Source organism: Sciurus carolinensis, chromosome 4 (genome assembly GCF_902686445.1).
Source record: "Sciurus carolinensis chromosome 4, mSciCar1.2, whole genome shotgun sequence".
NCBI lineage: Eukaryota > Metazoa > Chordata > Mammalia > Rodentia > Sciuridae > Sciurus > Sciurus carolinensis.
Window position 1 is genome coordinate 16,982,675 of NC_062216.1, and position 547,918 is coordinate 17,530,592.

Consider the following 547,918-nt stretch of genomic DNA (forward strand, 5'->3'; position numbering starts at 1 on the left):
TAAGACTCTCGTGAGTAAACAATGACATAAATGAGTGCATGAGAAGAGGTAAGTGCCAGTTGGCTCTTAGAGAGGTGGGATAGCAACCTTCAGTCCATGAGTGGAAATACTGGCTAGTGCACTGGTCCCAGCCTTTGTTCCATTCCAGATCCATTCCTTTCCCTCACCTCTGTGTATTCGGCTTCAGCCATTGGCCTTTCTTGGTGGCCAGCACCGTCCTAAGAGTGGCTTATGCTGTTGCTGTGACCAAAAACCACTGACCAAGAGAGCCCACCACATCTGTACCACATCTGCTTGGACAGAGCCATAGTAGCTGCAACTTCCAGCCGAAGCTTGCGAGAGGGAAATGGGGAGGAAGCCCGGGCCACCTTGCCGGCTTCTCAGATGGGCCAATGGACCGTGCTCTGGATGCAGTAATCTTGTATCAGTCTCAGCGGACGTCCTGCAAGACCAGCCTGTGCAGTTCCATGCTGCACTCCCCTGGCCTTGCTTTTCCTCCTTCCTGCCTCACTTTTTCTTCTTCCCCCTCATGTTTATTTTCCTGGGACTGTGCCACCACTCTTCATCAATGTCACAGCATGTCACAAGCATGGTTTTCTGGGGAGCCCGGGCAAAATCATCAGGCAACTAATCTACCTGCCTCCATAGGTGCAGAAGTTAGGGATTTTACATTCAATCTGTGAGGTGGAGCTGAGAAAATTTCATTTTCTAGGTTTTTCTCCTCCTAAATCTCAACTATTGGCAGAAGTCGAGCAAAACATTTGAGATTTCAATTATCTTTCTAGCCTACTTCTTCTAATCATATGGAGATTATTAAAAGGCATTGTTTGTGCTGAGTTATTAAATCCGTTGCTTTGTGAGGGAAGTCCTCTGCATTTTTTCAATGAGTTTTTTTTTTTTTTTAAAAAGCATTTAATTCCAATACAGCTGCGTGTGGTACAGATTCTTTAACTGGATTTCCTGAATGCTTAAGAGAAAATATTCAGGCTGGATAATAATCAAGATAAACGACTTTCTTCCAGTTCAGGCATAAATTCAAAAGCAGCAAACAATCTTTACAAGAATATTGGCTCCAGCATTCTCTGGAGGAGGGAGAGGAATGCAGAGAACGGAATTAGGCATTTAAGTAAGCTGATGTCAACCCCAAATCTCCAGCATGTTCCAAAGAGATTAAGTAGTAGGACAGCCGAAGAACGACATATGGGCGCAATATGGGCCAAATCACATGACTCATTTCTACTTTAGTTGAGCTCTTCACATATAAACAATTAGTACAAGGTCAGTGTGAAGTGTAGATATAAAGAAACCTATTTTCTGTGTCGGTGAAACAGGTTGAGAAAAGTAAGAACCTCTGATAGCTAGTATCAGCAGTAAGTGGCATCTACCACTGAGAACAGTACCAGTCAGGTCTTGACCTCAGAATGCAATCAGACCTAGTAATTATTGTTGTTTTTGCACATTTCTTTTTTACAAACCAAACCCTGTATTGTATTGTATTTAATTATTTATTTATTTTTGACCAACCAGACTCTCCACTTGTGGTAGAAGTATCCTAAATGTTTACTACCACCCCAGTCGAGGTCCACATTTGAAGGTAGGATTTAGCCCTGATTCTGGATCTAGAAATAGACATCGGACCCTTATCTCGACAGTGTATCCCGTCCTGTGGTTAGCGTTTTATTTTCAGAACTGGGCCCATTATTCAAATAAAACCAATGATCGTCAAGTTTGAATGACGGACAAAGAGAAGCATTGCCCGAACAACCCAGCACGGAGGAAACCAAACCAATAGATGGCCAGGGTCACAGACCCGGCTCCTTCATTAGCCCCTGAATCTGGTTGTAGATTGAGCAATTCAATAAGCTTCATGTATAATTGACATAAAGTCTATTGATGAAGTCAATGTCGACTTTATCAATTAATTAGATAAACTTCATTCTGTTATTACTAGAGACGCTTTGAGCTAGGTTTTTGCACTTGCATTCCAAGAGTCCGAACATAAATTTGTCTTGCAAGTGGGAGTTGCAAATGGTAAAATCTAAACTGTGGACTATAATGAGTTGATATTATATTGGGGTATAAAGTTGACAATTCTTAGCATAGGGATAGAAAGGCAGTTGTTTAAACTGTTGCCTGTGTATCTCTGGACTCAAGTACATTCCTACCAAATCTGGAATCCTAGAGAATATGATAGAAAAGTATCAGGGTATTGGCTACCCTTGGGAAGTGTCTGTAATAAAGACAAACCACAGTTGAAGCTAGGATATTTAAAAGGAGAGTGTGAGAGAGAGAGAGAGAGAGAGAGAGAGAGAGAGAGAGGAAGAGAGAGAGAGAGAAAGGAAGAAGGAGGAGAAGGAGGGGGAGGGGACGGAGAGGAGGTTAAGGGAGGAATTTTCTACCCAGGCTCAGCATTTCAAAATGGGTATTCCTTGTTGCTAGGTTGGAAAAACCAAAGTCTTCATTCACATTTGACAGCATCAAGGAGGTGAAGACTGTGTTAAAACTGACAGATGAAAATGGGATCTAGAAGGAGTTGGAAACTCCAAAGCACTTCATTTAATTAATGTAACATCTATTTACAATGGTGAAGAGACACATACTGGAGTATTTTCTCTAGCTAAGGGGAAACTAAGCTTTGTCCCATAATTTCAAATGGAAGACAAGACGAAAGTAATCCAAGGAGGATGGCAAAGGACTGAAGATTATCATGGGAATGAATATCCCAAGAATGCGAAGTAGATCCAAGAATTAATTTTTTTCCAAGATATTAAAAAGGGTTGAGCAAGGTAGGTATAGCATAATAAGAATTTGAGCAGGATAGGGACAGTCTTTATAGGAGGCAAACCTAGTATAGGGATTTGGAGTTTATAGTGAAGTTGTCAAATACACCGTATTTAAGTGATTAACTATTGGTAAAAATCTGAATCACAGGTCACCTGCTAGGATGCAATTAGAGTCAGATTCACTTCAATGACATTGCTACCTTAAGTTTGCTACTAATTTGATAGTGTTCCAATTTCAAATATTGAAATAGGGTGAGGTCTTGAAAACATTTCTAATATTGGTAACTATGTTCCAAATGCAAACAGAGCTAAAGGCTACTGAATGGGATTTTCTTACCATCCAATGGGGAAGGCTGGTCTTTTCAACAGATTTTGCTAGGATAATTGGATAGTTACAGAGGAATTTTATTGCCACAGTCTGCTCTGCTGCCTGGCACCTGAGGTAAGCCCTGACTTCATGCACTGTCCGTAATGGTGGTGGACCGCTGAACTGCACAGCCCCTAGATGGGATTGACTTCCAGTGTAACTCTATAAAAGAGATCCCTCCAAAGGCATTTGTATTGAAAACTTAAAACTAAACTTGGAGATGGCATGACCTTGTATAGCAAATCCTAAAACTGCTGGCAAAAACTGCTGGAATTAAGCGATGAGTTCAGCAAGATTGCGGGATGCAAGATCAAGAAACAAATAGGACTTGTATTCCTATAAACTTGCAATGAACATTCTGAAAATGAAATTAAGAAAATAATCCCATTTATAACAATACCAAAAGAATAAAACACTCAGGAATAAATCTAACAAAAGAAGGGCAAAACTTGAACTCTGAAAATTATGAAACACTGAAAGAAATGAAATAAAATCTGAATAATTGGAAACATAGTCCACGTTCATGCTTTGGAAGATTCGACATTATTGGAACAATATTCCCCAAACTGGTCTACAGACTCAGTGCCATTCCTATAAGAATCCTAACTGACCTGTTTATAGAACTTGGTGAACTCGTTCTAAAATTTATATGAAATCCCAAGGAACCCAGAATAGCCAAAGCAATCTTGAAGAAGGACAGCATAGGAGGACCACACTTCCTGATTTCAAAACTTGCTACCATGTGACCTCAGTCAAGGCAGTGTGGCTTTGCCAAATGAATAGAGGCTCAGATCAATGGAGCGCAATGCAGTCCATGAACAAACCCACATGCTTAATCTACTCGCCTTCAACAAGGGTGCTGAGACCATCCAGCGGGGAGGAATGGTCTTTTCAACAAGTTTTGCTAGAATAACTGGATAGTTACATAGGAAAGATTCAAACTGGACCTTTATCATGCATTATATACAAAAACTAGCTCAAAATGGATCGCAGATGTACATGTCAGTGCTAAAACTAGAAAAAACAAGAGTAAATCTTCCTGACCTTGGATTTGGCAAAGCATTCTTAGATAAGACACAAAAGTTGAGCCACAATAAAGAAACAGACAAATCTAAGAAACAGAAGGTAGAATGGCTGCTTAAAACTGGGGAGTAGCTACAAAAAGTGGCAGGCATAGGGACAGGGGTTCCGTCCAAGGTGAGGAGCATGTTCTAACGCTGACCGTGGTGATGGTTACGGATATCTGCGGATATGCTAAGAGCCATTGAGCTGTACGCTCCAAGTGTGTGGATTGTACAGTAGGTGAGCTGTGCCTCAGTGAAGCTGCTCAGAAACAACAGAGAGCTTCTCGGAAGGAGTGGAGCTTTGGATCACAGACGGCCGGCCCCGGGGATTTCCTTCATGGCAGACCTGGAGCCCTTGCTGGCGTGTCAAGCAGTGCATAGGTACATCACGCTGGGGGACACTGCTGAGCGTTCCATTCTACCCTCTTCTAAATGACACATTTCAATGCACTTTTCCTATTTTGCTCTTACTCGTACACAGATTAGGTAGTGTGTGTGTGTGTGTGTGTGAGCACGTGTGCTCACATGCGTGTGTGCGGGCTGAGGACAGATGGTTAAATGTATCCTTCAGTCACACAGCTGCAGGCTACCAGGCCATGAGGACCCAGCTGGACATAGCAAAGAATGCCTGTCATCCAGAGCTGCCAGACGCAGAGCTGGGTGCGGGATCCAGGTGAGACTGGCTCTCCAAGGAGAGGATGCAAATACATTTCCTGCTATGTTGTTTTAGGTGGGATATTTTCAGGACATATTTAATATTACTTGTTACTTTTTTTTTTTTTTTACTTGTGAAGTTCCTCCATCTCCTAAGTGATTCCTATTAACAATTTTCCTTGTTTTAATTTCTTATGGTTGCTCTGCCTACCTGCTCTCTGGGTAGTGTCCCAATTTACATTCACCTACTTTAAAAGGTGAGGAACAAAATGACCCTCTTAGGGACATTTACCCAGTGAATTCAGCACCACCACCATCTGCATCTCTTGCCCAGTGCTATCTGCCCTAGTGTAAGATCTCTAGTGGAAGAACAGGCAATTCAGAGTACCGGGTGGTTTTCTTGTTTGGTGCTATTTAGGATGCCAAAGTATCTGGATGGAAGGGGGAAATTCAGTCACTGGTTTTTTAAAGCTATATTCTATGTATAGACATGTACCTAATATTCTAAACAACTTAATATATATGAATAGTCAGTATTACCTAAGTAAAATGTATTTAGTTTGTTGTCTTAGGCACTTGATATGCTCATCATGGACCATATCACAGGCCCTCAATAAAAATTTGCTGATTTTTTTTCTGTGCAATATTTGAACAAAAATTAAAGGAAAGTAAAAGGAAAAAAAAGTTACAATTTGCCTTTAGAGATGTGGTTTGACATTAGTTGTATTTTGTGAAAACCGAAAGGAAAGTCACCAGAAGTCAAGATCAGGACGGTTGCTATCATAACCATTATTAACGTTATGGTAAGGACAAGGGTACACCACGGGCAGTTGCTCTCTGGTGCTCCCCGGAAGGTGAGGTTTAAGTAAGCCCTTCCTATTTCCATCGTGGGTCGGGGGTTGGCAATTTATATAACCAGTCTTAGCCTCTCGTTTCTTCATCTGCAAAAAGGGGATCATGAGATCTATCCTGCCTACCTCCCAGGGGTGTTTCAAAACCAAATGCGCTCCTTTTTATAAAAATTTGTAAAATAAAGAATACTATATAAATATCTGTATTTAGTGATTCTTAGGAACGTCTTAATGATGTTGTTTCCAACTCAGGGATGATAAAACAGTATTATGAAAAGTTCTCTTGCTTCCCAAAAAGCAAGCCTTCAAGGCTAACATTTAACAGTGGCAACAAAGAAACAAGTTGCACATCGCAATGACTCAAGTTGATTGCGTTTCTGAAACTGGGCTGACGTCTAGGTAGTAGGGTGTTTCGCTTAGGAACTCTCTGGCTCCGTTTCTACTGTGGCAACATGTAAAAGCTTTTCCGAAGAGTCAGAATTTTACCCTTGAAAAATCAGTCCTGGGAAATGCACCAGGAAATGGCACTGGAACCCAGAGCCCAGAGGCCATTTCTCCGAATGGGGACTTGCCCACAATAATGCAGGGACAATGCATTCTATGTGTCCCAAGCCAACCACTCAGGGTCTTTAAATGGGTGATCTCTGTGCCATGAGTTGAGTTTCCTGGAGCCTGCAGTTTACAGGACGGCTGTCTGTTGTGCTCTGTTCTACTTCTGTGTCTTTTATGAGCCCATCAGGACATAAGCCTGCTTGACACCTTAGCTTCTCATTGACATTTTCTTGAAGATTCTCCAATGACGCCTGTTTACATGATATTTGAAAATAAGAGACTTTGGAAGGAAGGGATTGACAATGTTGGGGGCCTCTGAACTTTGTTCCTTTGTTTTCTTGGCAATTCAACTTCTAATTCCCAGTGGTTTGGGTCATGGGGAGAGGTGGTACTGACTGGACTGACCCCTAGACCAGAAATCAGAGGCCTCAACTTGGGACTGGACAGATACACACTGCTCCTTCTGCCTTGTTCACTTTTCTTTGTGAACTGGCAAGCAAACACAAACAATTCAAACCCTAAGTTCCTAGAATGACCTCACACATAGCTGGGAAGTTTTTCCTTGAGAGCAAGATTACACTCTATTCCTAAATCTCATCTTTCATTTCTCAGTCTCAGATTCTTTTGGGGTGCTTGTCCATCTCCTAAGACAAATACCTCAATCATCCCGAGCAAGAGAGAAAACTTCTCGTCTTCAGATCTACTTGTTTGGAAAGGAAGAAGTTAATTTTTACCTACTTTGTTGTTTTTCTCCATTATAAAATAGGATCATTCTTAAGTCAAGAATAACCATTAATTAAAGTGGATTCTTTCAAGTGTGTTTTATTTTTAGAAAGCAGAACTGATGTTGAATGTAGATTTGTTTAGTGAGGCAGTAAAGTGATTTTTGCTGTTGATTTTGATTTATAGTTTTTTGAATTCTTCAAGTAATACTCACATTTGGTTGCTGTGGGATCATTTTGTGCTTTGAACAGTTTTATTGTGAAAATGTTTGCCGTTCAATAGTTAATCAAATAGGATTCATTTTTTCCAAATACTATAATTTTGGGTTGTATTCTTAATGGTTGGAATTTTTCATTGAAGATTTTGCTAACAACCTATGAGGTGTTGACTTAAGATAGGAGACTGGACCAATAAACTTGTACAGTCTCTAAAACTTGGTACTTCTCAATGGGGCTCGGCCCTGTTTGGGTAAGACATGATGCAGAGATTTAAAAAAAGCACCTGCTCTTTTACAATATATGTGACTTCCCAGATGTCAGTAAGAGGAGATACCAATTTTATGGCCTTGATCTGTTTTTGTAGTTAGGAGTTGAAAAGAATTCTGCAGGGGCCTACCACCTCATGACTTGTGATTTTTCTTCCTTGCATAGGACCATGTAGAAGTCATTCAGGTAAGTTGTCTACATAGCACCAAACCCTGGAGATCTGCAAACCTTCTGCTATCTTTGCATCCCCCTTCCCAGTCTTTGGTCTAGACATGAACTACTATGTATGAACCCAATGTAAGACTCCTACTGCATGATGTGAACTCACTGCACAGCAGAGACGTGCCCTCCAACTCTGAATTCTGCAGGACTACAAGCCATACGCACATTACCACTATTTATATCATCATTAAAAAATTACCACTGAGGTTTAAATACATATCTGTAGGAAGTTTGCAAATAACAAGAAGCAGGCAAGTAAATGAATCCATTCAAATGTCTGCACATCACAACCTGACTGGATATACAGGAAATGCATCTTTACCTAACCACCCTACTTGCCTGGGCAGTGGACAACCAGTGCAGGTGTGAGCTCCCCCTTGGCTCACCCTGTGAGAAGATTCATCTGCTGAGCATAAAAAGGCAGAGCTTAAGCAGACTGGAGGACTCCTGAGCCCTGAAGTGGCTCTAACACCAACCGGGGAGCCACATCTCCACTGTCCAGGAGTGGACAAGCAGCCCTTTGGCAAGGCGGATTTTTACCCCTTACTCCCCTTTAGCACTCGGAGTTCACAAAACATTCCATGTTCCTCCTGTTTGTTCTCACAACATCCTCAAGAATAGAAGGGCAAGTAACAGCACCTTCATTTTACGTGTAGAATGAGGGTCACTGATGTTCAGGACTTGCTGAAAGTCAGGATGGGTGGATGAACCCATCTTTTCCCTCACCGGGGTTCCCCAAATCTGTACCTTTACAGCAGGTTCCTCCAAAGAACCAGCAAGGGATGAGAACTTTACTGGTCTTTTGTGTTGCTATGACAGACCTGAGACTGGGGTGATTCATAGAGGAAAGAGGTTTATTTTGGCTCACGGTCCCGAAATCCAAGAGCATGATGGTGGCATCTACTTGACTTCTGGTGAGTACTTCATCCTGCCCCACACCTGGTGGAAAGGTAGAAGGGTGAGCAGGCGCATGTGGAAGAGAAGCACTTCCTGCAGAGACAGAGTAGGGTGCTAGCTCATTAAATCACACCGGTCTCACAGTCACTAAGCCAGCCCCCAGGGCCCCTCTCACTCCCATGAGACTTGACTCACTCCTATGAGACTTAATCCGGCCTCAAGAGAACTAAGCCAGACTCTCAAGAAAAATAATTCTGTTCTCGAGGGTGGATCCCTCATGAACCCAATGCCCATTAAAGACCCATCACCTCTCAACACTGTCCCGTGGGGACCAAGCCTCCATAGGAGTTTGGGTGGGGACAAACCACAGCAGAAGCCAACCTCCATGATGCTAAGTGTTGTGCCGGGTTCTTCATGTGCAGTGCCTCATTTCACCTCCACACCCTGAAAAGAACTATCATGCACATCCTACCTCTCAAGAAACTAGGACTCAGAAAAGTTTAATAACTTGTCCAAGTTCACACAAGTAGGAAGTATTGACTGAGTGCAGTTTATTCATTACAGATCCTATAGGAGTAGGTGCCTATAATCCCAGGGACTTGGAAGGCTGAAGCAAGAGGATCACAAGTTTGATACTGGCCTGGGCAAGGTGCTAAGAACCTGTCTCAAGTTTTAAAAATGAAAATAGCTGGGTATGTGGCTCAGTGGTCAAGTACCCTGGGTTCAAACCCCAGTACTCACTTCCCCTGAAAAAGCCTGTAATATTTGCATCATGCTGTCCTGATGCATTGTAACCTTCTGAGGCCAGAGTGGATACCAACGCCCTGTGATTTTTATGGATCTGGAAACCGAGGCACTGGTGTGTGACGCTGGTGACGACTGTGTTGTGCTAAGCTCAGGTCTGCTGACTCTTATCCTATTGCTCATTTCACGGCACCTCTGCAGAGGTGCCTGGCACTCTGACTGGGGAAAACAGGGGCTTCTCATTCCAGGGTCCAACCTGGAACCCACAACTGCGTGCTCACCCCTGTGGGGGATGGCGGCAGTGTTCCAGTCTTTTCTCTGGTCCACCTTTATGGCTAGCGCCTCATCCCTCTCTCCAACACCTTCCTCCTGGTCTCTCCTTTCCCCACGCTCAGCTTCAGCCTACAGGTTTACGAAGCTCTGTGTATGGCGAGCACAGAACTTGGCAAGGAGCTCAAGACCAGCACCACCTCCCTCCAGCATGCCCATCATCAACAAGGGCTTCCTTTGATTCTTGCATTTTCCCTTCCATTAAGCCCAGAGTTGTGAGTGGAGAGTAGCCAGACTTGCTTCATCCCTTGGACCACACACGGCCCCAGAGTTCACATGATCAAGTGCAAGAATACCCTGGCTGCACTTATATAATAATCTCCCTTACGTAACATGTTTATCATCATAAATCTAATTCTGCAGACATTTTACACATAGGAGTCCCAGTTAGGGGCTACATGAGCCAGAAGCTGGGCCAGAACCCCATGACGGGAGTCCTTGAAAGCTCATTCCTTTATCTTCTCTTCTGACATTAGAACAGGTCCTTCCCTGCCTCCTACAAATAAAGGCAATGGTCATGGAGAACTTTCCTATTTTTCTCTCTCCTCTCTTAGGTGACAAAGTCCTGGGGCAAGGAACATAGTTCTCCATTTACCTCCATATTGGGCCTGCCTAGGCCAGCACACGGTAGGAGCTCAGAAGATGCTGAACGACCCTCAGTAGTCGTATTCTCATTGCTGGTATTTCACCTAAGAGCACAGTCTCCAAAAGGTCAGAAGCCACTTGGGTCCTAGCTTAGGAGTGGGGCCCTCTGGCAGTAGAGACTGTTTTCCATCTACCTCTGATTGCCTGTAATTGACACAGCCCGGGACTTGGAGATTGTATGTCACTTCTTTCCAAGTCCAGGAATGAAGTGGAAAGGTGGTTGTCAGCAGATCTCAGGATGCACACAGGGTCACGTGACTTTTTGGGTTTTTCTCAGTGACTTGTGTGGGCCACTGTCCTGGGCACCTGAGACCACTCCGTCTACCTCAGAGTTTTGCTGAGTCTCAAGACAATGTGTGCAAACTCTAGAGTGTAAACCACTCTGTGGAAAAGCATACCATTAATAACAAAGAATAAACTGTGAGGCTGACTTCCAGTTAGCCCCCTCTGTTGCCAGTGTCAATCAGCTGGCACACGCTGACCACAGCGATTCTGAGGTTTGTTTTCTAGATTTACTTGGTATATTTACATGTCTTATAGCATTTTGTTCCAGGAACATTTACTTTATTTTTCATTTTAGGACCTCCTGGGTTTAAATAGTTGTCTTAATTGGTTGCCACTCTTGTGTTTTAGAGGGGAGTATGTATTAGGCAATTTGTCCCTTTAACCTTTTCTACCACTATTGAGCAACTAAAAGAAATTGTTCTGATATTTCGGTCTTCGCAGTGACACAAGTTCTATGGAGCAAGATTTTTCTATTTTAAAACAAGGCTTTATCTTACTCAATTCACATGGGTTGCTGTTTGCCCGATTGGCTAGGCACTGGAAGGCTGTGACAGATGTTTTCACAATGGGTGACACTTCAAACTCCGTGCAAATATTGAAAACTAGGAAATTTCCAGACACAATGTCAGAGGAAAAAGTAATATAAAATGTTTCATAGACTAACTCTTGAGATAACAGCAGGTTTGTCACAAAGTCTACTCTAGCACTCCTGTGGGTCTCATGTTGCCGATGAGAAATGGAAGCGGACACACGGAGGCTTCAGGTCTTGCACAGCTGGGAGGAGAACCCTGACTTTCCCAAAGTCCCACAACCTGCCTGGCAATGATCTGGGCACCTTTGGCTAGAGAACTGCCAACCCTGCACATGGTAGGAGCTCAGTAGGCTCTGAACAACCCTCAGTAGTAGTACTCTTGTTGCTGGTACTTCACATAAGAGCTCAGTCTCCAAAAGGTCAAAATTCCGTGCTCCATCCTTGAGCACAGATTGAAATCATGTTCTCTCTTACGGCTTTTGGTGCTTGGGGATTTCAGCATGCTGCCTTCACAGTGGCTCTGGAAAATAGCAGGCACCAGAGTGGTGTGTCCAGACCTAACCTGGCCATCCAATGTGTACGTAAAGAAGGTAGGAGTTATAGTTTTTGCTTTTTTCAAATTTGCACAACTTAGGAGGTTTCCCTCTTACAGCTTGCCCTTTCCACCCATCACTATTAAGAACAGAATGTTCACCACTTTAGGTTGTTTTGACTTGAAACAACTTTTAGTGGTAATAAAACTAGCATTCTGAAAAATATCTTTAGACATGTGAATTATTTTTAAAAATCCCTCATTCATTCATCAATGGCCTCAAAATCTTGCCCTTAAAGCACCCCAGTAAGACTCTCACATCCACAAAAGGAAGTGGGTGCAGGAGGAGGACAGCAGGAGTGGAAGGAAAGCCAGGTGTCCCCTCTTATGGCTCATAATAGTGTTTTTGGAAGTCTGTTAAGTCAATTTTCCCCTGGACTTGGAGAAAATCACTGAGCATTTTTTATTTGAGAACTTCGATGAATTCCACTAAGGAGAGCTGGGGAATGCTTGGTTACCTTAAGTCGCCCTTGCTGTAGTGGCACCTGGTCCACCACTGAGCGGCAGTGACTCTCTGAAGTGTTCCCTTAGGCTCACACCCCAGTCTCAGTTTTCCCAGTGTTGTTTATTAAGGAGAAGAATCATCGCCCCAGATCACGTATTGTCCAGGAACACCCTGGACTTACCATAAAGATGCAGAAGTATATTTTTGCTTTCAAGTTAACCAAAGTGTAGCCAGCATGAAAATCATGAATAAAGTAGTGAATTCATAAATGAAAAACAGTGACAGATTCAGCATGGTGTAATAAAAATTATTCTGACACCAAATGCCTCTTATTGTACTGGTCACATGGACCATGCACCTCAGCCAAGCACCTCTGCTGCAAATATGGCACCTGACCTGAGTTGCAGGTGCAGGTAAGGAGCAAATAACCTCAGAAGCCCAACTAGCGGATACCTCGACACACACAAGGGCACTACCTATCTATGTGAACGAGGCAAGATTTTTAAAGTCAGGTTTCTTGAGATATAATTTACTTTGTAAAATTTATCTTTTATAGTATGAGTCTTGACAAATGTGCTCAGTCACGTGGATTCCACCATGACACAGAGCAGGGGCATCACCCCCAAAACCTCTCTTGCACTCACCATCAGCCATCCCTGACCGCCACCAATCTGCTCTTGATCACTTCAGTTTGCAGACAGGGTCCTGAATCTTTGTAGGCCTTGGTTTTCTCATTCATCAGCTGAGAATACAAATAATATCTATGCCTCAGGGTTGTCGAAAGGATTAAATCAGGTAATATATGTGGACTGCTTGGTAAAATATGAACACTAAATAAATGCCAGCGATTATTGTTATCATCATCATCATCACTAACATTATTGAGTACTGAGTTGTAGCCCAGAAAGCACAACAGCATAGTAAGTAAATGTTTGAGTTTGTAAAACACCGCCTTCTATGTGATATGGAAACATCTGCTCTAGTGCCTGACAGCTGGTCATTGAGTCTTGATTAGAATGCCTCCAAGGCCAGGCACAGGGGCACAGCTGTAATCTCAGTCACTCAGGAGGCTGAGGCAGGAGGATCCAAAGTTCAAGGCCAGTCTCAGCAACTTAGCAAGGCCCTAAGCAACTTAGTGAGACCCTGTCTCAAAATAAAAAATAAAAAATAAAGTGCTTAGGATGTGGCTCAGTGGTGAAGGGCTTCTGGGTTCAATCTCCTACACACACACAAAAAAAAAAAGAAGAAGAAAGAAAAAAGAAAAGAACGAAAAACAAGTGTCCCCAGAAATGAGAGATTCAGGATCTTTCCAGGCAGTTTATTGTGTTGCTGGGCAGTCATGATTATTTAAATTCTCTTTCGCTTTTCTGTAACTTTTACTCCTAGATCACAATGGCCTTAGAACATACAATTGCTCTTTCCTGCACTACATCTTGAAATAATTGAAATGAGCACCCTCACCTGTCCTGAGTTCCACCCCCTCATTTTTCCCCTGCTACAGAAGGAGGCCAGGACAGATGGAGCTAGTACCATTGGTAGGTGCTTCAAGTGGTAGATTTTGACTCCATATAAAAAAGAATGACCTTTTCCAAGATGAAAAAGGTGGAAATTTCTCAAGTGGTTTAGATTCTGGTTCAGAATCGCTCATCAAAGATATTGTAGAAAGAATTTGCATATTATATAAAGAGTTGGACCAAGTAATTGCTAATTCCTTCTAGACTGAGAGGTACGATTCTACATACCTCTGCCATATCTCTACTCAAGGGTCATTTTTTTGTGACAACCTGACCGGGCCATGTGGTTTCATGTTTCTCTGAGGTGTTTTTCATGAAATGAACACTTAAATCAGTAGGCTGAGTTAAGCAGATTGTCCTGCCTATTGTGCGTGGGTTTTATCCAGTCAGTTTAAGGCCTGCGTAGAGGGAAAAGGAAAACAACCCAGAGGAAGAGAGAATTCTCCTGCCCGTTGGTCTTCAACCTGGAACATCAACCTTTTTTCTGTCTTCAGACTCAAACTTGAACTAAAACATGGGAGCTTTGTGGGTCTCTAGCCTGCCGTTCTTCAAACTACAGCTACACCATCTGCTCTCCTGGTTCCCAGACTTTTGGTCTCCAACTGGAACTACCCCATCAGCTCTCCTGGGATTCAGCTTGCTGACTCGTCCTGCAGATTTGAGGATTTGCCAGTCTTCATAATTTCAAGAGCCAAATTCCTTACGATAAATCTCTTTTGCTCCATAAGTATATCCTGTTGTTATGTCTCTCTGGAGAACCCGAACACAATCTAAAACATTTAATCTATAATTTCAGGGAGAATCACAGGAATCACCTAGACTGCACAGAGATGATTCCTTGACTTGTGTTTAAAATTCCATTTATCTTCCTTTACTGGTTTAATCAAATTCATCTAAGTTTTTGCTAGAAAATGTATATGAGAACATCTTTTAAAATTAAAAAAATTATACAATATGTAATATGCCATAAAACTTGAGTCAGAATTCTTGAAAGCACCTCAAAATTTTATGTGAACTATTTTGAGGGGATATTTATCTAAATTACATTTATGCTATAATTTAGCTTTTTACCACTAAACCATAATTTACGCTGAAATGCCTTTTTGGATTTATTTTATTTTATATTATTTTTGTTTTATTTATATTATTTTGTTAAATTTGGGGCATGACTTAGCATTATTGTTAAGAATATCAATGGGATACTGAATTGTAATACAATAAGACTCTCAGAGCCAGAAAATGGATCTTTGCCCCTGTATAAAACGGTCCCAAACTACTGGTGTGTCTCCGTGTGTATATGCACATGTGCGTAGGATTTCTACTTTTTAACTGCATCCTTCATTGCAAATAGCAGTCATTGTTGTTTTTCTTTTGCCTTGGAAATCAGATGTCAAAACTTATTCAAATAAAGTGTCAAGCAAGAGGACGAGGGACTAAAGTATGCAATTTATCAGCTCTCACACATGATGCAGTTCAGAGTACTTTAAAAATTAATTTTTGTTTCTCTCTTGTATGGTGAAGAGAAGGTTGAGTCTGGGAGTTATCCCAGATAATGTGAAACTTAGAATTTATTTCTTCATTATTAACCAAATGCAATCTCTCACCTTCTTGCCCAGGATTAGTAATGGCAGTGGCTTCTGCCCCAGCATAAGCCGGTCTCTTTAGGGGAACCCACAGGTGAGCAGACAGCAGTGTTCTTTTGGTATCAAGAGAGAAGCCAGGACACAGTATAAAGCTTATGCCAGATTATCTTGGCTACCTGTACTGGGCTTTGATAATCGTCTCATTCAGTGAGTATTATTTCAGGAAAATTCTGTTAAGAATGACAAATTCAAAATCAGAAGGAAGCAGGGGACAGAATCTATCCCAGGAATATTCCCATTTGGAAAGACGGAATGGAGACCTGGTAAGTCAGAGAAGGGACGGAAGGATATTTGTAGGAAATCAAATCTCCACGAGACCTGTTTTCCTTGAGTTCATTTGTCACAGGCTTCCCCTTTCCCAGGAAGGGTCTGTGGCCCTTTGTTGCTGGGGAAAGACATCCCTGGCACTCTTCCAGGTGTAGCATCAGGAGGAAGCTCTGAGGCTTCTGATGTCAATGATAAAAACTGTCACATAAAAATGGACTTCCTTGAATCTGCTGGACCTCCTCCATCACGTGTGTCAGGCAGGACTTGTTCCCTCAGATTGCCAGGAACTGAGCGCCACACCCTCCCCACTCCCCCGACTGCTTCTAAGCTTCCGGCTCAGGTGAATCATTTGGGAACCTCATTGAATTACAGATTCTGACTCCGAGGTCTGGGGTAGGGCCTGGGATTTCTAACAAGCCTCTTAGTGACACCCAAGCCATTTGCCCAAGGGCCACTCCCTGAGGAGCGGTATGTTTGGTTATTTTAACTCTGGTTGGATTAACTAGGAGTCTTGAGGGGGGAGAGAATAGATAGTTATCAAAATAAGTGCTGAACTTCAAAATGTTAGGGCTAAGGGACAGAGAGAACATCCAAAGGGGGTCCTGGAGAACTGCCTCCTGAAAGACCCATCTGCAGTGAGTGAGGAGAGCCCCGAGAACCAGAGTCCAGGCCTCCGATTTACTGCTCTTGACTTGCAGGCCACCGTGCTGCTTCCCGTGAGAGGTGTTTCTGGACATCACTGGAAGAGAGGAGGGCCTGGGACTGAAGAGGGAGGTGGACTAAAGATACAGGGAGAGGGCAAAGCAAGGAGGGAGAAAGGGGTCATGTTGCAGTGCTATGAACATGGTTCGTGCCCTCCAAACTTGGTTGAAATTTAATCCCCATTTTGAGCTATTCAGAAGTGGGAGCAGGTGGGACCTTTAAGAGGTCTCCAGGACCCCACCTTCTTGAGGAATTACTGGGTTGCATGGATAATAATGGGTCTGATACAGAAACCAGTGTGGCAAGGTCTCTCATGTGCTCCCTGACGGTCATCACCAGGTATGGTCCCTTGACCTTGGACCTGAACCGTGATAACTTACCCACTTTGTGGTATTGTGTTTTTAGCAATAATGGACTAAGGAAGTAAAGAAGTAAATAATGGACTAAGGAAGTAAAGAAGTCTGTGTGCCTGGATGGAGGGACAGAAGGAAGTCCTCAGGGAATCAGAATGAAGGACATTGGAAAGATCTCGCCCCCAGACTTCTTCTAACTATTGTCAAAAGATTATAATCATAACAATGGGCTCCCTTGAATCTGAATCTCCCAAGATGGCTGACTCTCCACCTACCTGCTCTAATTCCCCATGAGCAATCACTGTTTTCCATCATGAGTGGCCCTCTCTCTTTTTTTTTTTTTAACTTTGTTCTTTTTATTTCTTTTATGAACAGTTGTTCTGCTAGCTAGCCTTTTTAATCACTTGAGTCTGGTGATGAAATTTATGAATTATTAGTTTGACTTTTGAAATTTCTTAATAGTTTGAAATAGGATGCTGATATTTATTGCCTTGGGTACTAAGCTTTAATGTTGTGAGGGGCTCCCCTGGTGTGGGTTCTATTCAACCCGGCTCTCTGGCTGCTCTAACAGAGCACCACACGCCGTGCCTTTAACAGCCAACATTCAGTTTTCCCAGCTCTGGGGGCTGGGAAGCCCAGTATCAAGGGGTCAGCAGATCTGCTGTCTGGCAAGGGCCTCCTTCTTGGCTCATTGATGGCCAGCTTCTCTGTGTCCTCCTGTGTCCGAAAGAGGGTGAGAGAGCTCCCTGGGCTCCTACGATGGCACTGATCCCATTCACGAGGACTCCATCTCCATGACCTAGTTGCCTCCTGTCTCGGTCAGCTTTTTCGCCTCTGTGACTACAAGACCCAACCAGAACAATAGTAGAGGAGGAAAAGTTTATCTGAAGGACTCACGGTTGTGGAGGTCTCAGTCTGTAGAAGGCTGGCTCCATTCCTCAGGGTCCAGGTGACGGAGAACATCATGGCAGGAGAGTGTGGCACAGAGAAGCAGCTCACAAGGTGATCAGAAAGCAGGGAGAGAGAGCTCCACTTGCCAAATGCAAATATATACCCCAAACCACGCCCCCAATGCCCCACCTCCTCCAGCTGCACCCCACCTGCCTTCAATGACCACTCAGTTAATTCCATCAAGTGATTGATTCTCTGATGGGGTTCAGGCTCTCAGAACCCAGTCATTCCTCCTCTAAACCTTCTTGCATTGTCTCACACGTGAGTTTTTGGGGGAGACCTCACATCCAAACCATCACACCTCCCAGAGGTCCCGATTCCAAGTATCACCACTTTGGGGGGCAGGTAGGATTTCAATCTATGAAGTTTGGAGGACACCATCGTTCAATTCATTGCAGCTACTGAGGAATTTAATGATTGTCTTGGCAAATACATTTAGGATATGCTCATGTGGGACATAGAGAAGCATCCTGGCACACCGACAGGGTGGGGACCAAGGAGGGCAGCTGCAGAGCCAAGGTGAGGGATGGGGCAAGTGTCATAGTTCCAGGATGCTCTCATTAAAGATGAACCACGCCGGCTGCTGCGCAACAGATTCACCCGGGTGTAAGGAACCCCCAGAGGAGAGTAAACATTCCAGAAGGGTCCCAGCTGAAGAGCAATTAGAGACACATGGGTCTCTGGGCCACTCCCAACTCCGAACCTCAGGGGGTCTTAGGACATTCATCATGACACTTATGGCCCAGTGCTCTCAGCACCCGCCCACGTCGCCGTCTCTGCAGAGATCAAGGGGGATAGAAAACGACAGGTTCAGTTCTGTCAGTTAGTGTGCTTCTCGAAGCACTGTGTTTCTGTCTTCTGCCTGGGTATGCACAGGCCTACCTCCAGCACACAAATAATGACAAAATTAAAGGCATCCCAAGGTTTAAAGTAAGTCACCCTTCATTCTGCTTTATTCATAAACAGGAATCTCCGCCCTTTCTATCATTTCCTCCCACACACTTCCTCCCCCATTCCCTCCTCTCTCCCTTCCCCTTCCCTTCTTTTTCTCCCTCTCATCCTTCTTTCTTTAATTCTTCCTTCCTCTTTCCTTATTTCCTTTCCTCCTTCCCTCCCTCCCTCTTCCTCTTTTCTTCGCTCACTTCCTTCCTTCCTTCCTTCCTTCCTTCCTTCCTTCCTTCCTTCCTTCCTTCCTTCCTTCCTTCCTTCTTTCCTTTCTATTTGGTGTCTAGAGAAAAATCCTACTCCTGTCATAAATGACCTCAATTCTTGATGGGATAATAAGTTTCATTTAGAAAAGAAAAGTTCACTTAAGCAGAAACAATCTCCAAAACAAGTATTAATATTCAAACTCAATCTCTGGTCTGCTTTTCAGTGAAGTTCTTTTTCAAAGCAAGTGTCCAGTTAGCTGTCTCGTGTCACTATTTGAAATCAATGAAATTTCAGTGTTTGCTTTTACTTTTGTGTAGTTAATACTTTCTAGATCTCCTTCAAAAGGAATAGCACATCAAATTTTCTGGAAGGAGATGTATTTGGGGAAATATTTGTTCCTAAGTCTGATGATGGTAAGTTATATTTATTCCAAAGATAATAGATTGCTGTTGAATGAATAAACAAGGAAGAAACCCTGAAAACTCTCCCAGGGCTATCTTGAGTTCTCTGAGGTTTGTTGAATTTTCTGGAAGGAGGAGTTTGCCAAAGAAATCAGGACTGTGGGATCAGTACTGTGCCCTGAAATTGAGTGTTGTCCATTGCTTGAGAAATGGTATAATTTTTATCCTTATTTCTCTTGCAAATCTCTAGACCTGAAACTGACAACTGAGTTAGTAAGGGTCTCTAAAATCTTTAATTTAGTTGGCATGGCAGAAAGTTCAAGTAGAATTTTGAAGTGGTCATTTGTTACGCGTGTGGAATATCTTACTTTTGGTTCTCTTGAAAGCAGATGCAAGTAGTTTGTTTGGGAGACATGATGAGCAGACCTCTACAAATGATCCCCAAGACTCTCCCACTCTGATTTCTGGGAATGTGAGTATGAACCAAGATTGGGATTATGCTAACCCAGTAAGTCCCAAGTGTTCACTTTGGCAAATATTTCAATGAAATTGAAACAGGCACATTAAAATCAGCTGGAAATAATAACTTAACGCATTTTTTTTTAATACCAGGAATTGAACCCAGGGACAGTCAACTGCTGAGCCACATCCCCAGCCCTATTTTGTATTTCATTTAGACACAGGGTCTCACTAGTTGCTTAGCACCTTGCTTTTGCTGAGGCTGGCTTGGAACTCACGATCCTCCTGCCTCAGCCTCCTGAGCTGCTGGGATTACAGTCGTGCCCCACTGTGCCCGTACTATTATATTAATAATTATTATGTTAATTATATTATATCATAATAATTATTAATATAATAAAATAACATTATATTCCTGTATGATATAATTATATTATGTGTTACATACTGTAAGTTTCCATACATGTCCCACTTCTAGGATGTTGGGACAAAATGAGTTACTATTACCTGGCAAAGGGAAGGCAAAAATCAGGTAGCTTTAAGCTCAAGGAAAGACAGCTTACTGAAGTTACTTCTGGCTGCAGAAAGGCATGTCAGAGAGATTCCAGGCGCAAGGGGTGACATGCTTCACAGGTTTTGGAAGTGGAGGGAGACAGGAGCCAGCAGCCTCCAGGAGCAGAGAATGAGCCTGGGTGACAGTTTCCTGGGACTTCCATCCTGCAGCTGCCAGACATGGATTCAGACAGACATCAACGGAACAAGCCCGACTTCAGCCCTGAGATCCGAAGTGGATCCCACCAGACCTCCGACCTGTGGAGCAGGTCTACGTTGATTACAGGTAATAAATGTGAGGTGATTTCTTTGCGGCAGTTTGTTGTGCAGCCATAAAACTCTAATACGGGAGGGGACCCAGGAAGTGGGAGCCAGGCAGTGAGGAGCCAGTGTTTAAGAACTTGGGGGGCTGTGACTGGGACCCTCAGGGCTGGTTCTTCCGGGCTTTCCTGAGCATGCCATGCAGAGTGACCCACCAGAACCAACAGACTCCAGCTCTGCCTGCTGACCGGTCTGGCTCAGCCCCCTCACGAGCTCTCAGCTAGGGGAGCTGAATTGCCCAGCGGCTCTGAGGCCTTGCCTGTCCAGCGTGGGGGAGGGGAAGGCCCTGCAGCAAAGGACAAAGGACAGTAGCTCTCAAAGGGGAGAGGCTGGCCCTGCAAAATGAGCCTGAGCAAGCCCAGGAAGAACTTCTGTTTTCAACTAGAGGTTGAAAGCAGAAGTAGGCCAAGGTAATATGAGGTGAGCGTTTAAAATAAGATAATAAGAAATACTTTAAAATCCTCCAGGGTGCCATCTGAGGCTCAGGGAGGAAGGAGGTCTGTGCCCAGTAGGACCACTGTTCCGAACTCTGCTGGGGAGGCCTGGTCCAACCAGGAGCTCAACATCCAGAGCACCTTTTGGCCTCCAAAGGTGTACCTCCCTGGATCATCAGGTCACTTCTGGCCTCTAAGTCCACTTACACCTGAACATCGCACTAGCAGTTACCTTGCAGGCTCACGGTGTACTCACACGGTGGCACAGTGTTGCTTGCAAGTGTTTACATACAAAGGTAACCAAGAAAGGTCGATCTTGAGGTGATTACCTATATTTCCAAGTTTGTCATCTTTCTGAATCATCTAGAAGCTTTTCAGCTTAACCCGACTTGCTTATTCTTCTCTCTGCCTTCTGATGTGAGAGAGGAATTGGAAGGGAATGACCAACCACATCAATTTGCTATCCAAGGTTCTTGTTGACAAAGTCTTGCTCCTTGTTTGGGACTAGTTATGCTAATTTACATTTTTTTAAAAGAAATAAGCCTATCACTTCTATGACAATACATAATGAGGTGGGGTGCGCAGGAGAGAAGAATGGAGGAAATTTGGATGGTGTAGAGGAAAATGGGCAGGAGAGTGTGGGGAAAGGAAAGATAGTAGACTGAGACAGTATTACTCTATGAACATGTATGATTACATGAATGGTGTGCATTGTGTACAACCATAGAAATGAAAAGTTGTACCCCATTTGTGTATAATGAATCAAAATGCAGTCTGTAAAAAATTTTAAAAATTAAATAAAAAAAATTAAAAGGAGGAGAAAAAGAGAAATAAGCCTATCACTTCTAATACTGAGCATAAGAGGTATCTTATCCAAATTTCTATAGCTATTGATAAAGATTTAATGGAGTCATTGATAAAGATTTATCTTCCCACCCTAAAGTGAGATTGATAAGAAGCTTTTCTGAGCATCTTATCTTACTTGATATAATTTCAGTTCCAACAATTTTGACTTGGTTTGGTGGGCTTCAGTTACTCTGAAAATAATCTAGCTGCCAAGCGGGCAAGTGGTCAGAACGTATTTGAGCTTCATGTTAAGTACCTGGATCTATAACAAAGAAAAGCAGGAAAGTGTTTGTCCACCTTACAAAAGATGGAACAGAGACAGTTTATTATCATGTTCCATTAAAATGACTTAAAACATTCACAAAGAACATTTTTGCAACACTTCTCAAGCACTATATTTTATTAATTCAAGGGCATACTTTTTATGTTTTAACAACTCTGAAATCAGGATTCATCTTATATTGCTGTCAGCCAGGGAACATTGGTACTGCATTGGTTTTTGCCTGCATGTGTACAAACATCAAAAATACTAGCATCAAAACTTGCAGAGTGGGGCTGGGGATATAGCTCAGTTGGTAGAGTGCTTGCCTCGTAAGCACAAGGCCCTGGGTTCAATCCCCAGCACCGCAAAAAAAAAAAAAAAAAAAAAAAAATTGCAGAGTGGCTTACTACATCTTACACAGTCTGATTTCTATCCTCTGATCTCATTAGTATTATCATTCTTCTTATCATTCAAATCTCAGTTGAAAACGTCTCCTTAAATACCTATACAAAGTAGTCATTGTCTATCTGTGCTCACTTTCTTATTGGTTTATTTATATATTGGTTGACTAACTCATTGTCTCCACTTCTCAGAACATAATAAGCTCCTACCAAGTTATTCTGCCTGCCAGCTTCTCTGTCATACTCCTGGCACCCAGAACAATACCTGGCACATAGTAGATGCTCAATAAACATGTAGAAAGACTGAATACATGTCAATTTTATTTTAGCCCACACAATACATAATACTGCTATTACTAAAGCAAATTTCTCAAAAAATATTTCCTTTCCTTGAGCAAAAGAAACAAAAAGCAAGATATATTAACAAAACAGCCATGGCTGGTGCAGTAATTGAATGCTATATTAGATCTTAATGGTAGGAATCCCACGCCAACTAAAAATTTTTTAGTTGTATACAGACACAATACCTTGACTTTACTTTTACGTGGTGCTGGGGATCGAACCCAGTGCCTCCCACGTGCGAGGCAAGCACTCTACCACTGATCTACAACCCCAGCCCCACCATTTCTAGTTTTTAAGACTCTTAATGCCAATTTGTAAAACTCCTCTCTGCTTTATGTCCCAAGGAATTATCAAAAGTGAGCAAAGCACCTGCACATAGTAGCAATACAGATGTTTGTTTGAATGAATAAAAAGTTCTCTTTGCTAATGGAGTAATTTAATGATCCCACCAAATGATGGTGGGAGAAAAGGAATGATTCTAAACACTGCCACAGACCAGACCCACTTTGGGAAGCAGATTCGAGTCAAGGACAGCGTCATTGTCTAGGGAAGTCTGAAGTTCTGTTCTGTATCACCATATCATGGAGCCCAGTTTTCCCGGTTTCCTTATTGGTACAAAGAATGCCCTTAGGTTGATATATAACAACCCTTTAATCAGTGATCAAATATTTTATCAAGTCCATTTCTTCACAGAAGCTCTTTCCTGTGTGACAATTTCAGGGAATGATAAGAACGTGGTAACATTACAGATCTTAGAAGGAGACAGGAAATCAAGACCCCCGCCCCGTAGTCCAGGCACTAGGACATCAGGCGTGAATATTACTGTGCCCCAAGAAACTGAGCTTAAAAGAGCCTGTTTAAGGGCACTGATTTGTGAGGACAGGGAGGTCCCCTGTCTGCCCTTCTCTGTTCTAATTTAATCCCTGCAGTTCATTTTCAGCCAGGTCTCATCACTTCCCCCTCCCATTTGAAAATGGAGACAAAAATACCTCTTCCGTGGACCAATACCAAATTACTCAATATCAGAAAATTAAAATCAGCTTCAGTTGTCATTGTTTCTCAACTCACCTAAGGCCTGTTGGAAGCACTCGGGGCTTGATTTTCATTTGTTGAGCCCTTTGCTGTTTTTATACTGCTCTGTGAATACTCTCTTCACGTGGGAGATGTTGTCCCCAGAGCCCCAGAGAATGCGCCAGGTGCTGAAAGAGAGACTGCGTACCCTAGCTGGGAGGGGGATCACCAAAGGAAAGGCAAATCCTGTCCCTTCCGCTGATGTAGAAGGAGAGACCAAGACACAGTCACCAACATGGGGATGGGGGTGGGGGGGTGCTGCTTTGCAGGAGGAATACACAATTTTGAAAAAAATAGTCTGCCAAAAGAGGACAGAGTGGGTGGAGCGAAGGAAGAATGTGAGCAGGTGCAGAGCTATCAGGGGTGGGTGACCAGGTCTCCAGGTGAGAGAGGCAGAGCCAAGACTGGAAGAGCAAGTTCACAAAGGGGGCGGGGGCAGGGTGAGAGTGAGCCAGTTCTGGGGGGACAGGACAGGCTTTGCAAGGCCATCACAGGTGGGTGGCGTCAGGAAGCAATCTGGAAATCACTCAGGGCTGTTGACTCCGATATCAGGTCTCCAGAGGAGCTGGCGGAGGTGGAAGTAGGTGAAACTGCTGCCATCCCTTATCTTGCTCCTTTTAATCAGCACCTATTTAGATTCCAGGTTGTATCCTCAACAGCCAATAGAATTTGTGCTTTCAAAAATTTGATACCTTTTCGTGAACTCTCAGGAGTAGGTAAATAAATAAGCTGGCTCTGTGAAAAACTTGCTGGTTTTCTTGAAGGTAAAGATTTTTGAAAAACAGAAGAGTTTAGTGAACTCATCTCTGCTTCACAAAAGAAACATACCAGGAAAAAAAAAAATGTACTCTAATTACATAGTTTGCTAATTTCTGTTAAGCTTAGTCACTATGTGGCTGCCTAATATCTGCAGAAACAAGCGATTTTGTCAGTAAATATCAGTTTGAGCTTCTCATTTCTTGGGAAGAAAATGCACAATTCAGTGTAATGAAGAGTGTCAAAAGCCGAGGAAGCAGGATTTGGGATGCTGTCGTTCTGGGGTAGGGAACAGCGCCACCTGCTGGTAATCATGCAACAATCCTCTTCTTTCAAAGGGGACATGTATCGACTTCTTTAAATTTTATTATTACAATTAAAACATGGAGTATGTTTAAAATCAAGGATAATTAAAGAACACATAAAAATCCATAATCTATGATCTCACTTCCTCCTCCTGTGTCCTCATCCCCACAGGTAAGAAGCTCTTTCAACCTTTTTAGCTATTGTCTTTATCTTTAGACATCATTTTTGTAAAAATCTTAAACGGTTACTTTTGATCTGCCATTTTTTAGACACTGTTGATTTCATGTTATTGTAAATGGCTGTTTCGTTTTCCTTCTCTCCTAACCCATCAGATTAAATATTCACTGTGTGAGTGTGTGATTGTTTAAATGGAGCTATGGTTTGCATTATTACACTATAACATTAAAGCGCTACATTGTTCTTTCCTTCTGAGTCTCCTAATATAGCATCACTTTGTCACCTTTTTTTTTCTTTTTTTTTTGTACCAGGGACTGAACGCAGGGACACTCAACCCCCAGTTCTATTTTGTGTTACAGACACGGTCTCACTGAGCTGCTTAGTGCCTCGCTATTGCTGAGGCTGGCTTTGAATTCACGATCCTCCTGCCTCAGCCTCCCCAGCTGCTGGGATTACAGGGCTGCGCCACCACACCCAGCTCTCAATATACTCCTGCTTCTCCTGGATTGCTTCTCTGGCCAGGCAGGGGGGACTGTTCGCTCCTGTATTTCCTGTTACTTTTTTCCAATTGGACCCACTGTGTGTCTGCTGGTCCTTCATCGCCACGGGCTCCCACGCATTAGGTATTTCACCAGTTTCCTCCTTCCCGGGGTCCTCCTTGCTGAAGCTCTCCTTCGCCTGCTCAAGTCGGGACTGCTGCTCTTGGAGTCCCTCTTGAACACTCTTTGGTAGTTTTCTCCTCCGTCACAAGTTTTCCTCCTCTTTGGAGTATGGCTTCTAATCACATCTTAAGAAAGGGGCATGAGATGTGAGAGTTTTTTCAGTCCTTCTAAGTAGACTCAGGATTCGCTCCACTCTCACACTTGAACAATATTTTGCTGATTATATGATTATTGCTTGTAAAAAAATCTCCCCAGGATTTGGAAGGGTTGACATCATTCTTTCCCACCCACGACACTAGAGTCACTGGTTTTCTGTTCCCTGAAGCTTTGGAAATGATTCTTTTTTCTTCTCTGGGTGTTCTTAAGCACCTCTGTCCCCATGTTCTGAAACCAGTTTGATTTTCTTCGCTTTGGGTCTTTTGTCATTGATTGTGCTAAGCGCTGTGTGGCTCCTTTTGATCTGAAGACTCACACTTTTCAGTTGGACACATTTTCTTTATACTATTCTTTTATTAATTTTCTCCCTACAATTTCCTTGCACCTGCTTTTTGGAACTCCCATGGCTAGCATGCTAGATCTCCTTTATTGATCACCTAATGTTCTCTTCTTTTTCCAGTTTTCTGTTCCTTTATCCTATTGTTCATTTTTCTGGAAAGGTTCTATGTCTTTATATTTTTAAATTTACACTTTTTTTAAAAAACCTTGGCTACCATGTGTATTTTCAATTTCTGAAACCTCTATTCTCCTCCAGTTCCTCTCTTAATAGCCTGCTCTTCATATTTAATGGAGGCAATATCCTCTGACATTTCTTTGAGGAGATCAGTGTTTCTTGGGTGCTTTCTTCTGAATCCTGTATTAGCCGGTCTTACTAAATTTTTAATTTCTCTGTAGGGTCACTAAGCAGTGGAAGCCTGTTTTACTGGAGAACTCCAAAATGTTACTGTCTCTCCATCTTGTTGTCTCTTGGCCACTCAGTTTCTCTGGAGACAAACTCATCTGTTTCTGACAAGTGGCAGGCAGCTGTCCTTCCTGGATCAGGACAGGAAAAGAGACTTGGAAAAATCTCACTAATGCAAGGTGAAGACTCACATTTAGTCCTGTTGTTTTGAACTCTCTGCTCCACCTCTCAGCACAGCTGATTTTCCCCCTGCGGAGTCTGACTCCTTCCATCTTTCCAACGACTTCCTGCGTACTACAATCCAGAGCCTCATTCTGCCTTCTTGGTATCGGGTCTCTGCTGAGATTTTCATAGGTCAATAAGGCACATAAGGTCACTACTCCATGTATTCCCATTTAGAGACACAGTGCTTAAGTCCTGGCTCAGCTTAGACAGTGACCACATTTCCATCTACATCTCTCTTTAGTGTATCTCTTAAAACCTCTTGTCTGTCGCTGTGTATTCTCTCCCCCTGCCTTGGCTTTTGTGGGGTTATCTCCATCTCTGTCTCTACTTCTCTATTTTTATCTTTCTATTTTTTATACCTGAATTGATTATCATCTGTGGGTAAGTCAGTAACAGAGGAGTAATTCATGAACCCACCCACCGAGTTTAACTGGACTATTTCCTAAAACAGTCCAATCATGTCACTTCCCTGATTAGAACATTTCAGTGGTTTCGCATACAGTTGGCCAAGAGCCCTCCTCCTGCCTCCCTCTCTGGTCTCACGTTAGAGTACTCTTTTTAAAATCTGCTACTAGCATCTTAGAACTGAAGGTGGTCTTAAAGATTAGCCAGTCTGCGGCTGGGGCTGTAGCTCACTGGCAGAGCGCTTGCCTAGCACGTGGGAGGCACTGGGTTCCATCCTCAGCACCGCATAAAAATTAATAAATAAAATAAAAGTAAAACAAGTAAAACAAGCAAAGATTAGTCAGTTCAAGAGTTTTCAGACTCTGTCCCCGGGGATCCAGAGATTTCATGGAGATGCCAGGGAGATGCTGACAGGTGTGTGGGGGAGTGGGTATAGAAGAGATCAGGGCTCTGGCCTCTTTCCCCCATTTAGTCTAAAGAACTCCATGTCTGTCCATGTTACAAGCTGAGTTTCTTTGGTGGTAGGGGCAACAAAGAAAAAGAAAAGAAAGCCTCAATCCAAACCGCTCACTTTGAACATGCGATCTGGAGCCCGGGCCTGTGGTCAGGTGACCCTGACACTCAGATCAGCAGGAGCAGAGCCAGGAGCAGCCCAGCTTGTCTTTGGCTTCACCGTGCTGCTTGCAACAGCATCAAAAGGGCACGGGCCGGGCGCAGTGCTGCACGCCCGTAAGCCCAGAGGCAGAGGCAGGAGGATCATGAGTTCAAAGCCAGCCTCAGCAAAAGCCTTACACTAAGCAACTCGGTGAGACCCCGTCTCTAAATAAAATACAAAATAAGACTGGGGTTGTGGCTTAGTGATCGAGTGCCCCTGAGCTCAATCCCTGGTACCCACCCCCCACCCCCAAAAAAAGGGTGTGGGGGTCTGTAGAGACATGTTTAAGTAGCCCTAAGATGGTGGCTGGCGCTGGGCCAAGAGGTGGCGCATAATTAGTGTTACCTTTTGCCTAATTGGTTAATGTCTCCACTGCGCTAGTGGTCAACAGATGTTCCTCATTCTTTCTTGATTGATTACCAACCGTGCTACTTAATCCTAAACTGATTGGCTGCCTTAGTGTATATAAGACATTCTCTTCACCTGGGAGGAGATCGCAGAACGTGGGATGAGGAACACACCTCTAGGTTGCAGGATGCAGGCTGCATGCTGCATGCCACACCCCGCACCTCCAAGAAGCGACCCACCTTTAAGAAGCAGTAGACCTTTGATAAGCATAGCCTTTTGAAAGCGTAGCACCTCTAAAATTAAGCAAGACTCTCTTCTCTAAGCAAATTCTCTCTTCCTCTAAGCAAAGTCTCTCTTCCTCTAAGCAAAGCCTCCCTTCTTCTAAGCAAGACTCTCTTCCTCTATAAACTAGCAAACAAGCAAGCAAGCAAAAAAGCAGCCCACTAAAGAAAGATAGTAGTTCATTCCCAGTCCACCTCCGATTCCTTCCCGCGGTATTGTTGCTGCGGGCGGCAACAGGGGTCCCATCCTGGACTAAGGCAGAGGAGGCCCATTTCTGCCTTAGACACGTCCCCATGTGAGCACATTTATACTTTACCTGTCATGCCAGCGACTGTGCTAGTAGGCTGGACACAGCCATGGACTGGACAGACAGAAGCCCTGCCCCCAGGGCCACACTCTAGAGTTCGTGGGGGGAGGGTGCTGTTAAGGGGTGCGATTTCAAAAAGTAAGAGGAACTCTGTAAAAAAAAAAAAAAAAAAAAAGCCAGGCAAAAATAGAGGAAGGAACTGCAGGAGAGGGTGGCGCTGTTTAGCGAGGTGAGTCACCGGATTGGTGACCTACCCTGATGGCTGCAGAGCTCTGGGAAGCACAGAGGCACAGAGGAGAGTCCCCTTCTCTGGACGCTCTTACATATTCCAATCAACAAACAGGGAAGACTGGACAACTCAACAGAAAATGAGCAAAAGCCAGGAACAAGAACTTCACAAGATAGAATATTCAAATGGCTGATACACATACAAAAGCCCAGGCATTCCTAGAACAGAGAGGTGGCCACTGAAGCAGGACTATGGTGGCAAGAGGAGAGAGCCAGGGCCAGTTCACAGGAGGCTGCAGCGGATGAGTGTGGATTTTATCCTGAGAGTAACGGGGATTTTCTTCCAAGAGTTAAAACCTGCCAATAAAGATCAACTGGACAGTCCTTTCTATGTGTGGTCACCCCAAACACTGCCCCACGTCCGTGGGTTCCTGCTTTCCTACCCATAAGATTCTCGATGCCACAAATACGGATTTTTTATAAAAATGATTCAGTCTGTTGACAGGCCTGCTTCTTCATGCCTGGTGGGCCAGAGTTAGACATTTTTCACTGAGGAGCACATTGCTGGAAACTGTCAGATCCTAATACACCTTGACTTACTGCATAAATGGATACCTACCTGATGCACGGGACAAAAACATGTCACCATTGATAATAATACAAAGCAGATCCCATCCTAAATCCTCAGCATCACACTAGAATGCTCTGTCTAGGAGGGACCCCATCCTAATTGATTGTTATCTTACAGTCAATTATATTATAGCAAAACATAACATATAATGTTCACTAAGGATAATTAGTCAGGTACTGAGGATATAGTGCTTTCCTAGCATGCGCAAGGCCTGGGGTTCGATTTCCCTGCACCATCAAAAAAAAAAATTAGTCATATTATTAGTGTATTTTCTTTTTTTTTTAACTATTAAAATATTTATTTTTTAAATTTATTTTTATTGTAAACAAATGGGATACATGTTGTTTCTGTTTGTACATGGAGTAACAGCATACCATTTGCATATTCATACATTTACATAGAGTAATGATGCTTGATTCATTCCGTTATTTTTTCCTTCCCCCCCCAACCCTCCCACCTCTCTTTTCCCTCTATACAGTCCCTCCTTCCTCCATTCTTGCCCCCTTCCCACCCCCCATTGCGTGTCATCATCCGCTTATCAGTGAGATCATTCGCCTTTCGGATTTTTGAGATTGGCTTATCTCACTTAACATGATATTCTCCAATTTCATCCATTTGCCTGCAAATGCCATAATTTTATTATTCTTTATAGTTGAGTAATATTCCATTGTATATATATGCCACAGTTTCTTTATCCATTCATCAATTGAAGGACATCTAGGTTGGTTCCACAGTCTGGTTATTGTGAATTGAGCAGCTATGAACATTGATGTGGCTGCATCTCTGTAGTATGCCGATTTTAAGTCCTTTGGGTATAGGCTGAGGAGTGGGATAGCTGGGTCAAATGGTAGGTCCATTCCAAGTTTTCTAAGGAATCTCCACACTGCTTTCCAGAGTGGCTGCACTTTATTAGTGTATTTTCTTTCGGAAACTGACAAAAGCATGGTCCCTGATCAAACTTTAATCAGGATCCCTTGAACCCTGTCTCCACTAGGCCTACTGGTGGCTTGCTGAGTCCAGTTTCAGTAAAGATTTCTACTAAGTCAGTTTACCAAGAATCTCTCCCCCTTGATATCCAGTCAAAATCCTCCTCATCACTTCTGATACAGATCAATTTCTCCTTCCCCCTCCTACCCTTGATGCAAAGTTCCTCTTAGTAATTTTCTGTTCATTCCTCTCTCCGCCCATTGGCTGGAACCTCCAGTGGCTGAGTTCAATCTCTTGGCCCTGTTGCAATAGTCTTGAAGAAAATCTGTCTTGCCTTCTTTTTTTTTTTTTAACAAGTATCAGGTAAGTAATTTCTCTTTGCAAAGCCCAGAAACCTTCACAAAATCATCAACAGGCAGCATAGTCTTAAAGTAGAATAGAACAAAAGCCTAAAGGATAATAAAAAGCAATTGTTCTTTTTGTTAAAAAGAAACTGCACCTTATAAGAAATTGAATGCTTCAGTATGGAAACCTGTGTTCATCTTGTGAAGAAAACAGACAACCATCTTGAAAATAAGCAAAGAAGGATAATTAAACTGTCAGATATCAACTCACGATGATGCTTCAGTTAAGTCAGGGTGGAACAGAACAGAAGGATTCAGAAGCAGATGACGCAGACATGGCTAGCTGAGTTAACACAAAGAGGACTCTGCTAAGATTGGCTTTTTAATAAAAGATGCTGAGTAAAAGAGGCCCAAGGGGGAAATCAAAGAATCATGACTCCCTTTCCTCTTTGATATGCAAAAATCGATTCTTAAGTGGATTATAGATTTTAAGGAGAAAAGTAAAGCCATAATTTTTCCCAGGAAAAAACAAAGGAGTATCTTCATGACTTTGGTATAGGAAAAAGATGCCTGAAACAGAACAGAAACGAAACAATTCCTTACCAAAAAAAGAGTTCAATTCTAACATTGAACTTAATTTAAGTTTATGAAAAACATCATTTAGGCAGAATTAATATTGTCAAAATGGACATACTACCTAAAGTGCTATACAGATTCAATGCAATTCCAATTAAAATCCCAATGATGTACCTTACAGAAATAGAGCAAACAATTATGAAATTCATCTGGAAGAATAAGAAACCCAGAATAGCTAAAGCAATCCTTAGCAGAAAGAGCGAAGTAGGGGGTATCGCAATACCAGATCTTCAACTCTACTACAAAGCAATAGTAACAAAAACAGCATGGTATTGGTACCAAAATAGACAGGTAGATCAATGGTACAGAATAGAGGACATGGACACAAATCCAAATAAATACAATTTTCTCATACTAGACAAAGGGGCCAAAAATATGCAATGGAGAAAAGATAGCCTCTTCAACAAATGGTGCTGGGAAAACTGGAAATCCATATGCAACAGAATGAAATTAAACCCCTATCTCTCACCCTGCACAAAACTCAACTCAAATGGATCAAGGACCTCGGAATCAGACCAGAGACCCTTCATCTTATAGAAGAAAAAGTAGGTCCAAATCTTCATCATGTCGGCTTAGGATCAGACTTCCTTAACAAGACTCCCATAGCACAAGAAATAAAAGCAAGAATCAACAACTGGGATAGATTCAAACTAAAAAGCTTTCTCTCAGCAAAGGAAACTATCAGTAATGTGAAGCGAGAGCCTACAGAGTGGGAGAAAATCTTTGCCACTCATACTTCAGATAGAGCACTAATCTCCAGAATATATAAAGGACTCAAAAAACTCTACACCAAGAATACAAATAATCCAATCAACAAATGGACTAAGGAAATGAACAGACACTTCACAGAAGATCTATAAGCAATCAACAGATATATGAAAAAATGTTCAACATCTCTAGTAATAAGAGAAATGCAAATCAAAACTACCCTAAGATTCCATCTCACCCCGATTAGAATGGCGATTATTAAGAACACAAACAACAATAGGTGTTGGCGAGGATGTGGGGAGAAAGGTACACTCATACATTGCTGGTGGGGTTGCAAATTAGTGCAGCCACTCTGGAAAGCAGTATGGAGATTCCTCAGAAAACTTGGAATGGAACCACCATTTGACCCAGCTATCCCACTCCTTGGCCTATACCCAAAGGACTTCAGATCAGCATACTACAGAGATACAGTCACATCAGTGTTCATAGCTGCTTAATTCACATCACAATTGCCAGGTTGTGGAACCAACCTAGATGTCCTTCAATTGATGAATGGATAAAGAAACTGTGGTATATATATACAATGGATTATTACTCAGTCATAAAGATATTACTCAGTCATAAAGAATGATAAAATTATGGCATTTGCTGGCAAATGGATGAAATTGGAGAATATCATGCTAAGTGAGGTAAGCCAATCTCAAAAAACCAAAGGACGAATGATCTCGCTGATAAGCAGATGATGACACGTAATGGGGGGTGGGAGGGGTTAGTGTTAGGGTTAGGGTTAGGGTTAGGGAGGGGGGCAAGAATGGAGGACAGAAGGACTGTATAGAGGGAAAAGAGGGGTGGGAGGGGTGGGGGAAGGGAAAAAAATAACAGAATGAATCGAACAACATTACCCTATGTAAATTTATGATTACACAAATAGTATGCCTTTACGCCATGTACAAACAGAGAAACAACATGTATCCCATTTGTTTACAATAAAAAAGAAAAACATCATTAATAGAATAAATTTAAAAAATAGATAAATGCAATAAAATATCAAGTCTAGATTGGAAAAGATATTCATAATACACACATCTAAGTGCTTTTTCCTGGACTACTGAATTTCAGTAAGCAAACAGGAAGGACCAGACAACTCAACAGGAAATGAGCAAAGGTATACAAAAAGAACTTCATAAAACAGAATATCCAGGTGACCAGGGAACATATTGAAGTCTCCAGTTCTTGGAGACACAGAAATTAAAACCAAAACCTGAGAGTGCAATTCACCCACCAGAAAGTTCCACTGAAACTCTCACGCCCTGGTGAGAGTATAAAATGGCACCATGTTGGAAAATTGGTTCGTCCATAGATACCCTGTTCCCATGCATACATGTGTGCCAGAATACATGCATACGACTATTCCAATAGCCCCGAACTGAAAATATCAACAGGAGGCAGAGCAACTGTGACACACACATCCAGTTGAAGGTCTGACCTCCTGCCTCTTTCAATAAGTTTTGCTCCTTCATTCACAGATTATCTCTGTAAATTTTAGCAAAGACTGAAATGTATGCCCTCAAAGGTTAAAACACTTACCACCTAGACATTTATAAGATGAACCAAACATTTATAACAAAATGTTGAGTGAGAGACGCCCACATCACATTCAGAAACACTGGCAGCTACTCTGGGGCGTTAGCAGTGAAACTCTGGGTACCTTCAGAGTAAGACAGACTCCATGGGGCATGCAGAGGATTTCTGAGGAGCCAATAATGTTCCACTTCTGATGTGAACACTGATTACACAGTTGGGTTAAATTTGAAAATTCATTGTGCTATAAACTCATGATGTGTACAGTTTTTAATATTATATCTTGAGTTTACTTTAAAAACTCACTTTTTAAACTAGGGCAATAAAAAAAAAACAGGAGAAAAATTGCATAAAAGGCCTATAATTAAATATCAAGAGTTTAGGTCTCCCAAAAGTATTTTCTTTCCTCTCTATGATTTATTTATTTTTTTCCTGTATTAGAGGTATTAGGTCTATAAATCTATTATAAGAAAGAAAAACATAACATTTCAGGAAGCTCTATAATTCTTTGAGGTTATTAAAATAACATAAATAAACTAACAGCCCAAGGCACTTGTAATATAAAGAATATTGCAACGTCAAAAACCTCACCACATCTATAATAATGTAATCATTCTTTCCTGCAAAAGAAACATTGAGTCCGTGAGCTACAAGCAAGATTTATACACTCACACAAATGGATTTGGAATGTGTTGGGAGGTTAAATTTTTATAAAATTAAGGATTGAATGTTTCCCAGTTTGTAGCATTAAGAAAGTGACTTAAGTTGGGCATGGTGGCACACACCTGTAATCCCAGTGACTCAGGAGGCTGAGGCAGGAGGATGGCAAGTTCAAAGCCAGCCTCAGCATCTTAGCGAGGTACTTAGCAACTTAGCAAGGCCCTAAGTGACTCAGCGAGAGCCTGTCTCAAAATAAAATATAAAAAAGGGCTGGGGATGTGGCTCTGTGGTTAAGCACGCATGGGTTCAATCCCTGGTTACCACCCCCCTCCCAAAAAAAAAGGTGGCTTGCCACCCCAGGTATTTTTTGGCAAATGGCCTTCTTCCTAAACCAGCAGAAGGAAGAAAGCATTCATCTTTTAAATTTTTTGTTACTTTCCTCCCTTTCATGCATGCAACCCTTCCTAACTCTCCTCTTTTCTCTGAAGTGTTTCTTTATTAACTTTTCTTCTGAGCCTCTCCTTAATTGTTCCACAGTCTTCATTTTTACAGTGTGGCTTCATGTATGTAAACAATATTTTTTTTTAAATAAAATATGTCTCATGGCACATTATTGTATTTCGTGAATTAGGACTCAATCATTCATGTAAGGAAAAGAAGGTTAAAGCTTTGGAAAAGTCACTTCTCAACAATTAAAAATTAATCTTGTAAAGTGTTTACTAAATGAGACATGTTAACAATTGTCACATAAATAAACCTGACAACTTATACCTACAGTTGTGACAACACACAGCAATAGCCTTTTTTGTGACAACTAGAATAAATGGAATATGATCTATAATTTTCAAAACTCTTATTTGTAATGGCTATAATTTATCAGTATAATAAAGGCTTTTATTATTTTTTTAAGATATAATGTAATAGCTCTATCATTTTCCAGGTAAGGAAACTGAGATTTAAAGTTAAATAACTTGGTAGTTGTATAGTGGGGTAGTTAGTTGTATAGTTGTATAGGGGAAGGTTACAAGACTGAGTTCTAAGGCAAGGTTGTCTGGATATGAGTGTCATCTGTATCACTTACAATCTCTTTGATCAGGACAAATTATTTATTGCTTCAGGTTTGTCCTTTGTCTATAAGAGGATTGTCTTAGTTCATTTTATGTTACCATGATAAAATACGAGAAATTGGGGTACTTTATAAAGAAGAGAGGTTTGTTTGACTTACAGTTCTGGAGGCTCAAGAGCATAACCCCAGCATCTGCTGAACTCTGGTGAGGACCTCATGACAGAAGGCATCACATGCAGAAAAGATGGCATAAAGAGACAAGAGGCAAGAGAGACAAAGCCCAGGTAGGGAAACCCAATTTATAAGAAACCATTCTTACGGGAATTAATCCAGTTCCATGAGACCTTCCAAGGGTGGTGCCCCCATGACCTTCCTCTAGGCCCGCTCTGCACTGGGACTAAGCTTCCAGCACATGAACCCTTGGTGGACAAACTCAAACCACACCCAAATCATAGCAAAGATCAACGAGTGCTGGGTAAATGGTAGCTTCTGTCATTGCTTCCAGGACCAGGTTCCCACACATTGTCTCTGACTCTAAATGTCACGTTTTCTTTTATTTTCTGACAAATGACAAGGAATTAAAAATTTGAATTCCTCGACTTCTAAGTGGTAGGCAATATCCTTGTTATGGAACCTATTAGAAGTCCTGTGAGCTGTTGGCCTGGGAAAGGCTGTTGGTAATAGATAAGGAATGCTACTGAAAACCTTCCCTTTTGCAAAACTAGGAACAAGGTGGCGGTGGCAGTGGACACCACTGCTGCCCCGTGGCCTCATCACGCTTTCTAGTTCAGTCTTGAATCTAAGGGAAGTCAAGTCTAATAAGTCCTGCAAGTGGAAAAGGAGAAGCATCTTATCCAAGGCTCAGGTCATGGTCCCACAGGGGTTGAGAAGTCCTTGGAAGTAAGGTTCGTCTTGAAATTCCATCTTGCACCCACTGGTATAGGGTCACTGTCGTTCCAACCTTGAACACCATTCCCCTCTTTGCTGTGTCCTGCCTTTCTTTCACCCTATAGCTGCTGGGTTGTGACCAGCTGCTCTTTTTTTCTAATTAACATCCATAGAAGAACCAGCCTGTTGGTTCTATCTGTTGTTGCTCAGAAATTTCCTATAAATTTCTCTGCTGTCTCTTTCTCTTTCTCTGAGTTTTCTAAAAATTCTTTGAGAACTTTGTTTCTTTTCCAACACTTGTTGCTCAGTAAATCTGTCCTGTCCCATTAACTAAGGAGGTGGTTTTGTTCTTTTTAAGTGAAAATACCCTAGAGCTGGCACTAGCTTTGTAAACCATGAAGGTGGGTGGGCTATTTACTTGTCCTTGTGAAGACAGAAGTACAGAGAAGAGGAAGGTCTCTGTCTGCTTGAGTCTCTCCCAAGTCTCTGGCACAGAACTTGGTAGCTCCCATGTAAAGCTGGGTAGGGGCAGAAATACCTTAGAGGGTGAGGAAGGGTCCCTACTCCACACAGGTGCACAGGATAAGTAATGTGGACTGCTTAATCATAGGGTAAGTTCTCTAGAGGAAATACAACCCATGGATCAACAGGGTGCGTCTTACAAGTCATCATAGTTGGAACTTTCAGATAAACGAGTTTCAGGTACTTTCAATGATTTCCCACCTAAGAGCAATTTCATTATAATTCCCGGTTTGTTTTGACTTTTGATGGTACAGAAGTTCATCTGGGGCTCCATCTAATATTGCTGGTGGGTAAGCAAGTGGGAAGATTATGTTGAACACAGCGGAGAGAAACACAGAGGTGTCATGCTCATCCTTTTGTCCCTTCTCCAGTTGTCTCTGAGCCCCTTTTGGTTTGATCTCAGGTATTAAATATTTTCTGCCATGCTTCAGGCTAGATAATTTTGGCTATCAATTAAAAATTAAATAACCAGCTATAGGAAGGGATGGGAGGGTGCTTGATGTGTCTAGATCAGAAAGACACTGAGTTATGGTTTGGATGGTCCCCTAAGGGCCCGTGTGTGACACAATGCAGCCATGTTCACAGGTGGTATGATTAGATTAAAGGAGTGTAGCCTAATTGGTGGATTGATCCACTGAACTGGATTAACCAGGCCATGACTGTAGGCCGGCATGGTATGGCTGGAGGAGATGGTGGGTCACTGGGGGTGTGGCTTTGGGATTTTATTTTGTCCCTGGTGAGTGGAGCTCTCTCTCTGCTTCCTGGTCACCATGTCCTGGGCTGCTTTCCTCCACCAAGTCCTTCCATTGTGATGTTCTGCCTCACCTTGGGTGCAAAGCTGTGGAGGCAGCCAGTCATGGACTGAACCTCTGAAACCATGAGCCAAAATAAATGTTTCCTCCTCTAATTTTTCTAGTGAGGAATATTAGGCACAGTGATGCAAAAGCTGATGAAAACTCACTGAAATTGGGCTGACAGGTTATAGAAACAGCCCCGGGAACACGTTATTAGAAGGACCTTCATTTCAGTGTGTATTTGCAAAGTAGATGCTACAAATTAGGAACCCCCCTGTCCCTTGTTATCTAGAGGGAGTTGAAAACTAACAATTACTGAAGTCCATCTTATGCAAGAGTGTCTTGGGCTGAAATGGACTGCAGTTTAGAGTGTGCCACCTCTAAACACTTTTTATCTTTGGGTATGCAGACACAAATGGTTTGGGGGATGCAGAGGCATCTCAGTGGAACTCCTCCTGGAAGAGATTGAACTTGACCTTGGAGAGTGGACAGGATTTCAACAGGTGAAGAACTAGAGTAGTGTTTCAAGGAGAGAGCGCAGCTGGTGTGGATTTAGGGAAGCTTAACTAGAGGAACTGTGCTCAGAGAGGAGCTGGGGGAAGAGGACCCGAGGAATGATGGGAAGGAATCACAAGAGGAAGGTTATAAATGTAGTGGGTGCAGTGGAAGAAGTTTAGATTCTATGAGGACTCTGAAAATGAATCTATTTTGTCATACAGCAGTCCAACCATAGGCGTGTATACCATGTATACCATGTATATGTATACCATGCATGTATACAATGTCCCAGGATGGTTGCTCTTGAAAATATGAGGCACACTAAATCTGATGTTTGTCAACAAGCAGCTTAATCGACATGAATCATCAAACCCAGAAGTCTGGACCTCAGAATTTCCCCAGGGCCTACCACGAGGGGGATCCTAATGTGTCAACAGAGTTTGATGGTGCTGTGTGTTTATTTCCACAGATTATTTATTATTTCATCATAGAGCATAGAAGGTAGCAGTTACCTCAGCAAGCACTGGAATACATCATTTATGTTTCATATAATAAATGCTTGCCTAGGTAATGAGCCTGAAAATTTTAACATAGTGTATGAATCATCAGGTTGACTTTACAGTGTTCTTTAAAGTCAGGGAGTCAATTTGCTATGAGAGAAAGACCTCCAAGGCCCAGTTCGGCTACTTCATAGCTGTGGCAACCTGTGGTGAATTATTTCACTGTTCTGCACCTCCATTCCTTGAGCTATAAAAAGAGGAAGATTGCATCCGATGCATGACTTCATTCCTAAGTGGTTAAGCAAGATACTGGTGGTTAGTAAGCATGAAGTAGGGTCTCCATAAATATTTGTGTCTTTACTTTTCCTTTATTATAAATTAAGGTCATCAGCTCTTTAAATGCATAACTTGGCATCATTTACAAAACCCAACCAGTGCTGCTCATTTGGGAATCTCCTCAGAAAGCTGTTTTGAATCCAGAAGTACCAATGTTGTTCTGTACAGTTTGGGAACAACTCTTTGGAATTTCCTTTACAGGCTCCAGTATCACAGAGTTTATGGAGAGGGGGGATCGGAAATACTTCAAAGCAAGTCTGAGGCCTCAGGTGACATTTATGATGAAATGGCCAAGCTCAAGTCAGCAAAGGATTGGAGCATGATCAGGACACAAAATCTGTTCAGGTGTCTTGAGCGGTTGGTTGCTCCTTGCTTTATAGGATTTCTTCTGTGACTCATCACTTCCCTGTATTTGCTGGTGGAACAGGTATTAGCTGATACAGAATGCTCAGGATCCAAGTAATGCCGTGTTGCTTTGCCTCAAGCTAAATGAGAAAAGATCAAACCTCTCCCATAAGATTGGCAAGAAGTCGGGCTGTCCCACTCTTAGGCCTTCCAGCAATTCTGGGAGTGTATGAAACCCCTGAGGAGGTCTGCTAGACTCCTCTTCCAAGCAAGGAAGAGCCTCCGACCTCCCTGTGCCCCCCACACACAGTCCTTGCACCTGTGAGCTGCCGTCGCCCCACACAGGCCCCCACGTTGATCCAGGCTTGGCTTCCCCTTCTCTATCCAGGACCCAGGAGTAAGGAGGGACCAAATTGGAAGATACTGTGGCTGATCAGCCTTTCCCTTGCTTCTCATGTTCTCATTCTCAGCCAATGTTGTTAGCCAATAAAAGGAAGTCATGCTAGAAAGAAAGAATACAGTCGGGCCCTGTGGTTGGTTGGTGGTTGTTCTGAGAACGCCATTACCTTCCCTTTGCTTTGGGTCAAAGGGACGCACTGTGTCTTGCTTTGCACTGCCAGCATCCTCCCTCCGTCAGAGGCGTGACAGGCCTCAGAGTCTGGGATCCTGTGGCTTGTGGGTCCTCCGGAATTCTGTGCCGCTCGGGCACTGCAATGCTGTGTGCAAAGGGGTAACGAGGAACAGGGGCACTCCTGTCGTGGTGTCTTCTCCCGTAGCGAAGCCTCCACTGTCCCCCTGGAGGGCTTTACTTACAATGTACAGGTTCAAAGGTGAATTTATTAAAAATTTCAAGATGGTGACAGAGGAACATTTAACCAAGCGCCAGACCCTTCTGAACGTCAGGTCCACATACACACTGTACACCCAGGAAGCCAATCCTATTCAGGTGAATGGGGTAGCATAAATCTCTAAACACGTGAACATCCCATCGTTCGGTGAGCATGCCACCAGGTACAGACGCTATCCCCCCACCCCCACCACACACACACACCGGTGTGGCCCTCTGGAAAGATTCAATTTGACCTGATTCGAATTAGGGTTGGACTCTGCAATCCTGGGCTATGAAATTTAATTTGCCTGTGACTTTTGCTATTCTGAACAGTTCTGAGACAGACCTCATGACCCTATGTACATGTATGATTATGCAAAGGGTATGAATCTACATCATGTACAACCATAGAAATGAAAAGATGTACCCCATTTGTGTACAATGAATCAAAATGCAGTCTGTAAGAATAAAAATAAATAAATAATTTTTTTAAAAAAGAAAGAAATACAAGGCTGTTATTTGGCCTTGGGAAGGAGTTAGGTAAGTCACCCTCACCTCACCACCCACCCAGACTTTGGTTTCTACTGTTCTCTGCCAATGACAAGGTTCCTGTGTTCAGAGGTGTCCAGGTATAAACTGAATGATCTCTAGGGAAAATGTTATAGCTCAATAGACAGCTCAAAAGAGCAATGTAATGTGAGTCACAAATATAAGCCATCAGGTAACTTAAAAATTTCTAACAGGCACATTAAAAACAGGGAAAGAAATAGGTAGAACTAATCTTAATAACATATTCTCTTTAACTTAACAGATCTAAAATGTTATCATCTTAGGATATAATTAATATAAAATAATCAAGATAGCTTCCGTCCTTTTCTTCATGCTATGACTTGGAAATCTGGTATATATTTTACACTTAGAGCACACCTCGGATTGGACTAGCTTCATTGTACCTGCTCGGTGTTCACCTGTGTGTGGCCAGTAGTTACTGTGGTACAGAGCACAGTTGTAGATTTAAACATTGATGAAGGACTTGGACCAGTCACAGGAAATATAAAATCCCCTCCAGACAAGGGATTATTGTTTTTACAGTTCTGTGTTCATTGGTTTGACACATTATATAGTAGTTGCAAAGGGATGATACTTACTGATAGCAACCACCTCTCCTGCTGCCCCTGCCAAAAATAAATAAATGAGCCTTTGACAAAATTCAGCTCCTGTTTATGATAAAAAATACCAAAGATACGAGGGATAGAAGGAACCTAAAGGCAATACACGAAAAAACAAAGTGAACCTCATAGTAAATGGGGAGAAACTGAAGGCATTTCCTTTAAAAACTGGAACGAGACAAAGATGTCCACTCTCACACTCCTGGCTAATATAGTGCTAGAAATTCTAGCCAGACCCATTAGGCAAAAGAAAGAACTAAAAAGGATAAAAATAGGAAAGGAAGAAGTCAAACTTTCACTGTTTGCAGATGATATGATCCTATACTCAGAAGAACCAAAAAACTCCACCAAAAGACTGCTAGAGCTAATAAACAAATTCAAGAAAGTAGCAGGTGACAAAAAATCAATAGATAAAAGTCAATAGTTTTTCTTTATATCAACAATTAATCTGCTGTGAAAGAAATCAGGACAATATTTCCATTCAAAATAGCCTCAAAAAATACTTAGGAATAAATCTAACCAAGAAGATAAAAGATCTCTATGGTGAAAACTATACAATACTGAAGAAAGAAATTAGAGAAGAACTCAAAAGATGGAAAGACCTACCATGTTCATGGATAAGCAGAATTAATATTGTTAAAAGGGCCATACTACCAAAAGTCAGGTACAGATTCAATGCAATTCCTATCAAAATACCAATGAAATACTTCACGGAACTAGAAAAAAAGTTTTAAAATTCATTTGGAAGAATTAAAGACCGAGAATAGCCAAAGTAATTCTAACCAAAAAAAGCAACACTAGAGGCATCAATACCTGACTTCAAATTATGCTTCAGAGCTTTAGTAACAAAAACTGGTACACAGATCCTTAATAAAGGTGCCAAAAACATACATTGGAGAGAATACAACCTTTTAAACAAATGGTGCTGGGGAATCTGGTTAGTCATATATAGAAGAATGAGACTAGATTTTTATCTCTCACCCTGCACAAAAATCAGCTCAAAATGGATCAGAGACTTAGGAATTAAACCAGAAACTATACAACTCCTATAAGAAAATACAGGATCAACACTCTAGCATATAGGTGCAGGCAATGACTTCCTCCCTAAAATTTCTCCCTAAAACTCAGGAAAATAGTGCCAAGATTTAATGAGATGACATCAAATTAAAAAGTTTCTGCACAATAAAGGAAACAATTAGGCATGTGAAGGGAAAACCTACAGAACAGGAGAAAATCTTTGCTAGCTACTCTTCTGACAGGATTAGTATCTAAAATATATAAGGAATTCAAAAAACACCCAAAACCCAAATAACCCAATTAATAACTGTACAAATGTGTTTAACAGACACTTCTCAAAGGAAGATATACAAATGACAAATACATGCAAAGATGTTCAACATCATTAGCAATTAGGGAAATGCAAATCAGAACTACACTGAGATTTCAGTTCACTCCAGTCAGATTGGTAGCCATCAAGAATACAAGCAATAATAAATGCTGAAAAGGATGTGGAGAAAAGGAACACTTTTACACTGTAAATTAGTACAGCCACTGTGGAAATCAGTATGCAGTTTCCTCAAAAGACTAGGCATGGAAATACTTTATGATCCAGTTTTACCACTCCTTGGTATTTATTGTAAAGAATTAAAGTCATCATACTACAGAGAGATACATGCATACCCACGTTTATAGCAGCACAATAGTCAAACTATCAAACCAGCCTAGGTGTCCCATCAACACATCTATTAATAAAGAAAATGTGGTATACATACACAATGGAGTTTTATTTAGTCATAAAGAAAAACAAAATTATGTCATTTGCCAAAACATGATAGAACTTGAAACTGTTAAGTGAAAACAGTCAAACTCAGGTCAAGGGTTCTTTCTTTTCTCAGATGTGGAAGCCAGAGAGGAAAAAGGAAAAGAAAGTGTGTGTGGCGTGTGTGTGTGGGGGGGTAAATCTCATGAAAATCAAAGGGAGATCAGTAAAGGAAAGGGACCAAGGGGAAGAAGACAAGGGGTAGGGAGTGTTGAGGAGGGATATTGGCCAAATTATTTTGTTATATTGTGTGCCTATGTGAATATGGAACAAAAAAATCCCATCATTAAGTACAATTATATTGCACCAATAAAAAATGTGGAAATAAAAATAAATAAATAAGTAAATACATTAAGTAAAGGTGACAGGCCTGCATCCCATTATGACTGTTGAGGAGACAATCTAACACAGGAGTTGAGAAACCCAATTTCTTATTTCTGCTCTGCATGAGCTCTTGATATGATACCTGACTTAACTTCTTGGCATTAATTTCTCCATATGTCAAATTCAAATTCCTACCAGGTATATGTATATATGTGTACATATACATATATACATATATTATACACATATATATAAATATACATGTGTGTATATCTATGTAATTATAATGAAAGTATATGTACTTATAAACTTAAATATCAAGGCAAGTAAAAATTTTTAATTTTTAAGTTAATCTTATATATATTTTTATATAAAATATATTTATTTTATATATTTTTTGTTTTATATATATTTTTAAATATTTTATATTTTTAGTATATATTTATATATATTTTAAATTTATGCTGTTATGTAAGATATAAGCTTAAATTACTGTCAGTCATTCGGCCTCCTTTCAAATAAAAAAGCATGACCCTTCATTAACAGTCTTTCAGTGATTGTGTCTTCCACTGATGAACATGTGCCTAACGAATTGCCTGCCAGGATTTTTTTTTTTAATGTGTCCATTTAGACATTAGAATTTTAAACTTCAACAGCCAACCAAATAGGGATGAATCCAAGATGTTTAAACATAAGCCCCAGCTCATGAGAAAAACCACTTAAATCCATCATATCCCTTCCCCTTTCTATCTCCTTGAGACAGTTACTTCAGTCTCTGAACTTTTTATAAGAAACAAGTGGTAATCCATTTGTGAAGAGCTTCTCCTCCTAGCAAGCATAATGGTTTGACTTTTAATTATGAATCAGACATACTTTATACCTTTGTCTTTGCCCGTGGCAGGTGCCCTTGAGGGAAAGCGATTAATACCGTGCTCTAAAATTACATCCTCCCACTCCTCCGCGTGTGCATGTTGGAGCAGATGAAGGACAGGCCACAGAGAATCCTGTATTCCAGTGTTGCCCTTTAAAGGAAAACATCCAATGCATCATTTCCTTAAGTGCGAATCTTGCCCTTGCTTTGTCTCACCTCTGCTTTACCTGAAAGAGGGAAGGCCTACGGTGTACAAGATGCAAAAACTTGGGCTAGCTTTATAAGTAACAGGGAAACTTATATTCTTCTCTAAGCTTACATAAACAAACCAACAACAAAACCCCCCAAAATATGGTTCCTAGAGTATTATTGATTGAATTATGTCCACTCAAAATATATGTTGAGATCCTAAATTCAGCTCCTCAGAATCTGACTTATTTGAAAGTAGGGTCCTCACACACGCAACTGTTTATATGAGGCCACACCAGAGTAGGGCAGGCCCTAACTCCAGTATGACTGATGTCCTGGGAAATGATGTGAAGAGACACACTAGACACTAGACACGGTGACAGGAGAGTTTGGAGTGGTGCATCTGCAAGCCAAGGATGTCAGTGGTGTGGCCACCACAGCAAGCCAGTGAGGGGCAAAGAGGGTTCCGACTAGAGTTTCAGGGGAGCATAGCCCTGATGGCATCTCGATTTCAGATTTGTAACCTCCAGAACTGTGAGATAATAAATTTCTCTTTCTTTTAAGCCACCAGGTTTGTTGCACTTTGTTACAATAGCTGGAGAAAACTAATACCTGTAGGCCTGAGCAACCTCTGCAGAAATGGTTAAAAAAAAAAAGATGAGATTACAAGACAGCAAGAAAGAGTTCATGAGGGTTAAAACAAGAAAGATTTAAAACATGGGAGGACCATTCTGCCTGCTTCACTTTAAGAGACATACCTGGAGTGGGCTTATCAAAGTACCATGCACCTGCCTGAAGACGAGTCCAGAAAACTCCCTGTTAGGCCAGCATGGCGTTTGAAGTGTCACCATTAGAACCACATGGTCTTGGGAGAGATAAACACTAAGCAGTTTTCACGAAGATGTGTGGGATCCAGCTACTGATTTCCTTTGACAGGAGGAACTGGGGTGAGCTCTAGGCTATGACTGAAGATGAAATGGTAAGGACCAAGCTCCTGGGAGGGAAGGGATAGTGGGGCCCAAAAGGGACTTCAGAGCCCATGGAGATGGGGTGACCTTTAGGCTGTGGTTCAGCAAATGTCAGGATGGAGTCTCTTGTTCATGTGTACCCCTCTAGCACCTGGGTCAATACACGCTACTTACTAGTACTCAAGAGGACTTGCTTGTTTTTAAATTTCATCAAGTTTCCAGGATGCTTCTCAATCTCATAAAGATCTTCACATTTTAAGGTCCAGTTAAAAAGTTTCCTCATCCCCCTATCCCTCTGTGCTCATCTCCAAATGTCTTCCCCATACCACTGACATCAGCCTGGAGTCCATGTAGCTAATTGTATGTGGGTCTCCCATTTGCCAGCTTCCTGGAGGTAGGAAACATGGCTTCTCTTCCCTGAATTTTTGCCTCCCCCCAAATGTAGTCTTCATTTTTCTATCTTTAGTTATCTCTTCCCCAGAGTCCAACACCATATGGCAGCTCTGGAGGAATAGCACAGAATGGGTGGGCTAGATTCCAACCCCTGAGCAGAGGCCAAGCTCCACCAGCTACATTATGACGACCAGAGACTGGATGCCTTAAAGCCTCAGTCTCTTCATCCATATGTAATTCTGTTGTCCTCATGGGGTTGTTACAAATGAGAAAATACACATGAAACCTTTGCATGACGCCTGGCAGATAAGTAGTGATCAGTAAATGTTAGACATTATTTAATTAATATACAGACCAATAAGAATTCAAGTCGGTTGAAAAGCTAACAGCTGCTTCTACACAATTTGGTGTGTTGGAATCAAGTTGGTCACCTAGTTTTCTGTGAACTGATCTCAGCCTGAGTGCCCTCTCTTGGGTGGCTAATTTGCAGAAAAAAAGCAATTCCAGCAGAATCCTGAGACACTCGGTCGTGTGACAGGAAGAAGCCAGGTTAGGGCTTGAAGTGGAAGAGGGATGGTGGGTGGCACTGGGAGAGGCCATCCAGGACAAACCTTGCTTCCTTGATTTTCGTTTAAAAATTATAAGGTATTGCTTGTTATTATCCTGAGTGTCAAGCTTCACAGAAAATCATATAGGCAGCCATTATTGCTGTGCTGAACCTACAATGAGTATTTTTCCACTTAATCTTAATCCAAGATGGGTGGTTCCTGTCAATCAGTTCCTTTTACTGACTCCTGCTGTGACTTTAGGTGAACAACTGAAAGGTCGAGAACTTAGCTTAGATTTAATAAGAGTAAAAAAATAAATTTGGGGAGAAGTAAAAATTCAGGAGAGAAAGGAACCACAGAGGCTATGGAAGAGAATGAGGTGTATCACACAAGCAGGATCATGCAGGGTTTGTCTTTGTTTCTGGCTTATTCCATTTAGCATGACCTCCCGGTTCTTCCCTCTTGTTTCGCATGGCAGGATTTCCTTCTTTTTTTATTTTTTTTTGGTGGGGCTGGGGATTGAACCCAGAACCTTGTGCTTAGGAGGCAAGCACACTACCAACTGAGCTATCTCCCCAGTCCCTTCCCTTCTTTTTTGAAGGCTGAATAATTGTCCGTTATTAAAGCAGAAACAAACACTGCATGATTCTACTTGGATGAGGCACATTCTCTTATATGGCTTCTCTTCCCTGAATTTTTGCCTCCCCCCAAATGTAGTTCTTTACCCTTTTGTTACACTTTATTCATTCATTCATCAATCTCAAAGAAGCAGAGTAGCGCGGCGGTGCACGGGCTGTGAGTTGGGGACCTCAGTGGGTGGAAAACTTCAGTTATGGAAGACAAGTAAAAAAATTGGAGATTTTTGATCTCACAGCAAGTGGTTCTTACCAGTTAAAAAAGAGAAGAACGAGGAAGAAGTCCCCTTTTGAGTAACAGGATCAAAAAAGAGCCCCCAAAACAGCAAGGTCCAGCCTGGATGAGTTCTTTACTCTGGGTATCTTGTTTATCCTCCCCTCCCATTATATACACTATCGAGGCTGTAGAGCTCACTGTTGCTTTTTCCTCTCTGGGAAACCTTGAAGTGCAAAATTCTTCAGTGGGCAACAAAAGGCAAAAACAAATGAGATGTACAGACATAAATGCCACAGGGTCAAGAAGTGACTGACATCAGAGCCATATTACTATTATCTCTCTGCTGGGTTTCATTGTTTCTATGTAGTTCGACTTATTTTTAGAAAAAGAGGTCCCTTCTTAGCACTTTTAAGATTCCCCCCAGTATTAGGTTGGCACTTTATTTCACATTACAAAAATAGAAATCATAAGCCCTGATTAGCTGCTTAGGAACTGCAGTGAGCTCGCTCCTGCTAACGGACTCTAAACTATCCCGAGGGCTTTTCACGCACGCTCAGCTGAAGAGCACTACAGAGCACAGCAGCAGAATCACAGGGGGACAGATCCCAGGCCCTGAGAAGGACATGTGGCTGTTGACTGTGCCCTGGAAAGGTCAGTTAGTTCCTGGTCTGGGAACAGTGGCACTGCTTTCCTTCACAAGCAGGGTGCCTGATGATGAAAGGGCCAGGTAAGTCTGAGTTCTGTAAGAAACTGGTATTCCTGCAGCCATCAGTATTCCAGGGTGGGAAAGAAAGAACTCACCCAGGGGTAATTAGAACTGCCACTTGACAAAAGGCTGACTGTCCCCATTCTGCCCAAGGTGTCTTGTAATCAGATTCAGAAGCATTACCTTGGCCTCCCATTAGTAAGGGGACTTTTACATCCAGACAGTTCCTGTGAAAGTTGGGTGAGATATATATATTTGTCCATTGGAATATGGGCAATGATACTGTAATTACAAAGTTACTTTATTTTCTTTCCAGGTTATCAATTTGTATTCTTTGGTTTTAGAAAGTGCTTGTTAGGATCTATAAACATATCAGAAAGAGAGGCAACCCCCCTCCATAAAAAGAAAACCCAAAATAAAACAAAAACAAACCCTTTCTATGGACAGTTTACAGAACATCTTTAAAAAGGGGAAACACCTGATACAGGAGCTTGATGGTAGTGCCACCCTGAGCACCAAGCTTTTAACACATGGACCTTCAGGACGGGCTCATCTAAACCATAGGAATTTAGTAAGAACCCCTTCATTGCAGACAGCTAGGGAGACTGTGAGACCCAAGGGATGGACAGATTGCCTTGGGATCTAAAAATGTTTTGATGTGTATATCTGCATTTAGCAGGGCAAACTGTTCTGCTTTGTTAAAAAACACAAATCAAAACTACTCTCAAGATTTCATCTCACTCCAATCAGAATGGCAATGATCAAGAATGCAAGCAACTTGGGCTGGGGTTGTAGCTCAGTGGTAGAGTGCTTGCCTCGCATGCATGAGGCACTGGGTTCAATCCTCAATACCACATAAAATAAATTACAAAAAAAACCCAAAGATATTGTGTCCATCTACAGTTTAAAGATCAAAAATACATAAAAAAAAGAATACAAGCAACAATAAATGTTGGCAAGCATGTGGGGAAAAGGTACACTCATACATTGCTGGTGGGAATGCGAAATGGTGCCACCATTTTGGAAAGCAGTATGGAGATTCCTCGGAAAAATTGGAATGGAACCACCATTCGACCCAGTTATCCCACTCCTCAGTTTACACCCAAAGAACTTAAAATTAGCATACTACAGTGATGCAGCCACACCAATGTTCATAGCTGCTCAACTCACGATAGCTAAACTATGGAATCAAGCTAGGTGCCCTTCAACAAATGAATGGATAAAGAAAATGTGATGCAAACACACACAATGGAATATTACTCAGCTTTAAAGAATGAAATTATGGCATTTGCTGGTTAATGGATGGAGTCCAAGAATATCATGCTAAGTGAAATAAGCCAAACCCCCAAAACCAAAGGCCAAATGTTTTCTCTGATATGCAGATGCTAGTTCACAATAAAGGGGGTGTGTAGGGAATAGTTACTTTAGATTAGGTAGAGGGGAGTGAAGGGAGGGGAAGGGGTATGGGGGTAGGAAGGACAGTAGAGTGAAACACACATTATTACCTCATGTACATGTATGACTGCATGACTGATGTGATCCTACAATATGTATAATCAGAAAAATGAGAAATTACACTTCATTTATGTATGGGCTATCAAAATGTATAAATGCATTATACTGACATGTATAACTAATTAGAACAAATTTTTAAAAATTTTAAAAAACACAAAACACCCTGGTCTGTGACACATAACTACCTTGAAAATAAATTGTGTGTGTACATATATATGTATGTACACACACACACACACACAAATGACCCCCTTCAAGGTGGAGTTTGAAGCCCACAGAAGTTGTCACATAGTAGCAAGGAGCGGGCAGGGCAGAGCCAGGATTTGACACCAAGCCGGGTGGTCTGGCTCCAAAGCCCCTGGGCAGAGCATGCTGGGTTCCCTGTCCTGGTACAGCAGGCCTTTGAGGCCTGAGCAGAGAGGAGGCTCCTCCTCCATGTTCACCTGCCTCCATCCTCCACTTCCTGTCCTGGCTCTTCAGAGACCCCAAGTGCTGTTCCTTCAGAGAACTGTCAATGGGGAAAGGATTGGCTCAATTTTGATTCTGCATGCTTTTTGGTGTTAGAATTTCCTGAATGAAAGGGTCAAAGATTATGTTAATATATAATACTTACCAAGGCCTAACTAGAGCAAATAAAATCTTGCATCCAGGAAGGCATGTGTCTTTTTACGAATCTACATAATAGAATGTATCATCCATTTAATTGTGTTGGAGTTTCTCCCCCTAGCACATGCTTGTAAAAGTGGCACCCTGGTTTAGATACTCACAAGAACGAAATCTTTTAAAACCTGATATTTTAGGATGATTTTTATTTACAAAACAGATTGTTTCTCTTGTTTTACAAAAATTACAAAAAATGACTCTTGAAAATAGAAATCGCTTCTTGGGCTCCCGGGAACTACGGTTAAGCTAGCGAGGAGTCAGACTCCGGCGCCTCCTTCCCTTCCAGGGTTGTGACGGCAGGCGCTGCCTCTGGGGCAGAGGCCTCCGCTCAGGTCAGAGTCTGAAGGAGCAGGATCTTCTCGTTAATGCAGAACCTGTGCAGCACCACCATCAAATTCTCGCCACAGCGGGAGACCTGGCGCTCCATGGCCAGGCGGAAGTCCTCCTTCACACCCTTGGTGATGCCGCGAGTGACGGTGTGGTGCCTGCGGCAGCGGACAGGGAAACAGACGGAGACCAGGAGTTAGCAGCAGCACCACCGACCGGTGTCACTCGGTAGGAATAAAGCCTGCCTCGTGTCTAAGTATGCATAAGTAAAACGTTCTGATCACATTTTAAAAGGAAAAGAAAGAAAGGCTGCAACCAACCAACCACTCCTGCCTGTTCCTTCTTGGAAAGACTTAAAGCTAGAGACTCCTTTCCCGCCTAAACCAAGTTATTTTAAACAGTTAAAAGGTCATTGGATTGCCACCTGCTTTGCTTTCGAATTCCTGAAGTATGCATCCCCACCGCTGACCTGCACACAATTCCGTTACTTGGGGTGGGACGGTTGCTACCCACACTGGCCACAAAGCGCTGTGTCCAGGCGGCACAGCAGACTGGAGAGGCAGCAGCAAGGAGGCGGGAACCCAGAGTGCACCAATCACTGAGGACGGTTTCCACCGGGGCCCCTGCGGCTGATGCTCCCCGAAGGTTTGGAAAGGCTCCGGCCTTGGCACAGCCGTTGGGGTCCCTGCTGCCCCTCACCCCAGAGTTCCAGAAAAGGGCAGCTCCTCCAAGTGCTGCACCCATCTGGACTCTCATCTGTCTGAGAAAAAGCAGGGGAACTTCAGGGTCCTGAGACAAGAATGTGGCACAAGTTGGGAGAGAGGCAGAATCACTGATAGTCAGAGGCCTGCAAAGTCCTAGAAAGACCAGATCTGTCCAGGCTTGGAGGGGCCCTGTGCATCTGTGGAAGGGTCGTGGGAACACAAGCAAAGCAGTCTCTAACTGTGCCCCAGAAGTTGTGCATTGGAAAAGGAAATCACAAATGAAATCCTGGAACACTAAAGACAACAAAATGAAGAGAGGAAAAGAAAAATCCAGCAAAAATTGTGGGCTCAGTTAAGAGGAAAGGATTATGGTTACTAGTTTGGTAATATGGTAGACTGACACAGACAAAAGTCACCATTGTTGCCTGCCCCTACTGCCTATCTTCCTTTAGACAAAGGAACAAGGTTGTAAAATGAGATTCTCCTGTAGTGTGCAAACAAAACTGCTGATCACTCTAAAATGTTTGTTTTTAAAAACTTGTATACACTATACAAAATAAGTGCATCAGGAGTCATAAAATTGCAATGCAATAGAAGAAAAAAAAACAGGCTTTGTTAGACTAATAAAGATCTCACAGAACATTCTACCAAGCCCATGGATGTTTTAAAGAACTATGCAGTGAAACAGCAAAAAATGCACAGCTCTTTGTGGACCATCCTCGTGGAGTCTGGCTGGTTAACTAGGAGCTGGGACATGGTGTCAGTGTGGTGGAGGCTCTGAGTCCCACTGGGAGCAGATGGAGACTATTAGATGCCACCTCGATCCTGCTCTTCTGGGTCCCAGGCTGCAACCCCACATTGGAGGTGACCCACAGCTCAAGCAGAAGTAACTGGTATTTATTTGCAGGCAGTAAGCTGAGGAGCAAAATCTCCCCTTAATACAATAAAAATGTAATTAAATGTTCTATCCTGCTGAGTGTGGTCCAGTGGTACTGTTTCCATATCTAAAGAGCAGCACCACATAAACGTACTTCTAGTGGAGCCTCTATCCCTCTAGCAAGTTTAAATGAACATGAGAATTACAGTCATGTGCTGCAGAGATGTCTGTTTGGTCAACTGGTCCTATATAACCTAGGCATGCGTTAAGTCATGCCACCTACTTTTCTGTAAGTCCCCTCTATGATGGTCACATGATGCAGAAATTACCTAATGAGGGATTTCTTAGAACTCATCCCCATCATTAGATGAAAGATGACTCTAGTTAGCTTTTATGGGTGAGAAAAGGATAAACTGGCTAATAAATGTGGCATCATTTTAGCCCATCAAATATTTCAATTCGGAAAGACAAGGTCTGAAAAATAGCATCAGTGTCAAGAGAAAACTGTGCTAATGCTTATTAACACCACAGACAATATGGTCATTAATATGAAAATCCACGAATAAAAATTTACTTAAACCTCAGCATCCTTAAATAGTTACGACCAAAAGCTTTGTTTTATCAAAAGTGAATCATAGTTTAGCACTTAATCTAATATAGCTTTATATAACTCATTTTTTCCAGATCCATAATGATTTTTAAATTTGACACAAACACACTGGCAACTTATGGAAAAAAATAAGAAATGTTACAATATTACAACCAGATGGTTTGCCAAGGAATGCAGAACAAATTAAAAAAATCAAATAAAGCATGAAAAAGAGCACTGAGGAACAAAGAGCTGGAAACCATGGGCAGTAGAACACGTTGACACACAGCACACTATGAGCAGGCGGGGTCCGCTTGGTACCTGTCAGCAGTCTGTATGCTGGGCTGAAGCACAGGTAAGAATTCCTGCTGCAGTAACCCCATGGGAGGGCTAGAAGGCCTTTAAAAAACAGCAAACAGCAGCATTCAAACACCCACACCAACGCACCCTGCGCTGCAAAAACAACACTCCGGAGAAGATACACAAGACTGGAAGCGGACTGTACAGAAACTTTAACCTTGACAAGCCCCTGGCCACGGCGTGTTTTCAGGGAGACTGGGAGAAGCTAGCGAGCCCTCACTGCACCCGCTGCTGGTGCGAGTCCAGAGGCGTCTTGGTTCCTGGTCCCAGAGCTCAGCCCACGTGAGATTTGGTATTAAAAGCCATCAGTGAGGAAGAGGACGACGAAATGCGACTGGACGGCAGAGGGGAGGGGCTCGCGTTTGAGAAGACAGGTGTTCCAATCCAGCCTCCTTTACTCTACACGCTTCTCATTCCACCAAAAGTCCCAGAAATACACCTGGTGACTTGGTGTGGCCAACAGGGACAGGACTGAAACCCCAAACTGAGAGGCCCTTCCAACAGGACTAGAGGGGCTGGCAACGTTGTGGATAAAGGGTGAGTTTGAAGTTGAACCAAGTACTGAGAAAAGCAACTGACGGGGGGAATGAGTCTGGGACCCAGGGCTTTGCGGGATTCTGCAACAACAAAGATTTAGCATATTAGCTGGTGATCACCTCATTCGACACATCGTTTTCCATTTTAATCCAGTCGAATATGACTAAGGTACTGCAAATATCAGCATAGAAACATTTCTCTATTTTAAAACACTTGACAGCAAAATGTCTACATAACAGATGAAGAGCTTATCTCTCCTTTAGGTCAGGCACCAGGTGCCCTCGGGAGTGTACTGTACCTGCTTGCATCGGAGATGCCACAACTAGGACGACTCACAACCTTACCCAAGGGGAGGAGCTGTACACTGCTCACAACATCTCTGCCACTCATCTGGAGGGACCACCCACAAGGTCTGCAATGGCTTCAGAGAATTTGTTTGGAACCCAAAGGGAAAAGGAATATAGATAGTTTTATTCAAGAGTCTAATAACACCTCAGTTAGTAAAAGCTCTCTTTTTATGTAGTTTGCTTCTCCTCTGTAGCTTGGATGTAAGTTATCTGAAATACAGGCTTCAAATTCGCTTTGAGACTCACACAGAGAAGACCTAGCAAATTCCTATGAGGTCAGATCACTAGGTAACAATCCCTATTCCTGTTTCCAAACCAATGAAACTTCAGGCTTCCCAAGAGGCTTGTCCTCTACAGGAAGTTTGAAGAAATTCAGCATTAGATAGACCAGGGTGGGAGAGCATGGAACTGCCCCTCAGAAGCCTGGAAATGCAGGCTGGGTACCCTTTACATAAACAACCCCTCCTAGTGACACTGTTGGGGTATCGGATGCTTCTTTCCTTTAATTCCTTGTCCTAGGGATTGTCTGCCCATGATACTATTCAGCTCGAGAAGCACTGAGAAAAGAAGAAAGGCTCAGTACAAGGAAGACTGAGGTTCCATTGTGTCTGACAGCCCGTTCTCTCACCAATCCCCCAACAGTGAAGCAGGATCTGGATAACGGGATAATTCTCTGTATGTTTAACCCATCTAGGTGGAGTCTGGTTCTACCTGAGGATCTTTCTGTTATGACTGTTTGTATGAGGATTGTTGATTAACTAAAAAGCTTTATTAAAGATATGTTTGTATATTCTGTTTTAAAACCTAGAAATCCTAACACAAAAGGGATTCCTTAGGCTCTCATATCAAAAGTGATCTATTCCCACACAGTGGTCAGCAGTACTTTGAACCGTGCCATTATTTATTTTTCCCATAGTTTTGATTTACCATCTTGGGACACTGAGGGGAGAGGGGAAGAGGAGCATGCCGGTCCACCTTGCCTAAGTCACCTTCATGGATAAGGGCACCAGGTTTTTTTTTTTTTTTTAAGAGCATTTGTCCTTTTCTTTTAAAGGTTTAGAATACTGAGTATCCTTTGCAAGATGAAACAGTTCATCTCCATTCTTTAGAATGGATTCCACAAGAATGCTATTCTTTGCTAGGTAGGACATGAACAGAAATGTTTGCTGTGTGCCAAATTACTGAGGTTGTAGAAATCCAGAGTCTACATTTCTTATTTCCCTTCCTCAACATTTCTAAGACTCTCCAAAGACACAGCAAGATGTGGATTTTTGCTTTCAACAACTGAAAACTCTAAGTCCACCACTGAGGTACTTTCTTCCCACTTGGGGTTAGTCCCTTGAAGTGCCTCTAACACTGACTTGCAGACACACTGAGTACGCAGGAAGCAAAGGAGGAAGTATGAAAATAAAACTGCACGAGGCACTCACAGCAGGGAGGGGCTATTACCCAAACTACAATGAGGATTGAGGAGAGAAGCAAAATTATGAGCTATTTAAAAATCATAAATGGTCACTAACTTCACATTTTCATCTGGGTCAACCTAAAATTTCAGGAACATGCTGTGGTATGGGGGACGGGGCTGAGGGCCAGCACTCCCACCCTCACAAGGGGGCAGGTGGCTTCTTCCTAGAGGTACTACACTGGGCTATTCCACTTGGTGCTATATGAGCGAAGAGGGCTTCAAGTATAGTTTATAAATAAAATCTGTAGTTTTTCCTAATAAATTTTCCTAACCCAGTATGACTTTAAACATGGCTGCTCTTTGTAAAAAGCCCTTTGTGACTATCATGAATTTATAGAGTCAGTGTACATCTTGGAAAGGAAAGGAACCTTCTGCCCAGTGAAAAAGTTCGACAGAAATACTCCAATTTAAATATTTTTTCAAAATATCTTTTAGTTAAGGAAACACAAATCTTTCAAAAGATACCCAGAATCAAACTGACCCTCAGAAACAGAAACCAGGTTTGGACTCCTTTCTATCACACTTCGGAAAGGAACTGAAGTTGACATATAGTCCACATAAGTATACAAAAGGTGAGCCCGTGGCTTGGACAAGCAGAAGACAGAGTGCTTACTTGATCAGCATTCCTTGGTTGGGGAGTAATTCCAGATGAATCTTGCCACCTTCCTGAGTTCTCAAGTAGGCAAACTCTTCCAGCATGTCAATGTCTGCAGCCACATTCAGGTAAACCACAGCTGCTCAGTGTTCTCTGGTGGGACTGGCTCCCAGCAACTGACAGACGTGTCCTCCACATCCCACTAATGATTGCAGACTATCTGAAACCCAGGTCTATCAGATTTCAAAACTTATGATTCTTGGACCAACCCAACTGCCTCATAAAGAGAGGGCTGGCTTCAGATGTGCCAGGCTGATGGATATTAGGACAACGTGTTTTTTCCACAGTGATGATTTAGCAGAGTCTACATGCTCATAAGAGCAAAAACAATTTTTTTCTTAATTAGAAATCAAAGAGGTGGTTAGTATGGGGAGTACTATTTTGTGTTATAGAATATACATCATAAAAATACCTAGTGTGCAAGGATCCTTAGAGGCTTCAGGGGAGGAAGCCTCTGTGAATCCTGCAAACTTCATACAAAATGTTGATGACATTCATATACACATTTTTCTGGTGAAAAGTTATGACTTTCGTTAGATTCTCAAAAGGCATATGTCCAGTGGTTTTTAACTCACTGCTCTGAGCACTTGGACAAAGAACACATACCTCTTGCAACTCAGAATAATGTATTAAGAGAAGCAATGAAATAAAAATACCCAAACTGGTGTAAAACCTTCAATTCAAAGGTTTTTTCCTAACTGGGAAATAAAGCACTGCCCATCATTGATAACAGCACCTTTGGTGGGGGCTCATGGGTAGCTCTGACAGTGTGGCATGATGTGCTAATAGGCAATCTCAGGGGACAGTCGATGTCCCAGGAGAGGACAGGGGGTGCTCTTTTGATGGATGAAGGCCAGGGAACTATTATTTTCTATTGCTAAACGGGTCAGTCTAGGCTTGTCCACAACCTGCACGTTATCACTTCGGGCATCTTGGATACCTTCTTAGAGGTCAGCTAGAAGTGGAAAACAGAACAAGGTTGTTGATATTCCTGATGCCCTGAATTAATCTTTGAACTTCTATAAAACCAACTGCACAGTTCCACTTTTAATAACCATTCTTTCCCTTTTTCCCCGCAAATAGTAAGAACCAATATTTTTACCCAGAGTGGTTCATTCATTTTGGTATCATGCATTCACTCTAAGAAATTAGAACCTGTTATGCTTAAACAAGAAAAAGGATACTTGTAACATAATTGAAAAAATTCTCATATTGGAAATTTCCTTGTTGGCAAATCTTATTAACAGCCTTCAAGAAAAGATTCTCTCCTCGTGGCCACTCCTGCTGAAGCAATACGATCACATGTCCCAAGGCCATGTCGTCTCTGTTGTCTGTGAAAGCTCTGAGCTGGGAGACAAAGATTTAAACCAGTCAGAAAAGGAAATCACAGGGTAATCTGAAGTGCACCAAATATTACCTCCTAAAATAATGCTGCATATACAAATGTCAGTAACATCATTAAGGAAAAAGGGAACAGAGTAGAAAACAGCACAACTGCCTTCTAAAAAGGATAGATCTTAATCAGAGAAGCCAGAGGCTCCCTCTGCAATGCGCTGCACAGGTTGATGGCAAGGTATTTAGTGGGAGTTGGACATGCGTGACCTGGAAGCTTTTGATTTTTGGAATCATGGCTACAGAAAGCTAAGTCAACCTGCATAACAGAGGAAAGATTCTGAAGACCCAAGGGGTGAGTGGAAAAGATGGGCAAGAGGCCATCCATCTAAGAGAGAAAGGTTTGAGGAGAACATGGGACTGGACAGAAAGGAAGGCAATGAGTAAGAAGGAATATGAACTAGAGAAATAGCCAAAGGAATTTTTTGTTTTAAATGGCCAGCTACACATAAAAATCATACTTCATATCTTTCTGTTGTTCCCGGCGGTTCAGAGTTAAGTTAGGGAACTGATGCTCTACAGTGGAGAACCAATAATGTTACTGCCTGGCTCACAAATCTCTAATCTAAGGCTCCATTCTACCTATACCAGGGCCCTGGTGTCCTTTCAACAATCCTTGAACCTTTCCAACTATTGAGTCTTTACTGGTGTTCATTCTCATATCTAAACTGCTTTTATCAGGGCTGGGGTTGTGGCTCAGTGGCACAGCGCTTGCCTAGCATGTGTGAGGCACTGGGTTCAATCCTCGGCACCACATAAAATAAATAAAATAAAGGTACTGTGTCCATCTACAACTAAAACAAATAAAATGCCTTTATCCCCCATATCTTTATGATAATGAACTTTCCATCCCTCTACAAGCTCCATGACATTTATGTTCCTTTCTTCTAGAGCTAATATAGCCTGACCTGTATATTAAATTACAAAATATTTACTGAACACTACTATAGGCAAGGTTATTTGCATATCTGTTCCACTATTATTTGTAAACTTCTTGAAGACAGGAAAAATCCCCTCTCATCTTACCAACTGCAGTTTTTATTTAATATTTGTTAATTCCTAGCCCATGTGCTTTTCCCTCTATACGAACTTGCCCTTTAGATTGTACTAATAATCATTAAAAAGGTTCTCAATTCAAGTCATTCCAATTCATCAATACAATATTTCAAATTAAATGTTTTGCATGTCAATCAACTTTAAGCTTACCTTAAAACAGGCTAACATCAAATGCAGGCAGTATGGCATAATAGCCTTACTGGTACAGGGCAGAAGCTTCAGATCAGAACCTAACAAGAGTCCACAATGTTAATGAATGCTATTATCCAAGAAAACAGCTTGGAAAAAGCAAATGTTCAAGATGCCTTCCTTCCAACAGTAAAAAAGATAAAAAAAGTCACATTATTCCTAATACACTTAAACCATAACTATACTCTTAGATGGTGGGATTGGTTTCTAATGGTTTCTAGATTTCATTTTGCAATCTTCTTTTTCTTTCCTAAGCTCACTTAAAGACTTGATTTTAAAATTATAAAACACCTCAACTACTCAGAAACTTAAGAAGAGAACATTGCAAACAATGTGCTCATCACAGTTTTAGAAAACATTAACATTTTGCTTAATTTTAAAAGATTTTAATACCAACCATCTCAAAATTAGCTGAAGCTTCTCGTGTATCTTTCTGATAACATTCTTTTCTGTCCTCCCCGGAGGTGGGCACAGTTCTCAGCCTGGTGGCTGTCATTCCCACACACACTTCAAACTCTTACTCATCAGTTTGCACTCATAACAGCATGAGGAATGTTGTACATATTTTCTGTCCACTATATTAAATGGTGCCATCCTCTGAATCCTTTTGCAAGTTGCTTAACTGGATCTCATGTTTCAGGTTTATCATAACAATTCGTGTAGCTACAGTTCACTCATTTTTAGTGGTTTTCAGTATTCTGTTATTTACTTATACCACAATGGATTTATTTGTTCTCTTTATGGTAGATATTGAGGCTTCCAATTTTTTACTATTAAAAACAATGCTGAAATAAATATTCTTATATGTATTTTCTTGTGCACTTATGGGAAAAAAAAAAAAAAAACAAGCAATGGCTTTCAAACCAAGATCTCAATCTCTTCCTTTATGGTCTGTGTTCTTTTTATACTAAATCCTTCTCTACTCAAAGGCAAGTAGGAGGAAGAAATAAATTCTTCATTTTTTGCTCTCCCCCAAATACATTTTTTACCTAGGGATCCTCTACAAACTTAACACTTGTTTATAGATCTAAAAAAAATGATTCATGAAATAATATTTATAAATAATATTTAGACACAGACATTGAAAAATATTCTATTCTATTTTATTAGGAAAGAAAATTCCTGACAGGCACAGTGGTGCACACCTATAATCCCAGCGGTTCAGGAGGCTGGGGCAGGAGGATCTGAGTTCAAAGTCAACCTCAGTAATTTAGCAAGGCCCTAAGCAACTTTCAAGGCCTGTCTCAAAATAAAATATAAAAAGGGTTGGGGAGGTGGCTTGGTGGATAAACACCTGCCAATCCTTAGGACCAAAATGATTAAACAAACAAAAAAATTCCAGTTTGAAACTCATGATCCAGTGGGTGAGGACCCACAGTTTGAAAAACACTGATCTAATGTACAAAACTAGGAGACAAGGTATGTAACTAGGTAATGATATGTTCAATTTGATAATGCTCAACTAGTTTCCAAAATGGCTGTACAATTCTACACACCTCCTAGAAATGCATGGTTGGTATGCTCTCTAGGATCCTAAGAATAAGTATTGCCACTTTCTCACTTTTGAATTCTGAAGTGTATAAAATTGCAGCACATTGTTTTAATCTGAATCTCCCATGTACCAATAGGAGGAGAATCTTTTTAAAGAGCTTTAGGCCATTTGGATTTCTGCCTCTGTTAATCTGTTCTTCATATCCTTTGCTTATTTTATGATGTGAGGTTGGTTCGTTATTCTCATTGATCTGAACTCTTTCAACCTTTTGGATATTAAGTTTTTGTTGATTTTATGTGCTAGACAATTTCCTGGCATTCTATGGCTTATCTTTCACTTTGCTCAGAATATCTTTTATTGGTATTTAAATTTTAATCTGACAAATTTACTAATTTTTTCCTCCATTCTGTGTGCTCTTTGTAGTCCAACCTACTGAGAAGGCAAAAAAATTTTCTTCTAAAAGTTTTAAAAATTTAATGCTCATATTTAAACCTTAAAATTTAAAAGATTTTTGTGTAGAGCGCATTCAGGAGGAATCCCAATTTTTATGACTGGATAATTAACTGTCTCAGTATTACTTACTGGATAACTGCATTCTTTCTTCACTGAACTGTAATGTCACTTGTTTTTTCTTTGGGGGGGGTTCATTTTTGCAGCGTGGGGCTAGATCTAAGGGCCTTGCACAGGCCTGCAAGTGCTCTGCCATTGAGCCGAACCCCTCAGTTTTCTCTTCTGTTCCATTGGCCAACCCTTAGGGCTTTAAAATAAGTCTCGATGTCAGCTGGATCATCTGATTCACCTGAGCTGCTTCTGTTTCACAGGGATACTTGATTTTTTAAGAAGTCTAGGATGGACTGATTATTTTAAAAACCTTTATTATAGAAAACTTCAAACAAATATAAAATAACTTGTACAGTACCATTTGCTGAAAGGCTTCCTTTCCTTGCTGAATTACTTTGGTGACTTTATCAGAAATCATCTGACCATATCTGTGTGGCTCTATGTCTGGATTCTCTACTCTTATACCAATACCGTTCTGACAGCTGCATTTTTATACTTCTTATCAGGCAGCCTAAGTCATCCAATTTTATCTTTTTTAAACTGTTTTCATAATTCCAGATTATATTTCTATATAGATTTTATACTCAGTTTGTTCCTTAAAAGTCTGCTGGGATTTTGCTGGGATTACACTGAATCTATGGACATATCTGGGGAGAAATGGTACCTTAACAAAAGTGAATCTTCTGACTTTATAAATGTGATCTATCCATTGTCAAAATTCATCTTTAATTTCTCTCAGAAATGTTTCATAATATACAAAGTGGAGGTTACACATTTTTCATTATATTTGTTCCTATATGTCTTATTTTTTAGGTTATTAGAACCAAAAATTTCATTTTTCAGTTGCTTATTACTAGCATGTATTAATTGAATTTACTCTTTTGCATACTGAAGTGCCTTGGAAATTTTACCTATTAGTTTTTGTTTTGTTTTGTTTTTTCTGTGCTGAGGAGCAAATCAAGGGTCTCATGCATACTAGGGTCTCATGTATCTCTCTGCCCCTGAGATACATCTTTGGCCCTCCCTGTTTGTCTTAGTAGCTTTCTGGAGATTCCATATGCTTTCCTATGTAGCCAAGTATGTGATGTCGCTCATTTTTAAATCTTTAAAAAGTTTTTATTCTTGTTTCTTGCCTTACTATACTGGCTAGACTCTCCAGCATGTTGAACAGCAGTGGTAAGAGCAAACATCTTTGTATTGGGGGAAATCATTCAATATTTTATAGTTACATATGATACTGAGAACATTTCCTTCTTTTTCTAGTTTGTTAAGATTACTTTTTATCACAAATAAGTACTATTTTCTGTGTCTGTTAAGAATCGGAAGAATGATTTTTCTCCATTAATCGCTTTTGTGATGAATCACATTGATTTTTGTATGTTACTCTGCCTTGGCATATTGGTCCTATTATCCTTCTTACACATTGCTATATACCATTTGCTAATATTTCATTAAGTATGTGCATGTGTATGCATGGTAGAGACAGGCCTTTAATGTTCTTCTCTTATAAACCTCTTATTTGGTTACGCTGGCCTTAAAAAGTGAGCTAGTAATCTTCATCTGTTTTCTGAAAGAATTTGTACTGGATTGGTGCCATTCTTAATAAAATTCATCAGTAAAGTCATTTGGACCTAGCGTTTTCTTCGTGGGCAGGTTTTTGATAACAAATTTAATTATTTTAGCTATGAGAAAATTCAGTTTTTCTACATTATTTTCTGTCAGTTTTGGTAAGTTGTGCTTTTCAAAGCACTTAGTTTCATCTAAGTTGTTAAATTGATTGGCATAAATTATTTGCTTGCTGTCCTTTTGATCTCAGTAGGGTCTTTAATGACATTTACCTTTTCATTCCTGAGAATAATTTGTGTTCCTCTTCTTTCTGATTAATTTTGTTACAAGTTTATCAATTTTGTAAAATTTTTAAAAATTAGGGATTTATTCATTTTCCCTATTTTGTTTCCATTTTATTAATTTCTACTCTAGAATTATCACTTCCTGTCTTCTGTGTTCTTTAGGCTTAATTTGCTTTTCTTTTTCTAATTTTAAGGTAGGAACTTAGATTTAAATTTGGTTTTTCAAATAACGTGAAAGTTGAGGTAAAGCTCAAAACAGCCTTGTCCCTGCTGAAACAGACCTCCTTATCAATCATCTGCAATTTTTCCTAGAATTTGCCACAATAGGAAAGAGTGATATTCTCGAGATAACAGACGAAGGACGCGGGGCACTCTGGAAGACAAGCTGACAGCCGCTTTGTGAGGAAAGCCTGGCCTGGATTAACTTTCTACAAAACATTCTGGGGAGCCCTGCAATCACACTATCTCAGTAGGAACTGTAAATCACTCTCCGCCTTCGAGTTCTACAGTTATTTTTATCAAAGAATAGTAAGAGCGGGGCTGGGGTTGTGGCTCAGTGGTAGAGCGCTTGCCTAGCATGTGTGAGGCACTGGGTTCAATTCTCAGCACCACATATAAATAAATAAAATAAAGGTCCATTGGCAACTAAAAGAAATTTAAAAAAAAAAGAAGAATAGTAAGATTTGTCACTGTACCTTTTCTAAATTTGGGCTTCACCTTTGAGGGCTCTTCCTGTGATTTGCCTCCATCTTGAATGGGGAGTACCATGTAGCACATCAGGTCAAGGACTTTCTCACACGTCATCTGAGGAACATTAAACCACTAACCTGAGCTTTCTGGACTGAAACAAATAAACCTAATGGCAAATATCTGTAGCAATTAACCAGGCACCATGGGGACATGGGAGACTCTGTCCTAACACCACGGTCTCCATGTGAGCATCACCACTTGCTCCATAGCAAGTACAGAGAAAGTAAGAGCAAGATTAAATCTACGCACTGGAGGGGACAAGAATCCATTCTTTGCTATTAAAAATCAAAAGAACAAAACTTAAAAATTCATGGAGAATTAACAAAATCACCCAGGAGTTCAACGCACAGCAGCATCTAAAAGAAGGGTGTCCCTGCCTCACAGCCCGCACTCACTCACTGGCTAGAAAACTAACCCAATGGCGTGCAGTAGAGGAGGACCGAGTGATGTGACCGAAGCACAGAGAACACTGCGGAAACACACAGGCCAGACTAGCAGGAAAAGCTCTGGGCACAGAGGTAATCATGACCTGAGCCTTACCGAGGGGAGGATCCTCTTCTCTAAGAGGAAAAGAGTTTGGGCGAGCAGGAGAGGGAGATGGGAAGGGCTGCATCTTGGTTTGGGTGACTTACTTGAGGGGCTAGGAGGGGATGGACAGAAGCAGGCCCGCAGGTGAGAGAAGCCACGAGTGCCCCCATGCAGGCTGGATCCCCGGGGAGTGGTACTGCTGCTCACCTCCTTTCTGTCCATTCAGATTCTAATAACGGTGATCAGAGTGCCTGCAGTGAGCACCTTCTGTGGTGGAGGCAACCTTTTATTACCTCCAAGTTCCACGTGAGGGGAGGAGCTTTAAACCCATGCTTCCCATACTCAGAAAACAACGTCTGCATGGTGCTCAGAGCTGGCAGCCACTGACACTGGGCAGTTCTAGCTGCCCCAGGCCACTGGCAACTGTCTGGAGGGCCAAGGAATCCCTGTCACGGTGCATCCGGACCCATTCACGGCCATATGGTCTTGAAGCTCTAGCTTAGAGACTGGCAGCTTGGTGGTTAAGAGGCAGCCAGTCCAGGGGAGGCAACTGGCCCAGCATCACAGAGCTAGTTCAAGGAGTGTCCTTCCCCCGATGCCTACTGTGCAAATGTCTGGGCATAACAATATTTTATTTTAACTTAGATAAACTTTATACTTTTCTCTCCAACTCTGATTATGCCACCTCTGGATGCAAGGATACCATATATCCCACCCCAAAGCCTGGTCCAACCTGAGCTAGTAGGAAGCTAATACTTCAGTTAAGCGGAATGATGAAAGCAGTATCTTAGACAGCAATGACCATAATTTTATAAGTTTGGAAAAAAGACTACAAGCAAAATCCTCAGTTGGAAAGCAAGGATTTGGGTGGGGACAATAAAAATACATTAATATCCTACTGGAAGAATCTGAAAGATGGGCTAGATTAAGTCAATTGTGACTTCAAAATTTCCCACCTAAGGGTCACTACTATGGTCGGAATGTCTGTAATGCACAACTCGCGCCTCTGTCCCATGAATTCATATATTAAAACCAAGCACCCGAAGTAACCTTCCAACAAAATGGAACAATGAACAAGAAATTTGAAAAGCACTGAACCTAACTTCAGGGAAGGTAGAGTAAGGAGAAAATAAAGTAAAATGAAACCATTGTGGCTTTTGCCAACAGATTAAGCACTAAATTCAGACAGAAAGATCAGATGCAGAAAAACATGAACTGAATGAAAAGCTGTTCTCAGAAAGAGAGAGCCCAGGGTAGTCTGGAGCACCTTGGGCCCTGTGCAAGGTGCCCAGCACTTACTCTGTACTCCCCCAGGGCAAAGTGACAGGTCGCCAGCTGGATAAGCGCCCTCTGATGCTCCAAAGTCCCCTGTCCTGTGATCTGTGGCTGAGAAAGTGATCCCTGGAGAGCGGCTAAATGATGGAGGCTGGCTATTGCCTTTTTGTACTGACCCTTAGAAAGAGAGAAGAGCAAGGAGGGAATACACAATGCCATTAATACAAAAAAAAAATATCAAAAACCCCTCAAGAGTTAATTAAGCTACCAGGAAGCAACTATAACTAAGTGGTCTCTGCATCACCAGCTAAGCAGGACAAAAGGAGACTAAGCTACAGAATCAAATCGACTTACTTAAAGCTAGATAAAATTCATTATGGAGGTACTTTATAAGTATAGTCATCCCTGGGAATCCTCAGGAGATTGGTTCCAGGATCCGGATACCAAAATCTGTTAAGTGCTCAAGGCCCTTGCATAAGACCGTGTAGTATTTGCATGTAACCTACCTATCTCCATTATACTTTAAATCATCTCTCGATTACTTACAATACATAATACAATGTAGGTGTTACACATATAGCTGTTACACCGTATTGTTTAGGGACTAATGACAAAAAAGTGCATGAGTTCAGTACAGACATGATCGTTTTCCCAAACACTCTTTTATCCACAGTAGGTTGAATTTGTGGATACAGAATGCACAGATATGGAGGCTGACTGTAGAAAGATTTTTCTTCCTGGTCTTAAATCTTAAAACTAAATAGAGTAACACAAGTTCTCGAAAGAAGTATTTTACTACTAACACTATTTCTCCTTCATGAAGGATGACCTCAGCAATCTCTGCGTCTCAACACCTCATTAGCAAATTGTGTTCACTATTCTAGGCCTAAGAAGCTTGTAAACAGCAGGCTGGATTCCACCAGAGCAAAGGAAAGAACGACTGAGAAGCACTCAGCTTCTGCTGAAAACTAAAAATTGCACTTCCACACGGAGGTGTGCCTGGACGTGCTAAGAGCAACATGGGAAGGGATGGCCTGGTCATTCTGGAGGCACTTGGAGATGAAAGTGGATCGTAATCCCTTAGATACTAAACACTGAGCCTTGTGAATGAGCAAGGAAGCATCCGCAGCGGGAACACAACACATCTTGCCGGTTAAAGTCAGTTTGAGACAATCATCCTGTACAGACATGGGAACCCACATACCACTCTACCTGGTAGATAATCATATCCGTGAGGAAGATTCTTAGCCACAGCCACGTATCCGTCTTCCACGCCAAACAAATTCTTGTAAACTCTAAGTAGGAATTCAAAAGCAAATTCACCAAAAATATGTAACATATTAGAGGAAAGGAAACAAATAAACCTAGCAGGTAGGAACAACAGATAAATTACCAAGAGCTGCACAGTAACTTCAGATTGATTTCTAAAACCATGTTCCAGAGTTTCAGTTGGAAAGTAAAGTTAGGACATAACTCTTATCAGAAATACACAGCAGCATTTTTATTAGACACGAACATCTGCAAACACACTTCATGTGCCAAGAACTGCGCTTTTCTTGTATTACCTCATTTATCTTTCAAACTATTTTGCTCTCCACAGAAAAGGTTCTGTTTTATTTTCACCCAGTTAAAACAATACATATACAATGATGCTAAGAAGTTTTATTTGTTTTTAAAAAGGTCAGTTTATAACTAAGGGAAAAATCTCCGTCAAAACATTGCATGTGTTCCTAATTTTACATGCAACAAAGAGAGACTGCATGATGCTTCACCGACTTAAGAAATACACAACACAGCTGCCCTGAGGGCTGTCTCAGGTTGTGACAGGAGGCTGGGGTGAGCGTCCACTGCTAACAGGAGAGCATCAGGCCTTGATTCCAAAGTACAGGAATGATGCTTTGGTCAGCAAAGAGCTAGTGATCTCAAGATGAGTTGAAAAACTTAAATGTTACGCAGATAAAACCCTCTCTAATTTAATGTCCTTACTCAAAAAAAAGCTTTATAGCTTTTGAATGAGTTTTCCAGGTAACCGAGTTGATGTAGATAAATACCTTTTGTATTCTTAGGCACATACAGCTTGAAGAAGATACAAAGCAACAGGAAAGAACAACTCAAAAGAAATCCAGCAGGAAACAAAATAAAAACGGAAATCCAGCAATATAAATATTAAAGACTGAAACTCCCGCAAGCCCACCCCAACTCTGATTATAACACACCCTTTGAGTGGGAGCTGAGAAGTCAATGTCGTTTGAATATTAATTTAAAGGGTATTCTGCTCAAAAAAGAATTCTATAACATTTTTGAACTTCTGTAATCAGTTTAATTAGCCATGATACACTTGACATTTCAAGTAGCATAATGATTTTATATAAAAAAAATTAAACACCACCAATACCACAAGCACTTTCTCACCTTTGTCAAGGAACTCTAGAGAATAGAGCAGCTCCCAGCTCTCCCTGGCCAATTTAAAGCTTTCTAACACCTCGATGGAGTTTGGAAGTTCCGCTTTGTTAACTACAATGTGACGATTTCTTCCTTTAGTTGAACACTCTTCATCATCTGAACTCTGCTAAGAATGCGAGCAGGATTAATTCAAAGTTTTAAGTACAGACATACACTGAAACATTATATTTATTGTTGTTAATGCTGTCTTCATAGATTTTATACCAAAAAATATTACATAAGATAATAAAATCTTTTAAATTTTACAGTTCAGCTTTAAGAACAAATTTTCATCTTTATATTCTTACATTCAGTTTGACTTATAAAATCAAGTTTTTTCAATGATAAAGTCTTATTTTCTGATAATTTCAAAACAATTTCAATTTTATAAAAGCCAAAAATTAGATTCTTACATTGAGAGATACGGCTTAAATAGTGCTTGCTTTATGATTTACTTTCCCCCCAAAATATGTGGCATTATTTGCTTCCTAAATAACAGTCATGTAGTATGAAAAAAGTCAAAGCCCGAGACCCTGAGACATTCCGTCCGAGAAGTGCGCCACACGTGACTGCTCTCCAGGGCCACTCTTGCTCAGCTCCGCTCCCCCAGTGGAAGGTGTTCGGTCAGAAATTCGTACGTGCTTATTCAGTAACACTCTTATGCTTAACAAGTCAGAGTTCTACTTCTTTGCTCTTCATCTCAACTCTTATAAAGTTGAAGAAAAAAGTGGGTTGCCGAGAAGGCAACGGTCACCACCGTCACTGGGCACAGCCTGTCCTGCTGCCAGAGAACGGGGAAGGTGAGATGGCTCCACTGAACCTCTGCTGGGAAGTTCTTGACCCTTTTCTTCCATATAGGTGATGTTACAGCTCCAATAACCAAATGCAATCATTCCTACAGATTTTTACCACACTATGATTTTAAATACGTATAAATGTTTTAGCTAAAAGCCCTGCTCCCCAAGCCACTCTCCCCTGAGACTGCGCCTCCCCACCCTCTCACAGCTTAGTATCCTCCTGCTGTTCTTCGTGCCTGGGGCTCTACCTGCCTCCACTGTCCTCCCTCAGTATTGACATCTGTCCTTCCACAGCTCAGCCTGTCTCTGAGGTGTACTGTTTCCTCAGGGTCCTGTTCATTCCCAAGCGGTGACAATCTAATATCACAGCTAATACCACCACCATGAATGCTGTGTATTTTTTAACTGTTGCAACCTCTCAAAAGCATTTCTGACTCCAAGTGAGACCAGGAATTTATGAAGGACTCTGGATGTGGGGGGAATTTCAAATAGTTTCTAAAATCTTGAGAAATTAATTCTGAGATGGTAAGTGCCCTCTGAAGCGCCAAGGGAACGCGCGGAAGCAACAGTTCTCCTAACTGCAGGGGACACACGCAAACGTGCCCCAGGTGGGGAACACGGCCCAGATCACCACATACCCACTGACCCATGGAGCTTGGACACAGACAGGAGATCAAAAAGCAAGTACAGAAGAAAGAGTAGATAGTAGTTAATAAAAAGAAACACTGGGCAGTTCCTTCAGATGAGTGCTCAGGGAGTCTCCAGGGAGGCTGAGGCCTTAGTGACAAGCACACAGCCTGGCAGACATCTGAGGAAAAAGCACCCCAGCCACAGCACAGCCTGGACAGGGGCTGAGGCTGGGGCCTGGCCAGAGGGAGAACACAGAGCACGTGCTGCAGGGGCACCTGCAGAAGGAAGGGCCCCTCGGAGGGCTCGGCAAGCTCGGGCTTTAGTCTCAGTGTCTCAGGACCCGCTAGGGGTTGTAAAGCAGGGGTGTGAAACCTGATTCATGTTTCAAAAGGTCCCTGGCTGCAGGTACAGAAGAGGCTGTGGGGAGGGAGCAAGGGTGAAAGACGGGAGACAGATGAGCACGCCGATTGTCTGGACAAGGAATTTTGTTGGTTGGAACCAGAGAGGCAGTGATGCGGAAGGACAGAAATTGATGGTTTGGGGCTGTTAATACTCAATTATATGGGGACAGATTATACTTTCACTTAAAAGCGATGATACAAAACCTTTACTACATAGAGAAGGGGGGTGAGTGGTCTTCATGAAGCACATGGATAAGCCAGCAGGGAGCACTGATGGGATCTGCCCACCTGGGAGTGTCAGGCAAGAAGGAAAGAGCAGACGCAGGGCATCGGGAAAGCCTGGTAAGCAAAGTGCTCGACATGGGGCTCATGGTCAGGCCTCGAAGTCATCTGCCAGCCCCTGAAATAATCTGCAGAACTGTTTATGTGCATATTTCTGGGAGGAAATAACTAAGTTTAGCAGAAGAGTTATAACCTATGAGCATTCAGAACAGCTTAACATCTCCCTGGCCCCAATCCACCCTCTTCCTACAGAGTCTTAGAGACCCTGATTAATGGGACCTTAAGGCACATTTCTCATCATGTCCAAGATCCAGAAAAATGCTACTCAAGGACTAAGAAGAGCGAGTAAGGAAAGTGAAAATATAGGAAGGGAAAGAAAAAAAAGTAGGCGACACTCTTGGCTCCCTTCGGGCATTTCCACCATAGCAGGGGTTAGCAAACTGTCATCTGTAAGCCAAACCCTGTTTTGTAAGTAAAGCTTTAGTGGAACACGACTGTGGTGGTTGTTCATGAATTGTCTTCAGATGTTTTTGCAGTATAACAGCAGAGCTGAAAATACTGATAACCTGGCCACTGACTGTGTTAGTCCTGCACTAGGCCTCTCCGCTGTCCTTACACACGGGCCTTCACCACAGACTTTACTGTAAGAAAGGGAATCACTGTCCTGCACATGCTTGCTGCCTTGCTGGTTCTAAGGAAGAAAATTCACATTCTTTGGCCTCTTGTATCTTTGTGCAAAATGTCCTCTCTCAACAAAATCTACCTCCCAATTCCAAGTGCAAAATCCTACACCATTCCAGGCAGATTTCAAATGCTGCTCCCTCCCGAAAGCCTTCCTGTGTCTCAATGAGTGTTTAGGTTGCCCTGCTGCCTTGGCCCTTTCCATTCTGAGGCCAGTACCCACTGCAGCACCCTGCTCCATGTGCAATGTCATCTTGGCTTTGTTTTGCAAATTAAAACCATGCCATTCAGTCAAAATCTGGACAAAAAACATTACCAGGGTTTCTCGACTTTGTCACTACTAACCTTCTGGGCTGTCCTGTGAGCTGGAGGACGTCTGGCACCATCCCTGGCCTCTACCTACTAGATACTAATTACCAAACCCTCCCCACCCAGAGCACAGCTGTGACAATTAAAAATGCTCTAGATATTGCCCAATGTTCCCTGGAAATAAGATGGCATCCAGTGAGATTCACTCACTTCTACAGTGATTATACTGTATAACTAAAAAAAAAAAAAAAAAAAAAAAGCTTTATCAATTGAGCTCTGAAACCATATTTTACAAAATTTGTGTCTAGCAAACCATTAAGTGCATACTGTTAATTATATCTGAAAGGATTTACCATGGTTTTCTCTCTTCCCTCAGCTAGTTTCCTCTTTTTATGTATGTGCTTATTTCGATCAATTTCTACATCACCATACACGTTTGACACATCTTCAAGAAGAACCAGCGGAACCTGGCTAGAAGCATTGGGACCTAAGGATGGGAGAAACACCAAAAGTTAAAAATGAAGCAGGAAAAACGATATTATCAGCAGAAAGTATGCTCAATCATCAAACAAAATAAAGCTCCTTAAAAACTTGTTCTCTGTGATCCTGAATAGCTGAACAAACAAGCACACATATGTAGGGAAAAACCAAATGGCTAATAACATGCTCTCTCAGCAATGGAAACAAGTGGTTGCTCCTCTTTGTATTGGTTCTTAGGTATCTTAACATTTTTTAACAATGACCATGAGTCATAATATTACCATAAAAAGACAACAAAACTACGTATATGGTTATAAACACCAAACAAAATCCAAATAAATGAAAAACTATAAGGCATACCCTCAAATAATAGGATTATGGGTGATTTCACCCTCTTATTTCTATTTTTCAAACTTTTTAGAACTAATTCACATTATTCGACATACATCTTACTTAAATCTTTGCCTATGGTAATGTCTTTGTGAATTTTTGTAAGCTTTGTTTTGTAAATTTAACCCACGACATGCAGTCAAAATATGGACAAATAACTTTTACCAGGGTTTCTCAACCTTGTCACTACTAACCTTCTGGGCTGTCCTGGAGCTGGAGGATGTCTGGTACCTCCCTGGCCTCCACCTACTGGATGCTAAGCAGCAACCCCTCCCCACCAGCCACGGCAATAAACAATGTCTCCAGACAGCGCCAAACCACCTCTGGACAGTACACTGCCTCCCCTAAGAGCCACTCTACTTGGATACTTTGCTACATCTGCTCTCTTTTTTCAAATGAGTGGCATGTGATCTGTTTCTTAGTTTCACAGTACCACTCTAATGCTTTACATAGGAATTTTAGATGACATTATTACATTAAAAACTTAAGCCAAACTAAATCAAAATAAATCACCAGCCACAAAGAGCACAAGTATCATCTACGGTTTCTGGATCCGACAACAAAGGTAAAAGAAGTAAACAAGTTTGTTCTCCTTGCCACTGACCCATATTTTGGAACACTCTAAAAGTGGTAAACCAACCTTGGAAGAGAGATGGCTGTATGCTGTTGACATACTGGAATGCATTCTTAAAGAACACTAACATAGTAGAATAAACCACTTGGTTTTTATATTTTGCATGTGCTTCATTATCAAAGTTGTTCATGTATCTGCAGAGATCCTTCATTCTATGCAATATATCACCATAGCTTCTGAAAGTTAAGAGGATAAAATGTATCAGTTATCTGAACTTACCAACAAAAGGTCTAAAGAAAAGTTCTGACAGAATATTACATGTACCAAATGTAACTCTAGGTGTTTGAGTTATTCTTTTATTACATATATACATATTTAAGGAATATGCTATGGGTATATTTCAATACATGTGTAAAATATGTCCAGATCAAAGCAGGATCATTTAGTTTCCATCTCCTTATCACCATTTGGGTTTGGGGCCTTTGCATTCCTCTCTTCTAGTTATTTGTAGAATATGTAAGAAGTTATTGTGGGGTTGGAGATAATACTGTAGGGTACTCACCCAGCATCTACAAGGCCCTGAGTTTGATCCCTGACACTACAAAAAACAAACAAACAAAAAACAAAAACACAAACAAAACCGCAACAACTCATTGTGAACTACAGTGCTTCCACTGTTGAGTAGAATACTTATTATTTCTACATAACTGTGTTTGGGGAGTTGTGATCTCACCTCTCACTATCCCTTCCTTCTAGCCTTCCCAGCCTCTAGTAATCACATTCTACTTGGCTTTTCTAAACACCCACATGAAAGAGAACATGTGGAGTTTGTCTTTCTCCATCTGACTTATTTCACTTAACAATGTCCTCAATTCCATCCAATTCGATAGGATATCTTTCTTCTTTATACATTCATCTGCTGATGGGCACCTAGGTTGATTCTGCGTCTTAGCTACTGTGAAGAGTGAAGCAACAAACCTGGACATTGCAGTTGTCTCTGACATGCAGACTTTACTTTCTTTGGATAAAATATCCAGAAATGGGAGAGCTGGATCACGTGGCATTTCCACTTTTAGTTCTTCTGGGAAATCTCCATACTGTTCTCCCTAGTGGCTATACTAATTTACATTCCCACCAGCAGGGTATAAGTTTCCTTTTTCTTCACATCCTAACCTGCATTTGTTATTTTTAAATATTTTTTATAAGCGTCATTCTAACTGGGGTGATATCCCATTACGGTTTTGATTTGCATTTCCCTGCTGGCTAAGGAAGGTAAGCACTTTTTCACAAATTTGTTGTCCATTTGAATTTCTTCTTTTGAGAAGTGACTATTCATATTAACATTATTCTTTGTAGTCTGCAAATGTTCGCCTTTGAATTAGGGCAGTGATCAGACCAAAATTTCATGACAGACACATGCCAGGAAACTTCTCTTTTTTCCGAAGTACCATGTAAAGCTTCAAACTCAATATCTTTTTGAGTCCATATTTCAAGTAGGAATCTTTTTTTTTTTTTTTGAGAGGAATTTTATTATACTCTTTCTATTGCAATGCAGATAAGAAGCAATATAAAACTACACTAGGGATTTTTAACAATTTTTTATCTTCAAGACAAAATTATTCTGAATAAAACAATTATTATAGAAATCTATAATAATTAGTTGCTAGGACTATCATTATAAAGCATAACCTCTCCATAACTGATTGCAAATATTGTTTCATCACTATTTCTTCTACAACTTCTAGTACTGTTATACTTTACTACTGAACAATTTTCCATGTCCATTTGTAAAAATGCAAATATTCAAATGTTTAAATATCCCTAGACTTGAAAAACTACAAAAAATGTCTAAGGCAGAACACATTAGGCATAGATGGAAAAATACTGAATAAGTGAAATATTTCTAGGTAATTTTCCAAAGTAAGACAAAAAAAATCACAAATAACAAACTATATTCACATGGCTAAGTAAGTAACATTTGGATAAAAATCCAGTGTCGGCAGGTGGAGTCTGCCTTGGTCCCTATTTCCAATGATTTATCTTTTTTTTTTTTTTTTTTTTAATTGTAAACAAATGGGATACGTGTTGTTTCTCTGCTTGTACATGGCGTAAAGGCATACCATTTGTGTAATCATAAATTTACATAGGGTAATGTTGTTTGATTCATTCTGTTATTTTTTCCCTCCCCCCAACCCCTCCCACCCCTCTTTTCCCTCTATACAGTCCTTCCTTCCTCCATTCTTGCCCCCCTCCCTAACCCTAACTCTAACCCTAACACTAACCCCTCCCACCCCCCATTATGTGTCATCATCCACTTATTAGCGAGATCATTCGTCCTTTGGTTTTTTGAGATTGGCTCATCTCACTTAGCATGATATTCTCCAATTTCATCCATTTGCCTGCAAATGCCATAATTTTATCATTCTTTATGACTGAGTAATATCTTTATGACTGAGTAATAATCCATTGTATATATATAACACAGTTTCTTTATCCATTCATCAATTGAAGGACATCTAGGTTGGTTCCACAATCTGGCTCTTGTGAACTGAGCAGCTATGAACACTGATGTGACTGTATCTCTGTAGTATGCTGATCTGAAGTCCTTTGGGTATAGGCTAAGGAGTGGGATAGCTGGGTCAAATGGTGGTTCCATTCCAAGTTTTCTAAGGAGTCTCCACACTGCTTTCCAGAGTGGCTGCACTAATTTGCAACCCCACCAGCAATGTATGAGTGTACCTTTCTCCCCACATCCTCGCCAACACCTGTTGTTGCTTGTATTCTTGATAATCGCCATTCTAATTGGGGTGAGATGGAATCTTAGGGTGGTTTTGATTTGCATTTCTCTTATTACTAGAGATGTTGAACATTTTTCCATAAGTTTGTTGATTGCTTGTAGATCTTCTTCTGTGAAGTGTCTATTCATTTCCTTAGCCCATTTGCATTCTTGGTGTAGAGTTTTTTGAGTTCTTTATAGATTCTGGAGATTAGTGCTCTATCTGAAGTATGACTGGCAAAGATTTTCTCCCATTCTGTAGGCTCTTTCTTTGCATTGCTGATAGTTTCCTTTGCTGAGAGAAAGCTTTTTAGTTTGAATCTATTCCAGTTATTGATTCTTGCTTTTATTTCTTGTGCTATGGGAGTCCTGTTGAGGAAGTCTGGTCCTAAGCCGACATGTTGAAGCTCTGGACCTACTTTTTCTTCTATAAGATGCAAGGTCTCTGGTCTGATTCCGAGGTCCTTAATCCATTTTGAGTTTAGTTTCGTGCATGGTGAGAGATATGGGTTTAGTTTCATTCTGTTGCATATGGATTTCCAATTCTCCCAGCACCATTTGTTGAAGAGGCTATCTTTTCTCCATTGCATATTTTTGGCCCCTTTGTCTAGTATGAGAAAATTGTATTTATTTGGGTTTGTGTCCGTGTCCTCTATTCTGTACCATTGATCCACCTTTCTATTTTGGTACCAATACCATGCCGTTTTTGTTACTATTGTTTTGTAGTAGAGTTGAAGAACTGGTATTGCGATACCCCTGCTTCACTCTTTCTGCCTAGGATTGCTTTAGCTATTCTGGGTTTTGGAATCTTTTAATAAAGTGAAAAACCACACTCTTTGCATAAATATTGAATATTACAAAACCTTCCACCTAAGAAGTGTACCTATGCATTATATTAGCTTTAAAAAATTATTTTTGTGGGGCTGAGGTTGTAGCTCAGGGGTACAGTGCCTGCCTACCACATGTGAGGCACTAGGTTTGATCCTCAGCCCCACATACCTACATAAACAAACACACAAACAAATAAATAAATGTATTAAAAAAGACAAATTTTTTTTTAAAGAAGGATCCCAAGATTATGGGAATCAAAAAATTTGATAGGCAATTCCAGAAATAAACTATTACCGTCTTCCTTTATCCATCTGCCATTCACATCTCATTCCAACAATATTCAAAATCTTAAACAGCCTCTCCCAAGGGTCCACAATCTGAGACGACTTTTCAGTCAGCCCTTCTATTACGTACTTCTGAGAGCTACGTTTGCTAGGCGACATTAAATCAGACGTATCTTGGGCACCTGAGATGTGAGAAAAAAAGCAGCCTACAATTAACATCACCACTTAATATTCATGTGCTACTTAGTAAAGAAAGGCCTAACTCCTCATTTGAAAGAACAGAGGGCAGAACCCCAACATCACAGTCATGTACTGCATCTCAACGCTTCAGTCAGTGATGGACTGCGCACACAACAGTCGTCCCACAAGATTGAATGGAGCTGAAATTCCAATAACCTAGTGAACATGTGCTGAAGAAGGGACAAAAAAAAAGAGGAAATTGCAAGAAAACCTCCAAGAAAATTCACAGTGAACGGTTTAGCAGCTTTTGTAGACCTCAGCAAGTTCCCTGAAAGGACTGAAAACCCAAAGGTTTTCATTAATGGAGAGAAAAGATCATGGTGCAATTTCTACTTACAAGCAAATCTAACAGAAAAGAAGAAGAACAACAAGAAGCATGGGCATATTTCTGAAGAGTGGCAACTCCTTGAGAACCTCAGGAGGGACTCCAGAATAACATGGCACTGCCCCTGTAGGAGCTGGCAGTTCCAGGCATGCCATTGCCCTAGAAGACCTTCCTGGAAGGACAAGAGTATGATATGGATGATTCTGACCCTGCACAGCCATGGCTAGAGTGTGTTTGTGGCATAGTTAAAAACATTTTTTTAATTAACAGAAAAAAGGTTATAAAGATATAAAAAATATAATTTTGTTCAGTTGTGCCACATGTTTGTGTTTTAAGGTAAATATTTTTAAAAAGTAAAAAAAAAAATTTTAATGAAAAGTATACATAGTAAAAGAGTTACAACAGGGAGTTGGGAGAGGTGGCACGTGCCCGTCATTTCAGCGATTCAGGAGGCTGAGGCAGGAGGATGGTGAAAGGAAATAAGAGGTCTGGGGGTGTGTCTCTATAGTAGAGACCTTCTGAATTTAATCCCTAGTACCACACACAAAAAAATTACAATTAACTAAGCTTAATTTATTACTTCAGTAATACATTTTTTACAAATTTATAAATTTTACATATTGTTTTACAAATTTAGTGTAGACTAAGTGTACAGTTATAAAGTCTACAGCAGCGTACTGTCATGTCCTAGGCCTCCACATTCACTCCATACTCAATGACTTGCCAGAGCAACTTCTAGTCCTATGGGCTCCATTATGGTGAGTACTCCAAACAAATACTTCACCTTTTAGCTTTGATTTTTACTCTACCTTCTCTATGTGTTTAGATGTATTTAGACAAACAGTTACCACTGTGCTGCACTGGCCTACAGTATTCAGTACAGTAACACACCGCACAGGTTTAGCACCCAGAAGCACAGGCCCAACTGTAGGGCCTAGGTGTGTAGCAGGCTGTGCCACCTAGGTTTGTGTACGTACACTCTATGATGTCTGCATCATGAAATCACCTAACGACACATTTCTCAGAAGGCATTCCCCTCACTAAGCAATGCATGACTGTGTATGTGAACCTCAACTGGTCAACGGTCTAAGCAGGAAGTGAATTTTGAGCTGTGGTACCTATAACAGTTGAGTGCATTAATGCTAACCAGGTCAGCAACTAGTCAATCAAGGGATAGAGTTGGTTCCTGAATCATCTCATCTCTTAATGTAATAGTTTTTTCTTGATAACTTCCTTCAGAAAAACTGTCAACTATATACATTCAGAGGACAGCAATCACAATAAGGGATTTTTGAAGTTGCAATGTTACTAAAGCCTGTCTGAATAAAATTGCAGGGTAGTGCCACTTACCTTGATGCTGATTTTCTATTTGAGTAGATCTAGTGACATAGTTGATATAAAATTCAGCTGCTTTGTTCAAGTATTTATATAATAAATTGGCAGGCAACCGAACATCATTATTGTTAATTATTAGAGGAAGGACATCACAAACTGTGGAAGGGGGAAAATAAGAAAAAACAAATCAGGTTGTCTGTAATAGGGTTCTGGCAAGAACAAAATTCCTATTAGTGTTCACCTAATGTAGTATATAAACCATATTGAGGGGAAAATCCCTTATGGCACACTTATTTAAAAACTGACATGCAAAGGGATACCCGTGAAAGGAGGCAGTGAAGAAGTACACAAGCAGACCCTAAGTGGTGGGAAAAGGTTCAGCACTCACACTGGGTGGTGGTAGGCTCAGATGTCTATGATCATGCTTCACACTCACACATAAGGCTGCACATATTCTTTCAGAGGTTCAAACATTACAAATAAAAGTCTAGAAGTTGTTTAAAATGCTTTCTGGATCCAAAAAGAAAAAAAAATTGAGCAAAGACTTGCATTTCATAATACAAAGAGTTCCTCTGCATTTCACAAATGACCTTATCCCAGCATACTCTACTCACAAGGAAGTAATACAAAACACAATTTTTCTTACCAAATAATTTTCTAAAGCAGTTAACTGGAGATTCTTGTTCCTCAATAGTTTCAGCTTCTAAAAGTACCTCCCCAAGGCCAAACTGTTTCAAAATAAAATTAATCATTTAAATGTATGCAGTTTAAGATGTCAGAATTACATGAAAAAATGTTTTTTATTACACAGTTTATATAGTCAAACTTCTCTGAGAGACAAATAATCTCAGTTTAAAGACTAGAAAACAAAAAAAATGCATTTGCAACACAATCCAGGAGGCTAAATTAATCTGATTACCTCACCACTCTGGTCTGTTATTCCCCGCTAAACTAGCTAAATTAAAATGCTAATGAAATGTCTGTAGAAACTTCAGGGAAGCATTGGAACTGGGGTTAGAATAATAGTCAGATTTTCTTTTTTTGCACTGGGAATTGAACACAGGGTTGCTCTACCACTGAGTTATATCTTCACTCCTTTTTATTTCTTTATTTTGAGACAGTCTCACTAGGTTACTAAGGGTCTTGCTACATTGTCAATGCTGATATCAAACTTTTGATCCTCTTGCCTTGGTCTCCTGAGCCACTGGGATTAAAGAACTGTGGCCCCATGCCTGGCCAGATGAACAGATGTTCTACGAAATGTGGAAACTAACTTTATTCTCTGTATCAGGATATATGAGATGGACAAAATTTAACATTCTCAAGAGTTTGGTGGAACTGCCAGCCATTCAGAATGGGCAAGATTAGACAGAAATGTCTGAGTTTTAAGGCCATCTTTCTATCACCAAGGCCTTAGCACAGTTCTTTATCAAAATCCACCAAGATATTTGAATTATCTTTCTTGCAACCACACAGGGACGCTCTATGGTAGAGGTGGTACAATGCAAAATATTACATTACACAGAAGGTTAAAAGTCAGAGTCATGACCAGGGAATAGAATGGTTTGAATAGTGTCCCCAAACTCATATCCACCCGTAACATCAGAATGTGACCTTATACAGTCATGCATCACCTACTGATGGGGATATAGCCTGAGAGATGTAATGTTAGGCAAGTTCATCACTGCATGAATGTCACAGATTGTACTAATTTAACCTAAGATGGCTATACTGTCAGTAGGCGGTATAATCTTATGGGACCACTGTTACATCTGCAGTCCACTGCTGATCAAAATATCATTACAAGGTGCATGATTATATATATGTTTTACCTTTAAAGAAAACAGAGTCTTTGTAATTATAATTAATTAAGATGTAGTCATACTGATCAGATAGGCAAGAACTCCAATGACTGATGTTATTATGAGGAAGACACAGAACAGCAGGGAAAAGACCAAGTGACAATGGAGGCAGGAATCAGAGTGATGCAGCTGCTAGCTATGGAATGAGAGAGATCTCTGACACCCACCGAACTAAGGATTCTTCCCTGGACTCTTTAAGGCAAACATGGCCCTATGAACAACTTGCTTTTGGACTTTCAGCTTCCAGAATTATGGGAGAATTTCTCTTGTTTTAAGCCACCCCAATTCTACTTTGTAATGACAGCCCTAGAAACAAATACAAGGAAGTATGCAGAAAGTTAACCAGAGGCAGAAGGCAGAAAACTGGCATGGGAAAGAAAAACCAAAAGGGTTTAAATGACCAGAATGAGCAGTTTGAACCCTGACTACTCATGGCTTGTGGGAAGTTACTGAAACACTTAAAGTTTTGGTTTCTTTAGGATAGATCCTAGCACTTAATCAATGCCTGCCAATAGCACCGAAAAATCATCGCAGGTGTAGGGTGTCAGGAATAGAGGGAAAAAGGGTCCAGAGGGCAGAAACACATGAAGAACATCTCTGTTAAGACCATGAATTATGGCTCTCATTTAAATTCAAACATTGTCAAATACAATGGAAAAAATGTAAATAAACATTACTGCCAGAGTTTGGTGCCTATTTCCTTACACTGATAAGACAACTTGTCCTGGAAAAGTGTAATTATGTTTGCTAACAGCGATGTCCATTTTAGCCTTACCGACAAAGAAACTCTTGATTTCCTGCTTTAGTATAATACACAGTGTAGCGCCTAACCACACCAATTTATCTGTTGATAAACAATTCTATTTTCTCTTACGAAAAAGAATCAGTCTTACCCCATGTTGCACTACTGTTTCAGGGAAACGCCTCAAAAGAAGGAGCAACATTTCTGATCGTTCCAACGTGTTGAAGCACTGTTCCGTGACCTTTAATAACATTTCACACTGGACCCGACCAGGAAGGGTTTCAAATAAACCTGGGTACAACAAACTTCATCTTTAAAACGTCTTTGAGAGAGAAAATACTGAAGCAAAAAATGTTAAGTAAGGCAATATCATATACTGAACAATAACTAATCACTGTGGTCAGGTTTCACTTACAACCTGGCAGGCTTTGGAACTCCACAGTACTTAGAACAAGAGGTTTCCTGAATGACAAAACATTTGGAGGCTTTACTGAATCCAGAACACAAGAATGGCATGTGTGGACAGTCACAACAGTGTTTATTGCAGGTAGAGACAAAGAATATACACTTGTTTCAGTTGAAATGACCTAAACTATCTACTTTATATTTTATCCTGAATTTGAAATCTTTGATTGACTATAGAAATCAATTCAGAAATTTAAAGAAAAAAGTTTCAAGTTATGGAGGCCCAGCCGGGTCGGGCTGCTGGCGGCCGGGCGCCGACGGCCGAACAGACGGGCGCAAGCAAGGACAGGTGGACAAACACACGGACAGCTGCGGGCACGCTCGGCCCGGGCCGCGCTCCGAGGCCCGCCCGGGAGGGCCAGGGCCGCGCTCAGGTCCTGGGAGGAATGGAGAGGGGTCCTACTGACTCTCTTTTCTGAGAGTGGTCAAAGAGTTCTTAAACAGAATCTGATTTGGCTGCTGTCTTGAAATATAAGCCCTAAAAATGCCAACTTGTTTGGACTTAGAAGGTGACCTGGATAAATGATAAGAATTAAGAAAGACATTTTGGTTTTCTTATTGTCCACTTGGCATATGCTTCAGGAATAATATACACCATGGTTTTGAACGACCTTCCTAACTTAGAAGACATCTATACTTCCTTATGTTCATCAACAGTGGAAGACTCAGAGATGGAGTTTGACTCTGGACTAGAAGACGATGACACAAAAAGTGACAGTATTTTGGAGGATTCCACAATTTTTATGGCCTTCAAAGGAAATATAGATGATAAAGATTTCAAATGGAAATTAGATGCAATATTGAAGAATGTGCCCAATTTGTTACATATGGGTAATTTGCTTTAATTATTGTTTCCGTCTTGCCCTTCTATGTTGTTCTGAATTTTACAAAGTAAGTTTTGTTAAACTGGATTGAAAGGCTAATTGTAAGTACCAAATTAGAAATTTAGGAGTTTTTAAAAATAAAAAAAAAAAGTTTCAAGTTATGAAAAGTCTCTCCCTTGCTTTGCAGAGGTCTATAGATACTTTCTGGTTACAGTAAAATATATTAAAAATATGTTCAATTTCCTGGTCTCACTGATAGCTCCACATCCTTTAGGAAGGCTTAAAGGGACATAAAAACATTCAAGGGAGTGAGTGACATTATTACAGACTTTAGTAGCCAAGAATAAAACATACGTGGGTACCAATATCACAGATGTAACTTTCTAGTGAAATCTCTATGTATGATTTGGTCTCCCAGAAATGGTAACTTATACACTATTAAAGTATTATTCCATTCTTACTTCTTAAAAATTGGGTTTGTTTATCCTGTGAATCATTCCTTAATGCTGATGTAATAATGCTGATTTCTCTCCATATCACTGGTTGATCTGGGAAACTCATAAACCTGTTTTTAAAATAAGAGCATTAAATTAAAAAGTCAGATTTTATATAGCATCCAAAAAAGTAAGAGTATTAGCATTTATAGAAAAACATTTTTCTTTTTTGAAGTGAATGCTTAGATATGGCAAAACAAACCTAAATAAAGACATGAAAATAAAACTTAGTTTAGAAAAATGAGTACTCACAAAAGTCTTTAGAAGTTTTTATAAAAGGCAAGCAACCCTAAAATATATAGGACTACAAAATCAACAAGAATAAAACAAACTTTACAAAAGGAAAAAATGTACAAGGTTAAATCACAGACTACAAATAGCCAAAGTAAAAAGCTGAAATAATAATCAACTGTACCAGTAATATACATAGCATGAATTTAAAAAAAAATAGCAAGACAGAGTTCTTTCCTATCATACTAGCAAGAGTGAAAAAGAGACTGATGAGCCAGGAGTGGTGGCACATGAGTACAATCCCAGCTACTCACACACGAGGCTAACACAGGAGGATCACTTGAGCCCAAGAATTTGAGATCAGCCTGGGCAACATAGTGAAATCCCACTTTAAAAAAAAAAAAAAAAAAGAAGAAGAAGAAGAAGAAGAGGGGGAAGGGGATGGAGAAGGAAGGAGAAGGGGAAGGGGAAGGGGAAGAAGAAGGAGAAAGAAAAAAAAGAGAAATTGATAATATCCAATATTGGCAAGGGGCAAGGATATGGGAAACCTGGCACTATTATACATTATTCGTGGAAATAAAAATTGGGTTGGTCCTTTTTGGAAAGCAATTTGATTATGAATTAAAACTTAATATATATATACCCTTTAACTACAGAAATATGCCTTAGAATCCCCTTCCTCAGAAAAACACCAAACTATGGGTACAAAATTACTTACTGATATTGTGAACATAATTTCAAATAACTGGAAACGACCTAAATGTCCACCAAGAAAGGAGTGCTTATAAAATGCTATACAAGCATGAAAAACAATAGAGTGGATCCTGGCATACTGACATGGGAAGGGCTCCATCACAGTGGGTGAAGAAAGCAAGCTGCAGAATTAGAAGAGTTTGACCTCACTTTTGTAACCTCACCCCCAACCCCCCATGAAAACATTTTTATATATTATGTCTAGGTGTATAGATACACACACAAAACTCTGGTTGAGTTTAGGAGCGACTTCACTTTTTATTCTATCACTTAAGTGTTGTTTGAACTTCTGTATTATTCCCAAAATAAAATAAAATACTGGATAGAAGTTAGAACACGAATAAAAAAGACTTCTCTGCAGAAGGCGTGTGAGCAAGGGGAAAAGACTAGTCTCCCTACTAAGCGAGCTCTGGGTACCGGCGATGTGGACCAACTCTAAGATCTCGCCCAACTCCCACTTGACGACAGAACAAAGCTCCCGAGAGCCGCTGCAGAAGTGGACGCGCACTCACATGTCGTACAGCAGCCTCCCGGCGGTGGCAGTCCTCTCCGCGTTCCGCTCGATCGTGTACATCTCATACTGCAACACACAGCGGGCCCCCGTCACCACCATGCCCGGGGCAGGGTCTGGACCACCGCCCGCGTCGCTGGCGGGCCTTCCCTGAGTGCCCTGCGGGGCAGGGAGGGCCCGAGAGCAAAGCATCACTGGGTGAAGTCGGGACCGCCCTGCTGGCAGCCCTGCCCCGGGGCGGAGCGGCGCCACCTGGGCTCGCTCGCACCGGTGAGCTCCCAGGACTGACTGGGATACCGTCTCAAAAGTAGGAGGCGCCGGGCAATGGCTGCCACGGTGATGAATGAATGGGCGAGTGGCCTTCCAGGAGCGAGACGGTGCTGGGCAGGCGGGAGAGTAACACCGCACGGCCCCACGGACCCCACTAGACCCGACCTCTCCTGGGCTCCGCTGCGGCCCAGCGCGCCGCGGAGGGGTGTGGACTGAGCAGCGCGGGAGAGCGGGAGGCGGGGAGAAGTGCGACGGCAGGGGCTGCGGGCGCCGCACGGGCCCGGACCTCACCTGGATGTTAAAGTCAGTGGGGTAGAGGCTGCGGGCCGTGATCAGCCACGCCTTGGCTGCCCACAGGTCCTGCGGCACCAGCTCCCGGGCTCGCTGCACCAGGAACTCGCTGTCACCCTGGGCCGACATGACCCAGGAGCCAGCTAGCCGTCAGCCTAACACCGCCGGACCTTCCGGCCCCGAGACTGCTACCACCGCTGCCGCCGCGGGGAGCCACTGCGCATGTCTGGAGACGCACGGAGGCGCACGGAGTGGAGCGGGAGCGTATTCCGGGCTTTGTGAGCAGCCGCCTGCGGTTGGCTCGGCTAGGTTTCCTTTCCCGAGAAACGCTTTTGGGAACCGACTCTGCAGGGTCACCTCAAAACTCTGGATAAGTGGATTTCATTCTTGCGGACTCCAGGGTAACCCCTGGTCAAGTCAAGGAGCATGCGCAGGACCGGTCTCACAACTTGGTGCGGTTTTGCTCTCGGCTCGGTCCGCGTTCTTTGCTCAGTCTTTGGGGTCGTGGAGGCTATCAGGCAGGCGGTCGGCGGTGACTAGGTGTCCCTGGAGGCCTGGAATCTGGATATTAGACCTGGAAAAGTGTTTGAGAGGAAACGCAGAGGGTATTGGGGAGGCGGGAAGGAGTGGGACTGCGCGTGGGGAGCTTCTTTACCCAGGCGGGTGCTGAAACCTCCCGGGACCCCAGATCCTCGAATTATTTTCCCGGTTTATCTGTGCAAAAGCCTGGGGCTCGACTGGGGGGATGGGCTTTCAGCGTTTGGAATGGTGCTTTTTCTCTTTCCTAAATCCATCCACTTTTGAGACTTTTTTTTTTTTTTTTAACCTTTATTCCCTGATTTCCCCATGCACTTACTGAACAGGTGACTTTTTTTTTTTTCTTTTTTCTTTTGGTGGTGCTGGGAATCTAACCCATGACCTTGTGCTTACAAGGCAAGCACTTTGCCAACTGAGCTATCTCCCCAGCCCTGAACAGCTGACATTTGGAAAGTTGTTTTTGCTGGACGCTTGTGAGAGCTACAGAGATGACCAGATCGCTGACGCAGCAAGGGTTTTACAGTATGACAGACGCGGGACCAAGGGAAAAGTAGCTATGCAATTTGAATTATCTCCTGTACCCAGAATTACAACAAAGATTCACAGGCAGTTTTTACTAATTTACAAGACAAAGCAAAACAAAAAAAAAGGAAACTTCACATGGGCCTGCAGTGTAAACATTTTGTTTCTGCTTTACTCTTGAGTCGCCCTGGATTTGAGGAGCTGCAGGTCTGGTCCATAAATGTCTTGTGATCAGCTGAAACCACTTCCCTACGACAGCAACTTTCTTATCACCACCAAGACCCTGCCTGACAAATCCTGAGATAGTGATCAACTAAATGTTCCTTCACTTTGATCAGGAGTACTGGGGCTATGGGTATTTCTGGCCCCTTTTGTCTATGTATTCTGAAAGTTTATGTCAGTGTCCCCTAAGACAAGGCTGGAAACATGTCCTCTTTGTCTTCAAAGTATAACTGTAGTGATGAAAGTTCCTTTTCTATTTTCTGCCATCGCTTTTTCTGTTTGGTTTTTAGAGTGGTCTGACATGATTAGATGGGAGCCCAGGAGCCAGGTTATTGGCCTACAACTCCTGGAACAAAATTAGTGTCACTTTCACCAAAACTTTACATTTGAGAGAAGGAAAAAAAATTAATCTCTGTGCTCTGGTGAGAAAGCAGTATTCATGGGTGAATAGGAAGAATGTGCCACAGAGTGAGTTCTGAATATTAGACTTTTGATTTGAGTTTTATGTGCAAAATTGAATCAACTTCTGTTGCCACTGTCATATGAAAAGACCAAGAGATAAAGATTTCCAAGCTGATTTGTTTAAAATAAAATGGGAAATTGCTGTGTACTTACATACATGAAAAAATATATTTTAAATAATTTATTACTATTTACTGTAATATGTAGAATATCTAATTACAATAATTTACAAATCTAAAGTTTGTGGTGAATTAGTGTATAGTTTTCGACGGAAGTATCAAAAAGTGCAGACATAGAGGAGCAGATATCATGTAAAGCACCAGTGCTGTCAAATCCATTAATATCTAAGCTCTTTTATTTTGCTATTATTAAGAGTTGTGGGGGCTGGGGAGATAGCTCAGTCGGTAGAGTGCTTGCCTTGTAAGCACAAGGCCCTAGGTTCAATCCCCAGCACCAAAAAAAAAAAAAAAAAAAAAAAAAGAGTTATGGATTTTTTGGGGGGAGTTACTGGGATTGAACTCAGGCGTGCTCTACTACTGAGCTATATCCCCAGCAAACTCCAAGCCCCCTCACCAGGCTAGAGTCTCGTTCAATGGCTGAGACTGGCCTCTAATTTGTGATCCTCCTGCCTCACCCTACCAAATTGCTGGGATTAGCCACCCAGCTAATGAAGTTATGAAAATTTCTAAGACTTCCCCCATCACTCAGATTTTTTTAAAAACTTGATTCTGTTTCATTAGTATCCTCAATGATTGCAAAGGTCAGCTAAATTTTGCTAACCTTTTGCATTAACTTCATCCTGCCATGATTAATTCATTGTGGTATCAGCACTCCAGGAAGCTTTATGGTTTCCAGGGTGCTATTTGCTTTTCCTCTTGATGCCAGGAACCCTAAAAGTGTGATCTGTAGGTCACTCAATGTGAGTTTGATTCCACCTAACAGTGGAATACTTTTGACTTTCTAGAAAGGAAGAAAATATTTTTTGCCTTAGAAAGTGTAGATCATATAAACAGATTGTAGCTTAAATATGTTTTCATTATTTCTCTGGTTTTAATAGGTAAAATGTGTTATGGTTTGGATTTGAGGTGTCCCCCAAAATCTCTTGTGTTATTGTAGGAGGTGAAATAATTAGATTGTGAGATTGTAACCTAACAAGTGAATAAATCCATTTGAGAGGCTAATAATTGGAATGAATTACAGGTAACTATAGGAAGGTGAGGTGTATCTGGAGTAAGTAGGTCACTGGAGGTATACCCTTAAGATTTATATTTTGTCCTGGCTCCTGGCTGTTGCTGTCCCTCCCCTCCCTCTCTCTCTTTCTTTTCCTCATATCAACCATTAGATGAGCACCCTTCTTCTGCAGGTTCCTTCACTTTGGGCCGAGAGTGACGAATCCAGCCAACTATGGACTGAACCTCTGAAACTGTGAGCCAAAATAAACTCCTCTAAGTTGTTCTTGTCAGATAGTTTGGTCATGGTGACAAAAAGCCAACCAACAAAAAGTGTTGTCAGAATTTCCAAATGGCAGAAATGACTGATGTGGGTCATTGAACTTTCAGGTTTTCATCTTAAAATTAAAAAAAAAAAAAAAACAAGAACACCTGCACACTTGTTCCTGAATCTTCTATGGAATAACCGTTGTAAAAGAACAATTTTAATTTAGGGGATAAATCAGGAAACTCTGGATGTATTTAGATTTTTTTTTTTGGCCAGTAAACAAGATAAGATTTATGGCTATTTTCTAGCCAGCTTCCTAATTTCTAGTGGCCTCCAGCTAAACATTTCTCCTCAAGTTAATGCTGACACCTCAGAGATCAGAAGGGTGATCCCACACGCAGGGAGTCCACTTCTGGCTTTATCGTTGTGTTCTTAAAGCCTTTCGAGAGAATCTGGGCACCTAGCTCAGTTCTTCTCTATGACAGCAGGGCACATGCAAAGTGCCCAGCATCCATCACCTAGCCTCGAGTTCCTGGAACTCAGTTCAGTGTTTTGTATTGAACTCTATGTTGTAGTTTGGATCTGCAGTGTCCCCCAAAAGCTCGTGTGAAAGGTTTGTCCCAGCGCAGCAATGTTCAGAGGTAGGGCTTTGGAGATGTGATTGACTCATGAGCGCTCTGACCTCAGCATTAATCCATTATGGATTTATAATTTGAATAGACTACGAGGAAGTGCTAGAAACTGTAGAAGGTGGAGCCTGCTTGAAAAGAGTGGGTCCTTGGAAGTATCCCATCAGGGACTGTATCATGTCCCCAGCCCCTTCCACTACTCCACCCTGGCTTCCCAGCTTCCACTCTTCAAATTACCAGCTTAAATCCTTCCTGGATGCTGAGACTGACTTGGAACTGCTGCTTTAATAAATACATGTGGGGAGGTGAGTTCTACTGGAGAATAACAAACGTGTGCGCATTGATGCTGTAACAGATTCAAGGTTTGGGTATGGATTTAGGCTTTCAACAACTATTCCAAGCCTTTGTCATTTCTGAACCTTGAGCAGATGACCGTGTCTTTTACTGGGAAGATTGAAGCCATTGAGCTTTAGTTTTGGAGACTGTATTGTTTAGAAACTAAGCGTTCCCAAGAAGCTCATGTGTGAGACAATGCAGGAATTTTCAGAGGTGAAAAGTTTAGATTGTGAGTTGTGATCTAATCAGTGGGTTCATCCACTGATAGGGATTAACTGGGTGATAACTGTAGCAGGCAGGATGTAGCTGGAGGAGGTGGGTCAGTGGGGGAGTCACTTGGGGGTTTGCATTTTGTTGCTGGTGAGCAGAGCCCACATTCATATTCTCTCTCTCTCTCTCTCTCTCTCCCTCCCCCCACCTCTCTTTCCCTCTCCCCCTCCTTCCCTCCCTCTCTCCTTCCTGATTGCCATGTCCTGAGCTGCTTCTCTCTACCAGGGCCACACAGAGGCTGCTGTCTATGAACTGAGATCACAAATAAACTTTTTCTCTTCTAAAATGGTTCCTGTCTTTGGTCACAGCAACAAAAAAACTGACTAAAATAGATATCCTACCCTATTTCTCTTAGAAGACAATACACTTGGTCAGGTGTGTGTTCTTTGATGTCCCTGTTGTCTGACGTCTTGTTTGCAGCCAGCTGTTTGCTTCCTCATTGGCTACCATCCTCACCCAGAGCTTCTTTCAGTTCTTCCCTCGGTATGCTTTTGTTGTCTTCACTGTCGCCTCTCCTGTGCCCCAACACTCCCCACTGCTAGCCTCATATGGCAGGAAATCTTCTCTCACCCCATCTCTCCTTGTTCCAACCTTATCTGTTTATTTATCTTTGTACTGGGGATTGAACCCAGGGACGCTTAACCACTGAGCCACATCCCCAGTCCTTTTTTATATTTAGAGACAGGGTCTACTAAATTGCTTTGAACTTGCTGTCCTCCTGCCTCAGCCTCCTGAGCCGCTGGGATTGCAGGCATGTACCCCAGGACCCGGCCGTACCATCCTTTACTGTTTTGTAACTGGTGGTTTACCAGACAATAAGCTCCATTTTTTCTATCTTTATGCCATTACTTCCCCAGCAGGGAACAGTGCCAGGCATTATTAATAGTAGGCTGACAATAAAATTCAGGTGAAGTTTGAATTCTTTGATCTTTTGTTAACACATTTGCATAAAGCCTCTAATTTTATTACAGATTCAGTTCTGTCTAGTTTCAAAGGAATAAAAAGGTTCCTTTCATTCAAAGGCAAAATTCTCACCTAAGCTCAGAATCTCATACTCAAAAGATTCTGCCTTATCAATTGATCCCACTTCTATAGCTTCAATCCATTTTCCTGGTTTCTTCCAATAGTAGATGTGTTTTTATTGGGTTGCTGTAGTTTCTCATTAATTATAGTAGATTCTGTGTGCTATGGTTTGAATGTGTACCCCCAAAACCATGCATTGGACACTTAATCTCCAATGCAACCATTTGGGACCACAGGGCCTAAGAGGAGGCATTTAGGTCAAAAGCACTTACACTCATGAATGGATTCACGCTGTCTTGAAAGTTCGACCACCTACTGATAGGGGATAGACAGACGGAAGTGGTAGGAACCTGAGGTTATAGGAATAATTCTATAAAATGGGTCCACTCTGCTTACCCACACATACTTTCTTTTCCAAGAAGCAGTTTACCTTCAGCCCTGCCTGGCCTAAGTGGACAGGACATGTTACATTCCTCAGCAAAGTACCTGTTATCTGCAGGAAAAATGTAGCCCCAAAATAATACCTATAAGAGGAACCCATGTTACCTAAAGGGGGAGAATTTTATGACCCTTTTCATAGATCAGATCCCCAAACTCAAGGAGATAAGGATAATTCCTCCTAACAATAAAACCTGTAAGACTATATGGTTAAGAATTTATCAGCATGGGCCAACGAGACCTAGAGTTGTCATGGTGGTAGGGCTTGAAAATCTGATGTCATTCTGCTGTCAGTCTAGTCAAGAGGTGGAGCTGGCGAGACTCTCTGGAAACTTCTCTGGGATCCCCAATAAAACAGGGGTGCAGGAGAGGCATGCTGTCCCTCTCCTCTCTGAGAGGCCCACTCTCTCCTTTGAGAGGATTCCCTTTTGCTTTTACTATCCCTTCAATAAACTCATGCCAGCTACTCTGAGTGACATGTCTGAAATCATGAGTGACATGTCTGAAATCTTTCTGACTTGATCACAAGGGTTTGAAGGGTGGGGGTCTTCATACTACCTTAGTTTCTTGGAAGGCCCCAGCTCTGTAACACCACGTCCCCCCAACATACTCCATACCCCCCGTGTGATGCCTTCTGCCATGTTATAATGCAACAGGAAGCCCATCACCAAATTCCAGAGCCTTGATCTTGGACCTCAGCTTCCAGAACTGTGAAGAAATACATTTCTTTTCTTAAAAAAGTCACCCAGTTTCAAGTTTTTGGTTATAGCAGCTCTTAGCTTCCTTGAGAAGTTAGCCATGGGGGTGAAAAGGTTAAAAAGTGTTTAGTGCCCTGGCCTCAAGGGAGAGGGGTTGCAAATATGTAGCATAACTATGTTCCTCCTCTGATAGATCAGGTCATGGCTGGATTTGTCTGAGACCACGTCCGTGCCCAGCTCTTTCCTCTTCTTTACCCTATACCTCTGTCCTCCACCATAGGTTCTTCTTGAAGAACACTTCCTCAGTAAATCATGGGCTCCCAAATCCCTGTCTCAGTCACTTCTAGATAACCCAGCCTAAGATAATAGTTATTACTGGACATGGGAGTTACAGGAGGTGCCTCAGCAAATCCTCTGGATTCCAGACATAGCTCAGGTCATAATTTGAGTAGTTTGGATATGGTGGCATGCCATGGATTTCTAGTGTTCCATTTTCCCCTTGATGTATCCAAGTATGGGGATCTCGGAATTTCATTATGAGAGTTTTTCCATCACCATATGCCTTAGCCCATTTAGTGCTGCTGTGACAATACTACAGACTGGGCAATTTATAAAAAACAGAAATGTCCTGTCGCAGGTTTTGGCTGGGGAGTCAAAAAAAAAATGGTGCTGGCATCTGATGAGAGTCTTCTTGCTATGTCCTCATGTGGCAGAAAGTTGAAGGGCAAGAAAGGACAAATCCCAAAGTCTCACATAACAGAAGAGAGACCCCATGCCCGCAAGAGACATTCATCCATTCACGAGGAGCCCTCTTGCCTTAAACTCTCCTGAAAGTCACCATCTCCCAGGACTGTTGCATGGGAGATTAAGTTTCTAACAGAAATTTTGGAAGGGATGCATTCAAACCATAGCACCACTGTTCTTACCATTTGTTATGTTAGCCGGAATTCCAAGAGAAAAACAAAGGTATAGATGGTCCCAAATATATAATGGGTGACCTAGGATTTTTTAAAACTTTACCAAGGTTGTTGGGGCAGGCCCAAAATGGCTGTAGTTAGGTTCCTTGCCAAGACTTCCAGCAGTCTATGCTATATTGTTAGTGTGTAGACAGGACTGGAAACCAGCTGTGTTATAGAAGCACTGTGATTCAGAAGACAGAAGAGAGAGACAGAGAGGGCAGGGCCGGACTCAGCCCTTCATCAGGAACTAATTCCCACAATGGCAGCATGAATCCATTCATGAGGATAGGACCCTGGTGACCTAACACCTCTCAAAGTCCCCATCTCCCAACATAGTTGCTTGAGGATTAATTTTCCAACACCTTGGAACATCCGACCATACCCACTTTCTTCTTCCCCTTTCCTTCCTCCCCTTCCTCCTTCTCCTCTTCCTCCTCCTTTTCAGTGGATGATGTAAAGTTTTCAAAAATATGTTTACAATAAATCCAAGCCTACTTTCTCAATATCACTGTATCATTTCATCAGTAGTGTGGGTCCCTTAAAATAACAATAATTATAATTCTTCTCTCCCATCCCTTGTACATTAGTTTTACTTATATAAGCATAAATATACATAATCAGGTACCTATGTGCTTTGTTATTTTGAACAAACTGTCATCTGATAGATCAGTTAAGAATGATAGAAGTGTTCATTTTACTTTCATTTATTCAATCTTCAGTGTTCTTCTTTACTTTACATAGGTACATGATTCTAATTTATGTGTTTTTCTCTGCCCCTAAAAAACATCTTCTTTTAGCATTTAATATAAGTCAGGTGTACTGGCGATAAATTCCCTCAATTTTTGTTTAAGAGTGTTGTTATCTCTCCTTTACTTTGAAGGATACTTTCACAGGGTCCTAAAATCTACATTGGTGACTTTTTTCTCTCAGCGTTTTAAATGTTTCACTCTACTCCCTTTTTGTTTATATGGTTTTTGAGGAAAATTCAGATGTAATTCTTATCTTTGCTCTATAGGTAAGGTGTATTTTTTCTGACTTTTCAGTATTTTTAAAGTTTACTATTCATTTTCTGTAATTTGAAAATAATTTGACTACGTGTAGGTTTTTTTGTTTGTTTTTGTTTTGTTTTTTTTCTGTTACTTTTCTTGCTTCATGCTTTCTGAGCCTCCTGGATCTGTGGCTTGATATCTCACAATCATTTGGGAACATTCTTAGTTGTTATTGTTTCAAATATTTCTTCAGTTCCTTTCTTCTCTTTCTGATATTCCCATTATGCGTGTTACACCTTATGTCATTGCCCCACAAACCTTGGATATTCCTTTGTTTTTCAGTCTTTATGCTCCTTGCTTTTCAGTTCTGGGTGTTTCTATTGATATATCCTCAGAGATTTTTTTTTCCTCAGCCATAACTAGTCTACTAGTAAGTCCATCGATGGCATTCTTCACTTCTGTTAGTGCTTTTTATCTCTAACATTTTTTTTTCATTTCTTTTTCAGGATTTCCATTTGTATTTATATCTCCCGTCTGTTCTTGCATACTAGCTATTTTAATAGAAAGAAGCCCTACATATTAATCATAGTTGCTTTAAATTCCCTGTCTGTTAACTTCAACATCCTTGATATCCACATCTGGTTCTGATGGCTTGCTTTGTCTCTTCAAACAGCATTAATTATTTTTTCTTCTTAGTGTGACTTATAATTTTTTCTTGATAGTGGACATGGTATATGAGGTCCATGGAACTTCTTTAAAAAGGTCTTTAGTAACATATGGTAGGGTGTCAGGGGAGGGGAAACAGCCTATGGTCCTACAATTAGGTCTTGGTCTTTTAGTGAATCTGTACCTCTGGACTGCGAAGCTCACAGTGGTTCCCAGTTTTTCTCTCTTTTAGGTGAGACAGGATGACTAGAGTATGCAGGGAATGGGAATTTCCCCTTCTCCCATGTGGAGGGCAAGGTCTGACTGGAGCTGGGTATTTCTCTCCCCCAAGTCAGCTAGGTTTTGATAAAATCTCAGAAACTTAAGTTCAGTTTAAATAGCTTCTCTTGAGGGTAGACTTTGTTAAAAACAACAAAGTGCTTCTGTTTATCTCAAAAGAACTATTTCCCCCCACCAAACCAGGAGATTCACAGCAATAAATAACAAGAGGCCCAGTTTACCTGTCTTACCAGTGTAAGCACTGAGATAAATAACTTTCCTGAGATGACCAATCCTCTTTTGTTGCCTGTTTCTGCTTTCTTCATCTCCTCTGCTCAGCTCATCAGAGTACTCGTTCTCTTTTATAAAATGAGGTACTGCCCAATATTAGAATCTCATATAATAGTTAGATTTTTGAATTAACTCCATTGTAATTTTTTTAAACATCCCTTTCAATCCCTTGGTAACTGCTTCAGCTGGAGGGGTGAAACATTGGTGGTGTCAAGTGACCACATGACTCTCTCTGCTCCTCTGCCATCAGAGCATCAGTGATCAGAACCCCCAGCGTTTGGAGAACAAAGTCCTTATTGTCCACCCCAGTTCCTGCAAGCCACTCTTAGAGGCACTATCCCTGCGTGCCGCAGGGCGGGAAGTGGGGGGATGCACGATTGTTTGTGCACTAGTCTGACATGGATCAAAAGCAACCATGATCTATTGGCCATTTTCCCTGCAAGTTCCAACCTTTTGAATAGACTACAGAATTTGAAATCCTTGCATAAGACAGATTCTGCCTGTACACTTGTCCTGAGAGACAGATTCCTGGTACTTCCTGCTCTTCCCACCTTCTCTGACTCCAAGTTCCTTTAGCCTTACATTCTGGTATGGCTCATTTTAAATGTTCAGTGTCAACATTCTAATTTAACATTTATGAAAACTGATGGCAAGTTGAAATTTAGAATCATTGCAAGTCATAGGTAGAAATTAATTTTTAATAATTAATTTTTAATTAATTTATGGATTTCTTTAGGTTATTTTTCAGATTATGTAAGGACAAAAGAAAGTATGATTATGTGTATAAGTAAGAGATACAGCAAACCAATAGAGAATATATTGTGTTCTTGTGGAATTATAGCTTTAAGATCATCCTAAAACCATGGGTTTGCCACTATGATGAAAATAAGAAGGTGGCATAAATTTAGATTAAAAAATTTACATGATTGTATGGTGGCATCTATCATTGGGACAGAGTGCTCTGGTAGAGTCCTCATAATAAGGAAAAAATATCCTAAGATTATTTTCCTCTTTTGCTAGGCCTTCTTTTATGACTTTACTCTAGTTTTAAATTAAATTTTTAACTCTGTGCATCGTTTATAAATTATCATGCATTTTTTTGTGACTACAACAATACCTGATGCTTCATAATGTATAAAGAAAGGAGCTTTATGAAGCTTAGTATTCTAGTGGCCAGAGAGTCCAAATAACATGGTGCTGGTGTCTGGTAGGAGCCCTCTGTGTGACAAGATGGCAGATGGCATCACATAGCAGAAGTATGTGCTCAAGCATACAGAGGAGATCATGTGGTGGGAGAGGAAGCAAGAAAGCAAGCAGAGAAAGTTGAGTTCACTTTAAGAAACCCATTCTGGGGGGAACTAATCTAGCCCCACAATACCAGGCCTATTCCTGCGACAGCATTAATCAACTCATGAGAGTTGAGTCCCATTACTTAATTACCTTCCACTAGGAGGCCTAGTGGAAGGGTCCCATATCTTTCAATGTCATTGTTGGAGAACAAGCTTCCAATGCATGAAACTTCTGGAGGCAAACCATTTTCAAATCACGGAAGTGTTCCCAATCAGATGGCAATTTCTTTGAGTCAACTATCATATTTTAATTCTTTTTTTTTTTTATGTCATGTGCCATTGGGTACAGTTGTTATTCATGTGATAGTTAGTAATTATTCAGGGCATGAGAAACCTAACACCTTTTAACTTGTGACTTGTTAGATGGAAATGCTTTTATTTTAAAAGATGCTACATTACTAAGAGTTCTGGTGGGAATGAAAGTAAAAATTCCTCTAGATACAGGAGTGATATTGTCCTAGATTGGGGTCCAAATTCTCTCATAAATTTTATTTCTACTGAATCCTATTTGGTATGTTAATAATTCATTGACATGTATACAGGTTGATAACTTGATGTTTTAAATTTTGTTCTAAGTCATTAAACAAAACAAATGAAACCATTTCAGATTGGAAAAGGACACTATTATTCAATTTTAACTGTAGAACACCTTGTAATAGTTTGAGAATCACTACCATAAATCATCCAAATATCCCATAAATTTAACAGTTCAGCATTCAAACTTTATTCCCTAGAGAGTATCTTTTGCAAAAACCCATTGCTTTTATTCATTAGAATTGTGCAACATTTAACTTTCTTGAAGTAATACATAATCATTATAGGAAATTAGAAAAGGACAAAATAGCCCAAGAAAACAAATATAAATCACTTGTAATTCCATCATTCAGAAATAACCACTTTTACCATTATGGAATATCCATGCAGTCCTTTAAAAAATCTTTTTCTCTGCTTACATCCTATACTTTTAAAGAGAAAGACAAGCAATCCAATAGAGAAAAATGGGCAAGAAATTTGAATAGTTACTTCATAAAAAACTACTTCTAAATAAGTAGTGGATCCATTAGAAATAAGGAAAATATAAATTAAGATGTCAAAAAATACTTCTACATAGCCATACAACCATTGGAATTAAAATAGACTAATGAGTACCACTAACAATGTAAAGCAGTGGAACTCACAGTTTGTTTGCCCCTGAGGAGAGTGGCAAATGGTTACAAGCAATTTGAAAAACTGACATTATCTCCTAAAGCTGAAGATCTATGTATTTCACCCAGCAATTCTGCTTCCACATACTAACTCAACAGAATGGTATGCTCCTGTGCAATACAAGACATATAGAAGAATGTTCGTAATAGCATTAGTCATTTATTATTTACGAAGATTAAATGTTGCCAAATGGCTATCCAAACAAGTTACGGCAAACTGGGATCCTATCAGCTCGTAGAAGATGGCCAAATGTGTTCATCCTCTGCAACGGCAGGTATTGTCATCTGATTCATCTTTTCCAATTTAATCAACCACAGTCTTTTTTTTTTCTTGCCTAAATATGCTTTTCTTTAACTCTTATCATGGTAGAACATTTTAAAATATGTTTTTTGGCCATTGTGGATTTTCTGGGAAGTATCTTTGCTCATTAAAAAAATTGTAGATCTAAAAAAAATTGTAAATCTAGATTTAAAACAAATTTGCACTTATGTTTCCTTATTAATTTAAAAATATTATTAGAAAACAGAATCATTAATCTTCTGCTGTTACACGCATACTTTTTCCAGAATGCCCTGTAATCTTCTGAAGAATTAAGAAATAATATTCTTATTGTGAAACAGAACATGGATATAGAAAACCACATAAAGCAAAGTATAACTTAGTGGCTCATTCTAAGGTAACCATCCTTACACCTACTTCACTGGTAAAGAAATAGAGGTTTCCTCTCCCCAGAAGCCCCTTCCTATGCCCCCTCACTTCCCCTGCAAGTACTCACTATCCTGATTTTTAAAATAACTTTCTGTGGGCCAGGTGTGGTGGTGCAAGCCAGTGACTCGGGAGGCTGGGACAGGAGGATTGCGAGTGCAAGTTGGAGGCCAGCCTGGGCAACTCAGCAAGACCCTGTCTCCAAACAGAAAACAAGAAGGTCTGGAGTGAAGCTCAGTGGTAGAGCGCCTTGGGTTCAAACCCCGGTACCACGATCAATAAATAAATGGAAATAAAAACTTTCTTGTGTAACCATATAGTTTTATTGCCCAAGTGTGCATCCCTAGACATTGTAGTTTTGTATCATCCATTAAGAATTAATATGGACCCTTTATTTATTATTTTAAAATTAAGATATGACACACATGCCATAAAATGCACCCTTGTAAAGTATACGATTCAGTGGTTTTTAGTACATTCTCACAGTTCTGCAACCACGATCACTACTCAACTTCAAAACATTTTCATCACCCACAAGAGAAACCCATTAGTGCTCATTTCCTGTACCCCATCCCTGGGAACCACTCATCTACTTTCTGTCCCCATGGATTTGCCAATTTGGGGCATTTCATATAAATTGGAATCATACAATCTGTGAATTTTGGGGTCTGACAATATATTTTTTTCAAAGTTCACAGTGTTGTACAGCATGTATTAGTGTTTCATTCCTTTTTATGGTCAAATAATATTCCATTTTACATGTAAGACACATTTTGTTCACCCATCCATCAATTGCTCAGGACTTGTGTTATTTCAGCTAGTATAAATAATGCTGCCACTAACATTTTAATACAAGTTTCTGTGTGAATGTATGTTTCAGTTCCTTTGGGTCTATCCTTGGGAGGTGAATTGCTGGATCATGTAGCAGCTCTCTGGTAACTTCTTGAGGCACTGCCAAAATGTTTTCCACAGCAGCTGCACATTTTGCATTCCCACCAGCAACGTAAGAGTTCCAATTTCCTTGCCAACCTCTGTTGCAGTGATTTGTCTTTCAAGACTCTTTTTTTATTCTACAGTGCCCCCTGCCCAATACCCCTCCCCATTTTATTCTAACAATTTGTCTATTGAAGAAACCAGAATGGGTTGATCTGTAGATTTCCCCCACAATTTGGATTTCGCAGAGTGTATTCATGGTGAAGTTTAAAATGTCATCTCATTTCTGCAAATTGGCAGTTGTATCCTGGGACCAGATCGCACTGGGTTTGATGTATTTAGCATGGAATATGTTCTTTCATCAAGAGGCATGTGATGTCTGATGGTGTCTTTTATTGGGATCTTTGCAGCTGTTGATTCTTCATGCCTAGATCCATGAATTCACTGGGGCTGAGAATGATGATATTCAAATCCTAGCATTTCTCTTTCATTTGTTGGCTGGAATATTTTATAAATATAATTTTGGTTACCCTATGGTACAGTATATATAGGGGACAGGGGATGGTTCACATTAGAAAGAAAAAATAAATGCTGTATTTCCTTTATTAACTAGTTTTTAAAGGTAATTAACTGGTTTCCTATTCAAATCTGAAAGTGATTAATTTGATTTTAAAATATGTTATTGATTATGAATTCTTGAATGGAAGTGTATTTGATGGATTTCAACCCCTTGCCGTTATTACCCTTACTGGGGGTCTTTTGTCCCATCTGTGGCCAGTGAAATGCTCTTGAAGTTGACTGCAGGAGGTGTTTGGTCTCAACACTACTAGTTTTTCACAGCTTCGTTTTCACATGACATAAAAAGGTGGACCCAGGCCATCTTCTAACTCTTCTGTTTTCCCTTTTCCTCAATAAACCTTTTGTCTTTGTTCATTTGTTTCTGTTTCGCTTTGCACTTCAATGGGAAATTCCTTCCTGTTTCAGCTTCTGCTCTCAGGATCGTCTGCTGTGCCTAACAGTGCCTGTCTATTAGCTATTTTATGAAGTCACTCTTCTCGGGTCCATCAGACCTGTGCTGCTTCCCTCTGCTTCCTCCTGTGAAGATGCTAAGACCAGACAAGTATGTTGGCAGCTGGTGGTTTCTCCCGATCTGCATGTATTTTGGGTTTCGTGGGGATACCTGTAACCTAGGGTTGCTGTTAACGTTGGCCGTGGTTTTCACTTTACTGTCCAGTTTCTCTGTCTGTATATTCTGTGGTTATTTAGGAAGTACTAAAATCTGTGTCCTCTCTGCCACCACCATCTTCCCAGAATCTTTTATGGTGTTTTTTTTTTTTTTTTAACCCACTGAATCTTGAATTTTAATGTAGTCAGATTTATTAATCTTTAATGTTATGTTTTTATGCGTATGCTTATATGCTTGGAAGGGCTTCCTCCATTCTAAGCTCAGGGTAGTCTAGCAACTATTTTGAAATACTTTATTGGGTTTTGTTTTTATACATTAAAAAATTAAATCCATCTGTAATTTATTCTGGAGTTTGGTGGGATTTAGGAGTCTGCTTTCAGTTTTCTAAATAGTCATTTCCTGTCACGAGCACGTCGTAACACTTGCGGCCTGTACTGGATCAGGAACCGGGTAGGAATAAGATAACACTCACGTAGCCGGTTGTTGGTCCTCAGATGAGGTTTTATTGATGCTCGGTTCACAGCAAACGGCAATCAGTCAACGGAGTAACAGCATGCAGCGACCAGGGGCCTCGAGCTGGGGAGCACTATCTTGTCACTTGTCAACGGGACATAGTGACAGACTCTGTCGGTGGAGTAGTGCCCGCTTGCTCCTGATCAGTCTGCAGTTTATATAGTCACATCAAAACAAGTTCACACATTACCTAATTTGTTTTTCAAGTCCTGAATTCTGCAAATTCATCTAGTAAATATTTTTACCAGTTTTACCATTAAAACTAATGTAAATTTGGTGTAAACAAACTGCCAAATGTTTTTCTCAGTGACTGCATAGTCACTGTGTGCGTCACTGCTCGTGACTTTACTTATCTTAACGCTACACACACATTTTGTTTTGATCTATCACAGCAAACAACATGTTTTTTATAAGTTTCACAAAATGGGGTCAGAAAGCAAAATGGGAGTTGTTTGGTTCACTTCAGCAATGTTCCATACATTTCCCGAACCATTTATCCCATGATCTCCAAACTAACGTAAGAGATCTTGTTTATGGTGGACTAATTACTCTTTGTAGTAGGTCAATTGCTAACCTCTCCTATCATTTCTGTCAGTATATTTCTACAACCATACCACGCTGTCTTAGCAACCAAACTCCATCATCTTCCATATCTGGTAGGGGCAAGAATCTTCCTTTTATTTCTCCTTTTTGACATGTTCTCTCCCTTTCCTTTTGCTTATTCTTTCAGATGAGTATGAGAACAATTTCATCTGCCCCGAGGGTAGTTTGACTGGAAAGGAAATAATTTAGTGAGAAATGATATTTTTGAAACATAGGAACTTTTCCATTTAGGGAAAGGTATTTCTTCATTGATTCTAGTCGTCTCTTGTAGTCCCAGTGAAGACTCAATTTTTTCCTATAAATCCTCCAAATCTCTTCTCGAGTGAAAAATTATAATCCCTTAGCTCCTTCTAAGTGGAGGACTGGTTCCGAGAAGATGGGCTGTGGACTCCCTGATGGGTTAGAAGTTGGGAAGCTGCCCAAGGGAAGCCTGCAGAGGTGGTGGACAAACCTGCCGGGCTCACCACCCACCCTGTGTCCTGTGGCTGGCTCATTCTGGGAACATAATGCCTGAGGGCCTGATCTCCTGGGCCCGGACACCCCTGCTGCCTTTCCTCAAGGTCACGTTTCCCACAGGGGGTTCCCAGTCGATGGCAGGGTGAGCTGAGATCCCATTTTCCCTGATACAGCCCTTGAATCCTAATACCATGTTTATGTCCTCTTCTTAGAGGACCTGAACTAACACATAGAGTTTGCAATTCCATATCTTAAAAATCATTAGAATTCTAAGAATTCAATAAAAACGTAAGCTACGGTTCAAACTATGTTCCAGGTAAGCAGTTTTTCCAAAGCCAAAGAGCTAATAAGCAGTCGAGCTGGTGATCAAATGCAATCTGATTCAAAGCCCCTTCTCAGGTCACCTTTGTGGTCTGCACTTTGAAGGGCAGTAAATATCAGTACCATTGGGCTGTCATGGAGGCACCTGTCAACAAAGAGAGGAATTTAAGGTGGTAAAGAAGTTGGGGCTGGAATCCAGAATGTGAGTGCCAGGGGGCGTTTAAGGAGTTGTTAATCATTTTACTCAAACAATGGCCAAAGTTTATTGGTGGCAAGGGTATTTGGTCTTTCTAAAGGCAGTTTGGAAATGTAGGTATGCAAAAAATTTAAATGAATGCATTTTGACTCATCAATTCCTGACTGAACCCAAATTTCCAGGACTTCTAGAAATTTTTGTTAAAGAAATTAGAGAGTAGGGGCAATGAGAGGAAAGAAAGAATTAAGAATATGTGTATTTGTTCATTTCTACTGGTTGTCTAATATTTCATTGAATGACTGTATTGAATTCACTTAATCATTTTCATTTGGTGAAACATTTACCATTTCTACTTTTTCATACACAGTCATGCATCGCTTATCAATAATCACAATGTTCTGAGAAATTGGTCATTAGGTGATTTCATTGTTGTGTGACTGGCAGGGAGTATTCTTACACAAATCTGGATGGTAGTCTACTCCACACCTAGGTCTTCTGGTATGGTCTGTTGTTGCTCGACTCCTAACCTGTGCTGAACTTACAATACTGAATGCTGTAGGCATTTGTAATACAGTGGTATTTTTGTAGCTAAACATAGGAAAGGCAAAGTAAAAATATGTTAAAAAGTTATAAAATGGTTATACCATATATGGCACTTACCATCAATGGAAAAACAAATTGTTTTCATTCCTAGCTCTGGGATGTGACATAATATATGCTGTATAATATACATGTATATTATGTGCTATATAATACACATGGCCTAATACATGCTATATTCACTATAGCTAAAACATGGAACCAACCTAGATATTCATTCATCTGTCCTTCAACAGATGAATGAATAAAGAAAATGTGGTTTTATGTATATATGATAGAATTACTCAGCTTTAAAGAAAAATGAAATTATGGTACTTGCTAGTAAATGGATAGAGTTAGAGAATATAATGCTAAGCAAAATAAGCCAAACCTCCAAAACCAAGGCCAAATGTTTTCTCTGATATGCGGATGCTAATTCACAATAAAGTGGGGGCATAGGGAAGAATAGTGTTACTTTATATTAGGTAGAGCTGAGTGAAGAGAGGGGAAGGGGTATGGGGTAGGAATGAGAGTAGAGTGAAACAGACATTATTACCTCATGTACACGTATGACTGCATGACCCATGTGATCCTGCAATATGTATAATCAGAAAAATGAGAGAGATTACACTCCATTTATGTATGATCTATCAAAATGTATAAATGCATTTTATTGTCATGTATAACTAATTAGAACAAATTAAAAGATTTTAAAAATATTTGCATGACATAATATATGCTATATGTAATATATATTTTTATGAATTTCTAATTATTTGTAGTTTCTAACTACTTGCTCAAATTTCAATCCACAATCACAAGTTTTCTTCTTGTCTTCCCCTTTTCTGTATTAGTATCTTCCTTCTCTAACAGTGAGAAGTTTGGTTCCCTTTACTCTCAATATTTTGGCCCATTTGTGTGTAGATCTGCTCTTTCTAGGTGCTCTGGTCACCCAGGAGGGGCCACTGGGCATCAGACTGTCCCTCATGCTGACTCAGCCACTCGGATTCTGACAGTTTACAGGGGCCTGTGGATATTGGGGTCCTTCCCTCCATCCCTCCTGTCTCTGTGCAGACTCTGATCCTGCTTCCTGGGCTCCACAGACTGCTCTGCCCCCACCTCATCTCCAACACACCTGGATGCCTATCTTGCTAGGCCCTATGATCTACTGACTCTTGGACCAAATTATTCATAATGGAGAGAAGGAAAAAAGCAGAAGACAAAGGCAGCAAGGAGGATATAATATACATTTTTAAGTGAAAAAAACTATAAAAAATGCATTCTGGGGGAAATTTTGTACATGCAAAGGAACTCTGGACATGCCATGCCTGGGTTGTGCACAGTGGCTATCACTGGGATACTGGCTTGTGGGTTCATTTTCTCTTTTCTCTTTTTGTTCGTCTCCATTTTCTTTTCTCCTTTGTCTCCTCCTTGTGTTCCTTCTCCTTTATGGAGAGGAGATGCTAATGAGCACAATTTGTTTTGATAATAAGAAAACTAAATAGAAACTGTATTTTTAAATATAAAAGCAAGGTCTATAATTAAAGCCATTTTTCCCCCTTCCTGTGTGGAGAGTAATTCAATAGTACAGTTCTTAGGATGACCTGAGTTTTTCTTTTAACTTAAAAAAAATTGTTTTTGAAGCTGGTCTTCCCTGAAAATAATGTTGGTTATTTTATCTGTTAATTGCTTGAATCTGAGGGTCTACTATCAATCTTTTTCAATTGCTCACTAATATTGCACATTATAACTAATTTTCCCAACTGGCTTATTGATTCACTAAAAATCATTTACCTGTGATGGACAATGTGGTGAGTGGAGGCAGGAAGAGACAGAAACAATCTCAGAATCTAATAAAAATATTGTTCACATTTCCAATTTTGGCAAGTCCTGCTGACCTGAAACTAGCATAATAGCTAATCCAACCACGTGCGAGCTATGTCTCAAAAAAAATGTCTAATTTCTTAGAATTGGAATCAGTAGAATATATGTGGTTGACTAACCAATTGGTTTCAGAAAGCTAAGCACATGCAAATGCTCTGTGAAATGCTGTTATTCTAACCCTACTCTGTAACAGTTCTTTTGCACAGTTATTCTATATCTTTAATTTCTGGATTGGGTTGCTTAGGATCAACTTCACATTTAACTCCTGGCAGTCAAAACCAGACTCCTTTTAGAAGGATTTATCCCATGAACTTGTACTCTTTCCTTTTTGGAACTTTCCCCAGTGAAGTCTTATTCCTTTGTAGTAGTGATTTTGGCACCCCAAAGCTTTTTCCCACTCTTAACAGGTTTCTGAGCAAACCACACTCACCTGGCCCCCTTGGACTCCAGCTGCAGAGATTTGGGGCCTGTTACAAAATCTTTAGTATGACCGTATAAAAGGAACCAAGCATGCAATAGCCTTTGGCATTAGGTTTTTATTTTTCTGGTTCTTTTGTGTGGATTCTTTTCCTTCTTTATGTCCACTGACATTATTTTAATGGTCCATTTTCAGGGAGATTAATTATACCCTTGGCACATCTGCTTTCCCATTTGAAAATTTTCTTTCCGTGACAGGATTGGAAAATAATAGAAAACAGTTCATACAGCTGCCTCAGTTACCAACACAACAAAACCACCACGTAGCTGGCTACTTGCTTTCTCTCTCTCTCTCTCTCTCTCTCTCTCTCTCTCTCTCCCTCTCTCTCTTTCTCTCTCTCTTTTTCTGAACTACCTTCCAAATGCAGTATTCTTTGTCCTCCAAGTTTTGTATCTGACTGAGGTTATGAGTTGATAATTATTGTGTGATGTTTTTAGCAAAAGTATTAATGTGCCCTGATTGTAGATTCACAACAAAGCAGCTTTTGTTTTTTTCTTCAAGTTTTCTTTTAAATTTTTTAAAAAACTACCTATGTATTCATACATGTTCTATATTGGAATGTAAAAACTTTACAAAAATATATAGTGTAAAAAGTGTAAAGTCTTACTTTCTAAGACATTGATCTCCACATCAACGTATTATAATGAATACAGTTCCAGTAAATGGGCTTAGAGTGAATTTAAGACCAGCACTGTATTCAGATCAGTAAGAAAACACATGTTAAAGATGCATGTTAAAAGTAAAAGAGCATAAAAACCCCTTTAGAATTATACCAACATGTTTCTTGTATGAAATTCAGAAAAAAGATAAGCCAAAAAGAATATATAAATTACCCATAATTCTAACACCCAAATCTCACCACCATTAATATTTAGCATTAATGCTCTCAAAAGGCTTAGCTTTTATTTTAAAGACATATATGTTCATTAAACCAAAATAACAAAAGAACAGAAGAAATACTTAGTGCCATTCATAATGATAATAGCAAAATAAGGACGACGGCTACCCTTTACTAAACATTCCCAGTGCCATGGTAAGAGCATGAAAGAAAACCCAGTGGTTTTTGGTTAACATTTGGCATAGTAATTTCTAATCCTTTCTTTCCTTCTGCACATAGGCATTTCAAGACATATATAGTTATAATTGTATAATAAAGACAGTTTGGTTTTTTTTTTTTTTTTTTTTGGTTTTGGTTTTTATACCAGGGATTGAACCCAGGGGTGCTTAACCACTGAGCAACATCCCCATCCCTTTATATATATAAATATTTTTGGAGACAGGGTCTCCCTAAGTTGCTTAGGGCCTCACTAAGTTGCTGAGGCTGGCTTTGAACTCTCAATCCTACTGCCTCAGCCTCCTGAACTGTGGGGATTACAGGCAGGTGCCACTGTACCCGGCTATAAGAAAGACAGTTTTGACCTCTGATTTCTCATGAATATTTTTCTGTAATCTAATGTACTCTTTGATGTCATTTTTATAATGTATTATCAAAGAGTTCTTTAAAATTATTCTTTAATGGGTTGTCTATTGTTTAATGAGTTTATATAATCCATTTAATCCTTTCCACATTGAACATTTATTATTTCTGCTTTTGCATACACAGATGAAGATCAACTAATGAGGACACTGTCTGTCTTAGGCGACTTTCTCACTGTGTGACCATCACAGTACTGAAACAAACCTAGGTAGTGCAGCCCACCACACAGCTAGGCTAGATGGCATAACCTGCTGCTCCCGGGCTACAAACTTGTAGAGCACATTACTGGACTGAATACCCAGGTGATTGTCACACAGTGGTATTGTGGATCCAAACATGTCCCAACAAAGAAAAGCTACAGTATAAAAGATGAAAAGATGGCCCTGTAGAGGGCCCTTACCATGAATGAACCTGCAGGACTGGAAGTTGCCCTGGTGAGTCAGAGTTGGGGAGTGAGGGGGCGTGAACGTGGATGGAGGATGTGACTGTGCACTCGAGTAGACTTTATAACCTGCCCGCTGAGGCCTCCCCAACTGGGTACATGCTGTCTTTGATGATGACTGAATTCAATCATGCTCATGTTTGTAACATTATTTCCTTTTTTAATCAACCACTTATCTATTGTGATGCTGCATTTCATCTTCAAAAATGTGTTTTTTAAATTGCAAGAAGAATACATGCTTTTGTAAAAAATAAAACAATATAATATGCACATAAAAACCAGAAACTTCCCTCTTTCGCAGTGTCTCTTAATCATTCCCACAGTGGTGGTCTGGTATGTGTATCTGTACATCTCCAGACCTTTCTCTAACATTAGGAATTATGACCATTTTCCCCCTTTGTAAATTTCATTGGTAGGGGAGATGGGTTTGATGTGAGTTTACAAGACATTTATTTCTATTCCTGATTTGTTGAGTGGTTTTAAAAGCTATTCACATTTGTCATTTTACATGACAAAAATATATATTTGTATTATATATATTTCCTTTTTGTTGTTAGTCTGTTGAGTTATTTTACTCATCCTATCGAATTTGTTGATCTTTTTTTCCCTTTGTGCTTTAAACCTTTTTTTTTTTTTTAAGATAGCAAAGGCTTTTTTTTTTTTTAATCTAAAGACTTCATGAATAAAAAGTTGTTTCCTGCCATTTTAAAATTTTGATATGTATTGCAAGGTGATGATCTAAGGGTAATTTGTGTTTTCAAGAAAGCAATTTAGTATATATTGTGAGATGATGAACTAAATACAAATTTATTTCCAATTATATGGTAAACCAGGTCTCCTTAAGCCATGGGCTGTGTAAGTTTCATCTCCCTCGATGCAGCACCTCTGTTACCATGTCTCAAATTCTGAAGTATAAGAGAGTCTATCTGGTCTACCTTGTCTAATTAATTTGTGTCATTTAATGTTTTTTTTTCATTGTTACATAAAAATAGGCACTATAGTTTGAAAGAGTAGATTTCGCTGCACACCAACTTTTCTGCATTTCCTGTTGGTTTGTATGGCTATCTCTATGCCATTACCTCACTGTTCTAATATTCAAGTGTCATAGTAAGTTTTGAAATCACAAAGTGTGAGAATTCCAACTTTGTTCTTTTCAAGATTATGTTGGCTGTTTTGCTATCCCTCAAGATTCCATACGAATTTCAAGTTGACTTTCTAATGCAAAAAATAAAGTCCTTGGGATTTTGATAGGGGCCACACTCATCTTTACATCACGTTAGATAGTATTGTCATCTTAGCAGTATTGTTTTCCACTCCATGATCATGGGCTATCTTTCTAGTCTTTTATGTTTCCTTCCTTTCAGCAATGTTTTGTAAGTTTTAGTGCAGAAGTCTTTTGTCTCCTTAATCAAATGTCTTCCTACATATTTGTTCTTTTTGGTGCTATTATAATTGGAATTGTTTCCTTAATTTCCTTTTTTTGTTTGTTCATTGCTCAGGTGTAGAAATTGAACTGATACTTGTGTGTTGGTTTTGTATTTTGTCACTTTGTTGATTTTTTCTTTTTAGTTCCAACCACCATGTGTATATGTGTGTGTTGCATATTTAGGATTCTTACTATGTAAGATCATATTATCTGCAAACAGATAATTTTGCTTCTTCCTTTCCAATTTAATATCTTTTTTGTTGTTTTTTTTGCCTAATTGCTCTGGCTAGGACTTCCTAGACTAGGAAGTGGCAAACTTGGTATTTTCCTAATTGAAGAAAAAGCTTTTGGTCTTTCACCATTAAGTATGATATTAGCTGTGGATTTTTTTTTTTTTTTGTATATTGCCGTTATCATGTTGGGAAATTTACTTTGATTCCTGATTGGTTGAGTTGTTTTTATTATGAACATATGTTAGATTTTACTAAATGCCTTTTCTTCATCTACTGAGATGGTTACGTGGGTTCCCATGCTTTATTTGATTAATGTTGTATATTTCAATGATTGATTTTCATATGTTGAAGTGTCATTCTAGTCTGGGGATGAATCTCATGCTCACGGTGTATAATTCTATTAGTAGCTGCTGAATTTAGTTTATAATTATTTTGTTGAGAATTTTCACATCAGTATTCATATGGGATTTTGATCAATAGGTTTTTTTGTAATCTTTTCCTGCCTTTGTATCAGGGTAATCTTAGCCTCATAGTTAAGACATGCTCCCTCTTCCTCAATTTTTTTTGGAAGAGTCTGAGAAAGATTGGGTTAACTCTTCTTAAATACTTGGCAGAATTCACCAGTGAGGCCTTGTTGTCCTGGACTTTTCTTTGTGCAATGTCTTTGATTACCAATTCAATTTCATTACTAGTTATAGATCTTTTCATGTTTTCTGTTTCCCCTTGACTCAGTTTTGGTAGACTCTGTTTTTAGAGAAATCTGTCTATTTCATCTAGGTTATGCAATTTGTTGGTATACAGTTATTTGTGGTAGTCTCCTAAGATCCTTTTTATTTCTGTAGAATCGGTATTAATGTCTGTTTATTTGGGGAGGATAGTACTTTACAGCTTATGACACATAACTGTCAATCAATAGGAGTAAGGTCAAACCATGAAACAAGCTTTTCTCTTTTGATAATAGCAGTGATAGTTTTTAGAAATTGGAAAGCATTCCAAAGAAATGAGAACACCAGTATCCTCCAGGAAAAAAACTTCTAGTGTTAGTAGAGTTTAGAAGAGTCAATGATATTGTTTCAATCTAGAGATAACAGTGACACAAATTGGTACAACTCTTTGATAAAGCAATTTGGCACTGCATCCATAACCTCAAGACAATAATTTTATTATTGATAAATCCACTCTAAGAAATAATCTTCAATAAATAAACAGCTTTATATGAAAAAAATATATTTCTGTACAGTATTTAGTGATCTCCATGACATAATGGGGAAAGTTCAAGTAAAAACACAGGTTTGTCCACAGTTATAGAAGACTCAAGTTGAAGTTTGTTATTAGGACAAAGCAGAGAAGTTCAGGTGGCTTCTCTTAACTCTTTTTTGATGAGAGATATTGGGGGGGAAATCAACTTTTGTGTCACTAGTGTGATAATGTGGTCCACATTGTTTTGGTGGCAAACTAAGATTTTTTAAAAATATTTTTTAGTTGCTGAAGGACCCTTACTTTTATTTATTTATATGAGGTGCTGAGAATCAAACCCGGTGCAGACCACATGCTAGGCAAATGCTCTGCCACCGAGCTGCAACCCCAGCCCTAAGATTTTACCTTAAGGAATTAAACAAGGATTTATTTGTCAAGGTGGGAAAGTGGAGTGAGATCTGAAAAAATAATTTGAGTGTGCAGTTTCTAGGTGTTTTTGCATCAGAGTGCTCTAGAACAGTGGTTCTCAACTGGGGGGGAATTCTGTCCTGAGGAATATTTGGCAATGCCTGGAGAAGTTTTTGATCCTCTTGACTGTGGGTGGGGTGGGGTGTGCTACTGACATCTAGCGGTGAAGTTTAGGGATGCAGGAAACATCCTTCCCTGGACTCTGGACTGGCACCCACTCACAGCAAAGATCAGCACACTGTAATTGTCAACAGTGCTGAGATTGAGAAGCCAGTTATAAAAAAAGTACATTATGCTATCACAGCTATTAATTTACAAGGATAAGGATAAGAACTCTAAATTAAATAGGTAAATCTTGGCAATACTATTGCTGTGATCATGGAAAAAAAATCACAAATGCACTGTATTTAAACTTCAAAAGAAGGGAAGACAAACTGGTATATGGATGTTTATGTACCAGACACAGAGCAGAGACACAGTCTATTCTCTACAAAGATATTGTAAAATTCTACATCTGCCCCTAATTATTCTAAAAATATACCAAGAAGCTAGGAAAACTACAAAATAGTACAAATTAGCACCAATTTTTGTATTTACATGAAAATGTGTTATTACAATAGGTATTTCCCTCCTCAAGCTTTTCTAAATCATAATTGGTGAATGAAAACGTATTTACAGTGCATATGATGTTTTCATATGTGTATACATTGTGAAATGATAAATCAAGCTAATTAATATACCCATAATCTCACATACCCATCTTTTTAGGGGTAAGAAGATTTGAGATCTAATCTCTTAGCAATTTCTAATTTTGCAACACATTGTTGTTGACTATATTTACTATACTGATCTCCAGAATTTATCCATCCTGTCAAAGTGAAACTTTGTACCCTTTAACCAACATCTCCCAAATTCTCTCCAATAGAAATATTTTAAACACCTAATGACATTAGGTAATGTGTGATATATACAAAATACACATAAGTAATCATGTGCAAGTATACTACTATATATGAATATTATGCAAATGATGACATAAGTATATGTAAGTAATGATGCATTAGGGGAATACCTATAAGTCACCACTCAACTTATGAATGAGAGCATTTTCAATACTGTGGGCTCATTCTATGGCCCACCCCTACTTCTCCCTAAGAGTAACAACTTTTTAAATTTGAGTTTTTGTCATATTCTCGCCTTTAAAAACTAGCGACATCATATGTACATATCCCTAAATTATATGCTAATTATATCTAATTATATGCTACAAGTTTTGCTTTCCTTTGCCTATAAAAAAATGGTATTATGATGGAGGCAGTCATTCATTTTTCACTCAACCCATCTTATCACATGTAATGCATTCATGTTATTGCTAAATAATATTCTTTTGAGTAATTATTCCAAAATTTGTTTATGTATTCTTTGTATGATGTATACATTTGGGCTTACTGTTGACTAATTTGTGTTCACCCCAGAATTCATATGCTGAAGACCTAGTCCCCTGTACCTCAGTATGCAACTATGTTTGGAGACAGGGCCTTTAAAAGAGGTTATTAAGGTAGAATGAGGCCAGGAGGGTGGGGAGGAAATTTAGATACACAGAGACAGCAGGTCAAGGAAGAGCATGCTAAGTCACAACAAGAAGGCAGTCATCTAGAAGCCGAGGAGAGCAGTTTGCAGGGCCAAACCTGCCCACCATGGCGGATGGCCTCACATTACGGCAGTGAGTGTGCTAAGCACCACATCTTGAAAGAGGAAATAGAGACCCCTGAGTAGGGCCAGGCTCAGGTTTTTTCTCTTCTCTTCTCCCCTCCCCGCCCCTCCCCTCCCCTCCCCTCCTCTCCTCTCCTCTCCTCTCCTCTCTTTTCTTCTCTTCTTTTCTTTTTCCTCCCTCCCCCTCCCCATTCCTTGCCCCCACCCCTCCTCCTCCTTTTCTTCTTCCTCCTCCTCCTCTTCTCCTCCTCCTCCTTCTCCTCCTCCTCCTCCTCCTCCTTCTTCTTCTTTTTTAAAACAATTTCTAGTGAGAACTATCAAGTGGTCATGCCATGGTACCAGAACCAAATCCCTTGCAAGGAAATGGACCTTTCACTAGGACCCACCTCTTAAAGTTTCTATACCATCTCCCTTCACCAGCTCATGTTCCACCTTGAGGGAAACTTCGGGGGACAAATCACATTCAAACCATAGCAGTAAGCCTGTTGACAGTCCGACAATCATTCTGTATGACTGATCTTCTTTTCTCACTAGCTACTTTTTTTCCCCCTTCTCCCTGTGCTAGGGATTAAACCCAGAGGTACCCTACCACTGAGCTACTTCCCCAGCCATTTTATTTTATGTTACTTTATTTATTTTATTTAAGACAGGGGCTTGCTAAGTAGCTGGGGTTGACCTCCAAATTGCAATTCTCCTACCTCAGTCTCCAGAGTGACTAGGCGTCCCCCACCAGGTCTGGCTCACTAACTGTTTTTAGTAGGATGACCCCATCTGGGTTTGACTATGACCTCCATTTCAAATCTGTCGTAATTTTAAATTTTAATTAATTAATAATTTTATTCATGTTTATTGGTGCTTATTATTATAGAGTAGTAGGTACCATTGTGGCACATTTGAACATACATATAGCATAAAGGGATCCGTTTTACTGTCCAGTTCCTCCCTTGCCTTCCCCTCCTTCCTCCTGCGTATCCTCTTCCTCTGCCCTGAGGTCTCCCTGCCAGTTTCATGACATCCCTTTTTTCCTTTTTCCTCTCTAGCTTCCACAGATGAGAGAAAACAAATGCCACTCTTCTTTCGGGGTCTGGTTTAGTTTGCTTAACATGGTGCTCTTCAGTTCCATTCATTTCCCAGCAAATGGCACAATTTCATTTTTCTTTATGGTTGAATAAAACTCCATTGATGTGTTCATCTGCTGACTGGCACCTAGGCTGATTCTATAACTTGGTCATTGTGAGTTGTGCTGCAGTAAACAGGGGTGTACGTGTATCTCTGAAGTGCGCTGACTTTTAATTCTTTTGTATAAATACGCAGCAGTGGAATAGCTAGATCATGTGGTAGTTCCATTTTCAGTTTTTTGAGCAACCTCCACAATAATTTCCATAATGACTATACTAATTTACATTCCCACCAACAGTGGGAATTCCTTTTTCTCAATAGCCTTTCCAGCACTTACTGTTATTTGTGTTCTTGATGATTTCCAATCTGACCAGAGTGAGTATATATCTCGATGTAGTTTTGATTCGCATTTCCCTATTTGCTAAAGATGTTGAATGATTTTTCACATAATTATTGACCATTTGTGCTTCTTCTTTTGAGGAATATCTGTTTAGTTCATTTGACCATTTAGCAAACAGATTATTTTTAAGTCTTTGGTTTTTCTGATTAAAAAAAAATTCTTTTGTAGTTAAAACTGGGGACAATACCTTTATTTTATTTATTTATTTTTATGTGGTGCTAAGGATCAAACCCAGTACCTCACATGTGCTAGGCAAGCACCCTACTACTGAGCTACAGCCCCAGCAAGCACCCTACCACTGAGCTACAGCCCCAGCAAGCGCCCTACCACTGAGCTACAGCCCCAGTCCTATTTGGTTTTTTGGTGTTGAGTATGTAGAGTTTTAAAAATATATTCTGGATATTAGTCTTTTGTTGGAAGAATGACTGGTATTGATTTTCTCCCATTCTATAAGCTTCCTATGGTTTTGATTCCTTTGCTCTGAAGAAGTGTTTCATTTGACACTGTCCTGTTTATTGATTCTTCGCTTTATTTCCTGAGCTCTAAGGGCCCTATTCAAGAAGTTGTTGCCTGTGCCTGTGTGTTTCCCCTCTGTTCTCTTCTAGAGGCTGCAAAGTTTCTGGTCTTCAGTCTATTTTGATTTGACTTTTGTACAGGATGAGAGATGGGGATCAAGTTTCATTATTTTACATATAGATATCCAGTTTTCCCAGCACCATTTATCGAAGAGTCCATCTTTTCTCCAACATGTGTCTTTGGCATCTCTGTTGAAAATCAGACGGTAGCTGTGTAAGTCTGTCTCTATGTCTTCTATTCCATTGATCTTTGTATTTGTTTTTATGCCAATACTGTGCTGTTTTTGTTACTATGGCTTTGTTGTATAATTTGAAACCAAGGAAGGTGATATCTCTAGTATTGCTCTTTTTGCTCAGGATTGCTTTAGTCTTCTGGGAGTCTGTTGCAATTTTTAAGAATGCTCTCTTTGACTTTAAGACAGTGTCCCAGTTTGGATAGTAAATAGCACTTAAGTCATCCTTTTCCCTTGTGTTTTTCAGTTTCACTGAAATGTATCTAGAATTAGACTTATCTTAAATCATGCCACTTGGTATATGGCACATTCTTTAATTCCCTGTCTTGCTTTGTGATGACCTGTGTGTAGTCTGTCTTCAAGTGTGTAGGTTTCTTTTTGGTTACATCTAATATGCCACTTTACCCATTCATTGATGGATGTATGTATTGTGTATATTTTAAAAATCCAAAATTTTTTTCTGTAAATTTGTTGGCTCATTTCTGATACACTTTGTTGATTGCCTGTTTGATTGATTTGCTTATGTCTCTCTTATATAGACATGTATTTTGTACTCTGCGTTTGATAGTTTCAATGCTGAAGTTCTTCGGGTTCTAAATGTATTGTTTCTGGACTTTTATTCATGGTGGCTTATTTCCTTATGGATTTGATGAGCTTGTGAATTGGGTTGATTTTAATCAGGTGGAATCTTGAGGGTCTAACTTAACAAGTCTTCTCAGAAACAATTTATTTTACCTTCTGGTGTGTGCCACAGGATTCTCCAAATGGGGGGGCCACTTTAATTCCTTTAAAACACTCAGCTCAGTGTGTGAATCTCAGGTTTACATTTCAGACCTTGTAGTAAGCTCAGAGAATGTGGATTGTTTTCCATTTCACCTCTCAGTGTTATTCATTTCTGTTTCATGTACTTTGAAAGTCTGTTATTTGGTGCATGCAGGTTTAGGATTGTTATGTCCCATAAGTGAACTGCCGCCTTTTATCATGATGCAGTGCCCTCTGTATCTCCAGTAATATTCTTTGTTCTGAAGGCCACTTTCTCTGCTATTACTATAGCCACTCCAACTTTCTTTTGATTTGTGTTTGAGCAATATGTTTTCCCAAACTTTTGCTTTAACCTATCCATGTCTTTAATGTCAGTTTCTTATAGATAGCATGTTTCTTGCCTTTAAAAAAATCATTCTGATCTAACACTGTCTTTTAATTGAAGGTAATACAGTTAAATTCATTGTGTGGAATTTAGACAGAAGGTGCTGAAAAAAAATCCCAAACTGAAAAATTTTGTTAGCATTATTGAGATAGTAATTTATTAATAATTAGACATATTAAAATACTACATTAATAAATCATATCAGAGTTCTAAATATCTCCTTGCACATCACAGGTACTCAAAAAGTATTCATTACATAAGTAGCTGAAACTGTTTAGGGTTCCTAGACTCAGGACACTACATTTACTCAATGTTTACTATTTGATAAACTCTGAATCAGATGAAGCTTAGATGAAACACAGAAAAATACTCCGTTAAGTGCACTATTTCACCCTTTCTTTCCTATTTTTATTCTGAAGTGACAGATAGAAATGGGAGTGATTCAGTTTTTCAGCAGCCCAGAAATCTGCCTAGAGGATAATTTGTGACTGGCTTTTTAATTACCTACAGTAATATTTGTCCATGATTTTGCATGTCATTAAACGCTGGATGTATTTTGAATAAATATTGAAACTTGACTAAGAGGATTTGCATCAACCTCTCCCTGTTCCTGTTGGATGCTACAGTGGGACAGCAACGTCCTCAGCTTGCTTGGTGCAGCTGACACGGCCCACAAGGATTCAGAGGGCAGAAGGCTGTTAGGATCCTGGCTCAGTCAACAACTGTCTCTGATACATAGCAGATGCATCCTGACTTCTTGTTCCATGAAAACACTTAGAAAACCAAGGATGATGTGAAATACATATTTTAAAGAGAGAAAGGATTCTAGATGATTTATTAGTGACTTTCTAAGAAATAGACATTATGGAAAATTTTGAACGTACTCAAAAGTGTGGGGAATGGTGTAATAAATCCCTGTGTTCTCACTGCCAAAACATTTGGCCAATTTTATTTTACTTACCTCCCAGACTAATGTTTTTTTTTTTTCCTTTCATTTCCTGAAACCGTTTAAAGAAAATTATGGATTGATCAGATCATTAAACCCATAAAAACTTCAGTATGTAAGCAAATCTTTTAAAAATTACATCTACTAATCCTTTTTTAGTACTGCAAAGTCCCCACTAACTTAGAAAAGTGCGAAGGTTAATGATTTGTTCAAGGCCATGTGATCAGGTAGCAGAACCAGAGTGAAAGCTTGTCTATTCTCAGTACTTAATCTTATATTCTTTCCCTATAAAATGTTGCCTCTGAAAATGACCTATTTACTAGCTGTCTTAATCCATTTGAGCTGCTATAACAAAATACCATAGACTGGATATCTTATGAGCAATGGAAATTTATTTCTCATGGTTGTATAAACTGGGAAGTGCAAGTGAAAGATCAAGGTGCCAGTGGATTTGGAGTCTGGCAAGGGCCTGCTTTCTAGTTCATGGATGGCATCTTCCTGCTGGGTCCATGGTAGAAAAGGCACCCCCTCATATCTCTTTTGTAAGGCACTAATACCTTCCATGAGGGATCTGCCCTGATGACCAAATCACCACCTCTTAATACACTGGGGGCTATGTTTCGACATACAATTTTGGGGTGAACATAAATGTTCAGACAATAACACTAGCTGAAAAGGAAAAAAAAAGCACAATTAATTCTCTGCAAGTGTCTTAGAATCAGGAGATACTAAAAATGAGAATTCCTGAGCCCCAATGCTAGAGGACCTAATTCCTTAGGGCTGGGATAGAGCCAGTAATGCATCGGAACCAAATTTATGTCAGTGCTTGAGAACCAACTATTAGATTTCAAGGAATTTTATGAACTAATTACTAAAAACCATTAAAGATTAAATCATATAAACATATAATTGCATAAATCATATTAAAAACAAAGGTCATAAATCTTCAAAGCTCAGCACTGCCTGCTAACTTTGCTGCACTTTACTGTTATTTGTGCTGTTGAGGTCAAGTTCATTTTGTCTGTATGATGGGAACACTGTCTATGGCGAATCATCGTGCCTCTGTCCCCAACTCCACATTCAGTGGTAGCTTGGGTATGTTTCCAATGTACACCACGGAAATTTATGAAGACAAACCATGCTTGATTTGTGGCTTTGTTGCTTGTCTGAATAATGATGGAGGAAATTTTAATAATGTGGATTAAACTCAAAGTGTGTTATGCCTGTGGCTGTTACATTATAAATAGCTTTGCAGAGTTGAGGAAATGTTCTTCTAATATTCAAAACCTATTATCGAATTCAGAAAACAAGTTTCTCATATCATCAGTACATACTATGAGATTAATAAGTGACGTTTCACTTTGTTTATTCATTTGGAAACTACATTTGCTTATCAGTTGTAAGCCTAGATTGGCTATGCTTGCCACAGCCATAGAGAGTAAGAGTTCAGTTAAAATGATATAAATATTCTGCCAGAATCCATTAGATTTGTGAACTTTATAATAGCAAATATTGAATAATATAATATTATTTGTAATTGTGTGCTATGCATCCTTTTATCATCAAATTATATAATGCACTTGTGAATGTATAGAATGTCCACATTTGTTGGGGGTTGCCAGGGTTGGTTGGTAAACATTTTCTAGCAAAACCCTTGAATGTTCATTTAAATGACTATCTCAGGTGTTCCTGGGCATCTTGAATTGGAAGAATCACAGTTTCAAACATTGAGCAAAAAGATCAGGATTGCTTAATTTAGTCTCCAAAAATTTCTTCCTGATCTTTATTTACTGAAAGCAAATACAGAATGTGTTCTTTCAAATGTAGAGGTCATTTTTTTTAATTTAAAGCTTGAAATGTTTTATAGAAGTATAAATAATATATGATAAGTGGCAGATATTTATAATATGCAACTTGCTAAGTTTTGACATAGTGTACCCTTGTGAAACCAAGATTGTGAACATAGTCATCACCCCTAAAAGTTTTCTCATGTCCTCTTGTAACTCTTCCCTTCTGCCCTCCCTGCCTACCCCATACCCTGCGGATCTGCTTCTGTCACTACGTATTCATTTGCATTTTCTAGAATTTTATATAAATGATATTATACGAGGTATACTCTTTCTGGCATGGCTTCTTTCACTCAACATAACAGATTTGAGATTCATTTACGTTACTGAGTGTCTGAATGACTTATTTTTTTTGTCCAGTAGTATTCCAATGTTCCATGATTTCTTTATTCACTCAACTGCCAACATTTGAGTGTTTTCAGTTTTCGTTTATTACAAATAATGCTACTATGAACATTTTTGTACAAATTTTTATATGAATATTTATTTCCTTTTTCTTAGATAAATAGAAGTGGAATGACTGGATAATGTGGTTGAATGTCATATGTTCAGTTTTATAAGAAACTGCCAAATCATTTTCCAAAGTAGCAGAGATCAAATATTTTCTTTCTCTGTTTTCCTCCCTCTCCCTTCTAATTTTCCTCCCATCCTCCCTTCCTGATGGTAGAAAGTATAAGTGGTTCTGACGTTGCTTCAAGATTTTCATGTGAGTACTCCAAGCAAGTTGGTCATGCAATACACCTCAATTTACATTCTTTAAATAATTGCCTAACATTTATTTAGTGGGACTCAGAAGAAACTATTTTATAGCAATAACCTTCATTGCATGAAGTTAGAGTCACTTACTCATTGGCTAATGATGATTTTTTTAAAATTTATTTTCCATTTTTCTGCAGTTCTCGTTTGTGTTTCCTTTTTCTTTCATGATCTTCTGAACCAGACAACATCTTAGGAAATATATTAAAGGGTTTTTCATTGTAAATAATAAATAGTGGATTCACTTCAGTTAGCATTGTGCCACAGATTATGTTTAATTTCAGAATTTCAACTGTAGGCAACTAATTGCTAATTAGCATATACGTATACATTACCAAAATACTCAACAGAGGTGTGTGTGTGTGTGTGTGTGTGTGTGTGTGTGTGTGCATGCACACGCGCACTTGTATTTGCCAAATCCATAATGCCCGTTTGAAGAATGCCCGTTTAAAACATAGTGAGACCGATTACATTCTATTCTGGCTAACTGAGGCGGTATTTCCAATTTATTTTAGTGGTAGGTTGGTCTCCTCTTACAGATTATTGCTCTCAGAGGCTACCTGGCCCCTTGGTTTATCTGGGTCTGAGCGGTGCCTTTGAAAAAAGAGCGTCTAGAAGCTAAGACTGGGTATGCTACAATTACACAACACACTGTGCAAAAAACCGCGATCTGCAACAGCTTAGCTACAGTCAACCTCCAACTAATGAAAACTAGAAATTCAGAACCTGAATCAGGCCACAAGGACCTGAGCACAAGGAAACCCTGACTAGAAAACATTTTCCTGTGTATGTGTGACAGTTTCTGAACATCTAAATTACTTTGGGGAACAGTGTTACTGTTCAGATTTTCTCAGAATGGGTTGGTTGGTGGTGGAACTGGAAGTGAGGATGAGGCTGAACAATGCCAACACTCTCTGGAACTTTTTGGATGGACTTTCCGGGAAGGGGGAGGCTGCAGCTGCCTCTTCCCTCCCCGGGAGAAAGAGGCCAAAAGTGAATGGAAACACGCCCAATTCTTTGGCATGTCTGCAGTGTGGTATATTAAATTGTTTATTTTGTTATTTTATCTGTTGTCACCTTACTCTGAAAGCACATAGCTGTCCATATAGTAGGGAGAGAGTTCAATCCTTTCCCCCTTTTCCTGGGTCCTGTGTTCCAAATCCTGGCAGGAGTTATGTAAGTCTTCAAAAAGCTCTTTCTCAGGGAAGGAGCAATCTGTCTTTCTCTGGCCAATCAAGATAAAAGCTATATCTGAAGGGAAGCCCTGTTTATAGATCTTGAGACTGGTAGTCATCCAAGATACTAGTTTAAAAAAAAAAAAAAAGAAACAGAAGAAATATTACGAAGGAGAAGTCTGTGCTCTGCAGAAAGGAAGAGAAACAAAAGCTTCTCTATCCAGTTATGTAAACACTGTTGGTATGACTCTAGTTGTTGGCTACAGAAATTGAGAATGTACTGACAACATTGCTTATCACCTCGGAGTACAAAATGTGGTATGCTCTGACTGCAGCAGAGAGCAAATGCCTAAAGAAGCAGACTCATTAAGTAAAGTCTTGCTTAACTTTGTGTCATCACACCATTGTCCCTCAGTATCTGTGGGGGATTGGTTCCCGGATGCCTCCCAGATACCCAAATCCCAAGGTGTTAAAGGCCCTTAGAAAGTGGTGGGGCGTTGCACATCCTCCTGTGGGCTTTAAGTCATCTCTAGATGACCTATGATACCCAATGCAATCTTAGTCCTATGTAAATTGTGGGGATGTTGTATTGTTTAGCAAATAATGACAAGACAAAAGTCAGCACTAGTTCAGCACAGACACATTTTTTTAAAAAAATATTTTCCATCTGAGGTTCGTTGAACCTATGGACGTGGAGCTCAACGATAGGGACGGCTGCCATTTGTCTCACTTGCCAGGAGCTCAAGTTCTATTCAGAACATAAAAGAGCATGTGGTATTGCAGGGCACTAGACTGGGAATCAGGCAGGCTGAATTTCCTTTCTGGATTTACCTTGCTCTCAGAGGAAAGTATTGGGAAGTTCAGTGGTTCCCAGATTTTCCACCATAAAGAACCTATTTTATTATTTTTGCCCCATAGATACATTTTGAAAGATTTTTATTAGTTGTCTAAATTGCTCTTCTCTGCCTTTAAGGTATGGGAAGCCCAGAGGGAGAAGAAGCTGACCTGGGAGTGAACCTTGGTCCCACAGATTACTAGCTACACGAGAAAGTCATGTGACCTCTTTAAGTCTCATTCTCTTTACAGGCTGTGGCAAGATTGCTAGTGTAAAGATGGCTTAGAGCGATGACTGGAACATGGTCAAGCCCTAATCTTTAATAACACAGTGATGCTCCTGCTCCTGCTGTCTCTTTTCTTCTTACTGGATAGTAGTGTTGACCTTTCTGGGGGTTGACTAGCAGTCTCACCTACCATGCCTGGAGGGATACGTCAAACTCTGGTTTGAGTGATGTTGTAGAGTTCAGAGGGTGTGGGAGTGGGCGACAGGAGTTTGGAGGCAGAGATGGCATTATGCTTCAGGTGCAGAGAACTATGCTAATTTTGCCTGGCTGTCAAGGTTGCAGCAGGGTTCAGACAGCCACCAGGATTGAAGGTATGGGAAAGTGGCACTGGACGCAAACCAAGAAGATATCAGAGCCCAAGTTGGAAAGTCCAGGCCTCAAACCAGGTTGCTCCTAGAGGAGAAATCATACCTGCAGAAAGCCATGCCAATCATCACAAGTGCCTGTGAGAAGAAGGTGTTAGAGAGAGGAGCAGCTGGTGGAGACCCAGGGCTGGTCCAGACTGGCTCAGCACACCTGGCTCACAGCTGGGGCTGTGGTTCCCAGCAGATGGCCAGGGCGTTTACACAAACTCAGGGCTTGCATCTGCAGGTAAAGGGTGTTGACAGTCGATAACTACAGAGGTGGAAAAGGAAGGGACCCAAGAGTAGTCGTTGTTTTTTTTTTTTTTCTCATTTGTATTAACATTATTTTTCTATTTCATTTCTGTTCCATTCAGATTTTAACCTAAGATTTATCATTATCGAAGACTTGTAATAAATTTTCCATAACGTTGATAAGGTTGTCATGCTAAAAACAATCTGGAGAAGTAAATATACAGTTACTCATGTGCTGTTCACTCCTTCTGGTTGCTTAATTCTGGCTGTTGTGGTTTCTCGGCTGAGACTGATGGCATGCTAGACAAGGTCACCATTCACGTCTCAGAAAGTCCCTCTGTGGCATCAACACCGAACCAAGTTGGGCCCATTGTGAAATGTCAACATAACTACACAGATTTTCATGATTCTAGTAAAAACCAGAGAAACCATGAATATTTAGACGGCTTATGCAACCTTTGCTATTGGCTAAACAAGACTTTTCTGTTGTATTTTTAAAGTGCTGATAATGGCTCCTGCCCAGCAGAAGGAACTTTGCGGCCACCCCAATGACTACTACAACATTTTATGCTTCTAACCATCTATCGCCCCCACTTCTGAAGCTCTCGCTCTGACATCTCGTCTTCTGTCTTTCTCACCTTCCTTCCTAGCTTCCTTTATTGAATCCTTTTTCCTGTCCTGAGAATTCTCCTGTTCCTCTGGATGATTCTTCCAAACTCCTTTTTTCCCACACTGTGTATACTCTCTTCAGTTGATCTTTTCATTCTTGTTATTTACACACAGACATTTTTGTACAAGGAGGACTCTCTCTACTTCTCTAGCCCTGACCTTCCCCAAGTTCTAGATCTCTCTTTCTAATTGGTAACCAAACTTCTCCTCTGGGGTGCCCTACAGATAAAGGGTCAGCAATTTTTCACATTGATTTTCCTATTGGCTTAAACCAATCAGTTATAATTTATCTTTCTCCCCCCTCCTACAATTGGTGGCATCTTTGATTTCCCTTGTATGGCCTCATGGGGGACCTCATGGAGATGGGTTTTGAGCATAATTAGGGTTCTCACAGCAAAAGGGAAAGGCTGATTATTCAACTAAACCCCTGCCCATATCCACACATTTCCACCCCACTAAAATTCAGATAGTAGTCTTCATCTGGCAGTCAGAGTCCCCAGTAATCTAGACTCAGGTCCTTCTAGAGTCTGACCCCTCTCTGTGAATGTCCCCTGCATTCTGGTCCTTTTGGATCACTCTTTTCTTATGATCGTTTCCATCTCTACTTCACTGGTCATGCATCAACTCTTGGGGCCCTACCCCCTCTTTTTCTGCCCATCAAAATCTTACTCACCTTTCAGGAGTCATCAAAAGCCACTTCTAACGTGAAGCCATCTCTGGGCAACTCAGAGACCTGCCCTTCTTTTTCTCCCTAGTACTCCTAAAATACTAGGCTCTTTCTTTTCTACTAGATTTTGGGTTCCTTGATAAGGACTACGCTTAGTCATTTCTGTTGTTCCCACAGTGCCTGGCACACAGTAACTGCCTAACTTACAGTTGAAGATGAGTAATGATTTGACTAAAACAGTCTCTGGTTGTGTTTACAGCAAAGCCAAGTGTGTCTCACGATGCCAAGGAAGGAATGCTGCAGTTTCTCCTTAGCTGCCCGTGCATGGCTGTGCGCACGAAGCCCTCTGTACACAGGACTGAGAAACCTATGAACAGGGAAGGAGACATCCTTGCTTCTGCCATGGCAAAGTTTGCTTTCTACATCAGTATCTTTGCCTTGCCGTGTCTTTTCTGTGTGTTGTTTTGTTTTATTTGTTTTTGGTGGGTGGCCTACCTGTTGCTTTTCCTAGGGTTTTTCTTTATTTTGGGACCTAATGATTCTGCCTATACTTGCCCTCCCACTCCCCAGGCTGTTGTCACTGATTAGTGTTCATGTTTTTTATAGTAGTTCTTCTATTCTAATATCCTTGAATCCAACTTTATGTATCCTGTTTCTACTGTCGGTAATAAAGACTCTTACAATAATGTGTGTCATTGAAACATATTCTTTTATTAATGGAGTCCTTCCCATCGTGAATATTTATAGCAGTGAAAGGGTACAAAAGTGAGATCTGAAAGTGGGACAGGACTTTGCAGATATTGAGTTAAATAATAAATGATCCTTTCTTTTAAGTTGTTAGTAATGCTTGGAAAGATGATAGCAATTCAAAATATCCTATTTGCCAGAGTTAAAAAAGTTAAAGCAGAAACAAAATTTCGAGGACCCCTTTCACTAATCTATTGAGACTTGAATTACAAAATGGGAAAAGCAGTATTCCTGTGCATAAATAAAGGTCTGGGCGAGCTAGTTATGTGCATCAGTGTATTAATGAAAATAATGTAGTAAGAAAAGACACTTTTTGAGCAGATCTGTGCCTAGACATCTGGATTTTATGTCAGGGGATGCAGACCAGGTGTGGTCTTATTTTTCTGTAGGTCCCTCTGTAACCCTTTGCTTTTCTTCTGTAGATAGAAGGACCAAGGATGCTGGGTACATAGGAGAATGGAAATGCCAACCTGTGTTGCATCAGACGTTCCAGATGGCTGTCATAGGGGATCTCAGCTGCTCGGTTGGAGCTGGTTAGCAGGGATGGCTCTTGTTGCCCGTGGTGTGGAGAGAGTTCGAATTGCAATGCAAGAAGCACATTTTCTCACTTCAGTTCTTGTCCAGAATTGATCTGGAAAGAAAAGGCATGAATAATGAGGGTATAAATTTGAAAATAGTTGTGAAATGGCTAATTCACTTTGATGTGTCTATTTCAAGATGTTGATCTAGACATTGTTATACAGTCAACCAATATTCATTGAGCCCTACTGTATTACAGTTACAGTGCTGTTGAACATCTTTTTTCCCTAGAAAAAGAAAGCTGCTCTGAGTCAAACATTATTTACTTCATTTACTTTAAGTGAAAATTTATTTGAAAGTATATTTCGTAGTTTTGAATTTCCTTAAGCAGGCTACATGGGATATAATTAGGGCCTATCTTGTGATTTGGCACCCACAGCACACTGTGTGGCCAGTCTCTGTGCTTGAGGACAATAGACCTCTTCCATCTAAAGACCTGCCTCTGACTACCTCGTACATTTGCACTGATCTAAGAAATCAGACAATCCTGACTAGTAGAAGAGTTGCAGGACTTAAATGTGTGTCTTAGAAAGACATGTATTTTTCCTGAATGTTTCACAACTGCTAGTTCAGTTCCTGAATGACTCTGGATCAAGGTTCTCAAGGATCCTGGTGAGGGTGAGAGGTCTGAATTTGAACTGTGTGATGGATTTCTGAACTTAGAGTTTAACACCTATGTAGTATCTATTTGAAGCAAGTCATTAAAGCAATTAAATATAATATGCATATTTTGCCTTTTATAAATGTGAAAGTTTGCCATTTAATGCATTGTTTTAGAATCCATTTTTTAATAGGAAATACCTTTTCCCCCAGGGCATAAAAATCACTCTGGTATCATGGCTTCAGTTATTTCCAGAACTTTCTGTATACTTCTTTACAGTTACCATATCACTAGTGCCATATTAAGCCACCTCCATTATATCCTTGGCAAATCAAATAACACATTTTGATTCCTAAATCATATTTATGAATAATGTTTACCCACACAATGCTGTTACTATAGGCTAAATCCCACATGGAAAACTTTTTCTTTCTTTGTAGTAGGCCTTGGTAGTAGATCATTCTGGCCCTTGGTCTTTGGGGTCTATAGGGCCCCAGCCTTCTACTGGCTTCACTGCTCGGTTTTGCTGGGCATTTTAAAGAAATGGGATCTGCAAAGACATGCTGCTTGTTCTTTTCCCCTCAGACACTGCTGCTTCTGGTGGTGGAGACAAAACACAACTCTGACACAATTTGGTAATAGTGGCTCCCAATGGGATAATCCAAAGGCTGTTACAGATCTACTTTCTTTCCAGTTAGTACATCCAGAAAAAAAAAATGTATTTTTTTTCCAATTATGATGTTACTTAGTTTCATACTTTTATCACTTTTTCAACTCCCTTATTTTATGATTGAAATATCCAGAAGGGCACTGAACCCTTAGAATCAGCTTTAGGACTGGATGTTTATTGACATGTGTTGATTCTATACATGTTGACACGCTCACTGCTATGCAGATACACCAGTATCTAAAGGGAGAGGTTGGGAGTAGTAGCTCTAGGTACCTTTCTGTGTTGAATCCCTAAAGGAAATGTCATCATATCCTGAAGACATCTTCCTCTTTGTTTAAGATAACAGGAAGAAGAGAGTTGCAGCCACAGGGTGCCTCCCTCCCCTTCCCCCAAACGGTCCATGCAGCCTAGAACCTGAGGTCGACAACTGGTCTCTAATTGGTCATGGCAGCCCATATTCAGATTTTCTGGCCAGTTTTCCAAACCAGATTCCATACTTCCCACTCTTATATAATTGTGGAGACATGACTGAATTGAGAAATGGGAGATAGTTCAGGAGAGAAAAAAAATCAATACTTTAATGACTTGTCACAACTTGTACGTGTGGGAATGTTTTGGTGGTAGCTGGAAGGTTCTGAAGAGGTTACTTGGCTACTCAGAGTACTTGGTTGTGCAGGTACTAACGTTTACATAACTTATAACTAACCCCAACCTCCGAGTGGTGCTGTCCTTCTGCGAATGGGGATTGTCATATGATTTGTTTTAAAAGGTTGCTAGGAGATAATATGTGGATGAACTTGGCCAATGACTTGTACCTACAGACAGATGTATGCAGCTGTGTTAACTATTTGTTATCTCGGTCATCATTCAGTGTTGGGGGCAGTAACAGAACAGATGTTATATTTTTTATTCATTTGATGAACACCTGATTCTTCCCTATTTCCTGAATCTCAACTGAGTTGCTGTGTGGATGACAGGAGGTCACAAGGCTGAATTAACTCACTTGCGGTGTGGGACAGAGACACCTGGGGAATCCTGGTTTGCTGCAAGGATGTTTCCTAAATAGGTGCTTAATGGGAATCCAGCTGCTCTCTACCTTGTGCCCACATAAAAATCTGTTGCCCTGAAATCTCTGGGATGAGGACTTAGAGCATTCTGATGGCCAGGCAGTAGAAGGAGCTCTGCACCAGGAATCATAGGATTCTGTTTTCAGCTCTGGTTCGGCCATCCTTCAGCAATGGGGCCACTGCGAGTTGCTCGGCTGCATCTGGAGGTGGAGACAACCTCTTCCAGGCTACCGCCGACTCCTCCTGAGTCCCCTTCAATTATACTAAGAACTGGGATCATAATACTCCCCAACTCCCTCTCCCACCGGGCAGTGGTGGAGCAGTTAGGAATGACAGGTGACCCGTGGAGGTGCACGTGTTGAGGGCAGCGGTGGGACCTTTATTCTTTAATACCCTACTTGCCGGCTTTTCATCCTTTCCCCTTCCTCTCCCACATCTCTCCGAAGGGCTTCCAGTGGCCGCCAGTGGTCCCTGCAGACCTCACTAACCCACAAAGGTTTCTCAGAGTTAAAGGGGTTTCTGACCTTCTCTGTCAAAGCAAGTTCTCTAACGAAGGCGTTAAAATCCACCAGTGTAGCAAGGACAGAGACGGCAGAACTTCTCCGAAGTGCAATCTGCCAAGCTTCTGTATGCAAGTCGACCCACAGGGGTTAGGGCATTTCAGTAAAGGCAAAGAAAACAGAGGCGGTTAGTGGAGGGACTGGGAAAGATGAAGGACCCCATGGTTGTAGACTAGACACTCAGACACCTCTCTTTCGGCCTGGGGCACGCCACAATGTCCTAGCCTCTTTCCTCAACTTCCCCCGATCTCAGTGACCAGTTTCTCGCAAGACTGTCCCCCTTCGAGGACCCTGCTCTCCAAACGTGAACCTTGCAGAATGACAAGCCTAAGCTAGGGCGCCCCGCTCAGACGGGGCGCAGGGACGCACTGCAGAGGAGTTGTGGGGGACGCGGGTGGGCGCAGCCAGGCGCGATCCCAGCCGGGTGGTTGCCAGCGCGCGGGCTCGCGGGCCCGGCCCGCTCCCACCCGGCGGCGGGCGCGGGGGCTTGGCCGCGGTTCAGCCCGCCCGCCGGAGCCGCCGCCGCCGCCGCCACTCCCCGCCCCCCGGGTCCCTGGAGGCTCCGCGGCTGCCGAGCGGGAGGTGGAGCCGAGCCCGCGGCCGCCGCGCAGGAGGGAAAGTTCGGCGGCGGCGGGCGCAGCGGGAACCGGGCCGGGCAGCCCGGAGGGCGCCTCGGGGTGAGTCGGGTCCCCTTCCCTGGCTGGCCGGGTGTATCGCGCCGCGCGGGGGCGTCGGTGCCTCCGGTCCATCCGCGCAGCCCAGCGGGGCTTTCTCGCGCGCCCCAGCCCGCGACCTCGGGGTGGCTCGTCAGCCTGGAGGACCGTGCCGCGCCCGGCCTCGCTCCGCCGCTGCCGGCCGGCTAGGGGCCGAGGGCTGGCACGGGCAGGGGGCTCGGCGCGGCGCAGGGCTGGGGCGGCCCGGCCCGCCCAGGGCGCGGTGCCTCCAGGTGGACGCGCGACTCGCGGGGAGGCTTCTAGCGGGGCTCCGGTGCCGCGGCGAGCCGGGGTCACTTGGGCTTCGCCGCCGTTTATCGCAGCGCTTGACTGTTTCATTACTTTCTCGAAACCCCACTAAAAAGTAGCCTTTACACGTGCCCGCGCGACTACTTTGCTGTTATTGTCCTATTATTTTTTGCTGTGATGGAGAGGGTGGCGGGTGGGCAGCGTGCTCTCCTGCCTTGGACCAGGGCCCTGGTGAGTGTGTCTGAGGGTCACCACGATCAGATCCCACGGTGCCCGGCAGAAGCGTTTTGCGCGGTGGGTGGGGAGAAGCTATTCGAGGGCATGGTCTTGGGGTGTCCGGGGTTCTGAGGGCGGGAGAAGGGAAGCGGCACCAAGCGAAGGCAAAGTTGTTTGTTTCCGCAACACTTCCTGCACCTGCGCTCCTGTCAGTGAGTCTGAACTTATCTTTTCATCGTGAGCAGAGAAAGAATGGTGGGAGAGGAAAACATGTCACATGCGGAACCAGTGAGCCCTGGGAAACACTAACAGATGATGCGATGGTTTTCTTTCGCAAACTCCACTTTTATTTTGCTTTCAAAGCCTTGGCACCCTTTTTATTAAATGTCCTTAGATACTCTAGATAATAAAGGTAATTAACTGTTGTTTCAGATTTTTTTTTTTTACTAGAAATTTAAACTTGGTTCCACAGGATTCCTTGGATTTTGTTAACATTATGCATACGAGAAAGTCACAATTATTGTAGTGCTGCAAAAGTGAACACTAATAAGCCTTCTGGCGGTGGTCATCTTGCTAATTGGAAGGAGAAAAGTCTTTTAGACTTGGAAGTAGAAGCCTAACGCAGAGATTAATTCATGCCCTGGGTATAAAAAGTGACTGGAACATATGAAATAGTGTGTAATATCATAGGGGACGGTGTGTTGGGCTCCCAGTAAGTGTTTAATAATTTCTCTGCCTTGAACTTACACACTGTAATGTACTCCCCCAAATACAATATTTTATTCTGCCATTTTTGTATTTCAAATCTCATGTCTGTTTGCAAACTGTATTAATAGGGTTCAAAACAAAATGGACTTTTGGATTCACTTACTTATGTTACAATGAAATGAAATTATGCCTCACTATTTCAGAGTCATGGGCTCCAAGTTGCTTCTCTCATTTTTTAACTGCATTATTTTGGGAAAGGCATTTACCCTTTTCTAGCACTGGTGCCCTAATTTGTAAAATGCTGATAATACTCCTTTGTTTGTAGTGATATTTGGCAGAATTAAGTAACACTTAGAAACTTATTGTGGGGCCCAGGGCTTTGTAAATGTTATCTCTTGTTTTTCTTTATTTTTAGGAATCATTAATTCTGGCCTGTTTCAGTGTTTTTAAGATTATACTTTAAAAAAATGCAATCTTATTTTCCTTCCATCCATCTATTTTTCCATCCATTTGTGTTGAAGAAACTCAGTGCTGCCCTCTGTGCATGTTTAAAAATGAGGAGCTGACATTTGGAGGTGGTGGTAGACAATACTTCAGGGTTTTCCTGTTGGTTAAAATCTGTCATCAGGTCATATGATGATGAATTGAGCTTTCCAACCTTCCTGTTGTCCTAGTTCTGTTCTGAATGTGATGCTATTATCTTGAAAAGAAATAACAGTAATCTCCATGAGGCAGCTCATCTCTCTGGTTTACCCATATCTCCATGTCCAACTTGGTGCCTGGCAGGGTGTAAAGGGCTTATGAATGTTAGTTGACTTGAAATTCAGAATGTAATGAAGTTATTCTTCAAGTCACATCCATCTTTTTATATTCCCGATGAAAGGACCTTGGGATGGTAAATTATAGCCCTCTTGTATATTAGGGCTAATAGAGGTATTAAGGAGGCAAAGCTCAGGTAGACTTTATTACCTATTGATTTTGTCCTCATGATGAAGCAGTCTTGTAAAATGTGCAAAACCAGGTTGCAGAGGTAGCTTCACCACTAGGGGCCTCCTCCGTATAGTGGATCACCCTGGGCTGTCATTTATTACCATTAATCTGTCCTTTGAGGTAGCAGAGAAATTTGACTTCCTGGGTTCTTGGAATATTGTATGAGAAAAGAGCAACCTTGTGTGAATAGCATTACCAAAGACCTGAAAATAAATGAAGTGTTCTCCAATAATGGATTTGGTATGGTTTTCTGAATAACTTTAGAGAAAACCTTTAGAGTGAAAGAATGAAAGATTTAAGAACTGGACTTTTTACTTTGTGTATTCTACCATACAAATATATAAGGTTCTTAAACTGAAAAATAATCAAATATATGACTTCAATCTAGTATTTTAAAGTTCTTTGTGTGCATGTCTTTGGTGGTACATATTTTTTAATGCATCTTAAATCTTAAATGGGTACTTGTAGCACTAACAATATGAGTTGTTTCTCAAGGAATTTTATTACCTGTCAGATGAAACTCCTGGTGTCCCTTTATTTTTAATTTTTTTTATTAAAGGGGACCACTTTTATTCCACCCTTAAATATATGTTTTATTAAATTCAGAGATGCATCATTGAAAGGCACCTGTCTTCCATGTGAGCTTATAAAAAGCCTTCTTACTTCTAAATTCTAACTTGAATGAAGTTAGTCAGGCTTGAGAATATTTATTGAACAACTTGAAGGTGTTTTTATTTGCCAGATGAAATTTGCAAATTGTATGTATGTATGCAAACATTGCACTCACAAGATTGCCATATTGTTTGCAAATGAATATGAGAACATCATATTTTCAGGTTTCCATTGAAATTTAGTTTCAGTGACAAACAAAACACCTTTTATCTGTAAAGGAGAATTAAGCACAGCAGGAGAGAGGTCAGCCTGTTGTGGGTCTTACATCTTACCGTGGGGCTTCTTATCTTATTTAGCAGAATGTATCTGAATTCAGAAAATTATCAGACATCCAATTCTGATTGTGGAATTTTAAAACAAGGCCATCTAGTTTTTGCTCTTTTTCCTGTCAAGGTCTAGGTCAGTTCTCGTTAGGGAACAGGGTAAGAGGAATAGCTTTTGCATGAAGGCTATAGATAACTTTTATTATCTTTTCCCTCTGAATAAGCTAAATTTTTGGATTGCTTTTAAGATTCTGTGCATATCAGAGTTAAGCAGATCCTGTTTGCACAAATGAATTCTTTTCTAGAACTGGGGGAGGTTTGTTCTTACCCTCAAAGCCCCAGCTAGGGAAGGGTATAACATCTCCCAGTCTCACCTTCCTCTTCCCATACTGAAGCTGGGCCTCAGCCAAAATAACAGGTATTAACCTTTATGTAGAACACCATGGTTTGGTTTGGGCAAGAACCCTGAGCAGACCGAGATTATGGAAGCCTGAGGTGGGAGGAAATGAAAGGGTCTTTATACCTGGGAGCCAGTTTTAGGAACCTGCATTTGGGAGTGCCACATGAATGGAAATGACAACTGTTGGCTAGAATTTTCAGTGAAATGTTTTGAACTTATCACTTTGTCAAACATTCTTTGCTGCACAGGTAATTTTTGTTATTTTTAAGTGATGCAAGACCCAACATTTTGTTATCCTGGGGTCACATCTGCTGCTTTATTTTACAAAGGACATTTGAGTTGGAAAGCAGGAAATGGAGGTAGATGTGAATTGTCTATTTATATTGAACTCTAGGGCCAGCCTTACTTTTGTGTTCCCAAGGCACCTGGGCATCATTGTGTAACTTAATATTAGGGATTGTTCACTGATGCTTTTGTGAATACCATTTATTCTGTTGCTGAAATGCCAGTGTTTGATTTAGGTCGTGAGTGTCCTCAAATGTGTCTTTCTACTTCTGTCTCTCCTAGGTTAAATCCTTCCTCAAGTTAACATATTGGTTAATATATGTAAACAAGGTTACTGCCCATGAAGTGCCTTTGTGAAGTTAGCACTAGGTGTTGATTCCTCTGTGATGGAGCATCCTGCACCAGGGCATGAAGCTGGGTTACCAGATAGCAGACTGTTCACTTCCTCGATGGGCTCTTGTGTGGCACATTCTGTACAGCTGTGCGTGGGGCCATTATCTTGTGGGGCCATTGTCTGTAAAAATGGTTAGGACAGTGCCTGGCACATAGTAGATTGTGTGTGTGTGTGTGTGTGTGTGTGTGTGTGTGTGTGTTACTGCTGAGTGTTTATTATTATCATGATTACCTGAGTTGCTTTCAGGTAGATCATTCTAGTAATCACAATCATCTGGAACAGATGATTTAGTGAACTTAGTACTTATAATAATGTTTGCAGAGGCAAGTAACTCATTTGAAGTTTTCTCATTGCACACCTACTATGGTTCTTCTCTTACTTGATAAAAATGGTTACATTTATGGAACACTTAACTAGGTAGCTGGTCCTGTGCTCATTGTGGGGCATGGGCTGTCTGTTTACTCAGCACACCCACCTTACAGTATGCACTATTATTATCTCCATTCAACAGATGGGAAAACCAAGACTTAGGAGGTACATAACTTGCCCAAGTTCAGCTAGTTAGTAGAGCTGGTCCTCAGTCCTTGTCTACCTGGTTTCTGCTCATAGCCTCTGTGCTGTATTTTTTATTTTTTTTTTCCCCTAGCATAAACTCATTGAACTGGCAGCTGGGAAAATATCTTATAGTTCTGAGAGTTAAAAAAAAAACATGAAAACACACTGATTTTCCTTAGAGTTTTGTATTTGTGTTCATTTCTGGGCATGACAGAACACGATAACAAATGCATTTTTCATCGGTGGGTCTCCTTTAGCACATTTTGTTTTGTGGGTTTGTATATGTAGTATTTTCTAGTACTTGAAAATATGATGTAGAGCAACATCTCTGTACAACATTTAACTTACTATCAAGACTCCTTGCAGGCATGTTACAAGCTTAATAAATGAATAAAGTCAAGTGTGTGGGTTGTGGAATATCAAGGTGTGAAGGGTGGAATCAACCTTTCATGCACTCATAGACCAAACACTGGGTATGCACCTGCTACATGAAGCACTAGGTTGACACCACAGGGAATATAAAGATGGGAAGATGGTGCAGGAAAGAGGAAGCATTTAAGACTCTGGAGCTGGGCACTCCTGGGGTCTGTGTCCCAGCTGCACCACTTACTACTTGAGGGGCCATGTCCCCTTAGTGAACATCTCTGATACTTAGTTTCCTCCTGTGCATAATGGGGATAGTGACATTTTATAGTCTCACTGCGAGAATTAAATGAGATGCATAGGTAAAGTACCAAGCCACGTGTGGAAGTGGCAGGTATTAAGCAATAGCGACGTTCTTCCTCTTTTTCCTTCTTACTCTCTCATTTCTCTCCCCTTTGCCCTGACAGTTATGGAGTAGGAGAGGTATAAAGATCTAAAATCTAAGATAGAATGTGATCAGTCTCCTGAAAACGTTATTTTCTGATTGTCTCTCATGGGGCTGGGACAAATCTGGCAGCTGCCTTGGGTGATCTGTGAGTTGGCATTAGCCTGAAGTTCCTATCATGCTTGATTATCACCCAAGCTGGCCAGAGCGGCTGAAACCCAGCAGACAATGGCAGCATGGAGCCCAGGATAGGTCCTGTGGTGTAGAAGGAGGGGTGAAGAGGAGGCTCTCTGGGGATCAGCCAAGCACTTGGGTCTCACAGAAATTGGGACAAGTCAGAAAGGGAGTCTGAGGAGGGCTGAGCAGAAGGGTTCAGGGTCTTGGGGGATAGCAAGTAGGCTCTGAGCAGCCCGAGGTTGGGTTGGGGACTCTGAGTTGCAGTCTAGGCTGGATGGCCTCTGCTGAGGCGCTCCGAGGACAACTGCAGCCCTTCTGCATCCCCAAGTTGGTGCATTGCCTAGTACACACTTCTGACTCCCTGGGCTCTGACTGCAGGCATTTTCTGAAGGTGGCACATCCTCTGTCAGCAAGTAGCTAAGTCAAAATTGTTAGTTGCCAGCCAATTCCCACTGGATATTTCGTGGGGTAGCTGGTATTGCAGGAGAAATGAGCCCCTGCTCCTTTTCCCAGTTGGGGACCTGACTAAGTACACGCAGGTCTGTCTCACGGTGCAGCTGGGAGCCAAGACTGCGGGCCTCTGGGTAGGGTCCCGCTGCCACAGCTGCATAGTGGGCCATGTTGTTAGAACAGGGCGGGTTTTTACCCAGATATTCCCAGTGGTTTTATGATAATGAGCCTCCTTGTTTGGTGTTCAGGGTAGATGCTGTGTGTGGCAGCGAGGGAACGTGGGTTTTACAAAATCATTACAGTTCAGGAAGGTGTCCCTCAGCCAGGGAGCGGGAAGTCTTGAGTCATCGCTTACTATGCAAGGGCACAGAGGCATGAACCAGTCCCTCTGTGCAGGAGCAAACAGGACCTGCCCAGGTGCTGGAGAAGCTTGACTCAAGCCTTTTAAAACACCATGCTACAAATCTAAAAACAGTATGGGACTGGAGAACAGTTTGTTTAGAGAAAGTTACTGTCATTTCCAAAGGCCCATTTTATAGAATTAATAGAGTGTGTTAAAGTGAAACAAATGAGCGAGCCTTAAAAAAACAATAGAAGAGCTTTGTGGGAAGAGGACTAGTTCTTGAAATTCAAGTGAGTGCCCCTGTGTCTTGGGAAGGTTCGGCAGAGCACTATGAGTGAGGAAATAAAGGATGGAGTGTGTGTTCTGCAGGAGGCACTGACCCTCTAGCTGAATGGCTTGGGACCTAGAGTCTGTTCACAGAAGGTCCGAGCTCTACTCTGATCTTGGGCAAGTCACTTAATTCTTGAGATCCTCGTTTCTCATCTATACAATGGATAGTCGTGTTTATCTCCTTAGGTGGTTTGCTGATTTATTGAGATAATGCATGTAAGTGGAGTAGCACATGGCAAATACTTAATCCGTGGAAGAGAAAATAAGTATTTTTTCTTTGGAGGAGTATTTGGAAGACTAGAAGGAGAATAGCACATTTGCCCCAGGCCTTGAATCTCCTGGTTCCATATATTTTAAAAGGCCTTAAATTCTAGACTATTATAATCAAATGTCTTGGGTTCCCACTGTGTGCATGTCACTAAGGTGCTTGGGTGTGGAAATGCATTCCAGAAAACCACCTGGGACCCTTAGGTAGCTGAAAGTTTTAGACTGAGGTCCCTGGGACAGTGACCAGGACATGCTGTTAAACAATGAATTCCTAATGTCCCTTGGCTACTTGAACTAGCTGTTCAAACAATAGTAGATTTTATTTTCTTCTTTCTTATCCAATCTGTGTACAAGTGGATAGGAAATAAATACTTCTTGCACTTCCATGGACATAAGCAAGTCAGAATACCCTGAGTGTATTTGGGTGTCTTATGTACATAGATTTATTCAATACAATTATGGTTATGCAATAGGGAACAAGGGAGAAGCTTGTGTTTGGGGAGGATATTTCTTGGGATGTACTTAAGACTTCCAAGCTCTGGCTTCTTCCTAGAGCTTCCTTTTGCCTTCTCACTAAACTCATGGCCTACAGATTCTTGGACCTGAATAGTGGGAGAAAACTTGAGTTTGCATAAAAGTTGTTACAGATGGAGCCTAGGTTGGTAGAGGAAGGATTCTAGAGCAGACTCACTCTGTGGCCATGAGCAGCTTCTCAATCTGTAAAGCAGGGATTTAATCAGTGAGATGCAAGTGCTGTTCAAATGCACAGCAATGAAATTTGTGGCCTGTAAACAGATTATCAATCCAAATGGTGGCTGAAGCCACAATATGAGCAGAAAACTAGTTACTCCATTGGATCAAGAAAGTTGGTTCAACACTTGAATTTGGGGTTGTCTCAAAAGTAGTTTTTCTTTGTACTGAGTTTACTATTCACTGAAATAATTAAAAATCCAGAGGGGTTTTCCCATGTCCTTGGGTATGAAGGGGAATTTATCCAGTGTCATTTGAATTAGTTTTTCGCTTTCCTCCAAGAATGTGTCTGGACCTGCCGTGGACCATTTTCAGCGGCTGTAATAGAGGCCACAGAGGATAACTCTTAGATGCCCTGTGTACAACTGGTACTTTGATGTTCAAGGTCCTGATGGAAGTGGGTAAAGAGGAGAGCAGAAACCACAGGCTTTTGGGGTTTTCTCCCCACTAAGTGCCCTCACAAGGCACCTGTTAGGAATTATTTGCTCACTGAGTACCAGGGATACAATTCTTTTTCATCCTCCCAAGATGGGGAATTTTACTGATGGTTACCAGGTAACCTGTGAGTATTTGCACTTTTCACCAGGGGTGCGGGAGATGGGAGGGGGTGTGGGTTTTTTGTAAAGCCCTGTGGTTGCCTGAAAGCACAAAGGGTGTTTCTTTGGCCTGTGGATTTGGTGAAGGTACATGGGAGACACCAACTTCTTTAAACTCCTTTCTCTAGTCTCCATCAGAATTTTTGGATTATCCGTGGGTTCAGTGATGTTCTGGGTGAAGTGGTCAGGGAAAACTGCCGCTCATCTCTAAGGAACGAGGGTCAGGAAATGAGTGGAGAAGCTTTAAATGAAATTGGCCTGTTCATTCAACTAATTTACATGAGTTAGTTGAAAGTAGAAGTGGCCACATTGTGTATTTGAAAGAGGCACTTCATGCCTGGAGGTCTCGTACACATCACTAAATAGTCTTGTCAATAACTTTTTGGTGTTAGAAGTGATAAGAGGATCATTGGTTAGCAAGAATATATATCACCGGAAATAGCTATATTTCTGAGATCATCAGTCTAATGTCAGCATCTTGCAGAAATAAGAACTCATTTGAGAAGATGTAGACTAGTCCCATATTTTGCAAAATAGAAGGAGGTCCAGACAGGCCAAGAGTCATTTACCTAAGGTGACTCAGCTACTTAGTAGGATGAAGCAGACAGTGGTCTTGTTTTGTCATGTGGCTCTTGCTGGGCTGTGTAACATCATTTGGTACCATCGCTGGTTCCAGGGTAACTTTAGGTGACCCTACCACAGTGACACCTACACAACTGCCTGCTCTCAGTTGTTCAGAATGTCATTACAGACTCACTGTGTGCTTGGCATTGTGCTGGGTGCTGGAGAAAGTAGATGAACAGACAGGGCATTCTAATTGGCCGCAGGAGTGCACAGAGTAGTAAAATACTACAAAGAAAGGAATATATTACCACACCAGTGGCGTGTGGAGCATCTTCCCTGGGATGGAGAGCTCTCAGTGCCTACACTAAGGACATGGGGATTAATTTTTGTTTCCTGTTGATTTTACAACATCATAAATGGAAATTAATCAATTTGATTCCAAATGATCTCAGCTTCATTTTATACATCCTGCTAGTGGATTAAAATGTGAAATTCTTTGATGCCTGCATTGAAATCCATGATTATTTTTTTCTGGAAACACTTGGTAAGAATAAGTCTGAGGAATTTGTTCCTGGATTAAAATGGGGAGAAGTGTAGATATGTGTATCATTGCAGCTAAGTGAGGGGTTGAAGAATTGGTTTTTCAATTAAAACAAGCTTAATTTTAATGCAGATGTGGCAAAAGTTTAGGAAGAAATCTACTATGTGCTAAATACAATTCAAAGCACTTTCTTTGTGGAATTTATTTAACACATACAAAAAGACTTGGGGAACTGAGTTTCAATAGGTGAAGTACTGCATCAAATGGCAGTGATAGGCAGGACCGGCATTTTAATACATGTCTGGCTGCCTGGAAAGCTTTTGTTCCCAAGGCTGCTCTGGTGGCTTTACCTACCAAGCAAAATACCGTATGCAGGGGTAGACATTTTAGTTGCTTTTATGTCATCACTGGGACAAACTCTGAAGTTCTGGGGCACAGGGGCCATAGTTTTCATGATTCATTGATGTTTTCCAAATACTGTAGCAAGCACTGCAAAGGATGTAGACACAAGAAGTTCCCAATAAATATGTGTGAAATGAACAAATGCAGCAATAGGGGCCGTGTTCACGAATGGGCAAGTGGGATTCCAGGATCCCTGTATTTGAGTATGTGCTGACCTTGGAGGAACCCTACAGAAAACCCATCCTTAGACATCTTTCACTATAATTTGCAGCTCACAAGCAGGCCTGTTTTTAAATACATGCCTGCATACTGTGTGTTTTCTTAAAAGCTACCTACAAACAAATTACATATTCATAATCTGTGGCAGGTTGGATTTAATAGTCAGGAAGGCTTCCAACACATTAAGTTCTTGAAGGTAATAAGAAGGAGGACTAATTACCTAACTGAAATGATTATAAGGGAACTGTTGGACATCTTGCTCCCTGGGATTTTGACATCAGCCAATGTGGCTTAGAAAAGGCAGCTTTGAGACAAACAAGGACAATCTATTTGAACCAAGTTGTTTTATTAAATCTACAGTGTGGGTGTATCTACAGTCCACAGAGCAGGAGGACAGGACTAAATAATGCATTGAGTTCTGTGGATGAAGTGGTAATTTTAAAGTATATGACTGGTGTTCGCAGTTGGAGCCTGTGAGATTTTACATTTAATGATTATACCTTTCCTGTGGCCATCTGTCTCTCTCTTTAATAAGCAATGCTCCTTATCAGGCCTGATTTGTGTACATTGATTGCACCATTATACTTGTTAAATATTAAAGCATTTTTTCCCCTGTGTGAAGTCTAATTAGGCAAAGTGTTCAGTGCGAGCCTGGCATTATCATTCAGAATAATAGCCTGGTCATTACCTATGTCATACCTCAGCTTCCTGGATCACCTGCCTTTTATATTTCTGGTGTGTATCAAATACAGTGGACACATTTTGATGAAGGATTCAGCACTTTTGGGCTATTAAGAGGGATCTTGCTATAAAATTTGTGAAACTTTTAAAAAGAATCGTGGAGAAATTTATTACTATAGTTTTCATTTTCCATGAAGCAGACTTCCAAATAGATATGTACATTAGTTATAGTTATTTGATGACATTAATTTTATTACATTAAGGTCTTGTGATATAGCTTTAAAGGATAAATGTATAAATTACAGTGCTTTTGGAAAGTTGAGAGAGCCAGTCAGTAAGTATTTACATTTCATGCATGCTATTGATGAAAAGAATATTTTTAGATATCAAACCCGTATCACCTGAAAGTACATGCGGTGGTCCATTACTTAGTTTTTCAACTTTTGCTCTTTCTTTACAATCTAATTAAAAAAAAATCATTTGCATCTTTGAGTTAGTAGCAGGTACAGAACCAAAAATAAGATTATGAATCACTCTAGTTATCCAACCTCACTTTTGAGATAATTACTGTTATGAGTATTGCTCTTGTTCTGAGGAGTTCACAGTACTTTCTCATTTATTATTTAAATTTCTGAAGAAAATCTGCAGTCTGCCAGCACACGCGCGTACGTACAAGGGCACATGTGTGCATTTAACCTGTGGCTAATTGGCATGAAGCGGGTAAGGAATAGGCCCAGTTTGTTCTTTATGATTCTCTGGGAGAAAAGCTTTTAAGCCACAAGTTTCCTGTAATGTATGGTTTTCAGGCTAATGGGTTTCTCCCTCTCAGTGGTTGGGTGGGGATTTCCAAAGTACCTTTATCCCTTCGCAATTGCAGAATTGGCAGAATGGCAGGTAGTGACAGCCTTGCTTTCCATTTCTGAATTATGGAAATCAGTGTGTGTGTGTCTCCCTAAAGTGAGAATTTAGTTCAAGTTGTTTTTGAATGTGATCAAATCAAAATGAGATTGGGCTCTAAATTAAAATATGGAGATGAAGATCAAAGAATGGAAGGGAATTTATAGGTCATGGAGTCCACGTTTTCTGTTTGGTAAAAGGAGACACTAAACTAGGAGAGGCAGGGTGGCTCACTGAAGTTCTCATGGGAAAGGGACCTGGAGAAAGGGACCTGGAGACCTGCCCCATCTCCTGCACTTCTCTGCAGGACAGTGGACTCGGTCGGCAGAGGATGACGGGCCCTTCCCAATGGAACGCGTTCTAACCTGGATTGGCCAGAAAGGCTTTGAAGGCAGGATTGCTGCCTCTGGCCCGCTGAATCTCTCTGATTACAGAAAAATTTACATTTTCTATTTTAATTGGCCTGTTGCTGGAAATGGAGAGCCCAGTGAGGAGAGGTCCCAGTGCAGCCTTTCCGACTCTCGTAGTTGAGTAGCACATCAGACAGCTGCCAGGGGACCTACCGAGGGAGACTGGGCACACTGGGCTCAGCTGGAGAGTTGGCTCTTCCATTTCAATGGTCTGAAGACTTGCTTTTTCCAACCTGCAAAGGTTTTATGAGTTGGTCTTCTAACCAAGATGCCCTGACATTGAAAAGGTTCTGGAAGGCATGTGGTTAATTTACCTTGGCAAATAACTGTCAGTTTACACAGCACGGTGGTTAATCGCGTGGGGTTAGACCAACTGCCATTTACCAGCTGTGGAATTTAGGCAAGTTACTTGACCTCTCGGAGCCCTAGTTGTTTTGTCTACGAAATGGGAACAAGAGCACATATTAATATTGTGCTTACTGTGTGCCTCATGACATCGTAGGGCACGGTACTACCTTAGCTCCACTTTACAATGAGGAAACTGAGGCCCCCAAATGTTTAATGTCTTATTCAAGGTCACAGATACTCAGGGCTGAGTCAGGATTTGAATCTTGGCATGACTTTCCTGTGTGGTCTCCTGATAGGACTGAGGTTACTCTGAGGATCAGGCAGGATAATCACATGAGAAATATTAGTTCTCGTCATGATTAATTATAATAAATTTAGGGTTGCCTTAGTAATGAAAGGTCCATCTGCATGGTCAGTAAGTTCAGAGTTTAGTTCTCAGAGTGCAGTCTTATTTCTAGGTTCTTCTACTATGGAATTTAGATGTCAGCTTGTGTCTGTTCCTTTATTTACTTTTTAAATTAATAAATGATGAATACCCATGTGTATGTAGTATGTGTACACATTTTAACTTATAATAATAAAGTGAATAACTATCCATAAGCATCCAGAACCCTCCCTTTGAAGCCTTTGGCATGGGCTTCTGGCTCATATTTTCCTCCTTCCTTCCTCTCCCCCAGCCCAGGGGTAACAGTTCTTTTCAATATGATTAACCATTTCCTTACTTTTCTTTAGAGTTTTACCACAGATGTGCATCCTGAAATAATGTATTACTTTTGTACCAGACTGTTGAATTGGATAGTGTGACTAGCACCTCGAGATACACTAGAGAGCAGTTGCTAAAATAAGTCATGAGAAAGACCAAAATGGAGATTTTCAGAGGAAACATCGGAACACCAGTCTCACAGTTCTCAAAAATCCTCTTCCTTCTGAGGGTATGAAAAGCATTAGTATGGGATTTATAAGGGAATTTGAAAGGGGATTTGTTTGAAGGAGGTTCTGCTCTCCTCTCTTCCTGAGAAGGGTGGGGTGGGTATTCACCCCAAACCTGGAGAGAGCAGCTCTCTGAGACAGCAGCCTCTGTGTCCCCCAGGGCCGGGAAAGAGGTGGACTATCGTCACCCTGGTGAGATGTTTTTGGTGGCCAAGTGAAAGAGAGCAGCTGGGATAGGGCTTCCCCTGCCAAGTCTGTTGGCGGGATCTGTGCGTCCTTCCCGTGGGCCAGATGTGGCTGTGTGGGACCAAGAGCCAACCTGGAACCATTTCTGCTCTGCCCGGAGCCACAGCCCACAGAGCAGTGGAGTGAATTTCAGGGGCTGGGGGAGAGGGGTAGGGGGGCAGGGCAAACAGAGGACTTGATTATATCAGCTGTATCATAGCAATGTTGGTCAGAGGGATCCAGGAGAGGGCCACTGGAAAACCCACAGAAGTATTCATGAGAAAGAGGAATCTTGGCTCAAGTATCTGCTGGTCCAGAGACTGTGGAGACATCTGCACTAATAAGGATGAGGTTTGCCTGCATATAAATGAGAAAACAGTGTTAACACAAAATAGAAGCTTATTTCTCTTATACAGAAAAAGTCAGTAAGTAGGCAATTCAGAAATGGGGGGTTCCACACAGTTAACTGCTCCCGCATCCCATGAATGTGGTCCTCGGAGGGAACTGGGAGCCATCAGAAGCTCCAGATATCAATCACAGCATGTTCCTGGCCCAGGAGGAAGGGAAAGGCAGAGGAAGCTCCCCCACTTTTAAGGGTACCTTTGGATGCCACACTTAATATCTCTGCAAATGTCTCATTAACCAGAGTTCAGTCATGTGATGACACTTACAAGCAAGAGGGGACAGGAAATATAAACTCTGGTGGATAGCAGTGGACCCAGCTAAAACCTGGGATTCTGTTGACCAGAGGAGAGACCATGGACACTGGGAGACAGTCAGCAGGCTCTGCCATTCCATTTTCATGGCACTAGTGGTCTCGTGGTCATTCTTGTCTCCATGTCTTCCAAACCTGGAGGGAAAAGAAACACCCCGTCTATCCCCAATAATATAGATAGTTCAGATTGGTGAACACTTTGCTATACCTACCCACCATGCCATTTTAACACCTAAAACATTATGTCATCATTCTCTAAAAGTCACCTAACAATCCCCAGGCCATGTTTATTTTTTCTTAATTATCTCAGAAAGTATCTTTTGGTTCGAGTCGTGATTCATAGGCAGTTCAGACATCATTCGATTCTTTAGTCTTTAAAGTGTCTTTTCATTTTAGCGTGGTCGTGTCCTTATTTTTTATCATCTGTATTTTCTATAAACTTTACTTTTATCAGGAGGTTTAGTTAGATTCCGTTTCATTTTTCTTTTCTTTTCAATGAAAATAATTCATAGTTCATATGAATAATTCTTTTTTGTCCAGTCTGTGCGCAGTGTCTTGTTCTACTTTTAGTGATGCTGAGACTAGCAGTGGGCCAGCCTTTAGCTTTAAACTTTTTATCTTTTTATTTTGCATATCCTTTTTTTTTTCTTAAAAATCCTTTTATTTTGATAAAATCCATAGAACATAAAAATCTATGATCTTACTCATTTTTCGGGGTACAGAGTTTGTCATTTGGTGACTGGGTTATTTCTCTTGGCATAATGTCTTCAAGCATCAACTTCGTTGTAGTATGGGTTCAAATTTCTAAAAGTTGAATGATATTCTACCGTAGGCCTTTATCCCCTATTTTTCTTTCTGTATACAATTAAACACACATAACAAAATTTACTGTCCTAACCATTTTAGAGTATATGGTTCAGTGATATTAAATACATTCATAATGCTGTGCAACCATCACCAGTATCCACATTCATGACTCATTCCATTTTGTAAAACTGAAACTCTGTATCCATTACGCAGTAATTCTCCATTTCCTCCATTCTTCATTCCTACCAACTGCCATTCTACCTTCTGTCTCTATGATTTTGACTTATCTAAGTACCTCATGCAAGTGGAAGCAAAATATTTTGTATATCCTTTTATTTTAATATGAAAATAGTATTTAGCCAGATTTTAAAAATATCTATTTGACAATCTCAGTTTTTAAATTGGAGCCTTAGTCCATTTATGTTTATTGTGATAACTGATATATGTCTGCTGTCATCTGTCCAACTTTTTTATATTCCTCTTTTTCTCCATTTTTTTTTTGAATCAAGTAATTTTTTAATCTTTCCATTTTTTTTTCTTCTACCAGTTTGGGAAGTTATATATTTTACAATTTTGTCCACTCCCTACCCCCAGCTTTTCTCTTAGAATTTTTTTCCATATATTTAACTTAACAAAGTCTAAATTTGATCATAATCAGTATCTTTATACTCCTTCTTCCTAGAAACAATGTGGGACATTAGAAAACTTTGATCCAATTTTTGCCCTATCTTATGTTTTATAAATTGACAAATTAGATGTTATTGTTGTTATTGTATTATACAATGGGTTATTTGGATTTAACCACATTTTTGTGTTTGTTTGACTTTTGTTTTTCTTGCATCTCAGACTTTCCTTTTAGAATGTGTATATTTCCCAAGATACATGACCTAGAGTTCTTACGGTGAGGGTCAGTTGGAAGTATGCTCTCCTAGTTTTGTTTATCTGACTGTAACTTTATTTATTCTTATTTTTGAAAGAGTTTTGAATGTTATAGAATTCTGGTTGGAAGTTATAAACTTTTAGTACCTAAATCTAATTGTTATTCCCTATAGAAATGTGCCTTTTTTCTTTGTTTGCTTTAAATATCTCACTCTTCCCTACCTGAGCTACTTCCTTTTTTGTGCTTTTTGATGTAGTGAGTGAAGGTATTTTTTTTGTAACTGATGCTGTTTAGGATTTTGTGAGCTTCCTAAACCGAAAGTAGTTGTTTCTTATAAATCCTGGAAAACAGTCAGCCATTATTTCTCCTGATCTTGCTAGAGGCTCCTTTGGAATTTCAGTGTGATGCAATGCAGATTTTTTCTCTATACCTTAATCTATTTTATATTTTCTATATTTTTCCTCCTCTGGAATTTCCTTAGCCCTATCTTCTATTTTACAAACTCTCTTTTTCACCATGTCCAACACAATGCTTAGTCCATTAGTTTTCTTTTAATTTCCATTTACAGACTTGCTATATATAACAACTGTTTGATTAATGAATTTTTAAAAAATACCCCGCTTTCCAGATGACTCTTTTTTCATTTTGGGGCTTAATGACTTCTTCAGCCCCAAACCTGTGTAATAAAACCCTATTAAAATGATATTTTGACATTTACAATTTCAGGAAAAGACTGTTATCAGTTAACGCAACAGAATAGTTTCCAGTAGAAACTTTTTCTGCGAAGGACCAGATAGTGAATATTTTAGGCTTTGTGAGCTACACAGGGTATACTGTATCTACTCAAGTCTGTGTCATAGTGAAGCAGCAACCGTTGATAATATGTAAATGCATGAACATAGCTGCATTCTAATATACCTTTATTTATAAAAACAGGTGTGCTCTAGTTTCTGAATCCTGGTATGGAAATTTGAATTCTGCTCCATGTTTGGGTGAATCAAAAAATTGCTTTGTAAACATTGTGAGCAACAGAGAAGAGATGACTTTCATACAGCTCTTTAGCCTATTAGAATTGTACCGTTTTCAAAAGATTTGAAGCTTTATTATTTTGCTTTAAAAACATTTTACTAGGTGGCAATATTATTTTTACATGCAGATTGAGTGTAAAATCACAATCACCCCAAAACACTGAAAGTAGATAAAGAAAATAGAAGAAGAAAAAAGAGATCACCTCAATAAACCTTAATTGCATTGCATTTTAGGTACTTTGTAGTGTTTCTATGCTATGTATTTTTTCACTTTCAAATTGTTTTTAGTCATCAAAAATTGGGTCAATTTTTAGTTTTCATTGTTCACAAGTATATTATTCTACCTATGAATATTGTTTGGGTGTCTTCCATTGGCGTGGAATGTATTACAACTTTTTCTGCTTTAAAATCATTGGAACTATTTTTTTCATTTAATGATTTTTCTTATAAGATTGTTAAGTGAGGGTCAGATCTGATTTCTTTCTTTTTTAATATTTTTTTTGGTACTATCTCAATTTGTATGTAAAAATAATATTGCAATAGTTTTTAAAATTCTTTGTCTTTTTTCATATTCTTATGTTCATAAAGGATTAAACATGCTTGTATCCTTTATATGATAAATTCAATACCTGCAATTTTTGTGAATGAGATTTTATAGCTTTTTTTGTGTTTCCTGCTCATGGTAACCTTTCCCCCTAAGAGTTTCATGGTGTTTAATTTGAGTGCCACCTTGTTGGAATGTTTCTGGGAGAATTTTTAGAGGCCTAATTTAAAATATGTTTGTTCGGGCTGGGGATATAGCTTCAGAGAGGACCTAGTTGTTTCTCCAGAGGGATCTGGGAGTGCTACCATTCTGCTATGATTTGGATGTAACTGGAATGTGTTTCCCAAAGGCTCAAGTGTTGCAAGCCTGGTCCTGTGTGGCAGTGTTGGGAGGTGGTGGGACCTTCAGGAGGTGGGGCCTAATGGGAAGCAGTGAGGTCATTGGGGTGTGCCTTGAAGATCTTAATACTGGTCTCACAAAGTGAGCTAGTTTTCATGAGAGTGGATTGTTATATTGCAAGGCCACTCCGCATGCTTGGCCCCCTTTTTGTCTAGCCATTTCCCTTTCCATTTTTCTGCCATGTTGTGACAAGGGGATCCTCATCAGAGGCTAAAGAGATTAGCCTATCTAATCTTGGATTTCAGCCTTCAAAGCAATGAAATCAACATTTTTTTCTTGATAAGAACCCAGACTCAGGAATTTTAGCATAGCAACAGAGATCAAGACACAGTCCAAGCTTTTTCAAAGTGAAATCTTTGGCATAGAAATATTGGGCTCATGCAGGGTCAATTTCAGTCTATAACTGTAGTCTTGTAGTTAGGCTTTCTCTGGGGAACCCTTTTTCTCTTTATGTCCAGAGCCAAGGCTGAGATAGGCAGCTATACCCACTTCCTTTTGGGAGGTCACATTTTTAACTAGTTTACTTCCTAAGGCTGTTGCATTTTGGGAAACCTAGTTAAATGCATGGGATCCCCTGTGGCAACCTCTGGCCCCAGTATATGCCATAGGCTTTGTCTCCTGTCCCTTCTGTGTTGCTCACTAAAATTGCTTTCCTGGTTGCTGGATTGACACAGGTCCTCAAGGGCAAACCTAATCTTTCTTACCTTTTTGGATTCTTGGCTTTCCTTTAATTTCAGGACTCCAAAGATCTCCTTTACTTTTCTGTCATCTCAACCGTGCATTCAGTCATGCATTTATAATGTGCACACAGAGAATATAAATATGCACAAATATGTATATGTATTGTTTGTGGGTTTTGTTTTTTTTTTTTTTTTTTTTGAGTTCAGTAACTGTTTTGTCTTTTCTTTGACTCTAAAGTCTACCATGTTACTGGCAAAGGGAGTCTGTGTTTTCTTCTTCCTCAAATATTTCTGTGACCTCTCAGACACTCAGCCAAGAATAACTAATAGAAGAAGAAAGGAGTGCTTCTTAATTTGTCTTTCTCTCTCTTGTGTTAAAAGAAAAACTTTAGACAAGTTAAATTTAGCAGAGTTTATTTGAGCAAAGAATTATTCATGAATCGGGCAGCACCCTGAACCAGTAGAGGTTCAGAGAGCTCCACCCAACAATGTGAACAGGCAGTGTTTACAGACATACAGGAGGTGACATTCAGGAACAGTGTTATTGATTAGAGCTCAGTATTTGCCTTATTTCAGAATGGTCTGATCTGTTGGCAGTCTGTATTTGGCTGAAGCTTATCTGCTATGAGTTTCTGAGACTCAGGTATTTGTTACAAGAATTACTCTTAGGTTGCAGTTTGTTTTTATACTGCTAAGTTACAAGTTGCTGCACAGAGAGTCAGGTGGGAGGCAGTGTTAGGCCATGTTTCACTTAGTTTGACACTTGGTATGAGTGTATAGATTTTAGGCAGTAGGGAAGAGTCTGCTATTTTGAAATTTTTCATTTGATTTAGAAGCCTTGATACTGGATTGAAAGCGAGATTGGGAGTAGTCATCTGGGTTGCTGTCGTTCTGAAGGCCGGCACTAGTCTGGTCCCAGGCCATCCCTTGAGTGAGGTGTACAAGGGACCATTGTGGGGGCTGGGCAGGCAGCCCTGGCTTTCTGGTGCACCATGGAGCTGGCTAGTTACACTTCTCAGAGTACATGGAGTCCGTTCCACTCTTGAGTGTGCACTCCTCGGTTTGGCATGCATTCTGTTGTGGTTGATATAGGGCTAGAGACAAGCTGCTCCTTCCCTTTCCATATCCAGGGATGGCAGCAGAGGTTTCTCTCTGGTTATTTCCAGGTGCATTAAAATTAAAAAAAAAAAAAACAAAAAAAACGCCCCTTAGCGATGACAGATAAAGCACAGTCCTTGCACACATGAGCTGAAGCAAAATGTAGAATTCTCACCTCATCTAGTTTTGCTTGCAAAAGGTCAGTGTGCATGTGGATGTATTTCAGGCATAAGAAAAGCATGCATAATTGAGCTCAGGGCAGCCCTCTGTCAACAGAAGGACATAGACCACTCAGCACACAGATTGTGTTGTGCATCACCTTTGTTACCCTGTGATTAAAATTCTGTCTTAGGAGTTGTGGAGAAGTTCAGTGATAATCCATATTGGCATAAAACTTCATGTGTCACACAGCCGCTGGGTCCTATCAGAAAGTTTGAGACAATGGGGTTTGATTCAGTAGTTATCCTGGACAGGGAATTGATTTATTCTTACTAATGGAAAGTATAGGTTTTTTTGAAGTGGGAAATAATGGAATCTCTTTTACACTTAAATTGAATTTCACATCGGCGATTGGTAGAGTGTGGGCCTTGGATGGGATCTTGTAGTGGTGACATACCACAAGGAACACACTGCAGTGGACAAGAGCGCTTTATAAAATTGTGTGCTTAGAATATGTGGATGGGATATGACTTTTTCTTTAACTCGCATTTACTGCTGCCTCCCATATGAAGCACCGCGGTGTAGAACAAAAGAAGCGGAAGACGCTGTACGGGTCTGGTTGATGGCAGACTGTTCTCACATCTGCCCAAGTGACCTGCTCTTCATCCCGTGAGTTACAGCTGCTCACACATCCCCTCTCTACCTCACCCCAACAGCTAGCTGCGTGTAAAGAAACCGTTAAGTAGTGTGATCATTCCAAAGTATATGTTACATTTTTAGTGATTTCTATTTTATCTCCTTTGTTGTCTAGAATGAAATTTGAGTTGTATGTGTTTTATTTTAAAAAGGGACAAATTAAACAACAATAGCAAATCCATATCATCAATGTTATAAGATAGCTAAATTAGGAAATTAGTCACGTTCTTAAAAAAACCCGAACAGCCAAACTTCCTGCATAGGATAGCAGGGTGATGAATTTTGAAAGGACGTAACTATAAAGATCTCTATGTGTAACTTTTTGGCCACCTGACCCATTGTCCAAAGTAAAGTTAGTGTATACTTCTCTCGTCTAGGTATTCATTGTAAACTTGTGAGCCTTGCTGTTGTTTTACATGTTTATTTTTTGAAGATACATTGTCCAAGCCACTAGTATGTGACAGTAGTTAGAATCTCATGTGTGTTAGACAATTTTTTGTCACTGTGACAAATGCCTGAGAAAAGCAACCTTTTCTTGATGAATTTTTCTTGAATGATTTACTTTGCCTCCTGGTTTCAAGAGGTTTCATGTTGGCCATGTTTGGTCAATTATTTGCTTTGGGCCTGTGGTGGGGCAGAGCATCATGGTGGAGAGGGCATGATGGAGGGGAGCTGCTAAGCTCATGGCACCTGGCAGGGAGAGAGGTGGGGGAGGAAGGAGAGCTGGGAATAACTGGGGATAAGATGCAACCCCCCAAGAGCACACCCCAGGACCCACTTTCCACTCCCTTCAACCTCACTCCTACTTTTTTTTTTTTTTTTTTAAACCGCCTCCCAGTAGTCCACTTGGCTATGATTTGCTTGGTGAATTTATCTGCCCAGAGTCCTCATGTTTCAGTCACTTCTTAAAAGCCCCACCTCTGAACTTGGCTACGTTGGGAACAGCACATGAGATGTGGGGAGGCATTCTAGATCCAAACCATAACAATGTGGTAGCTTTTCATTCTAATTTCATTAAGGGGGGAGTCTTCAAATCAAGGGAAAGGTCCATTACTGGGGAGTCAGAATTTGCTTTTGTGTTCTCCTGTGCAAGAGATGGTCTTTGAACACTGCCACGAATTCTGGTACATGCTGTATAGCAGCTGATAAATGAAGTTTACCACAGTAGACAGTTATTGATTTTAAATTGATGTATTTTGTTGTAGAAATGCTGTTAGAAACGCTTTACCTTTTGTGTATCAGGAAATTAAAAATGGTGTTTTTGAGTGAAGATTTCTCTTGTTAGTTAATTTCCATCAGAGACAGCAGAAGGAATTCAGCTAACCATAGTGCTAGTTTATTTGAAACTGTGTCATTTTTAGCACATTTCTGGAAAAAGGAGAGATCTGATTCAAGGTGGGTTGATTCAGATCTCCACAATAACTTGCTTTTTACCTACTTCTCTTAACTAGGAAGATCTAGAATTGATATAAGAAACATTTGAAATGGCACATTTTGAGAAATGCTCTTGTTTCCTGCATGCTGTCCATACAGTATGGAGATCAAAACTCCAGGGCCATACATAATTGAAATGCCAGAATAGCCTGGCAACTTGGCTATTACTTGATTCAATATTTTAATTTATTTTCTAAATTATTAACCATAGCACCAGTTTAAGAGTTCTTGTATAAAATTATAAATGATGTGGATGAATAAAGATCTGCTATTTGTTGATTCGCAATTAAAGCCTAAGCGAATTTTTTTCTTTGTTTAAATTGGGATAGAATGTACAGAACACAAATTTTCCATCTTGACAATGTTGAAGTCCAGTGGTGTGGAGTACATTCAACATCGTTGCATGATCCTCCCCATTACCCACCTGCAGAACACCTTCAGGATGACTGGTTATCTTGAGCTGCTGTGTTCTGGCTAGCCTGACGAAGTTCCTTAGGAAAGGTGGCATCACAGGGCTCTCAGGTGGTTAGGTTGCAAGATGGTGTGTCAGGCTGGAAGAGCAGTGGGGAGGGTGTAATGGGGAGAGGTCCATCAGTGGGGACGGAGTTGCATATAGATAAGATCCAAGTCCTGGTGCGCTCTTGCACAGAAGGGTGACATGTCACTAAGAGTACATGTCACTAATGCACTGTGCATTTCAAGAAGCTACAGGAAAGGATTTTGAATATTTTACTCACATAGAAATGATAAATGTTGAGAAGATAAATGTCTAATCTGATCTCAATGTTATATAAGTGTATACTAATATGAAAGCATCCAGCTATCCCATTAGTATGTACAGTTTTTATGCTTTTATGTTCCACTTGTAAAATAAATGTAACTTAAAAGTTTAAAAAGAATCAAAATAAGAAATCCACTCATCTTTAGAGGGCTTAGGGTGCCCTTTCTTTCAGGGAATCCTTCCTCTATGCCCTAGTCCCAGAAGGATCCAGGTCAGGGTTAGCTCCCTGCTCGCTGATGCTTCAGTGAGTGCCTGTGCCTCTCCCAACCCTCAGGACACTGTTGTCCTGGAGGCATAGAGAACTCAGGGCAGTGAGATCTGGGTTCAGCCTGCCTGAGCATCTCAGGTGTGCGGTTAGTGGGAGGTCCTGGCCAGGGTCAGTGCAGTTTGGTTTGCAAGATGCTTTGATTGATGGAACATGAGAATTATTTGGTGTAACTGACAACAAATGCAGCGACTTATTAAAGTATACTTGGCTTTAGGATCAAGGACAATTTCACTCCCACTGAGGATCCCAGGCTGCTCCAGTATCTGGATGGGCCTGGCTGCCAGGTGGCTGCATGTCCGCAGCTCTGCACACAAGAACACCAGCTGAGAGCAATGACCTAGTTGCTCCTTCCTGTGGGTTCACCTTAGACATTTTACTTTTTTGCTCATCCTTGAGTTCAATTTTTTTAATCCATTCCGAATAGCAGCCTGCTTAAACATTGTAATTCCGACCTCAGCATGTACATAATACAAATTTAACAAAGCAGAACATTTTTAGTCACCTAGCCTAAGCAGTTTCTTTATTAGCAATTTGATTGGAAGTTCTCCAGTGTGCCAATTCCATTAGTGAGAGCCCCTCCTCAGTCAGCCTGGGGCTAGCCTGGGAGCCACAGGTCTATTTTCCAGTAGTTGTTCTACCTTGGCCTTCACAGTCCTCTGGTTCGTTTAGAGCATTAGGATTTAGTAATGGGATTGTGAGGGTGTAAGGCAGGGAGGCTGAGGACTTGTGTGATGTGGGTTTTGCACTTCTCAAGGGACGAGCTTCTGCTTTTTATAATGGATGCAGATGAGTTGTGACTGTCCCTGGGAGATCTCTCAACATCCTGAGGCTCTCTCAGTTAAGCGTTTGAAGGTTTAGTTCAACCAGAGAAATGAAAAGTTGTACCCCATTTGTGTACAATGAATAAAAAAAAAAAAAAAGAGTTTGAAGGTTTACCTGGGAGGTCTCCAGTTTGATAGACTCCCTGGGCACTACTTTAGGTCTCCCCTTCTGTACCCAGGGGACAGTCAGAGACATCAACATTCTGGTTTTGTTCATGTCCTGAAAACTGAAATTGTGGGGGAGTGACAGGTGGACTTTGGTACGTTTTTAGGCTTTCCTAGTTGAAAGGAATCTGCACCTAGTCTAGCTGACCTTCTAGGACTTGAAGCCTCCCTCCTGCATCCAAGTTTGTCCATTCTGTACTTGAATACTCCTGGGGACAGCAAACTCACTACTTCACTAGGCAGGCCTTTCTGAATCTGGATGTCTCAACTCGAAAATGTTCCGTATGATTTCTGGTATTTCTACCTATTGGTCTTAAATCCTGTCCCTTAGAGGAAGGAGGACTAGGAATGGGTACCAGTTTATATGTGAACATTGTCAACAAATGAGCTTGCAGTCATGTAACAAGCAAGCAGCAAGCAAACAAATAAATACATACTAGAGCAAATCAAGTTTCTCTGAATTCCTGATGTTATTTAAGTCCCTTGGCTTAACATGCCCAGAGGCTTTTGAGCACATGCTGTAATTTTCAAAAGATAGTACTATCAGTCTTTGCAACAGTGAGAAATTTCAACATGTACTTAGTTGTATCTAGTAGATCATATTTAACCAGAAGTGGAAGTCTATTAATTTAAAAAAGAGAGGAACAGTTAAAATGTTCCCTTGGTAAACTTGTTTGGTAACATATTTGTAACCCATGACTCCTTAGCAGTCAGGCTACTTACTTAAAGGACAATTTTATATCATTCTCTTTCGTTTCACCTTTAATGGCCCAAGCTAAAGGTGGGTGAGTTGTCATTCGGGGGTAAGCAAAGGGTTAGGATTTTTTCCCCCCACAGCCCAGTAATGCACACCTAAAAACATTCCAGAATTTTTGGTAGAAATTGTAAGAACGTTTTAAAACTTGAGAAATGAATTAACAAGCCACCTTTTTATGCAGTAGCAACGTGCCCCTTCATTGAATGAATAGCACTTTATTCCACAGCCACATAAATCGTGGGTTGAAATGCAGAGTGAGCGAGTGGCGTCTAAGTCAACCAGGGTGTGTGAGTTCGTGTGCTCAGATTAGAACGAGCCTGTGCAAATAAGATTAAAAACTGGAGCTAAACTCACAGAACTCTGAGACGGAAGACTTTGGAATGAAATTCCGTCTTCAGCTCTTACCAGTGAGTTTAGGCTTTGCTTTTTCTCAAACAGGTCACTCTTATGATTGCATTAATAATTTCTGCAGCACGAACAGAGGACTCTTGATATTTGAGCCTTCATTCCTGTTCATTTATTATTTTTCAGGCGATCTGAAGTTGTGCTCATTTTTTCTAAATCTAATAGCTGAACCGCAACTGTAAAAAATGAGACTACTACTTTGGAAATAATGTAGAAATTATAATAAGGCTTCTTGTGTGTTAGCCGTCAGTGTTTTACATAAATGAATCTCCTTAGTCCTCACAGCAACCCTATGAGATAGCTACTACCGCGAACTCCATTTACAGATGAGGAAACTGAGGCACGGAATGGCTAAAGAACTGGCCCAGGCCAGGCTGCTGGTAAGTGCTGGAGCCCAATTAAGCCCTGGTGTCTGGCTTCAGAGTGTGGGCTTTTAATCCCTATGTGCCACAGTCACTCAGAGCCTGGCTTGTGGAGACCCTGTCACCCTTGGAAGGATCTCTTGCTTCCTTTCTCTTAGGACAAAGCAAGGGTGTTACAACAGAGATGCTCAGCACAATCGCAGTGGCTCGAGGAAGGGTGAGTTGGCTTCTTTCTCATGTGGTCCCAGGGTCCACTCCAGGGGGTAGGGCACTTGTGTCTTCTGAAGTCTTAGAAGGGCCCAGGTACTTCCAAGCCACTGCTCCATGTCTCAGGGAGCTATCGTCATCCATATCGTGGGAGCTGGGTGGTGGCCTTGAGCAGATTCCGCTCTCGGGGAAGGGGAAGAGAGTGGAGTGGCCTGCTCTGTCTCAGGCCTCCTCGGCCAGACGCAGGAGCAATTCCTTTGCTCACCTTCCACTGGAGAGAATTACCTTGGCCCAACTATCTGCCAGGAAGGATGGGAAATGCAGTCTGGCTATGGTGTTAGGAAAAGGAAGACAGATTTCATTCAGCAACCAGCAATCAACCATGTATGTGGAAAAGGAGAATATAGGATCTGGATAAAAATAATCTGTTGTCACAATAAGAAACCTTGTTGATTGTAAAAAATTAATTTTCACTGAAAGTCTGTATTTATAATACTTTTTAAATGCAAGTACATGAAGCTTCTGTGTTTTTTGACTTATGGATGGTTCAGGCAAAATTACCAATATTTTGTTGGGAAATTCAAGTTTCCATTCCCTAGGTAATATGGCCACAGAGTTTTTGCAAAAATCTAAGTCTTCAAAAAATAAACAATTTTTAAGGCAGAAAAATAACTCTGTAAGGTAGTATAATGATGGATGCCTGTCAGTATACATTTGTCAAACCCATTTGTATTAGTCAACTTTCTATCACTATAACAAAATGCCTGAGGCAATTAACTCCTAAGAAAAAAAGGTTTATCTAACTCATGGTTTGGGAGGTTCCAGTCCATGTTCAAGTGACCTCTGACTCTAGCAAGGCAGCATACCATGGCAGGTATGTGGGGTGGAGCAAAACCTTTCACCTTATCAGTCAGGAAGTGGGGAGGGAGAGAGACGGACACACAGACACACCAGGGTCTCCTATCGCCTTCAAAGGCATGCCTCCAATAATCTAAGGATGTCCCACAAATACCCCACTTACAAAAGAACACAGCACTTTTCAATAGCACTGACGTGGGGACCCAGTCTTTAACATATGGACTTTTGGGGGACACTTATGCAATCCATAGTGCCCATATAATGTACAACAATGAGATTGAACCTTAATATAAATTCTGCACTTTGGCTGATTAGAATGTGTCAATGTAGGCTCCTCGACTGTGAAAAATGTGCCACTCTTGGGGATGTTGGTAATGGGGGAGACTGTGCCCATGGGAAGGGTAATAGAAAAATGGGACATCTCTGTATCCTCCTCTCAATTTTGCTATGAACCCAAAACTGCTAAAAAAAAAAAAAAAGTCATAAAAATATTCAGGTTGTATGGGGCATTTCTTGGGCTCCATCTTACTGATCGAGCTGCCTTCCAGAGCCACTGTGGGGTCCCCCATGTCTCTGGCAGGCAGCAGTCAATGATGCTGATAGCGGTGCACCTAAGAGCTCCCCATTGCTTTTGGTAGCACGGTGGATGGCCCTGGTGAAATGCCCACCACAGCTCAGGGCCTTGGCATTCTGCACCAAAGATGAGTAGGCAGTTCCCCATACTGTCAGAGGAGGACCCTGACCTCATTTATGATCTGATATAGCTCATTAGGCAAGGATAAAATCAAGGTCAAGGTAAACAGCAGCTGTCAGAGGTGGGTAGATGGAACTGTGGGCAAAAGTTGGTGTTCATGAGTCAGATTGCTGCCATGAAGCCAGGGACACTCGATCAGAGGCAGCAGGGACCAGAGAGACGCTGAGGGCCACCTCTTGCTTAGGCGGTGTGGGTCTGGAGGCTGCGCCTCACCAGCTGAAGAATGGGATGTGGGTGCTGTCTCCCTCCCACCTGAACCCCTGCGCCAGCCTCTCACCCTGTGCATAATGTGTCTGCTCATGAAGCCCCTGGGGCTGTGGGACCTAGACTAACTGGGCAGAAGGGACTTTGTGGCTTGCTCGGATCTCACTGCACCGTCATTGGTTTGGTGAACGCCTCTATTTCAGTTGAGAGTATTCTGATAGGAGACGAATGGGCTCCCAGAGGTGGCCACATCCCAATCCTTGGAATCTGTCCCTTTTCATGGCAAGAGGGTCTCTTTCAAGAGAAGATGAGGTTCACAACCTTAAGCTGGAGACATTATCCTGGGTTATCTGGGTGGGGCTCCTGTAATCACAAGGCTTCTTTAGAGTCAGGAAGAGGAGCGACAAGGAAAGCAAAGAATCAGAGTGATGCAGGTGAGGAAAACTGGGTCAAACATGGCTGCCTTCGAAGATGGAGGTGGAGCCACAGCCCAGGGATGCGGGCTGCCTCTTGACACTGGAAAAGAAAGGCAAAGAAATGCGGTCTCCTCCGAGCCTCCAGAAGGAATCCAGCTCCGCTCATGCCTGAGTTTAACCCAATGGGATCCATTTCAGACTTCTGATCTCCAGAAATATAAGGCACTAAATTTTTGTTCTTTTAAGTCACTGAGTTGATGGCGATCTGTTACAGCAACTGTAGGAAACTCACACAAACACGCTGCTGGAGAGTGGCAGCCTTGCTTCCCTAGGTAACCCTTGTTCAGATAGTTGGAAATTGAAAAATCAGCATGGAGGATTTATGCAGGAACCCTACTTTGGGGCAAATTTAGACACAGATTTTACTTAGGAGACAGGAAATCTTAGTGTTTTAGAAATGGAAGATTTGAGCCCCCCCACTCCTCAAAAGAAGTGGTAATCTATTTCTACTTCTATTGATAGAAAAAAGTCTCCTACTCTTTAAATATAAGACTTTTTGGTTAAGAATGGATGATGGGGCAGATCTCTATTTCAAACCAGCTATTTATATTTCATCTGGATTTGGGACTAGGCCTGTTTATGGATCATAAATTTTCCAAAGTGCTCTTAGAATTTCTCATGCACAGTGTCATTCAATGGTGCAAGTGTATCATTAAACTTAATTATAAGCTTCTCGTAGGACATACTTTTTCCAAAAAGAAAGTCACAGTGTCAGAGGAACTAGCAAAGACCTCTCTACTCTCGTCCGGGGAGCAAACTTGGTAACCTGTCTTCTTCCCCTTGCCCCAGCAGCATCCGTTCATTAGTGGTCATTCTAGAAGTTCAGACCAGAGAAACGCTTGCCTACTTTTGCTAGCTTGAGAAATAACAGTCACCTTTTTTGAGGTTTGAGATAAACATTTATTTATTCTTTTTTTCCAGAATAGTAGCTGGCATTTGAATAGGCTAAAAATGACATGACATTTTCAGGAACATAAGTAAGTAATAATTACATCTCTATAATGATCAGGACCTGAAGAATTTTGTTGTTGGTTGTTGTTATCGGTTCACTTGTTTTCCACAGGCATGTTATAAAATGTTAAACACACACACATATCATACTGTTTTTGGTTCTTTAGGTTTATATCCAAAGGTCACCCAGTCATAAGAACTTGAAAATAAGAGAAATAAGATCAATCTCAAATTTTAGCTCAGAACACCACTTACTGTAGAGATGTGGAGTCCCAGGCCTTGGGCTTGAGAGTAACTGACTGAACAGCTCTGCACATAGAGGAGGCGTACTCCAAGGCAGAGATGATTGAAAAGGAAAACCTTCAGACAGACGTTGGAATTGCACATCTAATCTTTGTCCCCAGAGTAGAAGTTGGCGGCGGTAGTGACAGCCAATAATAGGATCTAAATATGCTCTCTGCTCTGTAGGGACTGTGAAATGGTTGCACCCACCCGCGTTCTGGTTTCCCCAGCAACGTTCTGGTATTTACTTGGCTTCCCCTGATGCAGAGCTTGCAAGTGGGGAGAACACGCCCCTGTGATGTTATTTCTCAGGGCAAAAGAAGAATCGGTGCACCTGTCGTCCCAGCCCTGGAGCTTAGTTCATCTGAGTCTCTCTGAGCCCCGACCCTGCATTGCTGAGTTTGCAGGGCCAGTGTTCCCCAGTGACTCTGGACTGCGGTAAACTCATCAGGACCGTGGGACTTCCTGCAGGGCTGCCAGCCAGTGTGGGCACAGACTTCCATCTGCATGTTGTTCTAGAGGCTGCCCACGGACACCAGGGTAGAAGACCATGTGTGGGTGGCACTGGGGCATTTTTTGGTCAGACCTGCATTTGTACCTTGACTCTGATACCTAATACCTACTTGACCTTGAGTCCATTACTTAACCTTGCTGGCCCTCAGTTTTCTCATCTGTAAATTGAGTAGAATACTTACATTTTAGGACACCTGACACATATAGTAAGCAACTAAGAGATTTTAGCTGTTATCATTATTAATTAGGTAACAGCATCATAAGACGCTGCAAGCAGCTAATTGAGTAATTGATTCATTTATCTATATAAAAATATTGATTAAGGCCCTCTCTCTGCCAGACACTCTGAATTCCTGGGGAGAGAGCCATCAGCAGGGCAGGCAGTGAGCCTCGAGGCCCCGTTCTTCTTGCTGCCTTGTTGGCTTTATGTTCTTTTCTCATCAAATTAGGGGGGGGAAATCCCATAGATAAATAAATACTCATTTTAAACCAATTTGAAGTATAAGCAAAATACTGACATTGAACTGAACTTAAGCCAGAATCAATTAATCAGCTTTAAACTACAGAAAAAATTTCAATACAAAATTTCTGCATTTTCTTGCCATAGATACCAGGTATTGGTAGCAGCAGGTGAAGACATTTTACTCTTGCGACATTTTAGATTTGAATCTTTACATGGGCTGTGCCAGGGAATTTGTTTTTCTAGCCATTAATATTTCTTTAGAAATTAATATGCTAAGGAATACATTTAATGATCTATAGAAATATTGACTTTATGTTGAAGAAACATAATTAATACAATTCGCTTGTATTAATTTGCCTACGTAGTCCACCTCATTAGACATAAATGTGTTTTCAATGTAACGCATGTTACTTTTTGACTGTGTGATATGATGAAAAGACATAACTGTCTTTTCAGATTTAACCTTTTAGATGACAAACATGGAATCCTGTTGACTAGCCCATGCATTTTAGGTAAAATGTTTTTATAGTCACAGATTTCAAAGTGGGAACGGTGATTTCCATATTGATAGTGAGAACAGTGATTTCCATACTTTGTAGATTAGAATCCTCTATGGGTGTGGCGAGGGTGGGCAGAGGACTTGAGGTTGTAGCTGGGAACTCAGGTTTCTCTGGCTTATCTGGGGACCGGTTCCCCTGTCTCCAGGATGTTGTCTACAGGGAGGACCAAGCGACCTATGGACAGAGGATTTGAACAGGGGAGTGGCCCTGAGGTATCAGTGGTGATCATCGGCTTTGGAGGGGAGGGTATTACACCCGACACGTCTCCTCTGGGCCTGGCCTGGTGAACACGTCCCAGGTCCCCAGGGAAGTGGCACATCTCAGGAGGAAACTGAGAGCACAGGGTGGCCTGCTCTGTAGTCTGCGTGGTGTGCAGGGGAGCATGGAGGTTGGCTTCTCCTTTGGGGTTCCTTGTGAGTCAGGGACTTGGAATGTAAGAGGGAAAGGGGTCTGTGGGCACCTGGAGCAGGTTTTGGAGATTGCTGGTGATAGGATTAGGACTGGAGAGGAAGAGATGAGAGACAGTCCTCCACACAGTTCTTGGGCATCCACCTTGAGTGGAAAGCCCAACAGGGAGCATTCAGGGTGGCCGAGTTCCCACAGGGAGGCAGGTGACCAGCTGCACCCTTTGGTGACTGTGTCTGGCAACTCCATATTCACCACCTGGGTTGACTGTGGTCTGGGAAAATTGCTTTAAAGTGCTTTGTGTGTTTTCTTGGCCTTCCTGGTTCTGCATGCAGCTCCTGCAGGAGAGGTAAGTGGGTCTCAAGGCTTCTGCATGTGGCTGCTGTTACCCCCTTGCTGAGCGCAGTCTAGGTAGGGGTCAGGTGCAAATGCCTCACCAAGAGATTGGGGCTTAGAAACTGTGAACAAAGCCCTTTTCAGGGGTGCTGCTCTGCCAGGGCCTCTTGGGTCACCTGGAGAAGCACGGAGGAGTTACCCCTCTTTGGGTGCTGAGGACCCTCCCCAAGGTGGATGGAGGCAAGAGGGAATCCGAGTGACATTCGCCCTGCCTGCACCTGGCCCAGCCACACTCCTTGGCCTCGTCCAGGGAAGGACAGCTGCTGCAGAAGAGAAGCCCCTCAGATGAGCGTTTTGTACCGTTCCACCAATAGAGATTTATTTTCTTGGACTGAACAGAGTCTCTGCAGGTGGGATATATGTGGTTTTTTAGTGCGATGTGGCCCAATTAAAATGCTTTTAGCTAGAATCCATTTTTCCTTCTTCTGGACTCTCTTGACATGGCTCGTGTGCTTGTCACATTCCATCTGGTATTAGGATTATCCCCTGAGTTTCCTATCTCCCCCTGATAGATAATAACCGCCTGAGGGCTGGTATCATGTCTCATTTATCTCTCCTATGATTAAGCACACCACCTCCCTGATCACTAGGGATTGAGGTTGGCTGAATGTAATAAAAAATCCTAAAACACGAGATGGAAACTAAGGGGCTCATGTTTTGCATGTCTTGAGAGGAGCTGGGGTCATGGCCTGGACTCCTGTAGCATCCCAGGATCCTTTAACCGTCTTCTCTGCTTCCTTTATCATTCTGAGTTTTTCAAAATGACTCTTGGACTTCTGTTATTATGTCTGCCTTCCAGCGGGTAAGAAAGAGAAATGGGTAGGTTAAGATGGGCCAGCCTCCTGCTCCCTTTATTGCAGGTTGACTGTCCCTTATCTGAAACACCTTGGGACCAGAAGTGTTCCGGATTTGGGATTATTTTGGATTTTAGAATATTTGCATATTTTGACATTTTCAACAGAGAATAAGCAAAAAAAAAAGCAGGCAGTGAGTATTGTACCCAGGTTGGACCCATGTGAAGCATCTCTGAGGGCCTTTTGGTGCATAGACTGAGCCTTTGCTGCTTTATTACCCTTGTGGGTGTGCTTGCATGGGGAATCTGAGTGCATGTAGAAAAGATATACCACAGCTGAACAGGGCTGGGAGTTCCTTTTTTCTCTTGGGGATGCTAAAAAATCTGTATATTGTGTGTCTGTTTTGAATGTGACCCATCACATGAAGTCAAGTGTGGAATTTTCCATTCATGGTAGTGGTCAAAATGGTTTAGGATTTTGGAGCATTTTGCAGTTCAGAGTTTTGAATTAGGGATGCTCTACTCTTATTAGGAGAATAAAGGAGGTTTCTGTTCATATCTCATTGGCCAAAAGTATGCTGCCTGACCATCCTTAGCTGTAGGGGAGTTGCAGAAGTGAGTTGTTCATTGTTGTTTTGTGTTTTAAGGAGGATACTTTGCCTTCTGAAGCAAAGATGGAGTTCTACAAGTAAAGAAGAAAGGTTTATACCCAAAGTACTTAAAATCAGCAGACTACAGTGATGCAGCCACATCAATGTTCATAGCTACTCAATTCACAATAGCTAGATTGTGGAACCAACCGAGATGTCCTTCAATTAATGAATGGATAAAGAAACTGTGGCATATATACACAATGGAATATTACTCAGTCATAAAGAAGAATAAAATTATGGCTTTTGCTGGTAAATGAATGGAGTTGGAGAATATCATGCTAAGTGAAATAAGCCAAGCCCCCAAAACCAAAGGCTGAATGTTTTCTCTGATAAGTGGATGATGATACATAATGCGGGGGGGGGGGTGTGTGGTGGGGCAAGAGAAGAATGGAGGAACTTTGGATTGTGTTGAGGAAAATGGGGCAGAAGGGGGTGGGGGAAGGAAAGATAGTAGACTGAGACAGATAGTATTGCCCTATGTATATGTATGATTGCATGAATGGTGTGAATCTACATTGTGCACAACCATTGAAATGAAAAGTTGTACAGTGAATCAAAATGCAGTGTGTAAAAATAAAAATTAAAAAAAAAAACTTTAAAAAATGTAAAAAAAAAAATAAAGAAAGGAAAATGTGGTGTAGGCAGCTAGCATTGCGTGGCATACTCCCACACAGAAATGACTTCAGTAAGTACTTCAGGGTGAGCAACAGGGCTTTCTTAGTGGATGCAGCCAGGGCTAAGGACCTCGTGAGTCCTCGTTGGTCAGGACAGGGGCAGCCTCAAGAACCCATTTCTGCTTCCAAGCACCTCTTTACATAATGACAAATATTAGCATGCAAAGGCCCTTCTTACCAATTTTGCATGCAGGCAGTGCAGGGTCTCTGTGGCAGGCATGTTCAGGAATGAGTGTAATTTCCTGTCACTCTCAGCTCTCCCTCACTTCCCAAAAAGCATGCATTATAGCAAGAGAAATACATTATAAGTCAGGAAGACAAGTGAGTCAAAGAGAAAATGAGGTAGGAAGCTATGACGTGAGCCAGGGTGGAAGTTGAAGTTAATGTATAAAATGCATACTTAAGAAGTCCTTTCTACTTCAAGAAGCTAGATATGAATTTAGCTTCCTGCTTTCCAGTCACCAGCAGGTAAAGGAGTGGATCCAAGACCCAGCTCACAGTGTCCACAGGGCAAAGACGGTGGCTCCAGTCATTCTCTGTTCTTCCCAACACTGAGAGATCTGGTGGGAAGAGTGAAGGTCTCTTAAGAGCCAGGATACCGGCTTAACTTGAGGAGCTGGTTATAGGAAGCTGGGTGAGCAGGAAGTTCATCTTGAACACAGTGGTCTGGGAGGGGTTCATGGGTGGTTGACATTTACAGAAGAGGCAGGGATGGTGTGGGTGGAAATAAGTTCTGTTTGGCCAGAGCGGGGGTAGGAGAAGTCGTGGGAGGCAGTAGGGGTGCATTTATAGAGTACTAAATGATCTGGATCTTATCAGGTAAATAACAGCAAGCCCTGAAATGTTTGGGGCCAGGAAACCACACGATCAAAGCAGTGTTTTTGGAAATTATTAAGTGCTCATTGATGGGAAGACATTTTCTCTAATAGTTATCAATCATACAAAAAGGAAAAAGTACATTGACAACAAGAAAAAAGAGGAGAGAGTGTGTTCAACTAGATCATTGAAAAAATCCAAATGCTCTTGCTGCGACGTATGTTCTGTTGGAACAATATAGGACCTGTACAAATAGGTTTTAGCCTCAGTTGTTGGCCTCTATGTTGTAAACAGGAAAATGGCTAAGAAATCAAAAGCCTGTTGTTTTGGACCTGAACACCAAGGGGACGGTCTGTGGAGGCTCCACCTACCATGCCGAAGCCCTGTGGTGGGCAGCTGGTGCTGCCAGATGGGTGGATGGGCATGGGCAGGGCTGCCCTGTCCCAGGGACACTTGGTGAGTACCTGAGATGAGACCAGACTAGACGAGGGTTCAAGTGAGGGAAACTAGAAGTTATCTCTGGTTTAAGGAAAACCACCCACAGGAATAAGGTGTGCGTGCACGGTCACAGCCAACCTGCGGTTGTTGCTGAGCTGGGTCAGGGACTTGGGGAACTGGGTCCTGGGTACCAGGGACTTAAGTCAGATCTGTAAATCATTCAGTGTCATCCTAAGAAGGGTCAGCATGAGGGAACTTTTGGAACAGTGGAACTGTTCTTTGCAGTATTGAAGCAGTGGATCTATAACATGGACATTTGTCAAAACCCATAAACCTGCATACACTAGCCTGGTGGGACTCCAGAGGATCTGATGGTCACTCAGCTGCTGCTTCCCTCAGCAACCTTTTTGTATGACTCTAGTGCCTGTAACCCCCACAGAAGATATTTTCTCTGATCAAGAGAAGAAAGTAACAATCCACTGCTGTATAGGTCCCTTCTGCAGGGACAGATTTGTGCCTCACCTGTCACACAAAGTTAATAGCAATACATACACCTTAGAAGGTGTAAGTTTGAAATCAGGTAGAGAATGCCAAAGCACTGATCATTGTGCCTGGGACTCAGCAAAAGTTAATCCCACTCCTTCCCTCTGCCAAAAGCAATTATTCTTCCCAAATGATAATATATTTAAAAACCTTTGCATAGTGCTCATCGCATGCCTGATCTCATTTAATCTTCACAGTAATCCTGTGAATTAAGTATTAGTTGTTCCCCTCTCTGCTCTCAGGGAGGCTTGGAAGTATAAGCGATTTGCCCAAGGCCACAGAGAGAACTGAGGCTCCAACAGGACCCCTGATTATTAATCATATATAATCATGACTGTGTCCTGACAACTGGCGGAGAGGGACAGGGTGAGCCTTAACCTTCTGTGCTATTTTTGCATTTGGAGGTTGGAGCAGAGTATAAGAAGGTGTAAAAGGGACATGCTAATTTGGAAAAGAGGAAAATGTTTGCACTACATTTTGATAGAATAAATGGTTTTGCTTGAGATATGAGATGAGCGTGTATAGAACAAATATATAGTAATAAGCCAAGATTGACACCATCGCAAGACCTTGTATTCTATGAGGCAAGGTGAAACATATTTAGGAATATCTACCTGCCAGACAGAACGAGCTCTGTGCAGAGGGGGAGCGAGCAGAGGCAGAGCTTCCAGCATGCCAGGAGGGGAGCTGACATACGGGTGGGGTGAGGAGAGTTAGGGACACGTGCCAGCTTTGAGATGGATTTTCATACTTGGAGATAAGCAGGAAGGTCGTTCTTGGTGGCAGGAATAGGCTGAAAATGCCAAGAGGCATTTTGGTTTCTGGGTGGAGACATGGAGGACAGGAAGAGCTGTCAGGACTTTGCTGGAGGGAAGGGCAGGTGGGAAGGATCCTGGGAAGTGCCACCACCACCTTCTTCCAGGGATGCAGTGCTGCCAAAAGCAAGGCTTAATCAGGGCACTAGAAACACTCTCTAGCCCTCCTCCTCACCACCAGGCTGACCAGCATGTAGTAGCAAGTAATTTGCAAGAGGTGGACTTTCTCTGAGGCTGGTGCAAAGATTTAGGGCTGAAGTCATGGCAGTCATTGGAAACAGACAGACTGTGACAAGGGACTATTTGCATGTGACTCAGGACCCTGCACAGCAGTATTAATAGAGGACTGTGAAGTCTAAAGGACACTGAGGGTAACCATGGCAACAACAAACTATGATCCTCCATAAGTTTTTACCTCAAACTCTCCTGCACTTTCAATAAAAAAATTACTAGGTGTATGAAAAGAAGAAAGAGCCCGGTGCTGTGGTACATGCCTGTAATCCCAGTGACTTGGGAGGCTGAAGCAGGAGGATCACAAGTTCAAAGCTGGGGATGTACCTCAACGCTAGAACACCCTTGGGTTCAATCAATCCCCAGTACTAAAACAAAACGAAACAAAACAAAACAAAGCAACAAAACAAAACCCAGGAGACAAAGCAGTCATTTGAACCAGACTCATCTGACATGTAGGAACTATCTGATAGGGAGTTTAAAATAACTATGATTAAATAGAGTCAAAGCTTTAATGGAAAACATGGGCAATATGCAAGATCAGATGGGTCAATAGAAATTCCCAGACTGAAACCCAAAGAAGTGTATTGGGGGTGGGGCAGACAACAAGAATGAAACAGAACACATTCTGGGATATCTGTCTTGCATATACTATATTAGAATGTGTGTGTGTGTGTGTGTGTGTGTGTGTGTGTGTGTGTGTGTTTGTGTGTGTGTGTGAGGGGGGGGCGGGGAATGGGGATAAAAAAATCTTTGAAGAAAGTAGCTGGACAAATTCCCCAACTTAATGACAGACACTAAATAACAAATCCAAGAAGCTCAGAGAATTATCATGCAGGATAAATACAACAAAACAAAGCACATCTCAAAATAAGGCATCTCATATTCAAGAAGTTGTAAATAAAAAAAAAGAGAGAGAATCTTAAAGGGAGTTGAGGCGGGGGGAAAAGCCACACATTACAAAGGAACCAAAGTAAGAATTATAGCTGACCTCCCTTCAGAAACCATGCAAGTTAGAACACAGCAGAGTGGCATTTTTAATGTTCTAAAAGAAGAGAGCCATCACCTAGAGTTCTGTCTCCAGTGGAAAAAAATCTATTTAAAAAAATGAAAGAGGAAATAAGGATTTTCTCATACAAAACGAGAAATCCATTGCCAGGAGATTTACTCTATGAGAAATATTTAAAGGAAGTTCCTTAGGCAGAATTATGATACCAGACAGAACCTTGACTCTACACCAATACAGGAAGAGCACTGGAAATGGGGAAAATGAAGGCAAAACAAAACTCCATTTTTCCTATTTTTAATAACAACAAAAGAGAACATTGTCCGAAGCAGAAATAGTTGCAATGCACTGTATATTTCTTACCTAACTTAAAGCTAAAATATGTATTTTCTACCTAGCACCGAGGAACTGGGAATATGCTATCGTAAAGTTATTAGTACACATGGAACACTACAATAATGTTCAGAGGTGAAGTCTGATTAATTGAAGATGGATATGCAAATCCTCGGGCAAAACTGAGAACAGCTGCTGGAACAGAGGTCTGTACAGAGTACAGTGGAGACATAGGCAGGAACACCTTTGTTATCCTGAGCAAGAAAGGACTCAGAGGAAGAGCACTCAGGGGTGTGGCTGCAGAACTAGGCAGGTGGTGCCTTTCCAGGCACCTCAGCCAGAAGAACGTGGATGTGTACTAAGCAGTCAGAGGACTTGTGGAGAGTGCGTATGATAGTAACCAGAGAGACCGTGATCAGGCAGTCTACTTAGAACCCTTCTAGAAGATTCCAGCAGAGTGGTCAGGAGAGGCCAGTTGAACAGAGCCTCAGCTGAGCAGTGGTAAAGCTAGTGGTAAAGCTTAGAACCCTTCTAGAAGATTCCAGCAGAGTGGTCAGGAGAGGCCAGTTGAACAGAGGGCTGAGGCTGAGCAGTGGTAAAGCTGGGGAATGCGGCAGAGGTTGCTGTCAAAAGGAAAAGGTGAGAGGCCCACAGGAGGGCAGGCGGAGGGAGTTTCCCTGGGTGACCCAAAAGACAACAGGAGCTAAAAATTACTGCAGCAAGACACTGAAAGGAGTGGGGATTGGCTGGGGGAAGTCTGTAGGATGCAGAGCTAGCCTCTGAAAGGAGACACAGCTCAAAGGGAGGTGAGGCAAGAGAACCCTTGGGTGCAGAGAGGAGGGTGTTGCATGCAGCTCATCCTGCAAGTCTTGCATCCTGTCAGCAGAGCAGGATTCTGTTCTTCAGTGGTCAGTGAAAGGCGTTTTCTGAGTGTATCCTTCGGCTCTCTTTCACCATGTTTGATTTTTCTCTTTCTTCCCTTAGTTTCTTAGGGCTACCACAACAGGAGGCAGGTTGAGCATCCCTAATCTGAAAATCCCAAATCAGGAATGCTCCCAAGTAGAAAACTTTTTGAGTTTCACTCTCAACTATTGGAGTATTAGGGTTCTTCAGATTAGCATGCTCGACTGGTGACGCCTAGGTAACTCTTCAGAAATCTGAAACACTTGTGTCCCAAGCATTTAAAATAAGGGATAGTCGACCTGTGTCACAAACTTTGTGGCTTACAACACAAAGGTATGATCTTGAAGTTTGGGAGCTAGAATCGAAGTCAAGGTGTCCCCGGGGCCATGTACCTGCTGAGACCTGTTGGGGGACCCTTCCTTGATTCCCCTCTTCCGGTGGTTTGCTAATGAACCATCTTGGCTGCCCCTTGTCCTGCCACCACAGTGTCGTTGTTACTTGGCATCCTCCCTGTCTGTTTTCACATGGTCATCTTCTTACAAGAACATCAGTCATGTTGCTTTAGGGACTCACTGTACTCCTGTAGGACATCTTAACTGATCACATAATCACATCTGCAATGACCTGATCCTATCTCCAAATAGGGTCACATTCTGAATTACTGGGGGTCAAGACTTCAATCTATCTTTTTTTTTTCTTTTTTATGAGCGGGACATAATTCAACTCCTAACACCTACCAAGTCTTTGTCCCTCTTAACAAATTTCTTCTAGAGAAATCCAGGGTGTACTCTAAGGTCCCTGCAATGCTGTCTCCTTCTGATGGCTTCATGACCTTCCCTTCCCTGGATGTTCTCATTCATGCTCCTCAAATAAGTTATGTTTTGAAGTGTCTCACCTGCGGATGGCAGAAATTGTCCAGCTGCTCTCTGGACCCTTCACTGAACCCAGAGGCATTTCCTTGTGAAATGATTTAGAACCTCTCAATGGAGCGCAAATGATTATCTGGGAATTCAGAGGAAACAGGATAAAGTTGCTATCTGAGTGAACGGAGACTAATCAGGCCAACTTTCCTGAGAAAGATGAGATAGGGAAAGATGGAGGAAAAGAGAACATTCCAGGCTGTTTTTTGGAAATACATTGTTTTGTTTTGAGGACTGTATTATAACCCTGCTTCCTTGCAGCAGTGTTTTTGAATATTCCACACAAGGTTCACCAGGAGTGATTACGTTAGTTGGTGAAAGTTATTGGGTTCCTTGTAACCTTCTGCAGTTTTGGATCCCCTCTGTGTTACTGTTGTGGGGCACAACTTAAGAACAGACCGATCACCACTGTGAAGTCCAAATTTGAGAGTCTTTATTAAGTCAGACGACTGACTGTCTCACATGATGCCCCCAAAAATGGCTATTGGGAGAACAGCCCCAACCACAGGGTTGTAGGGGTTCTTATACCAGAAATCACATCAATCATAAGTGTTGCTATGATTCAAAATTACAAACTAACATCATGAAATCATCAGCAGAGGGGCAAGGAGGTCAAAATGAGCCTTACCTAGGTACAAACTAAAGAATGATTACTAACATCCCACAATCATCGTTGACATCACTGTTCACATGGTGCATTATTTACAAGAAATAGGAATCAAAAGAGAATAATTTTTCATCATGTAAGAATTGTCATTTTTGTATTGCTAAACATTTCATGTGAAGTAACTGATGATGGGCACAGAGGCGGGGTGTTCCCATGGGAGAAGCTCATTTCCTACATAACATGGAATCTCAAGCAAAATTGAGTCTGTTTAGTCATTACCCATATAGCCTGGCCTGTAACATTTCCATGGAACCAAATCTGTCAGCCTATCACATCTATGCCTGGCGGTACCTCAGTGAGATGGTTACCTATCTTCAGTAAGGTAGTGAAGTTGTCCATCTGTGCAATTTGATTTGGTTTGGTTTTGGTGCTGTTTGGACCAGGAAGGCCATTTTAAGAAATGCAGTGATTGGTGCTTCTGCTTGATGGTGGTCACTGAAGTGCAGAGACCTGGTGGAGATGAGGGAGAACTTTGTAGGGCTGTCCTGAGGATGTGTGCTGAGTTTGGCGGAAGTCCAGCAAATGCTACAAGGCCACTTGGGCTCTTGGAGAATCAGCAGAGTGAATTTCAAGAATGAAGTAGTAGTGACTAGAGGTCACTATAGGTTGTATCCTAGAGGAAATGAAATCAGTATGTTGAAGAGCTCTCTACACTCTTTACTGCTGCATCATTTGCGAGAGCCAAGGTGTGGGATCAACCTCAGTGTCCACCAGCAGATATATGGGTAAAGAAAATGCTGTGCACATATACCATGGAAGAACCCTGTCATTTGCAGCAACCTGGATGAGCCTGGGGGACATTGTGTTAAGTGAAATGAGCCAGGCACAGAAAGACAAGTACTCCTAATTGCTAATGTGTGGAATCTAAAGAAGTCGATCTCATAGAAGCTGAGAGCAGAATGTGGTTACCAGAGGCTGGGGAGAGTTTCGGAGAGGAGGGGCCGGGGAGAGGTTGGCCAGGGGCACTGTGTTACGACCAGGTTCTGGTGTGCTATAGCACAGCAGGTTGGCAGTGGTTAATGACAAAGAGCTATATATTTCAAATAGTTGGAAGAGAGGACTGTATGAGGTGATGGATATATACTAATTACCTCACTTGATCATTATGAAATGTATGTATATATTAAAATATCACACTGTACCCCATAAGTATGTGCAATTATTATATGCTAATGGAACATAATAATTATGTGCTGCCATTATGTCCTTTCCTTGGTCCCCTAGTTTAGGCAGCTGAACTCTCCAGGCACATCCATCCTCTTCCTGTTACTGGGAAGGTGGGTAGAGAATATAGGGAGGAGCATGAGTTTTGGTTTTGCACAGCCTGATTTCTCTCCACTTTATTACTTTTGTGACGTTGGGCACGTAGCTTCCTCCTCTGGGGGGATGGTGCTTTTCTTGGGGGTACTGAAGACTCAATGTGGTGAGATATTTGGAAAGTGACCATCCTGGTGGTGCCTGGTATGTTGAAGATACCACACACTATTCGTTGATCCCTGTCTATTTTTGAAGAGTGTGAAATATTATGAGATAAATCAGGGAAGTGATGGGCATACCACATGTCCGTCTGCCATTGAGGTAACTCATGTGGGGGACAGTTGATGGCAAGATGCCAAGTCATCACTCCATTCATCAGCTGTAGAATTCTGCAGGGTGCTGGGCTTTTTTTCCCCCCTCCGTGTTCATTCTTTATATAGCCTATGACACATTTGGTAATTAAGCTGCTGAAAAATATGAACGTTTAAATGTGATAATATTGCTGATTTAGGGGTTCATACTATAAAAGCTTTCAAATACATGTAAGTTATATTTGTGACGCTCCTTTAAATAGAAGCCACAGTGTTGAAATATGTCACTTCCTGCCACTGAGCACACAGGATTAGACCTGCTGTATTCCATCACAAACAGGAACCTTCCTCAAATTTATCTTCCAACTCCTTAGAATCTCTTCCTCTGCCTCTTTTTCTAGTTTTTCCCCTCCCCACTAACCTGCAGGAGGGAAATATTTTCTACTGCTATAAAACTGACTGATAAACATTTCCAGATTAAAAAAAGAAAAACAGTGTTAAAACTTGCAGTTGCCATTTTTGCCACCCCCCCCACCCGCCACCCACCAGCACAACTCAACTATCACTTTGGATGATGACTTACTTTATATTGGGCCCAACTTAGCACAAGGACTATGCATTATCCTTTAAAGGCATGTGAGAACCTACAGTTAGAGTGTCCTCTGAAACATACTTATTTTGACAGCCTAAGTGAAGAAAGAAATGAAAATGGAAAGGTTGACCCAAAATTTCTCAAAACAGCCGCAAGGATCTAGTGGAGCCATGAACCATAGGGCTAATCTTTCTCAAAGAAGGGGCAGATTGTCTTACTTATCTTCCTCTCTGGAAGTTCTTTCAGGAAACAAATTCAGAGAGAAACTTCAGGTGGTGACGCAGGGTGTTCAAGGAGGGCACGGTGGAACAGACAGGCTGGGAGGTATTGAACTGCCTCCTCAGCTCCCGTGCATTCATATAACAGCCTAAGTGCTAATGATAAATTGAGGCGCTTTGCCCCTGAAACTGGCAAACAGTAATGGGAAGGAGTAATTATAGGGTTTCTACCCAATTTAACACATTATGCAAGCAGTGTTTAATGAAGGATTTTTACCCTTCGAACATGTTATCTTTTCTTTTCTTCTTTTTCCATACAGAAAAGCCCAGAGAATCACATCACAGACACGTGCCACTCCTAGAATTAAAATATATTAGCATTGTGTCATGTTTGCTTCGGATTGTTTTTAAGTGAAAAGATTGAAGTATTTCTGACAAATGGACTCTTCTTTCTCCTCCCTTCCTAGAAGAAGCCACTGTGGAGAATTTGGTGTGCTCCCTGTCACCAAGCATACCATCGTTAAGGTGATCTACTTCTTTTACAGGACCCATCCTTTTTACAGATGATTTTACTGCTTTATGATATGTGCTGTAAAATAAACTAGATGACTGCAGCAACCTTCCCGAGCTGACTCTCTGCTGGTAATTACTTCTTGACACATGGATGATAAACCCCATTCACTCCCCATATATAGTCGTGCTGTGTTAATTTTTAATTATGCATTTTATGGAATGACAGAGACAATTATAATTAATTTATGACTTTTTGGAGTCTTTTTTTGTACACTTGAAATCAGAAGTCACAGATAATTTCCAGGATATGGATTAAGCCGGCTAATTAGGATATTTCCTAGAACTATTCCTTAAGGAGTTAACATCAAGCCTATAGGGAGTAAATATTTCACACACATTGTCTTGCCTCCTTGCAAGCTGTGAAGTGAGAACAAGCGGTAATTAGTTATTTACATCTGCTGGGGACCTCGCCCAGCCTTGACTGTGTTTGGTCTGGTTGCTGATTGGAGCCAACGTTCTCGGGCACCTTTAGAAATGGGAGGCCCCTACCTCAGAGTATCCAGGGCTCTGGGGCCGGCCCACCTCACAGACGTACCTGTAAGATGCAGTTCTCAGCCTGACTGTGCAGCCAGAGCACCTGAGGGTCCTGGAGAAGTCCTCTCACCGAGGCTCTCCCCGGGGACAGTTGCATTGGAATCCTTGGGGAACACTCCAGTAGGCAGGTCCCAGGTTTCCAGTCGGAAAGATCCACTGTACAGCATTCAGCCCTCCCTGGCCTTCTAGGTTCTTGAGCTTAGAAGGCGCTTCCCAGCCTCTCCTGGACACTGGAGTCTCTAGTTCAGACCACACTTCTTCACAGAGGCCTGTCTTGCCCATCTCAACGGTCTTTGTTACTCACACGACCCTGGCACTACCCCTGTTAGTTCCCTTCCTAGCACTAGAGTCATCTGAAAGTACTTGTCAATTGTTTGCCTTTTTATTGTCTCCTGCTCCTCCTGTCACCAGAGTAAGGCCCCTTGAGGGCAGCACTTTGCTTTCCAGTCACCGTATCCCTCGTGCCTAGGACAGTGCTTGGCATACTGCGTGCTTAGGACAGTGCTTGGCATACTGTGCACAGTCATATATCATGTATCAGTGTTTCAGTCAACAGCTGCATATATGACGATGACCTCTTAGGCTGTGTCGCCTGGTGATGTGGTAGCCATCCAGTTTGTGTAAGTACACTCCGAAGTTCACACATTGACAAAACCGCCTGACGATGCCCTTCTCAGAACAGATCCCCATCATGAAGGGACCCGTAACTGCACATACAATATCTGTTAAGCGAGAATGAGTCGTAATATCAAGATGCGTTGATGGGCCACCACGTGTAGTTTAAGCCCTTCCTCTGAGACCTAAAGATGAGTTAGAACTAAAGATCCTGAAAAGATGGGCCTGTTTGCAAGCCTTTAATCAAGGACACAGGGCAGCATACCCTTGAATCCAGCCCTGATGCTGTTTCACGATCTTGCCCTCAGTATCTCCAAATAACATTAACACACACGTGAGCAGCCACAGGCGGCTTTCAGGTAAAGTCCCATACTTTGATCTGATCTTTCCTAGGGGACAGGTCTGACCTTGCACAGTTGAGGAAAGAGAGCAGCTAATAACATGCCTGTGTCCACTTACGTAGCACGTGGTGGGATTGGAATTGGTACCTTTCTTGGCCCACCCTGAGAGGGGTAGGGGATCCCTCACGTGCTGATCTGCTCAGTATTGACAGCACGCTTTCTTCCTGAGCCTCTGTGATTTCCTTGGTGTATCAACTCCCAGGGAGAGGAGAGGACGGTGAGTAGAAATGGAGGTGGGACGAGGAGGTACAGAGAGGGAAGTCTTGCTGCCCTCTTCCCATCTGGGCGCTGCCCTCTCTTTTGGGCCTCCCTGCTGAGCCTCTGGCTCATCCTCACTCGGTACTTGGATTGCAAAGGCTCACACACTGCTGCTGCTGGGACCTGCCTAACGTGCTGTGAGCCAGTGGGTAGCAGGTTTCCCAGCTGAGGCGTTGGAGCTTTGGGCTTTATTTTTCTTGGATGGCTTGTGAGGGGAACCTTCCTCCTTGTGCTTCCGTGTACCCTAATCATGAAAGACCCCATGTGAGTTTCAGGAAGAGATCCTAAAATCTGGAGACGTCATCAATCAGTGGATCCGTTTGAAAGGATCTGAGTGACAGAGACGACAATATCTCACCTCCACGGTCATCCCAGGTGAAGCAGGAGGGTAGCTCATGAGGGGTGGTAAGCTCATGGACACTGGATTTGCTAGGATGCTTCTGTCTTAGTCAATTTTCTGTTGCGATAATGGAACGCCACAGGCTGGGTCATTCATAAAGGAAAGAGGTTTATTTTGGCTCACGGTTCCAGGGGCTGGGAAGACTAAAAGCAGGGCTTCCAGCATCTGCTTGGCTCATGTTGAGGTTCTGGTGCTGAACCGTAACAAGAAGGGGCAGAAGGGATCATACGACCAGAGAGGAAGCAAGAGAGAGCCCAGGAAGCTGAACTTCCATTCATAACCATCTGCTCTTGCAGTCACTGACCCCCTCCCACGTGAGCCAACTCACTCCCAGGGGAACTGCACTAACCTTTCAGGAGGGTGGAGCCACATGAACCAGACTCCTCTTTTTAAAGGGCCTACCACCTCTCAACACGGTTACATTAGGAGCAGATTTCAACATGAGTTTTCTGGGGACAAACCACATCCAAATCATGGCAGCTTCGTATCTGGGAATGCGTATCCTTTACATTCAGGAAGCCCTTTGCATATTTCAACCATTCAAACAAAAATGAAACAGAGTAACCTGACCAGTTACATTGCCCTCAGAGCCAAGCTAAACTGCTTTCCTCCAGCACCACCTCACTTCCCTGCTGCTCAGCACCTACCTTTCTTCATTTCTTGCTTAGCTCCTCTTTCTCAGTGTGGCACTATGGTGAATTTTTGTTATTTATTTCTAATATAATCTTAAGCTTTTTTTTATTGCAGATTTTAAAAAAATGTTAATTAAACATATATTCGTCTAGTTCTCCATCACTGGATTTTGTTTGTGTGTGTCCCCAGAGGAGGGTGATTTTACACCTTGCTTTGTCTGTGACAGTCTCAGTTTGTATTCGTGATCTCAGTATAATTGTTAATAGGGACTCCTTTTATGATCAGCAATGTAGTGGTTTGTATGATAAGTAGAAGACCCCTATTCCAGAATGATCTTCTCCCCAACTCCCCGTTCGAACAGTGACTCTTTAAAAATGGCTCCATCTCTGACACTCTGTTAGTTGCATGTGGTAAGTTACCTTTCTCACCACCTCTGACCTACTGCACATGCACCATTATCTTAAATTGGGCAACGTTAAAGGAAATAATGGGGTAAATCAGTTGGCTACTATGGTTTTATTGGGTCCCCGAGTTCACAGAGCTATTCACTGGGATGTAAAAGTTGTAATTTGTTAAGCTTAATTACCCAGTGCGTAGGGACGTAGAATGGCTGGATCTGTCAACCAATCAAGAATTTCCTGGCTCCAGCACCAGTATTTCCATTGACACTGTGGGTGTTTTCAAATACTGTTTAACCTCTTCCTACTTTTCTCTTGCACTACCTTCTGGATTTACCTGACTTGGATTATTTCGGTCAATAGATTAGAAAGTCAGTGACCTCACATAGGATGGGGTGTGCTGGTAAGAGCTTCCTCTGCCTCCTTCCTTCCTGTTTCTCACATATCCTTAGGGTTGTAAGTTTTCCCTCCGAGAAATATTTTTAGCCTGAGGACTGCGCCTGTGTTGCAAGGAAGGGAAGTGAGGGCATGCCACACAGTGCTTGCTGCTTGAACTTCACAACCCTCGGTAGAACCCTGACCTCCAGCTGCCCCGGCTGCCCGCTGCTGATATGTGTTCCTGCTGTTCACTCTTCCCCCATTAAAATGATTCCTCTTCACTCCTTGTGGTTGGAGGCTGGAGTGAGGTGCTTCGGGGTGTTTTGTGGACTCAGGGCTGGGAAAAGACACTCCTTTAAACCTGATTCAGTGCCTTCCAGTTTCTGATTTTAGTGTCTGCATTTTTCAGCTGCTTGACCGTCCGCACTGCGGTGGCCTGAGTGCTCCCTGAGGTTCCAGTTGGCCTCTGCTGCCGTTTTCCTTTTAGGAAGTAATGCTTCCGTTGAGGATGCAGGGGAAATTCTGTTGGTGACAATACAGAAATGCACTGAGCCGGGCTTTGGTTCCTGTCCCACAGTGGCAATGAGACCGCCTGCCCCTTTTTAGAATCCCATCACAGACCATATTTTCTCCATCCATTCATCCATCCATCCAGGAACGCTTAGGTTGTTTTTATATCTTAGTTATTGTGAATAATGCTATTGTGAACCTAGGAGTGCAGATGTCTTTTCGAGAAAGTGATTTTATTTCCTTTGGATAAATACCCAGAAATGAGATTACGGGATCATATGGTAGCTCTATTTTTAATTTTTTGAGGAATCTTGATACTGTTCTCCATTATGGCTGTACCCATTTATATTCCCACCAGCCATGTATAAGGATCCCTGGTTCTTTGGGTCCTTAACCACACTTGCTATCCTATGACAGATGTGAGGCGTACTCTTGTTCTGGTTTTGATTTAGTAGCCATCTGTTTTTAAATTAAAAAGCTAGTGTTAGTGTATTCCACTAAAAATGTCTCCTCTATTGAACAATATAGCAGGGCATCCGGAGGGTGTGTTATTCAGACACTTTCTTCTCTGCTCGTAGGCTGCACGTACCTCTAGTGCTTTGTTCTTCAAGGGTTGAGGGAAAAACCCTGAAAGGAGAAAGAGGAGGTGGGAGGGGGAAGAAGAGAGTGAGAATGATCACTTAAATTGCCTAATTAGCCACTAAATGGGTTAATTCAGAGCATTCCCCTTCTTTAATTCATTGAAAACTTAAAAAAATAAAATCTGCCTTGTGCGGTGTTGTGTGTTGGGCTTCCTGAGTTCTAAAAGAGAGGTGCTGCCCTCACGGGGCTGAAGGTTGTGAGGAGAGATGGGACAGCCAGATGGCCCTGTGCGTGAGACGAGGGAAGAAAGCAAGTGAGGGTCAGCTTCCGAAGAGCACGTTAGGTGTGACTTCCCTGGAGGGGAGCTGAGATTAACCAGACTGGGGAGCACTGGGTTTGGATATTGTGCATGACTTGGTTGAGAATTTGTTTTGAGTCCCTGAATCTGATAACTTTGTCTCCATCATGTGAGTTGTAAGCCATGGAAGTATTCTTTGTATTGATTGAACTTGGTGTCCCGTGCAAGGTGACCACAGTCCATAGGAATCAGTCCTCCCGTTACCCAAGGGTCTTAGGAGTGATAAAAAACCAATGAGAGATAAACGCCATCTTAAGATGTGTCACCCTGGAGCTGGTGACCTTCTGGATTGGTCTGACTTGGATTGTCGGGGGTCAACGGATGGGAAAGGCAGTCGCCTTGGGTCGGGTGACCCCACGGCACTGATAAGCACTCCCTCAAGGCTTCTGTTCTGTTTCTCACGCATCCTTAGGTGATAAGTCTGCCTTTTGTTGAGTATTTTTAGCTTGAAGTCCATGGGAATTATTTTGGTTCGATGGGAAAAGGAAAAGCACATTAGGAGGGGGTGGGGAGTAGGAGGCGAGGGGTCATTCCTTGGCCCTGGTCCACGGGGGGACCGCTCAGGACTGGCCGCACTCGTTCTCCGTGGGGAGACCCTGAAGCCCAGCACATTCGCTCCAAGACTTTGTCCAGAAGGAGCAATGAATGAGGCCCGGGAGGCATTGGTCTTGAGCTCTTTCCTTTTTTTCCCCTTATGAATTCCATTTTAAGATTTTATTACATTTTTATGAAAAGAATAATCATTTTCATAGAACAGCTTGAATAGAAAATTAACGAGAAGAATATGTCCACTTTCAGATGAGATATTCTATTGTATATTAGTAACATGTCCTTAATAATCCAAAAAAATTAGTTTTCTTCATTTTGTCTTTTAAAAAATATATGTTTAGTTTTTTAATTAGCCATAAAAGAGTATATTTTTATGGGGTACCATGTGATGGTTCAATACATGTGTTACGTTGTGTAACGTTCGAGTAAGGGTAAACATATCCACCTCCTCAAACATTTCTCATTTCTTTGTGATGAAACATTTGAAAAATTTCTTCTAGTTAAAAAAAGTATAAATAATAATTATTATAGTGTATTGTTATTAATAATTATCATTAATATTTTAATTATAATATTAATAATTATTGATTGTATTATTATTATTATTATTTATAGTCACCCTTCTGTGCAACATAGCACCTGAACTGATTTCTCCTCTCTAACTATGAGTTAGGACCCACTGATGTAGGTTTTGAGGACCAAGTCTGGGGTGGGTAGGTGGGTGGAGCTGGGGGAAGGATGGGAGAAGATGGGCATCCAGGCAGCAGAGAGGGGTGTAGCAGGGTCTGAGATGGAAAGCCTGACAGTACCTGACTCCCAACTACATGGTCTTAAACTCCTAAGGATTTATTTTCTTAAGAAGGCTGGAGGTAGAGAGTTGGTGGCACTGCTTCGGGGTCTTAAAGATATCAGAGTAGCTGATATTCTCTTGGTCCCCTTCCTTCATGGACTCAAGATGATTGCGGCAGCTCCAGCCATTCCATCTGTCTCCATGGGGGAAGAAGGTAGGGTGGAATGCCACGTTGGTACCCACAGCTGAGTAAGCACTCTTTAAAATTCTTCTCTAAAACCCACCCTTAGGACTTCTACTGACATCTCATAGGCCACCCCTATATTCGGTGGAGGTTGGGAAAGAATTTCTTTCAAGAAAGTTTGCCCAGTTCAAAAATAGAAATGTCTGTGACTAAGCAAAAACGTAAGGTGGATATCAAATGGCAACTGGTGGTCACGCTCCAGTGGGACCTGACTCTAGGAAAACCATCTCCAGCCTGTCAAGGAATTTGGTACATTTCTAAGTTAGCAGTTGATCGTCTTCTCCCAAATTGCCAATGTCTGGTGGCCTAATCAGTTAATTTTTAGCATTTGTTGAGGTTTTGTTTAGAAGTTTAAGAAGATACAGAGGAACAGGTGGAGATATAGGATGTTTGCAATTCGAAGAAGGGGAGTCTTGGTTTACGCCGAACAATATACTCTGGGTGCTCTCGGGTTATGCCAAAGAGGGCTTTGTCCTCTGGTCTGCGCCTGGTTTCTCATCCTGCCATCCACTGATAGGTCGACAATAATATAAAACACTCCAGCTGCCAGGATGAGACACAGAGAAGGAAAGTGATTAGCCTGATTCTGTGGATGAGAAAGATCGTCAGGCTGGGTTTGTAAGGAAGGACACCATGGCCACGGGTTTGGGGACTGGCTGACCTCAGGTGCAGGTTGAAGTTGGAAGCAAACCCAGGAGCACTCAGGAGATCACACACCTGCAAGTGGGGGCTTTAAGCCCAGATCTGCAATCAATGATTTATGTAATTTAAAAAAAAAAGGGCTTAATCTTTCTGTGCCTTATCCCCTGTTTTAAAATGATAGATAATGCCTGTGCTTCAGTTTTCATTGGGATGAAACACGTGCAACATAACATTTACCAGGTTAATAGATGCTCAGCGTGCAGTTGAGTGGCATTAACCACATTCATGTTTTTGTGCAGCCGTCACCACCAGCTCTCTCCAGAATTATCTTCAGATGGAATCTGGTCCCTTTAGACACTAGCTACTCCTCCACCCACCCCTGGAAACCACTTTCTATTTTCCACCCCTATGAATGTGCCTATTCCTGGTACCTCTTGTAAGGGGAATCGAACAGCATTTGTCTTCTTGTGACTGGCTTATATCACTTAGCAGCATGCCCTCGGGCTTCACCCATGTTGTCGCATGTCTGGGAGTTTCTTTTCTTTTAAAGGCTGATTAATATTTCATTGCGTGCATTCGTTCATTCTTTGATGGACACTTGGGTTGCTTCCACCTCTTGGCTCTGGTGCCGAGTTAGCTGTGAACCTGAGCCTACGAATATTTTTGAGACCGTTTCCAATACTTGTGCATCTAGGCCCAGAAGTGGAATTGCTGGATTCATCACGGAGTGTCATGTGTTCTGTTCCATTTATGTGATAAATGTCATTCTCTTCTAGTAAACAGTGAGTCCCTTGAGGGAAAGCCTGATTTCAATTCATGCTTGTATCCCTGGTGCAGGAATCCATCCGCCCCCTGCCCATTTTACAACCCACATGATTCCGGAAAGCACCTGGTGCATAGCACATATACACCGAATATTTTTGAAAGAATAACTGAAGGAATATAATTAACGGTAGTTGAATGGAAGATTAGTGAAAGAATTTCATAAGGTCTCAAGCACAGGTCCACAAACTACAAGCACATCTGGCCTGCTGCTGTTTTTGTGTGGCCCACAAGAAGAATGGTTTTTACAGAGGAACATTTGCAGTCTGATAATAGGGAGCACTAACTTTGAACCCCAATTAAAACAAATGTATCCCTCCCAGAAGAATTCCATTATTCCTCATCAGTAGGCCTGTATTGTAAAAAATTCAACTCAATTGTTGTTACCGTATTTTTTTTCAAAGAAGGTGCGTACATTTTAATGTTTCCTTTTAATTTTTAAAAAATTTTTGTTTTTTAATTAGTTATACATGACAGCAGAATGCACTCTGATACATCATACATAATGGAGTATAAGTTCTCATTCTTCTGGTTGTACATGGTGTAGAATGTTACCATATTTTGAATTTCATCTGTAACAAATTTGAGGACTCTGTTTGCTCTTGTGTTAAGTACCTCCATAATATTTCAATTTTGCCACTCGTCCCACAAAGCTTAGAATATTTGATGTTTGGCCTTTCATTAGAAAAGCTTGCTGACTACTACTGCAAAGTGTTGATTCAATAACAACTTTGTTGTTATTACTGTCATATACTGTGACATGATGGGACATTCAAAACTGTAAACATGTCTTAGGCACACTTGTCTGATTAAACGGGATGAATTTTGTGAAGCACTGGGTCCAGGAGCTACTTAATAAATGATGTTATTTTCTTTCTTTTTTTCTTTTTTTCTAGTTTAGTGGAATGAATAGTTAGTTGGTTGGAAGATAGGTGACTTTAAAAACATGACACACAGCATCTTGCTTTCCTAGATTATATGGGGGTTAGCCAGTGTTTCTTTAGTATAAGTTGTAGAAACTACAACAGGTTGGGGATAGAATCATTTTTATTGTTAGGTTCCTCAAATTCCCAATGGCAGTGACCTGGGATATGGGGCATCTAATTATTCATGATGCTGTGGAGAAAGGAAAGCTGAGCAGTTACCCTCATCAATCCTTCATACACATTAAGAAGAAAAATAAATAAATAAAAGACTATTTGTAGGCCTGTGTCTACACATATATTTTTGCTATTGGTCTTGGGTCTTTAAAGTCTTTAAAAATTTATATTCAGAGTGTTTTCCTGTTCATTTTTCATTTTATTAAGAAGAAGCTATAAATAACACTTAACAATGCCATCGTTTTTCATTAGCTCTAATGGCCTTGTGACAGAAGGAAATCTCATGCAGTGCAATGCTTGAGTTTTTCTTCCTCAAAGGCTGTCAGGTTAGATCACTTAGAAATATTACAAAATCTTCTGTACTGAAGGAAGAAGCTTTTGACTCCATTTTTTTTTTTAAACATGTGCATTACATCATGCGAAACCCTAGTCATTTTGGGAGGGGATTCTAAATCACCCATGTTCCTTTGTTTTGACATTGTTGTTCCTTTCAAATTTACAATCTTTCCTCCAAAATAATTTTAGAAATCTAAAAACTGGTGTTTTTTTTTTTTTTTTAATTCTGTCATTTTAATTCTGCCTTGAATTAAATCTACCTTTCTTAGGTTATTATTCTGGAATCACTTGTATAGTCAATTAAATAGGAGCATTTTAGACCTGAGGGGACCTTTGACCTTATGTAGTACAACCTCCTTGTTTTACAAGGAAGAAACTGAGACCGGGAGAGAGACCGTGAAATACACTCTGGTCATATGGTGAGTTAGTGGCACAGCAGAGACAGGAACCAGCATGAGGCTCAAAAATGCTACCATTTGCTAGTTGTTTTCTGCTGGTAGGTTTTTCAGGGATGAAACCATCCAGGTGCTTGATTGGGAAGAAATAATAGAAGTTCAAATTAAATTAAAACACTGTGATTCAAATGATTTCCAATTCTGTAGAAACTTGAAATTAAGCCCATGATTTTAGGAAACAATGTATTTTGGAAATGCTCTAAATTTCACATTGGCGTTTATATAGACAGATTTTATTGGGACTTTACATCACTGTGAACAGTGCCATTGTATTACTAGAATCTCTTGGTATCCACATATAAGCGAGCAGAGGAGCAGCAAGCTTTAGGTGGGGGACTGTGCTGGTCTGTGGGCACCTGGGTGTAGGCTCAGGGCTTATTGAATGAATGGGATCTTTGCTGTGTTACAGACATGATACCTTTGCAGGCTGTCTTGGCTCATGGGCAGGCTGGTGCAAAATCTTGCAGTACTTTGTACATTTGTGCAGTGGATTGCTTTAGAAAACAGTCTATAAATCCATACTTGTATTTTATCTGCCCTTCCCTTCCCTTCTCTTTCCTTTCCTTGATATGCCTGCATATCAGACAGCTGCCTGCATGTTCCTAAGGGTAAACTGGGAATAGCTGAGCAATGAAGAAGGGCTCAGAAGCCCATGTGAAGGTGGTTGATCACTTCCAGCAACTTACTTAACATTTAAGGAAACCCATGCCCTTCCCTATTCTAGAAGATCTCATGGGCACTAACTCCATGTTTCCAAAAGCCACAGTACAGTATGAAACAAGTATAAATATAGTGCTTGGATGCTTAGGAAAGTCACTGCGTTTGCCAGTTCTGGCTCCACTCCCGAGTCAGCAACACCACAGTCTTCATTATATGCAGTTGTCTCTGTTTTGTCTTTTTAACTTTTTGAAACATTAATTAAGAGAGTTGAGCTTTCTAAGGTTGGTTGTTAAGGATGGTTCAACGATTTCTTTTGGAATGCAAGACTTGAAATGGGACCAATCTCTTTACAAAACAAGAAGCATCAAGGGAAGACTGTCATTATACTGTACTTACTGCACTTATGTGGGTAGTTGCCAGGAGCATAATCATTTTCTGGAACACTGTGTTCTGACTCTAGTTTGTACATCTGTTGTGCCTTTGTAGCCAAAAAGAAGTAGAAATTTATGAAAATATCAGGTGAGTTTGGGACCAGTTATATAGTTATTTTCAAGTCAAAAATTTCCCTTTGCCTGGGATTGACTCAGATATTTGCTTAATGGTACACTCTGAGTTCAGAGAGGGTAAGATGGCAGATACCAGTGGAGACTGGCTGGACCCAGGAGGGCGTAGGATGTGTGTAAAGTCTGGTCAGGGCATGAGCTGGGTCAGGGCACAGCTCATGCATGGGTAGTGTCAGAACTGGTTGATCACAAACAGGTAAGAACTAAAAACTGTAAGTGAACAGGGGCTCCCTGGAGAAGATAGGTCCAGGAAAAGTCTCTGATAGGGAGCCGAGTTCATTGGTAGGCATTGAGTAACACCTGGTCAAGACTGGGGGCTGTATTAGTCATGGCTCATGCAATCAAAAAGAAGAACTTTATTGCAGGGACTTGGTTATGAAAGATCTTTGAAGTAATCTGAAAAGTCAAGTAGGGATGACTTCACTCAGAGATTAACGACAGCAGGAAGCCACTACACCACAAAGTCTGATAGAACAAAGAGAGGAGGTGGTAGCGCCACCAGAGGCCTAGAGCGGGATCTACTTGGAGGATCCCGGAAGTATCTGAAACCATGGAGGTAAGTCTCTCTGGCAGAGCTGGAACCACGGAAGAGATAAAGCCACTTTTCTTAGTTTGTTTTGTGCTGCTATAACAGAATATCACAGCTTGGTAATTTATAATAAACAGAAATTTATTTGGCTCATGATTCTGGCAGCTGGGAAGTCCAAGGTCAAGGGGCTAGCATTCTGTGGTGGAAGGTGAGAAGATGTGAGAGAGAAGGAAGGGGGCTGAACTCATTCTTTATAAGATACCCATTCACTCAATAATCACTCCACTCCCATGATCATGGCATTAATCCATTCCTCCACCCTTAGGACCTAACCACCTCTTAAAGATCCCATTACTCAACACTTGAATTGGGGAGAAAGTTTCCAAAACCTGAACTTTGGAGGACACATTCGAACCATAGTACACTGCCGAGGAGGTCATAAACAGCAGAGGGAGGAAGGGAAGGAGATTCTCAGGCTCTTTCTTTCTTTGTATCCCCCAGTCTTCCACCTAAACCTAGCTGGAGCTAGTTGGCAGGTGATTCTAACAAAGGTAGTTTGCAGTAAAGGGCAGGGAATGAATCAGAGAGCAAACAGGCAAATGACTGACACACTGGCACAGGAAGGGTGAGGGCTAGAGGCACTCCTGGCCGGAGTGCTGATTGGAGGCCTTGGTCTAATGGTTCCTCCAGTGGCAGAGGAACTTGAGATTCATTGGGTTTTCCAAGACTTGGGCTTGTACGCTTCTCTACCCAGAGCCCTTCTTAGATTAAGTGACTGCTCATTCTCTGGGCTGTTGGAAGCTTAGTCAGATGTGGGGACAGAGGGACCTTTTCAGGATCTAGGAACTCTTCTTACCTACCTCCATGTAAAGTCTCAGTGACTGGATTCCTAAAACATTACCCTTTAAGTGGTTAAAGCTTCCTGGACGAATGATGGAAAATTCCATTATGATGAATATAAAATAAAGTTCTGCATTAAAACTATCTCATTTTATGCCTTTATGTCCTGGATGGCTGTAGAAGTAACACTCTTCAGAGTTAGTCATAAATTCTCAACCATGATTTAGGACATCTTCTGGTCCCTGTCCCTCTTCCAGTCACTCTAGATAGAAAAACTGCCACTTTTATCCCCATCATTATCACCATCTTCACTGCCATGATGATAGTCATAGAACCCTCTCTAAGTAGAACATTGTTATCTGCATTGCAGAGAAAGAATGAGGTAGGCTGTTTCTAACAATGATGACTATGCTTTAAGATAGTAGCTCAGTGGTTCTGAAATGTTAGTATGAATCAGACTCACCTAGAAGGTCTGTTAAAATGCAGGTCCCAACCTTTAGTACTCCCAATTCATTTAGATTTAATGGGTCTAGGATAGGACCTAGGTATTTGCATTTCCCACTGGTTCCTAGATGACACTGCTAGTCTAGGACACACTTGGAGAATCACTGCATTGATATGCTAGCTGTTCACACTGTCCAAAGCAGGTATTATTATCTCCATCCTACAGCAGAGGAGTTGAGGCTAAGAGAGGCCAAGTCACTAAATCACAACCACACGGCCAGAAAGCAATAGTGGAAGGTGGATTTTTGGGTCAGTTGGTGAAGTCCCCCTAGGTCATCTGTTCCTGATGGTCAGGCTGGGGACATCGTCAGAACTGCAATGCTACAGGATTGGATGGCCAGTTATGTTTTAGATACTAGGTGTCTCCCAAAAGCTCATGTGTGAGATAATGCAAGAAAGTTCAGAGGTGAACTGGTTGGGCCATGAGAGGTTTAACCTAATCAGATAGTTAGTCCCCTGATAATGATTAGTTGAGTGGTAACTGTGGGCAGGTAGAGTGTGGCTGGAGGAGGTGGGTTCCTGGGGGCATGCCTTTGAGGTATATATTTTGTCCTTGTTGAGCAGAGCTGTCTCTGCTTCTTGGTGACCATGTCCTTCTTGGTGACCTTCTTCCCTCTACCACACCCTTCTGTCATGGTGTTCTGCCTCACTCAAGCCCTAAGGGATGGAGCCAGTGGTCTATGGACTGAGCCTCTGAAACCATGAGCCCCAAAATAAATTTTTCTCCTCTGATTGTTCTTGTAAGGTCTTTTGGTTGCAGCAGCAATGAGATAGCTGACTGAAATAGCCACCATCCCCAGTGGACCAGGCCACTGACTACCTGTGGAATTTGTACTTTGGTCTTACATAGGCCCTAGTGAATGTCTATCTTAAGTTGTCTTCTTAGGTGAAAGCAAATGGGTGGGTTCATTTTTAAAGAAATTAGGTCCTGTATGTGGTCCTTTACTTTTTGGTAAATGCTCGCATTAACTGAGGCTAGCTGAGATGTTTGAAGCCATGAGACTGTGAAGTGGCAGTCTGAGAGAGACCATTTGCATGGTTGGCGGGGCTCTGGCTGGGGCCTTTCCAGGGGCCAACTGGTCATCTGGAGCCCACTGCCTGCAGTCTGGGGCACTTGCCGCACACACAGGCCTCTATTCTGTTGCTTAGCATTTTGTTTCAGAATAAATGGGATTTAAAATGAGCCAGTCTCCCACATTGATGGTTTCTGTGACCAGTGACCTTCACAAAGTAGTGACTTCTTTTCCTGATCTTTAATTTCCCAAATTACCTTTCAAACAAGGAAGACCTAGGGCATGGAGGATAAAAAGGGTGTATGGTGTGTATAATACACCATCTCCTTCCCTACTGGATTTAAATCATACATTAATTATTAATTTAGGGTATCTTTATTGTTCCATCTGCAAACTGCAAATGTGAATTTCAGCCATGTATTTTTAAACAGCTGTATTATGATCGAGCAAATTTGAATATCTCATGTAGTTTATTGCTAGTGGGCTTTGTTTATAGAGGAAAAATCTGTTTTTATGTATGGTTCCTAGCTTTTCATTTTGGTAAACTGTAGCCTAATTTTGGGTTAGGAGAAATGGGAGCTACTTTCCTATTTAATAGTTCCATATATCACACTTACAGAAGCTTCTAACTTATCTCCTTTGCAGAAACAGAGAATTAAGATCCAAAATAGGAGGGGGGAAAAAAAGGCCCAGTGTAGAGAAATCTATGTCCTGAGACCTGGATTAGATTAAAGTTGATGAAGTTATAATAATGTATATAATTAATCTTGATAATAAAGATTTAAAAACAGCTTTACTTGCTTGGCTATACATTCAGTTAATTTTGCCTCTTGAAAGTAAAAGAGATAAATTTACACTTTCTGTAACTTTAGAAATTGATTCCAAAAGTATTAATTGCCTAATCAATATTAGGAAGAAAATAACTGCTTACCACCTCTTCTTCAAAACACAGTTTTTTAAGATTCTGGTTAATTTATGCCTGTGATTTTTCAATTGACTCTAACACTTAGTATTGTGTTTTATATATCAGTTTTGTTGAAAAACAAAATTTTAACAAATTGAAACATCTAATTGGCTTTGATTATTTGTGATTCATGAGTTGGGAAGCATCTTATCCCAAGACTGAGAAAAGGCTCTCTACTGGGCATGGCAGAAGAGCTGGTTTTTATAAGGTCCCTTGAGCAGGAATAAGGAAATGGCATGATACAAGTGGGTTGGTTAACATCAGGTCACTTCAGCTTTATTTCCTTATAAAGGTTAGAGTAGAGGGAATTTCCTTATCTTGTTGGATAAAACTGGCCTTTTGGGGGGATTTAACTGTCATCTTTCCTGATTTCAGGGAAGGTGAGAAAAACACCTTAGTTTTGGTTTGGTGACATGGAACTTGGTCATGATTGACTCCATTTTGGTTTGGTCTGCTGGAACTTTTAAGTCTTACTTAGTAGTTTAATACATTGAAAATTCTCACTTCTTCATTTCATTCTTCAATTTTCATTCTTCTTTCAGAATTTTAAAGTGGAAATCAAGAGTCTTGCATAAACTTCCATAGCCCTGAATATCAGTTACTTATTGCTACATAGCAAACCTCCCCAACAGTAGTCACTTATTGAGTTCCAAAATAAGTAATTGGGGCACAGAGTGGCACAAAAGGCTTGGGTTCCTGCTGTGTCAGGTGGGGCAGCTCAACAGGGTGCTGGAGAATCCATTTCAAAGATGGGTGATCACATGACTGTGGAATTGGCACTAGCTGCAGACTGGAAAATTCAGCAGGGGCTGATTGCCAGGGGTCTTGGTTCCTCTCCAAATAGATCTCTTCATGTAAGATGTTCCATGGGCTGCCTGGGCTTTCCCATACCATAGTAGTTGGGTTCTAAGAGTGACAGTCCCAAGAGAAGCAGGTGCAGAGCTATAATACAGTCTTGTGTGACTTAGCCTTGGAAGTTGCATGACATCATCTCTGTTATGCTATATTGGTGGGCTCAGATTGAAGGGGAGGGGATGGTAGGCGACAGAATAAAAGACCTGTCTAAGAATTTGATGGTATGTTTTAAAACTGTCACACGCCGTGAGGAGCCTCTGACATTTAACTTATCAAACTGTGACTTCTAAAGGAAAGAGTCTTGATCACTTGTGGATAGGGGGAAGCTGCATTGATATCCATAATTACATAGCCTAACTGGAATCAGTCTTGGCCTAATTAGGCAAATACTGAACAGTGTTCATCAGGTTTGCACATGGTGGACCTGGGTTACCTTGGCAAGGGCAGTGTAATGGAGTGTAGGTTTGGAGGTCAGCCTTCTGGTCTACCTGGAATAATTGGAAGATGATGATGTGGAGACAGGAGAGATAGTGCTTTCAAAATGCTTAGCTGAGGCAAGGAGAAGGGGCAACCACCAGAGGTGAACAGTGGGCCAAGGGAGCTTTCAAATGCTTTTCTTTTAATTCTTTTGTTTTTTTAGGATGAGAGAATTTATAGGGTGAAGGGAAGGAGACAGTACAAAGTGTGAGGTACTGTTCCTATTCACCCATGTGATTTAATTTCTCTTCCACATTTTCTTAAGTGCAAGGATTCTGGCACAGTGGCATACACAAGACACTTGATAAGCATTTGCTTTACTAGGGAGCTAGCTCTACTGTGTTTTTTGGGATTACTTGCAACCTACTCTGCCCTCTGTTCTTTCCCTTCAGGGCATGGCCCTTTGTTTACCATTTTGTTTCACAGTAGACCAAGGACATGTCTTATAGAATGAATCTCTGTGTTGATGGATGCTTTGCCCATCCCTAGTGACCTCCATAGAGGTATGACTTCTTCTCATCACCCTGACTTCAGAGACTGTACCAAAAATCTTTAGTTACCTTTTGAAGCAAAACAACCCATAGAATGACCTCAGGCTTTGAAGGCTTCAAGAAAGTCCCACTGGTGGTCTCAAGGACTAAATAGTGATCTCCTCAGAGTTGTTTTCTCTTACTGTAACAACTATGTAAGTGAGGACGTGAGGGTTGTGAATCAATCAGTTTTGCAAAGCACTTTCCCAAACTTTAAAATTTGTAAACTGGAAAGCACAATAGAAAATGTACAGACCTGATTATTTGTAGTCTTTTGGGTCAGTGTGGGTGTTTACATTTCCTCAGAAACCTAGTTTCTCCTTTGAGGGTCATGTAGTATCTGCTTCAGTCACTTTTCCATTTTTTGACTTATACAAAGAATTGGCCTGGAAGTGTCAACAATTGAAAAATTGCAACAATTTTTTGCTTCATGATCTACAGTTGTAACAGACACAGTAATAATAGTACTCTCTTTATGTAGTCTTTTTCTTTCTTTCTAAGGAGTAAAAATCACTAACTAGAGTAAATAATAAGAGAATGGAGTTTCATTGCTGAAGCTGCATATCTTTAGAAGCCAAATTTTCTTTGACACATGAGAAATGGTTGAAGATATTTCAGGAATTTTTCATATTAGTGTGGTAATGGTCCGAGGCATACAACATGGAGAGAATTATTTAATCCAGTTTATAATTTGTGTTAATTATCTGCTATATGAAAATAATTTCTGCTTAGTTAATTTCATCTTTCAATAACTTGTACAAGGTCTGTACAGCCCTGTGCACTTAGATTATTGCTGTGATATGCACTTATGTAATAGTTTTCAGTAGGGCATCTCTTTCAGAGCAACTACCTTCTTTTCTAAAGCAAAACACGAAATGAAAACAAAGGATGAGGCAAATTTTGTGTGTAATTCCTAGGTTTTTCTACTTAGTCGAGGAAGGGTATATATTAAATGATTATACATAGAGACTGATGCTTAAATGTTTGACTGAGGAATTTGCCAAGGGGCATTTAGGATTCCAAACAGGAAAAAAGCACACGGGTGACTTAGAGCCCTTGGTAATGTCTGCTGTATTCTGATAGAGCAAAAGTCACAGACACTATCACACTGCATGCATACAGAGTTCTTGAAGACAATGATATCTACAAGCCACCATAATAATGTTTAAATACTATAGAAGGATTTCTGAAAAACATACCTTCATTGTTTGCATTTCCTGGTATACCAGCTTCAAGGTTCTATGTGATTTTGTCCTAGACAGAAATCTTTGTGCCAAGTTTGAGAGGTGAGCATTATGTTAACAAGTGGAACAGGGAGTTAGAGAAGGGAGAGTGTGACCCACATGAATCCTATGTCTGTCATGGCAGCCATGATTCCTGGAATGTTCCTGCTATTTTTACATGGTGGTTCCTGGGTTGATGTTATCCATTTCTGGGGTTGTTACTCTCCTGAAAGTCCATGCCATCTTGTCTCTCTTATACTATCTAGGGCTTGAGGGAGAGGGAGTGAAAAGCTCCTATTATATAGCTTTTCATTACTTTGACCCAAATACCTGGCAAGAGCAACTTAGAGGAGGAAAAGTTCATTTTGGGCTCATGGTTTCAGATGTTCAGTCAATGATTGGCCAATTCCATTGCTTCAGGCCTAAGGTGAAGTAGCACATCATGGGGTGGAAGGGTGTGGTGGAGGAAAGCTGCTCAGTTCACAGCAGCCAGGAAGCAGAGAGAGGGAGGGGGATGGGAGGGAGGGGGAGAGGGAGGGAGAAGGGGAGGAGGAGGGGGAGGGAGAAGGAGCCACAGGGAAGCTGCACCTTTCCTTTTCAGGGCGTGCCCTAGTGACCCATCTCCTCTAGCCATACTCCACCTGCCTACAGTTACCATCCAGTCCATTCAGACTAGAATGGACTGACTAGGTCACAGCTCTCATAATCTGATCATCTCACCTGTGAATATCCCTGTGTTAACACAGAAGCTTTTGGGTTGGGAGACACTTCACATCCAAATCATAACAGCCCCTGTCTAAGCTTGATGTGGTCAGTGTCCATGCCTGACCATGTGGACCACAGTGGACATTTATTTTTATTTTCTGTTACTATTTCCATATCGGGGACTCCCCTCTCTTTGCAGTCTTAGTAAGAGGCAGGCATTTGCTCTAGCTAGGCATGGATGCACCTCCTGGGACAGCAGTCAGATACATCTCCCTGGAATGGAGAATCTCGAACAAGCAATGCAGAGAAAAAATGTGTTTGTAGCAGCAGCAGCAGCAGCAGCAGCGTCCCTGTTATTCCTGAAACTATGCTGAGCTTCTGTGACCGTCCCAAGCACTACCTCCTGTAGACAAAGTGATAGCGATGTTTTGCTATTCTAAATCATTCTAAAACTGGCAAGTATTAGTTTTATCCCTTGTTATCATAAGAGTCCTGACTGACAAAGAGACCACCCCGTACAGCCTCAAAATTGCCACTCATCGCTAATTCTCTTTTGGTTCTGTTTCCAGGACACCCTTGTCAGTGTCCTGGGTAGAGTGCAAAGCGAGAGAAAAACAATTAGTTGTGCAGTCATTGCTCTCAAGGTTGTCATCACTGAAGGTTTTATACTTGTGGGACTCTTCACAGTTCACCCGAGAGCGTGTTAGGTACATGATGACTTTGACATTTGAGCATCAGTAGATCCCATTACCACAGTTTTACAGGTGATCAAATACTCAGTGAAATTAAGTGACTTGCCCTAGGTCATATGGCTAGTAAAGTAGCCAAAGTAGAACTTAAACTGGACCTCTTGACTCCAAAACCACCTCTTCCCACTAGTTCTGATTGGTTTGTGGAAGTTAACTTGCAATAAAGCATCTTTGACCGAAACACCACACCCACCACCAGATTCAGAAGAACTGAGAGGAAGAGGGGGCGTGTTTGAGCATGGGTCATTACCAGCTGGTAGCACGTACCCCCTCCGACCTCTTCTGAGCTCTCCAGGGACGTGTGGCCCATGCTCAGGGAGATCAAGGGCTGGAAGACTGAACAGCCTTGCCTTCAGCCTACATGTGAGACAACACTGAATTCTGCAATGAAGGCCAAGAAGCACGGTCTATAGATAGTCCCCAAGTTTTAACTGTTCAACTTGGGATTTCTTGACTTTATAATGGTGCAAAAGTGATAGACAGTCAATAGAAACTATACTTTGAATTTTGAATCTGGATCTTTTCCTGAGCTAGTGCGATGTGGTTCAGTCCTCATGACGTTGGGCAAGGGCAGTGAGCTGCTTTGTCGGTCCCAGATCATCATGGGGAAACAACCAGCACTCCACAGGGTGCAGTGCTGCAGAGCTAGACCAGTAGGTTAGATGGATTTGATGCCATTTCATTGACGATATTTTCAACTCACAATGGACTTATTGGGATGTAACCCTTTGATAGGCCAAGGAACATCCCTGTGCCTAGAGGCAGGACAGTGGGTTTTTTCATCTTATCTGAATCCATCCTCAGCCCTTTCAGCCCTAGGTGACAGCAAGAGAGCTCAGCTCCCCAAATCATATTAAAATTGCCAGTTGCAAGTAGTTTACTTTGAAATTACACTTTTAAAACAGTCACGTAACACTAATTTAAGAGCAAATTAATCCTTATAAGAATCATCTTCAAATAACTTTTTTTCCATTTTTTCTTCTCAAGCAGTATATGCATATTGCTGATAGATAGAAAATACAAATAAAAAGTAAAGGGAAAAAACCCTCATTATCTTGCCACCTGGAAATAACCACTTCAAAGTATATTTTTCTAGACCTCTCCTCTGAGTTGTCTACTTCAGATTTCAAAGGTTCTGCTCTTAATTGTCAACATAAATGTGCACTCTACACGTGTGAGGTTATGCAGTGACTTTTCCAAACTGTGTTCCTGCTGCAGTAAGATAGATAGTGTGTAAAATCTGCAGAGCTGCTGCAAAGTGTGGGGGCAGGGATGGATCCAGGTTTCCTGAAGCATGAAGCATAGGCAATTGGAGTTTCTCTTTAAGAAAAAGAATATAAAACTATGAATATGAAATGGGGCACATAAATGAATATTGACTTAGAAGGAGAAACTTCAAAAAATCTCAAGAAGACTTGAGCAATGGCTGACACTTTGGAGATTTGGGTCCCTGTCTTTCTTTGGTGCTCTTCTCAAGACAATTGACCAAAGAGCTTACATGAAGGCTTCCTCACCAGAACTGGCTTTCCCTCCCTTCCCAGAATGCTGTGTGCTTTCCCAAGGGCCAGGTGTCCTCTGCTGAAGCCTCCCTGGGCACAGGGTGTGACCAGGGGAGAGGCATCTCTTCCTTCTTCTCTCTTCTGGGGATGTGGAGAATTCCTTCCCAGTAGCAGTAAAGCAATTCCTGACCCACTTCAAGGTGCTATTATAATTATTCACTGGCATTTTCTTGCTATAAGTTTGTCATTTCTTGTGTTGTCTTTGTTAGATCTACAGTTTAATTTGGCAATTGTTTTGGAGTAGAGATCTAATTGATTATTAATTTTTCCAAGTCTTAACCAGTTGCTGCAATACCATGTGCTGACTCATCCGTCTGTTTCGTTGATTTGAAATTATCATGTATTTCTACTTTGATCCTCCTCTTGATTTTCTGTTCTTCGATCTGCCTGTATATTGCTGCACAATTACTCCATCATTAAACTTTGTTATACAGTTTAATATTTGATAGAAAGGGAACTCTTCCCTCAATAGCTTTTCTTATTAAAAAAAAAAAAAGTCCAGACTTCTCACGTATTTATTACTCCAGATCTTAAGAATCATTTATTTGCTAAGCTGTAGAAAAAAGAAATTCTGTTGGAATTTAGTTGAATTAGTGTTTATTTTGGACTAATTTATACAGACTTGAAATATGTCTAATATTAATTTATATTTTCCAGAAATAAGGTGTGTCTCTTAATCTCATTTCCTTTTAAGTGCTTGGTATGCTTTTTGGTCCCTTTGACAAAATTTTTTTTTTTTTTTTTTATGGTGCTGGGGATTGAACCTAGGGCCTTGTGCTTGCAAGGCAAGCACTTTAACTGAGCCATATCCCCAACCCCAAATTTTTTGTATGTTCCGTTCTGGGTAGTTATTTTTATTTTTGTTGTGAAAGGGATCTTATGCCACCCTCTCATAATCTTTTCACCTTTTCATAATCTTTTCATTGGTATGCAGAAAGACTGTTTTTAAAAGATCTCGATACCTCACCAAACTCTTTGAGTAATTCTAATAGTTTGTTAACTGTCAGACTTTTTCACCTTGCTTATCCTTTTTGAAACTCATTTTTGGAGTGCTTTCTGATAATAAAATCCTGGTAAAATGCTATAACAACTGGAGGTGGCGAGGCCTGGTGACTTCGAATAGTAATTGTGATTGGGCAAAATCAGGTAGGATGCACAGAACTTGTAGAATGTATTACAGATAGATTTATTATAAGTCATTGGGAGCCAGACAAAGTGTGAATCACATGGCACAGATTCAATCACATATCCCGCTCTGACCGCAGCCCTGTGGTGGAGCCAGCTGCTAATCAGCTACCCTGTCCATCCTGCCTGAGGGGCAAGTCATGATCCCCAGAGCCCTTTAAAAGGATCCTACATTTAAGGTGGACTCAGCTGCTTTTGTGTTGCATACAGGACAGCACCAGGCTGGAGTAGTGAGGGACAGGCTCATCTACGCAGGGCTTTGTGAAGTGTTGTGTGTGTGTGTGTGGCAGAGATCTGCCACTGGCGGGTGGTGTCCTCCTGCAGTGCCCCACCTCCCAGTGCAGAACTGGACCATTTTCCCCAACTGGTGCTTGCCAGAACGGCTGCTAAAAACCAGATCTCAATCAACACAGGCAGACAGGCTTGTCCAGGAGCTTAGATGCTGAGCTCAAGCTGTGTGGCAGTGTGGCCCTGAATCACAGGGAGCAACTGCGCCTGGGTCTACGGCTTCCCTGTGGTTTAGACTCTTTTTATTTAAATATTGTTTCCAATTGAAGTGCATCTTCTGTAGGCTCTAAAACCCCAGCGTGCCTTAGTCAGTACTTCGGTGGAAACTGTGGGAGTGAGTGCTGAGGAGAACAGAGAAGAGGCCGGTTCCAGGGCTGTGGGATGGCGGGAAGGCTCCTTTTGATCTCCTGTGTGTGGGTGTGTGGCAGAGGGAAGTTTTGCCTAATGGGTGTGAAACTGGGGGAACCTTCTGTTGGGGGGAGTGCTGCCAGCCATTTTATTTCTAATTAAGAAGAGCTCCTAGGTAGAGAAGGAAGTTAGCTTGCCAACTCATTAGCAAACACTCTGGTTCCCTTCTCTGCACACTGCCTGGCGGGGCAGGGAGAAGAGAGACAGGCCCATTCCTAATATTTACTGGGCCCGGGGCACGAGTACCAGTGGAGACCTATGTACCATGTGTCTATGTAACTTTCCAGTTTTTAAGTCAGGCTGTCTATAAACCTGGTCCCAGGCTCCTATCTTGAGAAATACTTTGGTAGCAACCTAGGTTCAAATTTAGAATTGTTGGCTGCCTCAAGTTTCTTGTCCAGAATCTCCCTAGGGGTATACGTAGACATCTGTGACTATGAGTCCCAGGTCTTACTACACCTGGCTACGAATAGCCTTCCTTATCCAAACCAGTGAAGTGGTTTATCCTCAAAAGAATGGACCGAGGCGGGTCCTAGGAACTGTAGTGTGGCCAGAAGAGGTGAGGTCTGATGGGCACATCCTGGGAGCTCTCTGCACCCATGGACATGTGGTGGCTAGAGGAGGTACAACTGGGGACCTCTGGGCAGAATGCCCAGGGCATAGACACAGTCTCTTGACCAGCCAAGGTTTGGAGATGGGAGGGGTGGAGAGAGAGGGTGAGAGCTTGGAACTACATTCAAGGGGATAAGGTGCTGGAAGGGGTGAGGTCCACATCCCAGGCACAAAGGTCCTGGGATGTACCAAACTGTAGTTTCAGAAAGACCGTTTGCTGAGTGTGGTGTCACATCTCTGTAATCCCAGTGTCGTGGAAGGCTGGGACAGGAGGATCATAAGTTCAAGGCAGGTTTAGCAACATAGCAAGACCCTGTCTCAAAATAAAAATCAAAAAAGGGATTGGGGATGTAGCTCAGTGCTACTGGGTTCAATTCCCAGCACCAAAAATAAAATTGAGGAAAAAAAAAAAGAGATAAACCCTTTTATTGCTTCTGAATTTGGGCAGTATATTTAAAGATTTGCCACTCATCTGATGTAGACCCAGTGGGCCATTGTGTCAGGAAGGGGAAGGGAGATGTGGAGGACGGATGGCAGCCTGTCTCCTTCCTCTCCCTGACTCTGTTTTCACACACCTGCTGAGCTGGTCCTCATTCTTTGTCTCCACCTCCCACTTCACCAATTCCTATTGGGCCTCTTTGTTTCCATTTTCAGTTTTTGTTCCTTTGCTTGCCTGAGAAGTTTTTGTCCAGGTGGCTCAACAGGGGCAGTGGGGACATTATGGGGAGGTAGGAGACACTTTCCTTGCATCCCAAGGGGCTTTGGTGATACTAAAATGATAGTACTATATTCAGGTATTTTACAAGTTAGAGAGGCTTTTGTGGGTTGACATGGAAACCGGCTACCTCTAATAACGCTATTTCTACAGGGGAGTGTATTTCTCCTTTCTAACCGCTGATTTACAGGTGAACTTTCAGAACAAAACATACTTCTTTGTGGTTGTCAGCTCCAGGATTTCACATCTGGAAGGGTGCGCTGAGTTCATCAGACTTAGAAAGTGGGTTGAATCTACTCTAAGTTGATGTGGGGGGCCTGTTCCTTCTCTGAAGTTCTATGATTTTAGTTCACCTCCCTCATTTTCGTAGGTGAGGAAACTGAGATCAAAGAATGTGAAGTGATTTATATGAAGCCAAACACAGATTCTTGTCTGGAACCAGCCTCCCATCCCCGCTCCTCCCTCTTTTATTGCTCTCAGAACCTGCGAGGGCCAATTCATTACGCAAGGAGTCAGCACCTGCACCCGACTGGGGGTGAACAGCACAGGAAGGTGGGGTAGCGTGCCCCACACACAGTGCATGCTGCTGGGGCCACCTGTGTGTGCAGGATGAAGGGATAGTTGAAGAGCAGTCAGAAACAGAACTTCTCAGAGTTTAAAGGTGGCGATAGGGGTCACTGCATCAATATCCCCAGTGTCTCTCTCAGTACCTTAGAATATGATTGATCTGCACATAGAGTTAAATTGTTCAAATTTTTTAAATGTCTGCAATGATTTTCTTACCTGTAAGAGTTTCTGTATAGAATAGTGACTACTGGTTCTCTGAGCTGCGTGAAATTTGTTTTCTGTAGTATTGATTGGATGACAGCTGTCAGGCTGCTTCCTTCCCTGTGAAGTGGGGATCATGATGTGGCCTACGTGATCCTTTTGTAAGGATTACCTGACAATGGACATGTAACGTTCCCAGTGAGGGCTTGGCCTTGAGTAAGGATCCCTGATCCATTATTGGAGCTAATCTATTATTGGAGCTGTCATGTCACCAGGGGCTCTCCCTGTCCGCTCCTTCCCTTGTCCTTTCTGGTGCCACCTCTTTAATTTGGAGGTATTTTCCATTACTCCAGAGAATCTGTTTCATATTCCAAAGTGCTTTCCTTCATGGGTCAAGAGATACCAGACTCCTTTATAAAGATATTTTTATTTGTTCCATTATAGGAACTAGTTTTGATTCTTTGTGGCGTTGGAGTCCTTTTCGTGGGCTTTTTCCTGGTCATGTTCCTCAACAAGATTTGTTTACTTAATCAGCTGCGGGAACATAAGAATATTCCTTAGGATCCTTTGCTTTTTCTGTTGGGCTCCTAATTTGTATTCCCTTCGAAGAGAACTAGTCACTGCTCACCTAGAGGATGGAATGACAAAACTTTCCAAAGTTGAGCTGCCCTTCTTTGTGACTTCTGGGATAGTTTTGTCTTCTGTGGTTGGTTATTTGAAGAATTCCTGATCTGGACTTTCCCTCTCCTTCTCCTGACTTTTTGCCTGTACTAGACATTTCATGCTGATTCATGCCTTCTGATTTTCTTTATACCACCAAGTAGATCTGCAGAGGTTGCTGCCACACCCCTTTGCCTCAGATTAAAGTGATTGCCTAAAATTTGGGATTAGTCCCTGTGTCCCAGGAAAGCAGGGAGCTGAAACTCCAAACCTGGCATTGCCTGGCTTTCCATTCATTCCAAGAGCATTAACCATTTAGAACATAATTCTAATAACTACTGTAAAGACTTTACTTGAAAATTCTAGCTTCTAGATCTTATTGGGCTGACCTCTGTTGATCATCTTTTACCTTGGGAAATGATCATGTTTCCCTAGTTCTTTGTACACTGAGTGATCTTACATTGTCTTGAACTTTGTGAAAATTATATTGCATAAATGCTAGGTCCTTTTGTAATCCATGTCTTAAAGCTGATAATCAACCTGGTTAGGTTCAGGCTGTTAGTTCTGTCTTGCCCTCTGTGGGTCATAGTGTCAATTCAGTTTTCAAAGTCTCTGATTTCTGCTTTGACTCTGTCTTGTATTTGTACCACCAGAGATTAGTCTGAGACCTGAACCTTGCTTTAAAAACCTTAATTCAGTTCTCAGATCTCTGTTACATTGCTTTGGGTCTATTCTGCACATATGCAACTCATGGGTGAACCTGAGACTCATTGCAGAGTGTCATACACAGAATTAGGAGACCTTTTTCTCTAGCTCTTTGCTCTCTGTCATTCCATTCATATTTTCTGGACAGATATTGGGATTAGTCCCTTTGAAGGTCACTTTTCCAACTTCTGACTCCTTTCCACCATCCGCCTGATTTTGTTTCCTTCTCATAGTTCTCAGCTAGCTGCTTTTTGTATTTTGTCAAGTTTCTAATTGTAGTCTGAGGGAAGAAGACTGTGTGGGCTTTTGCCACCATGATAGTTCCATGACTTTAAATGCCTTACTGGCAACTTCCAGATTGATATCTCTTGCCTGGACCTCCCCAGAACTCCACATCTCCTTCTGGATGTCAAATAGATGTCTCAGCTTCCTATATGGAAGGCTGAGCTCTGGTCTTCTGAGCTCAACCCCCTCCATGGTCTTCCTCCACCTCAACTGTGGGCACTGCCTTGTGGTCACCCAGGGCTCCTTTCTGCTCACACTTCTCTTCTATACAGGTGATCCTGATAGCTTTTTTTTAAAAAAACAAATGTCTGAAATATATATTTAACTTTTTAAAATTGTCTCTCTGTTATCCTTTTTTTTTTTTTTTAATCTGCAGAGCATGATCACTTCCTACCTGTCCTCTCTTTCCACTCTCCCCTTCGTCTGTTCTTTACTCTGTAGTAGGTCAGGCCATTTCAAGTTTTGTTTGACTCTCTATCTCCCACCAGCGATTATTCTCTCCCTGTGTATATAAGACAAAGTCCTTGCAGGGACTTCAAAGGTTTCAGGTGATCTCTACCTATCGCCATCATTGCTCATACTTCTTCATATTCAGCTGACTGGTCACAGCTCTGCTGTTCTTCAACTCTCTTCTGCTCAGGCCTTGGTCCTTGCTATCTTCTACATGTTCCTCTACCAGATCATCTGCAGGACTGTTGCTTTCACCCACCTTCAGATCTTGCTCAAGAATCTCCTCTTCATAAATCCACTTCCCCCTTCCTCTCTACTTCCTTTGTACTGGGCATTATTTAACACACTCATCAAAATGAACACATCGTGTATTTGTGTGCTTCCTGACATTTTCAGAAGCTCTTTAAGGACAAGTTCTTTGAATTTACTTCTTCTGTATTGTATTTTGGGTAACCTTCAGTGCTGAGTGTAGGATAGGCACTTAGTAAATATTTATTGACTGAGTGATTTGAAAGACGAATGATACATTCTTCTCAAAAGGGAATTTGGTGAAGCTACTTCTAATCTTTTTTAAAAAAGCACTATATTAAAAGAGGAATGTAGAAATTGTTATGGCAGCAAGCATTCTAAGATGTTAGTGCCCAAAGCCCATCTCTGCAGTACAGAGTTTTAGTGCGCTGGTGGAAGCAGGTGAATTAATTTCTGAGTCTCACGTGCTTGGACTGGGTTGCTCAGTTTCCACTGGATCATTTGTAAGGATAGCCATGGGAATCAGAGATGGAAAGGCCCAGCTTGCACCCTTTATCCCACAGTCCATCTTAAAGACCCAGGAGTGGACGTGGTTGTGTGGAAGCCAGTACAGACCATTTTGTTCATAGCAACTTTGGCCTCTTTCTTCCTGCCACCTTGTTCTACTGTGACCAGGTTCCATGATCATGAATGGTGGAGTGAAGAGCTGGTGCACATATCTACCTGGATATGAGCAGCTTTAAACTCATTGCTTGGCTCAAATTCCTGCCTCCTTCGCCCTTAGTGCCTCTGAGGCACAGGCATGGTGATGGTCAAGATACATTATTGTGCAGATCAAATGCTTAAAGTTGGAAACCTTAGGAGGACCCTGAAATCCAGATCCACTTGGTTCCTTGCATCTGAATCCATTTTTAGTGGCCACCTGGGTTATTCACAGAAAGGAAAGGTATCATCCCAGGATGGGTGTTTTCATGCCTGTGGAGTGTAAGAGGATCACGTTTCCTGTTTTTTCTAAAGCTGCATTATAAATTAAGAAATCTTTTGACTCGGGAGGCTGAGGCAGGAGGATTGCAGGTTCAAAGTCAGCCTCAGCAACTTAGTGAGACTCTAAGCAACTCAGTGAGACCCTGTCTTTAGATTAAAAAAAAAAAATATATATATATATATATGGGCTGGGGATGTGGCTCAGTGGTTAAGCACCCCTGGGTTCAGTCCCTGATATCAAAAAAATAAAAAATAAATAAAATAAAGAGAGAGAGAAATCTTTTGAGGGCTTTCTGATTTTAATGCCAACTTCCAAAAGCTGGCATGGGGAAGGAGGATTTTGAGACTGTCAGCAGTGAAGTACAGTGCTTATAACTCAGAGTCCCCGGTTACCTCAGCAGTGAAACTATTATTACTCAGTTGCATGGCCCCATAATGAACCAGTTTAGGTGATAAAGAACTGATGTATCCTGTTTTGAATTTTTGGAGTACAGTATTTTCTTGTTTGCCAAGTTTTACACAAATCATTTTTAGGTTTCTCCCGCTTTCTGTAACAGTATAAAAATAAATTTCTTTTTGATAAGAGCAGCAGTTGAATAATGCTATGATTGGAATTTAAGATGAATAATGCTTTACAAACTATTAAAAATACTTCTCATTTATGTTTTAAGAGTAAGACATTATATAATTGTCTTCTTTAATTTTTAGAAAGAGGGAGAGTAATGGAGGGATTTTATGTGTTGTCTCTACATGCTGTTTAGATAGTTACTTACATCAGATAGTTAGTAGTATTCTTTAGCTGTCCAGGTTGTATAGCAGTTTCCAGCATCCTAAAGGCATTAAGGGAAATACTTTGCAACCCTGTTAAGAAGATGCTAAATATGTCTGAGATATGACTCATTGCTCTTGGTGGAAGGAAGCCTTAGTGGGAGGGAAAAGATCCAAGCATCTCCCTGGTTCTATGAAAGGCAGAATGTTTTATGAGTACTCATTCATTTTTTGTTCATTTATTAATCCAATAGGTATTTATTGCATGTTCCTCTCTGTACCAGTCATTGTGCTAGGTAGGCGTCTAGGGAAGAATTCCTCTCTGATAGAGTATTTCTGATACACAGAGAGGCTGGTGGTGGAAGAGATGGAAAAGCCGGAGCAGTTGTGTGAGCCTGATGAAGAGATTGTCATGTGTGGGTGGTTAGAACCTTGATAGAAAGGGAGGGAGAAAAAAAATTAAGCACATTGCTTCAAGTTGCTGCTGCCCCGTGTAGTTCAAGTATATCATGAACCTTAACACTAAGTATACCAAAGTCAGTACAACTCTACCTCTTTACATTTCTGTAAAGAAAAATAGAAGCATTATTTGTAATAGCTTTTTAAAAAGAAGAAAAATTTAATTGCCTCACAGAATAGTTAAATTAACATGAGACATTCATGAGATGAAATTCTCTGTGGTCATTAAAAATCATATTGCCAAAGAGCATTTATGGGTCAAGAACATACTCATCGTATAATAAGTGGGAAAAAACTCACAAAACCATCTGCTCTCAGTGTGCTACATTCTCAGCTCGACCCATCTTGACCACCCTGGTGAAATATGTAACTACTCCTTCCCCACTCCTGCGTTTCCATCTCTGCATCCTCTCAGCTCCTCATGCTGACCATCTTGGGACATGCTATGAAACTTACTTGTTTGTACCATTCCTTACTGTTTTTCTCCTGATGAAATGCAAGTTATAAGAGGGCAGGAATTTTTGCCTATTTTGTTTTTACTGTGGTGACCCCCCCAAAGCCTCTAACAACTTCTGGGTCTGTAGCAGGACCTAAAAGGTTACTTGCCAAATAAAGGAATGAAGGAAATATGGTTAGGTGATTAAATGGATGACCGTTATATTATTTTTCTACTTTTCTTAATTTTCCATATTTTCTATGATAAACATGGATTCACTCTGCAATCAAAGAGGGAAAAGCCTTTAAAGAGATGTTGCATATGAATTCTTCAGACTGATCTAATGAGGTACTTTGTGGAAATGACTGCAAGTACAACTGAAGAGGGAGGAGTCAAGCCTCTGGGTGTTGGCAGAGGACATGGACCACAGAGGTCTTGGGACCTGCGGACTCCGTCTGGATTCTGGGCTTGCCTCACTGGCAAGTTCATCTGCCACAGCTGGACTTCTGGGCAGCCATGTTTGCCACGGACCTTAGCCAAAGAGGCCAAGAGCTGTACTGCTGGGAGCCAAGCAGAATCTGGTGCAATCTATTTTAAGACAGAAACCATAGAAATACTTTAAGCACATATGCTCTCCTTGCCTCATGTGTTATCTTTTTTCTGCAAGTAAATGACAAGCTGTTAGAGAAAAACGTTTCTATTTTCTACTTCCCTTATCTTCAATAGGGCATAAGCAGTTCTGGTCTTAACATTGATATCACATGCTTATTAGTTAATTGATCCTTGATTTTCCATATATAAAATAAATGCTGTTTCTGATGGTTTGGAGGTGGCAAAAGAATAATATAGGGCAGGCAGTGATTCGAGTGGCTTAGAAGGCATTATATATGTATGCACATATATATTTAATGACATTTTCTTATTAATATTTTAAACACTAATAAACTAAAGCAAAATGTTCAGGATATATAACTTGGCTGCAATAACCTTCTGCTATTGAAATTGAACTGTTTTTATTCAGAGATACAGATTGATTTTTCAGAAACAGGATATTACATAACAGATTATTCAATTCAGTAAATGCATTTGAGATTCCACTGTCTATAAGGTACTTCGTAGGCACTGAAGGGAGCTGTAGAGGTCAGATACAAGGGTCTGAGGTCTCCAAAGTAAGAACATAGGCACAGAAGCACTGCCCAGGATGAGCAGGAAAGGTACATTTTGAGTATTTAAAAGAGGAAGTGATCATTTGTGACCCCAGGGGCAGGTGAACATCCTTGGAGTAGGAGACACAGTGATGAGCACAGAAATATGAAAATGTTGGTAGATGGGAGATGGTAGATATGGGAGGAAAAGATTCCAAGTGTGGAGGGGCAACACAATCAAAAGGCGAGGGACAGTGTCCTGTTTGTGGGCAGGACTGCAGGAACACGCAGGTGAGAGAGGTGGGAGAGGAAGCTAAAAGGTAGGTTTGGGTAACATATGGAGGACTTGACCTTCAAGCTACAGCGAGAAGCTCTGTTTTCAGCTTCCCAAGGGACCTTTGGATGGTATACAACATTAGAATTGAGTTTTGAAAGAAAAGGTTTACAGTTTTCATTTGGCTTGACAAATAAAGAGTGCCCATATGCTTCCCATGTTTGTGGTATCTGTGACGGTGCCTGTCACCTCAGAAGGAAGGGTACGTAAAATCAAGTAAGTTGCTTCCTTCTGAAAATAGAGGTGTTTTCTTCTTTCCCTCCTGTGCAGATCCCCTGGATTGCATTTACAGATTTATACAAACTACTATTAGGGAAAGAGAGATAAATATAAATGGTTAAATTATTTGCTCAAAGATCTGTGGTAAATAGAATCCATGCATCTGATCTCTAAGAAGCCTTCTAAGTTGAGACCTTGTAAAGATTTTCCAAATATTATCAATAAGATCAACGTCATGTATGTGAACTTAGTGTTCTGATTTTATGCAATTTCAGTCTGTTGCTTTGTGCAGAATTTGTTGCATTAGTCAATAAATAATCCTGTATAATTTCTTCAGCAAACATTTTGGAGAGAAGTCTAACCAGGATCACTGGTCATTCCTAAATTATTTTTGTATCATTTTAAGAGATTTCATAGTATTTCAAGAAGGTATTCCTACTCTACATGATTTATGTCATTTTCTCACTTAATATAGATTGGCAGTTTAGAATTATGCAGTTAAGACTGTGGGTTTGAGTTTACTTATGAAGTAATTAATTAAGATTACTTAAAAGATTCAACTTACAACTTCCTTTTTAGTTTTTTAATTCTAAAATATATTGAGGAAAAAATGAATCAAGAACTTCTTCCATCAAATGTTTGCCTCTTTTTGTAAAGTTGTGTGTGACTTTGTGAGTGTGTGTGTGTGTTGTGTGTGTGTGTGTCTGAGATGGCACTGTGTGAGTACAGAAATAAGCTGAGGAGTGTCTGCCCCCAAACCGCATCTCTGAGGTGACTCCAGAGAAGAGGTGGGATTGAAGGAATAGAGGAAGGGGTGTCATTTCTCACCTCACCTCCTTTATAAAGAAGTGATGAGATTAGAATAGTTTTACCCCTTCCTTTTTTTGCAGTTTTGAGTAAAAAACAGAAAAACTGTTGATAAAACTATTTTTTATTACATAGATTATCATGTTTTATGTTTTGCAGCGAGTTTTTTCCCTCTCCCTCTGGAAAAGTTAGAAGACGCATATATCCTGGTGAGATTTTTAACTTTCTTAATGCTTTTTCACCTTCTTCTAATATTTGAATTTTTAACTTCTTCAGTTCAACTTTACTATCCTCATTTTCAGAGGAGTCGTGATCTGTGTTTTAATTATATTTCCTTTTTAAAATATTTAGTTGAAGGGGATTCCATGATCATTCATAGGGTTTAATACTTTTTTCACATGCTCTATCCAATTTTTGAATTCTCACCAATGTCTAATACTCTTATAATGAAAATATATGGATGGTATAATCTTACATTCCGTTCTCTATGCTGTAAGTTATAGTGATTTATGGCCTATGATTTTCACATTCTGTCTGATGAAGCAGCAAATGATCTTTTCAGCTTTTCGAAAGCGCTCCTCATTTGAGGCAGAGACATTAGGCTTTGAGCTTCAGAGAACTTTTCCTTACTGTCACTCTGTGGTCATGTCGCATTAAGGGCCTTGCCCTCTGGATACATCCATCAATCAGATAGTTCAAAGGTGATGTCACAGTAGGACTCTCTCATTGCCATCCATTTCTGTTCTCCTTGTGAGAATTAACAGTTAAATCGTTTAGCACCTACTGCACTTAGCTGGACTAGAAACTGTGTATTGAGGAGAAAATGTTAATAGATAACTTGGGTGAAGTAACCAGAACAGGAAGTAGTAAAAGTGTTATTTAACTTCTTTGGGGTTCCATTCTCTTAGTTGTTAGGTGAGAACAATGGCTGGATACCTTTGAATGCTCCTGTAGCATTGATGTTTTATGGGGTGCCTACTGACGTCCTGACTTGGGCTTTAACTGTGGGGAACCTTGGTGGAGTACTCGTCCCTCCTCCTGCAGCATGGAGACCTTGTCCATGAACTTGGGAGGACAGCAGGCACCTCCTTGTGCTGCCCATTTCAACACAAGGGATCTTGAAGGCTGCCCAGAGTTAAACTAAACAAACAATTTGAAACAACTCCAAAAGGAATTAAAATAACCTAAGTCTAGACTGTCATGTGAGAGCTGTCAAGAAGAAAATCTAAGACAAGGAAACCTCAACTAGAAAGATGAAAGATGGAGAAATAAGAACTCTAGAATATTATCAAGAATGTGGTTAGGAGAGTGTGGGCCCACTGACCTTGTCCTGGGAGGTGAGACGTGGGGAAATTGAAGTCTCGGGTCTTTAATGGGTGGAAGATGTGCTCTTTCCATCTAGAACATAGTCATTATTCCAAATGGAGGAGCCCACACCTCCACATAATGTATTAAGATGGAGTACTGGAGAAAATCATGTCCTTCATGGGGTTAACAGGGGAGGGGACCCTATCCTCTTGACTGGCCAGTTCATCTTTAGTGCTGATGGTGGAACCAAATTCTGTGCCGGGTGGACTGTGGTTTTGCCCCAGGGTTGCGAGTCAGTGATGAATGGTCTTCCCATGGCTTGATGTCGGGAAGAGGTTTGGTGAGTCATTCTCAGGCCGGGAGATGTCAACACAGGCCATGAATAAAGGACATTCATTCCATCAAATGTCCACTCATAGTCTGAGCACCTCTGAGGCAGTGGCCTTCTCTTGTTCCTTACTTCTCAATTTTGGCTCCTTTATGTTATCTTGGGAGGCAAACTGTCTATATATAGGCATTTTGTTACTATTTAAAATACCATATTAAAAGGATGAAAGAACTGTGGGTTTCTTCAGCCCATTCAGTAACAAATATTTTTGCAGACAAAATTGTCTTTTATTTCTATTAATTCCCAAGTAGATCCATTCAGGTGGTTTGAAGCTGGGTAAAAATTCCATTTCTTTATCCATTAAACCAGTAATGTCTTCATTCTAGTCTTTGATTTACAGCTTTTAAAAAAAGTTTTCAATATAAATGTGAGTCTGAGGAATGTTTGGACAAAGTATGTCAATATTAAGAGGTAATGGGAACAAAATAGCTCCATTTCTAAGGACCTAGTCTGGGTGATTGGTCAAGTGCCAGGCAGGGGGCAGAGGGTGTCCTAGCTGTGGAGGTGCCCTGGCCAGCTGGGATTTGGCTCTGGTACTGGTAACTGGAAAAGTCTTTCTATGAGGAGTGTGTCATTTCTAGTCTTGTATAAAATGTGATATTTGATTCTTGCTTTAAAACCACCAGTGTCTGCTCAAACCCAGATCTGAAGGCTCTTTCAGGACCACATTGAACATTAAGAGGAGAGAATTGTGGTCTAGAAGAGAAGGAGGAGCCGGAGGAGGAGGAAGAGAAGGAGGGAGGCTGAATTAATTGGCTTGGTTCTTATCAGTTCTCATACCAGATTCCTTCATGATGAATTGAAACTTTTTGTAAAACAGAAATTTCCCCAAGTTGTTTCAGGTAATACACAGTTTTCCCTAGTCTCTTCCCCCGTGACCAATTGGTAGCCATTTTTTTACACCTTGGTCCAAGATTGGAGCTGTAAAATCTCAAAGAAATGCCAGCATCCCTTGCCATGCATGCCTGGCATGTCAATAAGGCCTTTGCAACCTCCAGGATTGTCTCTTCAGCCCGTGAAAGCAGTCTGGTCATGGAATTTGGAAGGGAGCCCACTTTAGGAACCCCTCATTGAAAGGAGATGGTGGAAAGTGGGTTGTTGAGTCAATTGCTCTTTAAGATTTTCTCTGGATATTTTAGCTTGTTGTGAGAGATTTTCAGTAAGTTTTGAATTTAGATTTCGGGGGGTTCAAGGAAAATATAATCACCCAAAGGAAAGAGAGTTTTCATAGTATTTCACCCTCAAATGATAGCAGCAGGTAAACTTGAGATACAATAAGAGCAAGCCTGAGTCTGAGACATGAAAGATGGAAAAATCTATTTTCAGGATAGTAGTTGTCTTTTAATATGTTGATCTAGTTTCATAGAAATGTTTTCCCAACTGTTTGGAGGGATTTGTTGGCATCATAGAGGCAGCGTGGTCCTGATTAATGAGAAATAATACATCCATACAGAACATCCTACTTCAGTCTTTGTATCCCCTTCCAGGCGTTTGTAGAGCAGGAATTTTTTGTTCTTTTTCTTTTCCTTTTGTCATTACAGATGTGCCCAACACTGAAGGCAGAGTCCTGGGTTTCTGCCTCTGGGGCAGCTGATATCTCTCCAGGGAGTGGTTGAGTAGCCGACTGTGGGGTACGCCCTTCTGAGTGGGTGGAGCCCATGGCAGCTGTCTTAGGTTTTCATGACTGTGCCAAAATACCTGACAAGGACAACTGAGAGGAGGGACAGTTTATTTTGGGTTAACAGTTCCAGAGGTTCAGTCTATGGTTGGTTGACTCCGTGGCTCTGAGCCTGAGGTGAGATGGAACATCATGGCGGAAGGATGTGGTGGAGAAAAGCTACTCAAGTCATGGCAGCAGAGAAAAAAGAGTGGGGGAAGGGCTGCGGGGAAGATGAATCCTTCCAAGCGTGCCCTCCAGGGACCCACCTTCTTAGCCACACCTTACCTTCCTTCTGTTACCACCCAGTCAGTCCATTCAAACTAGGAGGGACTGATTAGGTCCCAGCTCTGGTAATCCAATCATTTCACCTCTGAATATTCCTTCATCATTGCAGGAGATTGGGGGGGCCACCTCATATCCACATCATAACAGCAGCTCTGCTAACCCATGCAGATGGCCTCACCCTCTCTGCTTTGCTCAGAGTGGATGGCTAGGGAACCAAATGAGAGAATCACCACTGTTGGCTACTGTTCCCAGAGGACAGAAAGTGGACAGATAGCTCTTTCAAATACATACCTCAGTGGCCACTTAGCAGACACAGCTGTTTCACTTCAGGACTGTAAGTTTCCTCCCAGCAAGGAAGAAATAATAGAACCGGAGACTTCCCCGTGATGGGGGAATGACTTCCACGATTGTAGTTGTTAACTAAGTGACATCTGTTATTGTGTGACACAAAGCTTTTGAGCCTGAACATCACTCTAACACTTGAACTTTGATTTTTAAATCAGTAGGCATCCTGAGAAGAACGTAAGACTATGCTGTCATTGTTTTGGTCACTGACTCACAGGGAAGATCTGGAGTTGGGGAAACACAAAGGACAATGTTAAGTAATCGTGGAAAAGGAGTTGCTGTTGTGGGGGAGATTTAAAAGTACCTAACCTCTAATTCCAGAATAGTGAAAATTTGGAAGAGGAATGAGTGATCGGGAACATGAGCATGTTCACCAGATCTTGAAATATTAGAACAAAGGGCAGTTTGGGGTCAAAATAAGTTTAAGTTACTTAGGAAGAGACCCTGTCCACACAGGTCCAAATACTGAAGAACCTTAGGATTGAAGAGCTTTGAAGGCGAGACATACCCATGACTTTATGCGTGAGTGGCAGAGACTCATCTTCCAGTGGAAGTGGAGAGATGCCTGACTTTTAGAGTTTCACAGAAAGGGATGACCATATCCTCCTATGCTAACAGAATATTCCATCTGGGATAAATATAAAAGTAATGGAATGTATAAAGATAGCCCATATTTTTATAGGGAGCACGACATAGACGATGATGGAAATAGACCAGGGATGAAGATCCTTCTGTCTCTTACAGTCCAAGCTGTAAAACTTTACCTAGCAGTCCTCAAGCTAAATGATAGGACATCTGAAAAGTCCTGACAGGAGAAGAGCCATGATTCCAGGCCTCACACAGACACGGTCAGATGGTGGCATTCCTTAGATTCTAAGCAGTTTTTCATTTTGATTAAGCTTCATTTCATAAACAGCTTTCCTCAGTGCTGCATCGTGAGTAGTTAGAAGTGTTTTGCAGCATTCCATGGAGGAATTGGGCAGGGTGCTAGCGGGAGGTACTTCCCACCGGGTGACTCATCTTCACATGCTCTGAGCAGAGTCTTTGTCCGGTTTCCAGGCCCTCGCGGGGCCTCTGGAATGAGGCTCTCAGCGATCTGCGTCTCCTGGGTGGTAGAAGCAAACTGTGCTGTCTCTGTAGAACTGTACTCCAGGAGGTTTGAGAGAGGGACACCCAGGCAAGACTCTTGTGCTTCCCTGTGTGGAAGTAGTGTGTTGTTCTGGACGAAGGACACCTTGACATCTGGAGCTGCTAATTCTCATCTCCAATCACCCTTACCCACTTGGCGGAAGACTCTGAGGACTTGCCTTTAGCTTACTGAGCTGCTCACTAGCAAGAGGAGGGTCCTTTTTTTGCTATCTAGTATGTCCAGTTTGATGACATCAAGATTAACTCAGAACAGACTTTTTAGGTGTGGCAAGACCAGGAGATTCTGGTTTAGGGTACAGTTGCCCCCAGGCCACTGGCATCAGCCAAGAATTGGTGTTCCCCCACAATTGTAAAGGATTGTAATCTTGTGGAGGATGTGGCACCACAGTGTTGCAGAAAGATTATGGGGTTGAGTTTTACTTCTACCGCTCATCAGCAGTAATGGAAACTTATAATTATGCCCAATTTACAGATGAAGAAATTGAGGCTTAGGGAGATTAAGCAATTTGCCTGAGGTTGCACAGTTAAGATCCAGGTCTGTAACTCAACCTGTTTGGTGCCCAGACTGCCCTCACATCTGCTGTACCCTCTCATCTCTTTTTTGCAAGGGGCACATTTTTTACTCTCTCAGATCTCTTGGTGGGACATGTAGATAACACAGTATGTCCTTTAGAGATGCGTGTATGGAATTGTGCATAAGAATGTGAACTCCAGGGCTCAAGAGATTGGCCAGGCCTAAGTCATGAGCTGGCCACATCCCAGTTATGTGTCTGAACAAGATTACTTAATGCTGCTGCGACAGTTTCCCCATCCATAGGATTGGGACAATGATACTACCTACCTTGGAGTTGTTAAATGAACTACTGCATAGAAAGCAGTTAGAACAGAGTCAAACATATGATAAGCATTGAGTGAATGTGAGCCATTATTCATTTTGCCATAATTTGCTGCCATCTCTTCAGGCAAGAGAATAAGTGGGTACTTTGTGGTTGAAGGAAGCACAGCTCTGTCCCCTTGGAGATGCACTGCTGAAGGGTTTTGTGCTTTGATAGGCACCCCGCCAGGGCATGCAGACAGTTCTCCAAGCAACCTATTATGCAGGTGCCCTTAAGCTACCCATAACAGGAAAAGTTGGCTGACCTGCCAGCCTTCAGTCCACAACCCAGGCAGAAATGAACAGGATGTGCATTTCATACACTTAGTATGCAAAAGAGAAAATGATCTTTTAAGCTCATATCCGGTTTTGCTAATACTTTTCTGGTCATTTATAAGATCTAGACAGATTCAATTCAAATATTTCTAGAGTCACTACCAATACAGAGATACAAGTCCTGGGGGATTCATAGGACCAATCATCTACTTCTGGGGAACATTCAGTTTTGTTGGAAGCATACACAACTTATTGTGGAAGACTTGATAGAAGAATCTAAGTTGGCAGTGAGACTCAAAGCCTTGGATCAGTGAGAGTCATAGCATGACAGTGCCCAGGACAAGAGCCCCAGTTAAGAGTTTGCTATCCTTGGGGCAAAGAAAGAACTGCTTGGAGTCCAGGGTTACATTTGGGAAGCAATGGGAGATACAAGCAAAGTGGGATGGGTTACGAAGTCCACTGTAAAGTGTGGCTCTAGCATGACTAGCAGCCATATTCCATTGTGCACCAATTAGGAGATAAATTTACTGCAAATACATAAATCTCTCTAACAGCACACCTAACATTTTTAAATAACTAAGCTGTCCTGCCGAAAATGTACATAGCAAAAATTTTGCTTTTTCCTTGAGAATTGAACAAGAGTTTCCATGGCTTAGATTCATGGAAAAACATTTAAGAAGCTAGTTATTCACAATTCCATCTAGTATAAGTAACCATCGGACCCTGCGTTTTGAATATCACATTCCAAAAATCCATTCAACTTGAACTTTTACAGACATATATTTAAAGGTGAACAGCATGCTTTACTTTCTAGCCTCAAAATTCCTTTAAAGGAGTTAAAGTTTGCTGAACCCACAGCTGCTGAAGGCCTGGTGAAGCACGGTGCTGCTTGGTTTGGGGGCTGCTTCTCCCGGAATTCCCTTGGCAATTATAATCTTGAAACATACCTTATTAAAGCACAGTTGGTAGATTAACAATTGTATTAGTCAGTTCAGACCGCATAATAAAATCCCATAGAGGGGTTTAAACAAAAGAAAATAATTTTCTCACACTTTGGAGGCTGGGAAGTATAAGATCATGACTGGTCTCTGGGTCCTAGCGAGGGCTTGTAGATGGCTACCTTCTGGCTGTGTTCACATGAGTTTCCTTGGTGCACGTGCATGAGAGAGAGAGTCTCTCTCTCTCTCTCTCTCTCTCTCTCTCTCTCTCTCTCTCTCTCTCTCTTTCTCTCTCTCTCATTCTGGTAACTCTTCTTGTAAGGGTTCTAATAGACCCTCATCTAACCCTAATTTTCTCCCCAAGCTCTGTCTACAGACACTGTCAAATTGGGGTTTAGGCTTTGATATATGAACTTTTTGTTGTGGGGGGCACAAGTATTCAGTCCAGAATAATAATTTTTCTATCACCATTCTGCCTGAATATGGACACCAAGGTCGAATGGCGTCTTAGCAGCAAGTTAGACTGTGAAGCTGTCAGGGCCTGGACACCTGCAGCAACACGGGGATCCAGCTGCTGTGTTGAGCTTTGCCAGTGGAAGAGCTGAGGTCCTTGAATCTGCCTCTAAAGACCCGTATGCAGTCATCCTTGGTGTCTGTGAGGGATTGGTTCCAGACCCCCCATGGGTACCCGAATCTGTGGATATGCTCAAGACCCTTATGTATACAGCAGTGTATGTAACCTGCACACATCTTCCTGTGTACTTTACACCTTCTCTAGGTTACTTCCAATACCTACTACAATACAAATGCCATGTAAATAGTTGCAAGTCAGTAAATGTTCACTACAGACATAATTTAAAAAAAATTTTTTTCAGTTCACTGTTAGTGGAACCCCTGGATACCAGGGCGAGCGTAAGTTACTTCCCAGCTATCTCTCTGTCCTCATCTCCTTGCACTCCTCTTTACTCTGCCCAGTGTCTAGAACATTTCTTTCTCAGATACATTTATTTCTCCCTTATTTTTAAGATGATTTCTCAGGTAGTACTGATGGTAAATTGATATTTATTTTCTCTCATCACATCGAAGGTATTTTCCTTTGGATTTTGAGTTCTGTTATAGCTCTTGAGAATCCAACTGGTTGTTGTTCCTTTAAGGGTGATCTGTCTTTTCATTCTGGTTACTTTGAAGATTTCTTTGACTTTGGTGTTCTGTAGAATCTCTATGATACATTAGGTGTGGAGGTCTTTTAATGTTTCAGTTTTGAATTTAATAGATCTTCTGTACCTTTATATTGGTCTCCTTTAGTTCTAGAAAGCAACCAGCTGTTATTTCTTCATATGTGCCTCTAATCCATTCTTTTTCTTTTCTGATTGAAACCCAACTGAATCTATCAGACATTTTCAACATCGTCCTGTATTTTAACCTCTCTCATTTAGTTTCCCATATATGTCTCTTCTTTATTCTAGATAATTTCTACATTCTGTATTCAAATTCACAAATTATCTCTTCAGCTGTGTCTAGTCTATCAATAAACATATCCATTGTGTGTTTTAAATTTCAATTATTTTACATGCTTTTGTTTACAAATGTTCTATTTAGTTATTTAACATATATGCTTATTTTTAATAGTTTCTTATTCCATACTAACTTATAAATTGCTAATATTATTTCTTTAAAAATATTTTATATTTTGTGTTTGATAATTCTAGTGTCAGTGGTCTTTGCTGATTTGCTTGTTTCTTTTCAGTGGTTTCTGCTAGTTCTTGGGTTTGTGTGCTTTGTGTCTTTGTGTGAATTCAGTTACTAGCATATTTATCTGTGGGGCTTCCCCTGGTCTAGGTAGAAGTCGATTCCTCCACGGATAATAAATGTTTGCTACTGTGAGGTTCTTCAGGGGTACTAGCAATGAGGGGCCACCTTTAAACAAATTTTTGTCTTGAGGTTGTCAGAGTATTCAGGTACTGAGAATTATGTGGAGGTTCTGTTATGAGGATGAGAAGAGCCCCACCCCACTTATTCATAAGGTTTAAGGTCGTCAAATTTTCTTCAGTTTCTGGGAGAGGGACAACCTTACAGGCAGATGATATGATGACATTGTACAAGTTAGAAAAAAGGCGCTCCCATCTTGAGACACTTAATTGCCATTGGTCAGAAAAGTTTCATCATAACCTTAAAACCTGAGATGACTGAAGTGAATTGTGAGAAGCACAGGTTGTCCTCTGATGATTGAAATGTCACCAACCTATCAAATCCTGCCCAGTCTTCGGAGTCTAACTCAAATTCTGTATCCTCTGAGAAGATGCCCCTGGCTCCTCCAGTCTAATGCCAAGTGGCTCCTCTTCCCCTCTTCTGAATTCTCATGGTAGCAGTGGTGCATTTATCATGAATATACTACTTTTTGTTAGTTATTCTCTTTATTTGCTCTCCATTACCAGACTCAGGATTGCATGTTTTATTCATTGTTTTCTATATTCCATAGCCTTAAAGGGATAGTTGGAATATTTTTGTTCAATAATAAGATGGAAGAATTTAATTGAGTAAGGGCACGTGAACCACCAAGTAAAGCATTAAGATTAGCAACTGGGATGGTGCATAAAGGTTAAGTCTCATGGTGTGACTCAGAAGTGCTGTTGGAGTTGGCCGAAGTCTTCTCAGGTGCTGGTGCACAGTGTCACCGAGGGCTTGGGTCTTTCCTTGTGTCATGCTTCAAGCAGAGAGTGGTTTGGCAAAACTTCTGTCTTCTTAGAGTCAGAGATATGTGCAACAGAGGAACCTCTTTGTACCATTCCAGGAAATTGATTTCTATCATCATTGTTTTTTCAGAGAGATTAGGTCATACTGTTCTACAAAAATTATTGCCCTAAAATTTGTTTGATTCTTACTCAGTTATTTTACTCAATTGGTCAAATGAATGAGTTCATGTCATCACTTCTCTTCCTTTCTCATTCTTTTCCACCTTCAGGTGGTTTTAGAATTTTTTTCAACATAACTGGAAAAATGCTTTCTTTCAACTCTCCAGTTTGCTACCATTTTGCTTTACTCTGTATTCATGGAAAATTTGATTGACTTTGTACTGGGCACTTTTTATAAGTTACCTGACTTACATCTCTAAAGATCCCTCAACATGTTCATTTTAAAGATGGGGAAACTGAGGTAAAATAACCATCCTAGTCACTTAACCATTGAGGATTGGGACCCTTGTGATTTGAACTTGGGTCCATCTGACTGGAAAGGTTTGCTCTTTCTGGTGGACCACACATTTACAGATTAAATTTACTATAGGGTTGGTCAGATTTTAAATATTAAACTTTAAATATGCTTAAACCTTTCCCCTCTGCTTGAAATTCAGAGCTCATTATTATGGTCACAGGACTTGACCTTCTAGGGAAGTGATTGAGCCCTTCCAGTTTCCCTTGTTTACTTTGTATTTGGAGAAACAGCTGGAAAACATTATATTGAATGACTACTACTTAATGACTCAGGTTTATGTCATAGCGTGGGGGTCCTCGAGCACTCTCAAAGTCATCAGTGAGTGTGTTTAGGGGGATTGTTGAACAAGGCAGCTTTTCCTGGGAGGGGCACACCCCAGGAGTTGCAAGATTGTGATTGGCCAGCCTTTGCCCTGTGTCCCTGTGGTGGAGGCTGGGGTTTGCCTCCTGAATCATCTAGACTGGCTTCCTCATAAGGAAGGGGAGCCTCGTTTCAGAGGAAGGAGAAGCAGTGGAGGTGTGTCAGGCAATCAAAAACTGCCACTGTTACGCTGTGCTTCATGATGACCTCATGGAGACACCAGTGGGTATTTGGATAGAGGGGTCAGATGCTCCGGAGGAAGGTATGACTGAAGATTCTCATTTGGTTCTTAAAACATCTAAATGGGACTTAAAAGCCATGTGGCTGGATGAAGCAGGACCTGGAGACACACAACAGGTCATAAACATGGAGCTTGTGGAGGAGAGATGGCACCACTAAAATTCAGGGAAGGGAGGGCTGCCGTCTGAGGGAGCACTCAATGATGTCACTCTCCTGAGATGGCGAGCCCTAGGGAAATCAAAACCTATTCACTGCTTTCACTTGTAAGATATGAGAAAGCTACAGCTGACAGGAGATGACCCCCAAGTGGAAATGAGGGTTGAAAGAGAGGAAAACTAGAGTATACACAAGTATTCTGGTTTGGGTAGACAGGTGGATGCTTGGTTCCATCAAGAGGGTCAGTGAATCTGGGAGGGCGGAGCAGGTTAGAAGATAGAATGAGTTCAGTTTTCATCAGTCCATAATTCATTTCTGTGGCTCAATTACAATGGTAAGCTTGTGAACTCAGACCTCTGTTACATAAATTATTACATAAATAGAAGGTTCGGGGCAGAGACATGATCAGTGGAAACACTTGAGGGTGGAGGACATTGGCGTGTGAAATGGCTGGAAGGCTACAATGGACAGTAGATGCTGGCTTCTTATGGAAAGCCAGGTGGGAGTGAGCCTGAGGAGTGTCAGCACTTTCCATTGCTAGAGAAGAGGGGTCACCTTAGCTAATGACTGACAAGTGTCTAATGATTTTGGCTAAGGCTCTTACAGAAGAGTCAGGGTGCCAAAATTCAGTTAACACAGGGATTTTAAGCCTTTGAGCAGGGAAGTGTAGAAACAGGTACAGATGCTATTCTGAAGCTGACTCAATAAAGGAGTGGTAGATACAGAAACTTATGGTTAAGAAATGGTGGTCATTGTTTTGCAGGTTAGTGAAAGAAGCAATGGAGAGAGGGAGGTTGAAGATACTGGAGAGAAGAGAATTGAAGGAGCAAGGTCCCAAAGGGAGTAGGGGGTGATGATTGAGCTGAGAGACGTTTCATCAAGTGAATTACTAGCAATGGATTAAGAACAAGAGAGATGCACATGTTTCTAAATGTATATGGACAGTCATGGGGAATATTTTAATTGGTACACAGTGTCACATGAAAGTTTTATCAACTCCCCTCCTTGATCTCAACCCCCAAATATGTAGCATTGTGGAAATCATTATTTTTCTCATTTTATATTTCAGGGGCCTGGGCAAAATCTAGAAGTTTTAAATAAAGCTTTCTTTGAAACTACTCTATGGCTGCTTTTGTACTCTACCAGCAAACCTAAACCATTCACCATTTCTGATCCTTTGCTGACACATTTTGACTTCTGTGCAGCTGATAAAACCAAGGCCCACAGGGGATGTTGACCTCAGAGCACCCCGTCTGCACCCCTGTGCAGCTCTGAGACCACTTCTCCATTTTTTCTTGGCATTCTTCTGATGCTGTGAAATCTCTGGGTGTTATCTGGCACCTTCTTTCTCAAGAGCTTTTAATAGTTACAGTCGTACACTCAATGGAGTGCACACCTGTCCTGGCCTCAACATAGATGCACAACTGTGTCTTGGTACTCACCAGAGAGACAGAAGCTGAGGACAGGGATGTGATATGATACCGCCAGGTCCTTCTCTTTCCATGACCCAGGAAGTGCAAGTTGAGGTTGGTTGCCTGACTTGCAAGCCTTTCTTAAGAGGTGAGGACTCACTTCCTTTCTGAAAGCATCACCAAAGCCCCCACGTAATCCTTGCTCTGTATCCCCCTGGTTTTGTTTCTTTACTGCAAATTCCCTCAGCAGTTCCCTACATTGTCTCCAATCCTACACATGCACTTTCCAATGTAGTCTGAATCCTGGGACAGTGCCCCGTGACAGGTCTCACCCAAGGCCCCCCTGGGGGGACAAGAACTACCTATACCTTCATCACCATCTCCTATTCTCCAGCTCACCAGATGGATTTTAAGGTGAAAATATGTTAAGAGCTTCACAATTGCTCCCTTATGCATAAAACAAGGTGCTAATTCCTAGCCCTTCTCAACCATTCTTGAAAGCAGATCCTCTCCTGAATCTTTTGAAATTGACTTTGAATTATTGACCAAATTCGAAAGCAAAGAGCTTCTGGGAACCATTTTTTTTTTTTTTTAATTTCATACTGTTCACTGTTTTTAAGAGAATACAAATCTATTTCTTTGCCTGGTTTTCAAATGCTTCTGAAAGGACCAGGGCTTTTAATAGCTGCAATTTAGTTGTACAACTTGATTTCTCAAATTGGAGTTGTATTTAGTTAGATGCGTTGTCTAGCTCCTTGCTGCTCAAAGTGCAGCCAGTTCACCATTGCTATTGGCATCAGCTGGGAGCCTGTTAGAAATGCTGGGTCTTGATTCACACAGATCCACTGTGCTTTTCAGAATCTGCTTTTGAACGGGGTCCCCAGGATGCAAATACACATTAAAGTTTGGGAAGCATCATTCTGAGCTACTGATCTTGAGTTTCAGGAAATATTTTTGCTTATTCTATATATTTTATGTATTATGATGATTTTACGTATTATGCTATGTTTGTATATTTTATATATTATGGTGATACAGTTTTATATTTTGTTTTATGATGAATATTTTCCCAATCAGGAACATTTTGCTGCTTTTCTCTGTTATTGTTGGAGATGGATTACAATTAATGAACAGAGAATGATTTTATTATTTTTGCTACTTGGAATGCATTTAATTTCTTACTTTTTGTAGAAATAAAGTCCTAGGCTTCTACTGTTTCTGACAAGAGTCTTATAAAATTGGTGGTAGGTGGACAACGTCAATCCTTGCTCATAACAATAAGCTTAGTGCTGTTTTTTTCCGTCTGTGCATATTTTATCATATCTCTTTGATTACTTTGGAAATTGCTATCCTCATAACTATGGATTCTGTATGGGATGAAGTTTTATTTCTCAATTTTTCTAAGTACTTGAAAAAACTGGGGGATTAATTATACAAGCAAATATAGGAATAAGATTGCTTTCCTTTAAAATCCATAATTTATACAGAGCACTCTTTATATTGTCCTTGACAATCAGTTCAAGCAAGCATAGTAAAACTTACTGGATTTATTGATTTTGGACAGGTCATGCTCATGTACAGAGCTCTAAAGATTCAGGGAAAAGTAAATCTCCTTCTCACACACCTTCTAGCCCCACAGTCTCCTCCTGCAGGGACTATTCTTACCAGCTTATTGTGGGCATTTTCAGAGACAGTATATATGCTATGAATTTGTGTGTGGTCATGACTGAGAAGGTGGACTTAGGCCAGACAGAGTTTGAACCCTGACCAATGACTTTGTGACCTTGGGCAGGTTACTAAACTTCCTTGCCTCAGTTTATAAAATAGGAATGTTAGTGTTGCAAAGAAAAACAAATGAGATCATTCATGTACAGTCATAAACAATTTTTGTCATGCACAATACAATCAACAAATATTAGCTACTAATAGTTTATGTAGCAGTTGCTTATGTCATTATCTTTTCTATACATAATTAGTATCGTGCTGTGTATATTTAAGTATCTTGCCCTTTTAAACCTAACAATTTGAGATTTTTCACTTTATGATATAGAGATTGGTTCATTTTATTATGTATTAATAATGTGCTTTATTTAGGGGGAACTCCACAGGATTGGGCTTATTTATCTAGCCCTCAATTAATGGATATTTCGGTGTTTCCATTCTTAGGATATCATAAAAAGCCTTGTGGCATGTGCCCATATTGTAAAGTGTTTGTTGGTTAAATTTCTAGAAATGGAAATCTGGTAATGGTCACAATGTGGATTTTAGTTTTGATAGATATTGATGCATTGCTTCCCACAGAATGTTAGACTTCACCAGCAAAGTGTGAAAGTGCCTATTTTTTGATAGCCATATTATAATTTTAATTTTTTTTAAATGCAGCTTTGTTTAGAAATAATAAAAAAAATTTGTTTAGAAATTTGATTAGGAATGTTTGGAAGAGGTTAGTGGCAGAGTGGAAAGATGACACTTATTTACCCTGAAGTGTTGGAAGGAGCAATGGGAGGTATTACCAGAGCAACACGTGACAAGGCAGAGGTGTTTTTAGTGGAACTGAGTAATACACATTTTTATTATATTCACTAACTCCCAAAGTACTTTTGAGATACAAAAACAAAACTAAGAATTTTGGGGAAAAAAAATTAAAAAATGGAACAACGGTGCCTTTCATTTTAGTTTGCACGAGGGCTTGGCCTCCCAAATGCTCCTTGACTTGCCCTGTTAGCAGGGCTGTTCCTGCGTCCAGTTTCTCAGATGGGCACAACACAGAGAGCCTCTTTCTTCCCCTCAAACGTTTCATTGTACAAATTCTTGCTGCCACCCGAGCTGACCATACAGCTTTTGTTTAGGCTGTAGGCGAAATGGTTTCTCGAAATACTTTCAAATATTAATATAATTCCTGAAGTAAATAAGACCTAACGCTTGTGTCAGCACTTAGCATTCTGTACCGTAGGAGTGATTTGGGGGCAATCAAAAATATTTCCAATCCCCTTCTTACGGGTATTACATTTGGAAGCTGATTCAGCCATTGCATTCAACAGGGCTCAGAATGCACACTGCTGTCCCGAAATGTAACTCCAGTCCTCGGCCAGAATTAGGATTCAAACCGAGATACGTGCTTTTAATCCATTTGGCAGATGATCCCTAGGCTGGTTTTGAATATGCAGATGAGCTGAGGGGTTGAAAGAGGCGAAACAAAAGGTAGTATTCCTAGAGGCAGATAAACGCATGGCTATTTAAAGTCAGGAAATACTCGTTGGATATCAGGGGTGTTGAACGGCAGTGGACTGTTGGCTGTGCTCTTCTGACCTGCACAAATGTCCCACTGCTTCAGGATCCCAGGAACCACCTTCAGGGTAGCCTGTGATGCTATGCTTTGTGGTTGTGGGCCTCTATGGGTTTGCATTTGGCCCAGGTAGTGTTATTCAGAGAACCAATCATCAGGGATCCAGGTGCTTGGGGCGAGCTGAATCACTCAGCCATACAGCACTGACTGTGTTTTAGGATTTCCGAAAACGATGAGAAAGTGCCTGCATTCCCCTCTTTTTAGAACCCACTGGACACAGTAGATTGTGTTAAGCATCACAATAGTTACACATAGCTCTTAACTGTGCGCCAGGTCTTTTTGTTCATTAATTGCTCATGGTTGCAAACATCAATGAGACAGATACTTAGGCTGTTCCTTCCTCTGAAGGTGGCCTGGCTTCTCCCCTGAATGTATATTCCTTGCTTTACCCCAAGTAAGACATCTCTCTTACTATACCCTTGAATGTGTATCTGCTTTCTTAAATGAATCTGTATCTGAAAAAAGACCTATTTCTATATCCCTTTTATTGATGAAGAGTAGTGTTAGAGAGTTTGAGTGACATGTGCAGACTAGTAAGGGGACAGCTGAGACTCACCCAGGCCTTTCTCACTCCGAGGGGGGTGCTTCCTTACTCTGCTAGTCTGCCAGCTGAGAATAAAAGTGCCTCTAAGGGAATAAACTGCTGCCACATCTGCTAGACACTATTGTTCTTTGGGCTCATTATCACTCCTAGTTCAACTACCCCTAATGTAATTAGGGTCAATTTTAATGTTTCAGTATCTCTTTAAATTATCTTTATTACTTCTCCAAAAGTTGAGTCTTACCTATTGACAGGTGTCAGAACTGCCCTTTCTCTTCTCAGAGATCAGCGACAGCACCCAGGTTCTGGTCAGTTTCTGACGTGGGTGGGGGCTGTTGCTCCCCACCCGGCAAGGTCACTGTCTAATCCTCTTAGGATCCTGGTGTGCGCAACATGCCGCCTTCCTATTTTACACACACTTATCTTGTATTTCTAGTGTTTTTCCCTTTCTCCTGAGTAATATTGATTTTTGTCTTCATTAATTCTTCCCATCACTGCCAATTTTCCCCTTTGTGTTCAACATCTCTCTTAAAGTATCCTTCAATAGGCTTATTCTAGATTTGTTGATTTCTCACTTTTAATTTATTTCTTGTTACTCTTCTTTTACTTATAAGCCTTATTGCATTTTCTGCAATATGCCTTCTACCCACACTATTATAGTGTGTCTTGGGTGAAATTCTTCCTGCTCTTTTCTCAGCCTTTCATCCCCAGATCTCTTCCAGGCTGTTCACGTATGGGGTTGGGGTGTGGACAGAGCACAGGCCTGAACCAGCCCTGGGAATACCACAGGCACATCAGCACCATCACCGGGCGACTGCCCTCACATTCTCTTTCCACCTGCCCCAGACTCCTGCCAGCACCAAGCAAGGCATTTCCCTGTGCCTGCAGCCTGGAAAGGGAACACAGTGCCCACAGCATCAGGGATCCATGAGTGGCCTCTGTGGCCCTGTCTTTCACCATGAAGTTACAGGTAGTTGGCAACCTGTAGTATTCACTGCTGGGCTGGGAACCAGGCATCTGATGTCTGCTATCTCACCCTGACACTCACTCTTCCAGGTGAATGTATCGTCCATGCTGATAGCCGAGGAGACGATGCTCTACAAGGTTAAGGATCTTGCACAGGTTGTAAGTGTTGGTGGGATTCCCCCCCTTGTCTCAGTGACTCCAAAACCTATTCTCTATCAGGTGAATTGGATACTTGAGTATTTTTTACACCTTTGGTTATTCAGTAGAACTATCTCCATCATGTCCTCATTAGCAGGTGTCTTGGTTATTCCCTACTGCTGTACCTTAATACTATTACATCATGCTCCCTAGAGTTATTCAGTTTCTCCTACTAGATTTATTAACAACCCCAGTACATTGTTTCCTTTGTTCATGGTATTAGAATCAAGCAACTGGTGAATCCTGTTCCCCAGCTTCCTGGGGCAGCAAAAACAGGCTATATTAATTACACTGCTTGGCTTTGACAATCTAATAATATCGGAATCAAGGTTATGTATTATTTTTCTTTTAATGAATCAAACTTTGCTGCTTTACAGAACTTTTACATGGATCCAACTCTTTTCATTGTATCAAAACCAGATTTTTTACCCTTAAACTCGTGTGTCTTGCCTACACAAGACATTGTGCTGCTGCTTATGCTGGCGTGTTATTCCCCAGCTGACCATGTTGGGAAAAGACATTGATCCATTTGGATATGCCTTAATTTCATAAGGTACTGATACAGATTTTTCAACTGCAACACAACATTTTAGATTAGATGTCAGAGTCCTTTTCCGTTCTGTAATTCTGGTTTAGAACGAGTTTTGACTTGGTGAATATCAACATTTCTTTTCCTACTGTTTTTGAGGAGTTGAGGGCTTTCTTTCAGGTTTATTTTTTTTCTCATTAGGAAAGCAATTATTATTAATTATGGAACATGTAGAAAATATAGAACTATATAAGGAATAAAATAATAGTGACCTTCTGGAATTATAGTGATATCCACTATTAGCTATTTTAGCATATTTCTTTAAATCTTTGTGTGTGAGTGAGTGTGTGTGTATGTGTGTGTGTGTGTGTGTGTGTGTGTGTGTGAATGAGTTTTTATAGCCCTAAAATCCCAACACATTTAATATGGATTATAATAAATTCTTCATTATTAAAAATTCTTCATAAGCATAATCTTAATGGTTTTGTAGCATTTCATAAAATGTATATGCCATAACTTATTAATCATTTCTCAGTGTTAGGCATTTAAGTGGTTTTTAGCTTTATGGATGGTAATCCCATGCACATCTTAGTGTGTATGTCTTTGTCTACATTAATGTTAGTTTCATTTAGATTGATTCCTTGAAGTAAAATTACTAGACCAAAAAGTAAGACCACTTGAAAGGTACTTGATGTGTGTGACACTTGCCAAATTATGTACTAGAGTGACTGAGCCAATCTCCATTTCAGCCAGCAGTGGTTTGGAACCAGGATTTAATACCCCAAACAGGTTTTGCATGTTAGCATGGATCATTTGACCAGCAAAATCTAAATGATGTTGCTCCAATTTGCAATATTACCAGTGAAGTTAAATACTTTTAATCTATATATTAACTTTTTTGCTTCTTTAAAAGACCGTTGAAGCTATGTATCATTCTTATAGCTTCTAAGGGATCTTAATATATTAAGGATATTGGCACTTTGTATCTTACATTTGTTGAAAATATTTTTCAATTTTTTGTTCTTGGCTTTTTTAAAGATTATTTTTGATGGGTTATTGACTAATTTTTATTTAAATATTTAATATACTGTACAATTTATAGTTTATAATATATTACATGTATGTTTACTACATTCCATATGGTATGTTTACAATATAAAAATTAACTTATTCATTTTTATTTTTGAGAAGTCAATTATGTCTTGAGACTCTGTGCCTTGATTCCTGCCATAGTTTAGAAAAGGCTTTCCTCATATGGGAAGAAGATAAAATATTTGGTCATATTTTCTTCTAGTTCCTCTAATGGAATTTTAAAACTTTATGATTTACTTAGACTTTAATTTGGAATATATTTTGTGATGAAAAAACCCTAACTTGGTTCTCCTTCTTAGATAATCTATTGAACCAGCTGTCTTATAGAACTAGCCCTGTGTCCCCATTGACTTACTGTCAAAAGTTCATCATGTATTCACGTCTTACGGATCCAAGGGTCTGATTCAATGCTATTTTGTTTTATTGATCAGTTTTTCCATTTACCTGAGAATGACACTCTTAATTATTATAGCTTTATCATATCTTTTGTTTATAGGTAAGGTTATGTTACTCCTTTGGCAATTATTTCCTGGAATGTAGTTATTTTAATCTTTCTAATTTTCTTTATATGAATCAGAATCATTTTGCCCAATTCTTTATCTCCTATCTCCCCTGACGTCCTTCATTGGGATTTCTACTGGAATTCTGTAAAACCAATAAAGTGATTTAGGCAGAACTGAACTTGATTTTAGCGCCTGAATTTCAAAGCACTTTCCTTTTGGGCAGAAGCTTTTTGGTTGTCTGTATTCTAATAGTTTTTATTTGATTGGATGACAGGCAGACATTGCTTTTGGGGCAGCAGGATGTGCTAATGTCTCAGAGCTGTGCAGATTACAACCTGCAGGACTGAGGTCACCATCAATGTCCTTCAAGCTAAGAATGGTTTTTACATTTTTAAAGGATTGTAAACTAAATGGATAAAAAAATATGCGATGGAAACCTTGTGCAGCCCACAATGCCTAACATATTTAATCCTCTGGCCCTTTTCAGAAAAGGTTTGTGAGGGCACTGTGCCCCAAAGCCCTCCTGGCACAGGTGCAGAGGGCCTTTGCAGGTCACAGGTTAATTATGAAACATCACTTTCTGCACAGAAGCATTTGTTTGTTTGTTTAGAATGCATTTAAGGTAATCTTATGTGAGGATGTAATGCCTGCAGGTTTTGTTACTTTCTACATTTGTTTTCTCTCTAATATTTCAAAATATATTTGCGTATTTTTTTAAAAAACTAGCCTCAAGTATGTGTTCTACATGAAAAATGTACATCTTTTTGAAGGCTCATGTCCACTCCTATGAACATCTCGCTTTGCTGATGACCTGTCACATGCTGCAGGGCCAGTGTGGTCAGCAGTTGTCCAGACGGAAACGTTTGAAGGACTCTCAAAGTAGACTCCTCCCACGTCTACATGATGCTCCAAGTACAGACCAGTATTGTTTCCCAGACATTTTCTTAAGTAGATTAAGGCATTTCAAAACCTGATCTGGTTTATTATCTCATTAACATCTTGTTTTCAAGGGAGGAAGACCAGACTCCCAGGATGGGCTGCAGGAGGGGGCGACATGGGATGGAGAGGCTTCTGGGATCTCGAAGAAGCTTGAAGACTTATGCAAGGGTTGGGACAGAGAGAGAGTCCATAGGTCTCCATTACCGATAATATAGGTAGATTCCACATCCTGTAGACAAAACAGAGACCAGTCAGAAAATAATTCTGCTCTGTGTTCCAAGAGCCTGGGACTCACAGGGTGGGTCCAAACTCTAATGGATTTCACAAGGTTTTCTGTGTCTTGGAAAATATTATTGCTCAGGTATCGAATCCAGTCTTTTGGATAATCTGAAAGGAAAAAAAATAACCAAAGTTTAAACCTTGAGCTCATAAGTTTACTTGCTGAAATATAGAAGGTGTTTGCTAGAGGTTCCACAAGTATAGAATTATTCAAGAGGAGTGAAAGGCCTTGCAGAGTTTGGTTAATAGAATTTACAGCAGGCAAGTCAGGCAAAGACCAAATTTCATGGGAAAACGTCTAAAGCAAAGTTGTTGGAAATTTAAATTAGATTTGAAGGTGACAGATCAACTACTGAGAAATGCTACAGTGTCTCCCTGTTAAATTCTATGTGAATCTGCTTAGAATTAATATTGTTTTTCTGATGCAGTGGTATACTGATTTTGAATTTTGAGTTCAAGTATATACATTTTCTAGATGTAATCATTTTACCCAAGTAAATGAAAATATGACTGTGTTAGGGAGCGATCACATTGTGTCTGGCAGCAGTTTGATGTTCAGTCAAGAATATTCTATTAGCTGAACTCCAAGGAGTCTTTGGAGAATTTCCTGCTCAGGAAAAGTATGGTTCCAGGAATCAAGGTGAAAACAATAAAATTAAAAATTTGAGAGATTTACATGTGTGGGATCATATGCTTTAAATTTCTTTAAAGACATTTTCCATCCACATGTATTATACATAAACGTCTATATGTGTAAATATTTCATAAAATAAGCTAGATATGTTAATGTTTCCTATTATACTTTGCCGTGGCTGGAAAGGGCCATAGGATGGGAGGTGAGATGTTAATGCTGAGAAGCCATCTGTTCACTAAATGTCACTGCTGGAAGTTAAAGACCTTGTGCATCTTGATCATTCCCAACCAGGTGCAAGGAACATCGGAAGTTCTCAGCAGTGGGTGAGATGGTTCAGATGGTGCATGGGCGGAGTTAAGGACTCAGGAGTGTCCAAGGTGGGCGCTACAATACTTTAAGTCCTTGTCAGGCAGAATTTCATTCCTTGCCAAATCACTAGGACATATCCCTGTGTGTACCTGAATCCTCTCAGAAAGTGGTATCCAGACAATTTTCAAATACCACTTAGGTCTCAGCGTCCTACGAGCTGCTGTGATCTCTTGTTCATCCTTACGTCTTTAGCTCCAGGACTGTGCCTTGCACATTGTGGAGACTCAGTAAACACTTGTCAAAGGACGAACGGGCTATGCACGGGGCATTTTAAGATTGTGATCTTAGTTCCCAGATTTAGCTGCAGTACAATAATCATAGTAATGGGGACTGACATCCACTGATTGGTGTTCGTACAAAGTACTAAATCAAGAACTTCTTTCACATCTTCATTTAATCTTCTCCACATCCTGGGAGTAACATGCTGGTCACCATATGCTGGGTTATGCTGTGGTCAGCACCCCACTGTTTGGGTGGCTTCACCTGGCACAGCAAAGTCCACTGTAGTCTGAGCAAAGTGACTTGAAGTGCTGCTGGTGTCTTTGGCCTCAGGACAACCCTTCCTTCTCAGGAAGAGGCTGCTAGGAGAGATAATGGAGTGTCACGCATAGACAGGTTGTTGTCCAGGCCTGGAGGGAACACGCTGTGCCCCTGCTCCTGCTTCACTGATCAGACCAGACGCATGCCCATGGCAGGGTCCTGAGAAGCGCAGTCCTCAGTGGGCTGGGGACAGGGAGGAAAACCAAAAACTAGTGGATAAAGATGATGGCTGCCCTGGGTTCATTACACTCTGATCCCATTTTATGGGTAATGGAACTGAGGCTCAGAGACAAAAGGTTCCTTGTCCAAACTTTCACAGTGAACATGTGGAAGAATAAGTTCTGGAACTTAGATGTGTCTGTTTCCAAAGCTGGTGCTCTTCCCAGATCATGCAGCACTACCTTTCTTAAGGAAATTAATTTCCTTCTTAAAAAAAAAAAATGACCTTAATGAGGGAGAGAATAATGAAAGTACTGGGTTGGGGTTTGGGAACCTGGTTTATAGAACCGATTCTATCCCTGGCTCACTTATACACGTAGCCAAGCTCTATTTCAGGGCTGGTGTCCCCCTTGGGAATGATTACTATCATGATAATATAAAGTAATGCTCATAATGGCACTGCAAGAGGCGTGAAGTACCTATAAATAGCAGATGGTATTAATACTGACATCCGATTTCTGAGCTGACCTTGTGTGGGTTTTTCAGAGCTTCAAGATTCTTCTAAGAAAGTTTCTTCTCATATAAGAAGTAGACCGTTTAAATGATCTTGATTCATTTAGTTGTTTTCCATGCGGAAGTCTATCCTACATAAATTAACTTTTAAGGCTTACCTTGAATGGTTTCATCTCTTCATGAGACTGCCATCGTGTTTTGACTAGATTTATCAGCGCTCACCTTCTGTTTTCCCTTCCCCTTGTGTTTGATCATATTCAAAGAAATATTCTTTAAAGTAACTGTCCCCAAGAGAATTTCTAGACAATCCAAGTAGATGTAGCCCTGAAATTCAGGAAACTCCTTAACATTTTGCCCTTTGCTTTCAGGTGACATGGAATGGGTCAGAGTGGTCGTGTGTTGTCTGCGGCCTCATTAAGCACAACAGTCCTCTTCCCCTGCAGATGCGGGGAGAGGGAAGCATTTCCGTCACATGTGTTAAATTACCAGCCCCAGCTTCCTGTCTCTCAGAATTTGGTGTGAGACTGTACTTCTGAGTAGTTTTTGAGCATCTCCTGAGCTGTTTTATGTGCACGTCTCCTCCCAGGTCCTGTCTAGCTGCTGTCCCTCCCGCCAGAACCAGGGAACCTGCCTGCTGGGTGCCCTGATCTTGTGTCAGTTCTGCCTCCACGTTGCTTCAAGTGAAATGTAATAGATTTTAACAACCCTTTGGCTTCTCCCTGGCAGCAGTTAATAGAGCAGGGAATGTTAAGATTATGATCTTATGATCATTTCTAATGATAAGATTAGAAAAGAATAAAATTTGTAAAATAATAAAAAAAATTTAAAACACTGCCACCATATTTTTCTCAGACCCCTGTCTCAGAGACATGCTGATCCCTCATTGTTTAAGAATAACCCTTCTGTACCCAGGGCAAGCATGCTGTGCTTCCTCCTCCTTTCCCTTTTGGACATAAAGCCTGTTATTGTTGATTGTTCTGCAGTTGGATCACTGGAAAAATGAGTTTTCGTTTAAGTAGAACTTTTTCATTACTGGGTAACGGGCCTTTTAATTTTATTCTTGTAGAGAGGCTAGGAAAACATTTATAGCTACTCCCAATTTTTCTTTTTCAGAGTTCTAGAGACAGGGAGGAAGCATTAGCTAGGAGGGTGTCATGACACTCCTCTTTATTGGTGAGCCGTAAAAAAGCAGGAAATACGAAACAATCATAGTATTAAAAGTCTTTGGCAAATTGTAAAATAGTGGTTTTAACTGGCGTTAGAAGTTGCCTAAGTCCTTGTGTTTCCTTTTACATCAGAAAGTGGTCTGTAAAAATGATGAGGATCTATTGCATTTACAAACTACCTTCCCAGAGGCCTCTTTCTGTCCTTTCATGATGGGGACAATGACTGGACACTGTACCTCTTGGCTGGAAGAAGTAACCACCCAGTGACCCCTCCCTGCTATTCCTCTTCTTTTCGGTTCACTTACATAATCACTTCACTTCTTGCAAAGGCCTCATAAAACTATTTAATTCCAGATGGGTCAGTCTTTTATGCCTTTAGATTTCATTCAGTTATAATGTGTTTCTGAGCACCCCTTTCCTCTTTATTGTTCTTTTTTTTCTATTGTTCCCTTTCCAGTTCCTCTAGTTTCTTTTTTACCTTGCTTATTGCTAATCTTTTTTATGCTGCTGAGAACCATAATTCATGAGGACAATGAGACGAATGAGATTAAAAATCTTGCAGGACAGGACAAAGGAGGGTCGGTCCGAGGTTGGGTTGAACCCGAAGACGCATTGGGATGGGGTGTGGCAGCACTTGGGGTGGCCTCCTGTCCTTGACTGCCTTTCGGGTTGTCTTCATCCTTTTCATTCTCGTGCTACCTTCTGGAGCAGTGGGCACAGTGTGGGCAGAGGCTGGTCTGGGAGACCTTTCCTACGAGCTGACCTCTGAGCCGACCTGAAGGGTGAGGTGGACTCAGCCGTGCTGAGAGGTGCCGAGCGCCGTTTCAGGCCCAGAGCAGAGTTGTGCGCATGTGCTGGGGAGCCGAAGGCTGACTCTTGCCTAGACAGTCCTTGGTCTCGGGGAGATGGCCGTTGAGGCTGGTTGTCAAGGTTTATGCTATACTTTGATTGAAGGCCTCCTCTTTCAAGTTGACAAAAGATGTTCAGCTTAATCCACTACCACTTCCTATAGCCCTGGCCTTTGGCTTCCATTTAACCAACTACCTCTTTCAACCTATGATCTGCCTCCAGATAACCTTTAAGAAAGCTGTTTGCCCCATCCTCCTGTTACCTTAGGCTAATGCCTACACTGGCACCAGTTCTATGTTTGTTAAAATCAGTAACAACATAATGTCCTTCAGGTCTATCCATGTTGTCATAAATGACAGGATTTTATCCTTTTTTATGGCTGAATCATATTCCATTATGTGTATAAATCACATTTTCTTTATTCATCCACTGAGGGACACTTAGACTGATTCATTCTTTCCTATTACCAAGAGTACTGCAATAAACATGGGGTGCATATGTCTCTCTGACATACAGATTTCATTTCCTTTGGGTATATGCCCAAGAGTGGGATTGCTGGATCAGGTGGCAGTTCTGGTTTTAATTTTTTGAGGAGCCTCCACACTGTTTTCTGTAATGACTGTACTAATTTACATTCCCACCAACAAGTGTGTGAGAATTCTTCTGTCTGTCATCCTCATCAGCAGTTGCTATTTTTTTTATTTGTCTTTTTGATAGTTTTTTTTTTTTTAACCTGGAATGAGGTGATACATCTCGTGATTTTGATTTACATTTCCCTAATTGTTAGTGATTGTGTTTGTCAGTTTTCTGTCACTGTCACAAAATACCCGAGGAAATCAACTTAGAAGGAGAAAAGGTTTATTTTGACTCATGATTTCAGAGGCTTTAGTCCGTGGTTGTTTACCACATTGTCTGTTGTTTTGGGCCTATTGAGTCATAGTAGAGAGAGAGAAAAAAAAAAAAAGAGAGAGAGAGAGAGGTACACCATGATTTTAGTATCTCCTTCAAGGGCACAAACCCCCAATAACCTAACCTCCTTTCATTAGGCCCCACCTTTTAAATGTTCCACCACCTCCCAGTAGTGCCACAGGTTGGTGACCAAACCTTTAGCACACAGATCTTTGGAAGATATTTAAGATCCAAAGCACAACAGTGATGTTAAGTGCATATATCCTTTAACCATTTGTATGTCAGCTTTCAAGAAATGTCTATTCAGGCCTGTAGCCCATTTTAAAAACTGGATTACTTGGGGGTTTTTCTGCTATTGAATTGTACAAAATGTAAACATGAATCAAAGTATCATATTGTACCCCACAAACATGAACAATTATTACGTGTCAATCAAAAGATAATAATGAACCAAAAAAACAAAAACCGGGGAAAACTGGTCCAGTTAATTTAGAGTAGACTTTCACACAAGGGATATAATTATTAGGTTGCAATTTTTCCTGTCACATGCCAATGACACTTGGAAGTCAGTCCTGCACTAGCAATGACAGATTCTTATTTGCCCTCTGTCTTACTTATTACCTTTTTAAGACTTAGGCTCAGATTCACAATTAGATCAGCCCTGAAGGGAAGCTCCTATCTAAATGTGCTGCATTAGGCTTAATTTGCATGGAATAATATTAACAGTATCTGTCGGCTTATTTTCCCATCTATGCATGTGAGCACATAACTGTTCTGCTCACATTAAGTTTTAAATGCTTTTATTTTAAATATCAGCCTGTGGGGGGAATAATCAAGACCTAACAGAAGGGAAAATTAGGCTTATGACATTATCATACAGAAAAAGAGAACATTACCATAAACCGAAAAGAAAAATAGTAAAATAAAAATCGTACCGACTGCATATGGTAAATAAAAAAGAATGATTGCTACTATTACTAAATACTAAAATTACTAACTCTAAACCAAGAGAATAAAGGTTTTTGTGTGGAAAAGAAGGGGGTGGTTTGGTTTTTCTATCAACCAGAAAAGGGAGAGCCTTTAAGGCGGAATGATTTCCTTAAGACTTTGCAATGAAAATAGATGACACAACGTAAGTCATTGCTTTCTCTAATGAAGGATGCATTTGCAATGATTCTGATAAGTGTATGAAAGCAACTGTATTCCAAATGGCTTAAAATAAGGCATTAAGTAATCAAGGAAAGAAACACCACAAAACCTATGAGAAGGAAGAGTGGAGCTATTCACGTGGAACAGAGAATTCTAGAAGGATGTTAACAAAGCTCTCTCTCAGGTGGGGAATGCCACTATTGACTGCATGGACATGTGACACCAGTAAACCTCAACTCCTGTGAATGTGGTTTTGGAAAAATAGGTCCACGTATATAAAAACAATAAACCAATTGATTCCTCAAGTGACTCCACAGTACTTTGCAGAGGCAGAGGATAGAACCCCTTGATGGAGGGTGCGTGTGTGAATTTTCCAGGGCTGCTGTAGCCAGTGGCCACAAACTGGTGACTGAAAACTACAGAACTGTATTGCCTCGAGGACCTGGAGGTTAGAAGTCTGAATCTGAACTCTACAAGCCTGAGAGGTGTTGCAGAGCCAGCCTGCAGGCAGAGTTTGTCCTTGCCTCCTCCTGGCTCTGGGTGCCTGTGGGTCCTTGGCCCTCCTTTGCTCGTAGCAGCATCTCTGCCAGCTCTGTCCCTGTTGTCACATTTTACATGCTCTTTCTATGAGGACGGTGGCCATACACAGTGAGGGACCCATCCTACCCCATGGGACGTCCCCTTATCTAATGACACCTGCAGCAACCCTGGTTCCCGATATGGCCACCTTTCCAAGTACCAGGGGTTAGGAATTTGGCTTGTTAATTTTTGGGGGAGGATTCCGTTCAGCCCATAGCAGGATGTTGAGAAGTTTGTCTTCAGCCTGGGTGGGGGTGTATTTATCCAGCAGTAGGGTGAGAATGGGAAGGAAAGGATATCATTAGGTACTTGCCACTCTCCTGTGATTAATTAATTAAGGATCTAAGGTTGAATTGGTGACCATGTCTTCAGTTCAAGCAGCAGTAATCAAGTGCTCACTGGAAAGTTTTTTTTTTTTTTTAAACAAACTGTGATATTTTTACTTTTACCAGCCCCAAACTCCCTTTTAAAAAACCCTCAGCAGTATGTGTTATAACTGCTTAGATTGGCGGAAAAATATCTGGGAGTTTTTCCTTAGCATGGTAGAGGTGTGAGAGCTTCGCTGTGTCACTCAAAGCTCCTTATGTTTCACATGGACATCGCCATGTGATACAGGCAGACCTGGACAAATTCTTGTTACGTAGCCAGTAGTTTAAAACAGAAGTAAGTGAACATATCCCACAATATAGTGATTAAAAACAACAAAAATTATACCAAATGTTATACTTGTTTCTAGCAAATGCCTTTTGATGCTTCTCTTAAACGCTCTGCCATTTGGTTTGGAAAAGTGTTCAGGCATCTTTGCCACCTAATTATGGACTATTTCCAAGGCTTTGGAGGAGTTGCCATTAGCAGCAGATATGCAGTTGAGAAGAAAGCACTTGTTTGATATAGTTTGATCTTGCTTGTTCAGAATGGCACATAAAATGGACCATTTAAAAATTTAAGATCCTTGCCAATAATTTTTCAAGGTGGATGTGTTCTGTGACTTTTCATTGTGTTAAGTTTCATAGGCATAGAGTCATAACATCAGAAAGTTCACATTTGTAAAAAACATGAAATTGAATGACTTCTTTTCAAGAATGTTTTGTGCACTTTATTGCCTGAATCTTTGTAGAGTTAACAAGCATCAAAACCATTATGTAAATACACAGGTGTGAAATGCAGCTTTGAGATAAATATAGCAAGGAAATATCTTTTACTATTTGAAAATGTAAGCCATAGCAGGTGTAATAATATACAGCAAAATCTTTCTTCCCATGATTCTGTTGCTCTAGTTGCTCTAATGTGTTAGAGAGTGTCTGGACAAATCATTGACCAGGCTCCCCTCCTCAGACCCCACCCCCACCCTTTCATATCCTAGACAGAGTGCAAAGAAATTTAGGGCTGCACAGTGTTTGTTCAAATCTGCAAAGAACTTTGTAAAACAAAAGCAAATCCAGAAATGTCAAAGGTAAAACCTTTATGTAGCTAGTAATCAATCAGACAACTTTATATTTCAGGTGTCCTCATGTCATTGAAAGTTCATTTGAGTATATTAGTGAAGAAGGGACTTGTTTTGATTGACTTTTTCCAGCTCAGTGTATTCCAGCTCTTCCTTCAGCAATAGAAGTTAGTTGTCTTAGAGTATTTTGTTCTCTTATCAGAACCCACCTGTTTGAGTGGGTGGAGCTTCTGAAATTGGCAATTATGGGCTGAATCCTGGCAGATTTTTAAGATTTGCTTTTGACTTTAGACAGCTGAACATCATGCTTAAGAAAAGATACACTTAGGTTAAAACAAGCTCCGACCACACATGCATTAGAATGCTGGAATCCAGAACAGACATCATCAGGTGCCTGTGAGGATGTGGAGCAGCAGGATCACGCATTCATTGCTGGTGGGAATGCAAAATGGTACGGAAACTTGGCAAGACACTTGGGCGGTTTCTTACAAAACATGGTCTTAGCATACAAGTCAGTATTTGCAATCCTCATTTCTTGCAAAGTTAATAACGTGTCTACACAAAGACCTACTGATAAATGATTATAGCAACCTTATTCATAATTGCCAAAAAATGGAAGCAACCAAAATGCCCTTTAATTTGTGAATGGATAAACCAGCTGCGGTATGTCCATGCAATGGAATTTTACTCAGTGATAAGAAGGAATAAGCTATGGATGGACACATGTGATTCCCCATCTGTCAAAATCTTTGAGCCCTAGCACTGACTTTATACTTTAATTAATAATAATGTATCAATACTGAGCAGCTGTAACAAATATAGCACACTGAAGCAGGATGTAAATAATATGGGAAACTGTGATGGGTGTTGAAGGGACCATGTGGGAACTCTGGATTTTCTACTCAATTTTTCTGTAAAATTAAAACTTGTCTTTTTAAAAAAAGTATTTATTTTTAATTTTAATTTTTTTGTTCTTTTTAGATATACATGACAATGGAGTATATTTGTGACATATTATACATATATGGAGTATAACTTATTTTAATTAGGATCCCATTCTTGTGGTTGTGCATGATGTGGAGTTTCACTGGTTGTGTATTCATTTGTGAACATAGGACTGTTATGTCCAATTCATTCTACTCTTTCCTATTCCTGTCCCCTCTCCCTTCCCTTCATTCCCTTTTGTCTAAAATATTGAACTTCTATTCTCTTCACCCATCCACCCCCACTTATTGTCTATTAGTATCCACATATCAAGAGAGAACATTTGGCCTTTGGTTTTTGGGGACTGGATTATTTCACTTAACATGATAGTCTCCAGATCCACCCATTTGCCAGCAAATACCATAATTTCATTCTTCTTTATGGCTACTAACATTCTATTGTATATATGTACCACATTTTCTTTATCCAGTCATCTATTGAAGGGCACCTAGGTTGGTTCCATAGTTTGGCTATTGTAAATTAAACTGCTATAAACATTGATGTGGCTGTGTCACTACAGTATGCTGATTTTAAATCCTTTAGGTATAAACCAAGGAATGGGATAACTGGATTAAATGGTGGTTCCATTCCAAACTTTCTAAGGAATCTCCATACCGCTTTCCATAATGGTTGCACCAATCTGCAGTCCCACCAGCAATATATGAGTGTACCTTTTCCTCCACATCCTCACCAACATTTGTTGTTACTTGTATTCTTAATAATTGCCTTTCTGATGGATTCTCGGCGTAGTTTTAATTTGCATTTCTCTAAGTGCTAGAGATGTTGAATTTTTTTCATATATTTGTTAACCTATCATGTTTCTTCTTTGAAGTGCCTATTCAGTTGTTTGCCCATTTATTAATTGGATTATTTGGGTATTTTTGGTGTTAATTTTTCCGAGTTCTTAAATATCCTGGAGATTAATGCTCTATCTGAGTTGCAGGTGGCAAGTATTTTCTCCCATTCTGTAGGCTCTCTCTTTACATTCTTGATCGCTATGAAGAAGGTTTTTAGTTTGATTCCATCCCATTTATTGATTCTTGATATTACTTCTTGCATTTTAGGAGTCTTGTTGAGGAATTTGGTTCCTAAGCCTACATTTACATTTGGAGAGTTGGGCCTACATTTTATGGTTCCATAGGTTCTAGTAGGCTCAGGGTCTCTGATCTAATGCCTAGGTCCTTGATACACCTTGAGTTGAGTTTTGTGCCAGTTGAGAGGTTGGAGTTAAATTTAATTTTTCTACATATGGATTTCCAGTCTCCCCAGCACCAGTTGTTGAAGAGGCAATCTTTTCTCCAACATATGTTTATGGTGCCTTTGTCTAGTATGAGATTACTATATTTTTGTGGGTTTGTCTCTTTATCTTCTATTCTTTTCCATTGGTCTGCATGTCTGGTTTTGTGCCAATACTATATGTTTTGTTACTATAGCTCTGTAGTATAATTTAAGATCTGGTATTGTGATGCATCCTGCTTCACTTTTCTCACTAAGGATTTCTTAGGCTATTCTGGGCCTCTTATTTTTCCAAATGAATTTCATGACTATTTTTTCTATTTCTATACAGAACATCATTGGAATTTTAATAGAAATTGCATTAAATCTGTATAGCACTTTGGATAGTGTGACCATTTGAACAAGATTAATTCTGCCTATCCAAGAACATGGAAGATCTTTCCATCTTCTAAGGTCTTCTTCAATTTCTTTCTTTAGTGTTCCATAGTTTTCATTGTAGAAGTGTTTTACCTCTTTTGTTAGATTGATTCCCAGATATTTTTTTGAGGCTATTGTGAATAGGATTGTTTTCCTAATTTCTCTTTCAGATGGCTCATCTTTGGTGTATAGGAATGCAATTGATTTTATATCCTGCTACTTTGTTTATGAGTCCTAGAAGCTTTCTGGTAGAGTTTTTTGGGTCTTCTAAATGTAGAATCATATCCTCAGCAAATAGGGATAGTTTGAGTTTTTCTTTTCCTATCCATATCTCTTTAATTTCTTTCTTTTGTCTAATTGCTATGGCTAGGGTTTCAAGGACTGGGTTGAATGAAAGAGGAAAAGGGGGAATCCCTGTCTTGTTCCAGTTTTTGAGGGAGTACTTTCAATTTTTCTCCATTTAGAATGATGTTGGCCTTGGGTTTAGCATGTACAGGTTTAACAATGTTGAGGTATGTTCCTAGTATCCCTAGTTTTTCTAGTGTTTGGATGATGAATGGATGCTGAATTTTGTCAAATGCCTTTTCTGCATCTATTGAGATGATTATGTGATTCTTGATTTTAAGTCTATTGATGTGATGACTTACCCTTATTGATTTCCATATGAAGAGAGCAAAAACTCAAATTATTAAACTTCATGATGGAAAAAGAAAACACTACAGACACTACTGAAATACTAATGATAATCAGAGACTATTTTGAAAATCTATACTCCAATAAAATAGAAATTCATGAAGAGATTGACAAATTTCTAGAGACATATGACCTACCCAAATTGAATTAGGAGGCCATAGAAATTTTAAACAGATGAATTTCTAGCAATGAAATTGAAGACACCATCAAAAGCCTACAAACAACAACAAAAAGCCCAGGACCAGATGGATTCTCAGCCAAGTTCTACCAGACCTTCAAAGAAGAACTTACACAAGTCCTTCTTAAATTATTACATGAAATAGAAAAATAAGTATTTTTTAAAAAAATACTGTCAAGCCATGAAAAGAGATGGAGGAAACTTAAATGCATGTTAAGTGAAAGAAGCCAATCTGGGGATGCTATGTTCTCTATGATTCTAACCATATGATATTCCAGAAAAGTTACCACTATAGGGACCAGAAAATAACCAGTGATTGGAGGAGGTTGGGAGAAGAGGGATGCATAGGAGAGGTACAGGGGATTTTAGGACAGTGAAACTAACTGTAACTGGATGCACATCATGCAATTGGCAGAACCCAGAGAACTGTACTCCACAAAGGGACTCCTAATGTAAAGTATGGACTTTAGTTCATGATAATGAATCCATGTTGTTTCATCAGTTGTAGCAAATGTGCCACACCAATGCAAGATGTTAATAGTAAGGGAAACTGAAGGGGGTACTTGGGATCATATGGGAATTCTCTATAGCTTTTACTCAATTTTTCTATACATTTACAACTTCTCTAAAAAGTGAAGATCTATTAATTTTTTAAAAATCAGCAAAAATATCATGAATTTCAAATTTCAGTCTCCACAAATACAATTTTATTAGAACACACACACACAGCACATTTGGAGAACTTTGGTGGCATACCTTTCCTGGACTCCTAACTGTGGCTCCCCAGGCCTGTCTGTGAAGATGAAGGCCAGGGAGCCCGTGACCTCCATTTAGCCTGGACTGGATGAGGCCAACCCGGAGGGGCATCTGCCCTACATGGCTTTCACTGGCTGTCTTAGTTCAGGAGACTGGACTCCTCAGTTCCTTGAGTTTTCTTCATTCATACACGATTTTGATTCTATACCTGGTCCACTGGGCAACTCAGAGTTTCTTGTCTATAAAATGGGATGAATGCAATTACTCTTCCCCTTTGTTTCTTCTAATTCGATGTGCCATCCCCCCACAGGGATGCTCTAAGGGAATGATAGAGTCGAAGCATAGAACTTACTGAACCAGGTCCTGTTCCTTAAAAAAGGTCTCCTTAGAGAGGAGCAGAGCTGGAGCAGAGGTGGAACCAGGCCAGGGCATTGTGAAGCACAGATATTCCTTACAGCTGGAAGGGACTGTAATTGATTATTTGATCCAGGTTTATGCCAGCAGGCAGGGGCCTCTCCAAGTCCTTAAGTCTCCAAGTTTCACAGTGTGCATGATGTAGTGGAATGATCTGGGCATCAAGGCAGATAACCTGGGATTTGAATCTCCTATTTCCACCTCTGTGAGCAGGTGGGTGACCTTAGGCAGGTACCTCGCCTTTCTGAAGCTCAGTTTCCATATCTGTGAAATGGGATGGCTGTGTCTACACTAAAGCTCTGAGGATTAAAACAGGCAACACGTTAAGTGCCTGGTATGGTGCCTGGCACGTCACACTCCAGACCTTCCTGTTTAAGTAGGTTGTGACCAAAAGACATGAGAAGAACCACTTTAGAGGAGGAAAAGTTCATTTTGGTTTTGCAGCTCCAGAGGTCTCAGTTCATAGACAGCAGGCTCCATTCCTCAGGGTCCCAGGTGAGGCAGAACATCATGGTGGAAGGGTGTGACAGAGAAAAGCAGCTCAGGACATGGCACCAGAAAGCAGAGAGACTGAGAGAGAGACTCCAAGCATCAGGGACAAAATTTATACCCCAAAGCCACGGCCCCAGTGCTCACCTCCTCCAGCCACACCCCACCTGCCTTCAGTTACCACTCAGATAACCCTTATCAGGGGATTAATTCACGGATTGGGGTAGGGCTCTCATAACTCAATCACTTCACCTCTAAATCTTCTTGCATTGTCTCACACGTGAGCTTTTGGGGGACACCTCCTATCTAAGCTATGACATTTCCCTTCAGATTTAACTTGAGTAGAATGAACTGCAAATTTCCTTCTTGAATGTCTCAGAAGAATCAATCTACTCTGTCCCAGTTTTATCTCTACTCAGATGGTTGAGAAAACATTTTATTTTAGTGTCAAATTCTCTCTTTTCAATTTCAGTCTCCTTTCATTTGTCCTATAGCCTCTGGACATACTGTCAAAAACCTTTGCAGAAGGTGGCAATTAAGCCACCCTCTTGACTTTCCCTAGATTAAATAACCCCAATTACCCTGACCTGTTCAAATCAGAGCTGATGCTGTTCCTTTGAAAATGCTCCTTACCCCTCTCCAGCCCTTCCTCAGTCTCTTGGAATTGTTGGTTTGCTCAGCATAACACACCGTAGGATTTCCTATGGGACTGATTGATGCAGAACCTACCAGAAAGATCACTTGTCAGATTTTTGAATGCTCACTTTACTTTATTTTTAAAAAAACTCTTTTTCTTTTTTCCATGTTATCAATTCCTGTTCTGACCTTTTCATTGTCCTGTCTTTCATTTTTCTTAAAAAATACTGCTTATTGATAAGGCTGAGGGCTCTGGAACTGGACTCACTGGGTGTGGATACTGCCTATATCATTTAGCAATGATGTCCTTGCACCCAGTTTTTTAAAGTTTCTGAAACTTAGTTTCAATAAGGTTAGCTTAGAACACAGTTATCTATCGCAAAGATTTATGGGTCTAATGCATTGATATAGACAAAGTTGTGCACACAGCGTAGATATTCAGAAAGCACTCCACAAATATTAACTATTTTAAATCTTCTTATTTTGGAATCATTCTAAAGTCATAAGATGTTGAAAAAAGAGTGCAGAAAGTTCCCAGATACCATCTCCCAGCTTTATCCAAAGACCTCTTCCATAATTATAGTACTTTATCCAAGCAAGGACGCCAGCATTGGTGTTAACACTATTTACTAAACTGCAGATCATAGTCACATTTCCCCAGTTGTTTCTTGCTTTCTTGTGTGTGTGTGTGTGTGTGTGTGTGCAGTTGTGTGAAAATTTATTACCTGTCTAGATTTGTGTAGGCAACACCAGAGTCAGTATCCAGAATTGCTCCATTTCTGCAAAGCAGCTTCTGTGCTCTGCTAAACTTGTAGTCAGACCTGCCCTCCTTCTGACCCCTTGATCCATTCTTCTCTGATTTTTTTCCTCACTTTTTCAGGATGTCACGTAAGTGGAATCATACCTTTTGAAGTTATTTTTCATGCAATACAATAAATGACCTTGAGATCCTTGCAAGTTGTTTGTGTATCAGTTACTTGTTCCTTTTTATTGGTGATTGGTATTCCATTATATGCATGTACCAGAGTTTGTTTATCTGCTTACTGGTTGAAAGACACTTGGATGGTTGCCCATTTTTTTTTTTTTTTAGCTATTACAAATAATACAAATTACAAATGCTATGAAAACTCATTGACATTTTGTGCAAAGTGTGATTGCTGAGTCATACTCCAGTTATACATTAAACTTTTAAAATTTTATTTTATTTTTGATTGATTACATAATAATTGTACATATCTATGGGATACAATGTGATGTTTCAATACATGTATTATAATGATTGAATTAGGGTAATTAGCACATTCGTTACTTCAAATATTTATCATTTCTCTTCGGTAGAGACATTCAAAATCCCCTCTTCTCACTATTTTGAAATATACAATGCATTATTCATTTGTGAAATTTTAAGAAGTTGACCTCAAAGAAGTTTAGAGCAAACAGTGGTTGCCTGAGGCTGAGGAGAGGAGGTAGGGAGGGAGTATGGGGAGCGGTTGGTCAATGTGGAAGATGTTACAGTCAGCAGGAATGTTCTGGTATGATGACCGTATTTAACAAGACTGCAGTTTAAATTTTTTTTAAAAAGCTGTCTTTTGTTGCTGTATCATTTTATACTCCCCCCAGCAACGTGAGAGCGCCCCATTGTGCCTGAACCATTTCAGAGTTTGGTGTTGCCCCCTTTTTAAGTTTGCCACTCTAATAGGTATGTGGTGGCGCCTATTGCAGCTTTCCTTGCCTTCCCTAAGACCAGATAGTGAACATCTCTTGGTCTGCTTCTTTACCATCCCTATTCTCTCTAGGAAAGGTCTGGTCAAGTCTTTTGCCTACTTTAAAAATTGGATTGTTTCACCATTGAATTTAGAAAGTTCTTTGTATCTTCTAAGTCCTTTGTCAAATATGTAATTTGCAGATCTATTCCTCTCTTCTGTTGCTTTGTCTTTTCATCCTATTCACAGAATCTTTGTGGAACACGTTCTTAGTTTATTGGATTTTTAAAATGTCATACATCATGCTTTCGCTGTCATGGCTAAGATGTCTTTGCCTAGCCCTAAGTCACAAAGACTTTCTCCTGCTTTTTTTCCTGAAAGTTTTCTATTTTTACCTTAGCAAAATATAATTTTTGTTGAAGGTGTGAGGTTTCAATTGGAACTTCTTTAAAAAAAAAAAAAAAAAACTTATGGATACCCAGTTATTCCAGCACCATTTGTTGAAAACAGTACCCTCCTTTCATTCAGCTGTGTTTGTATTTTTGTTAAAAATTTGCCGGTCAGAATGTTTTCTCTGATGAGTGGATGTTGATACATAATGGGGGTGGAGAGGGGCTAAGGGAAGAATGGAGGAACATTGGATTGTGTAGGGGAAATGAGGGGAGAGGAGGGGGCTTGGGGAAGGAGAGATGGTGGAATGAGACATACATCACTACCCTATGTACCTGTATGATTACAGGAACCACCGGTGTGACTCTACATCATGTACAACCAGAGAAATGAAGTTGTACTCTATTTGTGTACAATGAACAAAAGGCATTCTGCTGTCATGCATAACGAAATAGAGCAAACAATTAAAAAACATTTGCGGACCATCTTGGCGCAGTGATTTCTAGGTCTTTACTTTGTTCCATTGATCTTTGTGTCTCTCCCTCTGCCAATACCACACTGTCTTGATTACTGTAGTTAGATAGTCTTAAATTTGGGTATTGTGATTCCTCTAACTTTATTCTTCTTTTTCAAAATTGCTTTTGGCTATTCTAGCTCCTTTGTGTTTTCACATAAATTTTAGAAAACACTTGTATATAGCTACCAAAAACTCTTGCTGGGATTAGCTATTATTTGAAATGCAGTTACTTTCTTCATTCTGTTATTTGTTATATTGTTTCAGTTTAGAGATACTTAAATCTTTAAAAAAAAAGATTTTTAAAAAAGTCTTTAAATCAATCCTCTATGCTGAAAAAAAAAATCAACCTGATTCCAACATTTTACAGTAGAGCAAAGGCAGTCTTTCTCTAGATGGGATTCAGTGAGGTTTGGTGACTTTCCCCAGGTTATGCAGGAGGTTAATGGGTTTAGGACTAGTGTTCATGCCTCTAACTCCTTGTTGCGTAGGATTTTGAATTTGCCACAGAATATCCTCTTTTAAGCCTGGGGAATCTTACATCTTCTCCCTACATCTTCTAGTGTATTTAAAGGGATTATTTGGAATTTCACTCTTGTATTCCATATTCTACTATACATGACCTTGTGTAGTAGAGAGGCACCCTGGAAATTTATTAAAAGTGCTGCTTCCTCTGTTCTAGTCCTGGAACCTTCTTCTTCTTCTTCTTCTTTTTTTTTTTTTTTGCGGTGCTGGAGAGACTGGAACCTTCTTATTCAGTAAGTGTGACATGGGACTCAGGGACCTACAATCTGAAGAGGCCCCTCAAATGCCTCTGATTCAAGTAGGTTGTGGGCCACACCTTGAGAACAGAGAGGACAAAGGTAGAAACGCAGTTCTTGGGGTGAGATATTCCTGGGTTCAGCTCCTGCTGGCACATTATCTGCTTACTGTCTGTATGCTTCAGTTCCTTCGTGTGTATTTATAATGGGGATAATGATGTCTGCTTCGTAACTTTTCTTCCTATAAAAACAGCATGTGTAAAGTTCTTAGCATTAAATTTGGTACCCCAAATCAGTAAATGCTACTTTCTTTCTTTCCTTCCTCCTTAATAGACTGCGAAGTTTGATATCTACTTGAGATAGAGACTGTGTGGTTTATTGAACAGACCATTTCACTCCCCTCCTGATCACTTGGAAGACCACATAGTCATCCTTTAGTTTCTGCTGCGGATTAATTCCAGAACCCTCCATGGTTACCTGAATCCACAAATGCCCAAGTCTCATGTAAAAATGTAGTAGTATTTGCATGTACCTGCCTATGTACGTCTGACTGTGTTTAGATGACTTATAATACTGAATACAACACAAATGCTTTGTAAATCATCATTATACTATAATATGTAGGGAATGATGGAATTGTCTGTATGTATTCAGTACAGGTATAACCTCCATATACCTAGCTACGTAGTTCATGGCAGCGGTAATATAACTTATTTTCCCAAATAGTTTTGGTCCACCCCTGGTAGAATCCACAGATGTGGAACCTTGGGTTTGGAGGGCAGACTGTGTTTCCCAGCCTCGCTTTGCATGTGGGTTTATGTGACTATTTCTGGCCAATGTAACACAAAGCAGAGATGATTGAGCATTTTGACGGGATTTCTTTTTGTGCTCTTCTGCTTCTGACTGGATGACACCAGGTGGCACTGAAGCTAGAAGATGGTATAAACACAAGATGAAAGCAGCCCGATTCCCAGAGGCATCATTTGGAGGAGACTCTGTTCACTGATGTTGGACTGTGGTTCAAACAGAGCAAAATCTTAGTTGTTTTGAAGCCCTGAGATCTTGGGGGATGTATTATAGCAGTTAGCGTTCATTACTCCAATTCATATACTGTTGCTGTTGGAAAGCAACATTATTTTTGAGTAGTATATTTGTAATAATATTCTGAATACTTTGTGATTTACCTGAACTACAGGAAATACATAAAACGTCTGTGCATTCAGTAGAAGGCTGTAGCTTGAGGAGATGTTCACTTGTGGTAAATACATGTTGTTTGTAATCTAGAATATTGTTGTGGGTTTTATGTGTGTGATCTCAAACCTCAGAGTGGGTCTCTTCACCAGGCAAAGGTTGACATAATAGTCCTCCAGAATAAGGACCATCAGGAACTACAGGTGACAGAGGAACAGAATATGGAACCTCAGGGGTCTGCACTGTTAAGGAGGCAGTCCAAATAGTCTGGGGTGGGTGGGCTTCCTGCAGCTAGGCCCTGCAAGGAAAGAGGAAGACCCTGAAGCACATAATACCATGCTGTCTCTCACTGGAAAATGGAAGATTCTTGTGTCCTACAGAGCAGCTGCCCAGAGCTCAGATCCTAATTATTTAACCATTTGCCTCAAATGACTTCCTAGGCCTAGAACCAGGCATTAACAAGGGAGAAGCGTATTTCAGGAAGGAGAATAGAGGTTTTCAGCACTTGCAGTGAGTGGAGGAAAACACCTTTCTTAACTTAGAGGTGTCTTCTGGAAGGATTTGTTTTTATTATCATTAAGTTCTAAGTAGTTTTTGATTCATGAATTATTTAAAAGTTCATTGGTTAATACCCAACTCCTGAGGATTTCCAGTTATCTTTCTGTTATTGATTTCTGGCTTAATTTTACTGAGTTCAGTGAACCCACTCTATATAAAATTCAATCTTTAGTGATGTGTGGGGACCTGATTTCTGACCCTGCATATAGCCAATGGATGTAAACATCATTTTTATTCTTGAAAATAATGCATATTTTACAGTCGTAGGGCAAAGTGTTCGTGAACATTAATCATATGATCAGTTTTTAAAATGTGACAGGTCACCTTTATGTTGCTTAATAGAGATACTTCCTAAATTAAGGATGTACAGAAAGGTTGAAAGTATAAGGTTAGACATTTTGTTCAAAACTTCTCTATCTTCACAGATTTTCCTGTTTACTCTATTAGCTCCAGGGAGAGGAGTCTTGAAATATCTATGGCCATGTTATTAATTATAATTATTTCTCCCTTTAGTTCTTTTCCTTTTGCCTTATCTATTTCAAGGCTATGTTTTTAGATTCATGCAAATTCAGCATTGTTATATTAGCCTTATGACAATGTTTTTTCTCTTAAAGTCCATTTTAATAAATATAATTCTCCCAGATTCCTTTTTGGTTAGTATATGCATGGTTTATCTTTTTTTTTTTCCACAAACACTCTGTATCAATGTGTTTGAACTATGTATCTTAAAAGCAGCATAGTTATATTTTATTGTTTTATCTAGTGTGTCAGTCTTGTCTTGTAACTGGAATATCTCCCTGTTTGCCTGTAATAAGATTACTGATTTGGGGTTTTTTTAAAAAAAATTTTCTAGTTGTAGATGGACACAATACCTTTATTTTATTTATTTATTTTTATGTGATGCTGAGGATCGAACCCAGTGTCTCACATATATGCTGAGTAAGGGTTCTGCCACTGACTACAACCCCAACCCCTGATTTGGGTTTTAATCTAATGTTTTACTATTTAATTTTTGCTTGTCTCACCTATTCTTGTTCATTTTTTCCCTCCCCCATATTGCTTGCTAGTTATTCATTCCATTTTGTCCACAATATTCATCTTTGATATTTTAAAGACTAGTATAAACTTGTAGCCCCTTCTGGGCAATTCAAGGACTTGAAGAACTTTAACTTTATTTATACCCCACCTAAACTTATATGTTACTAATTTGAATAACTTCAGGGACATCAATAGTAATAAAATGTAGTAACATGAATAGGAGTGATGAATCTTGAATATTTAATGTTTTGAAGTATAATTTAATTATAAGCATGTATGATTTATTTTAAATAATATTTGTAATCAACTATTATGAAGCTTATGAAATTTGTGAAAATTCAGTAATTGTTTCTTACAAACCTTTAAGAGCTGGTTCAAGTACGGCCCATTTGTTAGAAGTGCAGTCAATGTTAAAGAAAATCGAATTACAGATATCTCAGTGTCCAAACATGGATATTTATGACCCCTGAACAATAATTAACAGCAATGTTTTGTCAAGGTCAGCAAATAGGGGCACATCTGTATCAATGATCTGGACAAAGCACTGAGAAGGAGCGAAGTGCATTGTGTCTTCATAGTGGAAGTCCTGCTATGGCTGTGCTGCTGTGTGTTTCTTGCAAACTTTAGTGGTGTTCATGCTGCATCTTCAAATTGGCCACAATGGACTATTTACTTCATGGGAATATTGACTTTACGTCAGGGCTTGATTGACTGTTTTGTTGTCTAGACTTAAGAAAACGATGAAGAAAATTAAAGATTAAAGTGAATGGTGCCTCCTATTTGTAGCATTACCTCATGAGCAGCAATAAAAATGTATAAATGATTCTTCTAGTATTCACAAACAATTATCTGACCTAGCAAAGTCAGTCTTGCCATCTTGAGTGAATAAGTTATTTTACTCTCAACAGTGAAGACGAGCAAGTATCTGTGATGGAACTGTAGTTCATCAATTTCAACCACATGTTTCCTATAGATCTGGGATTTGGCAGAAATGAACTAAGCCACTACTATAAGGAATTTATGATAAAGATATTGTATCTTTTATTATTTGTAGATTATTTGCTGCAGATTCCTTTATAATGTATCTGTGAACCTAGTTGTAGATGTGCGTGTATTTTTTTCCTGGTGAGCTGGTTGCTAAACATTCGTCTGCACACCACTGACCTCACCCCTGCAAAACTGCAGGTACAAGTTTTGTTATTGCATCTGCTGACTTTCTTAAGAATCCTAGGATGAAACTTATCAGTTGTCACTGACTTAAATACAGCAATGGCTTCTTTATTCATTTCTTTATCTATTAAGTTTTCCTAGAACTTAAACTAGTTGTCCTCTTATTATTTCTGTAAAAACTAGTAATGGCCTGGATCTTTTCACAGAATTTTTACCACCTTTTAAAAGTTTTAAATTTCTCTGTTTATTTATTCAGAATACAAAACAGATAATGTTCTTGCTTTTGCCTTACAGATTCTTCTGTTACCTTGATAAATCACCTTTGAAGCTTTTCCTTCCCAACATTCTTCTGATAGATTCTGGGTGTGAGAATGAGTGACTTAGGACCTTTACATCTTCAATGACCCAGGTTGGATCTGAGAAGGAGCTTTAAATCTGTTGTTACCTCCCAGGGTATTACTTTCTTCTTGCCTACTACTCAATTCAGGGTGTCTTAAAAATTAAAGGTATTATTTTAAAATTAAAAAAATATATATTCTTTTGCAGCCATAGGAAGTCTTCCAAATTATATGATAATAGTACTTATTTATGGTATGTCAGATATTGAGTTTTGAACTTTCTCTTTATGTCAACCTCCTGATTAGCTTCTTCAAGTAGGTCCTTGTATTAGTCAGCTTTCTGTCACTATAACAAATACCTGAGAAAATCAACTTATTATGAGAAAAGTTTTATTTTAGCTCACAGTTTTTGAGGTTTCAGTCCCTGGTTCATTGGCCCCATTGCTTTGGACCTGTGGTGAGGCAGCACATCATGGCAGGAGTGCATGGTAGAGCATTCAAAACAAGGGCACACCCTCAGTGACCCCATTTCTAAAGGTTTCATCTCTTCCCAGTAGCTCCATCCTTAACTGAGCCCTATAACATATGAACCTTCAACATCCAAACTATAGTGGTAACTTTATGCTCCTCATCTTGGAAACAAGAGAACTGAGACTGAAAGAGATAACTTGCCCAAGGTTTCAAGTAGCCAGACTAGAACTTGAACCCAAGTTCCTCTTGTTCTGTGTCCACCACATTATACTACAGATGGTCAAAATATCTGTGATATTTCTCTCAAGTGACCTCATTGACCTCTGCTTTCCTTTGTAGTGTCAATATTTGGCTAGTATTCCTTGAAATTCAAAGTCCAAGAACAGGGCCATTTTATTATTGTGATGTGAATGTGTTTAATGATTCAAAAAATGTCTTTGAAAAAAAAAAGAACGTTAGACTTTGGAAAGACTCCATTGACTTCTCCCTCTCCTTGGTCCCTGTGAACATGGCCGCCAAGCCCTGGTTCCCTGCTTAGAGTATGTTCTTGACCTTGGCTCTCATCTGACACCAGCCCCTCAGTTCAGGCCTTCAGGCCTTCTTACTTAACTGCTGGATCCTTCTGGTTGTTTCTACATCTTCAGTCTTGACCTCTGCAGCCCAGACCTCACCATGGACCCAGGATGAGCATTTGAAAATGACACAGATGTGGCCATTTCAGCTTCTCTCCTAAATGCCTTTGAGGCTCCACTGGCTTTTGGACGTGGTTCCTTCGCTCAGTGGAGCCTTCCCTGTTCACTCACTTCTGCTTCCGCACAGGCTTCTGAGACTCCAACCATGTTCAGCTTGCCTGCCGTGCTCCTCATGTTGTGCTTTGCTCCATGGGTTCCCCCGGCCTAGAGTGCCCATTCCCTGTCTCCTCAGCACCTTCCCTACCTGACTCAGGCTCAAGTTGGATCAGCCTAATCCCATGCTCTTTCCCTGTGTGGATTTCTGGGAGCTGAGGGTCTTCCAAAGTGGAGAGGGGGGAAGTGATCAGTGAGCCCAGGCAGGGACTGTGGCCCCATCAGGTAGCTTGGCAGTTTGATGAGGGATGACTCAGTCACCTGCCCTCCATGCTATTAAAAATTCCTGTTCTCATTTGGAGGTCAAGAGTTCAGTATGGAAGGCAACAGATGGGGGTGATGATCATAGGATGAGGTGTTGACAGGAGGGAAGAATTTAGAAAACAGTCTCCAGTGCAGGTGTGCCAGGAAAAAAGTGCTAGCAAAGAATTTGGGCAAGTCATTTCAGCTCTCTGGATTATGGTTTCCAGGAAAATGGGATATTCGACACTGGGATTCCTGAAGTTCATTTAGAGCTGTGCATAGTAACCTTAGTGATCACAGCTCGTGTCCTCTGCATTATAGTTATTAGAGGATATGTTTTGCAGAGATATAGAACTTGCTGATTATTTCCTGACCATAAGTGACTTGAAATGAGTACAAATTTCATTTTAATTCTATTAGGAATATGATGACTTTTAAGACCTTCTTTTGCTTATTTATAATTCTTCCTTTAAGGTATTAAATAAATGACATGTTAGCATTAATCAGTGCAGTTTTACTTGAAGATAGCCTAATATGACAAAACATATACATCAAAATAAACTAGTATATTCCTTATGGAAAGCCATATGAAGGTTCCTCAAAAAACTACAACTAGAGTTTCTATATGATTCAACTCTCCCCCTTCTGTGTATATGTTCAAAAGAAATGATATCAGCATGTCAGAGAGACATCTACGTGTCCGTGTGTTGCTGCACTATTCACAATAGCTCTGGTTTGGAACTAACCTAGATGCCCATCAGCAGCTGAATTGATAGACAAAATATGAAATGTATACACAAGGGAATATTATTTACCCATAAAGAAGAATGGAATCATGTCATTTATTGCAGAAAAATAGATGGCACTGGAGGTCATCATGTTAAGTGAAAAAGTCAGCCACAGGAAGATAAGTATCACATTTGTTTAATGTGTGAAAACTTTATTTAAAAAAAAGAAAAGAAAAGAAAGAAAAAGAAAACCTGAAAGTACAGAAGAAACCATTAAGGAAGGGAAAAGGGTTGGGAAGCAGAGGGAGAGAGAAGAAAGAAAGAGGGCATTAGGGAGGGTGGACAGGGTGCTGTTCTCTGTTTCTTTTCTTATGTAGATTATATTTTTGTTTTCTTTCTAGTGATTTTGAAAGGCACCCATCTGCTATTTATTCTATCCATGCTAATTTTATATTTTTAACAAATTAAATTGGTTTGTTTGACTAAAATTAGCGCCAAAGGTTAATCTCAAAGAAGGGGTCAAAAGAAGTCACAAATGATGGAACATTATTGGAGTAAGTGTCTGTCCTCTCAAGTAATCTACTCTAAAGGGCATCTGATTTATAAGTGTTATTTAATGTAAAAAAATGGTTTTTTTTTTTAAGGTCATCTTAATAAGCAGTTCTCCACCAGTTGGACCCTTTGGGTACTTCAAGACTCTAAGATGAAAATAGCAATTATAAAATCCTTAGGGGGTGGCTCTGTCCCCACTTATGCCCAGCCTTCTTTGTCAGTCTGCATCTCTCACATCAGGAGAGGAGGGTAACCAGGCAGCAGGCAGCAAGGGCTGCAAGGGCTGGCAGAAACTGCCCTGGCTGGTCAGAGGTTGGCAGTCACCTTCCTTCTTGGCTTCAGTTTCACAACTGTAAGTCTGAGAGCTTTGAGGTCACTTCCAATTTCAGAACTCTGTGATCAGAGTTCACTAGGCACCTATCTGAATAACTTCAGTGCTGGACCCTATATAAAATAAGAAGCCAAAACCAATCTATTTAAAAACAAAAAAAGGGATGAAAAGACCCTAAACTAATAGAAGATTCTGTGTCTTAATCCATGTGGTGATTATACAAGTGTAAACATCTGTACAAGTTCCTTGAGTGGCACCTTTAAGGTGAAAACTCTTGACTTACCCACGTATTTCTATATTCTTAAATAGGAAAGCTAGAAAAAAAAACAAAAAAAACCAAAAACAACTAAACCTGTCAGGCACGTGGTGCACATCTGTAATCCCAGTGGCTCCCTGAAGCTGGAGGGTTGTAATCCCAGCTCCCTGAAGCTGGAGGATTGTGAATTCAAAGGCAGCCTCAATAACGTAGTAAGGCCCTAAGCAACTCAGAGAGACCCTGTGTCTAAATTAAATATATATACATATATATATTTAATTAATATATATATATATATATATATATATATATATATATATATATATATGAAGGACTGGGAATGTGCTCAGTGGTAAAGTGCCCTAAGGTTCAGTCCCCAGTACAAAAAAAAAGTGGGGGCGGGGAAAAGAAACAGAAACAAAAGGAAACTGGCAAGATCCTTAAGGTTGAGGCAGGTGGGTGTAATGTAAAATCCACGGGAAGTAGACAGATTGAATTCTGATGACATCCCATCTTAGCTTTGGAATCTTTGACCATGTGAGTCTTGGTTTCCTTGGTAGAAACAGAATTTATAGTATTGACTCTATGAAGCAGTCGGTAGCACTGTATGTGTTAGCAGGCATAGGAAGCCTCTGGTAATTGGTGATCAATACATATTCTTCAGACGAGGCAGAAAGAGTATTATGAAAACACATGATTGCCGCAAAGACTTCTCATCATTCTTTTGGAATCACCCCAAAATAAATAAATCCCAGTGTAAAGTGAGTATGAAGAAAAAGTTAGGCTCATATTTTACTAGTGACATTGCAAATTGTCATAGTGCCTTGGGGAGAGCCACCTGGCAATTTGTAATAAAAGTCACAGAGCTGATGATGGTTTTTAAAGTTTGTCTGGATCTTTTAGATCATGACCTAGGAAAATAGCTCAAAAAGGATAAACAAAATTTATTTATTTAAAAATGTGTTACTGGGTTATAATAATGTATGGAAACAACTAGCTGAAAGAGGGCTAATTAAACTGTGTTTTAGCAGTTCCATAGAATATTGCTCCATTTGAAATGACAGATTCATAGACTAAGTAGACATATGGAGAAGTCAAGAAAAAAATTTGAAAATAGTTTGCTTATTGAGAACACAGCCCATAAAACCTATGTCTCTGTGATGACAAAGGTTGGAAGCAAATTTTATAAATCTCTGGTTTTATGTCAGAATGGGGTGATCTTTATTTTAATTTTGTGGCTATGATAATGTAATGATTGTTAAATGAGTCAGTAAAAAGAAAGTTAAAACATGAGTTATATGTTCTGAGATAGACAGGGTGTTTATGAAAATAGAAGGGTGCATAAAATATGGGATAAAAGTGCAGAACAGATATAGAGGTAGAGTTACAGAAAAATAGACCTTCTATGCCTTGTAATTTTAAGAGTTTGCCTCACCAGTGCATTGTGAGAGTAGTTATCACACATAAGAAATGCTTTTCCCAGAAATAATTTTCAATTCGGCTAAAACCCCAAAATAGGGAGATGAAAATTCATGAGCGAAGTTGTTCTTAAAGATAGCAAGCTCCCTGTCAACTGCACTGTCTCTTCCAGCTGCCTTTCCTTCTTTCCTTTCTTTTGTGATAACAGGAAGGTTTTCTAGGTGCCAGGATGTTTTAAATTGCCTTATTTAGTGGCTCTTATTTTTTTTATGTCTCCCCAAAGGGTCACAGAATCTATCCACTTAAAAAGAGAAAATGATGTGTTTTTAGTGCAAAGAGAGAATAGCCACTTTAGGGCCCCAACAGGAGTGAGAACACATGGAATCTGGCAACCTGGCTACAGCATGCTAAGTACCTCGACAGTCTCAGGTGTCAGGGGCTGCCACGGGGAAAATGGGATGAACTGCTGGGTGGTGGAGGCCTTCTCTTCATCCACCGAAAGCCCAGGTCCACTCTTGAGTGGGTCCAACTGTTAAAAGATGGGTAGGGTGCACAGGGGCATGCAGCACTCCCTGGGTGAGGGGGCCCTCCCCCTTTGACCTTCCTTTGGGAAACTGTGAGCAGATACCTTTAGTAAATAATGAGGGATCCTGCTATGTGTGGGAGGGGTCCGGGTGTTTCAGGGGATGGAGGAAACTTCAAAACTGGAATTCCTAGGAAATTTTTGACCCAAGTTACAAATGCATTCCCCAAAGAAAACTGGCAGAGTCACAGAGCTAGAAGGAGTCTTAGAAGTCCACCAGTCCAACCAATAAAAAAATGTGTGTGTGTGGGGGGAAGGTTCATTAGTCCAAACCCTTAACTTTACCAAAGAGAAAACAGATCTGAGGAGGAGAAGTGGCTTGCCCAAGTTTATAGCCATCAGTATGGACGTGACCCAAACTAATCCTGTGGATTCCTGGCCATTGGTTTTCCACTACACCTTGCTTATAGTTCACCCTGCCTTCCTTTACTGCTCTACTACTGACTTTTCATCTGCTATCATGCAAAAGATTAACTTTCAGATGTAGAAGTGTAGTTGGTGGTTATTTAATGCACCAAGAGTCTTCTTAAGCTATCAGAGGCATGAGTCAGCAAGTCATAACATACAGCATCATCCCAGTATCCTCCCTCCCCCTCTCCTCACCCTGTGGTGCTGGGGATTGAACCCCGAGATTTGCATATGACTGGACAACTGCTCTACCACTGAGTTGCATCCCCATCCCCAATCCCCAGCTTCCCAGAACTCTGTTTGTCTAATAGAGGTGAGAAATTTAATTTCAAGAATTCAACTCTGAAATCAGACCACTGGGTATGGTGTATGACCCTAACCAAGTGATGTAACCTCTCTGAACTTTGGTATCTTCATCTGTAAAATGGAGCATACCCTCACACACCTTAGAATCCTTAGGTGAAGATCATATGGAATAATCCACTAGATTGGGGCCTGCCTTTTAGCAAGGGCTCAAGAAATGCTAGCTAGTTATTGTTTTTAGTCCTCTAAGGGTAGTTACTACTATTCTATTAAAATTTTAAGAAAATGAGAACTGTAATTTGGGGGGGTCATATTTTGTAGGCACAATATTTGTCACTTAGACTTTCTAAAAATCAGAAACCTTTATTCAGTAGTCTCTTACTTGTCTAGTATGACTTTTTTCTAGTTTTACATCCAACAGTTATCTCGATTGCTCACAAATTTAACTACTTGCCTTTAGATCTTTTTTCTACAATTGTCTTTCAATATTCTTATCACTTTATGGAAGTATAGTTGATATATAATAAAACCACATGTAATATTTAAGTTACACGATTTGATTAGTTTTGTTTTAAGTGTAACCTGAAACTGTTGTCAGAATCAAGATAATGTGCACAATACATCTCCAGAAAAGTTTTCATGTGCCCTTGGAAATCTCACTGGCCCGCCCAGGTCCCTTGTGGCCTCTCCCACCCCAACCCATATTCAGGGACATACTGACCTGTGGACTTTCACATAAATGGGATCATACAATATGCACTCTATTTGTTGGGCTTCCTTCTCTCAGCATAGCAATATTTCATGCCAATATGTGTTCCAGGAGTTCATTCTTTTTTTTTTTTTTTTTTTTTTCTGAGTACTCACATGTTTTTTCTTTGTTCACTCTTCATCCTATTTTGCTTACCTGGATATGATATGGAATATAAACATATTTTAGTGAATAATTTTTTGATTAAACATCTGTTTCTTGCTCTTATTTATAATTTTATCACTATCTACTATACACAATTTGTTTTCCCTGAGGTCAATACCCACTTACATTCTTTACAAATAGATTTTTTAATGATGTCTGTGAACATTACTGGTTTTTATTTGTTTGGATCTTAATATTCAAATTGTCTCCCTGGCATGCATGTGGTCCAGGCACTCCTTCTACCCCCACTATATTGGATTGATTGAATAAATTCAATTATATAAATATTTACACCAGTTTTTCATTTTCATAGTAAAATATTTATTCTGTTAATGTCACAGTTTTTTTTTTTTTTCAAAAATATGGACAGTATGTTCTCAATTCCCTTGCAGTTGGGGCGCAACATGAAATAAGCTAAAAAATTGATACAGCAAAAAGCAATACTTTTGCAAGATAATGAGAGATCATTTGGGAGGCAAGTCCATTTTTGCAGTGACTTTTTACCATCATCAGAGTCTCTCTCAAGTATTGACATTCCTGCATCTGGGAAGAAAGAAGATGAAAATGGCCATTCAAAATAAAATGCCTGTTCAAGTTTGGTGAAAGATTTAATTCCTTCATCTATCACAGTGTCACCAGCCCTATGAATACTACAGATCAAGCGTTGGTGCCAGGAGCACAGAGACTTGGCAGCAGGTAGAGGGTAGAATTTAGCCAGAGGGAATCATAAAGAAGCCAGAGAAAATGAAGTTGACCCACTCTGCACCTCAAACTTGTGTTCTGGGCAATTGTCCTGAGTGTTCTTTGCCGGAGAAACCTGGGAATGCAGCAGTTTAAAACCGAAGCTGGTAATGGAGATGTATACACTGATCTTAAAGATGCTATGAGAATTACAGTAGCAGATAGAGTTTATATAGGATGATAAAAAAGTAAGTGCAGTTTCTGTCCTAGAAGGTAACTTGGAAAATGATCTGTTCCAACTTTTATTTTGCAAGTAAGTTGCCCAAGGTCACACAATTACCCGAGGGCTGGACCTGATGTCCTAAGCCACAGTCCTGCCCTGTCTCCGTGCCGTGGCTTCTGGGTGTTGGGGTTGATGTGTTGGTGTGCGGGGTGTTGGAATGTACAGTTTGTTCTCTTGGGGCCATCCCTGTTGCCTAGCACCCTGCATCCTAGACCAGCATCCTTCTTGATCTCTGCATCTTCTTTGGTGTCTTGCCTTTGTTGAGTGGGGGGCTGTGCTTGCCTAACCACCAGCGGCTCTGAAAGGTCACAATGACAGGTACACTCAGTCGTGGACAAACCTATGTTTCACTCTGATTGTCTGATTACTCTGTAGCAATGAGTCTGGCAAAGTCTTAAACTAACCAGGAAGTCTTTATACTCAGAAGCTTAAGTTCCTCTTAAGCGCCTCTTCCTAGTTTTCTCGCCTGAGTCAGATTGCCTTGCATCCTCATCGCACATTCCAGCAGCTTCTTCCCACCTGTAACTTATCCTCTTACACAAGGATTCTCGGTTGGGGGTAGGGAGACAGTCAAGGTTCACCTCCCCTCACTGAGAATCACCCATTTAGTCCAGCCCCCTTATCTTATATATCCAGAACTAGAGACTCATAAACAGGCTTGTCTACAGTCTCATAGTTACCCATTGAAGAGGAAAAGACAAATCTCTTATTCTGGACAGGAGTAAGTGTGGCAGATCTCCCTGAACCACTGGTCATGCCTGGTTAACATCTGTGATGGTATTGAGCACCTCCGAGCAACTGCAGTATCTAATAGGGGCAGGACCAACCCAGGTTTATTGGAAGAAGGTGTCAAAGATAATGAACAATTGCAAGTGAATGCAACTCCAGGATTGCAGACTGCGTGCTAGAGGGCCGCTCTCTTTTGTGGGGTACGTCAGCCGTCTGTATCTTAACAGACTTGGGACAAAGATTGTGTTCTTGGTCTCAAACCACTTGCAAACAGAACAATTTAGTTTCTAAAAGAAACTGGTTACAACTCTGACCCTTTCCAGTCTCAATTAGTCACTCTCTCTTTATGCTCTAAAAACATATTATTTATACCTTTAGTTGTGATATGAGTCATTTTGTTTGCTATCTTGTCAGTGTTTCCCATGTTGACATTGTGAAGATGATTTAAAGTAGGCATTTGGGGGGTCCCCAAGCCAAGCTTGGAAGGCACTTGTGAAATCTTTAGAGTATAAGGAAAATATTTGATTCTTTTAAGATCCATACACTTAAAAAGAGACTTCAAATCAATTAATAACATAGTTTTATCATCTGAGATGACCTCCATTTATCAGAGTGATAAATAAAGAAAATAAGGGTGGGCTTACTCCACTGAAAGGATTAAGATTAAGAAATGGGTATCTTCTCAATTTCATCTGTGCCTTCCAGACCAGGATACAGAGATTTTCCTGTTTATCATTCACAGAATGAGAGAAGAGTAACCTTTATGGGGAAGGACTCATGCCTTTTAAAGTCAGTTGTACCCTAAAACATGCCATTTGCAGTAAAATTATTTAATGTGGAAGGAATGTTGTTAAGAATACAGTAACATGCCATTTTTCGTGTGTAGAGTCCAAGGGCACTTCCTTTTCTGAGACGTGTTCTTGAGAAAGATGATAATTTTAGAAGTTGGCGCCACAGTTCCTGACCCTGTTCTGACTCTGGCTTCCAGTACCAACACACAGAGGATGCAAGGGACTGTACGAATGAGAAGAGTTACCATCCCATTCTTTGCACATGCGCAAAGCCAGTCTCACTGGAGAGCCACAGCGGGTAGACGTCTGTCTTATGACTCCGTACATTTCATTGACTCAGGCACGCTAACGGGGGGAGTCTTCTTAAACCTCCCTCCTTGATTCCACATTTCAGGAATCACACACGGTTGAGATGGGTGACAGATGTAGGAATTTAAGATGACAACAGTGAGGAAGCCTGGAAGCTAGAGGCTGTGGGAGTAGTATTTCCACACTATTGCACCAATCCTACTTTTTGAAGATTTTTTAGAAATTCAAATGGGAAGTATTTTCACTTATTAAGTGTACATTGACTAGAATGGGTTAATAGATTGTTAAAATATTACTGCTCTCCATTATTCTTGTTCAACATTTTGGATCATTCTTTTTGGTAGACCATTTTTGGTAGCCTCCCGTACCAGGATTAAAAACTGGCCAAGTTCAAGAGGACTGGTGATTAGTTTATGCCTAACTCTGTGACCTTGGGTGGGGTGACTTCCCAACCTTTAGAATCCTGATGGAAAACTTCTGCAATCCAAGCATGTGATTTTTCCATAGATTTCTCCCTGCCACTCTGGTGCACATCCAGCCTTGACCTGCCTACTGCTCACTATAACTTAACTGTGCAAAGCCACGTAAGCTCCTCCATAACCCTCGCTTTCTGTGCCAAACTATCAAGGTCACATTGGACTCAGACAATAGGGGAGGGGACTCAGCCCAGACACTCGTGTGCACACTGAGGGCTGTCTGCTTGACATTTTGTGAGCGAGACACTGTATCTGCTCTACCTACCATAGTTATTTCCTGGAGTGGATTCTTACTTTTAACACATTCTTGCTGTTTTATTGTTTGATACTCGGAAAGGCAGGTCCAAGGGTGTATTTCTGTCACTGTGATTTTGATTGAACTCAGGGGCACTCGACCACTGAGCCACATCCCCAGCCCTATTGGTATTTTATTTAGAGATGGGGTCTCACTGAGTTGTTTGTTGTCTTGCTTTTGCTGAGGTTGGTTTTGAACTTGTGATCCTCCTGCCTCAGCCTCCTGAGCCACTGATACTACAGGCATGTGCCATCACTCCCGACTCACTGTGATTTCTTATGAAGACAGATCAGGGGACCCTGGAGGGCTATGTTCCCAAGGCCTCAGTGGCAGTCTTTGGATGCTGCCCCGCTACCTGCCTGGCCTGGGTGCATGCATCCTCCCCCCACCCACAAACCCCATCTTCACTGTTCAAGAGCCACACACGACGACTAGCACTTGCATGGAAGGCAATGTGCTAGAGTGGAAAGACTTGCTTTTCTCTTTCTTTATAGAGTTTGGTTTCGAAAGTGAGAAAAATCCTGGCTCTACCATGTGTTAGCTGGGCACATTTTTTAACACCTCATTCTTCCTGATTGTGAAAGTGGGAATATTAATGCACATATCCACAGCATCACTGTGGGAATCAAATGAGTTCCTGCACCTTGCAGCAGCTGGTGTGTGGCACATGGTAGGGGCACTGTTGAGGTCCCTTCCCTTTCTTCTATTCGGGTCGTGTTTCCAGTGGAACACCACCCCTTCTCCCAGGCACGCTCGTGGTTCCTCTTCTGTAACTTTCCACAATGCTGTTCCCATTCCTGATCTATAAAGGGGGCTTGCCAGTGGTTCTGTCGTCCTGTATTTTTCCTTTTCCTTTGCTGACTTGAGAAGACTCCCTTCTGGAGGCACAAGAGACTTGGAACTACTAAGGAGATATGCACTTCCCAGAGCCCAGGAGCAGAGTTTTAATTAGTTCTTTCACGAGAAGAGGGAGATGCTGAGCCATCCCGGGTCTCTTATCCTGCAGTTGGGTATTATAAGTGCCAAGCTCTCAACGCTGGAGGAATGTGGATTATACTGTGTGGAAATGAAAAGACTATGAACACTTTTCTTCAAGTTGCCGAACTGAAAAGTACAAGTTAGATTATTAATCATCATAGGGAAGTGTGAGCTGACGGTCTATTTGTTTCCATTATTAAAACAAGTATGGTTTTGGATCATGTAGATTTCCTCCCTTTTTACTTGGATGGCAAAGAATATTCATTAAGGATATCAACAAAGACCATGCCAGTGATTGAGCCTCTGGAGCTGTCCCCTGCATGCTAAATGACAGAAAGGAAAATTTAAGTGGTCGAGAATGAGAATGAGAGATTGATTGGAAGCCAAATTATAAACTCATTTCAACTCTTGGCCTGCAGGCTGTGAAGTAACATTATTTGTTGTCAAGGATGGAAAACAACTCAGATTTGGGTCCAAGTGATTATTCCACTTTGACACTGCTGCCTTCCTGCCAACTGCAGTTCCATTTAGACATAGATTAATTAGCCGGGCAGAGGCGGAAGTGGGCTGAGAGAGCAGAAGCCAAAGAAGGCAGCAGGCAGCTCAGCCTGTAGCTGGGGTCCTGGAGTCTTGGCCCCAGGCAGTTGGCAGCCCACTTCAACATTAAGCTCACAGCAAACTTGAGTAAGAGAAAACAGACTCTAAACTTCTGTGGTAATATTCTTACACATCTGCTGACTTTGTTGATGCCAATGAGTCAGAGAAAACCTTCAGACTTAAGTTACCGGCAGGTGGTCCCTGCACATGGGGGTCAGCAGTCTGCAGGCCTGAGTAGCTTATCAGTCTTTCCTTAGGCCTTGTATAAGCCACGCTGGACTTTATTATTTTTTTTCCTGACAGTGAAATGAAAACAATTGTACACACACACACACACACACACACACACACACCCATCACTACTGAATTATAAGGACAGATGGAATAAAATCATGAAAGTTCTTGGGAAAGAAATCTGCCTTAGTTAATGGAAGACAGCATTATTAACACATTTAACAGACAGGGGTCAGTCCTTTTCCAGAACATTTCTCACTGGTCTTCGATCCAGAGTTCTTTGCCTGAACCTCTCGCCCGTTCTGCTTTTATTTCAACTGATACATTTGTGTCCTCCAGTGAAATTCCTCAAGGCAGGAACAGTGTAGGGCCCTTCACTGTCCCCATGCCATGCCTCCTGGGAATAAAGGGAGCACTGAGAGAAGCAGGCTGGCAAGGGTTGGGGTTCATGCCCTTGGGAACGCGGCGGCGGTGCCATCCGGCAGGACAGGGCCCACCCTCTCCCTGTCCCTAGCAGGGAGGTGTCCCTGCCCGCGCGACACGCTGTAGCGCGCGCGGCGCCAGCAGTGGCCGGCGTGTCGGTCCCACGGAGCGGCGGCCTCCCGGGGGAGCGGCGGCTGCAGGCGCGGGCGACGGCGCTGCGCGGCGGGCGCTGGGCGCGCGGCCTCCGGGGCGGCGCGGTGCGCCTGGCGGGCTGCCTGGGAGCCGGCGCTCCTCGCTGCCTCCTCTGCGAGGCGTGCGGATGCTTTCCTTCCCTCGAGGAGAACTTACACGAGGATTTTTTCTTTCTTTCTTTCTTTTTTAACATTTCATTCCTTGGATTTTTTTTTTTTTTTTTTTTTTTTCCTTAAGTGGCGGCGCTGAACGCGGTCCTTGCAGAGGGGGGCAGCACTTCCACTCCAGACCCCAGCCTGGGACCCGAGCGCGACTCCAGCGCGGTCACAGACCCGCGGCAGATGTGCGAGTCGGGAGCACAGTCTGGCGGCTGTGCGCGGCTCTTTCTGGCAAGGTTAGCTGTTTTTGTTATTTTTCACCTAAAAGTGCTCTGCTCTGGCTGACACGATCTGCATGGCTCTTTTAAACCTTGATTGTTTTTGTTTTAAAACAAATAATTTCAATTTTACTCCTTAAAATGGATGGGGGGATACCATCCTGCTTTTGGACGTAATACTTCCAGATGAACTGAGTTTTGTATACTAAATCCTGTAATATTTTACTGTTTTGTAATTGCATCTGAATTTAAGACATGGACATTTACAGGGGTTACCTTATTTATTTATTTACTTATTTACTTACTTATTTATTTTTTAGGCTGTTTTTGCATTTCAAGGAGAGACAGCTAAGTGATTTTTACCCAGGGGAGGAATAATGTAGATCCTAACCTTTTCTTAAACTTCCAGGTAAGTGAGTCTATTTGACATAAATGAGCTAAAAAGCAAAACTATATGTTTGGTCTGAGTTGTTTTCAGTATTCTGGGTATGTTTGAAATATGTTAAATTTCATTTATTTTCACCTTGATTAATGGCAAGATATTATTTCTAAAAATTACTTTTTCTGAGTAGCACAATTACTTGACTTTGACTCCTTTTATCCACTTTTTAAAGGATATAATCTACATTGAACTTTTCCAACTTTTTTGTTATTCATCTCTTCTCAGAGTGGCAAGTGACTTAAGTCAATAACATATACCTAGAAGAGCTACATAATTCTTTTTTTTTTTAAGTTCACTTAAGCAGAAACTTTTTTTTCTTCTTTTGGAAATTGGGACAGAATATTAAACTTTCTAAAATATTCACCCTACAATCATATGGGTATCACAATTTTGACCATACTACAAAATAATTATTTTTAAAAAATGGTTTAGGAAATTGAAGAGTGATTTTTTTTTTTTTCTCTAACTTATAACATCTTGGGCATACCTGCTAGAACTCTGAGAAGAGCCCCCTATTGGGTTATATGGTTAGTTTTCTGCTGAAGACAAATGCACATTTCTGGAACATTGTTTCAATTCTGCTCTTGTAACTAATAGTTTTGAGGATTTTTTTTCCAATAAGTATTTTATTACATCTGGCAGGACTAAACTTAAAAAAACAAAAACAGAACAACTACCTTAGGGACATCATTAGCGTTGAAATGCAACAGTCTGACTTGGGAGTGGGATAGATGGTTTCCAACTTCAGCAAAGCAATCCTTTTTATAGTTTTCTCTAGAAATAATTCAGGCTGTGCTCAGCATATACCTATCTACAAAAAGTGCCCTTCACCTTCCCTCTTCATTGAACAAACTTCTGTAAGAGTGTTTGATCATGGTCCTATATATTGTGCTGCTCTGATTAAGATAAAAGCGTAGAAGTCAGATCATATGGTTTGGCATTAATGAAGTACCTTGTACTAAAATGATAGAGCTTGTGATTTTAAGGGAGACTACTTTTGAGTTACTAATAAGAGAGAAAATATAAACAACCTTAGCCCAAAACTAATAAAACAAATAGAAATAACTGAAGAATAATTCTTTTCTGAATAGAAAGTCAAGTGACCAAGAGGCCTCAGTGACTTAAGGGGCATGTGGAATTGTTCTCCTCTTGGATCTCGTGATGTTGAATGTTTTTTGAGAATGACTTGGGTGGTGTGATAGAGCCCAGTGTCATTAGAGACCGTAACTGTTAACACCTTGAGATAATATTAGAAAAGGGTCCAAGAAAACTTAGAGAAGCAATCCCAGGCTGCTGAGGTCTCCGTGGGGGAAGGCGAAGCTAGGGCATATTTATGCTGTGAAGTTAAGGTACTAGAGAAGCAGGACCGGGCAATGCCTGGGTGGCAGAAGAGCAGGACTGTACAGCATAGGCTGCATTTGAGCGGTAATCACAATGCTGTTGAATCCCAGCACAGAGACGGGGGCATTGCCAGGGAGCCAGAAACCCCCTGCTTCGCTCTTACTTGAAATGTATCTACATTCCCACAACCTTAGCTGCCTTCTCCTGTCAAGGGAGCAATGTGCTTCTGTCTCAGGGCTGCACCCTGCTCCCCATGCTCCTGGTCCCACTTGCTCCCATCTCCTTACCTTCTGGGCCCTTCCCTTTCTCCTCCTCCCCAACTCACTGAGACTACTGGAGCTCTGTGGGGGGCTCCACATTCTCCTTTCTACCTGGAGTACTTTCTCCTTCTGGCTCCTCAGAGAACTTCCCTTTCTAACTCATCTCCATAGCCATCCCTACAGTGAGGCAGGCTTTGCTTCCTAGAGGCTGTAAAGCCCTGAGAACCTGCCCCTGGCTCCCGAGAAGTGCCAAATAAGGGAATGAATGGGGACACGGGGGAATGAGTGAATGATGGAAAAGTGAATAAAGAGGTGCCACTCATTATCGAAGGGGCTTCCTCTTGTTACATTCCTCTAGCCCCTCCTGCTCTCTTCTGCACGGCTCAGGTCATGACGTCATGGCTGTTTGCAAGGTGGTCTTCTCTCATCCTTGAGCAGTGTGCAGACCTTGTGGTCCAACTCCTTCAACAGTGTCTGGGGAGTACAGACTTGTCTGTGGACACATAATCTTGTAGGTTCTTTGCAGTCCTACAAACTCATGAACATGACTAACAACATAAAATGGTAGCGGATCCAGTCTTCTGGGGACTAAGGCAGGTGTTATAAGCACATACAGCCATGTGACATTTTCATTAACGATGATGGTGGTCACATAAGATTTTATCACCTAGTGACGTCGTCGTTTCTCGGTTTGTGTAAGTGTACTCTGTGATGTTTGTGCAGGATGAAATCACCTAACGATGCATTTCTCAGAACGTGTCCCTGTCCTTAAGCACCACATGCCTACACTAATATAAAACTAAGTGTAGTCACTTGGCAAGTTGCTCATGTTTGAAAACTCAGAGAATTAAACAGAGCAGTTGTATTTTGTGAAGTGCCCTTCTTTTGGACATGTTTTCAACTTTCAAGATATTTTCTTTTGATGGAACGAGGTGCAACATAAAGTCTGTAAGCTTTTAATGAGTGTCAGCTTTGACCGCCTCAATTCTAATTTGTACTCCTGAGCTGTGGGTTTGTTTTCTGCAGTTGAGGCGACCCCAGGAGGTTGGTGCTGGCACTAGAATGTGTATTTGCTGATGTGTGCTTTCTGGCAGGTTTTCATTTCTTCCTATTGATTGATACTTAATTAGGTCTTGTTTCTTGTTGTTCCTATTGTTTTAGGGCTCTGCTTACTGAGATACACTTTTCATTGAGTTAGTTGAGTTTGTTTTCTGCCTCCCATTCTTTGCTTCAGCTTTCCTTATCCGGGACCTTCCTCCCTCCTTACCCTCAGCCTCTCTTTCTTTCCCTGGGACTCTGCTGTGGTTGGGGAGGTGGGGGCCGTGGGGGGCGCCTATCCTGAGCCACAGCCTGTGCTGGGCTGGGCCATTGCGCCTCTCTGTTGCCTTATCTTCCCCACTGTCTGTAAGTATTTACCTGTAGATATCCTTTGACCGTCATTGTTCCTGAAGGAGGCATGGTTTCTGCATTTTTAGCATCCAGCAATTGTCTGTCCTTAGTCAAATTCACTGACAAGTGCTTGAATGAATTCTTGGTACCTGAAAACCCTGCTCAGTACCCAACAATGCCAGCATTCCCATTTCCTGCTCCTGCCTTTCCTCCGTCTCTGCCTCCTTTCTCTTAACCTTGTGTTTTCTGAGCCACAGTGGAAGTGAGGGATTTGAACCTAGTCAGTCTGACACCAGCAAGTCCTACCTGCTCAGGTAAATAAATTGTTTCAAAATAAGTCAAAGAAGGTGGAAGCAAGCCCAGAGTCCATTTTCAGATAAATGGATCAACGCAACTGGGTCTACCCCTACAATGGGATATTTATTCAGCATTTAAAAGGAAGGATGTTCTGATACATGCTACAATGTAGGTAAATCTTGAGGACATTTTGGTAAGTGAAATAAGCAATCATGAAAGGGAAAATTCTATGTGATTTTGCTGATATGTGTTACCTAGAGTGGTCATATGGAGACAAAGCGTACGGTGGGGGAATAGGGGTAGGGGAGAATGGGGGACATGTTTGTTGGGCAACGAATTTCAGTTTAGTAAGATGAAAAAGTTCTGGAAATTAGTTGCAGAACAGTGAATGTGCTTGCTATTACTGAACTGTGAACGATGAAATTATTAAAATGGTAAATTTTTTCAACTGGGTACTTAAAAATGTCTAAGATGGTAATTTTTTTTTGTTTTATGTGTTTTACTACAATTAAAAATAAAGTCAAAGTGCTTGCTTTTATAAAGATCATTATCCTTTAAAATGAGAAAAAAATTAAAAGAATTTCTTTGATTAGGAACTTTTTATTATTTGAGCTTCATTTCTCCTTTGCTCAGATTTTAAAATATCACTTTTATTTAAAAATAAATAAATCTCTTTAAATTTAAATGTATTATGCATATGTATATACATATAAACTGTATTTATATTGGTAAGGTCTTTGGAATTTAATTTTAGACCTTGTTATACCTTTTTTCTTATTGTTGCCTATTTTTGCAGTTAAAACCTGATTCAGAATTACTCATTTCCTTGCTGTTTTTTTTTTTCCAACAAAGATAATAGGATCTTATTGCTCATCCAGAAATACTTGTATGACACTTTAAAAATTACTTTCATGATTAAGAGCAGAAATGTCTGTTCTATCACAAGCAGAAGGCCTGGCAATCTTCAGGTTCGACTGGATTGCTCTCCAAAGCCTCCAACTGAGGTCTTTTTGCTTTTCTCCTCCCTCATCACCCTCATAGACCTTTCTGGTGGAAAATCATGACTCTAAAGGTGTAAATAACCCTCTAATGTATGAAAGAGTGCAGTTTCAAATTGTTCAGCCCACGCTTTAGGTTCTCTTTCATCTCAAAGGTTCTGACCCACAATGTGTTATCTTTCTGAAGAATTTGCAATGAAACTGGAATCAAACCAGGCAGGAACATGTGAGCTGGGAGGGGAAAGAAGGTCGTGAGGGAGGAAGGGCTGGGCTGATCGTGGGGTGAACAGAGTGGGAAGGCGGGCAGAGGAAACGTACCTGCTGCAAACCACACTGCTGGGTGTTACTTAGTATAAATATTACTAACATGATTATATGGGCAAGGTCCCCTGAGAAAAATTAAATTCATCATCTACTGGGAAAATATCTGATCTAAACTGATACTTTATATCTTTTTTGAAGTTCTTTAAAAACATAAGGTAATCAGAAATAGGACTTAATGTTTACACCTAAAAGTTTCAGTACAGTGCTACATATTTTCAACAGGGCAAACATATCAATGCTTACAAGTGTTGAATTCACAGGGGGTTTCCATGTACCAGTTATTGGATTGGAACCCAGTCTCTGGAGACGGTCTCAGTCATCCACAGAGAAATGAGAAAAATGGGGTGGTGTTTTCAAAGAGCTGATGTTCCCTTTCAAAGAATAACTTGAACCTTAAGGTTCTGGCCTGTTTTCTTATGTATTAAAATTTAAAATTTCTTTTAGATGGGTTATTAATTACATTAATGATGGTTTTAAAATTGTATTTGTTGGCAAAATAAAATGTTAGCATTCTTGGTTGCAAGAAACAGAAATCAAGTCTCACTTAGAAATCAAGTCTAACTTAGGAAAGAAAGGAATTTAATAGAAATATTTTCCACATAATTGATGGGAAACCTGAAAAATCAAAAACCTCAGAATAAAAACTTGCAGCCAGGGTTATTCAGATCATCAAATGTGTTTTCTAACTTTAGAAAGGGTGTGAATAGCCAACCTTATGTCTGTGTACAGGATATATGCCAAGGAGTAGAGGTCTTGATGGGTGGAGGAAAAAATTAAGTAAAAATTAAATGCCAACATGTGATTTATAACATTTAATTTTTATGATAACTTTTTTTTTTCAGGAAAGTGAATTAAAGCTCTTACCTGTAGCTTCGAAAAATTCACATCTATCCCAATTCACATCTATCCCCATTCAAGTTTCATTAGAATGAGTACTGTACCCAGGTGCAGGTTAGCTAGGAGCATGTGGAATTCCTGGTTGTTTTTATGTTATATGGTAACTTCACTTTTCTCCCCCTAAAGTCCTTGTTGTGTGTTTCAGTCTCAGTGATTTTGTTCATCTTGTCATAATCTGATTCAGGAGGCACGTTAACTATTGCTTTGAGTACTTAGACGTTAATACCAGATTGCTACGGTTTGGATGGCTTTGTCCACCAGAGGTTCATGTGTTGGAAGCTCCTCTGTCCCTGATGTATATTTGGAGGTGATGGGACCTTTAAGAGGTGGGGCCTAGCCGGAGGTTTTTAGGTCATTGGGGGCATGCCTTAGGAAGGAAGTAAAGTAATTTTTCTGGAACCCCTGGGTTAGTTCTTGCTTGGCCATGCTCCAGCCCCTTTGGCTTCCTGCCTAACAGCGTGAAGTCTCCCTCTTGCACATGCTCCTGCCATGATCCCATCCTCCATGAGATCCTCACCAGGTCTGAGCTGATGCTGGCACCATCCCTTGAAATTGCAGAACTGTGGACTCAATAAACCTGTGTTTACAAGTACCTTGCCTCAGGTGTTTGGTTATAGCAGCCGCGTGGACTGACATCTTCGGTGTTCCCTGATCTCTCCAGCACTTGACAGCTTGACCACTGTCCCTGAAACTCTCGGTTCCTTGGCTTATTTATGTAATGGGCCCGTAGGCTCCTCTGGCTATTGTGCACTGCCTCCTTCACTGATGTCCCCTGGCGCGGCAGACTTTGTTCTCTCATCCGTTTCATCAGCATAGTTTCTTTTGGTCTGAGTAGTGAACTTTGATAGTGCTGACTTCCTAGGGCGTGCCCCCGGCTCACACTCCTCTCCTGAGCTGTGGACTCTGGGTCACGTTTCCCACATGTCCCGCCAGCTCCCCGACTCACTGCATCCGTCTGGTCTCTCCCACCAGTCGTCAGCCCAATCCTCCTCCTTCCACCTGGGTCTCCAAGCCAGAAGTCCAGATGTGTCCTCCACGTCCGTCCTTACTTTCATTCACCCTGCTTACCTGGCCCGGTGCCAAGTGCTGGCCCCTACCTTCCATGTTTTCTTCTGTTTGTCTCCTTTTCTACCCACTCTGGTTGGTTCAGGCCCTCCCATCACTTTGCACTTGAATTTTGTTGTGCTCTCCTGAACTCATCTTCCTGCTGTCACCCGCCTCCACCACACCATCACATCTGTGCTCAGCGGCTTGCTGCTCAGAATCTCCTCCAGGGCAACCTTTAAGGCTGTTCACCCTCCCGCTTCCCTGCTCTGCTGTTCCAGCCACACCGAATCTGTGCAGTTCCCTAACACCAATCCCCTCTCTCCTTGGCCGATGCCTTTGCTGTGTCCTCTCCCTGGGATGTCCTTTCAAGCCTGTTGGCTAGACCAGTTGCTACTTATTCTCAAAGACAGGCTTTGGCCGCCCTGCTTCCTGGATCTTTTCCCCTGGGCTGACTTTCTAGGCTAATTTGCCCCCTTTGTGGCACTTACCAAGGGTGTTGCAGCCTTTTGGTTTTCTTGCTTTTCTTTCCCATCTGCTGTGATTTCTCAGGGTACTGGATCCCATTGGGTACAACTTTACATCTGCAGTGCTCAGCATGATGCCTGGCACACAGTAGGTACTCAATAGATGTTCAGTAAGTAAGTGCTTAGTGGGTGGAGGTGGGGAGCAGAATGTCCTGCTCTTCTGGAAAGGCAGGTGGTGAAATGCTTGGAGACTTCAGTCCACTTGAAACAGTATCTGTCCTTCTTACCGCTTTTGCTGGCCTACCTTCTCTCTCAAGGGTGGTCTCTCATTTTTTTTTCCCCTTAATAAAATCATGGGAGAAACTGGAGGTAAAAATGTACACAACTGAGTGAAAACAATTCACTTTGAGAGAGTAAAAAGTGCATCGGAAAAAGAGTAACTCTTGGTTAGCCTGTTTACTGCACTTTTGATTCCCTTACCTAGTTATTTCATGTCATTTGGGGAAGAGAAGCAGAAGTTCATGGATACCAGGACCCAAGTCTGCACCGGCAGTGTCTTCAGGAGATGCACCCATGCGGTTTTCGTCCCTTTGGAGGCAGGCCAGTGCTGCCATCTGGGAATTGCTACTTGTTTAGGCCTCCAACCCTCTTCCCCTCCAGTTGTTGGGCAGCTTGGTGGTGTGGTTACAGCAGGGCTTTCCTAGGCGAGAGGCAGTTGGGGTTGACAAGGGCTCTGGAAACCTTATTCACACCTGTATCAGCTGTGAGCCAGCTCAAGTTTTTAACCCTCTGCCCTTCAGTTTCTACCACTGAAAAAGGTACCTTGTAGAGCTATTAGGATTGAAATGAGTAATGATGAAATACTGGCATGTATAGGTAAGCAATAAATCATTATCAATACTAACATGACATGTACTCTCACGCTGCTCTAAAATGGAAAACGAAATATCCGATCTCTCCTTCTCCCCTTTTCCTTTCCCAGCTTGCAAACTTGGAAGAATGCAATTGCTTATTAGTTGGTTAAATGACAAATCAAACCACAGTTTGGATATTGACCTTGGGCAGATCTTGTGCTCATTGCTGGAGATTCAGGGAGGGACCTGACAATCCTTGTCTTCAAGGACAGCCTGGAGGGAGAGACAGGGACAAGGTTGAGACCGGGCGTGAGGCAGATGGCAGTGAGGCAGATGGGCGTGGGGTGCAGCACCTGGAGGGAAGGAGGGCAGGGGCCAGTCCCTGGAGTGATACCTGAGCCAGTCTGGAAGACTGTGCAGCAATTGGCGAGGCTGACTGGGAGGGGCCGCAGACAGCCTTTGATGCCAGGTGTCCTGTTTCTCTGGGGTGGGTCTCCAGCTCATTTAATTTAAGATGAAAACTTTTCCCCTTATTCATACCCTGTAAAGAAATCTGCAGACTCCTTTCAAAGAAAACCATTGTCCTTAAAGTATGGTTCTGGGGACTGGAGGTTCCCGGCACGGGAAGGGTCAGCTGGAAGGTGTAGCCCATAGTGTGGTCTTCCGGTCAACCTGCAGCAGTTCTCCAGGACACTGGCGGAGCAGCCAGGATCCCAGGCTCCACTCCGCACCCAGAGAACAGGATCCCTGGGGAAGCTCAGTGTGAGGGCAGCCCCCACAGGAGCGCCACGCGATGACGCCAAGACGTCACTCCCAGGTGGCAAACCTCTGCAGTCAGGGCTCCTCCTAGCTTTGTTTCCTGCTTGACATCCTCAGCCCTCTTTGCTGCGTGTCCTGCGGCGGGTGGAGACCTGAGACCCCTTTCTCTGTGCCGTGGATTTGTAGTGAACTTCCTGTCACCAGACCTTGTATTTCTAACACATACCTTCTTGATCTGTGGTGCAGATCTCCAGTGAAGTTACCTAAACACTTGCCTTCTTGCACTCACATAGAATTTTACTTTTTGAAAATCTATTTTTGGAAATAATGTTAAATTATAGGAAAGTTGCAAAAAAATAAGAATAGCACAAAGAACAGCCATATGCCCTTGACCTAAATTGACCTATTGTTAATTTTTTGCATCATTTCTTTTTTATTTGTGCTCTTTATTTCTCCCTTCCACCATCTCTCTCTAAAATAAATGTGTGTATGTATATGTGCATATATGTTTGTGTATCTACACACATATATATACGCACATTAAAAATAAATATATATAATATTTTTTCTGAACTGCTTAAGAATAGGTTCACACATCATCAATTTAGTGTGTTTTTCTTAAGCATAAAGATATTCTCATTTACTAACAACAGTGCAGGTATTAACATCCTTAAATTTAACATCTATTTAATTTTACCTTATGTATGGTATATATTCTAGTTTTGTAAACTCATTTTATAATGACCTTTATAACATTTTCCCCTCTAGCACCAGGATGAGGTACTGCATTTATTTGCTATATCTCTTTGTTCCTCTATTTTTTTATTTTTATTTTTTTATTGTAAACAAATGTGGTACAACTTGTTTCTCTGGTTGTACATGAAGTAGGGTAATGATGTTTGATTAATTCTGTTATTTTTTCTTCCCCCCACTCCTCCCACCCCTCTTTTTCCCCTATATAGTCCATCCTTCCTCCATTCTTCCTTTGTTTTTTTCAGATTGGCTTATCTCACTTAGCAAGATATTCTCCAATTTCATCCATTTGCCTGAAAATTCCATAATTTTATTATTCTTTATGGCTGAGTAATATTCCATTGTATATATATATACCACAGTTTCTTTATCCATTCATCTATTGAAGGGCATCTATGTTGGTTCCACAATCTGGCTATTGTGAATTGAGCAACTATGAACATTGATGTGACTGCGTCACTGTAGTATGCTGATTTTGAGTCCTTTGGATATAGGCCAAGGAGTGGGATAACTGGGTCAAATGGTGGTTCCATTCCAAGTTTTCTAAGGAATCTTCACACTGCTTTCCAGAGTGGCTGCACTAATTTGCAACCCCACCAGCAATGTATGAGTGTACCTTTCTCCCCACATCCTCTCCAATACCTATTATTGCTTGTATTCTTCATAATCGCCATTCTAATTGGGGTGAGATGGAATCTTAGGGTAGTTTTGATTTGCATTTCTCTTATTACTAGAGAAGTTGAACATTTTTTTCATATATCTGTTGATTGCTTGTAGAGTTTCTTCTGTGAAGTGTCTGCTCATTTCCTTAGCCCATTTGTTGATTGGGTTATTTGTATTCTTGGTGTAAAGTTTTTTGTGTTCTTTATAGATTCTGGAGATCAGTGCTCTATCTGAAGTATAAGGAGCAAAGATTTTCTCCCACTCTGTAGGCTCTCTCTTCACATTGCTGATAGTTACCTTTGCTGAGAAAAAACTTTTTAGTTTGAATCTTTCCCAGTTATTGATTCTTGCTTTTATTTCTTGTGCTTTGGGAGTCATGTTAAGGAACTCTGATCCTAAGCTGACATGATGAAGATTTGAACCTACTTTTTCTTCTGTAAGGTGCAGGGTCTCTGGTCTGATTCTGAGGTCCTTGATCCATTTTGAGTTGAGTTTTGTGCAGGTTGAGAGATAGGGGTTTAGTTTCATTCTGCTGCATATGGATTTCCAATTTTCCCAGCACCATTTGTTGAACAGTCTGTCTTTTCTTCATTGCATGTTTTTTGGCCCCTTTGTCTAGTATGAGAAAACTGTATTTATTTGGGCTTGTCTCTGTCTCCTCTATTCTGTACCATTGATCTACCTGTCTATTTTGGTGCCAATACCATGCCGTTTTTGTTACTGTTGCTCTGTAGTATAGTTGAAGCTCTGGTATTGCGATACCCCCTGCTTCACTCTTCCTGCTAAGGATTGAGTTAGCTATTCTGGGTCTCTTATTTTTCAAATAAATTTTATGATTGCTTGCTCTATTTCTGTGAGGTATGTCATTGGGATTTTAATTGAAATTGCATTGAATCTATATAGCACTTTTGGTAGTATGGCCATTTTTACAATATTAATTCTGCCTATCCAAGAACATGGGAGATCTTTCCATCTTCTAAGGTTTTCTTTAATTTCCTTCTTTAGTGTTCTGTAGTTCTCATTGTAGAGGTCTTTCACCTCTTTGGTTAGACCGATTCCCAAATATTTTATTTTGTTTGAGGCTATTGTGAATAGGAAAGTTTTCCTAAATTCTCTTTCAGAGGATTCATTATTTATGAATAAAAATGCTTTTGATTTATGAGCATTGATTTTATATCCTGCTACTTTAATGAATTCACTTATGAGTTCTAGAAGTTTTCTGGTGGAATTTCCAGGCTCCTCTAAATATAGAATCATGTCATCGGCAAATAGGAATAGTTTGAGTTCTTCTTTTCCTATATATTATCCCTTTAATTTCTTTGGTCTGTCTAATTGCTCTGGTTAGAGTTTCAAGGACAATGTTGAATAGAAGTGGTGAAAGAGGGCATCCCTGCCTTGTTTCTGTTTTTAGGGGGAATGCTTTCAGTTTTTCACCATTTAGAATGGTATTGGCCATGGGCTTAGCATAGATAGCCTTTAAAATGTTGAGAAATATTCCTACAATCCCTATTTTTTCTAGTGTTTTGAGCATGAAGGGGTGCTGTATTTTATCAAATGCTTTTTCTGCATCTATTGAAATAATCATGTGATTCTTGACTTTAAGTCTGTTGATATGGTGAATTACATTTATTGATTTCTGGATGTTGAACCAACCTTGCATCCCTGGGATAAAACCCACTTGATCATGGTGCACTATCTTTTTAATATGTTTTTTGTGTGCAATTTGCTGAAGTTTTGTTGAGAATTTTTGCATCAATGTTCATTAGGGATATTGGTCTGAAATTTTCTTTCCTCGATGTGTCTCTGTCTGGTCTAGGTATCAGGGTGATTGGCTTCATAGAATGAGTTTGGAAGGGTTCCCTCCTCTTCTATTTCATGGAATACTTTGAGGAGTATTGGAATGAGCTCTTCTTTAAAGGTTTTGTAGAACTTGGCTGAGAACCCATCTGATCCTGGGCTTTTCTTTGTTGGTAGGCTTTTGATGACTTCTTCTATTTCATTACTTGAAATTGATCTATTTAAATTGTGTATGTTCTCCTGATTAAGTTTGGGTAAATTATATGTCTCTAGAAACCTGTTGATATCTTTGAGATTTTCTGTTTTGTTGGAGTATAGGTTTTCTCAAAATAGCTTCTAATTATGTTTTGTATTTCAATAGTGTCTGTCGTGATATTTCCTTTTTCATCCTGAATTTTAGAAATTTGAGTTTTCTCTCTCCTTCTCTTTGTTAGTGTGGCTAAGGGTTTATCAATTTTATTTTTTCAAAGACCAACTTTTTATTTTGTCAATTTTTTTTATTGTTTCTTTTGTTTCAATTTCATTGATTTCAGCTCTGAATTTATTTCCTGTCTTCTACTACTTTTGGTGTTGCTCTGTTCTTCTTTTTCTAGGGCTTCGAGCTGTAGTGTTAGGTTGTTGATTTGTTGATTTTTTTCTTCTTTTATTGAATGCACTCTATGAAATAAATTTTCCTCTAAGTACTGCTTTCATAGTGTCCCAAAGATTTTGATATGTTGTATCTTTGTTCTCGTTTACTTCTAAGAATTTTTTTATTTCCCCCCGATGTCTTCTGTTATCCATTCATCATTCAATAGTGTATTATTTAATCTCCAGGTGTTGGAGTAGTTTCTGTTTTTTATTCTGTCATTTATTTCTGGTTTCAATCCATTATGATCTGATAGAATACAAGGTAGTATCTCTCTCTTCTTGTATTTACTAACAGTAGCTTTGAGGTATAATATATGGTCTATTTTAGAGAAGGATCCATGTGCTGCTGAGAAGAAAGTGTATTCACTCTTTGTTGGATGGACTATTCTATATATGTCCATTAAGTCTAAATTATCGATTGTGTTATTGAGATCTATGGTTTCTTTGTTCAATATTTGTTTGGAAGACCTGTCCAGTGGTAAGAAAGGTGTGTTAAATGCCAGTCTATATCTTTTGATTGATGAGTTCAGGCTATTTACATTCAAGGTTATTATTGAGATATGATTTGTATTCCTGGTCTTTTGGCTTATTTTTGTTTTTTTAACATGACTTGGTTTCTCCTTTATTTGGCTATTCCTTTAGGGTAGTTCCTCTCTTTACCGATTTACATCGTTGTTTTTCATCTCTTCCTCAGGGAATATTTTGCTGAGAACGTTCTGTAGTGCCAGCTTTCTATTTGTAAATTCTTTTAGCTTTTGTTTATCATGGAAGGATTTTATTTCATCATCAAATCTGATGGTAAGTTTTGCTGGGTATAAGATTCTTGATTGGCATCCATTTTCTTTCAGAGCTTGAAAAATGTTGTTCCCAGCCCTTCTAGTTTTTAGGGTCTGGGTTGAAAAATCTGCTAATATCTTTATTGGTTTCCCCCTGAATATAATTTGATTGTTTTCTCTTGTAGTCTTTAAAATTCTGTCTTTATTTTGTATGTTAGGTATTTTCATCATAATGTGCCTTGGTGTGGGTCTGTTGTAATTTTGTATATTTGGAGTCCTATAAGCCTCTTGTACTTGATTTTCCATTTCATTGTTCAGATTTGGGAAATTATCTGATATTATTTCATTGAATAGATTGTTCATTCCTTTGGTTTGTTTCTCTAAGCCTTCCTCAATCCCAATAATTCTTAAATTTGGCCTTTTCATGATATCCCATAATTCTCGTAGATTCTGTTCATGATTTCTTACCATCTTCTCGTTTGGTCAACTTTGTTTTCAAGATTAAATATTTTGTCTTCAGTGTCTGAGATTCTGTCTTCCAGGTGTTCTATTCTATTGGTTATGCTGTCTATGGAATTTTCAATTTGGTTTATTGTTTCCTTCATTTCAAGGATTTCTGTCTTTTTTTTCTTTTTCAGAATCTCTCTTTATTGAAATGATCTTTTGCTTCCCACATTTGCTCTTTTAACTGTTGATTAGTGCGATCATTCAATGCCTGCATTTGCTCTCTCATCTCTTCGTTTGCTTCTCTGATCATTTTAATTATGTACATTCTGAACTCCCTTTCTGACATGTCTTCTACCATGCTGTCATTGGATTTTATTGATGTAGCATCTAGGTTTGTTTGGGACATTTTCTTCCCTTGTTTTCTCATATTGCTCAGGTATCTTCCTCTCTAGTAGTGAAACTCTGAGATATTACAGTTTTCCCCCTATTGACTTATAGTGTCCCTGTAGGTTTCCAATAACTCACCTCCTAGCCTTCAGTAGCCTGAAGTCTTGGAGGAACTTGATAATGCAGTGCTCCACAAGGAAGCTGCCCCTCTAGGGGTGGTGGCCTCCAGGTGGGGTATATTCCCTGCTAGTGGGCAGAGGCACCTCCACGTGATGACCAATGATCAGCTGAAGGGGCAGTAGACTGTGGGCTGGGGCCTGACTAGTCTGGGCCTGGGTCTCCGGTTCTACCACCCCGGCGGGGAAGCCTCACCCAGTGGGGAAGACTCACCCAGCGGGCAAGTCTCCCTGGGCAGCTCTCCTCCCGACATCCCTGGATGTCCCAATTTGTTCCTTTAATCTGAAACATTTTCATAGCCTTTTTTTGTCTTTTATAAAAATGATGTTTGAAGAACATAGTCTTTTTTTCTTTTAAAATGTATTCTTGGGCAGGGGTTGTGGCTCAGTGGTAGAGCACTTGCCTAGCATGTGTGAGGCACTGGGTTCTATCCTCAGCACCACATAAAAATTAAAAAAAAAAAAAATTTAAATTAAAAAAATAAATAAAATGTATTCCTGGGCTGGGGTTGTGGTTCAGTGGTAGAGGGCTTGCCTCTCTTGGGTTAGGTATTGGGTTCAATTCTCAGCACTGCATATAAATAAACTAATAAAATGAAGTCCATCAACAACTAAAAAAAGAAAAATTATTGAAAGTATCTTTTATTTTGGGTGGGAGGAGGAGTCATGCTTATGATTGGATGCGGGTTATGCATTTTCAGCGTAAAGTCTACCTAAGTGGGGTTGTGTTCTTATCAGAGTGTCACCTCTGGAGGCACATGATCTCCATCTGTCCCTCGTTATGGTGACACAAAGTGATGTCTCATTTCTTCACTATGGAATTACTATTTTTCTCCTTAAACTAATAAGACATTGCTTTCGTTCTTCTTCCTTTCTTTTTGATACCTGTCAGTCAATTATTAGCCCACTGTGCAATTAGCCTTCTTAAAGTCTCCTCTTTACAGCTAGGATGTCGGCTCACAGAGAGTCTCTCACCTAAGTTTATTCTGCAAAAGCTTCAGGAAGATAAATTGAAGATGCATGAATGTAAGGGACTAAAAGGGCACTAAAGTCGCCTTCACTGATGTTTTACAGAATGCTATGTTTTGTATCCTGGTGATTCTGAAGAGCCCACATGTTCAAGTTCATAATGAAAACATGCAATCTGTTGCTTGAATATGCACCCCTAACTTTTATACAGTATTTAGCATTTATGTCAGTGGTTCTTCCACCCTTGAACCCCCCAGAAACAAAGGTGGCAGCAGACCTTCTGGTACGGTGCAGCTCCTCTGGTGGTCCTGACCCTTCTGCTGGTTACAGGGTCTGCAGCCATTGCTGCTGCTGTGACTTCCATGAGGATGGATCTAGGAAGGGGTCTCTTTTTTCCAGATGTCAGCACTTTCAAAAAGAAAGCTTCCTCTTCTTTGTTTTGTTTTGGAGAATGACCAAGAGATTAAGGTCAGAGGTTAGTCAATGTTCTTGGTGCCATTAGCATCGCTTTAATTTTTGTAGCATGCCCTTGACCTAAAGAAATAGCTCAAAGTTTTTAAAATTAAGTAGTTAGGTCTGTGGGTTTGATTATTTCTGTCTTAACGACTTTGTAACTATTTGGAAAAAAAATAATACTCTAAAGTGAAAGGAAAGCAATAGTTTTACCTCATTCTTCAGTAACCGCAGTTGCTTCGTAATGAGATGTGTCCCTCTCTTGGGCTCAGCATAGCCTTGCAGACCTTGGAATCGAACTGGACCCCACCCCCTCATTTTGTGTGTCGCGACTGATTGCCTTTTATTTCAGCAACTGCTGAAAAAGCAGTTTTGCAAAACTGATACATCAAGAGCAATGTTGCTCCATCTCATGAGGGAAGTGTGAACTCCCTTGACCTAGTAGTTAGCAGCAGATGTCCAGTTTTGCTTGACAATTTGAAATGCCCTGAAACACGCTGCAGCACCCTTTAGGGTGCATAGTTTGGGAACCATTGACTTAGGCAAAACAATCTTTCTGGGTATGTTTTAACATCCTTCTGTGGTCTTCAGCCACCCAAATGTGTATCTTAAGGGCAGGTTAGAGTCAAATATCTGTAAGGGATATAATAATAGTACCAAAAAGGGGCAGGAACCAGAAATAATTGATAGCATTATCTATTATAGAGAAAAGAGGATGATTTTTGCCCTAATCATCAGGAGTTGAAAAGTCCTTTCACATATGCTATTGTGTCAGCTAGAGAGGCCTGAGCAGAGCCTCTTACTGCATTTCATCCTGCTTATCAAGGGAGAAAGGGTAGCTATTTAACTGCATTGTTTATGTGTTGACTTTCTTATTTAACCTTTTTGGTTTGGTTCACATGTTACTTTTCCCACCAACTGCCTGTGTTTTCTGGATTAATGATCTGTTTATAAAATATTTTAGCATTATCCACCTCAGACTTTGGAAGTATGTTATAAATCTTCTGAAAACTAAGGATTGTAATCAGGTTTATATTTCTTTGTAACAACACACAGTAGCTGTGCAAAATAGCCAGATCCTAGCAGAAATTAGATCTAGTTGAGATGATAATTTTATTGATTTTAGTTTCAGCTATGAAAAGACCTTCCTAAAAGGAATCAGGATATTTGAAAATTTGGGTAGCTTTAGAATGGTAACTAAGAGCTGCATGCTGTCCCCAGTAGAATGTCTTTAGAGAGGATCCTGGTAGATGGCTTTCCCACCACAGGCACTCCTGTGCATGAGCGAGTGAACAGAAATCAGGATGTGTAACACCCAGGCAATCCTTGAAAGCGTGGAATAGCAGAATGTCCAAAAAAGGATCTCAAATACAGCGTCAGCAGATCCTGGCTGTCCTGGTCACCGTGACCCTGGATGAGGCTTGTCCTGTGACACACAGGATGTCCAGCATTCCTGGCCCACTCAGTTGTTGTGCTATTCAGAATGCCCTTTTCCCACCATGTGTTCCCCAAACCCTCTAACTCTGGGGATTGAGTGAGACTTTAATCTAGTCCTTGTTTAACTAAAGAGGAAACTGAGGCTCAGAAATGTAAAGTGATCATCTAAGGCCATGCATACAAACACTGCTGGGATCTGGGCTCCCCGCCCACCTCTCTGGAATTCATGTCACGTATGGGACTGCTTAAGTGCTTTGAGCTTTAGCAGTTCAATATTTTTGTGATCTTAGGGATAGAGAAATTGACACAGTGATGAAGCCCCTCAAGAAAACCGAAATGACAAGTGTCACGTACGTGGATTCCTAGGCCTAGAATGACACTTCATGAGGGCAGGGTTTTTATCTCTGTTCACTGCTGTATTTCCAACAACTCGCTCACTTCCTGGTGTCTCAGAAACATTCAGTGTATTTGCCAACCGAGTACCTGTGCACTCGGTATTATTTATAGGAAATGTTTATGGGAAACATTCACATTTAGGTAATCAGTATTCTGATAAGACATAAATTACTTTATGGTTTGGATGTGAGGAGTCCCCCAAAAGTTCACATGTGAGACAATACAAGAAGGTTCAGGGGAGAAATGATTGGGTTGTGAGAATCTTACCCCAGTTCGGAATTAATCCCATGAGGGGATTAACTGAGTGGTGGCTGAAGTGGTAGGGTGTGGCTGGAGGAGGGGAATCCTTGGAGGTGTGACTTTGGGGGTAGGTATTTGTATCTGGCAAGTGGAGATCTCTCTCTTGTGCTTTCTGATCATCATGTGAGCTGCTTCCCACTGCCACACTCTTCCACCATGATGTCCTGCCTCACCTCGAGCCCCGAGGAATGGAGTCTGCTGTCTATGGATCCAGACCTCTGAAACTGTAAGCTCCCAAATAAACTTTCCCTCCTCTACAATTGTGCTACTTAAATCATCTAGTCACAGCAGTGAAAAAGCTGACTAAAACCATTACTGAATTCTTTGTAAGTTTGCTAGCATGAAATTTTATTTCATTACTTCCTAACACTCAAATAATAACCTGTGGATATAATATCTGCCATGAGTTCCCATTGGCTAGAATATGATATGAGAGTGGTATTATGTTATTAGTGGCTTTGTCATCACTAAATGAATACTCCGCCCATGGCGTTTTTGTTGTTATTAGGTAGTTATGATGCTGGTCCCACAGGGAGTACAAATAGGAAGCCCTCCATAGCCAGAAGCTCATCACATGGTTGAGTGTTTTAAAATCTGACTTCCCAAAGTGGGGAGGGGTGAGAGGAAAGTATGGGACATGGTATGAGCCCGAGATCCCTTGAAGACCGTTGGGATGCAGGGCTGTAATGCCCTTGCCGTTCACTAGTAGAGCAATGGCATATGGAGCTTCTATGGCGTCATCTTTATATGAGGAGGTACATATGGCGGTTCACTACTGCTGTCTGCCACTTTATTCCAAGAAATTCAGTCATGTGTGCACAGATTCATCTTCACCAACAACTCCGTTGTTATTACTCATGCTCGTTGTAGGAGGACCATGCTAGGAAGGCGCTGAGTTGTTTGGGGTAACTTGCCCAGTGGGGAGATATGGGAAGCAGGTGCTCACTGCCTGACTCCAAACTAGTCCAAGAGGGGAGCTGGTGTTCAACAATTGCCCTTCCTCAGGCTCCAGCACTGAGAAGTCTGGAAAACACACAAGGCAAGAATACAGACACACTTTTAGGATTATAGTCACTATGCTGTCCTTCCAGGAAACTTCTAAAGATGGTTAATAAAGGACAATTAAATTATGCCATATTTCCCAAAGCGTTTTCCAGAGATTACTGGTGCTATAAGATGTTTTCCAGAAGGAGATTTTTACGATCAAGTAAGTTTGGAAAATGTTGTATAATGAATTCCCTTCTTGTGGGCAGTGACGCACCTTGGCCTACATAGGGTGTGAGAGTTGTAAAGTAAGGATAGACGTTCTGTTTAAGCTTGGGGTTCCCAGCTTTCATCTCCACAGAGCCCTTTTCCAGCATGATGTTTCTTCGCTTTCTTAAGAACAGCGTTCCACCCACCAGGCTTTGAGAAGCTGCCCACAGCGCCTTTTGGGAAAATCTGATTGCCCAGTTGATCTGTACTTTGCTAAGAGCTGTAGACTAAGCCAGTGCTTCCCTCCCTTCCACTGGGCGCTGTCAACAGACACAGATGCCCAGGCTCTCCCCAAAGTGCCAGTGTCCAGAGTGTCCAGGGTGGTGCCAGTTACCTTCATTTTGGAAAAGCGCCTCAGGTGCCCTTTAATGTTCTGTAGATTGAGATTCACTGTATTTGAAGAGACGTCTAAGCTCTCTTTCTTTTCTACATGGCTACCACAGGTGTCTCCATTGTGCATGTTTCCTAAGGGATTTGTTCTCCTTTGGAAGAATACTGAGGTGCTGCAAAGACTCAGGGCCTGGAGGTCCTCTGCCCCCAGGGTCCTATCCTGCTCCTTCCAGCCTGGGCTTTCACATGGTCTCTGGCAGGTCTGGACTTGGCAGGCTGCTGGCAGGTGTAAAGAAGTGGTCAAGAGGGAGAGCGCTGCTGAGGGTCTCCCCGGGCTCCTCCAGCTAGGCCGCCATGGACTGGGCTCAGCCTTGTGGTCACAGCTAGCGACTTGGAACAATGGAGACTGACTGGCTGTTCTCTTGGAGAAGTGGGCTTTGGTGTGGGTTCTTCTCATTTTCCACCTCGTGGCCTGGCACCCGCTAGGATCTGCTCCTTGGTGTCGTGTCGTGAGAAGCCAGGCAGGACGTAGCTCAGTGTGATCAGCAGGCTTCCTAGTGACATTCAGGGAATTAACACAGGCGCGGGGAAGTGGTGTGGCCCAGCCAGGAGTCTTTTTTACCCAGCAAGGACACAGGTGAACACAGGGCACGGTCGCCAAGTCAGAACCGTCAGCCGTGTTGCAAAGGTTCTCTTTGCTTTTGGAAAATGCTCAAGAGCAAAACGATTTAAAAGACCCTGGGGAATCAAGCGTGTGCCGCAGTGTCATGAGGTGCTTTGATGAGAATCGTCCTGCCTCACCCTCTGCAGTCACGTGTGCTCACTGGCTGCTACGGTTTGAATGTTTCCCCAACAGTGAATATGTTGAGAACTTAGTCCCAAAGTCACAAGATTTTTTGGAGGTGAAACCTTTGGGAGATTATTAGAATTAGATGAGATCATGAGGGAGGGGTCCCTGTGATGGTATTGGTAACTTTATAGGAAACTTTATATATATATCTATCTACTCTGTCTTGCCATGTAATGCCCTTTGCCATGTTATGATGCAGCAAGAGGCCCTAGATGCAGAGCCGATGCCGGCACCACGTTCTGGAACTTCTCAGCCTCTAGAACCATGGGCCAAATAAACTTAAGTTCTTTATAAATTATCTGGTCTCAGGTATTTTGTTATAGCAACAGAAAATGAACTAAGACTGTGTCCTTGCCACAGAAGTATGCCTGTAGTTACTAGGGAGTGTAAACGCCAAAGGAAAGCTTTCCCCTTCCTGTTTGTGGTTGGAGGAGAGAGCCTGTGCTGATTTGCATTCTCTCTTTGTGGTGCTCTGAAGTGATTTGCCTTGTGGTGAGCCAGAAGAAAAACAAAGGGAGCCCATTTCTGTAGAGTAGCCCAAGCACTCTGTAGTCCGTTTTACCTATACAATTTCCTTCTTTTTGCCCTTCAGTAATTCTGGAAAGTGTCCTTCTTTTTAACTCCTTAAATAAAGCTGAACTGTGGAGCCTTAGGGAGATAAAATGATAAGTCCACTTTGAGGTCACCACCTCCCTGTCTACAGTTGGTGTCATGTCAGTATTGCCATCAGTCTTCTTTCAGAAGATTCCCTTTATAGTTAATCTGGATAATAAGCTCATAATCTGGTAGAAATTAAAAAAAAATAAAGAGATGTCTATAACCAGTGCTGTAAGACTTATTATTTATTGCTACCAACCATGGACTCAATAAACCTCCTTTCTGTCATCAGTCATTATGGGATACACCCAGGAAGAAAAAAGACACAGTGGGAAATCAGTATCCATTCATTTATTTCCCTCAAGAAGATTTAGGTTATAATTCTTTTGATTGTTTTGATTTCTTCAATAGGCAGTAAATGGTGTTCACTTGCCACGTGTCTTACGTCTAGAATTTAGTGGTGTTAACTACAATTTTATAATGCCATAAACAATTCTCTGGAGGAAATGGAATATCACTGTGTGATATAGCTAACATTAGTAAAATAAATATTAATCCAAGGGTAATACTAGCCTAAGCTTTCTCTTAATTCAAATTCCAAGCTAAACCTTACTCTGTCAAAAGAAAAAAAATACTGTAGTTTAGCTCAATTTGACAGTCTAATAGGAAAATCACCTTAGACTTGCAAAAGGGCAGTATGAGTAATATTAACTGGCTCCATAACCTAATTGCAAAATACCAAATAACATTATTTGGGAGGCACATGACTCTAAGCGACAAGCTCTAGACATCATGAGATTTCTCAAATGTTAGCTCTGGAAGGCGATCATTTAATTTGATTCATGTTCTGCAGAAAAAAATAAAACACTACACAGGCGCATGATCCTTCAGAACTCACAAGGCTAGTGGACGGCAGACATGGCTTCTTTTCTTTTGCCACTGTAGATAGTGTTGCTTTTAGTTGGAGTACTTTTAGGAAACACTTCAGCCAAGCCTATTAACGTAGCAGCCTATTAAGCTTGGCCCAGTTTGTGCTTCTGATGTGTCATTTAATCACAACCAAGCCACGTAAACACACCCCAGAAGCTGCGGACTGCCTGGAGTGATAGTTGACAGTGCTCCATTCTCGTTGGTCTGAGTCCTCTCAAATTCAAAGTCAGAGCAGGTGGCCAACAGATTTTGGAAGCTTTTGAAATATTATTCCAGTTGCTCAGTTACTGCAGGGTGATGCTCAGTTCTTTGTTGGCAGTTTCAAACCAAACATGAAGGCTTTGCAGCTCACAGGTAGGAGGGAGGTGACTGAAGAACTTAAGTAAGCTGAAACGGAATCCTGCGAATGAACATAATCCCAAGCAAGGGCTATTATCAAAGTAACTAAATGCATGGAGGTTGATAATTTTAATGAAAATTGAATGTAGTTTTCTGCTGCTCTGTTTTTCAAATTATACCTGTTTATTATTATCAGAATGGGCTAGGATATTTGGTAGCCTGGTAAGTTTTGGAAAGGGTCACTTAGAATGAAATCAAATAAGCTTACTTTTGTTTTCATATTGGAGGCTGGTGGAATACCATATATTAGCCATAGCCTTGTACTGGATCCAGTGCAACTTAAAATTTTTCCCTCTCCAGAGCACGTGTGTCCTTGACAGTGCTTGCCCTCTAGGTGTAATCTGGCTACTGACCCACCCACTCAACAGGACTTTTAGCTGGGAAATCTTCTGAGGCATCTCAAAATGGTACCTGTTAAAATGACTGTCTTTCTCTGGAGTGAGCATATGAGTTGGAACTCTTGTTAGTACAGGTGATAGGAAACTTAGCTCATTCCAGCTCAAGAAAAACAGGGACTGTAGTGGCTTATAAAAATATACAGGGGCACCTAAATCTGGAATGCCTGGATCCAGGAACTCCAATCTCTTTTGTTGATTTTTTCGTTGGCCTCATTTTTAGGTAGTGGGAAAAGACTACAACATCTCTAGATTTAAGTCTAACTGAAGGGTGAGCATACTTCTCTCTCAGAGTCTTCCCAGCAGATTCCAAGACTTATCTCTCCATGGCTGGGATAGGGTCATGTGTCCATCTCTAAACCAGTCCCTGGCCAAGGGGTCTGAATTATTTAACTGACTGGGTCTTGATTTTGTGTTTTACTCCTGATTCCAGACACCTTCCTTCACGTAAGTTATAGGAAATGCTGGCTTTAGGTAGATGCTTTCAGGCTCTTTAAAATATCAGGACTTTGAGGGGAAATAAGTAACAAGTTCATTTTTCCTACAGCATAACTAATGCACCTTACAGGTTTGAGTGGTGTAAGTCTTAGTCTTTCTGTGGAAGTGTTGATTTTTCCCCCATAAGGTTCTTCTGTTGCTTTCTCTAAATCAACTGAAAACTTTAATCATATTCTTCTAGCAAGCTCTTTTTCACTAGGATAATGTCTAAAATCCCAGTAACTGGAGACATACTGTCATTTGCCATGCCTAATGGCAGCCAAGGTATTTTTGGAAAAGCAACAAGTTACAAAATACTTCTATTTCCGAGTCTTATTTTTCTGAACCAGAATTTCCAGGACTCATTTGGGTTAGAGAGATTACTTAAATAGAGCTCGGACTGGTAGATAATTATCTCTGAAGAAATTTATCTTTAAGCTTTCTTTTCCTGCTAAGATGAAAAATATTCTGTTTGAAAAATCAGAATAAGCTTATAAATCCTTTGAAATTATGATAAGCTCATCATTCTTAAATATCTATAATAGCAACCTCTGCCAACATTGATAAGAGGTCAATCTAATTACGCCAAAATAGTAACTCATTTTTATCCCCTATTTTAAGGGCCTGGGGTCCTGAAAAGTGAAATAATGGGTATGGATTACTATACAGTTGATAGCAGTAGCAGATGTATTTTTTATGTTCATTTTAGTTGTTAGAGAAGTATCAGACTTTAATAAAGAAAAATCTTTTTTTTTTTTACAAAGTAAGTGACAGGTTTTTAAAACACAGTAAAACAATAATAGATTTTATATGACAAAATTGATATTGGCAGAGTTTTACCTTCCAGTGAATGTAACATATTGATTTTATGACTTTCAGGGGAAGTTATTCGAATTTTATCCTTAGTCTGACTCAATAGCAAAATGAATGACAAAAGCTATCATAGTCCCATAATTGAGCATGACACATGAATGAGGCCTAAATATGCTATTTATTTCCTCTGTTGTTGCCTCCTTTCCATTTCTCCCCATCCTGACTTCTTTTTTAAATTTTTTCTTTATATCTGATTTTCAATAGTTTTCCTCTGATGACCTTTATGTGTGTTGCCTTTTCTGTAATTGGGGTTCATGGAACTTTTTGGATCTGGGGCTTGATATCTTTCGTCAATTTTGGAAAACAGGGTGACTAGCTCTGATGCTCTTGCTTCTTTCTCATTATCTTTTTCTTCTTCTTCTAGGATTCCAGTTACATGTATAGTAGTTCAGACCTCATATGTCACTTAAACTCAATTCTGTATTTTCAATTCTTTTTTTCTGTTTATTCTCCTGATTGGATATTTTCTATTATATTTATTTTACTTTAGCAAAACCTACTTTTGCTATCTAACCTTCCATTGCATCCATATATTGAGTTTTAAATTTCAATTATTGTATTTCCCACTGATTTGTTTACATACATTCCAGGTATCCAGTAAAATTCTCCATCTTTAATCTGTCTTCTTAACTACGTAAAATTCCTTTTCCATCATTGCAGTATCTAAATGACCTGTTAATCTATGTATTATCAATTTCTTTCTCTTGACTTTTGGTCTCTTGTTCTTGTTTCCTATCACACTGTGTAATTTTATCACATACCTGACAATATGTATGTGAATTTGTACATTTTCTGCCTGCTATCAGTTGAAAGAATCCAGTGTTTTAGGAGTTGGGCAAACAAAGACAGATCAGACTGAAACTCCAATCTTCATAATTGTTGACTGGCTCTACATGAACAGCTCATTCTGCTGTCTATCAGGGGAAAAAAAAATTAAATCTCCTTGGATATAGCCCATTGGTGCTTCAGCCAAAAGCCTGGTGTATTCACTGGGGTTCTTTTCCTATGGTGAACTTTCAATGTCAAGTTCCAAGCAGAGTGACACTGTCAAAATCTCTGCTTAGCATTTTAACCTCTTAGCAGCAGCTTTCTGCTTATTAGCTCCAACTCTCAGTGTTGGATTTAGCAAATGCCCTGAGCACATGGACTGAGAAGGAGGTTTGGTTCATTTCTCTAAGGTTCTATTTTCACCAGGATCTGAGTTCCTCAAGTTCTGACTACACAAGCAGTCCTGAATTCCACTATGTCTCCTCAGCTCAGTGAGACCTCTCTAAGCTATGTGCAGACCAGGAGTTGATCAACGTCCTCACAGGAGCAATCGGCAGCAAAGGAGGTTCTCATACCACTGTGTTTTCCTTGGCTCCTCAATTCTGACTGTATTTCTTGAAGGCCAGGGCTTCAAGCAGCAACTCTCCCCTTCTTCCTCTTCCTCCTCAACAATCTCCTTTTCATAATCTAGCTTTTGCACTTGTTTTCAGTGACTTAGTGTAACACTGCCATTACACATTTGAATTCTTATGTAATCCCAAAATTTTCAAAATGCAGTATGTATGGTAGTAATACCTATTTGTAAAAAAGTTTTACTTTAGGAAAAGATGCTATGCAAAATGTTATAGCTGATTGAGGTTAAATATACTGTTCATATTTATTCATTAACTTTTTCTTTATTCATTATTGAACATGCTAGGAACTTGAGATATTACTGTGAACCTTACATAGACATAATTGATGGCCTTGGGAATCTTATAGTGCAGTAGCAGAGACAGATAACCTGTAAGTCTCTCTCTTTACCTCTACCTAAATCTATTATCCACATCTCTATATAAGTTGCTGTAAATGCTTCAGAGAAGACATAAGAAGAATTATGAAAGAGAGTAAAAGAGTAGTTTAATTTACACTATGAGGAAAGATTTAGAAAATGTGCCCCTTTGGATGTGATGACAAACCTGCAGACTGAAAAGGAATTAACCAAGGAAAGAGAAGGTGGAGATCTTTCTAGAAGAAGCAGCACAAGTGCAGACCCTGAGAACCAAGATCCTGGTTCATCTGAAGAACTGCTGAATGCATGCCAGTGTGTCTAATCTGGCATTTTAGGAGTGTGGTGAGGATATGTGGGCAGTAGGCAATAGAAGAAAGTAACATGAGATGAGCTTAGAGCTGGAGAAAGATCCTGATGGGTATTTCAGGCCATGTTGAGGGTTTTGTAGTTTATTCTCAGTACAGTTGGAAACCATTACATGATCTGGGGTTAGGACAGTTCCGTTGCTTAAGACAATGACTCTGGCTTCTGTGGGGATAATGCACTAGAAATGTCAAGAGTGGGAGTGGGGACCAGTTAGGAAGCTATTGCCGTGGTCCAGGCAAGGATGGTGGTGGGTTGGATGGGGTAATGACAGGAGGGAGCAAGGGAACAGATTCTGGAATTGGAATAGACAGAAGGGAGTAAGAGAGTGGATTTGAGGACAATGCCTGTTTCTGCATAAATACCTGGGTGACTGAGGTACCACTTACTGATAAGGAGAACGCGGGGGAGAGGGGATGTGGCATAGGGGTCAGAAGTTCAGCTTTGGATTTGTTAAACGTCTGAGTGCAGAGGTCAGGTAGAAAGTTGGGTAAATGTGCTTGAAAGCTAGAGAGAACTGTAGGCAGGTTTAGGTTCATAGATGATATGAATGAACGATGAGAGTAGATGGGCTTGCCCAGGCAAGGAGGAGGACAGGGGTGAGTCTTTGGGAACATGTAACCATTGGGAAGAAGCTAGTAGAGGACAGTGAAGACAGCAGCCTGAGAATCCAAGGTCTTCAGTGGAGAGTGGTGTCCCAGAAGCCAAGAGAAAGTGTTGTGGAAGGGAGGAAGGAGCCATAGGTAGTGTTGACCTTGACTAGAGGTCAGGTAAGATGAAGATTCAAAAGTGACTTTGGGATTTGGCAATGTGAGAAACAGGGGTCACCTTAGTAAGGACAGTTTGGAGAGATGGAGGCGGAAGTTGGGTGTCAGACTGAGGAATGCCAGATGAGAATAGAGACAGCTATGACCCCACTGTTTTGAGAAACTTGGCTGTAACAGAGAGGGGTGCAGCAGGGATTTGAGTCAGTGTCTCCTCCTCCACTTCCTCCTCTCTCTCTCTCTCTCTCTCTCTCTCTCTCACACACACACACACACACACACGTGCAAAGTCCACAGATAAAACAGAGATATTAGCACGCATTTCCACATCACAGAATAGTTTCATGTTGCCTGTGTATTAAAATCCAGTCCAAGTAACCCCCAATACAGTGATTTAATTTTGTTTTGTTGGTTTTACATAAAGACCTTAGACCTTGGTATACTCTAAATGTGAGAGAGGCTTGGAAAACAAATGCCTTCTTCCCAGGGGCAGGTTGCTGGTTCCTCACCAAGGAAGGGTGTACACAGTCCCAGAGCACGACACACATCCACTGCAGTGGGTCATCCTCACAGCCTGCTCAGTGGCTCTGGGCTGGCCCAGCTCACATATAAGGCTGGGCTTTTGAGAAAGATAGTGTAGAAATTGTGGCAAATTCTTATTCTGAATTGCAAGCGGAGTGGCACAGTGACAGGTCGGGGGAATGGAATTCACGATGGCATCTGCAGCCCACGTGTTGCTTTGTGCCTCGGGGATGACCAGTGCCCGCCACCTGCACCCGGACCGTGGAGGATGTAGCCGAGCCGGAGCCAGCACTGCCCCATCTGCCGAGTGCAAGCCGGCCAGGGCGCTGCCATCATTTTTTCCGCCGCTCGACTCAGTGCGGCCGCACCTACAGGATCCACGTGCCTTGCATGCCAGCTAGCTCTTCATTCCACATTTGATTAACTGTGAGAGAGGCCCGGACTCCTGTCTCCTGTGAGCTGATGCCAGCAGCTTCATTCAGCCATTGGCTGCGAGGGCTCCAGGGGGACTGGGAGTCATCTCAGCCACCTCTCTCATTTTATAGTTAAAGTCAGAAAAAGTTCTTAACTTCAGATTCTGCTCCAGCCTTTGACTCAAGTCCGAAAACTGGGAAGTGGCAGATCCTGGACTGACAACACCCATTCCTTTTGAACCCAATGGGAGCGAGTCTTACTTTTGTATTTTCTTTGCCTGTCATGGAAACCTGCTTCCTAGTAGATGCAGAACAGTGGAGGGAGATGCCAGTTGCCATCTTTTCATGCCACACTCCCAACTCCAACAGCAGAGGTGGTATTCTGTTGAGAACAAAATTATTAATTCTCCAAACCCAGATGCATCTCCCAGTCCACTTCCAAGAAGGGGCACTGTTTAGTCAAACTTTTACTGTGCCAGATAAGAGGAGGCCTCAGGTAGAGAAGGAGGTGAACTTTTCCCTGTGTGAATATAATCTTTGTGAATAAAGTTTATTGCTCCTCCTTCCCCTAAAAGAGCAGAGGCTGAGGGAACTAGGATGCTTCCATGGGTTTTAGTCAGTATTTTTTTTGCCAATGTGATCAAAAGACCTGAGAAAAATAATCAGAGGGGGAAAGTTTATTTTGAGGCTCATGGTTTCAGAGGTCTCAGTCCATAGACAACCGACTCCATTGCTCAGGGCCCAGGGTAAGGCAGAACGTCAGGATGACGGTAGAGTGTGGAGGAGGAAAGCAGCTCAGGACATGGTACCTGGAAACAGAAAGAGGGAGAGCGCCCCTCACTGTGGACAAAATGTAAACCCCAAAGGCATATCCCTAGTGACCTAGCTCTTCTAGCCATACCCTACCTGCCTACAGTTACCACCCACTTAATCCCTGTAAGAGGATTAATGCACTGATTAGGTTTATGCTCTCATAACCCAATCATTTCATCTTTAGACCTTCTTGCATTGTCTCACACATGAGCTTTTGGGGGACACCTCACATCTAAAACCATAACACCATGCTTCTGAGCCAAGGTGAGGATGGAAGGCAAATGCATACTCATATAATCCTTGGGTTCTCTAAGAAGGGAAAACTGCTCATTTGCTCTTATTGAATGTCTTCTAAGCCATCTTGCTTGCTGATCTACCCAGCACTAATGGAGCACAGGGAAGACTGGTAGTGAGTGATATCATGATGGTATAACCAGTTGCAGAAGAAGCAAAGCAGCCCCACCAATACATGGCCTCTGAGAGATATGCAGGTAGGATCCCACTTATCTCATGGGCAAGCCCAAGTATTAGCTTTGTCCCTAGATGTGAGACTTGCGTGGGCTATCACCAAGTGGGTGGAAAAGCTCTTACATCGAAGCAATATGGCTTGGTCAACTGGAATCTGCAACCAGATCTAGCAAAGAGACTCTCCATGCCCAGAAGAGCTATCAGGACGAGATCCCACCAACAAGACTTGTTGGACCTCCATCTGTATCAGTTGTGATGACCAATGGAAAGACAACAGCAATCTTATCATCTATGCAGTGATGATCAATCATATAAAAGAAATGATCACTAACTACTTAGCAAAAACCACCCAGCTTATTCTCTGTTCTGTCATCAGAGGAGAAAGCACAGAGAAGAAGGAGGGAATGTTGGGGACAGACCATACCTCTTCCTTTCCCTCTGCCCACCTACCTCTTCCCATCTGAGCCATTTGACCACCAGTTTGGCCTGCTGTGTAGAAAGGAGGAGAATTGCAGAAGGGTGTGAACTTTAGATAAGGTTCTTTTAATAAAACCTTTTATTGTTAAATCTTTAACTATACACAAAAGTAAAATATAATGAACACTCATGAACTCATACCCAGCTTCAGTGATTTTTAACATTTTGCTAATCTTACCTCACCTATTCCTCCCAAACGTTTGTTTTATTTATTATTATTATTATTATTATTATTATTATTATTATTATTATTTTTTTTTGCAGTGCTGGGGATTGAACTCAGGACCTTGTGCTTGACAGGCAGCACCTTACAAGCTGAGCTATATCCCCAGCCTTGTTTTATTTATTTAAAGAATTTTGTAGGGATAATTTAAAGCAAATCCCAGGCATTATGTGATTTGATGGTTAAATACTTCTGTATACATTTCTAATACATAGAGACCTTTTTAAAAAACCTTATTAAAAAACTATTTTTGTCCCTAACAAAATTATTATTAATTCCTTAATATATAATATACATTATAATATACAATATAATATATTCAAATCTCTCCAGTTGTTTCAAAGGTACCTCTTTGTTTCTTCTTTATGAGAAAGGTCCATATATTTCGTTTGATCACTGTCTTTTATAAATTTATTTTATTCTGTAGTTTTCCCTTTTTTCTTCTTTTTTCTTTCTTTTTTTTTTTTTGTGACATTGATTTGATGGAGTAGCAGGTCATTTGTCCTGTAAGACTAATTGCTTCCCAATGGTGTCATTTAACTTGTTTCTCTATCCCTGGTATTCCCTGCAAGCTGCCAGGTAGATTCAGGATCTTGATTAGATTCAGGTTCAATTTTTTTTTTTTTAGACAAGAATACTTCCTAAGTGGTACTGTATATTCCAGATTATTTTAATAATCAAAATGACTAAAATGTTTTGTCATGGCCTGAGAATCAAGGTCGTTCACTTCCCAGCGAGAAGAGGGAACATCCAGAGTGCAGCTAGTGGAAGCAGTTACTGGAAAAAATGAAACCACTGGGCTTAAAACTTTGGGCCTCTTCAGCTATTCTGGCTATAGATGAGAGGTGTAATGGAATTTTTAAATTGCTTTTTCCACCAGGGATCCAAATTAAATAGATGTGTGAGTTGGCGGACAAGACAGTTTTGAAAACCAGCCTCATGGCTCTGAAATGGTTAGACTGTAGAGAAGAGACAGAACTTTAAAGAGAAGATTGTGGACACAGCCTGCCCTCCTATCCGGAAACTTTTGGGGTAGAGGTGGGGTTCCATGGAGGGCAATCCCATGACTCTATGAGCTGCAAAGCACCACCGGGGTGCTGGGCTCCTGATGATTCTGGGGCACATGGATGACTGTCCTGTTAGGGGTCACATAACTGTAAGAGGTATAACAATACTACCACACCGGGGCAGAAGGCAGAAACAGTTGGTAGTCTTATCTATTATAGAGATAATAGGATGATTTTTTGACCTAACTGGTAGAAGGTAAGAGAGTCTAAATGTGCACTCAAGCAGCTCAGCCAGGACAAAACGAGCTTTAAACATCTGCCAGACCCAGAGAATTGGCAGTTAGGCGATGATGGAACCCGTCCTGGTAAGAGCTGTCTCAATCCCTTTTCTTCCTCCTCCTTTGTACCCCAGCGCCCGAGGCGATTAGCAGCTATAAAGAGGGAAACCTGACATGCCCGCTCTCTTGCCCGGGACTTGGCACGACACCGGCACAGCCCTGGAAGGAGAGATGGAACTCTGAATGTGGAGTTTTAAAAGGGACTGGAATGTTTTATGACTTGAAGTGACTTAGTGACCTCAGAGTGAACAGAAAAGTCCTGGCACCTGCGAAGTTTTCATCCAGAGCAAAAGAAGGCTACCCTGAACCCTCATAGATTTTTTTTTTGAGGTGCTGGGGATTGAACCCAGGGCCTTGTGCTTGACAGGCGAGCACTCTACCAACTGAGCTATCTCCCCAGCCCCCTCATAGATTTTTAAAGTGCAGAGGGAAAATAAGATGTTTTGCTCACAGTTCAGTAGTACTTGCACAGCTTTCTGGTCACCCAGACAGAGGACTAATATTGGACCGAGAAGGCGGGTGAGGCCAGCTTGCTGGGTGCAGTAGGTGAGGACAGGATGGACCCAGCTTACTGCACCTTTCACGTCTTGAAATCACAGTGAACAGTCAGAATGCTGCAGCCAGAGGGCCTGTCCTTCGGATGAGCTGTGGTGGGAGGTGTGAACTCAATTTCAGGTCATTTCATCCTTTGTCCTTGGTGTATAGGTCATTTAGTGTCATCTCCACCCCCTGTCACAAATACAGTTTTGATTCAGGATTCTTCGTTTTCTCTTTTTGCTTTTTTAATATGATTTTTTTAGGAGCATGGCAATTTTCTAGAAAAAGTATTTAACTCTCGTTACAGGTTATTTATCTTCACTGGGAAAGGATTAAAAATAGTGCCTTTTGTATTTTATGGAAAAACTGTAATGTGAATTATCATAAGTGACTCTGAATAATCTAACAGTGGGTGTGTAAACACATAATAGTCCTTATGAAATGCCAGTTTTTGCATTTGCCACCCAGTTTTATTCCTTTCGTGTGTGAAGTATGCCTTGCAACTTTATCCACCCAAAGGTGAAATAGTCCTTTTATTTGTAGTTTGGTAAATAGAATTAGTTTGAACTACTTGAATAATTTAGCATATGTGCTGAATTTAAACTTGATCTTTGGGAGTAGTATAGACACATGAAGTGACTCTTTTGCTGGCTGAAGGTTTTTATCTGTTTATTGGCATTGAGGGTCTAATTATCAGGAAGGCAAGTTTCCTAGAAGAGTCTCCTGAATCTTCTGTTTTGGTTTCTTGATTTCCTGTGTTGACCTGTTCTGAAAACCCCTGAGATTCTGCTCTTAGAATCAGGGTTAAGCTTGAGACAGTCTTCTTTGCATCATATCCATAAGAATGACAAGAGAGGGAGAAAAACGAATGGCATGATTTGAAAGGTTTCTTCCATTCATCAGTGGAGATAAAATTTTATAGACAGATAAACATTTAGGCCTGTGTCTGGGGGAAGTGGCGGTGGGATGGTATGGGGTAGGGAAACGGAGCTCGAGAATTTAAAAAGCATATGAAAGCATAATTATTATTTTAAGGGAAAGTATTCAAATTTTTGTTGTGGTGGTTGTCAATATTTTTCTGGCTGACTGGCAGATTTTGCTGTTTCCAATATGAGCAGAGCACTTGATGGGGAGCAATTTATTTAACCATTTCAAATATGAAATTATGATATGACATATGATAAGAATGTTCCCATTCATGTGGAAGTCACAGGGCCTCCAATATAATGACCTTTTTGTTAGTGAATGTGAGGCAGGCGATGGTAATTCATATATTTTGAAATGAATCTTCCTTAAGTATGTAGGGCCCACAGGAACCTCATGGCATCTTCCTTTAGGAGATGTCCTCTCAAGCAGCCACCATCTAGTGGCAAGGAGGGCAGAAGCTTCTGTTCCTGTTTTGCCTCATTATGGGGTTGGGAGTACCATAGATTTGCTTTAACACCCTCTCCTACCGAAACAGCTGAGGCCACTTTTAAGGTACATTGGCTGTGAAAAACAAAGGTAACATGTTTCTCTGTGACTTTCCAGTGACATTTTTTCAAGTATTGGTCATTTTTACTTGGAGTTACTTTCAGAAGTGCTCCTTTCTGCTTTAGCCATTAACCTACAACATGTTAGTACCTTTTTAATGCAGTTGCCATGTTACCCATATTAGTCCCCAGAGAAAAGGGGTGGCTGCTGGCAGTGACTCTCTGCTTGGGCCTGATTTTTGGCTACTCCCAAATGCCTTTGGGACTTCCACCATGTGGGCACCAGACTTATTTCAGTAATAATCTTCACATGCCTCCTACTCCAGACTTTGAGGACTCCCTACCCGGTAGGTCTTAGCTAGAGACTGGCTCGGATACAATGGAAGGTTTGGCAGTTATGCATATCAGATGTGGAACTTCAGGAACCAGAGACAGCTTGGAACGTGTCTCCTTAAATTACTGAAACTCTCAGGAATAGTGTGAGCCACACTTGTAGCACCTTGGGGACCTTCATTCATGGAGCTGGTGACGTTACTCATTCTGTGCCTGTCCTCTTATTGCTTGCTCTCTGCTTGCATCTGGATTTGAATTGAGGCTCCCTTTGGATGTTAATGAGGAGCAAACTCTTGAGACAGTAGGAACGGTTTATATGCCTGTGTAGGGAGAGAGACTACTTGTGATTAGCCAAAGGATCCTTTCAAGTGCTCAGACACTCACATTGTAGCCAACAATATAGCCAAAGTATGTTTAAAGAAAGTTGGCTTCCATAACTAAATCAAAACAATATTTAACCCCCAAGAAACAGACAACATTTCCTTATTTACCTTTTTAATGAGGTATGACTTGCATGGGGAGAAGTACACATCTTTTAAGTGTACAGCTCCATGGAGTTTCACATTTGAAAAAAACCTATGTAATCCCCACCCAGGCAAGATGTAGAACACTCTGGCACCAAAGACGCCCTACCCATTCCTTCCTCATACCTAATATTCCCTCCCCCAAATTAACAATTCTCCTGGCTTCTAATCTAATCCAATATCTCAGATGAATTTTGCCTTGCATTTCATACAAATGGCCTCACTAGATATATTCTCCTGGCTTCTTTACCTTTGTCTGCGAGATTGATCCATGTTGCTGCATAAAGCAGTAGTTTGTTCTTTTTTGTTACAGTGCAATGTTCTATTGAATAAATACACTGCAATTTAGTTTTCCATTCAACTGTTGATTGACAATTCATTTTCCAGTTTTTTACTATTTTGAATAGAGCATTGAATACCCATGTATGTGTTTTCTGGTATACATGTCTGTTCTTGAATTACTTGGTCATAAAATAGGTCTATGCTTATGTTTAGAAAATACCAATAAAGGGAGGGGGGGGGGGAGGGAAAAAAAAATAACAAAATGAATCAAACAGCATTACCCTATGTAAATTTTTGATTACACAAATGGTATGCCTTTACGCCATGTACAAACAGAGAAACAACATGTATCCCATTTGTTTACAATAAAATAATAAAAAAAAGAAAATACCAATAAATAGTTTCCCAAATTGGTTGTATCAATTTAGACCCCACCAGCAAAGTATGTGACTTCCAGTTGATCCATATCCTTATCAGCACTTGGTATTGTCAATAGTCAACCTTTAACACCAAAAAAAAAGCTAATTCTAATTTAAAAATACAATTTTTGTGTCACCAGAGTTCAGTTGCTTGTTTTTAAAAAATAAATATTTAAAAACACAAGAGCTATTATTATTGACTATTCAAAGTGCTTTTTTGTGCCTTGGAGCCTGTAAGAGAATAAAATATAACCTCTGCTTTGATGAGTGTGCCTTAATTCATAGGGTGTCATAGGGAACAGCCCATCAGCGGTACAAGTTAGAGCAGAATAAAGTGCTATAGCCAGCAGTTAACTCAGACAGGACTTGACAGCAGGACCCTGTCTTTGCTACATTGTCAAATGCATTATTCTTGTCCCTAGCCTCTTTTCACTTTTCCCTCAGTACTGTGATGTCATTAGTGTTGTATTTTCCAGGATACCTCACTCTGCCAACCCGTCTGGCTAATGGGAGCAGTATGTACTCCAGATTTATCTCCTTGAAAGTACCCTTTCTCCACTATATTATCAGGACTGAGTTCCAAAATCTTGCTTGTGAGTTAGGTAAATTAAGTTGTAGTGTTAAAACTATGAAGTGGCTCATTTATGTTACCTCTTCCCAGAAATATTTTCATCGGATTCTAGGAGTCATAGTGTCTTAGCTCCAAGTAATTGATGATTGGATTTTTGATGTGTCCCTGCTAATAGAGAACTCTGAGAAGTCTTTTTTTTTTTTTTTTAATATATAATGTCACCATAAAAGAAGCTGTCTATTGCACCTACATTTAAAGGTAGTTCTAATGGTGTATTGGCTGAAAAGTAAGACAGGAGTTTCAAACTATTTAATTCTGAATGGATTGACTGAATATACTCTTAGATTTGTTTAGTTTTATGTATATTGCCAGTTTAGGTTTTTTGTTTTGGTTTTTTTTTGGTTCCAGAAATCAAACCCAGTGCATGCTGGGCAAGAGCTCTTCTTCTGAGCTCCATCCCAGCCTGACACTTTAGATCTTAAACAACAACAGACTTTTCTATATGCTCATTATTAAATTAAAGGATTCAAAGTCTATTTTTTCAAAGTTAATACAGTATTTATATGGAAATTTAAACACTCCTTCAATGATTTGTTAAAACATGGAATAATGATATGAATTCTGGTCAACAATCAGAAATTACATTCTATCCATCTAATCAGAATTCTTATATAACAATTCAGGATACTTCTATATTTAAAAAATGTTTGAGAAGATATAATGATAATTACATCCAATCCATTTTTCTTTCATTTGTTGTGACTAAAACCTATCTGAGTTACTTTGGGAAACTCAGTAAATTTGTATCATTTTCCTAGGATGGGTTTTGTGCATCTTTCATTAAATCATTTCTATGTGTTTTATATTTTTGATGATATAGAATTTTTAAATATTTCATTTTCTAACTCTTTGTGTTGGCACATTGAAATATAATTGATTTTTCCCACATTGAGTTTTGTGTCTAGCAACCTTGTTAAACTCTCTTATTAATTCTAATCTTTTATCTGTGATTTTTTTTGCATTTTCTACATATACAATTATGCATCGTTAAATAATGACAGTTTGTCTTTTCTGTTTCTTACAATTTTTCTTTTTCTTTTTTCTTTCTGGTTTTTTTTTTTTTTTTTTTTTTTTTTTTCCTTACTGCATAGGCTGAGATCCTGAGTACAAAGTTGAAGAGAAGTGGTGATAGAGGGCATCCTTATACTGTTCCTGATCCCAGGGGTGGAACTTGACATTTCACTGAAACTCTGATACCTCTTATAGAGTTTTTGTAAATATACTTATTAGGTTAAGGAAGTTGCCTCCTATTTCTAGTGAGTTGTTATTCCAAGTGGATGACAATTTCTATCACACACTTTATCACATTGTTCCTTAAGGGAGAAGATAGCAATACTGAACCATTTTCATTGAGACATGATCTTTTATATTTTTTAAAATTATTATCACTTTGGGTTTCAGACTGATCTTTTTACCCTCTTACCTAGCTAAGTGATGGCGGAAGAATTAACATTTTATAATTGTCTATGTCTCTGTGTTTGTTCTGATGAAAACTGATTCTGAATAAGGAATGGCTCATTATTATCATAGTACATTTGAGGCTTTTGTCTTATTATCTCCCTCCACCCTCAGGTCTAAGATTGTCTTTTCACTTGAAACAATTGATATTGCAACCCCATGTTTTGACATTAGTCCCAAAGTTGATGAAGTGTTTACATTGAACCAATGAAAATTAATTCACCCCTTCCTGGAGGAAAATACCTGAGTATGAGTTAATTGGGGGATACCATGTTGATCCTTCTGCAAGCAGCACAGAGTTGTGCAGAGGGCTCTGAGCCAGAATCAAGATGTCCAGAGTTCTTCCTGGATCTCATATGGTAAGGCCTTCACCCCCATGAACCTTTGCGTTTCCATCCCTAGAATGAAAGATTGGCACTAAATACCCTTTCTGGCCTGTTTCAGTATTAAGGTTCTGTGGATTTTTGAAGGGTAGACCATTATCATCCTCTTTCGTATTATACCTTCTATTCCAAGGGCATTAAGGATTGTAATCTTATATTTTCAGATGGAGAACTACCTTACAGAGACATCACATGAGTGATTTCAAATCAATAAGAAGGAAACAACATGTTTTAGATCTGACCTATAAAATGGAGCTTGAATGTATGTAAATTATACAAAATGAAAATGTTGAAGAAATTTACTTTCCTTGAAACAAAAACATTCTTGATAGCTGTAAAATTTCTTGTACCATGTTTCATAATGTTTAGCACATATTAAGCAATCCATGATGTGTCCTTTGGTTTCTTCTGACTGTTGTGGCTGAGAACCTGGGATAGGAAATGAGGTTGGAAAGGGAGTTAGAGCCAGTTACCGAGTTTGTTGTGGTTTTCAGAAAATTAAGAGTTCAGTTGTAGATATGTTAAGTGAAATACATGCTTTAACTAAAGTTCAACCAAAGTCTTGTGGGAGCCCTGGGGGTGGAAAGATCAAATTAGCACAGGGAAGTCCCAGTGGAAGGAAGAGGTATAAGATGTGTAAAGCGTGGAGATGGATGGGCTTCCTGGCTGAGAATGAGCTACTTTGTGAATTATGTTGAGAAGGTGAACTTGGCTGAGGAAGAGGAGGGCAGGTGGCTAGTGGCTGGAGGAGAGGCTGAAAGGGCAGGCTGGGGACTTTGCGTGTTATGCAAGGAGGCCTAGGCTTCCTCCTGAGCTGCTGGGAGTTCCCCAAGACCTCTGAGGCATAGAAAGGTCTGAGCAGACTTGTGGTTAGGAGGCTGGACAGGTGGATTAAAGACATGAGAGAGGTAGGGAGATGGCTTAGGAGGCTGCAGTGGTAAGTCAATGCAGCCCATGAATGAGGACCTGAAGTAGGACAGTGTGAGAGCAGTAGATTTAAGGGAGGTGGTGGCGACTGTTGGGCTGGTCTCTTTTGACAGACTGGAGGGTGGAGGGAGGCTCTTGACAGCCTGGGAGTCGTTACAGGTGACTGCAGGCCAGCTGTGCCCATCTAGTTGCTTCTGTATGCCTAAAAGATTTTTTTCAAGTCATTAAGTATTTTTTAAGTCATTACTATTCTGTCCACAAGGGAACTTGAATATAATTTTTTGTATGAACCTAAAGAACTTTTTTGAAATAACTTGACCTAATAAGAAAACATTCTTTTCAGTGACCACGAAGGACCTTTCCAAGGTTGAAGATCTCACAAGTATCCTAGAGCTTGGGCTCTGCTGGATAGAGCTCTGTTGGATAGAGCTCATCAGTGTCCCAGCTTCTGACCTGACTGTGGGAAGACTGGGGCTAGTGGTAGATAGTAGAGCTCAGAGAGCGCCCTCGGCTCTCTCCCCCAACACCCCCATTTGTCAGGGAATGCCTTAGGGCAGGCCCTGGAGGACTCCAGAAAGGAGGGACAAGGGGCATGGAGGCCAGGGGTGGAGCGTGTGGGAAGGCCCCAACACTGCAGGGGATCAGGGGTGAGAAATGTGGGAATTAAGGGGCCTCATGGGGAGAGGTGACCCCTCTCCAGCCCATCTGGGCCCTGCCTTGACTCAGGGCCTCTTTGCCCTTGAACACTGCTGCCTTCTCTTCTCCACGCAGCCATCTGTTGCTTCCATTGGCCTGCCTCACTCCTGGCTCACTGCCTATAGAAATAACTTCACAGATTTTCCTTTTGCTCTTGGCCTTGTGACAAGTCGCTAGTAACAAGGCAAACAGGGTTAAAGAGTCCTTCTCTGCATGCTCCCTGCCCTTTCTCCACTTATCTGTTTGCCCTTGGAAGAGAAGGCAAGACTTGCACATATATCCTAATCACTGGACCTACAGTGCAATAGACAGAAGCCAACTTCAACAGATGAAAGCAGCACTAAGATCTGAAATATTTCACTGGGTCTGGAATAGTGCAGAGGACTCACGAGGGAAGAGCATGGGGGCTTAGGAGAGGATCTAATACATACGGAACAGTTATTTTTAGTGTTTCTTACCATTCTCTGATTTTTCTCTGCTTGTTTATGGTAATGAAACATTTATCCAGTATATCCCCAAATGGAGCTCTAAAATGTTTTAGTCATTTTTATTACAAAATACGACACGTGTACAAAACACTCAGTGTACCATAAATGTGTAGACTAATGAATAATGAGAACATAAACACCTGAGCAATCCCGAACATTGCCAGCCTGCCAAAGCCTTCCATAGGTCCCTTCCTGATCATCCTCCCTTCCTCTCCCACAGGCAACCACACTCTTCCCATTTTTCATGATAATATTGTTTTTTGCTTTAAAAAACACTCCCACCACTCTTTAAATAGTACTTGGTTTCTATTTTAAATTGTATATAAATGGAGTCAGACTGTATATGTTATTTTGCATCTAGTTTTTGTTCTACATTAGGCTTGTAAGATGCATTTATTTCACTATGGTTAGCTATAATTTGGTAGATTTTGCTGCTGTAGAGTATTCTAGTGAATGAACATGTAACATTGTGTCTACCCACCTTAGCGTTGTTAGCAATTTGAGGAATCTGAACTCTGCAGGGTACAGATTTCTGATGCCTGCCTCACAGTGCATAGTAGCATGATTATCTCTTGTTGGCCTAGAAAGGGAGTTGATAGCTCCTGGAATATGTTCCTCTTCACCTTTGCTGTGTTCCCAAATGGTCATATCCTTGGCAACACTTTTTTTTTATACATGTTGTTTCTCTGTACATGGAGTCAAGGCATACCATTTGTATAATCATAAATTTACATAGGTTAATGTTGTTTGATTCATTGTTATTTTTTTCCCTTCCCCCTACCCCTCCCACCCCTCTTTTCCCTCTATACAGTCCTTCCTTCTTTCATTCTTACCACCCTCCTTATCCCTAACCCTAAACCTAACCCTAACGCTAACCCCTCGCACCCCCCATTATATGTCCTCATCCGCTTATCAGCAAGATCATTCGTCCTTTGGTTTTTTGAGATTGGCTTATCTCACTTAGCATGATATTCTCCAATTTCATCCATTTGCCTACAAATGCCATAATTTTATCATTCTTCATGGCGGAGTGATATTCCATTGTATACATATGCCACAGGTTCTTTAACCATTATTCATCAACTGAAGGGGGCAACACTTAATATTATCAAACACTTATTTTTTTATTTTGCTTAACAAGGGTGTATATTTATAGCTCTTTGGTTTCATTTTGCTTTTCTCTATTCTTTAGTAAGTTTGATCAACTTTTTTTATGTTTATGGCCATATGGGGTTCCTCTTTTGTGAAGTAGATAAGTTTTCTATTGTGTTGTCTACTTTTTTGAAATGTCTGTAGAATTACTTGGCATTCTGGATCCTAGGTTTCTGTTAATTCGTCAGATGGCTAATCTCTTCTTCCACTCTGTGACTTGTCTTGTAACTCTTCTGGTGTTTCTTTATAAACAGAAAATTTGAATTTTAATATAGTCAACCATATCAATCTTTTCCTTTATAATTGATACTTTTTGTGCTTTGTTTATGAAGTGTTTCTCTACCCTGAGGTTGTGGAGAAATTTTCTGTATTAAATTCTAAAAGTTTAAGAGGTTAGCCTTTCACATTGAGTTGTAAATCTTACCTGAAATTGATTTTTGTATGTAGTATGAAGTTAAAAAAAAAAGTCAATTTTCTCCTGTGTGGGTAGTATCCCAGTTCCATTTCTTGAAAAGACTGTCTTTATACTCTGTGATTTATTTCATATCCTTATAAGTGTGGGCCTGTTTCTGGGCATACTGGTCTGTTCCGTTTGTTTACTGTATGCCAGGACTCTGGTTTAGTCACCGTGTCCTTTATAAATGAGTCTTAATATCAGAGAATTCATTCTTGCTCTTCAAGAGAGTATTGAATATTCTTGGCCCTTTGCATTTTCATGTAAAATTTTAGAATCAATTTAGTCAACTATCGATACCCCACACTTCAATTTTGGGGATTCGGATTCGGATTTCATTGAATCTCTAAGTTAATTTGGAGCTGACTGACATTTTTGCATCATTGAATATTTAAGTCTTTTTAAATGTCTCATAAAGCTTTATAGTTTTTCTTTTGAAGACTTGGCATATCTTTCATTAGGTTTATTGTGAAGCACTTCATACTTTTAGACACTGTTGCAAATGATAACTTTTTTAGGATTTAATTTTGTTTGCTCTTATTACAAAAATCTGTTTTTTTCCTGCATTGCTAATTGATTCTTCTATATTATTAAACTTTCCTATTATAGCAGCTTATCTGTAAATATCTTTGGGTACTCTACAATCATAATCGTGTCACTTGTGAATAATGACAGCTCTGTTTCTTCCTTTGTGATGCTGATGACCATTGGTTTATCATGCCTTCCTAAACTGGCAGTTCCCAGTTTAATGTTGAATACAGAAGGGATAATGGTGGACATCTTCTTCTTCTGCTTTTGAAGGGAAATTTTTAGCCTTTAACCAGTGAGTATGGTGTTTGTTACAGTATTTGGAACAGGGAGTGGATAATCTAATAGTAGGGAAATCAGTGGCCTTCTGTTATCACTTTTCTAAGGATTTTAAATCATGAATGTTGTGCTTTATAAAATATATTTTCTGCATTTATTGAGAGGATCATGTGATAGCTCTATTTTAAACTATATTGTGAGAAATTAAATCCCTGATTTCAATGTATTGTCAACTTTGTATCTGAGAAAATCAACTCTGTCATGATAGTATTTATTGAATTCAGTTTACTAAAAATTGGAGTGGGGTTTTGGTATCTATATTCATAAGAAGGAATACTTCGCAATTTTCCTTTTTCTTACTATTTTTGTTGTTAAAGTGGGGCATTGAAGTATTTCATTTCATTCTGAAGTTCCCTGAGGAATAAAAATTCAGTTTTTCCAATGTTAAAGGCAGAGTTGCATTGAAATAGAACTATTTACCCATGCATGTAGTTCAAGGAATATCAAATATTTAGAAACTTTCTTCCTTTGGAAAAATTCAAATCACATTCAGAATGTTTTCAGTTTGGCTAATAGTGAGAAAATTCCTTTATCAATTGTTTCATAGAAAAAAGAATCCTTTTCAAAATATCTTCACAAGAATGTTGGTGACATGTAGCTAATGACCTCATCCTTTGATGAAACAATTTAAAAACGATAATGATATTTTAAAAACTTGTTCAATATTCCATTTTAATCTCTAAATTAAATGTCATGTGGAAAGAATTTTTCTTGTCTTGGATAGCCCGTGGTACTGACAGTTTGAGTGTTGTGTCCGTAATTGAGTAGTGTATATTCTAAAAATAGTTTTCACTTTTGGAAGGAAAAACAAGTATTTTAAGTTAGAAAGAAGTAAAAATCTAGGTAAAATCTACATGATGTCAAATCTATGATATAATTTTGATTGATGTTAATTAATATATATTTCTTTTTTCTATATTAACACGTTGTTTTCAAAAAATGTTGAGAAACCACTTGGAAATCCTCATGGTATATCTCTCTCAGCTACAGGAACCTTTGAGTCCCTAATTATAATGATCAAGTTTTCGAGATAATGTTGAGAAAGGCAAAGAGCTAAGTAATCAGCCTGAGAAAGGGTTCCTTTCTATATCCAGGAGTAGTAGTGTGGTATGTATAAATTTATACACCACAATACCAACAATTGAAACAAATCAGATATGTTAAAGAACCATGAATCTATTCAAAAAGAAAGTTAACATAAAGTATGCTGTGCTAAAGGTAGTTTCAATGAACATCTGATCTATTAATATCACTTAACGTAAAGATAGGATATACTATTCAATGGGCAGCTTCTGAGCATTTTGTGAGGGCAACAAACTTATTAAGGAAATATTAGAGTTTTATAAGGAGGTGAGATATTAGCAACTATGTAGTCTGCTTCTCTTGTCCAAGGCATAAGACTAGGGATTTCCCTAAGATCAGAAAAGCATTTGTTATTAGACTTGGAACTTGATTTATTTACTTGTTTATTTCTTTATTCTATATGTTTATTGAGAATCTGCAATGTATTGGATACTGTTCTACATACTAGGGATAGAGTAGTGAACAAAGGAAGTCCTTCCCTCATGGGAAGGACTTGACTAGGACTATCACAATAAACAAAGAGCTATGTGATAAAATAACATATCGAAAAGTGGTATCTTAGTATGTTTTCTGTTGCTATATCAAAATACCTGAAGTTAGGTACTTATACAGAAAAGAATATTTACTTAGCTAACAGTTTTGGAGGTCCAAGAGCATGCCACCAACATCTTCTCAGTTCTGGTGAGGACCTTCTGGCTATATTGCACCTTGGTGAATGGCATCATGATAGAAGTGCGTATGAGAGGGAGAGATCACATGGTAAGACAGGAAGTAAGAGTGAATTGAGAAGTCATACTCCTCTTTTAACTCCTCTCTTGTGGGAACTAACCTCTTTTGAGAGACCAGCCTTGATTCCTTCTGAAAGTAGTGTCCTCCACTAGGCCTAACCTCTTAGAGGTTCCATTACCTCACTACCACCAAACTGGGGACTAAGCTTCCAGCACATGAACCTTTGCGGGGCAAACCATACCAAACCATAGCTAGCAGCAAGAAGAAGGTAAAGCAATGCAAGAAAATAGAGATAACCAAGTGTGCTGTTTCGACTCGGATGGTCAAGAAGAGGTCAGTGAAGAGATGTTGACCTTTGTGCAAAACCTGAATGAAATGAGAAAAAAAAGAAAAACCCTATGGATATTTAGGGAAAGGATGTTCTAGGAAAAAAGAATGAAAAAGAATGTTTTCCAAGTGTATGGTTGGGATGTGAGGTGTTCCAAAAACTCACATGTGAGACAATGCAGGAAGGTTCAGAGAAGAAAGGATTGGGTTTGGAGAGTCTTGGCCCAGTCAGTGCATTAGCACCTGATGGGATTAATCAAGTGGTAACTGAATGTAGGTGGGGTGTGGATGGAGGAGGTGGGGCAATGGGGGCGTGACTGTGGGGTATATATTTGTATCTGGCAAGTGAAGACCTGTCTCTCTCTCTACTTCCTGATCATCATGTGAGCTGCTTCCCTCTGCCATACTCTTCCGCCATGATGGAACTGACTGTATGTGGACTGAGACCTCTGAAACTGTGAGCCCCTAAATAAACTTTTCCTCCCCTATAATTGTTCTGGTTGGGTGTTGAAGTCACAGCAGTGAGAAAACTGACTAAAATACCCAACACCTCTACTTTTCCAAGAAGAGCAAGGCTAAAGCAAGAGTGTAGGTCACAAGGTGGGAGATGAGGCAAGACACGGATCACTTAGGGGCCTGAAGGCCAGGGTCAGGGCTCTGAGATTTCTTCTAGCTGTGGTGGGAAGACCCTGGAGAGGTTGGAACAGGGCGGTAAGATGGTCTGACTTCAGTCAGGTTGGGTAGTCTGAGGACAGACCAAAATGGAAGAGGGATACAGAGAGGAGTTACTGCTTTTTTATGCAGAGAGACCCAAGGTGGGGGAATTCAGGGTACTGAGAGAGGATGATAGCTGATGTCTTCTTGTCACATCTTAAAAGTGGAGGCAACAAGGTTGACAGGAAGCAGAAATGTGACAGAAGGTCAATCCCGGGCACCCAGTGATTATGTCAATTCCCTCTTACCTGGCTCACCAACTTGGGAACATTTTCCCAGGATTTTATTTTGCTTTTCTTCTCTGAGGGTATTCAAGTTAGGGTTTAAGAGTCCGTTTTCCTGGTAGACGATCCTTCTGATCTACAGTGGTGGGTTTTTTCATGGTCCCCGCCCCCACCACCACACTAACTTCATATTATATTAACTGGAAATGTCTGCTCCTGGTTCAATTTTAATTTATGTCTGGAAGCTTCACCATGTTTTTCACTTTAGTTCCTGAACTGATCTGAAAATGGCTAAGGCTTTTTGAGGTTAGATTTGTTTCCAGATAGATGATACATTAATAAAACTATGGCAGCCCTGGGTGTTGGTGCTAAAGAAATTATCCTGGGGGGGAAAAAAAAGAAAGAAAGACTCTATTAGCTAGTGGCTGCTTGCAGCAGATGGAAGCTTGCATACAGAACAGTCCCAATAATGCTGAGTTCTGCCTGTGCCAACTCATTCAACTGCCCAGGGGACACCACCATTGGTCAGCAGTCCCCGTTGCTGTGGTGCGGTGACACTGACTATTGACTCTGCATTGATCCAAAGGCAAGTCCATTGGATTTCATTAGGACTGATTGCTGTTCCTGGTTTTCCCCTCTAACACAAAAGGAGCACATGTTAAAACAGGCTCTTCTTCAGTAATGGAATATTCCTTTTCATGTGAATGGTTAATGCCGCATGTTGTGCATGCTTATCATCCCAACTTTCTGTGCCGTGGTGGCTGTTCTTATCTTTGAGGAGAACAAAACACCACAGAAAAAGTGTTCCAGATGGCTCTTTTTAAAATGGGACTCCAGAGGCAAATGAAGATGAGCATTCTACTGCAGTTTCTGTGCCTCCCCCTGCGGCTACGTTACCAAGGGGATGAATGTGTGGTGCTGGTGCTTCCACGGAGTTGCGTTTTAGTAGTTAAGCACACTGGGTTGAAGATTTCCTGCAAAACAGATATAGCATACTTGTGGGCTGAGGATATGAGGATGGCCATAGACTTCATTTTGTTAGCAAATATGAACAGAGATAGGTCTCAATTGCCTGGAAACCTAACACCTGTGACATGCTCGGTGACGTCTCTAAGTGTATCATTGGAGCCCTGCACAGCACTGGAACTCCAGAATGCTTTTGAATGCTCACAGATGTTTCCTGTTGAGCCAATGTCAAGGGCTTGTTTTATTTTTTTGTTAGATGTGTCAGGAATTGTGCTTCAGTTTATTGGATAGACTTCAGATACTTAGGTCAGAGAGTGCTCAGCTTGAAAAGTTTGGAAGTTGTGACCCTAAAAGTGGACCTCACTGTTCCATCCAAGTTGCTCTGTCTCCTTCTTCAAATTTGATCCCCTCTGTTTCTTGACACCAAACATTCCTGTTCTTTGTTGCAAACTCTCCCCTCCCTTGAACATTGCTTTTCCTCTAGGGTTTTGTCCTCAGCTTGCTGCTTTAAATCACGTTTTCTTCCTGGGCAGTCACTCTCATAATAGACAGATGACTGTCAGACTGTCACCTCCAGCCCACCTGTCTGCCTGAAGCTTTTGATTTGTATTCTGAGTCATTCTAGTTAGACTTTTCTGCCTGCCTGTGCCAGGGGCACCTCGAACTCTGTAGGTTCTAACCACACTCTTTATCCTGCCCCATGGCCTGGTCTTCCTCTGAGTGCTGACTTGCTTGGTGGCCCCACTCATCCATCAAGTTACTTGGAATCTTTCCTGCAACAGAAGAGCCCCAGCCAAATCCTCCCTGTTTCTGCCACTAAACAGTTGATAATAAATCTTCTTTTAAATGTTTTATCACAGTAACTCAGACCTGTGGTTTAAAAGTCAAACCATGCAGAAGGGCTTATATTTAATAAAAACAAGGGTTTCCTCATCTTCCCTCACCACCACTATTCTTTGTTGCCAAGGGGAACCACTTTCACCTCTGTAACCACTTCTTTGTCTAGTTATCATCATATCTCTGAATTTTGTGCTTACCCTGTCATTTCCTGATTATCAATTTGGGGCAGCTTACACCGGTTTCCTGTTGTTCTCCCCTCTTTCCCCTCCCCACTTTTACACAATGTAGTCGCACCAGGATTTTTAGTTCCTCCTCTTAAGTAACTTAAGCAGTATTACTCTGTTCTATATCCTGCTTCATTGCCTATCCAAGGATGGCATCCCTTGGTCCTTGACTTATAGGATGAGGATATTGGCATTTCCACCCTTCCCTTCAGCTTCTCTCCCCATCATCAGTTTGTCATGAATACTGAATTTCTAGTTGCTAAGATTGATTATTTGATAAGTTGATCAATTGATTTCCCCTCAGAGCTCTAAAGGCATTGCTCCATTGTTTTGAGCATCCAGTGTTACTGATGATAAGTCTGATGTCAGTCCGATTTTCCATCTATTCCAGGTGATATGTGCTTTCTCTTTGGAAACCATCAAATTTGTCTCTTTGACTTGGGTTTCTAAAAGTTTTTCCATGTTGTGTTCAGCTGTGTGCTGTTTAAACTTTTACTTTGATTTACTAATTTTCTCCCACTTTATCTCTTTGCTTTGTCATGTTGGGCAATGTGTAAACTGGAAATGATCTTTGAGATGACTTTATTTTCTTATTTTTCCATATTCTGGAAGATTGATCTTAAAAGATTTATGTGTGCATGTGTATGCATGTGGGTATTTCATTAGCTCTTTCTTATTCTGTGGTTGTTTTTTCCATATTATCCTATAATTATTTTGGGGATGAAATAATTTTTAAGCTCTCTGAGAATAACAAAGACATTTTTAAAACTTTCTTAGTTTTTCCTGAACTTCCTGTTACCTTTAGGGTCCCATTTTGTTGTCCTCGATTTTTCTCATTTATGTGGAAATTTAAAATCCCCGATTCCTGCTTTAATTGTCCTTGAGTAGCTGTTCATTCATAAGAGAGAAGCAGTGGACGTAGGCTGTCTATAGATTATTTGGAGTTTTTGACAGGCAGACTTTGCTCTTGAGAGATGGGAGCGATGTGGTAGGGTGAGGGGAGGCCTTTACAGTTTGACATTCCTAAGTGCTGGAATGTTGGGGTTTTCGTTCAAGGGGCCAGCTCCCCATTGACAGTACTTCATGAAATTTCAGTTCGCTCACGTGGTAAGGAAGTGCATCCTTCGTCACTCTGGCTTGCTGCTATGACTTCAATGTGTCCCTCAAAATTTCATGTGCTCTGGAGCCTTAATTTCTCAATGTGGCAGTGTTGGGAGGTGGGACCCTGTGGGAGTCTTCAGGTCATGGGGGTGCGGTCTTCATGGATAGAGTAATGTCTTTCTTGTGGGAATGTATCCAAGGAGTTTGGCCTCCTTTCCTCTCTTCCACATGTACCCACGTGCCCTTCCACTTTCTACCATCCATTAAAGCAGCATGACGTCCTCGCCAGAAGCCAGGCAGATGCTGTGCTAGCACTGTGTTCTTAGACTTCCAGGACTGTGAGTCCAAATAAACCTCTATCCTTTATAAGTCACCCAGCCTCAGGTATTCTGATACAGCAACAGAACACAGAGTAAGACACTAGTCTCTTACTTCCTTTAGGATATCACTTAATCAACAGTAGGGTTTTTTGTTTAATTTTATTTAATCACTTTTAATATGATCCAATAATTGATCAGTCTTCATATTTAGTACTTTGTCTTGTTTAAGGAATATTTTCCTAACCAGCAATAAAAGAGGTATTAACTTGCCTTTTTTTTTTTCTGAAAGCCTCTCATCTAGGTCTTTAGTTTACCTGGAATTGATTTCTGTGTATGGTGTGAGGTCAGGCTCAAATTTCTGTACTAAAAACAAGTAGACCAAAGCTATATTTCCTTTAACAACAACAACAACATAAAAATCAAGCAGGCAATGGAGGCAACCTCATGTGACTGAGACTTTGCCATGTCTTCTCAAAGTGTCCCCATCTATCCTACATAGATCCTCTCCCCCTCTGGTTTACCCAGTCGCCCCTTCTCAACCACCTACTTCCTGCTTTCAGCGGGTGTATTTTTTTTTTTTTTTTTTTTTTTTTTGTGGTACCTGGGATTTAACCCAGGGGCACTTAACCACTGAGCTACATCCCAGCTCCTTTTTTATATTTTATTTAGAGACAGGGTCTGGCTAAGTTACTTAGGGCCTCACTAAGTTGCTGAGGCTGGCCTTGAACTTGCAATCCTCCTGCTTCAGCATCCCGAGCTGCTGGGATTACAGGCATGCACCACCACACTGGGCTTCATTGGGTGCATTCTTTTTTTTTTTTTTTTTTGTGGGGGGGAGGCGGTGCTGGGGATCGAACCCAGTGCCTCACGCTTGCAAGGCAAGCGCTCTACCAACTGAGCTATCTCCCCAGCCCTCATTGGGTGCATTCTTGAAGAGGGAGTAGCTGTTAGAATTTCACTCAGGTAAGTGACTGGGAAAGGGAAAGTATTTTATTTGCTGATCTCACCAGCATTCTGCTTAGTTACAGTTTGATTCTATTTACATGAAACTCTTTACATTAGGAAACTAGTACATTAAGTACAACTTAATGCAAAGAAAATTTTAAAATTTGTGTCTCCATATTGAAGTGTCACCATATTTTGAAGGCCATCATGCTTTTAATGTGTAGAAAGGCAGCCTTTCATTCTTCTGAAAAGTTGTTGGAACTTGTGTGGGTGAATCTTGAAATTGAACTGAACTTGCTTTAGGAAGGACTTCCTTATTCAGAGAAAAATGTTTCTGTTAGGAAAAAATAAAAAAAAAATGTAGAAGCAACAGCAGCAGCAACTTGGGATAGTAGTGATCCTTTTCTGCCTCTGGGTCTATTGGAAGGAAAGGAACATACAGCTGGAAGGAATTTGAGATGCAGTATTTCACCTCAAGGAAGTGGACCATTCTCACTTTTAATGCAATTTCAGCAGAGAAAATTCCACTCTCTCCTGGTAATATTTAACATACTTCACTGCTTGTGGATTTTCCTTACGCGTTGTCCTATGTCCATTTTCTTATTCTGTTTGAAATGGAAATAGGATAAAATGGGTGGACTATCCTTAAAGGGTCTGACCTCTGTTAATCTGTGCCAGACTCCTCTTCATTGTATGATCTGTTTATCTCTTTTTCTGAAGTCAATTTCCAAATCTTCTGTTGTTTTTCACCCCATCCAAATGTCTGCCACACCATTTATAAATTAAGATTTATAGACTCAAAATTTGAATGTAATGCTTTTGCCTGGTACACTCAATGCTAGCTAAGTCACAGGGATGAAATTCGTTATAAGGAGCTCCCTAGTTGAGACTTTTAACCTGCATTATTTTCATGATAAAAATATTTCTGGACTTGTGTTATATGTGACCATTGAAACACACTCATTTATCTCTGCCTCCTCCTAAGACTATTCAAAATAATAGGTAAGAAATTTTAAAAGGACTTGAATCCACGTGAAGGTAGAAGATATGCTCTGAGGGTTATGGAGGAAGGGTGCGAACAGGTTTTTGGAAGATGGAAAATGAATGGGTAAGTGGGAAATGCATTAGCAGAGGGGAGAAACCTAAAAGCCAGGTGCCTGCAGAGAGCAATGCCAGCCTGCAGCAACCTGTGCTGGGACCCAGGCTGCAGACTTGGAACCACTGGACACAGAAGCAAAGGGCAAGGACCCTGGCGTAAGGTCTGCGGCTGGACAAATTCTCCTGGCAGGTGTACTTCCCAGAAAAATTGGACCAGAGATGCTTTGGACTTGCAAAAACAAAGCAAAACACATGTGTGTGTGCGCACACACACACACACACACATGCCAGTGATAAGACACTTTGGATAAGACACTTTGGAGGAAAAGGGAGTAGTAAGTGAAAAATCTGTATACAGAATGGTGCTCTCTCCCTTCTGAGCACCCAGAACTCTGACAATCAGCCATATATTCCTTCATCCCTGGATTAGAGGAGTAGAGAATTATTTTTGGGGAAAATAATCAATTGAAGATAAAAGACATTTGAGGATCCCCCATAAAATGACCGGGTCCTCACCTGGTCATGTCACATACACTCAGCTATCCTAGGTCTCATGGAGATAGCCAGTCACCACACTTGGAAGGATTGTCTCCAATGCAAAGAATGAGACCAAAACAGACCAACAAAGAAACATGCAAGCAAACAAAGGAGGCTGAAAAGAAACAAAAACAAGGGAAGGAAAAACAATTTTAACCATAGCTGACATTCTCTGAGAAATTAGAGAAGACTTTATATCCATGAAGGAGGGCTTGGAAAGTAAAAAGGTAATAGCAGGAATTAAAAATTCAGTGAAGGGTTGGGATGTTGATGAAATTGCCCAGAAAATAGAATGAAGAGATGGAGATGGAACATGTAAGAGCCAGGTGTAGTTGCATGCACCTGTGATCCCAGTGACTTGGGAGGCTGAGGCAGGAGGATCGCAAGCTCAAGGCCAGCCTCAGCAATTTAATGAGACCCTGTCTTAAATGGCTGGGGATGTAGTTTAGTGGCAAGTGCCCCTGGGTTCAATCTCTAGTACCAAAAAAAAGAAAAAGAAAGAAAAAAGAGAAGGAAATAAGAGGCTCCTTTTAGGAAATCCAAAATCTGATCCACAAGAATTTCAGAAAAAGAACAAAGAAAATGCAGGGGAGAAAATGATAGAAAACACCTTTCAAGAACTGAACATGAATTTCCAAATGGACCAGGTACATTAAGTGCTCAGCACAATGGATGAAACCAGGACAGACTCCAAGTCACATCTGATAAAGTCTGTGAATAAAAATATTTTTTTTTCTTAAAAGTTTTAACAGAGAAAAAAGTAGATCTCCTACAGAGGCTTAGGAGGCCAGCTGATAACTTCAGTCTCCACAGTAACAGTGGAACTTAGAAGAAACAGAGCTGGCCCTTTAAATGGGAGGGAACGCAGGCCCCCCACCCTGGTGTCTCATACCTGGCTCACTGTCCACCCCACCCAAGGGTAGAATAAGGGTCTTTGCAGGCAGATGCAAAGTCTCAAATCTTGGCAAGTCCCTGGAAGAACTGTTCTCCCTCAAATGAGAATAAGCCAAAAAATACGCAGGGTATAGAGAGAAAGAGGAAGTTCCCTGGTGGGAGGTGTACAGAAACTTCAGCCCAGGGAAGCTGGTGGTCTAACTCTCAGTCCAAGTCTGGAAGGCCCAAGAACCTGGAGTTCTAATGACCAAGTGCAGGAGAAGAAGGGGGTCCCAGCACCAGAAGAGAAAAAGGGGAATCCGATTTTCCTCTGCTTTTTGTTCTCTCCAGTGCCCACCCACATTGTGTGAGGGCCAGTCTTCCTTCCTCAAGCCCACTGTTCCAATACCAGTCTCCTCCAGAAACACTGTGACAGACATACCCAGGAATAGCACTTAACCCGCTATCTGGTATCCCTTAGGACAGTCAAACTGACACCTAAAATTAGCCATCTCAGGGGGGCGAGGGAAGTTCTGGGTGATGGCTAACATCACTGTGTTAGGCAGGAGAACAACCTTTCCAGATGGCAGGAGGGTGGAGAGGCCAAGAAGCTTGGCGTGGGGAAGAGACCTAACTAAACCAAGACAAAACAACAACTGGGAATGATCACCTAATGTGCTTACGAGTGATGAGCCGAGTTGTCTAGTTCTGTTTTAGACTTTGGAGAAAATTTGTGTTAGATACACACACACCAATCAAGGGGAAAACTCTGGCAATTATTAACATCAGGGAAAAAAACAAAGGGTTGTACAAGAAAGACACATATACCATTGGGCTTGATTATGAGCAGTATTCAGACAGACAATGTAATGTGGTATAAGTACTGAGTACTATTATAACCAAAATCGTGATAGAGTTAGACTGAGAGGATTTTGGAGGGTATGGTGGAAGGTGAGGATAGGAGGAAGCCAATAGATGCTAAAAATAGACAAAAATAGAAACTGAAGAGTATCATTTGAAATAGAGTAAATCTAAAAAAAGCTGAAAGAGTTGGAAATTATTGCCTTTGTCTCTGGAACTCAAGAATGGTAGAGTGGAGGGAAAAAAATCTGCTAGTTTTGTTGACATTGTGGTACCATTTGGTTTTAAAATTATGTGCATGTATTACTTTGATAAAAGTAAAATAAATACATTTATATAACACTATATTTTCATATGTAAAATTGTAATGTATTTCACAATTTTTTTTATTGGGAGGGTTGGGGATTGAACCCACGGGTGTTTTACCATTGAGTTACATTCCCAATCCTTTCTTTAAATTTTTTTATTTTGAAACAGGGCCTCACTAAGTTGCTGAGGCTGACCTTGAACTTGCAATCCTCCTGTCTCAGCCTCCTGAAATATTTTTAAAAATTAATATTTATTTGAGAACAAGTAACAGCAATGAGTTTTTAACATTGATTGCAAAAGTGATGTGTTTTAGTTTGGCGTGAATTATGAGTTCAGAGTCACGGTTGGTTTGATATTTGGAATTTGAATTTGTGAGAACATAATAGCATTATTATTCACACATGTAGAATTCAACTTTTCTTTAATATTTATTAAACATTAAAAAAAGGTGCTAGAATCATTGAAAATCAAATTTGACTTCCTTGAGGAAAACTCCAGTTTTAATGAAGCAGGAATGTTCCCTCATCTCATTATAATGCATGGTATTGAAACATAGTTCAAAAACAGTGTTTGTTTGAAATATTTAATACTCATGTCCTGTAATACTCTACTTCCAGCTTTGCACACTTACAGATTTTCAACCTCATGGAACTGGTGTAAGCAGTGTGTTATATCACGCCTACAAATTTCTTAATATACTGCTTGGAATATGGTAGAAGCCTAGTAAAATAGTAATTGCTCTCCTCCCTTCCCCCTTCCTTGCCACCACCTACCTGGATCACACCCAAATCCCTCAGGGTCTGGTAGTGTCCATCTCGTCTGAATTTGGTGCTTTCCTTTGGTCCTTAGTTATTACTTGCCAGTCATAAATTTATTTTACAAACCAGTAATCCCATCTCCCTTTTTCTGAGGAGGTTCTAATTGTTATTCTTGGTGCAAGTGAAATTCCCTGGAATACATTGTACTGTATTCTCCTAAACACTTAAGTGCATTTCTGATTCCAAATGGTGGTGGCGTGGACCATAAGGAGTTAGATTTTACATCTGTTCCTTGTTAGGGTATGTGTTAGGTTACACCTCAGAACACCAGCAAGTGACAGGCAGACTTTCAGCAAACCACTGATTTTATTGTTACATCATCCTTTGGCAACATTCTTGAAACCCTTCATCTCCTGGTTACTTCTTGACAGTAGGAATTGTGGTATCTTTTTATGTCTGTTGTCTTCTTGAGTGTAGCAATTCCAGGAGAGACTGACTACTCTGAGGCACTGGTAAGTTCTTAGAAAGTGTTTCCAGAAAATCGCCTTTAGATATTTCTGGGCTTCTGATGATTTGGCCGCTGTCGGCTCCCTCTGAGAAGAGCATCCTGACAGTTGGTTAATTCTGTAAAGCCAGAGGAGTACTCTGTACCCCTGAGCTTATGTGACACTGACCAGGGACCTCCATCATAGTGGTTAGACCTCAGCTTGGTCTAGATTCAAAGTTCTTTGCAAAGAACAGATCAGATACATAATGGGGGGCGGGAAGGCAAGAATAGAGAAAGGATGGATTGTGTAGAGGAAAATGAGGGATGGGGAGGAGGCGGAAGGAAGGGGAGATAGAATGAGATAAACATCATTACCCTGCGTACGTGTATGATTACACAAACGGTGTGACTCTGCTTCATGTACAACCAGAGAAACAAAAGTTGCACCCCATTTGTGTACAATGAATCAAAAATTAAAAAAAAAAAAAGATATTAGGTTATTCACCATTGAACAAGACCGTATAAATAATTACGTGATGAACAAGGGTTGCAGGAGGCTCAGGTAGGGAGAAACACGGAGACTGTCCAGTCCTCCAAGCAGCCTGATTCGGTACCGATCTGCACTCTCAGGTAGGGGTTGGTTCATCCAATGCAGCAACATCTCTCCAGGGAACCTCAGTTGCTGGTTGATTGAATCAACTTGGAAATTTAACACATTCAGAGAGCCAATTTCTTCCTTTTGTAAAACAATTTTATTGACATATAATTTCATGTATTATCTAAATCATCTTAAGTGTGCAATTCAATGTTTTTGGTACATTACGCCATTAATTTTTTAAAAATCATTGTACAATTTAGCAAATTTTAGCCATTTACTTTTTAGCCATTTAATTTTAACACGTGGCCTATAATTTGCCACCATAACAATTTTTCAGGGTCCTGTCCATTGGCATTAAGTACATCCATGTTGGACTGTACCCCTCACCACCATCCCTCTCTGAAACGCTTCTCATCTTGCAAAATTGGTGCTTCTTATCCATTAATGATACCTGCTGCCGCTTCCCCAGCCCCTATAAGCCACGACTCTACTTTCTGACTCTATGACTCTAACCACTCTAGGCACCTATATTATAAGAGGAATCATAAAGTATTTGTCTTGCCTTTGGTTTATTCAGTAGCATTCTGTCCTCAAGATTCATCCATATTGTAGCACATGGAGAATTTCATTCCTTTTTTATGGGTGAATAATACTCTGCTATGTGTACCTGCCATCTTTTGTCCACCTGTTCATCTGTTATTGGACATTTGGGTCATCCCTCCCTCTTGGCTATCGGTAATCAAGTATCTATTCCAGTTCAGGAGAGCAATTTCTAGCCTATTCTTTAAAGCTCTTATAACCCAACTAGACAGGAAAAAAGAATTTCACTTGCCTTCTCTATTATTCAGGAAGGTACAGGGCTTAGAAAGACTCCGTGAGAAAAGATGCTTGCAGGTCTTACTTTGAAAAGAGTATAAGAAAGGGGCTAACTTTGTCCTGCAAGGAAAAAATGATTGTAGAAACAGGGAGAAGAAGATGGCGAGCAGAAAAAAGAGAACATCACATAGAGAGTGTTTTCTTTTCTTTCCCATTTTTGCTGAAAGTTTGATTTTTGAGCAGAACACCAGGCTTAGACAACAGTCTCCATGACCCTTAGTTTCTGGCTGGTCCGCAGTTGAGGCCGATAACCCCACCCAGAAGACAGGCAGATAACTGAGTCAGGGGCCCATGGAAGATTTCAGCAGTTTAGGGTTTCGGAAGAGCTGGGATCTAGGGGTCTCCAAAGGGCATTTTTCATTCATTGCCTTTTTGTTCCAGTAACTCCGCAGCAAGAGTACTTACTTTACATTTCAGTCATTCCCAGGAATGACTGGATAGGGAAAGGGACAGAATTTGTGAAACTCCTGGACTGGGAGAATTCGTGACTACATATCACCAGACGGTTTCCAAATATTTGTTAACTAAATAATTTAATGCCACATTTGGTTAAGAAAACTCTGGTTGGCTTTAGGACCTATGTTGAATTCTTTTTATTTTTTGAACATTTTTTTAGGTGTTGATAGACCTTTACTTTTTATTCATTTATTTATATGTGGTGCTGAGAATCGAACCCAGTGCCTCACACATGCTAGGCAAGCGCCCTACCACTGAGCCACAACCCCCATGTTGAATTCTTAACCACAGTTTCCCATTTCAGTGAAAAGTAGGGAGGCATAGGTTATATTCTAACAGTTCTCTTGAGGTTCGTGGTCACAAATGTCTCAGTATTCCACAGAATAATGACAGATCTCCTGCTAGGGAGAATGGTGGTAACAAAGGTGTGTGCCAAGAACTTCCACAGAAATAGATAGTTACACAGTGGGATTGAGAGGACTATGGCCACTTCAGAGCCATTATTGAGAAGAGAAAAATGAAAACCCTAATATTGAAACAATCCCTGCATCAAAGTCATGTTAAACACAATTACCAGAATATGATGAAATAAAAATATTTTAATGTTGATATTTAAGTATCAGCTCAGATAGAAGTTGGGTGAAACATACTGAAAATCTACTCTACTGAATTATCCACATACTCCCATTTGTACAATTGAATTAAATAGGTAAAGTATGTTGGGATCTTCCTCATTTTGTTGTAAAACCTTTTTAGTGTGCTAAGTGAAAAGTGCTATAGAGACTTGATACAATACTGTAGCAACTACATATCCTGATTTTGTGTGGCTCTTTGGGTTTCAAACTCTATCATAGTCCCAATAATGAATGGTGCTTGCAATTTGTAGACTATGTGCCTTGTTTATAACATTTTTGTATATGTTTTGTTTTGCTCCTTAGAAAAATACAGTTACCGTAACTTTTCCTTACCAGCTCTTCTCAAAATCTTCTCCCCTTCGCTTCCTGGAAACTTTGGAAGGAAAAGTGTATTATAGTTCAGTCTGATAATTTGACACATTTCTGTCTTCAGAGTTTTTTCTTCTTTATTGTTTTAATACCTTTTTAATTTAAAAATTTTTGAATTTATTTTTATTTTAAGAAGTTATTTTTGTTGTTATTTTTTTCTTTTTTGGTGGGTGCTGGGGTTCGAACCCAGGGCCCTGTGCCTGCAAGGCAAGCACTTTACCAACTGAGCTATCTCCCCAGTCAAGCAGTTATTTTTAATTGACAAATAATCACATGTTTAGGGATACAATGTGATATTTTGATAAATGTTTATAATATGGAATAATTACATCTGGCTATTTAACAAATCTATCACCTTACATACTTGTGGTTGTGAGACAAGTAAAATTCCCTCTGTTAGTAATTTTTAACTATGAAAAATAATATGATCGAAAAAATAAAATACTTGGGAATCAATCTCACAAAAGAGGTGAAAGACCTCTACAATGAGAACTACAGAACACTAAAGAAAGAAATTAAAGAAAACCTTAGAAGATGGAAAGATCTCCCATGTTCCTGGATAGGCAGAATTAATATTGTCAAAATGGCCATACTACCTAAAGTGCTATACAGATTCAGTGCAATTCCAATTAAAATCCCAATGATGTACCTTGCAGAAATAGAGCAAGCAATTATGAAATTCATCTGGAAGAATAAAAAACCTAGAATAGCTAAAGCAATCCTCAGTAGCAAGAGCGAAGCAGGGGGTATCGCAATACCAGATCTTCAACTCTACTACAAAGCAATAGTAACAAAAATGGCATGGTATTGGTACCAAAATAGACAGGTAGATCAATGGTACAGAATAGAGGACACGGACACAAACCCAAATAAATACAATTTTCTCAGACTTAGACAAAGGTTCCAAAAATATGCAATGGAGAAAAGATAGCCTCTTCAACGAATGGTGCTGGGAAAACTGGAGAACCATATGCAACAGAATGAAATTAAACCCCTATCTCTCACCCTACACAAAACTCAACTCAAAATGGATCAAGGACCACGGAATCAGACCAAAGACCCTGCATCTTATAGAAGAAAAAGTAGGTCCAAATCTTCAACTTGTTGGCTTAGGATCAGACTTCCTTAACAGGACTCCCATAGCACAAGAAATAAAAGCAAGAATCAACAACTGGGATTGATTCAAACTAAAAAGCTTTCTCTCAGCAAAGGAAACTATCAGCAATGTGAAGAGAGAGCCTACAGAGTGGGAGAATATCTTTGCCAACCATACTTCAGATAGAGCGCTAATTTCCAGAATCTATAAAGAACTCAAAAAACTCTATGCCAAGAATACAAATAATCCAATCAACAAATGGGCTAAGGAAATGAACAGACACTTCACAGAAGAAGATCTACAAGCAATCAACAGATATATGAAAAAATGTTCAACATCCCTAGTAATAAGGGAAATGCAAATCAAAACTACCCTAAGATTCCATCTCACCCCAATTAGAATGGCGATTATCAAGAACACAAGCAACAATAGGTGTTGGCGAGGATGTGGTGAAAAAGGAACACTCATACATTGCTGGTGGGGTTGCAAATTAGTGCAGCCACTCTGGAAAGCAGTGTGGAGATTCCTCAGAAAGCTTGGAATGGAAACACCATTTGACCCAGCTATCCCACTCCTTGGCCTATACCCAAAGGACTTAAAATCAGCATACTACAGAGATACAGCCACATCAATGTTCATTGCTGCTCAATTCACCATAGCCAGATTGTGGAACCAACCTAGATGCCCTTCAGTTGATGAATGGATAAAGAAACTGTGGCATATATATACAATGGAATATTACTCTGCAATGAAGAATGATAAAATTATGGCATTTTCAGGCAAATGGATGAAATTGGAGAATATCATGCTAAGTGAGATAAGCCAATCTCAAAAAACTAAAGGACGAATGATCTCGCTGATAAGCAGATGAGGACATATAATGGGGGGTGGGAGGGGTTAGCATTAGGTTTAGGGTTAGGTTTAGGGTTAGGGATAAGGAGTGTGGTAAGAATGAAGGAAAGAAGGACTGTATAGAGGGAAAAGAGGGGTGGGAGGGGGGGAAGGGAAAAAAAATAATGAATCAAACATCATTGCCCTATGTAAACGTATGATTACACAAATAGTATGCCTTGACTCCATGTACAAATAGAGAAACAACATGTATCCCATTTGTATACAATAATAATAAAAAAAAGAAAAAAATATGAAAATATTACTTGCAATATTAAAATGTATGAAAAATAATATATATTATATATATATATCTATATAAAATCCCCTTGTGACAACACAAATGAACCTAGAGGACCTTATGCTAACGGGAACACCTTATCTTTTTAATATGTCCATCTCATTTGTACAGAAGCATTTATTGGGTGTTTATCATGTTGGAAGCACTGTGCTAGGCATTGAGGAGGAAGCTTGCCATTCAGTCACTCATCTGACAAAAACCGTGATAGGGATTCAAGGTTTCTAGAAAAGTCAGTAATTATCAGAGAAAGGAGTCACAGGCAAGGGGCCCTAAGGAAGTCCTCACAGACTCATCTTCATGAAAAGCTCACCTATGAATTTAAATCTTCATTTCAATGTTACCCATTCCGTAGAAACAGCTTCCTTCTGGGGTTGACCTTATCCATCTCTGCTCCTCCCGGAGGATACTATAGATCCTGCTGCAACAGGGGAGACACCAACCAAGGCCACCATTCAGCTGCTGTGAGCAGGCCCCCTTCCTCAGGACAGGAGGGACTTGATCCAGTCCAGAAATGGGATTTTAGCCATTTCCTTGAAGCACAATGTGTGATGACCTGGGAGAGGCTTCGCCCTGCCCAGGAGCTGCCCCCAGGAGTCCCTGTGTAACTGTCCTCCTCAGCTAAGTTCCCACCCTCTGTCTTTGAAATCTCCTATTTTTGAAAGGAAAGGGGCTGGAAGTTCCTTCTGTAAACTGCAAACTATTTCTTTGCTCTCTTTTCAGTGGGCTCTTTGTTTCTTGAGCACACAGTTTCCATTTGGAGGAGAAGATGGTCATGCAGTTTCCCAGCAAGATGAATGGAGATCTGACCTATATGCAGTCAAAACTCTACGCAAGAATCATTTGAACTTTTCTGCTGAAAGCTTATTAATTTACCCCTAGCCATTTCCCTGGTGTACCTATGGGGCCATATTCCCTATCTCTATCAGAAATACAACAAAATATTTGGGTGTGTCAGTTCCAATCCTCTCTAGAACTTAATATCAGAAAGGTTAAAAAAGCAAGAAGGACATTCCATCAGGAGCATATCTACTTAGAGTTAGCTTTGATTTAGGTTGATATATTTCTAAAGTAGTTAAAAAACAACACAGACTTTTCTTTTTCCAGAGTAACCAGAAAGCTGTATAGTTATTTTCCTTTACCATTGGAGACAAAGTTTAATATTTCATGTTTTTGTTATTTTAAACATCTGAATTTTCACATTTAATGTGTCCATTGTTTCAGTAATAAAGGTTATTCAGTGATAATTTGTTTCCAATATCTTATGAGCTATATGTTTTTTAAGAAGTGGAGATGAGTTCTATTAAATTGTATTTTCCTAAGATTGAATTGAGAAATAAAACTTAGGCTCCACCGTGGTAGCACATATTGCAGCTGTCCTCTGCTTTATTCTGTTGCCTCTGGCAAGGAGCAGAGTTATTATTTGGGCCCTGTCTAAATTTATAGTTTGGCAGCCATAACCTTGTGGTCACCAAACTATTCTTTTTCCATTAACTAAATAGCAACAAAACAACTTGTAAAAAGTTACAGTTGTTTCTCCATTAAAAAACACAAACATTGCATTACTGCATTTAGCAGCATCAGGTTGTAATATATTTTGTGAAAGAAGGAAAGCAGCTTTATGTCTCTCTCTTAAAATTCCCAACTGACTAAATAGGACTTCATGGAGGCTTTTCTGTTTTCCCCTTCATGAAGATTAACAGTTTACCCAGTAAAAGCTAACATTGTGTTTTTAAACCTTGTTTGGGAGGGGAGAACGAGACAGTGGTTCCAGGACTCAGGATCAGTGTGCAGTCACACTTACTGTAAGATGAAGAGGCTATCTTTTCTCCATTGTATGTTTTTGGCACCTTTGTCTAATATGAGGTAACTATATTTATGTGGGTTTGTCTCTGTGTCTTCCATTCTGTACCATTGGTCTCCCTGTCTATTTTGGTACCAATACCATGCCGTTTTTGTTATCATTGCTCTGTAGTATAGTTGAAGGTCTGGTATTGTGATACACTTACTGTAAGATGAATTGCAGTGAGACAGCAAGGACACACTGTCAGATAGTAAGGGAGGGGGGCACAGGTGGAATCTGCAGGGATCCCTGTGCAATCTCAAGCGCCCTTTGCGTGAAGGTCATACAGAGCTCACCCACCCCCAATGCAAAATATGCAGCCACCTGTGTGTCATGTTTCTGCCCAGCCAAGTCCATTTGAGATTTGAGGTTTGGGGTTTTAGTAGGGAGCTGGTGATGAAGGTGTTCTCTGCCCAGCACCCCTGCTGAGTATCAGGCTCTTAGAAAGAGAGCAGTCATCCACCATAAGTCACATCGTTTGCACAAACAATCTAGGCACAGCAAAACAACCTTATTGGTTAGGGAACTGTTCTTATCCATGCGGGGAACTTTTTACCTACCAAGTTCCCTGATCCCAGCCAAGGCCAACCTTGCAGACAGGTCTTTCTAGGGATAGCCTTACGCTTACGATGTTCACACTTTCCTGCATGGGTTTGCATTTCATTTTTGTAAACAGTTTGAAAAAGAACTGATCCTTAAATGATGGCAATGGGTGGGGGTGGTAAATGCAATTGTTCCTCTGGCTACTATCAGGGTTAGGCTTAGCATTTGATGAAGATATCTGGAGCTAAGAGGAGGATATGTGAGGATTCTGTATATAATAAATATGTTTTATATTTCAAAAAGCTCATGAGCCAAATGTTTTTAATTACAATTCAGTCATAATCTGGGTTACATTTTGCATTTGTAGGTGGCTGCTTTAGAAATTCTGACTTGGACATCATGCAGTTAAATTGGGTCTTTTTGCCAGTAGCTTAGACTAGAATGTTCTATCTGCCTCTTGCTGAACTATTATACCTATCAGTAAATATTCTTGGAATAGCCCAGACCTGTGTGATATTTCATTATCAAAGTATGAATACCAGATTAGATTTATCCAGAAAGAGAACTGGAATCAGGGAAAGGCCTTGTTAAAATGCTTACAATGTTACTTTTATAAAATTAACCCAACCATTTTAGAGCCATTTAGGCCATTAAAACAATTTAGAAATGATGTTTTCTTCTTGTTTTGTTTTGAATAACAACTACTCTTAAAAATCAAGTGAATCAAGAGGTTTTAAGTAGGAAATTAAAAAAAAAAAAAAACCCAAAACACCTGTGCTGGGATGGTAAAGAAATGCTTAGCAGAAGCAGCCACCTGATCACCTTCACCCTGAAAGACCGAAATGAGTTTTGTTTCTCCTCAGTCTCAAAACTCCCCTGTACAAATTAATCATCATCTCTCGTCTCTGGAACTCCAATAGGATTTCACAGGGTGTCATTCAGAACCTGGGGAGGGCAGTGAGCTTTGTGGAGGAAAGGCGAAAAATAGGTTGAGAGATCTGGAACTCAGGAGACTGTCACAGGGAGACATACCCTAGAGCCTTGTGTCTGAAAGATTTAATGATCCCTTTGCCACCAACCCAGCTTCAATATTCTGTGAAATGAGCATTCTTCCCTTCTTGTTATGGCTTGAGTGACATGACTCTGGTTTGACTGACATCTTTCTTTATAGGGAATTTAAGTGACTTTTCTTTGGGCTTAGCTAACAAGAGCCATTTAACAATACTCATATGTACGTGTGTGCATGCATGGCTGTGCTTGTGTGTGTGTGCGTGTGTGTGTGTGCACACAAGTGTTCCTTGTGCTTTTTCCGTCCCTTCTTGGATACCTGGAATGAAATTCTTGTCAAAACCAAATAGCTCAAGAGGAGTGATTTAGAAGATGATTTCTCCTAATTTACTTCTTTTCCTTCCATCAAAAACTAGACAACCTCCTTGCATAGGGAATAGCTTCCACAAGTTGTACCCAGGCCAGAGTTGCCTCTTCTTTTATATAATCATGTCTCATCTCCGTTTCAGTATTTGTTGATAACCAAAGACCTTTGCTGTCAAATGCTATGAGATTCAAATAAGAACTGCCAAAAGTCAATGTTTGACACAAGCCTGAAGGAACTTGCTTTCAAGGTAGCCCTCCGTTCTTCCATTGCTGACACTTATTTTAAGGAAAGAGAAAATGGGAACATTGAAGAATGATATGTATTTTTATTACTAAATGCATGTTTATCAAAATAAATATTGGAAACTTACCAGAGCTAAACTAATAACAGTGAAAATTCTTTAATAAAGAACTACGTGCCCTAGACACAAATACAGGGAGGCACTAATGAATGGGACACAGTTCCTCACATGACCTACAGACTGGGGACAGGTGAGAGGAGACATGGAGAGGGTTGGTGAAGAGGCAGCTGCAGTGCACCATGAGGAAGTCTGGTGGGCATTTAACCAGGACCCGCTTAAGCCTTCCTGGGAGGTGACGTGAGAGCACATGCTGAGGATGAGCAGGGATTGTTCAGGAAACGGGGAAAAGAATATTCCAAGGAAAGACTTCCCAGGCAAAGGGAACAGGTCAGCAAAGCTTTATGGGCAAGAAGGAAGCAGGACACACTGACAGGCCTGCAGTTCCTTGGACCCGAGTCAGGACAGCTGAAGCAGAGAATCCAAGAAGCTGGGGCTGAAAGTCGGGGCAGTAAGAAGAGTTCTGTTCACAAAGAACCCCGCCCGCCATGTTGGCAAGCTTGGAATGTCTCCTTTTGGCAATGGCAGTGCAAATATTTATTCAGAAGAAGTGCTTGCGAGCATACACTATGTCCCAGACTCACATCTTAGTGTCTGCACAGTGAGCCAGTGTGTCAGGAATCTGGGGAGCCAGGGACAGGCAGGAGACTTGCTTTATAATCTGCCCAGGTAACTTGAGGTACAAATAGTGTTTTCCATCTTACCAGACATCCTTTTAATAGTTATTTTAAACATCTCTATAACAATCCAACAGATAGAGGGAGCATGCTTAACTGGAGAGTTTTTTTTTTATTAGTTGCAGATGTAGGTGATTTTTTTTTTTAAACCAGGGATTGAATCCAAGGCTGTTTAACCACTGAGCCACATCCCCAGCCCTTTTTATTTTTTGAGAGAGGTTCTCACTAGTCTTACAGCTTTACTAAGTTGCCTAGGGGGGCTTCCAACCTGCCATCCTCCTGCCTCAGCCTCCCAAGCCACTGGGATTACGGGCCTGTTCCACCACACCTGGTATAGGTTGTTAAGACTAATTTGTTAGGAAGGAATAAACTTTTGAATAGCAGGAGGAGCTGGGATGTTGTAAAGACTCGCATGCAGGAGGCAAGAGTATCATGGGAACCAGGAGTGGTCATTTCTCAGGATGGAGGACAGCCATAGAGATGTGGCTGGGCACCAGGACTTGGCGATCTTTAATCTAGTGTTTTGTGGCTCTGCTACGTGTGTCTCTGTGTAAGTTCACCCACCAGTTGACGAGTTCTCAGTATTTCTTCACTCGAGGGGGCGGAGCCTGTTGGGCCAGCCATGCCCACTACTGCTAGACAGACTGTCGCAGGCCACCTCTCAGGGGCTCCCCTGGCCATCTCCAAGGCTGTGTCACTGGACTGCTGTGTTCACAGTGCAGGCCTGACCCTAGCCCCTCTGCCAGGCTGGAGCAGGGGACTGTCTTGTGGAAGGACTCAGGAGGAATCACAGACAACAGGGTGGCATTTCTCATGTCAGCTCCTCCCGCTCTTTCCTGGGGGATCAATCAGGCTGTGTTGCCCATCACTGCATTCTCCTGGCACAGCCGGACTGTGCAGTGTTTGGGAGGACTCCCTTCCTGTGCCCTGGACAGCAGGTCTTCACATTACTCAGCATGAACAGGACATTTTTCCACCTAACAATCCTCCTGATAGTCATGACTTACAGAACCTTTGGTTTAAGTCCTTCCCTTCCTCCCTCCCTTCCAGTCAATAGCTACTTACCCAAGGTCTTGCGTGTGCCAGGACTTGTCCCAAGCACCAAGGTTTAGCAGAGAATAAGCCACAGAAGATCCCTGTACTAGTAGACCTAACTTTCTTGGGGTGGAGACAGACGGTAAATAAGAAAATCCATCATGTGATAGTTTGGGATATTTTTTTCTATGGCGGTCAAAGGGTACAAATTTGCAGTTATGCTGGATGAATAAATGTAGAGACCTAATGTGCATGAGGACTAAGTTCATAAAATTGTATTGTATACTGAAAATTTACTAAGTAGATTTTGGATACTCTTACCACACATAGGAAAAAGTCTATGTGAGGGATATTCATATGTTTGACACTGTAGTAGTTCATTTTACTGTATGTTTCAAACATCATGTGCTAGATCCTGAATATGTAAATTAAAAACTTAATTTAAGAAGGAAAATGAAACAAAATATGGCAGAGAGTGTCTGGGGGGTCAAGTTCTAGTTTTGTGCTTATGACCAGCTCAGGGTTTTTTGAGGGGAAAATACTTCAGCTCAGACCAATTAATGAGAAGAGTCAGGAGGGCCAAAACTCAGGAAGAACGTTCTGGGCAGAGAGAAGACACAGTGGGCCTGGAGGCAAGAGTAGGCTCAGTGGGCTCAGCGAATATACCACGGTGTGGGAACATCCAGGGGGCAAGGGGACAGGACAGAGGACAGACCCCGGATGGTCCATCATCTGCTGCGGACCCTGCCCCACACACAACTCTCCATTCATTCCTCCTGTGCTGCACCTTCTCCAGGCTCCTTCTGGTCCAGAAATTAAGCCACCACACACCTGATGGCTCATGTCACCCTTAATGCCTCCTTCCCACTTCCCATGCAAACGGCCCTGCCCATCAGTCCTCCGTCCAACACAGAACTCAAGTTAATTCACGTCTCTCCAGATGCATTGCCTCATCTCATTAAAGTCGCCATTATCTTTAATTACTTTTGATTTATTTATTATTTCATTTTATTTAAATTTATTTTTAAACTGATACACAAGAACTTGAAAATTACCCATATCTGTGGGGTGCCATGAGATGTTGCAACACATGTATACATTGTGTAATGTTAAAATCAGGGTGCCATTATCTCTTGCCTATATCATCCCCTTAGTCTCCTGGCTGATTTTCCACCATGGTGAAATGTCTGCTCCATTTTCTAATTGGATGGTGGCCGGGGGGCTGCGGGGGGGGGGGGTTGGGGGGGTGGGGGGGGTTGTGTGCGCACTTGTTATGATGAGTTTTTACGGTTCTTTATGCACTGTAGAAGTTAGTGCTTGTCAGATATGTGGTTTGCAAATATTTTCCCCAGTCTGTTGCTTATCTTTTCATTTTCATGTTGTAGTGTTTTACACTTACAACAGTTTTTAATTTTGATGAAGTCTAATTTATTAACTTTCCCTTTTATTAGTCGTGCTTTTTTTGCCATTATGAAGAACTCAGTCTAGTCTTAAGTCCCAAAGAATTTCCCCTATGTTTTCTAAATATTCTGCAAGTTTAGTGTCTTGCATTTAAATCTGTGATCCATTTTGAGTCAGTTCTTATATATGGTGTGGTATTTAGGCTCTTTCTTTAAATTAAATTTAAATTTGGCTTATGTCTTGGAGGTTCTGATGCTCAGCGCCATTGGTTGGGAAGGGTTCTCCATCCACCATTGAATTTCTCTTGCACACTCATAAAATATCAAGTGGGCATGTTAGTTGGGTCTACTCTGGGTTCTCTATCCTGAGTCACTGATCCATGTACCAATACCACACTGTCCTGTTACAATAGTTACAGAATTCTTGAAATGGGTAGACCAGTTGTTTCCACATTGTTCTTTTTTCAAATTGTTTTTGCTGTTCTAGTTCCTTTGCTTTCTCATATGAATTTTAGAATAATATTGCCTATATGTATAAAACAATCTTGTTGAGACTTTTTATTAGGCGTTCTATTAAATCTGTACATCAATTTGGGAATAATATATTTATTCCCTGTGTTGAATCTTCCAGTATGTGAATACACTTTACATTCCATGAATCCATTTTTTTAGAAATTTGAATTCTTTCTTTAGTGTTTCGCAGTTTCCAGTACCTAAGCAATATACATATTTTGCTAGATTTATACCTATTTCAATTTTTAAGTGATTGTAAATGCAGTTATATTTAGGTTTTTTAAAAACTTCGTTTACAGCAGTTTAGGTTCACAGTAAAGTTTAGAAGGTATAGAGCTTATACTCCATGTCTGTGTGATATGTCAGAATACATTCTACTGTCATGTATAATTAAAAGAACAAATAAAAATGTTTATAAATTAGGTACAGAGATTTCCCATATACCCCAGGTTCTGCACATGCATAACTTCCACCAATTTCAATTCTCTAGAGTTGATTGACCTGCATTGGCACATCATGTTCACCCAGAGCCCATGGTGTGCATTATGGAATTGATCACTCTATATTGATTTTGTATCCTTTGACCTCACGGTCTCACTTATCTGTTCTAGAAATTTGGGGTAGATTACTTGGGATTGTCTACATATATAATCATGCCATCTACAAACATGGACATTTTCATTTCTCCCTGTCCAATCTTTATACCTTTTATTTCCTTTTCTTGCCTATTGCACTGACTAGAACTTCTTGTACTTACTAACAAAAGTTGGGACAATGGACATCCTTCCAATTTCCTAGTCTCATGGAGAAGGTATTCAATACATTTAGCAGTAAGTGTAATGTTCGTTGTAGGTTTTCTGTAGGTATCAATTTGAGGAAATTCACTGTACTCATGATTTTCTACAGTTTTTAATCATATTTGAGCATTAAACTTTGTCAGTTGATGCTCTTCTGCATCAATTTATATCCTGTGACATTTCATCTGCCACCTGTTAATATGTATATTACCTTGGAGTAGGTACATGAATTGATTCACTGTCTTGCAGTTGGAATCATGCTTAGTTTTTAAATTTTTCAGAAATTGGAGTATCATTTTTGCCTCATTATACAAAACAAAATATTATTTTTCAGTTCTTAATCTGATTCTGTTAATCATTATTTAAATGATTTTAAGTGTGGACAATTTTATTTTTAGTATTAATGGACATTTACTTAAACCAGTTGTTTTGAGAGTAAGAGCATAGCTGTATATTTTTTCTAAAGCTTCTTTCTAATCAAGAGAACTGAGTTGATGAATCACCCATTTCAGGAAGTCTACTTTAAATAGTGATCAACTTTTATCTCATTTTTTATTGCTGTCATTGGAACAGAAGTTGCAAATTACTAAGTTATCTTCAACCGTCAGTTTGGAAATAGTTTAATCGGCATCTTGGATGATGAATCCTTCTTGGGCTTTGGAAGAACACCCTTACAATTTTTTTTTTTTTTTTTTTTGCAGGCCTCTAGAGATCTGAAAAACTTCACTAATAATTCCACAAAGTTAAATATGGGAGACAATGATGCTTTTTTTTCTTTTTTTTTTTTTCCTAACATTGTCCATGTGCCAGTAATAGGCACCTGGGGTTATAATTAGGAAATAGGACAAAAATATTAAAATGTCTTAGAAACCCGTCTCTTTCCTCATCCTTTCCCCAACCACAGATGATCTTCTGCTGTTCTACTCTTATGCCTTCGCTGTGCTCCCTTGAGAGTTCTCCCCTAGCCCTGCCTGCTAATCCTATGCCCTCATCCACTCTAAGCCAGCAGCACCCTAGGGCTGTGCAGGCCATTATACATATTTCCTCAGCTTTTAGGGAATTGAAGCCCCCCTGGGAGGAAATATTGGAAGTACAATAGATATACACAAAATATATTGTTAATAATCAGGACTATTTGGATAACAAACTCCTGCACTTGATCTGAAGAGGAAAAAATACTGCCGAGTGCAAGATCGGTTCTAATAAACTGCTTATGATTATTATTTGATTTCTCCCAGGCAATTTTTATGCCTCTTTAAACTGCCATTCCCTCTGCAATTTAGACATGTGTGAGAGAGTTTAGGTCACTGGGGGCTTTTCCATTTCTGATTCAATTTTCTATTTCTTCTGCTTTTAGTCCTGCCAAGAAATGGTTCTTGGTGGATTTCATTTAATCTTCTCTGGCTCCTGGTTTAATGGCTCCTGAAGGGTCATGATGGGTAGATTTTCCTGCCTGCACCCCACATCTACAGCAGGGCAGGGGATGAGTGCTTGGTAGCCCAAAAATTGGCTTCATCGAGCTCTGATGCAGATTAATATCACCTCCACTAACGTCATTGCTAATATCAAGCATTTTTTAAACTTTATTCTATTTTCATGTGTCTCTGAACATGATAGATTTTCAGTTAAATTTAGACTTTGGAAAGGAAAGAAGGCCAAATGCTACAGCTAAGCACCTCAAAGCAAATGATTGGTTTCAGGAGAAGTTAAGGGAGAACTTAACCAAAATTTGAGGAGGCTGAATTTTGGTAGAGTACTTAAGATTCTCGGTTTCTTCCCCTCGTGATTTTGAATATTTTATCCTTTGAGCCTTTTGAGGAAGATCTAGGTAGCTTTGTTTTTCATGTATCTTATCTTTTCTCCCCAATTAGATTGACTATTCCTTGAAGATAAGGACCTTTATGAATGTCTTCCATACACCCCCAGCAAAGAGCATTAGAATAAGAATATTGTGGGTCTCAACAAATTGAAACTTCACCCTCTAAACTGTTGACATACAAAATGTGCAAGATCCTTTCCTTGCGCTTCAAGCGCTCACGTGCTTTTAGGAGGGTGTAAAGTACGTGAAAACGGACGGTCAGGTGAGCATGCAGCTCAGCAGTGGAGTGTGTGCTGAGCACTCACGGCTCTGGGTTCATCCACCACGCCACAAAAAGCACCAGCAACAAAAGTATGAGGGAAAACGTGATATGAGTCATGAGAAAGAAGAAATCAAAATGCCTGAGGGCTGGATGGAAATAGAGTAGGAAAATAAAGCCTCACACATAATTTGATATTTAAGATAAGGCTTGGAGAAGGAGTAGGATTTAGAAGTGGATAAATGAAAAGAAGGGAAGGAAAAAAGAAAAGACTGTTTTAGACAGGTTATAATGAGAGCCAAGGTGTGGCCCTAGGAAAGTGCTGTGATTGACAAGGAGCTTATTTCTAGTTCAGCTGCAGGAGAGAGAACTGGGGAGTCTATGTAAATACCGTCCCCCTGGGCCAGCTGGTGCTGAATCTAGGTGTTTTAGGTGACACCTAGCTCTCTACACCATCTCTGCCAAGGGCTCACCCAGCCTGATCACATGCATTTGTAGAGATGGAGAGCTCATCAGTTAAGTCACCTTCTGCCATCTGAGCGTGGCAACACCTGGAGGGGAGGCAAGGCCGGAGGAGAGGAGAAGGCCAAATTATAGGGACTTTGGGGTCAGCCTGAGAAGTTTCCAGTTACTTATTTTTTAAAAATCATGATTGAAGCTTTGATTTAGCAAAAATTAATGACAGGTGTGGAGGAGGATTTGGAGCAGGAAGACTAGTTAGGGAGCTCTTTGTAGTCATGAGAACCTAAAAGCAGAGAGAGGTTTAAGGGAATAGAAGAGAGAGGGCAGATATAAAAGACTTTTGTAATATGGGTAATTCTTTTTAAAATACCATACTCATAAGTTCTGACCCCTGGTAACCCCCAATCGCTCCTCACTGCGCTGCGGCTTTCCCTCCCCTGGATCTGGGATGGTCAGTTTCTGGAGGAGGGCGGATGCAGCCTGGGTGAAGCTCCCATGGCTGGGCTTCTGGGGCCAAACAAGAATTTACAGTCCAGATTGAGGCAGTAATCTGAAAGCAAGCTTTTTTATATTTCCAAAAGCTAGACTTGTTGAGAGAGAGAGAAGTAAATAACAAAGGACCTGCACTTTCCTGCAAGCTGAAGCTGAGAGTCTAGCATAGGGATCCCAGTACCCCCTCTACTGATGGAAGATCTGCTGTCAGGGCTCTTTTCCCAACAATAGAAAAGAAAAACTCAAGCAGCAGGCGGGAAGTAGATTCAGAAGGGACGGGTCCCTCTGCTCCCTTGCAGGATCCCCTGCATCTGGGGAGAAAGGAGGAGCAGACAGGAGAAACCTGAGGCTCTCTCTGCCTCAGGGCATTGAGCTCTGGACTAGAAAGGGGTTGATATGCTGAGTCTGGTGGAAAGGGTCACTGAATTGCAGGTAGTGTACCCAAATGGGGTAGGGCGGGTGGTCTACTCCAAGCAGACTGGGGTGTGAGAGTAAGTCATTCCAGATGTAGAAAATAAAGTTCTTTTCTTCCAAAGTCCTAGTTGATATAGAATTTCACCTGGGCTACATTGTGGAGAGGTGAGATGTTCAGAGCTACTTCCTGGAGGTTAGTACGGTTTTACCTCCATTTTACTTAGCAGTTGAGAAACTTGACCAGAAAGAACCAGTGACTTACCAAGGTTATTTCATCAGTATTGGGTGCTGGAAACTGGACCTAGAGATGCCACTGAATTGTAAATTTTGACTGTGTTTTTGCTAAAGAGAGCACTTAAGTACATGAAGGGGTCGCTCAAAGCTGCACATCTAGCTGCGGCTGAGCTGGGCGTTCTGCCCTCTTGGCCTGAGGTTTCTTCACTGGGCCAGGATACCTCTGATCAGCATGGCAAAATGAACATCCATTCCATTTGACCTCCAGTTGCTTTATAAATTATGTGTGGGAGGAGTGGAGATTCTGGCAGACTAATGAGTTAATTATTTTATATTCATCTAGAAAACTGGTGCTTTGAAGGTTCAACTTTTTTACTTTAATCTCTAAAGTTAAGGATGAGAGCTGCTTGCCTCCCAGAAGGGGACATCACGAGGATTTAGTCTCATCTGTGAAGAGCTTTGAGTTCCCTGGAGATTAGTCTCAGGGATTTACTCTTCAAATTGACCACCATCACCTTCTCCTGTAATGGTAATGGCAGTGCGTTACCGAGTAACCTCTGATGTAGGTTCTCAGGTGTTTGGTCTAAAGTTCCGGACTTGAAGATCAGCTGCTATTAGATATGTGACATTAGTGGCTGCAGGGAGAGGCACAGAGCGTGGCTGCAGCCCCAGCATAGCTGTGCGGGGGGCCTCACAGGTGCCAGATCATCTGTGGGACAAAACTGCTCCTGCTGCTCATTTTGGGTCCCTTTCTCTTCCCCAACCCTTCTCATTAGCATGAAGTGAGATGCAAAGTCTTGCTAACTCTGTAGACAGTTGACTTTTTCCCTGCTTTGCTGTTGGTTCCACACTTTTTTTTTTTTTTTTTTTTTTGGAAGCAAGAGTTTAGCAACCGAATTTTAGCAAAATTTACATATGATTGTAATTTATAAAAGTAGACACTGAATCCTAAGTGCGAAGTCTACTACTTATCTATGTTAAGGAAAGAGCAGATTTATGAAATTATATATATACAGATACATAGATACATGTACCTGTATATATTTGTGTGTTTACACACACACATACACATATACACATTCCTTTATGAATATATTGGGGGGTAGAAATAAGCACGGTTTCCCCTTATCTTTTCATTTTTTTCTTATTCTTGAAACAGTCAGTAATGGGAAACAGTTGCAGTAATGATCAGTTACTGAGAGCCTATATCCTAGGGTCAGATGAAACACAAGGTCCTCTGCTTGATTTGGCTGCCGTTCATGTGCCAGCAGGACTCAGGAGGCAGAGGGAGGAGCTGCTACCCAGCGGTGGCCCTGGCTGGCAGGTCTGGGCGTGGCACAGGCCAGGTGGACTTCTCCCTCGTTCCAGACTTTCCACTATCTCACACACTCTCTCCCCTTGTAGCCAAGCTTCTATTAAAAGTTTCATATATCCACCGTCTCTGAGTCCTTCCCATTTGCTTTTTAACTCACTCTCTTCCATCTTTCACCCTCCTCAGGCCACAGGAGTCTTTCAGTAAGTTACTGGTGGTCTCCGTGCTGCTCAACTCAGAGGACAGCTTTCATTCTTAACTCACTTGATTTCTCAGCCGCATCTGACATTGTTGGATACTGCACTCTTCTTCTTAAAAGTGTATGGCTGCCAGACTCGGTGGCGCAGGCCTATAATCCCAGCAGCTCAGGAGGCTGAGGCAGGAGGATCACGTGTTCAAAGCCTGCCTCAGCAACAGCGAGGCACGAAGCAACTTGGTGAGACCTTGTTTCTCAATAAAATACAAAATAGGGCTGGAGATGTGACTCAGTGGTTGAGTGCCCCTGAGTTCAAACCTCAGTACTTCCTGGCAAAAGAGCATATCACTAAAAATTTAAGACTTATTTTATTAACAATGACAACCCCATGTACTCACCAGCCAGCTGAAGAAATAAAATCTTATTAACTTTAACAAGTGTTCCCCTGCAGATTTCCAAGGGTTCTATGTCCCTCCCCAATCCCACTCCATTTCTCCCCTCCCAAGTGATAGCCTTTGTACCCAGGGGGTTTCAGGGCTGAATACGTGTTTCTTCCATACCCGAGTTCTCTCAGTTCCCTCCAGCCAAAGAGCAGCAGGACCAGGCTGTGGTTGGACATGCATGTTATTGCGTGTTGCTACGAGGGTAAAACACACCACAGAGAACACATGGTGCCTCAGGAGTGGGGAGGGTGGGGAGAACCTGGGTTCTGACTGGATGGATTTGGGGAACGTCTCAGCCTCTGCCACTCAGTTATTTCTGTCAGAGAAGCTCTTTTATCTCCTCAGATTTTTTTGGAGGGTGGTAACCAGGATTGAACTCAGGGACACTCAACCACTGAGCCCCAGCCCCAGCCCTTTTTTGTATTTTATTTAGAGACAGGGTCTCACTGAGTTGCTTAGCACCTCACTTTTGCCCAGGCTGGCTTTGAACTCACAATCCTCCTGCCTCAGCCTCCCGAGCCACTGGGATTACAGGTGTGCACCAGGGCACCTGGCTTATCCTCTCACGTGTGAATCCTGGCTAAACGTCTCTTCTAAGAAGTAGCTGCAGAAAGCCTTTCCCGAGCCTTCTAGGTTAGGCTGAATGATGCCCTTCTTTTATGTCCCCTTCCTCGCTTTGGTTCCTCTGTCTCAGCAATTGCTTCATGGTTCTACTTATCCCTTTGGGGGTCTGTCTCCCCCACTGTACTTTCAAGTCCTCGAGGCCAGGACTTTGAAGTAGAGTGGAGCTTATTCATTTTTACATATTGAGATCTGTCCATCAACAGTCAGATACAGAAATGTAGGTAGATAGAGCCGGAGATGCATGTATAGATTGAGATACTTCATGTCTTGATTGACACCTGGCACTTAATAGGTGCTCTGTAAATACTTGTTAAACTGTTGTCTGTGTATTTTTGTTAGCACTTTTCCAGTGCTAGGATAACCAGGGACTTAATCATTTTAGTATTGAAAGAGTAGTCAAACACTTTATCTGGATATATTTCAGAAAAGCAGTATTAAATCAAAGTTTGGTACAGTATGAAGCAGTTTCCTCTTAAATTACATGACATTTTCAGAAAATTTTTTTTTTCATTTCTGATTGATTGCCATGGGATTCTGTCTCAATAGTTTCAGTAATATCTTGATCAGTCAAATAAGCACTTTCCATTTTCTCTGTTATCTTTATCTATAAATCATGGATGGCCTATCATCCTAATTAAGGAAACGCAAGGCCTCAGGATGGGCCTTTTTAAACTTTTTATTTAGAAATAATTATGGATTCATAGGAAGTTAGTCCCGTATATCCCTCACCATGTTCCTACACACATGCAAAACTGGAACTGCAAACACACAGTATGCCAGTGTCATTTTCCTGGTTTCAATGTCGTACTGAAGCTATGGAAGACGTCATCCACGGAGCCACTGTAATGGGGCTGGCAGCGATCCCTCGGAAGCCACCTGGGGCCCGTGAGCATTGCTGGCCAGGGCACAGGTAGGGAAGACCCTCGGAGCACATGCAGCATCGCAGGGGGTTTGGGGATGGGCAGTGGGTAAAGGGCACTGCCAAGGGACTGAGCAGGGCAGGCCTGGAGGGGAAGGCAGGTCTTCCAGTCTGAGAACAGATCATTGTGTGAAACTGCAATTCCTGTGTAAATAAGGATTTTTTTTTTCCTGATTAGCACCTCTAATTTGACCTTCTCAAGGTAAAGACCTCTGCCATTCCCCAGTCATAGGCATGATAAAAGTCATAGCAGTGCCACCCACAGTGAGCGCTGGGTTTCCACTCTGAGATCATTTATATATGTGTTTAAAGAAAATCAACAACACCTTTTCATCAACCTTGCAACTAAGATTTGTGCCCTGGAAGGAGAATGTGGCCTGGCAAATAAACTAGGAGAAGAACACAAAGTTTCCATACTGAAGGGGCATGCATGCTTTTCTGAGTTGCTGGAGATAAAGATGTAGCAAAGAAGTGAATTATAAGCAACATTTATGCCTGAGGATGTTGCACTATTTCTAGATTGGCTGGGTCTTCCCAGCCTGTGAGTGCTGGTTCACAAGCTTCTGCGGTGGAGAGGGTCTCCTTTTATTTCTTGCAGCATCGACTGTCTGGTTCATAAGCTGGGGCTGGGATGATTGACAGAAGCAAGTTTTGTTATGTTTTTGCTTACCTCAGTCATATCCCTGAGCCAGAAAGTTGGAAATAAAGAACTGAGGAGCACTGGCAAGCAACAGTGTTAGTGTTAGCCCTCAGTAGCTAAGGAAACTCCTAAAAACCAGCATCTCATTACAAGGCTTTTAATAGAGATAAAGCAATGTTCATTAAAAGCTGAACCCGCCTTCAATTCACTTCTCCACAGGGTAATTGCATTTATATCAATCTTGAGACCCATTAGCTTGGCTTCAAGAAGAAAAAATCCCAATAGCTCTTTCTACATAGAAGGAACTAATAATTGTTTTAAAAAAATAAAAACAAAATAAGGACCATGACAAGGCACAATGTATTTTCGCCTTTCCCTGGGGAATATGAGAAAGGGTTGAAAGCTGAAAGAGTCAGGCTAGAATAAAAAATCCAGACGAAAATAGGTACAATCAGTAATATGGTGAGTGTTTCCTGTTCTCTATTTTTTTTTTATTAGGACAGTATGCATCCTTAATAGTGAAATTAGGATGGAAATGGGAAAAAAAACTTAATTAGATCTGCTGCATATTTTATATCCCTGATCAGTTGAGTGTTCTTCCAACTGTCCCCATCTCTACCTAATAAGTAATGTGTACCTTTAAAGAACCTGCTGAAAGTTCTCTGATTCCTCTAACCTAAAACTGTCCTTTACTTTGCTGAACTACAATGACATTTGTTTATATCACCAATGATTGATCACAATCCCCTGACATCGTTATTTTTAGATCTTTCCCTGCCACTGCCATTACCCTTGTGAGGACAGGGACGAGGGCTGACTTCTCTTATCCACTTAGCATGGTTCCTTCCACATAGTAAGCACCAGACACGTATTTGATGATTATATGGATAAAACTCAGGTTGACTATGAATTTAGAAAATTTATAACATAGTAGCTACACAGTAGTACTACATAGTATGCCTCGGAGGCTTCTTACAAAAATCCCACATGCTGCCTTTCCAGGGAAGTGATGGGTGTGGAATGAGCAGGCGTGGTCTCGGAAGCCGCGTTCATCTTCAACAGCCTCCTGCTGTGATGCGCGTCTCTGTCGCATGGAATAAAACTCATTATTTTGTTCCTTGAAATTACTATAAAGCAGTTGCAGTAATTTCAGCAATTGTTGCAGCTTCACGCACTTAATCAAAAGGATCATATTTCAATTTCTCTTTCTGGTGAAGGCATTTTCTGCCCATCCTGAGTGGCTTTGAACTGCGACCTGTTATCCAACAGGATAATGATGTGCAATTGAAAGAGGGAATCAAGGAACTCCTTCCTCTCCAAAGACATCTTGAAGCGTAGCTGGGAAACATCTTCTGTTGTCATTTAAAAATGTTTCGAACCTCAGGAATATATCTAATACCATCAACTGAAATTACAGTGTATGGAATCATGTCATTGGAGTTACTAGAAAATTATAATCCCAAAATATATTAGGAGGTCTTGAGATTCTCCCAGGTAGCACTTGCTGTCCATTTAATAGTGACTTTTCAGGTCAGAACTTAGAATTGTTCCCAGGGTCCTTCTGGTAAGTCTTGTGGTGCCAGGAAATTTGCTTGCTGTTTGTGATCTCATGTCTACAATTATGAAATGTCCTGAGACCTAGTGTGCTCCCTCCAGGAAGGGAATCTCCCAGCACCCAATGAGATCCATGCCACTCTGTCCAAATGGTAGCGTGGGGAGGACTTATCAAATTCACTGTAGTTTTGTTTTGTTTTATTTCATTTCTTTTCCCTTTTCCCTTCTCTTCCCCTCTGCTCTCCTCCTTCCCCCACCTTTTATTAACTGGGCTTTTGAGAGATAATAATGACGTAAAAGAGTTACAGTATCTGTAGGGCACTGGTTCCAGGACCTCAGATGATACTAAAATCTGTAGATGCTCATGCGCGTTACATAAAATGGCATAGTATTTATGTATAACGTGTGTGTACCTCCCTTATGCTTGAAATCATTTCTAGATTACTTATAATGCAATGCAAACACTCTGTAAATAGTTGTTATACTGCTTTGTTTGGGAATAAGGATAAGTAAAAAACAAAATCTGTGGGTGTTGAGTACAGACCAATTTTTTCAAACTGTTTCCAATCTATGTTTGGTTAAATCCATGGATGTGGAATCAGCAAATGCAGAGGGCCAACTGTGCTTTCATTCAAACTTTTGGGAGTGTAATTTGGAGGAAGAGACAGATTCTTGGGTCTCGGATTCTAGTACTAATTTAACCATCTCTGTACCTTTGTATAAACATCAGCTATTTCTTGGTAGTTTAATGGGTCTCATCAGTAAAATCATGTCAGGGGCAGGCTTGTCTCTCTGCTGTGGTTCAGACCTTCTTTTGGCACATGGTGATGGGGTGGTAACTCTATCTCAGGCACTACGCAGAGTGCTTCACATGTACTCTCTCATTTCCTCAACACAAGGACTCTAGAGAAAAGAGGCCCTGGTGTGCTCCCTGCATTTGGGAGATGAAGGCTGGAGGAAGCCAAATAATGTAGGACCCCCATGGCCTGCCCCCAGAACCTGTGCTCTAGGCCGCTGAACTGTACTGCCAGGATTAGAGGAGATATGAGGCTAAGGTGTAGTTCAGTGGTACAGCACTTGCCTAGCATGCAAGTTGAATCCCCAGCTTTACAAAAATAAAAATAAAAGGACAGAGTAGTGAATTGAATAGAAAACATGCAAGCTCTTTCGAGAGTCACAACAAATCAACTTGGGGAGTCTTATACTCAGGAATTGGCAGAACAGATGCTGGCCCGGGCAGATATCTGAAGAATACAGGGAGTCCTCCCGCCAAAGTCCTCCCCGCTCTATTCTCTACCAGTCCTCCCTGCAGGCAGCGCAAAGTCAGCATGTCCAAAACCAGACCGGGCTTTCTCCTAAATCCTCTCCTGTGCATCTTGTCATTTTCATGGAAGCTCCATCTTCTGAATCACATGAGCCAAGCCCTGGCCCCTGTTCTGGATGGATACTCTCCCTTTCCTTGTATAATGAGCCTGCAAGTCTTGGGGATGGTATCCAAGCAACAGTTCCTGAATCCCACCCCCTCCCCCATCTTTAGTGCTGTGGTCTTGATTCAGGTCCTCCTTGTCCCTTATATATAACACTGTAGTGGCCTCGAATCTGGTCTTCCTAATGACAGCCTTTCCTCTCCAGTCTATTTATCTCAGTGCTGCCCATTTGTTAAAATTTGCTTCTGACCATGTGGACTCGCCTGTTTAAAAACTCAGATGCAAACTCATCATTGTTTATGGGATAAGAGTTAAATTCCCTTCCACAGTAAAAAGGGTCTTTGCTATGAAACCTCTCCCACCACCTCCTCTTGCCCCCCTTGAACTCCAGCACTGTTCCTTGAGGAGGCCTTGTGTATTTCCAGGTTCACCGTCCTTCTCTTTGTTTTCCCTTCACAGAGTGCACCTCTGCTAAAGCATGTAGCCAGCAATAGAGAAGTGATGTGGCAGAGTGACAAAGAACACACGCTACAGAGGCACCCTGGATCGGAAACCTGGGTTTGGCAGTACTAGCATCCAAGACCCAAATTGATGGATGCTCTGGTTTGATATGAGGTCCCCCCAAAAGTTCCTGTGTTAATCCAAGAATGTTTGGGGGTGAGATGATTGCACTGTGAGAGCTGAAACCTAATCAGTCCAGCCCAGTTTGAATGGACTACTGTGATCACTATGGGCAGGTGGGGTGTGGCTGGCAGAGGTGGGTCCCTAGGGGCATTCTCTGGAAGGGTGCATCTTCCCTATGGCCTCTTCCCTGCTCTCCCCTGCTTCCCAGAGGGAGCAGCTTCCCTCTATCATGCTCTTCCACCATGATGTCCTACCTCATCTTGGGCCCAGAACAATGGATTTAGCTGATCATGGACTGAATCTCTGAAACCATGAGCCAAAATAATCTTTTCTTCCTCTAAGTTGTTCTTGTCTAGTATTTTAGTCACAGCAACACTGTGTCACTGGAAAAGGAGCTAGCCTCTGTCTCAGTGTCCTTAATCTGCAAAATAGATCTGAGATACTAGGACCTGCCTTCTAGGAGAGAGACATCAGAGAAATAGGGGGATATGGAGCTTTCTTTATAGGCATAATAACCTAAAGTGCTGTTGACTAATACTTTTAATAATCAGCCCCCTTGCCGGGAGAGTTGACTACATGGATTGGTCCCAGGTGTCAGGAGTAAGAAACTGAAGCAAGGGTAGAGGAGGCCAGGTGGGGTTTGCTGACATACCCCTGCAGGGGTGGGCTGCAACCAGAACCTTAGAAATACTGTCTGTGATACTAGGTTTTTTTTAAAAAAAAAAAAAAAAAAAACTAACAATGCATCGTGTATTTATTAGTTATCAGGCTTCCTCTTATTAAATTTCCCTGTATTTTTGGTTCTGTTTCCATACTCAAAGAGATGGTGCAGATAGAGAAGGCTTTGTTGATCTAGCTTCATGGGGTTTCTAAAATAATTCTGCACACGACGTGCTTTCCCTGGTCCTGTTATATAATAACCGCTTTCTAAAAGAAAGCCCCTCATTTGTGTGCTGATGTCTGCCTCGTAGTGGGAAGGAAGAGGAGGGCTGAGAGGAGTTGGGCTGTTTATTTTGTCTTGACTAAAAGTGGCAGTTTCATTCTTAGCCCCTCTGACCTCCAGTGGGCAAGAAAACCCAGCTAAGCACTCACCAGGGCGGTGTCCCCACTATGACTTAGAATTTTAAGAGGTCCTTTCTTTGGGGTACGCTGGTGGGAATGACAGTGGGCTGTGCTGGCTCCCTTTCCCCAGAAGAATGGGGGCAGACAGACTCCCCATCCCGCTGGCTGAAACCCAGGATGGAGTTTGGTAGCCAGAACGTCACTCCTGGAGAAAGTGCACACCAGCCCTTAGTGGCTACAGGTACCCATTAAAACAGGCTTTCCTCCTTAGGTGGTCTCTGCACCAGGCAGAGTGTCCCACCTAGGGGAGCCTGAGATGGGGCAGGGGTGCCACCCCAAGGCATGAGTTGGCCGTTTTTGAGTTTGGCATCTACAGGTTCTCTTCCAAGGCTGTCTCATTTCCAGGTGACCCCAGCTTCCCTGCCTCAGGGCACTGCCTTCCCACTGCTCCTTTTGTTTTGATTCTGTGTATGTTGAGTGACTCTGTCTGCTCTCTGAAAGGTAAGGGTGACTGAAGACGGTCATGGGGGTGGTTTAGGATTTGGGGCCCCTGACCGTATAGGCAAGTGTGTCCGTCCGCTTTCCATCGCTCTGGAACACTCCTGGGATAATCAAGAGAGAGAAAAGGTTTATTTGGCTGAGAGTTTGGAGGTTTGAATACGTGATCCATTGGTCCCATTGCTTCGGGCAGTGGGGAGACATCATGGCAAAAGCGTGTGGTGGGAGAGCTGCTTACCTCATGTCCAGGATGCAAAAGAGAGATGGGAGGGAGAAGAAGGGGACAGGAAGCTGCACACCTGGTGATCCGAAGCCCTCCCACTCGACCCCACCTCTTAAAGATCCCATCACTTCCCAGTAGTGCCATGATAGGGACTTAGCCTTTAACTCAGGGCCTTGGGGGACCTTCCAGATCCAACTCTAGCAGCAGGTCACTCAGTCCTCCTGAATCCCAGTTTCCTAGCCTTAAAGAATGGAAACTGATGACTCAATGCCAAGGTTAGCATAAGGTCGGAGGAGGAAGGTACTGCAGGAGGCCCAGTCATTCCTCAGCAGCACTCTGTGGAGCCTCTTCATCCCCAAAAGGTCCTGGGCCACTTCCTTTACTCAGAGTGAGCAGTTTTCCCTTTATCTGTCAATGAATTGGGCTTTCCCAGCTGCTTTGTTCAGGGACATCGGAGGCCTCTGGTAACCGCTGTCCCTTATCCTCCACGACCCTTCTCCTATCTGCTAATAAAGTACGTGGATCATTTTATCAGAAGGCAAGAGCCAGTTTTTCCCTTCTCCGTGTTGCTTTTCACTGTAAATGAAGCTGAATTCTTTCCACCAGGAGCCACCGTGTCTCTCACAGTGCAGTGTGGTGTGGTTCACACTTCTGACCTCACCTTGGTAGCTGATATTTACCATTCAGCAACTTTGCCTGCAACCTGTTCAGGGCCCTGTGCTTATTGCTTAGCTAGAAGGCACATACAGAGCATTGCTCACTTTTAATTAGTGCCCTCCTTGCTAATTGCCAGTGTGCATTTCCCTAGAAGCTGTGCCGCATGATCTAAGGACCTGATCTCCCCACATGTTCCTTTCCTGAGTCTCCACTAATGCTAGGCTGACTTTGGCTGCATGGGAGAATGCTAGACTGACACACGGTGCATGGCCATGACCATGGACATCTGTTTTGTGGTGCTGGAGGAAGGAAGGGAACTCGGTGCTTGGCAGGAAGAACTCCCTAGTGATGCCAGCCGTCATTTCAACTGGCCTAGAGATGTTCTCTTTTTCTCCATTCCAAAGAAGAACATCTCTCAGTTGAAAATGTCACTGGCGAGTTGCCTTTTAGTTGAGATGTCTTAGGCCTAATATGTGGCTATAAGCTGCTGGCCTCTGCTCAAATGTTTCAAAGGTCCTGGCCCCAATTATAGGTTCAAAGCAGGGCTCACATTGGCACAGCTGGATGAGCATCACGTGTCAGGAGAGTGTGAGTTTTCATGGCCAATGACAGATGTGGAAATGCAAATCACAGCTAAACAGGAAGCAAAAAATTATAGCTAGAGAAACAGAGCTTCCTGCATGTTTAAGGGACAAGGAAAACTCATAAATAAGAAGTTCATTATGAATTCAGACAGGAGAAAAATGGACTAGGTCAGGTGCAGAATGAAGAACAGGTCTCAGCAAGCAGTCATATTTTTAAGGGTGGTGGACAGTCTAGCCTAGTGGGCTAGCCCAGCAGGGGCTTAGAGTCAGCCAGAGCTGAGCTAGGAGCCGGGCTGGGCCATTTGCCAGCTGTGCATCTGGGACAAGTCATTACAGTGCTCTAAGCCTCAATTTCCTTATCTTTAATGGGGATAATAAGACTTAGCTCATAGGATTGTTTTGTGGATTAAATGAGATAATGTTTGTAAAAATGCTTAGTCTGAAGTCTGGCCCAAAGTAAAAGCTCACTAAGTGATTGTAATTATGAGCAATGGGAGGGTTTGGAAGCCTCGTTTTAAGGGCTCTTACTTGGTGATACAGGGTGGCTTCCTAGTCTCCAAGGGCTTCAGGGGAGATGGTGAATAGGCAGGTCTCTCTGCAGGACACTGGCAGCTGACTCAACCTGCTTTGATGCTTAAAAAGGCCAACTGCTGGGAGAAGCTTCTTGATTCTTTCCTTGGGTAGTGCCTTCTTATGCTAGTGCCCTCTCTTTGTGCCCTCCTGGCTCCATCCTGCCACTTATGCAGACTAATAGCCTCAGAGCTTCCTGAAGCAGGGTTGCTGGTGGTGATGGAAGAGAAATGGAAGAGATGGCACAGAGAGGAAGACTCCCTCTATAGAGCTTCTCACCACCATCCACCAGCAAATTAAAAACAAACAGAAAACAAGAGCAAAGATTATTTCTGTCTTCATTTTCTGATTAGCTAACCCCAATTTCTTTTTGCCACATTTCTTTTTTCCTGCATACAACTAGGAAAAATAGCATCGGAATGATTCTTTTTTGTGTTTATTTGATACTGGGGATTGAACCCTAGGTGCTTAACCACTGAGACACATATCCAGCCCTTTAGAGACAGGGTCTTGCTAAGTTGCTGAGACTGGCTTTGAATTTGCAATCCTCCTGCATCAGGCTTCCAAGTGGCTGGAGTTACAGGTGTGTGCCACCATGCCCAGCTCATTAGAATAATTCCTTAAGGAGACCAGCATAGAGTTGAGGGGCTGGAGGGTACCTTCCAGCCAGGGAATCCCCAACTGAGAAGTAATCAGCCTGTTCCACTAGGCTACATCTATGCTGGTCTTGGGAGAACATGTGGATGGGGGCCTAGTTATAAGGGGAACCTCAACAAGCAAACCTTTGAGGGGCATCTTGAAGCCAAGGCCTAGTTTTCCCGGGTAGGAAGGAAGGGAAGTGAGTTCTTGGAAGAGGCCAGATGATGGTTGGGGCCCTGGATATTGGGGGCCCTGGATAGAGAGATAGTGAGGTTGAGTAGGAGGTATATTACCTGAGGCCAGGGTCTCCTGAGGAGTGGGGGATTAAGAAAGGGATCTGGTACTGGGGCAATGGAATCAGTCATGGCAAGAGCTCTGTCCTGTGGAAACTCAAAATACCAACAAGAGGTCAGTTACTGAGAATCTAAAGCAGAGTCCCTGGAGGTGCCCAGGATGGTACAACAGGGTGAGGAACTTTTTTAAAAAATATTTTGCACTTCATTCTTTTATGAGTGTGGGACCTTGACCGGGCCGATGGTACACATATGAAAGCTCACCTGAGATATATTACAAAGTAGACCTGATGTTTGCTTGGTGAAAGGTCAATGGCAAAGGACAGTAGAGCAGGAAGACTTAGGAATGGTTGTCTGCGTCTCACGTTAGTGTCCTGGCGGAGCGTGGTGCCACTTACTGCCACAAGGGCCACTTGGGGAGAGGCAGCTCTGCAGCTTCACAGTTCTGGGTTATGTGGCCCACACCTTATGACAGTCAACTACTTCCAAGCAATGCTCCATTATTGGTTCCAGTCTTCTGAACTGGGTTCCCCTAAAACAGAATTACACTTTTGCCTTTATTTTTACTGATTTCACAAAGTCCTTGACATTAATAGAAAAAAAAAATGTGTATTACTCAAGAGAAAAGCTTAGCGGAGGCCTGTGCTGTTGCAGGAGGTGTATTGAACATGGAGTCAGAGATGGATTTGAGCCCCAGTTCTGCAGCTTGTATGTTGTGTAACATGAGGCAAGTCACATAGTTTCTCTGAACCTCAGTTTTTCCAAATCGAGATGTGATTATAGTGACATCTTTCTGACCTCACAAGATTCTTGTATCAGAGGAGATAAGGCATATTAAAGCATATTATGAAATGAAAAAAAAAATTTGAGTTGTTTGGGAGTTAGTATTTTATAGTATTTTATTTAAATCTAAAGTCTGTAACTCAATACATTAGTTTTATATTTGTACACAACCAATTACCCCAAAATGTAAGAGCTTAAAGCTGCAATCATTTATCATCTCCGGTGATCTCAGGGTCAGGAATCCAGGAGCAGCTTACCTAGTTAGTGCTGGTTCAGGGTATCTCACAGGTTGCGATTGAACTGTCAAGTCTTGGTCAACTCAAGGCTTGACAGTGGCTGCAGAACCCATTTCCAGGCTCACTCAGATGGCTGCTCAGTTCCCAATGGCTCTTGACTGGGGGCACCAATTCCTTCCCACATGGGTCTCTCCACAGGGCTGCTCACAACATGGCAGCTGACTGAGAAAAAGAGAGACGCTCAAGACAGAAGCTGCAGTCTTTTATCACATCCTCTTCACAAGTGGCATCCCACCTCCTCTGCCATCTGTTGTTGGTCAGTCACATCAAGCTCACATGTTGAGCAAACAGACAGTGGTATGAATACCGGGGACGAGGTCTTTAAGGGCCATCTTGACTGCTGACTACCACACCCTGTGCATCAGAATGAAACTGAAGTAGAGGAAATTCTACATGAAGCCGTATGTTACAGTGTTCACTTTCTATCCATTTTGGAGACCATCTGAATAAGAACCCCTGCCCGATGCCCTTCCCACACACACTCAGGTAGTATGTTTATCCAGGAGATGTAGCTTCAGTCTGTGTCCTATCCTTTCACTGAAGCCGCGTTTGTTTCCTGACTGTCAAAGAGCTGCCTGTGTGTGTCAGAGTAGGGCAGTCTCTCACGGTGGCAGTAGGGCTTTGGTTTACCACTCCCTGACCCAATAGGCACTGCTGGTTTCTGTCCTCAGACGGCTTGGCTAAGCCTGCAGGTGGGGTGGAGATGCCCCGTAGGATCTGCCACTGCCGGGACAGTTTCCTCTATCACTCACAAGGCCCCTGTGTGTGCAGTGTGTAGGGCTGCCTGACCTGGTCTCACCATGAAGCCATCCTCCCTTCTGCCAGCTGCTGAGCCTGACAGCATTTCATCAGTGGGACTTATCCTGCAGTCCTTCATGATTTATGAGCTTCCTGTGGACATTTATAGACACATCTTGGCAGGTTCTGTCTTGTGACTTAAATGTCCATTGGGATCTATAGAGTAAAATGCTAGTACCCATCCTAACAGTAATTTCTGTCCTACTCATAGAAATTCTAATATCCACTGACCACAGCTGAGGGGGGAAGTCATAAGCTCTGGACCAAACTTAGACCTATCTTTGTTTCACCTCCTAGGAGCGTCCACTTGAAGATGAAATGGTAAATAGCACCTGGGGCCCCTTGCCTATTTTAACAAATGTCAATGATTCGTAGCATTTATCTTGTACTTGTTATTTTAAGTTTTATATACTTCTTAAATCCTTCCCTCTGCCTTCCCGACCCCTACAATGGTAAATGGGGACATGGCATTCACACCTTATATCTATTTAATGCCAAATTTTCTGTTTGGGGACTCAAATTATAGGATAGTTCTTTGAGAACATCTGAGTTCCTCTACAAGCTGAGGTTGGAATTTGTACACTGAGCCCAGTAGGTGCTTAATGCCTGTTTGTTATAGGGCTGAATAAAGACAGGATCCTAGATGATGTGGACTGTGACTCTGAGCCAGTGTTGGGTCACTGTTAGGTTGTTGGGGAAGTCCAGGATGCTTCCTGGTCTGGATGGGATGTCAGAGCTGCTAACCCAGCATTCTCCTGGAGTCTTGCAAAACCCTCCGCTGCTGGACTCCTTGGTGTGGGCCTACTGTGTCTCCCTGATTCCCAGCCTTAAAAGCTCAGGAAAGGCTATCATTTATTAAGCCTTTGCTTAGGATCTGCATACCCCAGCCAAAAGGCTCCTAGGATTATTCTGACATGTAGATGATGAACACTGTCCACACAGATAACATTTTTTTTGGTCTTAGAGTCTTTGGTCCTGTGGGCTCAGACCAGAGTGAGCACCAGAAAGCAGTACTCAGTAGCAGCCATTAGATTTCCCGGGGCAATTTCTTTAAGCATAGCCTTAATACATTGCTTCAGTTAGCCAACATGATTTCAATGATGCAAATATGACAGTTATTTCAATAGAAATCTGTTAGAAAGGACCATAAAGAAGCCTTCTCTCCAACATGTCATTGCCCAGAGGTTGTAAGAATGACAGTAAAGCCACTGTGCTTGAATGTTCCCTTCCTCTCATCAATAAATCCAGTGTTCTGGACATGGTGCATCGCAGAACCATCCTTGGGGGTTTTGCCAGGGATGGGAAAGTACTGGGCAAAGCAGTCAGTTAAGGGTGGATGTTTTAAAAGGTGACAAGAAACCTGATGAGCATGAAGATTTTCTATTACTCCAGAAATATGCATCTCTCTTCTCTGAAGGGTCCTCAAATTGATGACTGGCAGGGACTCCCTCTTACTCTCCACTTCTTCCCTGTTCCCCAACCACCCTAAGAGACTGGCTAGTGTAAAAATCTGGTACCTTTTCTAAGCTTTTTAAATAGTAGCACAGTGCCGCTGTGATAGCATAAGGCTATATTTTCACTGTCATCTCTAACTCGTGGTAGTGCTCGGTAATTACATGGTGCTTCCCATCTGCAAGTCAGTAAACACTTTATAAATGTTAATTCTAATTGTCCAACCCCTCTGCCTAGACAGGGAGATTACACAGTGCCTTTGTGATTCAGTCCTGCATTGGTCTAGTTCTGTCTCCTCCGGTGTCTTTCTTGAAGGTGGCAGAGCTGCTGGCACCCACTCTTCAGAATGCCACTCTGTGCTGCCAAGTAAAAGACCTGAGGTCTCCAAAGAATTTGCCTCTCCTGACTTCAGCAAGCAAACATTCCTCTCCAGAATGTTAGACCCTATGGTATACCACTTACTATTTTTAATTACAGATTAGATCACTGGAATCGTTAGGAAATAGTTTGTCTATTAAAGGATGCAGAGTTTTGTTTCTGACATACATTCTCTGCTCCTGATATTTGAAAGGAAAAATTTCTTACTGCTTCTTTGGCAGTGATTTTATGTTTTTTTTTTCTTTGTCATTTTAAAAGTTCATTTTTCCTAAAGATCTGGGGCTTTTTCTCCTTTTATCCTTTTCTCCAAAGAGTAGAATACCAAATAACCTTGAAATTTATACTAGTGAATTTCAAAAGCCAGACTAGACTTTAAAGAGACTTCTAGAACAGAACAAAATGATGTTCTGCAGTTTTAAATTTCTTTAACCATAGCCTTAATACATTACTTCAGTTAACCAACATGATTTCGATTATTCAAATATGACAATTATTCCATTAAAAATCTGTTAGATTGTATATGTTAAGGTCCCACAGCAAAAATGTTCCATCTTTTTTGTCTGTTTTTTGATTTGCTTATTTTGTCTTTAATGACGATCTACTGAAAGCAAAAGTCTTTAAAATGGAAGAATAAGGTGATAGCATGTCTTCACTGGTAATTTAATACTTGGATATAATGAGTTCATCTGAGAGATTCCATTAAAAACAGCAAGGTGCCTGAACACCAAAGCTGAGATGTTTTTAATCACAGAATTATAGTAATTATACAAATCCACAGATTTTCATCAGACAGAAAAGGCTTCCAGGGCAAAACATGCACTTTAAACTTAGCACTAATAACTGTGTATTGTTCTAAATTATAGTAGAGACTCCTCAGGCCAAAGGAAGTACTAAAGAGAATATTAGAGAGAAAATGTTATGTGTTGAATTTTTAAGGAAAATGGAGAAATAAATTATTTTGGTGGTGGATTGGTAGTGGTAAGGGCACATCTCCTGGCAATAGAGAAGAAACTTCCAGGTGGACGCAGAACATAGCAGGTGAACATTCCGATTGGGTCAATTAACCTAGGATTATTACTGTGGCTTTAGCATGGAGAGAAAGACAGTGGAATCCTTCTCCTCCCGGGTCCTGGAGGTGGTAATTGACTGGACTGAATTCTTTATTCACACAGTTACTGGGACAGAAACAGTGAGACTATTATTAACCTGGAATCTGGCTTCCTGGGTTAGATAGAGACTATCTAAAGAAAATTTAGTTATCTCAGGAACTATTTAGAATGTCAGGTTTTCACAAAGTGTAAAACACCAGGACCCTTAGGAGCTTATTTTTAAGAGAAATGATACAGAAGATGTTGCTAAGAAGTTTGTACAGAAATGTTCCTAAACAAGAAATTTAATTTGATCTAATTTCCATTAATCACTTTCTTCTTTAATTTGTTCTGGCTGAGTAGCGAGGATATAGGAAGGGTGTTAAAGAAGGAAGAACACTGAAAAAGGAAGGTGCGAGGAGATGTCCTCTACCATGTGTTAGTGGAGCCACTGAGTTGGGTTGGCTCCTTATTTGTTACAGGATTTGGAGTTGGGGTTCGAAGCTTGCCATTTGTCTGAGAGTCACTGATGAACAATCGGGACACAGAATTCTTTGGGGATAATGGAATAGACATGCCTGGACTTGAGTCTCAGTGAGACAGTATTTCTGGTGTTTCTTCTCCCACCCTCATCCCTTTATCTAAAGTGAACTCGTTGCCCTGTCTTCAAGCAGGATTGGAGCGTTAAGGGGCACAACTGTCCCTGATCCCTCAGAGAGTGTTACCATCCACATTTATTACTTGCATACTTAAACTTCCTGGTGCTCTCCCAGATCCTCGAAAATCTTGAGAACCATCCTGATGACTTTCAGGCCTGCCCTGGGCAGATGCGCACAGTGAGCATGCAGAGTTCATGTGATTGCACCCCTGTCCCTACTGCCCAGGCCCTGATTGAAAAGTCCCTTGACTACATTTTCACTGTCTTTAAAGTTTTGCTTTTTCCTTTTATAATCATCAAAATGTGTACCATTGTGGAGAATTTACAAGACACAGAAAACTAGAAGCAGAAAATTCACTCTACCCAGAGAAAAATGACTGTTTGCATTTTGCCCTATTTCCCCCCATCACTTTTCTGTGTCCTTTGTTCTTTACACGTGTCACACTGCCGGTGCACCTTTGTGTCCTGATCTACAGATTTTTACCAGTATTTAACCATCTTTGGTAGTAAGTGCTTCCCGTAAACATCACAAGAGGCCTACTGACTACTGGTTGCCACAGTGCGTGAAGACAAGGTGTTATTAGCGTCATTAAGTGTACCTGCCCCCTGTGTCTCCCCAGGTCCCCGCTTCTCAGAGGTGCGTCAGGAAGATTACGATGGGAATGAACTTGGAGGATCCCGTTAATGCATCGCTGCTGCCTGGAAGAACTGCCGTTAGAAGTAGGAGAGCTGGCTCCTGTGGCTGTTGACTCCAAGAAGCAGGTCACATTCTCAAAGGAAATGGATGAAAGCGGAGCAGGGAGTCCCAGCCGCGTGCTTGCTGGGGTGTAGTCCGGGAAACCCTGCCAAGGGGCCCCCGACGCTCTGGGATGCCGCGCATGCTGGACGCATGGCCTTCCCCTGAGTGACGATGGTCCGCCGCGGGCTGCTGGGGTGGATTTCTCGGGTGGTGGTTCTGCTTGTGCTGCTCTGCTGCGCCATCTCCGTCCTCTACATGTTGGCCTGCACCCCCAAAGGCGACGAGGAGCAGCTGGGGCTGCCCAGGGCCAACGGACCCACCGGGAAAGAGGGCTACCAGGCGGTGCTTCAGGAGCGCGAGGAGCAGCACCGCAACTACGTGAGCAGCCTCAAGCGACAGATCGCGCAGCTCAAGGACGAGCTGCAGGGGCGCAGCGAGCAGCTCCGGAGCGGGCAGGACCAGGCCAGCGACCCTGCAGGCCTGCGCCCCGGTCCTGGACCCGGACCTGCTCCCGCGCATAAAGCCCAGGCTGACCTGCTGGCTTTCCTGCGCGCTCAGGTGGACAAGGCCGAGGTGCACAGCGGCGTCAAGCTGGCCACCGAGTACGCAGCGGTGCCTTTCGACAGCTTCACCCTCCAAAAAGTATACCAGCTGGAGACTGGCCTGACCCGCCACCCCGAGGAGAAGCCGGTGAGGAAAGACAAGCGCGACGAATTGGTGGAAGCCATTGAGTCGGCCTTGGAGAGCCTGAACAGCCCTGGGGAGAGCAGCCCAAATCAGCGTCCCTACACAGCCTCGGATTTCATAGAAGGTTTGTGTGTTTGTGAATCGGAACTGAGGTGTGTGGGAGGAAGGGCATCTGAGGCCCCCTCTGGCTGCCAGGGAGGTTGCAGCTGCAGGAGGCTGGTAGTGGGCTCTTGGGTAGCTGGTGGCAAGTTTGATGTGACGGACACCAAAGAATGTGTCATGGATTTTTATATTTTGGAAACATCTGTTTCCACTTACTTTTTCATGGAGACCACAACCATTGACGGCACAGCTTCTCTTTGGCAGATGGAGGTAGAATGTCTTCCTTTCCTTTAAAGAAGGAAGAAAGCGAACAAAACATAGACATAAAACTTTGAAATCCAATGGACTATGATAGGCAGTTTTCATTCTATCCCTCCGGATAAGCACATCTAGGAATTGGGCCTGAATATCAGGCCTGAGCGCCTTACCCAACGCAGTTTGAGGAACTTTGTACTGATCCATTCACTTTTCTTGAAAGGACCTCCTCCTTAGGGGAGGAGGAAATGGAGCTATAGATGAATTATATGCCTGGAGTTGCTTGACTAGCAAGTGGCAGAGCCAGGATGTGAACCCAGGAGCAAGTTCAAGTCCAGAACCTTTCAGCACCAGGTCTGTTGTACACATCGTCCAAGCTGATGGAAATGAAGGACCCTGACTCAACTTTTTCCATGGGCGGGAGACAACCAAGTGTTAACTTGTGTTTGTGTCTAATTTTAGAAATCAGCTGCCTTGTCCAGTTCTTAGACTCATTAGTATCTTTTAATTAATTTAAAAATTATTACTGACTCAAAATCAACTAATAATTTGGGGGAAGTGGTATTTCAAGGGCATCTAGTTCTTTCCCCCATTTCTACTTAGAATTTACTTCGACTTGCCCAGAAACGTAGCTATGTCCACCCAGTCCCACTCCCTGCTTTGTTATGCAGCCATCTCACGGACCTACTGCAGACAGACTCTCTTTTGTCATATCAGAAACCCTCTTGCTGCTATTTATGCCTGTTCTCTTCGCACACTTTCCTGTCTTTTGACTTTTCCACTTTATAGGTGAACCATAAATTCATGCAGTTTTAATGTAGCATCATTTTTCATATACCTAGAGCCAGGTAAAGAAATCATTTATAAGATCAAGCTTTTGGTGTAAGACTTTTTTTCATTTATATGAGATATGAAAAATGCCTGGAGTATTCATCCACAAACCCGTATGATGATAAGCATGTGGCAAGCACTCAGTAAGAGTTCAAAATATAATGGTGATGCAGCCTCAAATTTTATGGTGCCTTACAGTTTATGAAGCATTTCCACATATATTATCTTACTAGCTGATCCCTGGGGAAGCTCATTAAACATCATTTACAAAATTCTAGTTGCCACTGTCCCTGAAGTGGGCTCCATAGAGCTGCCCACGTACAAAGCAATTTCTAAAGAACTTGATTGCAAATCAATGCCTGCAGTTTGGAATGTTTGCCCTTGTGATTTCTAATCTGCCTTCATTTTTGAAGTCTGTCTGCTTTTCTGTGTATAGTGTCTTAATATGTAAGACCTGACTTTCTCAATCAGCAGTGGCACCAGCATATTGTCCCTGTGTTTATTTGCTCTGAGATCTGACTGACTTTTTTGCTGGAGACACTCTCATCAAAGCCACCTAGTGTTGCTTTCATGAGCGGAGCGTGGCTGATATTTTAATGCAAATCAGTCCACATGTATCTTCTGAATCTCATGGAAGTCTAGACAACTGTATTCCTATGTGCAAATAAAGTTAAGCCCTTCAAATATATTTATATAGATTTTACAGTTAAAAGCAACAGAGGTTAATTTTTAAATATTTTAGCAATAGCAAAAGATTTGGAGGCAATCTTTTATGTTCCTAGGAAGCAAGGTATTTTGAAAGAATCAACCAATCAGAGGAAGCAGGGAGGTAGAATTAAGTTCAATAAGAAGGAACTTTGAAATTAATAATGTTTCAGAAGAAGTGGGATTAGTTCACTATAAGAATGCTGTGCTTAAATAGGGATCATTTGGCCAGGAGTTTGTAAATCATGATTCTTGCTTCAGAGAGGTACCCAGACTGAATTACACTTAAGTGTCTTTTCAATCCTGGCTCATGTGTCTTCTTTGGTCCACACCTAGTTAAGGAGAAAGAAGGGAGTGGAAAAGGTTGGATATCAAATCTGTCTTCTATGGTAACTTGGAGCAAGTGATGAAGACCTTGGAATCATGAAATAGACCTTTAAAATAACTTATTTGCATAAGTTACCTTAAAGAGAATGATTTTGCTTATGGGATTTCAGTAGTCCAAGAGCTGGGACAGTTTAGCAAGAGTCTGTGGAAAAAGAAGGAAGGGATAAATCAAAGCCCATGGAATACTTCCAGGTGGTAATAGTTACATAAATTTAAAGGTAACTGTGAGGCTGGTGGCATGATGCCCCAAGCATGGGGCACTGTGTGTCTTGACGGAGACCTCGGGACTGAGGTTCCTCCTTTGTGAATGAAACTCGTTGTGCATGCTGTCCATGGCCCTGAAGGCCCTACCTCAGATGTTGATTCCATTTCTTCACAGCCTTGCCAAGCCACCTTTCCTAAGGAGTCTCTGTCATCTGCTCTACTGGGTGATCCAAGGCAAGCCACCTACCCTAGGGACACTCTCCTATAAGAGGACAAATTCCGATAGATGACCTAGAAGGTCTAGCCTGGCTGTGGCAACTCTACAATTTGTGAAGCTTCCAGAGAGAATGGCACACTATGACTCTTTAATTTGTTATCTATATGATTTAATTATTATCTTTCCCTAAACATAGGGGAAGCAGCATTTGCCTCCTTTCCCCAGATGTTTCATTGGTATCAATTGTTGTGCTGTATTTTTACATAGTCAAACTAATAGTTTTCAATCATCTGGAAAAAGAAGTGTGATCAGGCCCCGGGCCTCAATGCCTCACCATTGATCTCCTCAAGGAAACCGACCGCCCTTCCTTTATGCTGCAGTGCAGCTAAGTCCTTCCGTGTGGGACATACACACCAGCATGGAAGTCCGAGTGGCACAGCATTTGGCTTTGATTTAGTGTTTTTTCAATAGAACTTGTGGCCATGGGTGTGACATCATCTCACAAAACCATTTAGCCCTCTGAGTCATTCCTCTTTTGCAGTCCAGACATCTGACTGTAGAACTCCTCTGCCAACTATTTGGGTCCGCTGTCTCCATGGGTTGCCCTCCTGTCACTGGCCTGTGTAGCTCATCCTCCTCCAGGTTGAGAGCTGTGGTGAGAGGGGTCAGATGTCCTAAGAGTCTTTTTTGGAGTGAGGTAAAGCCACGCTATGATCTGCAAGAAGTTTTCAGAGTGCTGTGGTTTGAATGTATTGCCTCCAAAATTCAGGTTTTGCCAGCCTGATGGTATTAATGAGAGGTGGGGCCTTTAAGAGGTCCTGAGGATTCATCCCCCTATGAACGGAATTAAGGCTCATAAAAAAGACTTCCTGCAGCCTTCAGTAGCTTGCTCTTCCACCTTCTGCCAGGTGAGGACATGGGGATCCTCCCCTCTGGAGCACACAGCCCTCAACAAAAACAAACCTATTAGCACCTTGAGCTTGTAGTCCCTCCACCACCAGCAAATATGTTTCTATTCTTTATAAATTACCCAGTTTGGGGTGGTGGGTGCTTTCATTTGTTTGTTTGCTTATTTATTTATTTATTTATTTATTTATTTACTTTGGTAGCAGCATACAATGGATTAAGACAGAGGGTACAAGCTGGGCATGGTTGTTCATGCCTAAAATCCCAGCTACTGAGGAGGCTGAGAAAGGAGAATCTCAAGTCAAGGTCAGCCTGGGCAATTTAGCAAAATGCTGTCTTTAAAAAAAAAAAAAAAGTGAAGCATATCCTGAGGTATAAGATATACTTTAAAACAAGGGGATATAGAAATTGGTATAAAAATTAGTAGCAGACTGTACAGTTGGTCCCAACCTCTGTACTCCACAGCCAAGACTTCATGGAGATATTGCTGAGTTTTGGGCTTCCATTGTTTGTTTATCTCCAAGTGACCTCTAAGGGACACTCTGTAACTGACCACTTTGCTCAAATCTAGACAAATCAAATCCAGTTCCAGGTCTGGTTTTGAGCAGTCTAGAGTCATCCATTGGTGAGCGACATGCCAGGGGCAGGAAATGGACCCTTTTCTCAGGGCATTCAGGCAGTGTCTCTCTGTCAGCCTCTTTGCGGGGTCGGGGAGAATGGGTAAGACAGTCATTCTGATGCATTTCTTTCTGGGCATTGGGCAGCATCTGGGGATCTTGGTGTGGAAATGAGGAAGAGTGGGGTTCAGATCTTGACTTAGGCCTTAAACTCTCAGCCAGTGTCTCCAGGGGATTGAGAGTGGCAGTCAGTGCAGGTCAGCTTGCCTTTAAGTAGGGAGCCAGCCTGTGTGGTAGTTGGTTCCTCTCTCACCTCATCCATTTGCTCTGTCCCTCTCCCTCTCTGACATCTACCCATTTGTTTGCTGATGCTTTAAGTTCCTATGAGGATGTAGAGATGCTTTTGATTCCAAAATTAGTTAAGAGGCTTAAATGCAAATAAGAGGGTTGAGGTTTCACTTAAAAGAGTAAATTATTTCTACAGTGTTGATGAGAAAGAAAATAGCCCAGCCTTGGTTTCAGCAGTGGACAAGAATCCACACCCCAGACCCTCCATCTGGGCCTGGCCAACAGGAGAGTCCATATAAGAATAAATGCTGTGCTATTGAAGAGTATTTTGAAATTCTTGATAATTCTTGAACACAGGACCCCACATTTTCATTTTGCACTGGGCCCTGCCAGCTACATGACCAGTCTGCCTCCAAGACTGAGAGGACAGGAGGAAACAGTAAAGAAAAAGACAATAGAATTAGAAGATTAATTGTATAGTTCCAACACCTTTACTAAGAATCCACTCCACTGACCTTCAACAGGCTGGGGAAGATGGAACCTGTGTGTGGAGTCTTTTGTTGTGAGATTGAGAAACTGGCAAGTCTGAGTTTGTATTATAATTTTGTGGTTGGTGAATTCATTATCCTTATTTAAGGAACTTAGTTCCCAGGAGCTTTTAATTTTTAATTTTTAATTTTTTTCTTTTTAATTGAGGTGTCACTGTTCTTCCTGGTTTAGGTTGCATATTAAGTACATGTTATCAGACAGAATTTCTGATGTTATGAAGTGACCCACATGGAGGAACTTGCTTTGGCTGGAGTAGTTAGGAAGGGCTCAGGCTCAGAGAAGAGAGGGAACCTGAACTGGGGTCTCAGCCTAGTCGGAATGGGACGTGTGCTCTGTGTGAGTGGATGGTAGGAGGCAGACAGAGGGCCACCTTCACTCCAGTGGTTGGTTCAGCCCTTTTGTGTGACAAGTACCACTATTCAGATTTCAACTTTCTCTGCCACCCTGGACAGGAAGCGGTGTTTGCAGGAAAGGATCAATTGTTTTAAAATCAGGTCCCCTGATTTTCCTCAGGGCTGTGAATGACATCCTGCAGAGAGGCTTAATCAGTGTGCTCTGTGTGCAGTGTCTGAACTGCTTGGGGCCTAAGAAAAGAGGATAAGCCAGGTGTCAGACTGCCTTTGCAAGAAGACAGAACTGAGTGAGTGAGGGTTCAACGGGGAGACTGGCTCTTGGTGCAGTGGCAGATGCCAGCAGATGGTCAGGATGAGGCTGGAGGAGGTGGGACTTGAGTTGCTCCTGAAGTTGAGGGGGAACAGAATGGAAGCAGAGGCAGAGTACCAGCAGACAGACTGACTTGAGAACAGGACTGGGATGTAGGGTTAGGAGGGAGACCAGTGTTACCAGCAAAGAGGACCTGAGAGTCATTGAAGTGTAGCTCATGAGGACCTTGGAACAGGCACAAGATGCTCTGAATCTGAAAATGTGCTACTACAATTAGAAGGCCCTCCTTTACTAGGAGGTGGTGAGCTCAGCTCTTGGGCCCAAAGTCGCCCTTGTCCTTACATTTGCTGTGGGTGCTGGAAGAGTTGCAGCATCCTGGCAATCCCGGTGGTCAGAGGCCCTTACTTAACAGTTTATTCTTAATGATTGTATGTCTGTCACCTGCACAAGGCACTATTTCTGATATTTCACAAGCATGGTTTTATTTAATCTCCTCTTTACCAGTGTAATAGATACTCTCATTATCTCCATTTCACAACGTGGAGTCTGAGGTTCAAAAAGGTTAAGTTACATCCCTGAGATTTGCCAGCTAATGATTGACAGAACCAATGTTCCAGAGCCTGCATCTGCCTTAACCTGAGAACCCAGCCCTTCACTTTGCCACCTCTCATGCTCTGAAGGTCTCTGATTAAATACACATTTCTGTGGTTCCAGAATGATGTAAAGAAAACTTAAAAACATAACCAAGGCATACAAACACCCTTGCGGGAGGCCCGCTCTGGAGAGTTGTACAGACATTCTTGGGAAGAAGTTTTGATCAGATAGAAAAACATGAAATCCCAGGAAGGACAAACAGAGGCACAGGAAGATGCTTAAGATGATTCATTAACTCAGCCAACAGAAGAACATGCAGCATTGTTTAGTCCTTTGTGCTGCTATATCAGCATACCACAGACTAGGTAATTTATAAACAATAGAAGTTTCATTGGCTCAAGGTTCTGGAGGCTGGGAAGTCTAAGCGTGTGGGCCTGGGCCTGGTATATGGTGAGGCCTCCACACTCCATCATAAAGTAGTAGAAGGTGGAAGGGCAGGTATGCGTTAGACGCAGAGAGAGAAAATCAGGTGGAGCTCATCCTGAATCAGGAACCCATGCCCGTGGTAATGGCAATGATCCTTTTTTGTTTTGTTTTGTTTTGTTTTGTTTTGGTACCAGGGATTGAACCCAGGAGCACTCAACCACTGAGCTACATTCCCAGCCCTTTTAATTTTTTATTTTGAGACAGAGTTTCACTAAGTTGCTGAGGCTGGCTTTGAACTTGTGATCCTCCTGTCTCAGCCTCCTAAGCTGCTGGGATTACCGGTGTGCTCCACAGTGCCCGGCTATCTGGCATTAATCCATTCTTGACCTTATCACCTCCTAAAAGGTTCCAACCCTTGATACATTTATAAAGGCAATTAAATTTCACCGTGAGTTTTAGAGGGGAAATTCAGACCACAGCAAGTGTTTATAAGCCTTCGGCATGAAAAGCTGTATTTAAACTGCTCAGAAGCTGCGCTTCTTTCAGAATCTTTGCAGCATTATGGATAAAAAGGACAGGGACTTGAAAGAGTCAGGAGAAAATATTGAATTCAAAACACCTCGTCATGTGCCCTTAAAGAGCTGTTTGGCATGCTTGTCAGTTCCTTAAGGGCAGAGACAAGGTTAAAATTTCTGTCATATTCTCCAAAATGTAATATTATATGTATGTTTGGAATTTTATATCAACCCAGAATCCTGGAGCACTCACTCCGCAGCCTGATCCCCACCTCCCTTTGCAGCCTCATTTCCTCCTGCCCCCACCGCCCTCCTGCCGGTCAATCCTGACTCCTCTGGCACGTGCCCTGACATTCTCCTCTGCAGCCGCCTCACTGGGGCTGCCCAGGCTCTCTGTGTATCCGTGTTTTACATTCTGTTTCCTCTCGGAAATCTTTTCTGATTCTTCCAGTCAGAAGGGCTCTCATTCTTTACAAAGTAGCATCTTCTGCTTGAGGGCACCGATCATTTCCTCACCTAGTTTCACAGTCCTTCATTCAAATTTAACCAGTCTTTGCTGAGAACTGCTAGCAACGGTAATTGAAAAAGCAAGCTTCACTCTCCAGTGACTGCAGAGCCCTCCCAGCCGGCTGTCTTTGCATTCCGTATCATCCCATCTGGAGCTGAGCTAAGTGTCTTCCATAAGTCCCACCCTCCTGGTGCTGGTGAGTGGAGGGACCTGGCCTCCTGACCCTCTCTTGCAGCACCCTCCTTGGAAGTGGGATCCAGGGCTCACTTGGCTTTCAGCTGCTGAACCTCATTGTATACTCTGCACAATCAATATATCTATGTAGGAAGTTGCTTGAAACATTTTGGTAGGAAAAGTTTATATGAAACCCAAAGTACACACAGTACTCACATTACCGATCTGCTGGGCTCTTGTTGTTCCACTGCAAATCAGTTGTTTAGATAGGAGAATATTTTTCATATAAATAATTCCATGGCTACTAAGGCTTAGTCCTCTAATTTCAAATCTAAACTGAAGAATACAAATGCTCAGGGGACTGGGGACAAGTGAGTGTGGAGGTTAGCTTCCTTAGAAAGTTATTTTCTTTTTCTTAGTCATGACTAGTTCATTCTTAATTTAGAATCTAATCATTAAATCACTTTTAAAAGAGCTTTGATTTTGAAATAATTTAAAAATTATAAAAGACTTGCAAAAATAGTACAGAGTTCTTATATGCCCTTGACCCATTTTTCCCAGGGCCAGCACTTTGCACAATCATGGTATAGTGATCAAAAGGAGGAGAGTGACGTTGGTATAGTAGCTCCCCTCTTCTGTGGCTTTGCTTTCTTCAGATTCAGTGACCCACAGTCAACCACAGTGTGAAAATACTCACTGGAAAATTCCAGAATAAATTATTCAAAAAGTTTTGAACAGATTTTATTATATTGTGATTATTCTATTTTATTATTATTAGCTGTTGTTAATTTCTCACTGTGCCTAATTTATAAATTGAACTTTACCACAGGTATGTATGTATGTATAGGAATAAACAGTGTATATAGGGTTGGTGCTGTTGCCTATGGTCTAGGCACAAAACCCTCATAAATAAGAGGGGGGCTGCTTTACAATAATGTGAACTAAATTATGCTTAAGTTGTGTTTGGTGTTGCTATTGTATTTATCCTTCTTGATGTTCTCTGAACTGTGTAGGTTGGCATATTGGTGTCTGTCTGTCATTCGTTTTGGGAAAATCTGGGCCAATATTTTTTAAGATTTTTCTTTGCTCTGTTCCTTCTCTCTTCTGGAATCCCAGTTAGGAGTAGTCACACCGTTCCGTGTTGTGTCAAATCGTGTTCTGATTGCTTTTACTTTTTTCTCTGTGCTTCAGTTTAGATCATTTTTATTGACCTACCTCAGGCTCACAAAGTCTTTCCTTGGTAGACTTGATGAGCCCATTATAAGGTATTTTTTATCTCCATTACTGAATTTTTCATTTCTGGCATTTCCATTTGATTCTTAACAGTTTCCATTTCTGTTCTCAAGTGGCCAATCTGATTGTACACATTTTCTACTTTTTCCATATTAATCCTCGTATTTTGAATTCCCTGGTAGGTAGTTCCAGAGACTGTCTCATATCGAAGTCTGGTTCTAATGATTGCTTTGTGTCTTGGGGTTTTTCTTGCCTTTCCTCTGCCTCATAACTTGTTGAAAGCCAGCCATCTTGTCTAGATGGTGAAGTCTGAGGTGAACGGTGTTTGCCTGTGGGAAGGGCTGCTCCTCCTCCTGGGCCTTCTGTGTCGTGTGTGTGTGTGGGGGGGAGCGGGAAGTGTCATCTGCAGATGCTCCAGAACTCACCGTGTGGTTCTGTCCTCATAAATCCATCCATTGTAAATTGAAAATACCCCAAACTGAAAATGTGTTTAACACATCTGTCAAAATCATAGCATATTCTAGCCTCCCTTAAATATGCTCAAAACACTTGCATTAGCCTAAAATTGGGCAGCAGCTAATGCAAAGTCTGTTTTATAAAAAAGTGTTGGCTGTCTCTTGGAATCTATCGACTGCTGTGCTGAAAGGGGGAGACAGAGCGGGGGTATGGGTGGTGCACTTTTTCCCTGGTGAGGTCAAAACAGTGTCTGTTTTAAAACCACCCTGCGCCAGGGTTTTCTAGTCGTGAGTCAGGCTGCAGGTTCATTGCTGTGGTGGTGACTCTCAGTGCACCACACGCCCCAAGTCAGTGATACCTCGTGTCTATGACAGGTTGTCTTGCCTGAGCACCATCAGTTTAGCCCTGGAAGGAACTGAGCTTCCCCTTTGCTCAGTGTCTTGGAGAAGGGCTCTGTGGCCTTCTCCTGTGCAGTGTTCTGCTGTCATAGCACCCCAGCAGTATTCTGCTGTGACCTGTTGCTCCGAGCTCCTTGGCTTAGCTGGGCAGGGCAGTGGCAAGTGGGGTTCTCTCTGGTATAGTTACGTGCTTGGGTCCATGCGTATAGCACCATAAATGCTGTGCCACCGGGTAAAGAGGTTTCCAGGCTGGTCTGAGGACCTCACCACAACTGCTAATAGTGCTTCTGCACCTTCTGAGTGAACACAGCCCAGGGTGCACAGAGAATCCCCTCCCTGTGCCTCCGGGTGCTGTGCATGTTGCTGTCCACAGCAGCCAATGTTTCCCTGCACCATAAGTCAGACCATCTGATTTGCCTGGATAAAGGGAGCCTATGAGTGATGAGATGATTTCAACGGTAAGCAAGAAAAGGGGTCGTCCTTCCCCCTCTATTTCGGTTGAGGTTGCTTATCTGAAGTAGAAATCCATGGAGAGCTTTGGCTTGCTCTTTTCCAGAGTGAAAGGGCTGCTGAGCTCATGCCCAGGCGACTGTATTCCTATTCCGGGACCTGTGGGAGCTGAGGTGGAGAGGGGTAAACCAAGGAGGCTCCATGATGGAGATGCCTGCCTACCAAGTACCCACCACCTTCTGCCCTCAGTGGTCTGTTTTGGTTGTAGACATAAATGAAGGGGAGAAGTAGACCTTTCCAACCTTGGGAAGTTTCATCTGGTTTATCAATTGGTATGGAAAACACATAATTCTGAGAGGAGGTGACTTCATCTGAAGGTCTTCATGGGGAGAATACTGACTTCAGAGAACAGCCAGGGGAAATTAAATTGCAGAAGATAATTAGGCTAAGTGCTACTGGAAACTTCACAGCTTGTTAAGTGTAGGAACAGATGTGTAATGGGATACAGTGAGATTTATGCTTTGATATTTTTAAAGACGTGGATATTCAGTGGTCTTGATTCACTGGACATGCCTTAGGTATTGTCAATGCTGGTGGTGAACAAGCTAGAGAATGTAGTTCCTGCTGCCTCCCAAGCTCCAGAGCCCAGAGGGCAGGACACCCAAGTAGACTCGTAACCATAGCACAGTTTTACAAAACAGTCTAAAGAGAGAGAGTTCACTGTATGGAAGGTGGAATGCCCAGAAATGGCATCACCCTTAAGCGCAGTTTTGAAATATGAGTATGAATGGTTCAGGCCCAGAGCGTGTGTGAGTTGTGGGGAGGGGAATATTTTAGGCAGCAGGAGTAACATGGAGGTATGCAGTGGGTTGGCATATGTGGAGAACTACATGTGATCAGATCATGCTGGAGTGTTAAGTAGGGCATAATAGGTTGGAGTGGGAGGACAGGGTATGGCAAGGTGACATCTCTGAAGAATTAGGCATGGCCAAGGTTGTCAAGGGTTTATATGCTGAGTGTTATTTCTTCTACAGGACATATGGCACTATGAACTGCTTGAAATGTGTTCGGTTGGCTTTCTTGCTGGGTCACACCAATACCAGGGTAGAGTGGACTGGAGTGGAGGCAGATTTGGGAAATAGCCTGACAATTCTTCAAAGTGTTCAACATGGAGTAACCATGTGAGCCAGCAGTTCTACTCCTAGGTGTATGCCCACAGGAAATGAAAACATAAGCTCACACAAAAACTTGTACATGAATGTTAGGGGTAGCATTGTGCATAAGAGCCCAAAGGTGGAAACAACCCAAATGTCCACCAGTGGATGGATTGATAAACAAAATATATCAAAAACTATTCTGCAATAGAAAGAAATGAACCAGTGTACATTGCAACATGGATGGCCTCTGCGAACATTGTGCTAAGTGAAAGAAATTAGACATAGAACACCCTATAGTATAGAATTCCATGTATAGGAAATGTCCCGAGTAGCCAAATTTATAGGGACGGAGACTCCATTAGTGGCTGCTAGGGCTGCAGGTGGGTTAGTGGAGTGAGGAGGGCTGCTAATAGTTACATGATTTTTTTTCAGAGATGAAATGCTCTAGAATTCAATTGTCGCCGTGGTCACACAACTGTGAACTTATGAAAAAATTGGTTCGTATACTTCAGATGGTAAATCATATGGTGCCTGAATTATATCTCAGAAAATTAGCTAATTAAAATAAAAATATACAGTTTCTGTTCTAAAACAAAAAGAAAGAAAAAGAAAAGAAGGAAGACAGTAGAAATGAGGAGACTAATTGAAAGGTTTTAAAAGCAGCTGAGGTGACTGAAGGGTTTCTGAATGGGCCGACGTGTAGGAGGATGCTAAATGTGTTGGGGAGATCACAATTCTTCAGATTTAACCATGGGGTTTTCCATAGATGTCTTGAGAACGTTCAACAAGGAAGCAATTATGAACATATTTATATGATGGCTTTTCTAAAAAGAAATTAAGGCAGCTATAGTATGTATTGATGTCAAGTTTCTTTCCCACTTGTGTAAGTGCTAAATCACACCCTTCCATAAGACACTGGGCGGGGGAGGTGGGCAGAGGCTACAAGAAGGAAGACCCAAATCCTACTCTTACTATAAGATTCATTCAACAAGCCAAAATATGAAAAAAAAAAAAAAAATTCTGTTTGCCTTGCTCCTGATCATCCTCAACTGATTACCATAAAGATGAATTTCCAACTTGGAAGTAGTTTTCCCAATATGCTGTCACTAGTTGGAGGCTGAACGCTGCAGCATAGTCACAGGAAGCACGCGTGCCCCGCTTGGCGGGTGTCTGTTGGCACAGAGATCCAGGGGCTGAGCTGATGGGTAGAACAGCTACAAGACCAAAGTGCAGCTGGGCTTCCAGCTGGTGTTGAAGTGGACTGTGGCATTATTGTGAAAGCCTTTAGGGCAAAACCCTAGTCAGAGGGGGGCATCAGGCCCAACATGGGTAGGGCTTGGCACCAGGCATCAGGCCAGCCCCAGCAGGGGGATGGCACAGATTTCAAGTGGCCATCCACTGGATTTTAATTTGTGATCCAAACCAGACACTAGGAGACAGGGATCAGATGGAGTCTGAATCAGGGGAGCAGAGGCAGTGTGCTGGGACCTGAAGACACACAGGGCTTTACCACCCTGGGATGATTGTTTATTCAGCAAACATTTACTGAAGCCTACTACATGCCAGGCCTCCTGCTAGGATGTGCTGGCCCATTTCAGGCCACGAACTGTGTGCTTTTGACCCTACATAAGTGCTTCTCGGAAGAGGAACCTTCACGGTTCTCACGGTATTTTGTTACTTAAATCCCATAAATTTCTAGGTATTTTCTAAAAGATTGTCACTATTTGCCAATGTTCCCATAAGACTTCAGAATAAACACACTACTCATTTTCAAGTTCATGGCTGTACCTCCTTGAATTATGAAGATGTTTATGGTCAATGAGTAAAGTTTATGCATAGTGCAGAGTGTACTTTGGCCTTCCCTCCATGTTTAATGAAATCATTAATCTCTGTAACCTCTATCCACAAGCTAAATTGCACTGGAATTCATGAAAAATTGTAGACTCTATGGCCTCATATTAACTATATGGAATGTAAAAGGTATGTCATAACGCCCTTCGAGTATATACTAAAAATTTTCAGAATCACCCATGTTCTTTGCAACTTATTGGCTAACACCAAGGCATATATAGAAGGCTAAGAATGAAATGTAAAAAGACTTTACTTTGATGAAAGACGCACATGAGCATGAGTTTTTATTTAAAGAAATAAACTCATGAAAGATAAATGGAAAAAAGTTATGAACAGATTATAAACAAAGAGATGTAAGTCTCTGCTATACACATGAGAAAGTATTCAATTTTTCCTTACAGAAGAGGAAAGAAAAATTAAAACAAAAGTTGAATTGTCACAATTTAAGAAGTGACAATATATGGTATTGGTGAGGGTGGGCAAAATCAAAATTGATACTCAGTAACAAGAGTACCAATTGGTACAACCATTCACAAAGGTAGTTTGTATCAGAAGCCTTCAAAATGTTCATTTCTTTTCCTGGTATTTTCATTTCTGGAAGCTTATTCTCAGAAATGTCCATGAATATTTATATCAAGAATGTTAATCATAATTAGTAACAACCCAGATGTCTAACAATAGGAGACTGGTAAAATTATGCAGTATCTTCATAGTGCGATATTTCAACTAAAAGTCATTTATTCAACAAATCTTAAATAATATGAGGCAAAGCCTTGCTATGAAAAAAAAACTATTTTAATTGTAAAATTAATCATAAAATTTGCAACTATGTAAAGAGAAAAGACTGAGAGAATGGAAATGCCATAGCAAAGTGTTTGTACTTGTTTTTTTTTTTTCTTTTTTTCTAAGTGGTAGAATTATGAGTGATGCTGTGTTTTCCGTTCTTTGAAAATCTGCTATCATTATACTTTCCGATAAGTTATAAGGATGCTTGAATAATGTGGGCATTAATGGTGTTTGACTCCCTAAATGGACAGGATGGGATAGTGGAAATAGTCACAGAATTCAAGGCGATGGTGTCCTGCAACCTTCCTGCGGCCTACTCCATCCCCTTGGAGAATCCAGAAGAGCGAAGTGCAGGCACAGGTTGCTTCTCAGTCCTGATCTGTCTTTACCCTGAGTACCAAGACTGAAGGGAAGCGTATGAGCAGGAGAGCCGTTTGGAGAAAAGTGATCATCAGCTTGTTGGATGAATCTCAGCACACAGAGCCCTAAGCAGGTGTGGGTTTACCAGTAAGCGCTGCGAGAACATTGGCTACGCATCCTTGTACCCCTAAACAACAGTAAACCCCCTAAGCCAGTAGCTGTGCTGCCCCTGTCAGAGACCCTTTCCTGTGGCATCTTAGGATGCTTCCTAATTTTTTTTTTCGCCTTCCTAGTATCCTATGAGATGAAGAGGAGTTTAAATGGCAAGAGAAAAGAGGACAAAATATCCCTTCATCCTGCCCTTCAAAAAAAAAAAAAAAAAAACCCTCCTGTCAATAGCGCCTTTTATTTTTATTTTTTTGCAGCCTGTTTCTCTCCTTTCCCTTCTTTCCCAAAAATATGTTCCGCAGTTGGTTTGTGAAAACCAGCTTGAGCTGCCGCAGCCTGTCCTCTGCAGCCTTCCATCTGTAGCCTGGTCTGTATTCTGCACCATATATTTAGAATGCCTCAATTAGTAGCATTCCGCGTGCTATTCAGAAAGGGGCTGGAAAGTCAGATGCAAGAGCTGGACCATTGATGGGGACTGGCTTCTGAGTGCTGCTGGCTCTTATCCTCTGATCCCAGAAGTTAGGGATATTTTGGGGACATCAAGAGGACAGATGGCCCACGAAGGCAGCTGGCCCATGTGGTAATTAGCCCACAGAGGCAATTGGTCATTTTCTGGACTGGAGCAGAAGTGTGATTCTGTTTGTGCCATTCAAGGCGTGGAAGAAGACTGGTTAGAACACACAGAACTAGAAGAGGTGTGTAAAGCTGTCAGCACAGCTGACAGATGTCAGCTCTGCTCGACTACCAAGTAAAGGGTTCCTAGCAAAAAAGGTTAAAGGGGAGATTTTTGGTTTTCATTTAAAATTGGGGACCCTGAACTATGTTTAACAGAACTATGGAAAGACGCCCTTGTAAGGGAGTCAGTGAAAATACAATAAGGGACCCTTGAAGGTCCAAAGACTCCCTTTGCATGGCATTTGTGTCCCCTGATTGTTGACTGTTACCTGCAGCCCCTGCTAGGCTGAAATGAGGGATCATTCCTCACACCACTCTAGCTCTAACAGCTACCAAGTGCCTGGTTCTTAGACATTGAAGGTTTGTTGAATGAATGAATGAACTCAGAAGGGTTGGAAGCCAGAGCACAGGTAGAGGGACTGACTTTGGAAAGGAGGAAGAAGAATGCCTCTTTTGAGACTCTGCAGATGAGTAGATTTTTCTTATCCGATTTTATCTTTGAGAGAAAGACTAGGAATTTGAAGAGTAAGCAATCAGAATGATCACTCTAATGGATATTTAATAAATGTTGGGCAATAGTGATTTCACCCAACAACCTTGTTCCTGCAGATCTCCAGGTATTTTGATTTGACTCTTTAAAGTGGCAAGCTAGGTTAATTGTCAGCGTGGTGTTCCTGTTTTAGTAATCATCCCGATTCTCGCATTTGGTTCACTTTTCATCTTCTGTCTCTTCCAAGGACACCCAACGATGTACCCTGCATGCTCACGCTGCCCTTCTCAGATGACCCATTTACCTGTCTCTTATTTGCATTTTCTACCTTCAGGAAATACATCCTTCACACTTCCAGTAGGGGCCTTTGTTCCTTCTTGGACTTCTTTACACATACATGTAACTACAGGTAGTTAATTTTCAAGAATCCCTGGTCTGAATGAAGTAAAACCCTCCAGTTCCACTCGGACTCATGGGCTGGGAAAATTTATTAGACAATCGGATCCTGTTGCAACCTCTCCTCGTAAGTTTGGTGACAGGCTGCTTGGATTTAAATCACACCTGACCCGTTTAACTCTGTGTCATGTATAGATGATGCTTACCCTCTCTGCTGAAGGTAACGACATTGATACCCACCTGACAGGGTGTTGTGAGCACTATATGGGTTATCATACATAACACTTTTAGGGCAGTGCATGGCACCATATATTGTATTAATTATCACTGTTTGTGTTATTTATTGGTAGGCTTTTGGGGAAAGAGCTTTTACAGCCCTGGAAAGTTGTAGGCTCCTTCTCTGGCCTCTCACATACACCTATAACATAGTTGATTTTCTTCTCAAAGTTATCTACCTTTGACTAATGGTGGGTTCATTTCCATTTCTGTATCCAGTTCCAACTTATCATTTTATTATAAACAAAATTAGATACTTTTCAGTGAAGACGGGCTGAGAAATTAGAACTGTGATCTAATCCTGTGTTAATGTTATGGTTATCAATGGTCATTATTGAAAAGTCTGTGGTATATTAATCTTATTTTTGCTGCATAGACTATTGGGGTGAGAGAGTGTCTCTTGGGAAGGCTACGACGTGGAGGATTTTGAATTTAGGGTGATATTCATCTACATTTTTTTTTCCTGTGTCTCTTGGAACACGAGTTTCTGTTTTCTCATTTCATTCTTTGGACTGCTGTGTTACCAGTCAAAAACTCTCGGCCTTCTTTGATGAGAGCTCAATTATTTCATGCTCCCTGTGGTGTTTTCCTAATTAGAATTCTCTTGGGAGATGGATGGCATAGGGGATGTCCCATTGGCAGGTGAAAGAACTTTTCTATGCTGACAACTACTGTGAATAGCAGACATGGCCAAGCACCTTCACTACCCACTGTCCCACGCACACTTCTAGGGTGTGACTTCTCCCCTGTTAGAGTCTCTGAAAGCCTAACCATTTTCTTCTCTGGAATTGGACCCCTGATTCTTGTTGTCTTTCCATTCATCCTGTAATTACTATTAGATTCTAGTTTCTCTAGCTCAGAACTCAGTGACCCTGCCCATTGCACTAGCTGGGGGCTCCGCCATGATCTCGTACATGATGGCGCCTTCTTCTCCCCCACGAGGGCCAAGACCTCCCTGTTACAGAGACCAGCTGTCTGGAGTACTTAAAATCTGAACTGCTCTAACTAAGCAGCAGTAAAAGAAACTTGTTCTTTTAATTTTCCAGACACTTGACTGTAGCTGGGAGGTGAGATGTTCTTGTTGGGAAGGTGGATGGAGGGACATTTTCTTTTAAAAGCAATACTGTGTTTTAGGATATTAAGATGAGAGATGAGTCTCTGGAGCAGAATGTGAGTAAATGTTCAAGAAAAAAGCTTTCAGGAGTAAAATTTAAGCTCTTTAGAGTTGTCAGTTGGAGAAAAACATCGAGGTAATTCTTCAAAAGGGAAGCGTATAAAAGTGTGAGTTGGCATCTGAATCTAGGTTAACTCTCTTCCCCAAAAATAGTGGTTAAAGGAGTTTCTTTGCCAGCTTTCTAAGAGGACACATAGTAAATCCCAACATCCATTCATGTAGACACCAAGTAGCAGACAATCCTCTCCAGTGCCTGCTGCATGCCAGGTATCTTTCCAGGCCTTGGGACAGGAGATCCAGAAGTGAAAACCTGGACAAAACCTTGTCCCATGGAACTTACGTTCTAGTAGAGGAGGCAATGAATACAGACCTAAGTAAGTAAAGTACATAGCTTGAGGAAGGTGATTCCCTTTACAGAGGAAAAACGAAGGAGCCTGAGGGATTGGGACTGCTGGGGAGGACATCACAGTCTTAAACGAGACAGGTAGATTAGGCTTCATTCCCAAAGTAACCTGAGCAGAAATTTGAAGAGTGAGGGAGTGAGCCATTCATATCTGCAGGAAAGGTCCTGGATGGGAGAACAGTGACTATAAAGCTCTGGGGAGTCTGTCGCTGTGCTGGAGCAGGTAGAGGAGGGGAGGGGAGGGACACATCAGGGGCCTCGTCAGCCAGTGGAGGGGCTTGAGTTTTTACCTCAGTGAGAGGGGAAGAACTTGGTTGGTTTTAAACAGAAGAGTAGCATGATCTGAATTAAGATCAGAAATGAGTATTTTAGAGGCTGTGTTAAGAATAGATTATGGGGAGAAAGGGAGACCATGGGTTGACTCTGACAGTCACCAGGCAGCAGATGAGGGTAGTCAGGAGCACGGGCAACAGAGGAGGTGGTTGGAATGATCAGAGTTTTGGCATACTTGGAAGTTAGAACCAGCATGGTTTGTTTATGGATTGATGAAAGAGACAGATGGAGTCAGGGATGACTTGGGGGTGAGGTTAGTTTGAACAACGGCAAGAGTACCTTGCTATTGACTGAAATGGGAAGTGTGTGTGTGCATGAGTGTGTGTGTGTGTGATATAAAAATGTGCATGAACACATACAGTTTGTTCTGGGAAGGTAGACCCTATTTAGGTGATGTGATTGTTCTTGGTTGTGTTACTTGCTTGAGCTTCCATAGCAAAACACTACAGACTGAATATCATAAACAACAAAACTTTATTTTTCATGCTTTTGGAGGCTGGAAGTTCAAGAGCAAGGTGCCAGCAGGTTTGATTTCTTTTGAAGCCTTTCTTCTTGGCTTGCAGATGACCAACTTCTCGCTTTGTCTTCACCAGGTCCCTGCTCTGGGAGTGCACATCCTTCCTGTCTCTTGTGGGTGTCCAAATTTCCCTCCTGTCTCTCGTGGGTGTCCAAATTTCTTCTTCTTTCATGAATACCGTCAAATTGAAGTACAGCCCATCCCAACAGCCTCATTTTTACTTAATTCTCTCTTTAAAGGCCTTATCACCAAACACAGTCACACTCTGAGGTGCTGAAGGTCAGAGTTTCAACATATAAATTAAGGGGGGAGACACAATTCTGTCCATGTTGTTCATCTTTGTTATCTGAGAATTAAGGGGGCATTGTGTGATTAGACTGTCTGGCAGCCAGGCAGATTGACTCCTGAAATGAGCATGTTAATAACATTGCTTATATCAGATTAAAATATAAGTCTGCTAATGGACAACACATTGAAATAAAGATTGTGGCTATACCTACTCACTCAACAGCAATTTTTTTTAGTACTGTCATGCTTTCCATATGAAATGTCCCCTGAAAGCTGTGGTAATTAAAGGGAAGGTATGGTAGTTAAAGAGACTATAGTCACTAAAGAGATATTAAGTACTTTGCAAAGAGACAGTAGGAAAGATGCCTTGAAGGCATCTCAGGAATACACAAGAAAACACCCAGTACGGGCTCAAGGGTGTAGAAGGGAAAATTCCTTTGAAAAGAGATTACAAGAGCACCCTACTCATGCTGGGGGGCTAGGAAGTTGGTTCACCATGCTCAGTCTTGATCCCAGGAGGTCCAGCTACTCTGGGCTTAATGAAGATTAGATTAAAAAAAAATAGCATTTATATAGGCTGAGTGCAGTGACATACACCTGTTAATCCCAGTGACTCAGGAGGCTGAGGCAGGAGGATCTCGAGTTCAAAGCCAGTCTCAGTAAACGCAAGGCACTAAGCAACTCAGTGAGACCCTGTCTCTAAATAAAAATACAAAATAGGACTGGTGATGTGGCTCAATAATTGAGTGCCCCTGAGTTCATTCCCTGGTATCCCCCCTCAAAAAATAGTATTTATATAAAGTTCTTTAGACCAGGGAAGATGATCTGTCCAGTTTGGGAGGGTGGTGTCCAGAGACACCTAAGGGAGATGCCTAAGATGGTTGAACCATGGGTTTGGAGCTCAAAACAGAAATCTAGTTTGGAGCAATAGAGGTAGACATTGTTAGGGTATTGATAACAAATTTAAGTTGTAGAGATGGATGATATTCTCTGTGGAAATGTTCAAAGTGAAAAGAGATCTGAGATCAGAACTCTGATGATACCCAAAATTAAGGGATAGGCAGACAGACACATATGAAGGAGACTATGAGGGAATAGCCAGAGAGGAAGGAAGAACATCAGGAGGATTTGGTACCTTAGATGAAGCCAAGAAGAGAAAGAGCATTGACATTGAATTCTGAATAAAGGTAGTTCCAATGGTTGATTGGATTTTACGTCAAAAAGTTGTTGATGACCCCTAGGTTGATGAGGAAATCTTTAGTGGAGGGACAGAGGCAGGGATTATTTCATTTGTATGAGGAAAGGAAGGAAAGGAGGTGGAGCCCTCAGATATAGACTGCATAGCCTGAAGCTGTACTGCCCAGCATGGTAGCCACTTACCACATGGGGCTATTTATAACTAAAATTAAGTAAAATCATATAAAATTAAAAATTCAGGTCCTCAATATCACTAACCACATTTTAAGTTCCCAGTGGTCATCTGACAGCACCTAGTGCTGATTTAGGTGCTTAGTAGTGAAGGAAAGAAATAGAGCAGTAGGTATAATGGACTTTCTGAGCGTAGTTTTAGCGATTGTGTGTGTGTGTGTGTGTGTGTTTGTGTGTTTCATAACAAGCCATAAGATATTTAGAGTTGATGGAAAGAGCCCACACTTGGATATATGCATGTGTTTGCTGACATATCAAGAAGTTATAGTGTATAGAAAAAAAAGATCCCTCCATTCCTGCTAGCACTTTGAAACTCTCAAAATTTTATTATGATTATTTCTAAATGAGTATAAAAGTAATTGAAGAAGAGAAAATTTGTTTCATCTGTAGCTCCATAATTTCTAGCTTTGTCCCCAAGACGGGGTTGATTCATGCTTGTTGATTTAAACTCTGAATTACTCTTGGGACAGCAGTGTTCTAGGAGTGCGATACATTGTGCACTCACACAGCAACATGTGCTCAGCTTTGGTTTCTATCCTCTAACTACCATTCTGGGCATCGAGGATATAGAAATAAACATGACATGATTTTTACTACAAAATTTTTACTAGAAGCATGTTTGCTTGTCTGCATTTGGGGATTTTCTTCCCCCAGGGCAGTTCTAGGTCTGCTTGGGTATATCCTGTGCTGTGATTTGGGGACCAAGAGGGAATTTGGGTAGTCTTTGATGAAGATCTCAGGCAGAGGTAGGTAGAGACCTGTGACCTTCATATTCCAGACCACATGACAATGCTTAAGGTCACACCTGTCCACAGGTGCTTACTGAGCTCCTACTAAGTTCATACCCATTTTTCAAGCCCTAGAGTACTTTGAAGATTTTTTTTTTTTTGTAAACAAATGGGCTACATGTTGTTTCTCTGTTTGTACATGGTGTAAAGGCATACCATTTGTGTAATCATAAATTTACATAGGTAATGTTGTTTGATTCATTCTGTTATTTTTCCCTTCCCCCCCACCCCTCCCACCCCTCTTTTCCCTTTATACAGTCCTTCCTTCCTCCATTCTTGCCCCCATCCCTAACCCTAACTCTAACCCTAACACTAACCCCTCCCACCCCCCATTATGTGTCATCATCCACTTATTAGCGATATCATTCGTCCTTTGGTTTTTTGAGATTGACTTATCTCACTTAGCATGATATTCTCCAATTTCATCCATTTGCCTGCATATGCCATAATTTTATCATTCTTTATGGCTCAGTAATATTCCATTGTATATATATACCACATTTTCTTTATCCATTCATCAATTGAAGAACATCTAGGTTGGTTCCATAATCTGGCTATTGTGAACTGAGCAGCTATGAACATTGATGTGGCTGCATCACTGTAGTATGCTGATTTTAAGTCCTTTGGGTATAGGCCAAGGAGTGGGATAGCTGGGTCAAATGATGGTTCCATTCCAAGTTTTCTAAGGAGTCTCCACACTGCTTTCCAGAGTGGCTGCACTAATTTGCCACCCCACCAGCAATGTATGAGTGTACCTTTTTCCCCACATCCTTGCCAACACCTGTTGTTGCTTGTATTCTTGATAATCGCCATTCTAATTGGGGTGAGATGAAATCTTAGGGTGGTTTTGATTTGCATTTCTCTTATTACTAGAGATGTTGAACATTTTTCCATATGTTTGTTGATTGCTTGTAGATCTTCTTCTGTGAAGTGTCTATTCATTTCCTTAGCCCATTTGTCGATTGGATTATTTGCATTCTTGGTGTAGAGTTTTTTGAGTTCTTTATAGATTCTGGAGATTAGTGCTCTATCTGAAGTATGAGTGGCAAAGATTTTCTCCCACTCTGTAGGCTCTTTCTTCGCATTGCTGATAGTTTTCTTTGCTGAGAGAAAGCTTTTTAGTTTGAATCTATCCCAGTTATTGATTCTTGCTTTTATTTCTTGTGCTATGGGAGTCCTGTTGAGGAAGTCTGGTCCTAAGCCGACATGTTGAAGCTCTGGACCTACTTTTTCTTCTGTAAGATGCAAGGTCTCTGGTCTGATTCCAAGATCCTTAATCCATTTTGAGTTTAGTTTCGTGCAGGGTGAGAGATAGGGGTTTAGTTTCATTCTGTTGCATATGGATTTCCAATTCTCCCAGCACCATTTGTTGAAGAGGCTATCTTTTCTCCATTGCATATTTTTGGCCCCTTTGTCTAGTATGAGAAAATTGTATTTATTTGGGTTTGTGTCCGTGTCCTCTATTCTATACCATTGATCCAACTATTTTGGTACCAATACCATGCCGTTTTTGTTACTATTGCTTTGTAGTAGAGTTGAAGATCTGGTATTGCGATACCCCCTGCTTCACTCTTTCTGCCAAGGATTGCTTTAGCTATTCTGGGTTTTTTATTCTTCCAGATGAATTTCATAATTGCTTGCTCTATTTCTGTAAGGTACATCATTGGGATTTTAATTGGAATTGCATTGAATCTGTATAGCACTTTTGGTAGTATGGCCATTTTGACAATATTAATTCTTCCTATCCAAGAACATGGGAGATCTTTCCATCTTCTGAGGTTTTTTTTTAATTTCTTTCTTTAGTGTTCTATAGTTCTCATTGTAGAGGTCTTTCACCTCTTTTGTGAGATTGATTCCCAAGTATTTTATTTTTTTCGATGCTATTGTGAATGGGGTAGTTTTCCTAAATTCTCTTTCTGAAGATTCATCACTTATGTATAAAAATGCCTTAGATTTATGTGCATTGATCTTATATCCCGCTACTTTACTGAATTCACTTATGAGATCTAAAAGTTTTCTGGTGGAATTTCCTGGTTCCTCTAAGTATACAATCATATCATCAGCAAATAGGGATAGTTTGAGTTCTTTTCCTATTCCTATCCCTTTAATTTCTTTGGTCTGTCTAATTGCTCTGGCTAGAGTTTCAAGGACGATATTGAAAAGAAGTGGTGAAAGAGGGCATCCCTGCCTTGTTCCAGTTTTTAGGGGGAATGCTTTCAGTTTTTCACCATTTAGAATGATATTAGCCATGGGCTTAGCATAGATGGCCTTTACAATGTTAAGGAATGTTCCCACTATCCCTATTTTTTCTAGTGTTTTGAGCATAAAGGGGTGCTGTATTTTATCAAATGCTTTTTCTGCATCTATTGAAATAATCATGTGATTCTTGACTAAGTCTATTGATATGGTGAATTACATTTATTGATTTCCTGATGTTGAACCAACCTTGCATCCTTATCCCTACTGTAGTTGGAAAAATGAGACATCATGAGCACATAAAGGTAAAATGGCAGGACAGAGATTAGTAAGTTACCCAAGGCACAAGGCATTCACTGGGAAATGAAGGAGCCCAGTGGATTGACATAGTGGCCAATAAGTTTAGTTAGGAATAACATGTAATAACGAGACATTATAAGGCTATTGTCTGATCAATGACAGTCTTTTAATCTTGGAAAAGATTTTCAATGTGATGTCTGCAGCAGCAGAGAATATTTCAGGTACTTGTGCAGGCACTTGGCCCCACGCACGCCAGGAGCTTGCTGATGCTCAGGGAGTAGACTCCCTCCCTTGCACAGGAGACCGAGCACAGAGGAGCTCCAGGGTGGGCTGTGGTGGTTCATCCTACAGTTGTGGCTGTGTGAAAATCTTAGAGTGACTATTTATTAGGAATACAGACTCCTCCTTTTTCCATCCATGTTGTTGGTCCTAATCTCAAAGATAACTCATCTTACTTTTTCTGTGCAAGATATTCCAGATCCCTGAACCTCAGAAAATTTCAAATTCCCAGGGATGCTCTGTGCCTGTGCTTTTGGCTATGTTTGTACGAAGTGTACTACCAGTTTCCTATTCATAATTTAAATGTGGAGGTAACTGAAAAATGTTTGGCTGGAGTTATTTATAATCCAAACCTAAGAAAATAAGCATACTGTGTTAAGAAGCGTTCTTTAGGGCTGTGTACACTACAGAGAGGTGTCTGTCATTCTGAAGTTTATGCCACATCTGGTTCTCAAACAGAGTTCCAGTGTGCAAATTTCTCTCCTGAAGACAGGCATTCATGTGATCCACAGAGCGGGATCTTTACGTAAGACAAGAAATTCGGCTCTCTTTTTAAGTCCTTGTTCAATCTCACAGCTTCTGAAGGCACCTAGTGAGAAGTACTAATATTCCAGGACTTTGTTATCTGCATCTGCAACAGTGCCCCTAAATTCTGAATATTTACCTGGAAGGCTCCAAAGCTATAGTTAAGTCGTAATAAATATACAAAAGAGAATAAGGCAGAATTAAAAGAAAATTGAAATGGTATCTGGGTTTAACAACTTAATAATGGAAGAAAGACAGTAAGGTGAGCTGTATCAGGTTAAAACTGATAAAAACCAAAGGACAGCTTGCAGGACAACTGGATGCTGACCCCTGGGGGGTCACTTTGAGAAGCCTGACTCTCACAAAGGATTGAGTTCTTAGTCCCTGAGACCTTTCCTCTCAGGCTACCTTGAGAATACAAAGGAGGGAAAGAGACCCAGGGCTCTTTATTTAGTTCTTTCATCTTAACTGTGGTCTTCAAGTGCCTTTCTGTGTTAGTGACTGCCAATTCCAGATTTATCTGGACAGAAAGGGCCACGAATCCAGAAAACAATTTTACACACGTTTCCCACATGGATCCCTGCTCTATAGTGTAATATTTTCTTATTTCTTCCAGTTCCATCTCCTTCCATCATAGTGACCCACACGTGGTAGGCACAGCCATTAGTACGACCACTCACCCTTTGAGGTGCATTCCACATCTTTAGCACCGTCACCTAAGTCATCCACCAGGCTCTCAAGATGTCCCTGTATTTCCTCTGCATGTGCTTCTCATAGAAATTTCCACCATCCAAACATTATTAATCTGAAATGGTGAGGATTTATATTCAGGGGAAACCAGAACCCATTGAAACCATCACTGTTCCACACAAGGGACAGATGCAGAATGCACTTAAGGGGTCTTTTTAGGGGAATGGAGAACACAGAGGTCTGGACGCACTCCTTGATTTCAGTGTTGTTCACTCCTGTTTCATTTGATTATCAGCCTTCAGAGGATAAATATCTCTGTCACAGACGTCAGCAGCATGAACACTTCTTTACCAACACGATTTATAGTAATAGCGCCATTCAGCAGTGGACAGAGGGGAGGCATTACTTTTGTCATTACTTCACTCCTAAATTGGCTTTCGAGAGTAACATTATGTTACTGGCCAAGTACCAGTGTCCTGAGACCTCCTGCAAATGACTGCCTCCATATGGAAATCACCAGATTATGAACCGTTGAAGTTATAGTCCCCGAAGCAATGCCTTCCAACCTTGGCTGCACATTACAATCTCTTGGGGAGCCCAGGCCACACTACAAAGTAATTAAATCAGAAAATGTAGGAGTGGAGCCAGGGCATTAATCTTTTTAAAGGTCCCCAGGTGATTCCATGGTGCAGCCATAGCTGTGAACCACTGCTTTAAAGATCTCCAGATCTAGTGGTGAGATAGGCTCATAGCTAATACAGCCCACATCTGTGACTGTTCAGGGGCTAGAATCCCTGGAAATGCTGGTGTTCTTTGTCACCAACGTAATGAAATATGGTTGAACATCTCTCTTTGAGGCCATTGAGGCAAAGGAAGGCTAAGGACTGTGATGGAGACCACTCAGCTGGGACTTGAACCTAGACTCCCTGGCCCTCTAGAGCTTGTGCTGTGGGTTCCTGCTTCCTGCCCTCTCCCTTGCACACACACACACAAAGTCAAGCATGAATTCATGCAGCACATAGAATTGAGCACCCACACAGTGCTGGGCCACGTTCTAGGTGTCCAGGCACGTTTTCTCTTACTTTCACTGTTATGCATTAAAGGGTGCTTAGCAGAAAATAGACCCTTGTATCCACTTTCAGAAAAATGATTTAAAATATTATTTCAAAATATTCTCAGTAGATTTCCTATAACCCCAAATCATCTGTATGCAACACCCTGAATCAGATATTTAGTTTTAATATGTATGTTTAAATTTTATCCAAGACTCCCTATTTGGCCCGTGGATTATTTACAAGTATGTTGTTTAATTTCCAAATATGTGGAGATTTTCTTGCTTTCTATTATTGGTTTCTGGTTTGAGTCCACCATGGTTAGAGAACACATTGAATATATTGAATTCTTTTAAAATTGTTGGTTTTATGACCCAAGAGAGAGTCTATCATATGTTCCAACAGTGCTTTAAAAATATGTGTATTATGCTTTCATTGGGTAGAGTATTCTATACATGCTGATTAAATTCTATTCGTTGATCTTTCATGCCTTCTATTATCCTTCCTGATTTTATATGTAGTAATTCTTTCAGTTGCTAAGAGGGTGTTGAAGTCCCCAAATATGATTGTGGACTTGTATTTTTCTTCTTTCAGCTCTATCGGTTTCTGTTGTATGTATTTTGAGGCTCTGTTGCTTAGTATATATGCATTTAAGACCTTGTATTCCTGGTGGATGGATTCTTTATCATTTTATAATGTCCTCCTCTGTCTCCATTAATTTTCTTTGATCTAAAGTCTACTTTATCTGATATTAACATAGCTTCTCCTTTAAAAAAATATTATTTTTATAGTACATTTTCCTCCATAGTTTTTTTTCCCCCAAGTTACCCAGGTCGTTGAATTTGAACTAGGTTTATTATAAACAGCCAATAGTTGGGTTGTGCTTTTTTAAATCCACTATGCTAATCTCTTCCTTTTAGTTGGTATATTTAGGCCATTTAGACTTACGATAATCATTGAGATGTTAGAATTTATGTCTCCCAAGTTAACTAATGATGTAACCAAGGCATGTTTTTGTCAGAGAGTTCACCAAGAGATTAAATTAAAAATAGCTATCAGTGGGTACTTGACTAAAGGGTGGTCTTTATTCATTTGCTTGCTTCTATGGCCATCCACTTGAAAAGTTTTCTAGGCTAAATTTATCATGGCAAGGCTCAATTGTGTGAGATTTGGGGGTTCCAGCCACCTACTTGTCCCTGTATTTAGCAGATTGGGACTTTTTCCCCAAGGAAAATCATAGTTCTGTGCAAGGAACTTGAATTGCCCGGCTCCTGGTAGAAATCAAATGGCCTTGTGTTCTGGTACATGTCTTGACTGTGTATTAAAAGGTTATCAGAAACACTGAAAGCACAGTAAGTGGTGATGTTTGCATCTGCTCTTCATGAGCAGCATTGCAAACTTACCTGCTGTGAGCTTCTCAGAGAACACAATATCAAAACCTCTATCCACCAATAATTATCAGATACTAATAATACAGTTATTTTTGCTGCCTTATAAATTATTCTAGGATTTAGTGGGTTAATACCACCATTTTTATATGCTGGAAGACTCTGTGGGTCAGGAATTCAGGAAGGACACAGAAGCATGTGTCCTTTAGGAAGTTAATGAAATCATTATAGGAATTTTGTACAGACAGTGACTGTCAGGATAAGATGACAATAGTGTTCTTTCTGCTTTGTTCCCACATCTGGACATGGTAGGTTGTCATTGTTTAGCCCCTGTTCTGTACAATTGGGGAAACTGAAACATTGGGAATGGACTTCACCCACAGCCACAGAGCAAGTTAATGATGGAATGGATTGAAAATTCAAGTCTCTCTTTTCCCCATGCAGGTTGTCTCTGAAAGAACTTTCCCTGGCTTTGTTGCCTAAGGTGTCCCTTTATGACTTAGCACAACATAGGAGCTTAGCACAACGGAAACATTGTGTGGCATTCCGAGCAGATCATTCTACTTAAAAGGGTGTCCCCATGGGGTAGACAAACCTCACAGCTGCCAGCAGTTCATTTTTAAGTTGTTTCCCAGTGTGTTCTTCACGTCAACGAAAGAACATTCTTTGCTTTCTCCAACGAGTCGTATTTTCCACTGGTGATGAGTGGAGGTACGTTTGTGCCCCTGAATGTGTCTAAGGGTGTGACAGTAGGTGCAATACAGGACTCAGTCCTCTCCAGAAAACTCATCTCCAGGGGATTTTCTCCCAGACTTTGTGGTTCTCTTGATAGCTCAAGATCCAGAGTGTTATAGGTTCTATTTTGTCCACGGTGGTTTGTCCAAAAATAAAAGGAAACCCTTAAACCAAGATCCAAACAAACCACAGTCTGTATGGTAGCAACTGGTGAAACTCCTCAGTCATCCTCACAAGGCCTCTGCGATCTGGAACCTGCCTGGTCCTCCCCCTGCATGCCTTGTCTTCTTCACCTGTCCCTTCTCCCAGTCATACTGGACTTGGGTCATTTTCCAAATGTACCATATTTACTCTTGTACTTTCTGGTCACGTGGCCTGAAAAGCCCTCCTCATGCATCCATGTTGAGTTTGCCTGCTACCCAGTGCCACCTCCTTAACTTAATGCAAATACTTCCCTGTCTCCACAGCAGAGCTGGGGGTATCTCCTAGTGCCCCACCCTGACTGCAGTGCTCATTTCTGTTTCTGTACTATAATTTGCAACCCCTCCAGGGCAGTATATGCTTTCTTCTTTTTTGATATTCTAAACTATTTTCAAAAATAGTCAGATTCCAAGGAGTGAGGGGACGGCTCACCCTCTTGATGTGAAGGAGTTCCTGGGTTCATGGTGAAGCAGTTCCTGGACTCATGGGTTAGCAAAAGCATATCCTTCTATTCATTATGATTTTCTCTTTTCCTAATGCCCCTGTGGTCCTAGAACATTTGTAAGGAATGCTACTTGATTCAGATTTCTTTGAAATGCTGCCAGTACTTGCGTCATAGCTTCAGATCTTCTCTAAATGAGGAGGTAGGCATTCAAAGGGGAGGAGAGAACTGGATCTGTAAGCTTGCTTTCCGTGTTGGTTTTCTAGGCTGATGAGGGTGTCAGTTTATCTCCCTTTCTGTGGTCACTGTGGAACTAACAGAGACAAATACCATTCACACTCCATTGATTTGAACTATCTTTGGTTATTTATTACAATGGCTAATTTTTCATTTTTACTAACACTGAAGGCTCAAGATGTACCATTTTGGGGTAAACCTGTGGTTCCCAAAAGCTGGTCCTCAGACCCTGATTTAATAGATCTGGTGTGGAATCAAAGAACCTGTATTTCCCTAAGCTTACCAATTTCTGCTGGCAGAGATGAGTACAGGTCAGCTAGTGTTCATTATGATAAAAAACTTTAACTTGTTTTCTAGACATTAATTTTTTCTTGATCTGTAGCAGACTGTGGTTTATCTGTGGTCTAGAAGTTTCTCAGAAGAACACATACATTTTCCTCAAATGTTCAGTGGATTCAATCATAGTGAAAAGCTAAAATGAATTCTACCACTGACTAATTAGATGAATCAGTCAAATAAAATCAGTGCTTGTAAGAGACACAACTTATGACTTTCCCTGAAGTAGAAAGCAGTTGATGTTGATGCTTTGAATGCAAACTGTGTCCAATTCTTAAAACCAGGAAATTGGAACCCTGAGCCATTGAATGTCTTATTTAAGGTGGTACAAGTCAGTGGTGAAGACAGGATTAGATCAGGATTCTCTGGCATGGGTGTTGGCCAACCACAGAAGCCTGCATGCAAAAGCCAGGAGACTCAGTTTGTCTGGCAGAGAAAGTACCTGTTCTAATTATGTGAGTGATTGTGGAGGATGGTGCAGATAAGATCCGGTACACTGTTTTGCTAACCAGTATGGATGGTTGAAAGTGGAGGTGGGAATAGTCAGATAAAAGGTTGTGATAAACAATGAGGGTGTTGGAGTCAATAATTTGGAATTTTCAGTGGCTATTATACATTTAAAAATGGGTTTATCAAGCAGCATCTTAAAAATTGTTTTGCATTATTGTCAAAAAAAATGACCATGACTCAAATATGCTAATATGTCTATCACAAGATGTTTGACCAGAACAATAAGAATCTTCACCTTTCTAGTTTCACAGTGGCAATTTTAAAAAAATAAGTAATTGAATTCTGCACTCAAGCATATTTAATGCCAGTACAGCAAGTGAAGACACTTACTCTGAGTCCCGGCCTATTTGACAAAGAACAATAATACATTAAATGATTAATGGAGCAAAGTGGATGACATAGTGACAATAGTAATGGCAAATTATTATTGTTATTGCTAACATCACGGAGTACTTCTAGTGTGCCAGACTAACCTTCACAATAGCCTAATGAAGATATAAGTGTTATTATTAATCCCATATCTGAAAGACAAAGAAAATAATGTCAGTGAATCAATCAGTGATACAGTATCAAGAGATCAGACCGTTCTGGCCACAAATAAGAAGCAGTATCTGTTGAGCGACCCCTGGGACCAGTCGCTCCTGGGATGGGGTGTGACTCCCTTAATCCTCCTCTGGTGTACAAGTATGGTAGCTGCCATAACCTAGCAAGCTATGGATCTGGTAAGAAGCCATTTGATGCTTGCAGTTAGAGAGGAAGTGGAGTCCTCAAAGAGCCAATCAAAGAACTGACAGAGAAAAACTCCCAGCTGGACCAGGAAGACACTCTGCTGAAGACACTGACCAGTGCTGAGCAGCTCGCTCAGCTTCAGGCCTGGCTGCAGACTTGCCCCCCTCCTGCCACCACGAAGCCACAGGGGACCACAGAGCCCCAGCTCAGCCAGTGTCCTAAGCTCAGGACCAAGCTCATAGCCTCCTATTTCCTGGCAGAAGTGGCAACTGCTGCTGTCAAAACTGACCACACTGGGTAGATGTACTAGGGAGTGTTGGCCTCCACAGTCCCTGATTTCATGGCTTATTCAAAAGAGACATGAGACTGATGTAGGTCATTCTCTCTCTCTCTGTCTGTCTTCCAGTATTAAACACTCATTTGCTTTTGACTTGAAGAAATTTATTAGCTGGGTAAAATAAAGGTTAATCAGAGAATGAGCATGGATGGACTCTGTGTAGCTTGGCAGGTGTCTGAGGAAGAGCTTAAGTGACGCTGAGAAGCTGTGTGCCTTTCATCCCTTCCTGCTGCCCACCCCACTTCCCAGGCCCTGCTGTGGGAGTTAGGGAGCTCCTCGCTGGACTTTGCACTGTGAGGAACTTGAAAGGTCAGCAAGAAAGAAGACTGACCTGAGGCAGTGCAGTTCATTGTCCAAATGGACCACTGTCACCAAAACCCATTAAAAAAAAAAAATAGTACTGTGCCTCTTAAACAGCAAATGACACAAAACTATAAAACATTAAAACGGTGACAGGCAACTGGGACCTAGGCTATCTTACTAGAAGGTTGTTCTGCCTATCGTACGTTTGTTTATGTAGTGTAACTAGGTTGTACAGATTGAAATTTAGATGTTTCATTGGCTGTCTGAAGAGGTGCGGATGGTCTTACATAGGGAGGTATGTAAAAACTGCTACATGACCAAAAACCACACCTGAAGAAATTTTAAGAATTTAGCACAGTCACTTTATGTCATCAGAAATCTAGCAGCTGAATATTTTGAAGTAAATCTTTCACCAAAGTCTTTGGATTGAGCTGGTTGATGACTTTGAAAAATGATCAGCTCTAACTAGCGAAATGGATTTCCCAGCTGGTGGGGATGTTCTTGCACATCACCTGTGCAGTAGTTATATGCAGATGTTCCCGTGCACGTTCACTGCACAGTTGTAAGGCGTCACTGAATTAAACTTTTGTACTTGTCTGCTTTCAGTAAACCATTTAAAATGTTGATTAAAAAATAATATGTTGGTCAGCATTGTAGCTCAGTGGTAGAGCGCTTGCCTAGCCTAGCATGTGTGAGGCACTGGGTCTGATCCTCAGCACCACATAAAAATAGATAAAATAAAGGCATAAAAATACGTTTTTCTTCAAGGATGAGTTTTAACATTGACTTCTCTGATATACTTTGGAAAGTTGATTAACTTTTTGAAGCATCTTTCATGATGTTTTTCTGTTGTCAAATGTCAGTTTCAAAGAGAAGAGGAAATCAGAAAAAAGTTATTTTTTTTAACATCCCTTTTGGTAAAGTCGATTTGCTTCAGAAGAACCTAAACATGATGTTGCTCTTAAATTCAGTCACCTGCACAGTCGTCGAAGCATGTCATGTGTATCCTTGAACAAGTTACTTATTTAAATTATCCAAAGACCTCCTTGCACCCATCTATACTAGGAAATGCAGAATTGACTTACCTCTTTGGAGGAAAACTTTAAAAATCAAGATAATATGTGTGAACGTGGTTGAGAAACACACGAGTTGGGGTGATATAAATTTCAGTTAGACTGTGTGTCTATTTTGGTGGCAAGACAAGTATAATGGTTGGCCAGGGACATCAGCTTGATCACACATTCCTTGGTCTTTGACCTCTTAACTCCTGCTCATTGCTGCTGCCTCTATCTTACGCTATCTGCTTTCCAACAGCATCTCGGAGAGATGGTTCCACTGTGTTTTGAGAGGAAGTCTTGGCAGCTGTTGGGAAATCTACCTGATAAGGGCTGCCCGACTTTCCTGCTTCGGGTCTTTGTTCTGATATCCCTGCGGAGTTCTACCGCCCTGATGGTTTCTTAAACTCTATTTAATCCAGGGCAGACATCTAGCTTTTGTAATTTCCAAACATTTCTTTCTTAAAATAAGGTGATGGAAAGAAATAGGTCTGCCGTTTCTTCATAAGAAACCCATAATTCTTGAATCTTGAGAACTCAGAGTGGAAAAGAGATCTGCATACTTGGGGTCTTGAGCAGCCTATTGTCTGGGTCTGGCAAACTTGAGCCAGGACCGAGGGGAAAAGGGCAGAGGTCCATTTTCCAGAGGAGAAGTGCAAAGAGGCCCAATTCCCTGGACCTGTTGGTCTCCTGAAACAGGTTAAACTTAAGATATCCTCAGAATCCATATTTTCCCCATCCCTTCTGTGAACATTTCTGACTTGGGTCTCTTTCTCTCGTGTTTATTATCACTGTATGTTGTACGTGTACTTTCTTGTTCTTTAACTCTGCCCTGTCCTGGCTTCACTGCTCCCTGCTCCAGACTGGACCCCACGCTGTCACCCTCCCCCGGCTTGCTTTCCAGAGCATCGCTTCCATGCCCGCCACACCCGTCCTCTGCCACTCAGCCCTGGATCCCTGACCCCCATTCTTGTCTCCTCCTTTGTCTGGGCTCTTCTAGCTGCTGGAGAAGAGCTGCACAGTGTGCCTGCTGGTGTCAGTACAGACCTGTTCTCTGGCCCAGCTGCGTCTGTGTTACTTGGCAGTGCTTCTCCGTATCCTTCCACAGACCCATCTACCTTTCTCTACTGCCACCATGCCAGAACACCAGTCCGCCTGTCAAGTCCCTTATTCCATCTTTAAACCCTCCCTCTGTTGCTCCAAACTCTGAGTCCCCACTCCCCTCCTCCTGTGCTGTTTTGAGGACCCGATGACTTTCCCTGTCCACACCAAGTCCACCCCACCCACCTCTCTCTTCCTCCTTCCATCCATTCATGTGTTTCCATTATCCACTCCTGTTTGTTCCTTCCTGCCAGCATAGAAAGAAGTTACGGTCCTCCTTCCAGTTTTTTAAAAGAGACCGCACTCTGTCAACCATACAGTTTTTAGCTTCTAATCTGTTGTGCTTATTCCCTTTTTGGTCAAGCACCTTCAGTTTCTTCTCCCTCCCTTCTTTCCTTCTGAGCAGCAAATACACGCTGGACTTTCAGGATAAAAATTCTGGTTTTCCTGGAGCTGACTTTCTAGTGGAGGGAACATCAGAGGTGGGTAGGTGGGTAGTAAATACATGCAACCATGTGCACTAAGGAAACTAGAAGGGATGGCGGGAAAGAGGGGACAGGTGATGGGGGCTCAGGAGTGAGTGGAGGAGGCCTCTCTGAGGAGGTGGCTCTTGAGTGGACACCTAATTGGTGAGAAGGATCCAGCCATGCCAGGACCAAGGGGAAACATCAGGCTAAGGGAAAAGAAAGGGCAGGTCCTGTGGCCAGAGGAAACTTGACAGCTGCAAGGACACAAAAATAAATACTCACTTCTCCGCTGCCACTTGTCTTCCCTCCACTTTCAAATGCACCTTCGCCCTGCTCATGTCCCTGCCGCTACTCTGAAGCCTCATTGGTGAGATCATGAACCACCTTACTCTGTCCATCAGGCTAGTTTTGGCCTCATCTTTTGGAGCCCCATTCAGTACCTCGCGCTGTGAAGCAGTCCCTTGATCCTCACTGGGTTCCCTGCCTCTGAGTCCTTCAGTGTCCTTGGCACGCCCATGCACTCTGTGCCTGGGGTTTGGTGTAACCAGGCCTGCATCCAAACCCTCTTCCACCATACTTCCTACTTATCACCTCCTATCTGTGCATCCATCTTTAATTGACAAATAGAAATTAAGTATATTTGTGGCAAATAATGTGATATGTTTCTCTTTGTATGAACTACGCAGTATAGAATGTAAAGATTCAATCAAGCAAATTGACATGTCCAGCATCTCATCAATTTATCTTTTTTTGTGATGAGAATGTTAAAAAAAAATATGGTAGCAATTTTGAAATACATGGTACATAATTATTGACTATAGTCACCACACAGTGCCACTAAATTATTCCCCCATTCTGAGACTTTGTACCCTTTAACCAATAGCTTCCTTTTTCCCATCCCTCCCCAGCCTCCTTGCCTCTGAGAACTACCGTTCGACTCTCTGCTTCTATGAATTTGATGGTTTTAGATTCCACGCAATATTTATCTTTCTTTCATTTAGCATAATGCTTCCAACTCCACTCAGGCTGTCATAAATGGCAGAATTTCTTCTTTTTGAAAGGCTGCATCGTGTTCCACTGTATTTGTACATACCACATTTTCTCTATCCATTCGGTTGAAGAACACTGAGGTGGCTTCCATGTCTTGGCTCTTGTGAATAATGTCCAAGGAATGTGGCAGTGCAAACAGCTCTTGAGTGCACTGGCCTCCTTCCTAGGCTGCAGACCCTCCCTGACAAATCTGACCCACACCCACACCCACAGCTTCAATTGGTTTTGTGGAAATGCCTGCATCTGTGTTTAAAAAGGCCTGTCGCTGACTGCAGACTACTCATGCAGCTTCTCAAATCCGGATATGCAGAGTTTGTCTCCTGTCCCCTTTCTCACCTGCAGCTGGAGTCACACCACATCCCTCTTTTCCCTCCACTACTATCCATTCTCCAACCAAGTTCTGACCAAGTTCTCTAACCAAGCCTCTTCCTCCTTCCATCATCTCCAGTGCTACCATCTTGGTTCAAGTCCTTGTCATTTCCTGCTGCACCAGGTGGCTCCTTCCTCATTGCTCCTGAGCTCATACACTGTCTCCACCCATGCTCTGCACTGCTGTGAGGTGATCCTCCTAACACCTCATCTCCTGCCCATTAAACCACCAGCTTGGTGCCCTTGTGCCCCAGGACAGAGTCACAGCTGTGAGGATGACTTAGTTGGCCCAGATGGCGTGGCCCCTGGCTCCAAGCTCATCTCCCATTTCTCTCCCACACCTACCTATTGCACCCCAGCCTTGCCAAACTGCTTTGAGTCTGCCAAACCCAGCCAGTTGTTTGGTGTTAGTTTGTTTTTCGCAGGATCTTCGCTTACGCTATTATCTTCCCTTAGCGTGCCCTCTCTGGTTTTATAGTCCTGGCAAACAGCCACTCAGTCTTCAGTTCTGGTGAGACATCTGCTACCTAACCATCCATACTCTCCACCAGGTGGACATGGCCTCCCCCTTTTGTTCCCTCACACCTCAGGCTGACTCCGGGAGGTGCTTGCCAGATTATATTTCTGCCTGTTTTCTTCCCTAGAATATAAATTCTGAAATCCCTGCTCCTTTACCATGCTCATCTTTGGATCTCTAATATAGAACATGGTCTGGGGTAAATAATACTGATAGCCACCAGAAAAATCAAGGATAAAACTAACCATGTTACTTGAATATGGATTGTGTGGGGTTGGCAGGTCACTTGTGAGGAGCCCAGTCCACTGCAGCTCTGGAATCTTACATGCCTCCTACTTATTGTCAGATACCCGGTGGCCTTTGGGAGGTGATAGGTACATTGTAGTTTTGTGGGGTGAGGGAAAGAAAGAAAGTCGGCTGCTAGAACTAGGGGAGTAAGAGGGATCTCTAAATAGGTGAGGTTATTAGATGTTTCTAACAGAGTAAGAACCAAATATTGGGTTTGTCTGCTTGGATCTGTGACATGAACAAGCACACACCAAATGTAATCTGTGGAAGTGAGAAAATTCATGAATCACCTCAGCAAGTACAGTGGGCACAACCATTCTTTATTCAGTGAAAGAAACACTCAGAGCCATGTGCAGTGGTGCACACCTGTAATCCCAGCAGCTCAGGATGAGGCAGGAGGATCACAAGTTCAAAGCCAACCTCAGCAACTTAGAGAGGTCCCAAGCAACTTAGTGGTACCTTGTCTCTAAATAAAAAATAAGAAGGGCTGGGGATGTTGCTCAGTGGTTAAGCTCCCCTGAGTTCAATCCCTAGTACTGAAAGAAAGAGAGAAAGGGAGGGAGGGAGGGAGGAAAAAAAGAAGGAAGGAAAGGAGGAAGGGAGGAAGGGAGGAAGGGAGGAAGGAAGGAAGGAAGGAAAGATCAATCCATGGCAGTCTTGTTCATCACTTTCACAAATGCTGTGTGTTGTGCTATTGACTTGCAACAACAGAGCTGACAAGTGACAGCGCTGTAATGACGTCTCTGGAATTAAGACACACCATCTAGGCCGAACTTTCTAGGTAGTTACCAAATAGCTAAAAGCACCAAATAGTTAAAAAATAAATACTATTTTGGAATAAAACCTTTCTCACTTATTTACCTCTTTCTCTTCTTAATAAAATAAGCAGAATATGCCCTTTCAGAGTCATAGAGAAAGCAGGTGTGTGCTCCTTCCGTGATGTCTTCAAGAACAAGGTACATTAGTGGAGTATTTTTAGTATTAAATGATCCCAGATAATTTTTTAAAATAATGTTCTGCCTCCTCACCTACTATCAACAATTTTCCTGTCCCCATTTATTTCTGTCAGCATTTCTGCCTTTTAGAGATATTCTTTTCCCAAACACAGTCAGCCCTCTATATCCATGGGTTCTGCATCCAGGATTCAACCAACCTTGCACTGAAAATGTTTTTTAAAAAAATTACATCTGAACTGAAAGTGTATAGTTTTTTTCTTGTTATTATTCCCTAAACAACAGAGTATAACAACTAGTGATATAGAATTTACCTTATAACAGCTATTGTAAGTAACCTAGAGAGGATTTAAAGTATATGGGAGGATTATGTAGGTTATATGCCCATGCTATGCCATTTACAGAAGGGATGTGAGCATCCTCCTTGGATTTGGAGATACTAGGGGAATCCTGAACCAATTCCCCATAGGTACTAGGGGACAACTGTATTTCTTTTGGAGAAATATCTCCCCCTCCCCTTAAAGTTCCCCCTTTCAAAATGTACTACTTGGGGCTGGGGATATAGCTCAGTGGGTAGAGTGCTTGCCTCTCAAGCCCAAGGCCCTGGGTTCAATCCCCAGCATCGCCAAAAAAAAAAGTACTTCTTGCAATATTTTATAGGGTGACACCAGAGATAAACCCTTGAGCCAGGCAGTGGATGCAGGGAAATCACAACTTCTCTGATTTCAGTGTACCTGTCTCTTTGGTGGTTCAAAGTCCTTTCATGTTCTCAAGTACCAAAAAACATAGTTCTGGGGGAAAAAAAAAAAGTTAAATGCTATAAGACACAAGTGTCTGGAGAATGAAGGACCACTTTGGATCGAGACTGTTGTGGGCATCTTCCCAAAGGGGCAAGAGCAGACTTAGAGGGGGCAGAAGGGGGCCAGGAGATGGGTGGGGTATGGGTGTCTCAGAGAAAGTGCAGGACCTTTCCAGAGGAGAGCAGTTACGGAGGGAGGAAAATGTGCATTTCATAAAATTGACCATTAACCATTTTTAAGTGTTCAGCTCAGTAATGTTAGGGAGAGTCACACTGTCGTGCCACTGTCACCCTCTCCATCTCTAGAACATCTCCATCTTCCCACATAAAACCTCTGCACCCATTAAACACGAGCTTTCCATGCCCTGCTCCCTGCAACCCCTGGTTTCACTAAGCCCCTGGATTATTTGGCTCAGCACAATGTCTTCGAGGACATTTATTCTTGTAGAAATGAGAAGATGCATTTCTTTTTAAGATCGAATAGTATTGCACTGTACGCAGTACAGTGTACTAGATTTTGTCTGTTCATCTGTTGGTGGAGATTTGTATTGTTTCTCTCTTTTCACATTTGGGAATAACGTGGCTGTGAACGAGTGTTTGGCTTTTTGAGGAACTAACTGCCAGCTGTTTCTGCAGCAGTTGCACCACTTTACACTCCCACAGCAGTGCACAAGGGCTCCAGTTTCTCCAAGGGCGAGAGTGGCCCCACATGCTCACGGCAAACCAGCCTGACTGCAGCCCAGTTTTCACGAGTCAGTCACAGGACATGCAGTTAGAGGAGAAGATGGGGGCCAGATTACAAAGGGTCTTGAAGGCCAGGCCATGTATTGATACTTACTCCAAAGGCCATGGGAGCTGGTGAGAGCTCAGGAAGAGCAGGATTGGAGTGGTTCTGTTGGCAGGTCAAGGGCCAGAGGATATGTGTGGTGTGGACTGAGCCCCAGAGGCTGGGGCAGGGCTGGGTAGATGACTGCAGCTATCCAGCTAGGGGACCGAGGCTCCATCTAGGAAGGCCAGTGAGGCAAGGATGCACGTGGACACTTGAGGATGAAGGCAGATGGTCACCACCTATCACCCATATTGTGTGAGGGTCAAGGTGAGAGTGAGGCACGGGACTCTCCTGCTCTTTCAGGGTCACGGTCTCCAAGGTAAAGACAGAACACAGTGGCGGAAGCCCTTCATCTGTTAGCTCCAAAGTAGACTTTGGAGCAGACTGCAGAGATATTTCTTGGGGTTCCCAGAGGTGTCCCCAACTAGCGGGAGGTTCCAGACAGGCATTGGAATGTTTGTCCAGGAGCAGAAACCCCAAAGTCATAGTGAGTTGAGCATGTAGGGAGGGAAGGAAAGGAAAAGAGGTGCCAGTTAGGGTGTCTGAAGAAGATCTAAGCTGGCTGCAAAGTTCTTATATCAGTCTTTAAATTGCACGGTGCATAAAATAATATTATCCTGTAAAATACAACAGAAGTGCTGGTGTGGCTGACCTACGAGTGGCCTGCCAGCTTGTGTGCTAGAAGACCATCCCTGACTCAGAATGCTTCTGTCTGCTTCCTCTCTGTTCCTTTGTGTTTCTACCACTAAAATAAAGACCCCAGGAGGCAAAAGAATTCTTTGAGGTGCTGTCCTTTGTGTTAATAGCAGACCACCTGTGAGTGCTTTCTCTGTGCAGGCATGCAAGTGTGTGAGTGTAGGCGTGGTGGCAGGGTGTGGGTTTTGGGGACCTAGGTTGCAGACTGTTTTAAATAACTTACCTTTAAAAGCGATGCAATTAAAGGAATCTCAAATCAGATTGATAAGAGATAATTAAAACAATTAGCGTATGAGGAAACATACTCAAAAGTTGATGTAACAACTATTTTAAGGCACCATTTGTGGAAGACAGTGAGAAAGCAGTTTAAAAGGGGCTGTGACCATCTTGATGGTCACATCACATTGAGGTCTTGCCTCACCTAAAACCACTAATCACCTCAGCTGTGCAGTCTGGGATCACTGGGGTCCTGGGCTCATGATGTGGGACTGCAAAAGACCCCTCACTAGTAGGCCACAGTTATAGGAATCGCTGTTAATGAGAATTATTGCATTCTCTGGGTTCTTCATGAATAGGTGTCTAGCTCTTGAGACAGATTTGAATAGACTACTACCTGTATTTTCAGCTCGGTGGATTTAGATCTTTAAAAGTTGATGGTTCTTATCCAGATGCTGAGAGAAAAAAGGAGTCTGTTGAAAACACAAACCCCCAACTCCCGTGCATTTGACTTGCATGTTCAGCCGTCAGCATCCTTTGCCATGTTCATTGCTATAAGCAGAAGCAGAGCAGATGACATGAAGTAGCAGAAGCGGGACAAGGTGCAGACCAGACCCAGCAGGCCGGTTTCGGTTGTGCAGATCTGCCCTCTGTGAACTGCTGGGACTCCCTCTGACTCAACCCAGCCTCACTTAATTCCTGAGAGTTGGTGGTTTAACCAGCCGCTCTAGACATGGTTAGAGGTGGGAAAGAGCCTGCTTCCTCAATGGAGACTAATTGCCTGAAAGAATTAACAGGCTTTGAAGGGAACCACTTAATGTTTTCAAAGAACTCCTTTGAGCTTCCAGGGAAATAGACCTTTTCTCTTCCATCGCTGGCCCCTGCAAGAACTCTCAATTCCTTTCCAACATCAGCTCAGCAGAACTCTCAGCCTCCCTGACTCTGGAGGCAGTTGAGCCCATTTCCCAAGGAACCAGCAAAGGCTTCCAAAGAGGACTGAGTTCTTGTCATTCTGCACTAGGGTCCTTCGATCACCGCACTCACTGCCAGTGGATTGTGCCTCTGCATCTTTCCGGGCAGCCTACAGGACAGCTGTGGGGTAGGAAGCCACCTTGAGAATTCACAATGCCAGGCACCTCACCAAGATGCAAACTTTCTTCAGAATCAAAGAGCTGGAGGACCAGGGCTGGAGGATGAATAGCTCCTATACGGCAAAGAACAGAGACAAGAACTTGGCAATGTTTGTGAAGATGTGTGGTTCCCACCAAAGAAAGGAAGAAGAATGAGGAAAGAAAGAGAAGTGGTTGTTGAGATACCTGGACAACCTGTAACTCACCCTAGGCAGACATTTTCTCCTGCAGATTTATTTCTGTAGCTACTCAAAGACTGGAAGATGCAATCTCAGTCAATGGGATTAAGAGGAAGGAGACATGGAATAGAAAATGTGATATATATCAAGGATAAAAGCTCCCTGGCGATTTTTGAATGTTACTAGTTTTCCTTATTTTCTAACTTTAAGAAAACTCTCCTAACTGATGACTTTAGGAAGGAACTAGAACCTAGGTCTTTAGACAGAGAAGTTCTGTCATGTGGGCCGGAGACGGGAGGCTCCTCCCGAGATTGGAGCTGAAAAGCTGAGGTGACATCTTCAACCTAACAAGCCACACTTGGTGGAGTTTCAGTCACAGTTGCTGCGGTGGAACACAGTCTGAAGGGAACATAAACTGCCTTCTCTCCTGCTTCTACATATTCTGACTACACCCTGTCACAACAGGGCTGCCGAAGAAGGGAGGGCAAAGACGATAGCAAACATTTATTGAGCACTTACTGTGTGCCATGCACCATTATCAGCATATATTAAAGCATGAACCCTGAGCAGTAAACTGTGGGGAAAACCAGGCACAGAAAAGTTAAGCAGTTTTCCATAGGAAACCTGTGGGGTCAGGATTTGAACCCAGGATGTCTGGCTTGAGCGTATGTGCTGTGAAGCCTTGAGCCACACTGCTTAGGGGTAGGAAGGAAGATATGAAGCTAAATATGATGTGTCTGCTTGTCATACTGGGTACTTCATGTATTGCCTACTTGGATGCTTCCAGAGGCTTCCAGAGGACCACAGAACCCATGGGTCCAGCCCTGAGCTCCCCCACAGTGCCCTGAATAGATCACTATGGTCAATTCATTTGAAATAGCTATAATTTCTAAGAAATAATTATAACACATACATTTTAAACAAACATAATCATTTAAATATTATTCTAATCATATTGTAGAAAATGTGAATAACAGCAGAAAAGAAAAAACATCCCACTCTACATCATAATCAGTCTTATTTTGGCATATTTCCTAGCAATCCTTTCATGAATGCCTCTGAATACTATAAATATGGTTTTATGCAGAACATTATACACTTTTCTCATGTTTTTCCTGAAGTCTTCATAACTGTATTTTTTTAACTGATGGCATTTTGATTTCTCTTGGTATTTTTAGTTTGGAGCATTCGGAGTTTTCTAATAATTATAGAGATTTAATATTAGGCATTTTGTGCTAGGTCTCTGTCATGAAAGCAGCAAGGCTGATTTTTTTTAAAACTGTCTTTCCCTGTCCTTGTGTCAACAGGGATCTACCGGACAGAAAAAGACAAAGGCACTCTGTACGAGCTCACCTTCCGAGGGGACAGCAAACATGAGTTCCGACGCCTGGTCTTGTTCCGGCCCTTTGGTCCCATCATCAAAGTGAAAAAAGAGAAACTCAACATGGCCAACACGCTTATCAACGTTATCGTGCCGCTAGCCAGAAGGGTGGACAAGTTCCGGCAGTTCATGCAGAACTTCAGGTTGGTTTGTTTGCACATGTTTATCTTCCCTGGCGAGGGTGCGTCAGAAGGCTGACGTCACTTCCCGTCTCCCCCTTGGCTTCCCCTGCCAGGTATAATGGCCCCTTTCTCTTGCTGTTCAACTCTGTCTTCTTCATATGAAGTTTATCACTGGTGTTTGTGTTTCCCCAAGGCAATGAGAAAATCCCCAGATAAGCATATTTACCTTCCCAAGTGAAAATTAGAAGGACAGGTTTTCATCAGCATCTACAAAGATGACCCCAGGCCCTTTGTGTTCAGTTCTGACCCGTGTTCGTGCTCTTGCTTGGGGACAGCAGGAAACGAGACTCTCAAAGGGGAGGGGGTGACATTCTATATCCTAAGGAGCAGGAAGGAGCTGGCTAGTGACAGAGCCTGTGTCAACACTGAACCCTTGCCGGCCCAGGCCCTTGCTCAGCCTCAGTACTGTCCAGCTCAGGCTGCAGCCGGGAGGGGTTGAACCAGAAACTACTTTTTATTCTAAGCTTTATCCCTGAAGATATTAAGCTTAGAATATGCCAGGACGGTTTCAAGCACTCATTTTTATAGCTACTCGATAAGACTAAGTGGGGTTTTATTCTCAGATGCACTAAGGTAGTTTTTATGGACGTCTTGAAGCCCTTCATTCTGGGTCTAATAAGCTTTAATGGCCCAAATTCATATATTGACTGAGGTAAACCAGCTAACGTATTTAGCCTGCTTATTTTAAAGGTAGAAAATCATATTATCTAACTATCATATTATCTAATCATGGAAGAGCAAGCTGATTTTTAAACTTTTATTGTTACAGTCACATCATTAAAATGCAGTTATGTCCCTCGAACCCGGAGACACTGCCACATGTACCACAAAAACGAAACATCCCCCAATGACCTTAGCCCCATAGCTCCATTCGCTCCCAGGTGGGAATTCAGGCAAACGTCCACAGAGGTCACAGACAACATACATACAGTTCTGTTATAACCCATATATTCCCCCTTCATGTCCTGAGGAAGACATTTTCTCTTAGAACTTTTCATTTTAGTATATCTTTTAAAAAATCTTGTGTTAACTTGCCTCCATCTTTTTCTTGGGTAAAGACAACCCAAGAATGACCCTTTTGTGTCTATGATGTTGCTATTCACAGCTTTTCTTGATAGGCCTACTACAATCTTGGGAACAGGGTTGCTGTATGCTGATGGTCTGACAGTAGCTCTTAGCCTTGCCTATCTTAGGTAGTTATGCTGTGCATTTTTTAATGGTGTACCGTGTTTGATTTGCTCCTGATACCTTAAATTTGGAGTTTTTCTGAGAAATGGAGAAGTAATGCAGCATCGACTTATTAAAATACATTTTAAGCCTTTAAAAAAAATGCAGTCATGTTCTCTATGAGAATGTGGTTGGTACTTCTCAATATCTGGTTCATAAATATGCTGGGTTTTTTTTTTCTCATTTAAATGGTAACCCATTTGTAATTAAGTTATTTAAAATCAGAATCAAGTACTCTTAAAAGAGACCTTCGAGGTCATTTGGTCTAATCCTCCTTAATTCAGAATCCTACTACAGGACCCCCAACCTATGGTTTGGAGGTGAGTCCCAGATGACTACATCACAAGCTGACTCTGTCCAGACCAGCTCTAGATAACAAGCACTTGATTGTTTGGACCTAAAGTATGCCTCCCTATAATTTTCTCCCCAGTGGATTTAGTTCTAATAGTTGGAGAAATGACTGAACAAATCCATTTCCTCTTAAACATCATAACCTGTCAAGCATTTTAAAAGCCACCACACCTTCCTGTGTCTTGTCTTCTCCAGGTGTAGCAGTTCTCATTGTCCCTGGTTCTGACTCAGGGGTTAGTGTGGTTTGGGCTCCTTTCCACCTTCCTGTGGTGTTCCTGTGTTGGAATAGCAGATGCCACTGGCTCATTAAACATGATGTCCTGTGGTCAGCACTGGGCATTAAGTGGAAGTGTTACTCATAGCAGCTGGTGTGTCCATGCCTAGGACAAGGTTCAGCACCAAGCTGGCTCCTCCATGTAACCCTCAGGGGACCTAGAACGGCTGGATTCTCTAGGTTATATATGACTGGCTGTTTCCTTCATGTCACGAAGATTGCAACTAATTAAACATAGGAAGAAAAGGAGAAGGGAAGTATTATTGAGAAAAGTAAAAGTTATAGCAATGGGTCTCCAAAATAGAGATGACCAAATGAACGGTAATGCTAGTGAATGTTTACAAAACACACAAAAACCCTGGGGCCTCATTTTCTGGCTTTTACTAATCACCTGTCCTCTTCTGCACAAAGGGGTGTGGAGGGAGGACTATTTCTCGGATAGGATGTTTTCAGAACCTGTTACATGTCCCAGACACTCTATCCAGATGCACGAAGTGAGAAGAGGAATTCCAGATGTGGAATCTGCCTTCACAGAAAGTAGAACCCACTGGCCAGAGCTTGCGACTGGGGATTCAGGCCAGAGAAGCTCCCTGAGCAGATGGCTCTGGGCAGGAGGCCAAGATGGAGTTTGCTCTGCAGCCCAGGGTTTCCGAGTATACTGGGATGTAGGAGGCGAATACCTGAAGCTATTTAGCTCCAGTTAATAACTTAGTAAAGTGAATCACAAAGTATTTTCAAGACATGGTGTTAAGACAACTAACTAAACAGCAGAGAAAAACAATTTCATTCTTATTTAACCTCCCAAAAACAAAATAAATTCTGATCAATTAAATATTTAGATGCAAGTGACATGATCATAAGATTATGGGGAGAAAATACAATGGACTATTTATTGAATATCTGACACTATCTTTAGGACGTCCTTTCCTACTGAAGATTGGGAACTGTTTACTGGCTAACACTGAGGAGGGCACTTGAATGATTTGTATGTCCTTCTTTTTATGTGTTTTGTAACTTTTTATGTAGTTTCCCTGTTTTACATTTTGTTTAAAATCTCCATGAAAATTGTTTTTGCTTTTTTAATTTAAACATAAATTTCTAGTTTATAGAAGTGACACTTGACTAGTATAAGGTGTTTAAGCAAAAGAGAATAAACTGTTTAAAAAGTGACTCCAGGCCTAGAATTACCCATTATTAACATGAGTTGAACACCATTCCAGGCTTCTTTTTCTATGGACAGAACACTAGCTTGCTAGCTAGGAATCCTTTAATGTGACACAAGATACACTATACATTCTATTTCTAATTAAAGAATTAAATTTTGCCTCTCTTAAATTTATAAGAAGAGAATCTGAAGTATAACAGAAGAAATTGCTGAACATTAAGAAAGTATCTCTTCACTGTGAGAGATATTAGTACCTAAGAAATCCTTCTGAAGTTAAAAAAGTGATTTTGCAGAACAGAACAAAAAAAAAGTTTGGGCTCACTGTGTATTTTTTTACAACATATTTTAATTTTAGACTGGATTGACGGAAAAATTACAGTAAGAAAAGGAAATCAGCACCATCCACGCTTTGTCCTCTGTGTTCCATCTTCTAATTTTTGTTAGCCGTCCATCGTTTTGATCTTGCCTGAGTTTGCAGCCTTTACGTCCTGTTTGGTGAAGCACGGGTTCTGTATTTAAGTAGCTTTAGAGTATTCATCCAGTCTTCTCAAAATAGCTTCCCCAATCCCACTTCCTATCCGGCTCTGTTGCACGGGCGAGGATGTTTTTGGAAAAGGGTCATCGGTGCCTCAGCTAGGATCTCTGCCTGGGATCTTGGTAGCAGAAAGATAGCTCAGCTGGCTGCAGGATCCCAGGGCACGCTTTCCTCAGGACTTGCAGACGTTGGCCTGGTATTGACTGATATCAGGGACCAGGGTTTAGGGACTTCCTTTAGTCTCTCCTGAAAATGGCTGGCTTCTGCCTGGAGGCCTAAAGAGTTCTCCTTTAGTCTTGAATCCTAAGAAGTTAATTAGGATCTAGCTTGTCCCGGTTCCTGTTCTCCTCCAGCCATTTGCCAGGAAGAGCTGGCTTAGTTGTTTGGTGGGTTCTTTCATTTCTGGGAGACTTTTCCAGTGTTCTGTCTTTGAGTCCTTCTTCATTTATTGGGATCTACCCTGACACAATAGCATATTTCACAATCTCCCTTTATTAGCTTCTCCCTGATTTTAAACATCTCAGTCTTTTATCTGCATGCACTTAAGGCCTCTCTTTGTGTCAGTAATTTGATTTTCTGATGTATTCATTCTGTACCTTGCTATTTCCAACTTAATACTTCTGTTTATTTTGGCTATTGATTTATTTCCTGAGTACACAATGTGCCTTTTAGTTTTTATCATTTCCTCTTTGAACTTTTTTTTTTTTTAATCGAATTCACATTTTTGTTAAAGGGTAAAACATTTGTAAGGAATTTTCTTTTGAGTTATATTTTCTTTCAAGACTACATTTTCATTTGCTTTGAGTTCTATTTCTTCCTGAAATCTCAGTTTTTTCCTTTAATTGTGTTTGGACTCCCGGGAAGCGGTTGCCATGGTGTTTCCTTTCATCTTTCCTCTGCGTCATGTGCAGGGCTGCCGGGCTTCCTGTTTGCTCTGACATGGTTTAGCGGATTCTCCTGGGCTCCCTCCTCATCTTGATTGGAACTGTTTGCATCCACTCCCAGCTGCATGTCTTTCTTTCATTATTATTATTATTATTATTATTATTATTATTATTATTATTATTTCTGTACCAGGGATTGAACTCAGGGGCACTCAACCACTGAGCCACATCCCCAGCACTATTTTGTAGTTTACTTAGAGACGGAGTCTCACTGAGTTGCTTAGCTCCTCGCCATTGCTGAGGCTGGCTTTGAACTTGCGATCCTCCTGCCTCAGCCTCCTGAGCCACTGGGATTACAGGCGGGTGCCACCGCGCCTGGCTCCCAGCTGCAATTTGAGGACAGAATATTATTCTGTCACTTTATTTGAGGGAATGAGCGGGTGGTGGCGAGAGGAACTCACCAGGTGAGTGCAGCCTCTGTGGAGTCCCCAACTCTGAGGCTCTTCCGAGCCCTGGGGTGGACGTGGGAACTTGCTAGGCTCACCAGTCTGTTCGGGGAGCATCCCCTTCCTGGGGGTCGACATGTTAAGGGCTGGAACCTCCAAAAGAATCAGCCCGTTTGTTTCCTTCTCTTCCCTCAATCACCATCCTCAACAGTGCTTTCTGTTTCTACAAGTCAAAAAGGGAGGAAAAAAGAAAGTGTGGGCTCTTCCCTGAATGGTTCTGTGGGGTGTGAGAGAAAGACCTGTAAAATAGATAGTTGGCTCTCAGCAGTTCCCACCCCTTCTCTTCCAGCTCTGGCTTTTCCCCTTTGCTTCTCTCAAATCCACTTATTTTTGCAGGAGCTAGTTCACAAAGCATGACTAGGCTACAGCCCCCTTACTTGCAATGTTAAAAAAAAAAAAAAAGAAAATTATCTGCTGTGGCTTTTCCTGCTGCTCGTGGTGCCAGAGTCCTGGGGTGGGAGATCAGGACTCCTGGGGTCTCCCTGATGTTCTGGAGCAGCCTGGGCACCTCCTCAGCCTTCAGGCTGCTTCTTCTGTCCCACTTACTCCCCTTCTGGGGGCAGCACCTGGAGGTGGAGCCACAGGAGGCTACGATAGAACCTTCCATTTCTTTCCTTGGTCTTCTCTTTGTGAAGTTTCATGGCAAAAGAATGCATCCTTTCCACTGGTTGTTTAATGGTGGCAAGATTTTTGACATTTTCCACTAATTTCAGCAAATGGTTTGTAGTTATCTCGCTTTGAGATTGTTTATTTAAAGTATTATCCTTCCAAGGTATCACCTTTCAAGTATCAACACCCCTTGCTCTGAAACCAAGTGGCTGAGCAATCTTTTACATACTACTTCGAGTACCTCAGCGGTATCACCTTCTGGAAAGTAGAAGTGTGGTCCCAGTTGGGCCCCATGCAGCTCTCTGCTGAGCTTGACAGGGAGTGTTAGGCCTTTCACTTTAGCATAAATTCACTTGTTAGTCATGTAGAAGAAACTCACAAGGCTAAGACTTAGAACAATGTGTCTTCTTTGTTCTTGTCCAGAAATATTGAATGTGGAACCTGGAATTTCCCAGAGAGCAGGCCTGGTGGCGAGATTCAATATGGTCCCTGAGAAGGCAGAGTCTATAAAAATGGCCCACCTGGGGTGATCGCCTGCCCGGGATGAAATCAGCAAGGAACAGGAGGCCAAGTTTTCAAGCTCCATAACTGTGTGCCCTGGGGACAAAATTGATTCCTGGGTACATGGAGCACATGGAGTGAAGCATTTATTATTGTTGTTTTCTTCTCATTATTATCAGAGTCATGGGAACCAATCTGAAAATTATTTGCATTTATGAAAATACAAATGTGAAAATTCATTTTTATGAAAGTCAGTCGATGGGAGCTCAATTACAAAATGGGAAGGTGATAGGTGGCCCTGGGAACGAATGGCAGCAATCAAGACTTAACAAAATGGCAGGTTTCTGAACTTCGCAGCAGACAAGAAAAAGGAAAGCAAAGGCTGCTTTACTTCAGTCCTTAGCGCTCAGGGAGAAGAAGCCTGACCGTTGCTGAGTGAGACAAGTTCATTTCTTGGCAGTGGAACGAAGGGTTGCTCTTTAAGCGGCAACAAACACCAAATGCATGATATTACTAGGATTCTCAAAAATCGCGACTCTGACGCTTGAGTATTGTCATCTCTGGGTGAGAATGAATACCCCACCTGCTGCACCCCCGAGAGCAGTGTAGACTGTTCTGCTCCTGTGTGACCAGACCGCATACTCACTATGTGACCCCATCTTTGGTCCTGGGATCGGTCACTAAAGCAGGCTCCTGCTCCCTTGCTATTGTCCTCCTGTCCCTTAGGGGAACTGCACAGGTGCCACTTGCCATTGCCTTCCGGTGAATGTCCCACCTCCCTCACCTGGGATCCTAAGACTCCTTTACCTGTGACCAGGAATGCGGTGGGGTCCCCCAGCGGAGCTGGCTGCGTATCTAGGTCTTGTTCGTGTGTGCTTCCTTTTCGATCAGTAGTGTACTGACTCCTCTCTGCTGCTCCTCCTCCTCCTCCTCTTCCTCTTTTTCTTCTCCCCTCTTCTTCCTCCTCCTCCTTCTCCTCTATTGCCTTTGAAACTATGGTCAAACTTGGATTTGACTACTGGGTTTCTCGGCTTCCAGGTTATAGAATTTAAGTTCATCCATTATTTTAATGTGTGTTTTGTTTGACAGTAGGAAGAATCTCATAATAACAAAGTCATAGATTTTCTCTGGATCTTTATCTGAGCCTCTCCAAGGTAAAAAAAAATGATGTATCATTATGGAAAATATTCTTTGTGATTTTTTTTTTAAAGTATTAATTTCCACTTTGCTCGCTTTTTATTTCGACTCCTTCTCGCTGAACCAAGAACCTTTTTTGTGTTGCTGGGTTCCACTCAGACTGGCGGATTATTTTTGTGTCCATGTTTTCCTTTGTTTTCTCTCTTTGGCTGGGCTCTCATCCTTCTCAAGGCATTTATCATAGATTAAGGCAATATTGGGAAAATCTCTTACCTGAATTTTCCTTAGCAATTTCCTTTTATTTTTGGCCTAGAACCTTTAAGATAGTTCTAGAAATTTCTGGGAAAAAAATTTAAAGCACTAATTATAAAATCTCTGATTGAAGTAAGGCTTGAGCGTTTTCCTGGGCCCGTGTAGGCGATAGACAGGTCCCAGGTCATCAAGCGTTGAATCGTGCTAGAGATGGCTTCCTGGTAAAAGGGAAGTAATTAACTTTGCATGGCATAGCCCTCCGCCTCACCCAGCCCCTGTACCTGGTTATATCCCTATGCCGTGGGCCATCTATTCATATACCAGTGTCATACCAAGACTTTTTTTATAGCTAATCTGTTTGAGAAACACTGAGCAGGATCGTGCATCTTTTTGGAATAAAGTTTTGTCTTTGAAGGCTTAACAGAAGTTGATCTTGATTGTATTCAAACCACAGCTCAGGTGGAAACATCTTTGCAACACTCAAAAAATGGTCAATTGGAAAATTATCATATTTTCTCTTTTGAAATGGGCAGTCACACGAGAAGGCTCATTTGCTTGGTTGAGAATCAGAATTCACTCTCATTTCTTAACAGTGACCAGACTACTCAAATATCAGAATAGGAGAATTATGTATTAATTCATCATGACATAAGGAGAGCAGAAAGAACCCAACAAACCAAAGGGAGAATGCTCTTTCTTGTTTCTTAAAGAGGTTCCAGAAGGTCCTTGGTCACTCTGTTCCTTCTCCAGCAATGACCCTGTTGCTTATTTCCAATCCCTGTGTGGCCAACCACTTTGCATCCTGCTGCCATAGCAGACCATAGGTAGAGTTTGGGAACTGATGGGTTAGTATGCATCATTTCACTTGACTGGGACACTCCTTAAAGCCTAGATAGATTTTCTTCTCATATTTGACACATTGGAGTAGAAAATTGACTTAGAAAAGAAGAGTGATGTGATTTCCTTGCTGTTGTTCCTTCCCTTGACTGTGAAAGCCTTTCTCTGCTCCTCCCCACCTGTGGGTGTCTACTCACCTGTTGAGGCTCAGCTGGGATGCTCCCTCCTCCTGATGCCCCTCTCCCTGTCACCCATCAAAAATTAACCTTACCTTCTTCTGCATCCTGTCTCATGATACCTTTGTTACTGAATTATTCCATTCTGGATTAATAACTGTTCAGCTCTCCATTGCTTTGATAAATTAAAAGACTTCTGGGGTAGGTAAGGTGACCAGTTGTCCCAGTTTTCTTGAAACTAGGGATTTCCTAGCATGTGGGGTTTTCTGGCAACAAACCTGAATGGTTATCCCCCTGCAGGGACCATATAGAATTCTTCTTTGTAAATCTTACTCCAATGAGAATTATGCACTAGACAGCCCAGGTGCTCACTCAGTGTTTATTGTTGAATTTGTATGTATTAGTCTGATTTCCATTGCTATAAAAATACCTAAGACTGAGTATGGTATAAAGAATACATGATTTTAGAGGTTCAAGGTGCTGACACTGGCTTCACTTCCATTGGGGTTCTCCTAATGAATGGCATCATGGCAGGAGTGGCTAGAGGGCTATCTCATGGTGAGACCGGAGACCAGACTTGCTCTTATATAACAGTCCTTTTGCAAACTAATCAGGATCCCACAAAAAACTAAATCAATTTCCTTCCAAGGGCCATGCTCCCAATGACCTAATTACCTTAAATTCTACCACTTAAAAGTTCCATCATCTCCTAACATTAAGCTTCCAACACATGAACCCTTGGAAGCCACATCCAAACCATAGCACCATGTTTTCCTATAAAGCACGCGTTCCCAACAGTTTTCCTTCTCTCTCTTACCTGCTGTGGCAGATCCCCAACCTTCGGTGCCCTTCGCAGCCTTCAGGAATGCCTCACAGGGTCCAGACAAATTCACCCTCCTCTGCGGCCCAGGGATCACTGTGAACAGTGCCTTCCCTACTTCCAATGGTAGCCAAAGTTGTTGGCACTCACCAGTGCCACAGAGTCTGCTGCTGACACCATACCTACCTCTGGCACCTCCACCATGCCAAGACTGATACATTTATTCTCCTGGCTTAGCTCCCAACACCCTTCAGTTCTGAAAAGAAAGTGTTTCAGACCTTTGTAGCTCCATCTCTCCCTAGGACTGGCATGAGAGTTCCCAAGAATGATCTGGGATGCAGGTCAGACTCTAGGAATTTGCATCATTCCTACAATCTGTAACCTTTTGGCCAAAGAGATATTGTTACTGAGCCTGATTTCTCCTTAAGATAGTGGTTCAGAACTGGTGCCATCTTGCAGCCTCCCAGCCTGGGACACCTGGCAAGGTCTGGAGATTCTTTTGGTTGTCAGAACTGGGTTGGGGACATGCTACTGGCTTGCAGTTAGCAAAGGCCAGAGTCATTAGGAAACATCCTGTAATGCACAGGAAAGCTCCTCCCGCAATAGGGAATCACAAGACTGTCCATGGTGCTGAGTTAGAAAAACCTCGTAGGACGAGTTCTCCCCTTAGGGTACAACCCCTCCCCCAAACAGGCCTGAGCTCAGCCGGTGTTCAGTCCATCAGGTTGCCTGGCCACATCTAACCGGTTTCCATCTCAGGATTCAGGTGGAACCATCCTTCCCAGTTTGCACTTGGCATTTTGTTGAGGCTTCCTCTGCCCTCCACCGGGCCACACAAACCTCTCTGCTTAGCAGTAGAGTCCTAGACAGTAAGACCTGAGCTGTCAGGTTTCTCTTACTGCTAAAGTGATCCAGGCAGATGAAAACCAGGCTGGTCCTTGGGAAACCCGCCTTGCACGCCAGCTGACTGCCTAGCACAGGCACGTCCTTGGAACTGGTTTCTCACCTCTATACAAAGGGCTGAACGAGGGTCACTCACCCCTCCCCTGGGGCAGTGATACAGATTAATAACAGAACTCAGAGACATGAGGTGCTCTGGGCCTCTTGGAAATGAGAAGCAGAGGTATATAAGTGACTGCAATACATGTTTTCTGACTGAAAAATTATCTTAATTGGTCTTTGCAATCTGTGTTTCAATATCCTGGGGGAGAAGGAACTGCTATTTTTCAGAAAAAAAAAGAAAAAAAATTTCCATAAAGATAAGGTCTTTATGAAACAGAAACAGAACGTTCAGCTTGCAGGTTAAGATATAGGGATGATCAAGCCCAGCCGTGGGGTGAGCAGAAGCAGTCGCTAGACTGAAGCCCTCCCACACAGTGCGCCTAGAGGCCACAGCTCCCCGAGGGGGTCCCCAAGGATTTGCAACTCTGCTCTGGCTTCTATGGGACGTGCTCATAGAGGCTTCGACGTCACCTAGGAGGTCCAGCAGCATATGTCCAGCTGAAACTAATGAGCAGCACAAAGCCAGGAGTCTGTCTCGGCCACAGATGAGATTTTCCTCCCTCTCATCTGTCCCACTTTACTTTTGAAACTTTTGCCTCCAAAACAAAGACATCCTCACGTACACCATCACCCCACCTACACACACACACACACACACACACACACACACACACACACACACTTTCTCACACACATCTTTCCAGGGGATGGAGTCCGGTGAGGATGATTTTGAGAAATAGCATTAAGACAGGGAGCCCCGGCGTCTGCGCAGCACGGGCCTGTGCTCCCCTGGGGTCACTGCTTTCCAGTGGAGAGCTTCAGTTTTGCAGAGTAGACCGAGAACTTGAGAAAGACACACACGTCTTACTCAGGTTTAAGATTCCCTGATGGAGTGTTCAGCACATGATATGTTGTCAACAAACATTTGCTGAACGTATGAAGGAAAGAATATGTAAATACCTAGGAAGGAGCCCAGGAGGGAGACTTCTCAGCAAATTCTGCTTGGCCTTTTTTGAGATCCTCACCTGGTCAAGAAGTATAAAATTCTCTGCATTATTTCTTAAAAGCAGGAAGTGCCTTGAACAGATCTTAAAATGCCAGAGAGGGTCACAGCAAAGATGTTACTGGAACACTAAAGAACGCATTTTTATTTTGTTTGTTTTGTTTTTGTTTTTGGTACTGGGGATTAAACCCAGGGACACTATACCACTGAGCTACATCCTCAGTCCTTTTTATTTTTTTGAGATAGGCTAATTTGTAGAGGCTGGCCTTGAACTTGCCGTCCTCCTGCCCCAGCCTCCTGAGTGGCTGGGATTATGGCAGGCCACCACACTGCCCTGTGTGCGTGCCTCTCTTCACCCTGGCAGAGGAAGTTCAAGCGTTATCTGGCAAGTTTGCCAAAGGAATCTTTTGTGTACAGAGACTTCTTTGTTGGTAGGTAAAGATTCAGTCTGCAGGGACTGTGGCTATTAGGGAGCGCTCCCTTTTGAAGCACAGTGTCCCACCCCGGCCTCTGCTCCCAGTTCTTTACCTGCTTCTGAGAGCTCCACTCTCACTCTGAATTCCCAAGGCAGCTCCTGTGGTTCTTCACAGGAAAGAAACAGAATGTTCAGACCCACACCTGCCACCCGGTGGGTCTGCCTGCCTCTTGCCCAGTGTCAGCACCCTCTTCCCTGAAAGTTCTTCCATCGAATTTCCACCTTCTCTCCATGTTTCTAAACCTTCGGTGGACACCGTTCAGGGCCCCAGCCATTCCAGCCCCTAAGACTTACCATGCTTCCCGAATCCCACACACTTCTTATCAGTACCATTTTATTTAGGCTCATTTTATTTTCCAAAGAGGTTTTTTGAGGGCGAGAACTATATCTTCTATTGCTTTGGATTTCTACCAGCAACCCCAGGAAGGTGCTCACTCCTTTTTGATGGCATTATAAAAAGCATTGACTAATCTGGCCTCTGTAAGTATAGCTGAGAGATTTCTGGAAATCTATGATATGGATTATTTGGGGGTGGGGGTTAAGGAAAGTGATCAACACAAAAGACAAAAGGACCAAAAATGTAAGAATAGGCAAACTCAAAACATCACAAAATACCATCTCACCAGTAGAATCCTTATGTGAACTTGCTTCTAGAAAATACCTGTTAAAATTATTCATATGTAAACATACATACATGTATGCATGTATGTGTACACACAGAATATTCACATATATGCACATACATAAATGTTTATATATACAAATATACCTGCATTTACACCCACACATGCATGTATGGAGTAAACCCTTAGCAGAGGACCTTTTGTGAGTGGGCACACAAGGAAAGAGAGCTGTAGACAAACATCCTGTCTTCCTCTCTAAAGGTAAGCTTTTTGTCTGCAACGTGGAATCTGTATCTTTTATACTCCATAGACTTCTCATGGGATTAAGAACCCAGTGTCCTTTACATGACACCATGTGGCCCCAGTGGGCTTAAGCATTTGGCAATTAGGACCTTTGCATCTGAGTTTTGATTTGCATATTTAAATTTCCTTGTTTTCCTATTAAGATAAATGCAAATGCCAGAATGGGGATGGCCAACTAGAACCATCTTGGGTTCCCATCTCTGCTCCTCCAGCAAGTCACTTGGTTGCCTTCAAAACCCTTTTGCTCTTTACAAAAAAAATAAGGTGTTTGTGCCTTGCCTGTTGATGTAAAAACGGGAAACGCATACTTTTGTCTTCCAGAGAGATGTGCATCCAGCAGGATGGGAGAATTCATCTCACTGTTGTTTATTTTGGGAAAGAAGAAATGAATGAAGTCAAAGGAATACTTGAAAACACTTCCAAGTGAGTACAGTTTGGAGCTGGGACAAGGAGCCATGGTAACCGAACTCACGAATGCACACCTGAGGCTGAAACTTCTGCTTAGTTGTATTTTCCTTAACACTGGGCAAAGTGGGAGGCTTATAGCTGATCAGGTATAGGGAAACCCAGAGCCCTGCTTCCCCGGAGGTCACCCCGCCTGACACTGGTCTTCCTCAGGCTAGGGTATGACTTTGGCAGTGGAGATGACCTGCCCTGGACAGCAGGGTGGGGAGTGTGGGCTTCTGTGAGCTCCAGCGTGATGGGGTGATCTCTCAGCACCACAGATTCAGAACGTGCACTCTACAGAGCAGGATTTAGGGAGAGCCCAACTACGCATCAAGCTCCATCTCTGCCCTGGCTCGAAGGGCCACGAGTGATACCTGTGCTTACCTGTGTAGCAAGTGGCCTTACCCTTTTCCTTCCCTTTCTTATGCATTCAGAGGTGTCAAGGGGAAGCCAGAGAGATGACAGGGTTATTTATTAAACCTACTCAGTTGAATAGAAATGATTTAATCAAAACCCTAAGACATAGGTGGTATATTTATATTTTGTTGATCAGTTGCAGGGGAACACATGTATTCCAAGCAGCACACATGGATGTTTTGGTCAGCTTTTCTGCCACTGTGACCAAAAGACCTGACAAGGAGAGTTTTAGAGGAGGAAAAGTTTATTGTGGGGCTCCCATCTCAGAGGTCTCAGTCCATAGATGACTGGCTCCATTGCTCTGGGTCCAAAGTGTGCAGAACCTCATGGCAGAAGAGTGTGGTGGAGGAGAGCAGCTCAGGACATTGTACCAGAAAGCAGAGAGACTTCTGTCACCAGGGACAAAATATATATCCCAAAGGCATGCCCCTGCCAGGGACCCACCTCTTCCAACCACACCTCACCTGCCTCCATTACCTCCTGGTTAATCCCTATGAGGATATTAATGGATTAGGTTAAACTCATAACCCAATCATTTCACCTCTAAACTTTCTTATATTGTCTCACACATGAGCTTTTCGGGACACTTCATATCTAAACCATACCAATGGATTTTTTCACTTCCAAAATAAATAACCACCATGGCGTCTTATACCAATGAGAAAGCCAGAATGGCACTATGGTCCTTCCCTCTGATTTGCCTGGAGGCTTACAGGGCCTAGTTGCATGATTGTGCAGGTAGTTTCTACCTACATGAAGCTTTGAGAGTGGTCAGTAGTACAGGATTGAGAGCATTTTGTGTTGATTTTCATGCTTCGTTATTAGTTTTGTATCAAAGGACCCAACATCAGAATGCTAATTAGAATTTTTCAAACATTCTGAAGCAAAGGTCACAAACTATAGTTCACAGGTCAAATTTGGCCACCTGTTTTTGTGAAGCTTTATAAGAACATAGGCATGTCAGTTGTTTTTCTATTATTTATGAGTAGTTATAACAAAAACTATAAAAAGCATAAGCCATTTACTCTCTGGTCCTTTACAGGAAAAAATTGCTGGTCCCTAAAGCAATAAGAACTTTTTAAGATTATAAAAGTAGTTAACAGCCTAAAGTTAAGGTCCGTGTTTCAAAGAGATCAAACAGAAGGAAATAATTGAATATCCTGTATGAAAGTAAAATAGAAACTCTGTACTCCAATGTGTTGTGATATCTTTCTCTGCTTAGAAATGAAGAACACAAGTGATAGACTTCTGGTCCTCTGCCCAGTAGCTAGGTTTCAACATCTGTGACAAAATCCATTCCTAGACATCGGTTCTTTTAAGTTTCCCAGGTGATTCATACATACATCCTGGATTGAGAACCACTCTAGGAGAAGGTGTGTAGCTGGGGACTGTGCCCTTCCCTGCAGCCAGCGACCCTATTCCAGCATATCTTAGGGACTTCTCAAAGTGTCTCTACAGCACAGCCAGCATCCTGTTCAGCACATCAAAGGGTGTTCAGACGTTGTCTGATGGTTGCACTTAGTCTGCTGAATATGTAGAAGGCCAGTTTCAACACATGATGGGAAATACCCTTTCCGGTGACTAGAACGCTTAAATACTTTTATCAAGAGATTCTTCTCCACGCCAAGTTACCCAGCAAGCAGAATTCTCCACCAGAAGGTTGCTTGGTGAGCTCAGAATGCCCAGAATCAGAACAAGAGAAGCAAAATCATTTGAATGGTAGGGTTGGTTTGTCCAAAACTTTGGAAAACATCCGGAGATCAGTTTCCACCATACAAAGAACTTTGGACTAGAGATAGAGTTGATTGGTGCTTTAAAGTAATGAATGGCTACACTTTGGCAAAATTAATTTGAGCCCCATTTTTCTGTGTTGATATCCTGATTTTGTGGAGAGGTGACATCTGTTGTCTTGATGTCGTTGATGTTTTGGGATATGTCCTGCCTGCTCCTGTGGTGTTGGATAGATCAGGTGGCTTTTCATGGGGATGCCCACAGCTCTGCAGCTAGCCTGCTACATCCCATTCCACCTTCCAGATAAATCTTACAAAGTGGCTCTGACATCTAACCTCATCCTAACCACTTAGCCCTATCCAGCCAAACTGGGGGCAAATGTACCCCTTTATCCTCACCCCCATTAATTTCCTCTTGGGATTTCCTCCACCCTCTTTTCCATGTACTCAAACCTTCCTGCCCTGCCAAAAGCCCCACAAAGCTTCCCCTGACTCCCCGTCCTCTCATCTCTTTCGGCACCTCTTCTCTTTGGCACCTGGCATAGGATGCTAAATGCCTTTCTTTTTATTCCCCTAACTTTGCAACTAGATTATAAGCTGCTCAATAAATGATAACATGTCATGCCTCTTGGCAGCTCCAACACTTACTGCATTGCCACACACAGAAAATGTTTTGTTCAAGGGCAGAATAATGTCAGTTAATTAGTAAATTTGGACAAATTCCAATCCTTATGTAAACTTAAAGTGGGAGGCTTTAAGAACCTTTATCGTCCTTTTAAGATGGTAAAACTTTTTTTGGATGGTAACTTATTTTTGAATAACAATAGTATCATTATTAGTTGCATGAATTATTTAATACTCACAGCAACTTTTTGAGATGGATGCTATTATTAGCCCTGTTTTGTGGGTGAGGAGACTGGGGCTCGAGAGGTTGTTACTCAGGCTGTCACCCCTGGCACTTGGGACAGCCCGGAGTTGAACCTCATCAATAAAGGCCAGGACTCGCAGTTTGCATAGCGTGGCATTTCACTCCTGTGCTCCCCCTCCTAAAGCCCTTAATTATTAGTTGAAGGTAATAAGATTTGTAATCAGAGTAAATGAAAAATTTTTTTTCATTTGGAGATTAGTATTGTGATTAAAGTGTTCTAAATCCAGCTAAATGCAAACATTTTAAGAATATCTAAATATAAAGTCTTGTTTAATGACTAGTTTGCAGTGTTTTATACTCTCTCTCCCGCTAGGCTTACACTTCCTCAAATGAGCTTTACATTTCAGTTGATTGCGATAGATGAGTGTTTTGTAAACTGTGGTGTGTAATTCATTAGAGGACTGTGAAATTGATTTCATGGGATATGTCCAATGTTTTTAAAAAGTGAAATAGAATAGGATAGAAAATATCAGAATGAATTACAGGTCATAAGGACATACATGAAATATATCGTTTCATGGAATTTTAATTTCAGTGAGCAGGTCTCTGTGTGAATATGTGTGTGGCCTTGTGTTTGCATGGTCTGCATTTTGATATACGATATATTCCTATGTAAAGACTGTGGGTAAAATGTGCATAAGCCTCTGCCACAGATAGCAATGCATATCAGTTCTCAATACTTCATTCTTAATCTATGAATTTTTATCTTCAGTGTATCTCAGATGTAAACTGAGCTCATTGGTTCTCATATGCTCTGGAGTAATAGGGGTTACTTTTTTAAATGCAGGTTCCTGGAACCCCACCCCAGAAATTCTGAGATGAAGCCCGCAAGCTAATTCTTAGAACAGGTTCCATGTGTGATGCTTTGTGATCCATGGGACACATTTTGAAAAAGACTGGGCTAGGTGGATATTTAGTTGGAGGTAACAGGAAATTCTTTAAAAATGAGAACGTGTGGATGAATTGACATGAGTCGACATTTAACACATTACAAGTTCATCTTTGTCCAGCCACAAGAATGTAAAGGCGTCTTGCAGAGGAATCCGTGTGAGAGATTGAGGAACTAGAAATGAGACACTGCTCTATCTCCGTGTGTGATGGGAAGAGAGGGCTGTTGTTTTCTTGTGGTTTTCGGGGACCTTGACATAGTGTGCATCAGCCCTTTGAAGTGACTTGTTTGACAAACACCTCCAGGAAGGTTTCATCAAACATCCTAGAAGAAAATTTGGAAGAAAAAATTTTTAATTTTTCCCCCCTAAAATTTGAGCAGTATCTTTTGTTTTCTTGAGTTTTCTTAAGCAACAAATTGTTAAGTAAGAATCATCTACTAAAATGCAACAAGCTGCACAGTGAATCTCTCCCAAGCAGATAGAGTCCTGGGCCCTGGGAGCAGGCAGGGGTTAGCACTGACTCAGGCAGCATCTCAGGCCCATGGTTAGCTCTCCCAGCTCTGCAGGAAGCAGGGCCAGGCATGATTCTACCTGGTATAGCAGCTTTCTGTGGGTCTTTGTCTGCATTCCTGGTTGTTCTTTGAAGGACCTAAACATGGCATATGGATTACAGAACTATGGCAATGTTAAGTCTTCTGAGTATGATTATTTATATTTTTAGAATGTTATAAAGGAGAGCACCAGAGTCTTGGGAGGTACGTGTCTTTGAAGGTGAAGTCGCCATGGCATCTGTAACTAACTCTCAGAGTTCAGAAGAAAAGCAAGCAAATATGGTGAAATAAGGACCCTTGGTGAATCTAGGGAAAGGGGCAGTGGGTGATAATTATCATAGCCTTGCAACTTTTCTGAAGGTTTAGAATTTTCCAGATAAGACTTTGGGGAAATATAGTACCAAAAAAAGTCAAGTATATTAAGTTTATACAATGAATTAAAACAGCAGTTAAGATAAAGAAGGGTAAATTGGCAAAGAATAGTGTCAGTGTCGTGAAGAGCTCCACAAACATCCTCCTTCATAAGCAGAAATAATAAGTGGGTTTTTAAAAAGTAGTCAAAATCTACTTTTCGAGAACTCTGGAAATTAGCCAAAGCTTGCAACAGTCTGCAGTGCGTTTAACTAAGAAAGATGACTGAATTTCAGAGCGAAAGGGAGTTATGTGGATCTTTCCCTTGCCCCATTCCCATCCCCTGCCTCCAATTCTGCAGTGACCTTGAAATCCAGCAGACCCCAAGCACAGGGAGCTGAGGTCCAGATGGGGCTGGAGAGCCCTCAGAACATCAGCTAGAGAACTGGCATCATCTGAACTGTCTGGGGGTCCCTGGAAGCCCCCTTCACAAGGTGGTCTCCATTGGACTCATTCAGAAATCTTCCAGCACAAAATGGCTTTTCTCAGGTGGAGGAAGGGGAGTATTTGTTAAAAACTGTTACTGTAAGCGTTTAACTTTGTGGCTGCCTGAGATGGTGGACAATAGACTAACAAAAAAGTTTAAAATGGAAAGCTAAGGAATGAGATGCCACCAGGGTTTTTAAAGGGGCCAACCCCATTTCTGAATCTTGAGTCTGTGCTTCAGGAAGATCTGAGCAGGTCCCAGGCTCTCCCTTGGGGCTGATCTTGGGGCTCTGTGCAGACAGGGAGTGGAGACTAGGGTAAGTTGTCAGCTGCCTGGCTAAGTCTGAAGACACACCCAGTGTGCCCACTGAGTTTATCAGCAAAGACTCGGAGAATTGTTGGTTCTGGGCATTTAAGGAAATTTTTTTCCAGTCATTCGCCGATCATTTAGCACTCACACACAACAAAGAATATAGACATCATGGAATGAGTTCAGAAAACTCTTAACCAAACAGCAGCAAACCTGGGGGAGGAGGGAGATTCTGATTGCCAGGGTTGCCACTACATGACTTAAACTGTCCAGTTTCTAACACAAACTATGAGGCATAAGAACATATAAGAAACTATGGCACACGCACAGAAAAAAATAAAATCAGTCATTAGGAATTGTCCCTGAGGAAGCTCAGGGTCTGCACTTGCTATCATACTTTCAATCAGATGCACAAAATGTGTTCCAAGAAGCAAAAGAAACCACCTTTAAAGAACTAAAGAAAAGTAAGAGCACCTTTTCTCACCAAATAGGGGATATCAATAAAGAGGTATAAATGATTTTTCAAAAGAACAAAATAGAAATTCTGGAGAGAGTTGAAAAGTGCCATACATACAATGAAAGTAGTTTTGAAGAAACAGAAGAAAAAAATCAGTAACATTAAGTTAAGTCAATTGAGATGGCCCAGTCTGAAAAACAGAAAGAAAAAAGAATCAAGAAAATGAACAGGTCTCAGATACTTGTGGGATGCTACAAGCATGGAAATCAGAGGAAGAGAGAAAGTCATGCAGAACTTCAAAGGAATAATGGCCCACAGTTTCTCAAATTTGATGAAAAGCATTACTTTCTACATCCAAGAACCATGACAAACTCCAAATCAAATAAACTCAGAGAAATCCACACTAGGCAGACATATCATCATCAAACTTTTTAAAGGTCATAGAGGAAAAGCATCTTAAAAGCAAGAGAGAAACCACTTGCCACACCAGAGATCCTTGATAAGACTAGTAGATGATTTCAGTGAAGAAATGGAGACTGTGGAAGCCAGAAGGTGGGGTGGCATATCAAAGTCCCGAAGGAAAAAGACTGTCAGACAATAATTCTAATCATCACCAGAGCCATCTTCCAAAGATAAAGGAGAAATTAAGACATTCCTACATAAACAAAAACTGGGAGACTATCACTCATGAACATACCCCGTAAGAAATACCAAGAAGAGTCCTTGTAGCTGAAATGAAAGGACTCAGGCAGCAATTCAGAGCCACACTAAAGAGTGCCAGAGAAAGTAAGTGTGGGGTAAGCACAGAAGGCAACAGAACGTCTTTTTTGTGTGTGACTCTTTTCCTGCTGATTTAAAAGATGTAAATGATTTGTTTCATAAAGTTAAAATGATATGATTTGTTTTGAAGGACACATAATGAATAAAGATGACATTTTTAATACAAAAGAAGGACAGGAGAAGGGAAAAGGAAATAGGATTTTGTGTACTTTTAAGTGAAATTAAACATATTTTCAAGAAAAGAGAAAATCTGACTATACCTATAACAAGTAAATGGATTGATTGAATTTAAAAATTCCCACAAAAAAAAGGCCCAAATTTCTATCAACTGTATAAGAAATTAACATCAATATTCCACGAGCACTTTTAAAAATATATAGAATATTTCCCAACATATTCTTTGAGACTTGAATTATCCTGAAACTCTAACCAGTCAAAGACTTCTCAAGGAAAGAAAAACTACAAACCAGTATCCTTCATGAATAAAAATACAAAAATTCTAAATAAATACTAGCAAACTGAATTCAGCAATGTATAAAGAGGATTATATGCTATGACCAAGTGAGTTTATCCCAGTAATATGAGATTGACTTATTATATTAAAAAAAAATCCATGTCACTAGATGGATTACTGTATTAATAAGTCAAAGGACAAAAACAATGTGGCCATCTTAATACATATAGAAAAACCACTTGACAGAAGTCTAACACTCTTAACATGATAAAAACACTCAACAAACTGGGAATAGAAGAGAATTTCTCCAACCCGTTAAAGGGATCTACAAAAACACTTGTCTATAAGTTTCATCAATAAAATACTGAAAACTTTGTTTGAGATCAGAAACAAGAGAAGATATCTGCTTTCATTCATGTTCAATGTTTTAATGGAAGGTTTAGCCAGAACAGTTGGGGAAGAAAAAGAAAGGAAAAACATTCAGACTAATAAGGGAGAAGTAAAATTCTCTGTATTCACAGAGCACATGATCTCTCTCTTATACTAAAAATTATAAGAAATCCATGAAAACTTGTTAGAGTTAATAATATCAACAAAGTTATGGGTACAGAATCAACACTAAAAAGTTGATTGTATTTCTATACGGTAGCAATAAACAACCTGAAAATGAAATTAAGAAAATAATTCTAGATCTCAATGTAGAAGTTCTAACTGTTAAACTCTTAGAAGAAAGCACAGGCATAAATGTTCATCACTTTAGATTAGGCACTGTTCTCAGAGATATGATATCTCAAGGACTGAAGTAAGTAAAGAACAAATAGATAAATTGAACTTTATCAAAATTAAAAACTTTCACACAACCATGAAAGTGAAAAAAACATCAATAGTGGGAGAAAATGTTTGCAAATCATAATCTGATAACAGTCTAATATTCAGTATATAAGAGAGAACATTTATAATTCAACAGTAAAAAGATAAATGTTCCAATTTTTAAAATGCACAAAAGATTTGAGTGGACATTTGTCCAAATGACTATCTATCCAAATGACCAGTAAGTACATGAGAAGCTGGTTACCATCATTTGGCATTAGAAGAATGCAGGTAAAACCACAATGTAAATCATACCCTCCAGGATGTCTAAAATCCCAAACCCAGACAATCACAAGAGTCAATGAAGAGGTAGAGGAATTAGAACTCTTGTCCATTGCTGGTAGGAACATCAATGTTTGGTGGGAAATCATTTGGCAGTACTTTTAATGGTTAAACAGAATTATCTTCTGTTCTGTGGGAAACAATTTGGCAGTACTTGAAATGGTTAAACAGAATTATCATCTGACGAGGCACTTCCCTTCCCAGATACATGCTCAAATTAATTGAAAAAAGATATTTGAACGAAGAACTGTATGTGAATGTTCACAGCAGCATTAATCTCAGAATGCAAAAGGTGGAAACAACACAAATGTCCATCATCTGACAAATAGGTAAACAAAACGATTTTGGCTCCATACAGTGGAGTATTACCCAGCCATAAAAGGAAGTGCTGATGTGTGAACAGTGTGGCTCAACCTCAGAAACATTATACTAAATCAAAGAAGCCAGACACAAAGGGCCAATAGTGTGGGTCCAGTTATGTGAAATGTCATCACAGGAATAGAAAGGAGATTAGCAGCTGTCAGGGGCTGGAGATGCAGGAAACCAAAAGTGACTGCTTACTGGGCATAGGGTTTCCTTTTGGGGTGATGACGTTGTTGGTACAACATCGTGAATATGATGAACGCCTCAGAGTTTACACACTTCTGAATTGTTCATTTTCATCAATAAAATATATACATAAAATACACACATGCACACACACACGTGTACCCACATACATATATACATGGGGTCTACTCAAACAGTGTTTTTATTCCTTATGTGCTAGATGTGAGAATGATCTGAGTGTGACCTGTCTCACCCTTGATGGCCAGGGTTCTTTCAGTTTACCTGGCTGGGCAGGTAGTGTCCCCCTCCTCTCTCACTGCTCCATGTGCATCCCTCTAAGAGAACGATCTTCCCTGATATTCCTGATTGCTAGGCAATCACTTACTCTGGGTGATGGAATTGGATACATCGCTGTACAGCAGCTGATCCAGGACAGAAAGGAAAGAGCATGGTGTCCCTGGGTGCCAGGTGCTCTGCTGGGCAGCTTCCTCCTGGCCTCTTGAGGAAAAGCCCAGGCTCAGGTGTACATACAGGGATGTGCAGGGCAGGGCAAGCGCGCCTGGGGGCAGTTGCCAAGAAAGGAAGGAGGAATTGGGTGTCTACACCGTGCAGATGCAGGAGCTGAGTCTGCGTGAGCCGAAGTGTTCTCAAGGGCCCCAGAAGCAGAGATGAAGGCCTGTGTCCTCCTGGAGATTGTGGCCTTCGGCTATGGCCTGGGTTCTGAGAGACTGTTGTCCCACACCCTCAATGTGGCTGATTGGAAAGGAAGCTTCGCTCCCTCCTATTCACTTCGCTCCCCGCACCCTGGAGCAGAGGCACCAAGGTTGGTGTTGCGTTCACTCTCCATTTTTCAAAGAAAACTCCTTGGCAGAGACCTCCTATCAGACCTTGGAATCTCGTTATTTTTCTGTGCATCAGCAAATTTGTTTGGCACCTGCCAAAGCTAGTTTTGCTTTCCCCACTCCAAACAAAACAAAACATTGTGTGCATGTGGTGAAAAAGGAAAGTCAGCCTTTGGCCTGGAAGAAGGCGAATCTAATTAGCTGCAGACTCTACTGCAGCTACTCTGAGGTTCAGGCACATTCACTTGCTCTTCTTAATGGACTGTGGCCCATTTTCCTGTGAAATTTTAGAACCAGTGGAAAGGCAAAAATGAGTTCCCTACAGAAGCTTGCTAAGACTGGCATGCGTGAGCTCAGAATCGAGGGAATTCTAGTTGGCAAAAGTGCTTACTGTGAAAAACTGGGTGATAACGTGTTTGGTTTTACATTCTTCACTATATTCAGGTATCTTCAGTCGGGTAGAATCCATAAAACATTTTGATATTTAGAGCAATAAGATTTAAAATTAAAAATTATTCATGGGATGTAATGCTTGTTTCTAAGCACATTCTCAAAATTTGACCTTTTTTTTTTAAATAAAGGGCTATTGTGGGAAGTGTCACATTAAGAGGATTTCCTTGCAGTTGTGGGAAAAAGTATGTATTAGAGTAAATCATATTAGACAGCAAGATCTTTTATCATTTTTAATCCAGCAATTCTGGGAAATGCAAGTCAATTAGGGAAATTAAATCTCCAATAGAAACAGTAGCTTTCTCAGGTCATTATGACCTGCATAAAAATGACTGTAACCAAGGAGTCCCCACACACCAGATTTTATTATATTAAATAAAGGAATTGCGTGGGAAATTCAAGAGTTGAATCAGTTAATAATGTAATTCAAGAAGAAAAAGAAGAAATAATTGTGTGCAAGTCATGAGGCCTTTTAAAACTAGGTACACCGATTCATAATAGAAAATTACATAATATAAGATGTAGCATCCACCATGATAGATGCCCATTTCTTACTAGGCCATAACTGTCATGGGCATGTCACTAAATATGACATTTCTTTATGAGTAAATTTAAATATTTGGAACCAAATGGCTTCTTAGCTTTTTTCCCCCATATTTGCCCTCTTCTCAGAGCTAGGGTTTATATCTGTCCTGCAGAGTCCACTGGCCTCAGCATCTTTCTGATGCAGGATGTGGACTTATACAAAAAGGAGGGGTCTCTGGTGGACGCCTGAGTTGCCTGTGCTTTCCCGGGCATCTCTGGACAGCACCTCCTTCCAGACAGATCTGAAAGGTGCCTCAGCATTTTCCCTTTCTTCTTCTCAGCTCGCCCCGTGTTTATTGATCACCCCCTGTGACCGTGTGTGTGCCCTGTATACACAGTGCTGGATGATCTCTGAAGATGGGGGGAAGGGAGCGAGGCAGTTGCTGCCCTGGAAGGGTTTGGAGCCGGCGGGAGCATCCCAGAGGTTCTCATAAAGCAGAGACCCAAGCGAAGGCACAGGAAGGCAGCAGGACACCAGGGGCAGAGGCAGGGCTGGTCGAATGCCTGGGAGGTGGGAGAGGACACCTCAGTCTGCAGTGAGGTGTGAGAGAGGCAGTGACTCCTGACCTGGGCCTTGGAGAATGAGTGCGATTGTCACAGGAATGGAGCCTGTTGTGGGAGAGGACACCAGCAAGGACAGGAGGCCCAACCATGTCCACTCCTTGGCAACCGGTCTGTGGTGAGCATCTGTCTACTCCTGGCTGGTCCCTGTGTTTGCGGGGACAGAAGGCCAACAGGGTGCCTGCCTGTGAACCACGATGTCTGCACTTGGAGTCGTAGCCTCATGGCCACGTCCTGTTCATTCACAAACCCACGCCGCCTCAATTCCTCGGGCACATCAGTGTTTTGAGCTGAACTGTGTCACGGCTTTGGCGGGCCTTGCTGCCCTGTTGAGCAGGGGTGCTCTGGTCTAGCAATGCAGTCCCCACCTGAGGAGCAGCGTTTCTAGATGAAGCCATGAAGACCAGGGGCCCCACTGGCTGGCAGGAGCCAGTTCCCCTTCATCCGGTTGCATCTGTGTTCCGGAGGCACACGGCTGGAGCTAAGTTTGACAAGAGGAGGGGTCCCACTTCCAGGGCAGAAGGTTTGAGGACTTATGAATCTCTCTGCTCTGGGAAAGAAAGGAAGTTGAGTCGTTCTGATTATTTTCCTTCTGTTTCCAGCTCAGCCCTCTTTCTTAAAGAGTTTTAGATAAATATCAGAGGCCTGTCCCAATGGCAAGCAAGGGCAAGGAAGGGTTCCCATGGATTACTGGCTAGTTGAAAGCAGCCGTGGGTTGAGAAACAGAAGGGGAAAGAGTACCATTATCCCACAGTCGGACTTAGGGGCCTGGATGGCCTGCCAGCCACGTGGCACACACAGATGCACCTCGAAGCTAGCACTCCGGGCCCTCACCAGCACCTGCCACTGGCTTGCAGTGCTTCCCATGCCAGAGATGACCCTGTCCCCACTCTGCCTTCTGTGTACACTCACGTCCAACCTCCCAGTCAGGGCTTGGTGAGTTATCAGGGCTTCAGAGAGGAGCCAGCAGGGATCCAGGCTGCCAGGCCAGCAATCACATGGCATGCTAGGTCCTGACCAGGTTGCCTGGGGTGCATGAGGGGGCTGAGCAGAGCCACAGGTGCAGAGTGGGCAGGGGCTGCCAGTGCCATGTGCCCACTGGCCTCACAAGTCCCCAGGGAAACAATTCATGGGACAGAGGGGCCCTCTTCCAGGGGCTGTCTCATGTCAGATCTGTCCTAATGGAGGGCGCTGCAGCCTATGTACACTCCAGAGAGTGGGTTAAAATGAATATTCCAAATGGAGCGCCATGAAAACAACACGATTGTCTCATCCTTGCAGAGAGATTGAATGGACAGAAAGGAAGCAAAGTGCCATTTGTGTCAGGCCAGAGCAAGCACTCCCCAGCACCCACTTCTGAATTTTCTGTCTGGAAAGCAACACACTGAAGCATAGAGGTTGATGTTTAAAAATTTATGGCATTTGCAGAGAAATGGATGGAATTGGAGAATATCATGCTAAGTGAAATAAGCCAATCCCAAAAAACCAAAGGCCAAATGTTTTCCCTGATAAGTGGATGATGATATATAATGGGGGTGGGGGGTAGGGGGTGAGAGAAGAATGGAGGAACTTTAGATTACGTAGAGGGAAATGAGAGGGAGGGGCTATGAAAGATGGTGGAATGAGACAGACATCATTACCCTACATACAGGTATGATTACACGAATGATATAAATCTACATTGTGCACAACCATAGAAACGAAATGATGTCCCCGTATGTGTATAATGAATCAAAATGCAGTCTGTAAAAATAAAAAATAAATAAATAAATAAAAAGGAAAAGAAAAAAATAAACATGTTCTTCCAAATTAAGGTCATCTCAAATCCTAGGAACCATGAATTCTCCCCTCCCCTTTCCCAGTCACTATGATTGTCATGCAAGCCCAGGCTCCCTTGGCTACCAGGGAGCAGAGAACAGCCTTTATGAGCAGCAGCTTGAGCCAGAGTTTGGGAAACTTTTGCCCAGAAGCGGCCATGTTGGATAAGCATCTTCACCAGGTCACCAGTCTCTGCCCACATGTGGTAGCACTCATCTGTCTAGCGGTCATTTGCCACTCAGTCACCCACAGACTTTCATATCTTTAGTACTGTTAGCTCATTTTCTTAAGCTGCCTTGTAATCTTGATTTTTTAATGTGATTTAACTTCCTCCAAATTTGAGACATCTGTACAAATGGACTGTAGACTGTTCAAGGAGGGAAATCCTGATGGTACAGTTCCTTTAATGCCGCTTATTTATTTATTTGACACCAGGGATTGAATCCAGGAGTGCTTTGCCACTAAGCTATATCTCCAACCCTTTTTTTTTTTTTTTTGAAGGGGTAGGGCAGGTAACCAGGGATTGAACTCAGCAGGGCTCCACCACTGAGCCACATCCTCTGCCCTATTTTGTATTTTATTTAGAGACAGGGTCTCACTGAGTCTGGTTTTGAACTCACGATCATCCTGCCTCGTCCTCCTGAGCCACTGAGATTGTAGGCATGCACCACCGTGCCCAACTCTCCAGTCCTTTTTATTTATTTATTTTTTTAAATTTTAAGACAGGGTCTCATTATGTTGTTTAGGGCCTCCGTTGCTGAGGCTGGCCTCTAACTTGTGATCCTCCTGCCTTAGCTTCACAATCCACTGGGATTAGAGGCATGCGCCACCACACCAGGCTAATGCAGCATATTAAGGAACTGCATGCCTCTTGCCTTTGCAAAAGTTGCTTGCTATCATGAAATAAAAATATTTCTTGTATTTGAAATCTCTTTTGATAGATTCTGTAAATGCTCTTGGAGGAGGTTATCTGAATGATGAGCTCATTCATTGTGTTTGAAAATGTGAGTGTTCCCTGCTCTGCAGATTAGCTAACAAACATCCCTGAAGTCAAGGGGGCAGAAGATCCAAGAGCATAACCTTAGAAACAAATGAAGACAAGACCTATTACTGGATGCTAAAGCCAGACAGGCCCCAGGCTGGACAATAAGCAATTTCCAGACCTGGTCGGAGACTCTCTTAGATGAACAGATGAAAATCCAGGTTTCCCTGGAAGTTGACCAAACATGGTTGAGCTGACTTTCGGAAGCTGGGGCTGTAGAAACCTGCAGCAGATGTGAACCTGGCTGCCAGGGCCTCACACAGCCTGTGTGCCATTGCAGACAGGGATGTGGCTCTGTCCTTAACTAGTGTCAGACCTAATACTGAAAAGGCTTTGGAGCCCAACTTCAGTGCTGCTCACAGAAAGTAGGGACTTAGGTCACATATCCAGATAAAAGATGAAGCTCTAAAAGAGAAGGAGAGCCCCTCAATGTAGACAATGCTGAATTGAATGCAGAATTAAGGAAAGGAGAATGTTAGAGTGTAAAGGGACCTTGCAGTTCTGTACCTGCTGCATTTTGTAATAAGGAAACCAAGGAAAGAGATGAGGTGACTGACTTCCAATAAATTAGATGCAGTTCAGGGCTCAGAACCATTCACGTACCCACACATTTATTCACGAACATCTATTGATGTTCCATCTAGTGGGGACCAGGCCCAGCTCCAGGCCCTGGATCCAGGATTCCTGACTCACAGAGGAGGGCTCTTTCCATCACAAGGCCTTCTGCCCTGATCTCAATCTGAAAGGCATGTCTGGCATCAGACTCAGACAAGGCTGGGCCCATAGATTCCCCAGATAAAAATCCAAGCTCCGCTCAGATCTGAAAGAAGATGGGAAGCCAAAGGAGAGGCAGAACTGATTTCACTGATTAAATGACCAGATACAAATACAGATTAGCATCTGAAGAGCTTATGACTCTGTGTTTGTGTTGACCTTTAACCAAGAGAGTGACTTGGAATACAGACTTTTATTTAAAAATGGCACTTGGCTTCAAAATCGAGGCCTGGTAGGCCTGAAAGGGAGGGGAGGAGTCAGAGAGGAAGCCATTATGAACGAAGGGTGGTGTTGGCAAGAAGAGGAGGACCCTCCAGATGCCAGGCCCTGCACACCCAGAAACTAGAGGGTGGACCTCTCCTACCTGGAGGGAGGCATCCCTGTCCTGCTTTACGCTGAATGAATTCTGTTTTGTTCAAAATATGCCTCATTTGCAAAGGTTCTCATGTTCCTGGGAAAGAACAGCAAACAGAGGAAACATCTTGGCTTCCCCACCCCAGGCCTGGGAACCCTCGGGTGCTAATGACAGCAGGCTGCTTCCAGAGTGCCTTGTGCTCTTGGCACCGTTTATCTGACTAATAACTCTGTGAAACACTTAAGGAAGGTATTATTATTCCCACTTTGCAGATGAGGCAACTGAGGTTCAGGAAGATTAATGCACCTGCCTGCCTCTCGGAGCTAATGCGCAGGAGGTCTGAGGCCGTCCTAGTCTTCTAACTCCAAGATGACATCTTTTCTGCCATCCATCCTCTACTGCTTTACCTAAGGGTGGGGAAGGAATCCAAGTTTCAGTCTGTTTGGGGACAGATATACATCAAGAATATTTTGCCTAGCTCCTGGATTTGAATGCAGACAAGAAGATGCCGGAGGGGGGAGGCAGTCCATGGTAATTTAATTTCCTCGGCTCAGTAGACTCATTTGGGTGACTGAGGAAGCATGGAGATTTCCCAGGGGGTGTGTTCATAGTTTTGCTGGTTCAGGCTTTCTCCTTCACAAAAAAGTCATTAGTGATGACAGTACAGTTTGCAATGTGGGGAAATTGCCAGAGAAACAAGAAAAAAAAATAAATCAAGTTAAAAGTTCGTTAGGTTTTCTTGGTACTTTTCATCCCAATGTTTCCCCTGAGTCTTGTCCCCACCGGTCCCTGCACTCTTTGGGTTACAGAAGAAACAAGTCAAGAGGTGGATGCTCCTGGCTATGTTTTTTTTTTTTTTTCCCCCTAGGAATTCTGTCAGCCTGCAAAGAAACCTGGGTGTATAAGTGGCTGTCCCTGATTGTCCCTTCTGCTTCCCCTCTAGAGCTGCCAACTTCAGGAACTTCACCTTCATCCAGCTGAATGGAGAGTTTTCCCGGGGAAAGGGACTGGATGTGGGAGCCCGCTTCTGGAAGGGAAGCAACGTCCTTCTGTTTTTCTGTGACGTGGACATCTACTTCACCTCTGAATTCCTCAATACCTGCAGGCTGAATACACAGCCAGGTGTGGAACCTGGCACCCAGGTGGCATTTACTGTCCTCACACCCAGGTGTCATTCTCTGCATAGCTCACTCTGATGTCCTGCCTCACCAGCCTCATTTTACCCCAGTGACACAGAAAGCGACAGTCATCTGGTTTGGTTTCTCCTTGGGTGCCGCCTGGCAGGCTGCTCCAATCCAAAGGGAAAAGGGCAGCTGTGGGCAGATACCAAGGCGGGAGGCTCTGTGAGCAGAAGGAACCCGTATTAAGAAAATTATTTCTATAGACGTGGCTCCGGCAGGACTGATAATCAGCTAAGAATTATTGGCATGGCCATATTATTAAAATATAGAAATTCTTGCTACTTTTGGAAAGATTTCCTGTATTTCCCAAACATGGGTGAAGAGCAACTATTCTGAGCTCTCTAAGTCTATCCCTGCTGCCCTATCACCCCAGCCTCCCTGGCAACCTTTGAGACTGCCCTGGAGCTAGCCATCAGAGGGTTAATATTCTCCAATCAGGGGTACCAGGACTGTCTTCCATACCCACCTCTCTGGTGGGTACCCAGAGCTAGAGCCACAGACTGTCAATATCTTGAATATTATTCCTGTTCTAGGAAGGTGGAAATGTTTGAGCATCTGACTGATTGGTCTACCTGGGGATGTGCTTGTCAGAACTATCTAGGGTATAGAGAAGGGGAAAATAAAAATGGGCGCAAATATTCAGGATGTCCCAGAGGCTGAATGTCAATGAATCTGTCACTTTAAGCAAATGCTTGTTTTCTGGTTTGCAGGGAAGAAGGTGTTTTATCCAGTCCTTTTCAGCCAGTACAATCCTGGCATAATCTACGGCCATCACGATGCGATCCCTCCCCTGGAACAGCAGCTGGTGAGTAATTACCACACAGATCCCTTTGTGCGGCTGCTTTGTGGCTTTCATTACCAGGGGCGCCTGACCGTGAGGAAAGGTGAGTGGGAATCTGTGGATGGATTCCCTCAATAGTTCTTAAGTTAAGCAGATGTTTTGGCCTTTGCTCCCAGTGCCTTGTTGATTGAAAGTGCTTGCAATATTTAAAAGTGGAAAATAAATAGGAACAGTACCTTACAGGAGGGTAATTTCACACCTTCGTAGTTTTCTTCTGTGGTTTTGGGGAACGAGGGTTATTGCGCGGTGACAGAGCACACTTTCTCTTTATTATTACAAAATCCTGCCTGATAAGAAAGGTGAGATTTGTGTTTTCATTTGTCTGGTGGAAACAGGTGCTGGAAAGGGGCAGCTCACCCCAGGGCACAGGGCTAGTCAGTGGGGAACCAGGGCTGAGCCAGGTCCCCAGTCCTGGGCCTCTCCCATGGCAGAACAATTCCCACACATCAGGGGTCCTGGGTGGATGTTGGCCTCAGAGCTGTCACTGACAAGGTGGCTTTTGAAGGAATAGTGGAGAGACTTCTCTGCTGAGATGGTGGCTGCACCGGTGATGGGCAGTGGAACCGCATGGCCCCCAGTGACTGTAGCCAGCTGTCTGCATCATCACCAGCAGCTGGTCTCTTTGGCAGAAAAGCAGCACAGGCATGGGGAGTTGGCAGCCAACAGGAAGAGGACCTCTGCTGAGCCCGGGCTGCCCCTCCAAGAACACATTTCCCATTGTAGTAGTTTCCCCTGATCCAAGGGGTGTTCCCGAACCCCCAGTGGATGCCTGAAACCATGGGTAGTACCAAACCCTACAGACTGTTTTTCCCTATGTATATATATCTATGATAAAGTTTAATTTCCAAATCATAGTAAGAGTTTAACAGCAGCAACCAATAATAAAATAGAATAATTGTTTTAGCAGCATTTTTGCTGCTGTGACTAAAAGGATCTGACCAGCACAATTGTAGAGGAGAAAAGGTTTAGTTGAAGGCTCACACTTTCAGAGGTCTTAGTCCATAGAAGGCCGGCTCCATTCCTCGGGGCTCAAGGTGAGGCTGAACATCATGGCGGAAGAGTGTGGCAAGTGATGCAAGGGAAGCAGCTTGCATCACGGTGATTGAGAAACAGAAAGAGACTCTACTCTCCAGATACAAAACCTATACCCCAAAGCCATGCCCCAGTTCCCACCTCCTCCAGCTACACCCTACCACTTCAATTAATCCCATCATGGATTAATTCACTGATTGGGTTAAGACTCTTACCACCCAATCATTTCTCCTCTGAACCTTCTTGCACTGTCTCACATATGAGCTTTTGGGGGACACTTCATATCCAAACCATAACAATAATTATGACAATACACTGTAATAGACATTTAAAACTTAGGAATTATTTATTTACAGAATTTTCCATTTAATATTTTTGGATTAGTGTTGACTCTAGGGACTGAACCCACTCTTACAGGGGGGACTTCTATATTGTTGTCGTTCTCCCTGCAGAGAGGTGGGCTGAATTGTCCTCAGCTGCATTTTAGCTCAGGCTGAATCTCTGGGCTGCTCCAACCAGGGGGTGGTCTGTTCTTCCTTGCCCTATGTAGATCCACCTCCTGTTGGAACAAAGCATGTTTCTTCCTGTTGAGTAACCTTGGGGAAAGGAAGGAAATCTGGTGGGTGAACGTGACCAAGTCTCTCTGCCCCTATGCAAGGGGCAAGTGAATGAATTTCCATAGAAAACATGTGTGCTGTGAAATTCTTTGGGGGACTACCTCTGTGTTCAGCTTCCAGAAGTAGCAAGTCTATTGTCTCTAGTCCCATCCTGTGCCCTTCACCCTCCCTCCCTCCCCAGTTAACCCCTGGCAGCTGATAGTTTATCATTCCCAGAATGTGACAGCTTTGGGTATCTTCAGGTTAGACAAAGTGGATTTCTCACCCACGTTCTGCAGTGGTTTCTGTGGGCTCAAGCCAGGTGACACACTAAGAAAGACAGCGTCCTCTTCTCCCATGAGACTTTAAACACCACTGTGAGTCTGTCAATGGAGAGTTCCTTAATCATGCTTTACATAATACAAACCTTACATTTTTGCTCCCTAATAGCCAGATCTCATCTGCTTACAAGTGAAATCCCATTTTCTGTCCTGAAGAGTTTTAACCTTCTAATGAGGTTTGAGGAAAAAATAGGACAGACACAGCATTTATTTTCTTTTAACCAATCAGAATAAAAGTTCCTTTGGTTTCAAATGTGATTCACGTGTTAGTTTAAACTCATAAAGACCTTATTTGCTTGCAAAGGAGTTCTGTTCATTTTGCAATTTAAGGGTCTTATCCTTGGGTTCTTATTCCAGCAGAGAAGCAGGTACCAGGGGAAGTTAGAGTCAGGACAGTTGAGCTGGTCTCTCAGGCCCCATTTCCTGAGTCTGCCGCGAGAGGCGGGCTATATCTTGAAAAATCCTGAAGCTTTTGACATTTACTTCCAAAAACATTTTGACCTCTGCCAGAGCGCACAACTGCTATTTTGGAGTTCAATATTTGTGATTATTTAATCTGATGAAACAGGGCACTCCAAGTTTCCCATCCACCAAAAAAAAAAAAAAAAATTAAATCATCTTTACTGGACATACCATGTCTTAAGCACCTGCTGCTGCCCAAGGGCTGGTCCAGGTGCTGGGAGGAGAGTCAGAGGAACTGCAGTGGGTTATACTCAGAAGTGTTTGTAAGAGACCTCACCCAGCTCCTCCTCCTGAGAGGTGGAATGACTGGTCCAAGATTGCACAGCTGCTAGTGGCAGAGCTGAGCCTCAGGCCAGGATTTCCCTCCTCCAGTGCATTGGAAATTGATTTGCTGAGGATCAGGATGAGAGCTGAAGTGTAAAGGCGATGAGCTGACAAAAATCCCAAAGGCAAACATCCAATTGCAGGAATCAATATAATGGAGACGGAGCGTGTGGGTGGTGAGACGGTATAAAATAAAAAGTAATGACTGGAGATGGATAAATTAGGAAAGACCTCCTCCTGAGGGTACGTTTTGGCTCAATCTAAGACGAAGATGTTGCACATTCATTACGAAATCCTTGATAGCCTTCCCTGGAATACATCAGTATCACAGGTCCAGAATGCAGCTGTAATGAAAGTTACTTATGCAAACAACTCAACCTTTCCCAGCAGCCCCGAAAATATGACCTCGTTTGTCAATGTGTCAGTTATTACTTCCCATGGCTATTGCCACTGTCATTTTCTATTTTGCCTGCAGATAAAAGCAGGGAACTGAATTTATGATGGTTCATGTGTGCTCAGACGACTTGTTTCTTCACCTTTGAGTACAGACCATTAGGAATAAGTAATAAGTGACATCATGGGATTTTATACTAATATTTAATTTTTTGAGTTTTAAACCGCGAGATGAAACTTGCTGATGCTTTAGTGTAGAAACACCTCGCTGAGAAAGGAATGACTATAATTTAAATAAATGTTCACTTGAGACATTCCACTTTCCTGGCTCAAGCTTTGTTGCTTCTTGCCTAGGTTCCTGCAGGAGCCTCCTACCACTTCTATCTTTAGATCCCGACCCTCCCCTACACTCTAGTCTTTTCTTTACCCTCTGCCAGGGATTTGTTTCAGAAACACAGATTAATTTCATTTTTTTCTTTTTTTTTAAAGTCTTTTATGGCATAAAGCCAGTGGTGTGCTGCTAAATGTTTAACAACCCACTCTCTGAAAAGGGGGAAAAGGCCCTGACTGATGGCGTGTGCCAATTTCCATTGTGTAAATACTCCCACTGAGGACTATTTCAGGGTACCGATGTGATGTCGCGTGACCAGAGATCTGGGAAGGGATGTGCTCAGTCCTTAGGAGCTGGTACTAGTTGCTCCAGCACACTACAAGCCCTGATCCCCTGTTGGGATTAACTGTCCTCCACCAACTGACTCTAACCTGATGATAGAGAGTGTGTCTATAATCCTGCCACCGGGCACAGGGTAGCAGCATGAGAAACCCCAGGCTGTCTGCTGCCAGTGGCACACTGGCCCAGTCTCCTCACTGTCCTTCTGCCTTAGGGCCATCTCTTCACCACTTCTTATGTCCTTGGTGTCCGATGCAGCATCTCTGCCTGCTGTGCAGCAACGCCCAAAATTTAAATATGGGGACCTTGTTCCATTCTTGTCAGCATGCTCGAAGGAGGCTGGCTCCTATCCTCGTCCTCCCCTGATTACACCCCTACCTTTCCAACTCCTCTCAGAAAGTATTTCATGCTGACCCACACTTTAGTTTTTAAAACTTGCCTGCCAAGCATTGCACATCCAGCGTATCCTTGCAGTCCGTTTTCATTTATTAAGGAAATACGCACTCACTGAGTACCAAAAATGATTAGCAGATGCCATTTCAAAAGCCCACACTCTGCCCATATTAGCTCATGGGATGCTCAATAAGAATTATTCTCATTTTGCAGATGAGGAATTTGCGACTCAGAGAGCTTAGGACACTTGCTCAGACGCCCACAGCTGCTGAGTGACGGAGGCAGGAACTCAAGTACCCCGCTGGGTTGAGGATGCCAATGGCAGGGCATACATCCTTTGGCCTCAAAGTGCCTCAGGAGAGGAGAGAGTCCTGCTTCTGGAACTGAGAGAACCTGGGTGACCCCTGGGCAGAACATGCCCCTGGAAAATGCAGTCTCTTTGAGGGGGCGGGGGAAAGTGGATACTGATTAAAGAAGACTGGTGGGAAAATGTGAGTTAGTACACATCTGGGAGGAAGTGACACCAGAGTCCTTTCTTAAAGGAATTATTTGAAAGTGGCGGTTCCAGAACACCTTATTTCTCAAGCAGCGGAACTGGGATTGTCTCAGCAATCCTAGGGTGGCTCTGGGCTTGTCTACGACAGGCTGAGTGAACTTGGCCACATCGTTCTACCTCCATAGCAAGAGGCCACAAAAAGAGGACACTCCTGGAATCCTATGCAATTTGGTCACTGAGCCCCAAATGATAAGGCATAGACAGCACAGGGTGTGTGTGTGTGCGATGGGGTATCCAACCCAGACCCGAAGCTGCTGCCATTTGGGGTGTCTGATGCTCACCAGGAAGGACCTGCTTCCTAAGTAGCATGGCCCAAAGCAAAATGAAAATGGGGCCCATGTTCCAAAAGTATTGAGGATCCTAAGATGGCAACAGCAAGCATGCAGTCTTCCAAACCCATCATCCTGCCCAGCCCACAGACATTCCTGGCGAGTGCCAGGCTGGGCAGACCAGCTTCGGTTCTTGGGAGACTCTCTTTGATTTAGAGGAGCTACTCTGCCTGAGTATGTATTATTTGTTTTATGTGAGGGTCCAGATTGCTTGGTGGACAGCTGTCCAAGTCGGCACCATTAAACCAGATCCACAGCTGCAGGGTGGGGCGGCCCTCTTCCCCTAGCCCGGGGAAAGATGCTGATTTCTGCTTTGTGTTTTGGTTCTAATCAAAAGTAATCACTCCCGTCACATGAATCGCCCACAGAGTTGGGGCTCTGGGCACCTCCTGTGGGGGAGCAGGCCTGACAACATCCTCCTGGGTGTGTTGGCCCGCAGTGCCTGCCCTCAGGTGGACAGGCAGGGCTGCAGGAGATGACAGGCCAGCCGTGGAAAGACAGACAGTCGTGGATAGAGTGAAACGCAGGGCAGGAGGAAGACATGCTTTTATTTCAAGTTTCATCTTAGGGTCTCTTCCCTGTGTGGCAGTAGGCCCCATTGCTGCAGGTCTTCTGACTCTGGCACAGATTGGCGGTGCTCTCCCTGTCTGTGACAATTCCTCAGAACTGTAGGCCCCAGGAAGGGGGAGACACTTCCATCTGTTGGTCATAGGATTCTTTTTATTTTAAATTTTTGTCCTCTTTAATTATACATGACAGTAGAGTGTATTTTGACATAGTATACTTACATGGAGTCTAACTTCCCATTCTTGTGCTTGTACATGGTGTGGAGTTTTACTGGTTGTGTTTTCATGTGAACAGAGGAGAGTAACGTCTGGTTCATTCCACTGCCTTTCCTGTTCCCATCCCCCTCCCTGCCCTTCATTCCCCTTTGTTTAATCCAGTGAACTTCTATACCCGCCACCCCCTGCCTTGTTGTGTGTTAGCATCTGCATATCAGAGAGAACATTTGACCTTTGGTTTTGGGGGATTGGCTTATTTCATTTAGCATGATAGTCTCCAGTTCCATCATTTACTGGCAAATGCCATAATTTCGTTCTTCTTTATGGCTGAGTCTTATTCCATCGGATCACAGTGTTCTGAGATGTCACCACTGGACTTCCTAGGTCTTCGCTGAGTCACTTGCTGACAAGTATCTACCACCTGGAGTGTGTCTGTTTCCACTGGCTGCTGGGAGCCATCTCTGCCCTAAGACTGAGCCCCTCTCACTCATGGAAGTATCTATTGAGTGCCCGCTGCATGCTGGACAATGTCTGGGTGCTGGAGACACAGCCTTGAACGAGACCTTGGTTCACCCGTGGTGGTGGGTCAAGACCGTCAGCAGAGAGGATGATTGCATCAGCAGGACCATTCCAGAGAGCCTTGAGTGTTATGGAGAAGATAAATCAGGGTGGCAGCACAGAGTGCAATGGGGAGCAGGTGTGCTGGAGAGAGATGCTGGTTTCTGCCTTCTGTTTCAGTCCTAATAAAAAACGATCACTCCTCAGGCCTGAGAAGCACCGCCATTCTGTCAGGAGGGTCAGGACAACCCCTCTGAGCAATGGTATAGGAGCAGAGCCCAGGGCTGAGCAGGGCAAGGGTGACCAGGTTGGAGACTGCAGTTTCCCAGCCTCGGACGCCTAAGACATCCTGTTTGAGGGGCAGGAAGCAGGACTGTGTACTGGGGAGACGAGAGGAGAGGAGGAGGTCATGGAGGACCAGAGGTGTCCCTGTGGATTCTCTTCTGATTGCCTCGGGGAGCCACTGCAGGGTTCATTGGGAACCTGATGTGATTGGATGGGTGTTGGAGAGCGCCCCTTCCCGCCAGGCTGCTCTTGAGGGCAGCCTTCCAGTCCGTGCCGCGGCCCAGCTGTGGTGGTGGAACCTCTAATAAGCGAAGTCCATCTTGCCCTGAAATTATATGCTGTGGGCACAACCAAGTCAGTTTCCACCAAGGGCTAAATTTCACTGAGCTCCTCACACAGTGGATTTCTGTGGCTTGCCAACCTCAATAACTGTTTCTACAGCTCACTCCCAGGTCCCAAATCAGCTTGTCCCTGACACACCGTCCCCAGGTGAAGGTCACCTTGCTCAACCTTGTCAGGTACTACATAGACTCAGTCCCAGGACAGCCACCGCTGGGGAGCCCTCTTGTTCTTCCCAGGTCCTATCCGATTGCTTTTCCCACTGGGAGCTTTTTCTTTCCAATTCCACAGAGACCTCAGCCAAATGTGTGAAGTGTGGATACTGGCTTCTCTCTTCAACTCCACTTTTACCCAGAAACTTAGAGGACGCATCTGTATCCTGGCCAGCAGAGGGGATCTGAAGCTGTTAGCTGCAGTATAAATCTATACCTGGGATGTCAGGGATAGAGCAAAAAACATTAAAAAAAAAAAAAAAAAAGACTCAGTGGAGATTTTTCCAGAATTTCCTGCCTCAAAAAAATCTTTCCAGCTGATATTGACAAAATATCCTTGTTGTTTGGAGGTGTTTCAGGACAGCCCTTGGTCCTGGGGTGGTTTTGAAGAATACCCAGCTGGGGCAGCTTTCCCCCACAGAATTTCCTGGGGTCTCCCTCTCTCTCAGGCAGTTCTGACGTGTGTTAGCAGTGGTTGCATGGCCCTACCTGTGGGCCCTAGAGAAAATAAGATGTCTCATAGTTTCTGAGGGAAAGAACTTCAAGATTTGATACATCCTTCCACGAACCATTTGTCAAATACAATTTAGGCTATGGGAAGCTTCCGGAAGATGGAATAACAGCGATAGGGTAAATGTTTGGATGTTAGAGCTGGAAGACTCTTTAGGGGTGATTTAGTTCAACACTGTCATCTCATAGAAAAGAAAACAGAGGCTCAAAGAAACCTGCCCAAGGTGAAAAAGTCGGCCAGTGGTCAAGCTGGGACAAGTCCCTGCTACTCCTTCCCCTTCACGTACTGTTTCTAATGAGTGGACAACACAGCCACAAGTCCCAGAAGGGGACCTGCTGTCTCCTGGGCTTGGGGAGGGGACTTGCTATCCTCTAAGCACCCATGTGACCTGCAAGAGTAAGTCATGAAAAGAAACTATTAAGATCTCAAACACATGCCCAGAATTACACACACACACACATACACACACACACACACACACACATACATACACATGTGCGCACGTGTGCACACACATATATACATAAATTCAGTAAGTTCTGCTGCCTCAGCAAATCTATTGGAAATTTACTTGCAAAGTAAGAGACTGAGCAGAGCCAGGTCTTGCTTTTTTATAGACAGTCGCTGCTTGGATGGCCTCTCCGCAGCCCTGCAGGCTGGCACCTCTGGGTGGCCTTCCTGGAGCAGACTGGATGAATGGGCAGAGTCTTCCTTCAGGACCTGGCCTCTGAGCGCCCTTTTCCTCAGCAAGAGAGAGGTTTCAGAGCTGGAGAGCCTGGAACAGACTGAAGTTTCTTTTTATTCCCTGAGGGAGTGGTGTGTTTGGGCTGCGCCAGGGCAGCTGAATCCCGGCTTGTTCTCTTGATCCCTTTTCTCAACTTCCTGAGCCCTTTGCTGGCTCCCCGCCCGGGCCTGTGTGAGGGGCCCGGGCCTCAACTTCTCTCGGGCACTGGGATGGGGCCAGACACGTAGGTGGCTTTTCCATGGCACTGCTCAAAAACTTGCCCTCCTGGTTTGTGTATGTGTGTGTTTGAGAGAGAGAGAGAGACAGAGAGAGAGAGAGAGAGAGAGAGTGTGTGTGTGTGTGTGTGTGTGTGTGTTTTCATGCCTACACCCTAGAAACATTCCACCCAGAAGTGCCAAAAATCACAAGGCCGGGTTTTGGAACTGGAGAGCTTACTGTATTCCTGTCTGTAAGGATTCAGATCCCTCTGTCTCCCCGGCTGCGGCTGTTTGTCATCGGTGGGATGGGCTCTCTGTTGAGCACTGCTCACAGGAGCTGGTGAATACTGTTTTTCTGTGCCTTCCTTGTAGGTCATAAAGAAGGAAACTGGATTTTGGAGAGACTTCGGATTTGGGATGACTTGTCAGTATCGGTCAGACTTCATCAACATAGGTGAGACAAAGCTGCGCCTCTGCTGCCACCCAGAGGCCACTGCCCGCGCAGACCTTGAGGGAGCAGCCAGGGTTGGGCCTAGGAGTCGGTTATTAAGGGTGGTGCAGTCTCCTTAAATAATGTGTTCTTCACGTCCTCACCTGCTAGACCAAGACAGGCGTGGGGGCGGCCCGCAGCCCCTTAGCCTCCGCAGCACTTCAGCTGTCTCTGCACAAAGGCAGCTGGAGGCAGGCTGCCCGTGCCTCCTCCCGCGTGGGTTCTGACTGCGGTGCCCCCTCTCCTGTGGACTTCCTGAGCCTCCAGTAGGGGCTGAAGGGAAACCCGGGAAGTTAGGAAAATCATACCAGAAAGGACCCAGATTTCTCTCTGCTGAACTCTTAGACTTCCAGATGTCACTTCAAGCTTTGCTGGGAGTATGTGGTTGCTGTCAGCTTGCACATGTACTCCCAAGCTCATAGTCACACTGGCGAATGTTCATACACATATGTACGCGCACACTCATACATGCACGCACACACTTGCACACACATGCCTACGGGATTCCAGAGCTCAGAGAGAAAAGGCCGTTAGGTTCCAGCTGTGCCCACCAGGGTTCTCAGAGGCAAGGGGACCTCCTCAGGTCTCACAGTGAGGTGTAGTTGGGATGAGGACACAGTCTCCTGTCCCCTTTGGAAATACCTCCCCGCTGCCATTGGTGGTGCTCATATGGGTGCCTCTGGAGGGAAGAGAATGTGGATTATATGTGACTCGCGCAAGAAGGAACAGGCCAGAAACTTGCCCTGGGCCCTGAGCGGCCAGAGTGGAGCATCCCTGTCCCAGTTCTCCCAGGAGCGCTGTCTTCCTCTCTCCATCTTCTCCCTCTCAAGCCCAAGGCCTAGAGCTTCTTGTTTTAAAACCCAGGTACAGGAGCAGCCCCAGGTTTGTTTTGTTCAGAGCTGATTTCGATGGGCTACAGGGACTAGAGAATCCCATAGAAACCATCAGGTTTAAAAGAAGGGCTGGGGGTGGCTCAGTGGTAGAGCACTTGCCTGGCCCGCACAAGGCCCTGGGTTCCCTCCCTAGCATTACCAAAAAAAAGTAATAAAACCAAACAACCTGAAGTCACATCCCTTAAGAGGCAGCAGAGCACCAGGGTGCAGGTCCCTGAGTGGCAGCTGCTGAGGTCACTCTGCAACTGACAACAGGTGTTCTTTGGTGTCTTTAGGATTATGTCCATTCAAATCCCCAAAAATGATATTTTAGAAATGTATCTAAAGATTTCTGCTTCAAGGAACTCTGTTTCCCTGCTCTGTGTATGGAGATGATTATTTGTTGACCCACGTGTTTATCTATTTTGGATTCAGACCAGTATGTTTATCATATTGTGTTCTCCTATTGGATTTTTTGTATTTGGGCTCAGCATATGTTTATCATTTTGGATTCTCCTAAAGATGGATGTCACTACTTCAGAAATGGGAAGCCCAGCAGGCTGGGGAGGGTGCTGTTCCTCAGGAAGCCACCACTGTAACCTCAGAGCCTCTGGGTCCTGATGAGACATTCCTCACAATCTTGTACTTACTTGTATGTGTCTTATTTGTGTACCTGGTATTTAACAAGTAATAACCAAGTAATAGGAATAAATCAGTTGTAGTTACCAAGCCCCTCACATTACTAGCTTATTTGATTATGATACCTACTTTATTTAAGGAAAAAAATGTAAAATTAGAGAGCTTCCAAGAAAACCAGAACACAAATTCTGGTCCCATGACTAATAATCGGTCCCCTTCCTTTGCCTGTGCCCACTGAATGGTCTCAGTCACTCATAAACACAGCCAGGGGTTAGTTGTTTGTGGCTCCGTGTCCCCTCACTTGGTGCCTGAGCACCACTTTTGGGTTCCAGCAATAGCCCTGAGCAGGAAATAAAGAGGTTCCATGGAATGTCTGAGAAGGGATGTTGAGATCCGTCTCTGTTCTGAGAGTTGAGGTGAGTAAATCTCTCAGGTGAGACAGGAACCATGACAAAAAGGCCAGTGCTTCTTTGGTCCTGCTTGGGACCGGGGGTCATAGGTTAAGAAAGGTGAGGCTTTGGCCAACCATGACTGACTTTGCCAAGGCATTCCTTATACACGAAACAAGATTTTTCTCAAGTAGAACTTCGGAGCTGTGAGGCCAGCCTCTTTAAGATGACTGACCTCCCCAGCATGATGTGAAATCACAGGGGTGGTCGGGGCCACTGTAACCCAGGAAAGGAAGAGTGTTTTTGTGGGCATGATTTTTCCACACTGAAATCCAGGTTCACTCCATCCTACCTGCTTGGGCAGGGGGAGGTTGCTAGTTGAGAAGATGAAGCACTTAATCCTGGCTGCTCATTAGTATTGCTGACGGCTCTTTCAAGCAGGCACATGCTTGGGATTCTGTTCCAGGTCTTATTATCCAGAAGTTGGTGCTGTTCGCCATGATGGTCATCCCTGTTAGGCATTCCTGGGGCCTCTGATGCAGATGGACGCTCTGATAACTTGGAGGGGCAGGGAAGCACACACCTCTTCTTGGAAAGTTCTGTGATGGTGCAGCTCAGGGAAGCCAGGATTGATGAGAGGTGCCTGAACAGTGTATTCTCTCCCCACAGGTGGGTTTGACTTGGACATCAAAGGCTGGGGCGGAGAGGACGTGCACCTGTACCGGAAGTATCTCCACAGCAACCTCATAGTGGTGCGGACACCCGTGCGAGGACTCTTTCACCTCTGGCATGAGAAGCGCTGTGTGGACGAGCTGACGCCCGAGCAGTACAAGATGTGCATGCAGTCCAAGGCCATGAATGAGGCATCCCACGGGCAGCTGGGGATGCTGGTCTTCCGGCACGAGATAGAGGCCCACCTTCGCAAGCAGAAACAGAGGACAAGCAGCAAAAAGACATGAACTCCAGGGATGGATTGTGGGAGACATTTTCTTTTCTCCTTCTGCAATTCCCCAAAGAGTGTCTGCAACAAGGAAGAGACTTCCATAAAGGGTGAAAAAAAAAAAAAAAAAAAAAGAATCTGATTAGCAAAAGAGACAAGAGGAGGAAGCCTCTGATTTCTCTCTCTTTGGCTTTATGCAACGGGAATTCAAATCTCCACTTTGCACTCGTAGCCCAGATGCACCCGGAGAAGCGTGTGACAAAGGCAGAATGGTTATGAGAAGAGAAGCCTGCCGGTGTGGAGGTTTTGATGATGTTTACAACAAAATGAGGTCTGTTGTTTTCTCTGCTCATTGAAATATTCATGAATTAAGCCCAGCTTTGTAAAAAGTTTATTACAATGAAAGGCAGGCACATTCCTCCTCATATGAATAATTATACCAGTAGGGCTCTAGTTTCTAGAAGCATCAGAAGGCAGCAGAGGAGATCCTGTGAAATGTGGATCTCTGCTCTTCCGATCCTGGTGAGGTCAGTGAGCAAAATCAAAAGGACCAGAGGAGAAACCATAAATATCATGTCATTTCCCCTCAAGATTAACCCAAAATAAGCTGCCTGTCTTTGGGATTTTTTTTTTAACCATCTCTGTTTATTTTATTTACAAATGCACTTTTTTTTTTTTTTTTTGCTTGCAAGTTATACTCTGCTTATTTAATTACCAATTTGCAAGCCTTACTAAGGAGCACAAGGTAGCATATGTTATGTTTTCAAGAAGATACTTTGTGATGCATTATGAGAACTTTTCAGTTCAGAGATTGACTGCACATCCAGGGACTTGCCAGATGCAGGTCATGTCAGGCACTGAGTGACAGGTCTCAAGACATGGGGACTGGTCTGGGGCTACTGAGAGAAAGAGGTGCATGGGAATTTTATCTGAAGAGTCTATCCAAACAGGAGCAACTGAACACTGGAGGACAACTGAAAGACACTTTCACCTTAACCGGAAAGGAAACTCACTCAGACTGATGACATCTTGATATATCTAAAAGTCAGAGAACACATTTCCTCCTCAGGAGAAATGGGGACCACTTTCTTACCTGTTTCAATAAACCAAAGTTATGAACCAAACAATCTCTTTTCAAAGCAGGGTGCTTTTCCTGGTTTCTGGCTTCTATAAGAAGAAATGCAGAAATATATATTTTGTGAAAGTTCACTCCATCTGCCAGAATTCAGTGAGATGGAAGTTTTTGCTACATGTTCACTCACCCCAGGCTAGGTCAAAGTCAATTATTTTTAAAATTAAGCAGTTCTACCAATCACCACGATGCTTCTGAAAATTGCATTTGATTAGTTTCAAACTGTTTTTTAAAAATAAATACAGTTAACATTGAGTGGTTTCTACATCCATGTGAGAATTATTTATTTATTAGCCAGCACCAGATGCATGAGCTAATTATCTCTCTGATTCCTTGCCTTCTGTTTGCCCACAGTAAACTCATTGTTTAAAAGCTTCAAGAACATTCAAGCTGTTGGTGTGTTTTTAAAAAAAAGAATTGTATTGATTTGTACTGGTAGTTCATAAAATTTAATTAAAACACAAGATATGAATGGAAGGTGGCATTGAACGGCTAATAAAACACAACTTGTGAATTTGATTTATTTTTTCTCAGAGTAAGAATACCATGTCTAGTCTGGGGAAACATTGTAGATCAAGGCTTCTCAACCTTGGTACAACTGCTGTTTTGGGTTACATAACCCTTTTCTGGGCTGGGAGGGGGTTCTGTGCACTGTGGGATATTTAGCAGCATCCCTACCTGGCTTCTGTCCACTGGATGCCACCAATATCTCCCATCCAGTTTGACAGCCAGAGTGTCTCCAGTCATTATAAGATGTGCCCTAGGAATCACACCTGGTTGAGAACCAGTGGACTAGAGGGAGAAGAGGATCGTAATGAAAACCCTGGATCCTTTATATGTTTTACTTGCCCTTTTGAGTTAGAGGAAATTGAGAAATTACTTCCAAGGCCCCTTTCCACCTGAGTATTTTCACATACTGTGGTGCTACCAGCAGTGATCCTGACAGATATGTGCTGACTGACCGTTACCCTCTTGTCTACATTCTCCCAAGGTCAGGAAAGTGCATTTCCAGCAAAATTGGTGGCATCAATCAAATACTTTGGTCATGGAATCAGGCAAGTTTTAAGTGCCTCAGGTGATGCACTCTGTGGGCTAAGCAAACTTTTGCTTTTGTCCATACTATATGTTGTAGATGCCCAAGACAGTGCTTACAAATTACACTTTTAAAGTTTCTGAGGCTGGCTGAAGAGAAGAGAAAATATATTTAATTTTTTTTTTTTTAAATTTTTAAAGCTTAGCCAGGTAATGTGGTTGTAAAAAAGAAAAAGAGGCCCATCAAGGAATGATGATCTATCCCCGTGGTCTGCCTAAGACATGTATCAAGAAGGCTGGAGAAGGCCCCACTGAAGCATAAGAGGAGACAGGAATTTAAACTTACACAGCAAAGGAAAGCAATCAGGAAACTGGCCTGCAGGACCAGGAGGCACTGGGTTGAAGACTTCTCCCAATTCTACGCCTCCACTGTCTTCCTATCAATTGCCTGGTAACCAGCCCAGCGTCTCACGGAGCTGTGGTCTTGGTGCATTTTGGGTCTCCTCCAACCAATAGTATCCATGCACCCCCAGAGCCAATTGGCACCTCTTCCAACTCCTCCCTCCATGACAGTCCCAGCCAGCTGTTCGGTATTTACCAACACCACTGCCTTTGGGTGACACCTGGACTTCCTTGTGCTATTTTCCCGAGCCCCGCCCACCCTTGTGTTCTTATAGTTGACCACAAGTTCCCACACATCAGTGATGGAGAGTCACACCTAGCTGCACATAACCTAAATACTAATCTTTGTTTCAAGAAAAATCCTCTGTTATCTAATTTTATCTAGTCTTACCAGGATTCAGTGCAGTGTGATAGCTAACTTCATGGCTTCTCCAGCTAGATAACCAGGATTCAAAGGACAGTTCTTTCACTTGCAACTTATGTGGTCTTCACTGAGTCACTCCATGTCTCCGCATCTCAGTTTCCTCCTTCAGGGTGATGAAGGCTATCGCACATTTATCATTCAATTGTTGTAAAAGTTGAACGAGTCCATAGGGATGAAGTACTTAGGACATGTTAGGCACACGGCAGGTATTTATGCCTAGTATTCAACACACAGCCCTCATTTACAATCGTGTATCTGGAAAGTGTCTGCCAAGCTTCTCATTATGCCCAGAACTTCTTGGATGTAATGAGACTTCATGGGCCATTCATTGGGGATTATGAGAACATCATGTATACTGTTGTCCTTTGTTTTTGTCATTATGAAAACAGTAGCCATCTATATGAGGAAAAGTTAATGCAAATGTAAAATATAATGGATAGTTTCTACCTCAACTTCCACACTGGGTGATTTGGAGTTGATGATCCCCTAGGCAGTTTGAAGGCATTCGATGTTTTTGAAGTAAGGCGTTCAGTCAGGAATCTTATGTTCATGATGCCAACTTTCTAAGGTAAGTGATATCATGACTTCCATTTTCCAGGTGCAGAAAATTAAGGCTCAGAAACCTGAAGGAATTTTCCCAGAGGCCCCCCCCACACACAAACTAGCCACCTCCAGGGCTCTGTGTGGGCATCCCACCCCAAGGTCAGTTCCAGAAGGGCTAGAAGCTCTGCAGGGAGGAACTTTGGCCTGGAGCGAGTCCAGAGCCCAACCCACCTTTACCTGCTCCTCAGCCCCACCTGAGAAATCCAGAGAAGGAATGAAAACTTGTTAATACGCCATCCAGACCTTGAGTAGCCAAGCCCCTGCACATCCCTCTCTCTGCAGTATCCCCAGGGGCATTAAGGCTCCACTTGGACCTGAAGCCCCAGAATCCAGCTCTCATGCAGGATTCCAAGATATGAAATTTGAAGATGGTCTTGAGTCAGAGGGGTGAGCAGGTTGGAATACTTCTGTTTAAAAAAAAAAAAGAGGACTTGATACGTTTCTGAGAGGTACCGATTAGAGATAATGACCTTGGGCTGCTCTTTAGTAGGGTAGGTGTGTGTTTTATTCCCAACACACATCAAATACCTGGCAGCTTTGTGTGATCCATATTCTGATTACCTTTATATTTTAATTCAAAGCTGTTTCTTCTGGCAGGGCTTAGGGCTTTGCTGTTCCTGCCAAAAACTGTGGGGACTGTGCCAGTTGGTTGGGGGTTTGGGGTGGTGTTTTTCTTTTTTCCAACTCAGAATATGTTCTTTCCCGTTGGCAGAGGTGCCTTTCAAAATGTCTTTGCTCTACTGAGTCTTTGAACTTGCCCTCTGGAGTAGCCCACCTCAGGGTCCCCTGGGCTGTTTCTGGCCTATGGGGAATTCTGACAAGAAGGCAGACAGGGACCATGGGGAGAGGGCAAGGAGGGTGCCACCGGAGGGTCATAGCCATGTAAGTCAGAGGACACTCTGGGGAGAGAAGCAGGCTATGTTCCTTCACTGGGAGGCCCAGGCCACCCTGGTGACCTCTGCCTAGAGCTCACCAAATATCCCTCCACCTGGTGATTGGAAAACCAGATGTAGCTCTAGCTCCTCATCAAGCTGGGAGTCAGACACTTTAGCTTGAAATAAGGTAAGTACACTCCTGGCAGCTCCCTTGACCTTGGCCCTAGCTTTCTGCACCTTCTAAACCTGCTACAAACGCACCCTCCAACCAAGTTTTAAAATAGCAGTAAACATCACCTGGCCTGCTAGGGTGTTCAAGCTCATTTGCAAAGGATTTTTTTAAAAATCAAAACTCTAAAAGATAAAGAAATCCAGAAAAACGTTCAAATTCAAACAAAGACCAAGGAAAACTTTTATTTAACAATTTGTTCTTTGTTCTAGTTACAAACCTCAAACGGAACTGTGTAAAACTCCATAGGGGCTGTCAGGAATCATGGGAGTAGCCTGTGGGGAAGTGCGCTCTGACTTTCTGCCATACCTTTAAGAGAGCCCCCAAAAGAAGAGGAATTGGCCATCTTGCCAGGTTCTTGAGGCACAGGGCTGGGGAGCCTTACTGTGGTCTTAACTCACAAGGTGGGAGGACTACCCAAAGGGACATCCGTTCAACTGAAGAAAAGCCAGAGCTGCTTCTGACAGACCTGGGTCATGCAGTTTGCCCCTCTCTGGTCGCCAGACTTAGCCCTGGCACTGCCTGACCTGTTGGAAGACAGGAAGAATAAGTCCAAAGTAATGTCTCCTACTCAAACAGAAGACAAATACTCAGGGATTTGTGATCAGGAATCCTTAGGCAACTGAGTTAGTTTGTCAATGGTCAATGTGGGGGTGAAAATTGGTTACTGCTAACTTGAACCTTGTCAAAATCATTAGAAAATACCCGTCTCTGCCACTTCAGATCCAAACTACAGGAGTTATTCTCTGCGGATCAACTAGCTAATATATTACACAGGTCATCATTACATTCCTTATTCTTTAAGTTTCCCTTTCCCCTTTAAAATCACTCTAGGAAATGGTAGGATACAGAGCCATTGGTGACATAAACTGAGCTAACATAGGGGAGGTCAGGGGCACACGGATGCTGGCTTTGTTGGATCCACAATTCACTGGGAATAACTGCCATTTATCCAGCAATTTCACTCTGCCAGGCACGTAGCATATTTCTTTTTAAATCCTCCGAAGCCAAGTGGCTATTTTATACATGAGGAAGATGAAGTCCAGGCTTAGTAACTTTCCTGTTTTAAGATTCCACACAGTTAGCTAATGGCATAGGCAGGAGCCAAACCCAATCCTAAATGAGAGTACTTTGATCATTTAAGCCTCCCCATAGTTCTCAATCTAGGGCAGTGGTGGAAAGTCTAAAGATCCCTGCATAGGGAGAGAAGGAAGGATGGCGAGGAATCAGGAAATGTGGTCCTGATACTAACATCCACACCAGGGGCAGTATAGTGCAGAATTAACACTGCAGAAAAATCAGTCTCCCAAGTAGAAAGGACAGATGTGCAACTCCCCTAAAATGCACCAGAAAAAACAGACAGATGAAAACAAAGAGGAGAAGGCAAAGAAGAGAAATCTAAGTAATATGTATAGCTATTCCGAAGGAAGAGAACAACACAATTCAAACAGAAGTATTATTTAAAGATATAATTGTAGAAAACTTGTGTTCTAAGAAAGACATATGCATTGCAGCCTAGAATGAAAGCATTTACTGTGTTAACAAAAATGAAAGCAAAGAGGCCCCTGGCTATATATACCCAGCATAGTCTACAATAATTTTGTGTGTGTCTTCTCTGCATCAAATGGGCAGAAGACACAAGATAGGTATGTATGAAAGCCCACATTCCAACTCTAGTGCATTAAGAAAGAGTCCTTTACAGAAGATGGCAACTGTAAAAATTTAAGCCATGAATTTTTTTCTCTTTTAACCTAGCATCAAACAGCTCCTGTGCTCTGTTCTTGTCTGTGTACCACTAATAAGATGACAACTTAGATGCGTCTGTGCTTCATTCTTTCTAGTGTACTTTCAGAGCCAAAGCAGGCAGAGCAAGTGCTGTCCCTCATCTCCAAATTAAGAAAACAAGCTCACAAATGTCTGGTCGCTTTCCCATAATCCATATGTACTTCTACACATGCTATTATACCTCTCATCTTACATTTTAAAATTTCCCATTCAGTTTACACACATGATTCCTGTTTTTCTGTCTTACAGTCTCCAACATGTAAGGACTATTGTCCCAGCCATCAGTGAAGACTTTTTTTTTTTTTAACTAGCATTCCAAAGCCATGGTGGAACTTCATTTAAACAAGACCCTGAGACCTTTAGAGATTATACAAAGGAGAACATAGATATCACAAAATACTTCATATGAGCTACGGCTTTTTGAGTGCACCTCCATCCCTAAAAGGTTTCCATTTCTTCTTTGTTCATTGTATCTGATAGACATCAGTGACATGGGATCCTTCATGGTATGTCACTGTAGGTATTAACTCTTCTCCTTTTCCTTCTAGAGTGCAGATGAGGCAGAGATAATTTTTCCCTTGATGTTAAACTTCAGCATTTGTGCAAAGATAGATTTCAACAAGGACTCTGGAGACACCTTCCATTGATCAGTATTGGCTCTTCTGCGGTGTGCATTTGGCTTCACACACAAATGTGTTTCAGTGTGTCTGTTCAGGAAAGCCTAGCTGGAGGCTATAGGATGACCCAGATGGAGACCTTCATTCAAAGAGCTCCAGGTAGTCAGGTGGCTGTTCCTGCTGCCCACAGGGGTAGAGTAGGAGTTCTTTCCCCAGGGAAGTTATGGGCTCCTCCTGTCAATCAAAAGGCACAGAGTCAAACTGGGCTGGGAGGTACATGCCCTTCCTACCTCCTCAGGGGACATCACCCCTCTGCCCTTGATTTTTAAACACTTCATTGGTTTATGATGATCTTAAAAGAGATTTTTTTCATCTGCACACTGTTCCCCTCTGGGGTTTGAATTCTGACTTAAGACTCTTCAGATAGGATCGATGTGTGCACAATTCTCTAGCGTCTCTTGTATTCTCTGCCCAGTGGGGTCTCCCTGAGTATCTGAGGAGGACCTCAGTTCCATGATAAAGGAAATGCAATTAAGAATGAGAAATATCAAAGACTAATCCCCCATTTCTTGCCTCAGTCTTTTTTTCTTGGTAATAGCCTTGCTTTGTTAGGGCTGCTGCAGGACCATAAGTCACAAAGCAAATGAAGTCTAGGAATCGCTTCACCTTGTGATATTCCACCAAATCTGCCAGGGTGGCATGCTGCAGCTGGTCCACACCCAGGAAGCTGTAGGCATCGGCAGAGGCATCGATCAGGAAGTGTTTGCAGCCCTCCTCGGACAGGTAGGACAGGGCGTAGCCTTTCATCTTCTCGCTGACTCGGATCAGAAAGCTGCCGGGCACGCCCGTGCTCAGGAGTTCATTTGCCTTCTTTAGCGTGAGAATTCCTGGGGGAGGGAAGAGAAGCGTATGTCAGTTAAATTATTTCCCAGACTTTCCTCTATTAACCCAGCTGTGTGGATAAAGATTGGTGGAAAAAAATCAGAACCATTTTATGTGTATTTTGGGCATCTTAGGAATACAGGATTTGGTGGCTAGACAGGGACAGATCATAAGGCACATGGTTGGTATAAATGAGAGTGATCTTTGACTTTAGGAAGAGCACATTTCCTTTTATAAACCCACTTATAGCAGCCTGTGAGGACGTCCTGATGCTGGGAGTGTCAGATCTGGAGGGGACTTAAAGATCCCTCCTAGGGCCACCACAACCTGACGAGGACTCAGTGATCAGACTCAGTAATCACTGGGGAGTGATCAGGTCTGACTAGGTCTAAAACAGTGGTTCTCAACAACAGCGACGTCTGGCAACTTCTGAGAGACATTTTTGGTTGTGACAGGTGGGGGTTCTACAAGGCATTCAGTGGGTAGAGGCAGGGGTGCTGCTAAACAGCTCATAATGCACAGGATGGCCACACACTAGAAAGAATGATCCAGCCCAAGGTGTCAGTAGTGCTGCGGTTGAGACCACCTGGTCTAGGAGGGTCAGCAAGTTAGAGACACAACCAGGATGGCCCAGGTCTGCAAGTGCTTCCAATTGTCACCACTCCTAAATGTACATATCCATTGGCATTTAAAGGAAGAAGCCTTGCTTATTTATGTCTATATATATGTGTGTGTGTATATATATATACATATATATGTTTATGTTTTGCATATATCCAAAGGATAAGTTTTTCTATATAGGTGTATGTATGTATACAGGTATGTGTATATATGTATGTGTATATCTGTACATATGTGTGTATATATGGATATATGTGTATATGTACATATATGAAGTTTTATAGAGAAAAACATAGTTTAAATGTAATGAATTTCCTCTCTCTCCTTTCCCCATCTTTTCCCCAGTTAGTACAAACTCATGAGGTTTGAGTCATGTCCCAAAGTTCTTATTCCTATTGTAGTTCTTCCGGTGAACAGATAACATTGTATCTGTGCAGAACATACAGAAGCAGCACCAGCAGGTCAGCTGCCTGAGTTACTCAGTCGTCATTTGTCATTCAGAGGGAGGAGCAGCGTTCCCCTGGTGTCCTTTCTCGATTTGGAGACAAGCTCTTGGCTTCTCCTGTTCCACACTCAGCTTCCTGTGGACACTCAGTCCCTTATTATTAGGGAACTAAATAAAACCCTCCTCATGGAAAAGCAATGTGTTATCGTGGCCCTTCTGATTGTTAGTAGAGTTGATTAAGAAATGAATCCTAATCATCCACTTCTGCTCTCCTTTCTGCAAACTGACCTTTAATGAGAGGTGCAGGAGTTGCCTGCTCCCCCAGCCAAGACCACCCACCAGCCCTTCTCCCACCTGCTCTTCTCCTGTGCGCCATTGCGGAGGACACAGGTCAAGGTCCTCGAGGCAGAACCAGCATGAAAGTTCGGAAAAGAACAGGAAATGGCCCTGAAAAGGAAGGCCCTTGGCTTCTCTTCTAAAGGCCAAGCTTTACTGCACTGACTCCCAGCAGGGCCACCGATGCACGATGCCCATCCATCCCATAAATTCTACCCAGCTGCCTGCTCATCCTTTCCCTGATGAGCCGTGATCCACTGGGAACTATCAGCCCCACTGACACCAAGTGAGCCTCCTGGTTCTGAAGCTCACCATCTCAGGGGATTGAATGACAGCTGAGTCCCAGCATCCACAGCTGCTGCTCTTGTTGGTCACCTCTCTAAACAGCTGGTTCCACTGATAAGTTACAAATGACAACCATAAATTAAGGCAAGGGGACAGGTGACCAGCCTACACAGGGGCTGCATGTGACACGTGTTTGAAGACACCACATGAGATGAGAGAGCAGGGACGTTTCTCACATTAAAAAACTCCCTTCAGATGGAGGACCTGGTAAACCATGGGTAGAAGGGAAGTGGCATCCTGAAAAAGATCTCTCTCCTCCTGACGTGCTGACAAGCTAACTCTGAGAGTCCAAGTTCCTTCAACAGATGGGGCAGATGTCATAATTCATAACATCTGGATGTCATCCAGACGGATTTGGACTCCTACAACAAAACCTATTTTGGAAAATTATAACCATGCCTGGGCTGAGGTCAAATTCCTCCTAAAATCAGGCCACATGGTAACTGTAAATCAAACTGCCTGTAAGCCTCCTAATCTCAGTAATTATTCCCATTACACACTATCTTGGCACTATCTAACCTCCCAAGACTCCAGAACACAATAAAATGATCTGGTGGCAAATCCTAGGTCAGACCCCTCTGACCCTCTCCTGACCACCACAGGAGAGAGGGCCAGCTCAAAGGTGAGTGCCGCAGGGACCACGCTTTGAATAACGCAAGCAGGGGTTTCTCTCGGTTCCTCCTGCTTCATAAGAGGATTGTTACTAAGGAGCACATTCTCTTGGCACATCTGAAGACACAAGATGACGGATAATCTGTCCTGAAGGACAGCAGGGGCAGTGGCCTGCAGTGGCTGACATGCATGCCTGAGCAGGTAGGGAGTTCTGGAGTGTGGTGCCAACCCGACATCGGGTCTTAATTGCTGGGGATGCAGGCCAGCCCCACAGTCGGTATTCATCATTGCTGATTTGCCCCCCGTGTGACTATGAATTCGGAAGCAGCGGGATTCATCCTGCATGCTCGGGGCCATAGCTATCCCACTGCCTCCTCCAAGCAGCTCTTCACACATGTCCCAAGACCCAAACCCACCAGAGGTCACAGGGGAATTTCTGTGCCAAAGAAAAAGGGTGAATGAGAGGTTTTTTTTTTTAATTATATTTTTATTTTTTATTGTTTATTTTTTATTTTTTTTTATTTCATCGACCTGATGAGCCAGATTTTTTACTATCTACTTTAGAGCTGAATCCAGGCAGAGTGAGGTGGAGCTGTGGCAGGGGTCCCCGCACATGGTCTCAGGTACAGCACCCAATCCTGAAGGACTTGGAGCCACAGGTCCTGGGGGTCTGAACCCCAGCACAGAGGTGCTAACAGCTACAGTCAAGGTGAGTAGAGAGAAAAGTCCTGTTCCCTTCTTTCTGCATGACACAAGGGCTCACCCTAGAACAGCACCATTCAACAGAAACACCTGTGATGGTCACATAGTAACCAGTAGCCACAGGTGGCTACTAAGCACCTGAAAGAGGGCTAGAGGGACCAAGGGACTCAACTCTTAATCTGATTTGTTTTTAATTAATGTTGATAGGAAAAACATGTGGTCAGTAGCTCCTGCACTAAACCGTGCAACTCTAGACCTCTCTGGAGTAATGGTTTTGTCCAGGACAGGCCGAGGAGAACTAATTTTTACCTATGACCCCAAGAGACTTGAAGTACCTCAGAAACCCCCGGTTGGAAATCCAAGGGGCAGCAACTGCTACCCATCAGTGGGACGCCCTTCTCGACAGGTCCTCCCAGAAACCTGCTGGTTCTCCAAGATCCAGCCCGAAAGCATGAAGTACCTGGATTCCTCTCTGAGCAGTAAGACTCAGTTTCCCCTCGGCCTGCCATGCACCTGGCTCCTGCCTCCACCTGAGCACTCACCTGGATGATGTCAGCCCTGTCCTTGGACTCCCTGTACATTCTGCCATGACGGTCTTGCCCTGTCCCACTTGCCTGTGAGTCCCAAAGGGCAATTACCACATTTATTTCCTTTAACACCTGTTTGAGTCAGCTTTTTGACTGCTGTGACTAAAAGGACCCAACCAGAATGACCTGCAGAGGAGGAAGAGCTGATTTGAGATCTCAGGGTTTCAGAGGTCTTAGTTCATAGAAGGCCGGCTCCATTCCTTGGGGCAAGGTGAGGCTGAACATGGTGGCAGGACAGTGTGGCAGAGGAAGAGGTTCCCATCATGGTCAGAAAGCAGAGAGTAAGACTCCACTTGCCAGATACAAATATGCACCCAAAGCCGCACCCTAATCCCCACCCCCTCCAGCCACACCCCACCACTTCAGGTACCACTCAGTTAATCCCTACCAAGGAATTAAATCACTGATTGGGTCAAGATTCTCACAACCCAGTCACTTCTCCTCTGACCCTTCTTGCATTGTCTCACACGTGAGCTTTAGGGGGACACCTCACGTCCGAACCATAATAACACCCTTGCCCCTACCAGTTGGAAGATGTCCCCCAAATACTCTAATACATGCTTCTCTTACAATCCAATCAGAAGCTTCCTTCTCTAGGACATTTCTATGCAGCCACAGTCTCTAGTCTGAGAATCGCTAACATGGGATCAAGGGACACATGTCACCTTTCTCTGAAGTGCCACCAGGCGTCTGTCTGTAAAATGTACTTCCTGCACCTGGAAAATATGTATTTAAAGATCAAATGACAGATCACCAAATGATAACTCAAAATATGCACTGCCTCATTTACTCCTCACGGCAACCCCACAACGAGATGCAGTTATCATCCTCAGAAAACTCTCCAGCCTGTGTCACAGAGAACTGTGTCACTTCTTGGTGTCACTCAGCAAAGCTGATATTGTCATCATCCCCACATCACAGATAAGCAAACGAACGTAGAAAGGTAGGTGCCCGAGGTTACAGGATGAGCTAGCGGTCGCTGCAGGTCCTTCTTTCCCACGGTCGTGTTTTTGTTTTTAAGCTGCTGGGCCATGACATTTCTCTGGAATGGGCAAAATATGCAAACACACAGAGAGCTGTTCATTTCTCCCTGGCAACTGCACTTTTCAGTGGTATTTCCGTGTGGTCTGGCTGGGCGTGGCATGATGCCCCAGTGCCCTCTCCTGCTCTTCTGAGCTCAGGTTTCAGGTTCTGAGGACCCAGGGACTGCAGGCTGTGGCACCTCGTGGCTCCTGACAAGCTGCCAGGGCCTGAGGACCGCCCCTCCCCACTTGCCCTGGCATCTCTGCTTCTTTCCACGGTGTGTCCTGCTTCCCCGGCCTCTTGGGCAGCCCCTGGAATACGGCAAGAGAAGGCGCAGAAGACCACGTTCACAAAGGGGCATGACCCTGCTGCTACAGGACCTCAAAGTCCCACACTGCATCCTGCCTGGAGAAGGGGGTGAATAAAGGAAGAAAAGGCTTCTAGAAGACCTGGCTTCCCAGTGGCAGCCTGCCGGACTCAGAGTGCACAGGGTGCCCTGGGGAGCTCTGTCTCCACACGCTGGCGCTTTCTACTCCTTGCTTTCTTTAGCCCCTTCTGCATTTAAGGGCAGTATTTCTGGAGAGGCCCCAGGATCTGCCTGAGGACCTATCTAGAGGGACATGAACCACGAGAACAAGTTCTCACCCTGGAGGTCCGAGGCCTTGGTCGCCTCCGGAAGAGGACTTAAGATATTTCTCAAAAGGGAGGAGGACGCCCTGCATCGATTGTTCTCACTTCACTACCTAATGGCTGACGCTCATGCTGGGAATGACTCTCCACCACAGAGTCTCAGTGCTGAGTGATCCATTCTCATACTCATTCACCTTCAGTCTTGATCCACATCAGGCAAACCAGAGACAAGGACAGAAGTCCTCTGACTTGTCCCAGGCCACACAGCTAGCTGGCTCGGAACTCCAACCACCACTTATACCCTTTGCTGCCTCCCTTCTTTGGGCATAAAGGAAAAGTGTCCAGCCTCGTCTGACTGTGGAGAAGGCATCCAGAAAGCGCTGTTGACCAAGAAAAGTCTGACAGCAGAAGCATGACTTCCGAAAAACTTCCGTAAACAGTAGAACCCCCCTTTCCTTACAAAATTTTAAGTAGCACCCACAATTGTAAGTTAGAGGCTCTGTTGACCTCTAACATACCCACTTCACAAGCCCCCGCCTGAAGTACCTGTAAGTAACCTCAGGACTCCTGCAGCACCACGGAAGTCCCTGTAAGTGCAAGACTGACCCCTGGGCCTTTGTAAGGAGCCGTGTGGCACACCCAGGCACAGCCCCTGGTACCCTGAGGCTGGCAGGACCAGAAAGGAGGATGTGAGCAAATCATTTGCAAAAAGTCGAGTAAGAGAGGGCATTAGAGTTTTCGGACTATTGTCAACATTCATAGGAAACCAGTAGCCATTTTTGTGAGATGTCTGCTGTCCTGAGTCATTTATCAGACAAGTCTGAGTCTTCCAGAAAAAAACAGCCATACGTGGTATTTTCTGCAGAAAAGTTCGCTCTTCTCAGAATAAATGTGTGCAGCTTTAGCCTCTTTCTGTTTCATCTTCCCCAATTACTTCAGCAATCTGAAAAATGCTAGGCAGTCTCAGAGGAGAACTAGAGAGAACGATTCAGACCAGTGCTTTGGAGCCATTAATGTAAAGGAGATTTCATGTTAAAAGGAGCCCTGCTGGGTCCCTCGCAAGTGACCACCAGGGACTGTGCTTCCAGCTGCCCTTCCCTGCCACCACAGGTGGTAGCATATTCTTGCTGCTGACCGCAGCCTAACTGCTCCCTGTAATGTGTGCATCCCGTATGTAAATGAGGCTGGACGTACACCATCGTCTGCAGCTTGGGAATAGATCGAGAAGACACATAAATCAGTAATCTGTGCTTGGTGAAGACAGCTGCTTGAAAACCCCTTCGTGAGAGGTGGGCAGAATTTTGATGGCCCCGTGATTAAAAATCTCTACTCCACAGCAAGATAATTGACAGAAGGATCACTGATGGGCATTGATTGACAGTCTCACTAAGGTATTAGCGTGAAAGGTGCTGCGGTAAGCATCTCCGGGCCTCTCTGAATGTGACCTGTTCAGTTATGTATGCTCAGGCCGGGGTGGACCTGGTGCCCATGCCCCCACCTCGGTAGTGGTCTCTAGGAACGTAGATTCTAGAGGACGGCTGCCTCCATTGAGATGGAGAGGATGTGCCTCCCAAGGAGACTGAGACAGCAGGAGGTGTCAGGAATGAAAGCAATTAGAAGAACTGCAGTATGAACTCTGGTGCGTATCCCACTGAAGCTAAAGGGATTTGCTTTGTAAGTCGCCTAAAATATAAAGTATGAAGACTAAAGCATTAGAAGGCAGGCTCGATGATAGCCCGTGACAGCAAAAGCCATCTGTAAGAAGCAAATAAAGATGGAGCCATTTCATCAACAGTCTAGCTGGAACCATATTTGAATAAGAAAGTGTTAATTATACTTCAGGGGAAGAGGGATCAGTCACGGTGCACAAAGCAAATATGTGAATTCTCTGACAACAGAAACAACTGGAAGATTCCAAACTGGAAACCTATTACACTTTTATTTCTCTTTCCACCCACCTTTCACCCTGGTCCCTGCCAATTTCTAAGCTCTCATACATGGCTGTCCATTTAGGAAGAGCAGGGTAGTGTTGATAGACAGTAAAGATGTTAATGTGTGGGTTTCTGGACAGACCTTCAAACTTCAATTTTATTTATTCTTTGACCCTTTCTCTAGGAGACTTCAAAGCATGTTAGTAGGTATAATTAACTATATTCCTACACACCTTAGAGACTTACAATCAGGAACTGGATTGGGTAGGACAGCTGTCAGTCAGCAGGACATTAACATTAGCCATGGGACTTTCTGACATTTATCAATTACTTCAAGATATCATAGACTACTAGGTCTGTCTTCAAGACTCGTTGACGTAATATGATCACCAGATGCAAAAGTGAAATTAATAAAAACAAGGATTGTACATGAGGGTCAAGACAGTCCTGAACTGAAAACTGGGGTTCAAGACAATAGGAGGAGAAGGGATAAATATGGAAGAAAGCAGAAGACATTTCTTCAGCGACCCCAGGTCTCAGAGACACCTCCCTGTACCCCAAGCTCCACGGTTACCTACAGGTCCTGCTAAAGTCCCAAACAGCTCCACTCTCTGCTCTATAATTGGTTGTCCTTCCAAATTACTATTGCCTTCTGAGGTGACCTCCTGCCTTTTTAAGGACAGAACCTAAAAAAATACTTGTGAACATAGCACAGGCCACAGTTTTTACAGTAGTTAAGATGTTTTATTGAAGCACTACTTATTCCTTGTATATGACACTATTACTCAAGATTATATTCTGTGGAGCCAGACACAGTGACACATGCCTGTAATCCCAGCAACTCAGGAGGCTGATGCAGGAGGATTGCAAGTTTGAGGCCAGCCTCAACAAGTTAGCTGAGACCTTGTCTCAAAAATAAAATAGAAAGGGCTAGAGATGTAGCTCAGTGGTAGAGCATCCCTGGGTTCGATCCCTACTACCACAATGACATTCTGTGGCAGGGTTAGGATTATAGTGAAGGGCCAGACAAGGAGGACAGGAGGGTGAGCCCATTCTAAGCTGCTCAGTTCTGAGAAGCCATCACAGAAACACTACATGCCAGGCTGTGTTCAGAGCACTTCACGGCTATTAGCTGATTTGCGTGATAAAAACAACCCATGACCTATACTCTGGTTACCCTCATATACATAAGAAAACAACTCAAACCTTAGTGGCCTAATTATGAAATTTTAAAATTCACCCCCACCCCCATTCATTTTTCTCTTTCTTCCCTTCTGGGAACTAGATATAAAAGACTGGGATGTTAAAAACAACCGTAAATATTGCAAAAATCAAAAAACAATCACGTGAGCCCAAAGAAAGGCACAGGTTCAGAAAAGACCCAAGAAGACCTTAAGTTTACACCTCAAACTGAAGGTTGCCAGAGAGGCAGCCCATAAAATGGACTTTTGAAAAAAAAACAACACTATAACTGAACTTTACACTTAAAAATGTTAAGGTGGCAAGGGCAGGGTAGATAGCACAGTTGCAAGCACAAGGCCCTGGGTTCAATCCCCAGTACCAAAAAAAAAAAAAAAAAAATTAAGGTGGCAAATTCTACATAAAGCACACTTTAACACAATGAATAAAAATATCTCTATACCTTATGTATGCAAAAAATCAATTACAAGTGGGTCATGCATGATACAACAAGCAAAAATCACAAAGGAAAAAAGAACTAACCTCTATCTCATTGAAATGAAGAACTTCTGTGCTTCAAAATGTGCCAGAAAGTTACACCGTCTCAGACTAACCACAGACCAGAAGAAGATAGGTGCAACCCACATAATTGATGAAGAATTTGTATCCAGAATGTATACAATGTTATGAATCAGTATAAAAAACCAACTCACTGGGAAAATGGCTGAAAGATCAGTAGACATAATTATTAAAGATACCCAGCTGATCAGAAAATACATGAGAGGCTCAACCTTACTACTGATCAATGAAAATTCAAATAAAAGGAATCCACTGAGCACCCATAAGATGGATGGAAAATAAAGTCTGGCAGTACCCAGGATTAGAAAGCAGGTAGGAAAGTAGAAGCTGCAGGAGCCCATGTTTGGGCAGAATCACTTTGGAGGGCACTTGGCAATATTTAGTAGAGGTGGAACATCCCTTTTCTGAAATGCTTGGGACCAGAAATGTTTTCAGATTTTGTAATTTTTTTGAATTTTGGAATATTTGCATAGACTTCACCAGATTTCTGAAAATCTGAAATCTGAAATGCTCCAAAATCTAAAACTTTTTGAGCAACACATCAGTTGAAGCTTCAGAGCATTTCAGACATGAGACTGCAGGAGAGTGCACTACCTCATTTCTGTAACAGCAAAAAGAAACTATACCAAATAGGAAAAGGCAGGAAAAAGCAATGATACCTGTATGTATACAATATATATAATAAAACACCACACAATGGGAAAAAGGAATGAGCAGTCTACATTTATGAACAAAGCCAAGTCCAGAGAATACAATGTTGATAGAAAATATGTGCAAGATGATACCATGTAAATGTTAAACACAATACTGCACATTTCATAGAAACAAAGATGTTTGTAGTAAAAGATATGAATGGAAAGTACCACTTTAGAAGAGACATTTACCTTGGCAGGAGAGAACAGAAGGAAATGGAATAAAAAACAGAGTAGAAAAGAGCCCTAAATTCTATCTGTAAGATTTATTTATTTTTAAAAAGAGATGAAGTAAATGTGACTGTCGTCATTCATTTCATCTGGAGAGCAGATCTAACATGTGTTATATCATTGGAGTTCTTTATGTTTTTCTCTGTACTGTGTTTAAAGTATTTCATAAGAAACATCAGTTTTTAAATGAGGAAAGGAAGAAGAAAACGAAATTTGTGCAATCTTTATCATGCTTGTGGGTTGGAGGATTCTTTACCTGATTGCACTCTGAGAATCTTAATCTAACCTGATTCTTAATATGAATGTGGTCTACTGCTGGCAGGTCAAGAAAATCTTATCAAGAAGGTTGCTGTAGTGATTAACTATGTGTTGTTTTAGCCAATTTTGTGTCACTGTGACTGAAAGACCTGACAAGAACAACATAAAGGAGGAGAATCTTATTTTAGCTCACAGTTTCAGCCGGCCAACTCCATAGCTCTGGGCTCAAGGTGAGGCAGAACATCATGGCGGAGGCGCATGACAGAGGAAAGCAGCTCAGGACATGGCAACCAGGAAGCAGACAGAGAGAAAGCTCTGCTCACCAGGGACAAAATATCAACGCCAAAGTCATGCCCCCAGCGACTCACGTCCTCCAGCCACACCCTACCAGCCTGCAGTTACTAATCCATCAGCAGATGAATCCAGTGATTAGGTTACAACTCTCACAATCTAACCATCCTTGCATTGCCTGACACATAAATTTTAGGGGACACCTCATCTTTAAACCATAGCGTGAGTCAATATGGCTGGACCCTGGTGCCCAGATATTTAGTCAGAAAACTACTCTGGATATTTCGGTGAAGATGGGTCTTCCCCCCGCTTTGCATGAGATTCGTAATTAGATGGGTGGATGTTAGTGAAGCAGGTTGGCCACTCTGCATGCACCATGTGGGCAGGCCTCGCCTAGCTATCTGAAGCTTCAGCAGCACGAAGGCTGGGCAAGAAGGAGGTCTGCCAGCAGACCACCTTCCCTTCCAAACTGCCATTCTTCTCTGAATCTCCAGCCTGCGGCTACCTCATTAGATTTGGGACTTGCCGAGCTTCCACAGTCACGTCAATCCCTTAAGGAGTCAGCTGTGGGAGAATCTTCAGGAAGAGCAACAGTCAAAGCCCTAAGGTCGGGACAAGAGTGGAGCGTCTGAGGGACAGACAGGAGGCGTGTGGCAGAGAGAGAGCAGTGAACGAAGCCTGGGAAGTGGTTTGACTGAGTCCGGAGCACGTGATGGGGCAGATCGGGTAGGCACCTGAGGGCCCTCAGAAGGAATCTGGGTCTTCTCCTCACAGCAATCTGAGTATGTAGAGGTTGGGAAAGGGGTGCAAAGACGGAGGCCAGTGAGGAGGCTGACGGAGAGGGCTGCAGCGAAACTGGCATCAGCGACCTGGCTCCTCACGTGAGAGTGGAGTCCAGAACCTCTCCCACTGAAGGGTCTTTGCAAGGCCAGGCCCTCTAGACAGGCACTGCGATATTTTAAGTCACCCTCCTCAATGACTGTGAGCATGAAATTTCCAAATTAATTAAGATTAATGACATTTGAAAATATTTTAAAGTTCAGAAAAATACAAACTGTAAAATTCCTTCATGGGGCATCTGCCACAATTGTTGAAGGGTTACGTACTCATAACTCTGGTTACAGTGTAGGAAGGGCAGCTACAAATTGGCAGGAAGGTCTTTCCCAGGGGACAGATGGAAAAACCTCCTGGGAATGAACCAGGGCCTGACTTGGAATCAGGTCCCTGGACCCCAACCCTTTAGAAGATGAGGAATAACCGAGAGACAGCCGGCAAATCTGCCTGATTTCATCTGGGTCCTCACACCAAATTAATCCAAGAGAAAACTACAAGCGTGCTTTGGCACTAAGGAAAACTAACAAAACGTGAAAATGAACTGTAGAATCCTAGGGTTTGAATATGGTTTTGCTTCCACCAAAACCCGTGTTCAGACTGAATTCCACAGAGCTGTGGTGTTGGGAGGTGGGGCCTTTCAGAGGTGATTAAGTCACCAAGGGAATTGGTGCCTCTCTCCTGGGACTGGACAGAGTGAGTTCTTGTTCTCAGTGTTGGAACGATTCTTGCAAGAGTGGGTTGTTACAAAGGAAGGCCCCCCTCTCCATGTGCTTGGCCCCGTCTACAGGCAACCAATCCCCTCCTTCTTCTCTGCCATAAGTTGAGCAGCACATGGCCCTCACCAGAAGCTAAGCAGATGTGGTCACCATGTTCTTCAACTTCCAGAACTGAGTTAAATAAATAAACATCTTTTCATTATCATTTACCCAGCCTTGGCTATTTTGTCATAGCAACAGAAAATGGACTAAGGGTTCTTATACACATCCCTTGGGACCAAAAGTCCAGTAAAGTTGAGACCCATTGGTTCTATGAATGTACAATTTTTTTCCATTTTTATACTTTTATTTCCTATTAGAAGATAGTGTTGAAAGTCATTGAACACACATTTTTGTCTGTGTACCCAATTATATTTTCAGAATATACTCCTACAATTAGAGCCAAACATTAAGATGAGGGGATAATTTGAAGCTCACGACATATAAAAGAGCTTGTTCTATGGAACTCTCATCAACACATGAGGCATATTTAATCTTCTTTTCCCTCTTTTCTCTCTTTATTTTTGCTTATTTGCTATTTGAAAAAAAAAAAAAACTTTCCATTTCACTACCATGGATTGTATTACCATAAAAGGTGACTTTTAATGCTTTTCTATATTTATGGAAGATATTTTTTAGTTTTTAGAGATCATTAAATTTGGGGGTGATATTACTTGTTTTTAAAAATTTTGATTCTTACAAATACTGAACTATCACTTTTTTGCTAAATGATTGATTTTAGTACTTTAATGTTCTTAAAGTCTTTTTCCCTTCCATGTTTGTTTTTTCTCCAAGCTTCTTAAAAATGGATTCATTTTTACAAGGTATTGCCTGGTCATTAATTTCATGGACCCTGGAATCACGTTGCCTACATTTGAAATCCAAGTTTCAACATTCACTCAACAAATACTTATGGGGTCTACAGTAGGTGCAAAAGCATTGTGCTAGAATCCCCATGACCAGCTCCCTCACCTCCAGTCTTGCCCATATATATCCAGATTAAAGAAAGCTACCTTAACCCAGTGTTACCATATCTCCCACCAGCACTTCTAATTCTTATGCTCTATTTCTTTAATCGCCATAGAATAGTGTGCAAAATTTGTTTATTTGATAAATGTGTTGTCATTTGTCTTCCCCAAAGTATAAATCCTGAATGTCATTTGAAAGCTTAGACTTTTGCTGTGAGGGGAGTAAAGGTGAGGAGACTCTACATATCTAGATGCATAGGAAGCAGAGGTCAGCACCTGCCTTCCAGGATCTATTGGCCTTTGAATCTTCATCAAAATCCTACAGGAGTTCAGAGACAAGTCCGCCTTGCACTGAGGGCCCAGCACACTTTCACAGGATATTTGGAGGCCAGATGCTATTTTGTCTCATCAGAACCCCAAGTAGGAAAGAAGGCCTGAGCCGAAAAGCTCTGGGGTGCCTGATAGTGGTCCTTGGAGCAGCTCTGCGGGCCCTCCTCAGGGGCTCCTCAGGGGCTGTCCTTGGTCGTCTTATAACTCACTTCCTAACTCACTCCTGGAAAATCACATCCCTTCCCATGTTTTCAATGTCATGCTGGTGACGCCAATCTATTATCTCCAGCACTGATCCATTCACCCGACTGCCAAATGGATATTTTCACATGAGTTCTCCAAACTCACTTCAAACGCGACATATCCCACATTAGTCCATTATCCTCCCTCTTCTCCTTTCCCTAAGCCTCCGCAGCCTCCTGGGTTCCTCCTCTCAGCTGGCATCATGACCACCTTCCAACCAGCCACAGCGGCCGTTTCCCTGTCCTCCCCTCCCCCACCCATCCCCATCAAGAGAGAAGGATGAAAGTATGAACTTCCAAGGATTCAAACCTTAGGTCAGCCAAACCTGTCTTGAGAAGAGTAACTCACAAAGTAAATGACAAAGAAGATGGTAAGCCAACACAGATCCTCTACCCCAATATTTCAGAACAGGGCTCCTGATGAATCAACAAAGGTATTTCCAAGATGTAAAGGGTGACCCATCACCTCTTTATCCTGGAAACGTGAAATGTTGTTTTCCAAAACCTGAAGATAAGAATGTATGTTAATTATGTGGCTGCGTATTTGCTATTGTATTATTTATTTTGCTGATAACTGATAAATATGTGTATAAATAATTAAGAACAGCATACTTATCTGTAAAACTTAAGCAACTCATTTATTAACGGAAGCTTCAATTCAATTATTAGACCAACTGTCTTGCCAGCTTTCAGCAACGATTGCAAATAGCACCGTGGCTCAAGTACCAGAATTTTAATAACATCGACCAATGTTTTCAGCTTTTTCTTCCCTGCTGTTAACAGACCACCACCCATGTAATTAGGGATGACAACATCTTTTACCCAATGACACAGAAACTATAAAGTGGCCAATTTCCTCAGTGCTTATCTTATAAGGAAAAAAAGTGACTCAGGACAGCAGAGATAGCCATGGTGAACACCTGTGCAATTGGCCAGGGCTCTTTCTGCTCAGCTTTGATAACATCTTCAAAGCAGAACAGAAAGGAAGGAGGCTTGTGACCCAGCCCTGGGAGCAGGAGGAGACGCCTCCTACAATGGACAATTACCAGTTCCACGGCTGAAGAATACATATTTTCAAGGGACACCAGACTGATTCTGCAAATCAGTCCTTCAGGAGAAAGTCTGTCACAAATAATGTGTTCTTTTTAGAAGATTTTGCCATGCTCTGTGTTTGGCAGCTGTTTTTTGTGGGCTACTTACACGCATACTTAGGAAGATGCCTTAAACATAATTCAAACTAGGCTCACTAAGTCGGGCGCACTAAGTAGGAGAACTTGTAACACTTTTGTACGAAGGCACCTTTTGTTGAATATTTAGCCAACTCGGTCACAGTCTTTTGTTTTTGTTTTAGGCAGTGCTGGGGATCCAAGCCAGGCCCTTGTGCTTGCTGGGCGAGTTTTGTCTCTGATCTACACACCTAGCCCCAAACACAGACCTCATAGAAGCCAACCAAGGGCTGGAGAAGCCACACCCTGGTCTCAAAATCCAAGAAATTAGAGGTCAATGAAGTACACACAAGCTGGGTAGACAGTAGTATTTCAATTACTCACATCTCTCAAGTCAAAAACAGAAATGATTTATTAGCTAATACCTGTTCAGGATCCAACAAATCCACCTTGCCTCCTTAACTACACCAGAGACAAAGAAACAAAGCTGCAGAATTTTTAAATGAAAGCTCACACAGTTCAATCCCTTCATTTAAAAGATGAGGAAAATGAGGCTCAAGTAAGTTGGTCTGATAGAGACAATAGTTTGCTCAAGGTTGCTGGACTTGTTAAGGGAGCGCTGGGCAGAGACTGACCTCCACCTGCTCACTCCTGTGACTCCCCATCCTACCAAGGCCAGCAGCAGTTGCTGATTCCCTGAACCAGGGAGGACGGTGCCAGATGCCATTTGCTGGAATCACAACCAAGTGCCCTCCTGTGAGTCAGCAGGAAGCCCTGCTCTCCCCACCCGCCCCAGGCGCTGTGTCTGGGATGAATACCGGAGGACATGCACATGACCCTGAATGCAGACTGCTTTCCAAACAGGCCTGAGGAAGCAGCTCCCTGAGAACCCTCTGAAAAGCTGCTTTGTGGAAATCGTGTGAAAGGCTCATTTGGGGACGCACACGTGAGAGGAAGCTTTTATTCTTTCTGCCTGCCTGGTGGATCTGCGCAGCTCCGACCGCCATCAGAGGCCAGCCCTGCACTCACCGTGGAACCAGGGGGCGATGGTGTCTGAGGTCTTCTGGTAGCCTGCTCGGCAGGGCAGCTGCTCCTCCTTGAACCAGCGGATGATGTCCTCCTGGGCGGAGCTGGAGGCCGTCCTGGTCACTTCCTGATTGCTGTTGTTTGTAAAACAGTTTTCAAGTTAGAGCCAACTAATTTGATAATATCATCAAAAATATTTTATATATCTATGACTGCATGTGTGTGTGTGTGTGTGTGTGTGTGTGTTGTGCCCTCCATGTCCATGGGTTCCACAGCCTTGGATTCAATCAACAGAGGATCAAATTATCCAAAGAAAAAACATCATGCCTGTAATAAACAGGTACAGACATTTTATTCCTTGTCATTTGTTCCTTAAACAATACAGTGTCACAACTATTTACATAGCATGGACCTATTAGTATAACAGGGAGCTAGAGAAGCTGCTTCGCTTCCTTTTTGTACCTGGGATTGAACCCAAGGGCACTTAACCACTGAGCCACATCCCCAGCTCTTTTTTATATTTTATTTAGAGGCGGTGTCTCACAGAGTTGCTGAGGGCCTTGCTAAGATACTGAGGCTGGTTTTGAACTCAAGATCCTCCTGTGTCACCTTCCTAAGCTGCTGGGATTACAGCACCTGGCAAAGCACTGAAGCTTTACTTAGGCCTGTGTAGATGCCCAATGGTAAGGGAAAAGCAAGATAAAGCTGGGCGTCCCTGCCTCACTCTGAATCTGTCTCCTTTATTACCTTAAATTTTGGGTCCAGTCCCTCTTCAGCTCTGCATGGAAGATCTGTTAATCCTTTAAGGAGTGTTACCTAAAAGCTGGTAATACAAGGCTTATTAGCCCTGAGTTTACCTAACCTACTCCCTGCCCATTCAAGGCTGAGGCAAGATGTGCAGCAGCCTGTTTTGGACACCTGGAGTGGTACCTGGAAGTCCTCAGCCCTTGTCCTACACCTTCCAGGAAGCAGAAGGCAGCACGTCACCCCAGGATGAGGCTGGCCTCCTGAGCAGACCCAGCCACCTCATGAGAACTGAATTGCCCCCTTCCAGGACTGCAGGTCTGATGAACATTCTGAGCCAAAAGTAGAAATTGCCCCCTCAAGTGATAAGGACTTCTTCAGAGTCACTTCCCAGAACCAGAACTCAGCGTATGGTCAGCCAGACCCCAGTACAACAAAGGCTGTTTCATTATACGGAGCTCCCCACCCTACCCCCTCCCAACCCAGTTCCTCCTATAAGCCTAAAGCTCCTATTCAGCACTCCAAAGACAGGGCTGAGACACTGGGACTCAGTTTGCCTTCCAGTTATGGCCATGTTGAGTAAAGTTCTTTTACTGATTTTTTTTGGCATTTTTAAAATAATGTTTTCCTGAATTCATTAACTTTTCTGTTTCTTTTTGGGGGCAAGTGATTAGACATGGGACCCACCCATCTGACAGTCAGGCTTCTGACCTAGGATCCAGCAACATTAGATATTATAAGTAATCCAGAGATGTTTTAAAGTATAAAACATCTGCACGTAGGTTATATTAAATACTGCACCTTTTCATATAAGGGACTTGAGCTTCCTCAGATTTTGGTAACTTGTGGAATCCTGGAACTCATCTCCCACGGATACTGAGGGACAGTCATGTGTGTGTGTGTGCGTGTGTGTATGTACATAAATCTCAACATCGAATTACATGGCCTGATCTAATGGGAAGCTGGATTCCCTGCATGCCACCATTATATACTCCCCAAGGGTAGACAGAGGAAAGAATACAAATCTGTTGCCTGTCCTTCCAGTACCAGTGGGCAAGTCATAGGTATGAACCACTGCTGCGTTAAAACCTAGATTTAAATTCATTTTTAATAGGAATTAGAAGGGCCATTAACTCCCAATTAAAATTTCAGAAAATAACCATTAAAATACCCCCAGCAATATTCTCCCAGAGAGCAATTACTTGCAAACAAAAGAAATCACATGTGATAAGATAAATTTCTTTCCTAACATTTTCTTTATTTTATTTTTCTCTTTTTTCTCTGTTTCCACTAACCTCCCAGGTTGGCTTTCTTCTCTCCCCCACTTTGAAGAGGTTTAGTTCTGCTAAAAGACAGTGTCCAAAACACAAAGTAAAAGGAAAACATTGTTTGAATATTTGGAAGCAAACATAAGCAACTGAATCATTTTGATATAAATTCAGTGGTATTAAGTTCTGGTATGTGAACAGGTTTCCACTACAAAAAGAAATACTGCAATGTAATCAACATATTTTTAAATCCTACTCAATCGCAGAATAATTCTGAGAGAATTCACCTAAAAACAACAATGACAAAGAATCTGGGTGAGCCACTGGAATTTCCTGTAATGTAAATTAATTTTTGGCTCTTCATGCTTTCTGTGATAATGGACATTACCATGAGTCACATGTGACATGTATCAAATATACATACATACATGTACATCTGCTTATACATGTATACTTTATTCCTCATGATTTTCAGAACATTTTAGGAAAAATATGCTATAATACTTGACTTCACTAGGAAGCAGAAAATATACACATGAGATTATATGATATATTTTTGTACTAGCTTCTAAGTGAGGTTCTTTTGCTCCAGAAAATCCTTGGAGAAGGAGCAAAACTCTGAAGACATGGGAGGAGCCAGTCCCTGTCTCCTCCTGGGTTAGTTCCTGGATGACCCCTGTGGTCACTGTGTAGAGTCCCAGGCTTAACCCTACCCAGCCTGACTCAAGAGGTACCTCAAGCAGCACCTTAAGTTGGAAAAAAAATGAGCTGAGCACAGCTTACAACAAGAACTGCCTTTTTGAAAGTCCACCTTCATTGCTGCCAATCAAATACAATGTACTCTAAAAATACTGGAGGGAAGGGACACATCACAAGTCATTCTCCCTTGCCACCCGTGGAAGACACTGGAGCACAGTTGTGAGCCACACAGACAGCCCTGCCCTGGGCTCTGTGACCTCTGTGCACAGACAAACCCCATGCTGGACAGGGATACTCTTGGGAGGACAAACACCCTCATGATCTGATCAGAAAACCAAGGGGACACCTCTCTCCTATCTTTCTTGTGCTGTTCATAAGGAAAAAAAAAAATCATTCCCAAAACTGTCACTTTGTAGAACATGGTCATTTAGTTTGGGCCCCACATCTCAAAATGGAACTTTTCAGTTGAGTAAGCAGAAATAATTATAGTGGAGGAAAAGGTCCACCTCATGTCTCCTCCAAGGCCATAATCCCCGTAAGAAACAAAAACGAAAACCTTGATGATAACGACCGGCTCCAAGCGAAGGGAGAGTTTGGTTTGTTTTTCATTTCACCACACTCCCAACAAAGAAGCATTTTTAGTTTTTATTTTAGAAAGCAAGGCTATAGACAGTTCTGCTTCATTTAATCCATAATTAGTTTAAAACGTTTTCTTTCTAAATATTAGAATATTAGGGCCTGGGGTGTAGCTTACCTACCATGCATGAGGCTCTAGGTTTGACCCTCAGCACCACAGAATTCATAAATAAATATTAGAATATCAAAAAGACTATAAAGCCAGTAGCCAGGAAAAAGTAATTTTATAATCAGTAAACATGAGGGAGAGAGGTCTTCTAATGTGGTACCATTGCATTTTTCTTCAGGGTTTTTCCAAAACAATTATTCTTCCTACTGTCCCCATAGCCTAGGAGGCCAAGTTTCCAATGTCACCAAATAGTTTATTCCAAAAAGGAGAATTTCCAAATTCTCAAAATATGAAATGAGCTATGTATCTCAGAATGAGACTGCCGTGCATCCTGAGTCCCCAGCAGTGGAAACGTAACTCTGGTGATGACATCGAAGACCACCAGCCCGTAGGGTCCTACTTCACCATCCTTTTACCACTAGAGGCATCATGAGCATCCATGAAACCCAGGTGCTGGCTCTCCTGCCGCCGCTGGGCTGGGCGCAGGAAGTCATCTGGTTCTCAGGCATCTTCGTCACAACTACTGGGTCATTTCACAAATAAGAGAGAGATGAATGCCAGATCAGGAAGCAGGGTTAGAGGTGAGCTGGTGACCCTCAAGTCCACCAGCCTCCAGCCAGTCTCCCACGGCCATGGCGCATCACATGACTGATCATATGTATATATATATTTGGAGACTGGGTCTGAGTTGCTTAGGGCCTCACTAAGTTGCCGAGGCTGGTTTTGAACCTGCAATCCTCCTGCCCCAGCCTCCTGAGTTGCTGGGATTGCAGGCAAGCACCACTGCGCCTGGCAGGACTGATGTTTGATTAGTCCTTCCCAAGGCTGCACCTAAAGCCCCCTGCCAGCTTCTTACCCAAGAGACTTTGGGGGATGTCCCGCTGGGGGTAGGAACTGCGGCTTGGGTGGAAGGGGAGGTCTTCTAGGTTTCTGTGGAACACTCAGTCCCTCACCGCTTCTTCCTCTCTGGGCTGCCAGGGATAACCTCTTGTAGTCTTCCCGTGCCTGTTTAGCCAAGGAGCGTCTCTTCTCGTCAGCTGCTTTGGATTTTCTCACTAGAAAAGAATGGAGTTTGAGAAAGGCCCATATCAGCTCATGGACGCAGGAGGAGACTGTGCTGTACGCGGTGCATGGAGCAGGGTCTGGACAGCTACTCATCTGGTTATATTGGGAAATGGTCGAGGTTATGCCCATTGTCCAGATCCAAGGGCTAGCCCAGTACTCACTTCCGCTCTTCATTTGGGAGCTGGGGGATTTTCTCAGATGGGGAGAGAAGAAAGAGGAGCAGGGAGGGATGGGAAAGAGGAAGAGAATGTGTGCAAGAACTTCCTGCAGCTGGCAAGACTAGGTGATGAGCCCCAGCTTGAGCAAGTGAGGATGCATGTGGGCAGGGATGTGGAATAATAAGAGGCAGGTGTTCTCCCGACACAAACACACACACACACACACACACACACACACACACACGTTCAGTATGTTCAGGATGCAGTGTGCCCAGAGGCACCAGCAAAGACCAGGGAGGTGGACCAACTAGGTGGCGCGTGGCCGCGGACAGGGCAAGGAGCAGCAAAACTTGCCACCAGTCATGCTCAAAGCCTGCCCAGAACTGAGCCGAATGTGACCTGACCTGACAGAAATACCCTAAGGTATTATAAGTAATCTAGAGAGGATTAAAATCTATGGGAGGATGTGCCCTCATGCAAATGATGCACTTCATATAAGGAACTTGAGCATCCTCAGATTTTGGTCTCTTCAGGGGTCCTGGAACCAATCCCCTGCCAATACTGAAGGACAACTGTTGTGTGCCCATGTGTATGTATGTGTGTTTGTGTGTGTGGTTAAGAACATACATACACATGCATATATGTATGCACACATATATATGTATACACACACACACACACGTTCCAGATAATTGTGGAACATGTTAGGACATGTCAAAGTACCCCAATACTGTCTTTTAATATTATTTGTAAAAGAGAGGGTGTTTTGTTTCAGTCACACAATGTCAAAGACTCTAACAGGAGATGAAAGAATAATTTTTATTGAGTCTATTTACACTTCAGGCTTTAATGGTCAAATCCTATTACATTTGACTTCAAAGAGATACCAAAAATATTTCATTATACTAGGATTTCAGGGCACCGCAGAAGATGGTTACTGACTGGATCTTGCAAATATTTTCACTTCACCAAAATTATCATTTTAATGGCATTTGTTGTGATAGGACTGCAGACCAATTTAGGATTCTCAACACCCTGCAAATATTGCCACTCATGTTCTCCTGCTCAGCCTGCCTCAAGGGATGATCTGGCTGTTTAGATGTCTTTGTGCCTGTCAGATGAAAACCCTAATCCGTTCTCAAACATGAATTCCAGCACCCTTGAGCATCCTCGCTGGCCTTCATTTGCATTGGCTTATTTTTCTCCCATGGGGCTTATCTCTGCCAGGGTAGCTCAAAAGGGTCAGGGTTGGGTCAGAGGGATACTAATATATAGAACACATTATTCCTGTGTTCTTTAAATTACAATGTTATGTCATATTGACACATCACAGTACACCCCATAAGAACAATTGTCATGAGTCAATGAAGAAGAAAACTTTTTTTGGTATTGGGGATTGAACCTAGGGGCCTTAACCATGGAGTCACATCTCCAGCCCTTTTTATTTTTTTATTTTGAGATGGGGTCTCACTAAGTTGCTTAGGGCCTTGCTAAGTTGCTGAGGCTGGCCTCAAACTTGCAATCCTCCTGCCTCCATTTCCACAGTCTCTGGGATTACAGGTGTGTGCCGCTGCACTCGGCAAGATGAAACTTTTCAAAATGCATTCACTGTTGAAGATATAGGTTAAAAAAAACCCACAAAACAGAATAATGAGAAGTGAAAATGAAATAATCTTAAATCCCACCTCTTCAAGAAAACTAACGTTAATTTTTTTTTTTTTTCTTTTGGGTGCTGGGGAATCGAACCCAGGGCCTTGTGCTTATAAGGCAAGCACTCTACCGACTGAGCTATCTCCCCAGCCCCTGTTAATATGTTAATAACCTTCCAGTTCTTTTCCTTCATAACTTAGACTTTTTAAAGTAGCGATATTTTTCATACTCTTTAGGTTTTTTTCTTCTCCAAGCTAAAAAGGTCATTAAACTCCCTTCCAAAGCACATTTGTCATAGCTACATGCCATCCCATCATCAAAGGGGTCGTCATTTTGATGGTATAAAGAAGAATTGAGAACCATTCTGCAATTCAAAAGTAGCTCTCCTAAGTATTTGAGTCATGCTTAGAAATGACATCTGAGTCACAATTGAGCTTGAGGACATCTCTCAAACACCCACTTTCAGTGCTTCCTTAAAGATGCAGCTGAGAGACTCAAAGGAGCTACCGAGGCCTCAGTACTCACGGGAGGCCTGCCATTCTGAATCTTCTTTCCAGTTCTTATAAATCTGCTTGGTTTTATCTTCGTCTATTTGTTTTATTTCTTCATCTTGTTTTTCCTTTACCAATTCTTTCTTCTGTTGAAAGAAACAGAAACAAGTATTGGTGAACGAATCCAACAGTCTCCATGAGGAGAGAGCAGTAGGCACCTGACTTCTATTTAACCCTCTCTGGCCCACTAAGGAGGCAAGATGGTATACACAGTACATGTATCTAGCACAGATGCGACCTAGCTGTAGAATTCCAGAGCCAGTTACCGAACCTCTCACAGACTTTCCCAAAAATGAAAGGGGAGAACAGAGTTATAGTGAGGGTTAAATTTATTTATTTCTATATTTTGTGGGACTGGGGATTGAACCCAAGAGTGTCCTACTACTAAACTACAGCCCCGGTCCCTTTTAAATTTTGCAATAGAATCTCACTAAGCTGTGTGGGCTGGCCTCAAACTTACTATCCTCCTGCCTCAGCCTCCCGGGACTCTGGGAATACAGGCATACACCACTGTGTTCAGCAACGAGGATTAAATTTCTTAAAGTGCTTGTGCGGCACAGGGTATGACACATAAAAACTCAGTAAGCTGAGCATGGCGGCATATGCCTATAATCCCAGCTATTGGAGAGGCTGAGGCAGGAGAATGTCAAGTTTGAGGCCAGCTTGGGTTATTCAACCCTGTCTCAAAATAAAAAATAAATAAATAAAAAGGACTGGGGATGTAGCTCAGTAATACAGCACCCCTGTATTCAATTCCCAGTAACACACACACACACACACACACACACACACACACACAAACTCAATAGTCTTTTCTCTCAGGCATAACACTTAGCTGCTCCAAATATATTTTCCTAAAAATAAAAAAATACACCATTTTGTGGAACCACAGTAAACACCACTTCACAGTGGCTGACAGGTTCCACAGAAGAGCTGCACAATCCCAGAGCAAACTCACTGGGTCTCCACCTGCCCTCCAACCACATGTTCAAAAATGTGGCATCACAGGCTGGGGAGATAGCTCAGTTGGTAGAGTGCTTGCCTTGTAAGCACAAGGCCCGGGGTTCGATCCCCAGTACCAAAAAAAAATGAAAAATAAAAATAAATAAATAAATAAAAATGTGGCATCATGCCTGATTTTAGGAATATTTTTTGTTTAAAAAACAGAATATTTTTAAAAGCATCCCTTGAGAAGGCAAATGCCAAATAAATGTGAGTCTTCCTCTCAAAAAGGAATTCATTTTGTTCATTGGGATAAAACACACATGACAAAATTTACTATCTTCGCCATTTTTAAGTACACTCTTCCGAGGCGTTAAGTGTAATCAAGAAAATTTCATTTTAAACTAAAGAGAAATGAACAAGCCCAATCACTAAGACCTAGTAAGCATTTTGTTTATCTGGATACAGCCTTCTGAGTGCTCATAATAAAACTGAATTTACAACTTTGGTGAACTAATAAAGCCTGGGTTAGCTAAGTAAGGCTGAGCGGGCCAGGGAGGGCTGGCCGTGCCTCCTCCTCCATCCCACATGGTAGGTTCTAGAAAGAAAAAGAGTTCCTCGCTGCAAAATTCCTTCTCCACAACTAACACAGAAACCTTGATGTTGAGAAACTTGTTTTTGATCACTGTGGGAGGTCATAAATCACAGTTAATGTAGTGACAATTCATAAATTGTACCTCAGATGGAACTAAAGCTGTCCATCGACTGTTTTATTTTCTTACATTCTTTTCCTGCCTCGAGCTAAACTCGTTTTATTTGCCAATACATACATTATAAAAACCAAGGAACAGCTTTCAATGTTTGGAATGACTGTTAAAATTTGCTGTCCTGTGTTGAAGCTGTTTACAAGCCTGAAATACATAAAGTGCTGCCAGCAATTTCCAAACTTAAAAAAAAAAATAAATACAAAGAAAGGTGACAAGTTCTGGTCTTCTCTCACATGCACATGTATTTATTTCTAAGTGACTAGAAAACATGGTTCTAACATCAAATCAGGATTGTCGTGGATGTTGTTGCTTAGGATAAGCAAGAAGTCAAAGACATGAGAACACAGAAGGAAAATGATCACCTGACCAATAGCACAGGCAGCCCTTGGTTGATGGGCGACACTCAGGTGACAGAGCATGCTGTGTTGAGTAAGTCTCCTTTCTAACCTGCACCGCAATTATACAGGCACAGTGGGAAGGAGACAAAATCAACCAGTTCACAGACTAACAGCAGATGAGGTCTGGCCCTGACCTGCACTTCTTTGATGCAGCCAGAAGGCTTCAAAATTTCTCTGAGTTCGTCTCTAACAGCAGGAAGCCTCTGTTCATTACTGTTGTTCTAGAGAAACTTGGAAAGTGGTCTGCTCACTTATTCTCCCCAATTATCTGCCACTCCTTAGCCAGCTCAAGTGCAGTGTGGCCTCAGTGCCTTGACCCTGCTGTTCCTTCTGCCCTGAACACGCTTCCCCAGACACCCACCCACCTCACCCCTCCCTGTTCCACCCCGCCAGCATCCCTCGGGACTGCATCCAGCTGTATCTCCTCCAGCACACACGATCACCTGACATCAGCAATTCAACATCTGTGTCCTCCATTCAGAATACTAGTTCCCAGAGGGCAGGCATTTTATCTAACTTGTTCATAGAATGTGTCCCCAATTTCCATACCAGTGCCTCGCACACAGTAGGCACTCAATCAATGTTGAATTAATTCAAGGATTCTTTGCCTTTCTCAACTGTCATCATTTAAGATGATATAATGTCATCCGGGCAATGTTACTGAAATCTTCCTTTAGTTCCTTTACTGCAGCTGTTTTAGTTAAAGGTGTGCAGAGCACCCCCACGGACTTGTTCCAGGACTCCCGGTGGATACCAAAATCTCAGGATACTTAAGTCCCTTACATGAAATAGCCTGGTATTTGCATATAACCTACACAAATGCTCCCGTACACTTTAAATCACTTCTTATAATATCTAATACAATGTCAATGCAGTATAAACAGTTGCTACACTGCATTGTTTAAGGAATAATGACAAAAAAAAATTGGTCTGTATACGTTCAATCAAGATGCAATTGTTTTTCAAATATTTCTGATCCACGATTGGTTGAATCCACAAGTATAGACCCCCTGGATACAGAGAATCGATTGGATTACTTCATTGTTATGCATGCAGGGACCAGAATTCCAAAAATTCATCACAACTTCTTGAAGTGTCAAAACTTTGAGCTACTCCAGTTCATGCAGATCCTGTAGAGGAATCAGGGAACTGATTGTACAGTCCATAGGAAAATAGGCCTGGGCAGCCTCCTCCACAGCCCAATCCCTCAGGCCTGGGCGATTCAGAAACTTTTCTTCATAGGCTAGTATCTTATCCTGCTCTTTCAGACTATCTGTGGGTCAAATTCTACCGCAGTTTCCGAGTGCCAATCTATGCATGCCTCGTTTGTCTTGAGCAATGTATGATCTGTTCACAATCAAGCATGATGGACAAAGTGGAGCCTGGTCTGGAGGGAGAATGTCACACTCCACAGATGCGGAGTGATCCAGTGCCTGCAGGGGTTCCTGGCTCAGTGGACATGGACAGCACAAGACTCTGCTCTTCCTCCAGGGCCAGGCTCACAGAAACAAACAGCACACCAGTAAGCCCATCAGAATTCACTGCTGCCGCCAAGGGGGTCACACTATATATCACACTCTGAAATCTGTCTTCTCCCCGTGTTTGCAGCAACCCAGGATATCTCCTCTGCCTTGGCTCATCTGCAACTAGTTCAGCAGATACATCTTGGCATCTGTTCTTTCCGTGACATTCAACACGTTCCCAGTTCGAGATTAACGGGGGAAAGATGAATAGCGGTGTGTGCGGCTTTCAAGACAGATTTCACATTCTGCTGCTTAATTTCATTCCTGCATGAGACTAATTAGCTAATTTGTGAAACATTAGTGGAAAGGGCCACATGTTGAGCTCCCTGAAGACAGAATGTAAGTCTTTTACCTGGTGAAATCCATATGCCTTCATACGATTGATAGAATCTGCCAACATTTGTTGAATATTTCTTGAAGAACTGCAGGATGACTAAAAATTAAAGGAAATACATTTTTATAACATTTAGAGCTGCAATTCAATTTCAGAGCTAATCTGCCAATGTGTCCCTGGTGTCAATCTTCATACTGCAGCCCCCACCCTGAGACCAGTTTCCCTTCCAGTAGCACCTGAGTTTCTGAGTCAATCTTGAGTAGCACCAAGTATGGAAGGCCTCAGCATTCCCACTTGTAGGGCATAGGAATGAGTAACTGTCCAAGAGCCAGGAGCCCACGGTTTGGTGTGTGTTGCTCCCATTTGGCCCTGGGGGACCTGAGATGATTTCTAGACCAAACTTTACTCCCTAATTTAAATTCTCTTCTTGTGCCATCTCTGTATCCCATCCCTTGCTTTAGTTCAGACAAGAGAAGTGCCTTAGTCCCTGGCATGAAACTGCATGACACCTGGTCCCTCCAGAACCGAGGATGTGTGTGGAGCACCAGTTGGGTGCCATGGAGCCCTGCCAACCTGTCCTACCTGGATCACACGCCTCTTCACTCCCTGCCTCCTTATCCAGTATCTAGGTTTCTGGGACTCTAGATGGATTTCCCAGGAGGCAACTTTCCAGGTCCATTCCCTGGATTCCCTACTGTCCTTGCTGCCTGCCATGTGCTGATCCCTCTGGCACTGTGAGTAACCTGACAAATCACCACAGCCTGCTCTTAAGACCAGGTCAGTTGTCCAGGGTCTCATTGCCCTGTGCCCTGTCCTTGGCCTGAGTGCAGAGTCCAAGCCAAGTCCTAGCATGGGTAGCCATGTGCTCTGTACAACCCCAAAGAGTCACTCCCAACACATTACTGTGACTTATATGCCTTGCTCCTGAGGACTTATTCTTGAATTTTGATACAGATTAGATATTTATCAGCAATTTTTCATCAAAAAGTCAGTGCCAATATTCATGATGGTACCACACAGTCATTACCATTCCATGGACTAAACCAGTGTGGTACAGACTGCCAGCTCTCTAAGTCACATCCTTTCTTCACAGCAGCTGGGCATGTGGCTATCCAGCCACACTGCATTTCCCAGCTGTACCAGCACTTAAATGTGCCCAGGCAAATAAGTAATCTCTAGGAAGGCGATAACTGGCATTTGCCTCTTCTGTCCAGGCCCACAAAATCTTCTTCACGTGCTCCTCCAGGCCACTACCCCGTCCTCTGGGCTGGAATGGGGACAGTGGCCATGTTTCCACTAAAGATGGCAGAGCAGCCAAAGGCTGAGGCCCTGAATGACTGTGTGGAGCTGAGCCCTCTTGAGTCAGAACATGCATCCTGGACTGATATAAGAGAGAAAATTAACTTCCTGTTGTGTTGTGTCCATTACATTTTGGATCTATTTGTTTCAAAAATTTAATTACCTTATCTGATAAAACTGGTCACAGTAGCTGCTGGTGGCACATTTCAAATTCTCTGCTGAGATGTTTTTCATTCATCTTTGGTGGCATAATTACTGCTAATTCTATAAACTATTACTAGTCATAAAGGTCTATGATGGCCAGGTGCTGTATGAGTGACTTGATAATATTTTTACTCTACACATCTCTGACCAACATGAGCCCAATTTTCAGATGAAGAAACTGAGTCTCAGAAGAATTGTGTAGTTTTCTCAGGATCACACAGTTGGCTTGTGCCAGGGTTTATGCCTTTCTACTGTGGTTACACTGTAGTGATAGGAAAATAAAATAGGAAATTTTTTATATGCTAATTACTTGGCAACATAATAAATCTATAGGTTTCCCAAATGCTACTTACTATTCTCTCTTGTTTTTTTCCCTCATTTTAACATTATAAAAGGATATTCAGCTGCTGTGCATCTAAAGTACAGCAACCATTTCCTTTATTTATGAACAAATTAGAACTGTTCCAACAGGTTTTGTGTAAGTCTATCAGTTCAAGAGTCCAAGAAAACTTTGCAAATCTTTGGACGCAGTTCTACCATGAGGAATGTGAGCTTTGAAAATGGGCTCATGCCCCCTTTCCTCATTGATCTAAGACCCACAGGACAGTGTTTTGCAAAAAGGATCCGTTTCCCGCATGCTGTAAACCTGGAGGCAGCCACCATCCTCCCTCCATCCTTCCTTGGGTACTGGAGATTTTTCAGAGGTGCTGGCTGCACTCTCAGAACCAGAGGAACTGGACCTATGGCTATGGTTTGCCATCTTAAATGTCTCCCAAAGACCTGTGTCTTGAAGGCTTGGTCCCCAGTGTGGAACCATTGGGAAGTGGTGGAACCTTTAAGAGGTGAGGCCTGGAGGCCTCTGGGTTACCAGAGGGCATGCGCTGGGCAGGGGATTGTGGGAGCCTGGTCCCCTTCTCTTCATCTCTTTTGTTTCCTAGTCATGAAGCTCTGCTGCATTCTCCCCAAGAGATGCTACCTTGTCATCGGCCCAAAACAACAGGGACAATCACTCACAGGCCAAAAACTCCAAAACTTGTTGGCCAAAATAAGCCTTTTCTCTTCACAGGTTGATTATCTGTTTTTATTTTTCTTAATAGAGGTGGAAAGCTGACTAGCAAATCTTTGCAATGTGTGCTTTAAAAAGTGGTGCTTTCTCACCACTTGATTTTTTAAATGGTCTTCATTGTTTCCTATCATCACCATATGCTCTTTCTTTCTTGAATTTTTTACATGCTCTCTGCTTTTGCCCTTATCAGAGATGATGAGGCTATTAATATTGTTAAAACAACCTAAAACTAAGTACAGATAGGTGTGCCAGCCGGTGCAAATTGAAGAAAGTGTTGCTCAGGACTAAAGTGGTCCCTGTGGCTGTCAGCACTGTCTCTGTGTGGCAGTCAGAGCGGACATTCTTTCTCTGTCATTGAAGTTTTAGGTTCTGCTTGCAGTATATCAAAGTTCACAAGTTGGTTCTTGAATAAAAGAGTTTTAGTCTAAAATGGATTCATTTAACAACCACTCCAGGGATAAGCACTTCTCTTCAAATACTTCTACACATCTAAACCATACTGTAAACCCTATTACCCTAAAGCTATTCATGTACTCCAAGAACCACATTTTTAAAAATTCAGCTTCTCAAGGTGAATGAAGATTTGCCATTATTCCAAAGTGTTAAAACACTATGAAGAGCTGGGTGCGGTGGTGCATGCCTATAATCCCAGCAGCTCTGGAAGTTGAGTCAGGAGGATCATGAGTTCAAAGCCAGCCTCAGCAACAGTGATGTACTAAGCAACCCAGTGAGACTGTCTCTAAATAAAATACAAAATAGGGCTGGCGATGTGGCTCAGTGGTTGAGTGCCCCTGAATTCAATCCCTTATACCCCCCCCCAAAAAACAAAAACTATGAAGAACTTTAGACTTATCCAGGGAAGTTTCTTCTAATACACCTACATGTTCTACAAATCCAGGAAATACACCAAGTGCAGTGAAATAGACTAAAAGTAGTGTCATCCAAAAGAAATTTCCTTTATTAAAAAAAAAAAACAAAAACAGGTTAATTGACTCAAAAGTGTTGGCCTATGATGCAAAGAGCAAAGGGAGACTACCTCTGAGCACTCTAAGCATCCCCAGAGGAAGGATGAAGAGCCTTTGTAGACAGGGTCCCACGTCCCTCCGGAACTTCTTGAGAATACACTCCTAGTTACTCCCACACGAAAGAAAGGGAGGGACACTACCACTCCACCTGTATAATTTGGCTAATAAAGCACTTTCAGGTCTAAGACATCACTCGACTTTCCTATCAGCCATCAGGGTAGGTAGTATCCCTTTACCAAAGAGGGAAGGGGCCTGTCAATAAGTACGAGGGCAGCAACTAAGCCCTTGTCATCTCCCAGCTGACAGCCTGCTCCTCCCCTGGGTCTCTCGGGGAGAACATGTGTATCCTCCTCTGCACGTCAGCCTCTGCAGTCATCTCCCGTCTGCCACCTCACGGGGACCTCAGCAGCTGCTGAAATGCGGGCACAGTTAACGCAAGCTCGTCTGCATGATTTGCTCTGTTACAAATAAACACCCTCATTAATATTTATGCAAAGCTCCCAAAAAATAGAGAAATTAAAAGCAAACTACATCAGAGGCTAGTGGACCAAGTCAGAACGAAGATCCTGATTAGATCTGGGAGTGTAGCCCACCCAGATTGGCCAAAAGATAAGCTTTTAAAAACAACAACAAAAAAAACACTGGTAGAAGTACAGCAATTCAATGCACACAATGGAGTAACAAGCAGATGCTGCTGACAATATCAATGTTACGTGGTTACGAACTGTATTTCCCCCCCGGAATAGGTGTCTTATGGGAAGGATTATCCTAGGGATATTCACTTTTAAAACTGGTTTGAAAAACCATTAATTCTGGCTTTTAACTTAATATTTGCTTTGTTTAAAGTAGGGTTAGGCAATCAGACAAATGCCAAGTGCCTTTAATTTAAAGTAAACCCAGAATCTCCAAGAAACCCAACAATTTTGGCATTTAATTTCTCCACTAAAGATGGATAAAATCAGGAGTTTATTTTTGTAAATGTACTAGTAAGGTTTTACTCAACCTATTCTACAGGTCTTAAATCTGTGATGTTCCTTAATAGAAAGGTGGTTAGAGTCAGAACCTCCACCGGGGAAGAGAGCGTGCCAGCTAGCTCTCCATCTCCAGATCCCCAGCAAACGGAAGAGTGACCCTCACTCACTAAGGCCTCAATATATCTGGTCAATGAATGAACACACACAAAATTCATGGAACACTTTTTCAAAGATTAACAGATACTCAATCTAGTTCTACTATTAATCAAGACAGCCTGAATTCAAGTGCTCTGAAAAAACCAGTGACCTATAACTCACTCATTTTGCTAACCAGGTCACGGAAATAATCAGATCATCCTCTTCCCAACCGTTTTAAATTAAAAAGGAAATTTCTGAATGATGATTATAATATTGTTTTTGAGCATACCAGGACTTAACATTTTGCTTCTAAAATAAGGGGAAGTAGAATAATGATACCATGCTTTGATAAAGTTACAAAGAGTAATAACAGAGAGAGGGAGGGAGGGAATATTTTCCTAAGGCCAATAGATTAGCAGGAGGAGAAGTGGGGCAATACATTTTCAGGGTACATGCTCCCTGTAGTGATTTTACTGAAACATGAATCAGGACAATGGAGACCTGAGGAAATCTTTGCTCCATTTCTCTGGTATTGTTCCTAGCAAAATCTATGCACAGAGGCTACTGGGTACTCTGACTTAAAAGGACGGCAGACTCAAACATGATGTGTGAATCAAAGGCACACCTTTTAATAATATATCCTCTCGACTGAGTTTGTCTTCAACACATTAGAGCATCAGATTGTCATATTAGATGAACATTTGTTCATTTCTATTGCACCTTCCCCTTCCGCCCCATAAAGCAATGCAGGAACATAGAACCAGGCAGTAGCATCCCTAGGAAATGCACGAATGCAGAGTTGTGAAAGGCTGCTCAGGCAAAGCATTTCAGAAATGAAAGAGTTTGAAAAGCCACTTATATCCCGTCCATAAAAAATAAAAAGAAGACAAGCTTGAAAATAAAGGAAGTATAAACTATAGAGTCTAAGTATAAAGTAATAAAGGATCATTAAGAGAATATTCAGAGTCTTGAAAACCTGATTAATTCAGGATGTCTTGATGCAAAGGAACAAAATAACCTAACTGCAGATGGTAATAGAAAATGATATTCATGTCATACATGATACTTTGTAAAATACTTTAATCACATATATTATTTCATTTGATACTCACATGTACCCAATGACATGTAGCTACTGTAATCTCCATTTTATAGGTTAAGAAACAGCTCCAGAGAGTTGAATGAATGACCTCTAAATGTTCAACTTGACCTCAAAAGTCACCTCACTCAGGATTCCTTATCTTTCTTTCCCACACGCTGCTTCTAATGAAGTGGATAGTGAATCATTGCAAATATCACTTGCAATCACTCATTGGACAGGCGAGTCATTCCAAATATCACTCACAATGCAGCTGTGTCAGGAAGTTGATAACCAAACAAAGTTGAATTACCAGCTTTGCCATGATCAATCCTCAAGACTAGAGATCTGGTTTTCTCTTTTCTAAGTTACTTGATATTAAGCTTTTTATTTATGATTCTGTTTTGTTTGTTTGTTTAAAAAAGGCCCAATCGATTAAATGACTTTTCAACTGCTAGCATTTGGTGATTCTATCTTATTTAAAATTTTATTCTACAAGCTACCATGAAATTCTATTACAGTTACATGGAAGCTAGTTGGGTAATTATATAAGTCTGATAATGGCTCTACTCTTGAATTAATAAAATAAGCATAATTATTCCTTGTATGTTCTTACCTGGAATACCCAATATTTTATGGCTCATAAAAAGAATACTGAGCCAGGCTTCCTTCATGGACACCAGAAGGGAATACACATCAAGGGAAATGGTCACTGGTTTGGGGGAGGATCAGACCTCTTCTTTCTTCGCATCTGCATCAGTTCTCAAAATTCCAGCTTACATTTCAGAAATGAACCGTCTCATTCTGCTTACAGTGAGATTCCTTATAATAAGTGTGCATCCGACTTTCTGACCCCCAGAGAAAGGCAATGTGTCCATCAGCAGACAGGAGCCACATAATACCACCAAGGGCACCCTGGCCCCAGGCCCAGGGTATCAGCTCCAGGGTGGAACACTGGCATCGCCACCCTGCTCTGCACCAAGCTTCAGTGCTGGCCTCTGCTTAGTCACCTTGCAATCTTTTTCACCCTTTAATGATGCCCGAGCTGCATAAAACCCAAACTTCAGTTGCTACAAAATAGCATTTTGAGATGAATAAGTAACCAAAAACAACTTGGCATATTTTTTTCTGTTCTTTCACTGAAATGGTCAGATTTTAGGATCTCACTTCTGAATCACTCTTTTATAAAAGCGAAAAACTAAAATCCACTTTGGGGGAACAGCCGGTTTCAGAGTGCATAGAAAGCTAAAGTTTGCTTTGGAAGGAAAGTATGAAAGAAGAAAAAGTTAAGTGAAGTTTTTCATTTTACAAGTGGCTCCCCAACTGCTATCTACTAACGGGAACATACTGCTGAGTTAGAACACTGAAAAATGCAACGGTTTCAATGCCAGGTTTACAACGAACATGCACATTTTAATGGGGTGTTTTTGTCACCATGAGTTGTTACAGTGAAATAGCAGATTTAAAAGCAAGTGTCTGAGCCTTGGTGAGAGTGGAAGGGCGTGCGCGTGTTTGTGTGCATGTGATGTGTGTGGTGTGCATGTGTCTGTGTTAGAGGCGTGTGTGGGAGGCCAGAGGTCTCATCTCTAACTCCATTTGGTGAAGGAAGATGAGGCAGAGAAGCCTCTTGCTCAAAGCTTTTTAACTGCTAGCTGCGCAAGGTCTTTTTTTTTTTTTTTTAATTTTTATTGTAATGCTTTGAATCCCAGATGTTTGTGTTCTGACTCTTTTAATCTCCTGTTCTGCTGTGTGGCTGACTCTGAAGGCCATTTCTGTAAAAATAGTGGAATAATTCCCTGGAGATAAAAATCTAAAAGTGAGCAGATACAGTCTTATTCAAGGTCCCCTTCAGGGGCAAGGACAGTCGGTCTACTGATTAATGAGTTCCCGGCCTACAAATTACATATAAGCAGAGAAACACAAAGGGGCTTATCTCTGAATTAGCATTCTCTGCCGTTCTCCCAGCCATTCTCAGCACCGAGCAGGAGAGGGAGAGAAACACTGGGTGCATTCAGACTGTGTGCACATGCAGGGTCCCTAAGGACCTCCCTGCGGCTGCAGGGTACTCCTGGTTCCCACCAACTCCCCCAGGCAGGGCAATTCTGCCATCTTCTCTGTATCCCATGGATTCCCATTGCACTTGGCTTTGCCTGGGAATGGGATCTGCTTCCTAACCTCCATGTCTCAGAATTCCACTGAATGACAACTGAATCCTGCAACTGACCGCCACCTCTGGTTCAGTGACAGCCACCCAGTAACACTGTGCACTGAGGTCCACCTGGAACCACAGCACCCTCACTTGAATATGAAGCACAGTATCATCTCCAAGACTCCTGAGCTGCATCACCCCTGCCAAAAGTAAGGATAAGGCAGGTATTTCATCGAGGGCAATGGCTTTGAGAATAAAAACCATATACTCGGTTCTAATCCAGGTGTGATGTCAATGTCCTCCTCAGTGTAGACAGACCAGCCAGCCTCCTTTTGCCTCCAACTCGTCATCTGAGAAATGAGGAAGGCCAAGGCTGGGCTCAAGATAAGAACAGCATCTTACTGTTGAAGGACTTCAGGGGACAATTCTTGCTGCCTCTATCAGCTGAGACTGGGCGAGCGTGGTCATATTCAGAAATGTTTTCAGCCTCCTTTATAAAGAAAGAGCGTTGCTAAATTTAATTTTATTCTACAGAGGGAATAGTCCCTTGCAGGATGCTGCCCAAGTCACAGTGCTGCTTGAAAGGTTGGAAACTGCCATTGCCAGAGTACACATCTTCTACCGTGTGAGTAGCATGACCTCCAGGTTATCTGGTTCTTCATTGGGAAGTCTTCATTTTGGATATTTAATTAGTAAAATAAAACTTTTAAACCAATGCAAATACATTATTTAAAAAAAAAATCTTTTGTAAAGATTATCTTGAGTGTGTCAAAAGACCTCTGAGCCTGGACATTGTGTTTTCTCAGTCTCATAGCAGGGATCAAACAGCTTCTCAGAACCCCCAGATTTGCTTCTGTGGACATAAAGATGAAGCAGAAATGCTTCCCTCCTCAAAGTGGAGCGAACCTTTCACTGCTCTGCAAGGGATCTCCTGGATGAAGTCATTGCTAATGAGGTAGCAGGATGGGGTGGGGTGCTGTGGCAAAAAGAAGCTCCAGACCGGATATGCTCTTGACCAAACAATACAACGTTTGGGCTCCATTCACAGAAACACTGTTGAGTTCACCTCCTCTTTGCCTGTCACAACCCTGCCTCACTGCTGCTAGAATACACACGTCTAGACCTCATGGTGTGGTTTGCCCATTAAAACTGAATGGAAGCACGACCTAACAGCCGGTGGTATATGAGATAATGTTCTTCTTCAGGTGATGCAGGCCTGGGTGTTGGTTTAGGAGATGAATGTTCAGTGCTAGAAGGAAACCTAAGGAATCATCTCAGTATCAGATCCCACCTCAACAGTGAACTCTTGGGACTCTGTATGGCAGTCTGCAGCACTCTGTTAACAAAGATGTGAGGCCACACCTGGCTCCTCAGGAAAGAGTCCTGCGATCGATTAGCAATGTCTGCCTGGGGTGTGGGCATAGAGAATTCCTGGACTTGTTTGCTGTGGTTCATGTACAGCTTAAAAAAATCTCTTCTTTTGTAGATGAGAAAAATAAAGCCCTGCAGAGACAGAGTCAGGAAGGAAATATAGCTCTTCTGACTATACTTTATCTTACTCATGACATTACCCTAGCTCAAAAAAAAAAAAAAAAAAAAAAAAAAATCCTTTATTGACATTCTGAAAACCAAAACCCTGAAAATATATAATTTATATAGATGAGGGACTTAAACTAACATGGGGCTATTTACCATATTTATAACGTTTGATTACAGAATGCTGCTTCAACTCTTGCTGGGGAGCAATATATATTTTATATATAGGCACAACATTTCTTTTATAAAATTTGAAATCATCTGAAACCTGAAGCACATCGTGGCCCAGATGCTTTGGACAAGGGATGGCAGGCCTGTACTGTTGAGCCTCTTGCTGTAGGGGTACAGTAAGCAGAAAGAGGCCTGAGGGTACCTGTGCCGGAGTCCCCAGAATCGGTGAATAGGTTATCTTACATGGCAAAAAGAACTCTGCAGATGATAATTACAAACTATGGCTCTTAAAATGGAATTGTCCTGGATCATCCTGAGGGAGAATGTAGGAGAACTTCTGCACTTTTGCCACTGACATATTGCTCTCCAGAACTAAAGATTCTTTCCCCCAGGTCTCTCTGTCTGTCTAACGTGCCCACCCCTCTCCAGTCCTGCCCTCCCCAAACTAGCTGCCCAGTCCCCCACCTGGAACCTGGCTAAACACTGGTTGAGTCAGCACTTCTGCTTCTCTTCTCCCCAGAGGAATGAGAACTCCTGAGGATGGAGACCTTGTCTGACGCCTCCCTCCGTAACACCTATCATCACCGTATGGACCCTCGGTGAACATTCTCTAGGGGAATGACTGATTCTGCCACAGCAGCACAACAGTGTTAGGTTGGTTCAGCCCTGAATGCAGAGGAGGCCAGGTCTCTAGAGTTCCCAGTTAACATAACTCCTCCAATTTGTATTGGGATTTGCAGTTTTCAAAGCATTTCCAAAGCATTATCTCTTGTGATTTTCACCCCAAAACCCATGAGGCAAACAAGGCAGGTATTTTTTTTAATTTCTCATTTCTATAGATGAGAAAACAGGTTCCAGCAGGTTCTAAGACTTGCCCAGCTAGCCCCAGTAACAACCCTGCAGGGTGTACTCAGCCTCTCGTCCTAGAGGCAGACAGGGAGGCTGTGCTAAGATTCAAGGCACACGGAGGAGAAACTGAACAGCAGAAGTGTGGCCTGAGAAAAGCACCACCTGCCATCCTGTGAATTTGACTGGCCACAGTCTCCAGGCAGCTGAACTTAATCCTCTTTCTCCATGGCTTCCTCACTCCTTCTTCTTTCTCTTTCTTCATGATTTGCTATTGAGAAAGTTCTGTTTCATTTAAAGCAAAGAACATATTGGTCTAAGGCATTTCTGCTAAGAAAAAAATGGAAAATGGGGAAAAATGGCCCCAAACGAACCCCAGCAGTGGCAGTGTGACCACTCAGACAGAGACGTGAGAGCCCTTCCCCAAGGAAACACGAAATGGACCTGAAAGAAAAGGAGCAGACCTAGCTCCATCCCCAACTTGGGCTTTGCCCTGTCCTTGACTTCCTGAATCAGAGAACAAAATATCCATTTCATCCTTCCTACCATGGCTGTTAGCATGAGATGATACAATGAATTTCTGTCTCTCGAGAGCTGTACAGAGTTACAGGTATCTAAAATGCCAAATTCCTCACCCCAGCCATTATTGCTCCAACTAGCCTCTGTGTCCTTTAAACCTGATGCTGCCCCACTCAAAATATCCATGGGTAAAGAGGGAGGACGATGAAGAAGACACTGTGGCATTTACCCCAAGTTCTACCTGGGCCAAAGAGGGCCCTGACTCCATGTCTGCCCCAGAGCAGAGCTGGAGAACACTGGTGATGGACATGGAGAAATTCAGTCCACTCTTTTGCTTCAGTACAAATATGAGGAGCCCAAATTAGCTGGAAGCATTGTGTACTCTAAGTAACCAACTCTTCCACAAAAGCTTCTGCAGTGCTGAGTGTGTATCAACATTTGGGTGGAATTTAACTTTTGCCCACTTGCCACAGCCCTTGGAAGATTTCAGATCACACTGGGAGGGAGCGCTTTCAGATTCTGATCTGGAGTACTTTATTGGAATCTGGGCACAGTTTCCAGTGATGATCTGTCATGGGAAAATTTATCAAAAATCTAACTGGATTACTTTAGTAAATCCATAGCTGATTTTCCTTGAAGACTGTTTATAATCCTGGAATTCTGATGACTCTTTAAGTCCTGCCATGGTTATGCAGGCAAACATTATCGTCACTAAGTTCAATTAAAACTGGAGATTTTTACGAGAGATTTTAGATCTTGCATGACAATGGAATGCTACGGACAACATTCCTTAGATATTACAGTTCAAATAAATGGTAGTTGAAACTTGGAAATCCTCACTGGGAAACCTGAATTGCATTTTGGAAATGTATCAGACGACTCAAAGTTCTCACCTGAATTCCTCATCAGAGATCCCATCTAAGGAGGTGGTCTGGGACAGGCAATGAGCTCTGATTTAAAAATGTCAAAGTTTTGACGAATGGGAACGGAAGCAGATATGTGGAAGCAAGGAAACCAGGTCTGTGATTTGGAGGCAAATCATGTAATCTCTTTGAACATCTGTCTCTTCATCTGTGCAAAAAGAAATGCTAATACTTGCATTGTTTGCTTCATGGGTGTGTTGTGAAATGAATGTAAAATGCAGTAACTACAGGAGAGAAAGTTTTGTGAACTCTGAGTCAGATCGTAGGTGCTTTATTCTCGTGTATGACATCAGCCTGCATTCATTACCACCAGAGCAGCTCCAACCAGCTCATCTTCCCCTTTAACATCAGCTCCTGCTCCAAAGCTCCTCTCCAGGCTGCTCCCCAAGGACCCAGGCTTAGGAATCTGGGCCTGCTGCCTTGTCCATGCAGTAACTGTGATCCAGGAAAGGTCAGTTCGTTTCAAAATATAAATCTGGGGCCTGGGGATATAGCTCAGTGGTAAGATGCTTGCCTAGCATGCCTGAGGCCCCAGCTTCCATCCCCACCACTGCAAAAATAAAGAAAAGAAGTCCAAAACATAAATCTGATCAGGTCAATCCTTTGCTCAAAACTCACTGACAATTTCCAATTGTTCTTTAAAAACAGAATTAAAACATGTAAGGGGGTCCCCAGACCCTGTGGCGTCTGGCCTTGCTCACTCCCCACCTAATCCAGGGCTCCCCTGCCCCTCTGCGTGGCTCCTCCCAAGCCTCTTCTCACACTTGGTTGGAACTGCTGGCCCCAGTGGTCCTTTGGTCAGCCCCTCAAGCCAGTAAGGTCATTCTGGACTGCCTTGCAATGCCCAAGTCCTCAAGGAACAGGGTACACTTTGGATGAAAATCTATTCCTTTCCAAGGAGCACTTTTGTCATTTGAAACATGTCACATGGAGTATCTACCTGCCTCCAAGTCATAAAGTTTATAAGAGCAGTAATTGTTTTTACTCCAACACTGTCGCCTCAATGCCTAGCACATAATGGGAACTCAAAATACCTTTTTTTTTTTTTTCCAGTACTAGAGATTGAACCCAGGTGTGCTTTACCACTGGATTACATCCCCAGCCCTTTTCATTTTATTTTGAAATACGGTATCACTAAATTGTCCAGGATGGCTTGAAACTTGTGATCCTCCTGCCTCAGCCTCCTGAGATTCTGGAGTTATAGCTTTCAATACTTTAAAAAGTATTTTGAGCCAGGCACATGTTGCACACCTGTAAACAGAGGCTCAGGAAGCTGAGGCAGGAGGATCACAAGTTCAAAGTCAGCATCAGTAAAAGTGAGGCACTAAGCAACTCAGTGAGACCCTATCTCTAAATAAAATACAAAATAGGGCTGGGGATGTGGCTCAGTGGCCAATGCCCCTGATTTCAAACCCTGGTATCCAAAAAAAAAAAAGAAAAACAAAGTATTTTCAAAATGCTTTTAAAGGAGAGGGATCCTCTCCTCACTGCCTAAATTTATAAGTTTAAAATGTTATAGGGGGAGAGAAAAGTGAGCTAACCAAATACCAAATATATGTTAAGCCCTGAAATAAGTGCTTTGTACTTATTGTTTCATTTATTCATTATTAAATTGTACCAGATTGTATCAGTCTTCTATTGCTATGGGACAAATTATGTTAAATACAGTGGTTTAAAACAACACAAATTTATTATCTTACATTTCTGTGGGTTGGAGATCTGACATTAGTCTAAAACCGAGGTGTCAGCAGAGCTGGTTCCTTCTGGAGACCTGACAGGGAAGCTTATTCCTCGCCTTTTTAATCTTCTAGAAGTTGCCTGAACTCCTTGACCCCTTATTCCACCATCAAAACTGGCAACATCACATCTCTCTGGCCATTATTCTATAGCCACATCTCCCTCTGACTCTGCGAGGAAGGGGTCTCTGCTTTTAAGGACTGGTGTAATTAAGTTGGGATGATGGGGATAATCCCAGATAATCTTCCATCTTAAGGTGGAAAGTCACTTTTCCTATGGATAAGTAACACATTCCCAGGGGCTAGAACTCTGGATGGAAGTCTTTGCCATCCTTCTGCCTAACAGGCAGGTTGGTTATGCCCTTTGTATAAGTGGAGAAACTCAAGAGTAAGATGCTATGGCAGCGGTAGGTGAAGGATGCAGGGCTCAAATTATTTCTGATAGTCTAGAAAGTCTCACTAAAGTGGTTGCTGTTTCATTATTTTATAACTAAGATAGCGTGATGAAACATTTCTGAGAACGTGTACTAGAGGAAACAGTTTCTCATGGCTGGTGCAACAAATTACCGTAAACTCAGTGGCTTAGCAACAGATATTTATTCTTCCCACTCCATGGCCTTAAGTGGAGAATCGGGGAGGGCTGCACTCCTCCTCACTGCTCCAGGGGAAGACTTTCACCACTTCCAGCATCTGATGGCCTTGGCTTGGGGCAGCCTAACTGCATTCCATTTGTCCTCACTTGGCCTCTTTCCTGTGTTCCCGCCTCTCAAATCTCCATCTGCATTTCTCTTATAAGGAGGCCTCCCACTGGATTTAGTACCCACGCTGAGTCCAGGATGATCTCATCCTGAGTCTTAATTACATCTGCAAAGACCTATCTCCAAATAAGCTCACGCTCTGAGTTTCTGGGTGGACATGAATTTGGGGGGACACCGTTCAACACAGACAGGTCTTACGAAAGGCATAAATCTGCCACTAAGTGGACTGTATACTGGTGGAAGATGGCCTGCCACTTAAATGCTAAAGCTATATGTGAAGCTCATCTGCCACCTGAGTGTCCTACTGTCAGAGCGAACTTAGCCAACAACCCAGAGAGCCGAGAGCATCTTCTCTGACCCAGGGGAAGACAGAAAGTGGAAATGTAAAACCCGCCAACCATCTATTTCCCTGTTCCTTGGGCCTAAGTGTGTCCTTCTCCCCTGCCCCATGTCTTTCTATATGACAGTTTGACAGACATCCGAGGGATGGGACAGTGCCCGTCTCCTTGTAATATTTATGATATGCTTCAGGAATAATGACCATGGTATCTATTTTAGTTTCTATTTTAATCTTTTGAAAAAAAATTTTTCTAGGAAAATACTGTCCTTCAAGCATAAAGCTAAGCAGGCCTACCTGAAGCTCCTGAGGGAGATTTTTGGAGTTGCTCTTGTTCTTCATGATAGGGGACCTCAGAAAGGAAGCTACCTGAAGGGAGTCTGGGGTTAAACATGTTGAGTGCAACCTGACTTGGAAAAGGTCCAGTGCCTCACTGGGCATGTGGGGGAAGTACCCAGACCTGACCCTCTGACATGTACCAAATTTTAGAATGTTGTACTCCTAAATACTCTGAACCTCATATCTGAAGCTCTTTACAAAGTATCTTCACATTCCTCATATTACTCAGACAATCAAACACAAGAGTTAATAGTTAAGGAATGAGTTGGGGATCCTGAAGAACTAGGTGTGAATAAGACCCTTGGCAGGTTGCTTAACCATATCTGGCCTCAGTTTCCTCTCCTGTAAAATGGGCAGTATGTTGTTCAGACTGCTGCCATTGAGGACCAAATGATACACTCAGCAGTGTGCTTGGCCACATAACCACCCGTGGCTGCTGTTAATTATTAGAGTATTAGCAGGACCCAGAAGTAGTCAGAGCAGATAGCCACATCCCCATTTGACAGTGGCACAGAACTTAGGAGAACACAGTGAAGCAGGGCAGGGGACAGAAATAGAAGTCAAACAACTGCAAATCCCCGGTTAATGTGCAGTGTAATTAAGTTCCTGGCAGAAGAAGGTACTTCCTAAATAGAGTTTTGTTGTTCTTCCAAACTATAATCCAAGCAGCAAATTATGTTTGAGTTTTTAAAACCACCTGGACCATAAGAGAATTCATACCAGTTCTGAGTAAAAAAATCTATTGTGTTGGGGAAATAACTTATCCCTGCAATCAGAGGCAGAACCCAGGATGCCAAAAAGGCACTGAGGTTTAGAGTCTGCAATAAAAAAGGGAAGTCTCAATAGAGTGCCATTTGAATCATAAATGTACCAAGTCTGGCCCTCTGTCTGTCTTTGTTAGTAAAGTTTTATTGGAACACAGTCATGCTCATCTATATATGTATAGTTGTGACACCGATTATTGGGCCCCAAAGCCTACATTGTTTGCCATGTGGCCCTCTACAGAAAAAAAAAAATTGAAGATGTCTGTTAAAGAAGACCTATAGCCAGGGAAAGAAAACCCTGAAAATATCTTTCAAGGCCCCATTTTATACCTTTTTCATGAAACAGAAGGTAAACCAATCCCCCAGGTGAAATGAATAGCAGGACCTGAAAGGTGGGAGGTATTTTTCCCAGGAAAGCCAGGGTAAGTTCCAGATGCATGGCTACATTTGTTCCAGTGGCTCCAGTACCTTCGTCTCCCCCAGTTTCGGAATTCTGCACATCGGTAGACATGCAAGACTCACCTGGCTTCTCTCTTCTTCCAGGACTGGTGCTGGCCTGGATTCTGGCCTCACTTCTTCCTCTTCTGCTGCTTTCTTGCAGGCATTCTGTGTTTTCCAGTTATTCGATGTTTGTGGATCAGAGTACTGTGATTTTGTTTTCAAGTTACTGGTGAATTCTTCGGATTGAGCTTTTCTGAAGAGAAGCAAATGTGAAATTATCAACAGCATCCTTCGACATGGACAGCTTGTCCAAAGCAGATGTCTACATTCAAACTCTGTGAAAAACAGTAACAGATTGCTTATTACAGTGCTTATAATCTGCCAGGCCCCTTGCTAGGTACTTTACAGACATTAACTAAGTCCTCATATCAACCCAGTGAGGAAGGACTGCTATCTTTGCTTTGGTAGAAGAGTCTCAAAGGAATCTTACAATTCACCCGAGACCACATGGTGGCACAGCTGGATTTAAACCCAGGTCTGCCCAACTCCTGGTTCAGAAGTCAGGCTGCTAGAGCACACTGCGCTGCTCTGATCGGTCAGCAAATACTCCCTTGTGCACTTACGTTTTAATGTCCCAAGGGTTGGCAGATGGCATCATCAGCCTTTGGGGGCTGAACTGAGGTCCTTAGGTCTGTTCCAACCTCCATTTTACCAGCTCACAGTAGGGCTGCCAACACCACTACCCAGAGTGGCTTCCCAGAGGCCACCCTGTGCACCCGGCAGAGGTGCACCTGCTCGGTGTTCCTTCCAAGTCACCTTCTTATGAGTGCAGCTGATTGTGCTATTGCCTGTTCAAAACCTCCTCACTTATCACAGAAGGTCCATGTGGAGTTCCAGGCACACAGACCTAAGCCCTCCGTCTCCCTCGACTCACCCAGGTACATCCCAAGGACTCAGAAGAACTCATTCCCCAAAGAGCCACTCAAAGTGGGGGATCTTGATCATGCACTCCACACGTACTCTCCTTCCTGACCTTCTGTAGATGGAAAATCAACTTGTCCTTCAAGGCTCAGCTCAGATTTCACCTCTTCTGTGGATCAGAACGATGGGCTCCTTCCTGGGCTTGGTTAATTCTTGGCTTATGCCTTAACCGTAGCTCACAGCACAGCCTGCATCAGCTACAGGTGGTGGGGTATCAGCCTGTGCCTCCTCCTATGCAGGAAGCTCCCTGTTCCTCTTTGAATTCCCAGCACCTGGCCTAGTGAAATGATGGAAAGGCCCTGAGCCCTCAGCTGCCCACAGTGAGCAATCTTCTTCCTCAAAGGCCTGATGTCTGAACAGCTTCCCAGCTGCACCGTTCCACCATGACCCTAGTGGAGCCCCTGCTGATGGTTTCAGAACCCATATCCTCATGCAGATCAGCAGCACCTGATCTGACAGCACTGTGGGAATGAAGGGAACAACTGAAAGTCTAAAGAAACATTCCAGAAAGATCAAAAGTGATGCCTGCGATCCTCAGATCCCACCCTGCTCTCCTGCTGCGTGCTGTGTGCAAGATCACTGCAGTGTCTTAACCCCTGGTCAGTCTCCCGCTGGCTGGCAGATCTCCTACCTGAGCTCCTGGGCTTCCTGCTCTGCTTTCCGCCGTGCCCTCTCGGCAGTAATCTCACTGCACAGAACATCGTAGGGTTTATCCAGATGGTGTTCACCCATCACCCAGACCCACACTTCCTGGTCCGCTCCCAGTTTCCAATGGACAGATTTGCCATTCTCTGCAAACAAAGCAAAATGTGGGTTGAATAAATCCCTTGAGTCGTGGAATGCTAAGATTTCCCAATCAGTAAAGTATTTAGGGTCTTTATGGGTAAAGACAAATATGGTAAATGCTTCCAACATGGTCAGGAATAAGCAGCATTCACGGGTGGCCAGGACAGAAATGACAGAGTAGCAGTATTGTCACAGTTGTTTAAAAATATTATGACCATGGTCTTTTCACATGCCCATTTTGCAGGAGCGGGGAAAAAAGCATTTGTGGTTTGCCTTATCCTTTAGGGTAAGGGCTGCCGTGGATCTCCAGTGTCATCAGGTTTCACTGGTGTGTAAAAAACACACATTTTAGGGTTAGATGGTTGTATGTGAATCCAGCTCTGCCTTACTAGCTTTGTGACTTGAACAAACTAATCTCTTTAAGACTCTATTTCCCCTTCTGCAAATGGGGAGACCAACATCTACCATATACCACTGCTGCGCAGGGTCAGCAGGCTGGGGATGCCACATCTTTCCCCTGGTGCCTGCCACATAATAGTAGTTCAGTAGAGGTTAACTCTTGTCACCTGGACTATTATTTACTAATATGGCTGCCTCGAGATCCACACCAGCTTGTGAGAAGATAATACTACCAGGCAGTGTGACACTTGATGAAGAGACTTAAATAACCCTTGCTTACAGTTGGTCTCACAGGTTGTATTACATTCTGGTTCCTGTGCTCCTGAAACATGCCCACACTGAGCACCATCCTTGAAACCAGCAGGAGGTGGAGCATACCTAGATGGGGCCAAGAGGTATAGTCCCCACATCCACAGACCTGCTTGGGTCATTGTGGCTGTTTTTACACAAGACCCCAAACTACCCAGTGGAGTTGTGTGTGAGGAAGGGGGCACCATGGGGAACATATGCTCGGCCAAGCTGTCCAGGTTGGGACCGCGTCCTGTCTTCTTACACCAAGTGGAAGACGGCTTCCAATTACGGTATCGTGGTGTTGACCTATTTTGAACTGTCACCTGCTCAAAGACAGACTCCAACTTTATTTTGGCACTTTCTACTCTTCCTGGGGCAATGGACACTTCCCGCAGTCTAAGAAATCCCTAAACAGAGCCACTCCATGGGACAGGGCACAGACTCCCATTGTCTGCACTACAAAAGGATTCAAAGTGTCATTCAGCAGGAAACTGCCCTGATGCTGTTTTCACAAGTGGATAAACTGTGAAAGTGGTACCCGGGTAAGGAAGGAAAAAGGCATCCCATGTGCCCTCGTGGGAAAGGGCCTTAGTGCCAGCCCAAGAGCTCCCAATGCTCCAGGAAATGCCAAATGGTTTGTTAACCTTAGAGAGCTGTGAAGCCTCATAAAACTCCCTTTATCACACCCTCTGGGGCAACTAATAATATTTTTATGATGTCCATCTCTCAACCTTCACCCAAGTAACTCTCTCTCTACTAATATTTTTTTGACAGCAGGAGACACCCAAAGAGGGCGGAGGCAGCCTGCCAAGAGAGGCACAGAGGAAGAGCTGAGAGATTCTGCAGCTCAGCTAGGCCAGCCTTCAAAGTCTCTCCCAAAACCCAGTCCTCAGGGAGTATGGCAGGCTGCAGGCAGGAGTGAAACCTCAGGGAAGAAGGCCTTGCTCTAGGGTGGGAAAAAGATTCTAGAATCACAGGTGAGCAGGGGACAGTGCTTAGGGACTGAAGGCAGAGAAGACAGGCAAAGCAGAGGACCAGAGTCTGGGAATTTTAAAAGAAGGGCAGTCGTAAGAGTATGGTAAAGAAAAAGAAAGAATGGTTCTTGGACAAGAAGAAAGAGAAGTAGATGCAAAATATTAGATTTTGTCAGATGTTCAAAACTGGGCTCTCGGCAGAGCAGCACTGACAGTAATCTCTGCTCCAATTCCTCAATTCTGGGGTCTCATAAATGGGGTCAGAAAGCAAAGAGAGTGGAGGACCTTCCAGAGTGTCACTCGACTCCCTGAGCAGGGGGGGAAGTCATTCTAACAGGATGGGAGTCCCACCAGCTCCAACACCCTGGCTTCCTGCCAAGATGAGGGAATGCCGATCCAGACTGTGGCCTGAGGTCATTTTTCCCACCTGGCAGAAACTTGGGTTTCTACTAAGAACAAGCAGTAGAGCTTGATGCTGCAGGGGAGACAGGGAGGGAACACACGAATCTGCTCCCCTGCGAGTAACCTAGAGTCTCAGGGGGAAAGAGCCAGGCATTAGGCTATTTATGTAAGGAATTTTTACTAGCTACCTACCACACGCCAGGCACTGGGGAGACGCAGGTGAGCCCTTATGGCGAGACAGACCAGCCCCTGCCCCCAGGGAACTCACAGTCTAGTTGGACAATTTTACACAGGGCAGGAAGTCCAGGTGGCTGGATTCAAGGAAAGAATCTAATCTGATGCCAGCACTTTGAAATGCTCTAACTGGGAGAAACACTGATATCAAGAAAATCTGGCAGGAATGGAGGAAGGAAGGACTGTATAGAGGGAAAAGAGGGGTGGGAGGGGTGGGGGAGAAGGGAAAAAATAACAGAATGAATCAAACAACATTACCCTATGTAAATTTATGATTACACAAATGGTATGCCTTTACGCCATGTACAAACAGAGAAACAACATGTATCCCATTTGTTTACAATAATAAAAAAAAAAGAAAATCTGTTTGAGAATAAGATAAATGAGCTGTTTGGAAATGCAGAAGAAAATTTCATTTTACTAGAAATCTGGGTGGAGGCCGCCAGTAGATGTCTGGAATACATCTGGAGCTGAGCAGCGGGGAGACGGACGGTGCGAATCTGAGAATGACCTTGTAGATGCTATCACTAAAGCCACTAGCATAGCAGAGTTCACAAAGAGAAGGAAGCCCAGAAGGGAAGCTTGGGACAAGCACGTGCTTCATTCAGGAACAGAAGAAAAGGGAGGGAAAAGAGAGCCCTGGTTACATATAAACCATGTAAAAGGCAGAGGAGTCTGGTCCCCCAAAGAACTGAATAACACAGAAGGAGACTGGGGAAGGTCCACCATGTAGCCAGGAGAGGAAAGGAGGGATCGCAGCAGCCTCTGACTTGAGAGGAGGTAGTGTCAGGGCGACAGGAGGGGGACAGGTGGGAGGAGGATGGAGAGAGCTGGAGCAGGCCCTGCCTACGTGCTGAGACAGAGGCCTCAGCCAGTGGCTCAGTTAATGTCACCACTCAGGTACTCTCTGCAGAGCTAAGGGGCAGAAAGGACAGTGTAAGAGCAAAGGTCCCCGAAAGATCTCTGGGCACAGGAAACATGGGCAGGGGATCTCCCTGAGTTTTTGGAAAGGGAGAGAGTAAGGATGGCAGGGATGAAACCAGGGGATGAAGGGTGCAGAGACAAGATGGAGCTGACAAGGAGCTGAGAAAGCTCCTGTCTGGCAAGAAAAAAGGAAACCAAATATGCACAGAAGCACACTTCTCTTTAAGGGAAAGGGATACACTTGAGGGATCCTAATGCCAAGGACACGCTAACTTGCCAAAATTCACCACTGTCCAGCCATTCTGGGTTTTCTGTCTACTTCACTTTGAGTGATGCGCACTCCCTTGAGTCAGAGGACAGAGAGGGAGGGACTGTTTTTATAGGACTTCCATTAATTACAAGGTGTTTTTTTTAATTTTTTCTTTCCCTAGTCCTTTAGTTAAGCCTACACACTATAGTGCTCTTTGTTCGCCACCTCAGAGATTCCTGAAAAATTCCTCCATAACCAACTTTTCTAGAAAAGAGGATTGTCCTGCGTGATACACACCACAAAGAACTGCCAAGCAGAGAGTAGTATTCACACCTTATTCTTCAGGGAAATGGTCTCTCAAGGCTGAGAGATGCTCCCCTAGGGAACCATACATAAATCTTCGAAGGAGGCAGTGCTGTAAAATGTGACATGAGAGTGGGGTGGCACCTGTCCTTGGTAAGGGATGGCCAGGAATATTCCAGCCATATAACGGTGTGAGGCTGCTCACAACACCCTTGTGTCTGATTTATGCCTGAGTGGCAGGTCCAGCCGGGGTGCACGAGGGAGAGACCCAGGCACCAGTGTGCGGTAAAGGCCAACTCAGGCCTCTGAAGGTCACCTGACTAGATGACTAGATGCAGCTCAGGAGGACCCTTGTGGAATCTGTGTGAGAGAGAAGGGGACAGAGGGAGATAGACGGAAAGGGATTGTGTACTCTATTCCCCCAGAGGGAAGACCAAGCACTGGGTGAACAGAAGCCAGAGAAAATCAACATCAATAGCCTCGTATAGAACCTCAGGAACAAATGCACATATTACGGTCATTCCTTCATGGGGGATTGGTTCCAAGACCCCTGTGGATACCAAAATCAAATATGGGCAGGGCATGTAGCTCAGTGGTAGAGCACTTGTCTAGCATGTGTGAGGCCCTGGATTCAATCCCTAGCACTGCAAAAAAGTAAGTTAAAAAAAAATGTTTAAAAGGGACAAAACCCACAGATGCTCAAGTCCCTTCTATAAATGGTGCAATATTTGTATAAAACCCCTGTACACCTCTGGTATATTTTAAATCCTCTGCAGACCATTCATAAAGCCTAATACAGCATAGATACGATGTAAATAGTTGTTATACTATATTGTTTAGGGAGTAATAGAAAAAAAGTCTTTTTCATGATCAGTACAGATGTAATTTTTAAAAGGTATTTTCAGTCCTAAGTGGTTGAATTCAGGTGCCTAACCCACAGTTAAGACGGCCAACAGTAAATACAATGGGGGCCTCGCCAGGGCTGATCTGAGCAGAGTATCTACCTACAAAGTTGCTGAAATATTGATGTACCTCCAAAAGCTGCTGCCCCAATGTCCCACATAGAATCTTCCATCACTCTGGCCTCTCCAGGAGCCCCCACCTCACAACTGATCCAGAAACCAAAAGCTGGCAGGGACCCCAGGGCTATGGCATGCCCCTGCTGACTGGCTGAAGCCCATGCCATCTCCATCATTAAATACCACCCATTATCAGCTCTATTTTACCACAAGGGCACAGAAGCTCATGGAAGGTGAGTAACTTAAGCAAGACCATAGAGCCACTGAATAGAAACCAGAATTCAAAACCAGGATGTGTGACTGCACTTGTGTTTAGGGCAGACCTATAACATGTGGTCCAAATGGAAACCCAAGAACAAAAGGGAACCACCCGAAAGGGACACCGGGATAACTAAGGTGAACGGGACTCTGCAGGCAGGCTGGGTAGGGTCGCCATCCTGATCTTTCCCATCCCCGAAGAGCAGGACGTGATTTGAGAGGCTCCATCTAGCCTCATGCTCATTTTAACGAAGGCCAAGGCCAGCTGCTCTGAGGACTTCCTAAAATGACTTAAAACTGTTGCTCGCCCATTGTTTGCTGTATTTGTTAACCTGGGTATCAATCCTGGAGTTATTAACACCAAAGTCAGGGTTTTTTTTAATAAAAAAAAAATGCTTACTTCAGAGACAAAAGGACAGAAAGGAAGTTGGGGAACGTGCCCTGTACCTCAGTCCTGGGAAGCAGGTGGCAGGACAGGTGAGTGAACACGGCAGTCAGAGGAGTGGCGGGAATGCCCTGAAAGAGAGGCCAGCTGACTCCAGGGACTCGGGGGACAGGGAGGGGATGAGCAGCTGTCATCACCCAGAAACCATGCTCAGCACGCAGCTCGGAGTTGGGAGACAGCGCCATGGCAGGAACCATAGTTCAGAAGAAACCTGGAGTCAAGTCAGACCCAAGTTCAAATCCTGGTTCTAACAAAATCCTGGTTCAGATTGTGTCTTTGTTTCCTTGTTTGCAGAAATAAGAGGGAAACAATTACCTCACTGGACTCTTGTGAGGTTTAAATGAAATAAAGCAAATGCAATGCTCACACCTGCTATATACTTACAGACCAAAACCCATCTGGGGAAAGCTCTACAGAATGGAGCAGGTGAAGTCAAGTCCAGAGGATTTAGTGACTAGGTGGGTGGATGAGGATCAGGGAGTAACCAGAGAGGCTTCCAGATTTCTGACTTCAGTGACAAGAGGCAGAGCTATGTCCATCATGATGGAGAGGGGGAGGCAGGACCAGAGGTAGTGGGGGGCAGTGCAGAAAGTTGGGGTGATGCTGATGAATCTGGGCCTTCTGAGTGGAAACCCTCACTAGGCAACTGGCGCTGAGACCAAAGCTCGGGGGAGTGGTCCCACTTGTCCTATGTATTTGAGTCACAGGTATATAAAGGTGGGGTTTCACCTTTCAAGGTAGAAGAGCCAGGAGATCACAGACTCTCAATCTTCACCTAAGACCTGTGGACTCCTGGGAGGCCATGAATGAACATGGGGAGACTGAACAGTGGGAAATAATACACAAAACATTGTGCACCCTTTCCTAGGCCCAAGCCATGAGCAGGTTTTCAAAGGCATCCATAGCTCCCAAGACCCGCAACCCCACATCAGGGTTACAAACCACCAGTGTAGAGTGAGGTACCTCCTGGGGAACAGGGAGTTCAGAGGGCAGGCAGAGAAGAAAAAGAAATAGGGAGAGAGCTGGAGCCCCAGGGCAGAGGAGAGGCAGCATGTCAGACACAGATGTGGAATGGATGGAGGTAAGAACTGAATCCAGCAGGGGGCCACGCTGCAGCCTTACTGAACGCCTTGTGTCCTAGGAAGCGGGAAGGTAGGCACTGCCTGTGGTGGTGGTTATTTCACAAATAGGGAAGACTTGAATAAAGGAACTTTCCATAGGTAACAATGAGAATCCATCCACTGAAGTTTTGCGTCTGTCACGAGGGCACATGAGGGACACCCTCCTGCACCATGCACCACGACCAGATCCACCCACTTGATTGACACTCAATGTGTCACTGGGAAACCCTCTGCTAAGTGACTATGTCTTCTATTTGTTTCTAGACAAAATCACAGAGGAAAAAGTCCCCATGGTAGGTCCCCAATGCAAGCATATGTTTTAGATATGTGCACCTTGAAACGACAGTAACTATTCTTAAGCCCTACTTAAGATTAACATGAAACATATTTGTTCATAGTACCAGTTTGGGGAGAGGCAGACCCGGGGTCTATTCTAGCTCTCACTTCTCACTTGTTTGCCCTGGGCAAGTTAGTTAAAGGGTCTGAGCTTCATTTTCCTCATTTGTAAAATGTAAATAGCAATTCATGCTTCAGGCTTGGTTGTTATTATTTAATGAGATAATACATTGAAGCAATCAGCTCAGAGTCTGATGTGCAGTCACTTAATAAATGATCGTTGCCAGTGTAGTCTCAGGAAGTGCAAAAAAAGCAGTTTATTTTAATAATGCATTTTATTTTACCTAGGATATCTAAAATATCATTTCAATATATAATGAATATACAATTATTAATGTGTTTTTTATTTTCTTCCCACCAAATCTTTAACATCTGGTAGACTGCACGTGTAGCACACCTCAGCACAGACTCATGCCAAGTGACCAACAGCCACATGTGGCCACTGGTGACACCACTGGACAATACCACTCCAGACCTCGAGTTATACTACGGCAAGCACCAGAGGTCCACAATTCTCTCCTGCTATAAGAATCTCATTTTCTCACTACAGAACTCAGCAGTGTTCTGCTCGATTACGGGTTAAATCCATATTTCCGGTTATTTTTCAGTCCCTCCTACTTAATCCTTAGGATTACTAAGTAGCAGATGGGTTCCTGTGATTGGCAATACATGGTGTAGTGAACCTCCCTGTAGATCCGCCATGGTGGTCTGTGTATTCATAAAGACCAGATGATAATGAAAGCACTTCTAATAGATGGGCAGAATGACAGAAAGGAATGGGGACATGGGACATATGTAATGGAAAGTGCCGACTCCACCAAAGCCAAAGTCTGACTCCAAAACACTAAGAAAAAACAGCATTCAATTCAGTACCAGGGGGGTCGAGGCAGGCCCAGGAGGCCAGGAGCACAGACAGGAAGGAGGGAGCCTCAGGGAGGTCTCAGCACACAAGGGCTTAGTAGGTCTGCAGCTCAGACAGCACCTCTGGGCATCACTGGACATGAGGACATTCCTTGGACTGTCTGTAGCTTTATTCTCAAAGGCAAAGCAAAAAGAAAGAGAAGTGCTTAAGGGGAAGCAAGAGAAAGCTCTCCCTTTTCTGAAGTCGGAAGAGGAACTGATTTAATGCAAACTACATTTTTCCGAGTTTCAAAGGATCTAAGGGGGTAATAAACTTTTGAGATGAAATACTGACAATGTTCACTGCGCTTATTAACATACTTTTCTCATGGCCATTTAACTAATAAAATAACACAGATTTCCTGACAGATAGATTTGAAACTCCATAAGGAGAAAGGAAAGCAAGGAAACTGACATTGTTTTCAATAATCAAAAGGAGCGACATTCAGCAACATGAGAAGCCCTAAATAAAGGGTCCAGGTCACTGACCAGAGCCCCGGAGTCACTGCACCAACATATTACGCTCCCAGTGGACATGATGTGCAGAGGAAGTCCAGCTATATGTGCTAAACTCTAGCTAAGGCATACAAGGAGGTGTATAAACCGGTTCAGAAAGACAAGAGGGTTAGGCTTCAGTTTGGGCTACTGGTTGAAGGAAAAAAAATTCTACTTTGGGTAGTGCAATGTAAAGTCCACAGACTTGGGCATCCACGAATGGCGTGAGCTCACAACTATTATTCATCTTCTCTGAGTCTGAGTTTCTTATCTTTAAAATTGGGCAATTAATGCCAACTTTGCAGAATGTCGTGAAGATAGGACACGATGTATGTCAAAGGGCTTCGCATCGTGTCTGAAACACTGGCCTGAGCTGGTACTATGCTGTTTACTTTGTGCTATATTAAGTCCAACATAATAACAAATGAGATACTTGTATTTGTTTACTAGTCAGTATAAAGGCTTCACTGATAAAGAGTTAGTGAAGGCTTCACTGATAAAGAGTTAGTGAAGGTCACTGAACTGATCTTCACTTTGAATCTGTGCATATATCAGGCATGTAAGGGAAACTCGTTTTCTCAACCCTTGAAATGTTAAGTGATTTTTAAAATTTGTACTCTTTCTAGTTTAAAAAAAAATGCTAAGAAAATGGTCTTGAAGGCCTCTGTAAGTGACCTTGGAAACTGTGCTGTTTTTTAACAACTTAGGTATTCGTGCATGACAACCTGAGTGGTGTGGCAGGGTGCACTTCTCTATGTCCGCATATATATACTTTTTATTTCTTAACTTAACAAAGGATCCCTTCCCCAAGGTCTCAAAAGAACTTCTCAAGCTATGAGGGATTCCTTTGGTCATGAAGGAGTACATCTGAAAAATTCACTCATGTTAAAAAAATAGTATTCTGATTTTCTTTTTCCCTCATGGTTGTTCCTTATATTTTAAGAGGAAGCGTTCCTAAAAAAATAATTCAAAGAAGCCAGGCGCGGTGGCACACACCTGTAATCCCAGTGGCTCGGGAGGCTGAGACAGGAGGATGGAAAGTTCAAAGCCAACCTCAGCAACTTAGCAAGGTGCTAAGCAACTCAGTGAGAACCTGTCTCTAAATAAAATACAAAATAGGGCAGGGGATGTGGCTCAGTGGTAGAGTGCTTCTGAGTTCAATCCCCAGTATCCAAAAAATAATAATAATAATAATTCAAAGAAAAATCTCTTGAGGTCTAAGAAATGCAAATACTACAAAGATGCTGACACAAGTACTTTACATGCAGGTGATAGATAGTAGACCTCTGTCACAATAAGGGGGACAGAGTTCTTCCTTAAAACCCTCAGATCACACCATAGGGATGACTTCTTTTTTTCCAGTGCTGAGGATGGAACCCAGGGCCTGGAGCATGCTAGCCTTCTGCTCTACCACTGAGCTACACTTCCAGTCTTTGGAGTGACTTTTCACTGCAGCTTAAGGTCAGCATGGTTTCAGTAAGAGACTTGCTTTATGACAATCCAATTTCATGGTAAATGTTGTGTGTGTGTGTGTGTGTGTGTGTGTGTGTGTGCTCACACATGTGTGCAGGTTTCAAGTTCATAAACTGCAGTATTAGAATTTCAACACTTAGGATCCATCCCCCACATTACCACTCACGCCAGGAGAGCTTCTGACTGGTGCGAACTGCTCAGACACCCCGTAACACATTCTCAGCAGAGCCTGCCAGGCCAGGGTTACCTTTCTTTGGTCTGGATTTCACTGGCAAGGACTCCTTTCTTTCCATGGCTGCTTCTCTTTCTTTCCATCGTCGGATCTGTTCCTCCCTCATCTTGAAGAACAAGATCTGTTTCTGCTCTTCGCTGAGCTCAGCCAGGAGGTCAGGATCTATGTACATCTCTGCCAATATCTGTCTCAGCATCTTTGCAGGGCAGGAGTCTTTTACACCTGTGGCAAAAGTTCCAGCAAATGGCTTGCAGGCGTATGTCTAGCAGGCTGGTACCTGGAGGTGTCCACAGACCCTCCCAGAGACGCACACAGTTCAGAAATCCCCACTGACTGGGATAGGAATTCAGCAACCTGGCTTCTGGCAGCTGGTAGCAAAAACCTACAAAGAGCAACAAGCCAAATCAGGTGGCATTAAAGTGTGATGACTGGGCACTGGCAGGCTTATAAACTTGGAGGAAATACAGTATCATTTTTCCTTCCAGGGGAGAAGAAAAGTTGAGGTACCTTTGGTTAAGAGTTTGTATAATCTCTACCCCATAATTTCTAAAGATATTGTGTCAAAAAAAAAAAAAAAACCCTAACTTTATACAGGTCAATCTCAGGGAAACAAAAATTTAGCAGAGGTTTGGCCTTCTCCCAACTAAGCAAACGTATTATTACATCAGAGCCACCAAACCACCAACTGTACAACTGGAAAAAAGAGAACTTAAAAAAAAAGTCATAGGAAGAAATTAAAAAGCTCTCTCTAAACAACTTCATTCAAAAGAAAATACCACTTTTGAGATTTCACTGAGGGATTCACCCCAAACCAAACCCAAACAGAGCTGTGCTCAAGGAATAAAAAATAATAAAAGTTAGACCACATGCAATTTTTGCATTTCCCCTTGAATGCAGCACTAAATAAATGCAATTATATCCTTTAGCCATCACAAAAGGACAGTCTAGTTTCTGGACAAGCTACTAGAGTCATGAGACAGTGCAGGTGCAAAAGAGAACACTCTTGTACATTCTGGAAGGTCACCAGGTTTTAGGTGTACCTTATCCAGATAACCTAATTCAGTAAGATCTAAATTTACAGACCAGACAAAGTGGGGCAATGAAGAGGTCACTAGGTTCATAACAAAGGATCTTTGATTTATAAAAGATTATTAGAAGGTTCTTTTCAAAGAAGTCACAGACTCTAGCATGCACGGTGGTTTGAGAGGAGATAGGCAGCAGAAATTCCACTAGGTCTTAAACTACTTTATACATGTCTATTTGATTGATTTAAAAAAAATGACAACCCTTTATACTTTTATCATCAGAATAAAATTATGTATATATTTCCATTCTGGAAAAAAAAAAGACATTTGTTTCCACAGCATAGTACAACATTCTTAGTACAATGTTTCATGATCACCTACATTCTAAGAAGCAGACTACAAATTTGGTGCTTATAATTCCTCAATAATCTCACCATCTGACCATGCCCTCTCAACTATTTTGTTTCTCCATACTAAGTTCAAACACTCTTAAACTTGAGACTGGCCACTTGGCTATGTCATGACCACAATAGTTTCAGCTCCTCTTACTTCTTTTGCTTTGTCATTTATACAGTTGGATTTTTTTAATGTTCTTCTCACCTCCTGGGAGTCTCCTTCTTCCCTTCCTCCTCCTCCTTACCAAGTTGCTTCTTGACTTATAGTCTTCAGACAGGCATGTGCAACAGGTGGATCCAAGAGTGGCTTGCATCTACAGCACTTAGACTCACTAATACAGCAGGGGCCTTTATTGAAACTATAACCGTTCTTACTTACCTGCACCCTCTACTCTCCTGTAGCATGGAGAACTCAAATGGATTAAAAAATTAAGAGAAAAATTTAAAAGAATCTAAAGCATTGCCACTGACTAACTCAGTCAGGTAGACCCCTCCCAAGACCCTGGTTAGGAGATTTTGCTTTGAGTTGACCTTCAAAGGCCTTCAGAGTGCAGAGTTGATGTCTTGTAATGATTTTTTTTTTTTTTTTAACTTTCTGGTTCTAGCAGCTTCTCATGGGGTGGAGTCTACCAACTCCACACTGAAGGAGAGGTTTGTAGTGGACACTCTTCCTTCACAGAAAGAATCTGGTTCCTTGCCACATTTGACTCCAAGGCTCCAAGATAAAGTGGTAAGAAATCAAAGTGAATAACCCCTTGATATTCCAGGAAATGTCCTTATGTGGGCACGTGCCATGACTACAATGGTTGACTCCCACAGAATCAAGACAAGGTAGAAAACAAGGACCAGTGAAGTCTGAGGCTTCTGCTCTGTTCCCCACTTTGCATGGGGTGAATCTTTCCTGGAGGGGTGAGTCACTAAAGTCCAATGCTGTTAAGGGGCCAAATTCACATTCCTCCCTCCCTCCTGCCCAGACTGCTCCTGATAACAGAGCTAACACTTCCTGTACCAGGCAGCCCTTTGAGAGCTTCACGTGTTAACTCACTTCATCATCTCAACAACCTTTTGAGTTTGGTCCCATGTCACAGACGAGGAAGATGGAATGAGACAGACACTTCATCCAGGTCAACTGTAGAAAAGCTTAGCAAAGGTCAAATTCTGGAAAACACCCCACTCAGGAAGGACAGCAGGGAGCTAACTGCCACATCAGCCCAGGTGTGGACGTTTATTTACTCTGTCTCCCCAATGTCCCCCTCCAAACAACCACTGGGAGCAGCACTAAGGGGCTAGCCTCTCATGTGTGCGAAGAGCTCCTATATGCTCCTGTGCATTTAACTACCAGCACTCAATCAATCCTGAGTAAAAGATCCTGGTTCCTCATGTACTCAATGAGTAGGACGGCAACCCAGCTGACAACTGTGTGTGGTCAGGCTGTTGAGTACGCATGTCATTCTGTGGCCTTTGATTGGCCCTGGTGTGAAGTATCGCCCCACCCCAGGGTTTTCCCACTACTGCATGGTGGTCTGTTCCCAGAACAGCCCACAGCATTCCAGCCTGGAAGCCCAGCTCTGCCTATCATGAGCTGGGGGGCTTTGGGCTGTCACTTTGGGTCCCTGGACTCAGTTTCCCTGCCTGTGACATCAGAAGGTCAGTTCAGTCTGGGAATCTTCATAACTTTTGGATTATGTAATATAATCAAGTGAGAAATTATCAAGAGAAGCAGAGCCAGGGTGCAGGAAACAGAAATGAGGAAATTAAGGAACCAGGGGTTTTCCCCCCTCATTCCCTCCCAGGCAAGCTATGGTTGCTGACACTGATTCACACTGAATCACTTTCCCCCTCTAATACACTAAGTGTAGTGAATGTCCAGTTATTGGAAATCCAAGAAAAAGAAAGGCTCATCTAACTTGGTTTTCTTCTTCTACAGCATTTTCCTTAAAGGAAGAGAAATGACAAGCAACAAGTCCACACCTGCTCTTTATCCTAAAAATCAATTTCTAAAGGTACCTTTCTAAAGGGTCATACATAGGAACAGTTGTTTTCCAGGACACTCACCCATCTGGCCTGATTCTTACACCTTCCACAGTCCCTATCCTACAATACATTGTGTTGTTAATGATTCTGAGACCGCAAATATGAAAATAAAAAGGCCTGAGATACAGCGTGAATCACAAAAACGGTGTGGAATGGGCAGTACATAATTTTAATTCTGATTATTTTTAAACAGTCAACTCTGTTCAGACTTTCAGTTCTCTTACTCAAATTCATCTTCCCAATCTACCTGCAGAAGGGCTGTTTTTGAGGATTAAATGAATTAAGAGTGATAACAGCAATCAGGCATTTTGTAAATATGCAACATTCTTCAGAATGTCAAATTACTGCACACACAGTTACCTAGAAAATTCCATGTATGCCAAATCTATGTCCAAATATGCCCACTTATTTATTCCATTTAAAAATATTGGGTCAAAGTTGCTCTACCACACAAGCAATCAAATGAAAGCCTTTTGGGAGGCGAAGAGAATCCAAGTTTAGAAAGAGGCAGGTTGCTAGACTTGCTTCTCTGAGACTCTCAGGAAGGGACTACTCAGAAAAACTGCAAACTGGGACGCCTTTGGGCACCTATACACCTGCCGGCAGGAGTCCGCAAGGGTCTCACTAGGTTGAGGAAGGTCACAGCCCAGCTGACAGGGGTTGCCTTCTGGTCCCAAGAGCTCAAAGAGGCGACGCAGCAGGGCCCCACGCGGGGGCGCCCCTGGGTGCTGGCGCGCGGGGAAGGGTGCCCCGCGAGTGCAGCGGAAGCTGAAACCGGTCCCGGGCGCTCAGCGCCTAGAAGGTCTCCAGGCAAGGGAGGTCCTCTCGGCCTCACCAGGTGATCGTGCGAGGCGGGTCGTGCGGAACAACTGCTGTCGCTGGGGCTGCGCTACCACTCCAGTCCAGAAACTGCGACCGCCCAGACCCTCCCGGGCGGCCCCGCGCACCGCCCTGCTCCCAGCCCTGCGTAACAGCGCGCGGCGTGCGTGCGAGCACAGCCCCGGGCGCACGCATCCCGCCCGGACCCCAGAACTTCACCGAAGCACGTCCCAGTCCCTCCGAGTCTCCCTCTGGGGACTCCCCGCCCGGATAGCAAGCCCCCACCTTCGAGGACCGCTGCTCACCCAGCGGGCGGCTCCAGACACCGGACACTCGACACCGGACACCCGCCGCGCGCCCGGTCGCGCTCGCCGGCTCAGCTCCGCACCTGAGCCCGCCCCGGGCGCGGCGGAGGAGGGACCAAGGCCTCGCCGCCAGCCGGCCCCTGTCCCTGCGCCTCCCGCGCTCCCCCTCGAGGACCCGCTTCCCCTCTACACTCGCCCTTCTCGCGGGTCCCCTTTCCAGCCCCTACCGCACCCCTGCACCTACCTGTGTAGGACCCCGGCTCTCCTGAATGGAGTAACCCGAATTCCCGCCACGTCCAGGTGGGCCACCAGAAGCTGTCGGAAAAGTGGAGGAAAGGCCGAGGCTCGGCGAGCGCTGCAGGCTGGCTGCACAAACACTCAGGCTGAGAGGGCAAACAGCGTCCGGCCCGCCCTTGCCTCTCCGCCGCGCCCACTGGTCCGGGTGACTGGCTGGGCGCGCTTGCGGCCCCACCCGGGCGCCTGGAGACGCTCCAGGGCCACTCGCCGGCGAGGCTTGGCAGCCTGCAGCATCTCGGGCCAGCTGTCGTGGACCGTGGCGGCCCTCGCCACTACCCTCCACCCTTAGTCCATCGGAGCTGGCGTCTGCAGGCTGTGCTGGCTTGTCCCCGCCATCCCTCCCGGCCCGCCGCATCACCTCTGAGCGTCGGGCATCCTGCAAGGCGGAGTCGGCTGCGGAGGAGGGCAGGCCCTATTTGGTTACTATGGTCCTGCAGGCCGAGCTGGCTCACCTCTCAGGCTCTGCTCCGGCGTCTCTAGAGCATACTTTTTTTTTTTTCTTTTGTTGACACTAAGTAAATTATCAAACTCTGAGGCGTTTGTCAATATAGGTGTGGCTTTACAGGATAGGATCAAGGAGGAGAAAGACGGGGCGTCTGAAGACGGAAGGCAACAGAATCAGGGGGAGCAACGGAGAAAACTGGACGAAAGTGAAGAAGGTGAAGGAATCTGCGGGTCGAAGTTAGAGCAGGTCCAGGCGGTGCGTCCAGAGGCCAGGGAGGAGCCGACAGCATAAGAACATCGTCTTGGAGGACAGTCTGGGCAGAAGCAGGGTGGAAAGGTTGGAGGCGTTTTCCCTTGTAGAAGAACATTTAGAATGTGTGTAGAAAAATGGCAGGTTTGGGGAACCCCAGATTGCCGTGTTAGGAAGAAAAGTAGTAATAAACAGGGAGACATGGTAGAACTCTTCATCGCCTACCTGATCTATTCAGGAGGCTGACCTGCTGGGCTAAAAACAATATACACTCTCATTCCTAGACCCTCCAGACTGCAGAAGATGCTCAAAGTTGAAGACAGCCTTGGAACAGAGGTGGGTCCTCACATGACCAGGAAATGAGACCCAGCTGTATAGGAACAATTCTAAGGGTCCTATCAGGTGAAGATTTCTGGTCTAAGGTCTAGTGTTTAAATGCTGACTTGTGGGATATTTTTGGCTAAAGTGTGATTTGTCTCTGGTCACCTGCCATGATCAGCTCACAGAGAATGCTAGCACTTCCTAGATGGGACAGTCAAACTACAAAGGGCGGTTGGCTCATCAACCAGGAAAATTCCCACAGGACACTGATAATAGGTAATTATCCTCCTCCACACTCAGTCTTTCTCTCCATGTTCTGACAAGCCCTTCTTTATAACAGCTCTTTCATTGGTCCACTAACCTCTCTGAACCTCAGTTTCCCCCTCTGGACAGTAACAGTACCTAACTCATTAAGTAGTAATGAGGGTTAAATGAGACAGGACATGTAAAGTGCTTACACCTGTTCTTGGCATGCAGTAAGTGTTCAAACACCTTGGCTCATGTAATTTCACACCATATACTATAATTTTAGGTTCTTACCACCTCACACTTAGGCTATGGTTTTTAGGCTATGGTTACCTGGACTCCAGGTTGTTCCCAATTCTAGCCTCCAAGTATCCACCTTTGTATAGGTCCCTTCTTTGTAGTACCAGGGTTGGTTGGTGTGCCCAAAAGAACAAGGCAGAAGGGAGGGTGCCATCTCTGGAATTACATTAAAAAACACCCCGTAGCTGCAGTCTTGGTCTGTCTCTGCCCCCCTATTTTTGTCTCTCTCTGTCTCCGCCTCTCCCACACCTTTGGAACATTCACTCTGGGAGAAGTCAATTGCCATGCTGTGCACAGTCCTATGAAGAAGCCCATGTGGAGAGGAACTGGGGTCACAACCACGTGAATAATCTTGGATGTGGATCCTCCAGCCCCAGGCAAGCTGCAAGGTGACTGCAGCCTTGGCTTGGTGCTTCACTGCAAATTCTCCAGACGACTCCACTAAGCCACTCTCAAGTTCCTGCTCAGCCAACTTCAAGAGAGTACATTGGTGTTGCAAGAAGTCACTAAATTTGGGCTGATTTGTTACACAGCATGGGTGATGAATGTACCTCCTCACTTGTATTGCTATGGTTTAGGAAGCTTTCACATATAGGAAAATTACCTGAATAGCTTATTTAAAAACAGATCCTGTACCTTACCCCAGAGCTAAGAAATATAGTATCTGCAGGGCCCTGGCACCTGCATTTTGAACAAGAATTCCAGGTGGTGGGCTCAAGGATGCAGTTGCAGATCTTGCTTTTAGAAATTCTCCAGGCTTTCCAGGTCAGACATTGATGAATGCCATTTTCAAATTAAACCTTTTCCACCATTACCTCTGACCCACCACTCAGTTGCTAAAACACCTTTTATGCACCCCGCCTCCCCTTCACCAAAGAGTTAAGACTAAATAGCTTGCCGACTTTCAAGGACCAAGACCGACTGACACTAAGCATTCTCAGTCTTATCATCTTTCCAACACCCACTCTACATTCAGATAATCTGGTATTTTCCAGGCTCTAAACCTACACAGACTCTATGGATTCACACTGTGTCCTTTGTCTAAATGTCTTGCTCCACACCTTGGTTTTAAGAAAACCCCACCTACCCCTCCAACATCATTCTCTAGAAAATCTTGCTTGCCTCTCCTGTCCCCAGCCAGAATCTGCCCCACCTCATCCTTGTTTACAGCACAAACATCAAAATTTAGCAATTAACCTCCCAAAGAACCATTTAAGGAATACCTGATTGGCGCCAAGCCCCGCCGTGACACTGGGGGACAGCAGAGTCATCCTCTTGGCTCTCTGCTGCTGTAGCATTGTGGCATACAGTAGCTTTGAGTGTGTTTTCAGTCCGATTTGAGTTTGTAAATGCCTTGATGGCAAGGACTACAGTCACCAGGCACATTGAATCCCACCCAATACCTTGGGTGGGCATAAGTACTCAGTGAATGTTCATGGATGAGGGCTAGCCGTGCCTTGGGGGGGTACTGGTACTCAGTGAATGTACGTGGATGAGGGTTAGCCGTGCCTTGGGGGGGTACTGGTACTCAGTGAATATTCGTGGATGAGGGTTAGACATGCCTTGGGGGGGTACTGGTACTCGGTGAATGTTCGTGGATGAGGGTTAGCCGTGCCTTGGGGGGGTACTGGTACTCAGTGAATGTTCGTGGATGAAAGTTAACCCCGGTGAATGCTCACTGTAAAACGGTGCAGCCGTTCACTCCCCTGAATTCTTGCTCCTTTTCCTTCACTGTCCCTTTCCAACCTTCTTGTCATGTGCCTCTTTCCTGTATCTGCGACCATCTCTTGTCTTATTTCTGTGGCTTTTTCTCCATCCTCCCTACTTGCTCTCCCCTCTCCTCTACCACCTTCCCTTTTCATTCCCTCTCTCTTGTCTATTTCCTCTTCAACGGGGATGCTCCATGAGAGTGTTTTATTTATTTTGTCTTATTTCATGAGTCCTGGGGGTTGAACCCAGGGCTTTGTGCGTGCAATGCCAACATCTACCTCAGAGCCCTCTCTCCAGCCCTTGTTTTTCTTTTTCTTTTTTTTTTTTTTATTTTGTTTTATTTTGTTTTGAGACAGGGTCTCACCAAGTTGCCAGTCCAGACTCCAACTCAAGATCCTCCTGCCTCAGTTTCCCAAGTAGCTGGAATGACAGGCCTGCGCCACCACCCAGCTAGAATGTTTTATATTGCTCTAAAAAAAAAAAAAAAATCAAGTAGCCCATTCCTTCCTTGTGATGCCTCAACCATGTTTCCCTCCCTTTGGCCAGAACATACCCCGCCTCTGTTGTCAGGATGCATTGTGGGGAGGAACGCGGGCCAGACTGCTGATAGGAGCTGTTGACTGGTGAGTCAGAGACATGGGAGACTGGTGTCACCAACACGTGAGTTCAGGATTGCCCCATCGTCACCCCCTGCTAGTGCTCAAAGAGAGGAGCTAAGTATCTACTATGTACTAAAAATTTTAATTTATCATTTATAAGGGATATAAAGCAAATTGCCCACTTTTTTTTCCTTCCTTTATTTGTTGTTTTTTTTTTTAGTTATACAGGACAGCAGAATCCATTTTTATTGTTCTTTTTAGATACACAGGACAGTAGAGTGTACTTTGACATATTATACACTCATGGAGTATAACTTATTCTAGTTAGGATCCCATTCTTGTGGTTGTGCATGAGGTGGAGTTACACTGGTCATGTATTGATATGGTCACTGCTCACGTATTCATGAGCATAGGAAAGTGATGTCCCATTCATTCTACTGTCTTTCCTAATCCTGTCCCGCTCCCTTCCCTTCCCTTTATTCCTTTGTCTTATCCAATAAACTTCTATTTTTCTCTCCCCACCCCTTGTTGTGTGTTAGCATCTGCATATCACAGAGAACATTTGGCCTTTGGTTTTTTGGGATTGGCTTATTTCACTTAGCATGATAGTCTCCAGTTCCATTCATTTACTGGCAAATGCCATGATCTCATTCTTCTTTATGGCTGAGTAATATTCCATTGTGTCTATGTACACATTTTCTTTATCCATTCATCTGTTGAAGGGCACCTAGGTTGGTTCCATAGCTTAGCTGTTGTGAATTTAGCCTACATTTTAATGGATGTGTTCCCTGGCATTCCTTTTGGAATGCTCCTTAGGAGCCCTGTTGCCCAAAGCTGCCAAGTACAGTCACAGAGTAGACATTTGTACAAGTTGGGGTGGGGAGCAAGCACAGAGATTGCTGTGTGTACAACCCCCTGGAGCTGTGCCACACAGCGCCATACTGCCAAGAAAGGTAAGAGAGACCACTTGGGACTTTTTCCAAGTTATAGGTCAATTTATGTTTAAGTTTTCCAGAAAATGTAAGTTACCCTCAGATTTTCTCTTCCTAAAAGAAACTAGGATAAGGACCAGTATTTTTCCTGTCATGTTTTATTACCAACATCAGAAACCTCAAATAAACTAACTCCTGAAGAAGTAACTTGTACATTTGTTCCATCATCAACACGAGGTAGATATGAAAGAAAAAAAATATGAAAACATTTAAACTTACCAAAAACTGATCAAATTACAAAGTAAATCTCATTCAATTCATCAATCATTAAAAAAAATGTGTTGAGAATCCACTATGTTTTCTGCTTTCTGCCAACAGATTTGATTTTGAGCTATTTTTATTCCTCTGTGGGGGGGGGGTCTTTATTTCTTCATCTTCATAAATATACCAAGATAAATCATTCCCCTTTGAATCAGTTAGCTTTCTCTGTTTTTCCACAAGTTACCTTCACAAAATCATTTTCTCCAAATCCACTCTGGGCTGCTGGGAAGACATTCCTGGTTTCTTGTGTTTCTACAAGAAAGTGGTAAAAGTCTGTGGCCCGGAAGAACTGCGGATCTGGGGCTTAGGGGAGGAATTACTCAACTCCTACCCCAAGGCATAGGAGAATTCTTTGACTAGCCTCCAGTAACCAGTAAATTTTTATAGGTCAAAGCTTGGGAAAGGAGAAGAAGCAAGTTCCTCCTAGTGCTCTGCCACCCTTGAATCTTCCTAGGAATTTCAAGTAGGTCTACCAGGGCCAATACAATCAAAGTCTCATCTCCAGGAGGGCATGGTGGTGCACACCAGTAATCCCAGCAACTCGGGAGGCTGAGGAAGGAGGATCCCAAGTTCAAAACCAGCCTCAGCAATTTAAGGAGGCCCTAAGCAACTTAGCAAGATCCAGTCTCAAAATAAAAAAGTAAAAATAGAAATGAATGGGGATGTGGCTCAGTGGTTAAGCACTCCTGGGTTCAATCTCTGGTATCAAAAAAAAAGTCTCTGGACTAGATTCAAAACTAGGCTTCAATTTCCAAACTATAACTCTCTAATATGCAAAACCTATTCAAATTCATATTAGTTTTTTAATGGGTTGACTGCAAGTAAGTACAGCAGTAATTCTCAAGCAAATTTTAAAATAACCTAGGGAGTATTTTTTAAATATTTTGTCTCTTGGTTCACTCCCCCAAGATGCTCTTATATGTTTGGAATGGGTTGGTGCACATATATTATCATTTCCTCAAAACATCCAAGAAGGTCCTAACGTGGGGTCAAGGTTGAGAACCAAGTAAATACATGGAAGCAAAGTTAACTGGTCAGGAGAAATTCTGAGGTAGTAATGGCAGCCCCTGAACTTTTCTAAAACATTCACGAGGCTAGATGTTCATCTTCTTGGTTCCAGTCTTAAGGAAGTCCCACTAGTCTGGCATGACCAATCCCAGTCTGAGGTTTAATAGGGTGGGAAGTAAATGAGACCCCATGAGATACTTGATCTATATAAACCGCGCTTTTTTCCTTCCTTGGACTACTTACTAGTTATGAAATTCTGACGTCTCCCCTGGCCCTTTAATGGAGGAAAGTGCTTCCCTCTCTGGTCCTAATGACCGGGCCACCCCCCACCATACTCAGTGGCCCCAGATGATCTCAGTCACTTCCTGTCTTTCTTGGCGGTGGCTCCAATTCTGCTCCTAGAGTTCCAGCCATCTGCACTAAAGCATTTCCCTCATTTGCCTGAAGACTTCTCTAACTAGAAGTTGAGCTCATTCTGCGCTTGGGCAAAGTAAGACATTACGTGTAAGTGTGAGCCAGAGCCAGCTTATGGCCTCAATGGTAAGGGCTGTTGTTTAACTTGGAGTTGAGTTTTATTGGCTTGTGGGTATTTAAATGACAAGAAGATGTACACAACATCCAGCGTAGCTGCTAGTGGAAAGACTTGGCCAATAAATGACAGATAATACTCCACAAATAGAGAAATATGGAGAGGGCAGACTCTGAGCCCTTCAGCCCCATTCACCAGTGCCCACTAGGAATGAGCACAATGTCTTATTAGGTCCTCATTAAAAGACCATCAGTTACACACATCTTAGGGTTTGGAGGAATTTAGACATCATCTAGACTTATTTTGCAGCTGGAAAAAAAAATGGAGAAGGAAGTTTAAACACCACAGAACAAGTTAGTGGCTTATCAAGCAATAAAAGAATTCAAAGGGTTCCTGACAGTTAATCCTGGCGTGGTCATAACACTGTGTCAACTAGCTTATGGCCTGACTGAACACGGGAGCAAAGTGAAGACAGTCCCTCTCTGGGCTGCCTCTGAACACAGAGCGTCCCTCTCTCCTGGTGAGGTAGATGGGAGCTGTGCCGGGCTGCATGGGTTCAAGGTCAGCTGAGGGTGAACAGGACCCCACCGCCGCTTCTCGCACTTGCAGTCCGGGCTCACATCTGTGGGTCACACCCCCCCCCTGAGGAGCCCCATGTGCAGAAAACCAGGCCCAGGCCATGGGATGCCTCGTACTATGACAATCAGGTAGGGCCACAACGGCCAGTCAAACCCAAGCATTTTCTCAGGTCGAATTCTGTCCCCGAAAAGAAGCATAATGAGAAAGAGAGAGAAAGGGAGAGATGAGAAGGGATGGAAGAATCAACACCAGAAAAATAAAGAGAACGAGGAGCATTAACCAAATACCTAATATAGTTGGTTTCTCACCTGAACTTGACTTTGCCTTTGAAGGGTACATTCCTGGGAGCCTCAGATCCACACTCCTTTCTATAAGGGGGTGGCTTACAGGAAGAGGAGAATCCACCTGATGTCCAGAAATTATTTTTGAAAATTTTTAATGGATGAACAAGAATACTGGGTTTAAAGCATGGAATTTATTGTTGATTAGAGTTAGCAGCTTTCCTAGATTGGCTAAAGAAAAAGTCAAATTAAATGCCCAGGAACAGAAGATTCAAATCTCAACTGTTTTTTAAAATAAAGTTCCCCAGCTGGACTCTAAAGAAGTCATGTGTCACTAAAGAGAAGACCCTTCAAGGTCAGATATGGTTTCTAGTCCTCTGAGTATGCCATAAACAATAACACCATAAATCTGTACAGATTAACTTGCAAAGCGCTTTCAAGCCATTACTTCATTCAGTCCTTTTGATCTTAACTGATAAATGAGCACTCTCGGGTACAAGTCAGTGACTTGTCTGGGTTACGGTCACTTATCAGTGGTGGACCAGAGCTTTGATTTAGGACTCCTAACAGTCCAAGGCTCACTCTGCTGCCCCAAACTGTCACCACCCAGAGCTCCCTCATCCCCCGAGTTAGAATGCACAGATCAGGAAGGATAGAGCTTTGCCTGCCTTGTGTAATAGTATAACCAGAGCTGGCTCAGTGCTCAGTGCATATGAAGTACTTAATATACACTTGAAAAAATTAATTCATCTAAATTTGGTCTAACCCAGAAAGAAACGGTGCCTCTCTGAATGGTTTGGATGAACTCATTTTTTAGAAATTAAACCTAAGTGGTTTCGTAGTTTAAGAAATGAAATATTCCTTGTGGAATTTTCTTAACTCCACAAATGACGGAGGTAGCTGAATGTTCTAAGATGGGATGTTATTCTGTGTGAAAGGAGGGGATGAGCTCATGAAGATTATTTTATTAGCCTGTCACAGAATCACATGCTTCTATTTTTATTTTCTCTCCAAGTTGTATAATTTTTCAAATTATCATTCATGCCCGGCAATGGTTTAAATCTTTCATTCCTACAATGTGAGTAATGCACATTTGAGTAAATGCTGTTTTGAAATACAGCATTCCTAGATCTCTGACCCAGAACAATGAGCATTTACACGATTGGTCTTACGATTTTAGCAAAATACCAGTTTAAATTATTATTCAACAGTTTCATTGTTCTTGTTCCCCCAACTAGACTGTGAATTTAGATGGTGACCTGTGTGTCTTCTTTATTTTCTACCCCTCTCATGACAAATGAATAGCAATGCCCCAAGACAGATTCCTGAGTTTACAAATCAAGGCAGAGCCCAACATGCTTGGGATACAGCTCCTAGTGTGATTTGAAAATGCTCATGGGAGAATTTTCTTTTTAATTTCTCTTGATCCAATTTGACAGGTATGGTAGCTGGGATGGAATTTTGTTTGATCTAACTCCTCACAGTCTTTCCTAAGAATTATATATATATATTTGTCATGAAACTTTTTGTTAATAGGGCAACAAACATAGAACAGAGAGAGCAACTTCCTGTTTTCTTTGTTGTCTATTCAACATGCTTAAAACCTCCAGGTGTGTAGCTTCCACGGATGAAGTGAAAGGGAAATGAGTGAGTGCTTCTGTTTGATCATAAAGCACATGGTAAATGCTGGTCATTGCTGGGGTGTAATGAAAAGAATCAGACGCTGATGGAAATGAGCATATTACCTAAAAGAAGGAAATGTCATGAATAAAAAGAATTATAGTCACTTGAATAAAGGGTAGGAATATAACTACCACAGAGGCTGCAGAGACCAAGCTGCTCATCAGCTTGGAGGGATGGGCAGTTTCTATGCAGGAGAGTGTTTCGGATAAACCTTAAAGAAGGACACTGACCTGGACAAGCGGCAGTAGGAGGCAGGGGTACCCCACATATCCTGAGCAATGCTTGGCAGTAAGAACCACAGCCCTGTATCGGGAATTGTGTTTCCAGCATGAATTGTGTTTCCAGCAATGGAGTACCTTGGGACTAGTCTGAGGTAAGCTAGGAATGTTTAAGACCAAAGTTATAGACTTTTTCCCATTAACTGCAGAGGAGTTTTTAGTGGAGAGCATTGTGTTATAGGAAGATTAATCTGACACTATGTGCACAGGGAGAGAGACTAAACCAGGGGGAACAGTTCAAATCAAGTGGTAATATGGACTTCAATCAGGATAGCAGGAATGGAGGGAAGAGGATGGGTACAAAAGACATTGATGGATAGCATCACTGTGCTTCCAACTAGTTAGAAGAGGGGAAAGAGAGCCAGGGTGAGAAAAAACACTGGAATGGTTTCAGCCCACGCACTTTAAGTGAACATGGTAGAGAATTCCAGAACACTATTGTAGGTCCACTAAATTATCCTAGCATTTGGGCTTATAAGGAACCATTGAGGGCAATACACGTGAGCTGACCAGTGACCAACAATTATTTCTCCTTTTTTTATTTTTTGCATGAATATCTGACTTCTTTGTGAAATCATCTCCCTCTAGAATGCTACGGGCCTCTTACCAAGCAAGGTGACCCTGCGTCAATGCTATTGCTAAATTTATTAAGCAGTTATGTGACTCGGTTGTCCTCTAACTCAGTCATCCCCCTTGTCCAAGCATAGAACAGCCTCATAAATCCTGGAAGGTTCCAGGCTCAACTGAGTCTGTTGTGTATGGAGACTCAGCAGTTCTTGGTCCTTGATTAAAAGGCCATATTATGGGCTGGGGAGATAGCTCAGTCGGTAGAGTGCTTGCCTTGCAAGCACAAGGCCCTGGGTTCGATCCCCAGCACCAAAAAAAAAAAAAAAAAAAAAAAAAAAAAAAGGCCATATTATATATTGTTTGGGCTCAGCTTATTTGAGAGTCTCTGATTACAACCCCAAAACCACCTCTCCAAACATGGAGTGTCCTGGAAGGAAATCTAACCTGAACACCAAAATTTATCCTAACATTATCTTTTATTGTGCCCTTATCTTATATATTGGTAAACCCCGATGGTTAATATAAAATTTATTTTAAATTCCCTTCTTACATCATACCAGTAAGAAAGTGGTAGAAATTCATGGGGCAGAGTCACAGAGGCAGTCGGGCTTGTCTGTAACACCAAACCCACAAAATCTTCAGACTCTAGGACTTAAGAAACATTCTCTTAATTTGAAATTTTTAGTCCTCTGATTTGATCTTTTCTTGTATCTTTTGCCGCACAACAAATATCTCCCAAATAATAACACTTTAATATTGCTCACGAGTCCGAGGACACTGAGTAGTTGTTCTGATAGTCTTGCCTGGGTTCACTCTTGTGGAGCAGTTGGAACTGGGACAGGCCGGAATGACGGGGCCCCTCCCTGCAGGAGGTCATTTGTTGTCAAGAGTTCTGGTCTGGCTTCTTCACGTGGAAATGGAAATCTTTCAAGAGGACAAGCCCCTGCACATGTGTTAATGTCCTAATGGCTGAGTCAATCCATAGGGTCAAGTCCAGGGTCAATGTGGGGGGACATACAGAGCACAGATACCAGGCATGAGTCATTGCGGACCACATGCTCGGCCACACGGAGCGTCGCAGAGTTCTCCAGAAGATAACCAGCTTCCCTTGGAAGCCCAACATTGTATAAGAATTTATTCCCCTGTGTCCTGGGGCGGTTGACTTCTGTAGACGCAGAGTATCTGAACAAGTGATGAACTAGACTATACCACCAGGGTGCTTCCACAAGGACCTCTTTTCTTCCTTCTTTCCCTCTTTCCTTCTTTCTCTTCCTCCCCTCCCTCCTGCTTTCTTTTCTTCCCTTCCTTTGTTTTTGTTTTTTTTTGGTTTTTTTTTTTTGAATATTTTATTTTTTTAACATAGTTAACATACAGTGTTTAAGGTTCTTCTTAAAATTTTTTCTAATTAGATATATATGACAGAATACATTTAAAATATTTTGTGATTGAAAATATTGCCTAATTTTTGTTTTAATTACCTTTGCATGATTACTATAGATGTTTTGAATTCTGAATGTTCTAAATGTATTTTTTTTTTTTGAGTACATTGTTTTTATGAGGATTACTCAATTTTCTATTAAGGGTTTTATTATAAGTCTTCAATCAAGATAGTAAAAACTTTTTTTTCTTTTAAGAAAGCACATTAAGCTTTAATATGGAAATATTTAGGTTACACTTAACTTGTGCTCAAGTAATAATAAAACGTTTGTTCTTTTTTGATCTCATACATTCTCTCCTAGGTATGGCCCATCTCCTGTACACTTGGAGCGATCTTTGGCTACGTGGCTGGCCTTGTTATTTCACCACTCTGGATATAGTGGAATAGAAAGCAACTTATGTACAAGAACAATTAATTAGAGCAAAGGGAGAAATATTTCTTTGTGCAGATTCCACAAGTGCTGTGCAGAAATGTGTGTGGTCAAAGCCAAGCAGTTCCATTTACAGCACTGTTTTTCTATGCAGTTTCAACACGATGTGATCGTAGCTTTTTAAACTATGAAACCCCTGAGAGATTATACCTTCCAGTTGAAATAAAGTATTTATAATAGATTGTTTTTTTTTCACAGAATAATTTAATTCATTAATAAGATTATTCCCTCCACACCCTTTATTTGACACATGACAACTGAGGACCAAGAGGGGCCAACTTCAGGGACATTAAAGAGTAGTTCTCCCAAGTGTCACTCTCATGGACTTTGCACAGATGAATTGTGTCCCTCTTTACCCCTGTGGACATGTACTGTACAGTACCTTTGCTTATTTTAAGGTATTATACACTTGGTGACTCCTTGTCTGGTGTTTCATGTTTTTAGCAATTTTTTTGACACATTCATTACTCCCCAATGATATGGATAATCTCTCATTACATAAGACTTTCTAAATAATTTCATTTTTACCATGTTTATAGCCTTAACTGTTAGAGACACTAACAGAGAAATGGACCCAAACCAGATCTGAAAGCGGTGAACGAGGCATGTTTCCCAACCTATGTGTGCCTCTCATGACTAACTTTAACTTACCTTGTTTTCGCATGCAATCTATGAAATAGTCTGATAGTTGAGAATTTAAATTGTTGTCCAAAAAAGAGGCAATTAGTTGGCATCGAACCCACCTCAACTTGTAACTGTCAGTGAATTCAAGGTATATTTTTTACAGACTTTGTTTTCCATTAAGCCCGTGGGTATAATTGAACAAACAATAGAATGTCAAGTAGAATTTAGTTTGTCTTTTCTATGAGTCAGAAGCTGCCAGTGTGTGAGCCATCACGTGGGAATCAGTACGGCATCTCTGGAAGCCGCGTTAACACCTAGCTTATGCTGATTTAACCCAGAAAGCATGGGCATTACGACAGCCTGTCCCTGAGCAAGTCTCCCGTATATGTGACACTTGTATCAGGTTAAACACAGAAACAGATACAAACACAAAACAAGCTCCCTGCTCGTGGCCTATCGCGTGAGTGCTGGCTCGCGAGACACCTGTCACCCACCGTTTGCTCCAGGCTTACTCACCACATCATCATTTCCATGCTGTTCTTTGCCATCAAAAACCCCATTTCTGTTCAGGCACAAATCCACTGGAAGGGAATGGAGAGAAAAGGACAACAGATAGTGAGGGTGGGGTCTTCCCATGGCTCAAGTGAGGGACTGTCAAGCTGTAGAAAAGCTTCCATATTCTACCTGTTCCTGTTCCTCTTAGATATGAGGGACTTGGAGAGAACTGTGTTTGTCGTTTTTTTTTTTTTTTTTTTTTTTTTTTTTTTGAGTGCCACACTAAGTTGACATTGATCACAAGCAAATCCATCTTCCTCTTTGTCCCAGAAAAAATGTTAAAAATGTTGAGCCAGCTCTTCTGTTGCACCCCCAGGCCATCACGAGGGAGTCAAGTCAAACTCCGCCTTCCCTAGAGAGCAGCTGTCTCCCCTTCCTGTGCATCCCACACCCTGTCTCAGGCTCTTGGCTTCAAAAACACTCAATGGCTTACCTAGTGTCTGGCACCTCCCTGCCACTCTTGGCTTCTCCGTCTTTGTGCAGGCACCTCTTTTGCCTTGGATTCTCTTCCCCTGTTCCTTTCTATACCACCCCACCCCCAATTCCATGGGGGTGGGTGAAAATAAACTTGCTATTCTCATGCTTTCCTACTCAACTTGGGTTGGCTCCTCCACGAAGCCTTTCCTGACCTCTCCTCTCCTCCCCTATAAAGTTGCATGCCCTCTGATCTCTCCCACATCCTCTTATCTACTCTTTGAAGAACTTGCTCAATATTTTATAACAGGGAGTTATAATGGATTTTTATGCTGTACGTTTCTTAAAGGTGAAATTGGTCTCATTCCTTGTTGTAACCAGATTTCAGTAAAGTACCTGGCATGCAGTAGGTATTTAATTAATGTCTGAAAAATGAATAAAATAACAGACTATCAGTGCAAACCCTGGAGTCAGGTGTGGTGCCAAGATGCTAGCCCTCTCATGGTCCCGTGACCACCCTGCTGGCATATGAAAGTAGCCCTGCCTTTGTAGTCTTGTGATGAAGACTTACAAGGCCACCAGAGCACATTAAAAAAAAATTAGCTAATGGATTTACTCAGAAATAGGAATATAGTAGCAATTTGATGGTGTTTGCATCGCGTAATCATATACACAGTTAAAATTTAAATAAATTCAAATTTTAATTTCGATGCACTAATAAAGTATATGAGTTTAGATTATAACAGAATCACAGACTTTTAGCCTTGATTGGCTTCTTTTTTTTTTTTTTTTTTAACTTATAAGGGAAATCGTTTATTTGACTCAGATTTTTAAAATTTTTTTTATTTGTTCTTTTTAGATACCCACAGGAGCAGAGTGTATTTTGACATATTACACGTACATGGAGTATAACTTATCCTAGTCAGGATCCCTTTATTGTGGTGTACACGGGTGGGGTTTCCCAGGGGGTGTATTCACTTGTGAACGTGGGAAAGTGATGCCCGATTCACTCCACTGTCTCTCCTACTCCCACCCCCGCTCCCCTTCATCCCTCTTTGTCTAAGCCAGTGAACTGCTATTCCTGAGCACATTCTTAATGGCACTTTAAAGCCAATCCCACCCTTGCAGTATCAGTGCCGGAAGTAAAGACTACCGTTTGTGTGAAATTAGGAAGCGACTCTGACATTGACCCATGAGCCTTACCAGATAATCAGAGCATGTCCAAGGTTGAAAGGCAAGATAGGAAGGAAGGCCAGGCCGAGGGAAAGCCAGCTATCAACGCGCTGCAATCTTTGCGCTGAAATTAGAGCTGGTGAGAGTTCAGAGGAGCAGTTGTTCAGCTCCCAAGATGGATGACTCATTAGAAAGGGAGAGTGGAAGAAAGAGAGCCTGGTGGTTAAGGTTCCTTTGGACTTCTGGAAGCAGAGGGAGTTCCGACGACAGGCAAGGACAGAAACACAACTTCTAAAGATTTTTAGTTTCCTCGAATTGACACGCCGAGTCCCTAAATGGCCTCACCCTTATTTGAGGGTGTCTTTGAAATCCTCTTCTTTTTTTTTTTTTTTTTTTTTTGGTGCTGGGGATCGAACCCAGGGCCTTGTGCTTACAAGGCAAGCACTCTACCAACTGAGCTATCTCCCCAGCCCTTGAAATCCTCTTGAGGGTCACTAAGCAGAGCCAAACATCACCAGGCAGGTTACCAGAGTGCCAGTGTAGCAAGAGGATTCATAAGGACCCAACTGCGCTGCCCTTCTCCAATAATAGAACAGGAAAATCACTTTACTTGTCCTTAAAAAAGAAAAAAAAAAAAAATGCTCTGGAATGGCCAAAAATCCAGGAATTATAGGAAGGTTATTTAGTTTATTTATATTAATTACAGAAAAGGTTGATATTTTCATTATTTATTTGTACTCATGGGATCCCTGGAAAAAAGTCCTTCATCCATGGAATGCTGGCTCTCAGAACGAATGTCACCAGGTACAAAGACCTTTTCTCTTTGGTGAATAAACTGTCTCCCTCAAGAGCTGCTGCCTGTAGATATGACGGTATAACAAAGAGGACGGAATGTGTTACAGCACAGAAGGTGAATCTCTTGACACAAATGTGAGGTCTGAATTGCAAGCATACAACTGGCCTTGACTAAGATAGAAAGGGTTGGTGGGTTATTTATCTGTGAGCTGTGTGGCTCATCGGGTCACTCTCGGCAAGTACCGTGAACATGTCCCTTGGCTCTGTAACTGAGGAAACCCCTTGGTTCTCTTTCTAGGGCATCCTGTGGGATGATGTATACTCTGGTTCCTGCTGTTCTGCTGGACTTTGTGGAACCCCCATAGGAGGGCTGCCTCCCTGCCTGCTGTTGACCTGAGCGCCACCCTCTCCCCCGTGCCGTCCACAGGTGCTACCCCTGCCCGATACTGTGGTGGGCGCTGCAGAACTGCACTCATCCCTGCTGGGAGCCAGCTTCCTCTCCTTCCCAGTGGGTCTCAGTGTGGCAGTGGACACCTTTGGCCTGGCCTCTGCTTTCCTGCATCTGAACAAATGGGAGGGAACTAATTTCTTTAGAAGACAAAAGAAACTTTTTGTAACTCTACTTTTGGAATAGTGAATTAGTCATTACCCAAACAACGAAGCTTCCAGAAATGAGTCCTTATGCCTCGAACACTCTCCTCTTGTACAGATGGCCCACGGCCAAAAGACATGAAGGTTTGGAACAGAAAAGAACAACTGAAGAACAGAAAGAGCACGCCTGGATCCCTGGAGGCTTCTCTGGCTTTAACAGAACCGGCTTAGCCACGCCTCTCTCCAGCTCAGGTTCCTTAGCCATATGATGAAAGACTTAAAAGAAAAGGGTCTCAAAGTCAAAAATTCCATTTTGAGAAATCGGCAACTCATTGGTCTCAGAATCCAAGGAAATGTGATTAAAAGCCAATGCAATAAATTTCCCAAATTTCAACAAGAAGTCCCCATTTTATAATAAAGAAAATGGGAAAGATCTTGAAACTACCAATAACCTGCTTTCTTCCCAGCCCATGACAAGATGTATCCAGTTGTCAATCTGTCTTTTTCCTCTTACAAAACAGACACCTACTGGTTCAAGGCTTTAGTGTGAAATGATTCAGGACTAGAAATTCTGGTTGTGTCAGGAGGACTAGAGTTGTGTTCCTATAATCATTCAACTTTTTTTTTTTTCTTAAAGGTCAATCTGAAACCCAAAAGCAGGCTAGTTATATTTAGCATTTTCTGTGGAACCCCCAAATTCCATGTACTGGAAGCTTGGTCCCTGGTGTGTCAGTGCTGAGGTGGTGAACCTTTAAGAGGTGGGACCTAATGAAAAATAATGAGGTTACAGGGCTCAAGAGGGCTTAATGCTGTCCTGTGGAGTGGATCAGGTCTCAATGGATTAGTACTCTCAAGAGCAGGTGGTTATAAAGAAAAGCTACGGTGTGTGCTTAGCCCTTCTGCATGTGGCCCAATTCCCTTTTTCTTTTTCCACCATGTTGTGACACAGCCCAGGTGTCCTCACTAGGATACCAGTGTCATGCTGTTAAGATCTGCCAGACACCAGAATCATGAGCCAAATAGACCTCTTCACTTTATAAAGTACTCAGCCTCAAGTGTTTTGATATAACAACACAAAACAGACTAAGATGGCACTGGTATGTCACAGTGGTGACCGTTTGCAGGAGCCTCACTAAGACATTTATGTTCTCCCTTTATGACCTCCCTTATGTCTGGGAGGACATAAAGTTCCTTATGGTGTTTCTCACAGTGACATACCTAGATGAATGTCAAAACCAGGGTGCCATCTGCCAAAGGTCAAATGAGGTCAGATATTCCTCCCATCATACAGGGTGACCAGTCAGAGGCTGGTGACATACGATATTTTGGAGACTACAACCCTTAAGGGGATTTCCACATCTGGGCAGGTTTTCCACATTCGTTGAACATTCTCAGTCAGTCCTCCAGTACTTCCAAAATAAATGGTACAAGTGCGTAGGCACCCAAGTGGACCGGAACTATTTGAATTATTCTGGTTACAAGTTCCCGGGATCTAAGTCAGCAGTTGAAGAACTATGTGTGAAGTGCCAGTATGTTCTAAACACAGTGCTTGCAAAGGGGACTATGTAAAAGAGCAAGACGGACAAGGTTCGTGCCCTCTGGGTTTTACTCCAGGGGTAAAGGGTTACATTCCCAAGCTGACCTTACAACCATTTCGTTAGATTTCCACCAGGGTTCCATAGCAGAAGACAAGGATTACTTGGGCAAAAAGATCATTCAAACTTTAAATGACCTTCTCACTACCTACTGCTCCCAGAGTGGTTAACCGAAAGGCCCATAGGCTACAGGAGACCCATAGAAATAAGCACTGGAAACATGAATGAGGTGGTCTCTCTTATCTCCTTGGGAATCTGCCCACCTCTTCTCTCTTTGCTGGCTCTATTTTTTCCCTCTACCTACTGCAGACTTTGAAATTGAAAAATATGGACTGAATAGTGCAGTTTGTTACTTCCAAACTCGAGACTTGGTGGCTCTGGGTCATGCCACAGGTATGGACGACAGAATGCAGGCTTATGGGCAGACAGAGATGATTGGTCCAGTGGACACAATACCTGGTCACCTGGACTTTGTCATCTTCATCCTTTCTCTTTTCCAGCTGGTTTGTACAACTGGATGTGATCCTGAAGGAAAAGATTCAGAGATACTGCTCTGTGTGGACTGGTGTATCCTTTAAGACACAATTCAAATAGTCTTTGATGGAAAAACAGCTTACATTGATGTTTACTATGTGCCAAGTGTCATTTCTAAGTTTTAATTCATGTAACCATCATAAAAAAAAATTGTCATCTTTATGTTACAGATAAGGAAACAGGCAGAGGAGTTACTTGCCCAAGACTACACAATTTAAGAGTCACAGATCTTGGATGCCGATCCAGGTTGTCAGACTCACAACTTTGTACCCTCCACCATCCATACATCCTGCCTTCCTGGAGTGAAAAACAATCTGGAAGTCTTCTTTGCCACGTTTCACATTCCTCCTGGATCTGTGTCAAGCAAGTGCAATCCTAAAGCATGCTTGGCATGCACAGAACCTTCCATCTGCCATGCCAGCCTCCAGCAAAGCAGCAGGCGAGTCCCTGAGTCCCTCACGGGTGAGTGTCAGTGGCTGGAGCTAACCTTCCCAGCCTGCCCGCCTATCTGCAAGCGAAGTTGTCTAACTGGCTTTTCAACTTACATCACACAGGGAAATAATGTTTTTAAGGTGTCCCTGTATTTTTTTAACTTCCTTAATAATGGTGGTGTTTAAGTGGTTATGAATTATGTGTTGAAAATGATTCTTCTTTGATTTATAATAGTTGCAAATGTAATTAATGAAGCATGTCAATTTTTAAAGTCGTTGTAGAACATATTGCCTTCCTTAATTATACTTCATAATTTGGATTTCTGAATAGTCAGCAAACACCATAGTGCTTTGGAGAGAGAAATCATTCTCAGAAAATCACAAACTCAACTTCTTCTTCTTGCCCTTGCTGTGATGTAAATCTATTGTCTTAAGCTGTTGCTGGATCGTTTCACACACGTAAATCCTGTCTTTACAGCCAGATTTGAAATTCCTTAAGGACATAGCACAATAAATACAAAACCTAATAAATACATTTTCTGAGTTGAATAGAAAATAAGGATGCTAAATTTTCACTGGGTGCTAAAATTCAAGTCTTACATCAAACAACACTTCAAAATTCATTTTGGAAAAAAAGTGTGTTCTCTTTTACTCCCCAAAGGGAGTAAACTTTCCGTTTCAAAGTTACAATTAAACAACCTATCTTTGTGAATGTGATGGAGTTGTTATTTTAAAAAGCTATCCTTAACAATGTAACAAAAGAACATGAGTTTCCAAAAGATATTCAATCCCATAAACAAATAGAGTAGCTTTTCTCACAGTATATTTTTTATTTGTTCTTTTTAGTCATCATGACCGTAGAAGGTATTTTGACATATTATATATGCATGGAATATAACTTTCCATTCTTGTGATTGTACATGATGTGGAGTTACACTGGTTGTGTAGTCATATACGAACAGAGGAAAGTGATGTCCCATTGATTCTATTGTCTTTCCTGCTCCAGCCCCGCTCCCTTCCCTTCATTCCCCTTTGTCTAATCCAAAGTACTTTTATTCTTCCCTACCCTCCCCCGACTTACTGTGTGTTAGCATCCACATGTCAGAGGGGACATTAGTCCTTTGGTTTTGGGGGGATTGGCTTATTTCACTTAGTATGATATTCTCTAGATCCATCCATTTACTGGCAAATGCCATAATTTCATTCTTCTTTATGGCTGAGTAATTTTGTGTACATAGACCACATTTTCTCTCTTTATGCATTCATCTGTTGAAGGGCACCTAGGTTGGTTCCATAGCTTAACTATTGTGAATTGAGCTGCTATTAACATTGATGTGACTGTGTCACTGTAGTGTGCTGATTTTAAGTCCTTCGGGTATATGCTGAGGAGTGGGATAACTTGGTCAAATGGAACAGGGATGATTCGTCCAGTGGACACAATACCTGGTCACCTGGACTTTGTCATCCTCACCCTTTCTCTTTTCCAGCTGGTTTGTTGGAACAAAACAGCATCCCTGTTCCATTTCAACTTTTCTAAGGAATCCCCATACTGCTTTCCACAGCGGTTGGACCAATTTGCAGTCCCATCTCACAATGAAATTTAAAATAAAAAACTTGGGGGTTGTATTCTTATTATTTTATTGTTCCTATAAGGAAGGGGGTTTCTACTGCCATCCATGTTGGGCCATTGCTTCCCAAACTTGGAGGAGCTGGGAGCATGGAGTGCTTTTTCCAGAGGGTTATCTAAGCACAGCCCAGTTCCTGCCACAGTCCTTTAAAGAAGCAAAGCAGCAAGCAAACTAAACCTCCGATCTGGAAACATCAGCAATCACCTTCTACTATTGAATCTAGAATGTAGATTCAATAGTAAGCACGGGGGCAAGGGCAGGATGCAGGCCCACAGGTGAGGAGACAAGTAGAAAAGAAGCCTAGGAGAAGCCGTGAGAAAGAAAGGGCAGACATGCCCACAAGGACGGCTTCAGATGAACTGACGGGAGTATGTCTTAGTTTGACCAACAACCCATAGAACCTAACTCTAGCTGGTTATTACAAAAGCAAGAATGTACTGGAAGGACTGGAGTGTGTAGAATCCAAAGAGGAGTGGGAATACCAGGCTTCCAGAGCCATAGGGCCCAGAAAGCTCAGCAGCTGGACTTGTGGATTTTCACTCTAGAATGTTGCTGTGCCAAAGATTAGTTAGCTCTAAAGCCCTCCCCACCCTCCAAAAGTCTGTGTCACAAAACTGAATTCCTGGAGTTAGGAGTTAGGTCCAGGTTAGGTCAGCTGCTTAGACTCAGTTGTTGGGGTCCACCTGCGTTTTGGGGTGGGAATGAGGTTAGAGCATGACAGCTTGCAGAGAAAAGCAAATTGATAAGAGCTGGGAGTCCCTGTCAATCTTTTTCAATTCTACCTCAAGTTCTACTTAAAATACTGCAGCACCCAAGGATGTTCATGTAAGTAAATGAAGCTTTTGAATGGGCCAATTAACGCTGAATATGGTTGATCAGGAAGAGTTCAAATGGGGACATTGAAGGCTTTGTCTGGTGAGTCACTGCCTGTTCTAGGCAGTGGGAAAAGCCTGTCAGGGAGGAAACAACTCATGTTTTGAGGAGAGTGCCCCCACTTTGCTTGGCTCACCCAAAAAATTAAGGCTGGAAATTGAAGAGCATTAAGATGAATTAGATAAGGGATGAGATGATCTGTCAAAGGCTTGCAGTGGGGAGACACCCTGGGGGAGAGAGACAACTTGTGACAACGGAAAGAGTATTGCAGCGGGGACCAAGGACACTGGATTCTGCCATGCGTTAGCGATTCTCCGTGGGACTCAGGTTCCCTTGGCCTTAGTATAGTCACGGGTAAAAGAAGTCTACGATTCTACCACTAACAATTGGACTGGATTTTTTCATTCAAAATCATTTATTAAGCAACTATGTACCAGACAGAACTCTGAGCGCTCAGGATTCAGCAAAGAGCAGGACAAAGTGCTTCCCTTCTCTCCTAGGACCACCAACCTAGGCTCTAGAGTAACCGTGAAAGCAGTGCTGGACACAGACTCGGGAGGACGTCAGGTCTTGCCCTCTGCTCTTGCTCCTGCATTTCCTGTGCATACTTCCTTTGTAGGGTCTCCTCCTGCGTCTGCAGCATTCCTGGGATAACTCTCTTCCCGGCTGAACCACAGGGCATCGCCACTGTCAGGACTCGCCAAACTCAAGCTGGAGTGATTTAAGAATCATAAAAAATGACACCACTCTTTCTTCTCCAACCTCTAACTAATCAAAAAAAAAAAAAAAAAGACAAGGCTGGGCACGGTAGCACACGTCTGTAATCCCAGTGGCTTGGGAGGCTGAGGCAGGAGGATCATGAGTTCAAAAACCAGTCTCAGAAACTTATTGAGGCCCTAAACAACTCAGTGAGACCCTGTCTCTAAATAAAAGACAAAAACCAGGCTGGGAATGTGGCTCAGTGGTTGAGTGCCCCCGGGTTCAATCCCCAGGACCAGGAAGGAAGGAAGATGGATGAAGGCAGACTGGAGACCTAAATGACTCTTCTGTCATTGGTTGATCCCTAATCCAAAACTTCAAAATTACAGTGTTACTCCACATCATGTACAACCACATGAATGGAAAGTTATATTCCACGTATGCATGATGTGTCAAAATACATTCTACAAATAAAAATATTTTTTAAAAACCCACAACTTCAAAATTAGAAATGATCCAAAATTTGAAATGTTTTGAGCACCAAGAAAATGCCACACATGGAAAATTTTCCACTATGAACTGTTTAATGCACAATATTACTTAAAATGTTGCATGAAATTACCTTCTGGCAATATGTACAAGGTGCATATGAAACGTAAATGAATTTCATGTTTAGATTCAAGCCTCATCCCCAACATCTCATTTTATGTATGTGCAGATATTCCAAAATCTAAAAAAAAAAAAAAAATCCAAAATCAGCAACACTTCTGTTCCCAAGCATTTCAGATAATTTATATTTGCTGACAGAAAGCATTCTGCCACTGAGCCCCAGAATTAGACGTGCATACCTGTCGGGTGAGTTCAGGCTCTCCCTGGCGGCCTTCCCTGATGGAGGAGCGAGCAGAACACCTGCTTCCTTCAGAACCAACACCATCTGGGTCGTAAGAGGAGGAAAAAGCATGGTCCAGGCCTGTCCAGTTCCTCTTCTCAATTCTCAGCCGGTATTCATGCCTGCTCCATGAACTTACTTGCTATTGCTATATTATTATATCGTTGCTGAATTCTTTGCTATCTGGATTTTGTTCCACTTCCATGACAGAAGCAGAGCAGAAATAGGGACCTCCATGAAATAATTTCCTGTGTAACACTATTAAGCTTCCCCTGACTTCAGGAAAGTCCATGATTCCCTTGTTTAATACTCTCTTTACTATTGTCCTGTCCACTTTGGCAAGTTGTTTAACCTCTCTGGATAATATGCTTATAAGTCCCAGGGGCTAAAGTGGATTTTCCAACAAAAATCTGGAAAGTAGGAAGATTGCTCCCTTAAGAGATGAGACATAGAAGTGCATTTGAAGGAAAAATAACTACTAGGTCAGCCATACTGGACTAAGTGGCTAGAGCTGCAGCATACAATATGAGGGACATGTGTGGATATTCAAATCTAAACTAATTAAAATTAAATAAAATTTAAAATTCAGCTCCACGGTCTTACTAGTTACATCTCATGTGCTCAACAGGACAATGTGGCCAGTGGCTACTATGCCTAACAGAGCCGATCGAGGACATTTCCATCACCACAGAACACTCCATTGGGTGATACTCTTCTACAAAAGCCGCAGTTGACTGGCAGAGGAGTTGGTTAGTTGATTAATCTTTGAAGTAGAGACTGGAGAGCCCTCAAGTCAGACTTTGGCAGTGACATTGCATCAGCCTAAATCCTGGCAGAAACCAGATGGCACACTTAAAGAGTTAATTGAAGAGTTAAGTAGAGATTATTTATGAAAGTGTCATAGACTGAAAACCAACAAGACATGGTGAAGCATCCAGGGACTTAGCACAGCAAGAAGCCAGCAACACCCGAGGCTTGAAGGGAGGAATGATGTCATGTGGGACCTGGCAAGGGCTTGGCTGTAGAGAAAAATAGCCACTGCCAACTGATGGCCCTGGAGTGGGCAGTTAGGGAAAATATCCTGACTCTATCACCTGTCCTGCTGATGCATCCAATTGCATCTGACTGGAAGCCAGAGGGAAGGGGATCTGGGGAGGATATAAAGGTCAGACTCGGGGCACAGAGCATGGAGAGAGATGGAGAAAGGAAGAAGTTATGTTTTGAATGTGAGGTGTACCCTAATACAAGAAGGACAATGCAAGAAAGATCAGAAGAGAAGTGATTGGGTTGGGAGAGTCTTACCCCAATCAGGGATTTCATCTCTGATAGAATTAACTGAGTGGTAACTGGAGGCAGGTGTGGGTAACTGGCTGGAGAAAGTGGCTCATTGTGGGTGTGGCTATGGGGTATTTGGTATCTGGAGAGTGGAGGCTCTTTCTCCTTCCTGATCATCGTGTGAACTGTTTCTCTCCACCATCCCCTTCCGCCATGATGTTCTGCCTCACCTCGAGCCCAGAGGAATGGAGCAAGCCTAAGGGAGGAATGGACTAAGACCTCTGGAACTGTGAGCTTGAATAATCTTTTCCTCCTCTACAGTTGCTCTGGTGGTTCTTTTAGCCACAGCAGTGAAAAAGCTGACCAAAACAGAAGCCAAGGAACAAGGGGAGGGATCCCCTCTTCCTCCAAGCACTGTGCAGGGTAGAGGAAAATTTGGCAGTGCTTGGAGTTTTCTCTCTTCCAGTAAATGAAGATATCAGCCATTTCAAAAAGGGTTTCTGATCCCACAAGGCCAAAGTGCCTTGATCCAGACCAGTTTACCAAGGCAATGAACACTACCCTGTGAATGATCTGGGAACTGTCCTTTTGGCTTTGTCCTCCTGAGGCTTAAGAACAAGCATTTTTTATTTCCTACCAAAAATATCTGCCTTGTGGAGTTGCAGAGAGTGTTCAAATGAATACATGACTTAGGCAACTCTAGCACACGGGGAGGAACACAGGAGGCAATTTGTTCATCATTTGTAAATATTTAGGAATGCTGACCTTGTGTTGAGCACTACACAGACAAAATTTCCTGTCCTCATGGGACTTCTATTCTACAGGAGTAGGATAATAAACCATATGGGTGAGTCATATGTTAGGAGTAAGTGCTGAGGACAAGAATAAATCAGGAAGTAGGACTGGAATCTATATTACATATAGATCTAGAGATCTCTCAGTGAGAAATATGGAAAATCCCAGAGGAAGTGAGGGAACAAGCCATATAGACATCCCGGAAGAACCTATAGGTGACAGCGTGCAGGACATACTTGGGGTTCAGGGAGGTGACCAGAGTGAGTGGAGCAGAGCGAAGGGAGAACCAGAGGAGACCAGGTAGGAGAGCTAAGGGGGAGGGCTGGGGGGATGGCCAGCTGGGGCTTGCAATCAACACGCATCCATGACGTTCCGGCTCCAGCCTCCAGTTGCTCCCACGTCTTCTCACACTGTTTTTGAACTCTGTTTCTTGTGTAAACATTCCGATCGATCTCTCTGAGATGCTCATTCTGAGCACCCAGAGAGCCGGGCTCACGTCATCCATCTTTTTAACTTGCCTTATCTGGTACAGTGCCTCGCATTAGGTTGAGTCCCAGTAGATGCTGATTGATGGGTGCAGAAATTCTCATTTGGCCTTCAGTTTGCTGCCAAAAAAAAAAAAAAAAAAAAAGTCATTGATGTCCCCATACCAGCATCATGTGAACTGTTGGGAAGGAGCACCGTTTTCTAATTTGACAGCAGAGTGAATAACCTTAGCTTATCTGCATAGTAATAAAAACTCAGGCTGTACCCTTCAGGAATCATATCTTAGTTCATCACTCAAGCAGTGAAAAAGAGAGTAATTTCAGCATCAGTTGAAGGCTTCAAATAATCTTCTGACCAGGACCAAAGCTGTAGTCAGCAACCTAACAATAGAGGCTGAACTGAGCCAAGAGCCAAGACTGATGGGTTCCAGAGCGGGCAGGACAGCAGCAGAGCTCAGCACGTGGGAGACCCTGAGTCAGCTGCCCTGTCCATCACCTGTCTCTTTCAAAGAAATGACAGCCTGAGTACTGGGCCGTGCTAAGAGACATGATTGAAATTTCTCAGATAAACCAAAATGAACAAGGCGTGTTTGCACTTGAATTGAAATGAGGTCTCCCAGCACCTCAAATAGAGCACAGGAATATGAAGCCAAACCAAAACCAATTTATTTTCTAGTGGTGCTGTTATGTCTCAATGTGCCCTGTGGTCCACAGGCAGCCTGTCTTCCTCAGCATGTCTTTGTCATCTGGGAATCTCTCCCAGCCCCACAGTTCCTTGTCCCTTCTCTTCCCTCACCTTTGTCTTCCCTTCATCCAGTAGAACTCTGGACTTCATGTCTTCGTTTCTTGCAAATCCTCATTCACACATTCCCCTTGCCCCCAGGTCTCCCCTACCACACGCTTGGCCCCACGCAGGAGGGCACCATGTCTAAGCATTCTAACCAACCACCCCCTGTCCCAGAGCGCCTTTGACAGTGCAGGATATAGAGTAGATTCTTCCTGGTGCTTTTTTAATCTGGCTGTTTTATTTATGCAGACAGCCATCTTGTTCCAATAGGAATTCAGGATGGTTTCTAGAAATACACATAGATTGTTTGGACATTGAACCCATGTCCCGGTGGAGATACTGTAGTGAGGGATTGAAAATAATCATCTTGATCTCACTTACACTTCTTCTTTGGGTCCTTCCCACACAGCGTCCTCTCTGCACAACAAAGCCTCAGATTCCATGAGCCTAGTCTCCTCATGAGTCCCGAGTCCACCCCAGGAGAGGAGCCAGTGCAACCCTGTGGCTTGACATGATACAGGGGGCTGTGTTCCTGGCCTGCTCTGCACAGTGGTCACCTTGAGATGTGATGTTTGCCGAAATTTAGTCAATTCAGTTTCTAAAACTAATATTCCAGAAATGATTTTTCTTCTCAGGCACTGTGTCTGCAGTTAAGAAAAAAAGCTACCAGGTGAATAGTGGTATTTAGCAGGCCAAAGCTCCATTTCACTGGATGTGGTTAGTGAGTCACAAAATATAGGCTTTTTGTTTTTTTAACTCAATTATGGTCTACTTTTATTATAGGGGGAAAATTGCAGAACATTTAGATAAGAAAAAAAAGAAGTCACCTACTATCCTAACTCATAAAGTGTAGTATTTTTTAACAGTTGCTTCTAAGCTTTTTACTAGTAGTAACAATAGAGCCTCATATTGTACTTTGTTCCTTAACATTATTTCCTGTGCAGTAATTTTAATATCTGCAAAACATTTCTTCTATGATTTTTCATAAACATTCTCCATTACTTAGCATTTAAATTGCTTCCAATTTTTCATCATTATATGTATCACAGTATCTTTGAGCATATGGTTTTTCTTATATTTTTGATTATTTCTTTAGGATAGATTGCCAGAGATAGAATTATGGGTCTATGGGCTTTGATACCTTTATGATTCTTTACACATATTTGCTTTCCAAAGGGTCATACTGATTTGCAAAGCCACCACTGAGGCGGAAGATAGTCTGATTCACAGTACCCCTGCAAGTTCTGAATTGTATTCAGTCAGAAAATGAGAAAAAATGTGAAAATGCGAAAAAAAGTTACTCTATTTAGTCTTGCAATTAAAATATAACCATTGCTGCAACCATTATGCTATATATGAATTACATGTATTATACATACACACATACATATATGTATCTATATATATCCATGTGTATGTATATATATGTAAGTGGATATATAAATATATGTATATGTATATGATATAGGCAATAAGAGGGTGTCTGGGGCCACCATAGCCCTTCCCTCCACTTTTCTTTATGTGTGCCCCCTTGCTTGCCCCTCTCCCAGCCAAGCATACCCTCCAGTCCTCATCTGCATGTGCACCCCCAGTGTATCCTAACCCTTCCTGATGGTTATAACTGAAATGCAATAGCTGAGTGGCAGAGACAGCAAGGGCATGCAGGCCTAAGTAGAACTCTGTGCTAATCCCTGAGTAATGGGATTCACGTCCATGTTGACTGAGTCGCCTGTCCTGGAATTAGGTGGACAGACTCCTAGTCCACTGGCTGGTGGTGAGGACTGTGGAGCATCCTCAGTGCTGGTGTCTTATATTACCTGAAGAGCCTCAGTCCTTGGCTGTGTGTGCGCATGCGCAGCTGTGAGACGCGCGCTCCTAGCCTGAGTCCTTGTCTCCACTCTCTGGCGCTGGGGGAAAACTGTGTACTGTCAGCAACGTGGCACTTTGCTGCTTCAGGGCCAAATGGTGAAAAAGGTCAAGTTTGTGATGCTTCAACTCCAACCCGCCCTTCATCTTTGCTGTATCCTGTCCTGAGGCTCCTCTCTGGCTCCCAGTCAAGGGTCAACAAATGAATGACAGCACCTCTGCTCAGGACCAAGCTGTGGACACTCAGGGCTGGAAGGCATGCTGAAGATGACAGATGCTTTTGCATAGGTAAGAAAACTGAGGCCAAAAATGAACTGGCATGAGTAAGTCAGGTTGTGGTCAAACCAGCACTGGAGCCAAGGCGTGCAGGGAGAAAGGGCTTGTGATAAAGGGATCTGAGAGGGACGGCTGGTCCTAGCTCTGCCTGGTAGGCGGCACATGGTTTGGGGTAAGTCAGTCACATGAGCTTGCTCATTTAAAGAACTGTTTCCCCCAGGCCTGCCTAGCCAAAGAGCTTTGTGAGGATCACATTATATCATAAATGTGAGAAAGGGCTTCAGAAACCACAAAGCCTCCTGTTAACGTAAGCACAGTCAGTGTGCTACCAAAGGCAGGGCTGTGGTGTGACTAGCTTCAATATGCCAACAATAAAAGGGTGTGTTGTCTGTAAAGAATTTTAAAACAATTATAAAATCAGCTAAAAGTTTGGTTCCTTTTGTTATCACTGCGTTCTGCAGTCAAATAACTGTCAGCAATAAAATACTGTTCCTTGGGAAATTCTTTTCATGGTCTAAATTCCAAACAGCTTTTGTGGTTACTATTGAATTTTAATTATACAGGAAAGCTTCAAATGAGCACATTTGTGTTTCTTAGCCTTTTTGTGAAGTTAACAATTGAATTCTATATGAATTCTATATGAAAGTTAATTCAGAAATCTCCCAATTAGGATCATCAGGTTTATCTAATTAAAATATAGGATCCTCAGCTAAATTCAAATTCCAGATAAACAATAAGTGAGTTTTAGTATAAATCTATCTCATACTAGAACACACTTATAAAAATTTTTTTTTACCTGAAACTCCTATTTAACCCATATCCTATATTCCATTTGGCAATGCTACCAAATACACATGAGAACGCAGCTCCTTGCTTTCACTCAGGGAACAAGTTCATAATGGTTTAGAATGATTTGCATTATTTGAGGCACATTTTGTGTCCCCAACTCTGGTAGCAATATACATACTCAGATTTAATAGTAGATCTGAAATAAAGATGGCACAGGAGTTGTAATGACACAGAAAGAGAATGAGAAGTTTTCAATTACATCACTCTTCAAGTGACCACTTGGTATTTTTAGGATTTTAAAATCTAAGAGTAAAAGCAGTATGAAACTTGCATGTCTAAAAATTTAGATAAAAAATTATTTCATATGGAAGCTCCTTTTCAGAAAATGTATTTAAATCCCAACCCCTGTTTACCTGTCCCTGATAGTACACAAAGCAGCTTCAGGACAATTTCAGTCCTCAAAGACCCAGGAGTTCCAAAAGACAGAAGTGACCTTGAACATGTGGGCACCTGAAGAGGGTATTCTTCCACCACAGGATTCTCCTCTGCAAGCTACCTACTGAGTTCCCAATGGAACAACTCGTGAGACCAAGGAGGAGGCTTTGGACAGTCACCCCAGGCGTTCTGCCCTAAGAAAACTGATCACAGTGCCTTGAGATTGGGAGCCCCAAACCAGAAACCACTGGTCTAAATTACTTAATAATTTGCAAAAAGCAAGAATAATAGTGATAGTAATGATAACATGATAATGAAGATGACAACTAAAACAGCTGGCATTTATTATGTTTTTCCTGTGTGCTAGACACTTACGATAGAGAGATGGACAGATAGGTAAGTATCATCATCCCTCAGTATTCACATATACCCCATGTACATTCTTCTGCAGACTCTAAAGCATCTCCAGATTACTTATAAACCTAACGCAATGCAAGTACCATGTGAATAGTTGTTATATTGTATAAAGGATAAAGACAGGAAAAGTCTGTATATATTCTGTACAGACAGAATTTTTTAAAAATATTTTCCATCCACAATTGGTTGGGTGGACAGATGCAGAACCTAACATAAATATATTGGACTGATTACATATATACGTACATGTATATGTATACACACACACACACACACACACACACACACACACACATATATAAAATATGTATGTAATCCTGTCCGTATCTCTGTGGAGTCATTATCCCCACCTTATGGAGGAGCAAACCAAGTCTCAGAGGGGTGAGTCATGTTCCCAGGGTCCCCAGGCTGGTAGGCAGCCAGATGAGGACACAGAGAGTCCATTCTGCAGATATGCCCTGAATGGCTCCCAGGCCCCCAGCATCGTGAGGTGCCTGAAAGGACACCAGGGAAACAGGCTGGCTCAGTGCAGATGAGGCCCTGGCCCTTCACACCTCAGCCTTTCCTTCCTGCTCCTCAGCACCAGGCTGTGAGCCCATGCAGGGTGAAGGCCAGGCTTTAGGGCCAGGTGGGGAGGTTGACCTGTTACAGGGAAGCTCAGGGACAGCACAGGAGGATGTGACTGTCACAGTAGCCTCCCAGAGATCTCACCATGTGCAACCCTCACTCTTGCCAGCAGCTTGCAAAGTGAGTGGCCCTTTGGGTCTGTGTGCATCTGCTGGTCCTAATGTGTCCTTTGGCCTCTCGTGGTTCCTTGGTCATGTCTGCCCTGGACAGTAGGAGAAGAGCATTGCCATTTCTTTCTGTATTGACACCTTTCCTCAGGACCATTGGCATCCTCATTCTCTGGCCTCCTCTGCAGGCCTGGAGCCAGGTTAGCTGTATTACATGTTTTCTCCTTTACTGTCCATGACTCATTAGGAATACTGAGGAACCCAGTATTCATAGAAGGTAAATAAAATTTCCTAAGTCATCCAACTGATAAATGTCAGAGATGGGATTTGAACCCAAGTTCAGGACCTTTATACTGCCCCACCCTGACATTTACAATCATAGTCTGACAGTGGCAGAGAAGGAAAATAAATGAGATTATACATGGATTCAAATTTTAAAGGTATTTTCAGCAGTCTTCTCTTGCCTCTTGTTTGAAGAATAGAATTGCACTGGGCACAGTGACCCACACCTATAATCCCAGCGGCCTGGGAGGCTGAGGCAGGAGGATCTTGAGTTCAAAGCCAGCCTCAGCAATTTAGCGAGGTCCTAAGCAACTCAGGGAGACTCTGTCTCTAAATAAAATATTTTAAAAAGGGCTGGGGTATGACTCAATAATTGAGCACCCCTGGGTTCAATCTCTGGTACCAAAAAAAAAAAAAAGAATTGATATAGCAAGAGTACTGACCATCCTAAGTTGTTGCAAGATGCTAAAGAACCTTCCAGAGGAAGGTTCTAAACAAAAGAGGTTCTAAACAAATGAGATGGTTCAGTCTTTGTGACTGGGGAAGCTGTAGAAATGATAGAAACTTTAAAGAAATCCTGATCTCTGACTCTTTTTCTCAATAATGCTTTCTCCATGGAACCTTTGAATAACAGCTGAAGGACTTCAGACTTCCTTGGTGTGCACTGGGAGCCCAAGAGCCTTTGTTTTAAAAACTTCTACCATTTCCTCCTGCTTAATCCCTCTCTTCTCAATGGCATTATCAGCCTTGTCCTTAGTAATTTTATTATTACTCTACTTAGGAAATCTAAAAAGAATACATGAAATGAGTGACTTTCCCACACGTGGAATAAGAGTGAATATTTTCTCTTTTTAAAGCTACATCTCACTCCCCATCCCTGCACTATAGAAAGCATTGTCGTTATCAGAACCTCATTGCTGTGAGCAGCCACGAGATCCTAGTGGCCTGAGGCCCCACAACCAGGCCCACACCAACATCTACCTGTATTTGTACAACCTAAAAGCTGCAGACTTAAGAGCCAGGGATTTTTACTCGTGTTGTATCTAAGGTTTCTGACTTATTCTAAGATTAAACTTCTCCTAGGTGGAAATAGCTGTGTTATTGCTTCCCAGGTCACCTCCTCACCCCTCCCCACGCCAGGATAGCACCTTTCTTTTTCCCTCTTCAAAACTTGTCAGAACACATCCATTTTGCTTCTAGCCAGAGTCGCTGCTTGGGTTGTTTAACTTCCTGCTTAGTTATTTTAAGCAAGACTTGTTACGTCCAGAACTGTTTAGATTGGCTTAGAGCCTGTTTGGTGGCATATAATGTAGTATTTATTCATTGTACACCAGATCCATGGGTTCTAATATCTTGCTTTTGCTGTTTTTGTTTAAAGAGCATACCTAATATTGGTATTGCCATTTTTAGGCAGCCCACACAGCTACTCAGCTGTGCATTGATTTTAAAGATAGTATATTCAGGACACAGAAGGGTGACCACCAGGCCAGATTGCAGCAGTTGAATTTTTCCTATTTCTTTCTTTCCACCCCTCTCCTCTCTGTCTCCTTTGAGCATACCCCTCCTTTATAGACTGACCTCTATTTGTCTAAACATGTGGGTACAGATTTAAGGGCTGATGGCTTTTGCATTTTGGGTGAGTTTATGAGAATTCTCTGGGCTCACCAGATTCAGCTTACTAAAGTTTCATGAAATGAAATATTGTTCCAGCAGGTGGCACTGTAGGCTGCTGGAGGTTCTGGAAGCCCCTGGCTTGTAGGCCCATGTGCCAGTCCTCTGGCGCTACACTCAGAAAGGAACTTTCTGCTTTCTTGTTTTGTGCAAGGGCAGAGTGGCATGCTCAGGATTTCACCCAGGAATCCAACAGTGTTGTCATATGGTCCTTTTACAGACAAGACTTCAATTGAGGTTGCACAGGAAATTGATTGAACACAACCTTTGTAAGTCTGGAAATCCTGAAGAAATAAGGACGTATGTACCAAGAATTATCCCAGTGGTGCCCCAGATGTTGGTTCCAGATATGTTGTGTTAACAGAAACTGGGCTAAGGGGGAGGAACACAAACCAGGAGAATCAAGCAATTTAAGTAAAATTAGAACATAAGATCCTGTAGTGATTCTTAATCAGAATTATTCACCAGAATCTCTTGAGAAAACAAGGAAACATTCCTGGATACCCCTGCAGAATACTCTGATGGAATAAGTCAGGAATCCAAGAGTCTGCATTTTCTTAATTTTCATAGATAACTGTTGCAGACTCCTACCATCTTTTACAGTGATACACAGAACCTCTTCTGGTTATTTTTTATCTTCCCATTTGTGTAATGTAATGGAAAGAACAGGTCATATTAATGCAAGCTTTCAAATTTCTGAATCACTGATCTGTAAGATGGGTTGAGGTGTAGAGATGGACTAGTTGCCCAAACCCAGAGTTCAAACTTTAGCTATGATCAGACATCCAGACCTTCCCTACATCCACACATCCCCTCCCACAAAAGCACTGTGACTAGGCTGAGTGGAGAAGCATCACTTTCCCTAAGAACCTTGTCTTCCTCGGTGATCAACTACAAGATAAGGTCCTTAACAGGGTCGACTTGGTCCTTTCCCTTGTCAGTACTAGAAAATTGGGACTATGAAAGTCATTTTATAGTTTAAGAAGTAGCAAATGAGTCTTAAAACAGTGCTCATTCAGGTCACTAATTATTTAATGATCTGGGAATCAGAGACTTCTCAGAGGAACAATTAAATCTGTTCACAGGTGGAAAGCAGCACATGGACATTAGTGATTGTGATTACTTTTTTATTAAGGGAAGAGACTAGAAGGCTGCCTAGAAAGCCAACCAGTCCCTGAACACACAGGGCAAACAGTCTCCCTTGGGCACAGTCCAGCTAACATCTGCTAAAACACAATAGCCAGCCGCTGGGCTGACCACCTTTGTAAAACAACTAGCTCCCGGGTCTTCCTCTGTTCTTCCCACCTGACACCCTCCTCAACGCCCTCTAAGAGAAAGTTGAAGGTCACTTTCTCCATGGTGCCTTCTGCCTCCCCTTGGCATTTTGATCCCACTTTTCCTGTCCATTGATGTTGCAAATGACTCTTTCCCTTGGACTCCAGGTTCCCTGGGAATAGAGTCTCCGTCTCATTTCCTCAGCTTGAACAGCTGAATGAATTAGTTAATGATGCAATAATACACAACTTAGATTTTCCTTATTGGTGGGGAACATGAGCGGTCCTTTAAAAAGTACAATATGCCTACCCCCCATTGCCCTGCAGATCATCCAAGCACATCTTTAATTTTACCAATAATACATTTCTTCACCTTAAACATTGCCTGTGCCTAAAACCCTCCTTGAAAACATTTCCTACCCTGGGAAGAGTGGACCATTCCCTTGGAATAAGTATGATTACCACCAACTTGTTTCCTTCCCAAAAAGGAATGGATTCAAGATGGCTCCATGAACCTCACATGGAGAATGCATGGACCTCATGTCCTATTTAAAAAAGGAGAGGTTTTGGTACAAGGGAGCGTTGCTGCTGGATTATGAACAAGTAGAGGGTCTAAGGAGGATGAAATCCAAACCTTCATTTCATAGAAACAGCAGCTGAGAGGCCAAGGAAGGAGAGGATCTTGCCCAAGGTCAGCATGTGGATTTCACAGTTCAAATGCAAATCAGTGATGTGGATGATGCCCTTGTGCAGTCCCTGTGCAGCCGGCAAGGCCACATTCCCCAGTGTCAGAGCTGTGCCCAGTGCTCAGCTGACCGCACATCGGAATCCTCAAGGGCTCTTTTTTCGAAACCAACAGACTTGCATTTTTTAGGCATCCACAGGAGATCCTGGTGACAGGAAGGATTGGGAACTACCTGTCTAGGTTATCAGGACTGTTTGCACAAATAACATTGAGATTTTTTTTAAATTAAACGAGCCTTGGACATAGCCTAAATCCTCTTGTATTTTTGTTTTCCTTTTTACTCACAGTAATTATATATAAATAATCACAGTTTACTTTGTGAAACACAAAAACCTGGGGAAAAAAGACTATATAAGAAAAAATAAGCATCCCAATACTACATCTCAGTGTCTCCTTGACCTCTTAATTTCCCGAAGGAAAAACTAGACTAGAAGTCAGTGGTTCTCAAAGTCCCACAGATGACTTATAACAGAGCTGGAGTGACCTAGGGCTTCTATCACCACTTCCCCAAACAACTTTTTGGTAAACTGCAACAAAACTAGTAGGAAGGAGACCACGCTGCTCACAGTGGTTAGCACCGCAGACACAGCCAGAGGCTCTTGGGGAAGAGCGGACTTCTTTCATTTTATGCCCATTTGTGTTGTTGGAATTTGTTCCAGTTATATGCAACACAGAAGACTAGATTACCTGCAAATCCTATTTCAAACCCCTTACAGGACTGCATTGTACACAACAAACACCCCTTTCAGGGCTGAGCTGAACCTGCAGAAGAGAAAGGCAGCGCTCTGTGCCAGGAACGAAAGGGGTACAAAAACCCAGGGCAGTCTTGCCTGAGGCGGTGGCTGCCCAGGGGCCTGAGGCCTGAGGCAGAAGAATTTCCACAGGCCACAGAGGAAGAGGTGAGCGCCTTCCAACAGGGCCTCAGGGAAGGATGGACTTCTGTAGGAGTCTGTCTAGGCTCTGCCTAGGGAAATCAGCCTCCCTGGGGGCTGGCACCTTGCCATTTATTCAGGTAGAAGTCGTAGTTTACTTGGTAAAATTAGAAATTAGTAGCAAAGGCATAACTTGTAAAAAATGTCCTATGTTTGGAAATTAACACCTTATTAAGTAAACCTTGGTTTTAAGAGGAAATAAAGTAAATGAATAGTGTTTCTAATTAAGAAATAATGGAGACATTGTGTGTCAAAATATGTAGAACAGCTAAAGAAGTAATATTAGGTAAAATTATGGCTTTAAATATGTTTAAAAGAAAATTTTAAAATGTTCAAAAGTTACAAACTAACTATTGTTAAGTTCAGCCTAATGTTCCTCCTTGTGCAGTGAACTGCAACACAAATTCGTATGAAAACAGACCATCACCTACTATTTAACAAGTAGCTGAGTCCCAGCCAATCACCAGTAGTCAACTGTTCACACTGTATCCAAAGGAGGCAGATGCAAGTTTTAACCAGCTAGGCTGACACCTCGCTTCTTGCATGCACTCTCTCTGTCTCCTGGCCTTCATGCTGTGGTGAGGTCCATTCCTCTTGAGAGTGGGCTGGACCTATTAACTCACTTCCATCAAATAAAACATGGTAAAGTGGTTGGGTGTCACTTCTGAGATGAGGTTACAGAAAGTCTGACTTCCATCTTGCTCTCTCTCATTCTCCTGATTCCCTCATAGCCTGGGCTCTGGGGAAAGCATGATACCATGTTGCAAGTGGCCTTCAGTCTATAGGAAAGGAATTGATGTCACTGGCCAACAGTCAGGGAGAACCTGAGGCGTGCCATGTGATTTTGTCTTCCAAAAGCCACGTGAGCGAGCCTGGCCTCAGAGCTCCCTCAGCAAAGCCCTGACACGTTGATTGCCTCCTTGTAAGAGATCCTGAGTCAGCGGCACCAGCTAAGCCATGCCCTCAGAGACTGTGGGATAATAGTAAGTATGTGTTGTTCTAGGTCACTGAGTTTAGGGGTAGTGTGTTACATGGCAGTAGAGATCACACACACACAAATGCCCTATTGGTTTTGCTTGTGAATTCAACTAACTTCCAGTGAGTATTTATTTCCTCTCTTATAAAAAATAGTTCCAAAATATAGAGAATGGAAGCTTCCTGGTTCATGTGTGAGTTTAGTATCACTTGTTTGTTATAATGATGATAAAATTTAATAGAGACATGCACAGATCTTAAGTGTACAATTAGATGAGTATCGGCAAAAGTATGGTACCCTGGAACCAATGTGAAATTGAGATAGACCATTCCCAGAAAGTTCCTTCTACCATCCATCTCCCTTTTCATAGGTACTTACCTTTCTGATTTCTCTTACCAGCGGTTATTATTTGGCTATTCTTCTAATGGAATCATATAAACACATACTCATTTATGTCTGGCGTATTTGGCTCAACATAATGTTTTTATGATTAAGTTGTATTGTCACATGTAGCTTATTTTTTATCACCATGTTCTAAATATTCATTTATCTACGTCATCTCTGGATGGCCATTTTGTTTTTGTATATCTACTTATGATCAGTAAAACAGCTACAGACATCCTGTACAAGTCTTCTTGTAGAGAGGATTTTTTGTTTCTCTTGAATAAATTCCCAGGAGTAGAATTGCTGTGTTATAGGGTAAGTGTCTTTAACTTTATGAGAAACTGCCCAAACTGTCAGTTTTCTAGAGTGGTTACCATTCTCTGCTGCCAGTAAAGGAGAGATCTGTTGTTTCAACAACATTTGGTGTAGCCAGTCCTCTAAGTTTAAGTCAAAATATATAAAAGTGATATCTTACTGTGGTTATAATTATTATTTGCTAGCTAACTAATGATGTTAGAATCTTTTCTGGGCTTATGTGCCATCTACAGATCTTCCAATATGAAATTCTATTCAAGTCCTTTTCCTATGATTTAAATGTGGGGTTTTTTTTTATTGTTAATTTATTTATATTATTTAAACATCCTAGATTCATCATTTATTGGATATAGGTATATTTTCTCCAAGCGTATGGTTTGCCTTTTCATTTTCCTAATGGAAAGCTGAACTTTGAATTTTTTATAAGACCAATTTATTTTACCAAGATCAATATCATGTATAATTCAAATTTTTCCCAGTAAATTATGAATGCAACAGAACTTCCTTGTCTCGGTAAAAGTTAGAGATCCAAAACCTACAACAGGCATTGTACTTGACGGAAAAACTGTGAAAGAACTCCCTTTCGGGTCAAGTCCACCATCTCCAGCAGAGTTCTGATCAGTCCTATAAAAGGAGATGCAAAGAGCAAGAGAAAAAGAGATAAATCGTTGCTTTTGAAGATTATTTGATCATTATCTACCTATAAAACCCAAAGAATTGATAGAGTAGTTAATGGAACTAATTGGAGAGTTCAGAAAAATTGCCAAGCAGTGGAAAATGCACAACAACTTGCATTACACCATCAACACAAAACTAGAAGGTGTGTTAGTGCTATCTGCATAGAAAGAAACATGTGTAAGATGTCTGGGAATTAATCAAGTTCATTAGGATGGAGTCCCAGTAGAAAACAGATGGTATACTCAAATTCGATAACTAGAGAATAAATTCATAAAGCAATTATTTATCAAAGTTGGAACAGAGTACAGGGAAACCCCAAGGTTTGATGAAATGCCTTGCAGTTCATAATAGCCAGGACATTTCCTCTCAGAACCAATAGTTTTTGAAGTTCTCATTCTGGATTTTGCTGCTGATGTCATTCAAGAATAATGGCTGATTTCCTTGCATGGTTTGTGAGCTTTGATGGTGGGTTCACATTCCTTAGAACTTTATGGTCCTTTATGTGTCCTTCCCCCTCCATGGTGACTGAAGGCCAGGATCCGAAATGCATCCTTTAGAGAATTTGTTTTTGACAATCACCTGTCAAATTAGGACTTTTAAAAAAAAAAAAAATTGTAACTTTGTTTTCTCCCTAAGCAGTGTGACTTCTTGCCCCAAACCCATGTGTAAACCATGTGTGGTTAGTTATGCTGAGAGAATAATTTTCTTTCTTCTGTTCTCCTTCCACTCAGAGCTGAGGCTTACCCAGGCAAATATTCCTCTCCTGTCACTCTTGACAGGTTACTATTATTGTTGCTATTGATTTTGCTTTAGTTTTGCAGCTTACTTGCTGAGGTTTCCTTTGGGTGTAAGGTTCCAGAGGAGCTTTCTAACCTGATCTTGTCCTGTGGGTCGGTTCAGCCTTGTCTCTTGTGACCAGTGGAACAGGCCACCAAACACACAAAGTACCTCCTCCATGCAACCCTTTCTGAAGGTCCCAGCACATGGTGTTGTCTTCTCTGAGTCCTTTGAAAATTTGCTCTCTACCAAAGCATGGTACTGGGATCTGGCCTCAATCTGGTGGCAAATTTCCTTCTTGGTCTTGTCCATGTCTAAAAGATTTATATTAAAAATTTTTTAATCTACTTAGTAAATAATCTTGAGAACCATTCTGAGGAGACTATATAGATTAAAAATTCCTGAACTCATGAATGTTGTGTTAGTCAGCTTTCTGTCACTATGACCAAAATACCTGACAAAACAACTCAGAAGAGACAAGTTTATTTGGAGTTCACAGTTTCACGGGTCTCCATTCCTAGATAGCTGACTCCATTGCTCTGGGCCCAAGGAGAGAGAGGACATCATGGGAGAAGGGTGTTGTGAAGGAATGCTGCTCACCTCATTGTGGTCCCAAAACAGAGAGAGGAGGAAAGGGACCTCAGGGCAGTTGACCCTTCCAGGGCAGCCCCCCAGTGACCCACCTCCTCCAGCCACGCCCCACTTGCCTACAGTTACCACCCAGTCAGTCCATTCAAACGAGGGTGGACTGATTAGGTCCCAGCTCTCACAGTCCAATCACTTCACCTCTGAATATTCCTGCATTAACAGGAGTTTTGGGGGGCACCTCATAGCAGATGTCACAGAGCGTCTACCATCTGTAATATCTTCAGTCACCCTGTGTCCAATGAGGATAGACAGACTGAATATACAAAAATATATAAATGAAATAATTTTAGAGATTAATAAATGCTAACACTGGATATGGGAAAAGAGTGAGTGGACAGGGATGGGGCTACTTTAGCTAGAATACTCAGGATAGTTCCCTCTAGGAATGATATTTCATTTGAGACCTAAATAATGAGAAGGAGCCAGAAATGAGATCATCTGAGACAAAAGCTTTCCAGACAGAGGGCAGAGCACAGATCCTGAGACAGGAAAGTGCTTGGTGTGTGTGAAGAATGGAAGGGAGGGGAGCCCAGCAGGGTCCTGGTGGATGAGATACAGGGCACAGCTAGGCAGATCTGCAGGCACTTGTAAGCCAAGGTGAGGGGTTTGAGTTTTTCAAGTAATAAAAATATAATGGTGTTTTAAGAAGGCGTGGCATGATCTGATTCATGCTTAATAAAATTCCTCTTACCATGTGGAGAATATTTGGATTATGGTAAAAATGGAGGATCCAACCAATAAATCTCCAAGGCAACTTCCAAGTGATGCAGAAAGGTGATTTATGACTGAGGAGAGATGAGGGGAAGGGGTGAATTGGTGCTGGGTGTGGCAATTATGTTTGCCTGGACCCTTGGGAGACAAAAGGGAAATGCAGCTCTCTGACCACCTACAAGACTCTAGGAATGTGGAAGTCATCAGGGTCATCACCAATATTCTGGATCTCCTTCTGGCCACACCTGAGGACTGTATTTTCCAGCTCCCTTGAAGCAGTTGATGGCCATGACTTTGGGCAAATGAAGACATTCAAGATGGTGGAAGCTCTGTCACTCGGGGTCCCTGAGCTGTCCCCAGCTGTCCCAAGATGGACATGTGACATGAGCAAGAAGCAAAACTGTGGCTTTAAGCCAGTGAGATTTTAGGGTTATTTGCTGCCACAGTATAACCCAACCTGTCCCAACTGAATACAGGAAGATAGTGACAGGAACCTACATTGTTGCTTGGAATAGTTTCAGAACTGAAGTTCAACAAGGCCATCTTGAGAGACACAAAAATGCTAAGTCTAGGCTGAACTCATGAGGCTTTCAGTCGACAATAGGAGGAAGACACACAAGTACATTGGGTTAAGTGGAAAGTTTTAGAATATACTCCTGTTCTTAGAAAACACCTACCTCTAATTCCACTTCGCCCACTGTATGATATTTCTGTCTTTCTAGTGGTCTATGCAGCCAGATTTCTTCAGTTGACTTTACTTTCTTCCCTCCAACTCTCTTCACCTCACTATATTCTGCCTTCTAAACTACTTCTTCCAAAGTCATTGAATTAGTTAGAATTTTCCAAAGACACAGAACCAAGAAGACATGGATAGATGGATGAATGGATGGATGAATGGATGGATGGATGGATGAATAGATAGATTAGGAATTTTTGAAGGAAATTGGTTCACAAGATTATGGCAGCTGAGAAATTCCATGACAGGCTACCTACAAGTTAGGTTCTGTGATGCTGGTAGTGTGGTTCAGTCCAAGTTCAAAGACCTCAGAAGCAGGGAAGACAATGGTGAAACTCTCAGTCTGAGGGCCAAGATTCCATGGGGCTGATGGTATGAATCCTGGAGTCCAAAGGCCAGAGATCCTGGAGCTCTGGTGTCCAAGGTCAAGAGAGAAAGAATGTAACCCATTCCCAGGTGAGAAAGACCAACTCATCTGTCCTCTTTTTTTTTCTCTCTGAACCCTCAGCTGATAGACTGATGCTCATCCATGTTGAGGGCTGATCTTCCCATTTAGCCCATGTGAACTCACATACTGATCTCCACTGGAAACACTCTCACGACACACCCCAAAATAATGTTTTACCAGTTCTCTATGTCTTAACCCTGTTAATTTGACCATCATAATCGTCAAAGACAGACTCATTTCTAAATCCAGTGGTGCTATTTTTCATTATTTACCTGATCTGAGCTCTCAGAAGAGTTTTGTGCTGTTGAGCACCCCCTCCCTTTCTTCTGTACCACAGTCCTTTCCTGTCTAGCTGGTTGCTTCTTCTCAGAATTCCCTACCTTAAATGCAGAAACCCCTCAGGAGTCTGTCCTTGGATCACCATCTTTTCTCCCTTATCTATACTTCACCCTGAAAAACTCATCCATAACCATGGCTTCCATTACATTTATGTGGTTATGGCACCCAAATTTTTACCCCCAACCTATACCTTGCTTATAAGCTCCAGACCCCATGCACTGATGATTACTGGAATGTTCCACAAACATTCCAAACATTCCAAATGTCCTTAACTGATCCCCTCATAGTCTAGCCCTTCCTATTAGAAATAGGGAGGTTCACCTTCTGTGAGTCGTGTCTCAGCAAATAGCTTCTTCCTCTATCGTACTACCCTGCCATAGTAGTGTCTATCATGATTGCTCATAGTCCCTTCTTCATAGCATTCAGTTCTTATATCATGGATGCAACATATTCTCAATTCTAATTTTTATTTTATTTTTAAATGTTCTTTTATTCTTTGCATTGGGTCTTTTTCTCCAGTTCTTTCCTTTCTTTATTTGCTTTGTCTTTCTTTTTTTCTTCTATGTTGGAGGATTTACTCAAATACCTTGCTGTCTATTCAGAGTCAAGGATAAGCACTAAATTCTGACTGACAGTTCTGTGGGCCTGGGGGACTTCACAGTAGAGTGGATGGTCAGAACCAGCTCTCTCATTACGGGATCCCCCACCACACACACACACACTGAATAGCATTATCTGAAGTCCTTTCTGGATTGTTTAGTTTCTCCAGTGGAGAACCCTCTTAGCATTTCTTTCTGAAGGACAAATGCCTGGCTTCTGTGGTTCTTAAGGCAGATCTTGGCATGGAGGATGATGTTCCTACCATTCAGTGTGCAGCATTTAATTGAATCCCTCTGTAATTATCTCTAAAAATCTGACCTCTCTCTATTTCTGATATTCCTGAGCTCTGGGTCCATGTAGGCCTCTGTTTCTCATGTCAATGCCCAGCAGAAAGTACTCATCACAGAGGAAGCACTGAGCAAGCAGGGGTTACAATGACTCATTTGGTGGATGTCAACTGGGCACTGTCCTTGGCCACCTTAGTGTTTATGCGCTGGATCCATTAAAGGAGCACCAATTGTAGCAGGAATGAGGACTGTACATGAGGCCAGCAATGTGAGCTAGTCCTCACCTAGTCTATCTATCACGCTGCTAAATGTCTGATGTGCCATTAACATATTCAACATGCTAGTCAAATGGAGCCCACAGTAAGGGTTACCCCTTGACGTGATCAACTAGCCATTGATTGGTCGATTGGTTATGTTGGAGTGAATTTAATGTGGGGTATAAGTGGATCTGAGTGATGTGAGAGAGGGACTGTATGTTAGGAGTGATATACTTTGCTTTGCTATACTTCACTATATAGAATGTTATATGAATAATGCAGTGTTATTTGTGATATAATGTAACTGTGTGAAAACCCAGTGGTGTAACCCCAAAAAGAGGTGTAACCATTTAGAGAACCCCCAAAAAAAGGGGTAACAGGAGAGGAGAGCTATAAAGTCTCAGTCTTTGAGAATTTCTAAATTGTCCTGAAAAGGGTATTGGTTGAAATGTGAATGGTGACGGCCATTCTGATGCAATCCCAGACAGAAATAAAGACTACTTTATCAGAAGCTGGAGGAAAGGTTATCCTTATTACAAAGGGACAAAGAACTTGATAAATTGTCTATGTCCTGATACTTGGTAGAAGACAGAATGTAAGAGCAATGAACTGGATATT

General features: G+C 42.1%; 3 protein-coding genes, 1 long non-coding RNA gene and 1 other non-coding gene across 19 annotated transcripts; 3 read left to right on the top strand and 2 right to left on the bottom strand.

The window, feature by feature from the left end:
• Window positions 1-22,322: 22,322 nt before the first annotated feature.
• On the top strand, window positions 22,323-22,396 carry Trnat-cgu (transfer RNA threonine (anticodon CGU)). Its single transcript has one exon. It is a non-coding gene; the product is annotated as a tRNA-Thr (tRNA).
• Window positions 22,397-50,505: 28,109 nt separating this feature from the next.
• Window positions 50,506-84,758, bottom strand: Ints10 (integrator complex subunit 10). 5 transcript variants are annotated; one of them, XM_047550835.1, is made up of 18 exons: window positions 84,548-84,758; window positions 83,988-84,055; window positions 82,459-82,562; window positions 80,860-80,999; window positions 78,751-78,832; window positions 78,120-78,260; window positions 76,215-76,386; window positions 72,380-72,549; window positions 71,223-71,356; window positions 67,740-67,893; window positions 66,540-66,622; window positions 65,352-65,504; window positions 63,470-63,578; window positions 58,833-58,912; window positions 57,419-57,581; window positions 56,193-56,286; window positions 53,192-53,269; window positions 50,506-50,858 (listed from the first exon to the last, which is right to left on the bottom strand). In XM_047550835.1, the coding sequence occupies exons 1-18, from the start codon at window positions 84,674-84,676 to the stop codon at window positions 50,702-50,704; spliced, it is 2,211 nt and encodes a 736-aa protein (XP_047406791.1). In that variant the 5' UTR covers window positions 84,677-84,758; the 3' UTR covers window positions 50,506-50,701. The 5 variants fall into 5 exon arrangements, with proteins under 5 accessions (XP_047406791.1, XP_047406790.1, XP_047406793.1 ...); XM_047550834.1 differs by having other exon boundaries at window positions 67,740-67,896; XM_047550837.1 differs by lacking the exon at window positions 53,192-53,269.
• On the top strand, window positions 84,162-97,689 carry LOC124983509 (uncharacterized). 3 transcript variants are annotated; one of them, XR_007108452.1, is made up of 4 exons: window positions 84,162-84,999; window positions 87,654-87,715; window positions 88,448-88,661; window positions 96,938-97,689. It is a non-coding gene; the product is annotated as an uncharacterized LOC124983509 (long non-coding RNA). The 3 variants fall into 3 exon arrangements; XR_007108453.1 differs by lacking the exon at window positions 84,162-84,999 and having other exon boundaries at window positions 86,945-87,715; window positions 96,938-97,113; window positions 97,406-97,689; XR_007108451.1 differs by lacking the exon at window positions 84,162-84,999 and having other exon boundaries at window positions 86,945-87,715.
• Window positions 97,690-127,553: 29,864 nt separating this feature from the next.
• Window positions 127,554-437,132, top strand: Csgalnact1 (chondroitin sulfate N-acetylgalactosaminyltransferase 1). Of its 5 annotated transcripts, none has more exons than XM_047550840.1 (11): window positions 127,554-127,801; window positions 204,131-204,180; window positions 260,020-260,176; window positions 260,479-260,567; window positions 350,464-351,393; window positions 394,054-394,270; window positions 407,311-407,412; window positions 423,862-424,040; window positions 424,810-424,904; window positions 434,038-434,119; window positions 436,725-437,132. In XM_047550840.1, exons 5-11 carry the CDS (start codon window positions 350,754-350,756, stop codon window positions 437,012-437,014), a joined length of 1,605 nt encoding a protein of 534 aa, XP_047406796.1. In that variant the 5' UTR covers window positions 127,554-127,801; window positions 204,131-204,180; window positions 260,020-260,176; window positions 260,479-260,567; window positions 350,464-350,753; the 3' UTR covers window positions 437,015-437,132. The 5 variants fall into 5 exon arrangements, with proteins under 5 accessions (XP_047406796.1, XP_047406797.1, XP_047406795.1 ...); XM_047550841.1 differs by lacking the exon at window positions 204,131-204,180 and adding an exon at window positions 221,516-221,581; XM_047550839.1 differs by lacking the exon at window positions 204,131-204,180.
• A 6,603-nt stretch (window positions 437,133-443,735) lies between these two features.
• Sh2d4a (SH2 domain containing 4A) lies at window positions 443,736-504,991 on the bottom strand. Of its 5 annotated transcripts, none has more exons than XM_047551663.1 (10): window positions 504,612-504,991; window positions 499,805-500,011; window positions 489,519-489,678; window positions 487,988-488,159; window positions 471,622-471,702; window positions 467,614-467,725; window positions 465,072-465,270; window positions 460,763-460,893; window positions 444,761-444,981; window positions 443,736-444,328 (listed from the first exon to the last, which is right to left on the bottom strand). In XM_047551663.1, the coding sequence occupies exons 2-10, from the start codon at window positions 499,983-499,985 to the stop codon at window positions 444,236-444,238; spliced, it is 1,350 nt and encodes a 449-aa protein (XP_047407619.1). In that variant the 5' UTR covers window positions 499,986-500,011; window positions 504,612-504,991; the 3' UTR covers window positions 443,736-444,235. The 5 variants fall into 5 exon arrangements, with proteins under 5 accessions (XP_047407619.1, XP_047407616.1, XP_047407618.1 ...); XM_047551660.1 differs by having other exon boundaries at window positions 499,805-500,171; XM_047551662.1 differs by lacking the exon at window positions 504,612-504,991 and adding an exon at window positions 504,368-504,444 and having other exon boundaries at window positions 499,805-500,171.
• Window positions 504,992-547,918: the final 42,927 nt, after the last annotated feature.

What these genes read in the sequence shown, in the direction of transcription:
- Ints10 (XM_047550834.1), bottom strand. Translation starts at nt 84,676, where the DNA reads ATGTCGGCCCAGGGTGACAGCGAGTTCCTGGTGCAGCGAGCCCGGGAG. An exon ending in GGGAGGCTGCTGTACGACAT is followed by an intron (nt 82,563 to 83,987) that starts GTGAGTGCGCGT and finishes TTTTAAAAACAG; the next exon opens with GTTTATGAGTTTCCCAGATC. An exon ending in AAACAGTAGTGCAACATGGG is followed by an intron (nt 78,833 to 80,859) that starts GTAAGACTGATT and finishes ATTTTGAAACAG; the next exon opens with TTTGGCCTTGGGGAGGTACT.
- Csgalnact1 (XM_047550840.1), top strand. Translation starts at nt 350,754, where the DNA reads ATGGTCCGCCGCGGGCTGCTGGGGTGGATTTCTCGGGTGGTGGTTCTG. An exon ending in CAGTTCATGCAGAACTTCAG is followed by an intron (nt 394,271 to 407,310) that starts GTTGGTTTGTTT and finishes TTTGTCTTCCAG; the next exon opens with AGAGATGTGCATCCAGCAGG. An exon ending in CTCCCCTGGAACAGCAGCTG is followed by an intron (nt 424,905 to 434,037) that starts GTGAGTAATTAC and finishes CCTTCCTTGTAG; the next exon opens with GTCATAAAGAAGGAAACTGG.
- Sh2d4a (XM_047551663.1), bottom strand. Translation starts at nt 499,985, where the DNA reads ATGCTGAGACAGATATTGGCAGAGATGTACATAGATCCTGACCTCCTG. An exon ending in GAAATCCAGACCAAAGAAAG is followed by an intron (nt 489,679 to 499,804) that starts GTAACCCTGGCC and finishes CTTTGTTTGCAG; the next exon opens with AGAATGGCAAATCTGTCCAT. An exon ending in CATCGCCCCCTGGTTCCACG is followed by an intron (nt 444,982 to 460,762) that starts GTGAGTGCAGGG and finishes TCCCTCCCCCAG; the next exon opens with GAATTCTCACGCTAAAGAAG.